The 576716-nt window shown below is 40.2% G+C and overlaps 6 protein-coding genes and 3 long non-coding RNA genes across 23 annotated transcripts; 6 read left to right on the top strand and 3 right to left on the bottom strand.

Annotated features, from left to right (window-relative positions):
- Positions 1-33216: 33216 nt before the first annotated feature.
- GABRP (gamma-aminobutyric acid type A receptor subunit pi) lies at positions 33217-71667 on the top strand. 4 transcript variants are annotated; one of them, XM_082456504.1, is made up of 10 exons: positions 33217-45523; positions 48191-48286; positions 48756-48874; positions 53105-53172; positions 53945-54162; positions 55794-55876; positions 59668-59805; positions 60288-60440; positions 61261-61448; positions 70061-71667. In XM_082456504.1, exons 2-10 carry the CDS (start codon positions 48234-48236, stop codon positions 70361-70363), a joined length of 1323 nt encoding a protein of 440 aa, XP_082312630.1. In that variant the 5' UTR covers positions 33217-45523; positions 48191-48233; the 3' UTR covers positions 70364-71667. The 4 variants fall into 4 exon arrangements, with proteins under 4 accessions (XP_082312630.1, XP_082312629.1, XP_082312628.1 ...); XM_082456503.1 differs by having other exon boundaries at positions 33217-48286; XM_082456502.1 differs by lacking the exons at positions 33217-45523; positions 48191-48286 and having other exon boundaries at positions 48609-48874.
- A 21030-nt stretch (positions 71668-92697) lies between these two features.
- On the top strand, positions 92698-113581 carry LOC309657058 (kazal-type serine protease inhibitor domain-containing protein 1-like; the record flags this gene model as incomplete). Its single annotated transcript, XM_082454018.1, has 4 exons — positions 92698-92725; positions 92829-93033; positions 93131-93173; positions 100083-113581. The coding sequence occupies 4 exons, from the start codon at positions 92698-92700 to the stop codon at positions 100296-100298; spliced, it is 492 nt and encodes a 163-aa protein (XP_082310144.1). The 3' UTR covers positions 100299-113581.
- Positions 113582-113737: 156 nt separating this feature from the next.
- On the top strand, positions 113738-420238 carry RANBP17 (RAN binding protein 17). 6 transcript variants are annotated; one of them, XM_082456402.1, is made up of 28 exons: positions 113742-113913; positions 123636-123782; positions 128268-128358; positions 136331-136497; positions 139928-139993; positions 145007-145111; positions 146501-146666; positions 149423-149496; positions 151716-151835; positions 153630-153776; positions 154309-154481; positions 156513-156706; positions 179962-180067; positions 189378-189513; positions 324991-325064; positions 326093-326173; positions 335373-335436; positions 335528-335636; positions 348630-348733; positions 354449-354537; positions 361822-361929; positions 364490-364572; positions 377725-377939; positions 380087-380225; positions 390851-391017; positions 414224-414322; positions 416220-416347; positions 418383-420238. In XM_082456402.1, exons 1-28 carry the CDS (start codon positions 113896-113898, stop codon positions 418477-418479), a joined length of 3267 nt encoding a protein of 1088 aa, XP_082312528.1. In that variant the 5' UTR covers positions 113742-113895; the 3' UTR covers positions 418480-420238. The 6 variants fall into 6 exon arrangements, 5 of the variants coding, with proteins under 5 accessions (XP_082312529.1, XP_082312528.1, XP_082312530.1 ...); XM_082456403.1 differs by lacking the exon at positions 153630-153776 and having other exon boundaries at positions 113741-113913; XM_082456404.1 differs by lacking the exon at positions 128268-128358.
- On the bottom strand, positions 327429-568491 carry LOC309658286. The gene is made up of 2 exons (XR_014262177.1): positions 566799-568491; positions 327429-333959 (listed from the first exon to the last, which is right to left on the bottom strand). It is a non-coding gene; the product is annotated as an uncharacterized lncRNA (long non-coding RNA).
- TLX3 (T cell leukemia homeobox 3) lies at positions 427938-434962 on the top strand. The gene is made up of 3 exons (XM_082456535.1): positions 427938-429213; positions 429569-429812; positions 430740-434962. The coding sequence occupies exons 1-3, from the start codon at positions 428652-428654 to the stop codon at positions 430948-430950; spliced, it is 1017 nt and encodes a 338-aa protein (XP_082312661.1). The 5' UTR covers positions 427938-428651; the 3' UTR covers positions 430951-434962.
- On the bottom strand, positions 435124-490072 carry LOC309658257. Of its 2 annotated transcripts, XR_014262147.1 has the most exons (4): positions 477236-490072; positions 439442-440068; positions 438113-438278; positions 435124-435633 (listed from the first exon to the last, which is right to left on the bottom strand). It is a non-coding gene; the product is annotated as an uncharacterized lncRNA (long non-coding RNA). The 2 variants fall into 2 exon arrangements; XR_014262148.1 differs by lacking the exon at positions 435124-435633 and having other exon boundaries at positions 436944-438278.
- On the top strand, positions 490205-505257 carry NPM1 (nucleophosmin 1). Of its 6 annotated transcripts, none has more exons than XM_082456543.1 (11): positions 490211-490400; positions 492376-492455; positions 492953-493072; positions 493409-493502; positions 493843-493949; positions 494025-494116; positions 498103-498160; positions 498510-498593; positions 499449-499550; positions 501837-501911; positions 504901-505257. In XM_082456543.1, the coding sequence occupies exons 1-11, from the start codon at positions 490343-490345 to the stop codon at positions 504937-504939; spliced, it is 909 nt and encodes a 302-aa protein (XP_082312669.1). In that variant the 5' UTR covers positions 490211-490342; the 3' UTR covers positions 504940-505257. The 6 variants fall into 6 exon arrangements, with proteins under 6 accessions (XP_082312667.1, XP_082312671.1, XP_082312669.1 ...); XM_082456544.1 differs by having other exon boundaries at positions 490215-490400; positions 494049-494116; XM_082456541.1 differs by lacking the exon at positions 504901-505257 and having other exon boundaries at positions 490205-490400; positions 501837-501998.
- On the bottom strand, positions 504931-512421 carry LOC309658277. The gene is made up of 2 exons (XR_014262168.1): positions 508839-512421; positions 504931-507226 (listed from the first exon to the last, which is right to left on the bottom strand). It is a non-coding gene; the product is annotated as an uncharacterized lncRNA (long non-coding RNA).
- FGF18 (fibroblast growth factor 18) lies at positions 513261-548512 on the top strand. Its single transcript, XM_082456592.1, has 5 exons — positions 513261-513826; positions 513998-514034; positions 528376-528556; positions 540084-540190; positions 547358-548512. The coding sequence occupies exons 1-5, from the start codon at positions 513795-513797 to the stop codon at positions 547622-547624; spliced, it is 624 nt and encodes a 207-aa protein (XP_082312718.1). The 5' UTR covers positions 513261-513794; the 3' UTR covers positions 547625-548512.
- Positions 568492-576716: the final 8225 nt, after the last annotated feature.

Raw genomic sequence — 576716 nt, 5'->3', positions numbered from 1 at the left:
TTACCACTGGACCATGAGGGAAGTCCCTAAAAATCTGAAGTTCTATATTCTAGCAAGTAGCTCAGTATTTTAAAAACACCAGGCAGACCAAACCAAACAAGTATAAGATTGGGATTGAGCTTGGATTGGGCTCAGAGGTCATCAATTTACAACCTCTGCCCTAAATTCTATGACCATTTTTCCCCACTAGCAAGTGGTGGTAATATACCAGGCTAATGCCAAATGTCCATCACAAGGTGAGTGGATAAACAAACTGTGGTGTATCCATAACACAATGGAATACAACTCAGCAATAAAGAAAAATGAATTATTGATAGACACAACATGGATGAATCTCAAAATAATTATACTGATGAAAGAAGCCAGACAAAAAAGAATACATGCTATATACGTCCATTAATATAAAATTCTAGAAAACACAAACTAATCTATAGTGACAAGAAGCAGATGAGCGGTTGTCTGGGGCTGGGGAGGGTCAGTGTGGAGAGAAGGAGTGAGAGAGATCACCAAGGGGCGAGAGGAGACTTTTGGGGGTGATGGATGTATTTATTATTTCGATTGTGTGATGATTTCATGAGTATATACATACACCAAAAATATTAAATTATATACTTTAAATATGTGTAGTTTATTGTATGTCAATTATATTTTACAGATGTTTTTAAAAATTGGTCTGGGGGGACTTCCCTGGTGGTCCAGGGGTTAAGACTCCATCCTTCCACTGCAGGGGGCACGGGTTCAATCCCTGGTCAGGGAAGTTCCACATGCCACATGGTGTGGTCAAAAAAAGAAAAAAATGTAAAAATTGGTCTGGGATCCCAGGCCACACAACCAACAGCTTTCATGGTTTACCTACCACTCTGGGACCTCCGCTCCTCAAGAAGCACTTTACATGAACAAGCTTCATCATCTTACCTTCCCTGGTCTGTCTTCTGGCCAGTTTGTTCCAGCCAAGTTTCTCCAGCTATATTACATTGCTCCCTACCCCCAACAGGAAGCCTGCCAAATGCAGTCCCACCCCTTCTATCCACCTCCCAAAGCCCAAGCCAGGCCCCTTCTCCATACTAGAACACCTGAGGGGTGGTCAGGATTTTGTGGCAGAGGATTGGGAACTAAGAGTACCCAATCCTCCTGTCTCCTAGCCCCCCACTCCCTGCCCAGTCCAAGGAGCCAAAGGCCCTCACTGTCATGCTGACACAGAATAGGTGAGTGCTTGGGGAGAGATGGAGAAAGATGGACCATTGTGGATTCTATTCAATCCTATTGAATTCTGTACAGCATCTCATTTAGTATCATAACAATCCTCTGGGATAGGAATAAAAATAACATCTCCATTTTCCAGATTGGGGGGATGCTCAGCGAAGTGAAATCAGGGGGCCCAAGGTCACTGCTAGTAATTAATGGATACAGAATTTAATGATAATAATGGCCATAAGAACGTTTAGCCATTCTAAATGCCTAATGTAAGTCATTTCACAAAAAGTCATTCTGTGCACACCCCTGACCTGGCCACCTCTGACTCCAGCAGCACCCCCATACTGCTGTTCACACAAAGGGGATGGCACCCCTGAGGATTCTAGTAGTCTGGAAGGCTTCCCAGCAGAGGTGGGACCTGGAGAGGCCACAGGCAGGAGGAGGGGACCCCAAGTCAGGGATGGGTGTCAGGAAGCCAGGGATGTTTAAAGGATCATGGACAGGCCAAGATGGGGAAGGTGAGGAGTCAGGCTGGGGCTACCAGGGGGACGGCCTCAGATGCCAGGCCGAGGGAAGGGGCTCTCTCTGGAGGTGGCAGAGAGCCACAGGGCTCCGAGGAAGATGGAGATGCAGGCAGGAATGGAGCTGAAGAGAGGGTGTCTCCAGAGGCTGAAGAGCGACCAGCTCTGGGAGGGATGGTGGGGACCTCAATGAATTTGACCAAAACCATGGGGAGTGAGTGGCGGCTGAGTGGACCAAGGAACTAATGACGGGGAAGGGCCAATGTGAGACCCTGGAGGACAATGCAGAGGACGTGGTGAGCGATGGGAGATGGGGAATGAAGATGAGGCCGCCGGTGTGACTCGGAAGCACTCCCTCGCCCACATAGGGTGAGTGGAACACGGGAGGCCGTGGCCAGCTGGGTGTGCGCGGCGGTGCTGCTCGCCCTGCGCCGCTAGATGGAGCAGACGCCCCTCCGAACGAGCCGCGGGACCCTCAGCCTGGGCCTCACCATGAGGCCCAGGAGCTGAGGCGGTGCGCAGCTGCCGCTAGGGGGAGGATGCGCCCCACCGCCCCTAACCTCAGCACCTGGGCACGCAGGGGGCCCCGTGCTTCCAAGGGCCCGGCGCTTAGCGTCACGCTCCGCAGCCACCGCCTGGAAAGGGAACCCACATTTATGTTTGCTCTGAGTCCTGCACATCATGCAGCAGGTCCTACCCTGCTTTCCCTTTAGAGCACTTCCACAGGGTGACTCATTTATCCCGCCCACACAGCAGTGAGGTGAGGATATGGTCCCACTTCACAGACCAAGAAGCCAAGGCTCAGAGAAGTGATGAGACCTGTCCAAGATCACACCCGGTTGTTGGTGGTGCCCGCTGGAAGCGGAATCTTTGACTCCCAAGTACAGCGTCCTTTCCCGCCCACATAAGAGACTGCCCTCTGCAGGCACCGGAGGCAGACAAAGGCCTCAGCCCACTGCCTCCTTCAGGCCCATCTGGTGCTCTGAGGCTGAAGTGGGGCTGGGATGAAGGGGCCAGGAATAGCGATGTCCCCAGAGCCTCCATTTCTTGTGGTGATTGAAAGATCCTAAGCAGTCTGAAGGAAAAGGTAACCTTCCCAGCCTAGGACTTGTTAGTCCTGGCTTCAGCCTCCATGACAGACAGCCACAGACTTGGGCATCAGAAGGACCTGCCCACTGGCAGGGTGTGCAGAATGGAGTAGAAGGTCTGGCTTCCCAGTGAGTGAGACAGCCCAGAGCTGGAATCCTTTCTCCAGCATGCCCTAAGCATCTGGCCCCTCTGAGCCTTGCTTTCATCAAAAGTAAATGAGAAAAAATTCTCAGGGTTGCTGTCAGTATTAAACATTTCAAGTGCCTGGCAAGTTGCAGGTACTCAGTAAATCTTCCTTTATTTACTTTTGGGTTTTGTCAGGAAAGCAGCTGGGTTATCTGCCCTGGAATCTTCCCCTTAGGGAATAAAGTATTCTCAAGGGTGGGAGACAGAGGTCTTCAAGACAGTTGGAGGGCCAAGGGCTGAGGGGCGAAAACTGTGAGAAATGTGGTCTAACAAGCCAGACCAGAGGGGAGTCACTAACTGTGGGTTTGGAGAGAGGCCTGCACAGTTCCCTCCTGCTGGTAGAGGCTGCAGGAAAGCAAGAGGGGAGAGGGAAGGAAGAAAACAACAAAATGATAATGATACTCATACTGCCCCCTCATAGGTGTACCATCCTGGGCTGGTTTCAAAACCTTTTCTGGTCCACATTGCTTGCTCTGATTCTCCCCCACCCCACTCCCCTGAGAAGCCAACAGGGCACTCACCGCCCCCAGTTTTCAAATGAGTGACTTGCCCAAGGTCAAGAGGGTGACACAAGGACTTGACCCAGTCTTCTGGTTTTTGATTCAGGGTTCACCCCAGTAGTGCAGAGTCAGACCCTCCAGGCCATGGGGTGAAGAGGCAGAAAAGGCAGAGCAACCTCTTTGTTCTGCCAGACACACAAAGCTAGGAGTGGGTGCTGGGCTTGGGAATTGGGGACTGAAGAACAGAATATTCTCCTGATTCCAGGGACTGTGACTTCCTTTGAGTCCAGGCTGAACCAGGATGAAAGGTTGTCCTGGAGTCCTTGGAGACAGACAGGCTTGGGCTCCAACCCCACTGCTGCGATGTACTTGCTATGTGACCTCAGGTAAGTGATTATACCTCTCTGAGCCTCTGTTCCCTTATTTATAAAGCAGGGAGGGTAATACTTAACTCACAAGCTTAGAATGTTGTGGGGGAAAGCGAGTGGGTTTTATAGTCGGTCAGACTGGGTTCAGATTCCAGCTCTGCCATTTATTAGCTGTATGATCTTAGCAAGAGTCTTCACCTCCATAAGCCTCAGTTTCCTCATCTGAAAAATGGGGATGTTAAGACCACCTGCCTAAGGTTGTTGTAAAGATGAAATGAGATAATAGCTATAGACCACTAGACACTTTGCCTGGTCTATTGTAGGGGTCAATAATGTTCATCTCCCCTGGTGAGAAGGCGGGGAAACGCTGCTGCATTTCACTCCAGAGGCCACCCCAGGACCAGACCTGGCGCCTGCTCGCAGAGCAGTCAGCTCAGAAGCATTCCTGCTGTCAGCAGGCAGCTTCTCGGGAAAGAGCTGACATTCACAGAGAGCGGGACATTAACCAGGCAACATTAACAATGGAACGACTGTGAATTATTTGAAATATGGATCTTAAAGACAGAAACCTTTCATCCTAAGATCTCAGAACGAGGAGACCTTCAAGATGGCGGAGGAGTAAGAAGTGGAAATCACCTTCCTCCCCACAAATACATCAGAAATACATCTACATGTGGAACAACTCCTACAGAACACCTACTAAATGGTGGCAGAAGACCTCAGACTTCCCAAAAGCCGTGTGGCTGACAGGGTCTTGGTGCTCTGGCCAGGTGTCAGACCTGTGCCTCTGAGGTGGGAGAGCCGAGTTCAGGACATTGGTCCACCAGAGACCTCCCAGCTCCCTGTAATATCAAACACCGAAAGCTCTCCAAGAGATCTCCATCTCAATGCTAAGACCCAGCTACACTCAATGACCAGCAAGCTCCAGTGCTGGACACCCTATGCCAAACAACTAGCAAGACAGGAACACATCCCCAACCATTAGCAGAGAGGCTGCCTAAAATCATAATACACACCACCGGACAAAGTCCTGCCCACCAGAAAGACAAGATCCAGCCTCATCCACCAGAACACAAACACCAGTCCCCTCGACCAGGAAGCCTACACAACCCACTGAAACAACTTTAGCCATTGGGGGCAGACACCAAAAACAACAGGAACTACAAACCTACAGCCTGCAAAAAGGAGACCCCAAACACAGTAAGGTAAGCAAAATGAGAAGACAGAGAAACACACAGCAGATGAAGGAACAAGGCAAAAACCCAGCAGACCAAAAAAATGAAGAGGAAATAGGCAGTCTACCTGAAAAAGAATTCAGAGTAATGATAGTAAAGATGATCCAAAATCTTGGAAATAGAATGGAGAAAATACAAGAAACATTTAACAAGGACTTAGAAGAATGAAAGAGCAAACAAACAGTGATGAACAACACAATAAATGAAATTTAAAATTCTCTAGAAGGAATCAATAGCAGAATAACTGAGGCAGAAGAACAGATAAGTGACCTGGAAGATAAAATAGTGGAAATAACTACTGCAGAGAAGAATGAAGAAAAAAGAATGAAAAGAATTGAGGACAGTCTCAGAGACCACTGGGACAACATTAAATGCACCAACATTTGAATTATAGGGGTCCCAGAAGAAGAAGAGAAAAAGAAGGGGACTGAGAAAATATTTGAAGAAATTATAGTTGAAAACTTCCCTACTATGGGAAAGGAAATAGTCAATCAAGTCCAAGAAGCACAGAGAGTCCCATACAGGATAAATCCAAGGAGAATCACACCAAGACACATATTAATCAAACTATCAAAAATTAAATACAAAGAAAAAATATTAAAAGCAGCAAGGGAGAAACAACAAATAACATACAAGGGAATCCCCATAAGGTTAACAGCTGATCTTTCAGCAGAAACTCTGCAAGCCAGAAGGGAGTGGCAGGACATATTTAAAGTGATGGAAGGGAAAAACCTACAACCAAGATTACTCTACCCAGCAAGGATCTCATTCAGATTCGATGGAGAAATTAAACCCTTTACAGACAAGCAAAAGCTAAGAGAATTCAGCACCACCAAACCAGCTTTACAACAAATGCTAAAGGAACTTCTCTAGGCAGGGAACACAAGAGAAGGAAAAGACCTACAATAACAAACCAAAACAATTAAGAAAGTGGTAATAGGAACATACATATCGATAACTACCTTACATGTAAATGGATTAAATTTTCCAAACAAAAGACACAGACTGGCTGAATGGATACAAAAACAAGACCCACCATATATATGCTGTCTACAAGAGACCCACTTCAGACCTAGGGACACATACAGACTGAAAGTGAGGGGATGGAAAAAGATATTCCATGAAAATGGAAATCAAAAGAAAGCTGGAGTAGCAATTCTCATATCAGATAAAATAGACTTTAAAATAAAGACTATTACAAGAGACAAAGAAGGACACGACATAATGATCAAGGGGTCAATCCAAGAAGAAGATATAACAATTGTAAATACTTATGCACTCAACATAGGAGAACCTCAATACATAAGGCAAATGCTAACAGCCATAAAAGGGGACATCGACAGTAACACAATCCTAGTAGGGGACTTTAACACCCCACTTTCACCAATGGACAGATCATCCAAAATGAAAATAAATATGGAAACACAAGCTTTAAATGATACATTAAAGGGCTTCCCTGGTGGCGCAGTGGTTGAGAATCTGCCTGCCAATGCAGGGGACACGGGTTTGAGCCCTGGTCTGGGAAGATCTCACATGCCGTGGAGCGACTAGGCCCGTGAGCCACAATTGCTGAGCCTGCGCGTCTGGAGCCTGTGCTCCGTAACAAGAGAGGCCGTGATAGTGAGAGGCCTGCACACCGCGATGAAGACTGGCCCCCACTTGCCAAAACTAGAGAAAGCCCTCACCCAGAAACGAAGACCCAACACAGCCATAAATAAATTAATTAATTAATTTTAAAAAAATGATACATTAAACAAGATGGACTTAATTGATATTTATAGGACATTCCATCCAAAAACAACAGAATACACTTTCTTCTCAAGTGCTCATGGAACATTCTCCAGGATAGATCATATCTTGGGTCACAAATCAAGCCTTGGTAAATTTAAGAAAATTGAAATCGTATCAAGTATCTTTTCTGACCACAGCGCTATGAGACTAGATATCAATTACAGGAAAAAATCTGTAAAAAATACAAACACATGGAGGCTAAACAATATGCTACTAAATAACCAAGAGATCACTGAAGAAATCAAAGAGGAAATCAAAAACAACCTAGAAACAAATGACAATGAACACACGATGACCCAAAACGTATGGGATGCAGCAAAAACAGTTCTAAGAGGGAAGTTTGTAGCAATATAATCCTATCTCAAGAAACAAGAAAAATCTCAAATAAACAACCTAACCTTACACCTAAATCAATTAGAGAAAGAAGAAGAACAACAACAAAAAACCCCCCAAAGTTAGCAGAAGGAAAGAAATCATAAAGATCAGATCAAAATAAATGAAAAAGAAATGAAGAAAACAATAGCAAAGATCAATAAAACTAAAAGCTGGTTCTTTGAGAAGATAAACAAAATTGATAAACCATTAGCCAGACTAAGAAAAAAAGGGAGAAGACTCAAATCAACAGATTTAGAAATGAAAAAGGGGAAGTAACAACTGACACTGCAGAAATGCAGAGGATCATGAGAGATTACTCCAGGCAACAACATGCCGATAAAATGGACAACCTGGAAGAAATGGACAAATTCTTAGAAAAGCACAACCTTCCAAGACTGAACCAGGAAGAAATAGAAAATATAAACAGACCAATCACAAGCACTGAAATTGAAACTGTGATTAAAAATCTTCCAACAAACAATAGCCCAGGACCAGATGGCTTCACAGGTGAATTCTATCAAACATTTAGAGAAGAGCTAACACCTATCCTTCTCAAACTCTTGCAAAATATAGCAGAAGGAGGAACACTCCCAGACTCATTCTATGAGGCCACCATCACCCTGATACCAAAACCAGACAAAGATGTCACAAAGAAAGAAAACTACAGACCAATATCACTGATGAACATAGATGCAAAAATCCTCAACAAAATACTAGCAAACAGAGTCCAACAGCAATTAAAAGGATCATAAACCATGATCAAGTGGGGTTTATCCCAGGAATGCAAGGATTCTTCAATATACACAGATCAATCAATGTGATACACCATATTAACAAATTGAAGGAGAAAAACCATATGATCATCTCAATAGATGCAGAAAAAGCTTTTGACGAAATTCAACACCAATTTATGATAAAAACCCTCCAGAAAGTAGGCACAGAGGGAACTTACCTCAACATAATAAAGGCCATATATGACAAACCACAGCCGACATCGTTCTCAATGGTGAAAAACTGAAGCCATTTCCTCTAAGATGAGGAACAAGACAAGGTTGTCCACTCTCACCACTATTATTCAACATTGTTTTGGAAGTCTTAGCCACAGCAATCAGAGAAGAAAAAGAAATAAAAGGAATCCAAATCGGAAAAGAAGTAAAGCTGTCATTGTTTGCAGTTGATATGATACTATACACAGACAATCCTAAAGATGCTACCAGAAAACTACTAGAGCTAATCAATGAATTTGGTAAAGTAGCAGGATACAAAATTAATGCACAGAAGTTTCTTGCATTCCTATACACTAATGATGAAAAATCTGAAAGAGAAATTAAGGAAACACTTCCATTTACCATTGTAACAAAAAGAATAAAATACCTAGGAATAAGCCTACCTAAGGAGACAAAAGACGTGTATGCAGGAAACTATAAGACACTGATGAAAGAAATTAAAGATGATACAAACAGATGGAGAGATATACCATGTTCTTGGATTGGAAGAATCAACATTGTGAAAATGACTATACTACCCGAAGCAATCTACAGATTCAATGCAATCCCTATCAAACTACCAATGGCATTTTTCACAGAACTAGAACAAAAAATTTCACAATTTGTATGGAAACACAAAAGACCCCAAATAGCCAAAGCAATCTTGAGAAAGAAAAATGGAGCTGGAGGAATCAGGCTTCTGGACTTCAGTCTATGCTACAAAGCTACAGTAATCAAGACAGTATGGTACTGGCACAAAAACAGAAATATAGATCAATGGAACAGGATAGAAAGCCCAGAGATAAACCCACGCACCTATGGTCACCTTATTTTTGATAAAGGAGGCAAGAATATAAATGGAGAAAAGACTGCCTCTTCAATAAGTGGTGCTGGGAAAACTGGGCAGCTACATGTAAAAGGATGAAATTAGAACACTCCCTAACACCATACACAAAAATAAACTCAAAATGGATTAAAGACCTAAATGTAAGACCAGACACTATAAAACTTTTAGAGGAAAACATAGGCAGAACACTCTATGACATAAATCCCAGCAAGATCCTTTTTGACCCATCTCCTAGAGAAATGGAAATAAAAACAGAAATAAACAATGGGGCCTAATGAAAGTTAAAAGCTTTTGCACAGCAAAGGAAAACATAAACAAGACGAAAACCCTCAGAACCCTCAGAATGGGAGAAAATATTTGCAAATGCAGCAACTGACAAAGGAGTAATCTCCAAAATTTACAAGTAGCTCATGTAGCTCAATATCAAAAAAACAAACAACACAATCCAAAAATGGGCAGAAGACCTAAATAGACATTACTCCAAAGAAGATATACAGATTGCCAACAAACACATGAAAGGATGCTCAACATCACTAATCATTAGAGAAATGCAAATCAAAACTACAATGAGGTATCACCTCACACCAGTCAGAATGGCCATCATCAAAAAATCTACAAACAACAAATGCTGGAGAGGGTGTGGAGAAAAGGGAACTCTCTTGCACTGTTGGTGGGAATGTAAATTGATACAGCCACTATGGAGAACAGTATGGAGGTTCCTTAAAAAACTAAATATAGAACTACCATGCAACCCAGCAATCCCACCACTGGGCACATACCCTGAGAAAAACATAATTCAAAAAGAGTCATGTACCACAATGTTCATTGCAGCTCTATTTACAATAGCCAGGACGTGGAAGGAACCTAAGTGTCCACCGACAGATGAATGGATAAAGAAGATGTGGCACATGTATACAATGGAATATTAGCCATAAAAAGAAACAAGATTGAGTTATTTGTAGTAAGGTGGATGGACCTGGACTCTGTCATACAGAGTGAAGTAAGTCAGAAAGAGAAGAACAAATACCGTATGCTAACGCATATATATGGAATGTAAAAAAAAAAAAAAGGTTCTGAAGAACCTAGGGGCAGGACAGGAATAAAGACACAGACGTAGAGAATGGACTTGCGGACACGGGGAGGGGGATGGGTAAGCTGGGACGAAGTGAGAGAGTGGCATGGACATATATACACTACCAAATGTAAAATAGATAGCTAGTGGGAAGCAGCCGCATAGCACAGGGAAATCAGCTCAGTGCTTTGTGACCACCTAGAGGGGTGGGATAGGGAGGGTAGGAGGGAGACGCAAGAGGGAGGGGATATGGGGATAGATGTATGCATATAGCTGATTCACTTTGTTATACAGCAGAAACTAACACACCATTGTAAAGCAATTATACTCCATTAAAGATGTTAAAAGAAAAAAAAAAGGGGGGGGGGGGAAAGATCTCAGAACCTTTAAAATGCTCATTTATTCCTCTTCACAGCAGCCTGACACCGAAACACTAAGTAAAAACCGAATCTCAGAGGCAAGGCTAGGACAGGAATTACAAATCACTGAAAGGAGTAGTGTTTCTATCACATTTCTGGGCTCCGCATGATTGCTTTTCTTCACTAGGAAAACAGCAGTGGCAGATATGTACCCTGGAGTTCGGCAGCCTGGGTTCAAACCCAGCCACTTACTCTCTTCCTGTGCCTCAGTCTCCTCATCTGTAAAGTGGAGGTAATAATAACACCTTTTACAGTGTTAAGTGTTAAATTTAAGGATTAACACATTAACTCAGGTAAAGCCCTTAGAAAAAGACCTGGTACGTAGTAAGCACTCACTTATAAAAAAACAGAATAATAATCATAATAATTATATCTATATAATAGCAATTACTGTCATTGTTGATTCTATTCTGTTGTATTCCATAAGAAGACTCCCACGTGATGTGTATAATAAAATCTCATCTACTCAGCAAGGCCTACAAGGCCATTCATGGCCTGCTCCCCACTTCCTGCCCATCTCTATCCGCTGACACTTCTTTCCCAGGAATCTGTATGTAGCTAAACCAAACTATAGGCTGCTCCCCTTGCAGTGTTTCCTACATCCATGCCATTGTACACACTGTCCTTCCTCCTAGAATGCTCTCTCCACCTAGCGCCTAGGCAAACCTCAACTCACCCTTCAAGACCTCATATAATTGTCGCCACTTCTGAGATGTCTTCCCAATCTCAAGTGTGGCTGGCCTCCCCTTCACTGCAAATTTCGCAGCCGAGTACCTGCTCCACTGTTGCTGTGTCCATTTCCCCCAGGATGACAAACTTCTTAAGGGGAAGGCCCACATCACATTTTTCTCCCCACATGTACCAGCACCTCACACAGCACCTGCACACATCAGGCACTCGGGAATTCTTTGCTGAATGAACACATCCCTCGCCAGCATCACTGAGGTTTTTAACAACATGAACATTTAACAACGTGGACATTACTACAGAGTTGACCTGAAGAGCCAGTAGCTGGCACCTTTCCTTTCTCCAGGTTGATGGTTGGGCCTTTCCTAGAGCCAGGCTGCCTACAGGCTTTGGTCCATGCACAAGGGGGATGGCAGGAAGCAGGTCTTTGAAACCATAAAGAAAAGCTTCCACTTCCTGCTGGTCGTGGTCCCGGGTCCCAAGCTGGGTTCTTTATGGGACTCCTGGCAATAATCCAGAAAGCTGGATCTTAACACTCCCACCCCCTACATGGAGACAGAGCCCTAGGCTGAGACCAGACCAGGGAGGAGGGGAGGAGGGGCTCGATTTATAACCAAGACTTATGTATGAGTCTGGCCTGAAGGTGTTGGTCAAAAGGAGGGGGCGGGCTGGGGAGTTGTTTCTCAGATTCTCTGGAGAGTTCCAAGAAACAATGCTACTGAGAACACCACCCTCTTTTGGAACTTGTTTCTTCTGTCCCTTTTTGTGTTGTGTGACCTCTGGTGGCCTCCCCTAGGAGGCAGAATGAGATCAGGAACTAGTATTTACTGAGCACCTACTCTGTGCTAGCCACGGTTGCAGGCACTTTACATACTCCAATCTCCATCTGCCACAGCTAGTGCGTGCCAGAGGGAGAAGGAACACGCAGGTCTGCCTGATTCCAAAGCTAATGCAACAGTACTTTCCCCTAAAAACCAACAAATAATCTTACAGCCCATAGTATGACCTGGTGGTTAAGAGGGTGGACTTTGGCACCAGGCCAGTTTTGGTGCCAGCTCTTCCACTTATTAGCCATGAGACAGTGGACAAGTGACTTAACCTCTCTGTGTCTCAGTTTCCTCATCTGTAAAATGGGGGTGTGGCAGCCATGGAGATGTGCTGCTCAGAACTCCTTCAAGAGAACCTACCTGACCACCTTATGCGTATGGCTTCAGAGTAGGGGCAACGATGTCAACGTGACCACCCCTCTCCACCCCAGGAGAGAAGGAGCCTGGGGATGACTGCTTCTGGGCCCGGGGCCACATGATCCTCCAGGCTGTGCCCAGCCAGTGACTGAGCGTGGAGGGGGTGTTAGTTTCAGCCCATTCCTGCAGGACACCTGATCTTTCTAAGAAGTGACTTTTGCACGGAGACTGCCATCAGCCTGGCTGAGGGTTTCTCAGAACTGCACTGCTGTCTGCGGCTCTTCCTACCCAATCTTTCCTGCCCTCTCTCGTTTTTTACAGCTGTCAGCCCTACATTGATCTTCCCCCTTTCTCCTTCATAGCCATTCGGCCCCATAAATCTCTGGCACATCTAATCCCATTTTGGCCTCTGCTTCTTGAAGGACCCTAACTAGTAATAACTAATAATAATAAGTAATAACAGTACCTCCTTCATAGAGTTGTGGTCAGGGGTTAATGCATTACTCTTTGTAACTACTCAGGACAGCACAGCATAGGTGTCAGCTCTCACCTTTGCTACAAACGACATCCACTTCACTCACAGATTTGTTTGATGGCAGAGATTTCTGTGGTGTTCCCTTACAGACCTGAAGAAAATGTAACCTTAGCTAAAGATGGTATTTCTCATTCCTCTTAAGCCCATTTCTGCTGGGCCACAAAAACCACCTCCCTCTGATGCAAATATTTATTTGCAGTAAGTCAGGAAGAATTTATTCAAGGATTAGTTCACACCTTCAATCAAAAAGACATTGGCTCCACTGCTAAATCAACAAACTGGACAACCCAACCTAAGTCTGACCCCATCTCCCTCTCTGGGTTTTGGGCAGTGGGGGCTGGTGTAGCTGCTCTCTTTTGTCCCTCACGCTGTAGCATTCTGGTGTGAGGACATCTGTTTGCCTCAGACACAGCCCCCCAATCTCCAGCTATGTCTTTCCTTGCCACCCACTCTGTTCTGGGAGAGGTGGCTCCCGGGTGTGTAAAGGCCACAAAGGCCAGTCGGGCTGGGCCCAGTCACCCTTTCTATCGTCTGGGGTGGATGGTCCACAGACTGAGAAGGGCTGGAATGCCGGTTTGTAGAGGGAGGCTAAGGTAAGCCATTTCCACCTGCTTTGGCCTTGTGATTTATATGACGGGCACTGGGAAAGCATCCCCATTTTGATAGAAGGTTATCCTTCCTCTTCCTCTCCTCTCGTCCAGAATAGTCATCCCTGACCTAGGGGATATCAGGGTGGGAACAAGCACAGGAGTTCCCTTTCCAGTGGTAGTCTCTGACATCAGCACTTCCCCCAGGGACTCCCCAAGAGAGGGGGGCCTTCCTCTGAATCCCTCTGCTCCCCAAATGTGGATTCCTCATTCACAGGAGCAGCTTGCTCTAGACAGCTATGCTGAGTGTTCATCACCCAACACTCCTCTCTTCAAAACTGAAGGACTCCTCACTCGGACCCCCGACTTGAAATACTCTCCTGCACTGTCCCACTGAGGGACCGCCCCCCCCCACCGCCGCCAGACCCCTCTCCTGGACTGTGTGCACATCCTCCCAGACGTCCTCCCGTCACCATAGCCAGAGGTGCCCGCTGCAACAGCACCTCCCATTTATAACCTGGACCACCTCTCTGCCTCCCAACCTCCCACTTCTACATCCTTAACCCCTGTAGGCTCTGTCTGCCCAAGCCAGTGCAGCTGCCATTCGTGAAAACCACAGTGTTAACTGTTTCTAAAGATTTTAGGTTCCAGAAAACATAAGAAGGTTCTAGATGGCTTGTAACGTGAAAGAAAGCAGCCTCCTTTTACTCTGGTGAAAGTCACACTTTTTAATGAAAGGAAGTTACCCGTTAAGTGACAAATGTCATAGAGCCAGCCATGAACCTTTCTGACTTTCTTGTGGCCGTAAATGATGACCATACGCAATCAAATCTCCAGGTCAACAGAGGGACAGATTGATGGTAGAACCACCATCGGCATTTTAACAATTTGACCTGAAACCTTCCAGGACAGTTTGGGATGAGGAACTTGTATTTAATCTTTATAGATTGCCTCACAGTCACTTATGGAAGTTCTTAAAATATATCCAACAAGGACACAATGCAATGAGTAGGTCTTAAATTACAGTCCCCTCTCTGTTTAGGAACTGCCCGTTTCAGTCAACAGGAAAGGGTGAGGGGGAATGGGAGAATAATGCGCTTTTCAGACAGACCTGGAGTTGAACCCTGACTCATCTCTAACATCTGGGCAAGGTGTTTAACCTCCCTTAACCTGCTGCCTCCTCTGTAAGGTAAAAACAGACACCTGCCTCACAGGATTCTCACCAGGGTAAATGAAATCAACGTAGGACGGATACCTACGAAGGAGGCTGACACACAGCAGGCACCAAGAAATGTTCATTTTCTTCCTCCCTCCCTCCCATCACCCCATCTCTCATATCTAGAAAACAGAACGTGCTGCCGACCCCCTCATCCATGCTTTGCTCACAGCCCACGGGGGTCCTAGGCAGACCCACAGAATTTAAGGTCTTGATAACAGCCAAAAGCCGTGGAGCCCCTTCCCTCTTCCAGGCTTTGTCCTAAGCGTCTATGTGTGTATTAGCTCATCTAATCTGCCCAATAGCCCTGACGTATATATGTAAGACGATCATATCTATATCTTAGAAAGGGTGAAAGTAAGGCAGAGAGAGGTGAAGATACTTGCCCAAGGTCACCTAGACAATTAGTGGTAGAGCCAGCATTTCAGCCCAAGCCATCTGGCTCCAAAGCATACATAGCCATCCTTCTCTCTGCCCCCCAAGCCACAGGACAGTAGGGGTTACACATGCAGGCTCAATCACTCTAAACAAAAGTAGGTAAGCAGAGAGGGTGGGAGTCTCAAGGGGCTTTCCTCACTCAAAGAACAGAAACGCGGTTTGCCCGGACCAGGGTGACTAATCAGAAAAATGTCCCACAAAAGGCTAAGGCAGGCTTTGAGGCCCAGAGATATGCAGCCATGAGCAAATCCAGTCACTCTCTTAGGATACATGAATGCTACATGGAAGGTCAAAGTCTGCCCATCTACTGAGTACTTCACATGCATTCTCTCATTTAAGCCTAACAACAACTCACTGAGGTGGGTATTACCCCCTTTGTAAAAAGAGGTAGTGAAGGCTCGCTGAGGCAAAGGGATTTACCTAAGTCCACCCGGCCGCATGTGGTAGAGTTGGGTGAACCCAAGTCAGCCCTGCCTCTGTGTCCGCTCTGCCAAGCGAGAATAGGGTACTCGCCCCAGGATCCATCTCTGTGGGCAGCCAGACAGCTGCTGCGCCCTCCCTGCCCCCTTCCTTCCCACTCACCCCCACGAGGCACTGCAGGGTCATCACCCTAACCCAAACAGCAGGGTCGCCCAGATCACTGCCAGGAGGAAGGCACATGCCTCACCTCCCAAGTCAGACACGGCCAGATGCAGTCACGATTGTGTCCCAAAGGCCCTCGGGGGCTGGCGGAGGCCCTTCACGACAGCTGCTACAGCGCAGCCCATCTGGAAGGGCTCATTTTGCTGAATGCTTAACCCTTCTGAGGACCCTCGGGGCTGAGGGATGCCATACCCTACTGAGAGAGGTACTCGAGAGGAGAGGGTGAGCCAAGGCACCCCAGAGAAACCCCACTTTCCCCCACTCATTTCTGCTTCCCAGCGCTGGGAAGGTAGGAGGCCAACATTCCCCAGAGGGAGAGGCCATGAGTCTACTGAGTTTTAGGAATCTAAGAATGAACACACCCAAACACCTACCATACATCCCCAAGCAAGAAAAGGGCCTCCCTGAGTCCCAGTGGCTTGGGTGAAGACCCAGAAAGTGGCCCCATGAGGCTGAAGGGAGAGGCTGCCGTGGGTGTGCAGCGCCCTGACCCAGCTTCTCATGGGTTCCCAGGAGAAGAACAAAAGGCGCACACAGCCATCTGAGGCATCAGGTGGCAGCTGCCTCTGACCAGAGGCCATTCATGAACGCCCGCTCAGTCTCTCAGCCCCCCAGGCAGCCTGGGGGTGTTGGCAGCTGATGAGAGAGACTTTCACCCAAACACAGGTCTGGGTTTCCCTGGAGAAAAAGAAACCTGAGTCAGCTGACTTCTGGGGCATTCTCTTGGCAGGCTCACCCGAGTAAACAGAGCTGTTAGATCTGTAGTACAGGGGCCACGGCCTGCTGTGCTGGAAGCACCTCCAGAATCGGGGTGCTGCCCCTGCCCCAGATGCCACCTTAGCAAGAGAGACCTGCGGGGGTCCTGGCTCTACCGGCCGACTGGCCACCCCCTGACAACATGTCGGATCCTTCCTCCACCTGGAGCACCTCTCCTGCCTGCCTGCCTTCTGATTCAGGCCCGGTGCCCCGGATTCCTGCTCCCCTCCCTCTGCCCTGCTCCACGCCCTCGACATACTAACAGGGGGCATGCTCCTGAGGGCCTTTCTAAGCCAAGCTCATTCGAGGGCCACGTAAGTGACTGACCTTCCTCCTCTAACTGGAGAGTTCAGTACAGAACCCATCACATTCATCACCTACCAGCTCTGTGACCTTAGGCAGGATGTGAACTTCTCTGAGCTATGGCTTCCTCATCTGTAAAATGGGAATAACAATACTTATATCAAAAGGTTGTTATGAATATACAGAATAGGCAAATCTATAGAGGCACAAAGCAGATTAGTGGTTGCCAGAGGCTAAGGCAGGGAGGGAGGAATGGGGAGTGACCGCTTCATAGGTCTGGGGTTTCTGTTTGGGGTGATGAAAATGTCTGGAATTAGATAATGGTAATGGTTGCACAACCTTGTGAATGAACTTACTGACACTGAATTGTACACTTTTAAATGGTTACAATGGTAAATTTTATGTGATGTGTATTTTACCACAATAAAAAAGACAAAAGTTTATTATGAGACTAAGTGAAATGGAAGTTGTAGAAGTATTGATTGCAAGCCTGGGATATAAGAGGTCCTCAACAGATTTTAATTTCCTTCCTTCCTTCAGATCATCACACTGAATTGTACACAACATGGTTCTCCATGCCCACCCTGGGCCGACTGCCTTTCTCTTTAGATATCTGCTCTGAGATGCTAATAGGATGGAGCCACATGTTTTTCATAAAGCAAAGCCTTTACCGTTGGCCCATAGGAGAGAGTGTCTGATTACACCACGCCCCCTTCCCACTCCTGCTGGTGACCTCATTTACGTGTTTCACCACGGCCATACCCCAGCATTGAGTCCTACAGGAGGAGGGCAAAATCCACTTTGATACCAAGGTCAAGGACTTCCCTCAGTATCTCCTCACTGTTTCCACAAAAGCTGTCATCCTAAACAAATAAAAGATCATCTTGGGAAAGCAGTTTTCCAGGAGTCTCTCATGTTTCTGCACATCTTGTGAATGGAGACACTGTCTTGGTTATAGATTATCTTTTCAAGAATGTTTATATAGCAAGTGGCATCAGAAGATAGATAGTGTCCCCCTTCAAAGCAAAGGGCAGGTAGGCTTACTATCCACTATAAAAGATATGGGTTCCCTAAGCTCAGGGTTCCTCGCCTGTAATGCAATCCACAACATGTACAAGTGACACCTGGCCCTCTTTCTGTCACCCTGAGGAAATCAGGGGTTGGCACAAAAAAACTGTACTAAGCAAGGCTTAGTTAGTATTTCTAATCATTATCACTTGCCTTTCTTTCCCACAAGGTGCTAAACTCCTTGAGGGTAGGTAGCATGTTTTATTTATCTTTGAATTTCACAGAACAGATACTAATAAATGTTTGCTGAATGAATTAATGAGTGAATGAATGGATGAATGGAAGGATGGAGAGATGTTTCTCTTCTGTCAAACTGGCAGTTTTATTTGACCCTGCCCCTCCCATTTCTATGGTTTTCCTAGCTCCTGACATCATATCCAATATTTTAACCACTTACCTTGCCAGATATTTGCCTGGCTAAAGCCATTGGATGTAGGTAATTAGACCCAAATACTCTGTCTGAAGGCTTTGGATTGGAATGTTGGGGGGATCTTATATCTTTGCCCAGGTCTGGACGTCTCTCAGACCATCCCTGCCCTGCCCTCCCAGCTTTGTCCTGTACCTATAGTATTCAGCCCCATTCCCATTGTCATGACCTAGTGGTGACCTATAGTTCTAATGTGCACAAAAAGACATAGGTCCAGGACACCAAACCACACATTGCTGGTCGCCATTGAACCAGGAACAAATGTTTGTTTCTCATGTTTGTTCCTGTTAGGCTGAAAGGGCATCACAGTGCTGGGCACAGAGCAGGTGCTCTGCTAATATTTATTTAATGAATGAATAAGCTTCCCTTTAAATTAAATTAATTGCCTCCTTCTTATATTAAATCAATATCCTGAGCAATGGGACACAAAATATAACCAAAAAGGAGAGGAACCTGAAATGCCGCTCTGGTCATTTCTTTTGCCTCAATGTCCGCATGGCAAACACAATCTCCAGAACAGAAAGCGATGGAATTTGATGCGATAGCAGCCTTCACCTGCCATAAGAACCCCTGCCTCTGTGTACAGCTTCATCACACACTATATACGATGTAGAAGATGATGACAAAAGTGTATCTGCTCTATATGCACTTGCAATTGCAAACAGCTACTCATCTTTTCTATAGTGATGCAGAAAGGTTACCCAGTCGGCATTTTGCCAAGGGAAGCCAGCAGTGAATAGCTACTTAATGTAAAGGCTTTGGCGCCTGTTTCTCACATGGTTGGCAGACAAAGTGAAGTGCTCAATCCATGGCTCAGGGGTCACAAGAACACTACATTCTCTACTGCACCAGTTTCCCCTGGCCTCAGTTCACCCGAGGAAGACTTGTCTTTTATTCTTTAAAGAGTAGAATTTAGGGACTTCCCTGGTGGTGCAGTGGTTAAGACTCCACACTCCCAATGCAGGGGGCCTGGCTTCGATCTCTGGTTAGGGAACTAGATCCCACATGCATGCTGCAACTAAGAGTTCTCATGCCACAACTAAGGAGCTGGCAAGCCACAACTAAGGAGCATGCCTGCCACACCCAAGACCCGGCGCAAACAAATGAATAAAAATAAATAAATAAAAATTTTAAAAAAAGAGTAGAATTTTACTGGATATTATCTATCATTAGATGCCTAGTAGTCAATGAAGCATTTGTTTGTTTTTGACTCCCTTCACTCTAGAAGAGATCTATGCCTGCCCATCTATGGGAATTTATACAATAAGATTAAAAGGCTCTGGAAAAATACAGGCAGTATTTATGGAAGTAAAACAAAACCGGATTGATTATAAACCACAAAACTGCATATTCGCCCAAGGACGTGGCAGTTCAGTAGAGCTCAGAGACTTTTCCAGGAGAGCTGTTGAGTTGAGCCCTCAGGCAGAAGGACTTGGCACCTCAGGGTGCAGGATTCTAGTGCCTGACCCCCCAGCATTACAAGTCCAGCAACCTGATTTTGGCAATGCTCTGAAAGTTGACCAGACTTTGGGGGCACCGACTCAGACTACCCAGGCTCACAGGAGGTTTATGTACAAACTAGAATTCACTCCACCTCACTAATCAATTCTGAGAAATAGATATACAAGAAAAAACAAGAAAGAGAAAAATTTGGAGAGGGGAGGAGGAAGGAGAGCAAGAGGGAAAAAAGAGAGAGAGAAGGAAAGGAAGGAAGAAATGGAGGGAGGGAGGGAGGGAGCCAGAGCAGTCATGCTCCATGGTCAGTGCTGGTATCCCTGTAAGCAAATCCAAAAGGGAGACCCAATTAGAAACAGAACATCACTTCTTGGGTTGAAGTCAAAGCCAAGAGAAATTGGGAGGGTATGGGGGAGGCTGTCACCCAGAACTGTGCTGAGGCCTCATGAACTATCCTTCCCCCACAAGAGACAACACCTTTGCAGGACCTGAAAACACCCTGGCAGATTCCAGCCTCTCTCCCTTGGAAGGTCCTCGATAAACACTGCCAAGTTCTTGTCCTGTGAGTTACCTTTTTCAAGGCTCCAGGCCCACCCTCCCTTCTGGATAACTGATGTTCTTCCAGAGACCACATGATTCTACTGCAGACCTGTCACCTCCTCCATGGTAGGACTTCCCCCAAAGATATTACCAAGTCACCTTGATTGGAGTTCAGGCTTTCCAAAAACACCTCTGTCATCCTCTGGAATAACATCTACAGATGATTTCTTTCATTCATATTGTGTGAATTTTATTCTGTAACTCTTAAGGGACTACCTTAGTTCCAATTATTGGGGGTTGGCGGGGGGGGGGGGGCGGGGACAGCCTCTCTCTCAGGTGTGAACAGTCTATTGGCTCAGTCAGTAAAGGTACTATTTACAGAGCCAGACAGGCTCTAGCCGCAAGGAGGTATTTTCCATGTCTTAATTACACACTAACTGTAATGGTTACAAACACCAAAGCAACCCATTGAAAAGTGCAGATGCTTAATGATATGGGATCAGGTAGAAGCAAGTGACCAGCTATTGTTTTTCACTAATCTGATCTATCAGTTCAGTCAAAAGAAGGAGCTGGCATCAGACACAAACACTGCTAATGATTAATCATCAGAAATATCAATATTTGGATTGAATTTCCTACACTCTTCTAGAAATGCAGACATCTGAACTCCCCAGGCACATGTATATTTTGACCAATTATTTTAACAAGCTCAAAGCAGATCATCATGGCAAAAACATGTAAACAACTGCTCTCTGGTCAGAGAAAACAGATATTGGGCCATTTTTCTTGTGGAGAGAGTAGAGCTGCCACATAAATATAGGACGCCCAGTTAAATTTAAATTTCAGATAAGCACCAAATAATGTAATATTTGGGATATATTCATATTTTTAAAAGTTTTCTTTATCTGGAATTCAAATTTAACTGGATGCCCTATATTTGTATTTACCAAATCTGGCTACCCTATATAGGAGTGAAAGAGAAAATTTTTAATTCACACTTCTTAATAAGTTACATATAAAACACAGCTGCAGAGATTCCCCCATGACAGTAGCAAAGCTTCACGCTGAGGCATCGGCCTCAAACCAGAGTAGGGAATCCCAGGAATGAGGGGTAAGAGTGGCTGCTTCCCTGCTTTGCAAACTTCTCAGGCATGAAGGGCAGCAGAGAGGGGGCTATATTATTTATTATGCTGCCCTCCACTGAAAGCCCTGCTAAGATGCTCTGAGCAAAAAGCCTGCCCCACCTGGCTCCTTGGATGTGCAGACAGAAGTGCAAAAAGGGAGATGTTTTCTTCACTCCTCCCACTGTCCAGTTATCTCTTCCTGGGATGTGAAGACCAAACTTGCAGAAGCTAGGGGAAACATGGGTGGCAAATCAATAGCCTCTGGTCTTGGGATCCAGATAATTCAAGTAGAAGATAGAGGGTGGTTGCTTGTTTGTTTGTTTGTTTCCAAAAACCCCTAGGCAACTGCATCAGTGCATCCTCACCTTTAAGTACTTCATGGATATGTCATTTCATACTCAGGAATCACCACCTCCACAGCCACCGCCGTCCTCATGAGTTCCAACACTCGCTCTGCCATTGAACACAGTGGGATCTGGAGCAATTCACTTACATTTTCAAGGTCTTGGTTTTCCAACCTTTAATACAAAGAAAGGTTTTTGTTCATTAGAAAAGTAGGAGGAAGAGGAGGAGGATCTTTAGCCCCGAAACCCACTGGAAAAACAAAATCTAATGAAAAGATATTAGGACCTTCTTGCTCTAAACTTGTATGTGTAAATGTCTGCATTTTCATATTGGCTGGAGAATGAAGGATATATTCCTATTATAAGATTATTATATGTTGTCCTTAATAGGACAAGATGTATTTTCAGTGCTGCTGTATGTTCCAGCTGTAGGAACTGAAGTTTGTTGGGTTGTCTACACTTTCTTGCCAGATCTGCAGAGTTAATGAGGTGGGAAGCCACAGTTAGTCTGTAGTCCCAGTGAAGAGGTTTTCCCCACCTAAATCTTACCGCCTCTTTGGGCACCAACCACGTGACCTCGGAGCTGGAGCTCTTCTCTAACCCATGTACCATATTCTCACGCCATGTACGGCAAGCAGGCAGCTCCCTGATTAATCCTCTGCTGGCTCCCTAGTTGTCAAATAATATCCAAACTTCTTGGCTTCTCCAAATGGGTCCCAGGCCCATCATGTGACACTCCCCTTCATGTCCCCTATCCTGGTGTCTTCCTGGGACACACTTTCCCCATCACAACCTCTGGCCTTTTGTACACACTGTTCCTTCTGCCCAGAAGGACCCTGCCCTTCTTTTTCATCTGGCTAAATGATACCCATCCTTCAAGAACCAGTTCGGTTGTCACCTCCCTGGTGAAGTTTTCCTACAGCCCACAGATGGTCCCACCCTCTCTCTCTTCTCTTCTCTCACCTCATTGGCTCCTTTCTCTATAATGCCACTCCCCGCCCCCTCCATTGCATAATGGATTGCTTGTTTACAACTTTCTCTCCTCCAGCTGACCATGAACCCCTCAAGGAACAGACCATGTCTTAAACATCTTTATTTCCCCAGCACTTGGACCAGAATAGGTATAATAAATGTTGACTGAATCAGTGAATACAGAAACCACAGATAATTCAAATAGCATCTTCCCTGGCCTGTAAATTAGCTGTTGAATGAGTCAGTTCATAATCTATGAAGTTTATAATCTATGAAGAGTTCAAAGTCTATGAGGTTCATAATCTATGAAGAGTCCTGTATACACCATTATTTTATTAGCTAGAAGGGACAAGAAAGTCATGGTGGGACTTCCCTGGCAGCGCAGTGGTTAAGAATCCACCTGCCAATGCAGGGGACATGGGTTTGAGCCCTGGTCCAGGAAGATCCCACATGCCACGGAGCAACTAAGCCCGTGCGCCACAACTACTGAGCCTGCGCTCTAGAGCCCACGAGCCACAACTACTGAAGCCCGCGCGCCTAGAGCCCGTGCTCCACAACAAGAGAAGCCACCGCAATGAGAAGCCCGCGCACCGCAATGAAGAGTAGCCCCCGCTCGCTGCAACTGGAGAAAGCCCGCGCGCAGCAACGAAGACCCAACACAGCCAAAAATAAATAAATAAATAAATTTATTAAAAAAAAGAAAGAAAATATATATATGGCCTGATTCTAATTCTACCAGATATTTACAATGGGTCAAATAATAAATAAAATTTAGCACGTAAACCACTTAAAAAAAAAAAAGAAAAAAAGTCATGGTGGAGTGCAAGTACAGGACGATGTCAAGACTTCCTCACTGGGGCAAGACACAGGCAGGGAAACTGCTTCAATTCCAGGCTCAGTACTGGAGTCCCACCCTCAGAGTCCTGGCTCCAGGATCCATGGTGCTGGGGTCATCCTGCTGGAGGTTGGGGAAAGGGGACTAGACCAGGTAGATCACTTGAGTGCCCTAAAGCTCAGCCTGAGCCCCACCTGGGTGCTGAGCACAAAGAAGATGAAGGAGCGAGCTGGCACTCTGTGTGCTCAGGTGACTGTCCCCCCACCCCTCATAGCCTTTTGCCAGCCCCCAGTTCAGTCACTTTCCCGAAAACCGGAGATGATTCTCCAGACAACGTGACTCTTAAGAAAATGGAATTAATCATCTTGCTCAAGAGCTGGTCAAACAGGGGCCCCTGCAGGGTGGGGGCATGTGGCCTAAATGGTCCTTTGGAGCAGAAGCCAACTGAGGTAGAGGAAGATTTCCTGCAGATCGCATGGTTGGTGATGCCAGGAAAAACAGCCTAGAGAACCACACTGAACAGGACTGTTTCTGCTCCTGAGAGCCCACACACATGGCATGCACACACACACAGAGTTCACACATGTGAGCATGTACACGTACACACACAGCCCTCTCCCTCACAGGAGCTTTGGAGCTCTCACTTCAGGGTCCCTCCAGGTGACTGCCACCAGTTCCCATCTGCCCCTCTGTGGTGGTCCCTTCAGGATAGAAAAGTGACCCTGACTGTGCCCCCCTGCTGGCCATTTTCTTGAGCTCAGTAACTATTTACAAGGTAAGAGAATACCAGATAGATACGAAGCAGAGTCCACCTATGGAGACATCAACCATTTCCCAGGGTCGACATAACCTTCTCGAGATCTTCCCCTTTCACATCTCCTAACCTGTCTAGTTTTTATCTAAGACCCTTCTGCCTGGTCCCCAACAGCGCCTGGAGACATTAGTGTTCCTGGGGCTGGGGGTTCTCAAGTCAAATCTCACCTTGGCCCAGTACCTACTGTGTGAACTTGGATAAATTACTTGAGCTTTAGGACTGTTGACTCGCTTGTAAAATGGGGATAATACTACTTGGTAACAAGGAAGCCTGGCACTTGAGAGACCGTCATCAGAAATTCCCTTTCATTTCTGCTAAGCAAGTCTCCTGGCTGCTTTTTGTCTTTCTAATTTCCTGACCCACAATCTTTTGGGAGGAAATAACATGGGCAGCAGATTGGGAGGGATACTTACACACATGTCTTTAATGGCTACTGGATATCTATAAACAAGACACATCCCATATTAAAACGATCTACCCCAAGAAGCACAGAGGTGCCAGGCCTGGTATCCTGCTTCCATCTTTAATAACTCTCTCCCCTCTCCATCTCCCCATCCTCTCCCCTTCCTCGCTCAACTACACCCAGAGGATACAAGATATCAACCTTACTCAGAGATGGAATGACCCATTCAGAATTACTCCCTCCATTCAACAAACATTTACTGAGCCTGTGCTGACGCTGGGCTTCACTCTGGGGATTCAGGGATGACAGAAGGGGCCCCTGACCGCCTGAATTTTCCAGCTAGTAGCTTGGTATATGGATGGGGATGTATGTGGAGGTGGTGGGGTGCAGGTACAGACATGCAGGGGTGTGCATAAGTCATCACACGACAATATGATAAATGTGGTCATGGAGATGAATCCAAAGTACCGTGCTGGGAGGAGCAAAGAAAGGCAAAGTAAGGGAAGGCTCCACAGGAGAGGAGCTGGAGCTTAGAGGGTGAGTAGCAATTCACCAGGGAGCTGTGGGCTCAGCAAACAACACCAGGGGGGCTGCCTGTGCTGAAACACTCTCTTGGACGTGATTATCAGGTGAGGGCATCAGTGCCAGGAATCAGGGGTTAGTTACTGGGGCCGACTCCAGAAGACAGATATGGTGGGGTGCAGGCACACTGGACCCAGCACAGGAAGGCCTGGAACCTGACCCAGAGCCACAACTTAGAGCAATGACACCTCAGCCACTTACAACAATCATCTGAGCTGGGGCAGCTCGTACAAAATGTGTTCCACAAACGTTCACTGAATGAATGAGCATTCCCATCTATAAAATGGGATTGATAATATTTACTCCAACTATCCCATAGGATTATTTGGGAGGGTGAATTGAGGCCAGTGAGATGGAAAACCCTCTAAACAGTAAAACATTACACCAATATAAGAATTATTAAGTGAACTGATATTGTTGGTTTCCAGAGACAAAAACCATCTGAGGAAGCAACTGGTGAAGTACAGCGACTTCTCCAGCTGGCAAGGGAGCAGCTCTAATTAAGGAAGTCCCTTCTCTCCAGTCATGTTACTAGACTATTACGACTACTATTAGGGAAATCTTTTACATTGGTGAGTGGAACAAAATGAGAAAGACTTTAAGTGATAAGAAACAGCAGCAGGATTGGGTATATAAATAGTCAGGGTGGTGGGGAGATGAAAGAACTATCCCATCTCAGCATTCCACTTGAGAGTTACTGATGGTCAAGTCTCAGCCCCTATTTTAGCGAAAAGGATACTGAGGCCCAGAGAGGGTACAGGGTCCCAGTGCTCACCTGGACCAAGTAATAATCATGACAGCTCACATTATTGAGTACAGCCCTATGACTGAGCACCTACATATATCAGGTCATTGGATCCATAGAACAATCCTATGAGGTAGATACTATAATTATCTCCATTTTACAGATAAGAAAACGAACTCAAGCCAAGCAGCTTGTCCAGGGTCACAGTTAGTAAGTGAGGGTTAAGACTTACAACTCCCTGTTGCCAGGGCAACCAGAAGTCCACAGGTAAAGAAATCTTTGTGGTAAGAAATATATTGTTTAATTTATTTGGGCTGGGGGGAAACATGTGACTAAAATGGAGATTACTGATGTCATAGAGTATGGGAAAACCTATAATGATCTTTCTTACCTGGGAGTGAAAAAATGTGCAAGGGCTTGGGAGCTGATAAGCCATGGCTCAGTTGAAGCCAGGCCCTAGAGAAAGAAATGCAGTTAGAGGCGCCATAATGCCTGAACCCTCCTGCTCCCTCTCTCTCACTAGCTGACACCATCAATTCGAGGTTAATGCATGCCAGGATTGGGAGCTAGTTATTCCACCATTACAGACATAAATTTCCCCTGGAGAACAGCCAGAGATGGGAGCTAGGGAAAAGAGGAAGAGGCTGGGAAAAGAAAGAGGCTGCCTGGCTCTTACAAATGGGAAAATAATATGGCATCAGCTGGAGTGGGTTCCCAACCACTGGAATACGCTTTGCAAAAATTTTTACAGTCTTCCCTGGTTTTTCTCCAAGCTATTTGCCTGTCTGGGGAGGATTTCCGGAGGTCATCAAGCCCCCATCCCCACCTGTCAGTATCAGTGGTTCCTAAAAGAGCTTGTAGAAAACCCTTCAATTCCACAATTTATTTAATCCTAATCTGTGCCAAGCGCTTAGATGCAGGGAAGGGGGAGGGAAATCAGCCACAATGGTTAGTAACACAGTTCCTGAATTTCAGGAGCTTTCAATACTGGGGAAGAAAAATGTGTATCCCAATCAACTCCAGCACTTGGCTATATTATAGGGACAGGGAGATTCACTCCAACAAGGAGGTTTTGGGAAGGGAGAAGCGTTTGAGGTGTGTCTTAAAGGATGAGTAACCTTTAGAGAGGGGGGAATGGGAAAGAAAGGGTATTCCAGGTGATGGAAGCAGCAAAAGCAAAACTTTGGAGGGAGGAAAAGACGGAACACATCGGAGTGGCTGGGACTTAGGGTGCAGCGTGTTGAGAGTGAGCTTGCATTGGGAGTAAAGGCCAGGCAAGTCAGCTGGGAGAGCCCATGGAGGGCCTGAAATGGCATATTATGGAATTTCGAACTTTCTGCTAGAGGCAATGGGGAGCCATTGATAACTTTTGAGGAAGGGAGTGACATAATCTGATCTGCATTTCGGAAAGAGGCCTGGGGTAGTGTATGGCAGATGGGAGCAAATGGAGGCAAAAGCATCAAGGTGGAAGCTCCTAAAAGACTCCAACAGGAAGAAGTAGGGATTTGAGTTAGTGTGTTGGCAACCTTGTCAAGGTGACTTCTGAGGATAAGAGAGGGAGACACCCTTACAAATGGAGATTTCCCTTGCAAAGGTAAATGTTTCTTACAAAAGGGCCTACTTGGTCTTCCAGGTCCTTCATGTCTGCTGTTTCTCAGAAAATAACCAGCTTAAAACAATTAATATGCCTAAGAGACATATTTTAGGGTGGCAAATTCTGGTCCCCTACAACACCAAAAGGCAAGTTTATTATTTTTAAATAAAATACATGCTACAGACAAACTATTTGTGGGGGGAAAAAAAAACGTGTCAATGCCCAGAGAAGCTCAGGAAGAGTAAGGGGCACTCACAGTTCCCTTCTGGTGTTCTTTGACATTTTTCTGTCCAAACAAGGATGACAGTTTCCTCTAAAAGCTAGAGTTACAGCAAAACTGGGAGAAGACGGGGAAGTTTCACTTTCAGTCGCGGGCATTTATTATTATTATAACCTCTTATTTTTAGATCACGAGTATACTTGAGGATGTGAATTCACACATGTTTAGAAATGAAAATGCTGCACCTCCAAATCAGGAATTCCCCTACCATCTCCTTTCTGAAAAATCACACCAGAGGACTAGGAAAGTGTACAGAGGCATGTGAGCATGAACGTGCAAGAGCACACACACAGGCATACCCCGTGCCCCACGTCCAAGGAATGTTTTACACGTCTAGAGCTAACATAGCCAGTCAAGGAGAGATGTATGTATATTCAAGGTGGGGGATTGAAGATGAAGGGCTCAGAACCCCATCCCACATGGACACAGAGTTCAAAGAGAGGAGAGAGGAAGGCCAGTAATAGAACAGGGAGCCTTCCGAAGCCAAGTGATCAGGGAGACACTAGGAGGAAGATCTGAAAATGGCACGGCAGAGGAAAAGGTGGAGGTCGCTTACCCTGGGTTCGGGAGTCTGGCTCTGGAAGGCTCTGGGGCTGGAGAGAGGCCGTCGTTAATCACACACCTTCCATTCACCCTGTGACTCAGCTAGGTAGATGCTTTATGTATTTCTTTTTTGTTTGTTTTTTTGGCCACGCCGTGCAGCTTGCAGGATCTTAGTTCCCGAACCAGGGATGGAACCCAGGCCCTCTGCAGTGGAAGTGCAGAGTCCTAACCACTGGACCGCCAGGGAATTCCCGCTTTGTGTATTTGTGATCCTCACAATAAGCCCCTGACACAGACATAAGTATCCCCTTTTTTTTTTTTAATTTTTAAATTTTATTTATTTATTTTTGGCTGTGTTGGGTCTTCGTTGCTGCACGCGGTCTTTCTCTCGTTGCAGCGAGCGAGGGCCACTCTTCATTGCGGTGCGCAGGCTTCTCACTGTGGTGGCCTCTCTTGTTGTGGAGCACCGGCTGCCCGCATGCGGGCCTCAGCAGTTGTGGCACACGGGCTCAGTAGTAGTGGCTTGCGGGCTCTAGAGCACAGACTCAGTAGTTGCCGCTCGCGGGCTCTAGAGCACAGGCTCAGGAGCTGTGACGCACGGGCCTAGTTGCTCCACGGCATGTGGGATCTTCCCTGACCAGGGATTGAACCTGTGTCCCTTGCATTGGCAGGCAGACTCCTATCCACTGCACCACCAGGGAAGCCCAGTATCCCATTTTGCAAGTGAGAAAAACGAGGTTCAGAGGCCGCAGGGAAGTGACTTGTCCCAGGTCACATGGGCAGGAAGGGGCAGAGTTGAGATTCACACCACTTCCAAAAACTCGTGTTCTTTCCACCAGTGTTTCTCAAGAGGGCACTGTTGACATTTTAGGTTGGGCGGTTCTTTCGTTGGGGGTGGGGCTGCCTAGGCATCGTAGGGTGTATAGGAACATCCCTGGCCTCTTCCTGGTAGGCGCCAGTATCATCTGCCCCTCCCCACCCAAGTTGTGACAGTGTCTCCAGACATTGATTGCCCCTTGTCCAACTGGGGACAAAACTGCTCCACTTGAGAAGTACTGCTCCACACCCTGCCACCTCCCCCAGCAAAGGTTTTCATGGTCCCCATCCACACCGCATGCAGAGCAAATGACCCTCCACTCCCAAGCCTGCACACTTCCTCAGCTCCACCATGTTTGCACATTGAGCCAGCTCCGCAAGGCTGGCTCAGTCAACACCATCACACCAGGGCACTGTGTGAACTGGGGCCACCACTTCCCTTCTCCGAAAACAAGAGGGCTGGTGGCCTTGACTCACCTGGGAAGTTGGTGTATTGCTTTGTTGCTTTTGTGTTTATTTTTGGTTTTCAAAGTAAAGATACCCTTGTCCTACCTCAACTCTACCGGGGCCCAGGGCTGCACGCTCCTGGTAAGAACACCAGGCCTGAATCCTTTCTAGGGCTCATCTCAACCCACCTTTCATTCATGAGTTCACTTTGATTCGGTCCCCACCTCCCAATCACTTTTCAGTCCCTCCTGTGTGCCAGACGCTCTGTCAGGGACTGGGGTTCAGACAGGGCTTCTGGCCCAGGTTGAGGAACAGGGGATGATACACCATGGTCCAGTGCAGAACCTGCTAAAAGACAGCTTTGCCTAGTGAGCTATGGAGCATAAAGAAGGGGGTGGCTGGGTGTTGCGTGCGTCGTTGGGGGGGCAGGAGGGCAGGAGGGTGTGTGAATGTGTTCAGGGAAGGTGGAATATGTATATGTGCGAGTGGGGGTATCTGGAAGGGACTATGGGTGTGTGTACATGCATAGGGGAAGGGATTATGGATACATATGTATTATATATATACTTAGTGTATATGTGTGTGTGTCTATGTGTGAATAGTGTTTGTGGTGTATGTGCGTGTGTGTCTTTGTGTGTGCATGTTGTGTGTGTGTATGGAAGATAAATGTATATGTCTGTGTACAGAGTATCCGTGTGTGTGTGTGTGTGCACATGTAAGGGGTCAGGGAGAGGGAAGACCTCCTGGAAAGACCAGCACTGGGTCTGGCTCCTGAAGAATGAGGAGCAATTCAGTGGGGAGAGCAGGGTGGGTGTTCCAGGAAGAGGGAACAGGGTGTGCAAAGCCCAGAGGCGTGACTGAACGTGGTATGTTTGGGGTGCAGCGGCAGCAGAACAGAGAGGGGGAGAAGGGGAGAAGGTTGGGGTCACATCAGAATGACCTTCCTGGAGACCTCAGCACCTCATTAAGTTCTAGGCAGGTGCCCCAGCCTTTTGGAGAGATGCCATCAGCAATAGGCTGGCACCTCTGGGGAGACCCAGGAGAAGGTCTGGCAAGGCCACATCCATGGCCACACCTGAACTGGCTGCACGAATGCTTACAAAGTACATGCATACTACAGGGATTAGAAAGCCATGTTCTAAGGTTGAGTTTGGAGTGACACGTCTATAATATTCAGGGAAAGACGGGGTGGAAGCAAGCCAGGAACCTGCGGCAAAAATGGGCTGGGTTGAATTCTCTAACCTCGGAGGACTGGTCTTCAACGCACCACTAGAATTAGCTCTTCTGTGAAAGCCTTGCCTCTCTGCCAGATCACCTCCCTGCCTGCTACCCACCTCCACTCCCCCACCCTCAGCCAAGTGTCTCTAACCTCTATTCTTAAGCATGAGGAAATTCAACACAACCCCGCCACCTTGGCCATTACAGTACAGCCTCTTGCTCCAGGTTCCAACTAGGGCAGATCTCCTTAGCCGAGGAATTCCCCCTTTTCAATATGAAAGAGGGGATGCTGAGCAGGATACTGAGAAGCCACCCAGGGGACTGAGGGAGTTCAGTCAAGGGAATGTGCAGTGGGGGTCCAGAGGCTGAGACCACCTCACACAGCCCACTTCAGCTCAGCCTCAGCCAGGCCTGGGGGAGGGGACATGGACTTGGCAGTCAGTCTCTCTCTGGCTGTGTGTCCTTGGGCAAGGACCACAGAACAGGAATCCTAGAATGCCAACAGCATTTAGTAGCTGTGGTTCATTCAACAAATTTGTATACCTCCTATGTGCCAGGCACTGGAAATCAGGGAACAAAACAGATGAAGGGCCTTGCCTATGTGGAGCTTGCATTCTATAGGGAGGAGCCCAATGGATGACAAACAATAAACACAGTAAATGACTGAATTATGGAAGGTGGTAGAAGGGGATAAGATATGAAGAAAAAGGAAAGAGCAGGGTAGGGGGCTGGAAAGGCTAGGGAGGTGAATGTGAAATATGGCTGACAGGGCAGAAGCAGTTGGGAAGACACTGACATAAACCAGGCAGGGGACAGTGCAGCTGAGACCAGAAGTGGGTATCTGATGATTCCATGGGATGGCTGTGTCTCGCCCTCAGAACATTCTGAATAGTTCAGCATAGTGTTCACCATTCTAACTGGCTGGACAGGCTCCAGCCTGACTCAGTGTCTCAGGGACAGGATCCAGATCTCACAGGGCTCACTCTGCCCACTGGGACCTGTTCAGTGTCTCCAGCCACCCCGTAACCCTCCTGGAGATTGTTGTCCCAGTCTTTTCCCTGCATTACCCACCAGGGAAAAAGTGCCCGACTAATGTGGCCCCAACTTCACGTTGTGTCCTCCCCAGTATCTTGAGGCCCCTGGGCAAAGCAAACAAGCCTTAGAGATAATCTAATTTACATCTGAGGGGCAGACAGGGAAGTGACTGGCCCAGGTCAGACTCCTTCATTCAGGCCCACATCAGTGCCTGCCTGGACCACTGCCCTGGTTTCCTAGCTGAGATCCCTACCATTAGTTTCTCCAGCTCAGTCTTTCCACCAAGCAGCTGCCAGAGTGATCTTTCTACAACATAAATTTGATCATGTCACTTCCCTGTTTTCAATCCCTAGTTCCCATAAAATAAAGTCCCAACTCCTGGGCATGGCATTCAGAGGTGACCATGAGGCACCCTGCCTACTCTCCAACCTTGCCCATGCCACACTAGTGTCAAGTCCCCATGCCTCAACTCACACTGTTCCCTCCACTGGGAATGCCCTTCTTCCCTCTGACACCTTCTCACCTTTCAAGATTGAGCTCAAGTATCACCTCTTCTATAAACTTCCCTGAACCTCAGCTCTCATTCCAGATAGGACCAAGCAACACTTCTTGACTCATGCCCCCATTGTTACCTTCACTTCTATCACTCAAACTTCCGAACTTCTGTTTGAGTTGAGCTGGGTACCATTTTAGTTTTCAGTCATCAAATACACTGTCCTAAGGTTTTTGTGCTACTGCATTTTCTTAAGAAATCATGCACTTCTCAGTTCTCAGATGTTGGTGTTTCACAGAATCATAGTTTTCAGACAGCACCAGGATGAAGCTGTTGTAAAAGGTACAACAATTGTAACTGGCAAACTGCAACCTGTGGGCCAAATCCTGCCCACTGCTTGGTTTTTATAAATAAAGTTTTATTGGAACACAGCCATGAGCATTTGTATATGTATTGTCTGTGACTTATTTTGCATTACAACAGCAGAGTTAAGAGAGACCACAAGGCCCACAAAGCTGAAAATATTTACTATCTGTCCCTTTTCAGAAAACGGTTGCTGACCTGGATGCTCGTAAGGGCAAGGACCATGTCTGTTCTGCACCTGGAATGTAAGAGGCACCTGACAAGTACTTTTGAGTAAATGAATGATACACACACTCCAGGATGATGGTGAAAGCTAAGGCAGAGCACTGGGTGTGGCTTTTGGGGAAGGAGCTGGAGGGATTGGAGGGGGGTGCTATGAAAGGAGGGATGGTGGATTAGCCCAGCTTTATGTTCTTCCTCTCTGATGAGAGAAGAGTGTCGCTTAGCCTCAAAAGGAGATCTACGTCCAGTGAAGAGAGGAACACCCTGTCCCACCCAAGCTGGTCTGGGTTTGCAATGACCTTGGGTGGAACAGCTTTGAGAGCCTCGGGGTGAAGGCCAACTGGCCCCGGCTAGGACCACACTGCTATAACAACTCCAGCAAGCAGTCCTGAGGGCCCAAGCAAGGGGTCATCCATGGAATATAGGGGAGAAGTGACAACCCTGAGACTGTATCCTCAGGGATGCAGGGAAGGGGTTAAGAAAAGAAATAAGGAAAGTTGATTGGAAGGCCTTGGGGAACAAATCTAATGGGAATTTATATTAAAGAAAGAGGGAACAGTTGTTGATTTGGTGGGGAGAGTCGCAGAAATGAATTCAGTTTTCAAACGCTTAATTTCAAAGGAACACAATCACCTCAAGTGGGCAGAGCTCCAGGCACATGCTCGGGTTCATGACTCATCACCAGTCTAGAGACGAGGTCCGCAAATTGCAGGCCGTGGGCCAAATCCTGCCCAGCGCCTGTTTTTGTAAATAAGGTTTCATTGGAACGTCACCTCGCCCATTCATTTCCCTAATACCTGTGACTGTTTCTGTGCTACAACATCAGGGTTGAGTAGTCACAGCATGTCTCAAAGTCTTAAATAATGCACTACCTGACCCTTCACAGAAAACATTTGCTGACTTCTGACCTAGAACCTAGCAAGGGGCCCAACCCAATCAAGGAATGTGAAATAATTGAAAGCAAGCAGCAAGATGTGGTCATTGAGAGAATGACCAGAGGTCAGACAGTCTGGTCACCATGTTCAAGGCAAAATAATGAATTAAGCAAATATCAGGTCAGAATGTTCCTGAAGTTCAAGACCAGAATGGATACCAGTGGAAAATAGAGCGGGGCCATGTATTTAAGGTGGTGGCCAGGGAATCCCCAAGGCCAAGTCTGGTCTTCAGTCAATGTGGTCCACATAGATGATCCTTTAGGATCTAGGTAGCAGCAATATGGACAGCTCCGATGCCTGCCTTTGTCCTCGGATCTGGGTGGCCTCCAGGTGGGCTCCACCTGGCTTGGCAAATGCCCTCTAACTTAATATGGTCTCAGTTCTAGCCAACCAGGACCCACAGCACATCTCAAATTGGGTCCCCAGAGGAAGTCTGGGTCATCAGGAAAAAGGTCTCCGTCAGCTGGGAGGGGTTTGAACAGAGCTGCAGATGTGCAGGCCCAGGTCCCAGACCTTCACCTGGAGACATAGGTCTGCAGAGGAGACTCAGGAAGGGAGACAGACAGCATTAGACAGGAGAACAAGGAGAAAACAGAGGAAAGAAAACCTAAGGAGACAGTGGAGAGAAAGAGACATTGCTTGGGAGAAAAAGGCTGGATCTAGTTTTCCTGCTGAATAAAATAAGCCATGCTGGACGGGCTCAATAAGGTGACAGAGAACAAATTCTTTTCTCCCTTCATTAATTCATTCAGCACCTACTGAGTATCTGGTTCTATGCTGGGCATTAAAGGTGAAGAGTTTCTCTAGAAGCTCATAGTCTGGTGTGGGGGCCAGGCAAGAATACAAGCGATGTATTCTTTGGTTTACGGTGTGGTACCTGCTATGAGAGAGGTCAGCACAGAGGGTGGGGAGAAAACCAGGTAGAACAGGAGGGACTCTGAGGGACTTGTTGGGGTTGGCCTGATGGGTAGGAGGGAGAAGACAAAGGATGTTCCAGGCAGGGGAACAGTATGTGCAAAGATGGATGAGGGAAGGAAGGGGAGAGGGAAAGAGTGCAAGAGACCTCCTGGGGGCATTTGGATGCCTGTAAGCCAGTCAGTGTGGAACAACAATTGCAGAATAAGGGAGTGATGGAGGGTTAGTATCTTGCAGGCCAGATCCTGAAGGCATTTGAATGCTATGCCAAAAGGGCTTTTTGTTTTTGTTTTTTTTTAAACTTTTTATTTTATATTGGAGTATAACCGATTAACAATGCTGTGATAGTTTCAGGTGCACAGCTTTATCTAGAAAAAAAATCCACTGAAGGATTTTTAAGCAGGGAAGACATCTGATTGTAATAGAATTTCAGAAAGTATTGACAAGAGGTTGGAGGAGGGAAGCTGGAATGGGGCAGCATCCCTTCCTTTAGGGGCTCCCTCTAACATCACCTCCTCAGAGAGGCCTTCCTTGATCACCCCATATAAAATAGAACCCTTACCACCCCCATCCTCTTTAGCATCTACATATGGGTTTATTTATTTTCTGTTTGTGTCCCCCTCATTAGAACAGAAGTTTCATGAAAGCAAGGACTTTGCCTGTTTGTTCACAGCTGCATCCCCAACACCTAGAAGAGCATCTGACACATTGTAGGCTCTCAAATTCTGTTGGAAGGATGAAGGAAAAGTAATAAAAGTCCTATCTTTCTAAGAATTAGGAAACTTAGCTGTGGGCCTGCTTTTATCTGAAGCAGTGAGCTGACTAGACTTGGGCTGGCCTTGAGGGTAGTAATGAGCTGCTCTGCAGGTCACTGAAGTAAATCCCAAGCATGTGAGATCTGTATCCCAAGGCCTCAGACATGCCCTGGCAGGCCACTGTCACTGCAGAACTCTGAGAACCAGGTCCTGCAAAGATCCCTTCCACGTATGCTGATCCTAGTGCTTCAGGCTGGGAGGCTTCTGGCACTAGGCAGGGAGGCTGCCACTGGCCACTCAGGGTCTTGGGTCTGAAATGACAGCTAAAAAATGTTTATTAAGCACCACCTGTGTGCCAGGCATAGGGCAAGGTATTCTACATATGCTAATGCCACAAAGTAGGTACTATTATCCCCATTTTACAGATGAAAAACTAAAGCTCAAAATGATTAGGTGATCGACCAAGATCACAGAGTGGGAAGCGTCGGAGCCAAGATATCGGAATCCAGGTTTGACTCTAATACCTGGGCTCTGTTCTACAAAGCCATGTAAACTGAAACTTCTAATCCCAAACCAGACCCAGTGCCCCAAGCTCTGCTGGCCTCACCCCAGAGACTTTTCATCCCCTTGTGATAAATAGACCCTCAAGCCCTTCTCAAATTCCTCATGACTTCTGGGGAAGATGCCAGGGATCCAGGGTGGGCAGGGGCAAGTTGGTAAATGAAATAGAGTTGCCGGATAGAAAAAAACTTTTCCTCTATCCTCTTATGTTAGTGTTTGGGGGCCTGTGAATTAAACTGACAAAAGACAGATTAACAAGAGAAAAGACAGATTTTTTTTTTTATTCACATACATATGGGAGTTCACAAAGAAATAGGACTCAAAGAGGCAGTTAGAACTGGGGGTTTATATAACATCTTAAAAGGGGAAGGGGAGGGGGAGAAGGGCATTTACAGAAAAAGAGTGACTTCTTAGAAGTGTGGAGGACAGGGAGAAAAGGCACTTATGGGAAAACAAATGACTTTTAGGAAAGATAAATAGCCCTTAGGAGAATAGATGGGAGACGTAATAGTTTTTATAACAATGCCTGTTTAGGTGTGATGTGGAAACTTCTTATCTCTGGCGGTAAGGATTAATCTCCCTGGTTGTACTGAGGGAAGGGCTGTAGGATAATTAAGTTTTTTGAATTGTTTTGGGAAGCAATGCTTTTAGGCAGATAAGACATTTTTTATCAGGAGCCCAAATGCCTTCTGCTGAAAATAACTTTTATGCCACTGTGCCATATTCTGGACCCCTTTACAGCAATGAGAGGCCCCACTGGGCTCTGGAACATGGGCAACGTTGCAGGGAATGCAGATGAATATCTGGGTTCAAGGACCCCCAGAAACTGACCAGGGACTCATATTGACAAACAAAGGTAATGTACTATATATACAGCCTGACCCTCTGGCAATGACATTAAGGTTGTGTTTGCGTTTTCTTGGTTTCATTTTTTGCGTGGAGGGAATCTGGTAAGGCTGGGTGCACTGGGCATGAGTTCTTTACAATAAAGTGATGGCAGAGGCTTGGTGAGACAGCTTGCCCTCTTCTGGTTCTGAAGCTCCATTGCCATGGCACACACTGTCTGCAACAAATCTTTCCTCCAGCCACTTTCCCAGGGGGAGCAGCTTCCCAGGGTGCACAGTAACGGGCGTGGATGGTCCCCTCACTGGGACTGCTTCCTGGTCAGTCCAGCCCACCTTTCTCCACCTGCCCTATAGCCAACAGTGCCAGTGATTGTGTTTGTGGCTTGGGAGTGATTTCTAAGGTCTTTAATACTCTCAACTTCTGGCACAGTCTTCTAAAGGTGTCCGTGACCTAGCCACTCAGAAGAAAAGGCTGATTGAGGGAACAAGAACAAAGAAGCCAGGGGTGGAGAGAGGGAGTGGAACATCCCCCTGGCTTCTGGGATTATTGGACAATGGGAGTCTGGCTGAACCCCAGGAGATGTGAAGGATCAAAGTCAAAGCTAGTGTGTATGTTACTGCAGATATTACAGTTTCCAAGAGTTGAGATGGGAAGGTGCCTGAGGAGGTGTGAGGCCAGCCCTCAGCTTCTCCAGTCCAAACTCATTTCCCTGGACCAGGCGCTCCCACAGGTATCCTCCCAGCCCCCACCCTGCCTCCTGTGCCCTCCCAACTCCTTCCCATCCTCTGGGGATCAGCTTAAATGTCAAACTCTCAAAGGGACATTTCCTCCTTAATCCCTATTATTACAGCCTGTTTATTTCCTTCACAGCTTTTATCACAAGTTGTAGTGAATATGTTCCTTTACTTCTTTATTGTCTGTCTCCATCTCTAAACTGTGAGTTTTAAAAGAGGAAGGAGCAGGTGTGATTGAGTCAGCAAGCAATATTCCACCCGCACTTAGCACAGTGCCTGGCACAGGCTTAGTAGGTATTGAGTAATACCAAATCAATGAGTGAATGAGATGGGAGATCTACCTGTCAGCAGTAGTCTTCAAATTTTAGAATGAATAAGAATTACCTGGGGAGCTTATTAAAATTCAGATTCCTTGGCCTTGTTTCTTGAGATTCCAATTCAGCAAATCTGGGGAGAGGCCCGGGAAGGTGTGTTTTTAACCCCTGTTAAAACGTGTTGTAATCACCCCTGGTGATTCTGACACAGGAACCACTGATACAGGAACCACTGTCTTGGATTCAAGCTTTGTCTCCACTGCAGAGACAATGCCGAGAAAGGAACTTTCACCACTTGCCTTTTTGCTTTTTTCCACTCCTTTAAGCATATAAAGTCTGAAAGTTTATACCTTGGAGATGAGGGAGGTTGCAGGGAGAGGGTGAAAGGGTGAAAGAAGAAGGTATGTATTTATTATTATTAGAAATTAGAAGTACTACAAAGCTACAGTAATCAAGACAGTAAGGTACTGGCACAAAAACAGAAACATAGATCAATGGAACAGGATAGAAAGCCCAGAGATAAACCCACGCACATATGGTCACCTTATCTTTGATAAAGGAGACAGGCATATACAGTGGAGAAAAGACAGCCTCTTCAATAAGTGGTGCTGGGAAAACTGGACAGGTACATGTAGAAGTATGAAATTAGAACACACCCTAACACCATACACAAAAATAAACTCAAAATGGATTAAAGACCTAAATGTAAGGCCAGACGCTATCAAACTGTTAGAGGAAAACATAGGCAGAACACTGTATGACATAAATCACAGCAAGATCCTTTTTGACCCACCTCCTAGAGAAATGGAAATAAAAACAAAAATAAACAAATGGGACCTAATGAAACTTAAAAGCTTTTGCACAGCAAAGGAGACCATAAACAAGACCAAAAGACAACCCTCAGAATGGGAGAAAATATTTGCAAATGAAGCAACTGACAAAGGATTAATCTCCAAGATTTACAAGCAGCTCATGCAGCTCAATAACAAAAAAACAAACAACCCAATCCAAAAATGGGCAGAAGACCTAAATAGACATTTCTCCAAAGAAGATATACAGATTGCCAACAAACACATGAAAGAATGCTCAACATCATTAATCATCAGAGAAATGCAAATCAAAACTACAATGAGATATCATCTCACACTGGTCAGAATGGCCATCATCAAAAAATCTAGAAACAATAAATGCTGGAGAGGGCGTGGAGAAAAGGGAACACTCTTGCACTGTTGGTGGGAATGTAAATTGATACAGCCACTATGGAGAACAGTATGGAGGTTCCTTAAAAAACTAAAAATAGAACTACCATACGACCCAGCAATCCCACCACTGGGCATATACCCTGAGAAAACCATAATTCAAAAACAGTCATGTACCAAAATGTTCATTGCATCTCTATTTACAATAGCCAGGACATGGAAGCAACCTAAATGTCCAACATCGGATGAATGGATAAAGAAGATGTGGCACATATATACAATGGAATATTACTCAGCCATAAAAAGAAACGAAATGGAGTTATTTGTAGTGAGGTGGATGGAGTTAGAGTCTGTCATACAGAGTGAAGTAAGTCAGAAAGAGAAAAACAAATACAGTATGCTAACACATATATATGGAATCTAAGGGAAAAAAAAAAAAAGGTCATGAAGAACCTAGTGGCAAGACGGGAATAAAGACACAGACCTACTAGAGAATGGACTTGAGGATATGGGGAGGGGGAAGGGTAAGATGTGACAAAGTGAGATAGTGGCATGGACATATATACACCACCAAACGTGAAATAGATAGCTAGTGGGAAGCAACTGCATGGCACAGGGAGATCAGCTCTGTGCTTTGTGACCGCCTAGAGGGGTGGGATAGGGAGGGTGGGAGGGAGGGAGATGCAAGATGGAGGAGACATGGGAACATATGTATATGTATAACTGATTCACTTTGTTATAAAGCAGAAACTAACACACCATTGTAAAGCAGTTATACTCCAATAAAGATGTTAAAAAAAAAAAAAGAAATTAGAAGTAAATACTAAAGCTGATAATACATTGCTGTTACCCAGTATACAGGTGCCATTGTTTGCATTCATTCATTGGCTCAGCAAACTTTTCGAGAACCCACTATGTGACCAAGGCACTGGCCTTGATATTGGGGATGCACCAGTTAAGAAGACAAAGAACCTGACCTTAGGGAGCACCAACTTAGTGATGGAGACAGGCAGGTTATCGACATGTTGAGAACAATAAACCCCAACAAAAGTAACCTGTGAGGGCAGCTCCAGGGAGGAAAAGTCAAGGAGCTCCAAAGAGGAGATGGAATCAGGCTTATTTAACTAAAGCTTACTTGGCCAGGAGGAGGGAATAGCACAGGGCAAAGATCAACACGAATTAGCAATGACCACAATGTAGAAAGCATCTGGGAGGATGCAGCAAGAGACGGACAGCATTTTCCAAGGTCAGCCTTCACCTGTTCAGGGGGTCACAATTCTCTTGTCTGTCCAATTTTTTAAGTTGAAATGTCTTTAGGCAAAGAACTCTCCTGTTCACCATGGTTCCCACCATGCCTTACACTCAGCCTGTCTTCTTACATCAAGTTACCTGCCCAGCCCCTGAAGGTATGCAGGGCTGCCACTCTTTCTAGGAGAGGGAGGCTCAACAGAGAGCAGAAATCAGAGTAGTAATTTGATCTCTTCTGGGTTTTTATGAAGACCAGTCTGGTGATATGTGGTAGACAAAACTCAATTGGAAGCTGAAAGAATAGCCTGGCCCAACTGTCTCCATACCTTCTTGATCCTATACCCTCCATATACATACACTTAGTTACTTAGAAACCATATACACATCTTACTTCCTAATATACTAATATATGTTACATATGTTTAAGTAATGACTGCACCCAATTCCTGTGAGTGGGTTTTTTCCCCCACACCAACGAGCAAATTTCTGACACCAACTAGGTATCCTACAATGCAACTCAATTTTGATATTATCTGCCTGGAGATAGCATCACATCCCACAGGTTAAGGACTCAGTCCCACAAGACTGCCCACCCTCCCCTGCCTTCAGATGCCAATCTCAAGTCCAGATTGTCACCTGTGCTTCTGACCAACCAGCTATAGATCAGAGGTTCCAATGGGCTCCCTCCCATTCAGTTAATTTGCTAGAACAGCTCACAGAACTCAGAGAAATATTTTACTTACTAGATTACTGGTTTATTATAAAAGGATATAACTAGTAACAGCCAGATAGAAGAGATGCATAGGGCAAGGCATGGGGAAAGGATGGGAAGCTTCCCTCTCCTCTCCTAGCATGCCACTCTCCCCAATCTCCAAGTGTTCACCAACCCAGCTTTCTGAACCCTGTCCCTTTGAGGTTTTATGGAGGCTTCATTACTTAAATATGATTGACTAAATCTTTAGCTACTGGTGACTGATTCAACCTCCAGCCTCTTTTCCCTCCCTGGAAGTCCAGGGTGGGACTGAAAGTTCCAAATCTCTAATCACATAGTTGTCTCCTCTGGCAACCAGCCCTCATCCCTAGGTGACCTAGGGTCAGTCCAAAAGTCACCTCATAACAAAAGATACCATTTATAGCTCTTATCACTTAAGGAATTCCAACGGTTTTAGGAGCTCCGTGCCAGGAACGGGATGAAGACCAAATACATATTTCTTATTATAAATCACAATATCACAGTAAGACATAGAAAGGTATTTAAACGGATGTGCTAGAGATGAAATTACACTACTTTTTAAGCTCTGATTTTGTTAACCATACAAAAAAACTTTTCACTGAAAGGAATTATTATGAATACTAATATTTGCAGTGAGTGCAACGTGGTTGATATGTTTTATTATGTTTGTTTTATCTTCATATTAACATTCTGCCATTCGATACTTAGACCATCTGGTTTTAAGCTCAAATTATTTTAAATATTTATTTATTTATTTATTTATGGCTGCATTGGGTCTTCGTTGCTGCGCACGGGCTTTCTCTAGTTGCGGCGAGCGGGGGCTACTCTTTGTTGAGGTGTGCGGGCTTCTCATTGCGGGGTCTTCTCTTGTTGCAGAGCACGGGCTCTAGAGTGCAGGCTCAGTAGTTGTGGCGCACGGGCTTAGTTGCTCCACGGCATGTGGGATCTTCCCGGACCAGGGTTCAAACCCGTGTCCCCTGCATTGGCAGGCAGATTCTTAACCACTGTGCCACCAGGGAAGCCCTAAGCTCAAATTATTTTGATACTTGGCTCTCATAGTTTTCAGAATTGAAAAAAGATATCTCACTAAGGTTCAGAGAGGTATCACAAATGGAAATGTGATAATGTATCACAGTAATGGCTGTGCTTACTAACATACAAAATTTTCAGTCTTAACCAACTATGCAAAGGCTTTTGTTTAAATTCAGCTGGTAACTTCCTATCTTCTCTGAGGTCGATCAATTGTTCTTGCAAACCGATTATTGCATTTTTTATATTTTTAACCAAAAGGCTTGAAAACCACTAAAACTCTTCATTTGTTTTTTTTAAATTTTTATTGGAGTACAGTTGATTTACCATGTTGTGTTAGTTTCAGGTGTACAGCACAGTGAATCAGTTATACATATACATATATCCACTCTTTTTTAGATTCTTTTCCCATATAGGTCATTACAGAGTACTGAATACAGTTCTCTGTGCAATTAGCTTGTTCTTCATTCCCAAACCCAAGGGCACAATAACCACTTAGAGAGTTCAGGAGTACGTAGGACATCCCCTTGTCCATACAAGGGCAGCCTTGGGCGTCCAGGAGTCACCCTGGATGCACAAATAAAATTGGGTGCTAATTATTCACACATATGAAATTCACACGTGTAAAATGAGGCAGTAAGCACCTTGCGGCTTTTTATCCTCCAAGCAAGAACTTTCAGGAATACGAACCTTGGACCATGCGTGAGGAGGTGGGTCTATTGTGAATGTAAGAGTATGGGTCCTGGAGTCAGACAGCTTGGTGTGGACCTGCTGACTGTGACCTAGGACAGGGGTCAGCAAAGTCCTTGAAGGGCCAGGCAGTGAAAAGAATTGCAGACCACCTGGTCTCACAACTACTCACTCTGTCCTTGTGCAAAAGCAGCCACAGACAACACGTAAACAAACGTGCAAGCTGTATGCGAACAAAACTTTACTTATAGAAAAAGGTATTTGTTGAAACTCATAAAACTTCATTTGCAAGATGTTTAACTAGGGTAGGCATTAGGTAGGCGAAGTGTCAACACTACCATTTTATTTATTTAAGCCCATGCAATGAAAGCATTAACAATCTGATTGGGAAGATTAAATACTGGATGGTTGGGTAAATGATAGATAGATAGATAGATACTTAGATGGATGGAGGATTAAATAGGTAAGTACAAACATGAGAAGATACTGACAACATCAGATAAAAAGAACAACTTACTGAGCATCTACAATGTGCCAGGTACAAAATGCCAGGTGATTTCGGATATGATATCAAACCTATCATTGCTGAATGATAGGCAATGATATCATCCCCATTTGTCAGATAAGGAAACTGAAGTACAGAGAGGTTAAGTAACTTGGCAAAGCCACCCAGCTAGCTGCCCAATGTTCTTTTGTCTCACTGTTCCTGAGCCAGAGGATACCCACTCCTCCCATCCCCATCTCCCAGCTCCAAACTGTCTTTGTTACTTTTGAGCCTTTGTTTTATGTAAGAACATCTTGGAAATTCTGAGAAAAGCCCCAAACTACTTTCCATTCATTGAGAACCTGAAACTGGATCCTCAACCATTCCTTTTCCAGATGCCTTCAAGTTTCTCCGGTGAAAGTGAGGCCTCTCAGGAGAGATCAAAGAGCTTTCTCTTCAGGCACCTACTCCCCACCAACCAGCACAGAAATGTTTGCGAAGCTGGCTGGGCTCCAGGGGCACACTAAGGAAACTAGTTTGGAGCCAAAGGCATCTATGGGGCATTGTGTACATGGAGGCCCACTCCATCCTTCCTACCTCCTTTCACTTCCTGAAGCTCCATTTGCTCCCTCTTCTACTGTCTCCCTATCTCCCCACCTTCCCACCTCCAAGACAGGCAGGGGTCTGGGCAGGAGCTCAGCAATTATGTCAAGAGGGTAGGAGGTGCTGCAGGGCCTCTTGCCACAGACTCAGCTCTCTCCTGGGCCTCTCCATTTGACTCCCTTCCTGGCTCCCAGCTCTCTCAGGGTGCAAGGCCAAGCCTCCAGGGAATTCCTTGTGCCTTCCCACAGGGCCGGAGCCAAGAGTGAGTTTTGAGGCCACTGGCTATAGTGACAGGGAGGACTCAGGGCTCAGAGAACACTGTGAAGCACTTCTGCTAGGAGGTTCAACTGGCCATGGAAGAAGGATGCTCCTAAAATGGACTTTGTGGGGAATGGAAAATCCTCTGCGTGAGGGGTAGGGATGGGGAAGGGGGAGCAACCTAGAAATCTAGCCAAATTTCTCCCAGAGTCTCTCCTACCTCTTCCTGGGTTGGCCTGTTCAGCCTCTATCCCCCATTCTCTTGACCCCTATGTCTCTTTTTGAAACTTCCCAGAGTGGAAAGCACGAGGTCCTGGCATTTGCAAGTCTCCTTTTACATAGACAAGGCTCTCTATTGATCCCAAAGAAGCTTTTCAAATACATAACCAGGAATCAGAATTTTAGAAATGGTCAAGTTCTATTTTATGGATGGGAAGCTGAGGACTAGGGAGGTGGAGTGGCTTGTCCAAGGTCATACGCACTGCAAACCCCCATTCCATTATACCAGGACAGAGGGGTGTCCTCCAAATTCAGAACTAGAGACTCATCTTCCAGACATGATGGGTGGCATTACCCATTTTATTTGACTTTCATGGGTCTTTGATCTTAAGAGTCTTTTCTGGCTGTGGTCCAGGAGTATGGCTGGGACACAACTCAGAATCAAACTCTTGGCAGCCAGCAGCCCTAGCCGGAGCTGAGGATTCCCGCAGACACCCAGAACCTGGTCAGAGCTCCACCCAGAGGAGGAGCTGGCAGAGGCTCCACCCACCTGTCTGCCTGGCTGGTCTTGCAGCTCTGTCTTTCCCACAGAGAGATCCACTCCATCAGAGAGTGACTGTGTGTCTGCATCCAGGGGGTCAGGGCTGATGATGGGGAGAATCTCGGGGACCCAGAAGACCATGCCCTACCTGAAAGCCCAGCGTGAAGACCTGAAGGACCTGTCCTAACGGAGCCTTGGTAGCTGTCTGGTAAGGGAACTGCTGGCCCCTCCTGGTGCCTGAAGGGAGGCAAGGGAAGGGGATCCAAATATAAGCCCTGCTGGGACTGAGGGAAGGGGGCCGGGTCTGGAATTTGCTGAGCACCTACTTTGTATCAGGTCTCACCATCATCTGAAGAACTATTGATTCCTATCCCTTTTACAGTGGAGGGAACTGAACCTCAGGGAGAAGTAATACAATCTCAGAGCAAGCGCAGAGTAAGAGTAGAGCACCTTCTGTCTGATACTCGAGCCACAGGTGCCCCTGTCTGCGTTGCCACCCAGGACACACACCGCACACCTTCACCTTCTGTGATTTTCTCAAGGTGGACGCATGGTAATAATGCCTTTCCTCACCTCAACCTAATTCAGGCTCCACTCCTGCTTCCCCATAAGTGTTTTTGTCTATACTGAAGAGACTGATGACAGGGGAACAGTGCCTGTGTAGGAAGGAGGCTAATATGACAAGTTTGGAGCTCACAGTATTTATGTGATGGCGATTCTGGGAATGGGAGTGGAAACCTGCACATGTCGGAACTACCTCTGCTTCTTAAACTCGATGCTGGGGATAATGGGAAGGACAAGGGTTGAGGAAATGAACTAAAGGGAGAAAGTTTGATTAAGACCATTGGTGGATTGATAATGGTATTGTTGATGCGTGAGAAGGAAAAGACTGAGGTAGAGAAACATGACAGAGTGCAGAATTACAGGAGCTTACATATGTGCAAAGATGTTCATTACTGATTTTGTAACAGTAAAAAATTTGGAAATAACTTAGTGTCTATATAGGACATGTGTTATATAAATGTTAGTACATTGATCTTATGAAATACCTTGCTGCCATCAGAAAGAATGAGGCAGATCTATAGGAATTGACATGGAAAGGTCCCACTGACATTGGGAAAGAGCATGTGTCAGGTGCAGTGATTAAAAGTACTTGTAAATCAAGTATACTTCAATTTTTTTAAAAAAAGGTGCAAGTGAAATAAACAAAACCATAAAAATGCTAAAAAAAAAAAAAAAAAGCTCTTGGCTCAGCTTACCTGGATTCACTTCTGCCCCTCACATGTTATGTAACCTTGGGACTTTTCTTATCCTCTCTAAGCCTCAGTTTCTTCATCTGTAAAATGAGAATGGTAGTTACTACTTCAAAAAGTTGTTGTGAGGACAGGAGAGGTTCTTGGCACAGTACAAGCATGCATTCAATATTCAATAAAGATTTGCTTTTATTATTAAGTGAAAATGTAAATAGCAAAAAAATATGCAGGCTATCATCCCAATTTTGCTGTTAAATATTTTTCTTCCTGCAAAGGTATATGTGTATATATAAACATAGTGGATGTTTGGATAAAACAACTGTTAACAGTGATCATCTCGGAGGTATGAGACTAGAGAGAAGTGAGGGAGGGATTTACACTGTTTTTTTTAAGAGAGTTTACTTTTCAGAGAAGTTTTAAGTTCACAGCAAAACTGAGCCCCATACACGTGCGCGGCCTCCTGCACCATCAACGTGCCCCACCAGAGTGTACGTTCGTTAAATTGATAACCCTACAATGACACATCACTGAGATTTACACTTCTGACTGTATACATCTCTATCTCATTTCCATTTCTACAATAAGCATGTGTTTGTTTTGTAAGTAAAATAATGTTAATTAATGGCTGAATTGCACCCTAAGCCCCAGAATGGCAAGACTCCAGAAAGTGGCCTGGTTCACAGAAGCTACCAAAGCAGAGGGGATGACCCAACCTGGATCTGCCTGGGAATGGGACCTGAGCCCTCACCCCCACCCTGAGAACCTCCACTCTGCTGTCACCAGCATGACAGGTCACAGGCTCACCTGCCTGGCTGTCTGGTGCTCTCTCAGAGACATCTGACAGCAGCTCCCAAACCTGAGGAGGCCATGCCCCTGGGCCATGCCTACCCTGACAGTCCGCACGCATACAATGCTCACCCACAGCAGCTGAACTGCTTCAAAGCACCCAGGGAGCAGGTCCAGGAGGCTGGGAGAGCAGCCAGTGTGACTGGGTCTTGAGGCGGCCAGCCCTGGCTTCAGAGTCTCCTCTGACATTCACTGGCACAGTGACCTTTCCGTGAGTTCTGTTTCCTCAACACAATGCAGGGGTTAACCTGCCCATCTCACAAGGCCGTTGTGAGGATAGAGCAAGAAGATCTGTGGGAAAGTACCTAACACATTCCTTGGCACATGGAGGTCCTCGGGAAGTTTTCATTTCCTGGCTACGTGACCTGCTTAACAGGCCTAGACCCTCAGATACATGGCATGGTCGGGGGGAGTGTGTAGTCGAGGATGTCCTTCCTGGCAAAGTCAGGACACGGACAGGGTGAGGACAGTCCTGGGGCTCCCCAGATATGCAGCTCAGGATGGACCAGCTACATTTCTGCTCTGGTGAACCACTCTCTAAACAAGTCCTCAGCCTTTATTTGGGCTGGATTTAAAATGTGATCCTTCAAAATGAAGTCACTCCTGGATGACACTCAGTGGGCAGGAGCTGAAACGGAAAGGTGTGGGAAGAGGCTGCTCCCCACAGACGTGGAGAAAATGCTGTAACTGACACCCCACAGGACAGAGAAGCTGGGCTGGGAGGAGGTGAGCCTTTTGGGTTGTCTGCCTCTCACCTACCCCATCTGTTTCCCCAGGTATTTCTACTTCAGCCCCTCTCTGCATAAGCAGCTCCTCAACATGAGGCACAGTCTCCACTTGACCTTCATGTGTCTGAGCCTCCTCACTGGAAGGTGAGCTTTGCTACCCCACGGTGGCTTTGAGCTGAACTGCTTTGGGTTTTGCATGTGGTGGGAGGGGCAGCAGCGCTTTCTACTTAGCAACGGTGAGACAGAATGTCAGGCCTTCACCTCCCTGACGCACCAGGACAAATGCAACTTCTTGCTGGTTATTCTATCTGGAGAAGTCAAGCTTCCAAAACGGTCATAGATGGACGAACCCTTTGGGTTTGGGGGGAAGGTGCTTGGAGTGTTCCCAAATTAGCATGACACTGTGATATATAGCAAATGGGTAATAAAATGGAGTGGGATAGGGACGTGTTAATTCAGCAGCTGAAAATCAGAGATTTCTCTTTGGGGAAGTTACTGCTCGTATCTGAGTACAACCACACACAGACATGCAAACACAAGCTCAAGTCTGTGTGTATGCATGTTTATCCACACGTAAGCAAGCGTGTGCACCGAAACCCGTTTTCTTTTCCAGGATGTGCATCCAGGGGAATCAGTTTAACATCAAGGCCAGCAGAAGTGACAAGCTGTCCCTGCCTGGCTTTGAGAATCTCACAGCAGGATATAACAAGTTTCTCAGGCCCAACTTTGGTGGTAGGTCATTCTTTTTGCCCAGGACATCAATTCAAAAAGATAGGAACAGAGACAATATGCAGACGAGGGTTTCAGGAGGTCTTAGTCGACTGCGTTCTCTGACCTGCAACCTGTTAAGGAGTGGCAGTGATGGATACAAACAGCTGCCAATGATTTTTCACGCTACCTTGGAGAAAGCACTTTCTCTGGTCTATCCACCTGCAGGATACAGAAATACTCCTCCCCGCTGAGGAGGTTACTAGAGCCTCCTCACAACCTCACACAAGCTGTCCGCCTTCTGCCCACACCTCCAGTGTCATTATTCAAGGAACCCACCATGCCTCACCAGGACTACTCCACCTGGTCCTCCTGCCTCAGCCTGCTTCCTCAAGGCTAACCCTCTACTCTGCCACCTGGATGACCCCCATGGGTCCTTTGCCTGCTCAGAATACCTGCCTGCTTCCCAGCATCCTCAGCATACAGTCCAGAGCCCTTTGCATGGTACACCAGGTGCTTCCCAGCCCAGCCTTACCTGTCTGTCAGTCTCATCTCCCCAACTTCTCCCCACTATGCCCTGCTACAAATGTGCCCCCTGACCTCCTTGGCCTCCCTGGCCTCCATGCTTTTTGCTGAGGCTCTTTACCTGTCAAGAATGGCTTGTTCCAATTTGACTCGCTGGTGAAATGCCAGTTTTCCTTCATGTCTCAGATCAAAGGCTTCCACTTCTGAGCAGCCCACCCGGATTCCCCCAGGCCCCATCCCCTTTCTTCACACTTTGTTTTGAACATATCTCGAAATCATAGCCATTACCGGGTGATACTGTCACTGGCTTTATGTCTGTCTCAGCTCTAGGCTGCAGTCCCCTGGGGAAGTCTTGCTTTATTTACCTCACCAACCCCAGCAGCATCTCGGTACTTAACAGATAGCAAGTTATCAATTAATATTTGTTGAAAGAATAAGGCAAGGAGGGAAAGAATGAGGCCACCACATACCTCCTCACAGGGTCTCAGCCTCTCTGTTTGTAAAATGCAAGACTGAACCAACGTGGTCACTAACGTCTTATTACCTCGAGCAGAAACTAGTAGAAAGAGCCTTGGAGTGGAACAAACCTAAGTTTGGCTCCTGGCTTTACTGCTGGGCAAGCATCTTAGCTTTCTGAGCCTCAGTTTCCCTTTCTGTAATTGGGGGGCATATCATCTGCCTCACAGGGAGGACTGAATGAAATGAAGTGTGTAAATACAGCATCAGGATGCAGTCTATTTTAATCCCTTTCCTTCTTGCTCCTCCCTTCACATGATAAAATTCTCTGGTCAGATATAGGATTAGTGGGTCAGTCCAGGTCCTCTGAGGAACAGACACTGCGAGGGGATTATCTGTGCAAGATATTTATTGGGGCCATATCTATGACAAAATATGGGGCAGGAAGAGAAGGAAGCTGGAGAGCTGTCAGAACGCAATGCAGGTCTGACCCCAGTGGAAGGAGGGAGGGAGGGAAGGAAGGCTGGTGGAGGAGTCTTAGACTACAGTGCAATTCTAAGTGTGTTTGGAAAGGCTACCAAGGAGTTCTTGAGCTAAAGTTCCCATCAGAGGAGTTCCCATCTCTGTGCCTCCCAGGAACAGGCCTGCCTTAGTATTCCTGCCATGCTCAGTCCCTGGTGGGATGCAGCCCATGGGAAGCATGGCCTCCGAGCCAGTGTGGTGGAAGATTTCAGAGCACAGCAGCTGGGGCCAATCACACCCTCTTCGGTTGGAGATCTGAGAGATGCATCTTCCTGGCCACACAATTAGGATTTGAGGTCCTTATGTTAAGGGACCTTCGGGGGCTTCAACCTCCTCTGGTTTTCCCAGGACCAACTGAACACTAATGACAAGCACATGAGTCTCCACATCTGGTTGGGTCCACCCAACAATTTCTCTGCCTCCCAGATCCCAAACAATTAGGCCAGGACACTGCCCTTTTTGTTGCTTGCTCACAGGCCAACAAGGTGCAGAGTCCTAGGGCAAGGTGCCCATTCTGAGCCTGGAGTGGACCTAAGGGGACGTGAGGCCCAGATCCACCTGGGGCAAAAATGGGGCAAGGGGTCGTCAGGCAAAAGGAGGGGAAGGCACAACCCCCACCCCTTGTCACGAGCCTGTGGCACTCTGCCTTCTACAGAATCTACATTTACAAGGCAGCCTCGAGGCCCACGGAGGGAGCGTTGCTCTCCGTAATGTCTGTCCACCCAGTTCTCGGACCCTGATGTCCTTGAGCGACAAGACCTCTATAGGGTTTTTCAGGGACTGAGCTGGACAGCACAGGTTTGCAAACAGGCCCTCCTGAACTCTGCCCAGAACCTGGCTTTGACCTCTTTCCTAGGAGAAAGCTGCCCTCTGGTGGCACAGCTAACTTTTATAACTCAAGGGAAAGAAGGAGCAAACTCCAGTCCATAAAAAAGCCAACTGAAGCAAGGCCTAGACTAGACTACCTAGAAACAAACTAAACAAGCAAACAAAAACCCACACTGAGGCTGGAGCTCTTGTGTGTTTTCCATTCTCCATGTTTCTCAAGGGGCGGGGAGGGGGGCAACCAGCACTGACCCATTGCCCACTGTGTTCCAGGCACATAAAATAGATCCTGTAACCTTCCCAACCCAACCCTTGATGGCTAGCATTAGTAGCTCTATTTTACAGGTAAGAAACTGTAGAACAGAGAGGTTTAGCAATTTGTTCAAGGTCACACTGCTATGATGTGGCCAGCAGAGGTTTCAAACACTCTGACTCTAAGCTCCTCTTCTTAACGCTGCACCTTGCTGCCTTGAGGGGCAGAAAGCCACTTAGCACCATAACTCCTTCAGCACCTGCCAGGGTCTGCCCTCAAAGATCTCCCCCTTTCCCACCAAGTATTAACACTAAGTATTAAGTTAATTATTGTTAATTGCATTGGCTTTAAAACTCCCCTTCCAAATTCTTACCTATATCCTGTGGCTTGGTTTCCTTCAATAGATAATTAGGCTGCTCTGTCTGATTCCCCCCAGTTTGCTGTTTCTAAGTGTCCTTTGAATTTGGCCTCTCCTTTTCCTGGTTAATGCGTTGTCAGAGTTCCCTGAGGCGCCCCCAGTTATCTTGCAAGTGAATGCTACTCCATCTGTTAACCTGGTGAGGAAAGTTTTTCCTTTTCCAGAATTAGCTAAGATCACGGAGGAGAGGGGAAGGGAAGGGAAATGCTGTTTACTGAGTGCCTGGAAGGATGTGACAGGAACAATGCTGGGGGCTTTGTACAGATAATTATTTTTGAGCACCTTCTAGATGTCCAGCTAGGCAGGCACTTCATGTCCATTCTCTCTTGCCACCACCCTGCAAAGAAGCTGTCACACACCTAGTCTCATTTAACCCTGTCCGTGACCCTCTGATGTCATTAGCATTATATTCAAACCTGCAGGTGAGAAAACTGCAGTTCTGAAGGATCTGGTAACTTTTCCCAGATCGATGAAACTCACATCTTTCTGACTCCTGGGCTTTTGTTCCACATGTCCAGTCTAAGGAGGAGTAAACGTCCCTGGCCTGGCCTGGCCGCCGAGAATGGAGGCTCCCAAACCTCAGTCCTGAGAGCTAAGACAGGCACTCTCAGGAGTTTGGCCCATCTGCTGGGACTCCAGGATTGAGGCCCAACATCTGCACACCAGACGAAACGTGGACAGCTCTGCAGTTCTAAATAGTTTAGGGTTCCTGGAGAATAAAGGAAGAGGAGGGAAGTGTCAGGAGGTGAGCGGGAGCTCAACCATGAGCAGTCTTGAATGCCACCTTGTGGTAAATTTACTTGGTTGGGGGGGGGAAATATATTTGTGTACTAATTCCCAAATCTCTATTACATTTCTAATGAGTCCCTTGCAAGCACCATAGGAAAAAATCCTCCAAGTAAGAAGTAGCAAAAAAACCAAAAAAACAAAAAGAAGTAGCAAATACCGCTACATTCTTTAAAATACACACTAATTAATACAGTGTGGTCTCTCTCTTATGTATTTAGCTAACTACATATTTGTGCATTTTTTTCATACAAAAGGGAGGCACACTCTACGTAGTGGTTCCTCCTGAGATGGGGAGGATAGAAATTAACCTTTTATTTAGAAGTATTTTATATACTTCTAAATTGTTTAAAAGTTTCCAATAGGCATAATTTTCTAATATATGCATATTTTTAAATTGTGCTAATGTAGGGTTAGGAAATCTGTTTGTGTTTCTATGGAAGTCTTTCTGGTTTTTCTTCATTCTTAGGAGAACCTGTTCAGATAGCACTGACTCTGGACATTGCAAGTATTTCCAGTATTTCAGAGAGTAACATGGTAAGTGTGGCCCCCTCGTCTTCCACCCAAGGAGCGCCTCTCCTGTGTTTTATGAGGATACATGTTCTAGCTACTCAAAGCAGAACAGAGACTTACTTGGAATGGCAGAAGCTGGAGACCTATCCTGAAACCCAAGACAGTGGAAGATGCTTGTAAAACAGATCTTCTGAGTATCAGAAGGAAAGTGGATTCAAAGGCTAGGAGGGGAGAAATGAGGGAGTGGAGTGGGTGTATTTGGTGAGGGATAAAAGTGGGGGAAAAGAATAAAAGTGCAGGGGGGAAGCCTGAATGTCACATGGTCCCTCACAGAGTGGGAGACAAGCTGATGAAAACCAACAATCACATAACTGCTTTCAACCATCCTCTCACTTAAGACAACACATTATAGATAAGGTGACACTAAAGGCAGTTTGCCAAGAGGGTCCACTGTGGACTCTGGGTAAATCCTGGACAACCTAAGCACCTTGCTCACCAAAACCTTCAACAATTTGGTGTGGCCTTTGTGATGGAGGGCAAGTAAGTTAAGACCCTGAACATGCTCCTGTGGGGCCCCCTTTTGGCAGTGGGCGTTACTATCCAGAATCAATGAGGTGCTTTGTTCTCCTATTGCTACAGGCCACCACCTCAAGACAAACTTTATTTACCCATGTCTACTGTAATGTGTGCTCTTGACCTCAGTGGAGGGGGGTAGGGGAGTAAGACTTGACCCTTCTCCTTCCCTTTTCTGAGCTTTCTCCCTCCATCCATTTCCTCCCCCCGGCTGCCCCCTCAGGACTACACAGCCACCATATACCTCAGACAGCGCTGGACGGACAAGCGGCTGGTGTTCGAAGGCAACAAGAGCTTCACTCTGGATGCACGCCTAGTGGAGTTCCTCTGGGTGCCCGACACTTACATCGTGGAGTCCAAAAAGTCCTTCCTCCATGAAGTGACTGTGGGAAATAGGCTCATCCGCCTCTTCTCCAATGGCACAGTCCTGTATGCTCTCAGGTAATTGGGCACCTGCGACCTCAGGGCTGGAGGGAAAGAGCTGGGAGGAAAGGCAAAGGTATTCTGAACAGCGCTCGAATAACCACCTACCATTCTCACGTGCCTGCCTTCTTAGATCCCTGTCCCCAGAGCAGAAGGGCCCTTTCTCAGTCCAGTTTGGCTCAACAAGAATCTACTGAGAATGTGTGCTCTGTGCCAGGCCCGTGCTGGACACTGAGGATATGGAGCCGAATAAGACGTTGTCCTGACACAGACACATAAGGAAAGGAAGTCAGGGCGCTGGGGCCCCAAGGTGGAGAGTAGGTTAGTGATTTGGGGTGATGTTAGAGGATGCTGTCACAGGACTCTGAGCTGAATCTTAAAGAGTTAAAGGAAGTTAGCCAAGAAGAGGTAAGGGGAACAGCAAGAGCAAACAGAGAGGTGGTACAAAGAACTTTCCTTTCATGGGGCTCAGCGGGGTGGCGGTGGCTCCAGAATACATCTTTACTTAGCTGAGTCATTCTTGTACAGACGGAGAAGCAAAGCATAGTCCTCCAAGCCTCACCACCTGTAGTCACAGGCTCCCCTTTGCCCCTTCTACAAATCCCTGAGGCCAAAACTTCCTCCCACCCAATCGTTCATCAAGCCGCTGGTTGGCAGGAACAGGAAAGATGCCCCCAAAGTGCTATGTAAGGCAGCCCACAGGCGGAGGACTCATCGCTGCCTGTGCCAGGGCTGGACCAGGACTGCAGACACTGCTAGAGGCCTTCAGCAGAAGGCCAGGAACCAAATATTCATGAGGCTGATCTTAAATCCCAAGTGAGAGGCTCAAGTTATAAAACAAGGACTGAGCTAAGCAATGAACTGAACTTTTGGACCGCTTATCTGACACTCCTCAGCTGCACTGAATTTTGCAAAGTACAGCCAGAACCCCAGCACCTCTTTCAAGAAGTCCAACAGACCTCTCCTTTGACCCCAACTCCAGTCAATATTAAGGTGCCCTTTCCTTGTATTCCCACAGCACGTGTGTGTGTGTGTGCATGTGCATGTGCGTGTGTGTCTGTCTGTATTATGGCACATAACACAGTATCCTGTACAAGGATTACAAATGATGGATGATGATTAATAGCCTGGCTCTAGAGTCAGACAGATTTGGGGGCAAGTTCTTGCTCTGTGACCTTAGGCAAGTTACTTGACTCTCTGAGCTCCAGTTTCCTCAGCAGCAAAAGGAGAATAATAATATTTCCTACCTAGTAAAGCTACTTTAAAAATTCAAAGGGATAATTCATGTGAAGCATTTTGCATAGGGACGGACTCCTCATGGGTCTCTCCTGAAGAATAAATTTAAAAACTGGATGCAAAAGCATCTCAAACAAGCCAGTGAATGATTCTGTTCTGCAATGTTGTTGCAAGTTTGCCTCTGAATTGCCAACATTCCAACTTCCTCCACTCTGGACCCCAAGCTTTAACTGAGTCTCACAAATGTCACTTAGCACAGGAAAACTCAGGACTGCTTTGAACGCAGGCATCAAGTCACACATTCACTGTAAGAGTCAAGGTGAAAGTTCTCTTGGAGTGGCCCTTAAGAGGGAGTGTATACTTTCTATAGCATCCTCATAACACTCTCTATGAATCCATTTTTCCTTTCTTAGAATCACAACAACCGTTGCATGTAACATGGACCTGTCTAAATACCCCATGGACACACAGACATGCAAGTTGCAACTTGAAAGCTGTGAGTATACATCATGTGGGCCCCTTAGATGATTTTCTGGGGTGACTTAGATCTGTGCTTTCATGAAGAGTGTCCTATACATAGTGGCCTTTCTCTCCTTGATGTTGATTACAATGGGTTCAGACCTTCTGGGTGTACATCCAGAGAGATTTGGAGACTGCTCAAAAACAAACCTTACAGTATTACATCTTTGGGAGAGGACCACTGTGCATTGGCACCAAATATTTCCACCTAAAAGTGGATAAGACAGCCAAGCAAACAGGGGTCAATAGGACTAGGAGGGGGCCTCAGAATCTGCTAACTCATGGAAGCCAGAAAGAACACAGTAGAAGTTAGAAATGGCAAGTATACAAAACAATCATTGACATTTATTGCAAGACTGCTTCCAACTTCTAAAAGAAATTGTTTGATATATATATAAAGCTTAATCTAGTAATGTCAGCAAGTGGGCATCTAAACTGCAATCTGGGGGTTTGCTTGTGATGAGGAAGGAGGATTTACTCTAAGTTGATGTGTGTCAAATGAACTCCTGGCACCGTGAGTGATCTCCATGATTCCTTAGTAAACCACTCTGAAATGCCCACCATGGGGAGGCGGCACCTGTGATACGTGTTCTGGGAAGAAAATGCCACACGTAGGAGTTATCAAGGTATCAAGACATGGCTCGTGCAAGAAGGAAAAACTACAGTCAAGCGCTGGAAACCACTGGGCACTTCTTACATAAGGACACAAGTGGCCAACATCCAAGAAACACAACCATTATGAGGCAGCATTTTTCAGAGGTAGACATTTAATTAAAGACTCAGGCAGGCAGATTAATTACCTTATTGATTAAATGCATGCAAAACCTTCTTGAAGCAATACAGCTGTTTGGGGGCAGACTAAAACTTGAGGTTATCAAAAAGAGAACTCATTTTCAGCCCCACATAGAAAAAGAAATTGCCCTCCATGGGTGGCTGTGCTCATCTCAAATCCCAGGAGTGAGATTCTTCTGGAAACTTCAGCACTCTGCTTGCACAAATATCGTCCCCAGTGAGCAGGGGAAGCTTTCATTGAATGTTTATCAGCAGTTATTTGGGTACAGAAACCTCACCAAGGGCATTTTTCCTGAACACCATCCCTAGACAAGAATTGATACCATCCCACAATTGCCCATATCCACTCAGGGACAGAGCAGTGAGAATGCAATGACTGTGAACATTTCCCAGTTGTAATAGCAAAGTATCTAAGTTGAGGCTTGTACAATTTACTTTTTTACGTATTTTTTTTTTTGGGATTCTAGGCCTATTTGGACAGCTGGCTTCAGTAAATGAGGGGGTGCTTCCAAGGGAAAGCACACAGACAATTTTTACCTGGAAATCCTCTAAGAGCTCATGACTACTTCTCCCCACTATGCAGGGGGAGATAACCACTGACAAACAGTGGATACCATAGGTTAAGACTTAACAAAATGTTAGTCCCAACACTGGCATCCCATTTCCCAGTAGCCTTGGAAAATGAAGTTCCAGGTTTAAGATCACAGGTACCAGAACCATTGGGCTTTTCCATTCACTAGCTGGGTGACTTTGGGTGAGTAGAATTAACCTCAGTTTCCTCATCAGTGAAGTAGGAAAAATAATAGTATTTGACTCAAAGAGTTTTTTTTTTTTTTTAATTTCATAGTCACTTGAATCCACTGATTTTTTTTTTTAATTTTATAGCTACTTTATTTATTTATTTATTTATTTTTGGCTGTGTTGGGTCTTCGGTTCGTGCGAGGGCTTTCTCTAGTTGTGGCAAGCAGGGGCCACTCTTCATCGCAGTGCGGGGACCGCTCTTCATCGCGGTGTGCGGGCCTTTCACTATCGCGGCCCCTCCCGTTGCGGGGCACAGGCTCCAGACGCGCAGGCTCGGTAGTTGTGGCTCACGGGCCCAGTTGCTCCGTGGCATGTGGGATCTTCCCAGACCAGGGCTCGAACCCGTGTCCCCTGCATTAGCAGGCAGATTCTCAACCACTGCGCCACCAGGGAAGCCCTCAAAGAGTTATTTTTAACAGCTTTATTGAGGTATAAATTACATACCATAAAATCCAACCATTTTAAGTGTACAATTCAAAGGTTTTTAGTAAATTTTCTGAGTTGTGCAACCGTTGCCACATTCCATTGTTAGAACATTTCCATCACCCCAAAGAGACTCCTAGTGCCCATTTACAGTCACTCCCCATTGCCACCACCAGCTCCCAGACCACCACTAATATACCTTTTGTCTCTATGAATGTGCCTTTTCTAGATATTCCATATAAATGGAATCATACCATATGTGGTCTTTTGCATCCGGCTTCTTTCACTTAGCATAATGTTTTTTAGTTCATATATGATGAAGCATATATCAGTACTTTATTCCTTTTTACTGCTTTATTCCTTTTTATTCCAGACAAAGGAATACAAGTAGAACAAGTCTCTTTGGCTTGTTTCCGCCTTTCAGCTGTTATGAATAACGCTGCTGTAACATTTGTGTACAGGTCCTTTTGTGGACATGATTTGATTCTGTTGGACAGATACTTAGGACTGAAATGCTGGGTTAAATTTATGTTTAAGTCTTCAGGAAACTGCCAAACTGTTTTCCAAAGTGGTTGCACCGTTTTACATTTCCACCAGCAATGTTCCAGCTTCTCCACATTCTCATCATCTGTTGCTGTCTGTCTTTTTAATTACAGCCATTCTAGTGGATGTGAAGTGGTATCTTACTGTGGTTTTGATTTGCATTTCCCTAATGACTAATGATTTTGAGCATCTTTTCATGTGCTTATTAACCATTCATCTATCTTCTCAAAGGTAGCATTTGAGGATTAAATGATATGATAATGTTGTAAAGCACTTAGAAAGGTAATTGCTTACTAAATGATAGATATTATTATTATTATCATCATCCATGGGTTTTGGTATTAAACTTTCTTGAGGTACAATCCTGGTTTGTTTTTCATTTGCACTGGTATCCTGAGAAACTTATGCAACCTCTCAGAATCTGATAATTTTCATGTATAAAATGGGCAAAACATTATAGTTCCTCAATTCTAAGGCACAGCATTTATTGAATAATAACATTTGAGGAAAAATGTAAGCTCTACTTTATATATATCAAGTATAAGATCCATTTCTATTTTATTTTTTAAAAAAGCTTTAAATAATGAAGAAATATGCAGGTCTACCTTGCAAGCTCATGAGAACCTCAGAGACATAATGTGTAAAGGACATAAATGTTTAATAAAAGGTAGCTATTATTACTATCATCAGCTATACTGGTAAAACTGCTTTGGGATTTATCAAACACCTATGTTTACATACATGAATAAAGTAGCTGGCTGAAGGTTTTTTGTTTTTGTTTTTGCATTTATGCCAATATGAAAATATGAATAGACCAACTGTAAAGTCCCTGAGAACCCCCTCCGAGGTGTTAGACTGTCCTGAAAAGCAATGTCTAGCACAGGCCTTTGTGGGTTCACAGATAAGTGTTCAAAAATATCATTTAAATAATGATAGAGGCTATTTCTAGTTGCTTATCATCTACCAGGTCTATACAATGCTTAGCATAGAAACGGTTCTCAGTTGATGGTGAAAAGCCCTAGCAGGTCATCTCATTCTGAGTAGACACTGCAATTACACTTGAGAAATCATGCCAAATTTTGCATGGGATCATCCTTGGACTTAGCACCATCAAGACAGAGCTCCTGTTTCCTCCATATCACAGCATTTTCCAGACCCGTTCAATCTGCTACCTTCTTCTGCTGATCAGGGCACTGTTTCACTTGCCAGGGGGCTATGATGAGAATGACGTGGAGTTCAGCTGGCTGAGAGGGAACGACTCTGTGCGCGGGCTGGAGAACCTGCGGCTTGCTCAGTACACCATACAGCAATATTTCACATTAGTTACCAGATCGCAGCAGGAAACAGGTAACTCATGGGACAAACTGCACAAAAGCAAAATAGCTGAGTTGTATTCTGAGTCAGAAATATCATCTTTTTTCCTCTTGGTCCCTTTGGGGCCCAGGAACCCCTCTGAGGTGCGGTGGGGCAGTAGGGTTTGGGCTTGGCACTTTTACCTGCTCCACACCTACTACCGAAAAGGTCCCCAAGGGGCTCACGGTCTAGTGAAGTAGGTGTCAAGGAAACCAGCAGTTACGATGCTGCAGGAATACTATGACAGAGAAAGGCACAAGAAGAGGATCCTGGGTGGGGGCATCAGCACTCCCATAAATCCCATTCTCTACAACCGCAATTTCTTTCATTGAAACTGTAATGACAGCTCATGATTAACTATGTTTTGGTGAACAACAGACGGCTTAACGTGAATATAGTGAAGTTAAACATCCCACAGGGAAACCACTCTGCTAGGTGAGCAGGCATGATTTCCTATCCCTTGTTCACCCTATCAGGAAATTATACACGATTGGTCTTGCAATTTGAGCTTCAGAGGAATGTCCTGTATTTCATTTTGGAAACCTATGTTCCTTCCACTTTCCTGGTGGTGTTATCCTGGGTTTCGTTTTGGATCTCCCTTGATTCAGTTCCTGCAAGAACCTGCATTGGTAAGTAGCTCCAACGGGAGATTTCTAAGAACTGGGTTATTAGGTCCTAATTTTTTTTTTACCTTCTACCATTGTTTTCATTGATATTCCCAGGGCAGTTCCAGGAGCTGGTTTCTTGAGAGACTTTTACAGAGAGAGAAAGAGAGACAGAGAGACTACTTTAGGAATAATGCTTTTTTTTTTTTAAAGGGCAGTCTTTTTTTTTTTTTTTTTTAATTTATTTTATGGCTGTGTTAGGTCTTCGTTTCTGTGCGAGGGCTTTCTCTAGTTGTGGCAAGCGGGGGCCACTCTTCATCGCGGTGCACGGGCTTCCCACTATCGCGGCCTCCCCCGTTGTGGAGCACAGGCTCCAGATGCGCAGGCTCAGTAATTGTGGCTCACGGGCCCAGTCACTCCGCGGCATGTGGGATCCTCCCAGACCAGGGCTCGAACCCGTGTCCCCTGCACTGGCAGGCAGATTCTCAACCACTGCGCCACCAGGGAAGCCCAGGAATAATGCATTTTTAAACTTGTGTTTGACAGTGACAGATAAGGGAGAATTGTGATTCGATGGTCTATTGTCTGTTATTTTGTTTACTGAACTCCTCCCTCCAGTGAGAAGACAGAAGGCGAAACATTTAGAAAATCATATCACTCATATCTGTACAAAATAGACAAATCAACCCTTTTCCAGAAGGCCACAGACTTTTCAGAATGAGCTATGCTCTATTTCTGAGTCCTGTTCTCACCTTGCCAAGTCTTGAAGGGAGACAGTCTGCCAGGGGGTGATGGAAGGTTCACTGCCCACTGATGTGGGTACATTGCTTACTTTTTTTCCCAGGAGTGACCACTGTATTGTCAATGACCACACTGATGATTGGGTCCCGCACTTCTCTTCCGAACACCAACTGCTTCATAAAGGCCATTGACGTGTACCTGGGGATCTGCTTTAGCTTCGTGTTTGGGGCCCTCCTGGAATATGCAGTTGCCCACTACAGCTCCCTACAGCAGATGGCAGCCAAAGATAGGGTAAGAATTTTGAGGGCCCTATATATGATTCATCACCTGTGCCTGGTCTGTAGAGATGACCTGGACCTGGTTCCTGACCCCCAGTGATTCAGTTTGCACCAGTGACTGTCATCCTTGTTCAGTTGGGGGAATCTGGAAGTCATGACACCTTTTAAAAAAGACTGCTCTTTTCACCAAATACAGTGAGATATTAATATGTCTAAATTTCCAGCAGAAAATAACGGTGTTATCTGTATGCAACATAAAATCATAACCGCAAGAACAAGCATCCATGAAAAACCCAGTATCAAACCTAACATGATCAGCTGCTTATGTTGCAGATTAATATGTATTTAATATTTATTCTTTTGTCGCATTTTTGTTTTCCTAAATTATACAAGTAATGGTTTACTGAAAAATGTATGGAAAGATTAAATTGTGGCAAATTTCGTAATTAGCATATTTTTCTGCTAACAGGGAAAGACTTATTATCTGACTTAGCTGTGAAACACCATGGTCCAGCTCTCAGAATAATAATAATGATTATTATCAATTGAGCATGTATGTGCCAGACACAGTCACAAGCTCTTTGAAAATATTATATCATTTAAAATGCTCAAAACAACCCAGTAAGGCTATCTCCATTTTTATAGTTGTGGGATCCGAGTATGGGAAGATAAGTGACTTATCCAAGGGGACACAGGCAGTAAGAGGCAGAGCTGAGATTCGCACCAGCCAAATCTGCTTGGCTCCAAAGCCTGACACTTACCTGTTATTCCCACTTGAAGTGGGCAACGGGCCATGCCCTTAACTATTATTCTCTGCAGGCCTACGGAACCCTGGGATTCTCTGGAAGCCCAATTTGATAGACGTTAGCATACTAAAGCTCCTGCTAACAAATTTGATAGACGTTAGCATACTAAAGCTCCTGCTAAAAAAATGATAGGGATCCAGTGCAGAAGAGCTGCCCTACTTCAGCAAAGTGCCAGGACTGCACAGGGTCCAATGGTGAGGAAATGAGGATTCAGAATAGCCCAAAGATCCAGTTGCCTTTTCTCTTGTGTTTAACTATTGTGAACAAGGTTTCACAGTTATATTACTCAAGTACCAAAGGCAAATGATCATATGTGCCAGCCAAAGAATATGTATTTCATTTATTTTACTCCCTGTAGGCTTCCTTTTTTAAAAAAGTATTTATTTTTTAAATTAAATTTATTTTTTAATTGAAGTAGAGTTGATTTACAATATTATATTAGTTTCAGGTGTACAGCATAATGATTCGGTATTTGTATACATTATACTCCATTAAAAGTTATTACAAAATAATGGCTAATATTCCCTGTTCTGTACAATATATCCTTGCTGCTTATCTATTTTATACACAGTAGTTTATATCACTTTATCCCATACCCCTATCTTGCCCCTTCCCCTTTCTTTCTCCCCTCTCATAACCACTAGTTTGTTTTCTATATCTGTGAATCTGTTTCTGTTTTGCTATTTACATTCGTTTGTTTTATTTTTTAGATTCCACATATAAGTGATATCACACAGTATTTGTCTCTCTGTCTGACTTATTCCACTAAGCATAATATTCTCTAGATCCATCCACATTACTGCAAATGACAAAATTTCATTCATTTTTATGGCTGGCTAATATTTCATATATATATATACATATATATATATATATATACACATATATATGTATATCACATATTCTTTATCCATTTGTCTGTTGAGGGACACTTGGGTTGCTTCCATATCTTGGCTATTATAAATAGTGCATCTGTGAACATTGGAATACATGTATCTTTTTGAATTAGTGCTTTCATTTTTACCTGGATATATACCCAGGAGTGCAATTGCTAGATCATATGGTAGTTCTATTTTCAGTTTTTTGAGGAACCTCCATACTGTTTTCCATAATGGCTGCACCAACTTACATTCCCACCAACAGTGTACAAGGATTCCCTTTTCTCCATATCCTAGCCAATATTTGTTATTTGTAGACTTTTTGATGATAGACGTTTTGACAGATGTGAGGTGATATCTTATTGTTGTTTTGATTTGCATTTTTCTAATAATTAGATATGTTGAGTATCTTTTCATTTTCCTGTTAGTCATCTTTTTGTCTTCTTTGGAAAAATGTCTGTTCAGGTCCTCTGCCCATTTTTTTGATTGGGTTGTTTGTTTTTTTTGATAATGAGTTGTATGAGCTGTTTATATATTTTGGGTTTTTTTGTTGTTGTTTTATTTTGGTTTTTTAGCTTACTTTTTTAAAAAATTAATTAATTTATTTATTTATTTTAGGCTGCATTGGGTCTTCATTGCTGCGTGCAGGCTTTCTCTAGTTGTGGCGAGCAGGGGCTGTTCTTCATTGCGGTGCGCAGGTTTCTCATTGCCGTGGCTTCTCTTGTTGCAGAGCATGGGCTCTAGGTGTGTGGGCTTCAGTAGCTGTGGCTCGCAGACTCTAGAGCGCAGGCTCAGTAGTTGTGGCACACGGGCTTAGTTGTTCCGTGGCATGTGGGATCTTCCTGGACCAGGGTTTGAACCCGTGTCCCCTGCATTGGCAGGTGGATTCTTAACCACTGTGCCACCAGGGAAGTCCCTGTTTATGTATTTTGGATACTAACCCCTTGTTGTTCATATCATTTGGAAAAATTATCTCCCATTCAGTAAGTTATCTTTTCATCTTATTGATAGCTTCCTTTGCTGTGCAAAAGCTTTTAATTTTAGGCCCCACTTGTTTAATTTTTGCTTTTGTTTCTTTTTGTCTTAGGAAAGTGATCCAAAAAATATTGCTATGATTTATGTCAAAGAGTGCTCTGCCTATGTTCTCTTCTAGGAGTTTTATGGTTTCAGGTCTTACATTTAGGTCTTTAATCCATTTTGAGTTTATTTTTGTGTATGGTGTGACAAAATGTTCTAATTTCATTCTTTTAAATGTAGCTGTACAGTTTTCCCAGCACCACTTATTGAAGTAACTGTCTTTTCTCCATTATATATTCTTTTCTCCTTTGTCACAGATTAATTAACCATAGGTAAGTGGGTTTATTCCTGGGCTCTCTGTTCTGTTCTATTGACCTGTGTGTCTGTTTTTGTGCCAGTGTTATTTTGATTACTGTAGCTTTATAATAGTATAGTCTAAAGTCAGAGAGGGTGATACCTCAAGCTTTGTTCATTTTTCTCAAGATTGCTTTGGCAATTTGGGGTCTTTTTTGTTCCATATGAATTTTAGGATTATTTGTTCTAGTTCTGTGAAAAACGTCATGGGTATTTTGATAGGGATTGCATTAAATACGTAGATTGCTTTAGGTAATATGGACATTTTAGCAATATTATGTCTTCCAATTCATGAACATGGGATATCTTTCCATTTCTTTGTATCATATTTAGTTTTCTTCATCAGTGTTTTATAGTTTTCAGAGTATAGGTCTTTCACCTCCTTGGTTAAGTTTATTCCTAGGTATTTTACTCTTTTTGATGCCATTTTAAATGGGATGGCTTTCTTGCTTTCTCTTTCTGATAGTTCATTATTAGTGCATAGAAAAGCAACAAATTTCTGTATATTAATCTTGTATCCTGCAACTTTACTAAATTCATTAGTTCTAATAATTTTTTGGTGGAGATTTTAGGGTTTTCTATATAAAGTGTCATGACATCTGCAAGTAGTGACAGTTTTACTTCTTCTCTTCCAATTTGGATGTCTTTTATTTATGTTAAATAGAAGTGGTAAGAGTGGGCATCCTTATCTTGTTCCTAAATTTAGAGGAAAGTCTTTCAGCTTCTCATCATTGAGTATGATGTTAGCTGTAGGTTTGTAAAAATTGACCTTTATTATTTTGAAATATGTTCCTTCTATACCAACTTTGATGAGAGTTTTTATCATGAATGGATGTTTTATCACATGCTTTTTCTGCATCTATTGAGATGATCATGTGATATTTATCATTCTTTTTATTAATGTGGTGTATTACATTGATTGATTTGCAAACACTGAACCATCGTCGCATCCCTGGAATAAATCCCACTTGATCATGGTATATGATCCTTTTTATATATTGTTGGATTTGGTTTGCTAATATTTTCTTGAGGATTTTTGCATCTATATTCATCAGAGATATTGGACTGTAATTTTTTTTGTAGTGTCTTTGCCTGGTTTTGGTATCAGGGTAATGGTGGCCTCATGAAATGAATTTGGGGGTGTTCTGTCCTCTTCAGTTTATTTATAATAGTTTGTGAAGGATAGGTATTAGCTCTTCTTTATATGTTTGGTAGAACTCCCCTGTGAAGCAGTCTGATCCTGGACTGTTGTTTGCTGGGAGGTTTTTTAGTTTAGTTTTGTTTGTTTGTTTTTTACAAATTCAATTTCACTACTAGTGATTGGTCCGTTCAAATTATCTGTTTCTTCTTGATTCAGTCTTGGCAGGCTGGATGTTTCTAGAAATTTGTCCATTTCTTCTAGGTTGTCCAATTTGTTGGCATATAACTGTTTGTAGTATTCTCTTACGATTTTTTGTGTCTCTGTGGTATCAGTTGTTATTTCTCCTCTTTCATTTATTTTATTTGGGTTCTCTCTCTTTTCTTCTTGGTGAACTTGGCTAAAAGGTTTATATCAATTTTGTTTATCTTTTAAAAAAAACCAGCTCTTGTTTTCATTGATCTTTCCTATTATTTTTTTGGCCTCTATTTTATTTATTTCCTCTCTGACCTTTATTATCTCCTTCCTTCTGCTAACTTTAGGCTTTGCTTGTTCACCTTTTTCTAATTCCTTTAGATGGTAGGTTAGATTGTTTATTTGAGCCTTTTCTTGTTTCTTGAGAAAGGCCTGTATTGCTATAAACTTCATTCTTAGAACTGCTTTTGCTGCATCCCATAGATTTTGGAAAGTTTTGTTTCCATTTTCATTTGTCTTGAGGTATTTTCTGACTTCTTCTTAGATGTATCCACTGACCCATTGGTTTTCTAGTGGCATTTTGTTTAGTCTTCAAATGTTTTTGTTTTTTTCCAATTTTCTTCCTGTAATTAGTTTCCAGTTTCATACTGTTGCGGTTGGGAAAACTGCTTGATATAACTTCTGTCCTCTTAAATTTACTGAGACTTGTTTTGTGGCCTAGCATATGATCTATCCTGGAGAATGTTCCACGTGCACATGAAAAGAAGGTTTATTCTCCTGTTTTTGGATGGAATGTCCCGTAGATATCTATTAAGTCTAACTGTTCTAATGTATCACTTAAGACCACTGTTTCCTTACTGATTTTCTGTCTGGACGATTTGTCCATTGGTGTAAATGGGGTGTTAAAGTCCCCCATTATTATTGTATTACTGTCAATTTCTCCCTTTATGCCTGTTAGTATTTGCTTTATATATTTTGGTGCTCCTGTATTAGGTGCATTTATGCTAACGAGTGTAATATCCTCTTCTTGTATTGATCCCTTTATCATTATATAATACCCTTCTTTGTCTTTCGTAACGGACTTTGTTTTAAAGTCTATTTTGTTTGATATGAGTATTGCTACCCTGGCTTTCTTGTCATTTCTGTGTGCATGAAATATCTTTTTCCATTCCTTCACTTTCAGTCTGTCTGTATTTAGCTCGTTTGTAGGCAGCATATAGGTGGGTCTTGTTTTTTAATCCAATCAGCCACCTTATGTCTTTTGATTGAAGCATTTAGTCCATTGACATTTAAAGTAATTACTGATAGGTATGTACTTATTACCATTTTATTACTTCTTTTCCAGTTGTTTTTCTAGTTCTTCTCAGTTCTTCTTTTTGTTTCTTCCCTTGTGGTTTGATGATTTCCTTTAATAATATGCTTATGTTCCTTTCTTTTTAGTTTTTGTGTATCTATTGTAGGTTTTTGACTTGTAGCAACCATGGGGTTCATATATATTGACCTATAACTATACCTACTTGTTTTAAACTGGTAGTCACTTAAGTTCAAACACACTGTAAAAGATCTACATTTTTTACTCCCCTCCCCCACATTTTGTGTTTCTGATGTCATATTTTACATCTCATGTTTATCCTTCAACTGTTTTTTGCAGTTATAGTTGCTTTTACAATTTTTTGTCTTTTAATCTTCGCACTGGCTTAAGTGGTTGATCCTCAATTCTTACTATATATTTGCCTTTCCTAGTGGGATTTTCCCTTTCCTCTAGATTCTTCTTTTCCACTTAGAGAAGACCCTTTAACATTTCTTCTACGGTAGGCTTATTATTAATTGTTTTAGTTTTTGCTTGTCTTAGAAGTTCTTTATCTCTTCTTCAATTCTAAATAGTAATCCTTCTGGGTAATATAACCTAAGTTGCAGGTTTTTCCCTTTCAGCACATTGACTATATTATACCACACCCTTTTGGCCTGCAAAGTTTCTGCAGAGAAATCAGCTGATAGCCTTATGTGGGTTCCCTTGTATATGATTCTTTGTTTTTCTCGTTGCCTTTAGAATTCTCTCTTTAACATTCGGAATTTTAATTATGTCTTGGTGTGAGTTTGTTTGAGTTCAGTTTGCTTGGGACCCTCTGTGTTCCCTGTACCTGGATATTTGGTCCTTCTTTGGGTTTGGGAAGTTTTTGGTCATAATTTCATCAAATACATTTTCCATCCCCTTCTCTTTTTCTTTTCTCCTTCTGGGACCCCTATAATGCGAACATTGATACACTTGATGTTATCCCAGAGATCTCTCAAACTATTCTAATTTTTTTTTAATTTGTTTTTCTTTTTGCTGTTCTGATCGGAAATTTTCCATTTTCTATCTTCTAGACCACTTCTGCATTTTTCTGTATCATTTAGTCTGCTTCATTCCTTCTAGTGTGAGTTTTATTTCAGTATTGAATTCTTCATTTCTGATTGGGTCGTTTTTTTGGCCATGCCATGTGACCTGTGGGATCTTAGTTCCCTGACCAGGGATTGAATCTGGGCCCCCAGCAGTGGAAGCATGGAGTCTTAACCACTGGACCACCAGGAAATTCCTAAGATTGGGTCTTTCTTTATATTTCTTTAGTTCCTTGTTGAAATTCTCACCATGTTCATCTATTCTTTTCCCTAATTCAGTTAACATTCTTATTCCCAATGTTATGAATTCTTTATCTGGTATTGTTTATTTCTGTTTCATTATTTATTTTTTTCAGGGGGTTTCTCTTGCTCTTTCAACAGAGACCAGTTCCTTTGCCTTTTCATTTTGCTTAAATTTCTCTGCCTCTATGAGTTTAGGTGAAACAGTTACCTATTGCAGTCTTGCATGGGCGTCCTTATGTGGATGTGTCCCTATAAAGAGTGCATGTGCCCATTGCTGTTGCTGGATTTGGTGTTGATGCATGTCATGTCTTTCCTCAGGGTGTGCTGGCAGCTATCACCTTGGCAGAAGGTGGGACTGGAAATGGAGGGGCTAGAGCTAGAGCCTGTTGTGAAGTGTGACTTCCCTTCTGCTCAGTGGCCATCACCACCCTATTGGTGGTGGGATCTGATCCCAAGTTGCTGGAACAGAAGCCCTGAGGGTTGGGCCCATGCTGGCTCTGTCCCCTTTAAATGTATGTTTTCCCCTCTCCCAGCACTGGGGAAGTGCTGAAGCAAGGGAGGCCTGTGGGGGCTCTCGGCTTGGGTAAGCTGCCGAGAGAGGGCCGAGTGTACTGCCCTCCGATGTACTTGCCTGTGCAGGCACCAGCAATTTTTGCCCTTGCTCTGCTCAAATGAAGCCTTGAGTCCAAGTCCCCTCTGTCCTTCATAGCTGATCATTCCCCCAGCCTCTGCCACCCCCGCCCTGTTGGGGAGCCAAACAACAGGGCAAGCAGGACTTGTGCAGACTCTCTGTGTGTATGGGGTATGGTGGTGAGCTATGGTGGATCAGCCACTGTCAGAGTCCTGGGCTGCTTCTGATGTGCTGCTTGAGTAAGAGTCAACAATGGCTGCTGTCACCCCACCCAGACTCTGCCCTGGCACCGGGTTGCCTCTGTGTCCCATGGAGTTTTCTTCCCAGACCAGGTTGTCTCTGTGTACCGTGGAGTTTTCTTCCAAGTCTATGTTGTCCCAGCCATGGTGGAGAATGGCAAGTCCATGGGATTGCAAGGAGCATCACTATTTCTGTTTGTGTGGCAAAGACCTGAAGACACTGCTGATTTCTATTAACTCTCATAATCAATTACTCCCTCCTCCCAGGAATAGAATGGAATTCATCAAACACCTACTAAAAGCTCTACATAATTTATGCCATTTAATCTTCCCATCAGTCTCAAGAGGTAGTATTAATGTCATCAACATTTTGCAGGCAAGGAAATTGAGTTCTAAAGGGATTAAGGTGACTAAAATTTCACAATAGTGAGAGGAAGAATGGGATTTGAACCCAGGTCAGCTAGCTTCAAGGTCTGAGCAATTAACATTTACCACACGGCTCTGCACACCTAGAATGGGCAATGGTTATTCTTCCCATTATACAAGCTGATGACCTAGGGACAGGTGCCTATAAACAGGATAATAGGACTGCCAAATCTTGCTTACCAGCCAATTTATGAGGCACTCAGTACTGGTCTCTCCTAAACCTAATTATTCAATACTAAGTCCTCTAAGTATATAAATACCCACTTATTTATTTTGCTGAGTCAAGTCTATCAATCTAACTGCCCTGTTTATGAACTAGGGGAAGGCGAAGGAAGTGGAAGAAGTCAACATCACTAACATCATCAACAGCTCCATCTCCAGCTTTAAACGGAAGATCAGCTTTGCCAGCATTGAAATTTCCAGCGATAACGTTGACTACAGTGACCTGACAATGAAAACTAGAGACAAGTTCAAGTTTATCTTCCGAGATAAGATGGGCAGGATTGTTGATTATTTCACAATTCAAAACCCCAGTAATGTTGATCGATATTCCAAACTACTATTTCCTTTGATTTTTATGCTAGCCAATGTATTTTACTGGGCATACTACATGTATTTTTGAGTGTATGCTGAATTGTTTGCATGCCATAGGTCTTCAACAGAACAAAGTAGTGATGTAAACGATATTCTAAGCCAAGTGTGCACCCTAATCCAATGGTGCCACAAGTGACTAAAATAACATTTGAGCATTCCTCCTCAAACAATGAACCCCCCTCCAACCATTATTTAAGCTGTGTAGAAGTCCTAGCATTACAGAATCTTTTAATAGGAACATCAACCCATTCCTTTTTTATTTTTATGAAAGATATTCCCATGGAGCCCAAGATTACAAACTTACTCAGGACTGACTGCCCAGTGGCTCCCTGGTCTGCATTTAACTCATATAAAAAATGAAAAGGAAGCTATTACATGTATTGCGTCAAGTGTCAGAGGTTGTTTCTAAATTAATCACACATGCTATTTACTAAATCTCTACAGTGCTTATAAAATAAAATACATTGTTGCCTATTTAGGGAATAACATTTTCTAGTTTTTGGTTTTGATTAAAATGAAATGTGGGCTTATAAAAAGAAACAAAATTGAGTTATTTGTAGTGAGGTGGATGGACCTAGAGTCTGTCATACAGAGTGAAGTAAGTCAGAAAGAGAAAAACAAATACCGTATGCTAACACATATATATGGAATCTAAAAAAAGAAAAAAAAATGGCTCTCATGAACCTAGGGACAGGACAGGAATAAAGACGTAGAGAATGGACTTGAGGACACGGGGAGGGGAAAGGGTAAGCTGGGATGAAGTAAGAGAGTGGCATGGACATATATACAATACCAAATGTAAAACAGATAGCTAGTGGAAAGCAGCCGCATAGCACAGGGAGATCAGCTCGGTGCTTTGTGACCACCTAGAGGGGTGGGATAGGGAGGGTGGGAGGGAGATGCAAGAGGGAGGGGATATGGGGATATATGTATAAGTATAGCTGATTCACTTTGTTATAAAGCAGAAACTAACACACCATTGTGAAGCAATTATACTCCAATAAAGATGTTTAAAAAAATAAAATAAAATGTGGGCTTAAGTAAATTCCCTGGAAGTCAGTGCACTACATACCAAGGTGAGTTTTTAATATAGTATTTAATGTCACAGCAGAACTGTCCCCATTTCCCAATAAGTCCAACCTTTGAAAAATCAAATGTAAGTGAAGAAAAATTTAGTGGATCAGTAATCTCAAACATAAATCTCTTGTTTCTAAGATATAATGGATTCCCCAAACTGGGAGAGCTCTGGGGCTTTATTCCCCCATTTGACATGTCTTATCATTTTACTATCATATGCAAGCCAGTCCTAAACAATGCTGAAGCCCTTTCCCCATAACATGGGAAGAAATGGAGGAACTTTTTAAAAAACTTATTCTACGAGTCTTTATACTGACTATTGTCATGAAGCCTTGCAGAATCAAGTCCAATTCTATCTGCTACTCTGACACTGAGCAACACTTTGCCAGCAGCAGATCCCCTGGATCCTTCCAAGAGGAGCTTTTATCCCTATGCTTTAATGATCAGGAATGATGCTCATTAGGTAATGAGCTGTATTACCCAGAAACAAGTGGCTTATCACAAGTCAACTTGGCCTTGCTCAGATACCTGATCTTTCTAGCTGGACTACTTTGAGTGACTTATCCTGCATGAGTAGGAGAATGTTGATCCTGGGTCCTGAGCTTTCTGAGTAACAGTGGGACTTCTTACAGAATTTACATTCAGGCTGCAGGCGAGCTATCTTTTCCAAGTCCAGCCACTCTCACCCTAACATAAGAAGCACCTTATGTGCATCCCTGCCACTTGGCCAAGCTCAGCCAACAGTACCATAAATGGCAATTGGTGAGAGTGCCATGATAAAGGCTTTCAGTTCAGGCTCAATCTTTTAAAAGAATCTTGCCATCTTTATTCTTTAGCTTCCTTTTCTAATAAATGTATCCCTTTACCCTTCCTTTCAGAAGTAAACTATGGCTTTCTATAATCCCCTATACCATAGGCTCTCATTCTTTTCCCCTTATGATACTTCTCACAATTCAGTTTCTATGGGTTTGATCACCTGAGCTTTTAACAAAATGTTTCTGGTGGGAATGGGAGAATTAAAAGAGGTGGAATGTGACCCTATGGTTCAATCATATTTGTGATTCTTTTTAAAAAGGATTGAAAGGAAATATCTGCCCTGAAACTCCATTCAAGAATTATATTTTTTAAAAAACTATAAAGATGTGAAACTGTGAAATAAATATACCATATTAGCTACCCAAATCAAGTGGTCATCTGTAGGATATGTGTTTTAAGATCCCAGTTGGAAAAGGTATACATCATAAAACAAACTCAGTGGGCTCACACTCTTCCATCCTCATGTTCCACTCACCCCAGACAGTATACATATATATTCACAGACACACACACACACACACACGTACCCCTACTATTTCCAACTGAGGAAGATAAACACTGGTGACATAGTTAATGTCATTCTTTGACACCACTGTACCACAATACTTGCCTTGCAATTAAACAGCTAGGCCTGGTGGTATTGAAAGATCCACTTTTCAAAAAACGTCCCAGATTCCCTTTCAAGCCTTCTTCATTGTTTTGGAATTCTCTTTTGTTTTTGTTGAATGATATTTTTATAGTTTGAGAATATACTTTGGGGAAAAAAATTCTTGGATTTTTGTATCACTCTGAAATTTATGTAGGCTACAACACTAGACTTCTCAGTAGAAACTCCTAATACTCTAGATCTGTCCCATGTATCCTACCTACCCAGATCAGTCCCTGACTCGCTTTATTCAAAATATTTATTTCTTGGGTGAAAATATCAAGACCTACCTCACCAAATTTCTCAAAGTCATGAAACTAGGTAAAGTTGAAAACATCCTTAGTTATGGAAATACAATTTTAAATTATTTTGATTTTGAGAATATCAATATTTAATATCAATATCAATATTCTCAATATAGGAAGGAAGATATATAGATATATAGATATAGATATATTCAGTAACAAACTGATGACAGAGGGTTTTCAAATGAAAGACAGGGAGAAATGGAGAAATGAGCATAGCAAAAAAGAGCTAGAGATTACAGTGGACCAAGCTGAAAATAAGTCGGCAATGCAAAGGAGTACTATTAGGAGAAAAAACACAGTATGGGCTTTCAGTGACAGGAAAGTATAGTGACAATCTGTAGTTAGGGAAAGTTTGACAACCGGGATTGAGGTGTGGTCTTTCCTCAGTGCTGTGCATTACTCTTACACATACAGAGCTGTTCTTCTCAGCCACTTGCTTATAGTTAATTTTGACCAGTTAGTAATGTATTTACTGCCAAAGACCCTTGCTTCTTAATATACATTTTTAAAATTGAGTCCTAACAGACAGGGAATTATGCCCTAATATATGGTCAATATAATTTATGTGTTTTACCAATGAATTTAAAGAAGGAAAGAACATATGAATACATGTTTCATGTTTTTAAAATAATTTTAAAAATATATAATATACATCTTTTTCAAGTTTTTGTAGAGAATTTATATATATCAGACTGTAGTATATTTGTGTTGAAAAACATTGAGTCCAATTTTGTCCACCACACTTTTAAGAAGGATGTACAGAAATGGAAAAAGAGTCAGAGAAAAGTGATTAAAATCATGGAAGTGATTAAAATCATGGAAAACAGGTCCAATAAGAAGGAGCTTTTGCACCTTGAAAAGCAAGGCTGAATAATGACTGTCATTAGGTTCAAGAAGGTTTTGTACATGAGATATGCTGTGCCACTATTCACCTGAATAAGTGAACTGAATAAAATAAATAGACAGAAACGAACTTAAGAGAAAGTTTAATTGTTTTGAAGAAAGAAAATGTGCAAATTGAATAATGAAATACCGTTGAATAATGAAATGCTCGGATAAACATCTAGTCTCCATCTGGAAATTTCCCATGAGAATAAATAATCTTGTCTCCCCTTTGATTTTGCCATCCACCTACCTGAAAGCAGAAGGTTCTGATAGGTAATCTTGGGAGGTTGTAGATACCGGGAGATGCCTCTGGCTGCACAAAACTAAGGTGTCATACCAAGTATTGCTAACAAAGAATGTATGCCTAAGAATATTCCTGGTGGCCCACAAGGTTGAGTTCCAAAATTACGGTTTCTCTGGGGGCATTTGAAGGGGAGTCATGTGACCCACAGCTTTCAGTGACTTGGATGTGAAATAGGCTTTGATCACCCAATCTCATTACTTAAAATTGTGCCTTTCCAGAAATTAGAGAAGAAGCAATCCCATTTGGAAAACTGGAAAGGGGAATAGAACATAAAAAGTGAGTGAATAGCTGCATGTTGATCCAATGTCTCTGTGATCTTTGAGGACATCTGCACCTACAAGCCAGCTATCTCTTCTTTAATAAGCCCAGACTAGAGCCATGGCCTAACTGGTCTTGGAGAGTCAAGTGGTCCATACCCTGCATTCATGATGGCCTGCTTCCTATTCAAGTCAGGGCATGAATTTTACTAAAATCCTTAAGGAATAGGATATCACACTTCATCACCATGAAAATCTCCATTTTCATCTGGACGTTTTTCCTCCTACCCAATACAGAAACTTGGTTCACTTACTGTGTAGAAAATCATTAACATAACAGGCCCGAGACTGCTATCCTTAAGAATGGTCTCTTTGCAAGGTTGGCCCTTAGCCAGCATCTGGGAATTTGGATTTGGGGAGAGTTCCCATTATTCCCTAATTGGTAAGAGTGGCTCATTGGGCCTAACCTATTTGCACAAACAATGTGGTTTATGCTGAACACCTGCTTCTCTTCTGGGAGTCTGCAATTTTGGATCACGCTAAGCAGGGGGTGCCTATGTGACCAGCCCCCAATAAAAATCTTGGACACTGAGTCTCTGGTGAGCTTCTTGGTAGACAGTACTCCGCACTTGTCTCAATTCCATGCTAGGAAAAATTAAGCATGGCCTAGGGAGGACACAGGGAGAATACTCTTGCAAGTCCATGCCTGGTTTCCTCCAGACTTCACGCCATGTGCTTTTCTTTTCCCTTAGCTGATTGTTCTTTATATCCTTTCCCTATAATATATCATAGTCATGAGTACCACTGTATGCTGAGTCCTGTGAGTTCTCCTAGAGAATCACTGAACCTGTGAGTGGTTTTAGGGACTCCCAACACACATGCTTTGGAACACTGGTTCCCAAATCTGGCTGATCATAAGATTCACTGGTAGAGCTTTATAAACAAAAGATTCCAGAGCCTCACCCTAGACCTATGGACCCAAGATCTATATTTTTCAAAGCTCTCCAGATGTTTTTGATGTCAAGTCAGAAGGGAAGACAGATGCCAAATCCCTTGGTGGAAAAGACAACAGCTGCATTAAAGCTATATTTTCTAGGAAAAAAAATAATACAGTGTGTTTGCCACATGGAAAGGAAAAGTCCAACTCAATATGATTACTGAATATGAATAATGTATACAGCAGACAGAAAGCAAAATTTTTCTTTTGTCGCATTGAATCTTCTACGTTGGTGCCAAGAAGGAACAGGACAGCTATTCTTTCTGATATGGCCGCAACATGACAAAAAGGCATCTAATAAAAAACATGTGGTTGAAGAGTTAGGAAGGTGTATGGGGATGCAGCAGTTCTTCAGCAATTCCTGGTTTGTGAAACACTAAACTTTAACAGGCATTGAAATGAACTAAAAACCTTCACAGGAAAGCAGAAAGTTAGACTCTATGCAACCAAAGACTTTGGCTTCTGCAGTGGGTAGGAGGGGCAGTTGGCTTGAATGAGGCTTGAAGGTAGCTCTCAAGGAGGCTAGGGGTATGACCCCAAAGTTTCATTAAGAACTCTCAGAATGACAAAAGGAGAAGATTCAGTTGAGAAGTATGAGATTATCAAAGTTGTGACATAAAAGGGAATCTCCAAATTCAAATTTCTTTCTCATTCTTAGGGCCTCTTTCAGTCTGGCTCACCAACTTATTCTGCAACTGCACAGAAAGCAGGCCTTGCAAGTTTAGCCAGAATCCAAATTACAGCTGTACTTATTATCTTATGGAGTAAGACACTTGTTTAATTTCCAAATTTTAGAAGTAGTCTTGAAAGCTGGCTTTTTAGGTTGAAACTTTTATGGACATAGTCAACAAACAAAAAATGTGGGTATGTCCTCATAACATACAGAAATGTGGCATGACTGATGAATAACAGTTGATTTTGATGAGAGATTTCTCTTTAGGGGAAGTAGGCAAATACGTCCCTGATGGGTTTTGCTTTTCAATAACAAGTTATTGAACCAATTCGCCAAAATATATCTTGAAGCATCTAAAGCTTTCATTCATATATCAAATCGTATCTATGGAACAAAACAAAGGAAATGGGAGAGGATGACAGTGGAAAGTGATAAACACAGATATCACCAATAAAAGTTAGACTTAGATGCCGTGGCATTTAAAGGTACAAACCTTAGAATGTAATAATAAAGTGAATTTTCAGAACGTAAAGGAGTCCCAGGAGAAACTATCCATTTAAAAGAATATGAGATGTACCTTTCCTGGGTTTGTATATTTCTTACATCCTAACAGAACATTCTAATCCATTTCACAGAGGGAATCAAAGGCAAATTCTCAACAAGGGAAATAGAACTTTGTTTTATCTGCTCCTGTAGTAATTTAACATAACTTATCCAGTTATTTTTTTTCCACAAAGAATCCAATTGCATACTCTTTTATACGTATCATAAAAGACTAACCCAGTTTCATTTGGTGTAGGAGTCCAGGAATGAAAGTCAAGAGATCTGGGGGCTTCCCTGGTGGCGCAGTGGTTGAGAATCTGCCTGCCAATGCAGGGGACACGGGTTCGAGCCCTGGTCTGGGAAGATCCCACATGCCGTGGAGAGGCTGGGCCCGTGAGCCACAATTACTGAGCCTGCGCGTCTGGAGCCTGTGCTCCGCAACAAGAGAGGCCGCGATAGTGAGAGGCCCGTGCACCGCGATGAAGAGTGGCCCCCGCTTGCCGCAACTAGAGAAAGCCCTCGCACAGAAACGAAGACCCAACACAACCAAAAATAAATAAATAAATAAAATTAAAAAAAAAAAAAAAAAAGAGATCTGGGCTCTGCCATTACCTTAATCTCTATTTGCCGAAATTCACTAATATGTCAAGTGGAACAAAAATATTTGCCCTTCCTATCTCACAGGTTTGTGATAGGGTTAAAAATGAGATTATAAATATGAAAGTGTTTTGGAAATGTGTAATAGAAGTGGGTCCTAATTAATTTGACATATGATTATGCATGCATTACATACCCCTAGAAAATCAGAACTGGGATGCAGCTGGGACATCAAGACATTCAACCAGCTTATATGCCATTTTAGTAGATAAGGATCAAAGGCATCAGAGAATGCGTCCAAGATCAAACACAGTACACAGCCAAGACTAGAAGCCATGTCTTCTAAGCCCAGTGTTCTCTTTGCTGATTCTATTACCTCCTCAAATGGTTCTGTGCACGCAACTTCATGCTCTGCTTGTGCAGAAGCAGCACGGCAAGATTACAATATCTACAGTATTGTTATAAAAAGCCACAACCCTGTTCAGATTTAAAGTCATTATCTGTGGCCTATGTTTTGAAGATCTCTCTCAAACTGCCAGGACTGTTCCACCCCCAGAAATTTTAGGCAGAGTATGTCTGGAATCTTTGCTGCCAAATAAGATCATTCTTCCCCAGAAAGGACTTTTTGAAGCCATTTTTTAGCACATAGGACCCAGCTTTTCACCAATTCCTTCTCAAAGTCCCCTGCAGGGAAGATCACAAAAGCTGGCATCCTGCCCACACAACATATCTGACCTGGCTAGCTGCTCCCCGAATGCAGTTAGCAAGAAAATCCTATTTCATTTCTGCAAAGGTGAAAGATCTCAGATCATGAATCCTCTCAGCACTACACAGGTGAATTGTTTTAAAAATGCATTTGTGTGTATAAGCCATACCTTTCATTGCAATCAATCTTTTGCATTTTTAAAGGTAAGTTGTATGTTCTGACACTATAAATGGTAGAAAAGGTATTTCAAATTATCTCCCATTTGCTTACTTTATTAACCAAGAGAGTACATAAAGGGCAATAAAGTTATATCTTTATCAAAAAAGCATACGGTGCTTTGGTAAGCACTGTGCTATAACCACTGTTGTCTACTCAAAGTTTTATAATGTTTTCCAAATAGGACAGAGGCATAAAATAACTCTTATTCAATCTTCTTGGAAAAATTAAGAATAATTACCACAATGCAGTCCATCAGTGGTTTTCTCGTTTCTCATTTTTGTCATTTCTCTTCTTCACAGATACTTTAGATAGACTTGATGTTATGAGTCACATAAAAGGACAGGAGCTCATGGTGTGTAAATGAGAGTCAATAGCCACAATTTATTAAGTGTCAGTCATATACTAAGCACCTGACCTACCCTGTCTCTCATCCTGACAATAGTCCTATGAGGTAAATGCTGTTAACCCATTTTGCAGATAAGAAAAACAATGATTCAATAAGATTGTCTGCCTGGCTCAATGTTACACAGTTGGTAAGTGGCAGAGCTGAGGTCTGAATCCAAGGTCTATTTGGTCTCAGGACCATGCTTTATCCATTACACCATACTGCCTCCCTCTTACAATGAGCTATTAGAAGTATCGAGAATCTGGATCTAAGTTAGATGATACTGTGGAATGAAACAAATGCAAACAGTGAGAACATGTCTCCTTCATCCACTGAATATCCACTGAAATTTCCATCTCCAAAGCCAGTAACTCACAAGGGTGAGGAAAAAGCAAACTGACCCTGTGAGAAATCCAAGCAGTGCACTGGATAGGTTAGGAGCTACAGCTTTGTACTGAGTCAGCTTGGGTTTGAGCCCTAGCTCTGCCTGTTTCCAGCTACTTGTGTGACCCCACCCACTTAACCTCTTTGAACCTATTTCCTTCTCTGTAAAACAGGAAAACATCCTTGTGGGCTTCAATGACACAAAGTGTACAGCATACTTAACACCATAACTGGCATATATTGTTGCATGCTCAGTAAACGCCATCTATATTTTATTAGAACTTTTAGCTGTTAGGTTGCTGTATAAAAATAAAAGACACATTATTGGTTAAAAAAATTACAGTTTCTGGTTTAACTGGTTTTTGTTGGTACCTAATGGTTCTACACTTATTGATTTAAGAGAGACTTAAAAACAAAGAGTGGGTATCAAGCACTGGGTTTCTACTTTCAAGAACAGATGCTCTTGTTTAGGCTCAGCTAACACTGAAGTTTAGTTGGACAGCTCAAAATAGAACCCACTTGATTTCTCCTGCCAGTTTATGTAGGAAACTGGTGCTCCTAAGAGTGTGAAGATAGAGTCTCTAGAATTTCTGATTAATATGTCAGACCCTAAAATGCACACCCCGTCCTTTCTTATTTCTACATAATAAAGTTTTAGCTCTTATTTCCACCATTCCCACACTCTTTTTTTAAAAAAAATTGGCCTAAATAGGATTACGTACTGAAAATAAAGTAGCAGCCTGGCTATATGTCATGCTGAAATGAAGACCACCTCTCAATAGGGCTCCTGCCCAAGGAAGCTCTCTCTACTAGACCTGCAGTCTTTTCGCTTATGACTTAATCCAAGAGAAAATGTACCTGTCTCCTTGGAAAGATAACCCTTAAAACATTTAACTCAGGATGAATGAAGAATGGGAGACACTTAAACAGGGAAGTGGGAAGGAGCATGAGGCTGCTGGGAACCTTGGGATCTGGAAGTGACAATTTGACCAAGGGCTGGCACCACATAAAGTTTCATTTTAAGGTTAAAACCCATAGTTTCAGATAAGCAAAAGTAAAACAAGTCTTTATGGGAGTTTTCACCAAATATCACCCACAGGGCTGGGTCCTTATAGAATTACTTTTAGGCTTAATTTTCACCTCCCTCTCTCTCTGAACAGCTCAAGTCTCCATATATTGTAGCAGTATATGCCTTTCATTAAAAAGCCCCGTAACTTGATCACAACTGCAATTTTACACCTATTTGAAACATTCGTTGGTTACTGTCATTCCATGAGATATAAACTTCCTACAGGCAAGAACTCTCTCTGCTTTTATTCGCTGAGCATCCACAGTGTCTAGCAGAGTGGCTCCCACATAAAAAGTGTCCTGTGAACACTTGTTGAGTGAATGAATACATTCATTGAATCCAAGAATACTGAAACAAATTCTGTCCCTGTAGATTAGGGCAGTTTCCCCAAGCATCCCTCCCTGGAGTCAGAATGCCTGGTTTTGAGACTTGGCTGAGGTTTATTAGCTGTGTGATCTTAGTCAGATTAATCCCTCTCTCTGTGCCTCATCTGTCAATTGGGGATAATAAAGTCCAAGATCAAGGGGACCACAGGGTTGGTTTCTTCTGAGATCTCTCTCCTTGGCTTATAGGTGGCTGTCTTCTCCCTACGTCTGCACATGGTCTTCCCTCTGTACATGTCTGTGTTGTGATTTCCTCTTCTTATAAGGATACCCATCATATTGGATTCGGGACCACCCAAATGACCTCATTTTAACTAAATCACCTCTCTAAAGACCCTATCTCCAAAGACAGTGCTACTCTGAGGTAGTAGGGGTTAGGGATTCAACTAATGAATTTTGGGTTGGGATTGGGGGGATGACCCAACGCATCCCGTAACACCGGCATAACTCCCCTCACAGGTCTTCCAAAAATGTAAGGGGTTACTATGTGTGTCCTGTTCAATTTCCTGTATTACAAATACAAAAAGGAAAAAATGTAACCACTCTGCTAAATCTATCACCCTCATTAACTGCCCAGTTTTTCTCCAACCATCTAGCTATTAGTCCACTTCCCCCAAACCAAGAGAGCCCCTGTGAATGGGGCCCTTGTGTGCCATCCAGTGTCCCTTTGAGAAGAGCTACAGTGATATGATGTTTCCCTGATGATTCCCAGCACGCATCCTTAAAGAGTTTTTGTACCACCCTACCCACTCATCTTTTCCAGACCCAACTGCCGAGGATCTCCCATCACATTGCAAGGATTTAAAACCCTTAGACTCTGGAAGATATGCCCAGGTGGTGTTAAAATGGGGTAGTATTCTTTTACAACTGAGGAAACAGAGGACACTCAGGATTCGATGACAGTTTCTAGGTCTGAGAACAGCATATGTCAGCAGAAGCCTCAGTTCCTAACACAGCAAAGACCATTGTCTTGAAAGGGTGCAGAATGGACTTCACCAGCTCACCTCAGAGCTGGGACCTGGATGGAGGGCATGGCAAGGTGTTTGGTTTCTGTAATGGAAAGCAGAAAACTTTTTTTCCTTTTTAATTACCTTGGTATGTGATAGAGGTCATAAGGTAAAAGAAAAGTATGAAAAGTTGCTTTTTTTATACCTGACTTTCTGATAGCCTATATGTTTTAGGGACAGATAACTTCCTAATGAGACTTTTTATAATAAAGCTTTCATTGCTTTGAAAAATATTAACTTTTCCAGTTCTTCCGGGTAGATCAAACAGACCCTGCAGTTATAGTTACAATATCCTAAAGATTTAGCTTCTCAGTAATAATGGGTAATAGCCTTCGCATTGCCACGGGCCAAAACTATATTATTTGAAATGAAACCTCTCATAAATATCCAACTATGAAGTCACTATCTATCAACTGCTGTTATATAAACAGGACAGAGCTAAATCCCCCATCTGCCAATATCAGAGCTGCCACAGAGAATGATTTTGTGTCCAGAACTCACATATGAAACAGGCTCTTGCTCTGTCAGCCAATTCGAGGAAGCCAGTTTTGGTTTGGGTAGCCACAGTGTAGGACGGCCTGAAAGTGTCTGAATTCTTCATGCATTTCCTTTTTTCCAAGAGCTTGGACCACCCTCAGCCCCAGTTGCTCTCTTCTGGGTGGTATAAAAGATGTGACCAATTCTTTAGAAAGAATACTGCAGTTCCCAGCGTCCCACTTACTACCGCTCTTTTTCTATACCTTTCTCCATACCCTTGTGATAGTGTCGAGCCCTAGACTTCTGCCCTCACTCTATTCTGAACACTAATAATGGGAAGTCTGTAGACCAAGTTCTGAGAAACACTGCTAGAAACAATGTGAAGCCATCAATAGAAGGCGCTGCTGCATTTACCTTTTCACAACTTCTGTTCCAGAGCCTGGAACATGACAGTCACATGATATACATGTGATAATCTGAACTCAAGCCAAGAATTTTTTTGAAGCCTAAGATTTTTAAGCAGGGAATTAATATGATTTAGGTTTTAGAAACTGAATAAGAGTAGCTTAGAAGCTGGAGAAAAAGGAGTAGAGATCAGAATCAAGGGGATTAATTGTACTTCCTCTAATTAAAATTTTAAAACACATTATAATAATAATAGCCAAGACTGACATAACACTTATGATGTACCAGACCCTATTATAAAAGTTTTCCTTATATTAACTCATTTAATCCTCACTACAACCAAAAGGTAGGAACTATCATTATCCTCATTTCAAGACAAGGAAATGCAGATCCAGAGAGGGTAAGCCACTTTCCCAGGGTCACACAGACAGCGACTGGCAGAGGTGTGATTCCAACGGGCCATGTAGCTTCCCAGTCCAGTGTGCAAATCACCTCCATGTGCATTATCTCAGTTAGTCCTCATCTCCCACCCACCCAGCCCGCCAGCGACAGACCTAAGTGAGGTAGTGGCCAGTGCACTGGCTCTTCCCACTGGCCTGTCCTACCTAACTTCACCTAGGTCTGGCTTACACTTCTCTGCTTACAGCCACCAAAACTTATCTGATCTCTGTCTTATTCCAGGGGCTCTGGGTCAATTTACTGGCTTTAATAGCTTAATGTGTTGTTCATGCCAGGATGACTCATTCACTCTTTCAGCAAATATGTATTGAGCAACCACTATATGCCAGGCTCTGTGCTAGATGCAGAGGAAATACAGTGAACAGACCATCAAAGAAATAACTACACACAAAAAATTCAATAATTATAGATCCTGATTAATGCCATCAAGAAAATAAATAGGATTGCATCTATAGGACAATGACCCACAGGAGTGCTTCTTTGGTATTGAGAATTTCAGGTACTGTGGTAAATCACATAGGGAAGATATTTTAGGACATTGGTGATCTTTCTATTGGGCCCCTAAATATACCACCTTGTTTGTAAGAAATAAAATGGATCTCACCATTCCCCAGCCTAGAATCCTTCAGTGGTTCCTTTGAGCCTTTAGGATAAAGTCCAAATCCCTTAGCATGACTCATATGGCCCTCCAACATTGGCCTCCTGCTCACCTTCCAGATTCAACATTGTGTCAATCCATTCCCCAACCCATTTCACACTCAGGTCCGGCCATACTCAAGACTAATCATCACATGTTGCCCTATCCATCTAGATTGCCTATCCTCCTTCCCCATACATCATCTGAGTGACCCCTATTTATCTTTCAACACTCGGACTTCAAGAAGCCTTCCCTGGGCTTCCCTGGTGGCGCCAGGGAAGTGGTTGAGAATCTACCTGCCAATGCAGGGGCCACGGGTTCGAGCCCTGGTCTGGGAAGATCCCACATGCCGCGGAGCAACTAGGCCCGTGTGCCACAACTACTGAGCCTGCACGTCTGGAGCCTGTGCTCCGCAACAATAGAGGCCGCGATAGTGAGAGGCCCGCGCACCGCGATGAAGAGTGGCCCCCGCTTGCCACAACTAGAGAAAGCCCTCACACAGAAACGAAGACCCAACACAGCCAAAAATAAATAACTCTAGGCTGGGCTTGGTAATGGTGATCCCTTAGTGTTACTGACTGAATTGTGCCCCTCCCCCAAATTCATATGTTGAAGTCTTAACTCGCAGTACATCAGATTGGGATATTTGGGGACAGGAGTCTTTAAAGAGGTAATTAAGTTAAAATGAAGTCATTCTGGTGGGCCCTATCCAGTATGACTGGAGTTCTTATAAGAAGAGATTAGAACACAGACACACACAGAGGAAAGACTATGTGAAGAAACAGCAAGAAGGTGGCCATTAGCAAGCCACCTTGCTGACCACGTGAGTAAGGTCTCAGAAGAAATCAACCCTGCGGTCACCTTGATTTTGGACTTCCAGCCTCCAGATTTCCAGAAAATAAATTTCTGTTGATTAAGTAACCCAGTCTGTGGCAACTTATGATAGCCCTAACAAATTAATACACTGTGTAAGCCTTGGTGATACGCTTGATTCACGACCTAAGTCAAGAAGTCTCATCTTTTTAAGTCCTTATACCCCGAGTGTTAAGCTCAGGGCTGGGAATGTGGTAAACTCTCAATAAGGGTTTGCTGAATGAATGAACCTCTCATTCTTCTTGTGTGGAGGGCATCTTCAACGCAATGTTACTTCTAAAAACTGGAAAACCAGCTGGAACAGGGAAACCATCTGAGAAAGGTTGGTTCCCTCTGAGGGAGAATAAAGGAAAGCAGCACTACAGTTCCCACTGCAACAATCAGGATTTGGAAAACCAGAAGGTTACAGAGGCACCCCCCGAGGCACAGATCTGTGGTATTTCCCAGGTCTTTCAAACACATTTAATTGCGCACAAGGAAAAGAATGGCACCATTATTTAATCCAAAATATAATAACAATAGATTGCTCATGTAGGCGCATAAGTCCCCTGCAGAGAATTTAATGTGCATGTTGCCTTACCCACGCATACAGCCAAGGCAGTGAGAATGGAAGCCAGCCCATTCTGGGAAGAGAGAACATGGATGCCTGTGGTTGTTATAACAGCAAAAGGGGGGAAAACAAAAGAAAGCCCAAGGGTATAGCTGCAACTCCACTTAAGACTAATGCACATCTTCATTTTCGTCCTCAGCAATAATCTAAAGAAATATCTGATGCTTCTGAAAGACTACTGTCATCCCTGGTAGATACTCATCAATTATTATTAAGCATTGCACGGTTCAGGTCTAGATATAATATGTCTGAGAAAAACCGTGGCACCTCCTTTTAATCTTGCGTAGAAAACAATTAAAGTATCTAAAGCACATTATTAAAATATGTAAAATTTATAATTTAATTATAAGATTGCAAAGCTTTATGATCTAATAGTTCTGCTGTATTTTGCATATTAGTGAACAATTGCTTTCTTAAAGCACACAGTAGAATCATTTACTTGATGCTGGAGAATAAGTTAATTATGGATTCCCTGTATATGACTAATGGATTTAATAATCACTTTACTGTAGAATTAACTTATACTTCCCTGTGCTTATAGCACTAATGATGATATTCATAAAAGTTATATTTTTTTAAAACTGTAAGATTGGCACAAAAAGAGAAACCAATGTACAACTTGGTTTTAGAACCAGCAGTTCTAATAGATAGTTCAGAGCCATCAAGGCCCTCTCCTTGCTCCATAATAAATCATACACACCCTCTCCGCCCCCCACCCCTGCCACCAACCCTGCCTCCATTGGCTTTATTAAGGGAATTTATTTTATTTAAGGGAAGACGAAATGCTTGCCAGATGCATTTAGTGGAGCTCCTGATTTTTTTAACCTCGGTCGTGGGTTACAATAAGGATTATTCACTTACAGCCACTTCACAGAGCTCTGGGAAGCCCCATATATGCTGAGATCACATTGGGATGTCCAAGTCCCTCTTTTCGTCCTCAGCTTTAGTCCCTTGAAGCCACTCATTTTTCTCCTTCAGCCAGAACAAACAACATTGGTGGCAAAAGTAACAGGAATGCCTTTTGTTTAAGAAGGAGAGTCTTTAGCAATGCTTTTCTCAACTTTTATATCCTTCCTTACCACTAAGAACAGAACTAACACCATATTGAAACTGCCTCCCTCATTCTTTAGCTTATATATTCTATTATTTTAGCCCTGCACGGCAAGAGTTAAACATTAGAGAAATGTTGCTTGTGCCCAAATGGCTCACTAGGTTCCCTGAAGAAAGTTCTCATCCCACTTTCCGGGTTGTAGATAAGTTCACTTTCAGCCTAGAAACCTTGCAAATAAGCAGAGATAAGAACGGTAAAGTAAAAATAACTGCTAATGACTTGAGGTTTTGCAGGAGCCTTGTGATTGAGCCTACGTGAGCAAGCAGAAAGACAAAGAAACGTTATGATTTCCTTGAAGGCCAGGTGGCTCCAAGAAGTCTGCAATCCACCTTTACTCTTTAACCTTGAACGCTCCTGCTTCCCCTTTTCACGTAGCATAAAAGAAGCCTGAATTCTACGCTGAGATAAAATGGTTCTTTAAGACATTAGTCTGCCATCTTCCCGGTTTGCTGGCTTTCCGAATAAAGTCACTATTGCTTGTCGCAACACCTTGTCTCTCGACCTACTGGCTTGTAGAGCTGCAAGCGGTACGAGCTTGGACTCGGTGACACCACCATCACCATCATCACCATTATCATCATCATCAACACTACCATCATCGCCATCATCACCACCACCACCACTACCATCATCATCATCATTACCATCACCATCATCACCATCATCCTCTGGGTTATTCTCCCTCATGGAATTAGCAATGGAAGATCTGGATTTTATTTCCAGCTCTGTCAGCTTGCAGATGACCTTGGATGGGTCACTAAACCTCTTCAAACGTGTTTGCATAGCTCTAAAATGTGAAAACTGACTACTACTGACTCTGAATGCGCTTTGTCTACTGTCAAGTCCTAAATACAGGCCTAAATACGGTGCCCCCTCCTAACCAAATGCACATCACCCACCCCTCCATGAATTACTTTGCCAATTCTGTCATGGAAATTTGAAGATTCTGGAAGAAAAGAACTATGGCTTATACTTCGATATATTGCGCAGAGCTGTTCACAAAGTATGTGCTTACTAAATACCTGTTAATGAATTGATTGAAGGAGTGTAAATTCTTAATTTGCTCCCTGAGGACTTGAGGGATTGTAATTTCCTTTAGGTCAGATACCTGAAGCTATAACGGTGAATCCTTGAATCTCTGTCCCCCTGCCTCACGTCTCCACCAATCTCTTCCAGTATTATGCTCTGCTGAGAGTGCAGAGTCATAAATGGTAATGACAGGCTGCCAGGAAATGTGACCTATCCCCTAGTGGGGACTCAGGAGATCTAAGCGTACCACTTCCTGCTCCATTCCTGGGTTCTTCACAAAGTGCCAGATACCTGTTCCCTCCTCCTTTGCACACTATGGGAGTAAACTAAACTTCTTTATGAAATGCTGAATTGCTTTGACAAACAAGAAATCCAGGAAGTTTTGCTTTTATTTTATTCATAACATATATAACATTATTAGAGGGAAATTTTTAAGCTAAATTTTCAAGATTTCATTTAAGTTCTTCTCAGCTCATTAAAACGTAGCTGGTAAATGGCAGGCTGAATTAAATGTTCCAATCCCTTTTCATACCCAAACATTTTGTTTGTTTGTTTAATGAACTTTATTTACACTATAACTTCCCTCCATACCACCACTCCCCAGCCACAGTCATTTTTGTGGCAATTGGAGTGATTTGTTTATACTGATTAGTCATAAAAAATACTCAAGATACTCCCTGAAATTCATTTTTCTCACAAAAAATATGTAACCCTACAAACTCCTTGCCCAAATTTATACCCTTTTCTCTCCATCCACAGTCTTTGGCTTTTGACCTGAAGCAATGCTTCTGAGACTGAAATGTGCACACATATCACCTGGGGGTCTCAATGATCAGATGGGCCCAGATTCTGCATTTCTAACAAACTCCCAGGTGAGGTAGGTGAGCCGCCAGTCCCGAGATACACTTTAAGTAGCAAGGACCTAACAGTTTTGTGGATCAGCCTTGGAAAAACAACCTTTTTAATTTTATACCCAGAAAATTCATACTATGTAATTTTTTATGCAAGAAACAAATGTTTAAATTGAGCAATTTCTACTACTCGGAAATAATTGTATTATTCTTTTTCTCTTGAAATACTAAAATGTACCACCTTTCATCTCTGTCTCCACTTCCTCTCCATTTTGGCCTCATATTCCCATCTCTTTTTTCAACCTGCTCCACAAACTAAAATACACCGAGTGCTACACAAGTATAAACTGCTTCTCTGATTTCCAGGTGTCTTTTGCCTTCCATATGTTAAATAATATTTAAAATATATTGGATTTATATAATACTTTATGCCTTACAAAAGGCTTGCATGCACTTATTTCATAAAAATAACTTCATATCTAGAGAGAGAGAGAATGACAGAATGAAAAAAGTAGATGGACTTTGAAGTGAGATTCACCAGGGTACAGATCCTGGCTCTGCTAAATATTCAGTGTTGGGCAAATTACTTAACCTCTTTGCTTAAGGTTTCTCATTGGTCAAAGTGGGGGAGGGGAGTATAAATAGCCACATCATGAGCTAGTTATTTGGGTTAAGGTTGGGGTTATGAGATTTCAAAGGAAGCTGACTAGCCAAGACTGGGAACACAAAGGACACTTCATATGTGTCCCCTCCACACTCACATCCAGCTGCCCCTCTAATCCTACTTCGTTGTTTAGGCATCTCTCAATGCCCCCTGTCCTGTGATAGTTGTCCTTCTCTAGGATGGCAACTGGCATCAGACACTATCTCCTCCTTTTCCTTTCCTCTTTACTTCCTAAACCTTTCAGATTCTTCTATAAAACCTGCTGCTTTTGTAAAGCATGCAGCTGGTATTTGACACCTAGATTTCAAGTGATCAAACAAGACATGATGACAAATCTAAGAAAAATGACACCAGCCCTTCGAACAAAACCAAAATCAATTCCCTTCCCACCCCCCTTCCTTTTCCAGCTGCTATCTTGCCTCATCTATCATACTTAGACAAAAATCCATATGTCTAGTTTAAATGACTGTTTCTCAGGCAACAGCCAGGCCACTTAGCAAGAGTCTGAAGCAAGCCAATATAATATTCTGCCCAGAGTGATATTCGGCCAGAGGTTACTGTGCCAGAGTAGGTTAATTATTTTAAGAAGACTTACTTTTACTATAATTATTGATTGCCATGAACTAATGAAAAAAGAAAAGCTGCTATTTATTAAGTGCCTCTGTATCCCCTAGAAGCTTTTACATATGTATCTTATTTTCTCTTCAACACAACTCTACAAAATGTTTTCCAATTTTAAGAAAATTTTAGGACCAAGTTGGTGAAATTACTTGCCCAAGGTCATGAGCTGGTGATGGGCAGAGCCAAGATTCAAAGCCATAAGCGATTATCTGACTGTGTTCTGTTACTATTACCTTTAACTTAAAATTCACGTTTAGCCAAGAATATTGAAGAGTTCCACATGACTTCAAACAAACAGCAACAGTTCCTTGCACCATCCCTCCCCAACTCTAATTCTCATTCCCCAGAGCAAACCTCTTTCGACTGCTTTTTCTGCTATTTACCTCCTACCAATTTTCTTTTAAAATATGCTTAATTGCTCTTTCTTGATTTTACAATTTTTGAATTATAATTGACTACTATGAAAGATGAGGATTAACTCTCAATCACCATGTCCTCCCCACAACTCCCCTCTTCTTCCTTCTAATATAAAAATATAAGAATTTTTGGCTAAACCAATAGTCAATATTTACATTGATTTAGACATAGAAATATTATTCACAGATGAGCAACAGTAATAGCATATCTTGATAATGTTTCTTTTCTCATATAACAGTTTTCCCTGGAATTAATAATTGCATTACCTTTCCATTTCTTTAGTATTTTATGTTTCTATTACTAATCCATCCTTAGCTCTCTGCCAGAACCATAAAACTCTCAGTATGGTCAGTCAAATGTATCAAGTGATTTATCATTTTACTATGAGTGCATGCTTTGTTTTGTTTTTCCCCAACATTCATCCTGGAACCACAAACTGCCCCAAACCACACTGATCACTCTTGAAGCTGGCCTCATTTGTTGTGCTGGGATCTTAGGAGGCCATTTGACCTAGAGATGCATGGCATTCAGTTCTGGGAAGTTTTCCTGTATGGTTCTTACATAATTTCCTTCCCTGTGATAATTCTCTGTTCTCTGTTTCTGTAACTCTTACTAGTTAGATATTGGAACTCAAGAATTAAGATCCTTGGGGAAGCTGGGACAAAGTGAGAGAGTAGCATTGACATATACACACTACCAAATGTAAAACAGATAGCTAGTGGGAAGCAGCCGCATAGCACAGGGAGATCAGCTCCGTGCTTTGTGACCACCTAGAGGGGTGGGATAGGGAGGGTCGGAGGGAGGCTCAAGAGGCAGGGGATATGGGGATATGTGTATACATATAGCTGATTCACTTTGTTATACAGCAGAAACTAACTCACAATTGTAAAGCAATTATACTCCAACAAAGAAGTAAAAAAAAAAAAAGAATTAAGATCCTCTATCTCATCTTTTCTTGCCTATTTTTTTTTTTTTTGCCTTTTTAATTTTTATTTTGGATGATTTCTTCAACTTTTCCTTCAAACTAGTGGGTTTTTTATTTTTGGCATTTTATTTTTCATTTCTGAGGTCTATTTCTTCTTCTCTGAATGTTTATTATGGCATCTTGTGCTTGTTCCAGGGATGCAAAATTTCCTTTTCTCTCTCTAAAGATACAGTTTAAAAAGAAAAAATTTTCTTCTACTCCCTAAATTGTCGATTTTCTACAAGTAGTATTTTTCTATTTGCTTATTTGATTCTCATCTTTCTTATTAGAGGCTTTTCCTCTTGCCTGCATCACTCTGAAGCACTCTTAAATATGACACAGGAAGTTCTGTATGTGGACAGAACATCCAACTGGTAAGCTTTTAAAGAGAGTGATAAAAGGGTGATGAGATGGTGGGTCAGCTTTTTCATTGGTTAGTACCCAAAGACATCACCCAAAGGTTATATTTCCCATAGATCAGCTTCCCCATAGAAGGACCCTCCCATTTCTTCCTCGGAAGGTATAAACCTGGCTGCCAGCATCCTGGGAGCCCAGAGGGAAAATGGGCATGAGGTGTTGCTGTTCAGTAAACTGACTTTCAGTAAGTCTCCTGGCCACAGCTGAGCAAGCCTTACAAGATTTAACTCCTGGATTTTTTTTAACCAGCTACCCTGGAAGGGATCTTACTGTCCTATAGACCAGCAGTCCCCAACCTTTTTGGCACCAGGGACCAGTTCCATGGAAGAAAATTTTTCTACAGACTGGGGGGGGGGGGGGGGGGGAGGGGAAAGGTCCAGGCGGTAATGCGAGCTATGGGAAGTGGCAGATGAAGCTTCACTCACCCGCCACTCACCTCCTGCTGTGTGGCCGGGTTCCTAACAGGCCTGGGCGTTGGGGGCCCCTGCTATAGACTAATTTTCAAAACATCCCCTGTTTTCAGCCCCACTCTACAACTTGGTCTCCAGAGGTTCCTACTGCTTTCAAGCCTTGACATTCTGGAGTTCTGCAGTACAACATGGCTGGCTTCTTGTCACCTTCTCCCACTACAGATATCTAGGGTTCTATTCCCTCTGATGTGCTAAATCAGTTACCACCTGTTCATTTGCTTCCCAGCTTCCAACATTGTGTTGATTTTCTCATTTGCTATGGAGCCCTCTCCTGTTTTTCTTGGTCCTTGTTAGTGTGTGTTTTTCAAATTTCTTCACTGTCATTTCAGTGGGATTGGAGGAGGGAACATGTGAGAACTAATTTACCATGTTTAACTAGAACGCACATGCTTTATTCTTGTTTAGCAGTTATTTTAGAATCAGAGTGTGTTAAATAACGGCCTAAAACCTCACTTGACCCTCAAATAAACAGAGACCAATTAGGTTGGGCCACAGATATTCTCTAGTATTTTATAAAATAGTAGCCTAGGTGTATTAAATGTTAGTCTAACTCTTATGACTAGAACAGAAGGAAGAAAAGAAAGGAGGAAGGCAGGGAGGGAGGGAGGGAGGGAACAAGGGAGGGAGGGAGAGAGAAAAGAAGGAAGGAAAGTAAGGAGAGAAAAAAGAAAGAAATTCCTTAAATTTTTTAAAAAATCACACAATAATAAACTTTATACTTTACATAATTTTTCTTCATTAATACTTCTTGGGCTTTACCATTAAGTGGTATAAAACAATTCTATTCTCATACAATAACTGTCTCAGGATTTGGCTTCCAGAACCAACAGGAAGCAAAACTACACTTCTATTGCCAAGAGTGTAGTTTGTTTCAAACCCAAAAACTGCTCTTATAAAAATTGCATCCCAGAAGAGTATTTGTGGATGTTTAAATACCCTATTTATCTTCTCTAGACTTGGAATCTGATGTCAATATTGGCTTGAAACCGTCTGTGGCAGATTTGTGATTTTTTGGTTTTTTGGAGGGAAAAGAGGAAAAAGAAAAAGAAGAAATGGGTACTTTTTTCCCCCTCTTGGCTTAAAACTAAACATTCAAGGCTCATGTTCATTGCCTGGAATGAAGCCTCTGGTAAGCATAGCGATGTTTGCAGCCCAACTACATGTTTTGCAAAGTCTCCCCACTTTGCATCATGAGAGCTGACTGAGATTATTCAGGGGAGGTGGTGACTGAGGAAAATATGATTTAGAACTCTGCTCCCAGCCTGCAAACTGCTTGTCTGGGACTGTGTGGGATCAATGTGGCTGCTGCTCAGAAAGTGGGAATGTAGAAGGTCAGCTCTGTGACTTGGACAGAAATAGTTATCTCTATGGTCAGTGTAGGCACTACCTGGCATGTGTCCTGGATGAAGAGGTGCTGATGGATGGAGAAATCCCCAAGCCATGATGCATCTGTGTTACCTAGGGAAGCATTGGTGGGCTGAAAGGAAAGACCTATGAGAATGTTTGCCAGTTCAGGAAGCTAAACTCTCAGCAGAGCACCAATATTAGCACGAAACACAAAGGACCTTGTGAATCAGGTAACACAGAATCCCCATACCATTCAGTAGAATTTTTAAAGAATAAAGGATATAGGACTCTGCATATGTTTTTCTATTTCTAACATTGACAAATGATATAAGAGCCTGGTATCTATTTGTGGTCATAATCTGACTTAATTTCTGGGTAATGTGACCTCCAGGCATGTGGAGTTAGTTGTCCAGGGCTTGATTTAGTGGTGCTCTGTAGATAAAATTACACAAGAATCAAAAAATTAACTATAATAGAATTCCACTATGTGACTTCACCAAGTAATAGCAAATGTTTCTGTTTATATATTTCATTAACAATAATAGTATTTTCTTTGTCTTTTCTATAGTTATCATGCAAAATTAACTAAATTTTAATTTAGTGATATCTACATGGAGTTAAGATAAATGCAAAAAGGTAAATGCCTTGATAATTATGAATTATATCTGTGCTGGATTCAATAATTTTTAAAAGTAAGGACATGGCACATAATCAGTTGGATGAAATTTCATTTTAGTGTGAGAGTCAAAACCTACATCATTTGAAAGAACTACATGTAAATAGACTATAAATCTACATTACTTGATAAGTAAGTAGAAAAGACTTCCTATGTCAATGGGAAATCATTTGCTTTTATTTCAGTGCTCTTAAGAGCCATAATAAGACAAAGTTCTTATAAGGCTGCATTTTCCTTGCTAGGAGAAAGAAACCAATGTAAACATAAAACTACTATACTCATTGGGAAAGATGAAGAAAAATAAAGCAATTACAACAGTAACTTTCACAGAGATAGTTTTGCAGCCCCATATTAATATAATTCATTCTTCAAAAATGAGTCATTGCAATTTCTTATAGATTTTCAAATGTCCTAATGCATGCTCTCCAGAGCTCTACATTGCTCACTAAACACTTCAAAATATAGTTCTGGAAATAGCTATTAATGAAATAGGGCAAGTTCAACAGTTATCTCAGTACCTAGAATCCACTGTGTTATCATATGCTCACACTATAAACACTTGCATTTCAGAATATGATCATTCCACTTAGTTTTCAAAAGTCCATAGGTACAGTTTTCTTTACTACATTTGTTTCTGACAGGTAAAACCTTGAGATCTCAAGAAGCAGATTCCTAGAATGAAATAAAGCTTAACCAGCAATGCCCCTACTGTAATAATGTCAACCCATTCTAACACAGTATTAGAATTGCAGATACAGATGCAGTTTGCAGAGTGCTGCAGTACTGGATGTGCTGAAACTCAAAACTCCTGAGAATTACATAGCTTAGCAAAGAGAATATTTTTGCCTCAGATCCACGTGTTCAAAATAATTTCTCCAATCAGCTCTAACCTATTATTGTGAAAGTATTCTGTTGTAAATGAGAAACAATAGTTGTTTTCTCCAGAGTACTAGAACCACAGCGACACGTGAAGTGTAGCGATCCTGCTATCATTATCATATTTATTATTAATGGGTATTCATAAGACTAAGCTTTCCAGAGTCCACTTAAAATTTTTTTTTTACTTAGGGTAGCTCTTCTAGTATCATTTTTCAGGTCATCAAAGCTAGTTTTCAGGAATCTTCTACATCATTTCTAATCACTGATTCACAACTTTTCAGGGTAATTTGTGAGTTCCTGAGGCTGAGAATATGAGTCTAAAAGGACTGGTAATGTCAGTGATTTGGGCATACAGAATCTTCCATTCTTGATTTGGTTACTCCCTCCACATTCTAATTTCTACATGAATAATAGCACTATTTGAAGGTAAAGTATAAGAAAATTAATTCAGCAAGTAGGATTCTTTCAGAATCTTGTGACAAGCCTTTAAAAATTCACCACATTTACAAAAACAGAGTTAACCATTACTCTGTTAATTTATGTTAATACCTTCCTGTAATGGTCTGAATTCACATGCTTTGCAAAATGACCAATTTGCCAACATAATTATGATTTTCTTACATTCATAAGAAACAATTTGCACTTATTTTAACATACTGATATATACACTTACCAGAAACAACAAGCCAATCCTTTAACATACTTTCAAAGCTGTATTTTACTTAACTCTGACTCAATGTTCTTGAGCTAAATAATACAAACCTAATGTGGTTTAACAGTCCATTGGGTACGATTTTCTTTGGGGTTTTGGCAGATAATATGATAGATTGAGTTTGAACTTTGATCGTGCTTGGGCTATGGAAAGTCTGTGAGACCTTTTGCGGACAAGACAGGTAGATTTATCATGAGTGATATTAGCACAGGTTATTGTGAGTAGATTAAGTTTGTAATACACAGGAAAATTAAAGGGCCAACTTCGCTGATTAATATGTGGCATTAGCTGGAACAGTGAAGTCATATTAGAGTTTCCTTTAGCCAAGAATGGAGTAATTGATTTGTGGACAATTCAAGGATTAAAACTAAATATGTTTGATTCATTTAAGTCCAAGAAAAGGTTACTATTGTTAGCAATCATAAAGTACTCCCAAAAGAGAAAAAACAAAAATGAAAAGTATTACCAAATATTGGAAGCTTTCAGCACAAGCTAGGACAGAAAATTTGGTGGTTAGGAGAGCTAAACTAAATCATCTATTCTTTATGAGTTTCTTGATATAAAATGTACTCCCTAATGCTGAGAAGCAACAATTTAACACTAGTTCACTTTTTGTTTTATTTCTTATCCCATTTATTTTTGATTGTATGTTCACAAACTAATACTTCCAAGGGCCACATAGAGTAGTTTTGCCTGTGTAAAGGGGGATTTATGTGATTTCTGGTTTTTTATTCTGGTGCTCTTGGCATTGACATTCCTGCTTTCTCAGAACAAAAAAGAAAAACTACTTTAATGTTAAATTGACTGATAGCCCATTCTGATTCCCTGAGATTACTCTAATGAAAAAATACTTCAAATTAAGAAATAGAAGCTACAGAATATAAAATTTATAAAAGCTATCTGCCTTTATAGGACCATATCAGCCATTAAATAACCATACAATGTCGGCTTGTATCAACTGCTATAGATACTAAAACAAACAGTTAAATAAGGGGGCAAGAAAATTCACACAGCTGGACTAAAGATGACTCAATTTTTGTACCCTGGGCCATAAAAGTCAATTTCCAAGATGCTGTATCACTTATGCAACAATGATATTTCATTATGTTTCAGAAAGAATTTTTAGCACACATAATTTAGTAATACAAATATTAATACATATATTTTAAATTTTATCCTCTAAATGGATAAAAATGTCCTCTGAGGCAACTCGTACAAGTTTAGGATATTTTTATGTGATTTTTAAAAAAGAAAAATAACACCACAGTAGAATTTACCATATTCTTAATTGTTTTACTTCTTTTCTGAATAAAGAGTCTATTTTAGATTTAGTTCCATTGTTGAAAAAAAATTATAAAGCTAGTTATGGTATAATGGGGCAAATGGTGTAATGGGAAAAACAGTTACTTTGCAGACAGACAAACCTTATTTAATTCTGGGCTCTGCCACTTAACTATGTGACTGACCTTGGGCAAGGTGCTTAAAATCTTTGAAGTCACCTATAAACTAAGAAAATACCTACCTTGCCAACTGGTAGTGTTAAATAAGAATTGTACAAAGCTTGGTACATAAGTGTTCAAATATATATTTTTTCTTTTCCCAACCACAAAGTGAAAATGAAATCCTGGAGTAATGACTATTTTTATCCCTTATATTATAAAAAACGGCTTTTGTATTTTTTGACATGGTACTTTTTTTTAAACAGTTTTAATTGAGATATAATTCCCATACCGTACAATTCACCCATCTAAAGTATACAACGTAATGGCTTTTAGTATATTCACAGAGCTGTGCATCCATCACCACAATCAATTTTATTCACCACAATCAATTTTATATTTTCATTGCCCCAAAAAAGAAGCCCCCCTCCTCTTAGTCATCACCCTCCAATCATCCCATCCTGTCCAGACCTAGACAATCGCTAATGTCCTATCAGTCCCTATAGGCTTTCTTATTCTAGACATTTTATGTAAATGGAATCATGAAGTATGTGGTCCCTTGTGACTGACTTCTTTCCTTAACATGATATTTTCAAGGTTCATCCATGTTGCAGCATGTGTTAGTACTTCATTCCTTTCTATTGCTGACTATTATTCCATTGTATGTATATACTGCATTTTAAAAATCATTCTTCAGTTGATGGGCGTTTGGGCTGTTTCCACTTTTTGGTTATTAGGAATAATGCTACTATGAACACTAGTGTACAAGTTTTTGTAGGGACGTGCTTTCATTCCTCTTGGGTATGTGCCTACAGATAGAAATCCTGCATCATATGGCAACTCTTTGTTTAACGACTTGAGGAATTTCTAGACTGTTCTCCAAAGCACCTGCAACATTTTACATTCCTACCAGAAGGTTATAAGGGTTCCAGTTGCTCACCATCCTCACCAACACTTGTTATTATCTTTTAATTTTTTAAATTATAGCCCTTCTAGTGTATTTGAAAATGGTATCTCATAGTAGTTTTTTTAAATTAATTAATTAATTTATTTATTTTTGGCTGCATTGGGTCTTCGTTGCTGCACGCGGGCTTTCTCTAGTTGTGGCGAGCGGGGGCTACCCTTCGTTGAGGTGCGTGGACTTCTCATTGCGGTGGCTTCTCTTGTTGCGGGGCACAGGCTCTAGGCGCGCGGGCTTCAGTAGTTGTGGTTTGCAGTGTCTAGAGCACAGGCTCAGTAGTTGTGGTGTACAGGCTTAGCTGCTCCACGGCATGTGGGATCTTCTCAGACCAGGGATCGAACCCATGTCCCCTGCATTGGCAGGCAGATTCTTAACCACTGTGCCACCAGGGAAGTCCTCATAGTAGTTTGGACTTGCTTTTCCCAATGGCCCATGATGCTGAGCATCTTTTCATGTGCCTATTGGCCACTTGCCTTTCTTCTTTGAAGGAATGTCTGTCTATTCAGATTCTTTGTCCATTTTTAATTGGATTGTCCTTCATTATTGAATTGTAATAGTTCTTTATATATTCTAGATACAAGTGCCTTATCAGATATTTGGGCCCTTTTCCCCCATTATTTTCCTATTTTTCTCCTCCTCAGCATCCCCCACCCGACTTAGTACAACACTCTTCACAGTTTTCATATTCACCAAGTCTTTTTAGAAATTTAGGCAAAAAATTTTCCCATCCTAAGTAGTCCATATTCATTTAAATGACAAGTATCTCTGAATAAGTTTATAATGCAAGGTTTCTTTGTCATTGCAGTTCCCCTTTTAATGCTGCATAAACACCATGCATATTTTTTAAAATTGCAGTATAGTTGATTTACAATGTTGTGTTAGTTTCAGGTGTATAGCAAAATGATTCAGTTTTACACATACATACATATGTACATATATATATATATATTCTAGTTATATATATATTCTTATTCAGATTCTTTTCCTTTATAGGTTATTACAAGATTTTGAATATAGTTCCCTGTGCTATACAGTAGGTCCTTGTTGTTTATCTATTTTATATATAGCAATATGCATATGTTAATCCCAAACTCCTAATTTGTCCGTCCCCCCTTTCCCCTTTGGTAACAATAAGTTTATTTTCTACATCTGTGAGTCCATTTCTGTTTTGTAAATAGTTCATTTTTTTTTTAGATTCCATGTATAAGTGATATCATATGATGCTTGTCTTTGTCTCACTTCACTTAATATGATAATCTCTAGGTCCATCCATGTTGCTGCAAATGGTACTATTTTATTCTTTTTTATGGCTCAGTAATATTTCATTATATATATTCATATATATATATACACATACACACACACATATATATATACCACATCTTTATCCATACATCTGTCCATAAATAGACATTTAGGTTGCTTCTGTGTCTTGGCTATTAGACACTTAGGTTGCTTCCATGTCTTAGCTATTGCAAATAGTGCTGCTATGAACATTGGGGTGCATGTATCTTTTTGAATTAGAGTTTTCTCTGGATATATGCCCAGGAGTAGGATTGCTGGATCATGCAATAACTCTATTTTCAGTTTTTTAAGGAAATTCTATACCATTCTCCATAGTGGCTGCACCAATTTACATTCCCACCAACAGTGTAGGAGGGTTCCTTTTTCTCCACACCCTCTCCAGCATTTATTATTTGTAGTGATGATGGCCATACTGACTGGTATGAGGTGATACCTCATTGCAGTTTTGATTTGCATTTCTCTAATAATTAGCGATACTGAGCACCTCTTCATGTGCCTGTTGGCCATCTGCATGTCTTCTTTTGGAGAAACGTCTATTTAGATCTTCTGCCCATTTTTTGATTGGGTTGTTTGTTTTTTTGATACTGAGCTGTATGAGCTGTTTGTATATTTTTGGAAATTAAGCCCATGTCAGTCGCATCATTTGCAAATATTTTCTCCCATTCCATAGGTTGTCTTTTCGTCTTGTTTATGGTTTCCTTTGCTGTGCAAACCCTTTTAAGTTTCATTAGGTCCCATTTGTTTATTTTTGTTTTTATTTCCATTACTCTAGGAGACAGATCCAAAAAAATATTGCTGCGATTTATGTCAAAGACTCTTCTGCCTATGATTTCCTCTAGGACTTTTAGAGTATCTGGTCTTACATGTAGGTCTTTAATGCATTTTGAATTTATTTTTGTATATGGTGTTAGAGAATGTTCTAATTTCATTCTTTTACATGTAGCTATCCAGCTTTCCCAGCACCACTTATTGAAGAGACTGTCTTTTCTCCATTGTATATTCTTGCCTCCTTTGTCATAGATTAATTGACCATAAGCGCAGCACATGTATTTTTGTAGCAATTTTGGCTGAAAGACTACTGACTATTTATATGATTTTTAAAAGCCCTCAATTATTTTGTGCCAATTGAATTTATACATGCACAAATTATTTCCAAAAACATTTTAGATACTAGAGTCATTTTTTAACACAAATTTCTCACTTAATTATTTTTTTCTTGTAGGTCCTATTATTTCTTTGCCTCCTCAAAATACAGAGAACTTCACTCAAAATGATGTCACTTTTGCTTGTGAAGTTTCAGCCTATCCAATACCACATCTGGAGTGGAGGAAAAAGGCAGACAAAATGATCCTTCATGTTGATAATTTCAATGCAAGTATATGAATTATTTGCACAGTTCACACATTCAGTGTATTTGTTGATAATGTTAATGAATTCTCTCCTTCAGATTACATTTTAAAATGCAGGTTTGAAATATTAAAACATTTTCATTGTAATCATGTCAAGCAAAACAATAATACCTTACATATTTAATGTGTTAGAAGATTTACAAAACCGTTTCATATGTATGATCTCATCAATATGACTTAGAGGTCTGCACATAGTGATAGAGAAAAAGGATGGTGGTGCAGTGTTTCTCAAAGTGTGACTCAAAGACCACAAGTTATAGAATCATCTTGACACCCTGGTGAAACAACAAACTGCAGGACCCAAATGTAGCCAAAAATGATCAGGATACAGGGGGTGTGTCTCATGAATCTGCACTTTTTAAAAATAATTGTTCCAGATGACCTCAATTCATTCTAAAGTTTGACAGTCACTGGTATAGTTAAATAAATAGATAACTAGCATAATACGCTTCAGAATGAAAAAGACTGTGAGCAAATTACTTCACTTCTTTGGTCCTGTTGCCTTACCTTCTCAGGAATATCACAGCATAGTTTAATAATGAATATATGTCAATCACCCAGCACACTGCCTTGCTCAGAGTAGGCACTCAATAAATACAAGCATACCTCCTTCTGTTGAGCTTTGCTTCAGTGCACTTCACACATAGTGTGTTGTTTACAAATTGAAGGTTTGTGGCAAGTCTGTGCCCAACATCTTATCAGCACCATTTTTCCGACAGCATTTGCTCACTTTATGTCTCTGTGTCACACAGATTCAAAATCTGTACACAAAAATCAGTTGTATTTCTAAATATTTACAAGAAACTATAAGAAAAAGAAGTTGCAAAAACAATCCCACTTACAGTAGCATCAAAAAGAATAAAATACTTAGGAGTAAATTTAACCAAGGAGGTGAAAGATCTGTACACTGACAACTACAAAACACTGATGAAAGAAACTGAAGAAGACACAAATAAGTGGGAAAATATTCCAATATTCCATGTTCATGGGTTGGAAGAATTAATATTGTTTAAATGTCCAAATTACCCAAAGCAATCTACAGATTCAATGCAATTCCTATCAAAATTCCAATGGAATTTTTCACAGAAATAGAAAAAAAAATCCTAAAATTTGTGTGGAGCCACAAAATAACCCAAATTAACCAAAGCATTATTGAAAAAGAAAAACAAAGCTGGAAGCATCACACATCCTGATTCAAGCTATATTACAAAACTATAGTAATCAAAATGGTATGGTATTGGCACAAAAAGAGACACATAGATCAATGGAACAGAATAGAGCACCCAGAAATAAAGCCACGTATGTATGGTCAATTAATTTTTGACAAACCAAGAATATTCAGTGGGGAAAGGATAGTTTCTTCAGTAAATGATTCTGGGAAAATGGATATCCACAAACAAAAGAATGAAACTGGACCCCTATCACCCACCATACACAAAAATCAATTCAAAATGGATTAAAGACTCAAATTTAAGACCTGAAATGGTAAAATTCCTAGAAGAAAAATAGGGGGTAAATTCATTGACTTCAGTCTTGGCGATGATGTTTTGGATCTGACACCAAAAGCAAAGGCAACAAAAGCAAAAATAAACAAGTGCGACTACATCAAGCTAAAAAGCTTCTACACAGCAAAGGAAACCATCAACAAAATAAAAAAACAACCTACAGAATCAGAGAAAATATTTGCAAATCACATATCTGATAAGGGGGTTAATATCCAAAATATATAAGGAACTCATACAACTCAACAGCAAAAACCCCCAAACAATCCAACTAATAAATGGGGAGAAGATCTGAATAGACATTTTTTCAAAAAAGACATACAGATGGACAACAAGTACATTAAAGGTGCTCAATACCACTAATTATCAGGTAAATGCAAATCAAAACCACGATGAGATATTACCTTACACCTGGTATAATGGTTGTCATCAAAAAGACAAGAGGTAAGTGTTGGGAGGATGTGGAGAAAAAGGCACTGTTGGTGGGAATGTAAATTGGTGCAGCCACCTTGGAAAACAGTATGGAGGCTCCTCAAAAAAATAAAAACAGAACTATTATGTGATCCAGCAATCTCACTTCTGGATATATACCCAAAGGAAAGAATATCACTATCTTAAAGGTGTATCTGCACTCCCATGTTCACTGTAGCATTATTTACAATAGCCAAGATATGGAAACAACCTAAGTATCCATCAATGGATGAATGGATAAATAAGATACATATATGAATATAATACATATGAATATTATTCAACCATGAGAAAGAAGAAAATCCTGTCATTTGTGACAGCATGGATAGACCTTGAGGGCGTTATGCTAAGTGACATAAGCCAGACAGAGACAAATACTACATGGTATTACTTATCTGTAGAATCTTTTAAAAAAAGCCAAACTCACAGAAATAGAGAGTGGAAAAGTGGTTGCCAGGGGCTTGTGGGGTGGAGGAAGTAGGAAGTAGTTGGTAAAAGGATACAAACTTTCAGCTATAAGGTGAATAATGCCCTTAACAGATTCTAAAACTGAAAAGGCAGAGTAGAACTTGGCCACTTAGGAACACAGTTCTTTGTATATCAAATAAAAATAAATAATATTATTATGTGTGGCGCATATTTAATTCAAATACTTTGCGAGATCTAGTAATAATATAAAGTAATCCAAGCTTGCATGTAGTTGAATTCTGGGCTTGATGAGTACCAGTATATATGGAGAAGAGTGTATATTGGGAGGAAGGGCGGAACAGGGGTGTCTAAGTCTGCTCAGGCTGTCATAATAAAATACCATGGACAGTGTGGCTTAAATAACAGAAATTTGTTTTCTCATAGATCTGGAGGCTGTAAAGTCCATGATCAAGGTCTGGCAGGGTTCAGTTTCTGGATTAGGGCTCTCTTCGCAGTTTGCAGATGGCCCTCTTCTGTGTCCTCACATGGTTGAAAGGAGAGAGAGCTCTGGTGTCTCTTCCTTTTCTCATAACGGCACCTGCCCTATCAGATTAGAGCACTACCCTTATGACTTCATTTAACCTTTATCGCCTCCTCACAGGCCCTGTTCCAAATACAGTTATGTTGGGGTTAGGGTTTCAACATATGAATTTTCGCAGAACACAAAGAGTCCATAACAAGGGGTAAAGAGACGGGGGGTGTGGGTAAGTATAGCACTGAAAGGTCTACTCGCACTGAAAGGTCTACTTGCAGGCCAACAGTTATTAAATACATTGCATTTTTCACTTATGTAAACTCTAACTTGTTGCCTCTATAGGTTCTTCATTTACATATCAAATTCCTGCAAGGAACCAAATCACAAAAAATAATACGAATTATGGAGACTACACTGAAGAAGATGAAGAATATGAATCCAGTGACTATGAGAAAGGAAACATATTTATATAGGAATGTAGACGTTTCACATAAAATGTCACCTATATTTACTTGTATAATTACAAAGCATTTTGAAAGTCAAATTTTCTGTCAAAATTTCAGGTATAATGAATCACTCTTTCCAGACAAACTAGGATCTAGTTTGTTTTTTTTTTAACAGTATTCTCCTACCTTAAGAGCTTGCCTTATTCATATAATGACCAAATATCACCTCAGTTGACAAGAATAATCAAATGATACTGTAAGCATTTCTCTGTACTAAACTTTCTGATAGGCATCATGGAGGAAGTAAAAGAGGCTGAATGCATGATTCATGCACTGAAGAAGATTAAAATTTTAAACGAATTTAACCTTCTATTTCACAAGGAGATAACTTAGCATAACATTCCTTACATATTCTAAGAATCAATAAAATCATTTGCAATTGGATACTATTTGCAAAAAAAATTGCCTACAGGTAACCATCAGGCAAAGATGAGGAGTTGGTGAACCAGTTTGAGAAATGACTAAGGCTTTTCCATCTATGATTGCATTGCAGCAGACAGCTGTAAAATGGCATACACCATCCCAGTTTTAAACAGATTGTCTAAGTATGTGTTTGAGGATGAATGTAGAGCAGTAGAAAGAAAGAAAGGAAGAAAGCTTGATTAGAATAGCTCATTTAAGATATGCTTTGGCTTGGCGCATTTTCAAAATTCTGGTGTCTCTTGAAAATGGTCATCACCAGGCTGTTTGGAGGTGAGGTAGTCCAAGAGGGCCTGTGTATGAAATGTCCAATGCTACGAACACACAAAGGGCTCGTTTACAAAATGGCCAATTCTGGGCCATTGCTGAAGGTGCTAAGCCTGTGGCAGTCCCTTTGTGAAGTGTCTCTGGTATAGTCCATGTTCAAATTATCTGGTTTCAAGTTGGGCTTTTGGAAATGCCATATGTTCTTTTCCAGTTTCAAATATGCTAGTTCTATCTCGAAATAGAAACCACCAGCCAAATATATACTCTGATCATTTTGTAAGTGGGCTTCTCCAGAGGTTTTTAGTATCACTCTATAGAGTGGTGGCCCACTATACTTTGGTCCAGAAAGTGGTTCAATGTTGTTTTTAGCACTATGATTACGTGACCTCTCTTCTTAGGCAGGGTGACTGATGCTTTACCCAGCCATCGTCTCCTTTTAACACTCTAAAATTTAGTTGTACATCCATCATTCAGACAGATCCCCCTGGACTCCTGAGGCCAACATATTGACTTCTCAGATTACCACCCAATGAGATCTTATTAGTGAATTCATGGCAAGTGTTACTGGCATGTGCCTAGAATGTATCTTCATTTTTTCCACAGTAAAACAGGAATCCAAGTATGTTCCTAGTGATGCAGACATGGTGGGCTCTGCTTTAGGCCTTCTAGGTAAAGACAGTCTCTCAGAGGATTTATTTTCTCAGAATGATTTCTGCCATTACAAGGAACCAGTCCTAGGGGTCTTGGAATATTTTACAGATTATTGTCTGTATGGATAGAACATGCGACTATTTAAGTGATGTTGCCTCAAGGATAATAAAAATTGTCACTGACTGAACTTCCTCAAACCTAAGACACGTATCAATTGTAAGAAGCACAATTATCTTATCCCCCGATACACCGTGTTGATTTTCTGTAACCAAGGGCATTCTCTTGCATAACTGCAATACAACCATGAAATCAGGAAATTAACATTGATATAGTATTACCTTCTAATTCTTAGATCTCATTCAAGTTTTGCCAAGTATCCCCAAAATGTCCTTTATTGTAAAATTATACAGTTCAAATCATGCATTGCATTTAAATTATTGTTTCTCTTTTAGTTTTCTTAGTGGATCAGCCTTTCCTTGACTTTCACTACCCTGGTATTTGTAGAATGTCTCTCAATTTGAGTTTGTATGATGTAAATCATAGTGTTTCAAGGTTAGATTCAGCATATGCATCTTCTGTGAGACTATCACAGAGATGATGCTGTGTTATTACTGCATTCTGTCAAATGGCACATGATTTACATTTGTCCCTTTACTAATATTACCTACATTAATCACACAATCAAGGTGGTGAATGACATTTTTGCACTGAAAAGTTACTCTTTTTTGCTTTCTTTAAGTAGTATTTTATGAGGAACTACAATGAGACTATGTAAATATTCCATTCTTCATCAAATTTTCAATTTATTCATTTATTTACTTATATTAGCATGGACTAATATATTATTAAGGTTTCTTATTTTATTCAATGGGCTATAATCTATTACTATCATTATTTATTTTGATGCCCAACTCTTCCTAGATTTGGCAAGTGGGAGTCCGTTCAAGCTGGCTCTTATGTCCTTTTGACTGCCCCCCTTCATTCTTTGAAGATTTCCTTACTTTCTGGTGCCCCAAAATGTTCCAAACATATTCTGTACTTACATACCCCAACTTGGAATCAGCTGTTTCTCCAAGTGGCTGGTTCCTATAAGTGGAAAATAATATTTAGAGGCCAAGTTCTGGATGTTAGGTGTTCTCATTATTATTGGGGTGTTGCTGAACTCAGGAACTCTCAGTAGGGCATATATGTAGGCATACACACACACCTAAACTTATTTCTATATTTATCTCTACATTCTGAAAACCATGAATTTTCACTGATACTTCTAATTCCAATCCAACACCACAGGGTTCATTCTAGTTTTCCCCCCTTTCCATATTTGTAACTCCCTTTTCCCACAGTGAAAAATCTGGCTTCCAGTATTATTAATGTATTTATTTCCTCAATTTCCCAGTATGCAATCAGTTTCCCAACTCCACTGCCAACTCCTCCCCTGCACTGATATCCTCTTTCCCTACTTGTGCTCTGACACCCCTTATAGAACACCACTCCATATGAACACCCTCTCCTCACCCTACTCAGGTTCTGACTCCCCATGCCTAGCTAGCCCCTAACCCACCCCTGGATAGATGCCTTTCTCGGGCCTGTTGAACTTCAAAATCCTGCACTGTGCCCCCAACCCATGCCCTCAATGCACAGATACCCTTGGTATCTGGGCTCCAAACCCCCACAAGAGGCCAAAACTCTGTATGGATACTGTCCTCCCCTGCTAGTCTCTGACACTCCAAGAAGGACCACTCTCATGAAGGGATGCTCTCCTCACCCCATTCAGGCTCTGACAGGCTTGCCAACTAGCCCTCTACACAGAAGTCCTCTTCACCCTGCTTGGCCCACAGTGGCTCCCCCAACATTCTTTTGCCACAGCTGGTATAAACCTTGCTCTACCCTACTGGATGGCTTCAGGACTAGCACAGAGTATGCATTAATAGTTCCCCCTTTTACTCTCAGAAGTGTTCTTGGTGAACAATGAACTATATGTATAAGTCAACATACAACATAAGACTCTACGTATAATCAACTTATGTACAAGTCAACCTGGGAAGGCTTTTTTGGAGCAGTGTTTTTAGATGGCCTGAGGGCAAAATTTTGTCTTTTCTGCCTCTCCTAGTTATAAAGAATATTGATAGTTCACTTAACATTGCTACTATATGCTTTAGTTATGATAGTAAAAAGAATCATACAAACCTAAATTTCTCTCAGTAGAGGACTGATTAAATAAATCATAGTATATACATATGGAGGAATACAGAGTTGTTAAAAAAGAAATGAGGTTGATCTATAATATTGACATTGAAAAATACCTAAAATGCATATATTGTTAAGCAGAAAAACCAAGGTACAAACCAGTTTTATAGCATGATCTCAGAAATTTTTTTTGCCCACATATGCATGTGTAGAGACAGAGGCATGGAAGGACATATGCTGCTATATTAAGATAGGTTATTTCTGAGAGGCTGCTATTCTTGGTAATTTTTACTTTTGATTTTATACAGTTCTGTACCATGATATTTTATACAAAAATCATGGATTTCTTCTATAGTCAGGAGAAAATGATAGAAATACTCTTTTAAAATAAATTTCGGCAATTTGAAAGGATTTAATATGGGTATCATCTTTCCTAAGCTCCTCAGTATGACATATGCTGCTCGTGCGGAAGGTGTTAATGTGTGTTGGAGCAGGGGAGATGGGAGGCAGAAAAAGAAAGGAGAAAGAAGAAAGTTCACAACTTGGTTTTCCTTGAGATATTCTTAGGTGTTTTTATTTTTCCTTATAGTAAGAGACTTGCCTGCTCAGCTTGGTATCCTCACAGTAAATTTAAAACATAACTCTTAGCAAAAGGAAAATGTTGACCCTTAAGGAAGGGGCTTGGGTTGTAAGTAATGGTATAGCTTTTGCCTGCTCAAAGTAATATTAGTATGTGAAGGACCTAATTTTATATTTTAGTCCAAATTAATTTTACTCTAAAAACAATTAAAACAGTATTGCTCTCATTGATACAGCCTTAAACGTATTTTATGGATATCTTTTAGAAAAAATCACTTGAAATGGGGACATGCCTATTTCTGGGAAGTAGCTATGTGCATAAAATGGGCTATGACTGGTGATAGCTCTTTTTTTCTGCCCTATTCCCCTAGGATTTACACATTTTATATTTTCCATTTCAATTTAAGATTGCATTATTTTAAAAAAAGTTACATGCACACACATACCACATCCACACTTTGCCTTATTCCAAAAAAGATTTGTGGCAGTAGTGCCTGGTCAAGTTCAGCTTTTCTGATTGGTCTTTCTTCCAAATATATACACCTGCCGTCAACACTTCTTTAGTAAGTACTTCCTTAATGAGATTAACAGTAATCTATTTTGGTGTCACTTTTTGTTATACCATAAGTTTTCCTCTCATTATAAAAATGAATAATGTACCTTTTAGAAAATCTTGAAAACACAGAAACATGATGAAGAAGAAAAAAAATCACCTGTTAATTCCACCATTTGTAAGACAGCACTGTTAATATTTGTTTGTATTCTGTTCCATTCATTTTTTTCTATGCCTTTTTTCATTTGATTGAAATGATAAATTGTTCCATTTTCCCTTTTACACTTAACCTTGTAAGACAGCATTTTCCATATTTTTTTTACAAAACTCTCCATAAATATAATTCTTCATGACTGTATAGGATTCTGCCATATGATGTACCATAGTTTACTTAAGCTTTTCTGCTTTTTCCTATTGTAAATCATGCTATAATAAATATCTTGGCATATAAAACTTTAAAAAAATTTAGGCTTTTTTGTTAGAATCACTTTCTAGAAGTTGGGTGAAGATGAACATGTTCAAGGTTCTTGATACATATTGCAAAATTGCTTTTCAGAAAGGTTATACTGCTTTATTAATCCAATAGCACTGCATATCAGGTCACATTTTATCATGATCCTGCTTAGCAGTAACTTTAAGATGCATATTAAGTAATGCTACTATCTTGCTTACATAATCAATGCCTTAAACTCCTTATTATTATGTGGAGGAATTAATATGCAAGTAATATAAGGCAATGTACAGAATGAGAAACATTAATTTTTATTTGTCAAAATAATGGCATTATTAATACACAGCAGTATACCCTTATTATTGGCAGTGAGTTAAAAGTAAAAATCATTTAAAGAAAAAGTATGTATAGTTTTTAATATATATGTAATGTCAAGATTATAAAATAACTCATATCCATATCATTAGTGAAGAAAAAAATTATTTTTGTTACTCTGGTTTCACACTGGCTATTTAAATAAATGGAGTTTAAAGTTAATGACTTAACAAAACAAAAATATAGTTGAAATCAACCAACATGAAATAAATATACACAGGTAAATATTTTATATAACTGTTGTCTTTGAAGGGGTTTTACGTAAATTTGAATTTATTGGATTCATTCTCCTCCTATTTCTCTTACCTGCCTGCCCTCTGCTGGATTCCCCAAACTTATTGACGTATTAAGCAATCTTACTCAGTGTATTTAATAAAATTACATTTGTAGAATAAGTTAAGGGAAATGTGTACTAATGCTTCCTATATTTTGTTTATATGTTACTAAAGTAAATGACTGATCATAGGTTTTACATTTTAAGTATTCATAAAGTGAGAATTTTAGTTGGATATTTGGAAGTTTCAGTCGCACCATTTATGAAAACATGAGATAGAAATGTTGTTAATGTAGGTAATGTCAGAGCCTTTCAAAAATTTTCAGGATTGAGAAGCTGGGTGGGGCAAGAGGGACAATGAGGAAATATCCAATTTGATAGTAAATTCACAAAGTAAAAAAGTGTAGAATAATTTACTCTGTTTGATTAAAATTATAATGCTACTCCATTAAAAATATTGATTTAAATATGATATTCAGAGAATATGAATTTACTTGATAATAAAATTAGTATTTATGTAGCACTTATTATTTACCACACACTAAGTACTTTATATATATTAACTCATGTAGTCATCACAGCAACCTATGAGATATATACTATTAGTCTCCATTTTACAGTTGAGGAAATGAAGGCATGGCGAGGTTAAGTAACTTCACCAAGTTTACCAGCTAGTAAGTGAGGCAGCTGGTATCCTAACCCAGGCTGTTTGGCTCCATGTTTTTTTCCTAACTGCTATGCTTGACTGTCTCATCTCAATATTACTTCTTGTAAAATTTTTGAATTATAGACTTACTGTTATCCTGACCTTAGAAATAACAAATCAAAAATCAGAGTTGTTAGGTGAATTTCCTAAAGCACCAGAATTACAAATGCTAATTGAATCCCCTAAAAAGATACAAAGATTAAAGACCCATCTGTCTTTTTTAGAAGGCTAGTTGCCATAAAGGAAGATAATTTTGTAATTCCTAAGGGCTCTAAATGTCCCTCCATTAATTGAGTTTTGTGACAGAAATGAATTATTTGACATCCTGGAGCATCTTCTGTGCTAATTTTAATAGCTGTAGTGACACAATTCTATCTTAAATTTTGTTAATTGACAAAAAAAGATATGGAGTTGTGTGCATATTTTGCTGATAGAAAATCATGGAAGGGAGTGTTAATTAAACAGAAATCTTATGTGGTCACTCAAATTTAAAAGGAAAAAATAATTGGCTTCTCATTTCCAGAATTACCTGGTGAATCCACAGAGCAGTCAGCCGCTGTTCCTGTCACAATCTCATATTTGCCCCAAGGATATTCTGGAGTGGGAAAAAATGCCAAATGATCAAATCTCAAGTAATTGTTCCTCTCTTAATGACCTAAAAATTGAGGTAACAGAAGTGCTACTTTAAAACTATAGCTTTAAAATGTGGTTGGGATCTAGAAGTTAGGCAAAGGCAATAGTCAGTTAAAATAATGGGGTATTTATTGTGTGGCAAGTGCAATAGGGAGGTCAGAAATTAACACTGGTGCTTTGGATGTGAGAGTCGGAAATGTTGGAATGTGAGAATCACAAACGAGATTGGATATCAAAAGTCTTGGGACATGGAAATGAAAGTTAAAATATAGGAATCAAAATCTTTAGGAATTAGGAGCACAAAATGGCAGGATGAAGGTATCAAAGATTTTAAAGTTTAGGAGTTGAGCTGTGGGGATGAGGAATCATGGGCTGTGGATGAGCTATGAAAATCAAGGGTGAAGAATGGTAGATGCAAATAGCCTGGTCATAATGAATTAGGTTATGCTGGATTAGACCTCCCACTGAAAACAATTATAAAAAAAGGACAAATAAATATAAATATACATACATATTTAACAACTATATTACATATATAACAACTATAAAGAAATAAATATGTATTTAACAATAATTTAACATATATTAACAACCATATCACACAACAAATATATATGTGTGTATATATATATATTTAACAACTGCTTGAAGGTACTAGAGAACAACCAACAAAGGCAGGACTTAATTGGCTTCAATCCTTGAGAGCATGAAAGCACTAAGGGCAAGATCCACATTTACTTCAGCTTTTCCCATCCCTTCCCCTCCCACCCCAAAAGCATTTTCCAGTTGGCACAAGGAGTAACAGAGCTAAATAGACAGCAGCGATCTCAATAGGCCAGGAGCAGACATGGGAGTCTGGGAACAAAAGCAGCTGAGATTCCAGGGACAAAATTCTAGAGAGGAGCAAACCGCAGAGATGTGAGCCCCAAAATCTGTGTACAGATTTCCCCCAAATCATCAGTCAATTCTTAAGATGTATACCTGTAGGGAGAGACTTTAAGAAACTCAGCAGAAGAGCAGCATCTAAAGAGTAGAACAGAGATTTTAGCAGCTGCACAGTGATGGGGAGACAGGGATTAAGAGTTCAAGCCAACAGGGTGAAGGTGTCTTAGTAAACATCCCAGGCTTTTAGTTGTAAGATCTATTGAGGACCATGACCCAGGAATAAGGGTAAAACGGAAATAAACCTGAATTTAAAAGCCTAAAGCCAAGTCTTATAGGATTGAAGTTATCTTCTGGTATTCTATCTGCCTACTACAATAGAAATTTTTTAAAAACCTTCTTTGGAGAAAGCTGATATCGTCCTCTACAGTTTTTCTTCCACACTGCCTGACATTCAATAAGAAATTATTGAGGCACACTTGAAAAAAATAGGACCAAATACTAAAAGCCAGGAGGACCCACAGCTGATTCAGATATTGGAGTTATGAGTCACAGGCTTTACATAATATAATTTAAATGTTCAAGAAAATAGAGGAATGATAAAGAATTTCACCAGAGCCTTGGAATCTATTCAAAGAATGGAAAGGGAGGAGTCAAATGAAAATTCTGGAACTGAAAATATTATAACTAAAATTAAGAATTCAACAGAGGGGTTGTATACCAGCTCAGACACAGCAGAAGAGAGTTTCTACTGACTTGGGTGAAAGGTCAGTAAAAAATATGTGGATTAAAGCATGACAAGAAAAAAAGACAAAATATACAGAAAAGAGTATGAGACATATGGAAAACTCTAAAAGGTTTAACACACATGTACTTGGGGTTTCAGAAGGAGAAGAGAGAGAGAAAGGGACAGAAACAGTATTTAAAGAAATACTGACTGGGAATTTTCAGACATTGATTAAAAAAAACCATTAGATCTCATATTTAAGAAGCTTTATGAACCCCAAGCAGGAACACACACACACACACACACAGAGTTATATCACACTCAAACTGCTAAAGACCAAAGGAAAGAGAAAAATTTTAAAGCAGCCAGGGGTGGGAGAAGGAGACATATTACCTTCAGAGGAGCAGCAATCAAACTGATGGCTAACTTCTGATCAGAAACAATGGTAACCAGAAATCAAGAGAAAGGCATTTTTTAAATGCTGAAAAAAAAATTTAAAAAGCCAAAATAGAATTCTATACCCAACAAAACTATCCTTTAAAAATGTAAGTGAAATAAAGACGTTTTCATGTTAACAAAAGCTGAGAGAATCTGCCACTAGTAAACATGAACTCTAAGAGGTATTAAAGGAATTTTTCACACTAAAGTACAATGACCCCCAACTGGAAGTGTCAAACTTCAAGAGGAACTCCTTCAGAAAGGAGTGACTTTGACCTACTTCTCCTCAAATAAATTCTCATTCCAATGGAATCATTCAGTGTAAAATATAAGTTCATGTTAAGTGAAATCTAGACAAGAAGTGAACTAGAATTTTATAACTTAACGATATGTAGTAGATACTGTCAGTTTAATTTTAACCAAAATAAAGTTTTTAAAAAAGTGAAAGCTGGGTTCTGGGAGTCAGGGATCAAGGACAGCAGCTGGCATGTAGGAGTCAAAGGTTATGGCTGATCTGTCATTGGCAAGTGGGTGTTGGGGGACAAGAAATGTTGTGGAGATGGGGGAGTTAGAAGGCGTGGGCAATAGCTATGCTCTAGGGGTTAGAGGTCAAGTGAGTCTGTGGGAGATGTAAGGCCAGGGGTCATGGCTGACAGTTGGGTGATGGTGGTTGCCTCAAGGGCCGGAGGTCTTAAGTCACGACTCACCTGTGGCAGTTGAAGCATGAGAACGGGGAGGGGTGGTGGGGGTGGTGGCGGTTGAGATTCCTGGCCCCCGGCCCCGCCCCTCTTGGGCCCGCCCCGCGCGCGCCGCCTCCGTCACCCCGTCCCGCCCCGTCAGCCCCGCCCAGTCCGGAGCTTTGAACGCGACGGCAGCTGGGCCGAGGCGACGAGCGAGCTAGCGAGTGGCGCAGGGACCCAGCGGGCTGCTGGGGCTTCTGCGGCGCCCGCCTACACTCCCTCCCCTCGGGCGCTCGGGGCGCCGACTGGCGCCGCCTCCCGGGAAGATGGCGCTGCACTTTCAGGTCAGTGCGCTCTGCGCCGCGGGTTCTCGCTCCTCCGGTCAGCCGCCCCGGGAACCGGGCGGGACGCTGGGGTCTGGAGACTGAGGGCCGAGGCTGGTTGGCGGAGGCCGCGGGGTCGCGGGCCGGTGCCTCGGAGCCCCAACCCCCGTCCCCGGCCAGGGACCCACGCACTGGCTTGGGCTGAACACCCCGGGCCCGGGCCCGAAGAAGGGGCAGGCAGAGCTTGGGGTTGACGGGTGGAGGGGCAGGGGCCAGGCTGGAGCTCGCTCCTCGAGGGAGGTGCGGTTGCTGAGGACCGGCGGCGTGGGAGCCCGCTCTCCCCGGTGCCGCCGCACGGCGCGCACGGAGGCTTCGGCGGCGCCCTAGCAGGTGGGAGCCCGGCCGGACCAGCCTTCCCGCCGCGTCGTGGGCCACGGTTCCATCGTCTGCCTCCACACAGTTCGTACGGAGCTCGAGAAGGGAGCCTGGGTCCGCCGATGGAGGGCGCAGCAGTTGGACTTTAATTGGCCAGAGCGGCCAGGGGCTGTGTATATGGGGAGTTGCGAAGGAGGGCTCTGCAGCAGCTTCATTGGAGGAGGAAACGGGGGCAGGACGCGCGCTAGGAGCGCAGAGATGGTCTGGATGGGACGCGGGCTGGAGGAAGGCTAACGTATTCTCGGGCACTCTAGCATATGCATCCAGTTATTCATACAACAAACATTTATAGAGCTTCCCCCCGCCCCCCACGTGTCTCATGCACGGTGCAAAGTTCTGGGATAAAGGATTACGTCATCTTACCATACTTGCCCTCATGGAATTCACGGATAATTATAGTACATGTGAAAAATATGATAGAATTAATCACAGGATATCATAGGAACATTGAAAAGGGGCAGTCAACCGTGTGTGTGTTGGGAAGGAGTGAGGCAGAGCTGCTGTGCTTCTCAGGCAAGCTTTTTTGAGCTTCTCTTCATCCACTAATTTATTGTAGTTCCTACTTTGCTAGGCCCTTAAGATATAGCTCTAGCAAAACTTTATGATTTGTACACTCAGGAAACTTGCAGTCTAGTGGATACTGAAAGAATTGTAGGAGTTGGCCAGGCGAAGAGGAAGGGAAGGGTATAGAGGCAAAACGACAGTGTGAGCCAAGTCAAAGAATTGTGGAAGAACATGGCACACTGCAGGAAGTTCGGTTTGGCTGGAGCTTAAGGTTCATATAAAAGGGAAGGGAGCAGGAAAGCCTGTGGAGGCAGGAGATGACCTTGGAGAGGTAGGCAATCTCATAATATGGTGACAGTGTATCTAAGTGTCCCAACGCTTTGTAGATTTCTTTGGATCCCCTGTGACTACAGTGACTCATTACTTAATTATTGATTCTTCCAAAGGGTCTTTTCTTTTCAACCAGCCACTCTCCTATCAAGTAATTGACAACTCAGGAGGTGGTAAGCCTGACACATTACCTTTTGACTCCTTGCCATTTCTAAGGGTCTCCAGGTCAAAATAATGTTATTTATTACCACTTTAGTAAATATGCCCTTTGGAAATCTTCACAGGAGGAATTTCACAGGGAGGACTTTGGGATTGTAAATAGGTAAACAGATGTTCATAATTCAGGTGTAAATCTTGAGGGCAATTAAAAACTGTGGTGGAAGTTTTGGGGATTTCCCTGACGGTCCAGTGGTTAAGAATCTGCCTTCCAATGCAGGGGATGCAGGTTTGATCCCTGGTTAGGGAACGAAGATCCCACATGCAACTAAGCCCGTGCACCGCATCAAAGACCCAGCGCAGCCAAAAAAAAAAAAAAAAAAAAAAACTATGGTGGAAGTTTGGAACGGTTTCAGACTTGGAAAGATGATGCATAATAGTAAATTACCCAGCCTGGAAGATTTCTTCATACTTAGGTAGTGGTGGAAAAATTAGCTGCTAATGCCAAAACTACCTAAATCGGTTTGCTAGGAATGTATTTCACAGCAGTTCTGGGAAGCTTAAAAGTGGAGTTGGACAAATAAAAGACCTGATGATTGGGGGGCCAGAATTAAGCTCTGAACCTTCTCAGTTTGAATTGTTTTCAGCATATGGATCATATTGTTACCCAGTTAACTCAAGGAGCATTTATTACTAATGATTACTGGTACCTAGCATTTTGAATTTTCACATGCTCGTTGTAGATGTTCAGCCCCACAACTAGCTTGAGAGGTGTGCATATACAGTCGGCTTGCTGTATCCCTGAGTTTTGCATCTGTGGATTCAACCAACTGTAGATTGAAAATATTTTAAAAATTCCAGAAAGCTCCAAAAAACTTCCATTTGCTGCACACTGACAACTATTTGCATAGCATTTACATTGTATTAGGTATTATAAGTAATCTAGAGATGATTTAAAGTATTTGAGAAGATGTATAGAGGTTATAGGCAAATACTATGCCATTTTATATAAGGTACATGAACATCTTTGGGTTTTGGTATCTGCAGGGTGTCCTGGAGCCAGTCCCCCTACTTATGTGCATATATACATTTTATCCCTGAAGACACTGAGTTTTAGAACAATTGTGACTTGCCCAAGGCTACAGAATTAGAGTAGTCTTAATAACTCATGATTCCACATTCTTTCATACCAATATCTTACTGTCATCTACCCAACAGGGTAGTTAGTGAAAAATTATACCATTTTGATAAGTAAATAAGTGGATTTATGTAAGGGGAAGTTAGGTCACTGCTTCACAATCTTTTTCACATCATGGCATACATAAAAAATGGTAATTGTGTGGTTCATTGACGTAAACTGCTCATAACCAAAAGCCTGACTGCCTGGAGGACAAGGGGATCAATGTCCCTGACATACTATAACCCATTCAAGGCACATGCATTCTGGTTAGGAAGCTGTGGGTTAGGGTACTCTGTCCCAAAGGAAGAAGTGGGTCTGGATTATCTGAGAGGAGACAGTCCAGATTAGAGGGTAGGGGACAGAGTGAGGAAAGATATTTCTGGAACCAAGTAGGAGGTAGGCACTTTAGATTTAACAGAAGGACCTTGATGAGAATCAAGAGATAACATTAGGAAAAATTTAGGAGATGCAGTTTGGTCGATCTTTTTAGCTTTCAGGATTATTCCAGAACCTGGGACTATAGTCATGCTTAATAGCCAGCCAGGCTACCTGATATGATCTAGATGTGATTGTGAACTATTATAGTTGAATACGATGGTAACATGATGAGAAAGGGGTTTGGAAAAGATCATCCTGTATGGAGTTGAATGGGAGAAACTATAGACAAAAGACCAATGTGGTGTTTTATAATTAACTGAAGAGATTATTTACAATTTGTGTAGATCTGCCGTGTGCCAGGAGCTGGATTAAGCTTTCTCTCGTCTTTTCTGTCTTAATCTTCACAATTATTTTAGATCGTGGATATTACTACCTGCAGTTTCAAAAGTGAGGTTTAGAAAACTTAAGTAATTTGCTTGAGGTCACTTAATAAGTAATTGGACAGATTCCAAAGCTTCCACTCTGATTCCCAAAGAAGCCCCTAAAGAAATCCTGGGCACTGTAGCCCACAATTGGAAAATACTCTTCTATTGGTCTACTGTCTATGAATATCATGTAGAGGTGTTGAGTCTGAGTCTTTATTTTAAAAGAATTGGTAGGACTTTGTGATAAGTTAGGTAGGTACCTGGAATTAGCCAAACCGCGAGGTTTGAGGGCACAGTTCGCAAGACTGTTCTCACTTCTGACACCACCTGCATATTTGGGGGGTTCCCAGTACCACTCTCAGGTTTGATAGTTTAACAGAAGAACTCACAGAATTCACTGAAAGCTATCATACTCAGTTTATTATCAGGAAAGTACGAAGATTAAAACTGATTAAAGAAGAGATACATAAGGCAGAATCTGGGAAGGTTCTCAAACAAAGCTTTTGTTGTCCTCAGGACATGTTAGTCTCCCAGCATATATGTGTGGTAGTAAGCACCAAGTATTGCAAACCGGGGAAGTGCACCTGAGCTTTGAGTTCTGGAGTTTTTATTGGGGCTTCTTTATGTAGTCGTTGATTGACTGGTCGGTTGCCACATGATTGAGCTCAGTCTTTAGGTCAGATGATAACTGAGCAATCTAAAGTCCCCACCCTAAAACACACGGTTGGTCTTTGGTGTGGCCAGCCACCAATTTACGACTATGGGGTGTGGTCTGCTACACCCCCCCCACCCCCGGCCCCGCCCTGAACAAAAACATTCCTATCATAGACGTAGATTACCTCCCAGAATCTGAGGGCAAAGACCAGACTTTTTCTTTGGGCAAGGCCAAACTCTTAACTATATAGGAGGGACTAAGGAGAAGGAAAAGTAAAAGATAACATCAAGATTGTAAGTCTAGATTCTGGTCTACACCTCTGAAACCACTGAAAACAAAGGGACACTTGATGTGAAAATCTGTGGGAAATATGTTCAATTCAGTTCCTGACATTTTGGGGCTGTTTTCAACATCTTTCTGGATTTCCAAGAAGAAGAAGTTTGTAGATAAATATAAAGGTGGTGAATAGACAGTTGAAAGTGTGGACTAGGACATCACCTGCAGGTACATGATGACTGAAGTAAAGGGTGGTAAGATGGCAAGGTGCTGAGGAGACAACATGTGCTTGGGGCCCACAGATTTGTATGTGGCTCAGAATTGACCATTTACTCTTATCTTGAGCAACATATGTGTGTGTGTGTGTAGATATATATATGTGTGTATATATATGTATTTGATCTCTCAGCCTCAGTTCTTTTTTTTGTCTATAAAACGGGTGTGCTAAAAATATGTACTTTACAGGAGTCTACTTTTTAGAATTGGTTTAAAAAATAGAAGATGGAAATACTTTTGTAAACCTATAAAGCACTAAAACAAATATCCAATTCATTGTAGAAGGAAGAGTACTAAGAGGCCCAGAAATGAGCCCTCAGGTATGCTCAGGAAAAGGTAGTAAAGGGAGGAAAAAACAAAGAGTTTATGGAAAATGAGTAACTTTAAGATAAAGACACTTTCTATTAATGGTAGTCAAGAAGCTTAATTCCAGAAGGCAGGAAAGATACAGGGAAGTAGTAGAAAGGAGTTTAAATTTAATTGAGCTGGGAATTTTTTGTGGTTCATCGATTTATTGTTTTATTATTAGGGGACATTTTTCCCTAGGACAAAAAACCTTCATTTTTTCCCAGCTTTCTTGAGGTATAATTGACAAATAATAAACTGTACATACTTAAAATGTCCTTTTGGATGAATTTTGACATAAGTATATTAACTGTGAAACCATCTCAGAAAACAAGATAATGACCATATCTATCAGCCCCCCAAAGTTTCCTTATGCTCCTTTGTAATCCCCCCTTGCTGCTTCCCTGTCCTTTCCTCCCACTCTCTCCTCCCCCCGCAGCCTGAAACCACTGATCTGCTTTCTTTTACTATAGAACCATACAATATATACTCTTTTTGTCTTGCTTCTTTTACTAGGCATTTGCCTGTTGATGGATACATGATGGGAATTACTGTATAGAAAGAAGTCACATCATTTACTGGTTAATTGTATGTCAAGTGCAAAGTGCAGAAATGAGTCCAGAATAACTTGGAAGATATTTAGACTGTAGGCAGGATTATGTCAGTGTCTCCTAGGCTATGGAAGTTGGGTGCTGTCTGTTTATGTTTGGTAGTTTATCGATGGGAGTTAGGTGATATCCAATTCTACTTGTTTTACCTGTTATTTATTTATATGGGCTTCTTATGGTGATATGAAGCCATGTAGAAGCTTTAATAACTCAAACCCTATTTGTCAACAAGTTGAGAAGGGATCCATTTCTCTGAGGCATTCTTATGTTAACCATAATCTCACACATCAGTTTATAAAACTAAGATGCAGTTTATCAGTTCACTATGAAAAATAGTCTCTCTTTATAGACAGATTATCTGGAAAATCAAATGCTAATCAGAAGATTGCTTGGTGACTCAGCAGTCATCACAAGTTTAACTACTTGAAGTGTTTAGATAATGCTTTTCCAACAGGGTAAGGGTCTTTGTGTATGTATCCTTTTCTCTAAAAAGATTTATCAATAGTATACCAGGCATTTATTTAATTGTTATCATTACAGTGAAAGAATAACTTAATTTTTTCCACTTTGTTTCAGTCTTTCTTAAGAGAAAGTTCAAACCTTTTTTATCTTGCACTGCCTTTCAGTGGTTAATAATTTGAAAGACATTTGGGACATTGTTGTAAACAAATACTTTTTAAATACATTTCAGACTTGTTCTCTGTTGGAGTTCACTAAATCAGTATAGCAAAAAAGACAAAATTCCAGAACTTTTTCAGAATCTTTCCAAATAGATTTACTTAGGTACCACTGAATTGATTAATATTAATGTTTGTGTTAGTTTCTTGGAGCTGTTGTGACAAATTACCACAAACTGGGTGGGTTAAAACAACGAAAATTTATTCTTTTTTTTTTTTTAGAAGCTATTTTAGTTTTATATTTTTATTTTATTTTATTTATTATTATTTTCTTTATTTTTGGGGGCTGCGTCGGGCCTTAGTTGCAGCATGCGGGATCTCATTGCAGCTTGCAGGCTTCTCTCTAGTTGTGGCGTGCAGGTTTTCTCTCTAGTTGTGGTGTGCAAGCTCCAGGGTGCGTGGGCTCTGTAGTTGTGGTGCTCGGGCTTAGTTGACCCGTGGCTTGTGGGATCTTAGTTCCCCGACCAGGGATCAAACCCATGTCCCCTGCATTGGAAGGTGGATTCTTTGCTACTGGACCACCAGGGAAGTCCCAGAAAATTTATTCTTTTATACTTAATGGAGGCCAGAGTCTGAAATTAATGTGCTGACAGGGTTAGTCTCTTCTTGGAGGCCTTGAGGGAGAAACTGTTCTATGCTTTGTCCCTGGTTTCTGATAGCTGCTTGCAGTCCATGGTCCATTGGCTTGTAGATGCATCACTCCAATCTTTGCCTCCTTTGTATGACCTTTTCTTTTGTGTCTCTGCATCTCAAATGTCCCTCTCTCTTATCAATCATTAGATTTAGAGCCCACCCTAAATCCAGGATGATCTCATCCCTAGATCCTTAATTAAGGATTTGCAAAGACGGTATTTCCAAATAATTCAAAGGTACTGGTGGTTAGGACTTGGATATATCTTTTAGGAGGATACAATTCCACCTATTACAATATTCTTATTAGGTGATACTAATAATAAACAACTAACGTTTATAGTGTGTAATGTGTGCCAGAAGTTATGTGGCCCTAACTCATTTAATCCTCCCAGCTGACCTTTTGTTTTTCAGCAGTTAGGTTTTCTCAGTATTTCTGGCTTCGTTCTTTTTTATACTCAAAAAGTCTACTTCTTCAGAGACTCGTAGGCCTAGATGAATGCATGACAGCAGGATCAGTTTATCATTAAATTATTCTGGGTATTATCAGCTCTAAAATTTAGCCCTTCAAATTTATTAGATGAAGGAAAAGATTTCTGAGGTTGATCATGAGTCACGAGAGGGAAAAAGGTAACTCTTTTCATTTTTGTGTTTCTTACCCTTGGAGGAAATATGGGAATTCATATGTATTCATGAACCATAAATTTTCTATGCATTTTAATATGATGAACAGTATGTAGTAGCACTCCGAGGGCTTCTTGGGCCAATCTAGGTAGAGGAAATGTTTAAAATGTGGTTCATTTTTGCTGTCCTTTATCCTACTTTATCCTTTTGAAACCTTTCTTTTGTACTTTTATTTTTGCTCTAGCAAAAAATTCCCTAGTCTGAGATGTTGGGCTCTGAGTTGGATAGAGAAGTGGAAAATGCCATAAAGAAACTAAGGAGAGAGAAGTAAAAAGAATAAAGGGAGCTAGAGGAGGTTTTATTTCAGTGTTTCTTATGTATTCCTGTTAGGCAAAGATATATGCATTTGACGGAATGTTTAGACTAGTGTAGCTGTAAGGCTGCCACATAAAAATTCAGGTCAGAAAAGGATAAAAAATAGTATTTCTTTATGAATATCCCATTACCTTCATATGCCCACCTGACGTTGAAATCTGTGCCAGTTTTTTTTTTGTCCTCCAAAGAATAATTCTCTAAGTTCAAACTGAAGTAGTTTTAGTAAGATACCTTTAACAAAAATTCTCTGAAGCTGAGAGGAATACTGAACTCATTTAGAATTTTTTCTTTCACATTTTATCCACGTGTCCTATATCTTCAGATTAGATTATATTTATAAACAGAATGAATTATTCTTTTTTATTTTTATTTTTAAAATTGGCTTGTTTGTCCTCCCTATATATTTTTAATACAATTTTTTAAAGATTACACTTCGCTTACAGTTATTATAAAATATTGGCTATATTCCCTGTGTTGTACAACATACCATTGTAGCCTATCTTACACCCAAGAATTTGTACCTCCCACTCCCCCACCCCTATATTACCTCTCTCCACACCACAGGTAACCACTGCTTTGTTCTCTGTATCTGTGAGTCTGTTTCTTTTTTGTTATATTCACTAGTATGTTGTATTTTTTAGATTCCACATATAAGTGATATCATACAGTATTTGTCTTTCTCTGTATGACTTATTTCACTTAGCGTATTGCCCTCCAAGTCCATCCATGTTACTGCAAGTGGCAAAATTTCATTCTTTTTTATGGTTGAGGGATATTCCATTGTATATATATACCACATCTTCTTGATCCATTCATCTGTTGATGGACACTTAGGTTTCTTCCATATCTTGGCAATTGTAAATAATGTTGCTATGAATATTGGGGCACATGTATCTTTTTGAATTAGTGTTTTTGGTGTTTTTTTTTTTTTTTTGGATATATACCCAGGAGTGGAATTGCTGGGTCATAAGGTAGTTCTCCTTTTCGTTTTTTGAGGAACCTCCATACTGTTTTCCACAGTGGCTGCACCACTTTACATTCCCACCAACAGTGTATGAGAGTTCCCTTTTCTCCATATCCTTGCCAACATTTGTTATTTGTGTTCTTTCTGATGATAGCCAGAATGAATTATTCTTTATATCTGTAAAATATACAGCCTACAAGATGATAGCTAGTTATTACACTGCTATAAGTAACATGGGGTCAAGTCATAGTTCCTGAGAATCATGCCATAGTTCACCTGCAGCACTATGAGTCATTAGTTCTGAAGACCCACATCAGCATATATTTATATCTTTTCTTTTATATAGATGGAACCATTGAAGTTCTTATAATCTGAAAAAGAATGTAAATTGGCATAATGTCTGCAACTTGCACATGATAATTCCCCTTACCCATCTCTTTAGCTTCTTTTGGCAACTCCTCCTGGCTGTCTGTCTACCATTCATACTGACCTTTTAATGCCTTGAAATGATTAAGCTCTATTCTGGCCTCTGGTAAATGCTGTTTCTTTGCCTGAACTGCTGTCTAGTCTTTTTCATATGGCTTACCCTTTCAGGTCAGCATAAATGTTACTATATACTTTAGGCCAGCCTTTTTAAACCCCTTAGATTAGACAAGTCCTCCTCTTTCTGTACTCTTACTTTTCCATCACAGAACTATCAATTTAAATAATTTAGAGGTAGGAGATTTGCCTTTTTTTGTTCACCACTGTGACCCCTAGTAAGTAGTTGTAGCTCAATAAGCATTTATTGATTTGATGAATACACATATGATATTTGCATCCCTTGTTTCCTGTGATTAATATATTTACCTTATTTTTTTTCACTCAAGTAAAATGTTAATTTTTTTTTTTTTTTTCTTCTTAAGAGTTTGGCTGAATTGGAAGTATTATGTACTCATCTCTACATAGGGACTGATCTTACACAAAGAATAGAGGCTGAGAAAGCACTCCTGGAACTTATTGACAGCCCAGAATGTCTCAGCAAGTGTCAACTTTTATTAGAACAAGGAACAGTAAGTATCTGATAACAGCAATTAACAATGAAAGATCGGTAGGTATATGTCAGTGTTAATGAATGCATGTAGGTTAGCAATATAGGTTAACTGATAGGTATTACCATATGTCTTTTTACTGTAGTTTATTTCACTGTTAAAGAATTGGAAAGCCTGGAAAGAAAACTTAGGGAAGAGCCCAGGAGGTGAAAATAGGCATGAATCAAAATACATTCTTGATTCCTCTTGGCCCCTTTTTATGTCTTCTACCAGTGGCAAAAGTTATATTTTTAGAAAGTTGGAATTAAAAATCTAGGTGGGAGAGGCAGATTGTAATTAACTTTGAAATGTGAAGGAATGATTCAGAGGAATGCTGATTACTTCTTGCCTGCCTCTCTTCTAGAGATTCATTTGCCTGCCTCTCTTCTAGAGATTCATAGCCATTCATTCAACATCATTTAGCAAGTATTTAAATGTAAAACCAGGCACTGTACTACCTACCTGCTTTATTTACAAGCATTAAAGTAACTCATAGTTTAGTTGGGAAGGCATAGATGTATCACTATAAATAAAGAGCTATGGAATGATATGGTAAGCACTACAGTAGGGAACTGTAGGATCTATAGAGCAGAGGTGGGCAAACTTTTTCTGTAAAGGGCCAGATTGTAAATATTTTAGACTTTGTGGGCCAAGAGGCAAAATCAAGGATGTTTTGTAAATATACCTATTAGAAGAGAGAAAACAAATTTCCACGAAGTTTTATTTACGAATTTTAAAATATAATAATTGAGTACAGTTTTTCTGTAGTATAAGTCTACTGATGAAAAGAATGGAATTATTCTTTTGGGGATGACATTTTGCTTAACTGGGGTTCAGAGTTAGTATTTCCTATCATTAGCATTGATTACAAATGTTCATATGTTAATACTGATCGGTAATGAGATTTAACAAATTTCATCTTTGGAAATGTCTCTTCACACAGATAGGTACTACCAAATGTTGATATCAGCTGATGAGCATATGATTTTAATTAAGCATATTCATCACTTAGAAGGCATGTATAGAGTTCTATTAAAACTTCTCTTGATATTTGTCTTTTAGGATATCATTACGTTCTAGATTAATCACTTCCAATTGAAGGTTAGGTGGAGGCTCCTCAATTGCTCAGTTAAATGGATTTTGAAATATGGAAATTTCCTTTGCATTTGCAACAAGGTCTGAAAAAAAGTGCTGCTGGAACATAGTTTGAGCTCAGAAAATATACTCAGCAATAGAGATCTTGCTACTTGTTTTAATATTTGACGTGTGGAAAGTATATAAAGCAGCTTGATATTACTTGTGATTCAATCAGTGTTAGTTGTGATTAGATTAACTTTATTGCATTATAAGTTTCACATTAGTACTAAGCACTGTTTGCCTTTTAGACAATTTTGTAACTTTAGGTTGAATTCATTAAGAGACATTATCAAGTTTGAAGCAAAAACTAACTTCAAAAGCTATTTAATGTTCAACAATAGTGGATAAAAATGGTTCTTCTCATTCAGAAAAATTTCCGTCTCAGTCCTGAGCAAGAAAAAATTGCAGTAAAACTTTACCACTGCCAAGCTATTGAACTACTGTGCAGTGGGGCAAGTCAGAATTTTCAGCTTCTATTTCTGACAGAAATTTCCAGAACTGAAGATGAATTCATGAAAGTGAATTGAAGTCCACTGTTTTTTTGTTTTGTTTTTAGATTTTTTTTTTGATGTGGACCATTTTTAAAGTCTTTATTGAATTTGTTACAATATTGTTTCTGTTTTATGTTCTGGTTTTTTGGCCGCAAGGCATGTGAGATCTTAGCTCCCCGACCAGGGATCGAACCCGCACCCCCTGCATTGGAAGGCGAAGTCTTTTTTTTTTTTTTTTAATTAATTAATTAATTTAGTTTTGGCTGCATTGGGTCTTCGTTGCTGGGCATGGGCTATGTCTAGTTGCGGCGAGTGGGGGCTATTCTTCATTGTGGTGCGGTGGCTTCTCTTCTTGCGGAGCATGGGCTCTAGGTGCGCAGGCTTCAGTAGTTGTGGCACGTGGGCTCAGTAGTTGTGGCTCGCGGGCTCTAGAGCACAGGTTCAGTAGTTGTGGCACGTGGGCTCAGTAGTTGTGGCTCGCGGGCTCTAGAGCACAGGTTCAGTAGTTGTGGTGCACGGGCTTAGTTGCTCTGTGGCATGTGGGATCTTCCCAGACCAGGACTTGAACCCTGTCCCCTGCATTGGCAGGTGGATTCATAACCACTGCACCACCAGGGAAGTCCCTGGAAGGCGAAGTCTTAAGCACTGGACCGCCAGGGAAGTCCCTGAAGTCCACTGTTAACACTACTGATTCATTAACACATGATAGATTCAGATATTTACTACAAAGTACCTACTGATGAATAATAAAATGAATAACCACAGACTTTAGTCTCTTACATTTTTACAAGCTTTGTAAATTTGTCCACTTAAGTCTTTTCTTTTTACCACCACCTGTGGCACATTTTAGCAACTACTTCAGGTTGTACAGAATTAGTATTTTCTCAACTTCTTTCAAAATATTCTGACCAGTAATTGCATGCAGACTCTTCATAGAGATTAATTCTTTATTCACTTCAAATTTAGCATTGACTTCTGGAATAAACAGATAATGTCGGTAACAGTATGAGCAGTACATGTTGGTAACATCTGTAACTCATCAAGAACTAGGGAGAACCTCCAGATCATTCGCCTGGTTTGAAATTGAATTTTGATGTTGCTCTAGTATCTTCAACTATCTGGGCCTTATTCTCTCTGAAAGGCTAGTAGTCTGAAGTTTATGTTCTCTGCATGTGTAACTTTGGCTACTGCAATAAAATAATGGTGATTTAATTAACTCTCCGTTGGTAAGTGACTTTCCTTACTTGGCTAACAAATGAGCTATTTCAAAACCTAACTTTGGTTGCAGCCTCACTTTATTTTTTTGTGGAGAAATTTCACTGTTATAGATATTCTGTCTTAAATTTTCTCCTGTTTTCTGACTATTGATTACCTGTGAGTTAGGAATACTGACATGAGTGCTTGGTATGATATGGTCAACATATGTTGTATTCTTTTAGGACAGCTATAGTACAGTTGCATAAAAAGCACATTGCTTTGCTATCTGATTCAATAACAAAATGATCCACATTCCACTGTGCCTTAAAAGTTAGACATTTGAAGTGCCTTTCTATCTTTTCTTGTTTTGACATAACAGATATGCACTGGTAATAATATAAGGTGCGTGTCATGTCGTGGTGATACTTATGGCACTCGGTGCTGTGAAGTTAGTAAGTACATCACTGCGGTTTATAGTGCACTGAGCAGCAGTAGGAGGCAGTGAGTGCCATATGCTGTTTTAACTATTTGACTCTGTTGTCATAGTCTGAAAGCAGACTATGTGCGTGTGGCTGTGTTCTAATAAACTTTATTTATGGACACTGAAATTTGGATTTCATGTACTTCTCACATGTCACAAAATATTATTATTTTGATTTTTTTCCCAACTGTTTAAAATAGTAAAATCCATACATAGCTCGTGGGCCTGCAAAAACAGGCTGGATTTGGTCCATAGGCCTTAGTTTGCTGACCTCTGGTCTAGAGAAAAAAAAAATAGGACTGTCTTTACAAGAGATTGCTAGGGGTAGAGTGAATAACTGAATCAGATTTTGAAGGATTGAGTACGCTATTAAGTTAAGACAATTGGTGGTCAGAGTGAATACAACCAGCATGGATCTGAAGGAGTGGGGAGATCAGGGTGGGAAAGGCATTGAAAGGAACTGAAAGAGGGCTGTTGTGGTCAGAGGATAGCAAAGAGTGGAACCAGATGAATTTGAAGAGATAATCAGAGGGCAGAACATGCAGGACTATGTAGACATGGTAAGTGTATTTTATTTGGACTTGCTCATAATCATTTTTTTCCTCTCGACTGCTTGCCGTTTGAAAAGGCTACCTATACCTTCCTCAACTGCCCCACCCTTATGAGGGATTTTATGTGAGTGTGTGTGTGTGTGTGTGTGTGTGTGTGTGTGTGTGTGTGTGTATTTTATCCCTTGTAAATCTGCCAGTTTGGAAAACCAGAAAAATTCCCAATATTGCTTAGGAAAAGTTCCTATCATAGTATTTTTTTTTGGCTGCATTGGGTCTTTGTTGTTGCGCGCGGGCTTTCTCTAGTTGCGGCGAGCTGGGTGGCTTCTCATGTTGTGGAGCACGGGCTCTAGGTGCGCGGGCTTCAGTAGCGGCGGCACGTGGGCCCTGGAGCGTGCAGGCTTACTAGTTGTGGCTCGCTGGCTCTAGGGCGCAGGCTCAGTAGTTGTGGCACATGGACTTAGTTGCTCCGCGGCATGTGGGATCTTCCCGTACCAGGGATCGAACCCATGTCCCCTGCATTGGCAGGCAGAGTCTTAACCACTCCTCCACCAGGGAAGTCCCCTTATCATAGTATTTTGATTAATCTATTAAAATTTATATTTCTTTACAGACATCCTATGCTCAACTCCTTGCAGCAACATGTCTTTCAAAACTTATTAGCCGAGTCAGTCCTTTGCCGATTGAACAAAGAATAGATATCAGTAAGTGGTTTATTATGCTTTTTATCAAACTGCACTTTAAAAATAATTTTTGCTTTTAAATATGCTAAACTGTTAACAGGCATGCAAGTTATTTTATTGTCATTTTTAAAGATGAATAGTCAAGTCTCCTTTACACGTGTAGTGATAAACAACGATGTGTTATACAAAAATGTGTTGTCAGAAAAACATTTGTTTAGTTTGATAATAAATAATAACTAGCATTTTATTGTCTATACTATTTACTAAGATTTGCACTATCTCATTTTATCTACCAAACTTCTGAGATGGGCACTATTGTTATCCTCATTTTATAAATGAGGAAATTAGATTTGATAGGCTCTATATTGTGCCCAAGATCATCACACATCTAGCAAGAAGTAGAGCTGTGATTCAAACTTACACAATTTTTGTGGAGTCCATGCTCTTAGCAATTATCTTAACTTCATATACAACTAAATGATGGGAAAGAAGTCTACTCTCCAGCATTTCTCAGGATCCTATATCAAAATCATATGGGATGCATATAAAATCAAAAGCAGATTCCTACTTATTAGGAAAATAATGTGTATATGGATGAACAGTGCTTGGAACTTAGTGTAGTTGGAAAATTGATTCTATAAAGTACCAATATGCTTTCAGAAGTAATGTATTTTCAGATTTTAAGTGTGTGAGTTTGTTTTTCATATGGACAAAACTCTTGATAGTTGAGGTATGGGAATTTTTTTGTTCTCTTTGTTGATAATAGACTGTTGACTCATTTCTGCTCTCCAGCCTCAAGGTTTACGTGATTCATATTTGTGTAACAGAAAAGTTAAAGTGTAGTATTATATATGATGGTTCTTTAAGCTCAGTTTTTGAATGGTCAGATCCCACAGTGATTTGTCATTTGCCTCATATGTTTGACTGATATTTCTCTTAAGTACCTAATAACAGAGGGGAACTCCTTCAACTTGATAAAGAACATCTACCAAAAAAAAAAACCTACCACGCTGAAGAAAATCTAGAGGAGAATTTATCCATGTTCTCATGGACTTGTGTGCTTCAGAAAGCAAAAGAGAAATTTACAGTTTAAAAAATAAGGGTTCAAACATTAATAAACCTGTCATAAAACATTGTGATTTTGTTTGTTTGACTTTTATACACATAAACACACATATTTTATTTTATTTTTTATTTTTAAAATTTTTTTTAAACACACATATTTTAGATAGACTTTATTTTTTTTAGAGCACTTTTAGGTTCACAGCAAAATTGAGCAAAAAATACAGAGAATTCCCATGTACCCCCTGGCCCCGCACATGAATACCCTTCCCCAGTATTAGCATACTGCACCAGAGTGGGTACATTTGTAACAGTTGATTAACCTACATTGACACATCATCATCACCCGAAGTCCATAGTTTATATTAGAGTTCACTCTTGGTGTTGTGCATTCCGTGGGTTTGGATAAATGTATAAATGACACATATCCCCCGTTATAGTATTTTACAGAATAGTTTCACTGCCCTAAAAAGCCACTGTGTTGCAACTATTCATCCCTCCCTCCCCTCTAACTCCTGGCGACCACTGATCTTTTTTACTGTTTCCATAGTTTTGCCTTTTCCAGAATGCATGTAGTTGAAATTATACAGTGTGTAGCCTTTTCAGATTGGCTTCTTTTATTTAGTAATATGCATTTAAGGTTCTCCATGTTTTATCATGGCTTGGTAGATCATTTCTTTTCTTTCTTTTTTTTTTTAAATTTATTTATTTTATTTATTTTATTTTTGGCTGCACTGGGTCTTTGTTGCTGCACCTGGGCTTTTCTCTTTTTGCGGCGAGTGGTGGCTACTCTTTGCTGTGGTGCCCAGGCTTCTCATCGCGGTGGCTTCTCTTGTTGTGGAGCGCAGGCTGTAGGCACGTGAGCTCTAGAGTGCAGGCTCAGTAGTTGTGGCACACAGACTTAGTTGTTCGCAGCACGTGGGATCTTCCCGGGCTAGGGCTCGAACCCGTGTCCCCTGCATTGGCAGGCGGATTCTTAACCACTGCGCCACCAGGGAAGCCCGATCATTTCTTTTTAATGCTGACTGATGTGCCATTGTCTGGATGTACCACAGTTTATCTGTTCACCTTTTGAAGTACGCCTTCATTGCTTCCAAGTTTTGGCAATTACGAATAAAGCTGCTATAAAGCCGGTTTTTTGTGTGGACATAAGTTCTCATTTGGGTAAATACCAAGGAGAGTGATTGCTTGATTGTATGGTAAGAGTATGTTTAGATTTGTAAGAAATCACCAAACTGCCTTCCAAAGGGGCTGTACCAGTTTTGCGTTCCCATCAGCAATGAATGAGAGTTCCTGTTCTTCCACATCCTTGCTAACATTTGGTGTTTTCAGTGTTTTGGATTTTGACCATTCTTACAGGTGTGTAGTAGAATCTTACTGTTTTTAATTTGCAGTTTCCTAATGACATATGGTGTTGAACATCTTTTCATATGCTTATTTGTTGTCTGTATATTTTCTTTAATGAGGTGTCTGTTTAGGTCTTTTGCTTATTTTTAAATCAGGTTGTTTGTTTTCTTATTCTCTGTATATTTTAGTAAATGGTCCTTTATCAGATAGGTCTTTTGCAAAGATTTTCTCCCAGTTTGTGGCTTGTCTTCTCATTCTCTTGGGCAGAAGCTTTTAATTGTAATGAAGTCCACCTTATCAAGTATTTCTTTCATGGATTGTGCCTTCGTTGTTGTTTGTAAAAAGTCATCACCAAACCCAAGGTCATCTAGATTTTATTCCTGTTGTCTTTTAGGAGTTTTTATAGTTTTGCATTTTATATTTAGAGCTGTGATCATTTTGAATTAATTTTTGTGAAGAGTGTAAGTTCTGTGTTTAGATTCATTTTTTTTGCATGTGGAGGTCCAGTTCTGCCACCATTTGTTGAAAAGACTATCTTTACTCTGTTTTATTACCTTTGCTCCTTTGTCAAAGATCAGTTGACTGTATTTATGGGAGTCTCTTTCTGGGTTCTCTATTCTGTTCCATTGATGTATTTGTTCTTTCACCAGTACCACACTGTCTTGATTATTATAGTTTTATAAAAATTAAAGTTAGGTAGTGTCAGACCTCCAACTTTGTCCTTCTCCTTTAGTATTATGTAGGCTATTCTGGGTCTTTTGCCTCTCTATATAAACTTTAGAATCAATTTGTCAATATCCAAAAAAAAAATAACTTTCTGGGATTTTGGTTGGGATTGCATTGAATCTATAGATCAGTTCTGGAAGAACTGACATCTCGACAACATTGAGTCTTCCTATCCATGCACATGGAATATCTCTCCATTTATTTATTTCTTTGATTTTATTCATCAGCTGTGGTTTTTTTGTAGATGTTCTTTATGAAGTTGAGGAAGTTCCCCTCTGTTCCTTGTTTGTTGAGAGTTTTTATCATGAATGGCTGTTGGATTTTTGAAATCCTTTTTTTGTATCTATTATGATCATGTGATTTTTCTTCTTTAGCCTATTGATGTGATGGACTACATTAATTGATTTTAAAATGTTGAACAATGCTTGCATACCTGGGATAAATGCCACTTGGTTGTGGTATATAACTTTTTATACATTGTTGGATTTGCTTTGCTAATAATTTGTTGAGGATTTTTGTTTCTATATTGATGAGAGATATTGGCTCAACTACAAGTTTTCTTGTAATGTTTTTGTCTGGTTTTGGTGTTAAGGTAATGCTGACCTCATAGAATGAGTTAGGAGGAATTCACTCTCCTTCTTTTTCCTGGAAGAGATTGTAGAGAATTGGTAGAATTTCTTTCTTAAATGTTTGGTAGAATTCATCAGTGAACCCATCTGGGCCTGGTGCTTGCTGTTTTGGAAGGTTATTAATTATTGACTCAATTAATTTAATAGATATGGGCCTATTCAGATTGTCTCTTTCACTTATCTTTTTTAAATGGATACTTAAAAAAAAAGACGTACACTCATTAAAGGAAATTCGGAACAAAGAGAAAAGTAGAAACCTACCGCACAATTTCAAGCAACGAATGATGTGTTTCCTTTATGAGTTTCTTGGGTTTGACTTACTACTCTTGCTTCTGCAAGTAGATTAGAATGTTATGACATGTCTGACATGTGTCAGTAGAATAATTGGTATGTCAGTTAAAATGGAAAATGTGAAGATTGCCTCAAAGTCACATTGCATTTATTACATCAACTCCAAAATTCTCATTCTTTCATGATATGGTCCCAAACTACCTATTTCATTATTTCCCAACATTAACTCCGTTGCCTGTTCTCTGTGTCCAGTACACTGTTTTCTACCTTTCTTAGCATAATTAATGATGGCTTACCATTGCTCATCAATTAAATACCATTTCCTCAGCCTGGCATTCGAGTCCTTTCATGAGCTTGTAATTGATGGATCGTCCCATCCTTGTAGTCTTGTATCTCGTTGGTACTAGCCTATTTGTACCAGAAGGTATTTTCCTCATGCCATGTTATTTCTGCCTTGGTGCCTTTTCTTATGTTGTTTCTCTAGCCTGGAATGCTGTCCTTTTAATCTTCTATTCAAATAAAAGTGTAGCTTAAGTTTAATTACCTATATAAATCAATCAATTCTCCTTCCCTTTCTCTGTCCTTCACTCCATCCCTCCCTCTCTCTTTCCTTCCTTGCTAACTCCCCTTCAGACAGCTTTATTGAGGTATAATTTATATACCCTTAAGTTAACTTGTTTTAAGTGTACAGTTTTTGATTTTTAGTAAATTTACAGAGTTGTGTGAACATTTCCATCATCCCTCCCAAAATCCCCATGCTGATTTACAGTTAGTCCTGCTCCCATACCACCAACCTCTAAGATGTTTTCTGCCTGTATAGATGGACCTTCTGTGGATATTTCATATAAATAAAATCTTATCATGTGTAGTTTTTTTACGTCTGACTTCTTTCACTTAGCAAAATGTTTTTGAGGTTCATCCATGTTGTAGCATGTGTCAATATTTCATTTTTTTAATTATAGAATAATATTCCCTTGTATAGATGTGTGACATTTTGTTATCCATTCACCACCTGATGGACATATGGGTTGTTTTTGCTTTTTGGCCACTGTGAATAATGCTACCATGAACATTGACTTACAAGTCTTTGTGTGGATATACGTTTTCATTTCTCTTGAGTAGATACCTAGGAGTGAAATTGCTGGGTCATAGGTAAGTTTATGCTTAACTTTTAAAAAAACTGCCCAACTATGTTTCAAAGTGCCTATACCATTTTGCGTTCTCAGCAGCAATGTGTGAACGTTGCAGTTTCTCCACATCTTCACCTCGTAAGTCTTACCTTGATCTTCTTGTGGTAGTTTCTTTTTGTCTATCTCTCCAAATATTTTATAAGCTAGCTCTCAAGGCATAGATTATAGCTCAAATTTTTGTGTTCACAGCATTTGGAATTGTTTCCATCAAAGCATTTGTAGTTAAATGTTGAGGTATTTACCTTCTCTTCACTTTTTTCCCAAATAACATGCTAGTCTTTGGGACCAAAGTAGAGATTGAGTCTTTCCCCTTTTCTTTTATATTCTTTTTGTATGTTTTCTGATAGACTTTGCGGCATATTTTTACTTGACTTCAATTAATCAGCCAAAAATATTTCATATTAAATTTCTATAATGTGTAATACCTAAAGTTTCAGTCTAATGATAGTAAACTCCAAAAGACTGTCTACAAGTTTGGACTTAGTAGAGTTTTTGAATTACTAATTATTACTAAAATATATGGTTTGACCGGTATTTGAAAGCAGGAAACAAACAAACTCAAACAAAAACAACCTGACTCAAAGTCCCAATTTGGCCATTGTGACAAGTTGTTTCACCTCTTTGACCTTGATATTTTTTTGCCTAGGAAACAGAATAATAGTAATAGTAATATAGTAGCAATATCTTCATATTGCTGTGAGAGCTGCATAAAGCTTTTTTTCTGGGAAGCACTTTTAATTTCTAACTTGTTTCATAAATGCTAAATATTGTTGTTATCATATGGGCATTTGACACTCAAAGAGCCTCTAGTGCATAGCTTTCCAAGTTTCTGTTAACTTTTGTCGGGGACTTTTTGCAGCTGTTTATTTCATTCTCCCATGTGTCTTTCTGAACATTTCATTTTCTTCTTGGTATGGCTTTTCCCTATTATCTTGGGCTGGTGATGATGAGATTGCTGTTGTTTTACTTGATTGTTATCATTGGCTCTTGCTTATTAAACTGGAACACTATTATAGGTCATGTAATAAGCATAACGTGAGAATATTTTATGTAAAACATTCAACTAAAGTAACAGAAATAAGTCTGTTAAATTTTTTTGCCTTAGATAATAAACTTATTAGCTAGTATCTTTGCTCAGGGAGTTTGGGAAGGTGTGCTTAAGGTACCTAGCTTAAATGTGAAACTTGGTTTTTCTCCTGTTTTGTTGTTTTATTATTTTTGAGATTACCCTCCCAGTGGTTACCACTACCTACATATAGATTCCTCACATTCCCTCCAGGTTAAAATTTTTCAAGATACTAAAAATAAAAATAATAGAAGTAAATAAACCAGATTTTCTTTTATGTTCAGGAGGCAGTGTCATTTTCATAAGTTTTGTTATTGAAATAAAAGATTACATGTAATGAAGCTTAAGAGAACCATATTACTTTAATCCATAGCAGAAACCTCTTTCAGATTTATCTTAATGCTAGGAAAATCTGTGCTTTTTAATATTATTTTTATTTGTATAACTGTGTATTTTTAATGTTAATAAAAATTAAGGTTGAAATGTGCTAGTCGTGAGAACTTTTCTTTTTTATATCAAGGTTCTCATTACAGTTGTCAAGAACAGCTGTTGAAAGTGTTCTTGGATTTTGGGATTGTTTCCATTAAAGCTATTTTTAGTTAAATAGTGAAGTATTAATATTTACTTTTTCTTCACTCTTTTCCCAAATGGTATGCTGACGTTCGGGGCCAAAGTAGAAATGGAAACTTTTCCCTTTAAAAAATTTTTTTCTTCTGTTTTTCTGATAGACTTTTGTGGCCCATTTGTTACCTCAGTCACTCCTCCATTGGGAAGCTCATAGCTGAATTTGCTACCCACTTTTAATGATTTGGGTATATTAACTTTATTCCAGGCTTTACTCTTCTGTTCGTACTTTCTTTAACTTATGTACTTATTTTATCACATTATATTATTTGTATTTTTTTCTGCCACTTAAACAGCCATATAGTGTGTAGTCAGTTTTGCTGTAACATGACATATGTATTCCTAAAAGTGACTATGCCGTGCAGTGATATGTAGTAAAACAACAGGGCTTATTAGAGAAATGGGATTATGGAAATAAAATTGAAACATTTTGTCAGTGACACATTAAAAAAAGGATAGAAATCTAATAAAAGACATAGTAGAGTTTTACACATGTTAAATGGTTAAGAAATACTAAATGGTAGAATAAATACAGCATTTTATGTTGAAGAAGACCTGAAGTTTGTGGAAGGGGACCCACTTCAACAAATAACTCACAAATAACTCATTAAGTGTTGAAATTTGTGAGTTACTGTGAAGGTAGAAGGAAGGTGATCTGAAATAGGATGGAAATTGTAACACCAAAAGGGATGAGTCTGATAACACATGAGATGAACTGAGATAGCTAGTAGATATATGCATTTTGAGTATGGCTTGGTTCGTTTGGCTTGGTTGCCATTTTCCTTATTCACCTAGTGTTTCTTTCTAAATGAAATTATGCAAAAATGAAAGTGACATTCGCATTATACTCATATTATCCCCTAATATATCAATTGAATTGGAACAAATTTGCTTTTTCCAAATAACTCTTATAGGAGAACTGACTGTATAAATAAGTACATATCTTGGAGAAAGGGATTGACTTTTTGTCAAAGAATGTGTTGTCATCACTACCTGTTTTTACATTATTCACTTTAAGTTACTGAAAAGTCCAAATGATCACAATATTTTATTTACAGGAAACTACATTCTTAATTATGTGGCATCACAACCCAAGCTGGCTCCCTTTGTCATCCAAGCTCTACTTCAAGTCATTGCTAAAATTACTAAATTGGGGTGGTTTGAGGTTCAGAAAGACCAGTTTGTCTTCAGAGAAATTATTGCTGATGTGAAGAAGTTTCTTCAGGTAAGAAGGCATTATTACATTATAAGAACATCAGTAGTTGTTTTTTTGGTTTAGAAAACTGCTTTTCTTAAAGTTGTATGGTTTGTTTTGTGGCTACCAGAACCATATTAATTATGGTTTATTATTTATCCTCTGGAGCCTGTATTTTTTATTGCCAGGAAAAGAGGATCATGTCATATAACTTCCAAACCAGAAGAATGCAAATTATAATGGTTTTATAATTTCAAAAATATATGTTGTCATTTCTAACCACGTGTGTCTATGTATTGCATATATGCAAAACATGTATATAATGTTTTTCATGTATTATCTAATTTAATGCTAATTACATCTCTGTGAAGGGAATTACATTTTGTAAATGAGAAGACTGAGGCTTAGAAAAGTTAGGAAATTTGTAGAGGATTGCATAGTGATCTAGTAAAGCATAGCACTCGTACTTCAACAGGTTTTCTAACTTAAGATATATATATTTAAAAATCTTTTTACATTATACCACATTGAGTCATACTAAATTCTCAAGAATGTTTTTAACCTAAATGATTAAAGGTATAACATACTCACATTTAACTTACACAAATTCAGGTATTTGGACTTAAAAAAAAAAAAAGAAAGAAAAGAAAAAAGAAAAGCAAGAGGACACTAATTTAAACTGTGCCAGTGATTCCACTTGCCATTCCACATAGTATTTTGTGTTGTGGGGTGTGATATGGGAAACTTAAATCTGCTCTTTTCTGTTCCTGTATGCCTCTTAGGATGACCACCATGCCCTGCTCAGTATGATTCAGATATTTAAAGATACATACTTTTTCATGCAAGTGTTATCCCTAATCGCAGGAAAAGTACTTTAGTTGGTGCTCTGCTGAAGAAGCAGTGATCTGTTACAGTTCTCAAGGAAAAACTGACAGTTTGGATTAATAGATGTTCAGTGTTGGTTTATTGGCAATTAGGGGGCTATTTGGACTTTCTGAGATGTTATTGCTTATACCGTAACTGTCAGATTTAATCCCTATGTAAGATGTAACTCCATCATACATTGTAATGCCAGAAACCTCAGAATATGAAACACTAGACTATACTGCTTCTCTTTTATTCATATTGTTAAAATCCTGGTTAACAAATATTTGATTATCTAAAATATCACAAGAATAAGTGTATTTTTAGCCCTGAGGAGATCTGCTGTGGGACAGAGGGATAGTTTATTCAGTGACATATGAGTTTCTCACTTTATAGTTGTGCATATAATTTTGACTAACACAGTAGCACCCCTCTCTTGTCATTTACTAAGATTGTACACAGCTCATCAAGAATCATTAGTGTAAATAAGAATAGATTTCAGAGTTCTTTTAAAATAAAATCAAGGTTGACAACTGAATGAAATGAAATCATTCTTGTTGGCTAAGATTTCTCAAGCTCCCTTTTCAATGGCTGATAAATTGAGCTTAAGTTGGGCTTTAGTGTGCTTTTGTCAGTTTTGGAAGACCAGAAGAAACAGAAAATGTTTTATCTTCAAAGTTTATTACAGTATCACAAAAAAAGCACTTGCTTTCTGGGTATATGACTTAACCTAACCTTGAGTCATGAGAAAGACAGCTGACTTAGTGTTTTAGTACTCTAAAATAGTACCGCATGGTTCCTTTGGGTAATAACAGCTTCTGTGAATTTTGTACTAAAAATTATTTTAAGTTTGTTAAATTTTTAATGGCCTGAAATTTTGTATATCTTCTTTTCTCTGTTATTGTAACCTTATTGCTGCCACACTTCTAACATTTACATGCCTCCTTTCTACATACATACCCAGGAGATACTACTATCATCTAGGACAGTGCTATTCAGATTGCTGGTTCACAGCAAGATAAGGAGTTTATGTCAGAATGTAAATCAACATGGTGCTTCCATCATCAAGAGAGACTTGCTATGAAAAAAATGCCAGCTGAACTAAACAGTGTACTTAGTGACTTATCTGTTTTATATTTTGGTGCAATCTCTTGTCATGGACCAGTATCAAACCATTCTCAGATTAGAATCAAATTTGCAGACTACCAGCAGATTCATGGACTAACAGTTGGTCAGGGAATGACACGTTAAGGAGCATTGGTCTGTTTTACACAGAAGATGGATGCTTCAGTAATGTGAAATCTGTAGTTTATCATAGAGTTCCGATTGTCCTAAAGGGCCATAAAGAGTTAAAATGCAAAAATTGGACTTCCCTGTTGGGGCAGTGGTTAAGAATCTGCCTGCCAACGCAGGGGATACGGGTTCGATCCCTGGTCTGGGAAGATCCCACATGCCACGGAGCAACTAAGCCCGTGCACCACAATTACTGAGCCTGTGCTCTAGAGTCCACGTGCTGCAACTACTGAGCCCACGTGCCGCAACCACTGAAGCCCGCGCGCCTAGAGCCCATGCTGCACAACAAGAGGAGCCACCGCAATGAAAAGCCCGTGCACGGCAACGAAGAGCAGCCCCCGCTCGGCGCAGCTAGAGAAAGCCCACGCACAGCAACGAAGACCCAGTGCAGTCAAAAAAAAAAAAGCAAAAATTATGGATGTTTCTTTTATTTTTTTATTCTGAGATAATTTGAATTTAATTACACCTAGTGACCCATTGTTAGTGGAATTCTGTGATAGTTAGAAGGAATGACCAGCTATAAAATTAAGGCTTGAAAAGTGTATCATCTGTATTGCTTTTTTAAAATTATTATACTGTAATTGGATGTTAGATTTTTTTATTTTCATACTTCCAGTGTGATTTTGCAGTTGGGTAATTTGTCAGTAATGTGCATATAAAATCTGAATTTTGATTTGAAGGAAGTTATTGAGATTAAATTGGAAGCTGATTACATTAAAACATCATACTGTATTGATAGTCATGTATTTACGCAGTGCGTTGGGCAGTTCACAAGCCTTCATTACAGATCCATAGTAAATGCATATACATGCACTATTAAATAATATTAAAAGAGCCTAAGTGATCTTATCTGGTGTTGGTTGAGGGATTTAAATTAGTTCCTAAGTTATTAATTATTTACTGAATGCATCTATCTTCAAGCAAATTTACAGAGCTAAAAATTGTTTTTTGTTCTTTCTTATTCGTGGTCTTATGAAAAGGATTAAACTACACTCCTGTATTTTGAGGTTTAGTTTATTGTAAGTCCTACGTGCTGAAAACATTTTATAGAGTATCATGAAGTTCTAAGGTAGGTGAGCTTTTTTCCCACTCAACTCTATACCTAAATTTATCCTTCAAAAAAATGAACTTGACATTATTTTTATTTGTGGACCTCATAGTGATTTTTCTATATATTTTAATAGATCTATTTTAAGAAAATGTGATGTTTCAGTATTTAATTACTTGTAAATGTTACCTGGTTTATACATTAAGAACCAATCATTTGTCTCCATTTAGGCTAAACTTGGTTTTTTCTCCAAAGGGTACTGTGGAACACTGCATAATTGGAGTAATAATCCTCTCAGAATTGACTCAGGAAATGAACCTGGTAAGCCTTTCCATCTAATGGTGACATGAAGTTTGCTAAGTAATGTCATTTCTTTGATGTAAAATCTTTGTGTGGCTTAAAACTCTGAATAAGCAAGTCTTTTTTTGGGGGGGGGTGTCTATTTTATTGGTGGGATAATTAAGTATTGGAACACTTTTATTGTTACTGAAAATGACAGTAACAATATAAAGTACTGCAAAGAACAAGAAATTAGACATGGTCCTCTCTCCATGGCAATTGGAGAACCGTCCTTTTATCCTCTGTGTATATAGTAATATACTAATCATAAAAATAAATTATATGCAAAAGTGGAACAAGCCTTTATTTGCTTACACATAAAAGACAAGCAGTTTAGCAGTTTGGTGAATTGATTCTCAATAATGGATACACAGCATGACTCAACAAAGAACAGGCTACTTGTTAGCATGGGTTTCACCCATACAAGGAGAGTTTGCAGAAGCTATGCTTACCCCCAACCAGCGCCTTTAGGAACTCAGCAGCTGAGCACATCCTCACCTGCTCCTGTTCATTTTTGTATTTAACATGGTTCTAAACAGAACAAAAGCAGAAGTTGGGTTTTACATGGAGTAATGTTATAATAAAGGGGAATGTATTGTTTATATTTAAGAACTTTTATCTTTTTTTAAAAATTGAAGTACAGTTGGCATACAATATTATATTAGTTTCAAGTGTATAACATAATGATTTGACATTTATACATATATATATATATATATGAATTGATCACCACGTAAGTCTAGTAACCATCTGTCACCATACAAAGTTATTAAAATATTATTGACTATATTCCTCATGCTGTACATTATATCCCCGAGACTTATTTATTTTATAACTGGAAGTTTGTACCTCTTAATCCTCTTCACCTATTTCATCCAGCCCCCATCCCCCTTCTCTCTGGCAACCACCAGTTTGTTCTCTGTATCTGTGAGTCTTTCTGTTTTGTTTTCTAGATTTCACATATAAGTGAAATCAGATGGTATTTGTCTTTCTCTATCTGACTTATTTCACTTAGCATGATACCTTCTAGGTCCACCCATGTTATTGCAGACAGCATGATTTCATTCTTTTTTAATGCCTGAGTAATTCCATTGTGTGTATTTATACTACATACTCTATTCATTGATCTATTGATAGACACTTAGGTAGCTTCCATATCTTGGCTATTGTAATTGATGTTGCAGTGAACATAGGGGTGCATATATCTTTTTGAATTAGTGTTTTTGTTTTCTTTGGGTAAATACCCAGAAGTGGAATTGCTGGATCATATGGTAGTGCTATTGGGTTCGCCAAAAAGTTCATTGGGGTTTTTCCACGGAAAAACCCGAACGAACTTTTTGCCCCAAAAAAAAAAAATCTTACGGAAAAACCCAAACAAACTTTTTGCCCAACCCAATATTTTTAATTTTTTGAGGACCTTCCATACTATTTTCCATAGCAGCCATACTAATTTACATTCCCACCAACAGTGCACAAGGGTTCCCTTTTTGCCACGTCCTTGCCAATACTTATTTGTTGTCTATTTAATAATAGCCATTCTGAAAGACGTGAGGTGATATCTCACTGTGGTTTTGAGTTGCATTTCCCTGAGGATTAGTGATTTTGAACATCTTTTCATGCATCTGTTGGCCATCCGTGTGTCTTCCTTAGAAAAATGTCTATTCAGGTCCTCTGCCTATTTTTTATTCAGATTTTTTTTTGATACTGAGGGTAGGGAAGTTTTCAGCAATTATGGCTTCAAATACATTCTGTGCTCTTTTCTTTCTCTCTTCTCCTTCTGGGACCCCTATAATAATGCAAATGTTAGTACGCTTGTTGTTTTAGAGGTCCCTTAAGCTATCCTCATTTTTTAAAAATTCTTTTTTCTTTTTGCAGTTGCAATTGGGTTATTTTGACTACCCTGTCTTCCAGATTGCTGATCCATTCCTTTGCTTCCTCTAGTCTGCTGTTGATTCCCTCTAGTATATTTTTCATTTCAGTTATTGTATTCTTCAGTTCTGATTGGTTCTTTTTTATATTTTCTATTTCTTTGTTGAAGTTCTCACTGAGTTCATCCATTTGTCTCCCGATTTTGGTGAGCATCTTTATCACTTACTTTGAACTCTTTATCTGGTAAGTTGCTTATCTGCATTTTGTTTAGTTCCTTTCCTGGGGTTTTGTCTGATTCTTTCAATTGGAAGGTATTCCTTTGCCTCCTCATTTTGTCTGACTCTCTGTGTTTGTTTCTATGTAGTAGGTGTATCAGCTACATCTCCTGGTCTTCAAACAGTGGTCTTAACATAAAAGGTGTTCTGTGGGGCCCGGTGGTACCATCTCCCTGGTCACCAGAGCCGGGTGCTCCAGGTGCTCCTCCTCCTTTGTGTGGGCTGCCTGTGCCCTCCTGTTGTGGTTGGGCCAAGATTGCTGCAGGCGTACTGGTTGTCGGGGCTGGTCCTCGCCCAGCTGGCTGAGAGGTCTGGCTCTGAGTGCTGCAGGTGGGCTGATGTGCTGATCTGTGGTTTTCTCATTGCCTCCTCTCAGGAAGCACATGATTTGATTTGTTATGTCACTAATGATGTTCACTTTGGTCACTTGACTAAGATGGTCTCTACCAGGCTTCTCCAACTGTACATTGATTCTTTCCCCCTTTGTAAATAATGAGTATTTTGTGGGCAGGTAGTTTAAGACTCTGAAAATACCTTATTCCTCATTAAACTTTTGATTTATTCATTTATTATTTCTATCAGTTTGGATTCCTGGTTTCTAACTTTGTTTAATAGGTTATAGTTTGTTACTTACATTATATTTTGATGCCCAAATTTTCCCAAATTTGGCCATTAGGAACCCTTTCAGGCTAGCATCTCTGTTCATTTGACATTTATTCACCATCCTTCGAACATTTTCTTACTTTTCTGTCACAAGATGTTCCACGCTTATCTTATGTAGATCTAGGTACCTTTTGAAAAAAGCTTCAAGCTCTGAAGTGTGATTTTGACTTTGTATGGTAAAAAATACATGGCTTCTGTGGAGACATTTTACTTAGCCTAATTTTAGAGCATTAACAATTTCAACTAGCATTTCTTAAGTACTTCTGAACCAGGCAATAGGGAGATCTACAATGCATAATGAAAATCAAATATTATAATTGTCAAATGTGAGCCAGGTAAATTCATGTAGGGTCAACAACAGGATGTATCTTCTAAGAAAAAGATCTAAACTTGAGGTTTCTTAAAAGTTTAGAATTACATGTTATCATGCTTTTGTAGAAGCTAAGGCTAGTGTTCCTGCAGTATATTCAATATATAATCATCAAGAAGTAAAATATTCTTTGCCTACATGGTAGAGACATAGTTATGCAGTAGAAAATGGATGTATAATCCCTCTTCTCAAAAAAATTGGATATCTAAATAAGTAACCCAAGTAGAATAAGCATGTATGCCTTGAAGATAACTCTGAAATAAGACCTGGATTTGTGTTTTAGCTCTATTGCCTACTGCTTTGTCCAAACTTATTAATGTCTTTAAACTTACATATCACTATCTGTAAAGCAATCATGACACTTTCCTTGGGTCTTATTAAGATTAGATAAGTTACTAGCACAGGTCCTAGTACATACAAGTGCTCAATAAACCCAAGGTTCTTCCCTCAGTGTTATAGATATGGTGTGCCTGTGAACTTTAATTTTCTCTTATGTGAAAAGAGAATAATATATATCTCACAGGTTAGTTTTGAGGATTTAGTGAAATAATATGTGAATATTATTAATTAATATATATAATATATATAATAATATATATTATTATTATATATTAATATATATAAGTTGAGATTATAATGCTATATGCTATTATTAATTTGTATTAAGGAGAAACTTTTATATATTGAGGGAAACTGAAGAGACAGACCAATTGAAGGAGAGAGAGATGGCCGTTTGATTTAAAAGAAGGGGGGAATGCTGGAAATGCTAACTTGGATCTTACATAGTAGGTAGAGATTCCAGTAACTGCTTTCTGTAATCACTTTGGGCTTCTGTTATGTTTCATGTTTCTATAAGTAAATGTGGCATTTAAGTATAATATGATGGAGCTTAGGAAGTATCAGATAATTTTGATCTCACTACTTTTTTCAAGTCTATAAATATCAGGAAGGAAAATGGTTTATTTTCATCTTTCAGATACCAAAAGGAATGCTATAGCCGCTGTAGCCTGTGGTATTAATAATTGTTTGGGTATCAGATTTCAGCTTTGTTTGCTGTTTCCTAGTGATAAATGGAAATATTAATGGTACTAATAGTATAGTTTTTGCCATATTATATTTTAGATTAGAGGCTCAAGGACTAGTCTTAGTAAACTTATTCTTAAAAATTATTTATTATTAACTAATAAAATATTCAGGGGGAATATACTATTGCTTATGTAACAAATCAAATTTCTGATTATTTATAATTTCTGCCTTGGTTTTTTTTTTTTTAGAATATCAAAATACATGAATCAGTGACATATCTGATATATATAGAAATATCACTTTCATATAGAAGAATCTTCTGTAACTGATTCAGTTTGCTCTTTCACAGAAAGTTAGAATTTGAGGATTATCTCAGAGATTTCCCATTTTATAGGTGGAGCCTGAGGAACAGGGAAGCTATTACTTGCCTAATGCGAAATGTGATGCATGACTCAGGAGTTGACAGTATCTATCTATTATTTTATAATCTGTGTTTATATTGCCTCTGAAAGTATGATCAATTCTGCTTTTCAATTTTGGCATCAGTATAGTTTGTAGAGAGAGCACTGAATTAAAACAGTACAGAAACTTGGGTTCTAGTCATGGCTCTGCCATTATTAGCTCTTTGAGTAACCATAAACAAATCACTTATACTAGTAGATTTTTAAAAGCTGTTTTAGCTCTATACTTTATGATTCTTTAATCATTATTTTCATTCCTTTTCTTACATAGTAAATTTTTGCTTTGCTGTTTGGTAAGTCTGGTTAAATAAATTCATCTTGAACTTTCTAGGTCGATTATTCTAGACCTTCAGCAAAACACAGGAAAATAGCTACCTCATTTCGTGACACTTCTCTTAAAGACATTTTAGTGCTAGCATGCTCTCTTCTAAAAGAGGTAAGTTACTTAATAATTCAGCATCCTGTTTCAGAAGAATTTCAGATGAATTCCCCTGTGCCCATTTAATTTAAGTACAAATTAATTTGCACAAATCTGTAAGCGGTTCCAAAAAATTCACTTTTATGTAGTCGGGATATAATAAAGTAAGATCCAAAGGGAATTTAGTAACTTGTCTTTAGACAGTAGTTTCATTATCTTCCTACTGTAGATTACTTATTGCAGAAGCTAATTAAGACTTAGTTTCTATATTGCCCTGCCCATATTTTAATGGGGTGCAGATGAACAATGAAATGATGGCAAGTTTTCCTAATTCATCATTTATCAATATTTTTTCAGAGTTGAGCCAAGATAGTTGACTTTAATAATTTCTTTAGGAAATAATATTTTCCCGTTTGCTACTTAGTGCCCTATTGAACATTAGGGATAGTATGATTCATAATTATATTGTGTTCTCTTGTAATATAGGGACTCCCTCATTCTGCTCAAGCTTGTTAATTGGTGTAGTAGAGCATTTCCCAAAGTATGTTCCACTAATCACTAGTTTCTACTTATTTAAGTTCTGTGGTATAGTAACATGGTAACTGCCACACTAGGCCAGACTAAAAGTTCCTCTATTATTTAAAAATTTTTCTTTTAGTATGAAAAATTTTAACATATACACAAGAAGATGGAATAGTATAATAAACTCCCTTAGACCCAGCAACCAGTTAAGCATTAACAACTCGTGACCAATCTTGTTTCATCTCTATCCTTAACTAACCACTTTATTTCTTTCTGTGTTTTTCTTGAAGCAGAACCCCAAGCTTCTTATCATTTCCTCCACAAATATTTCACATTGTATCTCTAGGAGATATAATCTATTCTGGTTGTGTCAGAATGAACATTTTGAGGGGGTCGGGCTTGTTCTCCAGGAGCTTGTGAGTGTCCTTCCACATTCAAACAGCTCTGAGAACCTTTGTTAGCTGAATATGTATCGTTTATGCATGAAGCTCCCCTACTTTTTCTTGAAGAATATTATATTTTCAGCTTGTTCCAATTGCTCCTTGAGCTAACAAATCCTGTACATTTATACATTTGTGCTGTGTAAAGTATTTGTCCTAAAGTTACTTCTTACAACTTTAGAAGGTGACCTCCAGTTTGCATTTAAATATGAAAGGTTTTAACCCCATTTTACAAGATTAAATTTGAAAATTTAATCTATTATTGTAGATTTTTGTTGATAGTGATATTACAGTTTTTTTCTAATATATACAACATAACTTTGCAAATTTTTTTTTTTTTTTACTAATTTTAATTTGTCACTGAAGAACTATTTAAATTAGTTGAGTAAAATTCTTTTAATTGACATATGTCATAATGTTTCATTTGACTCTGAACCTCTTTCAGGTGTTGGCCAAGCCTTTAAACCTTCAGGACCAAGGTCAGCAAAACCTAGTAATGCAAGTCTTGAAACTGGTCCTCAACTGCCTTAACTTTGACTTCATTGGCAGTTCAGCAGATGAATCTGCAGATGATCTTTGTACAGTACAGATTCCAACAACTTGGAGAACAAGTAAGAAAAAAGTTTAGTGTAAGGAATGGTCAACATAAAATACACAGGATTAGCAGTATAGTTGCTTTATGTGCAATTATCTCTGTTTTTTACTTGGCAATCAAAAAGTTCAAAAAAATTTGTAACCTAAGGTAGCTGCTGATACCCAATGTTGAAATCTGTTTTCCTCAGTTCATATCATAGTAACCTCTATATTTTGATTTTGGAAAAAAGAAAAGACAACTCTAGATTTGGAGGACGACCAGTTTAGGTGGGGAAATGAAGAGCTCTGTTTTGAAATTTTCAGATAAACAGTAGGAGAGGATATAACACTTGGCAGGAGATATCAAGATATTTTTCAAAGTTATAAAGAGAATGAATTAGAGTAGCTAACTTAGCAGAGCAGAATTGCAATTTACTTTCTTACAGAGAAGGACACCAAAAAAGAGCAAACTCACTTGCTCTCACACATCCCAGAAAGATGATGGCAATAGGGCTTTCCTATTGAAGTCAGAGGTAGGGAATTGGGCTGAAAGGACTTGGTAAAAAGTCTATGTTCTGCACAAACACCCCCGGGATCTTCTCTACCACCTCTGTGCAGCTCTGTGACTGCCCTTTTCCCTTCCTTCCCTACGTGTACTTCCCCCTCCATTCCCAAGACCAGAGCTTTTTTCCCTTGAGAAATTAAACTGGAGAGGTTTCGCATTCAGGGATATCAGATATAGTAGAGAAACACCATACATTTGGTGAAAACTTCTAATATGGAAGTCAGAGACTAAAAGAAACAATTAAAAGGGACTTTGTATCTTGATAGTAGTGATGAATGCGTGAACCAACACACGTAGTAAAAATTGCACAGACTAAATACACATACACACACACACACATGAGTACATGTAAAACTGGGAAAGCCAAATGAGATTGGTGGATTGGATTTTATCAGTGTGCCTTCTTGATTGTGATATTGTGCTTTAGTTTTGCAAGAACTTACCATTTGTGGAAGTGGGGTCAACAATACATGGGATCTCTCTGTATTATTTCTTGCAACTGCATATAAATCTGATTATCTCAAGAAATCTTTTTTTAAAAAGAGAGAGTTAGTAGAAACAGAGGCAAAGTGAAGAGTCGAAGTAAATTTCAAAAAGGTTTAATTTACTATCCTCAGAGAGATAAGAAAAGGTAATGCACTCCTGAAACATGAATAGGATATTGTTTCAAAAACGAAAGTTAAGACAGTGTTCCAAATATACAGGTTGCCCAAATAAGACATTCAGTAAAAGAGTTGGAAGATAAAGTTAAGGAAATATCCCGGAAAGTAGAACGAAAAAAGCAAGAAGAGATTTGATAGGAGAAAAAAATGCAAGAATATTGAAGCATGAAACTAGGAGGCTTGGCATCTGACTATTAGGAGTTCAAGAAAGGACAGGAAAAAACAGAAGGCAATTTGCAAACAATACCAAAAAAAAATTCTCAGCAGTGAGACACATAAATTTTCAGATTGAAAGATCCCATAAGTACCCAACATAATGAAAAAAAATACACTAAGCTTCATAATCATGACATTTCAGAATAACAAGGACAAAGAGAACCTAAAATCGACCAGAAGGGAAGTCACCTACAAAGGATTGGGATCAAGAATGGTATTAGATTTCTCAACAGTAGTACTGGAAGCTAGAGGACAATGGAGTAATATCCTCAGACTTCTGAGTGAAAATAATTTTCAAACTAGACTGAAATTACCAAGTATAAGAGAATAAAGATATTTTCAGACATGTAAATCGTTCTGAAATTTATCCCTTATGTACTTGCTCTTATGAAGCTACTTGACATACAAGCAAGAAAATAGAGGATATGGAGTTCAGGAAAGCTTTAACACAAGATGACTATCAGCAGACATTAAAAGGAGATAATTATGTAACACATTTTGGAACAGCCAGTCGAAGTTGAAGAAGGCTCCAGGAGGAAGGGGTGGGAAGATGGAAGTGATAGGTTATTTGATGCTACTGACCAGGTGGAAAATGGCATGAAGAACATTTTGCAAATCTGTCAGAGCATTTGGAAAGGATTAGTGACAGATATCGATCTACACAACTAAGCACAGAAAAGATGCTGTGATTAAATCCAGGGAGTGTTGGAAATGTGATATAATCATAGTATACTTGGCTTAGCTGTTAACATTATTTACATAGTCATAATAAGGTAAACACTTAGAATTGATTTAATTCCAAATTGTTACAACAGTGGATGGATTTTTGAGAGATGATGGATTGTAGAAAGAGTGGTGGGAGTAGAGGGGAGAGTGTACCATAACAAGGTCATTTGAAACCTAAAATAAAACAGTCAAAGACATGTAATACAGCATGTAATTTGGAAACATGTATTTAAATATAGCTAAGAGTTGAAAGGCAGTTGGAATGGAGTAGGGTACAGCTGTTTTTTACTATATACTTTTTAGTACTATTTACTTTTTGATACTATTTGAATTTTTAAATGTTTTTATTACCTTAATGTAAATGAAAATAATGAGAAGGTTCTCTAGGTAAGAACTGTAGGTGCTACATGGAAATAAGGAACATCTTAGCTAATTAATTTCTATCTTTGTATTATTTCATATTTCAAAGGAAAATAGCTAGGAATTAAAAAGGAATTAAGCCTAACTGCAAAGAAAGATTGGCCACATGCAGAGGTCTTGGAGTTTTTGGTTTGTATGATAATGTCTTACTATGTGAAGATCACTGAATTGAAAGTAATGGTGTTAGAATTTTTTTTTTTTCCAGTTTTCCTGGAACCAGAAACATTGGATCTTTTCTTTAATTTGTATCATTCACTTCCACCACTCCTATCTCAGTTAGTAAGTAAAACTCATTCATTATTTCATTAAAAAGTACCTGTGATATTTATATAAGGGTGGTACATATTTACTTTATTTATATTCTTGATTAGGTTTACCTCTTATAAGAGATTCTTACATCATCTGGGATTTGTATTACGTAAGCTATTTTTCAGTTTCTATTTATAGTCCATAGTTTCCGTCATTTCACTGGTGAGCCCAAAACCCATAACTGGTGATTTAGTCCCTGCCTGTAGCCAAGACAACCTATCAACCTCTAAGTATCTTTTTTCCTACTCAGTCCCCAGCTCTTCTTCTGGGCCTCAGTCCAGTAGTTTGCCACCCCACCTGTTACCTTCCCTTTTCTTAACCTCTCTAACTCTTTCTCCACTTTGCTTGGCTCCATGTCAGGCTTGCCATGTGGCCCCCCATCAGATATCTCCAAATGAGAAACAAAGGGGATCTGCTCACTTGATTTTGTGCTCATCACTCCAGTTGTTCCTTTATTTTTTGAATCAGATTCTGTTGTGTGCTAAAAGATTCTTGAAACTCTTTGGTTATAGTATGGAACTTTGAGACTCTGTATCCCATCTTTGTGGAATCTAAAACAGAGACCAGGCAAGATTGAAAAAAAAGGAAAGTTGTTAGTTTAATATCTAAGCTTGTAGAAGTGAAGTTGGGGAATTCTTATATTGTCATTTCCTGAAAAAAAGATGTTCCACATTTAAAGTACATATCAGCAGTATGTTTGTTTAGATATGTTATCACCTAGAAGGGAGGAATAGGTTCACAAAAATACTCCCTCCCTTTCTTAGAAAACATGTTTGCTCTCAAATCGAGGGTTTTAAGGTGGTGGTTTTTAAACTGGGTTTCACAGGACACTCATGTTTCCAGGTGGTGCCACAGAACTTCAGCCTTCTGTCTTTTAACCAGAAGAGTCTTGTCTTTAGTTATTTAAAAACCATGGTTTCATGTACAGTTATGTTTTGGGATAAAACAAACAAGCTACTGGTGCTTAAAAAGTAGAGTGGAAAGCAACTGCTTTAGGAGAATGTAGCTGACATTTATTGGGCATGCCCTATCCTATGATCGCTTATCTCACTTCATCCTCACAGTGGCCCTGCAAGGTAACTATTGTTATCTTCCCTATGTAGACAAGGAAACAGATCCAGAATGGCCTAAGTGACTTTCTTCAGGGCAGTGAACTAAATTTTGGAGTTGAGATTCAAACGCAGGTGGTTTTGACCCCAAACCCCTGGATATTTTTATTACGCTAATGGTTCCTGAACCTTCTACACATCAGAAGGGAGTTTTGTTTTTTGGGTTGTTTGCTTGTTTTTTGTGTTTAACATTAAGGACTGTGGCCAACTGAGTAACATCTAAAAAGGCTATCCTCTGATTTTTGTCCCTATTCTCACCCTTGCCAAGAGAGCCAGACATTTTGTGTGAAATCTCCTAACTGGAATATTTAAATATTGATAGATAATTCTTTTTTTTTTTTTTTTAAAGTGGGCAAGTTTACATATGTGGGCCAGTTTGGCCTAAAAGTTGCCAGTTTTGGGCCTCTCAGTTAATGAACAAACAGGCTTCAGTGGGTTCCAGTAGTATAATTAAGAACCCAAGAAGTGAAATTGGCTGATTAAGTATTAACTTCAGAAAGATAACTAGGCCACAGACACTTTGCAGGAATTTTTATACTGTATCTAACTTTTTCAGCAGCATTTTCCAAATTGTTCCTCAAGATATTAATAAATGGTGTGGGCAAGATGTTTTATCACCAGATAAGTTTGGGACATGCTGGATTAAGTAAAGTTAAAGGATTTTTCCCACTTGTAGGATAGTGCAGTGCATATTGTACAGTAGTTCCCAAATGTATTCTACAACAAAACCATATTTTCTTTTTGATGAAACACCTGGTTCGTTGGTTTACAAACAGATTAGGCATCAAAAGCAATTGGGAGCCTTTGAGTGTATGCAGGTCCCGGCTCTGCTCTGGTGTATTTAATATATACAAAAATATTAGAGGAATTTTACACAGAAATAGGAATTCTAGTGGTGGGATTGATGGGTTATGGGTGGTGGTAATTATTGATGATGTTTAGCTTTCATTGTTTTTGGATTCTATAACACTATTTTATCATTAAAATTTTTAAAAATTTAAATGTAAAGAGTAGTGTTCCTTACATGTGGCCTTACATTAATTTTAAAGTTGAAATGAATTTTGTTGTTCCTGTTTTTAGGCACTTTCATGTTTAGTTCAGTTTGCTTCTACAAGAAGGTCCTTATTTAGCAGTCCTGAACGTGCCAAGTACCTTGGTAATTTAATCAAGGGAGTAAAAAGGATACTTGAAAACCCTCAGGTATTTTTGAAATAATTTAATTAATACTTACCATATTTAAATACAGTTTTTCTGCTGAAAGGTGCATAATAAACTTATGACTTTATTACGATTCTGGAAGAAAATAAGTATCATATTCTACTTTCTTGGATCTCATTTGTGGTATAAATGGGCAGTTTTAAAAAGTGAATGTTTTCCTGACTGACTGCTGTGTTGTTCTTTTTATTTTTCCTGTTCTTTTAGGTAAATATGAATAGAGGTTGTATATCTTATTATGCTTCTGCTTTTTACCATTGTACTTTGCTTGCACTTCTTAAATTACTGAAGTGATTAATTCAGAGTCATGTCTACCTTCTAAACTAGAAGACAGTATAAATCTGGATGTTAATATTGGAATAAGTGGTTTTAAATTATGAAATAATATCTTTTTTGCCCTCTTGTGGACAATAAAAGTTTGTAGATTTTTAAATCTACTCTCTATGTTAACTGCAAATCTTCAGTGGCTGTGTTCATTTCAGAGAATTGCACAGCCATTATAAATTAGTGATTTTGGATGCCTAGATAAAATTTGTTTCACTTTTGGTTTTGGTTTAAAATATCTGTAATGAAAGTACAGATTGTAAAAGGTTAAATGATGATTTAAGGAGGTTTATCTAAGTCTCTTGGTTATTAATAACTTAGGGGGGACATATAATATCTATACATAAAGAAAACATTCTTACTCTTTAAAGAACAGTCGTTTTTGCACATTAAGAGGTATTTTATGTGTTGTGCATTCGTTTTATCTTTTCACTGTTGGCATATCTGAAATTTATGTGTTTTGCTGATAAATGGGATTTTTACCAATATATCAATACTTTAAAATTTTTAGTTGTTCAGCTCACTATCATCAGTCAGTATGTGGAAGATAATATGCTAATATCGGATAATTCTCTTAATTGATTTTCCAATATCCTCATGTTGATGTTTTACGGCTCTAAAAGTTAATTTGAATATTATATATATTTTTAGAATTATAAGTATGTATTAAAAGACCCATGAATACAAAATATATTTTTAAATTAGTCCTTAATAATTAGAAACTATGTTATATTTTTTCATGGGTTGAAATTTTTTACAAACTCTTTCAGTATTAAACAGATACTGAAAGATACTTGAATTCTATTTCATGCCAGCTATAGTGCAGAGTTCTCAAACTATAAAGATAATAACACACATGTCCTATCTTCAAGGAGCTCACTGGGGGCACTTTGTTGGTCTTTCCTTTTAACCTGTCCTCCCCACAAAGTTACCTCTGTGTCTTGTAGTACTTTTTTTAAACTTTCTGCTCTACATTGCAGCAGTTTATTTGAATGTCTTAAGAGACAAGGAGTTGCTTGAGGACATAATGCCTCTAGGTACTCAATAAATATTTGTTGAATTAAAAGATGTTTCTGTTATTTGTGGGTACACATTTAATGTAAGTCTAGTGGTATTGCTCTTTTCCAGGATTTCAAGAGCCAATTCTTACTTTCCATCTTAAATATTTTTCAGGTCTTGTATTGACTTCTGTTTAAGTCACAAGAGACACTCTCTCTCTCTCCCTCTCCCCACCCTTTTCTCCTCTCTTTTCTGTCTCTCATGCAAATTTTTTTGGGCTAATATAATGGTTCCCAAACATTATGATTTAGTCATCATGGTCAAAGCTTCCTCCAAAGCCTCTAGTTTGGATTCCTTATTATTAATCATTTAGGACAACATTAAGTCGAGTAGGAATCATTTGGTTTTTTGTTTTTAAGTTTTTTAAAAAGCCTTTCTTTTTGTCTCATAATTTAGGGTTTGTCCAATCCAGGTAATTATCATGAATTTTGTCGATTTTTGGCTCGTTTAAAGACAAATTACCAGCTGGGAGAATTAGTTATGGTGAAGGAGTATCCTGAAGTTATCAGATTGATTGCTAATTTTACCATTACTAGCCTACAGGTAAATAAAAATATATAGTTGATGTTAAACTGTAGATAGTTTTAAAACCCTTTCTTGGTAAGATTTGGTAGGGATTTTTAAAAACATTTATTAGAGCACTTTACTAAAAATGTTCATTGCAAGATTTTAGGTAAAAAACTTCTTTGTAACAAATTTTATAATAATAAAAATTTAGAGGCCATCTAAATATCTAATAATTAAAGACCGAATTGAGACGCTGTAGCAAAATCTATGTGGAGAAATGAAATAAAGTTCTACAGATTAGTTTTTGGAAAAATTCTTTTTATAAGTTTGGGGGGAAGTTTTAAAACCATATTTTCCACATGATATCAACTCTGTGAAAAAATATTCCTGGAAAGATTAGAAGGAAGTTCACAAACATTTAACAGAATTTGCTATTTTAAATGTTCATTGGTTATAATCGGAATAAAAGTTTATTTTGAACTGTATGTTTACTAATTTTGCCTCTGCATTTCTTATTCTAGGAAGACATAATGTCATTTTAAATAACGTTTGCTTTATTTTTTTGTAGCATTGGGAATTTGCTCCCAACAGTGTTCATTATCTATTAACTCTCTGGCAAAGGATGGTAGCATCAGTTCCTTTTGTGAAATCAACTGAACCCCACTTATTAGACACTTATGCACCAGAAATCACGAAGGCCTTTATCACTTCTCGGTTGGAATCTGTTGCCATAGTTGTGAGGTATTGAAAACTAAATGTTTTTGTTGTATTTTCATCTTCTGCATCTTGGAATTTTTTTAAATGGAGGTATAATTTACCTATGGTAAAATTCACCTTTTTTAGTATACAGTTCTCTGAGCTCTGACAAGTGTATGCCGTTGTGTTTAACAACACAATCAAGATATAAAATAGTTCCATCACCCCAAAAAGTTTTTTTAGGTTCCTTTGTAGTCAGACCTTTCCCCATCCTCAGCATCTGGCAATTATTGATGTTTTGTTCCCTAAAATTTTTGTCTTTTTTGGATGTTATTACATAAATGAAATCATATAGTATGTAGCCCTTTAGTCTGGCTTCTGTCACTTAGCATAATGCATTTGAGATTCTTCCATTTTGTGTCAGTACTTCTTTACTTTTTATTGCTGAATAGTATACCATTTTATGGATATATCACAGTTATTAGTCCACTCACCTATTGATGGGCATTTGGGTTCTTTCTGTTTTTGCCTTTATGAGTAAAATAGCTGTAAGTGTTCCTATACAGATTTTTGTATGAATTTAAGTTTTTATTTCTCTTGGATAAATTCCTAGGTGTGAGATTTCTGGGTTGCCTGGTAAGTGTATATTTTACTTTATAAGAAATTGCCAAACTATTTTCCAAAGTGGCTGTATCATTTCACGTTCCCACCAGCAGTGTATGAAAAATCCAATTGCTCTGCATCCTCACCAGCACTTGATATTGTCAGTTTTAAAAAATTTTAGTCATTCTAATAGGTGTGGTGCCTCATTGTGGTTTCAAATTGCATTCCCTTAATAACTAACAATGTTGAGGATCTTTTTATGTGCTTATTTACCATTTGTATATACTCTTTGGTAAAATGCCTGTCAAATATGTTCCCATTTTTTTATTGGGTTGTTTATTTTCTTATATTGAGATTAAAGAGGTCTGTATATTCTGGTCACAAGTCTTTTTATCATATGTGTTTTGCAAATATTTTTTCCCAGTCCTTTGCTTGCCTCTTCATTTCCTTAACAGAGTGTGTCAAAGAGCAGGAGTTTTAAAGTTTAATGAAGTCCAATTTATCCTTTATTTTTTTCTTCTAGAAGTTTTATAATTTAAATTTAGGTCCATAATCCATTTTGAGTTAATTTTTATATGATATGAGGTTTAGACTCAATGTTCTTTTTCTTTCCTTTTTTTCTTTTTTGCATAGGGAAGACCAGTTATCCCCAACACCATTTGTGGAAAAGACTGTCCTTTCTCCATTGAATTGTCTTTACTCTGTTTTCAAAAATTAATTGACCACATATGTATGGTTCTATTTTTGGACTCTATTCTCATTAGTCTATGTGTTTCTCCTTCTGCCAGTAGCCCCTGCCTTGAGTACTGTAGCCTTATAATAAGCTTTGAAATCAGGTAGTGTGAATTTTCATCTTGGTTTTCCCTTTTTAAAGGGCTCTTTTGTTTTGGCTCTTTTACTTCCTTTGCTTTTCTGTATAAATGTTAGAATCATCTTGTCAGTATCTACAAAAAAAAGTCCTGCTGGAATTTTGACTAGAATTGCATTGAATTTGTAGATTAATTTGGAGGAAGAATTGACATCTCAGCAATATTGAGTCTTTTAGCCAATGAGCATGTTTATCTTTTAATTTATTTAGTTCTTCTGTGATTCCTTTCATCACTGTTTTGTATTATTAAGTCTTTAGATCTTACATATATTTAAGATTTAATTAGTGTTTTATGTTTTCTGGTGCCTTTGGAGATACTGTTTTTTAAATTTAAATTTCCAATTCATGTTAGTATATAGTAATGAATTCTATATATTGACCTGTATTGCTAGCACCTTGGAAATACACTCACCTGTTAGTACTAGTAGCTTTCTTGTGGTTCACATTTTCAAATATAGACATTTTATTTCTTACCTTCCAGTCTATGTCTTTTATTTCTTTATCTATGATAGATTTTTATTTAACATAAATAAAGCTTATTTGTGGTGAATAAAAGTACATCTCATTCTAATATCATCTGCAATCCTTTTCTTATATATTTGCAGAGATAATTTAGATGATCCACTGGATGATACCGCCACTGTGTTTCAGCAGTTGGAGCAGTTGTGCACTGTTAGCAGATGTGAATATGAGAAGACATGCACTCTTCTTGTACAGTTGTTTGATCAAAATGCACAGAATTACCAAAAGCTTCTGCATTCAGCTTCTGGAATAACTGTGGACATGGCAATTCAGGAAGGTCAGTAAATTTTATATGACCATATAAATAATATAATAATATGGTAGTATGTTGAATTTTAAGTAGCTTCATTAATCAATTTATTTAATAATTTTACTGCAACGTATTTTTGTTTATTTCCCCCAGTTCTATTCCTCTAATAATCCATTAATTTTATTAACCTTCTGGGTATTTTGGTGGCTTGATGGTTTTAGTTCTTTATAAGATTCACAGGGAATATTTCTCTCTGGCTTCAGTATCAAAAAAAGCTGATAATGATCTTTGAGTAGAGTTTATTAACTTATAACTATCCTTTAACTAATCATGTTTCCTTCTTTGCTATATCTGACTGCAAATTCAGAGCCCAGTTTTAGCCAGTAAAAATTTACTGAAGACCTCATCGTGGTTTTGCATTTGTTCATTTGCCTTCACCATGGCTTTATTTTATTATTATATTTTAATTTCTCAATTTCCTCTTTCTTTTTCATTCTTTACTGAAGGAGAATTTATCTATTTCTGTATATTTCCTTAATACGAAAGGATTTTCAGGAACATAGGGAATTAAATACACTTTTCAGATTTTAAGTGGGATAACTTATGAGAATGGAACTGGCTATATACATTTCTAATAGGAGGCAGTTTAATTACAGTTCCAGGATGTTTTTTTCTTTCATATTTGTTTGGAAAGTGAGTGGTAAGGGATGATAGTCAAACTTTGAGTGATTTTCCATTTAAACTCTTTTAAAAAATTTCTTTAAAAATTATCCTATACATTTACGTACTGTCTTCTAAAAATACCTTTTATTCATTATCTGTTTTTTTGGTTTTTGTTTGTTTTCTGAGTCACACAATACTGCTCAGCAGCGGATAGAGGAATAGTTAACCTTCTTGAAATGTTCTCTTTTATTAGTATCTCATTATTTATAAATTAGATGGAGGAGAACTAACATTTTGCTTCGTAGCATCTTGTTGTCATGACTGATTTCTTTCTTTAGCACAAAAGGGTATTTATATATTTTGAGACATAGTAACTAGCAGTAACAAACACCATCACATAGCTTAAAGAACAGGTCAATACCAATATCTTTGCTGTTCCCTTTTTCCTACCAGCAAAAAATTCTTGATGTTTGTTTGTTAATTGATGCCTCTTCTTCACAGTTTTACTGCATATGTATGTACTCTGAAAATAATGCATGGTTTTGCATATTTTTGAACTTTATACAAATAGAATCAAATTATTTATTCTTTTACAACTTGCTTCATTATTTTTTCTCAGTGTTGCCTTCGTGAGAGTTTGTGTTGATGCTGTAGCTATAGTTCCTTCATTTGTACTGCTGCAGTTCTGTTGTTTGAATACACTGCAATTTATTGATGAATTTTCTTGTCAATGGGTATTTGTGTTTTCTGTTTTCTGCTAATGCAATGAATGCTGCTGTAAAGATTGTTATATATATTAATTACATAGTCAGCTTCAGTAGACAATGCCAAACTATATTTTACAAAGTAATTGTACTACTTTATATCCCACCCACTCTGATCTAGATCCTCACCAATGGCTCATAATGTTAGACTTTTTGTCAGGCTAGTTGAGGTAGTATACCTCATGCATATTTTACTTTTCACTCTCATGATTATTAATGAAGTTTAGTGTTTATGTTTATGTTCTTTCATCATCAGTGATATATATGTTCATGACTTTTGTTCATTTCCTCCTCGCCATTTGGATTATTTTGTTCTTTTTTTTTTTTTTTTTTTTTTTTACTAATGGAGCTCTTTATAACATTTTAACACTAATCCTTTAGTTGTTTGAATTGTAAATATTGTCCTCAAGTTTGTGACCTGTTTTTACATGTAACTTTAATGTGTCTGTTCTCTTAGTTTTCATATCAAATTTTATTTTAATTAATTCACCCAATCTTTTGAAGAGGTATTATATTTACGTTGTCCAGAAAAGAGAAATTAAAATGTGTTCTGTTCCAGTCCTATAATCTGTCCTACTATTCTTCACTCTAACAAATAACGATTCTTATTGGTTTTGCATCTTTCCAAATTTTCTGTATGCATGTACAATTAGGAATATATAAGTTCTTATCCCCTTTTATTTACATGGAATGTGGCATACCACACTCACATTCTACTTGCTTTTTCTCATTTAACAATGTATTTTATAGCTATTGTCAAATCAGTATACAGAGAATACTTAATTTTTATAGATGAATAATATTTATTTTTTGAATGTATCATAATTTATTTAACTATTCTCTCCATTGTTGAGAGTCATTTGAGTTGTTTGCCATCTTCTGCTATTAAAAGTAATGCTGTACAGATTAACCTTGTACTTGTCATTTTATATTTATGCAAGTATATCTGTAGGATACATTTCCAGAAGCAGAATTACTGTTGGGTAGAAGGGTTAATGTGTTTGTAATTTTTATAAATATTTCCAAATTACTCTCTGTAAGGACTGCACCAATTTACTTGTCCACCAGCAGTCTATGAGGGCTCCATGTTATTGCCTTCACAGGACAGTATTACCAAGCTTTTGAATTTTTGGCAATCCTATAGGTGAAAAATGATTTCTCAGTATAATTTAACATTCTCATATCAGTGAGGTTAAGCATTGTTTATTTAAGAGCTATTTGGTCTTCTTTTTCTGTAAAAGAATTACTCATTTTTTTGGCTCATTTTTTTGTTGTTGGGTTATTGGTTCTTTTTTTCTCATTGATTTTTTTTTTCTTATTGACTTTTAAGAGCCCTTTATATGAGCCCCTTGTCTGTGTTGAGTTGCAAATATCTTTTTTCTTTTTTTTGAGTGTACAGTTTGAATTTAGTAGATACATAGCCATGTAACTACCACCACATTCAAGACAGAGAACCTTATAAATAATTTTCTCATGCCCTTTGATCCATTTTCCTAACTCTTTATCCAGGTAACCACTGGTTTTTGTCACTACGGTTCATCTCTTTTGGGTTTCTGTGTAAATGAAATCATACAATAACTAGTCTTTTGTGTTTGACTTTGTTTGCTTAGGATAATGTTTTTGAGAGTCAAACATATTGTATATATAAATATTTTGTTCCTTTTTATTGCTATGTAGTATTCCATAGTTTGGCTTTTTCTTTAGTTTGTCTAGCTGTTTACCACTTAATGGACATTTGAGTTATACTTGCAGTTTTTGCCTGTTATGAATAATGATGTTGTGAATATTTGCAGACAAATCTCTGTATGTACTTAAATTGTCATTTCTCTTGGGTAAATACCTGTGACAGTTTGCTGGGTCATATGAGAAACGTGTGTATAATATTATAAGATACTACTACGCTATTTTACAAAGTGTACCATTTTTCATTCCCTTTAAGAATGATCCACATCTTCATCATCATTTGATATTGTCTTGTTAACTTTAGCCATTCTACTGGGTATCTAGTAGTAGTATCTCATTGTGGTTATACTTTGAATTTCCTTGATAATTAATGAAGTTGTGCTTTTTTGGCCATTCTTATATCTTCCTTTGTGAAATGTCTGTTCACATTTTTTGCCCATTTTTATATTGGGTTGTTTGTTCTTTTGTACATAGTCTTATTATTGAAATTGTAAGTGTTTTATATATTCTGTATACCGTCCCTTTTTCACATACATGTTGCAGATATTTTCTTCCTGTCGTTTGTCTTTTCAACTGTCTTTCAAAGGGCAGAGTTTTAAATTTTGATGATCTGCCTTTTCAATTTTTTCTTCATGGCTTATGCTTTTTATATTTAAGAAATCTTCTGTAACTGAAGTCACAAATATGTTCTATATTTTTCTTCTAGAAGTTTAATAGTTTTAGCTATTATGTTTAAGTCTGTGATCCACTTTGGGTTAATTTTTGTGAATGGTGTGAGGTAAGGATAAGGTCCCCTCCCCAACATGTACAGTTATCAAGTTGTTCTAGCACTGTTTGTTGAAAAGACTATCTTTTTTCCTATTGACTTATCATGTACCTTTGTCAAAAATCGGTTGACCGTAAAAGGCTAAGGTCTGTTACTAGACTCTATTCTGTACCATTGATCTAAATGTCTATCCTTATGCCAATATTATACTGTCTTGGTTACTATAACTTTATAAGTCTTGAAATCAGGTAATTTAAGTCTTCAGTCTTGTTCTTCTTTCTCAAAATAGTTTTGTGTTCTACATCTTTTGCTTTTCTGTATTAATTTTAGCATCAACTTGTCAGTTTCTTTAAAAAAAAAAACTCATTAGAGTTTTGATTGAGGTTGCCTCAATCTATATATCAGTATGGTCCATCTTAATATCCAGTTGATGGACATGATATATTGCTCCACTTATGTAGGTGTTTTAAAGTTTTCTTTGCAATGTTTTATTGTTTTCAGTTCATAGGTATTAAAAATCTTTCACAAAATTTATTCCTATATATTTTGGTGCTGTTGTAAATTTTGATTACTCTTTGCTATTTTATATAAGACCAGAATTGATTTTTGTCTTTGTGTCCTGTGATTTTGCTAAATTTACTTATTAGTTCTAATAGCTTTTTTTGTAGATTCTTTAGGATTGTCTTATATGATCTTGTCACCTAAAATACAGTTTTATGTCTTGTCTTCATGCCTTTTATTTCTTTTTCTTTCCTTATTCCACTGGTAGGACCTTTAGTACAATGTTGAACAAAAGCGATAAGAATGGATATTCTGGCCTTGTTTCTGTTTGTACATAGAAAGCATTGAGCCTTTTACCATTGGTAATAAATTTGATGAAGTTCCCTTCTGTTTCTCAGGCTATTTATAATGAGTGGGGCATTGATTTCTTTGAATGCTTTTTTATGTACCTACTCAAATGACCTTTGTTTTCTTTTTTATTTTACTAATATAATGAATTATATTGGTTGATTTTTCTGTTAAACCAGCTTTCCATTCCTAGGATAAATCCTGCTTGGTTACGATACTGTTCCTTTATATAGTGTTAGATTCAGTTTGCAGAAGTTTTATTTTACATTGATGTTCATGAAGGATATTTGTCTGTAGTTTTCTTTTTTTGTGATGACTTTGGTTTTGGTAACAGGATAATACTGGCCTCATAAAATGAGTCAAGAAGTGTTTCTTCCTCCTTCTTTACACTCTGAAAGAGTTTGTGTTGTATTGGTATTATTTCTTTCTTAAGAGTTTGATAGGATTCATCAGTGAAGCCAGTGGGCCTGGAGGGTTTATTGTTATGAATGAAATTTTGTTAATTGGTATAGGACTATTCAAATGTTCTCTTTCACCTGGGGTCAAATTTAGTCATTTGTGTCTTTCAAGGAATTGGTCCTATTTTTAAATTTACTGGAATAAAGTTATTTCTAATATTTCATTATTATTCTTTTAATGTCTGTAGGATCTGAAGTGATGTCTTTTCTTTTATTCTTCCTATTTTAAAAATTGAAGTATACTTGCCACATAATATTATTTTCAGATGTACAACAATAATTTGGTATTTGTATATATTAGGAAATGATCACCACAAAAAGTCTAGTTGACATCCATCACTATACATAGTTAAACATTTTTTTTCTTGTGATGAGGACTTTTGAGATCTACTATCTTAGCAACTTTCAAATAATGCAATACAGCATTATTAACTATAGTCACCATGCTGTACATTACATCCCCATGACGTTTATTTTATAACTGGAAGTTTGTACCTTTTGATCCCCCTTCATCCATTTGATAATTTTTGCCCTTTTTCTTTTTTCCCCGATAGACTAACTAGATATTTATCAACTTTGTTAATCTTTTCAAGACATCAACTTTTAGTTTCACTGATTTTCTTTCTTTCTTTTTTTTTGGTTTGTTCATTTTTTATTTCATAAGTTTTTTGGGGGGGCTTTATTATTTTCTGCCTTATACTTGATTTTATTTGGTCTTTTTTTCTAATTTTGGATGGAGGCATCACATCTTTAATTTTTAGATTTTTTTGTATTCTAATAAAAACATTTAAAGCTATAAATTCTGCTTTGAGCATTGCTTTAGCTGCACATCATGAATTTTGATCTTTTATTTTCATTATCATTTAGTTAAAAATATTTTCTAGTCTGTTATTTCTTTGTTAGTTTATGGATTATTCGAAGTATGCTTTTATTTCCAAATATTTGGGGTTTTCCTAGTTGTCTTATTGTTTCTGATTTCTAATTTAATTCTACCTTCGGCAAATATCATTTTGTATAATTTCAGACTTTAAGTTTATTGAGACTTGTTTTATGACCCAGCATATGGTCTATTGTGACAAACAGACCATGTACGCTTGAAAAGAATATGTATTTTACCATAGCCATAGTTGGGTATAGTAGTATGTAAATAGAAATTAAGTCAAGATGGTTAATAGTATTGTGCAGATATTCTTTGTTTTTACTGATTTTTTTCTGTTTTTTGGGGGGGGCCTATTTCTATTATTTACAGAGAAAGAGGTATTAAATCTCCAAATATGATTGTGGAATAGTCTGTACTACTTTTTATTTTTTTAATTAAAAAAATTTTTTTTATTTTTGGCTGTGTTGGGTCTTCGTTGCTGTGCGTGGGCTTTCTCTAGTTGTGGTGGCTTCTCTTGTTGCGGAGCACAGGCTCTAGGCACACGGGCTTCAGTAGTTGCAGCACACGGGCTCAGTAGTTGCAGCACACAGGCCCTAGAGCGCACGGGTTTCAGTAGTTGTGGCACGCGGGCTCAGTAGTTGTGGCTCGCAGGCTCTAGAGCACAGGCTCGGTAGTTGTGGCACACAGGCTTAGTTGCTCCGTGGCATGTGGGATCTTCCTGGACCAGGGATCGAACCCGTGTCCCCTGCACTGGCAGGTGGATTCTTAACCACTGCACCACCAGGGAAGTCCCATATACTACTTTTAATTTTCAATTTTTGCTTCATTTAGACATTTATAATTTTTTATTTTCCTTGTTAATTGATCCTTTTATCTTAAAATCCACCACATTTGATATTACTGTAGCCAGTGCCATCTTATGCTTTCTGTTTACATGGGATATCCTTCACCATCCATTTACTTCCAGTCTGTCTGTGTCTTTGTTTTTAAAGTGTGTCTCTTGTAGACAGTGTATAGTTCTTCCTTTAAAAAAAAAAATCACTGCTGACCATCTCTGTCCTTTAATTGAAATGTTTGGTCCATCTACTAAATGGGGTGGAGGAGGACTATCAACTCAATACCATTTAAACTGCTTCCTTAGAATAAGGTTTTTCATATCACATTGGTAGTCTGTATTTAGGCCACTCGCTGTGTGAGGTCTGAATTGAGGGATTTTTCCTTCTTTCCTGTGACTAACATGGAAATCAAGTTAGACAATTTTCTGTTTTGTCTTTCTTTGTCTAGGGCAGACAGTTCACTTTCTTGCTAAGGGTGTAAGAGCTTCTTGTTGGAGTCCTCTTATTGGGCATGCCCTAGGCTTTGTCCTTTGTCCTTCAAACAAGAAGCTCAAGTTCTCTAGTTGTTTCTATGCATATATCTCTCAGTTTCAGCCCAGACATCTATTTTGGCCTTTGCGGATTTATTTTACTTTCTTACCAACTCAGTAATATATTTGGTGCCTTTGTGCAAATTAGAAAAAGCACCCAGGCAGGTATAATATGCTAGTATGGTGAGTAGAGTACAGGCTGGATTTCAGTCCCCGCTTGTCCCTTCAGTTCTTTTTGTAGATATGTGGTTGCCCTGTAAGCCTGTCTTATAGTGTTTTGGGTTTTGTTTTTTTGTTTTTTTTTGTTTTTCCTGATGACACAATGGCAGCCTTATATAAGATCTTTTCTGATTCATTTTTTATATTAATTCAGATTATGTTATAATTTGGTTCATGTTTAACCAACTACCTATAAAAATCACATTTTTTGTTTTTGGTTTTATATCACAATTAGTGTTTGCTTCTTAAAAGTAAAGAATTAGTAGTAACTTTCACTTCATTGTGGTCAACTACATGCTCTGAAAGGCCTTTGAGCTGCAAACAGTCAGATCCTGCATTGCTTGGCTTGAAATAAGTATATGAAATTTCTGAGGTTCCTACTCCTCCAGTCTGCTCTCCTCCACTTCTCTGTCCCTCTCTCTTCTGACTACTTCCCCCTCAAAAAATGAACTTTAACCAGAATGAACTGATGGGAAGCAAACAAGGGCAAAAAAGGCAGTGTTGCCTTTAAAGGCAAATTATCAATGATTAAATTGGTGACAAAACCTTAGCCTAGTAGCAAAGTCAGTGTACTGAACTTGGGATTCTTATAATAAGTTGAGCCCTTGAGAGGGGATATAGTGGTCTGAAACTGGTAGATCCCCTTGCCTTCCAGCAAAAAAGTAAATTAAAATCTTCTGTAAAGAATAGCAACCATACTTTAGTGCCTTAAGAATCCTGCAGATTAAGAGCAGTCAATTAACTCTTCATGATTTAAAAAATAAGCAGCACACAAACAACAAAACAAGGTACCATGACTGAGCACTAACAAAAACAGTGAATGGTTTATTTGATTCAGATCTCCTCAAGGACTTAAGATATTGGAATTTTATAGGAATATAAAATAATTATGTATGAAATGTTTAAAGGAAAAAGAACTACAGATGAGCAAACAAGAGAATGAAAAATGACCAGGCAGATTGAAGAAGACTCAAATGAAACTTTTATTATTGAAAAAAATATTTTTTGTGATCTAAAATTTAATGAATTTTTTAAACAGTAAATTAGAGCCTGCTGAGGAAAGAATTAGAAAATTGGCAGTTAGATTTGAAGAAATTTTTAAGAATGTGGGGAAACAAGGAAAGTAACTTTTTTTTTTTTTTTTAAACTGGTGAAGGATTTATTTTTCTATTTTTTATTTAAAAAATTTTTTTTGGCCGCACCTCACAGCACGTGGGAATCTTTGTTCCCCGACCAGGCATCAAACCCGTGCTCTCTGGAAGTGGAAGTGTGGAATCTTAACCACTGGACCACCAGGCAAGTCAAAAGTAGCTATTAAAAGAGAAGTTAAAGGATGGAATGAAAAGGTCAGATATGTCAAATTGGATCCCAGAAGATGGAATAGAGAGAATGGAACAGAAGCAATAACGGAAAACATTCTTTCTGAGAATTCTTTAGAATTAATGAAGGACATCCATCTGTCAATACAGCAAATCCAAAATGTACCAGTCAAAAAAAAACAGCACTTTAGTCAAACTGTGTAGCTCCAAAGACAGAAAATCTCAAAAGCAGCTTAAAGAGTGTAAAATAGAGTGAAAAACTCACTTCTCAACAGTAAAAATGTAAGCCAGAAGATTGTGGAATATTATTCTCAAAAAATTGAGTCAAAGTAATGGCCATCGTATAACTGTATGTCAGCAAAAGTATCTTTCATGAACAAAGATACTGAAACCACTTTTGGACAAGTGAAAACAGAATTTTTACTACCAGTAGATCTTTACTGAGGTTCTTTATTAAAAGTTTTCATTAAACGTTCTAAAGATTATTTTTCAGGAAGAAGGGACATGATTCCAGAAGGAAGGAAAGGAACACACAGAAATTGGTAAACACACAAATCTTAACAAATATAGCCTTATATTTTTTAAAAAGTTATTGTTTTTAACTTGTGAAATTAAAAAAGAAACTACCATAAACAGTAGTACATGAGAGAGGGATGTGATAAGAATTAAAATTGTCTTAATGCTTTGTTTTATTTTGGAAGAGAATTAAGATGGTAAAATTTCAAGAGTAACAAAAGTGTAAGATATGTGATTAACTTCCATCACACAGTAGAGGAAAAATAATGAAATAGGTAAACATGCAAATTCAGTGTTTTAAAAAGCCAAGAAAAGAAAAGAGAGACAAAAAGAAAGACAGTAATAGAAAATAACATAGTAGGAGCATTCCACATACATTATTAATCTAATAAACATAAATGAATTAAATTTACAATCAAGCCAGATTATAAAGTTGAATATTTAAAGAATTATTCCAGTGAGCCAAATGCCCATTATAAGAGACATACTCAAAACTTTAAAACGTAGAAAGTTGAAAGTAAAAGGATAAAAAAAATGTGCTGTGTAAATACGAACCTAAAAGAAGTTGGGGTAGTTATATTAATATCAAACAAGACTGAAGATAAAAAGCATTACTAGAACTGGAGATAATCGTTTGTATACTAAGAAGGTATAACAATTTCAAATATCTAGTACCTTGAAATAGTCTCAAAACGTCAAGCAAAGGATGGTAATCCTATGGGAGAAATTGACATATGTACCATTATAATGAGGAGTTGCAGTACTTTTCTGCAAATTGTTGATAAATCAAATATGGAAGTCAAAAGGATTTGAACAATATGATTAACAGACTTTATTGAACTGATGTATATAAAATGCTGGAACCAACAATTAGAAAATATTAATAGGACACGTGGCATGTTTTTAAAAAAATTGACCAAGAAGAACAAAGCTAGAGGCATCACGCTTCTTGACTCTGAACTATATTACAAAGCTATAGTGATCAAAACAGTATGGCATTGGCATAGAAACAGATACATAAATCAGTGGAACAGTATAGAGAGCCCAGAAATAAACCCATGTCCACATGGTCAGTTAATTTATGACATAGAGCTAAGAATATACAATGGGGAAAGGACAGTCTCTTCAATAAATGGTGTTGGGAAAACTATATAGCCACATGCAAAAGAATGAAACTCTACCCCTATCTTGCACTACACACAAACATAACTCAAATCGATAAAAGACTTGAACATAAGACCTGAAACCATAAAACACCTAGAAGAAAACATAGGTAGTAAGCTTCTAGACATTGGTCTTTGCTGTGATTTTTTGGATTTGACACCAAAAGCAAAGGCAACAAAAGCAAAAATAGGTAAGTGGTAAGTGGGACTATATCAATAAAAAGTTTCTGCACAGCAAAGGAAACCATCAACAATATGAAACGGCAACCTACCAAATGGGAGAAAATATTTGTAAGTCACATATTGATAAAGGGCTAATATCTAAAATATGTAAAGAACTCACAGAGCTCAATAGCAAAAAAATAAACAACCCAATTAAAAAATGACCAGGGGATCTGAATAGATATGTTTCCAAAGAAGACATGTGAATGGCTTTCAGGTACGTGAAAAGGTGCTGAACATCACTGATTCTCAGGGAAATGCAAATCAAAACCACCATGATATATCACCTCACACCTATTAGAATGGCTGTTATCTTAAAGACAAGATATAACAACTGTTTGCAAGGATGTGGAGAAAAGGGAACCCTGTGCACTGTTGGTGGGAATGTAAATTGGTACAGCCAATATGGAAAACAATATGGAGGGTCCTCAAAAAGTTAAAAACAGAACTACTATATCATCTAGCAATTCCACTTCTGAGTATTTGAAGAAAATGAAAATACTAACTCAAAAGGATATCTACACCCCCATGTTCATTGCAGCCTTGTTTACAATAGTCAAGACCTTGAAGCAACCTAAGTATCCATTGCTGGAGGAGTGGATAAGAAAGTGTGGGGTGTGTGTGTGTACACATAAACATATATATGTAAAATTATTATACATTATATAGTATATAAGGAATATTATTCAGTCATAAAAAAGAATGACATCTTGCCATTTGTGACAACACGGATTGACCTTGAGAGCATTTTAAGTGAACTAAGACAGAGAAAGACAAATACTGTATGATTTCATTGTATGTGGAATCTGAAAAACAAAACAAAACAAACTCGTAGATACAGAGAACAGATTGGTGGTTGCTATGGTGGGGTTGGGGAGTGGGTGAAATGGGTAAAGATGGTCAAAAGGTATAAACTTCCAGTTATAAAATAAATAAATCATGGAGATGTAATATACAGCATGGAAACTATAGTTAATAATACTGTATTGCATATTTGAAAGTTGCTGAGAGAGTAGATTTTGAACGTTCTCACCACAAGAAAATAAAATTTGTGACTGTGTGGTGGTGGATGTTAACTAGACTTATTGTGGTGATCATTTCCCAATATATACAAATATCAAATCATTTTGTTGTACACCTGAAACTGATATGTTATATGTCAATTATATCTCAGTTTTAAAAAGTTTACCAAGTATTAGTACATAAAGTGAGTCGCAACAAATTTCAATGACAGACAGTATCATAGAGTCCAGATTTTCTTACCAATTTGTGATTAAATTAAAACTAACCTGTAAAAATAACAAATTCCATAAAGTTGGTAATTTTATAAACATAGTTCTAAGTAATTATGGAGTAAACGAAGAAGTCTTAGGGAAATTAAAAAACAAAGAAAAGTGGAAATACAACATGTTTGGAATTCAGTAGGAAATTTATTTCACAAAAACAAGAAAGGCTGAAATGTTGTGACTTAAGCATCCAAGTTGAGAGGTTAGAATGAGAGGAGCAGATCAAACCCAAAGAAAGGAGAAAGAAGGAAACAAAGAGCAGAAATTAAGGAACTAAAAGACAAAGATTCAGTAATATCAAAAAAATCAAAAGTTAATTCTTTAAAAGTACTAATAAAATTGACAAACCTCTCATGAGATAAGAAGAAAAGAGAATTCACAGATAACATTAGGATCAAGAGGGGAAATACAGTTACAGATACAGCAAAGGTTTAAAATATAAAATTATGCGTAGTATTTTTTGAAGTCAACAAATTAGAAAACTCAAAATCAGTAAATTCCTAGAAAGATAACTTAAAAACACAAGATTTAAAAAAAAAAAATACCAGAAGTCGAAGAAGATATTTGCAACACATACACACACACTAACCCAAGCAAGGATCACCATCTAGAAGAACCTGGAAATAAATCCTAGAAATCAATAAAACAAGCAATTCTTTAGGGAAATGATCAATACCTACAAATAAGCATGTCACTACTCATAAGAGAAAGGGAAATCAAGGCACATGAGATACCATTTTACTTCCAGTAGATTGGCAAAAGTAAATCTTCCAGGAGAATGTAGATCAAAGGGAATTTTTACATCCTTCTGGTAGGAGTATAAAGTATAGTCATTTGGAAATAGAATGGAAATCACTTTGGTGTTATCTTGAAAAGTGAAACATTTGAATACCTTCTGACCTGGCACTTCCACTCTTAGATATGTCCTTTAGAAAAGCTCTTCTAAACAAGGGGACATGGCATGAGAATGTTCATAGCCTTAGTGTTATTAAAGGCAAAAAAATGGAAAAAGTTCAAGTGTCCATCAACATGAAAATGGATAAACAGATCATAATATAATTATACAATGGAATATTATATAACATTTAAAAATGAACTACAGGTATACTTAAAGATGAATTTCAGAAATAATTAGTGGAAAAAAAAACAGTTTTCAGAAAACTATATATAGTATGAAACGCTTAATTAAAGCCCCGAAACAAGTGAGACTAAAAATATATTGTTTAAGAATATATCTGTAAATGATAAAAAGATGTCAAGAAGATAGTAAGCATCAAATACAGTCATGGTTACTTCTAGGGTGCAAGGTAAGGGGAGAAGCTAGGTTCGGGTTATGGAGGTAGGTGTGACAGTATTGGTAATGCCTTGGTTGTTCAATTGGATAGGGGGTTCACAGGAGTTTGTTTTATTATACAGTCATCCCCCTGTATCTGAGGTTTCTGCACTTGCTAATTCAACCAACCACAGAAAATACTCCCCCCAAAATAAAATTCCAGAAAGTTCCAAAAAGCCAGACTTGAATTTGCCATGTGCCAGCAACTGTTTACTTAGCATTTACATTGTATTTACAACTCTTTACCTAGACTTTACATTGTATTAGGTTTATAAGTAATCTAGAGATGATTTAAAGCATATGGAGGTTACGAATAGGTTATATGCAAGTACTGTGCCATTTTATATAAGGGACTTGAGCATCTGCAGATTTTTGTATCCATAGGGATCCTGGAAATAATCCCCTGTGGATACTGAGAGAAGACTGTACTTTATATACATTACATATATTCTTTCATATGTATCAAATATTAGTTACAGTATAAAAAGATTCAGTTGTAAAATCAAAGACTTGTTTTCCTACAAAAGGGTACTGAAAGAAAGTATAGCTGTTCTAAGATACATGAATGGAATTAACTGAAATGTAATAGTTTATTGGTATTAAATAGGTCTATCTATTGAATAAAATGTCAGACCCGATTTTTTTTTTTTTTTTTTTTTTTTTTGACTGTGTTGGGTCTTCGTTGCTGCGCGCGGGCTTTCTCTAGTTGTGGCGAGTGGGGGCTACTCTTCGTTGCGGTGCGTGGGCTTCTCATTGGGGTGGCCTCTCGTTGTGGAGCATGGGCTCTAGGCATGCGGGCTTCAGTAGTTGTGGCGTGCAGGCTTCAGTAGTTGTGGTGCGTGGGCCCAGCAGCTATGGCTCACAGGCTCTAGAGCGCAGGCTCAGTAATTGTGGCGCACGGGCTCAGTTGCCCCGCGGCATGTGGGACCTTCCTGGACCAGGGCTCGAACCCATGTACCCTGCATTGGCAGGCAGATTCTTAACCACTGCGCCACCAGGGAAGCCCCAGACCTGGTTCTTGATTAATACAAATTCAGGGAGTTTTTGTAGTTGTAGTTTTAATAAAACATCATTTCAAAGTTTCTAATATAATGCCTGATACATAGAAATGTTTAATAGATATGTTTTTTTCCTTTCTTCTAGTCAGAAGGTTAGTGAGAAGGAGTCTGTCTGCCCTTTAAAAATATCTGTGGTCTATTCAAAAATAATTGTTTTATATTATGAAAAATGCCTAGTGTGGTTCTAGTTTGTACTGCTGTATATGGTAGTGTTCAATTTCTTTTGTGTGAAGACTTCAGTTAGTGTTGAACAAAGAAAATGATATGCTCTCGTTATGTGTGCTTTAATTTAGATGCTTAATGGCTTTTAATGTTACAAAATAAGTTTATTATTATATTATGATCTCATTTGTATTATATTGTCTTGCTCTTCCATATTTGTGGTGATATGGTCATGGTTTACGAAAACAATAATCCCTAAGAAATAGGTCATTAACGGTAGTTAACAATTACTTGTGATCTAGGGTAATGACTGATTTCTTTGGGATTATTGCAGTTATAAACCATAATTACAGATTATTACAGCAATAATTATTTTGTTAAAGGAAAAATTGTTCTGTTCTTGAACAGCTGCTAAAACAAGTGCCTTGAACATTTCAGAATAAATCGAAAAATGAAAAACTATAGTGGAAATGTAATCTAAGATGAGATTTAAAAAAAAATTATAGATAGGAAACTCATGTATAGGATATTTAAATTTCTAAATGCAATTTAGATTTATGGATTTACATGGTTCTTTAAACTTTGTGGATATAATTCCGTAACCAATGTAACTTTTTAACATCTATTATTCTGAACGCTGTAACTCTAATATTCTAGAGTTTTAGGGTAAGGTTTAATGTGTATGAGAAATATCACTCATTCAGTGAAATAGGAAAATTGTATTTGATAGATTAATTTAAATGCCTTTATATTTCATTGCATTGTTCATTTCTAACACTAATCCTAATTTATTCAGTTAGTAGTTAATTTTTAGAGTTAAAAATTCATGCTTTTCTGTCTCGTACAATAGAAATCACTGCTTTCTAAAACAGAACAGGGAAAGAGTAAATATACATCCTACTTCTCTCTGAATAAACTTCCATTCAAAATTTACCATAATTTTAGAAAAAATGCTCACAATTGATCACATGCTATCTTTGCATAGCATTCTTTGATATCAAAGCCTTAATTTCAAGGTCACAAAATAGAATGAATTAAAGAATAAAAAATTAAAATTTGAGAAATTCTTGTCCTATATTTAATATTTATTATTAGACAGTGATACTCATCACACTGCATTGAAAAATCATTTTTTCACTTTTCTCTCTCTCACCAGGTTCAATCTGTTGGGCATAGGGTCTCTTTCCCCCTTCTCACCCTGCCTCATACATATTTAGTTATATCCCAGTGGACGGAACATGGCACATAGCAGATATTCAGCAAATGAATTTTCTGAAAATTCTTGAGAGTTTTTTTCAGTTCAGGGTTTTTGTTTGTAGACACAGCTAACTGTAAGTAGCTTTAATTGTGACAAGCCTCTTTGGTAGAGAGGGAAGAACTTAAAAATTCTTAAATATTGTGTGACTTCATTTTCTTGAGCAGCTTTAAAGTAAAACTTAGAATGGACATATAAATATTCCATATTGATATGTTTTATGGCTTTTGTAGCTATGCTATAGAAGAACTAAAAACGGTATAGCTATTTAATAATAATAATAATAATAATAGCCAACATTTAGTCAGCCCTTGTAGCAGGAATTTTTTTTTTTTTATTTAATTTATTTATTTATTTATTTTTGTCTGTGTTGGGTCTTTGTTTCTGTGCAAGGGCTTTCTCTAGTTGCGGCAAGCGGGGGCCACTCTTCATCGCGGTGCGCAGGCCTCTCACTATCGCGGCCTCTCTTGTTGCGGAGCACAAGCTCCAGATGCGCAGGCTCAGTAATTGTGGCTCACGGGCCTAGTTGCTCCGCGGCATGTGGGATCTTCCCAGACCAGGGCTCGAACCCGTGTCCCCTGCATTAGCAGGCAGACTCTCAACCACTGCGCCACCAGGGAAGCCCAGGAATTATTATGAGTACTTTACATGCAGAATACCATTCAGTGCTGTCAGAAGCCTATGAGCCAATTATTATTATCATCTTCATATTTATAAATGAGGAAATTAAAGCCAAAAAGATTGAATAACAAGCATAATAAATAGTAGAGGCAGAATTTGAATCCAAGTTGTGCTCTTGGTGGCTAAATTGTACTGCCTCCATTTTTAAATATTGATCTTCCAACAGAGAAATATAAAAGTTTCATGTATATATAATCAGTGTCTGTTTTCAAGATGGCTTGTTTTATGAAGAGCTAGTAGGCAGGTGTTTCTACATTTACATTAGTTATAAACTCCAAAAGTAAGTTTGCTTATTTTAAATTCAGCTATTCAACAAATGTTAATTTCATGTGTCACATATACTTGGTTTTAGGGTGGCTGGTTTGGGAATCGAAAGAAGTATGAATGCCCTAGAAATGATCCCAAAGGGAGATGAAGTCTCATCTGTAGTAAAAATCTGGGAGACAGGTAGAGAACAGTCAGGATTAGGAATTAAAATGTATTAAATAAACACTTAAGAGGTTGTTGGATCATCAGGGTCTGTCTAGCTGATTGACCACTGTGTTGTTCAAATACTTCCTTTAATCAGTCTTGAGAGGAAGTGGTACATATCTCATAATGGTATGAGAATGGACTCTTGGAAATCCATTGCCTATATTTGAATCATATACTTCTTAATAGGGATTTGTGACACTAAATAAATATAGGTACAGATAATACATATAATGTTTAAAATAGTACTTAGTGCATGGTAAGTACTATTTAAATGTTTGCTATTATTTTTAGTAATAGTGAAGCTTACTTTAAGCAAAATTAGTATCTAAGAATCTAAATAGATAAAATATATAAAGAAGGTTATTATTTAGATTTAAATAATATTTTTCATTTTGAGAAATAATTTGCAGTAAGATATTTTAAAAATAATGACTCTTATAGGGCAGGTAAGTTATTATACTACATTCACCAAAGATTATGGTCACAATGTTTTAGATTCGTATCAATTATATAAAATGTGTATGCCCCACACACATTGGAGCACAATCTATTAATGATAACCTTTGTAAGATTCTGAGAAATACAGTCGATTCTCCTTATTTGGTATTTAATGTTCTATAAAGTTTCTGTGAACACTGAATTAGCAAATATTAAACCATTGCTCCTAGGGGAAATACCGGTTGGGTTCCTGCAGGCTTCTGGTCACATTTTCATCGACTGATCAACATATAACCTTGTGTTATGTGTTCCTGCTTAAAGACACTTTACATTAATATATATCATTGATTCGTTAACATTGAACTCACAGCCAACAGCGCTACAGCCCATGCCTGGACGAAGCTTAACACGTGTATTTTCTCTACAAGGTACATAATAGCTTTTTTTTTCACTTAGGAACACTAGGCAACACATTAGCACTACTCTTGTTGACTATTTTAAACAGTGAAATTATAAACAAGGAGCACAAAAGTGCAAAAACAATGTGATACCAAAAAGATACCAAAAAGGGATACTTAGCTGTTTATAGTATGAGAGATGAAACAAGAAAGCAGATTGTTGCTTTGTTTTACCTAATCTTGGAATGTGAACATTGGGCAACTTAAATTATTTGCTGTTCTGCATCTGTCCATGAATGATCACAAGTATTGATTTGGGGGATTACAAATAAATTTTACCAAGTAGGTGAATTTGCAAATAGTGGGATAGACTAGATCATACCTTGTATTGAATGTGCGTTAAGAAGCTGCTTTTATATAAGCAATAGAAATGTAACTACCATTAACATTCATTTTTAATAACGGCTCTGCATTTTAATGTTTACTAAATTGATAATAAGCTGTTAACTTCTTCTTGCCTGTTTCATGCTGTATTTTCTATGTAATGATTTCTTAATTCAATAACCCATGTCTATTTGATAACTTATGTATGCCAGGCACTGTTTCAGGCTCTGGATATGCACTAGACAACCAAACAGAAAAAATAACAGCTATCATGCAGTTTACATTCTATTGGAATAGACAAGTAACAAAGCAAGATAAATAATAAAATATATATTATGTTAGAAAGTGATAAGTGCTAAAATTAAAAAAAATAATGAATCAGGAAAGGTGGATATGAAATGTTGGCAGATTGTATTCTGGTTATCTTTTGCCCAAAACTTAGTGGTTTATCAAATAACAATTTTATTCTTATCTCTCAGTGTTCTCTGGGATTGATAAGTTTCAACTGGATGGTTCTCCTTTGGGGCCTTTCAGGTGCTGTAATCAGGTGACAGCTGCAGCTGGCATCACCTGAATGATTCTTTACTCACAAGTCTGTTCTCTTTGCTGGAATGTTTGATGAATGGGCTATAGTTGGGCATTTCTCTCTCCATGTAGTCTCTCCACATGGCTAGCCTTTAGGTCTCAGGGTATGTGGTCTTCTTACATGGTGAATGGCTTCCCCTAAGTGAACATTCCCTGAGAGACTGGAGGAAGCTGCCAGTTCTCTTAAAGGCCAAGCCCAGTACTGGAATAAGTGTCACTTCTACCATATTCTTTTAGTCAAAGCAGTCACAGTCCAGCCCAGACTTACGAAGGATTGGAAAAATAAACTCTACTTCCTGATGGCAATTTCATACATGGAGGGAAGGAATTTATGGGTGTCTTGAAGACACGCTACCATACTCTAGGTATTGAAAATTGATAGGATAACTGTGTAAGACCTGACTGAGAAGGTGCATTCAAAGTGAGACTAGTCAACATGGTTGTATCTTTTTGCAGGTACATTAAGCTGTGTGAGGATAGGCAAAGAGTAGGTGGGGATTTGGATTTAAACAATTACGGTTTCGTAAGATGAGTATGTCGGAGGAAGAGAGAAGTTGACATTGTATGCAAGACAGAGATTATAATGATTGACAGTAGAACTGGAGGTAGGTAAGCAGGGTAGAGAAGACATGAAGGGTGTAAGAAAGTGAAAAAAATGACAGATCCCAAAAAACTATTAGAACTGATAAAAAGAGTAACAAAGTTGCAGGATACAAGATCAATAGACAGAAATCAACAGTGGGTTTATATATTATCAATGAACAATCAAAAATGAAGTGAAGATAGCAAGTCCACTTACAATAGCATTAAAAAGAATAAACTACTTAGGTAAAAACTTTACAAAAGAAGTGTTAAGTCTTGTACACTGACACTGTAAAACATTAAATCAAAGAACTAAATAAATTGGAAGACATCATGGTCATGGTTCAGAAGACTTAATATTGTTAAGAAGACAGTATTCCTCAAATTGACTTAATGGATTCAGTGTAATCTCTGTCAAAATCCCAACTGGCTTCTTCTCAGGAATTGACAAGCTGATCCTTAAATTAATGTGGAAATCCAGAAGACCCAGGATATCCAAAATAATCTTGAAAAAAAAAACAAAGTTGAAAGACTCACACTTCCTGATTTCAAAATATACGACAGAGCAATAGAAATCAAGACAGTGTGGTATTGGTGTAAAGGTAGATACTAGATCAGTGAGATGTAGTTGAGAGTTAAGGTATAAACCCTCCAATTTGTAATCAGTTGATTTTTGACTGTGGTAGGAAGACAGTTCAATGACAGAAGGATTGTCTTTTCAACAAATGATGCTGGGACAGCTGGATGTCCACATGCAAAAGAATGAAGTTGGAACCCTATATTTACACAAAAATTAAATCAAAATGAATCATAGACCTAAATGTAAGAGTTAAAGCTATGAAACTCTTAGAAGAAAACCTAGGACTAAATCTTCATGACTTTGATTTGGGCAATGGTTTCTTAGATTTGACAGCAAAAGCTGAAATAACAAAGGAAAAATTAGCAATATGTACCACATGAGAATTAAACATTTCTGTGCATCAGAGGACACCATGAAGAAAATGAAAACAACCCACAGAATGGGAGAAAATATTTGCTAATCATATGTCTGACAAGAGACTTGTATCTAGAATATATAAAGAACTCTTACAACTCAATAATAAAAAAGATAAATAACCCAATTTTAAACTGAGCCAAGGATTTAAATAGACATTTCTCCAAAGAAGACATACAAATGGCCAATAAGCACATGGAAAATGCTCAACATTGTTGGTCATTAGGGAAAGACATGTCAGAATTACAACATACCACTTCATACCCACTAGGACAGATACATTAAAAAGATAATAACAAGTGTTGGCAAGGATTTGGAGAAGTTGGGCTTTCATACATAGCTGGTTGGAATGTATTGATAAAATGGTACAGCTGCTTTTGGAAAGCAGTTTGGCAGTTCCTCAAAATGTTAAAATATAGGTATCATATGACCCACCAATTCCAATTCTAGGTATATCTGAGAGAAATGAAAACATATCTGCGTTAAAAACTGTACACAAATGTTCATAGAAGCACTATTTACAAAGCCAAAAGGTGGAAACAGCCCAAATGCCCATCAACTTTGGAGTAGATAAACAAAATGTGATATACCCAAACAATGGAATGTTATTTGGCCATAAAAACTAATGAAGTACCAGTACAGGCTATAACATGGATGATCTTTACACATTACACTAAGTGAAAGAAGACAGTCACAAAGATCACATATTTTATGATTCTATTCATATGAAATAGAATGGGAAAAATCTAAGGAGACATAAAGTAGATTAGTGGTTGCTTAGGGCTGGAGAGAGTGGGTACAGAGTAGGATTTCTTTTGAGAGGGATGAATATGTTCTAAAACTAGAATGTGGTGGTGGTTGTACAACCCTGTGAATTTATTAGAAAACATTGAATTGTATACTTTAAGTGAGTGAATCATATGGTATGTGAATTATATTTCAGTAAAGTTGTTTAGATGATAGGTTCAAGTGACTGGAGGTTCCCAGTAGAACAAAGGATTGTTGGAGTTGTAAGATTCATTTTTGTAGATATTGAAATCATTACTGGTTATGATAAAAAAAAAAATACTGTTGGAAAGAGTGGCAGTGAACCAGCAGCCAACACAGTCAAAAAAATAAGGAGTAACAACCTGAAGGAGAGTAGATAATTGCAATAAGAAAGAGAATTTGGTAGTATGATGACATAGGATGTAAAGCTGAGTGCTTTTACAATGGAGAGAGAGGAGACTGTTCTGGAGGTAAAAATGAGGAACATCAAGTGAACATCTGGGTTCAAGGCCCAAGTTACAAGAGGTGTGGAAGAGAAATCAGCTACCACTTGAGAGGGTCCACAGAAGGAAGCGGGGTCATCAGGGGAGAGCATTATGTTATTAATAGGCGTTTATATTGATCATAAAATACATTTCAACTGCATATGGTAACTTAATATTGCTATCTTCAGTTTCCTACATGAGCCTTTTTTTGTGTTACTTTTTTCACTAATTATACATGTCTTGAAGCTTGAGTCTGTTTTATGAATTACTTGATCAAATTAGTGTTCTGTTTTACATTGGTAATGTATAAGGCTACATACTTAAGTCAGTTCTGATTTATTTATGGCTTTGTGATAGGTTAAGGGATGTGGATACTTACCAGGTTATATTTCTGCCTTACAGGAAGTTTGTCACCTCAAGAGACTTATGTCTTTCCAGAAGTTTGAAGGAATTGTTGATTAGTTGTAGTGACTGGTAGAATCCACAGGAACATAGGAAGAATGTGTTTTTCTTCCCACATTTATTTATCCTTCCTAGGTCTTCTAACAAGCATGGGCAGTCTCTTTTCAATACCTTGTAAAAAACACTTCAGTTCACTTGAAAAAGTTTCCCAATAGAGAAACATAGTTGATTTTAGTATTATAAAATAGCCAGCTCATCTTTGAAAAGTCAGTCCCCAAGATGAGCACAAAGTTTCTTTTTAGAAAAATAATTGGTTTGTTGTTAATTATTCATAAATGTCTCAAAAATCCTGGAGAATTTGATACATAGATCAATGAATCTAGAGAAATAAAGTAATGTACCTAAACAACAATTATTCAATAAATACCTCCATTTCTAAATTAGTCAATTTTGCCTGCCCCCAAAGTAAGATTTCTGAAAACTATAAGGCGTTGCCATTTGTGCCACTGTTATAAAGTTATTTAGTCCTTTGCTACTACTGCCTGTGAGGTTAATCTGGTTGTCAAACAATGTAATTTGCATAGTGAAAATTTTGGATTTTTAAAAAATTATGCATAAACATATAAAGGGAGTAAATGTATACCATCCATTATCTTCCAAGCCTGGGCAATTTAAAAAATGATCAGACTGGTACTACCATGATATTGACTATTCAGAGAAGGTACTGGTCATTGGATCATACTGGTACTTAATAACAGCCCTTGATGTTGACATAACATTTGGTGTTTTGTTATCAAATTTATGTTAATCAAACCTTCATGGTAGATATTATTTTCTCCATTTTGCAAATGAAAATCCTAAGCCCTAAAGAGGTAAGTAACTTATGCAAGATCACATAGCAGATTGGTAGAGCTGGGATTCATAGTTGTATCTGACTCTAAAATGTGTCATTTACACTATTATACTACCTTGGTGAACTTAAAATCCAACTCTTCACTCTGTCAAGAACTGAGTTCACAGTAGTTTATCACTTGTTTGGAAGAACTTTTGCTAATTTTAGAATATTGTGAAAAATAAGCTTTGTTTCTATCAATACTTTCTAAACGATTTTTTCCTTGTTATATATTAGGACGTCTTGCCTGGCTGGTATACTTGGTTGGGACAGTTGTTGGAGGAAGATTAACATATACCAGTACAGATGAACATGATGCTATGGATGGAGAATTATCCTGTCGGTAAGTAGTAGCCATATAATTTACAGAAATTTATGAAGTACTTAGAAATTTAGTTACTGAGCTGCTATTATGAGCTAAAGCATTTTGTCCTTTGGCCTTTTGGAGAAGGTATTATTTTCCTTTTTACTGATGAGAAAACCAAGGCTTAAGTGATTTGTAAAAGTTATATCTCTAATAAGTAGTATAGTCAAATATATTCATATGAATAATATGAGTGAGCTGGTTTTCCATATATTTTAATTCATTTTTAATAACATCTTTATAACAAAGTAATAACATGTTTTTGTTGAACACTAAAGATTCAAATGAAAAGAAAGTTATATATTAATTTGGAAATAACTACTTTCATTTGGTAAAGATCTTTGAGTCTTTTTAATTAATGTTTGAGAGTATATGTACATTACATGTGTATTTTTCAACTTTTTTTCAACAAAAGTTATACTGTAATATTGTTTTGTAAACTAAAATGGGGATACTAGTACTATATCTAATTCATTTTGGGCTGTTATAAGGATTAAATGAGTTAATAATTTTAAAATAATTTTAAAGTGCTTAGGACAATGCCTGGCAAATAGTAAGCACTATATTACCAGAAAAAAACCCCAAATAATTCTTTTTTAAAAACTCAAACATAATAATTATATAAACATTTTATCTAGACATGAAATATTCTAAGCTATACCATAATTTAAATAGATCCTTGCTTTGGGAATTTTAGGTTGTTTCTCAATTTTTCCTTATTATAAAGGTGAATATCCTTTTAGCTGTATCTTTATGTAGATCAAAATAATTTTATTAGAGTTAAGTCCTAAAAGCTGAATAGCTGGTTGAATAGTATATAGCACTTTAAAGACTTTCAATACACATTACCAAATGGCCTTCTGGAAAAGTTGTACCAGTTTATCCTCTGAACCCAAAGGCCATGAGAAGCTATTGTTGTTTCTTTTTTTCTTTTTGATTGATTGATTGATTGATTGCTATGTTGGGTCTTCGTTTCTGTGCGAGGGCTTTCTCTAGTTGCGGCAAGCGGGGGCCACTCTTCATCGCGGTGCGTGGGCCTCTCACTATCGTGGCTTCTCTTGTTGCGGAGCACAGGCTCCAGACGCGCAGGCTCAGTAGTTGTGGCTCACGGGCCTAGTTGCTCCGTGGCATGTGGGATCTTCCCAGACCAGGGCTCGAACCCGTGTCCCCTGCATTGGCAGGCAGACTCTGAACCACTGCGCCACCAGGGAAGCCCCTGTTGTTTTTTTTTTTTGCAGTTGAACACTAGGTGGTAGGATTCTTATCTTTGCCAGTTCATAGGTAACTAATGTCTCATTTTAATTTGTATTTCTTTGTTTACAAGTGGTGTCAAACATTCTTTTCCATTCCTTTTCTTGCCCTTTCTGTTTTCTCTTTGTGATTTTTTATTATATATAGATTGTATCATTCACCCGGTTTTCTTTTATGATTATCTTTCCTAATCTGTAAGAACTCAGTATATATCAAAGATTGTAATATTTTGGTATTCATTTTGAATACGTTTTCTCCATATGTTTTAATTTGTTTTAGAAATTGCTTTTTTACTGGCTTTAAATATTTATATATTAAGATCTATGAATTTTTTCTTTCATATTTTTTTCAATGCTCATGTTTAGGGAGGTTGTTCCACACCTGGATAATAAAAATATTCTGCTATATTTTCTCCTGGATCTTTTATGGTTTCAGCTTCTTATATTTAATTTTTAATATATCCAACATTTATTTTGTTATGTACTTTTTCGACAGTTTCCACGTGTTAACCAGTTAATGTCAAACCCCACCCTCTACTGATTTGAAATGCTGCATATATCTTACACAAAATTCTCATGTCTTTTTCTAGGCCTTTCATTCTTCTCCACTGATCTTGGAAGTCTATTTGTACACCACTGTCACCTTACTGAAGTCTTTAGTGTGATATTCTCCCTCATTATTATTCTTAAATATATTCCTAACTGTTTAATACATTTGTTGCCATTTTGAATAGAAATTTCTCTCTCATTTCATACCCTTTTCAACCTTTAAACTACCTCATTTCAATGAAATTTGAATCTGAATGGAACATAAATATTTTTAGTTTTTCCTAAGATTTATTATTTCCAATATCAAACCACTTTAAAATGTGACCGGGGCATTCTCAAAATGCTTTGATTAATTTTAAACCAAGTGAACAATTTGCTTCTGTACCATCTTTTAATATAACATTACATATTTAGTAAAGTGGGAATTAAGAATAATTTTTGCTATAGTTAGTCTGATTTTTTTTTTTATTGTTTTCATCATCAAGTAGAAAATTACCCACTGGCACTATTTTCCTGAAAAATATATATAACAGGAAATAAACAAAAGTGGTGTGTATTTGCCAAGTAGAAAATTTTAATTTTTTCTTTAAGCGGCAAACATATTTAGCTCTAAGTAAGATTTGTTTTGTGTTTAGCCTGTTTTCCCTAGGAAACAAAGTCTTAGTTGAAGTTTATGGGCTAAGATTTTTTTGTGGGGTGGGAAAAAGGATACATTTTCAGGGAAGAAAGAATGAAGGAAAAGTGAGTAAAAGATAAAACAGGTTATGTGTTGATTAGTTGATGAAAATATTGTGACCAGAGTTCCTCGGGAACCTATTCCTGTATTACCTCTAGGAGCAGTGGTTCAGTATTTGCTAATTCAGTTTTTATGGCCATTTTGCAGCACATAACTACCATAAATAATGAGAATCAACTATAGAAGGTGGTGTATTACACACCTGGTTGCTCACTTTTACAGTTTTCCCCAGAAACCACATGGAACAGCTGTGCTTCAAAGCAGTCCATCTTGGTGGGGGTGGGGAACGGGGACTGAGGGCAAGTGGTTTATCTGTTCACTTATTTCTGCGTCCCATTTTTTTAGTGGTTGAAATCTACTCCCGGAGTGTATAACTTTTCCATACTTCTTAGTTGTGTCCCCTGGCCTCTTTGAGGAGCTGCTGGGGAAGCCAGAGCTACTATTGGTCCTGTTGGTTGGAGGTAGGGGCTGGCTGGAGCTATGGTAGGCCTTTCCTCCCCCTGAGTGAGGATTTATAACTGCAGGAGCTGTGCGAGTCTTTACTGGGACTACAAGGAAAGTGGTTGAGCCCAGGGACAGGAGGAGAGGTGGTGGGGTTGGTGGGGGGTTAAACAGGGCCGAGTAGATTCAAGGTGGGGTATGTACCAGGACTTACATAATTTGCCTAGAAAAAACATAAATACGTGTGTTTTAACATACTGAGATTTTAAATTAAATAAGAATGATGTTTTATGTAAAATTTTAAAATATCACTTTCACATGGAGAAATTCCAGGTAACTGGAACTGTCATACTAGTGCCTTCTGGTGTTGTTATATGATAACCTTTTTTTTTTTTTAATGAATTAGTGGGTTTTTTTGTTTTTTTGTTTTTTAATTTTATTTATTTATTTACGGCTGTGTTGGGTCTTCGTTTCTGTGCGAGGGCTTCCTCTAGTTGTGGCAAGTGGGGGCCACTCTTCATCGCGGTGCACGGGCCTCTCATTATCGCGGCCTCTCCTGGTGCGGAGCACAGGCTCCAGACGCGCAGGCTCAGTAATTGTGGCTCACGGGCCTAGCCGCTCCGCGGCATGTGGGATCTTCCCAGACCAGGGCTCGAACCCGTGTCCCCTGCATTGGCAGGCAGATTCTCAACCACTGCGCCACCAGGGAAGCCCTATGATAACCTTTTTAACTCCTGGGAGGATGCTACCAAATTAGAAGTTGAGAAGCTCCTGCCAAAAATCTGTGTGTTATTTTATCAGAAAAAGGTTGATATTCATAAAAACTTCCAATGTTGTGATAATGATATTTAAAACATGTTACTTTAACATTTTTAAATATGCTGCTTTAACTTAGCAAATAAGTATATTTGTGCTCAGGCCACACAATTCTGATTAAATAAAGATAATTTTATAGTCATTTCAGTTTCATTCATCATGACCAGAATGTAAACCTCTTGAGAGATTTCCCAGGGATTTTGTCTTATCCTGTATCCTCTCTAATTTGCTGGTGGCTGCTTCTTTTCGGCTCATTCCTCTCAGTTAGGCCACCCTCTGTTTCTGTTTCTTCATGTTGCTCTCACCTGTTCATCTCCCAATCATTCCTCATTATTTATTGAAGACTTTTGCAGCTAGCTCAGTGTTTTGCTCTCTGCCCCAAACCCTGCTGTGATATAGATGACTTCAACTTCTTTCCCATCCGGTAGTGTTGCTTCCTCTTCTCTACACAAGAAACTTCCAGTGGCTTCCTGTCACACGTGAAACAAATTCCAAATTCTTGCCATAGCCCAAAGTGTACTGTGCTACTTCTCAGACCTTATTTCCTATCGCTTTTCATTCAACTCAGCTACATACACTGACCTCCTTGCTGTTGAGTATTACCAATATGTTTTCGCTTTAGGGCCTTCGCGCTTCTCTTCTGCTAGGAATGCTTTCTCCCAGATGTTTATGTAGTACTCCGTCACTTCAATCAGGTCTGTACCCAGATGTCTCTACCTCTTTTGACCTCCCTATCCAAAATAACATCCTTATCCTACTTTATTTTTCTTCATAGTACTTATTACCTCTTGATGTTTATTTGTTTATTCCACTAGAATAGGGAAGGAATAAGCTTTATCTGCTTTGTTCACTGCTGTATCTTTATCTCATCTGCCTGGCAAAACCTAAACTCTGAAGGAATTCAGAGCTTTCTCTTAATTTGTCGAGTGATAAAAGAAATTGCACACTTCTTTAGATAGGTACCATTGCCAACTAAGATATCTTTTTTTTTTTTTAACCTTAACTGAGCCCTCAGCATGGCTCAGTGATTTGTGTTATTTTAGTAATTCTTATCTTCTGACTTCCAAACACTTACTGAACTGTTTTCCTTGCATGTTTTGTCCCACATGTACCTCTAATTCAGTGACTAAACTTAAACTCGTCTCTTCCATCTACTCCCAACCCTGACTCTCTTTGTGTGTCTCATCACTGTCAACTCAATTGCCTAGGCTTGAATCCTGGGACTTCTCCTTAACTTTTTCTTTTTACTCTCACCAACATCCGTATAGTCATCAAATTCTGTCACTTCTACCTTCTGCTTATCCCAGTTAGTCCAGTTATTTCTATTACCCTTGCTGTTTTAACTCCTGTCATCATTTGCCCGGATTCATGCTACAGTTTTACTTGGGCACCTTGTTTCCTCTCTGGCTTTCTAAAATAAAGATGTGATTATGTCTATGCTTTGCTTAAAGTCTGCAATGACTTTCATTGCTATTGGGATTAAAATCAGTGTGATTTATCAGGCTCTTCGTAATCTGGGTCCTGCCTGTTTCAGTAGCCTCATCTCGTGCCACTGTCTTATAGCCGTATAGAACTTTTTTTCAGCTCTTAAATGAGCCGTGCTATCCCCCGCCCCTCGCCGTCTAGAAGGCTGCACATGCTTTCCCCTTTCTCTTGACACTCTCTGCTCTGTTCCATCCTAGAATATTAGGAACTCTCGCTAATTTCTTTGTAGTGTTTATTATAGCACTTGTCATTCCTTATTCTAATTGCTTGTTTTACTGTCTTTCCCTGCATAGGCTATAGATTTCTGGAGGACTGGGAATATATATGTTTCGCTCAGTATTGTATTCTGAACTCCTAATATATACCTGCCATATTATAGGCCTTCAAATATTTGTTGACTGAATAAATACGTATGGAATTGGATATTAAGGGGAATATAAAAGAATTGATTATCCAAAAATTCATTTCTTTATACTTGAAATGGTGTACTTATACTTGGATCAAAATTATTTAATATTTATCTTTTTATTCCCTCCATGCTCCAAAGATAATTTAAGATAAAGGTAAAAATAAATGTAAGCCAATAAATTGAAACACAAGTGAATATTGTATATACAATATAAGCTTTGGTCTTATGCACTTATTAGAGGTGACCACAGATCTTTGAAGGGCACTGTGGCAGAGACTACTAGTTGTCCTGTATCTCTTCTTTCCTTCTTTTGCAGTAATAGCATACCTGAAATGTTTTGCTGGGCATTGGCCACCTGAATAAGAGTAGATTTACTAGAATCTCTTGCAGCTAGGTATGGTTAAGTGATTATGTTCTGGGCAATTGAATGTGAGTGAATGTGGTATGTGTAACATATATGCACATGGGTGGAGCTGAAGAAGCCATCTTAGACCATAAAGTGATTGGGTGAGTGGAGGCAAGTGTAACAACAAGACGGAAGGAACCTGAGTCCCTGATACACCGTGGAACACCAACTAGTCCTAGAACATTGCCTTGAATTTTTGCTTGAGAGAAAAATAAACATCTATATTGTTTAAGCCATTGTTTTTGGATTTCAGTCACTTGCAGCTGAACTTCTTTTACAACTATCAAAGCTTATTTGACAGATGGATCATGTGTCCTTCTGGGAACTCTTTCCTACTCTCCTGCTGGGGATTGTTGGGGTGCCTTTGCAATTCATATCAAGCTGGTGATTTGCATTGCCTCTTAAGCAAATGCAAATCACCAGCTTGATATGAGTTGTAAAGGCACCCCAACAAACTTGGCTATTGGTTTCATGTTTTCCTCAGATTTTTGGAATGTATGTTATTAAAAGGAAATAAAAGTAAACAAGCAATTGCATAGACTCAACAAAGAACCAGAGTAGGAAAAAGTAGGTCCTACTCATAAAGAATTTAAAAGCAGGATATGCTTTAAGTCACTTAAGAGGATCCAGAGATGAAGTTTGGTGTGTGTATCTATTTATTTAACTAAAAATTACTTCAGGAGTCTGTGCGTTCACAAATACACAGACTTTAAAAGTGAGCTTTGTCCCTCCTTTCAAAATCAGAGAATAAACACATCTTTTTAGGAAAAACAAACAAACCTGGTTGACTGATTCTTAAATTTGATCTTTATAAGCTTTCCTTCATGAATTTTAATAGCATTAAAGATATTTAGTAAGTGAAGGTACTTTTAAATAAGTAGCTTAATTTAGGAATTAATAACTATAAAAATGGTTACCAAAATATTATCTCATAACACTTTGGCAATAAATACCAAGTTTTTTAAAGAAGTTCATTCGCTGTAACGTAGACATTTTGTTCCTAGAACTCTTTGCTGGTAGGGAATAGGACAGTAATTATATTTCACTGAAATGTAAGTTTGTATTCAAAATGGGATTATTAAAATTTGGTGTAGCCTTAATTTTATACAATGTTTTGGAAAGTTATTTAATAATATGAAAAAAATAATTGGGCAAGATATGTTTAGTGAGACAGTTCAATGGAATAAAATAAAAGGTCCAGGAAGTAATATGACTGTATAAATGGACCTAATGTATGTGATAAAGGGTAATTCAAAATAGTGGGCAAAAGACAGACTATACAAGAAAGAAATGGTGTTGAAGCAGCTGGGTAGCCATCTGCGAAAAAATGTTGATCCATATCTCACCAGATAGGTTCAAGATTAATTTCAGTGTATCATACAGGTGAATGTAAAAAGATGGAACAAAAACACCTCAAATTTGGGTAAGACCTTGTTATTATATAAAATCCATAAGAGAAAAATTGGTAAGGTTTTCTGCAAAAGAAAAAGAAGAAAAACATGCATGATATTAAAAAAACACCATAATCAAAGTCAAGAGACAAATGAAAAAGTGGAGAAAAATATTTACATCTCAATCACAGGCAAAGGGCTCAGTTTTGTAATATATAAAGAATTCGTAGAAATTAGCAATAAAAAAATAACCCAACAGAAAAATCAAAAAAGGATATGAGCAAAAAGGGCACACAAAAGGACATATGTATGACTTAAAAATATGGAAAATTTTGACTTTACATTCATGAGAGAAATACAAATTAAAACTTCACTGAGATACCATTTTTCAGATTCCAGTAAATTGTAAAGTTTAGTATCACCCTGAATTATCTATATGTATATAGACACTCTCATTTACTGATGATGGGAGTATAAATTGTTTCAATTTCATTGGAAGGCAATTTTGTAATAGCTATCAACATTGTAAATTCATATTCTTTAGTAATTTGATTTATATTGGTGTATATTATAACTGAACATGTGTGCAGTGATGTGTACAAGATTGTTAATTGCAGCATTTTTGTAACAGCAAAAAATTATAAACAACCTTAGTGTCCATCAGTGGGGGAAAGTATGAAAATAACGTGGTATGTTCATATAATGATGTTCAGCAGCTGTAAAAAGAGAATAAGGAAGCTCTTTATATCTGACATGAAAAGATCTATAAGGTATATTATTAAATGAAAACAGCTAGGTTTAACAATATAACAGTGTAGTATGCTCCATATGTGTAAAAGAGTTGGGAGGAGAATGTATAGTCATACATACATTTAAAAGTCTCTGGAATGACACAAACTTAACAGCGTGTGTGTGTGGGTGGGTTAGGGCTAGGCATAGCCGCCTTTGCACAATGAGAAAAAAGAGGAATAGGTGCTGTTTCCTCCAGAACTTCTACTTCTGTTTCTTAAAAATTTTATTATGATATGGTAATTTTGTTAGCACCAGGCAGTTGGCAACCATTCACTGGAAAATTTTAATGAAAATAGATAGATAACAGAAGGATTTGGGGGTGGGGGGAAATTCTAGACTAAGCTTTTTATTCTCTTAAGCTTTTTCTCTAGGAAATTTAATTTAACCTTTAGTTCATTTATGATTTTTTGATAATAATAGTTGCATACTTGTATTAAAAATATTTGATTTTGTTAAGATCATCTTGTAATTTATTTCAGGTAAAATTTTTATTACTCATTAAGAAAGTGATACAGCTTGATGGGTGTACCTCTTTTTTTTGTATTTTGAACCTTATGACCCCATATGAAAATATGTTGTAATGAAAAAGTAAAATACAAAACTACACATTCAATATCATTCTTCTTTTACTAAAATATTCTATATACATAAATATATAAGTTAATACCTGTGTTTATAAAATAGTTATAATTGTAGATATTTACTATATCTATATATATTATATATGTATATGTCATATATCTATATATAAATGTTTAGTAAAATAATAAATGCATGTCCATGTAGGTTTGTATGCATGTATATGAAGTGCATGTGTTAGGAAAAAGAGCTAGAAGGAGTTAGACCAAATTGTAGTATCTCTTCGTGGTAGGATTTCAGATGATTTTTTAAAATATTTTCTTTATGAGCATTTGTATTTTTCCACTTTTTATATTATGTAAAATTGATGATAAATGTTTTAATGGTATTTCTCTAAGAATTTTTACTGAAGCTTCTTTTTTCCTTCATGAAAAGAGTTTTTCAGCTTATATCTTTAATGGATACCGGATTGCCTCAGTGTTCTAATGAGAAAATAGAACTTGCAATTCTGTGGTTCTTGGATCAGTTTCGTAAAACATATGTTGGTGATCAACTTCAGCGAACCTCAAAGGTAGGTTTTTACTAGAGATTAAAATTAATGTTATTCAAGATGAAGAAAGGTGTTCACATATAACAGCTTTAAGCTGAATGATATATTTGGGCAGTTTCTACATAAGAAATTTAGTTGATCAGTTGAAGTCAATTGATTAATTGGTATTGAAAGCAATGTGAGATTGCATGTTTTATGCCTAGATTTACCGTTGTCTTTGAAGATTGATTGGCAGAGTTAGTGAATGTTTTTTATGTGGTTAGTCAAGGTTTAAAACATACGATTTACTCTTTTAGTAGTTCTGAGGGTTTTGTGGGTTTTTTTGATACTTATTCATGTGGTTTCCAGTGTATTTTCCACTCATTCCTTGGCATTTTTACATGGTAAATGATGAGGACAAGAAGAGTAAGACATGCCTTTGAGAGGCCGCAGTTAACTTAGTGAAGGGAACACTTCTACTATGGTAATTGAAAGTTTAGCATTAGCAAGTTCAGGTGAATTGATCTTAAGGCATTAAGGTATTATTGAGGGCATTTATGTGAACCCTAACCAGATATTTAGTAGTACTTGGACACTGAGTAAGATCTATGAGGTTTTTTTTTTTTTCTTTTCTTCCTAGAGTAATAACTCTTTCCAAAACCTTCTCTGTTGGAAGTCCTAAGGATATTCTTGTCTCCTTTGGATTTATAGTTTGTATTAGTAATGTTAAGAGATTAAGTTCTAGAATAAGCTTTTTATATTGAACTGAGCTTTTTTTTCCCTGGGAAATTTAGCTTAACCTTCAGTTCATTTATGGTTTTCTGTTAATAGTAGTTGTATAGTAGTATGAAAAGTATTTGATTTTGTTAAGATCATCCTTTAGTTTACTTCAGGTAAAATTTTCTCTGCTTTTTAAGAAGGTGATATAGTTTGATGCTTTCTTTGTGAAATACACTGTGATATTTTATTGCCATTTAGGATTTTTTTTCATTCAGGATTAATATCAAAAAAATTTTCTTAGAATTAAGCGGACATTGAATGAGACCACTAGGGAGAAAAAGGAGTAGCTAGATATAACTGTTTTAGGTTGACAGTAAGACAAATTAGAATCAGACAAAAATTACATGGTATAAAATTTATACAGGATACACATTGAATTATGATAAACTGTCTTGTTTTAAATGTACCCAGAGAGTTTATTTTGCTTTTGCAAAAGTGAATACTCTTGAAACATTGCTTATCTAATACCCATTTGGTCTGGGTCCTAAATCAGAACAGTGTAATATGGAGTGGAAAAGCCTTAAAATTATTGTGGTTAAAGCACTTGGAAATAATTATGTAAAATGAAATCAATTGTTTTAGGGCAGTGGGTTTGAGAAGTTTTTTTTCTGAAGATTCTTGTATGTATATAACTTTTAATATAAGGTAATTGTGAAAAAAGTGAATTATAAAAGATAAGTTTTTCTTTTTTTAAATTGCTTACATATTAGGAAAAAATAAACACATCATCAGACTGGTGTTGATTCTTCTATTTTAATTTTGCTCTAACATTTTTGGTGCATCTTATCCTATTTTCAAAGAGAATAACATGATTTTATTTCTGAGGCATTCCTACTGCATAACCTTGAAGTGAAGCCAAAGCTTTCCACTTTTCTTTTCTTTTTTTTTGGCTTGTCTGCTGATCTGCCTTAGTAGGAACTGTTTTGGGGGTCCTTATTGTGTGCCCTGGCACTCTTCTAGGAACTCTTCACATTCTCTCTAGGTCTTATAACAAGCCTGCAAGTTTGGTATTATTGTTCCCATTTTACAAATGAAAGAACAGACTGTCTAAGACATTTATAAGTTCTCTACATACTGTTTTTCTGTAAACCAACTAAGGAGGACTAGATGGAAAATATTTTTTGGTGAGAGCATTCCGGATTATGGCAAAAAAAGGGAGAGCATTAGGTTAAAGTAAGCGAATAATGTTCAGTGTGTACTTATTTTGTACCAGGAACTTTCCTAAGGTCTCCTAAGCATTATGTCATTTAATTGGATCATATAGAGTATGACTTAAAGTTCTTCCCAGTCTGTTTTCTATGTATGTCATCAGTTTCATGCTTCACTACTCCATACTTGTATTGCATACTTTATGTGTACTAAATTTTTTTCAGCTCCTTTAACAGTCTACATTCTCTTTCAATTCTGGACCTTTGAAAAAAAAATGTTTCCTTTGCCTGGGACACTATTTTTTTAAATTCAGCTTCCACTTCCCTACCTTACTTAGCTAACTTCTACTTTTCTTTCACATCAGATACCCCATCCTTTAGGATGCTCTTCTTAACTTAAATTCTGGGAGAGTTCCTTTTCTCCTACTTTCCTTTCACATCAGATACCCCATCCTTTAGGATGCTCTTCTTAACTTAAATTCTGGGAGAGTTCCTTTTTTCTGTCCCCTATTTTAGGATTATTATACTGCATTGTAATTATTTCTGAGCAAAACATACAGAGACTATAATTTGGGTTAGGACTGTTCTGTCTTCTTTATTATCACCTCCACATGCTTGGCATATTGCTTGTATGCTTTCTACTAGATAATGGTTGAATGTATATATTTAGTAGAATTTCATAGGAATTGGGTCTAGATATCATGTATAATACTTTCAGGTAACAAAGGATATGTTCTTGAGTTGGAAAATGATGCTGACTTTAGTGAAATTGTTTGACAGGTTTTTTTAAAGATATATTAATTTATTTATTTTTAATTTATTTATTTTATTTATTTATTTTTGGCTGCATTGGGTCTCTGTTGCTGCACACGGGCCTTCTCTAGTTGCGGTGAGTGGGGGCTACTCTTTGTTGTGCTATGCAGCCTTCTCATTATGGTGGCTCCTCTAGGCACGGGCTCTAGGCACGCGGGCTTCAGTAGTTGTGGCTCATGGGCTCTAGAGCCCAGGCTCAGTAGTTGTGGCGCACGGGCTTAGTTGCTCCGTGGCATGTGGGATCTTCCCGGACCAGGGCTCGAACCCGTGTCCCCTGCATTGGCAGGCGGATTCTTAACCACTGCGCCACTAGGGAAGCCCTGTTTGACAATTTTAAGTAAGGTATACAATTAATAAGCATCTTAAAAATTCTATAAAAGCCTTCATATGCAAAATAATATAATTTATAGAAATAAATGCTCCAGGAACCAAGGTGGGAATCATTTAAGTGATTGTATAGAAGTATGTCCTATAAGTGAGAAAGAGAAATCATAAATAGTGGCTATAGACATTAATTGAGCAATTAGTCTGTGCCAAAGACTTTGCTCAGCACTTGACAGGCATCTAATTTCATCTCACAAAAACTCCATGGAAATAGTTATCTTTATTAACATCCCCACCACTTTTTACAGATATGGAAACTGAGGCTTGGAATAGTTAATTAATGTGATTAAGTGGTTGAACCTGGATTTGAACCCAGGACACCTGATAGAGCCTTTGCTGCTAACCACTTTGCTGTATTGCCTCCTGTTGGATCTTTGACTGGGATATTGAATGGGCCTTTCAAGCTCAACAGGTTCTAAAAAGAAACATTGTCTTCTAAAATGCCTTCTACCTACTTTTCTATTTTGAGGAAGAATGACTTTGAACCCAAAATTTCCACTTTGTTCTTATTTCTTATGTCTAATCTGTCACCTATTCTTGCTGATTTTATTTCCTAAATATCTCTCAGTTCCACTCTTTTCTCAGGGCCCTTCCTTTTTATTCTTGTTACTGCTTACATTTCTCACTAGATTTCAGAAGTCTTCTGGTTGTACTTTTGTTTCCTTTTTGCCTTCTTCCAGCCCATTTTCCATACTGCCACCAGAGTAATCTTTTCTTCGGTAGAAAACCAGAGAGAATAGTGTAATGAATAGTCACACATCCATCTTCCAGCTTTGTCAAATCTGAATGCTTTGCCATATTTACTTCAGATCTGTATATTTTATTTTATTTTTTTTTTTTTTTTTTTTTTTTTTTTTTTTTAAATTATTTATTTATTTATTTTTGGCTGTGTTGGGTCTTCGTTTCTATGCGAGGGCTTTCTCCAGTTGCGGCAAGTGGGGGCCACTCTTCATCGCGGTGTGCGGGCTCTCTTGTTGCGGAGCACAGGCTCCAGACACGCAGGCTCAGTAGTTGTGGCTCACGGGCCTAGTTGCTCCGCGGCATGTGGGATCCTCCCAGACCAGGACTCGAACCCGTGTCCCCTGCATTGGCAGGCAGACTCTCAACCACTGCGCCACCAGGGAAGCCCCAGATCTGTATATTTTAAAATTAAATATTGAAAACATATTGCTCTGATTCTATTTGCCTCACTTCTTGCCCAAAAGTAACTACTACCCTAAATTTAGTGTGATTTTCATGTACGATATCGTTCTTTCCCACATTTCTATATATTTATTAACAAAACATAGTATTATTAACTTTATAGAAAATTATTAGGCAGAAACTTGCCTTTTTTGATCAACATTGTTTTTGAGATTTATCCATGATGATACATGTAGTTTTTGTTTGTTTGTTTGTTTTAAAGAACAGGTGTCATTCCTTTTTTTTTTAATTTATTTATTTTATTTAGTTATTTTTGCCTACATTGGGTCTTCGTTGCTGCACACAGGCTTTCTCTAGTTGCGGTGAGTGGGGGCTACTCTTCGTTGCGGTGCATGGACTTCTCATTGCAGTGGCTTCTCTTGTTGCAGAGCACAGGCTCTAGGCGCACGAGCTTCAGTAGTTGCAGCGCATGGGCTCAGTAATTGTGGCTCGCAGGCTCTAGAGCACAGGCTCAGTAGTTGTGGCGCACGGGCTTAGTTGCTCTGTTGCATGTGGCATATTCCTGGACCAGGGCTCGAACCCGTGTGCCCTGCGTTGGCAGGCAGATTCTTAACCACTGCGCCACTAGGGAAGCCCTGATACGTATAGTTTTAAGTATTTTAATTATTTAATGGTATTACAATATATTACTGTGCCATTATATATTCTTTTTTTTAAAATATAGATTAGGTGTTTCCAGTTTTAACATTTACAAAAAATACTGCAGTATGTATACTAATACCTATTTCCTCATGCATATGTATGAGTTTCTTGAAGGTAAATACTAGGAGTGGAATTGCTGGGTTGTGGAATGTTCGTATCTTCAGCTTTACAAGATATTATCAGGTTGCCCTCCTAAGTGTTGTAACAGTTTATTCTTCTTCCCCCAGCAGAGTAGGTGTGTGTTGCTGTATATTGTCATAATACTTGCTTTTGTCAGTCTTTAAATTTTGCCAGTCTTCAGGGAACACATTTCTTCCTGTGCCATTTCTCTGCTTAAAATTATTATTGATTTCCCATTATTTACAAAATAAATTTCTTCTTATGGTCAAACTTCACCTACCTTTGCAACTTTTTCTTTTGATACTGCATTCTATTCTATGACATGATGTATATGTGCTGCTGTGTATTTATTTCCTGCTTGCATATTTCAGTTATCCAATGAATATTAATAAGTAACTACTATATATTAAGGCCAGGGATACAAGGGCAAATAGGATGGTCCATCTCCCCAGTAAGTTTATTAATTAAAGAGGGAAGATAGCAAATAAAGAAAAAAAATAGAAAATTTATCCACGTTTATATTGAAACAGTATATAAATAAGGAAAAGACAAACTTTTAAATAAATGCTGCTGGGATATTTTGTTATATCTATGTAAAAATTGTATTATTCACAGCATATAAATATCAAATCCAACTAAGTTAGAGGACTCTTAGTGTGAAAAGTAGAAGATTATGATTTAGGGATAGGGAAGGACTTTTTTAAGACATAAAAAGCCCAAAGTGTAGATACAAAGGTTGATAAATTCTACCCATTTTAAAAGTAAAAACTCCTGTGGATAAAAAAGATACAATAAATAAAGTAAAAAGACAACCTGTAGACAGGTTGTAAGATATTTGTAATACATGTAACTTAAAGAGAGTCAATATTCAGTTCTATAAACAATTTCTATGAATCAACAAGAGAAAAACAACTCAGTAGAAAAATGGGCAAAAGATGTGAATAAACAATTCACAGAAGAGGAAATCACAATTGCCGATAAATATGAAGAAATGTTCATCCTTTTGCAGACTCGGGAATGCAAATTAAAGCTACAGTGAGTTACCATATTATACCTGTTAGCTGGAAACAGTTACAAAGTCTGACAAGTGTTAAGTATTTGTCAGGAAGTAAAATAGCAAACACTCTACACTGCTGGTGGAATCCAAATTGGTAAAATTGCTTTGGAAAACAGTTTAGCAATATTTAAGAAAGTTAAAAATGCATATACTCTTGGATCAGGGAACAGAAGTTCTAAGAACATACTTTAAAGATGTTCACATGTGTATGGATGACATATTTAAGAATATTTTGGATACAACATTGTAAATCAACTGTACTTCAATAAAATTTAAAAAAAAATATTTCAGGTATACAAACAATTGGAAAACTTAATTTTAAAAATACCACCTACTTTAATACCCCAAAAGCCCTTCATAAAATAGGAATAAACCTAATGAAAGATGTACAAGACCTGTACAGTGTAAACTCTAAAACATTGTTGAAAAAAATTAAATGAGGCCCAAATAAATGGACATATATGTACTATGTTTATGAATTGGAGACTCAGTATCATTAAGGTCACTTAAGTAAAGTAAGTGGTAACAGTGTTTCATGAAATAGAGAATATCGGTAAAGAAATGGAAATTTTTTTAAAAAGAAACAAATAGAAATTCTGTAGTTGAAAAGTACAATAATTGGTATGAAAAGTGTACTAGAGGGGCTCAACAATATATTTAAACTCGCAGAAGAAAGAATTAGCAAACTTGAAGATTGACTATGTCTTAGTTTGGGCTACTATAATAAATACCATTGACTGGGTGGCTTAAACAACAAAATATTATTTCTCACAGTTTTGGGGGCTGGTAGCCGAGATTAGGGTGCCAGTGTGGTTAGGTTCTTGGTGAGGGCCCTCTTCCTGATAGTGTACTCACATGTCCTTCCTTGCTCCATGCCAAAAATGAGAGAGTGGTTCTTTGTCTGCTCCTCTTTTTATAAGGGCATTAATCTCATCATGAGGGCCCCACCCTCATGACCTCACCTAACCTTTGTTATTTCCCCCAAACCCCACTTACTAATACCATTCCTTTGGGAGTTAAAGATTTAACATATGAATCTGGGGGGAACACAAACATGTAGCCCATGACAGATGGCTAGAGATTGTAGTATTCAAAAAACAGACAAAAAAGAATGAAGGAAAATGAACAGAGCCTGAGAGAACTGTAGATCACCGTTACGTACACCAACAAACATATGGAGTACCTGGTAGGAGGAGTAACAAAGAGGACAGCAAGAAAGGAGCAGAAAAATATATTTAAAGCAATAATGGCTTAAAAATTACCACATTTGTTGAAAAACATTACCCATCAAAGAAGTGTAACAAAAAAGGTCCACACTAAAATCACACCATAGTAAAAATGCTGAAAGACAGACAGAGAAAAATTTGAAAACAACGAGAGAAAAACTACTCCTCACATACAAGGGAACTCCAATAAGATTAATAGCTGACTTCTTTTTAGAAACAGTGAAGGCCAGAAGACATTTGGATGTCATATTCAAAATGCTGAAAGAAACTGGTAACCAAGAATTCCATATCCAGCAAAACTATCTTTAGAAATGAAAGGAGAATTAAAGACATTTCCAGATAAACAAAAACTGAGAGAATGCATTGCTATCAGAGCTGCCTTATAAGAAATGCTAAATGAGGTACTGCAGGCTGAAAGCAAGTGATCTCAGACAAATTCGTACAGATCCACGGAAAAAGCCAAGAGCACTAATGAAGCTAATTAAGCAATTAAAAAGTAGAGTACTTCTTCTCTTAACTGATTGAAAAGCAATTGTATATAACAGTTACATATTTTATATACGTATACACTGTATCGATAGCATATAACATATAGAGATGTCGATAGCAGCACACAGAAGGTGGGTGGGGAAACAAGAAAAAAGAAGGTGGGTGGAAGCAAAGTTGTGGGAATGACACAAGATGGTAACTCAAATATAAGAATCAATAAAGAGAACTAGAAATGGTAAATAAGAATGTTTATCTAGCAAACACTTTAAACATTTTCTTGCTTTTTTTTTCTCTCGAGTTCTTTAAGAGACAAAATTATGTAAAGAAATAATTACCATAATTTATTGTTGGGTTTGTAATATGTAGTTGTAATATGTTATAACATACAATAACAATATTACAAAAGGGGAGCAAAAAGAATAGAGCTATGTAGGAGCAACATTTCTTTATCTCATTGGAACTAAGTTAGTATAAATCTGAGGTAGATTCTATTAAGATGTATATATTGAGCCCAAAGGCAACCACCCAGAAAGTTACCAAAAAAATGTATAGTGAAAAGAGTCATTAAAGTTTTTAAAATGTTACATTAGAAAATATTCGCTTAATGCAAAAGAAAGCAGTACAGGAAAGCTAGAGGAACAAAAAAGACAGTAGACATTTTTTAAAAAGTAAAATGGCTGACATAAATCTAACAATATCAATAATAGCATTACATTTAGAATGGATTATATAATCTAACCAATAGGCAGAGATTGTCAGATTAAAAAAAAAAATCAATGTCCGACATGCTATTTACAGAACACACTTTTTAAATTCAAAGATACAAGTAGATTGAAAGTAAAGGGATGGCAAAAGATATACAGACAGCAACCATAAAAAAGCTGGAGTGACTATACTAATATCGAACAAAATAGACTTTAAAACAAAAAATGTCACTAAGGATGAAGAGGGACATTTTATAATGATAAAATAATCAACCCACGAGGAAGATATAACAGTTACAAACATATTACTATCTAAGAACAGAGGCAAAAACTGAAGTTTCTGTTTTTTACATGAAGCAGAAACTGACAGAAATAACAACATTAGTTGAAGAATTTAATGCCCTAGCTTCAATAATGAATGGAACAACTAGACAGAAGATCTATAAGGAAGTAGTAGACTTGAACAGCACTATAAACTAACTGGACCACAGACAACTATAGAACACTCCACCCAACAACAACAGAATATACTTTCTTCCCATGTACACACAGAATATTGTCCAGGATGGACTATGTGCTTTACCATAGAACAAAACTCAGTAAATTTAAGAGGATTGAAATAATACAAAGTATGTTCTCCAACCACAATGGAATGAATAGAATTCAGTAAAAAAGAAATTTGGGAAACACATATATGTGGAAATTAAACAACACTTCTAAATAACAAATGAGTCAAAGAAGAAATAGGGAAATTGGGAAATACTTCTAGGTGAAAGAAAATGAAGACACAATATACCCTAACTTATAAGATTCATTTAAAGCAGTACTTAGGGCTAACTTTATAGCTATAAACACCTACATTAAAAAAGAAGAAACATCTTTAATAGCCTAACCTTCTACCTTAACACACTGGAAAAAGAAGAAGCTAAACCTAAAGTAAGCAGAAGGAAGGATATAATAAAGTAAGAATAGAAATTAATGTAATAGAAATTATAATTCATCAGAAATTAAATCACTATAATTCAGGAAAATTCATTTCAATACTATAATGACATACCACTTCACTCACCCCTAGGATGGATATAATCATAAAGACAGATAATAACATATTGGTAAAGATGTGGAGAAGTTCGACCTTCATACACTGTTGGAATGTAAAATGGTGCAACTAGTTTGGAAAACAGACTGGAAGTTCTTCAAAAAGTTGAACATAGAGTTGCCATATGATCCAGTAATTCCAGTCCTCTGTATATACCCAAGAGAAATGAAAGCACACATCCACATAAAAACTTTACACACTATTCATAGAAGCATTCCTAGTAGTCATTAAGTCAAAAAAAATCCAAATACCCATCAACTGAAGAGAGGATAAATAAAATGTGGTATATCCCTAAATGGAATATTATTCAGTCATAAAAAGGAGTGAAATATTGATACATGCTACACCATGGATCATCCTTGAAAACATTACGCTAAGTGAAAGAAGCCAGTCACAGGAGAACAAATATTGTGTGATTCTACTTACAGGAAATTTCCAGAATAGACATATCTATAGAAACAGAATGTAGATTATTGTCTAGTAGAGGTTTCTTTTTGTGGTGTTGAAAATATTCAAAAATTGATAGTGGTGATGGTTGCAAATATCTGTTAATATACTAAAAACCAATTAATTGTACACTTTAAATGTGTGATTGTATGAATGTCTCAACTACTACCAAAAAAGGACTAAAGCTCACTTTTAAAATGGGGAAAAGATTTAAACAAGCACAACTAAAGAAGATATCTAAATGGCCAGTAATCACATAAAAAAATGCTCAACATTGTTAATCATCAGAGAAATATGAAAGAAGTATCATTTCACACCTGCCAAAATGGCTAAAAATGAAGACTGATAAACCCAAGCCTTGACGATGATGTGGAATATATGAAACTATGGTATGTTGCTGATGGCAGTGTAAATTGATGTATCCATTTTGGAAAACTATTTGATGAGTCTACTAAAGCTGAACAGAGCTTACCCTATAGTTCATCAGTTTCACTCTTAGGTATTTACCCAGAAGAAATAAGTTTATATATCCAAGTGACTTATATAGGAATGTTCATAGTAGCTTCATTTATAATGTCCCCAAACTGGAAACCTGTGTTCACTAACAGTCTAATGGATAGATAAATTAATGTGTACCACATGGCAGTAAAAGAAAAGAAAAATATTATGATACATGCAAAAATGTGGGTAAATTGATGATAATCAATTTAGGCATGATGAATGAAAAATTAGACACAAAGTATACATTATGATTCTGTTTAACAATTTAATGTGTTATTGATTGATTTGTGAATATCAGTCCATCCTTAAGTCCCTGGAATAAATCCCACTTGATCATGGTGTATGATCCTTTTTATATATTGTTGGATTCAGTTTGCTAAAATTTTGTTGAGGATTTTTACATCTGTATTCATCAGAGATATTGGCCTGTAAAAAAATTTTTTTGTAGTGTCTTTGACTGGTTTTGGTATTAGAGTAATCGTGGCTTTATAGAATGAATTTGGGAGTGTTCTGTCCAGTTCAGTCGTTTGGAGTAGTTTATGAAGGATCAGTATTAGCTCTTTGGTAGAATTTCCCTGTGAAGCCATTCGGTCTTGGACTTTTGTTTGCTGGGATTTTTTTGATTACAAATTCAATTTCACTTCTAGGGATTAATCTGTTCAGATTATCTGTTTCTGATTCAGTCATGGAAGGTTGTATGTTTCTAGAAATTTGTCCATTTCTTCTAGGTTGTCCAGTTTGTTGACATATAACTATAGAATTCTCTTAAAAGTTTTGTATCTCTGTGGTATTGTTTATTTCTCCTCTTTCATTTCTTATTTTGTTTATTTGTGTCCTCGTTTTTTCTTGAGGAGCCTGGCTAAAGGCTTATCAATTTTGTTTATCTTTTCAAAAACCAGCCCTTTGTTTCATTGATTTTTTTTTCTATTGTTATTTTTGTCTCTATTTTATTTTTTTCCTCTCTGATTTTTATTATTTTCTTTCTTCTGCTGACTTTGGGCTTTGTTTGTTCTTCATTTTCTAATTCCTGTAGGTGGTAGGTTAAGTTGTTTATTTGAGATTTTTCTTGTTTCTTGAGGAAGCCCTGTATTGCTATGAACTTCCCTATTAGAACTGCTTTTGTTGGTATCTTATAGATTTTGGAAAGTTGTGTTTCCACTTTCATTTGTCTTGTTGTATTTTCTGATTTCCTCTTTCATTTCTTTATTGACCCATTGGTTTTTTAGTAGCATGTTGTTTAGTCTCCATGTGTTTGTTTTTCCCAATTTTCTTCCCATAATTGGTTTCTAGTTTCATACTGTTTTGGTTGGAAAAAGTGCTTGATGTAATTTCTGTTTCCTTAAATTTGTAGAGACTTGTTTTGTGGCCAGCATGTGATCTATCCTGGAGAACATCCCATGCGCACTTGAAAAGAACGTATTTTCTGCTGTTTGGGGATGGAATGTCCTGTAGATATCTGCTAATTAAGTCCGACTGATCTAATGTGTCATTTAAGACCACTGTTGCCGTACTGATTTCTGTCTGGATGATTGTCCATGGATGTAATGGGGCATTAAAATTTCCTACAATTATTGTGTTATTGTCACCTTCTCCTTGTATGTCTATTAATATTCACTTTATATATTTAGGTGCTCCTGTCTTAGTTGCATATATGTTAACGAGTGTTATATCTGCTTCTTATATTGATCTCTTTATCATTTTATAATGCCCTTCTTTGTCTTTTGGTATAGTCTTTGTTTTAAAGTGTATTTTGTCTGCTGTGAGTATTGCTACCCTGGCTTTCTTGCTTTTATTTGCATGAAATATCTTTTTTCCATCCCCTCATGCTCAGTCTGTGTGTGTCTGTAGCTCTGAAGTGAGTCTTTTATAAGCAGCATAGAGATGGGTCTTATTTTTTTATGTAGTCAGCTACCCTGTGTCTTTTGATTGGAGCATTTAGTTCTTTGACACATAAAGTGATTATTGATAGGTATGTACTTATTGCCAGTTTGTTACTTGTTTTCTGGTTGTTTTTGTAGTTCTCTTTTCTTTTTTTCTGTTCTTTTCTGGTTTGATGATCTTTTGTTTGTTTGTTTGTTTGTTTTAGTGGTATGCCTGTATCCCTTTCTCTCTAGTTTTTGTTTATCTATTGGAGGTTTTTGACTCGTGGTCATCGTGGGGTTCATATGTGTTGGCCTATAACTATATCTACTTGTTTTAAACTGGTATTCATTTAAGTTCAAACTCATTCTAAAAGATCTATATTTCTTTACTCTCCTCTCCCACATTTTGTGCTTGTGATGTTGTATTTTACAGCTTCATGTTTATCCCTTTAATGTTTATTGTAGTTATAGTTGATTTTACAATATTTTGTCCTTTGATCTTTGTACTAGCTTATTTAAGTTGTTGATCTCCAGCCTTTACTGTATATTTGCCTTTACTAGTGAGTTTTTTTTTTTTCCTATCCTATAGATACTTAATTCTTGTTATATCCTTTTCTTTGCACTTTAGAGAAGACCCTTTACATTTCTTTTATGGGAGGTTTAGTATTGATGGTGATGGGGTCTTTTAGGGTTTTTTTTCTCCTCTGCTCAGTGGCTGTCACCACCCTACTGGGGGCAGGGGCAGGTTTCAAGTTGCTGAAATAGAAGCCCTGAGGATCAGGTCTGAGCTGGCTCTGTTCCCTCTGTGTGTGTGCTCTCCCTCCTCCCAGCACTGGCACCCTTGCCCTAGAGGGGAGCAGTGCTGGAGCAGCAGGGGCTGGAGCAGGCGCTTGGTGTGGATCTGGGCACAGGACTGTGGCAGTCCCAGCTGTAGTCAGAGTCCTAGACCGCTTATGTCAAGCTGCTTCCGTAAATGCCAGTAATGCCTGCCCATGTCCCATTCGGGTTTTGTTCAGGGTTCAAGCCACCTTTGTCCCTCACAACTGAGCACTCCCCGTAGCCACTGCAGCCCTAGCCCTAGTGTGGAGCCATGTCGCAAAGCAAGCAGGGCCAACGTGGGCGCTTAACTGAGGTTGGGCCTTGCGTTGGGACGATCACAGGAAATTTGTAGGAGTCTAGGGCAGTTTCACTCTGCTTTCTCCACTTTATTTCAAGAGTAACCAAGTGTGTGCAGGCCCTTCACCAGCAGAATCTAGGTTTCTTACAACCTTCCTGTTATTCCCACTGGTTTTCTAACCAGCTAAGGGAACTTGTATTGGTGGTGTCAGACTGCAGGGCTGGAGCATCCAGTATGTGACTTGAACCTCTCACTCCCTAGAGAGGATCCCCCTCCTATTCTTTGTCCCCTCCCAGGGACCCAGGTCCTGAGCTGATCGTTTCTCTTTCCTTCCTACTGGATCCCGTGTGGATCTTTCTTACAGCCTTGGTTGTACAAGAGTCAGCAACTCTCCCGTTATTTTAGTTTTCAGTGAGAATTTCTCGAATGTAGATGTATTTTTGATGTGTTCGTAAGTCCCATGTCCTCCTGCTCCACCATCTTGATCTGAATCCCCCATTGTAATTTTTAATCCAGTTAAAATTGAATTGTAAATTTTAAAATGGGATATGGAAGAACCTTTTTTATAGACACATACACACACAGAGAGATCTTGGCTTCTGAATATTTATCAGTAGGTGGAAATTTTGAACTTTGTTTTTAATTCCCTTTATTTATTCAAGCCAACCCTACCCATAAACATCAGTTTTGCTTTTGTTGGTTACAGAAATCTCACCAGTAAGTTGAATTGCAAAAGTTAGTTAAATTGTGGTCGTTTAGATCTTGGAATGTACTTTCCTTTAAAAATAGATCTACAAAGAACTATTTAATCAATGACACTGATAAGTCATAGTATTAATAGAAGTTTCCTGAATTTTGGCTTCCTAAACTAGCACACCAGAAGTTGAGGAGGAAGCAAGTTCCCTTTCCCTTTTAGGATTTAAATTTTCAAATAGACAAGTTAGTCTTAGAGTTTTTCTCTCCTTTTCTTCACTCCCAGTTTTGACATCCTATACAGTCAGTCACCACCAGAGGGATTTCATTCTTTGAAATGATCTGTAACTCTCTTTTCTCCATCACCACACTACGCACAGCAACACACAAACACACACCTCACAAATTTGCTTTTTTTCTAAACACTTGGCATCTGCTAGGTGTCAAAAGGGAAGACTCCCAATTAATGGATGAATGAATTATCCTAGGAAGGATTTGCCTTTTCTAAAGAAGATATTTATTAGTGCCAAAGAATTTCAAATAGTATAACAAAGTGAAGTAAGTAAAAAAATCACTCTGTTTGAGGTAGTTACTTAGATTGAGGCATTATATGGTCTGGGAATGCACTCTCATCTTATTTCTACTTCCATCTCCCCTTTTTTTGCCTTCATCCTCCTGAATTAGCTATTTTCTAAAAATTTGCAAATTGCTTTTCAGGAAGGTTCTCAGGGCATTGTTATGAAGCCAAAGGGAATAAAGGCAACATAGTAATTTATAAATAGGTGACCATGCATTCAGATTTGCCTAGGATTGTCCCAGTTCACACTTGTTGTGCTAGCATAATTGATAGTTAATTGCTCCATCTTTTGTTCTCAGAAGTGTCCCTGTTTGGATAATAAGTTATATGGTCCCTTTATGTACAAGCCATATGCTCATAAATAGGATATTGTAGTAATTCATAAATGGGAAATAACTTTATTAAGGTCAGGCAAAGTGATCCTTTTCTTTTGCTTCTCTGGCTCTCCATACCTGAGTAAAAGCCTTATTTATAATCATCATGAACTAGTGTGATATATAAGCACATTGTATCCTTGTAATTCTGTGGAATACTTGGAATTTGTACTAAGACAGTAAGTGACTGTTGATGTATTTTCAAGTTATCCAAAATAGAAATGGAAATATTTCAACTTTCAAGTATCATCTTTGTATATGGATTTCTAAATTGTGTTTTGTAATTACTTTACCTGTTATCCAGCTTTTCTCCTGTTGAGTACCACATGAAGCAGCAGATGGCATTCTCTCTCTACAACTGTTAGATCCTCCTGTGTAGAATGTTAGTAACAGTTACTGGTAAATCGAGTAGGGAAGCACGTAAATACAAGAAAAACATAATCGTAACGGTAACTGAAGTAGACTGCTGTAACTATAATTGCAATCCAATGTTGAAATAACGTACTTGCTGCTTTTCCAGGTAACTTGGATATATTTCAACTTTTGGCAAAACAATTTTTGTATATGTATTTAATAACAGTTTTAGGAGAAAGTATTTAAGAAATCACATGAAAACTGTTTTGTGCATAGGATTTTCACTTTGGTGAAAAATAGGTAGCAGCTTTAAAACATTTAAACAGTAAACATTTAACATTAAAAAAATATTCTAGTGTAACAAGTATATCATGCAGGTTGTAGGGGGAAGAAAGTACCTTCAAAAGTCGATTGTTTTTTTTGAAGTTTGAGTAGAGAGAATAATGATCATTGACTTTGGGATTTTTAGAGAATAATGATCATTGACTTGGGGATTTTTTTTTCTGTTAAGTATTTTAAAACTTTTTTAAAAGTTTCGAACTTTCATTTTGAGTTGCTTTCACATTTCCTGTGTAAATGTATCATAATTTGTCTCTGTGATAGCGTGTTTTCAGAGCTAACTACGTTTTCCTTCTTGGAGAATGGTTAGTGCTTATAGTCCTAGTTAATGCTTATAGTGCTGGATTGTTTTATTGCTCAAGGATTTTTTCTTTCAATTGTCATATAATACATCTAATACCTATATAATACATCAGAATTCAGACAGACCCTTTTTTAAAAAACATGATTTCTCTACCCCCATTCCCATGTAATTCATCTTACTTGATAATATTTATTAACTATTGAAAAAACACATTCTATGTCTCTGCTTAATAGAAAGTTGAGCAAAGCAGCCTAAGGCTTAATTTTTTTTTTTTTTATGTTTTTGCTTTATAAATGGATTTGCCAAGTTATGCTTGGCACTCCACTCCCTAAGTGCATTTAAGTGTTGATTCAAGAGCATTAAGTACTAGACAAGGAGGTTTGCAGCAGAAAAATCTGAAGTTAAAATCTTAGCAGCTGTTAATAATTGAAATTATGATGTAATTTGGAGAAATACAGGATTTAAATTGGAAAAATAATGGGCTTAGTTTATTATTTTTAAACTGACTCCTATGTATTATTTATCATACCAAATCAAATATACCATTATTTGGCATATGTAATCATGTAATTCTTTATACATGTATTCCTTAAACACTTACTGTCTTCCTTGTGCTTAGCACTATGCCAAATCCTGGAATACAAAGATAATGATTATTTGTAAAAACTTGATAAAATATATGCTTATACACAGAGTATTTTAAATCTATATTTTCTTATTTTTCCATTTATTTTAAATGATATAAATTCTGAAGCATTTATAGAATTTGACATTTGTGGACAAAATGCACAAAGTAAAACTACATGTGCATTTCGATTATGAATGACATATTTTGGATTGTTCTCTTCATTAATTTTTTAAAAGGCAGAAGATAATACTTTCTTTTGGTGCTGATTTTTTTGCCTCAGATACATTTATCTGGACATCTTTTGATGTTTGAAGTTTTCCTAATGATTCTAAGAAATTGTTGTGATAAAAATAATAAATGAAATAGTATGTGGCTGTGACTAAGATGTATCTTTGAAGCGTTTTCAGCACTAAAAAACACTCAGTTTAAAGAGGTTTTAGTTTTTAAATTTTACAACTAAAAAATTTCTTTTCTCCCCACATTGGTCTGTAGTTTTTCTGAATAGGCATTGGGTCTTGTGGAAATCATACACAAGATGATCTTTCCCTACAAATCAAAAGGTGAGGCATGCAAATCTACTGAATTTACACTAGAAATGTGTTCACCTGTGATGGTGTTGCTAAAATTGGTTATGTTCTTTATTATTTAGTGTCAAAGTAGTTATCAGTGAGAATCTCCTACTTCATTCCAGAAAGTATTTTCTTTTCTTCTGTTGATAATTGCTTTAAGTGGCTTGCTTGAAGGGAATCCGGATGAGAGAGGATCCATCCTACTTCTGCTGCAGAAACCCTGAAGCTACGTAATATTTGTAAATAATCCATCCCACATCTTTGTTTCTTTTAGCTTCAAGGAATGCTTAACACCTATTATATATTATAATGACTGGATGATCAACTGGAATGATAAGAAAAGTTATCTTAGCTACAAGTTTGTAAATAAATATGGTTAAAATATTTCCAAAAGAGTTTTAGGCTTTAAGATGGTGATTCTGTCGCATCAAATGTTTTCTGCAAATCTGAATGAGGAATATCGTGGATCATTCTTTAATCGTTTATTTAATAATTCTTTAAAAGTTCTCTATATTAATTACTTAATCATTTATTTACTGATATGTTATTCTTTTTTGGTAGTGTAAGAAAGTAATCGTATTATTTCCAAGGCATGTTAGTATTTGGAGAATAGGTATGTTTAGCCTGAGAGCGAGCCTGATATTAAGTAGTTAAACATTTTAATAATATATTCGTGTGTGTGTTTGTATTTTTCTTCCTCAAATATATATTGTTCGTTGCTAATTCATGTTCTTATCTGATAACTAGGAAGAAAAATTAACAAGGTAAGCTTATTGAAATATATATATGAATGACAATCCAGAATTGCAGGCTATTTATTAACTTAATAGTGTGATTACAATGATGTAAAACAAACAAAAAATAAGTATTAGAAAAGACAGAAGAAATGTAATTAAAAATTACTGTCTCTTAATATTTAAATGACAAGCAGTGTTTTCTTTTTGTTTTTTTTTTTTGATAGTTTTGAATGTTTCCTACTGGTTATGTTATATATATTTGGAAAATCTAGTAAAGTCCAATTAAACATGCTTAACTATGTTTGTCTAAGTCTGAATGACACTGTCTTTGTTCAAATGATACTTTTAGGCAACAATTTAATGCAGAACATAGTAGGCGGTTTATTGGATGAATTTGTTTAAATGTGTTGTCAAAACTTATCCATTTATACTGTATTCTAAATAATATAAATTTAGTTTCTACTATATATAGATGGATGCAGTGTGCATTTATTAGATTCCTACTGATTTTAGAGAATGTTGTGTGCTTATTATATTCCCGCTTAGTTCTATCAAACTAGCTATCTCCAAGTTATGTAATGTTAAGCCTCTTACCACCATGTGGCTGTAAACCAGATAAATAGAAATGTCAGTAGCATGGATTATAATAGCTAATGTTTATATTCCATCTGGTACATTTATTTTTTTCTCTCTGTGGAAAGGCCAAAAAAATTTTTTTAGCTTAAACAAAGGATAAATGAGCATTCTGAATAAGGCTCCTTTACTGTCCTCATGATTAATGATCACTGAACACTTTTGAAAGATTAACATTTTTTTAGAGCTGCTAAAAAAATATACTGTTTTATTTAATTACAAGAAAGTAAAGGCTCTTCACACTGACAGGTGGTGGAAATTAGCAGGCAGTTTTGAAATTGTGCTGTGCACGAGAAATTAGATCTCATTTTAATTCTGCTTTTCTCAACTAGCAAATGAGGTTAATGCCATACATATTCAGCTGATATGGATGAAGAAATTGATATAAAGTAGATCAACATAGCTACAGGGCTAGATTAATTTATAGGTAAAGAGGCAGTGATAAATGAAAGTAATGTAGTAGTGGTCACTAAACTCCTCTGCCATGAGGGATTCAATAGTGTTAGTTGCTCATTAAAGGCATTGTCGGGGTGCATCAAGTAGAAATTTGAAAAGGAATAACCAACTAACCCCTAATTATCAAAATACAGAAAATACTAATTATACCTTAATTAGCTTTTCTTTTAATGTACTGAAATTTGTTACTTTTTGTGTGGCACAAATGGATAGTTATATCAACAATAAATAGGTTGTTTTAATAACTTTCTTTTACCTCTGGGAAAACTACACTCCAATTTTTAATATGCAATAATGCTTCTCTCTAGCCTGTAGGAGATGAAAATTATTAAGTAGCTTTATTTTTTTGAAGATTTTACAGCAGCTTTGGGAAAAATTATTTCACTATGCATCAATTACTTTTAATTGAACTGAATATTTTTCAGATTGTACCGAATGCCTCTCATTTAAGTTTAGCAGTTAGAGTTTAAGAAAGCATCATAATGAGAACTGCATATATCCTCTGTCATGTGTTATAATAAGATAAAGATGATTATTTATTTTGAATTTTTAAAAAGCGTCCGAATTAGAAATTATCAAGGTAGTCACCTTATTTTTTTCTGGTAGGCAGTGTTAGAGAAATAGAGCTATGTATTTTAGACACTTGACTTTTGTGATTTTTTTTTTTTCTTCCCCAAAATAAGGTAGCTATCAAACAATCCAGTTGAGAAAGGATTTATCTATTTAGAATAAAGATGCAGTGCTGGAGTGGGAAGCAGCTTGGGCTTTTAGTCAAATAGGCCTCAGACCTGATCTGTGCTCCTCCTGCTATCTCTTAACTACCCTTGGAAAATCCATTAACTTTTCTACGTATCAGTTTCCTCATCTATCAGCAGGAGAGATACCTTTTACAGAGAATTGTGAAGATGAAGTAAGATATGTGAGAAGTATTTAGCATAGAATTTAATACAATGCAGATACTTGAAAGAAAAAAATTTGTTATTGATAAGAAGATAGGGCTAAATTTTAAAAAATTATCTCTATAAATTCATGTAATGGGGAAATTCTCCATGAAAGAATTTAATGTAATCAAATCTTTAGAATATATAATATAATTTCTGACCTTTTTCAGAATATGACTGACGTATCACAGATTGATTTTTTTGTGTGTGGAGAATTTGGAAATAGTTTGGCTTTGGGGCACATAGTTACAGTCATTGTAATATTGACAGATAATCTAAGTTCATGTTTTTTTCCTAACACCAGGCAGAACTGGGAATTAAAACCACACAGTCTGATTCTGAAATCCCTCTAGAAGGAGACAAAAGTGTGACTTCTGGCCTAAATCAAATCTATAATTTGTTCAAAATCTCTATTTTTCTATCCTCTTTTGCTTTTGATACTTGTGTTGGATTTGTGTTTCTCCCTCCCTCTTTTGCTTTTCCTCCACTATCCTTTTTGGGTCATAGTCATTCAATACACTGACCATTAACTAGGTCTGTGACACTAAGCTTCTCCAGCTTTGTTTCCCCTGTTAGTAAAATAAGAATAATAGTATTCATTGGTCTTTTTGGTAATGAATTATATCAATATGTTATGCCAATATCAATTATATTGTATCTTTTGTCAGAAAAATCGAATAAACAATTCAAATAGGCATAAAAGAATGGATCACCAGAAGAGAAGAGAGCCGGAGGAGCATTTTACAATTTATCAAGATATGGATTCTAGTACTGCCTTAAAACATAAGCACTGTCAGCCTACATTTTAGAATTATGAGTGCTAACTAAATTAATATATATGAAAGTAAGTTGTAAACTATGAAGCGTTCTGTATATCTCCATATTACATGAAAAATGACAGTACTACCTTTCACCTGCTTACCTGCTCTCAAACTAACCAAAAAGAACAATTCAAGTGTGATTGTGATGAGAAGGAAAATGAATGGGTTTGTTTTCATGGAGGGTTAGGGGAGTGAGAGAAAATGTCAGAATGGAACAAAGGAGGTGAGATTTTTATGTTCATCAGAAGAGGAAAGGATTTTAAAGGTTAGAAATAGAGAATTACAGCAGTGGTCTCAAACTGAGACCCCAAATCAGGAGCAATAGTCCACCTGAAAACATGTTAGAAATGCAAATTCTTGGGCCCTACTGTACCTGACCTAATGAATCTGAAGCTCTGAGCGTGGGCCCAAGCAATCTTCGTTGTAACAAGCTCTTTAGGTGATTCTGATGTTCACTAGTTTGAGAACCACTGAATTATTTGCTTGAAGACAGATGCTCTCTTAATTTCTATTTTTAATCATCATAAGGACCTAGGTTTGTTTGCAACTCATCCCCACCCCTGCCTCTTTTAACCTGAATATGTGGTCTTTTCTTGCTTTTATTTTAACCTAAGCTCTAAAGAAGGGTAAGGGGAAAATGATCGCTAGTCCATTGTCTGTTAAACGTTGTGCTAAAATAATCTAGGGGAATGTATAAGTCAATAGGATCTACGTTCTCCTCTCCCAAGAACTAAAATATATACTTATACATTGTTATACAAGGTACATATGTAATAAACCGTGAGTATTCCTAATCTTATCCCTATTTTCAACATTTCTTTTAATATTATAATTAATGCTAAAATGAACATTTTTTTTAAATATATTTTTGAAGATAAAATTATTTTTAAATAAAATTTCTCTTAATATATTGATTTTTTTTTTTTAAAGAAAACTACAATCTGAACTAATGCCTTGAACATAGTTCTCAAATGTTGTGACTCTTCCCTCTTGGCATTTTATGTATATTATATTGCTGGTGATCTATGGGCTCATTAACTTTTTAAAATTAATACGTTTTAAGAAAAGTCCTTCAGACACTAGCCAGATTAGGTCAGAAGTCACACTCTTTTCTGCTTCTAGAATCAGATAGTTTGGATTTAATTCACAGTCCTGTCTCTTAATAACCTTGTAATTTTTGATGAATATATAATCTCTCTAAGCCATTCTTTCTTCATCTGGAAAATGATAATAATAGTACCTACCTCTTAGGAAAGTTTTGAGATTAAATGAGAGTGCGTATAAAATAGTTGGCACAGTGCCTGATACATAGTGCCCAGTAAATATTAACTGCTATGATAATGATGATGGTGGCAACTACAACAGCAATGTGACTCTCACTTTTCTGCTCCAATTTGAACGGTACACAGTGTTTTTAGAGTTACAAAATGTTAGAGTCTGGAAGAGACTACAGATATAATTTAAATGAGCACTTTCTAAGATGTTTTCTACAGATCACAAGGGTCTTGATAAAAGAATTTAACAAGTTAATAGCACTTAAAAGGATTTTTTGCCATAGAAATTTGGAAAAGCCCATGTACTATATATTTCTCTCTTAGAAATTTATAATACATGTTAGCATATTAAAGGTTCTAAGAAGGCCTTGCCTTAAATGATCCTTAGCATTTATCAGAATTACTTAACCATAGAAACCTTTTCTATGGGGACTGCCTATTTAGGTTTTACAGAATACATTGTGGGAAATGCTTTCTAGACCAACCACTTTTATAGATAAAGAAGCATCTCCTCGACCCCATTCTATAGGAATTGATGACTTACCTAAGGTCACACAGCTATAGACTGAGTTTGGAACCCAAAACTCTTTCTAGTCATGTTCACTTGTTTTTCTAATCCGGTTTGGATGTAGAAAGGAAAGTGTTTTGAGTAGAAAATTGGAAATGATTCTGTTATATGGGATGGCAAGGAAAGAGGAATGGGAGATAATTCTAATATAGTGCCTCTCATGTGTCTCTGATTTTAAGAGAATTCAGGATACTTGTTAAAAATACAGATTCTCATACTCCCGGGCATTTTGATTTATAGGTATGAGGTAGGTTATCATTACTAGGTCATATGTTAATAGATTTAGGATTTCCAGACATGAAAATTTCCAGATTGGTAAGTGTTATCTTTCTATATTGGCAGAAAGATGATTAAAAATAGACCAGATTCTGTGACAAGAAAGGCACATAAACCTCACTTCCTGTCCACTTACATCTTAAAGTCATGTATGTTTGGGAAGAATGTTATTGGTTTATTTATTGCTTTCCCCTTAAATACTCTCTAGTAGTCATTTCATTAAGGAGTTATAGAAATCTGTTTCTTAAGGTAGCTGTGGAGTCATTCAAAGCCTAGCAGATTATCGGTAAGCTATATTAAGTTCTCTATAATAAATTAGTGATTCATTAAATTTATTTACTTTTTGACCACAACCCTGTTGGATTCACCTCCAAGGGACAGACTATAATTTAAAGTTAAACCTAGGCCTCCTTATGTCAGAAAACATCTAAAAATTTCTACATGGAAAATTTTGGGAAAATACGGATAATATTTGGAGTAATAGCACAGCCTTTATAGCTGATACCTAGACATGTCCTATAAAGACACTAAGAATTCTCAGTGAAATAAGAATTAGTTCTGGTATGTCTGCTTTCCAATAAATATTCATAGTTAAATCAGCCAATTTCAGGAAGTCAGACATTATTTGGAATAAATATATATAAACTGTATATTGTCATAAACAAAGATTTTGATGATCTTCTTTGGGGATTTTATGTATTACAGGTGAAATGTTTCTGAAATTTGTTATATGCATACCTTTTCTTTAAGACCTTGAAGTTTATGACCAAGTTACATAAACATGTTTGCATTTAGCATTTTTATTATCAATACGAGTTGTCAATTAGAATAGATTCTCGAGGTATTAAAGTGAAGGTATGTTTGTGAAATTTGACTTTCAGAGTAATAATGCTGTTACCTGTTGTTCTCCAGCTTATTTTGCAACCTACTTTTCCTTCATGTTTTGCTTCAGAGAAACCAAATAAAATATAATTATGATATCAAGGTCCTTAAAAATGTTCACATCTGTTGACCCAGTGTTTTATGTACAGAAGTGTAGCCTGAGGAAATAATCTGAAATGCAGGCAAAACTTTGTGTACCAAGGTATTTATCCCAGTAATGTTTAAAAGAGTAGAAGATTGATTAAATAAGTTATGACACAGCATTTGATAAAATATTGATCAGACAATGGAATTTGTTTAGACTGAAAGTTAAAAGTTTTTGTAGACCCCTGTACTCCCTCTTTCTAGGCATAACCACTGTATCATTCCATACTTTTTTCTTTTCTGAAAAATTTTATTGACATGATATGCTTTTGATAAAATGTTACACTTTTTATAGGACAACAAATTATAAATACATAAATATTTTAAAAATTCATCCAAAAAGAGTAGAAGAAAATATATTAAAATGCTAATTAATAATGCTTGTCTCTGGGTCTGTATACTTTCTTTTTTTAAAAAATAAATTTATTTATTTATTTATGGCTGCATTGGGTTTTTGCTGCATGCAGGCTTTCTCTAGTTGAGACTAGCGGGGGCTACTTTTCATTGTGGTGCACAGGCTTCTCATTGCGGTGGCTTCTCTTGTTGCGGAGCACAGGCTCTAGGCACGCAGGCTTCAGTAGTTGTGGCACACGGGCTCAGTAGTTGTGGCTCGCAGGCTCTAGAGCTCAGACTCAGTAGCTGTGGCGCACGGGCTTAGTTGCTCCATGGCATGTGGAATCTTCCCAGACCAGGGCTCGAACCCGTGTCCCCTGCATTGGCAGGTGGATTCTCAACCACTGCACCACCAGGGAAGCCTCTGTATACTTTTAATTACCCTCCACAGCCCCTCAAGTAATTTTAAAAAGCTTATGGATAAAGATAATCTTTCTATGTCAGAAGGGCTGGGAATCTAAAAGTCTGAAAGATAGGGTGCTTGAAGGACCCTCTTTCTCATTCTTACTAAATTAAGATGATAGTTGAAGTTATTTTCTCCTAAAAAGCAAGACAATGAGTGAAAAGATAAGGGCACTACTAGTAGACATGATGACAGTGAAAGAAAAGAGGAGTGGGAAAATCGTTTATGGAAACGTGAATTCATAGAGTGGTTGTAATAATACCTGAACTTCAGATAAAGCAAAAGTGATCTTCATGAGATTGGTTAGTTTGGTCATTTGAAATCAGGAATTTATTTCATTCATGCTCTGCTAAACAGCTTTCAACCACTATACTAAGTGAATATGAAGAAAAGTTTCTTTTCTGGAGGATTTTGATGTCATAATTATATTGGGTTGGCCAAAAAGTTCGTTCAGTTAGTGACTACGTTGTTCAATAAAGTTCTTCGTGAAAATGAAAAATGTCTTTTATTTTTACTTAAAACCGAACAAACTTTTTGGCTAACCCAATAACATGCCAGAGGTTTTCACAAATAGAAAGTGGTGAAGCCAGAATTCAGACCTAGGTTGGTCAACCCCCAAATTACTTGCTCTATATGTAGATGCATCATGTTTAGGATTCTAATTTCCACCTAGGACATACTGTCTGATTGTGGAACTAAAAATATGTATCTAGGCTTCCCTGGTTGGGCAGTGGTTAAGGCTCTGTGCTTCCACTGCAGGGGTATGGGTTTGATCCCTGATCAGGGAAGTTCCTTCCGCATGCCACGAGGTGCGGCCAAAAAGAAAAAAAGAGAAAAAATAAAAGATGTATCTCAAGTTACATTGTCATTATTACTGCTCTTCTGATTGGAAAGGGATACTTTATCTTTTGCTAGCTTTACTAAAGAGAATAAGATTTCTCTGTGTTCCTATTTATTCAGTAGCTTCTAAAAAATGGAAAAGTTAGTTGCTAGGCAAAAGAAAAAAAAGAACAATTTGATTTAAGTCCAAAAATCCTCAATATGATGTTTCTGGAAAGGTAGTTCCTCAAATTGTGGTGTACATAAGAATCCTGTTGTGTGAGTTTGTTAAATGCAGATTCCTCTACCTCTCAAAGATTCTGATACAGTAGATTTGGGGCAGGATCCAGAAATCTCTATTTTAATAAGTACTCCTACTAATTTTGATGTAGGTGATCCATGAACTACACTTTAAACAACTCTCGTTCAGAAGTTCTACCTCCTAGTCCTTACTCTGGATATACTTTTTATGTCTTTACAATTAACTTGATTAGTACAGATGAAAGTTGAGGGTTTTCACATTACTTTCTTATTTGCAGTATGCTATGAAGTCTGCCAAATGCACATAAATTTGCTGTATTAAATCTTATGCTGTTTATCATTTCTTAGTTCTTCATTGACTTTGGAGAATTTTATTGCTGTGTGCATACATTTTTGAATATAGCATTTTGAACATAATTGTCAGGTTGGAGGAACTGCCATTTCAAATAATTAGGAACACTCAGGCCATTTTGGGGTGGAGCCCATTTATGAACCTTGGGCTTTTGGCTTTTTAAAAAACTATTTCATTCTTAGGCATATCCATGTAAAATTACCAAAATGATTACGATTAGACTTTACGTTGTCATGGTATTTAAATGTGTGTGTTCATATAATGTGAAAAGTGTATATTCACATAAAAATAGCATCAGTACTAAAAGTAGTATAGGTCTTTGATAGCAATATTTATTTAGTTTTAAGCCCTTCTCGTTCAGCAGTTTAATAGTCTTCTTGAGGTCCTTGAGGCATTTTAACTACTACTAATTAAAAATGGACCTCCTGACTGGTCTGTTTTATTGTGCTTTTACTTGTGTCTTGGATGTCTATCCAGATGCTTTTGCTGATGGGAAATTAAATCATCTATTACAGTGTTCAATGAAAAAAAAATGTCAGTGGGGCACAGGTCTTGGAGCTGTGGTTTTTAATTTGTATAAAATATTTTTTTATTTTGGATTGGAAATTCCAAGTTTTTTAAAAAAAAATTATCATTTGTGAGTATTTTTTTAGATATAGAAATGTTCATGAACCTAGATAGAATATAACATATTAGAATACTTTCAGGTTTTTATTTAATATTTATATACTGTAATGGCATTGTAAAGTTTAGAACTGGAAAGGCTCTTGATAAATCATCTGCTACCTTGAGGCAGTTAAATTTTGTTTAACCCTATTTTAATAGTGAGGCCCTGTGAGAGTAAATGACTTGCCCAAGGTCTCATAGCTAGCAAGTATTAGAGAGAAAACTAGCATCTAGGCTTTTATTTTTCGAATGTAATGATTTTATCTAATTATTTTCTTGGATCATTACATTAATACATTTTCACAACTTCAGCTTATGTCAATGTTCACCATCATTAAGTTTTTAAAGATATTTCTATAATTGTAAATAAAATGCTAGTATTTATTGTAGGTTTAACTTTTTGCCATTTGATAATATTCTTCAATAAAATTAAGTAATTATAAAAATAGCCTGTTTTGTCAGTTGGGTAAGCTGGCTTTATTTTATACTGCTGATAAAGGCACATTACGTTCAAGCATTGCAATTATCACTGAAATGCGCATCCATTAACTGAAACATTAGGCTGAGTATATAATTACTGTCCAGAGCCAATATCTTTGAAGCTGCATCTACACAATGCTATTAAGCTATAAGCAATATTTGTAAACTAATATTTAAATGATTCAGAATTGATACCATCTTTTTCAAACATAAAAAATGAAAACTGTATATTCAGTTTGGTTTCTCATGTGCTTAGAAAAATATGATGGGAATTCTTAAAGGGGATTGAAATATGTGACTTGAGGTAGATGAATTTTAATACAGTTGCTATAACCTAATACATATTAATGTTACTGACATCATCTTTTTCCCAAGTTTTTTTATTGTGATAAAATATACATAACATAAAATTTACTATCTTAACCATTTTAAGTGTACAGTGGTATTAGATACATTCATATTGTTGTGCAAACATCACCGCAGTCTGTCTCCAGAACTTTTTTCAGCTTGCAAAACTGAAATTCTATACCCATTAAACAGTAACTCTTCATTCTCCCCTACCCCTAGCCCTGGCAACATCTGTTCCACTTTCTGTCCATGTGATTTTGACTATTCTAAGTACTTCATATAAGTGGAGTCATACGTTTGTTTTTCTGTGACTGGCTTATTTCACTTAGTTAATGTCCTCAAGGTTCATCGATGTTGTAGCGTGTGTCAGAATTTCCTTCCTTTTTAAAACTGAATAATATTCCATTGTGAGTGTGAACCACATTTTGCTTATCCATTCATCTGTCGATGGACACTTGGATTGCTTCCACATTTTAGCTATTGTGAATAATGCTGCTATGACCATGGGTATACTAATATCTCTTCTAGACCCTGCTTTGAATTCTTTTGAGTGTATACTCAGAAGTGCAATGGCTGGATCATATGGTAATTCTATTTTTAATTTTTCGAGGAACTGCCATACTGTTTTCCACAGTGGCTCTACCATTTTAGACAAGATCGGGCACGTTCAGGGTGGTATGGCCGTAGACTGATTCTTCCGTTTTACATTCCCAGCATCAGTGGACAAGGGTTTCAGTTTCTCCATATCCTTGCCAACATTTGTTATTTTTTTAAATTGAAGTCTTTTATCCATATAAAATAAAATATATGTATATTCTATTCACAGTAAAACTGAAGTGGCTATGTAATCAAGCTTTTTAACTCAGAAGGTCTTTTTGGGGCTTATCATTGCAAAATTGCTTTTAAATCTGAATATTTATGTTTACTATTGAAATCTATCTTAACTTGTATTTCCAACAATAAGTACCACTTTTCTTTACTGTTACAACATTTAGAAGGGTGTTTTGACAACTGTTGCATATAGATGCTTGACAGTATCCTACAATGTACCTTTACAATTTGTGTAATTTGTATGTTGCAGTATGACATTACTTAATTTATTTGGCCCTACTAAATTCTCATGTCAGCATCTTGGCTTAGACATACATATCTAAACCATATGACGAGGAGGACAGAGTCAAGAGACTTGCTGTCTAGTTTTGTCTCTACCATTAATGCCACATTTTGTGGTGAAAAATATTGTAGTTTTAAAATCTGGTTAACTTGGTTTTAATGCCTGTCTTTATCATTTAGTAGGTCTGTGGCCTTAGGCAATTTACCTAACTTCTTTAGATACCAGTTTTCCTAAATAAAACACTATAAAGCGCTCTGCAGGGTTGTTTTGAGGGTTAGAGATAATAAGTGTAGAGATTCACACAGAATTGGCGTTCCCTAAATCATACCTATTAACATTGGTTTATTTGGGTAAGTTATAGTCTAAATCTCAAATTTAGCCCATGTGAAATGAAACAATTAAACTGGACAAAGAGAAATGAGTCTGAAGATCCTTGAAATAATATGCTAATATTTTCATTTTGTATACTTCTCTGAAAAGATTTGTAGTGTTCATCAGATTATTAAAGCAGTTTATGAATCTCCCAAAAGGATAAATATTAAAGTAGGTGATCTCCAAATTATCTTCTAGTGATAAAATTTTGATTATATGCTACACAGCCCACCTCAGTGTGGCGAGAGTTAGGGAAATTCTTTCTAAAAAATTTTTTTTACTCAAGACCTTTGTTGTCAGAGGTAATTATTGTAGTTTACCTTAGATTAGCAAATTATACCCAAAGTAAGTAGAGAAAAGGAAATCATTAAAATATGAGTAGAAATCAATGAAATATAAAACAGGCAATCAATGGGGAGCACCAATGACATGACAAGATGGTTATTTGAAAAGGCTAATAAAATATATTAAATTCTGCAAGACAGATTAAGGAACAAAAAAAGAGAACCCCCCCCCCCCCGACACACACACGAAGTACCAATATCAGGAATGAAAACGGGCATCATTATAGATCCTACACACATTAAAAGGATAATTATGGAACCTTACAAGTAAGTTTATGCCAATAAATTTGACAGCTGAGAGACAATGACAAATTCTTTTAAAAACAGAACTTACCAAAACTAACAAAAGAAGAAATGTGAAATCTAAATAGCTTAATATCTACTAAAGTGAATAAAATTTATAATTAAAAATCTATTCACAGAGGAAATTCCAGGCACAGATGGTGACCTCCATGAAACACTGGGGAAGGAAATAAAACCACTCTAACACAAACTTTCAGGAAAGAGAGGAGGAGAATAAATTCCCCATTTCTTTTATGAGTCTCATATAGCCTTAATATCAAAATCCAGCAAGGAAATTTCAGAAAAAGAAGATTGCAGACCAACATGCCTCATGAATATGGACACAAAAGCCCCCAGTAATTTCTAACTTTATACCAGTTACTGTACCTAAAAAGAGTTTAATCAATTTAAGGTTAATTCAATTAATAGTAGATAATATATTTCGTATGTTTGTTTATTTAATTTGCCATTACATAGGAATGTGAATAACTATTGATGTTATTACCCAGTTGGTAATCAGAAATGACCAGGGTGTTATATGAGGATAGTTACTTAGTATAGTTTTTGGCTTCTGTTGTCTCCCTTAGTACTGTTCTAATAGGCAACTACTTCTGTTTCTTTTTATATTATTCATCAAAAAGGAATTGAATAGATAGCTAGTGGGAAGCAATCGCATAGCACAGGGAGATCAGCTCGGTGCTTTGTGGCCAGCTGGAAGGGTGGGATAGGGAGGGGGGGAGGGAGACGCAAGAGGGAGGAGATATGGAGATGTATGTATATGTATAACTGATTCACTTCGTTATAAAGCAGAAACTAACACCCCATTGTAAAGCAATTATACTCCGATAAAAACGTTAAAAAATTTTTTTTTAATTTTAAAAAAAGGAATTGAATTTTTAAAAAGTTTTTCATGATAATTATGGGAAATTATTTTTTAATTACACATTTAACAAAATTTCAAATCTACAGAAAAGTTTAAAGAATATTATAACAAATGCCTTTATACCATACATTTTGCCACATTTGTTTTATCTCTCGTTCTATGTCTGTATGACACATTTATGTACACATTACATATAAACTTTTTTCTGAACCATTTGAATATGTTACACACATCAGGACAGTGAACCCTTAAGAATACTTTTCATGTATCTCCTGAGAAGAGGGATGTTCTCATACATGAAAATACCGTTATCACACTCAAATATAATAATGATATAAGAACATTTAATATATGGTCCATATTTAAGTTTTTCCACTTGTCTCAATAATGTCCTGTATAGCTTTTTTCTAATGCTAGAAACAATGATCATGTGTTGAATTTACTTTTTTCTCTTTAATATAAAATCTTTTTGCCACCTTTCTTTTTTCATGATATTGACATTTTTGAGAACTTCAAGCCAGCTGTTTTGTAAAAAGTCCTGCAGTTTGTATTTTTCTGGTTATTGCCTTAGTGTTAGATTTGTTTAAACAATATTGCCAAGAATACTACACAGCTGAAGAAATAAAATTCTTAGTAGAATATTTGCAAAAAGAGCACTTTAGACCAACAGTGAACTATGGAACAAATAGATAAAATGACAGAAACGGCAAAGTTTACAAGATTATACTGCAGACACCAATTCTGCATTACAGTGTTCTTGCCTGCCTTCACTTACCTTATGAATGTTCCAGTTACTCCACATCTTTGCCAACATTGTCAATCTGGTATTGTCAGCCTTTTAAATTTTAACCATTATAGTGTATGGTGGGATTTTAGTATAGTACTAATTTGTATTTTCCTAATGACTAATGATATGGAGCATCTTTTCATGGACTTGTTGGCCTTTCATATATCTCACTTTGTGAAGTGTCTCTTCACCTCTTTTGCCTATTTCTTATTGAGATATTTATTTCTTATTATAGAGTGTTGTTTATAAATTCTGTATTCCAGTCCCTTGTCAGACATATTTATTGCATTTTCTCCCCCTCTGTGATTTGTGTTTGCGATTTACTATTTGCTTTCTTAATGATGTTCTTTGAATAAATATTTTTAATTTTGATGAAGTCCAGTTTATCTTTTTTTTTTTTCTTTTTTGTTTCTTACTTTTTGTGTCCTAAGAAATCTTTACCTTTGCAAGGTCACAACTCTTCTCTCCTATGTTTTCTTCTAGAAGTATTATATTTTTAGTTTGTACATTTGTATCTATGATACATTTCAAGTTAATTTTTGTCTGTGGTGTGAGATAGAGTAGAGGTTCATTTTTTTTCCCACATGGATATCAGGTTGTTTCAGCACCAGTTTCTGAAAAGACTGTCCTTTCTTCCATTGAATTATCTTGAGCCCTTAGTAGAAAATTAATTGGTTATATATCTTTACATCTATTTCTGAAGTCTCTATTCTGTCCTATGGTGATCTATAAGACTATTCTATGCCAGTATTATAGTGTTTTGATTACTGTAGCTTTTATTGTCTTAAAATCACATAGTGTAAGTCCTCTAAATTTGATATTGTTTTAAAACATTGCCTTGGCTATTCTGGTTTTTGTCTCTCTTTACAAATTTTACAATCGGCTTATCCATCACTAAAATATAACACTATTTTTTGGAATTGCATTAAATGTATAGATCTATTCAAGGAGAACTGACATTTTAATAGTATTGAGATTTTCTATATTCTTCCTGATTTTCTGGCTCCTTGGTTTTATTGGTTATTGAGAGAGAACTGTTGAAATCACTGACATATATTTATTTCCTCTTGCAGTTCTAGCTGTTCTGGCTTCATGTATTTTGAAACTCTGTTATTAGGTCCATAAACTTCTAGGATTGTTATGTCCTCTTTTTTTTTTTTTTGACTCTTCTATTTATTTTTGTTGTTGTTGTTGTTGAAGTATAGTTGATTTAAAATGTTGTTTAAAAGGAATGTGTATATATATGTATATGTATAACTGAATCACTTTTCTGTACTACAGAAACAGAAATTAACACAACATTGTTATGTCCTCTTGATGAATTGACCCCTTTATCATTATAAAATGACCTTCATTCATGGCAATATTCTTTGCTTTGAAATCTACTTAGTTTGATATTGATATGGCTACTTTCATTTTCTTTTGATTACTGATACCATTCTTTTACTTTTAACCTTACTATGTCTTTATTTTTTATATAAATAAGTTTGTAGGCAGCATATGGTTCAATTTTTTTTTTAATCCTAGATGGTAATCTCTACCACTTAATTGAGCTGTTTAGACCATTTACATTTAATGTAGTTATTGATATGGTTGGATTTAATGCATTATCTTGCTTTTTTTCCTGTTTGCTTCAACTGGTTTTGTTCCCCTTTTCTTTTTTCTTTGTTGTACTTTTTTGGCCTTCTTTTGGATTACTTTTTATTATTCCATGTTATCTCCTGTTTTAACTTATTAGCTATAACTTCTGTTTAGTAGTCATTGATCACGGTTGTATAGAACAAATAGAATGCATCTTTAGTTCATCATAGTTCCCTTTCAAGTTATATCACACAACAGTGTACTTCCATTTTCCCCCTTTTGGCCTTATGCTATTGTTGTCATACATTTTACTTCTACTTATATTATAAGCCCCACAATACCTTGATACTATTTTTGCTTTGAGCAGTCAATTATCTTTTCAAGAGATTTAAATAATAAGAAAACAAGTCTTTTATATTTATCCATGTAGTTACCATTTCCAATGCTTTTGATTCCTTTGTGTAAATCCAGATTTCCATGTGACATCATTTTCTTTCTGTCTGAAAGATTTCTCATAAAATTTTATGTAGCACAGAAATCCTGATAAAAGATTCTTTCAGCTTTTGTATGTCTGAAAAAGCATGTATTTTGTTTTCTGTTTTGAAGGATATTTCCACTGGAAATATCATTCTAGGTTGACAGTTTTTTTTTTAATACATTGAAGAAGTTGTGCCACTGCCATCTCACTTGTCATGTTTATAATGAATAATCTGCTGTAATTCTTTTCTCTTCCTGTGTATGCAATTTGTCCTTTTTCTTGCCTTCTTTTAAGATTTTATCTTTATCACTGGTTTTAAGCAATTTGATTATCATGTGCCTTGCTGTTGCTTTCTTCATGTTTCTGTGTTTGGGATTTGTTGAGCTTCTTAAATCTGTGAAATTTTAGTTTCTTAGAATTGGGAAAACTTTAGACTTTTATTTCTTCAGGTATATTTTTCTGTCCCTCCCTTTTCTCTCTTTTGAGGACTCCAGTTATACATGTTTTAGGCCACTTAGAGTTGTCCAACAGCTTACTGATGTCTTTTTTTCTCTATTTTATTTTGGATTATTTCTATTGCTGTCTTCAAGTTCACTAATATTTTCTTCCACAATGTCTTATCTGTTATTAATCACAGACAGTGTATTTTTCAGCTCAGACATTTTAGTTTTCTTCTCTGTACAGTTTGGGACTTCTGTGTATTTTTTATGTCTCTGCTTAACATCTTTAACTTTTTGAACATATTATATATGTTATCGTAACTCTTTTTTGTCTTTGTCTACTGATTCTGCATTTATAGAATTTTTTTCTTTGCATTCCTAATAATTTTTTTTATTGGATGGCAGACATTTTTGTATTTCTATAAATACTGTTGAATTTGGTCTGGGAAGCAATTAAAGTACTTGGAAACAGTGTGATTCTTTCAGATCTTGCTTTTAAGCTTTGTTATGCAGAGCCAGAAAAGCATGTTGTCTAGGACTAATTTTGCCTCAATGCTAAAACAAAACCTTTCTGAGTATTCTACTCAATGTACCATGAATTATAAGGTTTTCAACTGTGGCTGTTGGGTATAGGACCTATTTTGGGGCCCTCTGTGAACCCCAGGTACTATTCTCTCTAGTCTTTTTAGTGTTGTGGGTTTTTTTTCTTTGACATCAGATAGTTTCCTCAAATGCATGTATGGATTGATAAGTACTCAGTTGAAGATTCAGTCCTCTACACATCTCTGAAGTTCTTTCTCTTTATAGCTCTCTCTTTTCCAGTACTCTTTCCTGCAAACTCAAAACTCTAGCTGCTCTGGCCTTTTGGACTATCATTTTCTCCCTCAACCTGGGGAGTCTTCTGGGCTGCACCAAGCTTCCACCTCCCTGGGCCAATCCCAGGGATCCCTGTTTTTTGCTTCCTGACTCTAATGTCTTGAAAATTATTGTTCCATATATTTAAATTGTCTGGATTTTTAATTATTTCAGGCAGGGGGGTGAATATAATCCCCATTACTCCATGTTGGCAGAAGTCCTGGATTTTATTTTTTCTGTATTTTTTTTCTTTTAATCTATCTGTTTCTTTATATTTAAAGTGGTTTTCTCACAGGCAGTATCCTATCTCACAGTCACTGCATTATACTTAATGTGTTTAGACTAGATATCAGTAAACCTTTTCTGTAAAGGGCCAGATAGTAAATATTTTAGGCCTTACAGGCAGTTTGTGTCACAACTGCTCCACTATGCTATTTAGTACAAAGCAGCCATAGACAATATGTAAATGATTTGACATGGTTGTGTTCCAATAAAGCTATACTTATGGATATTGAAATTTGAATTCCAGAAATTGTCATGTGTCATGAAATACTATTATTAAATTTTTTTTCAACCATTTATAAGTGTAAATGCCATTTCTAGCTCATAGGCCATAAAAAAATAGGTGGCAAGCTGGATTTGGCCTGTGATCTGTAGATCACTGACCCTGGTTTAGACTATTTCTCTTTAATATAATTATCGATATTGCTGTTATCTTGCTGTTTGTTCCATCTGTTTTTTTGTCCCCTTTTTCCCCCTTTCCTGACAGTTTCGGATTAATTGAGTATTTTAAAATTATTCCACTTTATCTTTACTATTGGTGTGTTAGCTATACCTCTTTGTTTTATTTAACAGTTTTTCTGTGGTTTATAAAATACATTTCTAATTTACCTACCCTGAAATGATATTATAACACTTCATATATAATATAAGAACTTTATAACAATATACTTACATTTAAACCCTTCTGTTCTTTAACTTCTACATTTATAAACCTCTCAATACATTGTTATTATTTTTCAGTTGTTGTCTTTCAGAGAAATTGAAGAATGAAGGGGAAAGTTTTTATATATACCTACATATGTGCTATTTGACACTTTTTTTCTGTAGTTCTAGATTTCTTTATGGTATCTTCTTTATTTTCCATGTGAAAAACTTTTTTTTTTTTTTTTTTTAACATTTCTTGTAGTTCAGGTCTGATGGAAACTAATTCTCTCAGCTTCTTTTCTTTTGCCTGAAAAATTCTTTGCCTTTACCTTTAAAAGATATTTTTACTGGGTATAGAATTCTGGTTTGACATTTTCTTTCCTTCTGCTATTTAAAAATGTGTTTCATTGCCTTCTGGCTGTTGTGGTCTCTGACATGAAGTCTGTGAACATTCTGAAACTTCTTCTGGAACTCTGCCCTGAAGGTTCAAGTTACTTCAGATTCTGAACTCTTGTATTTGCCTCCTCAACTCAGTGAGACTGTTGTACTATACTTAGAATCCCCCCTCCTTTTCTACAGTCCAGAACGCTTGTTTGTTTCCTTCTTATAGGAATCCAAGTCCTGTACTGCCTGTTTTCCATTTTCTCAAAACTGTTGCTTATTATATTTAATCTAGTTCTCTTGCTGCTTAAGGTAGAAGGGTGAGCCGGGTGCCTGTTACTGCATCATGGCTAGAAGAGCAAGTTCATTCTTTTGGGAGGAAAAAAAAAAAAAAGTTCATTGAACTGGGAACAACATCTCTGCTTTAGATACTAGAGATTTAAAAATGTGAACTGTACAGGCTTGATCTCTAGTCTCATGAAACTTACATTCCAGAGGAAGCAGAGAGAAATATTTAATAACTAAGCAAATCCGAAAGGTAATTTAAGATACTAGATAAGCACTGTGAAGACAGTAATGCAGGGTGGTATGACAGAAAGATGGAAAGAAGAGTCTACTTTAGATTGGAAGAACATGAAAGGCCTTGCTGAAGTAGTTAATGTTTGACATGAGGCTTGATTGATAATAAGAATTGTCAAACTATGGTCTGAGAGCCAGTGCCTGTTTTGTAAATAAAGTTTTATTGGAAAACAGCCACACCTATTCCTTTATGTATTGTCTGTGGTTGCTTTTGGGCAACAATGGCAAAGGTAGTAGTTGGCCCATAAGCCTAAAATATTTATTATCTGATCTTTGAAGAAAAAGTTTGCCACACCTGACCTAAAAGAACTACCCATTTATTGCTTGAGCTGAGATCACCAATGACAGTAGTATTTATAAAGCTGGTATATACTTTTTTACCCTTATCTTAATGAACTTTAAATGAATGAGCATTCAACATAAGTGACCACTTTCTCCTTCTTGAAACAATTTTTCTTTTTCCTTAGCTTCTCTGACACCGTGCTTTCTTGTTTTAATCTCTCTCATAATTCCTTCTCAGCTTCTTTGTATACTAACTTTCCTAAATCTGACCTTTAAACATTGTTTCTTAGGGCTGGGCTTAGGTCTTCACATCTGTCTTCTCCGTTCTCTCCCTAGTCTCATTGCCTGTGTCTTTAATTACCACTTATTTACTGAAGAGCCCAAATACATATCTCTAGCTGGGCCTGTCCTCTGAACTTTAGACTTGCGCATCCAGCTGTCTACTTGACATCTGTTTATCATCTTAAATTCAGGAGCCTCTAAACAGAATTCATGACATCCCCTGAAAAAGCTGCTTTACTTTTAGATTTCTCTATTCAGTAAATGGCATCTGATGCTCACGTCTATAACCTAGAACTCACTGTAGCCATTAAAACCTTTCAGTTCTCTGTCCTAAGTATTTGATTTTATATAATTTTATATGTATTAGCATGTTACTAGTCGAGGCCACATCTCCATGACCTCTGTGGCGATTTTCTAATGGTCTGCCCATATCTATTCTTGCATCCCCCAAAATTATTCATCATATACGTTAGCCAAAGTGATTGTTTTACAATGAAAATTAGTGTTTCCCATTGTTACTAGGATAAAGACCAAATCTTTTCCATGGCTTATAGCATCTGCTGAAGAAACTCTCTGTCTCCCTCTCCAGTCCTATCCTATACCAGTTTCCTTTTCTTTTTTAATTTCTTTTCTCTAGGTACTCTGGCATTTTTTCAGTTCCAAAATTCTCCAGATACTTTACCAGGGCCTTTGCATGTATTGTTTCTTCTCCCTGGAATGATCTTTCTCTGATCTTTGCCTTGCTAATTCCTACACTGTTTTCTCTGGACTGCCTTCCCTCATCCTTCCTTCCTATCTTAGGGCCTCCAGTTATATGAAGTCATATTACTTAGTCTTTAGTCTTCAACGCACTTATCACACTGTGATTATTCACAGCTAAAATTAATGTAATTATGTGTCTGTCTTGTTCACCATTGTGTTCTCAGCACCAAGCATATTTTGTGACAGTCAGTAAATATTTGTGAAATGAAATAATAAATGAGTATATTATGTCTTTCAATTATCACAAAACCCCTGAAATTTATAATTTCTCTTTGAGAGGCTATTAAATTCCTTGGGAAAAATTTAGTAAAGAATAATGATAATAGTTGCCATTTATTGAGCAACTTTCATGTGCTTCCTATTCACTATGCTACCCTACAATGTAGAGGTAGACTTATCCTAATTCTTATGTGGGGAAATTGAGGCTCACAAGGGTTATTTCACTTGCCAAGAGTCATACAGCTAGTACATGAGAGAGCCATGATTCAGACCCAATTGATCTTTCTCTAGAGGCTCTTATGTTCTTACACTTTGTGTTACAGCCTCCTAACCAGATTATTACTGGGAAAACTGCAATTTGTAACTTTACCACAGGCTTCCAACTAATTTTTCCTTTTTACTCCAAAGGGATTAAAGTTAGTATCTATACATACTAGCTCATATATTCATTATTTGTTAATATTTACATAATGATTGTGAAAATACATGTACTTCTTGGATTAACAAACATCTATAAAATACTGAATGCTGAAATTTAGTAATTTGGTTTGGATCTTTGAAGGCATGCTCTAGAATAGTTATGCAAAAATTACACCAAGGCTACAAATGAACTTACTCCATTTGGCATTCAATTTTTTTCTTAGTTGTCGTAGTTTTGATCCTAAGTTGAGAAATTACTCACATATTCGAATTAAATTATGGAATGTTTCACATTTTCTCTACCTTAGAACATGTAGTAAAATTTGGATGGATCTTTAAGAGTCTGTTTCTTAAACAGTTTATCATATAGGGCAAGGCACTGCTTTGAGAAACTGCAGCTTAGCTTCATTCTGTTATTACTGCATGGTTTAGGAGTCTTAAAGATTCTGCTATTTCTATGATAAATCAGTGTCATGAAGAATTCATTTTTGTCTTTTCTTTCAACATTGGTAAACTCATTTCTGCCATGAAGCATCTTATCTCCTTGTAATGCTCTTAAAGGGAATTACCCTTGATATTTTGGTAGATCTAAACACTTTCCCCCTTCTCCTATTTGTGAGCTTTGCAGAGAGTATTATAGCTCTTTTCTGGAATTTTCTACATTTTAAAAATCCCCTTTATAAAAAACTCATCTACTTGTACATACAATATAAATCTGTAACAGAAAGACAAATATCACATTATATCACTTATATGTGGGGTCAAAAAAAAGATACAAATGAACTTATTTACAAAACAGAAATAGACCCACAGACATAGAAAACAAACTTATGGTTACCAAAGGGAAAAGGGGGGAGGGATAAATGAAGAGGTTGGGATTAACACATACACACTACTATATATAAAATAGATACCCAACAGGGACCTACTGTATACCACAGGGAACTATACTCACTATTTTATAATAACCTATAAAGGAAAAGAATCTAAAAAAGAATATATATATGTTCATATATATATATGTATTACTGAATCACTGTGCTGTACACCTGGAACTGATGTGACATTGTAAATCAACTACACTTCAATAATGTTTTTTAAAGATAAAAAATAAGAAAAACAGCAAAAAAAAACCCTAGAATCTGAAAAAAAAGAGTCTGTAAAGCATTTGAACTAACCCCAGTAAGATCATATTATAATTAATAATAATAATAATATTTTGGTCATCAAGCCTTGCTTCATAATAATTTCACACTTAAGTTTAAGTGCTAAACTTTGTAGCTTCATATAGTGATTTTCATTACAGAGATCAATTTTATTATTTGCCATTTGAGCTATATAGAAATATAGACTACTAGACCTAGTAATTCCTGTTTATTTTGTAGAATGGGAGGTGAGAACTAGAATTGAGGAAGGGATTTTGATTTCATATAAATTTATCAGCTATTAATTAGTTAGCCTATTAGATTTTTATAGTAGCTATTGAACTTTTGCAGCCAGTCTTATTTTGAGTATATTTTTAAGGTAGCATTTATTAGCTTCTATATCATCTCACCCTATCATCTCATTCATGTGAAATGGAGTTTTTTGCTTATTGATTTTTTAAAAATAAAAACTAAGTGATACCCATACATACAGAACATTGAAATTCTAGTCTTGCCCATGAAGAAAAACAGTTAAATTAATATTAGACATATATGGCAGTGCAAATAAAGCTAAACAAATTTTTATAAATAAAAAACAAAAATTTACTGTGTTTAGTAGGGCAAAATAGACATCATGGAATCCTGGAGTTTGCTAATTATCTAAAATAAAACTTTGTGTATCTATAAAAAAGACTAACATGATATTTTTGAGTATAGATTCTTAAAAGAAGTAAATTAGTCTTGGAGAAAATAGTATTTTTAGAATTCTTTTTTGAAAACATCAATAAAGATATTTTATACCTATGGAAAACTTGATTGGAACATGTTAGAGACGTATCAAATACTGGTCTTTGGAATGCCAGATAATTTGGGCTCCAGAAAGATACATTCTTTTAAATCACCATTAGAGTAGCTATAATATCTGAAAATAATTTAATGATTTGGATTGACACTGCGTTGTTGACATCCTCCTTATCTACTCTTAAGCATTTTTAGAAATATTCTAGAACTAACTACTTTGCCCATGAAAACAAACTTTTGATCATTGATCTTCCCCAAATCAAATTCAGCGGGGCCATGAAAATAATCAGTTGTAATTAGCATCTTTATTATTATAATATCTATTCCAAAATGATTTAGACTTTTGATACCTTTGTCTCTCCCACTTTTGCAGAGACTTTCTTTGCCTTGTGTACAGAAAAGAGGTAGCTAAGTGGAGAATATGCATACCTGACTTTTTTTCCTCTCCTAAGAAAGGAGAATTCATCCACTGCCACTGTACCTTTTTTTTCTTTTCTTTTTTGTCTTGCACAGAAGACTGACATCTTCCTGTGAAGGGCTTGTGGCAAACCTATCCAAGTCGGGTTTCTTCCTCCTTGAGAACGATCTGACCCATCATCATCTGAACCAGGGATCACACTCTAAGGGTCCAGGTGAGGGCAAGTCAGTCTATATGTTAAGCCAATTTCTTTTCTGGTCAGGTAAGTCACACTCAGGCATTATCTCACTCAGCATCAGTCAGCCTTAGTTTTTTGAAGCTTCCTAGACCTCAGAGAGATATACAATTCATCTATCCATTAATTCTAGGACCCACCTAAACTATTAATGATTAATCACATCATTTAAAAATTCTCTTTGCTGAATAATGTAATCATTTCAGGATACTTACTCATTTTAAATTCCAGAAATCTTAAAAGGAGTATGTGTGTATGGTGAGAGAGAAAGACATATTGAAACAGGTATTTCTAGTTGCAGTTTTAGTGCTGATCCTTGTTTCCATTTTTATTGAACTTGTAAGAGTTTAGAGCAACTTAAAATCAATCTAGCAGATATAATCTTGTACCTTTGTAATTTTAATAGCTTTTAACTGTGTTTGTAGATGTCTTGAATCCAGCGGCGGATTCAGAATATTAGAGCTAACATTTACATGCATGGTCATCATGAAAGTCTTCGTTGGTTTGCCATGGATTCTTTCACTTAATGTCAGAACGATTAAGGGCAAAGACAAGAATTTCCCTGTTCTGTATCCAATTTCCATAAGCTAGTTATAAGCAGAAATTTATGATTGCTCCTCAGGCAAGTGGTCTTAGCTAACTGAAGTCTGACTTTGCACCTTGATGCTATATTTTAAGCTGGGAGGTGAATTAGGTCTGTGGCTATGAGGCTATTTTCAAGACAACTCATTTTTCAAAAGCTTTTTTTAATTGGGGGGAAAAGATCTTCCTTGTATTCTGACATTGATAATCTATCCTTCAAAATGCACTTGTAGGGACTTCCCTGGTAGTCCAGTGAGACTTCACCTTCCATTGCAGGGGGCGTGGGTTTGATCCCTCCTCGGGGAGCTAAGATCCCACATGCCTCATGGCCAAAAAAAAACCCAAAACATAAAATGGAAGCAATATTGTAACAAATTCATAAAGACTTTAAAAATGGTCCACATCAAAAAAATCTTAAAAAAAAAAAAGAATACAATTAAAATAAAAATCTAAAAAACAAAATGCACTTGTACATTATATGTAATTTGTTTTATAGGTGACCCTTTATATACTATAATAAATTACTTGTCAATCTTATAAAACATTAATTTGTTGCATCTTGATAATGACACTGTATGCATTTAATTGTGAGGAAAACAGAAGTAGTTCTACTGTGATATACCTTGTCTCTGCCGTTTGCCAACACAAAGATAGGAATAAATTGGGCTTTTATTTCCTTCCATTGGCTAACTCTCCAGGTGACTCATAAGTTATAAACTGAAGTTAATATACTTCAGTGAAGTTAATACACTTCAGTTTGCTACAGTAAAGAATGACTCCTACTTAGTGGGAAAAAGCAGTTGTCTTCCTCTCTGAAATTTTGTCAGCCAAGAAGCTAAATGGTTGTATTACCCTTTAATATTGGCTTTTTGAGATGCATTTTTTGGTGTTTATTACTCAAAAATGTCAGTACTAGTTTTGAGCAAGAGAACTTTTCTTTGGCTGGGAAAGCAACTTTTTCAAGCATTTATTATTCAGAACCACCTGATATTTTATGACTGGAACCTAAATAAAGTAGTTGTTTACTTGATTCTATAGCAGTACAATTAAATTAGTATGGGCTTACACACAGAATTTGTTGAATACAGATCCTGTTTTTTAATCCCCTTATGTTTAGTGTAACGTGTGCAGAAGAACTGAAAATATTCACTGGTGTTAAAAAATATTTCCAAGATAATCTGTCTTGAACAGGAAAGTTATTTATTTAACTCTGCTTCAGATGCTAACAAAAAGTTATTTCCCACTAGATCGTAAATGTTAATATGATTAGGTTCCTATATGTGCACTATATGAGTACATGAACATATCCTAACCCAATCCTATAAATCTGTAAATTAACTTAAATATTTAGAAATCTGAATTACCTTACTTAACCAGGAATGTCACACACATTAAAATGTTTATTAAGTATTAGAATCTGCATTGTAATGAAGTCAGTGGCCATGTTTCAAAAGGTTAGGGAGTAACACAGATTTCCCATGCTGCTCTTGGGCTGGGATAATCAACTACATTGTTGAGGAATTGTAATTTTGAAGAAATAGCAAACTATGAATGAAACTTGAGTATTTGACTGCCTTTAGAAGTATGTATATATCTAAAGAGTATAAGTTTTAAAATAATACCTTATATTTACCCTTCTCTTACTCTTTTACTTATGTAACCAGTAGTTTTTTATGTAGATGCATATGTGAATTTTAGACATTTCCATATTTATATCAGTGAAATCATTGCAACATCTGTTTTAATAAACAAATGAACCGAGATTTAGAGATTTAAAAGACCAGTTTTTAGTCTTTAAAATATCATAATGGTGTCAGCTCTTAATTATCTACACAGAGATTTAAAGAATTAAATGTATAGATTTAGATTACCCATGATAACATTTCCATTCTACACCAGTTAACATATTTCAGACACCTGGTATGTGTAATAAGGGACATGCTAGCTCATTTCCCTTACTATGAGCAAAACAAAATTAGAAAGGCAAATGTGCTATGAAAAATAAGTAATTGATGAATTCCAGAACCACATAATGTGACTTTTAGATTCTTCCGTGCATTGATAGGATTGTTCTGCCCTTTCTAAGAAAAAGGCATGCTACTGACCCCACTATAAGCTTCAAGTTATCTTTTAAGTAAAGTATGTTAAGTTTGGAACAAAGCATAGCTTAGACATAGGCATTATAGAGATTACATACTGAAATTGGGGGTTCCTTTCCTCATTCTCCCTTCCCAGTTAAGATTTGATTGCATTACTCAAATAAGTTTTAACAGTAAAATCATGTTTTGTGTTTCTTTGTTTCCATTTTCTGTGTCCTCTGTAGGACCAAAAAACAAAAACAAAACAAACAAAAAACAATGAATGTCATTCTTCTAAGAAACCCTTTTAATGCATCCAAGATGTCAGAAACAGTCCTTTCATGCCTCCTGAAGAGTGGCAGCATGAAATTGTGTAGGAATATTCTACCTAGCTTTTCTTTTGGTGATGTCTTGCCATTAACTCATAGAAATATGTATTGTACTATTATCCCTACTGTACCTTCAAGTAATTGATTGGATTGCCTGTTGGCTACTAATGTCTTACATTAATAACCAGAGAATATTTCAGAAAGGTGGTGCCTGCTTCATAAAATGTATCTGTGGTTGCTAAAATCTTATTTGGCTTCAAACAACTAAATTTAGTAGACTCTAAAATTGTATATTGTTAGAATATGATACTTCAAAAAACTATGATTTACTTTCAGTTCTGAAAATATTCAGAAGGGTTTGTTATCTCTTGCAGACCTTTCTGCAAACTACTAATGGGATGAACACAATATATCACTTTTATAATAGTGAGCTATTAAAGGCAAGCATAAAGCAGTCTGAAGCCCATAAGTGCTGCCAACAGCTCCTGCTTTAATGAATTCCCTTTTAGATGTCCATTAAATGCTCGTGGCAAATGTACTCATAATGGAAATGGCAAATCTAAATGGGTAGATATGAATAATCCATGGAGTTTAAATTCTGTTTATGATCATCTTCACATTTAGTTTTCAAGACAACGCAGTTTAGTTTTCATTACAGTTTGGAATAAAGAGGACAGGGAGTAATTGATTGCTTCAAGCAGATTAAAACCAATGGTTTTCTTTTCAAAGAACCAGTTCAATGCAGTAATTCCAACTTTAAACATTGATTTAGGGTACTCAACACAAAATGTTTTGTGCTGTGTGAACTTTTATATAGAAAGACTAGTATTACTTTTATTTCCCTATATATCTATACAGTGAAATATAGAGGTTGTTAGTAGCATGTGCATGACTTAATAGTGATCTATATTAAGTCATTTTGATATTATTGCAGTCATATAATGAATCAATGAGATTCCCGTCATCACTGTAATATTGTTTGTAACCCATTAGCACAGAGAAATTACAGCCCATCGTACATCATTACTGTGATTGAGGCTTTATTACCATATTCTCAAATTGCTTGCTTGCTATAAAACTAAATAGACACAAGACAACTATAGGTGGGTATAGGCTATGCGTTATTGTGCTACAGTAATGAGGGATTATTGTACAATAAATGGGTGAAACTGATGAGGAAAATAAACTTAGTAGTAATAGAAAACTGGAGACTCTTTTTGCTTTTTTTATTACTTAAAAGGTCAAATATATTTGTTACGCTCACGTTATTGTTTATATATTACATGAATCGTAGCCTTTAAATATTTTGTAAAGATTTTTTTTTCCAAATGTATCTTTTCGAAGTCTGTAGTCTAACGCACTTCCAGTGCTCAGGGCTGGACTTGGAATCTGCCTTTTGTCACTTGCGAGATTAGAAGTTTTACTGCTGCTAAGCTTGACATTTTTGTGGGTGGGTAATACCCTTTAAACTTCAGGCTATTTTTCAGTACTCTATATATTTTATTAATAGTGTGAATAGGTCAGTAGTCTTCTGACTCTTCAGTTGAAATAATAAATGTATGAATGCAATAATATTCTAAGCAATGAAGAGAGGTAAAATATGGAACAATTGCCTGGGGCCTGATTGTAAAAGACCTTTGATGTCTCAAAGAGGGAAATGGAAGAAATATATTGTCTCTATATTAAAGAAAAAAAAATCCCATGACACTAAAACTTGTTAGTTAAATTGTGCATATGTCCATCCTCTCTCTGTTGAGTCTTGTTTATGAGTTATAACATTGAGACCATTATTTAGAACAGTAAAAAGCCCAGTGCGTTGACTTTTGGGCTAAGATCATTGCTTGGATTGAAAGTTCTGCTCAATGCAGAGTGGCTTTCTGATCTCAGCTTCATTGTGATTTGGCACCATGACAATTTAAATAACAAATAACAGTATAAAACAAAAAACAGAAGCTGTCATAAATATATTCATGATTATAAAGCACTATACCTATAAATTCTTAGCTAAAGCAATAATAACCACCTGCAAAGTTAGAAATGACAACATATTCTTCCAAGAGAGATAACTCTGTTCTTAGGTTATAATATTCTCACAAGCCACTTAGGCATTACTCTAATGCCTATCATGATGTAATTACCACCCTCTTTGTAAGTCATAGTTTTTATTTATAACACATATAGTGGTTGTGGTGGTATAAAAACTGAACACTTGTCAAAGTATGTCTTAACTGCAGTGAGACATACTCCGTGAAACGAGAGTTCAGAATTGGCTGAGGGGACATAGGCCTAAACTGTGCCTCACCTAACTCTAGTATATTCTTAAAATGTAAGAAACTGAAAAGCCTCCTAAATAACTGACTTCATTCCCTGCTTGCCAGGTTACACAGCCATTTTGAACTATATGAATATTTTTGTGACTTTCTCTTGATTCACGTCATCACTTCTTGGGAGCACTTTCTGTGTTAAAAACAAAGCGAAGAAGCAATACAAAAGCAAAATGCCAGAAATAAGAGAGAGGTAACGTTTAGAGACGTTAGAAAGATGTATTTTAAATCTTTGAAATCATCTATCTGTGACTCATTTTACACTTAACATAATTTCAAGCAGGATTTGAAGTTGTATTAAATTTGTTACCTGCTTCCAAATCTTTTGGGGAACATGGGAGAACATGAATAAAATAACTTTTGTTGGTTTTAATAGTCTAGTTGGAGAGATACTAATAAATAAAAAATTACAAAAATAATAGTAAACAATAAAAATAAGCATTAAGAGCTAAGAAGAAAAAGTGAGATATGGGAGATAGGGAGTGCTAGGTGGGGTTGTTTTAATATAGGATATTTATAGAAGGCCTTTTTTTTTTAATTAACTTATTTTTTTGGCTGTGTTGGGTCTTCGTTGCTGTGCGCGGGCTTTCTCTAGTTGTGGAGAGCGAGGGCTACCCTTCGTCGCGGTGCACGGGCTTCTCATTGCAGTGGCTTCTCTTTGTTGCGGAGCATGGGCTCTAGGCGGCACGGGGTCAGTAGTTGTGGCTCGTGGGCTCAGTAGTTGTGGCTTGTGGGCTCTAGAGCACAGGCTCGGTATTTGTGGCACACTGGCTTAGTTGCTCAGCGGCATGTGGGATCTTCCTGGACCAGGGCTCGAGCCCGTGTCCCCTGCATTGGCAGGCAGATTCTTAACCACTGTGCCACCAGGGAGGTCCCCAGAAGGCCTTTCTAATGAAGTGACGTTTTAGCAAAAATCTCAATAAATTGCAGAACTACCATAATGGTATCTGTGATAAAATACCCCAGAACAGTGAATACAAAGTTCTAAGACAGAAGCATGTTTGGTGTGTTTGCACAACAGCAAGGCCAGTGTGGCTCAGCGAAGTAAGTAAGGGACAAATAATGAGAAATTAAAAACAATGCCTTAGTAATTTTTAAGATTTATAATAATGAATTTAATACCATTAAAGATTTTTTCTTTGGCTAGGTTTTTGCTCTTAGAGAGGTAGTTCAGACTCAAATGATGCTTTCAATAGCTTTCTTAATATATTGTAAATGACTTACTTTTTAACTGTTTAAATATACTTTTAACATATTCAGTCTATCACATATATCTTCTGTGGGGATCTAGATATTTTTGATAAGTTATGTCAGACTCTCAGAGTGTGAGCCATGGACTACCCTATATATTTAAGAGCTTATAATTTGGGAATATTTGTACTTTTCGTGCTGGTATAGATAGGTTTTCAATTTATTTCTAGCACTCAGTAAAAACAAACATTATTTAATGGCCCTTCCAAAGTAGTCCAGAGCTCCATTAAAGCTTGTGAAGTCTTGCTATTTTATTTATTTGAGTTATAGACAAATTGAAATAGATGAGATGTAGAGTTTGGGGGATCTTTAATCCTGTAAAAGGGGTCCTTGAATTGAAAAAAGTTTTGAGAATCATTTGCCTTCTTCTAAGGCAGAAGGTGTGGAAGAAAAGGAACCAAACATGGGAAAACTGAGGTAAAAAGAAGACTCTAAGAGAAGTCTGAGGTTCCAAGAGAGAGAAGAAGCTAAAAATGTATATAAGTTAAGTTTTGACACAGAGAAGAGGAAGCTGCTAAGAATTTTTCTAGTTGTATCCTGCATTAGTTATGTGTTGCTGTGTAACAGATTACACATGTAATTACTAAAAACTTTTATGAATCTAAGGACTTAAAAACCCCTTCTAACTGATGGATTAATGGATGGATAGAAGGATGGCAAGGTATGTAATAATGCAAAATACAGCAACTCTTTAATTATAAAATCTAGAATGTGGATATATGGCTGTTTATTGTACAGTTCTTTCAACTTTTCTATATGTTACAAATTCTCATAATAAAATGTTATCCTTATAATACTACTTCTAGCTACTGCTTTTCCAAATGCAAAGTGACATTTTGTAGTGGCAAAGAATTGGTAACTTTTTCTCCCCAGCCTAAACAACATGCACAAGTTATTGTTAGTAGTTAGCATCTTAGCAAGCCTAATAGCATCTAGCTCTTTCCGTCCGTATAATATGCTTCCTTTTATAGGGAAGCAATGATTATACCTCTGGCATACTCCTGTATATGACAAGAGCCTGAATCACAAAACATATTTAAACAAAATATTTGTTATGTAACAGCAGCTACCAATTACTTAGTGTCTGCAGTGTTTCAGGCACTGTGCTAGGTACTTCTGTTCTCACTTTAATCCATATAAAAATCCAAAACTGTAGGAAATTACGGATGAGGAAACTATGCTGTAATATTTTTGCTTCTTAGTGGTGGTTCTTGTAAGTCTATTTAGTATTGAAAATCAGTATATATAGTTTTGGATTCTAGTGTATTATCATCATTAATTAGTATAGTCTATTGAAAAATGCCTCTCATTTTTGCTTAGACCATTTGCAAAGGCCATTTTGCAGTGATCTTTCATAGGGTCTTATAATTTCTTGAACCTCCCATGACTCATGTGTAGTTGAAAGAGCCATATCATTTGGAATCAGAAAGCTATGTTTTAGGTCCCAGCCACATCTCTTAAAAGCTTTGTGACCATATAGGGAATGTGAGTGAAGAATATATACAAATTCTTTTTAACTATTTTTGCAGTTATTCTGTAAATCTGAAATTATTTGTAGATAAAACGGAAAATAAATAGCTTTGTCACTCCTCTAAGCCTTAGTATACTATTTTTGAAAGTAGGAAGACCTGTACCTAATAATACCAGAGGAACCTAAAGAGAGCCTGAAGTGTGAATGCAGATACAGATATCTCAAACAATTTTCAGCCCTATTGTAGGTATTCAGTAATTTTCACACATAGTTAAATGCACAGCACGTGTTCATTGAGAGCGGCAATATGATCTTGTAAGAATATCCTCACTCTTGGAAAGCCAGCTAACTAGATTCGGATATTAATTCTCTCACTGGATGACATTGAGCAATTGACTCAATCCTGTCATTCCTCAATTCTTCCTACAATGGTATGAAATAGTGGAAAATATTCAATATCTAAAGGCATTCAAGCGATCCCCTAGAAAGCTACTGTAAAAATTCAGGGTAATATATTACATAATATTTACTAAGCAGCGAGCCGTTTCAGTAATTGTTGTCACCCATTTGCTTCATTTATGTACTGTGATTTCTCAGTTTTTTTAATCATCACTGGGCACAAAGCAGCATCTCCCAGAAACAAATAAAGAAGCCGAACTACCACCCCGCCTTTCACAATCTAACTTGTGATAAAATATGAGAACATATTTTTATTTGTTGAAGGAAGTCTTATATATCCCAGTTGAAATCATTTTTGAAGTACATCATCATATACAGATGCTATACTTAAATACATTTGTTGTTTTCAGTATTATTGAAATATTTGTGGTGAAAGAGATGATTAATTAATGCTGGTGAGTTGTTTGGATCAAAGAGGAGTTCTCCCTTTGCTAATATTTTGAGGATGAGCAGGAACATCAAGAATGATTTTAGTACAGTAGCACTCACATTTGAATCACCTTTGGATTAAAAGGTTCTAACTAGTGTCTTTTTTGCATTGCTTTTCTTAATTATAACTATAAATCAAAACCATATAAAATTACAGAGAGCTAAATGTTTTGTAAGAACCATTTAATGACTGTAATAACCAATCTAGAGGGAGGCATCATCTTTTTGTCAGGGAAACCAAAGTCACAGAAAGACCCCTACTCTTAAATTTTTGCTTTGTCTGAAGGGAGTATATATTAAGATGTTTGGAGAAATAGTTACATAAAGTCTTTTCTGCAATATGTTACAAGAGGATATAGTACTTTGCTTAAAATAAACTAATAATAAGACTGTAGCTAATGGACACAAAAGTGGATGAATATGGGATGACTTCAAAAAAGAGATATAGTTGATGCTATATATTGACTGGTGACTGCTTTCCTGTACTTAGCATTAAACAGTTTGTACCATGCAAATATCGACCTCTATCAAATGAGTGACTACAGTATTTTCATACAGATCTTCCTATAATTACTTTGTAATAAGTAAATCTTTTTGAGGCAAATACATAAAATGAAGTATTCTTCTTAAAAAACAAAAAACCTAAGGTCACTCTTTTCTTAAAACATTTTATTCTGAAGATTTCAGGAATATACATAGGATAAGATAATGGTTTCAAACTGGTTTATAATTAACTGTTTCTTAAATAAATCTTACACAGAAGTAAATAGTTCCAATGGAAATGAGGATACAGTGATTGCAGGGAGCCAGATGTTCCAGTGGCTCATTTCTTACTGTCTCTGTGGTGACCCTGACGTGTCTCTCTGGCATCCTAAGCCTCTGAGGAGTGCATTTTGAGAACTGTGGACATATGTAGGAATTTGTAATTCTTAGGCCATATGCTATTCCTTGGGCTATTGAACAACTCTGCCTTGCTGTCACTGTTAGATTACATAGGCTAGCCACTAGCAGCTATAGTTGTTCAACAGGAATATGTATATTGCATAAACAAGTTATTGTTAGTCAGCATGTTTGTCTAATCAGTACTAGTAATTAGGTATGTCATATGGGCTCAGACACTTCTGATTCTCAATTTCTTTATTGTATGTAGTGAGAGAGAATTGGGTTAGGACAAATCAGAAGCTCCTTCCAAGCACCTACCGTTCTGTCATTCGATAGAGAGTCTAGAACTTCCCTTACATGAGGTAGAGAATAAGTCTTAGCCATAGACCATAACTCTGAGGGATTTAAACTCAGATTGGCGAGATAAACCTATCTGACATAAAATGAACAGAGACAATCTAGTAACAAAATGTTAATAAATTGTTTTGGACTTTAAGAGCCAAAATTATAAAGAGACAAATGTATGTAGAAAGGATCTATTTTTAAATTCTTAGATTAAAAAAAAATCCTGTTTGAGGATTAAGTTAAATAAGTTAAGTTAGATAAACCAGCAAATTATGCACTTACGTATTTCCTACTAAGAATTAGAAATCAGTGCTGTTGCTCTGTTTTGATCTTAAACATGGTCTTCCAAGCAGGTGTAGGAAGGTGTTATTTTTTCTCATGCTGTCTATGAATATTAATATTATGACATTTTTACTTTAATGCCTCCTGTGAAACCTGTATTCTTACACATCTAATGAGCCAAACTATAGCTTTAATAGCTCATATAAATTCAATTGGCATATGGCTTGAACATCAAGATTATAGAGTGACAAATTTTTCCTAATTGTTTGTGAGTACAAATTAGTATTTTCTTAAGTCCATTCTTAAAATGTATTTTTAATATAGCTGTAAGGTCATATAGATATATTTCAGCATATTAAAGAAATATTTTAGTAATCTTTATGTTGAAATTTTATTTTACTTTACTAGCAGTTTTAATTCATTAACTCTTATTTTTCCTTGCAATAATAATGTATTTCCAAACCATTATAAAATTTGTAGAGAATCTTATATTTAATATTTGACTGTAATACCCAATTTGGGTTTTGCTTTGCTCACAAAGGTAGAGAGAAATCCAAATTTACTCATAATAAAAGTATTAGAGAAACTGTCAATAAATTTACTGTTATAATTGAATCATACGATATCTAAATTGTTGATAATATGATCTGCTCGTTAAACAATAGTGTCTGGAGAAAATGATGGATTAATTGACTGATGGCTAAAGTTTCCCTCAAATATAATGGTTTACCCAGTTTGATTTGATTTGTGTAAAATAACTTTCTCTAATAAACAATTTGCTCAGAGGCAATAGAAGAAATGAATGGTTATCAAACCAAACTTAATTAGTCTATCCTAGATTGATATTACTTGGGGAGTCTTCGTTTTAATTGTGGAGGGCTGGATACAAAGAGTTTGGTTCATTATTTTTTCCTGTATAAACACTATTGTGTAACTACCTATGGAATAATAACATGTGAATTCATTTTAATAAATGCTTGTAAAGTGAATTAGCTAATTATGCCAGGCTAAAAATGATTCCTTTAATTATTTTGGATATTTAACTGGTACTTCAATTTTATTATTGTTAGTCTGTAAATGTGATTTGTATTAGCTCTGCCAAACTAATTATAATGTATAACTTAACAATTTGAACAGTTTTATAATGCTTATAATGTTCTCTTGTGCAAGAGAAAACATTATTTCTAGTGTGCATGAAGATAAAGGTCTGACACAAATTTAGACCAAAAGAATGGCTGTTTGTGTTTAAATAGAGAATTTTTTAAAACCCTAAATATCCAATATAGTGACTGACATCATTATATGCATGAGAAGAAAGAACATATTTCATTCAGGAGAAGATAAAACCAGTGAATCCAGTGACTCGGTTTATCTTAAGATGTTATTAGTTTGGCACTTGAAGACATGATATAGCATAAGAGATTTGATTATTATTTTACAAGGTAGAAGCATTTTCTTCATGACTTTACCATAGACAGAAAGAAGAACTCTATCCACATTCTCAGAAAGATTTATACTAACAACTCATTATGAATGTTAAAAACAATATACTTCTTTTTTTAATTTAATTTTTATTTTATATTGGAGTATAGTTGATTTACAATATTGTGTTAGTTTCAGGTGTACAGCAAAGTGATTCAGTTATACATATTACATATATCCATTCTTTTTCAGATTCTTTTCCCATATAGGTTTTTACAGAATATTGAGTAGAGTTCCCTGTGCTATACATTAGGTCCTTGTCGATTATCTATTTTATATATAGTAGTGTGTATATGTTAGTCCCAAACTCCTAATTTATCCCTGTCCCCACCTTTCCCCTTTGGTAACCATAAGTTTGTTTTCGAAAAGTCAATACACTTTGTAATCACTTCCACTTAGCAAGCTAATTCTAATTGTCTTTGAATCAGAAGTGAATCAGAATTTTTAAAAAGGCCTTAGTAGTGAAAAATATAGCATTTTTATTTAGTTTTTCTGGGAAAAAAGCAACTACCATGATCAGGACACAGAATAGTTCCATCACCTAAGAAAAACTTTCCTCATGCTGCCATACCCTCTCCCGTTCCTAACCCCTGGCAACCACTGATGTGTTCTCACTCACTATAGTTTTACCTTTTTCCAGAATGTCATATAAATGGAATCATATAGTGTTTGACCTTTTGAAACTGGCTTCTTTCACTCAGCATAATGCCTTTGAGATTCATGCATGTTTTTGTAGTATCAGTAATTTGTTTCCTTTCTGCCCCTCCCCAAATTAGCAACACTAATATCAGGTTGTCAGGTTAATATAAATGATCTACCCATATGGAAACTTAGTTTCTCCTTCAGCATATCCCCATCATAACTAGAATTTGATTTTTGCCCTTATTCATGCATATAGTTCTGTCTTTTTTAATGTCTGTATTGTAATTTTATGGATGCATTATACTTTGTTTAACCTGTCTCCAACACAGATGCATAGATTTTTTAAGATACTATATTCAAGGCTACAGTAGGCATTCTTGTGCATGTCTTTTCTGCATGTATATCTTCCAATAATTCCTAGAAATGAAATTTCTGGGTAAAAGAATGAACACAAAAATTTGTATGCATTACAGTTTGCCTTCCCAAAAATGTTGAACCTGTTTGTACACGCTCTTATTTTGCTCTGTCATTATCCTTCTTTGTAATCTTTGCAAGTCTAGTAATTGAAAATATCTCACTTTTAAATTGTATTTCATTAAATATTAGTGCATTTGAACTCAATATTGTTTAAATGTCAGTTGTCTCCAATTTGATCTCTATATTCAGTCCAATACTAATTAAAAAAAAAAAAAATCCCAGCAATTTTTTTTTGTTTGGTAGTTTTTTTGTTTTGGGTGGTTTTGTGGGGGTGTTTTTAGGGTCTGTTGTTATTTGCCATTTTAATAGGATTATAGTGTATCTCATTTTAGTTTTAATTTGTATTTTCTTAACGGGTAATGATGCTGAACATTATTTCTTGTACTTAATTGTCTTCCATGTGTCCTCTTTGGAAAAATGTCTGTTCAAGTCTTTTGCCCATTTTAAAATCAGGTCATTTGTTTTCATACTGTTAAATTTTGAGGGTACTTTATAGATTTTGGATACAAGTTCTTTGCTGGATATGTGATTAACAAATGTTTTCCCTCAAGGTATAGCTTGTCTTTTCATTTTTTAAGTGTCCATTAAAGAGCAACTGTTTTTAATTTTGGTGAAATCTAATTTACCTTTTTTTTTTTTATGGATTATGTTTTTAGTGTCATGCATAGTTAAATGAGCAATGTGAAAGAATTCTTTGCCTAATCCCAGGACATGAAAATAGTCTCCTAAAAGTTGTATAGTTTTGGGATACAAAACTTTTGGGATATCTTTTTTCCATCTTTTACTTTAACCTATATTTAAATGTAAATGCATTTTACCTTAATATGGGTTTCTGGTAGACAGCATATCATTGAGTCCTGATTTTTTTGTCCATTTTCAGAAGCTCTGTCTTTTAATAGGTATATTTAAACCATTTACACTTACTGATATTTGGATTTAGGTCTACCCTTTTCTTGTTTTATGTTTGTTTCCTCTACTTTTAATTCTGTTTCTTCTTTCCTGCCTACTTTCAGATTATTTAAATATTTATAGTATTCCATTTTATTTTATCTATTGAGTTTTTTACTATAGCTTTTCAAATTTGTTTTCATGATTACTCTAAGGATTATAATATGCATATTTAACTTTTCACAATCTATTTAGAATTAATATTTTACCACTTAAAGTGGAACGTAGGTCCTTTTATCCTCCACTGTTTGTGTTGTAGTTGCATTACGTATTACATCTACATACATTGAAAACCCCTAAGATAATGTTATAATTTTTGCTTTGAACCATTAAACATATTTTATAGAATATAAGAGGAAAATTCTATTTATCTTGATATTCACTCTCTCTTCTTTCGTTCGTGATGTTCCAGGTTTCTCTCATATCATTTCCCTTCTATCTGAAAAACTTTCTTTAACTTTTCTTACAGAGCAGTTCTACTGACAATGAATTCTCTTAGTTTTCTATCATCTGAGAATGTCATTTTCACCTTTTTTCATAAAGAATTTTTTTTTCTGGACATAGAATTCTAGGTTGACAGTTTTAGCACTTTAAAAATGTTTCACTTTCATCAGACTGCATGGTTTCTGATGAAAATTCCACAGTCATTTAAATTGCTATTCCCCATCATTTTATGTGCTATTTTTCTCTGGCTGCTTTCAGAATTTTTTTCTTGGCCTTCAGTTTTCGCAGTTTGGTTATAATTGTATAGGTGTGAATTTCTTTATGTTTATTCTTCATAAATGTGTAGGTCTGTGTTTTTTGCCAAATTTGGGAAGTTGTCAACCATTACTTTCATTTTTTTCTTTCTTTTTTCATTGAGGTAAAATTCACATGACGTACAATTGAGCGTTTTAAAGTGTACAATTCAGTGGCATTTAGTACATTCAAAATGTGCAAATACTACCTCTCTTTAGTTTCAAATATTTTTCATTGCCTCAGAAGAATATTCTGTACCCATTAACTCACTCTCCATTCTCCCCTCTCCCATCCTGTGGCAATAACTCTAATCTGGTTTCTGTCTCTGGATTTGACTCTTCTGGTTATTTCATATGAAAAGAACCATGCAATATGTGTGACCTTTTATGACTGGCTTCTTTCCCTTAGCATAATGTTTTCAAGGATCATCCAAGTTGTAGGATGTGTCAGTACTTTGTTTCTTTTTATGACTGAATAATACTCTGTTTTATGGATATGTATATACACCACATTTTATTTATCTCTTTATCAGTTGACAGACATTTGTGTTGTTTCCTTCTTTTGACTGTTAAGAATAGTGCTGCTATAAACACTTATGTACAAGTTTCTGTGTGGCTATCTCAGAGAGAAATAAAATGTATATATAAAATATAAAATAAAATTAAATATATATATATATATATATATATATATATATATATATGGAGTTGCTAAGTCATATGGTAATTTTTATGTTTAACTTTTTGAGTTACCACCAAATTGTTTTGCACAATGGCTGCACCATTTTACATTTCCACCAGCAATGTGCGAGGGTTTCTTTTTCTCCATATCCTCATTAACACTTTTAATTTTCTGGTTTTTTTATGTATACATGTATATTTGGATTATATATTATGTATGTAAGTAATTATAACCATCTGGTGTGTGTGAAGTGATCTCATTGTGGTTTTGATTTTCATTTTCTTAGTGACAAATCATGTTGGACATAGTTTCTTGTGCTTGTATATCTTCCTTGGAAAAGTACATTCAAGTCTTTGCCCATTTTTTAATTGGGTTGTCTTTTTCTTGTTGAGTTGCAGGAATTCTTTAAATAATCTTGATACTAAACCCTTATCAGGTACATGATTTGCAAATATTTTCTCCTTTTCTGTAAGTTGTCTTTTCACTTTCTTGATGATGTCCTTTGAAGCACAAGTTCTTAATTTTGTTGATGTTCAGTTTATCTATTTCTTCTTTTGTTGCTCTTGCTTTTGTGTGAAATCTAACAATTCATTGCCAAATTCTGAGGTCATTAATATTCTGTGTTTTCTTCTAATAATTTTATAGTTTTAGCTCTTATATTTAGCTTATTGCTCCATTTTGACTTAATGGTGTAATCCAACTTCATTCTTTTGCATGTGGTTAACCATTTATCCCAGCACTATTTGTTGCAGATATTATTTTTTTCCCCTTTGAATGACCTTAGCACCCTTGTCAAAAATCATCTATCCATAGATTTTTGGGTTTATTTCTAACTCTAAATTCTATTTCCTTGGTCTATGCTATGGTCTGAATGTTTGTGTCCCCCCAAAATTCATATGTTGAAATCCTCATCTCCAAAGGTGGTAGTATTGGCAGGTGGGACTTTTAGAAAATACTTAAGTTCTGAAGACAGAGCCATCATGCATGGGATTAGTGCATTCTAAAACAGCCTCCACAGAGATCCGTAACCACTGCTGCCATATGAGGATCTGGAAGAGAGCCCTCATCAACCCATGCTTGCACACTGATCTTGGACTCCTCCCTGGAAGCCTCCAGAACGGTGAGAAATAAATTTCTGTTGATTATAAGCTACCCAGCCTGTGATAAAAGCCCAAACAGACTAAGACAGTCTATACGTCTCTCCTTGTGCCAGTACTGTACTGTTTTGATTATTGTGGCTTTGGGGTACATTGTGAGATTGGGAAGTGTGAGTCCTCCAACTTTGTTTTTCAATATTGTTTTCGCTATTCAGAGGCCCTTGCAATCTTATATGAATTTAAAGATCATCTTTTCCACTTCTGCAAATGAAGGCAATTGGAAATTGTATTGAATCTGTTTCTTAACAATATTAAATCTTTTAATCCATTAGCATGGAGTGGCTTTCCATTTAATTAGGTATGTAATCTCTTTCAGCATTGTCTTGTAATTTTCAGTGTACACATCTTTCACCTCCTTGGTTAAATCTATTCCAAGATATTTTATTCTTTTGGATGCTATTGTAAGTGGAATTATTATCTTTATTTCCTCTTTGCATTGTTCATTGCTGGTGTATAGAAACCTAACTGATTTTTGTGTATTGATTGTGTACCCTGCAACTTTGTTGAATTTGTTTAGTAGCTAGTATATGTTTTCTGAACATTGTAGTATGTTCTCTTTATAGAATCATGTCATCTAAAAATAGAGATAGTTTTATTTTTTCCCTTTGCAATTTGGATGTCTTATATTTCTTTCTCTTACCTAATTTCTGTAGGTAAAACTTTCAGTACAGTGTTGAATAGTAGTGGTAAAAGTGGGATCCTTGTCTCATTCCTGATCTTAGGGGGAAAGCTTTTAGCCTTTCACCATTGAGTATGATGCTAACTATTTTCCCCTTTGATTCTGTCAGTGTTTGCTTCATATATTTTGAAGCTGTTGTATGGTGCATATGTGTTTATAGTTTTTATATCTTCTTGTTGATTTGACCCTTTAATCAATATATAATGTCTGTCTTTGTCTCTTGTAGCAATATTTTGATTTAAAATCTATTTTATCTGATATTGGTATAGCCACTCCAGCTATCTTTTGATTATTGTTTGTATGGGATATCTTTTTCCATCCTTTCACTTTCAATCTATTTGTGTCTTTGGGTCTAAAGTGAATTGCCTGTAGGCAGCATGTAGTTGGATGATTTAAAGTCATTCTGGCAGTCTCTGTCTTTTAATAGGTGAGTTTAATCTATTTACATTTAAAGTTGTTACTAATAATGAAAGACTTAGTTCTGCCACTTTGCTGTTTGTTTTCTATATATCTTATATCTTTTTTGTTCCTCAATTCCTTCCATACTGCCTTCTTATGCATTTTATTGATTTTTTCTAGTGTCAGTTTTGACTCCCTCTTCAATTCTTTTTCTGTAAATTTTTTATTTTCTTAGTGATTGTCATGAGGATTACAGTTAACATCCTGAATTTGTAACAATCTAGTTTGAATTGATACCAAGTTAACTTCAGTACCATACATGAACTCTTCTCTTATTCAGCAGCTCCTTCCTTTTATGTTGCTGTTGTCACAAAATACACAAAATCTGTATAGAATATGCCCATTCACATAGATTTATAATTATTTTTTAGGCTTGTTTCTTTTAAATCATATAGACAATAAAAAAGAAGAGTTACAAACTGAAAATAAAATAATATTAGCTTTTATGTATATACCTATGTGATTAACTTTACCAGGGATCTCTATTTCTTTATATAGCTTTGAGTTGTGGTCTAGTATCCTTTCAGTTAAGCCTGGAGGAATTTCTTTAGTATTTCTTGTAGGGCAGGTCTACTAGTGATGGCTTTTTATTTTTTTTAAATCTGGGAATGTCTTAATTCCTCCTGAATTTTTGGAGGACAGTTTTGCTAGATATAGAATTCTTGGTTGACAGCTTTTTTTTTTTTTTTTTTTTTTGCTGCATTGGGTCTTTGTTGCTGTGCTTGGGCTTTCTCTAGTTGTGGCAAGCGGGAGCTACTCTTCATTGCAGGGCACGGGCTTCTCATTGCGGTGGCTTCTTTTGTTGTGGAACACGGGCTCTAGGCATGCTGGCTTCAGTAGTTGCAGCACACAGGCTCAGTTGTTGCGGCACATGGGCCCTAGAGCGTGCAGGCTTCAATAGTTGCAGCATGCAGGCTCAGTAGTTGCAGCTCACAGGCTCAGTCGTTGTGGCACGTGGGCCCTAGAGCGTGCAGGCTTCACTAGTTGCAGCATGCAGGCTCAGTAGTTGCATCTCACAGGCTCTAGAGCGCAGGCTCAGTAGTTGTGGTACTCGGGCTTAGTTGGTCCATGGCATGTGGGATCTTCCTGGACCAGGGATTGAACCCAAGTCCCCTGCATTGGCAGGCAGATTCTTAATCACTGCGCCACCAGGGAAGTCCCTGTTTGACAGCTTTTTTCTTTCAACATTTTAAATACATGATCCCAGTGTCTTCTGGCCTCCATGGTTTTTGATGAGAGATCAGATGTTAATCTTACTGAGGATGTCTCATACTTGACAAGTTATTTTCTCTTATTGCTTTCAGGATTTTTTTCTTTGTCATTGTCTTTTGACAGTTTGACATAATAATGTGTCTCATGGTGAATCTCTGTTAGTTTATCCTGCTTCAAGTTCATTGAGCTTCTTGGATATATAGATTTGTGTGTTTCATCAAATGTTGGAAGTTTGGGGCCATTATTTTTTCCAGTATTTTTTCTGCCCTTTTCTCTTTCTCTCTTCCTTCAGAGACTTCTGTAATGTGTATGTTGATATGCTTAATGGTTTCTCATAGGTCCCTTACGTGTTGTTCATCTTTCTGTGTTCTTTTTCTTTCTGCTCCTTAGACTGAGTACTTTCCAGTTGCCCTATTCTCAAGTTTACTGAGTCTTTCTTCTGCCTGCTCAGATCTGCTATTGAACCTCTACTGAATTTTTTCATTTCAGTATTGTACTTCTCAGCTCCAGAATTTCTATTTGGTTCCATTTTACAATCTCCCTTTTCTAAATTAACAGTCCCTACCTAAGTGTTTATATAGTGTTCTCCTGATTTCTTTTAGTTTTTTATCCATGCTTTCTTTTAGCGCTTTGAGCATATTTAAGACAGTTAATTTAAGTCTTCATCAAATAAGACCAATGAATGGGCTTTCCTCATGGATTGTTTCTGTCAGTTTATCTTTTTCCTATGAATGGATCATACTTTCCTGTTTCTTTGTGTGTTTTGTGGTTTTGGTTTGCTAGTACTTTGAATACTGGTCTACTTCTCTAATCTGCCCACTATCCTTTACTTTGCAAAGTCTTCAAATAGCTTCTCCATGCTTTCTGTGCAGGATTTATATTTGTACTCAGTGGGAGAGACAGGTTATAGTTTGCTTATTTCATCTTGCCAGGATCCAGAACCTCTCTAAACCATTCTTTTTTTTTTTTTTATAAAGATGAATATTTAATAGTGATGAAAGGTACAATCCACAAAGAAGATAAAGTCATCATAAACATTTACATTTCAAAAATATCGGAGAAATTTATAAAGTAAAATCTATTATATAAACACAAAGATGCACTGAGAAAGCCTCAATAATAGTTGAGATTTCCCCTTGCCTTTCAAAAAATCAGTAGGTGAAATAGATAACAAATAGATAAGGATATGGCAGATATGAAAAACCATTGCAAGTCCAATTTAATAAATGTGCTTTGAACTTTTAAAAATATAAAACATATTGTATATTTTGAATTACATATTTGAAATTCTTTTTAAACCATTCTTATTGTAAGCTATATGCCCCCCTGCTCTAGAAAAAGCATACTTGATTTTTACAGACTGTTTGGAATATAGTATGTGCCCAACTAAGTATTTACTGATTGATTATACCACCCAGTTGTTAAGGGCATGTGATGTTAATAAAGAGATTTATCTGCAGTTTTAGGTAAATGTGCATTAACAAAAGCAGGTAGCTTTCTGAGTTTCCATTTGAAATGAACCTCATACTTGCATGTGTATGTATCTTTCTATATCTCTATGTCTTTGTAATGATATGTACCATCTTGTACCATCTAGATTTATAAGTATCTTATTATTATTTGTATACATTTTCTTCTAAAAACTAAAAAGCCATCATAAGATTTTTTTTATGAATAATGACTAATGGAAATATCATTTGATGTTTAGTAAAAATGAATCATCTTGAAATTTATATGCTGACAATAAACATGACCATTTAAGCTTCATTTCATTTGAATAAGCACTTTAAAAGTTTGAGTGCTTATTCTATTAAAGAAATCATGTATATATATTTATATCCCAGGGACCAGGGACAGAGAATAGTGAAAATATTTTATGACCATTTTTAAAGAATTACGTGATTTTTTTTTTTTTTGGTAGAGCATAGAAAAGTTTATCTTATCCACTAGAACATAAGTACAAGTTGTAAATTGATGTTAAAATTAAAAGCTCATTAGATTACAGATTTAGGTATTCAGGGCCCCATTAATGGAACTTTGGGATCAAGAAAGAAATATATGCTCTAGTCCCATTGCATAAAAAGTGGGACACATTTTATACAGTCTGATATTCCTTTTTTTTGGGGGGGGGGCTCTGTTGGGTCTTCGTTGCTGTGTGTGGGCTTTCTCTAGTTGCGGCAAGTGAGGGCTACTCTTCGTTGTGGTATGCGGGCTTCTCATTGTGGTGGCTTCTCTTGTTGCGGAGCACAGGCTCTAGGCATGTGGACTTCAGTAGTTGCAGCACATGGGCTCAATAGTTGTGGCCCACAGGCTCTAGAGCACAGGCTCAGTAGTTGTGGCGCACGGGCTTAGTTGCTCCGTGGCTTGTAGGATCTTCCCGGACCAGGGATCGAACCCATGTCCCCTGCATTGGAAGGCGGATTCTTAACCACTTCGCCACCAGGGAAGTCCCTATACAGTCTGATATTCTAAAAGGCTTTACAAATTTCAATACTATCTCTAATCTTAAAATTAGTTTGATTATGTTGGATGTATAGTCATGAGGAAATGGTTCAGATAGTCATAGAAACTTGAGGTGGAATCTTCCTTAAAAATCCCCTAGGATATGGTACCAAGCCAGGGGTCTTCCCTTAGTCTGCAATTTCATTAATGTTTGAATTTAGCATTTTGATGTTCTAAGTGATGGCATTTCTTCAACTTCCCCAGATGATTTCTCATAACTTAATATATTTTCCTGGCATCTAGCTTTCTCTAGTAAATCAACTCTTTGACTATTTAGAAAACAAATTTATTTAACCTTTTTTCTTTCTCCTCTGGCTCTAGAATTACTGTTGAGCTGTTGCACAGTTTCTTAGCACACCATTAAACATGCAATTCAAACCACTGTATTCCAATATTCAGTTTGGTTTAATTCATTCTTTATTGGGCACTAATATTGTGTCAAGCCCTATGTTCTAGATACCAGTGAAATAGGAAATGCGATTTCATACCAGATCCTGAGAAATTCTGGTTAATAAGTGAGACCTACACACAAATAGTTATAAACATTCCATGCAACACATACAGTGGCATCAAGATTGGATGTTGTACAGAGGAGATGGTTTATTCTGTCTGGGTCAGGAATGGGGGATGGATTCGTGATCTAAATTCTGAAAAGCCACAGAAGAAAATGGAAATAAAGCCAAATATAAAGTAATTTTGAAAAAGCATCATGGTGATAGAGTGATTAAATAGAAAAGGAGATAAGAATAGGCAGATTTACCATGATGCTGTTGAAGCTTAAGCTTTGCAAAAGGGCCTACCAAACCTGCTCTGCCCCTCCTTATAAGAGATAAGTAACAATATTTTTGTCAGGGATATAAAATAAAAGAGAGGAAAAATCTTACAACTTAGTAGATAGACAAAATTTCTAAAAGATGACTTGAAAAGCTGAAGCATATTGGTATTTCTCCTTTCTGTCTTTACCAACAACAACAAAAAAAAATAGCCCTTCTGTATGCCAAAGCAAGCAAATTCTATTTATTAGAAAACCAAATTTCAATAAGATAGATTATCTTAGAATGTTCATATTTGTAGGGGACTTTAAATGAAATTTGGTTAGTTCAGTCCTATCATTTTACGGGTGAGGAAACCAAGATCCAACAAGATTAATTAAAGAAAACAAATCTGTTTGCCATTTTTGTTCTTTTTTCAGTATACTCAGCATCCCTCTCTCTTGGGTATTTCAAAAGAAACTGTTAGGGCAAATATATTCTCTTTTTTGGAATTACCTCTACTGTTTGCTTGTATCTGTAATCTGAATAAATATAATGTTGAAGCTGGAAAAAGTCATGGAGATCAGCTGTTCTTAAACTTTTGAGGAGCAGAAATCATTTTGAAGATTGGATAAAGTTCATTCCCTATGCCCCATTCATTGCCCCCGGACTTAGGTGAGTAAATAATTCCTGCCATAGATGGAGAAACCTAAGATTCAGAAACAGAGAGAATGATTTTTTTTCAAAATCCCAAAGTGGCCAATAGCAGACAAAATTAGAATGGTCTACTTATACATTACCCCTAACAGTTAACTTTTTCAAATTGTAATAAATTGATAAAATAGTAGTTTGTTTCCTGTTTGTCTCACCTCTCCCCTCCCCCACAAATTGAATGTAGAAATACTAGTATACCTATCTGGAGAGTTAGTTTCTTCTTCAGAATATTGCCAACATAATTAGAACTTGATTTTCACTCTTATTCACACATGTATTTTTGCCTTTTTAATGGCTACATTTTATTCCAGTTTACGGATGCATCATACAGTTTAACCTGTCTCTAATATAGATACTTAGATTTTTAAAAATATTATATTCAGTGCTGCAATAAATATTTTTGTGCTTATCTGTTCTATAAGTATATCTCCAACAATTTCTAAAAATTAAATTGCTAGATGAAAGAATAAACATGAAAAAATTTTTATGGACTTGCAATTTGCCTTCCAAAAAGATATAACCAATTTGTACCTCACCAAAAAAATAAACAGTTGTTATTTTTCTGTAACTTTGCAATTTTTATAGTTCTTTGTAATCTTTGCCAATCTAGTAATTGAAAAGATTTTACTTTTATTTAATTTATATTTTATTAATTATTAATGCACTTGAACTTAATATATTTCAAACAACGCAGTGTGACATTTAGATTCAATGCAGTCATGGTCCAAATCTTAGCAAGGTTTTTTTGTCGTTATTGACAAGCTGATTCAAAAATTTTGTGGAAAGGCAAATGAACCCTTTCAGTTTCAGAAAAAATTGAAAAAGAAAAAGTTGAAAACTGATACTACCCAATTTTAAGACTTAGTATAAAGCTACAGATGGCAAGCCAGTGTATACTGGCTAAAGGATAAGCATGTAGTTCAATGGGATAAAGAGCCCAGAAATTGACCCACTGATAGGTCAACTGATTTTTGGCAGAGGTTAAAGAGAAATTTAATAGCAAAAGGATAGTCTTTTCAATAAATGGTGCTGGAACAGTTGGACATCCATACGCAAAAAGAACCTTGACACGTACCTCACACCTTATACAAAAATCAATTCAGAATGGATCATAGACCTAAATGTAAAATGTAAAACTATAAAACTTCTAGAAGAAAACATAGGAGAAAATTTGTGTAACCTTGAATTAGGTGATGAATGCTTAAAACTGACACCAAAAACACAATCCATAAAATAAGAAAAAGTTGATAAATTGTACTTTAAAATGTTTGCTCTGTGAAAGACACTGTTCTAACAAGAGAGAGCCACAGAATGGGAGAAAATATTTGGATATTGAATGTCAGACAAAGAACTTGTATTCAGAATATACATAGAACTCTAAAAATTCAACAGTAAGTGTAGTAGGCAGAATAACGGCCACCCCAACCATGATCTACGTTCCTAATTCCTGAAACTTGTGAATATGTTGCTTTATATGGCAAAGAATTATGGTTGCAGATGGAAATAAGTTTGATAGGGAGAAGACCCTGGGTTATCTGACTGGGCCCAATATAATCACAAGTATTCTTAGGTTCTTAAAAATGGAATGATGATGCAGAAGAAGCAGTCAGAGTGATGTGATGTGGAAAGGACTCAATCCACTGTTGCTAGTTTTGAAAATGAGGGGTGAGGGCTATGAGCCAAGGACCACTTGCAGTCCTTGAAATCTACAGAAGGCAAGAAAATAAATTTTCCCCTAGAATCTCCAGAAAGAAATGTAGGCCTGCTGATTCCTTGACTTTAGCCCAGTGAAACCTGTTTTGGACTTCTAACCTACAGAAATGTAAGATAGTAAGTTTGTGTTGTTTTAAGCCATTACATTTGTGATATTTTGATGCAGCAGTAAAAAACTAATACAGTAAAATAATAATAATAATAATAATAATAAAATGGGCAGTAGATCTGAATAGATAATTCACCAGAGAAGATATGTGGATGGCAGATAATGATATGAAAATATACTCAACATCATTTATCATTAGAGAATGCAAATTAAAACTAATGAGATACCACTACAAACTTGTTAGAATTGTTAAAAGCAAACAAAAAATTTGACAGTACTAAATACTGACAAGAATCTGGAGCAACAGAGACTCTTTCATTGCCAGTGGGATTGCAAAATGGTATGGCCACTTTGGAAGATAGTTTGACAGTTTCTTATACATCACTCCTAGGTATTTATCCAAGTGAATTGAAAACTTATGTTCACATAGAAACCAGTATGCTAATATTTATAGCAGCTTCATTCATAATCACCATAATGCAGGAACGAACAAGATGTCCTTCAGTACGTGAATGGATAAACAACAGGTGAGTCGTACATCATACAATGGAATAGTACTCAACAATAAAATGGAGTGAACTGCTTATTCTTACAACAACATGGATGAATATTGGATGCATTTTGCTGAAAACAAAGCCATAACTTAAAGGCTATGTATTGTATGAGTCCATTCATATGACTTCTGGAAAATGCAAAGCTAATAAGATGGAAAACAGATCAGTGGGTTACCCAGGGGGCAGGGAAAAGGAGGAATGGTTGACTACAAAAGGGGCACACAGAGGAATTTTTAAAGTGATGGAACTGTTGTATATGGTACTAAGATGTTGGATGTGTGACTCTATGCATTTGTTAAAAGCCACTGAACTTCAACTGATATAGATTAAAAAGTCAGCCAAGATGTCAGGGGATCCCAGGATAGAATTGAGACTTTCTAGTGAACTTTACAGTGAAGAAACTGGGTCAAACTCTACCTTACTCAAATAATCAAGGTTAGAATCAACAGTGATAAGTCAAGTGGTAGTACATCTGTAGTGTTCTTCCCATAACCCATAACCCCTGTCTGATCATAAGAAAACATCAGATAAACCCAAAATGAAGGAAATTCTGCAAAATACCTGACTAGTGCTCTTCAAAAGTATCAAGGACATGAAAAGCAAAGGAAGTCTGAGAAACTGTCACATACCGGAGAGACCAAGGAAATATAATGACTCAGTACAAGTGAAGTTGACTGATTCCTTCCTATAGCAAATAAAAGTCATTAGTGGGAAAACTCGTGAAATACAAATCAAGTCTGTAGTTCAGTTGATAGTGTTACTGTAACAATGGTAATTTTTTAATTTTGACAAATGTACCTTGATTATATCAGATGCTACCGTTTGAAGCTGGATGAAGGATATCTGAGAACTCTGTACTATATTTGCAACTTTCCTATAATCTTAAAATTATTCCGAGACAAAGATGTTTGTTTACAAAGTATACATTCTTTCAAAATATATATTTATGCAGGTGAACATCTCTTTGTTGATCATTTTTTTGGTGAGTTGCCTATTATAATCTTTGCCCACGTTTTGTTTAGGTACACTTTTTATATGTGATTGCAATTGCTACATCGACTTGTTTTAGACTCTGTATAAATTTTATCAGTAACTAAAAAAGCTTGTGTTTTTATTCATTTTCACACTTTTTTTGAGACTGTGTTCTAATAGGAAGACTGATTGTAAATGTTTCCTTTTGTTGTCTTCTCTGCCTTAGATGCTGGAAGCTTTTTCATACACTGTCATTTAATCCTTGTTAAATAATATCCTTGTTAAAAAAAATACCTACGTTTCAGGTAAGAAAACCAAGGCTTGGAGGTTAATAACTGGTCAAAAATTAAAAGCGAGGTGGAGATTTAAATTTAGGTCTTGCTCTAGTTCCCTTTCTTTCCCATATGATAAATTGCCTTTTCTGCAGTATAGTAGGAAAACTTCAGGAAAAAATGTTTTGACTTCTTAAAATCAAATAACATACATTATTACAAAATGTAAAACCAAAACCCATATCTTCTATTCTACTTGTAAATATGGGTATTTTGTCAAAGAAGGTATATTAGAGAAAATTACAAACTAGATTGGTCAAATGAACAAATTGTTCATGTATCAGAAAATCCACTGTAGTCTTTACTTTTCATTAGGAAGCAAAATACCAGTAAAATAATATACCCCTGGGTTTTAAGGAGTTTGAACAGCATGATCATTCATTGCGGTTTGTTGAATTTCAGGAAAGACTGTAATAATGCTTCTAAATTTGGACATAGACTTTTAAGACTGTGATTATACTTATTTTATCAGTTCAAGTAAAGCCACCCTTGAGTTTAAGATATTTTCTTTGCTAAGAGGCAGTTTGGGTAGGCTTCAGAACCAGCCATTTGGTTTGAGTACCAGCTCTGCTTTTTATTTAATTGTGTTATTTTAATCTCCATGTATATAGCATATTATGTATCTCATCCTTATAAGTTATGTTAGTATATCTGCATAAACTACCATGTTGAAAATCTGATAACATAAATGCCTTTATATACTTTAATCCTTTGTCTGCGACTCCAGAGGAAAAAAAGACTTTCAATCTCAATGTAATATAATGAAATAATCTCTAAGAATCTCTCCTTGATACCTAGATTCTGTTTCCACTGATAAAAGACAATCTTTACTGTTGAAAACCCATAGTCAGAGAGGAGCTTCATATGCTCATACAATAATATCAACTAAATATAGATCACATTTTTAAAACTTAAAGAAATAAACATCAGAGTATCTAACATAGAGATTACTGGTTCAATAGTATTTTCTTATTTTGGCACCTGCAAAAATTCACTTAACTGTCTTGGATCCTAAATATCTTCCTATGGATAAAGTATAGCACTGCCTTCCCTGGGATACACTAAATAACTTTTTCCTTCTATTAATTATTAAGGACTGACTTAAGTGTCAGCTTCAAATAATCAGGATAATCTGGTGTCCTAGATGCCAAAGGAGATTGCAAGACGAGTGTTAAAGATGGGGTGTCAGGTAGCCTTGAATATCAAAATAAGATGAAACCTGAGATTAAGGTTGTTAAATCTGCCTGTGAGGGGTTCTTTGAAGTGATGGTGCAGACAGCAAATGACATATTGCATTGTAATTGTTTGTTCACATCTGTCTACCCTTACAGACTGAGTTATATTATAGAATGGCCTGTTTCTTTTAAATCTGTATTGGCAGCACCTAATATTGGGCCTAAGCTTAAGTGTAACATTAATTTTTGAGAAGGGAAAGTGTCTTGGAAAAGCTCCATTTTTTTCTTTACTCTTACATTACACTTCACTTCATCCTTACAGTTCAGTTCAGTTCTGACACTATCTGCTTGGAGTTAGCATCAGATTCCCCAAGTTAAGGGCTCAGTCCCACAAGACTGCCCCCTCCCTTCAGACGCCAATGGCAAGTCCCATGTAATCACCTGTACTTCTGACTGAAATGGAGGTTCCCATGACCCCTTCTTTGCGTTTGATAATTTGCCAGAATGGCTTACAGAACTCAGAGAAGCACTTAGGTTTACCAGTTTATTATAAAGGATATAATAAAGAATACAGATGAAGAGACACCATATGGCAGGGTATCGGAAAGCAGGGTGGAGCTTCCATGCCCTCTTTGGCTATGCCACCCTCCCAGAACCTCCATGTGTTTGGCATCCTGGAAGCTCTCCAAACCCCGTGCTTTTGGTACTTTCATGGAGGCTTCATCACTTAGACATGACTAAACATTAACTCAGTAACTCAATATCCACCCTCTCAATCCTGGAGGATGGGGAATAGGGCTGAAAGTTGCAAGCTTTTAATCACGTCTTGATCTTTCTGGTGACCGGCAGCCATTCTGAAGCTCTCCAGAAACCTACCAAGATTTGCCCAATTAAAACAAAAGACACCCCTATCACCCAGGAAATTCCAAGGGATTTAGGAGCTCTGTGTCAGGAACCAGGGTCAAAGGCCAAATATTAGAACAAAAGATGCCCCTAGTGCTCTTACCATCTAGGAAACTTCAAGGGTTTTAGGAGCTCAGTTCCAGGAACTTGGGGCAGAGACCAATACGTATATATTTTCTGTTATTTCACAAGAGAGGAAGGAAAGAAAACGGATAGTAGCTTGTGGGGAACTAAGGTCATCACAAAGATTTTTGTTTCTTTATTTGTTTTTATAATAGGTGACAGGATATTGAGGGGGGAAGGGAGAGATGGAGAAAAGTCATAGGGCCTTGATTATCTCAGCCAAGTGGGAGGCAGTCAGTCCTCCACTGAAAATAAAGGACACCAGACTGGAGTGAGGACATTGAAGAAAGTGGAGAAAGGTTAGAACAGAAAGTAAATTATGGTTTAAAAAATAAATAAATTGCAGGTAGCTGTAAGGACCCAGCTGAGGTGAGAGCACTGATGAAACACTCAAGCCCATTTTAGAGCTGAGTGTCTAAATAATTGAGAATAATATTAGAATAACTATTATTGCTGTACCTCAGGAGATTCTGTGTCTTTTACTCTCCAGCATAATATTTCATATTTTATAAATTATATTAATTTTATAAAAAATTATATATTTTTTTATTTTTATAAGTTGCTGTCTTCTTTCCTTGAAAGTAATCCTACTGATAGTTGTGCTATCTCTGTGAAGGTATGACTGATGAGGTCATATCTAAGCAACATTACCCATGTGGTCCATAAAGCCCACCTGTGGATTATTTTCTGCTTTATGACTATGGAGCCTTTAGTGTGATTTAGGGTTCATTTCACTCAGCATATACTACCTAGACACTATGTGTCTGGCACTGCCTTAGTCACACAATGCTAAACCTCCAGAACTGACAGTCTAGTGAGGAAGAGAAAATATATACACAGTTGCAATGTTATCTAAGGAGTGCCTTCAGGTAGTATTTTATTTTAAAAGCATGTGATGGGTAACCCAAGGCACTGAATTTCTAATGCTGGAATACCAAGGAGTTCAGGAAGTGCTACTGGACAACTTGGAGGAGGTGGGGAAAGCTGTAACAAATGATACTTAATTTGCATCTTCAAAACCTAGTTTACCAGGGTAACCTGGGAGAGAAGGGATTACATACTAGTATTTCTCAACCTTTTTAAATCCATGACCCTCCTTTGATTAAAAAAAAAGTTCATGTCTGTCTTCCACATTATTTTGAAATTTCAACTCAAATGAAATATAGCTAAAAATAAATCAAAACCAAGGACTAAACAATTGAACAAAAATGTTCAAACTATAAATTCACTTCCCCTCTCCCTACTCTTCCTGTGTCACCCATCATGCTTTAGATGGGAGGGAGTTTATTGATGCATCTATAATTACTTGATAAGCAGGTATGGCACCTCTATCTATGGTATATATACCACTACTACATGATCATAAGGTTTCTCTCAGAAGGCAGAGGTTTAAACACCATAATTGGCATTTATGAAGGCCAATTGTATATATGAGTTCCTTGTGCAATATGCCTCTAATACCGGATCACAGAGTATTGCTTTCGTTCTGCTTTTGACCTAAGTGGGTTTTCCGTAGACTGACATTTTACATTAAGCCTTCCTTGACTACTCCTTCCTGTGCCCAGAGTGGTTCAGCTTCCTTTAATGTGCCTTCTTAGAAACCTGTGCTATGGATTTGGGCACTTATCATTTTTACTAATAATTGCCCTTTTCATCTGTGTCCCTAAAAGCTTGTAAACTAATAGCAGAAATTGTGTTTTTCCTACCACCGTTTATTTCCCAGAATACTGTCATTGCCAAGTAGGCAATGAATATATATTTGTTAAATGAGTAAATATCATTAAAAGTCATATTAGCATTAAACAAAATTATACAATGAGACAAGTTTATCTATAGTTTTTCTTGCCCACCTCTATCACTCTAGCATCTCTAAGTTTTTCCTCCCACTTTTTTTTTCCTTCAGGGAACCTATGTCTACATATTGCCTTGAGCCCCCGGGTATCAAGGCGATGGTGGAAGGGTGAGGATCTGATTAACATTCTAGTACAGAATAAAAGTTTGCTTCTGTATTTTACATGTGTCATTATAGTGTTTTCAGGTGTCTTTTTAAAAATGTTTGTTTATAGAAAAAGTAATATAGTCCTTTGGTACAAAAATGCAAAATACAGAGAGGAATGCACTGTGACAAGTGATTTCCCTGTCCCCTCCATCCCTCAGCCATCAAATTCTGGCTCCTAGAAACCATACTTATCAGTTTTTTGTGTATTTTTATGGAGCTATTCTATACATATTCATATTGTATGTCTTCTAACTTGTAATATCTTCTTTTAAAGGTGTTTCAAATATATATGTAATCAAAAAGCCAGGTGGTTTGTCCTGTAAAATTTCTCACAGTCTAGATATTGCTGATTATATTTTGGTATATTCTTCTGTCCCTGTATTTCTTGTATATTAGTAGTAAGATACAGAGACCTCAGGCTTGATTTTTTCTTTGTTTTGTTTTGTTTTTGGTCAAGACTGCTTCATAAGTTAGGTTGTATACTTACCATACTTACTTTGCCTATTCTGGATATTTCATATAAATGGAGTCTACACAATATGTAATCCTTTGTAACTGACCTGTTTCATTTAGTATATTTTCAAGGTTCATCTGTGTTATAGCATGTATCAATACTTCGTCTCTCTTTATTGTTGAATAATACTCCTTTGTGTGAATATACCACATTTTATTTGTTCGTTCATTCATGGAGGGACATTAGGATTGTTCCTAATTTTGGCTATTAGGAATAATGCTATGAACATTCATGTACAAGTTTTTGTGTGGATATATATTTTAATTTCTCTTGGGTACATACCTAGGAGTAGAATTACTCAGTCAGATTGTAACTCTATGTTTAACATTTTAAGGAACTGCCAAACTGTTTTTCAAAGTAACTGCACCGTTTTACATTCCCACCAGAGGTGTATGAGGGCTCCTGTTTGTCCAAAACCTTGCCAACATGTGTTGTTACCTGCCTTTTTTATTCTATTCATCCTAGTGGATTTGGAGAGGTATCTCATTGTGGTTTTGACTTACATTTTCCTGATGGCTGATGATATTGAGCATCTTTTCATATGCTCATTGTCCGCTTTTATATCGTCAGAGAAATATGTTTCCAGATCCTTTGCCCATTTTAAAATTGGGTTATTTGCTTTTTTATTATTGGGTGTTAAGTGTTCTTTATATAACCAGGTACAGGTCTCTTTTCAGATATATAACTGTGTAGATATTTTCCTTCATTCTTTGAGTTGTCGTTTCACTTTCTTGGTGGTGTCCTTTGAAGCATAATAGTTTTTAATTTTGATGATGACCAGTTTTAATTTTTCTTTTGTTGCTTGATCTTTTGATGTTGTAACTAAGAAGTCACTGCCTAATCCAAGGTATTGAAGATTTACTCCTATGTTTTCTTCTAAGATTTTTGTAGTTTTAACTCTTACATTTAGGTCTTTGATTCATTTTGACTTAATTTTTGTGTATAGTATGAGGTGTAAGGGTCCACTTTCATTCATTCATTTTTCCTAATACCACTTGTTGAAAAGAGTATTTTTTTGCCCACTGGATGGTCTTGGCACTCTTGTTGACAATCAGTTGATTGTAAATATGAGGACTTATTTCTAGAATCTAAATTCTGTTTCACTGACCTATATGTCTATCCTTATACCAGTACCAAACTGTCTTGACTGCTGTAGCTTTGTCATAAGCTTTGAAATCAGGAAGGAATTGTTATTCTTTTTCAAGATTATTTTGACTATTCTAGATCCCTTGGATTTTCATGTGATTTTTAGGACAGCTTGTCAATTTCTGCAAAGAAGTCAGCTGGGATTTTGACAGCGACTGCACTGAATCTGTAGATTAATTAGGGGATTATTGCCATCTTAACAATATTGTCTTCCAGTCTGTGAACATGGAATGTCTTTTCATTTATTTAGGTCATTTATTAGTTCTAATAGCTTTCAGTGGATTCCTTTTCTATATGCAAGATCTTGTCATCAGCATGAAGCGATTTAATCTTTGTGTTAACAGTGTCTGTCAGTAATAGTCAAGGACAGTTTCATTCCCTTAAGCCCCTTCTTCATGTTTTCTTTCTAGTTCTTTTTTCTCCTTACAATACTGTCTGCCTTATTTCTTTGTAGCTCCTTCTTAGTCCATTTCCTTTCTGCATTTGGGCTTTTCTCTAATAATCCGAATTCACCTCTTCTTTCCTCCTTTGTGTTCTCTCTGCTGGAATCTTTATCCTTATGGCTTTTCCTCTTCTCCTCTACTTAACCTCTTTTTCTTGCACTTGCCACTTTTTTTCTCTCTAGTGTCTATCTTTATTGCCTGCCTGATGGACATTGACACTGTTCTCTCAGAAGAGGTGATTGGAGTTATTTCTGAGGTCTAGACTATGTTTACCAGAGTTATTTTCTTATGGAAGTAGTTGTAGCAGCTATTTTTAGCTTTATTGAGATATATGTTACTTACAATAAAATAAACAGATTTTAAGCATTCAATTTGGTGAGTTTTAACAAATGTATACATCAGTGTTTACATGGTTTTAACACCAAGGAAATTTCCTCATTTCTCTTTTTAGTTAATGTCCCTCTTCCCCCAGCCCATGAGAGGAACACTTTCTAATTTTTATCACCATAGATTGTTACCTGTTTTTAGATTTTATATGAATGAAAACATACAGTATGTGCTCTTTCAAATCTGACGTTTTTTCACTCAATAAGGATTCATCCGTGTTGACATGCATGTAGTAGTTCGTTCCTTCCTTTTAATTACTGAGTAGTATTCTGTTATATGAATATAACACAATTTGTTTATTCATTCTCCTGCTGATGGACACTTGAGTTGTTTTCACTGGTTATGTTTTTAAAAATAATAGTAATGTTTTAAAATTTGTTTTAAAAAAGACAAAGGAAAAATATCGAAAAGTGAAAGCTCAGCTCCCTCCCCGCAGAGGTAACCTCAACATACAGTTTCATATTTTCTTTCAGACAGTCATATGTATAGCCAAGTATTTTTATATGTCTTTGTACTTATTTTCATACAAATGGAATCATCTGTGTATATAGTCCTGAACCTCAATTTTTTTCCCATGTAATATTTCTTAAACATCATTCTGTATTAACACATGTGTATTACTTCATTCATATTCTTAATTGTCAAATAGTATATATGTAATATACTTCTTTCCCATTGTACAGATATACAATAAATTCTTTAACCAGTCATATTTAACTAATGGATAATCAAGTTGTTTCTTTTTTTGCTCTTACAAATATTTCTACATTGAGCATCCTTATATTTATATATTTGTGCTATTTGCTCAGTACATAAATGCTGTAAGATAACTATTACATAAGAGGAATTGCTATGTCAAACAATATGTACATTTAAAATGTTGATAGAAATTGCCAAATTGCTCTCCAAAAGTGTTGTATTAAATCTCAGCAACATTGCCCTTTCTATACAACACTTAAGGACTGTTGTTCATATGTGATTATGGAGACTTTCATCTGTTTACAGTTTATTTATTTAACAATTATTGAAGACCACCAACAGTGTCTGACAGTTTTTGTTCCCACACAACTTGTAAATATCAGGTCATGTTTATCTTGCCAATCTTACCGATGAAAAATATTATCTTACAGATACTTTAATTGCATTTCTATACTTAACGAATATTCTTTCATATCTTTATTCTTCATGTAGTTTTCTTTTGTCTGTAAACTACCTAGTTTGTATTGTTTGCCCATTTTTCTATCTCATTTTTGTCCTTTTTCATGCTGATTTATAAGAGCTCTTTGTCATGTGTTACAGTTTTTCCTAGTTTGTTGTTAGCGTCTTGAATTTGTTTATGGTGGCTTTTTTAAAAAAGAAAATATCCTCTGTTCCTTGATGGTGTTTATATTTTTAAAGTAAACTGTTGTTTAACCCAAAAGAATAATTCTAAAGAATTAATGGGATCCTAGCAGTTGAGTGAGAAAATTATTTTGGTTGGCAGAAGGGATACCGAGAAATCTGGGAATTTCATCTCTCTAAATGAACTCTTCCTTCAAAGACCTGTCTCTACAATAGTGGAATATTTGATATACTGTCAGTTTTTATGCTGTGAGGATAAAGTTTGTCTTCACTTTATTTCTAAATATATAACAATATGTTATATGTAAATGTCAGTATATATACATTTTTTTCTGTAATGGTGCAATTGGTTATTTTGTCATTTGTGATACTGCAGATCCATCACTCACCTCTACTGAGTTTATTCTTCATTTGGGTAATGACTTCAGAGAATTTTTTTTTTAATTAATTAATTAATTTATTTATTTTTGGCTGTGTTGGGTCTTCGTTTTCTATGCGAGGGCTTTCTCTAGTTGCGGCAAGCGGGGGCCACTCCTCATCGCGGTGTGCGTGCCTCTCACTGTCGCGGCCTCTCCCGTTGCGGAGCACAGGCTCCAGACGCGCAGCCTCAGCAGTTGTGGCTCACGGGCCCAGCCGCTCCGCAGCATGTGGGATCCTCCCAGACCAGGGTTCAAACCCGTGTCCCCTGCACTGGCAGGCGGACTCTCAACCACTGCGCCACCAGGGAAGCCCTCAAAGAATTTTAATATCCTAGAACTGTAGCATTGGAAGGATTCTCATCATAAATTTCAGGGCAACTAAGAAGTTGTCTGCATTCACCCATCAAGGCACATAAATAGAGACTTTTGCTTAATTCATAAGTAGAATAAACTCAAGTATTGTCAATGCTTTATTTTCTTCTCTTGAATATTTATTGAGACTCTGGCTAAGATCTTATCTGAAGCAATGTGAAAATAAAAAACCTGAAAGACCTGCTTAATGGATACTCATCGCGTAACAGACATGACACTGAGTTGCTAATATTACCACATCTTCTAGTTGGTCCAGTTCTACATAGAAGGTGAATGCTTTCTACGAGTTAGACACAAAACTAAGTGCTTTACCTATGCATTTAAATCTCTGAAAGTAGGTCCTGTCATCCCTATTTAAAAGTTGAAGAATCTGAGGCTCCAAGAAGTAAAATGTCTTGCCAAAGTAACAAATGATAACTATAACCTCCTGTTGGTCCCATCAGAAACTTTAGAGTTATGCACTGGCTTCTTTTATCAAGTAAATTCCACGCTGCGTCTACTACTCTTAGTCCATGGGGAACTGACCCCATTTCCTGGCCTCAGGAATGCAGACTTGACATAGCCCTGGCCAGTCAGATCACTGTATTCCCCTGGCCACGATTATTGGTTTAATATGAGCATATGAAACAAGCCAAGTCCAAGGTCAGTGAGGTTTAATTTCTGAGACCTTTTGAAACTATTTGGAAAAAGAAGCTCTCTTTCCACTGAATTTGTAGCTAGGAAAATTTAAGTCTTAAGATGTTAAGGGCTACTATGTTCAAAAAGCCAGTTTGAGAGTGAATGAAAGGAGTGAAAAGAAACACTGAGTTATGAAGAGAGACCAGATTCTGACACTATTTCTTTAGCCCCTGGATCCAAGGATTCAAATACACTTACAAGAAGATCTAGCAATGTTTATTTCAGATACTGAGCAAATACTCCCTCCATCCATGCTCCCTGCTTTAAAACCAAAGACCATGCTGAAGTTGTAGAACCAATTGGCTCCTAAAGATTTGAAGTGATATTGGTAATATTCTCTCTCTGTCTCTGTCACTGTTTCTCTCTCCCCTATTCCTCCTCCTTTTTTCTCTCTCTTCCCCTCTCCCCCTCTTTCCCTCCCTCCTTTTCCCCCTTCTCATTTCTCCTCTCTTCCATTCCCCCTCCTTTTTCCCCTCCTTCCCTTCCTCCCTCCTTCCTGCCTTCTCTCTGTCTCTCTTTGTCTCTCTCTCTCTCTGTCTCTCTCTCACACACACATACATACACACACACACACACACACACACACACACACACACACAGACTTATGTCCAGCTTGACCACTAATTCTAAAATAGGAAATGACAACGAATATGCCAGGAGGAAGGGGGAGTGTTCTGACCTGTTGCCAAACCTTTTTTTTGCACCTCTACACTGCACCTATATTCTGTAATGGTCACTGCAACCCTTTTTTAAAAACTGTTTACATGTCTGACTTCTTGTTTGGATTTTACTTGGTGATTTGAGATGAATTTTTAATGTAAAAGCACTTAGCATTAGGAGTTTGACATTTTGTCTGACCTTAATCACCAGGAGGATCATGAGAGGTTTATTCAGTGGGAAGAGAACTGTTACAGCCCTGACAGAAATGATGGGAAATAAGTAAACAGACTTTTAAATCTTCACCAGAAATCAATAGGGTTTAAAGATGATGGACGTTGGTGTTTTTTGCTGCTTAAGGACTTCAACCTTTTACGGGAAGATATCTTCTTAACGTGTCAGCAGTTTTTTCCCTGTACACAATGAATCACTGCTGCAAATAGAGCATTCTGCATAGCACACTCTTCATCATTATTATATGGAAGAAACTGTATATTCCTGCCCATGGTAACATAGAGCCTTTTGGGGCATTTTTGTATGAAAAAAGAGGGCCGTTTCTCACCATTTTGTTTTTTGTCTTATGTGTAATTCATGCTCCAAACTTTTTTCCTCAACACAATAATAGCAGTTTTTATTTATTGAGTACCTTTTAGCTATGTGATATGAAGGTAGATGATATGATTCCATTTTATAGATGATGAAATTGAGGCCCAGAGGCTCTGCGTAAGGTCATCCAACTAGTGATATAACTGGTATTTAAAATCTTGGTCCATAGTATTTGAAGCTTATGTTTTTACCACTCTTTGAACTGCATCTCTGAAGACACTCAGTAGGTATTCTCACCTTTGACTCTATTTCTTTAGCAGTGCTATCTCTTATTTCTTTCTTTCATCTTTTCCCTCAGTCAGTAAAACTGACTTAAGTGACAGATCTCCGCATCATTTAATAAGAGGATAAGAGCTATACCATGGTCATTGAATAAAGAGATATGGGTTGAGAACTGCTTCCCAATATACTCTGCAGATCTGTTTTTCATGAATGATTTACAAGATATTAGATTGATATAGCATTTAGCAGTATATTCACAATAAACAGAATCTGATGAAAGTGTTCAAATATTAACAAAACATGTCATGCAGTGTCCTTTTTTTCAAGGTATAGAATTATATGTTTCATTTTTTAAATATTTTTATTCTAAATACTTTAAAACATGGAAAACTTGCCATTATAGAACAGCTGACTTTCCAGGTATTCGAGAAACTAAGATATTTATTTTGTAATTTGGAAATATTCTTTCTAATTCAAACTAAGAATACTAACTCAATTTTTTAATAATAAGTAATCATGAAATATATATTGGTAGATAAAAATTTTTACATAACATTTCCTGATTTGATGTGAATTTAGCTTTAAAGACACATTACTTTAGTTAATTGGAATTTTAAAAAGGAAAGATGAGCTAGCTCTTTACCAGTTCATTGTAATACATGTTAGATATGTTGAATGCAAATACCGTCTTGTGAAAGGTGCAACGGTCTCTTAACTTTTGGAATCCTCCATTTCCTTATTTAGGAGCTGAAATAAACTAAAATTTGTGAGGACCCTTCTAACTCTAAAGCTCCATAACTCCTTAGGTTCAGAATATTGGTTTGAAGTCATTTTTTTCCTATCACATTAAGTAATGTACGATTTTTCACAGTGTTCAAAGTAATTTTTGCTGTAGCATTTTAAAATGTTCCACCCTCACCCCTTAAAAGCTGGTCTTTTTCTAATATCTAGTTATCTTCTCTGAATCGGTATGCTGTGTTGCTCCCCTGACTTGTTCTTACCTCAAGAAGAGTGACTTGAAACCTTTGTTTCTCATATGAAAAAAAGATAAACTATTGTCACTCCAGGCCTTCTAAAGGTGCTGATCAAGGAATAACTGATCAGCCATTTTCTTATGTTCTCTTTACACTGACTTGGGACCTCAAAAAAGAGTGTTAGTAGAAATCAAGAACGCTGCGTTCTAGTCTGACCCTTATCCCTAATTTTTTGGTCATATACCCTCTTGAGGCCCCAGTTTTCTCGTCTGCAAAATGGGGATAATAGGACCTACTAAACAGGATTATTGTGAAAATTATTTGAATTAACATATATGGAAGCATTTGAACTCCTAAATAAGCTGCTTTGTCAGACAACAGTTTATTTAGGCGTTTTGCTAGTACAAGTTCTTGTTACCTGGGTTTGCTATATAACCTCAAATTCTTATACTGCAGTTTTTTGGGTATGACCAGATGTAACTTCTAAAAATAAAAAGTACTGCTGAGTTTATTTATTCACTTAAATAAACTCTCATGGTTTTTATCCTTGCCCCTGTTATTAAGTAAGCATGTCCATTTTTTAAAAGGCTATAGCTTCCTCAACATGACAGGGATTACAGATTAAACAAATGAAGAGAGGGCTTTTCAGTATAGGGTGTTCTGTTTATCAAGTTCCTTTTCTTGTTTGTCTTTGAACTTTTAATCTTCTCATTAAATATAAAGTCATTTCCTAGTTACTTTGCATTTAAATTTTGCATTGGTTACTATAGGTTTTTATGTTTAAATATTTGATTTTGATGAGGTCATCTTTAATCATTCATTTTATTAACATCTGTTTTGGGGACCAGAAATTTTGCCAAAGAACGTGCTTTAAATTTATTGAAGTCAGTGGGAAAATATGATTTGATACCTAAAAAAGTAAAGCAAAACCAATTTTTTTTGCTCCAAAATCTTACTGAATGTTAAGTCATGGTCAACCATGATTATGCCTGTGTTGGTCCTACCTACATACATTTGTTCCTTTTAAAGAACACATATGTTTCCTCTTTTCTAATACTTCATTCTTAAGTTATGTAAAATAGTTTTCATCCCTAATTAAATGACTTAATAACAGTCATCAATTCCTATCAAAACAGAAGTTATTTTCCCCAGAATTATTATCAATTTTTTTCTCTTTTCATGACTCTTTGTACATTCTTTTATTGAAACAATTATATTGCACATTTATGTGTCCGACCTACACACCATCAGGAGTTTCCTACATTGTGAAATTTTATTTACCTTTGATATCTAGTCCTTAAGCTCTGTGTTGGGCATTTAGTGAACTCCCAATAATATATTGAATGATACTTCAAATTTTGTTGAAGATCCAAAAATGCTTAGCCAAATTGATCTATGACTATATAGACAAGTTCTGTTACCATGATTCTTAAAACAAACATGTTCCCAATTTGTGACTGATGGTCTATAATGTCATATTTACTTCCATAATAAATAGTCACCTTTCATAATAGTGTCACCATAATAAACTAAGATTAAAAGGATTTACTGAGACTTCTCTCCCAACCATTAGGATAAACCAGGTATAAGGTTCTACCTCCAGTTAGCTACGTGACCTTATCCTGTTAAGGTTTTATTTATAAAATGACGGCTTATACTGGATTATTGCTAAGGTCTGTCGAGCTAAAGAAATTCTCAACCAGAAGAGCTTAACAGTATCTGTCACCTACACTTATTTTTGCTAAGAGGCTTTTTTCCATCATAGTGACACAGTTATTCTGAAACTCATCTAGCTTCTGAAAAAACCTAGGAAGCCCAGCTTGTTCTTAGCCCCGCAGTAGGAGTGCTTGAGGAACCTGAACTGCATACTACCAGGTGCTTTTTACGTCCTGAGAAAAATTGTTATTCACTTTTGATCTCTAGTCCTTAAACTCAGTGCTTGGCATTTAGTGAATGCCTAGTAATGCTTAGTTTGTTTTGGTTCCATATAATGGAAAGTACTTATCTGTATGTAATGTATACGTTTCTGTCTTTGAATTTGTGGGAAGGCATGTGTATTGTAAAGTCAGCTTCCTGCCATCCCTACTCTCAACCAACATCTAAGTCCCTGCCACTGTGGTTTAGTCCCCAAAATTTGTTACAGAAGGTATAAACACTTTTTTAATATATCATAGACAGCTAGTATGTGTTTATATATGGCCTTGTCCCTGAAGGACTATAAGCTACTTGAGGTCAGAAGCTCTACTTTATTAATTTTTTATCTCCTTCTAGTGTTTATTACTATTTAGTACATATTGGTCAATTTTGTTTACTAATTTGATGATTATACAGAATTGCAGAATTATACAGAATTTTCAGAATTATTACTGAAAAAAGATCACTGCCTTTATAATGATCCCTCCCTACAAGAAGGAACATCCACAACTCAGTTTTGTGTGATAGCTTTTGTAAGAGGGGAACTTCTGGAGAAGCACCTGATGATTGTCATTGTCTATTATGTTATTTCAGGGATAAAGGACAAATATAGTCATAATTGCTATAATTTTCATGAACCCTAAACAGTTCTATATTTTTTAAATGACTGTAGAAATTTATTGGTTATTTTCAGTTTAGTTTTTATGCAGTCTAGCAATGTGATCAGATTAAGTGTGTATGTGTCATGCATTTTTTCACTTGTAGCAATAATCCCCTATCTGCATCAGTCTAATTTAGTGCTTTGGGCAATGAAGTAATGCAGACTAAATCAAGGCTGAGCTTGAGCCAAGATGATGAGTTGGAAAGATTCCTGGTTTTGTAATTATATAGACCTGAATCTCCACTAATTGAGGTATAACATACATGAAACACTAAACATGGTACTTGATTATGGTAAGTTGCTCCATAAAAGGTAGCTAATGTTATTTTAGTTTAGCAAGTATATTGCTAAAAATAGTCATTAGGTGTGAAAAGTATTTTAAAGACGTGAAGTTCACTGCCTTCAAAGTACAGATTACCAGCATATAACATATCTTGGCATATGTTAGCTCCATAGTAGGTTCTGAAACAGACCAAGGAATGAAAGAACCAACTAACTTTGTTGCAAGGCTGTGTGCTTTTTTATTTAATGGGAGATGATGGTCATCAGATGCCAATCTAGATGGTGGCAGCCAGCATGTGTGTGATTTTTAATTGTGTATGTTAGGTGATTAGAGATTTCTGCCTTAGGCAAGTCACTGAGTACTAGATGAATTCAACTTCTGTTAAATTTTCTCTAGTGAAAATAAGGCCAATAATGACTATGTTGCAACGTTATTATGAGGATTAGTGATTATATCTAAAAAATAACTACAAGTGGCTAGCATTTTGTAACTTTTTCTATAAATTGAACGTTTTATTTTTATTCTCATTATTGCTGACATTGCTGTTGCCATCATCATCATCTTTATGTAATGATCTATGTGTTTAAGGTGGGGTTCTGCCTTTGTGGATCCTCCCACTGTTTCTCTGTTCCTTAGAAACAGATCCTTTAAATAATCACAGAAACTCTAGGCATCTGAGAGCAAAAATACTTCATCAGATTCTGAAGGCTCTTAACTTTATACCGTTCTACCTAAGCCTGCCTTCTAACACTGATTCTTCTGATCTTTCAGAACTATGCTCTCTTGACATAGAGGAATTACAGAAGTTTACTATCTGGCTGATCTTGGTATATGGTACTATCCGCAATTTACCCAAGAGAAATACATTCACTTTTGCAGTCTTTATCTGATTGTCAATCCTACTTTACTCATATTGGCGATTTTCTTTGTATTCTGTCCCTACTTTTCTTTTCCTCATGATAATTTCATTTAATTTCACATTCTTTTATTATTTTTTCAAAATTCATTATCCCCTAGTAAGGTCAGTTATGTGAATTACAAATTCTCACTAAGTTGTTCATAATGCTGTGGAGGTGTGTTATTTACTCCATTTTGTTTTCTTTACTCTCTGTCCTCTTGATGTACTTGTTGTGATGACCTTAATCATGTTTAGAATGGCTCATGGAAAAGAGAAGGTTGTGACTGGAACTGACATGGGCCATAGACTTTGTTTATATGCTTGTGTAAGTCTTTTCTATTTTATCATCTTGAAGCTGAACTTATTTAAGACATTGCTAGCTATAAATAAAAAGCACCGTTCTTTTCATCTGGTAGGTGTATAGTCCACCAAAGGAAATCCATTGTGGATACTGATAAGGAAATACATAGAAATTGAGAAGGGTTTTGGTAGTCCAGTTACCTTTGACAAGTCATAAGCTTTCTGGGCCTTAGTTTTCTCCAGTCCAAAATGGACATGTTAACTGCCTTTTCTATTTCAGTGGATTGTGTAAAGATCAGATGAAATAATGTGAAATGCATGTAAAAGGACTTTCTTTGTCATTCATGAAAAGTGCTAAGCTCTTTATGATTATACAGTGTTGTTGTCTTGAATACTTTGAGGAAAGAGAATAAGTGTTGGTATATTTATTAACTTGTTTTTGCCTCTCTTCTTCCAAAAAAGATTTGAAGCAGAGGTCACTAATGAAGTCGTTGAATTGAAGATACTATTATTGGCAAGAGGAATGAAGTGAAAGGAAATCTGAGGAGGAAAATATTTTGTAAAGGTGTTGAATTAGTTTGCTGCATAGGCAATAAATATTTAGGAGGCACATCCTCAGAGATAGAATTAAAGTACAAATTGGATTGTTATTGTTTTGGCAGATAGGAGTGGTTTTTAAAAGAGTAGTAATATGTTGTAGATCTGGAGAGATATTTTCTATAAAATGGTAAGATCTTAAAACGAAGAAGTAAAGATTAGATATAATGAGAAATTGTTAGTTAATTTCAATTTGAGTACTTGGAGGAAATGCTTCAACTTAACAGGGAAAGAGTAATTTTAGGAAAATAATAATGTGACCAGGATAGGGCCTGAATTTTGAATCTGTAAAGAGGCTAAATCCTTATTAACTTTTTTTTTTTTTTCTTATTAACTTTTTTACAGGTCAGTGTCTACCTTAAAACGCTAGTTTACCAACAAAAAAAAGTTACGGGTGGAGGAGAGCGAAGAGGGGGGATATTTATGAATTATTTCTGAGATCTAGTGAGAATTCTAAGTATGTGGTAGAACTTTCTGAGATTCATACCGTAGCACAAAAGGAATTATGATGGTTTTAGATAATGTTTTGAAACATTAATTGTGACCATGTAATTAAAGTTTATGATTCTTGACCTCGTATCTTATTTTGTAAACTGATGTTTTATAAAAGACTATATTACTTTCTGCTTCAAATTGCTACTGAATCATGTTAACTCCTTTTTTATCAATAGTTTCTCTCTCTTTAGTTCTTTCCTCCCAAACTATGTTAAGCAGAGTACGTATACCACTACTTCCTAGCTCTTTTTCTTTAGGCAAGTTCCTGAGCTCTCTGAGCTTTAGTTTTGTCATAAAATGTGGATAATAATACGTACTTTTTATAGAGTTGAAGCAAGGATTGAGATAATATTCTTAGCATGATAAACTGACACATAGAAAGTACTCATTAAGAATTAGATGCTTCTACTGTTGTTGGTGGTGGTATTGCTATAATTATTACAACTGTTCTTATTATCATCGTTGAATACAGTTATTTTTTCCCTAGTGGTCTACTAAATCAAAGAAAAATCATTGGGAAATAATTACAGGGGATGTGTTTATATAAGTGGTGGTATTATATTTTACAGGTTAGTAAACTTTGCTTCTTAGCATGTTATGAATATCTTTGAACTAAAACGTTCAGAGAGGAAAGAAAGATTTTCTTTATTTGAAAACATCCTTCTGTTTTACATCTTAGAATAGCAAAAACCTGTATGTACTTTTTAGACTCAGTCTCTCTAAATGATAGCCCGATACAGAAACCAGGGTTCTTTACAGCAGGCCATTCTGAGGTTGGAGGTATCGTTGGAAAAAAATGTAATTAGGATTCACCACAAATTCTTACATTTCTCAGTATTTTATCTATTAAGCAGTCACCCCTGCTTGTTGCCCTTTAGGCATTCAGTTGAGGTGCATTAGTAAGCTGGGTGAGCAAACTGTTGAGCATATCTAATTGGGCTCCTAGAGAAAATGGCTGACCAACGGTTTTGAATACTCAAGAATTCACATATTGAATGCCTGTCAAGGACCAAATCTGTTGTGAAATCATCATTACCCTTAGAATCTTGTATTTAATGATGAGACTGGTAAGAAATGGTACAGGGAGGTAAACCTGTGACCGAGGTAAAGACAGGCCTGTAGCAGCCCTTAAGAGGGACACCTGCCTTGGGCTTGAGGAGAGCAGGACTCAGGAGAGAGGAACCAGAGGACTTAATGATGGTAATATCTGGGCTTTGAGGCCAAATGGGAGGTGGCTGGGTAGGGAGGTGGTAAGGGTCCAGGAGGGGATAAATTTTCCATTTGGGGAACTATTAGATGGCAGAGTAAAGATGAAAATATAGGCCATGAAGGGAGAAATGAGATTTTTCTGCTGTGACCTTGGAGGGTCTCTTTTGTGCAAGAACTAGTCAGTTCAAAGGACGAAATGATTAAAATGGAATTCACTAAACTATTTTATTCTGTTGACTTGATCAGTCAGTTTCAGTAAAAATGCTTGCGCCTCATAATCCATTTGGGCATGGATTTGTTTTTGTTACTCTTTTATAATGTGGAAGATACTTTCAAATTTCTCATGTGGTTCTCGATAGTGGTTGTACAATATAATCACATGGGGATTTTTTTTTAAATGCCAGTGTAGATTTGTTGTAATGATTCCAACAGAAATCTTTAAATGTTGGGGGATGGGGAAATAGATTATACAAGACTAGCAAAATATTGATAATCATTGAAGCTTGGTAACGGATACCTGAGGTTCATTAAAGTATTCATTATGTTTGTGTATGTTTGAATATTTCCATACTAAAATAATTTTTAAGTAAATTTAGAAGAAGTTTTTCTCAACAACCACCACCAAAAAAATACTCGTGCCTGGGCTGCTCCCTAAACCAATTAAATAAGAATTTCTTGAGATAGGACTAAGGTATCTTTTTTCTTTTTTATTGAAGTATAGTTGATTTACAATATTGTGTTAGTTTCAGGCGTACAGAAAAGTGCTTCAGTTATAATATATATATATATATATGTATGTATATATCTATATTCTTTTTTTCAATTCTTTTCCATTATAGGTTATTACAAAATACTGAATATAGTTCCCTGTGCTATACAGTAACTTCTTGTTATTTATCTATTTTATATAAAGTAGTGTGTATCTGTTAATCCCATACTCCTAATTTATCCCTTCCCCCCCTTCCCCTTTGGTAACCATAAGTTTGTTTTCTATGTCTGTGAGTCTGTTTCTGTTTTGTAAATAAGTTCATTTATACTATTTCTTTTAGATTCCACATATAAGTGATATCATATGTTTGTATTTCTCTGTCTGACTTACTTCACTTACTATGATAATCTCTAGGTCCATCCATGTTGCTGCAAATGGCATTATTTCATTCTTTTGTTTTTTTAAGTTCAACATGATCCTCGTATGTAGCTATGGTTGAAAAACCTCTGCTTTATGAGATAAACTAAGCGGGAATTATTGTTCTTATTTTACAGGTAGAGAAACTGAGACCCAGAAAGGCTAAATGTTTTGTTACAAGGCCACATAGATAGTAAAGAGCACAGCAATTGCATTGTCAACCTCATATATTCTAGTGCTCATTTTATTATACCACTCTGCTTCTACATTGCCCATCGAAGGAGTGATTTCATTGCTAGTAATTGTCATATGGTCTGTTCAAACCTATGCTGTATTGAAGATATCTTAGTCCTACCACTCTGTTTTAGAACACACTAGCTCCTCTTCCTCACACTGGCAATGAGTATTGGGTGCAAGCCGTGACGGTTGCTAAATTGGTTTTATTTGTGAGTAGGTGCTCATAATTCAGCCTGCCATTTTCTTTTCTTTTCCTGCAAATATGGGGACAGTGTAAGTACCTCTTGGAAAGAAAAGATGCTGATAGTTTTCTAACGCCCTGTGCACTGGGGCAGTAAATCTACATGCAAATTAAAGATTTTGGTGACAAATGATAACTCTCATCATCATTCTAATCTCTTCTTAACTTTCCTGGGTATTGTTAATTCATAACGTAGTTTGAATTGACTTACTACTATTGATTTCATATTCATTAGAATGAAAAGAGAAATCTTGCCTTTGCAAGGGAAATACAGTTATCAGACACTTTTTTTCTCAGAGAATAAAAGGACCTGGCGGGATATAAACTGTGAGAATGACAGTTAAATTGACGTGAAGGTTAATGCTTGCTTGCTACATTGATGTTGGAGGATCAGTCGCTTGTCAGTATGCTGCTATAATACATGCAGTACATCTTCATTAGGAAGGCATATAGCAATCAGTTTCAGGTTTCCGGATGAGCCTGTGGCCAGGCCATAATTAACCTTTTGAACCTGGAATTGTAACAGAATGTACTATTGGCTTGGGTTATCAATTATGGTCAGAGTCAATTGATACTTACTCAAAGAAGGCTTATCGGTGATGGATATTATAATCTACTCATTTTCCATTGTTTGATTAAAAAATAAAATTGACATGACGGAATATTCCATTTTTTACTTTTGGAGAGACCAATTTTTGTAAGCCAGATGCTTTGCCAAACAAACAGTTATATTAGTAACAGTTTGGATTTTCTTGGTTTTGATTTGGTTTTCGGTCTCAATTTTCAGTATTGTTTTCAATTTCTTAAGCATGAAGCAGTGTAACTGCTAAGGAGGACTTTTTAAATACCTTATCTGTCAAAGTATAATAGAAAAGACTCAGATCGCATTTCATCATACTTTAAACATAAGTTTAAAAGATTAAAGTTCAGGTGCAATCATGTTATTAAGTTTTTTGTGTCTTCTACTTCTTTTTCAATATTTCACTCAAATCAAATAGTATTATCAGAAAAATGGCTGACCAAGTTTCACTTATTTTGGAAAAACTTAACAGAATATTTGTTAATCAAATAAAACTGAAAATAATATTTGCCAATCCAAATCAAGGGAATGTTGCTATTTTAATGTATTTCAAATTGCCTATTACAGTTTAAATATAACTGCTCAAATTTAAAAGCTATGTGCTTTTTAGCTATATTTCCATTTATTATATGTTATTTTTATTGTCTAAGTTTTCAAAATAATTTTCAATTAAAGTTATGCAGTGCTAATATGTTTGAGAAGTTATTTCTAGAAAAAAGTTACACTTAGGTTTTACTTGTAGTTGCTGCTGTCTATGCATATTGTTTTGAAATTGTCATCTGTGAATCTGTCTTGAGACAATTTATTTTTATTTATTTATTTATTAACATCTTTATTGGACTATAATTGCTTTACAATCGTGTGTTAGTTTCTGCTTTGTAACAAAGTGAATCAGCTATACATATACATATATCCCCATATCTCCTCCCTCTTGGCATCTCCCTCCCACCCTCCCTATCCCACCCCTCTAGGTGGTCACAAAGCACCGAGCTGATCTCCCTGTGCTACGTGGCTGCTTCCCACTAGCTATCTGTTGCACACAATGCTCTTTCTGCCCATAATTAATTTTAAAATAAATTGTCTCGTAGAGAATGGAATTGAGGACACAGGGAGGGGGAAGGGTAAACTGGGACGAAGTGAGGGAGTGGCATGGGCTTATATATGTAGTATATATAAGTAGTATATATGTAGTATATATAAGTAGTATATATGTAGTATGTATAAGTAGTATATACGTAGTATGTACAAGTAGTATGTATGTAGTATATATAATTAGTATATATGTAGTATGTATAAGTAGTATATATGTAGTATGTACAAGTAGTATGTATGTAGTATATATATGTAGTATATATAAGTAGTATATATGTAGTATATATAAGTAGTATATATGTAGTATGTATAAATAGTGTATATGTAGTATGTACAAGTAGTATATATGTAGTATATATAAGTCCATGCCACTCTCTCACTTCGTCCCAGTTTACCCTTCCCCCTCCCCGTGTCCTCAGTTCCATTTTCTGTGAGACAATTTATTTTAAAATTAATTATGGGCAGAAAGAGCATTGTGTGCAAAGGTGTTTTTTGCAATATTTTTATAATAGTGAGAAATTGAGAAAAACATAAATGTCCAATACTAAGACATTGGTTGAGTACATTGTGTATATCCGTTTGAAGAATTAACATAATCATAGGGTAGAAATTTTAATATTCTGAGGAAATAGTTATGTTATCTTAAATTTTTAAAAGTAGGCTAAAAAAATTGTATCCCTAAGGGTAACAGGAGGGTTTTTTTTATCCTGGAAAGAAATATACTAAAATGTGAAGAGTAGTTGCCTTGAGGTGGTAGTATTACACGCCTTTTTTCTTATTTATATATTTTATTATATAAAATATTTATTATAGTATTTATATAAATTATATTTTAAAGTAAATTATATTTTTATAAGTAGAACTGTTTCTGAGTATTATTACTCTTATCTATCAGGAAAACAATAGTTTAAAAATTAATTATAGGTCTCTAAAATTAATGTTTTTGTAATCTGTTCGTCTGTAGCACAAGATAGTATGTAAGGCCTGACTGCCTGGTTCAAATTCCAACTCTTACTTTCAAGCTGCGTGACTTTGGATAAATTTTTAATACGTCTTTATGCTTCAATGTCCTCATCTATAATAGGATAATAAAGTACCTATCTTGTAGGGTTTCTATAAGATTAAATTAGTTACTGTATGTGAAGTTAAAATAAGTAAACACAGTCTTCTGGGCACTGACCCTCTAGTGCTATACACACAGCCTGCTGCTTTACTAATAGCTCATCGCTAGCTCTTTAGCTTTCATATCTATCTTCCTTCTGTAAATCTCTACTTATTTATGTCTCATGGGCTCTTTCAAACTCACCATTCACCTTCTCCCCAAACATCTCTCACTCCTGCCAGTGAATCATTGTCACCTCAGTCACAATATGAAAGATGTGAAAGTCATTTGGACTCTTCTTCTCTCTTCCTAAATTTTCTTGAATATTTTTGCTTTTTTTCTTTCCCTTCTGCCACATTCAGACCATCTTTACTTCTCATCTGCTAATTCCAGTCTTGACTTTCCTATCCCCAAACATCCTAGACAACACTGCTAGGGCATTCTTTCTGAAGTGTCAGTCTTCCGTAATTCCCCAAGCTTTCAAGGTGAAATCTAGAGCCCCAGGGACCTAACCTCTCCTCTGGACTATATTCATTTCACCTCACACTGGCTTTTCTGAATTATTTGCAATTCTTTGAACATGCTTTGCTCCTTCAGTACTTCTGTGTCCTCATGCATGCGCTTCCCTTTCTATGGAATGCTCTCCAACCTTCTATAATAACTCTGGATTAGATATTCCTCCAAATGGACTTAGCACATGGCACAAAGCAGTAAAAGCATTTATCATACTTTATGTGAATTGTCTGTGTCCTTTTCTCTGATACCCTTTAGATTGTGAGCCTCTTATATTTAGGGACCAAGCCTTATTCTATATGTCTTTTTAATATGAATGGACCTAGAGATTATCATACTAGGTGAAGTAAGTCAGACAGAGAAAGACAAATACCATATGATATCATTTGTATGTGGAATCTAAAATATGATACAAATGAACTTACTTATAAAAGAGAAACAGACTCACAGACATAGAAAACAAATTTAACGGTTTCCAAATGGGAAAGTGGGTAAGGGAGGGATAAATTAGGAGTTTAGAAATAGCAGATACAAACTACTATCTATAAAATAGATGAACAACAAGGTCCTACTGTATAACACAAGGAACTATATATTCAGTATTCTGTAATAAGCCATAACGGAAAAGAATATGAAGAAGAATATGTATATGCCTAAAACTGAATTGGATTTCTCCTCAGTAGTTTTTAAAAGTGTAAAAGAGTCTAGAGATCGAAAAGTTTGAGAAATATTATCCTATACTGTTATCCCCAGATTTCAGAAGAACCTTCCTTTTAGTATACATTTGGGGCCTTTTAAATTGACCTCCCAATTTCAGAGAATCCTACAATTCTGTATAAGAATAATACTTTCTTATAAGTTGTCAAAATTGTTAGCAGTAATACTTGAGACCTTTGTTTATTCTTTGACCCTGTTTGCCTTCTCAAACAGCTTACAGAACAAAATACCAGGATATCATGATTCTGGTGTACTTGAATCAGATTTCCAAAGTTAGCTTTTATGAAATATGGAGAATAATTACATTATAATTAAAGCAGATTGTGTTTTAATGTTAACCATTAAATTTTAGTATATGACTGGTATTGCAACTAGAATGTTACCACTTCCAGAAGTTTATCCAACCACAAAAAGCAAATATCCTCTTTTTTATCTTATATAATGAAATTGCTGAATGTTTTAAATAGGATTTATCTATTGTGTATTTTCCAGTATTTTAGAAGCATGATAGAGTACAGACACACTAAATGGTTTCTAAAAGAACTGTTTATTTCTTTCATTTAACAGTTATTAAGCATGTATCAACTCTGTGTTTAAATACTAGGGGAAAGACTAGCTGTAGTCTTGGTACTTAAGTTAGATGGGGGAGGTAGAAAAGAGAACAAATGAAAGATATTTTTGCCAAACTAGTTTGAAACTTCTCAAAAATAACATCTTTTTTTATTCTTGATGAATGATGTTTGTCATTGATTTTATGTAAATTAAAGGTTGTAGCCTATTTTATGAGTATAATTTAATCAGTAATAAAATCTTACTTCCACTATGAAATAGAATTTGAAATCTAATACAATATTAAAGTATTTTTAAAACAATGATTAAATGTTCTTTATCTAATCTCCCTCAAGTTACAAAGAGGTAGTATTGCTTACTTTATTTATATAGTGGAGCCGGAAAATGTTTGCCAGAAGACAAAATTGATTGCCAGCTTGAGCTGTACATATGATCATCAAAAGAGAACAATATCCTAAATATCCCAGAAAGTTGAAAAACATTTAGGTATAGATTTTACATATCCATGTATTACAGTGAGTACCCCATTTATGCTGGGAGAAGTGGTTTCAGTTTTCATTTTTGCAGCTAGGAATGTTTTATAGGTCTACCTACTTACATACTTACTGCTCAACCTAACAGTATTCCAACAAGCCTTACTAGTGTTTCATGGTCAGAGGGACATGGGACTCCTGTATGGCAAATACCATTTGCCTAACCATAGGTGACAGTTTGCCTAGGAACAAAATTCAAAATCTTTTAAAACCTGCTAGTTTTTACTATTACAAATTTTATTCTAATGAAATGAGAGCTAAGACTAGCTAACATCTTTTGAGGTACAGAGTCAAGCTAACCTAGGACAGCATCTGAACCCTGGCATTATCATCCAGGATATATAGAGTTTCTAGAGCCCAGTAAAAATGAACAGAGGTACCTTTTAATGAAATCATGGCTTTAATATGAATTTTTTAATGCCATGTGGATTTATAGTTTAACTTCTTACAGAGAGTATTAAAGGCAAGTAAACTTAAAATTTCTTGGCTTGGTGTCACTGTTACAGGAGGAGATACAGTTAGAAAAGTATTCCATATCATATTGCTAATTGCGGGGAAATTTTCTTTTAGAAAAGAACATTTGTTTTCTATAACGCCATCTACTACTGAAAGAAAGCTCAATAAAATCTTGACTCATAAAAATAGTGTTATCCCCCCCCATCCCCGACCTTGGAAGAATGGCAAGTTCTCCCCCACCCCCTTCTACTAAACAGAGAGTGTCTGGGGTGACTTGAGAACTTATGTTTATCAAAATGGTAATGGAAGGTGGAAGGAGGGGGAGAAGTGTGACAAGCATGAGAATGATAGCTAACACTAGTGTAATGGCCAGAATGGATTCCAGTCCTGAACACTGTCACTAACTGGCCTGTGAATTTTAAGAAAAACTTAGAAAGTGAATCGCAATGATGAGAACTCTGCCTTCTAAACTCATAAATGTAGCAGTGAATATCATGTTTGCTGACTTATTGTTTCAGCAGATGTTTTTTGATTCTTTAATTAGCCCTGGCCCTGCCTTCAGTGAGTTTATAATCTAGTTTGAAGAGATTAGATTTTTACACTAGTGGATAGTCTCAAAAACAGATGTCTCTGTCTCTCTATCCCTCTTCTCTAGCACAGAGCCTATCCTGTGTCATAGAGGTGTTTCTTTTGTTTTTTAAATCACTCACCACATGGTGATGGAAAGGGGGAAGAGGGAGGAATAGATAGAGAAACATAAAGCGAAAAGCCTAGCAGTCCTTGTTTCTGAAAAGTAATCAAAGCGAAAATGCAATTTATCAACCTCACCTCTGAAATTACAATATAAGTCAGTAGAAATCAATGCATAATTCTCTTGCCACACATTTCTTGCAAAAATGAGATATAGCTCTGCTTGTGCCTGGCTCACATAGCTGGGTCATAATTAAGGAAACCTGTGTGGGCTTAAAACCTAGAGGAGAGTTTCCCTTCCTTCTACTTCAACCTCCTCTTGCCCCAAACCTGTCTCCACCAGTTACTTCAGTCTGGCACTGCTGTTGAACCCATAGCACCATCTAGGGGTCAGGGGAGGTGATGGAGAGCAGTATTTCTGTGCCTAGGCATTCTCAAGAGCTTACAGCCTTAGTACTTTTAGAGCTCTTCTCCCAGTTTCCAGTTAACAATTCTGTAAAATTATGTCAGAAATAGATGAATATGAGGTTTATAGAGTTTTCTCCTCATGGCAATCTAAGAAAGAAAGTTTACACACATGTCAGAAGACAGTATTGTACAATGAATAATATCATAACAAGCTTTATTCCAAATCGACTTGGGTTCAGATCCACCATCTGGGCTTGTAAGGGTTTTTCTATTATAATGTGTAAGGTGGTTTGGACATAGTAGGCCCCTAGAAGTGAGTCATATTATTATGTTTCAGAATCATATGGATGGAATTAGATGGAGCCAAAAAAAAAAAAGGTCAAATTCTACGAAAATAATGAAACTATTTTATTCAACATAAGGAAAGAAAATGAACATTAAGCAAATGTATTTGGTGTCAGGGCTCTACTTTTTTTAAAATTTATTTATTTATTTATTTTTGGCTGTGTTGGGTCTTCGTTTCTGTGCGAGGGCTTTCTCCAGTTGCGGCGAGCGGGGGCCACTCTTCATCGCGGTGCGCGGGCCTCTTACTGTCGCGGCCTCTCCCGTTGCGGAGCACAGGCTCCAGACGCGCAGGCTCAGTAGTTGTGGCTCACGGGCTTAGTTGCTCCGCGGCATGTGGGATCTTCCCAGACCAGGGCTTGAACCCGTGTCCCCTGCATTGGCAGGCAGATTCTTAACCACTGCACCACCAGGGAAGCCCAGGGCTCTACTTTTTAGAAGAAGAATCATATGTATAACTGAATCACTTTGCTGTACACCTGAAACTATCACAACATTGTTAATCAACTGTACTCCAATATAAAATAAAAAGTTAAAAGATAAAAAATTCAAAAAACAAAAATAAAAGAAGAATCATAGGCTGTGGTCTATATCTAAATCACGAAAGGTGTTAAAATCACATTAATAAATATTCTGGTTACAACAGAGTAGAACTATGTCATCGTCGAAGTAAAGCTGACTGAGGCTTCAGCGTGTAATTAAATTGCACTTTGCACAAGAGCATTAAAACAATTCTTGTAACACTCTCCTCCTCCACCACTTTTCTCCTATCAAAATACAAGAAGCCAGTAAGAAACATCATTCCCTTCTTGGAATAAGCAACAAGAGAACCTGCAAACAGATGATAAGAAAATGTCATTCATCATTTTCATTTTCTTTGGAAATTGTGCTTCTCTTCTGAATATACCATAATTTTTTTCTTTTCCTTACCTTTTTATGCTCAATCAAAATACTTTAAAATACTGTTTTGTTTGTGGAAAAACACCCTTCTGTCTCTTAAACATATCTTGTGCTTTTTAGTAAGAACCAGTTGGGGGATGCAGATGCATCATTGTAAGCAACTGTTACCTTGGCACAACTGTATTACAAATTATGTTGTGAAGTTGATAAGCTAGTTTCCCTACTATCCGTTTCTTTTGGTGAATGTAAATTAGCAGTGTGATACCATTTTATTAATACTGGAGATAGAGTATGCGTGTTTTTATTCATACAACTTTTTTGAGAAGTCTATAATGTTGCGTATGTTCTTAGACTTCTATCTCCAAAATCCTCTTGCTAACTCTGCTAGTTACAAGGGCATGCAGTTTTCAGCTATACAGTCTTGGGTTCTACCACTTAGTGGCCTTTGCGCAGATGTCTCAAACTCTCAGACCCTCCCTCAGCTTTCTTGTTTCTAAAGTTAGAATAATAATAGTTAATTCATAAGACTGTTGTAAGGATTAAAGGAGATTACATATGATAAGCTCTCAAAAAATATTAAAGTCTCTTTCCCTATAAAATAAAACATTCCCCTAAAAAATATTATGTCCCTTTTTTTCTTGACTACCTTCACCCATTCTGCCTTCCCCCATCCTATCCTCCACCTCCGGCAACCACCAATTTGTTCTCTATATCTTTGAGGTTTTTTTGTTTTAGATTCTACATATATGTGAGATTGATCATACAGTACTTGTCTTTTTCTGTCTGACTTACTTCACTTAGTGTGGTGCCCTCAAAGGCCCACTCATGTTGCTGCAAATGGCAACATTTCATTGTTTTTTATGGCTGAATAATATTCCACTGTGTGTATATACCTCATTTTCTTTATCCATTCATCCATTTATGAACACTTAGCTTGTTTCCATGTCTTAGGTATTGTAAATAATGCTGCAGTGAACACTGGGGTGCATATATATATATTTTTTTTTTCAAGTTAGGGTTTTTTTTTTCCTTCAGGTAGATATCTGGAAGTAGAATTGCTGGGTCATATGGTAGTTCTATTTTTGATTTTTTGAGGAACCTCCATACTGTTTTCCATAGTGGCCGCACCAATTTATATTCCCAGCAACAGTGCACAACAAACACAACAGTGCACCTTTTTTCCACATTCTCGCCAATACTTGTTATTTCTTGTCTTTTTGATAATAGTAATTCTTACAGGTGTGAAGTGATACCTTGGTGTAGTTTTGACTTGCACTTGCCTGTTGGTTAGTGATATTGAGCACCTTTTCATGTACCTGTTGGACATATGTGTGTTTTCTTTGGAAAAATGTCTATTTGGATCCTCTGCCATTTTTTAATTGGATTGTTTGGTTTTATTTTCTACTGATTTGTGTATGAGTTCTTTATACATATTGGATATCAGATATACGATTTGGAAATATTTTCTCCCATTCTGTAGGTTGCGTTTTCATTTTGTAGATGGCTTCCTTAAATGTTGCTAGGCATTTGAAGTGATTCTAATTTGTATCTAGTACTACTGTTTTCTAGATCCAGGAATGGCTTCCAATTAATATTCCTTTAAGTGGAATAACGTTAATTTGTCTAGCTCACTGCTACTATATTGTACATGTACAGCTTGGGAAAATGTGCTGTTTTTGCACATTTTCTGTTCATTCAAATGGTTTATGAATCAAAAAACAGAGGCCTATCATGTTCTAAGATCCTGTAATTATTACAAAATAAAGTATCCATTTATTAGGCAAGAATTGTCTACAGTGTCTGCAAGAGTAAACAGACCCACTCACAAGAATAAGTGTTGCCTTCAAATTTATACTAAAGTATGCTGAAAAACATGTATACTATAGCTGTGATAATGAGCAGTACAGTAGAGAGAGGTGATTTATGATACCTGTTTCTGACAACTATAGTGCTGAGATTCCCAGGGTATCTGATCATGGCATTAGCATGCTGACAGCTCAGCATTTAGAACATTATGGTAATTTATCCTGCCTATGCTGTCACCTGCACTGTCAGAGTTTCTTTTTAATGATGGTATAACTATTTTGTTTGTTTGTACTGCATTCTTTTCATTTGGCTAATGCTTTCTCATTAGATTGAACCTAGTAAATGAGAGTAATTAAGTGCTTCCTATAGCTCAGATGCAATGATTAAGTTGAAGAGCTGCTACTGATTATGTTTTGTCATTTATCTCTATTAATCTGAGAATAATCCAGATGATAAACACATGTAATTTTTTGCTAATGTTCAATAGATGAAATTTATAGTTTCTCAGTGGAGCCAAGCAGTAAGTGTATATTCATATATAAATGATAAGTTGTTACATGTGAACTTGCTTTTAATCAGCATACAAGTTACAACTAGAATTAATAAAAAGGGAAAGATACTTTTTAATTGTCACACTGAATTTACTTTTTCCTGAAATGTCTTTCTTTACTCCAAAAAAAGAAAAAAGAGAGAGAGAGAAAGAAAGCAGGCTTAAATATTTGTTACAGAGCAAGTGGTCTCTAACTTTTCCTTTCTTTGAGTTATATGCAGGGACAAGACTAAAATTTGTTTTAATGTAGTGTATTTGAACTCATGGGATTAATCAGGTTTTGCCTTTTAATAAATTAAGCTAAAATGTGGAAATAATGTGGAGTTACATATATATTTTTTGAAAGATAATACACAGTTATATATTATTTATTTATATCTGACAGTATTTGCTGTAAGGAGCTATACAGTTTTCGTAACTCTGAAATATTATGAATATTATAGTTAATCCTACTAGCTTTTTAAAGTTTTTGTAAACAATGCCAAGCCAACTGATATTTTGTTTGTAATTGAGACAGTATATGCCAAATTCATGCATTTTAATGTAATTATTTGCAAAAATGTATTCCTAACTCTTTACAATTTACTTACAAAATGATAGTTCCAACAAACTTTCAGATGTACTAAGAGAAAACAGTATTGGTTTTAGGAAATTAGATTTTTGTGACACTGTTTTCATAAATGCTTTAAAAGATCATAGACTCGCTTAATCTGTGAATATTTGTGTGCATAGGCTACCCTTAATCTTCAGTTCATATACGGACGGTAGAAAAATTGACAGGAGCCTGGTTATGGTATTTAACAGTTTGTGCTTAAGTGTATGACCGGAATCTGGTTAGACTGTGATTTATCATACATTGGAATAAGAACATTAACAGTTCTTTTTTTAAAAAACGAGCATTGTTGTCCTTGAGCTTTCAGCATGTTCCCAGGCACTGTAGTGCTGGGAACAACACTCTTACAATTCACTTAAGAAAAAGGTCTTTTAAGCATCCATACACATAATGCCTACACATTTAGATCATTTGCGGAATTTCGTATGAACGAATGGTATCACCTAAAATTAAATTTGTGAAACATTGGTGTTAGGCCTACTTCAGTGAGTTAGTTTTAATAGAATATTATTTTTTGAAAATAAAGACATTGCATAATTCTTAAATGGAATTTGATATTTTTAATGATTATTCATGTATTCTTTGGATTCCTTTCTAAAAGAATAAATGATTTTTAAAAGGTGGGTTTAGGCTAAACAGAGAAACGTTCCTCCCCTTTAGGTATAGAAATGGCTTCCATGCAGACTAATTGGAAATTGAGACTATCATAAATATTGGACATTAAGTTCTCTAGCAGTCTATTCAAATTGGTTTTCCCTCATTTTTAGAAGATTTAATATTTAGCCTCATAGAGATGGTCACCTTTTAGGGATTACGTTTTTAATTCTATACTTAAGGCTAGATAATTTGTTAATGTTAGTATAATAGAGGAATCTGTGTTTTTGAAATTGTGGAAAATGTCTCTGATAGACATTGTCAGTTAAGTAAAGGACCAAAAGCAGAAAGTCCAAAGTTCTTTCTAACTCAGACAATGTTCCCTAGTAGTTATTTCATCGGATAAATCTCTCTTTCTTCTGCACACTGAGATATTAGGATGAATAATGGTAAGTATTAGGCCAATGAAATGCTCTTTGAATGTTAAGTTATAAAATAATAAGCCCCAAAAGAATAAGCTTTAAATGTCATAATAGGTTTCCTATCACTGTGTACTGATTTTTTTTAAAAAAGCACAATTTGAATAATATTTAGGAAGGATTGTTAATTACTTTAGAAGGTATTTCTTTTTCACTAAAGGATGGGAATGATAGTTTTGATGTAAGAATCTTTTCATTGACGTAAATGTTTTCAGTTCACTAATATAAATTAAATATCTATTTGCTCTTTCTGTATTCCTGACGGTGGATTCCTAAATGCCCTTTCTTTAAGATCCTGGTTTTTAAAATTATAATTCTTAATCAGTCCCCACCCCCACCCCTTGTCCCCACAACAAACAAAGAAAAAGTCTATTTGAGTTGTTAATGTTGAAATCACAAGTTGTAACTGTTCCTTTCTCCTTGGTTAAAAAATAATTATAAAAATAGGGTAAAGAGAAAATTCCTTTTTTCCCCTTGTTGGTCAGTTCTGTAGAAGTAATTTAAAATACCGTGTATTGAATTCTTGATCATTTCTCCTGGGTGGATAGGGAAAGAAGTCAAAGCTGAGGCAATTGCTTCTGGGCTCTCTTTCTGTGTGCCTGGTAAATGAAACACAAGGAACCTCACCAAACTACATGACTAATGGCAACCTCCAGTGCCGCCTGCAATCAAAGATTAATTTGCTTTATCAAGTTTAAAGAATACTGGGTGATAAATCATGTCAAAAGGAAATAATCAGTCAAAGGCTGATGTTCTTTTCTACATGTGAGGACAGGTGCTATGAGGCGGGCATTTGCCATGTACAGTTAATTTTGTTCTTGGGCATTTATGCTCATTTTAGTTTCTATTCAGTTGATTCTTGAATCAAATAATTTCTCTCATTAAGATCAACTAACATTCCAACTGGAAGGCTATCGGATTATGGATCCAAAATAACATTCTTCCCCTTTAATTTGTATAAATATTTTCTCATGTGAGGATTATTAATAAATGTTTACTTTTTTCAAACATGAGTTAGCTGATGCCAAATGAGTAGTGAAATTGTTTTCTCCTTGTCAAGATGGCCAAGAATATTAACTGAGTGTTCATATTTGTAATAGATAATCTGTATATAACATATCTACATATTTATATAAAATTTTCGTTTTACCCAAATCTCCACACCCTTTTCTTCTTCTTTTTTTTTAGAGAGAGGGAGAGAGAGCTGGAGTCTCTCTTTAATCCTGTCCTCTGGGTCCATAATGTAGGATCCATTTTAGGTAAGATTGTATTATAAAGAGGTGGTCTTCCCAGCACTTTTAGCACATGCATTTTGAACACTATCTAAAACCAATCTTGTGTTTATTCAGAGGCTGTCAGGACTCTTCTTAAAGTGAGACTCAGAGTATCATTTTAGAAGGGTTTTTTATTTCTAGTTATAGTCACGTTCAACTAGAGTCTCTTTAAATGTTTTGGTGTATGTAGATATGTATTACTTCCTACCCTAGGTCGTTTCTACTCCCTCTACCTTCAGTGACTAATTAGAAATGGAGAAATTATTAATTTTGCATTTGATGTATATAAAATAGAAATGTATCGTAGGCTTGAAACTTGGGGCTGTGAAGTTATATAGTTTGAGCAGTTGTAGGAAATCTTATTCCTGACGTGACTCTTCATTTTCTTTTTCCTCATGGTTTCTCCCAGTCTTTCACTCCAGTCTTTCTAGATTTTGACCCTTTTTCACTCCAATAAATTCTTGACAGTGCAGGAGGACTTATGGCTTTTGTTTTTCTTTTCTTTGGTTTCTGATTCCTAGGAATTATTTTAAAATATTTATAAAGTTCCCTTTTCGGCATCAATAGTATCCTAAAGAGAAAATATCTTGTCAGCTTAGCTGGGTTTTTTTAAACTTCTTTTTAAACTGAGTAGGCATTTAACTTGCCTATACTTATATTTTTCATAAGAAAGTATTTATCATGATCTAATTTATATCTAAAATGAGAATGGGACAAGGTAATGAGGACCCTTCTAATTTGAAAGAATTTCGTAACCTAGGACATACCTATTTTGGTGTTAACTGAGTCATCAGTGATCATTAATAGTTTGTATAATAGCACTCTATGCTAGCAAATTGCTATAGAATGAACTGCATAGCAGAGTAAAAATAGGGTTAGATTTGAAGACTAAACACTTCTAGCTAAGGTCTAACTTCAGCATTTGTGTAAAACCTGATAATTGTAGTTGCTTTAGGGGTGCTGTTGAGACTAACAATTGTATTTCTCAGTGGTCCCTATATGAAACCACATGAGAGAAATTTCTTTTAAAATTTAGCACTAGGATATGACTCTGTGCTTAGGAAATGCATATATATTCCTCTAATGGATAATAAAGACTATAAAATAATATTTACTTTTCACTTTGGACATCTGGAAATTTGGCCCCAACTTATGGCTCAACTATACCATTGTGTGAAACCTTATAATCTGCTTTTATGAATTTTGATAATTCTCCTCCCTCACCCCCCCATCTACACTCTAATACAACTTTATATTATACCAGGTCCTCATGTTTCATTTTAATTCCTCTTTTACTTTTTTAATGTCTGGTTTTCCTATATATCACTCCAAATACTATATATAATGAGTTACTGTGTAAATAAGTAAAGCTGCCCTGACTCTGTCACTAAATATCCGAAGAAGTCATTTCTTTTCTTTTAGAGTTTCAGTATTCTCATCTGTAAAATAAATTAATGAATCAGATTGCCTCTGAGGCCATTTTGACTCAAATTCTAGGAGTAAAAGCAATAGGCTTTTAGCTTCTGTTTGGGACTGTAGAAAGCAGGAAGATGCATCACTCCCACCCTGACAACAACAAAAAAGCTGGACAAACTGCAAGTTTATGACTTTTCTTGAACCTGTCAGAGAGCTGAGGTTGCAGAGCAACCAAACAACCTAAAATCTAAGAAGAGATAGGTGCCTACTAGGAGAGAAAGAACACAAGTACTCTTTTACCTGAGGCACATACAATGAACACCATTAAGAATGATTGGGATAGAATAGTTCAAAGAATTGATGGAGGTACACACTATTATACATAAAATAGTTAACTGATAAGGACCTACTGTGTAGCACAGGAAACTCTGCTCAGTACTCTGTAAGGACCTATATGGGAAAAGAATCTTAAAAAGAGTGGATATATGTATATGTATAACTGATTCACTTTGCTGTACAGCAGAAAGCAACACAATGTTGTAAATCAACTATACTCCAATAAAAATTAATTTTAAAAAATTAAATTAAAAAAAAAAGAATTGGGGAAGGCCCAGTATGGACTGGCAAGAGAAAGTAGAGCCCCCAACAGCCTTAGATATATGTAGACTTTGTACCCTCTTTCAGGTTCTTTCTTCACACACCCCACCAGACAATCCCTCCTACCCCAAAAAGATATTGGCAAGAGTCCTGAGAAAGCATCCTTCAAAGTGCAGCCCTAGATGAGGGGAATAACAGTAGGAGGGGCACAAAACTTAACCTGAACCCTTCTCCCCCATCTCCCCTACCAAAAAAAGGTATTAATTTACAAAGTAAGAAAGGCAACCAGTGAAAACTTTTGGGGCGGCAGGGGGGGTGGGGGCAGACAACTCTGCTCAGTCAGAGAACAGGGACAGGAATATGTGCTGGGCCCAGAACCACAGCTGCAGGAGAGGCAGGAGCACTGTGAAGGTCATATCCCCGTGACCCAGAGACACAGTGCCTGCCCAAGACTGACACCTAATCAAAACAACACAGAACACTCTCACCCATTCCCTATCAGCAGACTAACAAGTGTCAGTTAACAAGTAATAATGGAATATTGCTAGGAGAGTTACAAGAACATTAAGACAGATAATATCTGAGGCACAGCACAAAGGAGAAACCTAATACTAGGGGTGGAGCAGACATTGAGAAAATCCCTCTTTGAGAGCCGGCTCCCACTCTAAATAAAAGGTATCACTAGAGTAATTTGAAGCCTATGATATACTGTGGTTAATTATACAACAAAAAACTCAGACTTAACCCAGCTTCTAACTATTAAAGCTCCACACAAAAGGCCTAGCAGAAAGACACACGCATTTCCAGAAGCAAAAAAAATCACAAAAAGTCTGACTTTAAACAAAAAGTTACAAGAAAGGAGAAAAAAGAAGCAGCCTACAGCCAAGAGACAAAGCAAAGAACAAAGCGAGACTCAGCTATGATGCAGACGTTAAAACTCTATAACAAGGAATCTAAGGTAACTATGATTAATATGTTAAAGATTCTAATGATAAAGGTGGACAACATGCAAGATCAGATGGGTAATTTCAGCAGAGTTGAAAATTTTAAGAAAGCACTAAGTATAAATGCTAAAAATGGAAAATTCTTTAACAGAGATGAAAAATGCCTTCAAAGGCCTTATCAGCACACTTGACACAATTGAGGAAAGAATCAGTAAACTTGAAGATTGGTCACGAGAGATTACCCAAACTGAAACACAAATAGAAAAAAGCATGGAAAAAAATTAAAAGAACAAGCCATAGCTTTTGAATGGTTGTTCTTTTACTTTTTTTCATGAATAATACTGTCAGCCAAGTTGACCTAATTGACATTTATAGAACACTTCATCTAACAACAGAAGAGTATACATTCTCTCACATGCACATGATATATTCACCAAGATAGATTGTATTTTGGGCCATAAAACAAATGTTAACACATTGAAAGGAATAGGAATCCTGTAAAGTATGTTTTCAGACCAGAAAAAAAATTAAACTTGAAGTTAATAACAGAAGGCTATCTGGAAAATTACCAAATATTTAGAAATAAAACAACTACTTCTAAGTAGTCCATGGATCAAAGAGGAACTCTCAATGTAAAAAATATTTTGGACGGAATGAAAATGAAAATATAATCTAAAATACTGTAATTTGTGGGATACTGCTAAAGAAGTACTTAGAGTGAAATTTATAGCATTAAATGATCATATTAGAAAAAGAAGAAAGGATTCAAATCAGTAATCTAGAACAGGGGTTAACACTTTTTCTGTCAAAATCCAGATAGTAAATATTTTAGGCTTTGAAGGCCATATATGGTCTCTGACACATGTTGTTCTTTTTTTTTGTTCTTGTTTTGTTTTTACAACTTTTTAAAAATGTGAAAACCATTCTTAGTTCAAAAGCTATTAAAAAAAGGTCACAGGCCAGGTTTGGTCCTTAGACCATAGGTTGCATACCTCTGATTTAGAAAATGAGTAAATTAAATTCAAAGCAAGGAGAAGGGAGAAAATAATAAAGATAAGAGCACGAATCAATTAAATTGAAAACAGAAACAATGGAGAAAATCATTGACACCAAAATCTAGTTGAAAAGACAAAACTAATAAATATAATTCTAAACTGTCCAAGGGGGAAAAAAAGACAAATTAACATCAAGAATGAAAGCACGAAGGAACTCCCTGGTGGTCCAGTGATTAGGACTTGGTGCTTTCACTGCTGTGGCCCGGGTTCAATCCCTGGTCGGGGAACTAAGATCCCACAAGCCACGCAGCATGGCCAAAAGAAAAAAGAAAAAGAAAAGGAATGAAAGAAAGTATGGCTATCAATACAGATTCCACAGACATTTAAAAAGGTAATAAAGTAAAACAGTTTGACAACTTATTTTAAATGAGCCATTTCTTTGAAAGACATAAGCTACCAAAATTTATTCAAGAAGAAATAGATAACCAGAATAGTTTTATATCTATTAAAGAAACTAAATTTATAGTTTCAAACCTTTCAATAAAGAAAACTCCAGACCCAGATTATTTTACTGGAGAATTCTACCCAACATGTAAGGAAAAAAATAATTCTAATTTTACACAATCTCTTCCAGAAAATAGAAGAGAAAGGAATACTTCCCAACTTATTTTATAAGGCCCGATTCCAAAACCAGACAAAAATACTACAAAAGAAGAAAACCAATGATCAATATTCTTCATGATCATAGACTCAGAAATTCTCAACAAAACATTTGTAAATCAATACAACAGTGTATTAAAAGGTTAATAACAGCACAACTAAATGGAATCATCCCAGGAGTTCATGGTTGGTTCAACATTTAAAAATCAAAGTAATTCACCTTCTTAAGCTAAAGAAGAAAGACCATATGATCATCTCAGCAAATGCAGAAAAAGTTTTTAACACCCATTCTTAGTGAAAATGCAGTCATCCAGGAATAGAAGGGACCTTCCTTATTCTGGTCAAGGCAGTCAATGAAAACCAACATCATACTTAATACTGAAAGACTGAATGCTTTCCCTCTAAGATCAGTAACAAGCAAGTCCAAGTTACTATCTATCTGTTTACTTGGGCTCTTACATTACCCTCCTAACTTGAATCCTCACTCTATTCTTGTCCTCCCACCCCATGCTTTCAGCCTATTTTATACATTGTACCCAGAGTAGTCTTTTCCAAAAAATTAATCTGATTCTATCTTTCCATCTATTTAAATAGCTTTACATTGTTTGGGGGATAAAAACCAACTTCACAATGCTACATGCCCTTATTAGTCTAGCCCCAGCCTACCTTTTTAACTTCATGTAATCCCTACTTTCCTAGCCAGCCCAATGGCCTTCTTTAAGACCCTCAGAAGTACCATACTCATATAACTCCAGGCCTTTGTGCATGTCACTTCTCTTGTCTGAAACACTCTTTTCTGTGTCTCCCAACCTCATTTTCACCCAGTTAATGCCTACTCACCCCTCAGCTCTCAGCTTAAATATCTCTTCATCATAGAAGTCCTCCCTCATCTCCCAGACCAGGTGGTTACCTTTTTCGTATACTGTCAGAACATTTGACACTTCCATTATAGCAGCTCTCACAGTTTGTAATAATGTTTATATGTGTGATTATCTGATTACTATCTGACTCTTTCACTAGAACTGTAACCTCAGTGAGGATGGGGATGTGTTTGATTTTGTTCATACCAGCATCTAGCACAGTGCCTGACACATGCTGGAATATTCATCAAGCTCACATATATCAAATTCAGTTGAACATTTATTAAATGAATAAAAGAATAAGCTATATGTACTGTGCTAAGTGGTGGAACTGGAACTGTGGCTGAATACACGTGCCCAACATTAGATTAGTCATTTCTTCTGTGAGCAGAGTTTGGGCTATAAACAGCAGATGTCGTATTATGTCCTAGTTTAAGAAACCCTAATCCAAATACCTTTCGACGGTCAGTCTTCTGTTTCTCTGTTTGATACAAGTCCTGTTGGACTCAAGGATCCCTAAGTAGAGGTATTAGAGTTTGGTTGACTACAGTGAGGCCCAGAGGAATTTTTTGGAGTGACGGAAATGATTGATATAGATATACTGATATATATATCTTGATTGTGGTGGCAGTTACACAACTATTGCATTTGTCAAAACTCATAAAACTGTATGTTTTTGAAAAGGGTATATTTTATAGTATGTAAATTATACCCAATTAAAAAAAAATTCCTGAATATTTTGAGGCAGGCATTTGCTCTGTACCCAAGAACCTCTTCATCATGTCCTTACCTTACTGTGGAAGTTGCATTCACGTGTCATGAAGATATGAAAACCAATTCCAAGTCCAGAATATTCCTCACAACCTGTGTCTTCCCCCTGCCTTCTATCCCAGTCTCGTTTCATAAAATTGAATGAATGAATGAAAAGCAGAAATTATTGTTGGCTACTTGATTGTATTAGGACAGCTCTCATGCCATTCTCTGCCCATGACAGGCTGTCCTTGCTCATCTCCACCTGATTCTTCCTCCTATCATTCATTTAAGAAATATTGGCAAAGTTCCCCAAAAGTGTTTCTTTGCTTTCCCTCCTATTTCCTCTACTGGAACACCCACTTACTGAAAATGAATGTATCAGAGAGGCCCTTTTATTGATGATTTCCTGAATGAAGCCCAAGACAAGATCCCTTCCCAGTGAAAAGAAATATTCAGACATAGGAGTTCAACTAAGGAAGGTTGTGTTTAAAGGTGGTTTATCAAGGATGAAGCCAAAAAGTGCAAAGATATATACTTTGATCTAGCAAAAAGCCTAAACTGGAGAATTGGTTAAATTAATTTAGAGAAGACTAAAATCAAAATAATTATTTTGCAGGACTAATTTGCAGGAATATCTATTTTAACTTTTGCTACTGCCAACCCTGAATCCAGTCACCCAATTTTTTAAAGGTTGTGTGCTTAATTCAAGAATTCATTTTAAAAATTATGAATGAAGACCTAATGCTGAATAATACCTGCGTCATAAATAGTTGGCATATTCATCATGCATTTTATATACTTCCATTTTTTGCTAACTCTTTAGTTTCTTTTCTATTTAGTATATATTGTGTAAAAATGTATAATATATATTGCTTTGGAGTAAAATCAAGACTAAAAAATTCAAATTTATTGGTGAAATATCAAAAGGTTGTAAGTTGTTTCAAATATACAAGGTCATCATTAGTGCAGAATCTTTCTTATATATTGATATTGGAAATAGAGGTGTTAAATTCCTCCGTGATATGGCCATTAGTTTGCTTCTGGTTTTTAATGATAATAGAGCTGCTATTTTTGGTTTCTGTGCTCTATATCTCTATTAGAATGTTTGTAGAGACTCTCTTTTAAGGTAATAGGTGATTCTTGAAAGCAAGACTGATCTCTTTTTTCATATAATTTTCTGTTAAAAAGTAGTTTCAATTGTTCAGACTGTAATTGAGGAAAAAATATTGTTAGAGGCCAGCTATACAGCACTATGTCACTAACTGAATGTCTAGTAAATGTATGCTCCTGTTGTGTGGTGAGGCCTTGGAATCCAGACCATGATCGCTGTTGGTGTAGTCTGAACCAAATGTTTACCTGCCGTTTATAGAAAGGATAATGTTTTATGCCTATCATGAGTATGGAATTATTTTGAATTTGCTTTTTCAGTTATAATGCAAATTTTGGGTATATTCAGTCGTAGTCTTTTCATATTAATAAATTGCCAGTGGTAAGATGGGTGGTACTGAGTGTTACCTGTTACCAAATAAGTGACTTTTTTTCTTAGAACTCTAGAAAAGCTTGTCTTTTATAGTTTATTAGTATTCATTAGGGAATGAAATGTAGACTGTTTTTAGAGGCCTACCATGTGCCAGTCAGTATGCTAGATACTTTATTTACTTTGGTCCTTCTAACAACTATGTGAAGCAAGTATTATACCAGTTTTAGAGATGAGGAAATTAAGCCTCAATAAATGACCGTCACTGATAGCTAATGAAACATACAGCAGTGTTTCAGACCTAGAGCTCTTAACTACAAAGAAAGGCACATGACTGAAATTTTTATAGGTGTTTACCTTTTCTTTCCAGGCGTAAGTAATAAAGGCCTGGTTTCTTAAAAGACTATTAAACAATTCATTTTTTATTTTTAAAATTTATTTGATCAATTGCAACATTTTGTGTTTAAAATGAATGATTGTCGCAAACAACCTGATTTTATCTAGTAATCTAGTAGGGTAAATGGCTCCATAATTACTCAGTTTTGTAGCACAGTTAGTGAGTCCAGATTTGCTGTACCTACAAAATAATTCACTATGGGAAAATACGGTTCCAAATTGAGTTTTTTGTTCCTAAAGGACAGTAGAACAATGGAATTTTTCTGCCTAATAATCTTTGTTATGTGCTGCTTTGAAAAACTGAATAACATCATAGAATAATAGAATATTAAAACTGGAAGAAAACATAAAATGTGTAGTCCACAAGTTTTCCAGCTTGCTTTGTGCAAAGTTTCCAGCAATGGGAGGAGGAGCTTGGCAAGTCACCTTCCCCTTCCATGAAACAGCACTCTGCTTTAATCTGTCTCTCATGTTAGTCTTCCAGGTAAGCTCTTATTTGAGGAAATGGTTTCATATCTTTAAAACATTTTTTTGCCATTCCCTAATTTTACAAACGGCAGTTTAAGGCCCAGAGAAGCAAATTACCTTTCCAAGGTAATGTCCCTTGCTGGACTAGTTTATTCATTCCTTCAGTAAAATTTAGAATATCTGCTATGTTCCAGTCACTATGCTTAGAGCTCACAGACTAGTGGAAGAAAGAGATGGACAAACAAATAATTGACAACACAGTATGACAAAGGAAGTTTATGAAGTGCCATATGAAAGAAGTCAAGAGAAGCATCCCATGAGAAATTACATTTGAACTGGCTCTTAAAGATGGAGATGATTTTGCCAGGTTGAAAAGGGAAGGATGACTATTCCTGACCGAGGCAACATTGTATACAAAGCCATGGAGGTATGAAAGCACGACATGATCAGCCCATGTCATGGGGCTTGGTGGGGTAAAATTCCACACTAAATAACAGAAGTTAGGGGAAAGGTTATTACCATAGTTGGGAAGGGCCAGATTAGGAAGAGTGCTCCACAGCAAGTTAAGGAAAGAAAGTTTTATCCTGTAGGGAAGTGTGCCTTTGAAGGCTTTTAATTAGGTAAGAGGAGTGATTGATCATTCATGTATTTCAAAAACGTTATTCTGGGGGCTGTTTCTTAATCCTAGAGGGAAAAAGATACAAACTATGTGTTGCCTTTTAGCCATCTCAGCCTCTTTCACTTACCGGTACCTGCAGATGGTGCCCTCAGCCTCTCCCCCAGTGGCAACAAGAGTTCATTATATGTTTTGTTAACGGCGTTTTGTCCTTTAGAGTATCTGCCTGCCACAACACAGCATAGATCAGATTTGGAGGACCTCTTCTGAGTGTTTGACTCTCTGTGAAATCTCTTTCTGTGTTTTGCTTCACTTTGAAATGACGTTATCACTTACTGTGAGACAGGATAATTTGTAGTTGCCTTTGTCATCATCTTTTTTGGATGTCACAGACCATGGAGTGCTCTGCGTTGGTTCATAGAAACTAAGAATGGGAAGGACACATGATTTTTATATTATTACTTCTCTTGAGTATTCTCACTTGTGATGGATTTTGGCTCCAGGCTTAGATGGAGAAGTGGCCTGTTGGGAGAACATTTCATGTTTCACTTGGCTTTTTCTGTGATTAAATACACTATTAAATGATTTGCGTGATGCTTGCATGATATTGAATCAGAAGGGCTATTATTTTATCAAGAGATGCTTTAGCATATACTGTGAAGACTGGACATTAAATACCTGGGCTTCTATAGCATGTGAAGAAAAGTCAAGCCAGATTTCTTAGTAACCTTAGCAATGGCTCTTAAGAAACCTGAGGCTTTCTTTCTCATCAGAAGCCTCAAACAGGTTTCCTTTGGGGGTCATTTTTCCTGGCATTATATTCTGGATTCAGCCAGCATTCTGGGCTGGGTAAGCTAGCATCTTACCATCCTCTGTCTCCAAGCCTATAATCCTCTCTTAGGCCATCTGTGCTTTAAAATAAAATCTATATTTCTTTTTACTTTGTCCTAAGCCAGAGTCCTTTGTCTCTCTCTAATGAAAAGCAGAAGAGGAGCTGAAACTTTTCTTTGGTATAAATTCCTAGGAACAAACTCATATCCTAAAAGCCTCAGGAATTGACTTGCCCTTATTTCTGTCCAGGATTCCTCTGTTCCCTGGCCCTCCAAACTTTTTCAGCAGCCCTTTTCGGGATTTCTATATGTTTTGATACTACCAAAAATAAAGAAATGGCCTTTTTATCAGAGTGATGGAGAAAGATTGGATAAAATAACATGAAAGAACCAATTATACAACTTTAGGAAGTCTCACACCAGAAGTTGCCCATGAGTAATGCAATTGTAAATGGGATGGGCCCCGAGTACATGTCATATTTATTCTTCTGAAAGCCGCATGGTGGGCTCTATACTTCATTCCCTAGAAATAGTGTTTCTAGGCTGCATAATGCCTTACCTTTCCTTAAAAAACTAACACAAAAAAAGTAGGGAAAAGCATTACTTTAATTACTAAGGTGGATTTTTAAGTACTCAAAGGACATTTCAGAGAAGCCCCCATATTGTGTCTAATAGCCCACGAGGAAGAATAAACATTTATCAGTCACCTATAATATGCAATGCCAAACATTTCACAAAGATTTCCCTTATTCCTTGCAGCAATCTCATGAGATTCTACCTCTGACATTGGAAAGGAAATGCATCCAAGGAGATTTCCTTCTCTTTCTTCCCCTTTACCTTGAGCATTAGGGTGAGGTGAAAAAGTAGTAATAACAAATACAGCTGAAGACCAGATTTGTATGACGTGCATAAAATAATTGAAGGAAGACATAGATGATGAGCACTATGCCCCCGAAAGTCTAGAGCATATTGAAAAGTAGATGAGGCTTTCTTTGATAGAGAGAGCAGAAGAAGAAAACAGAATTATCAAGAGGAGGAATGCCATTTATTGTGTAGCTTCTAGGTGCCAGTACGCTGCTAGGTGCTTCACGCATGTAATCAATTTAAGCCTCACAACAATCATGTAGGGTGAGTGATCTTTTCCTCATTTTACAGGGGAAATCTGGGGAGTAGCATGGTTAAATAACTTCATCCAGGTCGTACAGCTAGTGAGTTTTGGGACAGGGATTAAACTCAGGTTGTACGTGTAAAATCCTCTAACACTAAAAAGAAAAAGTATGTAAAATTTTGTACATGTACATTTTCCTGGGAGATGCCCCCTCCCCCAAAGTTAAGAACGTCTTCCAAATTATGCCACTTTTAAGAAGAGCCGGCTGAGGAAATTGGAGCTGTGCGAGCCTTGTTTTATGTTCCCCATTTAAACGTTTTCCCAGGTGATAGTAGTAAGTTAAACCAGGAAAAAAAATTCTTACAATTCTTTAGGCCTGAGAAAGCTAATTTATTTTGCTAGAGAAGTAGCATAATGTACTGGGTAAGAGCATAGGTTCTAGAGTCACATTGCTTAAATTTAAACCCTAACTCTACCACGTATTTGTTCTTTTGCCTCAAATACACCTAATCGCTCCATCCTAATTTCCTCATTATAAAACTAGAGTAGTTGTAGAAGTAACTACCTCATGGTAGATGGAAGCGTTAAATTAGTAAATATATGTAAAGTGCTTATTAGCACAGTGGTTCTTTCCAGGGGTGATTTTATCTTCCAGAGGACATTTGACAATGTTAAAGACATTTTTGGTTGTCACGATTTGGGGGAGGGGTGCTACTGGCATCTAGTGAATAGAGGCCAAAGATGAGGCTCAACATTTTACAATGCACAGGACAGCTCCACACAACAAAAACATCAGTAGTGCTGAGGTTGAGAACCCTGTTTTAACGCAATGACTGACATATACATTTCAGTAAATATTTGCCATTATTTTGTGTTAATGTTTAAGAAAAACAGGGAAGAGCAAGTGAAATTACGATTCATTCATCTTTTCTGAGCAGCTAAAGAAAAGTAAAAGAAAGTTAATATCAGGTAATAAACTACTCTACCCAAATAATAGTCATAAATTCAATATTATATGGAAAAAACCACTTAAAGAATGTGATTTTATGATAACATAAATGAATATGAAGCCATGTTTGAGGCTCTCATGTGTGCTTTGTAAAGAGTTCTATAGTTTAATACTATTTGGTATTGATGTAACTATATATTTTTAGAGCAGTTCATGATCATATATAAAAAATAATTGGGGGGCTTCCCTGGTGGCGCAGTGGTTGAGAATCTGCCTGCCAATGCAGGGAACACGGGTTCGAGCCCTGGTCTGGGAAGATCCCACATGCCGCAGAGCAACTAGACCCGTGAGCCACAACTACTGAGCCTGCGCGACTGGAGCCTGTGCTCTGCAACGAGAGGCCGCGACAGTAAGAGGCCCGCGCACCACGATGAAGAGTGGCCCCCGCTTGCCACAACTAGAGAAAGCCCTTGCACAGAAACGAAGACCCAACACAGCCAAAAATTAATTAATTAATTTTTTTTAAAAAAGCAGGAGGAAGAGGAGGAGAATGCCAATAGTCAAAAGTCTGGCTGAAAATTAACCTTAAAATCCTATAATTCTATACGAGGAATAATGTCATGTCTCTGAATTTATAGCAAGTGCCCTGGAGGTGGTGCTTAAGAGGCTAGAATTAAAAAAAAAAAAAAAAAAAATTGGTTAAGAGTGTGGTCTTTGACATTATTCTTACTTGGGTTCAGATCCCACCTCTGTCAAATACAAACTGTCTGACTCCATAGACACATCACTTCTTTGAGCCTCAGTTTCTTTAGTGGTAAAATTATGATATTAATGCCTACCGGCTTCATTGAGTTATCATATTGATTAAATGAGATAGAGCATATAAAGTACTTGGCATAGTCCCTAGCAGATATTAAGCACTCAGTAAGTGATAGTTGCTCATATTATCTTCATCATCATTGTCATCATCCCTGTCCCTGGAACTTTAGTACCCACCATTGGTGGGATAAAAACTAGAGTGACCAACTAGGAGGCTGTTAGCAAAGTAAACCTGACCATGGGTTCTGTAACTAGCATGTGCAAGCCATTTGACTTGACATGCTGCCTTTACCAATTCAATAAAATCACCCTCAACTTCCCTCACCACTCTACAAGGGCTCTTTCCTAGTTTGATACCTACCAACATCCGTTTCCAGCATCCCTGACCCCTTTTGGAGATACCCTGGATCTTCTACTCCTTTTTATTGATGTCTAAGTTGTGATATTTTTCACAGGTGTCCATTGAAGTGCCAAGTAATTACATAGTTTTGGTTTTTGTTTTGTTTTTTTTCAAAACCCCACATCACACCGTTAAGGGAATCTGAACTCTATTTCCTGTCTGGCTCCTCTCACCATATGACTGTTCATTTTATTTTTTTTAACTTACTGTATTTTTAGCCTTCTTCTAAATTATATTCTCCTTTGAAGTTCCTAGCTTAGTTTGTTCAAGGCAAAACAAAAGTGATATTTTGTGAAAAATAATGTGTAGTTTGGTTCTGCATGTGATAAAGAGACACTGTGATTGCTTTCTTTCTGTTCCTAGAAGCTAATTTATTATTAATTAACTTATTTAGAAGCTAATTTAAGGTTCTTCTTTTACTGTACTTGGGCAGTAGAGAGTATAGTCTGCAAACATGGTTTAAGATTTGGGTTAGATTGCATACATCTGTATTAATGTGTTCCATAAACCAAGTTTTAATATCCTTTTATTGTGCTGTTGTTAAAAGAATTTTCTTAAATCTAAGGGATGTGTCTTTATCTTGAAGAAAGATAATTTTTCCACCTCTCTGAGTTTAAAATAGTGAGAGGAACCTGCAAAGAAAAGGAAATTGCATTTTTAAACAACAGATCTCAGTAGTCTCTGGATTTGCAGGTTGTTGCTCTTCATCCTGTGAGCCAATTGAATGTATCACATGGGCACCAGTGAGCAGATGTGGGGAGGACGCAAGCAGGATGTGGAAGCAGGAGCCAGCAGCGCTGGCAGACTGGCAAATGCTTCTGTTTTGCTAAGCACCTGCTTTTTTGTATTCAGACTATCCGAACCATCTGCTTTTATATTCTCTTTACTTACTGTCAGCCATTTTGGAGTTTTTAAAAAGCTTCAATAGTGACTGGGAATTTTTCACAGTAAGCTAGGAATCCATACCACTCTTTTAAAAACTTGTGCTTTTAGGATATTCCTGTTTAGTTCTCAAGACATAGTTGCTTTTTAATTTAGGTACAGTGTGTTATGTGTTGTATAATTAAAATGTTTTTCTCCCTTCCCAATTACTTACTCTCAGACATCAGTATTTGAATTGCCTAAACAGATAGTTGACCGTCATACGATACATTAACAACAAGATACGTAGTGATTGAATGTAAATGATTGTTTACTTACCCCTTCTCATTAAAAAAAAAAAAAAGAAGAAAGAAAAACGTTGTACAGTTTAATGAAAATTCCTAATTCTTTATAAGCTTAACTGTTTTCTAATATGCAACTGATGTCCTCACTAGAAATAGTATTTGTAGAGTACCTATTGTGCACCAGATACTGTGCTAGGCATTTTGTCCAAATTATTGCTAATCCTCTCTACAGCCTTACAAGGTAAATATTATTACCTTCATTTTGTGAATGAAGAAATTGATTCTTAGAGAAGTTGAGAAAGTTGTTTAGGGCCACACTTGAGACTGGGGATTTGAGCTCTAGTTTCTCTAGCTCTTCTACACTGTTCTTCAAAAATGTTGTCATGTCAAAGATATGATACAGTATGTGATAGAGGGCCTCAGCATAAGGAATCAGGGATTTTATTTAGCTGCAGGTGAGTATGCTTCATTTGGTTTGTGAAGTTCAGAAACTCTTTCTAGCCTTTGATAGTCTGTAGACATTTTATTTTCTTCTCTAGTCATTGAGAAGTATTGTTGGCACTTGGTCCTCTGCTTCTGCTTTTTTTAAGGTTTTTAAAAAATGCTTTTACTTAAAAAGAAAGAAAAGGAACACGTGTAGCCTGTTTCTAAAAACTTAAAACAGCTAATTTGTTTTTTCCTTGAGCTTTCTGCCTGTCAACATTAAGCCCTCTAGTAGCCTTTTAAGATGGTAATCAGAATTGAATGGCGATGTTGTTACATGTTTTTTGACCTTTATCACTACCCAAAAATGTGGTCTGTACAAAACAGACCCCAAAGATGCAATAGTTCAAATGATTTAAAAGCGCAGTCAATAGACATAACCTCTATTTATATTTCACTTTTTTTAGAGCACAGCTCACATATACACTGTAGAAATCAACAGTATGAAAGTATTAGGCCTCTTCAGCCTAGAAAGTTAAACACTTAAGAGAAAAGATCAGGTTTTTGGCTTTTTAAATCAATATTGGTAGAACTTGAAAATTTTGTAAATATTTAAATTCAAGAGTACCCTTAGCCTTACATTAAGTTCAGGGTAAATAAGAAGAAGTTCTGCTTCCTTTGGTGGATAATGAAATCTTATAGGACTTATTTTTCCAGGGAGTGCCACAAAATGAAAATACAAATAGGTCGGTAAGTCCATGAATGAAAGATTCGCAACTACTTAAGGAAAGATAGAAACTTCTGGGCTCCATCTCTAACCTTCTGAGGTTAATGGTCATCGTTGGAGGCTAAGTCACCGGAGTCATAGTCAGAGACAGTAAAGAACCAAATGAGCCTTTAGCTGATATGCTGTGTTCTTACATAATTAACAGAGGCAGTAGTCTCCTACCTGGCCTACCTCAGACTTCCCTCTTGTTCAAGTAAATAGAGCCAAAATTGTCACAATTTTGCCACCTTGGCCTTTCTTTTCAATTCCCAACCCTAACTACTTTTCTTTAGTAATACAGATGAGGTAGAGAGGAATTTCTTTTCCACATTCAGTACTTAACTTTTGGAACTATGGATTTAGAGTTTTGGGGGGGTACATATTTAATTGAAACCTTGTGAACAGATGAACCTCCCCCAAGGAACTGGGTATATAAGGATGAAGGGCGCTCTCAGCTCAAAGATGTGGAAAATAAACATTTCTAACGGAAAATAAAGAACTGAAAAGTGAGAAGCCCAAGAATACTGTGTCCATGAAGGTAAAAATATCAAGAAGAGGGAACACATGATGTCAGAGACAACAAAGGGTTCAAGAAAAATAAAAGCTAGACCTCTCTGGCTGTGGTCCATCACACACACTGTAGTCAGACAAATCTTAAACACCACTTTTATCATAGGGCCCTTCCCACTTCAGAGACCTCTCTGTTGCCTTCATCTAGCCAACAGTCCTCAGCTTCTAAGGTCCTCCAGAATCTAGCTCCACCTACTAGCCAATTTTAGTTTTCACAGATCCCCTCTATCAAGCTGACTCTCACCATCTTTATCTTAGATTACATTGTTCTCTTTTTTCTCCTCCCCATTCCCCCCGCTTACCCCACAGCAATCTCCATCCTTCAGTGTTCTATTCCAGCATGCACTCTTACAGTTCTTAATACCTGGATCATATTCATTAAAACTTAGTTAAATAATAATGATAATGGCAATGCTAGCACTCGTTTATTGTTTATTATATGCCATGCACTATGATAATAAGCTTTTACATACATTATATCTTGTAGGCCTCAAAATAATCTTATGATAAAGGTGTTCTTAACCCCAGTTCTGCCACAAAGTAACTTGACTAAGAACACAGTGGTAGGAAGGGGCATGCACAAGATTTGACCTTTAAATCTAACTCTGAATTCACTAAATGACTAACTGATTCCCAGTCTTGCTCCTTAAGTGTTCTGCTCTGTGTCCTTATTTTCTTAACAAAGTTTGAGATTCTTGAGGACAGAGGCAATATCCTAGGTATGAGATACGTATCGTATATCTGTCGCTATTGATTGAATATGGGTTAGGTAGGGTGAGATGGTCAAATTTCATGGTGACAAAAACAGAAATTTTATTCTGATTCTAGTCATTTTTTTGAAGTAGGTGTTGTTAATTAGAGCAGTGTTTTATTAGGAGACAGTGGATTGGAACCAGCTAATGTTCCGTTTTTAAGGACTGTAAATTAGAAAAGGATCTGCACCCCTTTCCACATACCTTGCTCTAAGCATCTCTTCCATCAGGATGTTCCTGAGTTACATCATTCCATAATATCCCAGTAATCTAGTAAATAAAGTGTTTCTTTGAGTTCTTTGAGCCACTCTAGCAAATTAATCAAACCCAAGGAAGAAGTCCCTGGAACCTTCGATCTGTAGCTAGTTGGTCAGAAGCACAGGTGACTACCTGGACTTTCTTACTTTCTTTTTTTGGGGACTTTCAATTGGTGTTTGAAAATTAGGAGCAGTCTTGTGTGACAGAGCCCTTAATTGGATGTGAGACATCCAAGTAGTGTCCCCTGAGAACTGCTTGGTGGTGTTGGAAAAAACATGTAGACATTACAAATACATGTAATTGCCTACTATGTGCTAAACAATGGGCCATAATATTGACTATTATTATAAAGAGAGATAGTCCTGCCATCATAGACAGGTGGAGAACACAGACAGCTGACAGGCATCATTGTTTGATATGATAAGGCCCATATTTGATATGCAGAACAACAGTGGGAACGTATAGGAAAATACCTAATGTAATCTTGGGAAAGTCCAGGAAGGATTCCCGGGGGGATGCTTGGGGTTTATTTCAGTGTCGTTCAGTTCTGTGCATTAAATAAACAGGTCAGTAAACTAGAACGAGGAGTTGCATATTGGTGCAAAAAGAGACCAGAAGAGTCCAGCTTTATGTTTTCCACTTTCCTATTCAAGATTGCAAAACAAGACCAAGAAATCTAAGTATCAGTACACGTCAGACAGTTTAACAAATTGGTGACAGTGTAAATGTTCCATCCCTGATAGGATGGTAATTAGTAAAACAAATGAGTTCCTCTACCCCTCTCAATTGGCACCAAGAACCACCCACCACTCCTCCTCTGTCAAATAGGTGCCAGATATAAGGCAAGGTTGTTCTCCATGCATTGAATAAAATAGCACCCAGTAGAAAGTTTAATTTGGATTTTCTACGATAAATATCCATGAATACATATTTTTTCCTAGTAGCTAGGAAGCACTGTTGTCAATTAGTGAAAACCATTGAGTAGGAAGTTGGAGAACAAGCCATTTCACTGGGTAGCCTTCTTGAGCCGTCTTCTAAACCCCATCTAAAAAAAAATGGAGTTCATGATACCTGCCCTACCTGCTTTGAATGCACAATCTTAGTGATCTAAGGGAGACACCACATTGAATGAGCTCTTTCCCAGCCAAAAGGGATAATTCAAGTAACTAAAGATTTAAAATGAAATTTTGTCAATGAGATATAGGAGGGAGAGAAGAGGGCCATAGAGAAAGTTCATATTTTGTCAGCTGTTTTTCTTGGTTGCTAATTAAGAATTTTATCATTGTACGTCAGCTACAGTGTGGGGAAAGGTCATGATTTCAATAAACATGAGTAATACTATTAAAAAGAAACCGAAGATAAGGAAATATACCTGGGTTCTCTACATGTAAAGATATGTGGTTTATAGGACATTAGTTATTTATGGTGGTAATGATTCCCCTCTAAAAAGTCTGTGAAAATGAAATAAAATTATTTCATTGAACTTTTCAAAAAACATATCTTCCACGAATTCCTAATTGTTAATCATCATAATCAAGCTGATTTCAAAAGAAGGGGAGAAAAAGTAGATCTGAATGGAGAAATGGAGTGCTAGAGAATATAGAATTTTTATTCATTTGTATGGTGGACCGTCATCTTGAAGTAAATATGAAATGGATCAAAGTTGTTTGTGCTTTGAATATTGAAGCAGTGTTCATCATACATAATTGAACAAAGTTGAAATTTTGTAGGTATAAGACAAAAAAAAAAGCCACAGCTATAATAGCTATTACAGGAAATGGAGGAAATTAATAATAAAAGACAATACACTACCTCATAAATTCATGCTCATCATGAGATTAGAGGGTGAGAGCATTAAGCAAATACCCTGATTAATTTAACAGTTTAACCCTGGAATTAGAGTACAGACTGTTCAAAATTCATTTGTACATAAACCAACCAGAAAAACAAACAGCTTACTTTCTTTCATAAAGTAAGGTTTTTCGGCAGTTCTTTTGGATACGTGAAGATAATATTCTCTTAAAAGAAAGATTATTACTTAACAAGACATGTTTGTTTGATGTGAGTATTTCTTAAAAAAATAAGTTTCTGTATCTTTTTTTAAGAAAATATATTAAGGAACAGATTGAGGGCATTTTTGCCTTACATCCAGTGATCTTGCCTTTTATAACTTGTCCTCAAGTAACTCCTAGGAGCTATGATTTTTAAGACTGAATGATACTAGGAACATAAATTAAGCAGGAAAAGGGTACTTTTGTAGGTCTCTGTATTCACTGAGTAAAGTTTAAATTAACCTTGACTAGAACATCTTTGAGTACCTTTTTGATGCATAAAATAGTTTATCAAAACATATTTTAAAATAAATTTTGGAGGATTTTTAGAAGTGCAAACAGCAAAAGAGTAGTTTACTAGAAAGGCTTTTATTTTATATCACGTCGACATTTGTGAATCACTGTGTTTTTTCTATCACCTATTTGGTAAAAGTCCACAATTTGCCAAAATGATTAATAAAACACAAATACAGACATTTCATGTGATGTACCATGTAAATGTAAACCTTTGTAGTTACATGTTTTTGTAGCAAGAGAATTGTTTTAAAAGGCACGTAATTTATTAGCTATCGGTAGCTTCTTTATTGCCTTGCCGCGCTGCAGTAATAAATAAAAAAAAGTGAACTGATTTTACAAATGGCACACAAGGTGCACATTTTGTGGGGGGAAAAAGTCTTTTTTTAAAGAATTGGCATTAAATCCTTTTTTTGTGATGACAAAGAGGCTAAGAGTGCAAACTGTATTTTCTGTTTATCGAAAACAGTCTTTTTTCTCGGGGGCATTTTTTCCTATGATCATCAAGGGATTTCAAAAGCAATAAAGTGTGGAATCATTGTTCGACTTGAACAGTATTAAAACTTAGGTTTTAATTTCAGTGAAGTAATAAGATTTGAACCTGTCTCACATTACAGCACTGTAAGGCATTTAGCAATTGTATTTTAAAAGAGGTTTTTAAGATGCAGCTCACTTGTAAGCTCACTCTCTGTCAGTAATTAATAGTTTTTCTTCAGCATAGGCTGTTGTGATCAAACCAAGAAATATCTGGGTTTTCAGTAACACATTGTGATAATTGTGAGTGTTTATTCCTGATTAGTCTAAATGTCTAATAATTGTCAGCTTGCTTCCCTGGCTGCTTAAAAAGAAAAAAAAAGAGAGTGACATTTAAAGCTACAGTGTGTCTTTGGGCTTTTAAAAATATGAACGTAGATGTACATGTATATTTCAATAAGCTTTACACCCAGCAAGTTTATATGTCAGTTGACTCATTCATTAACCAAGTATTTTATCCTTCAATATCATTTCCTAGTTTTTAGACGTTACATCATCTGTGTACGTAAAAAAAAATGTTTCCAGATACAGTATTATATGTACAGCTAAACCCAAACTGACAATCTGGATTCTTCAGTACTCATCGCTGAAACTTACCTTTACTTCTCAAAAAAGCTCTTAAAATATGAGCATTTCTATTAGATCAATGTGGCAACATACTTGCTGATGAAAGATTGTAGTTACCATTTTGAATTGCTATTGAAAATAATTGCCTCTACAAAAGGAAACATCTGTATGATAGCACATGGTTAAAGCTGCCATCAATTTTTAACATTTGAGGGTTGAGCTATGACCTTTTATGATGACTGTGAACAGTAACTGCCTCCATTAGCCATAAGTTTTGTTTCTTTATTTTAGTAGATGGCCTAGGCTGTAAATATTAGAGAATCTAAAATAAATCAACATATTATCCTAAGGATACAAAATGTAAGAGCTATTTGTGGTTGGGAACCCTTGACAGATAGTTTGGATGAAGCAGATGATTGCCTGCCTAGCGTATCTGGTCTGCATTGCTATGCCTGCAGGCAGTTTAGTGCTATGGTTGTATATTGATGTCAGGGTTAGTACTGAGTGGCTAGCAGTGACAGATGTCTATAATTACAGGCAGTGCTTCCAGTATTTCTGAAAAGCCAGCCTATGTTGAACAATTATCTTATTTCTGCCTTGCCAAAGAGCGTGTCCCAATTGCTAGTATTAGCAGTAGTGAATATAGCGCTTCATCTGCTGCCTTGGGACAAATGTGGGAAAAGCACTTGGTTATAAAACATAAATGCAAAATATTTTTTTAACACTTTGAATTAGTTCAGTTCAGTGTTTTCCTAATTTTTATCTTCCCATAATGTTTCTGTTGAAGGAATCTTGAAATAATAGAAGCACATTTGGCTACTTATTGGGATTTTGTTTTCCCTTAAGCCTGTGTGTCTCCCCAGCCCCAGTATCCCTTGCTTTACTGAATAGATGTGTTTAAGCAAAGTTGGCTTTGAAACGACTTTCTCCAACGTGGATTACATTTTCTGATTGACTCGCATTACAAAATTGGAAATGCATTTCCATGGACAACCTCCCACACCTTTTGATGAGGAAAATTGTAAAAGGATAGACGGTGCTGAAATGTGCGAAATACCTTAGTGCACTGGTGCCTTTACATTTACTGAGAAATTGCAATTTTCAACTTTTGTTTTAACCCTTTTTTTTAAGCCTTCAGCCACTTATTGTCCTTTCCTATCTCCAAGTGTACATGACCACTTCCTTCCATATTGCCTCTTAGCCCACTTTAGTGACTCATTAGAAATGCTTTCATGCTTGTTGGTCCCAGTTCTCAACTGTCCTTTTTTTCTGGTTATTTGCATTTCTGAGACATGGGCTGTAATACCACTCTCCCCAGCAGATGCAGCTGCCTTACTTATACAATACTCTCCAACCTTAACATTCCTGAAGTTCCTAAAGTTCAAGGCACTGGGTACTAAAACATCATCCATGCTGTTAAGTGACAAATTCTGTATTTTCAGGTAATGTAGACTGAGAAATGCCTAGGAAATAGCATTTGAGGTCATGTTTCTTTCCAACCTTAATCTAACCTGTATTGGGTTTCTTCTTTGTGCTTCACTCCACTTTGTGGCATTATTTATTACATTTTCTCATTTAGTCTTCTCAGCAATATTCCCTTTAGTAGGTAGGAGTACCTTCATTTTGCAGAATATGAAAAAAGATTTCAGGAAGGTTAAAAACTTGTTTGGTGTCCTGGGTTTTTGACCAAATCATCATACCCTAAACCCAAGTGTGCTTTCCAGTGTATCACATTACCTATGTAGGTATTTAGACATGAGTCCAGACATGATCAGTTTTAAGTGTAATGATTGATAAGACCATCATCACAAGCTTCATCCCCATATTTGCTATTTTACTTCCCGAGGAAAAATCTCATCACTACAACCACAGATTGGACCTCTAGTTCTGGCTAGCCATCAGTCACAAGAGAATCGAGCTAGATCCTAGATATCTGCTAAAATCCACCCTACTGTAGGAGAAGCAACTCAACCCATGGTCTAGTGTCAGAGATCAATATTATATTTATATATGAAAGGCAGCCCCTTTCTGTTCTTACTGGGCCTATCACACAAAAACTTTTTTGATAACTTAAAACTCTAATGATGATGTTCTGGAACCCCTTGTCTGTGTGCATTTAATTTAGCAAAGAAAACTCAGAGAATCGGATGGACTTGTTTACCTGAATTGGGAAGACTTTGGTAATTTATTGGACACAGGGATGTAAATCATCTACTTAACCCAGAGATGAGAACTTATCCTGCAGACAGGAAACAGGAACTTGTGATGACTCCAAAAAGGAAGATGAGGGCTTTGAAATCAGGAACTTAGGTTGTACAGAGCCCTTGGGATAAAACATCACCTGCTACCACACAGCATTCTGTTTTCCTCCTGTCTCCTTTCCCATCACATTTACTGTTCCTCCTCTGTAAAATAGAAGTTATAGGTAGAAGACAGAAGATTAGGAGTTAGTCTGTCTTTCACTGGGGCTCTCTTCCCTCTATTCCCTCTTCTTTAACCACTATTAAAGCTACTCACATGCCAGTTTAGAAGAAATATTTATTTTCCACCATCTAGGCCAAATAAAGCACAAATAAAAGGGACCGTCATCTTGGTGCATGCCTCATAATCTTAATGCCAGACTAATGTTTGACTATCTTACTTAATAGTAATAGTGGCCATTTAGTGAGCACATATTCTAATGGCTAATAGCTAATGTTCATTTGGTGCATACTGTGTGCTAAAAACTTTCCAAGTGTTCCTGACACTGTGCTGGCAGTGCTGTATATAATACAGCATTTGATGACAATAATATTGGGTTGGCCAAAAGGTTCCTTTGGTTTTTAAGTAAAAATAAAAGACACATTTTTCATTTTCACCAAGAACTTTATTGAACAACCTATTCGTTGCTTTGTTCCACTACCTTCTGCCGTTTTTCAGGCAACTTCATAATTCCATCTTCCCAAAACCTTTGATCTTTTTGAGCAAAGAACTGTTCCAGGTGCCTTTTACAGTCTTCCAGGCAATGGAAATGTTTTTCATTAAGAGAATTTTGTAAAGACCTAAATAAATGGAAATCTGAAGGTGCAATGTCTGGTGAATATGGCGGATGAATCAGAACTTCCCAGCCAAGCTGTAACAGTTTTTGCCTGGTCATCAAAGAAACATGCGGTCTTATGTTATCCTGATGGAAGATTATGCGTTTTCTGTTCACTAATTCTGGACGCTTTTCGATGAGTGCCGCTTTCAAGTGGTCTAACTGGGAGCAGTACTTGTTGGAATTAACCGTTTGGTTTTCCAGAAGGAGCTCATTAATAGAGGACTCCCTTCCAATCCCACCATATACACATCACCTTCTTTGGATGAAGAGCAGCCTTTGGTGTGGTTGGTGGTGGTTCATTTCGCTTGCCCCACGATCTCTTCCGTTCCACATTATTGTACAGTATCCACTTTTCATTGCCATCACGATTTGTTTTAAAAACGGAACGTTTTCATAACGTTTAAGTAGAGAATCGCATGAGGAAATATGGTCAGGAAGGTTTTTTTCGCTTAACTTACGTAGAACCCAAACATCAAAGCGATTAACATAACCAAGCTGGTGCAAATGATTTTCAACACTTGATTTGGATACTTTGAGTATGTCACCTATCTCCCATGTTCTGATTGTTCTCAGTTAATGTCTCTAGTTGCTCGCTATTAACTTCAACTGGTCTACCCGACCGCGGAGCATCGTCCAGCAAGAAATCTCCAGCACGAAACTTCGCAAACCACTTTTCACACGTTCGAACAGTCACAGCGCCTTCTGCATACACTGCACAAATCTTTTTTTTGCACTCCAGTTGTGTTTTTACCTTTCTTGAAATAATAAAGCATAATATGCTGAAAATGTTGCTTTTTTTCTTCCATCTTCAATATTAAAGTGGCTACACAAAAATTCACCAATTTTGATAAGTTTTTGTTTAAATGCACGCTCATGTGACAGCTGCCACATACAATCTAACAAAATTGTTTCGAATGAAGTTAAAGACAACTAAGTGCTACTAGAGCCATCTTACAGAAAAAACTGAACAAACTTTTTTGCCAGCCCAATAATAATAGCCAGTACTTTATGGAAATTTTACCATGTACCAGGACAGTTGTAAGTGCTTTACATATGTTAACTGCTTTAATCCTCTCAAAGATTCTGTAAATTAGGTCCAGCTGTCATCCTCATTTTATATTTGAGAAAACTAAGGTGTAGAGGGTAAGCAGTTTGCTCAAAATCACTCAGTAAGTGGTGGAATCCAACTTGTCTTGGGCTTCAGAATCTATCTTTAACCACTTCACTAGACTGCCTTCTACTTTGTGATATTATTCTTTCCATTTTACAGATGAAGAAACTGAGACTCTTAGAGGCTAACTAATTTTACTAGAATTATAGAGTTAATTTATTAAATAAAATATTTATTGAATGTCTGTTATCTGCCAAGCACTGTGCTAGGCTAGCAAGTAGTAGTCTCACTCAGTATCCCGTGTGCATTGCACTAGACATGCATTCTGTGTTTCCTCCTAGTTGAAGTTACCTGAAATATATACTCAACTTGCTCATTTCTGTCTTCTTATTGAAAGAAGACTATGCTTCCTGGGCAACTGCATGTTGTCTTTGTTCACCAGTTAGACTTTTGCATATGTTGTAGCTAATTTTCAACATAAAAGTATTCAGTAGGAAGACTAGGATGGAAGCGGTACTTAGCCTATTGCTGCATATATTGCCTCCTCAGAGAAAGTTTGAAGTGTTTATTAGTGTTTGAAGATACTAGTGTTTGAAGACGTCAGTAGGCCATCAGAAGGTGAACTCTGATCCTCTGCATTTAGGGTAAGTTAAAGTTTTCACTAACTAGGCTAGTGTGAGAGACAGAAAGTAAAAGCTACAAAGGACTATAGGATCAACGTTTTTGAGTAAAGTTTGAGAATATAATGAAAATAGCAGATTTGACAGAATAGTAAAAATATGCACAATGTCATTGGCAGCCCTTTTTTCATTCCATGGGCCATTATTCCTTTACTCTTTTTGTCAGGTTGTCCTTCCTAAAGGGATAGAGAGTTGAGTGGCTCATAGGAGGAAGGTACAGCAGTTGTTTTGGATGTAGGAAATGGGACATGTTTCAGAGAGGCAGGGTGGAGGCAGAGTGTGTGTGCAAGAGTTAGATTAAGTGGTGGAAGACTCAATGTGATTTGCTTCACCTTCTGAGTGACGACAGAAATGAGTTTCATTTATTGAGCATATACTTTTACCCTTCAAAAGTTGACTTGGCCTACTTATATCATTAGCCCCAGTTGCCACACTTGCATAATGAGAGTGCCTCATGGGAAACAGCAGTATTAAGAGATTCTTGAAAATAGTTCTGTTAGGTGTTATTTATAATTTGTTCTTTTTCAGGGCTATCCTTTAGTAATTGGTTTCTTGAATTATTTCATGGAGGCAAACCCATTGTAATCCATATAACCACATCCAGGCTTTGAACAGCACTTCACTATGCCTCTGATCCTAGCCTCCAGAATAAAATCAAAGTCCCATGAATATTTTAAGTGACAACCACAAAGATCCTGAGCCACATTCTCCCCGTATCGGAAGTTGGGAAGGACTTCTGCTCTTCCCTTATCCCTGACGCCAGGTGGCAGGTCCCTAAACTCTGTGCTTTTTAGGATGTACGCCTGAGGAGTGATGTGTCCAGAGTTCCAGAGAAGGCTTGGAAAATAGTTCAGGTGAGTTGAGCTGCTGGTTATTGTGGTGGATCACCAGTCTTTATGCTTGTCTCACCACAGCCCCAGATTCCTATGATTAAAATAGGCACGTGCACAGGGATAAGTGTAGGGGTGCATTTTTCTTGATTCCCTTTTTTATGCACTGTGGAATCCTACAGTGTGCGTGTTTTATAACGAAATGTTCGATAGTCAGCTAATGTTCGGTAGTATTAACGACGAAGCCTCTGTTTAGTGTGATTGCATAGTATGAAAGCAGCCTAGGTTTCTTGATTATAACGTTTCTAACCAGTTATTCATACCTGAAAGGAGAAAGTTGTATTTGGCTACAATGAATAGCATCTGTTATTGAACGGTATCTAGAGCACATGTATCTCTTGTGCCAGAATATGTTTCTGGCAGACACCTATGAGAGGTGTAAAGGATTAAACAAAATCTCTTACTTCGCAGTTCCCCACCTCTACCATCACTCTCTCACAAACTTCATCCCGCATCAGTTCTTTGCTCTAAAATGTAATCATGTCATCTTATAAATTTGGTATTGCAAAGAGTTATGAATCAAATGCCTGAAATGACCCTTCAAACCATGATCTCAAAACCTTCTACCAAAATTAATCAAACCTTCTTCCAGTAGTCCTGTGCCATAGCCATGGTTCGCTTCTTACTGTATGAGCTTGGAAAGATAATATATTTACCCAAGACTTTACCATGGCTTTAGCCACAGAAGACTAGTTTAACAGAAGCTTGGCCCCATATATGGAGTGAATTGGCAGCCAGCGGGAACAAAGCTGTGTCAGGACAAATGTACACTCCCCATCTTCTCTAGTTGGCTTTCAGCTGGTTGCACCACAGGAGTCTTTCTATGGACTGTGTATCCTGTGACCAATAACTGGTGCTCTCGACCCAGGTCCCTCTTGGCTAGTGAAGGCCTGTCGGGAGACATTAGGTTCATGCTGGTGGAGATCCTTAGTCAGTGGCTCCCTGAAGGAAAATGGGGCAAACGGCCAGCTTCTGTTGAACAGGTGGTAGTTAGACCTTAGATCTGGTCGGGGCAGGAGGGAAAGAATCTCTCCAAAATTACCAGTATTGCTGGTTTTCACACTGTACCTGTACTCCTCTTTCTAATAAATGATTGTTTAGAAACTAATCCAAAAATATATCTGGCGGCATCTGGAGCCCTTCCTTAGCAGTCTGGATTTGGGCCCAAGTGAGGAATGGAAACCCCACTGGGGTGCAAGCAAAAGAGGAAGCATGTTCTTAGCCATGCATCAGTGGAGGCCCCTACTGGGAGAGGGGATTATCACAAGGCAGCAGGCAGCCCTGTACCCCAGCCTGCTGAGTTCATGCTTTGTGCCACAGGATGTGGAGCGAAGGAAATGTGAGGCCAAAGTGGTCGCTCCAAGTTTTCTTATACAATAGCTTATTCAAGCAGATTGGGAACGCCTCTTAAGAGATTTGTTAGGTACATGTCCCCTTAGCAAGATGGCCACCACAGATGGTAGGTTCAGATATTCTAATTGAAATAAATACTTAACATTCATATTTATTTTATATCTCCATAGCCAGCTTTTCTTTATCAGATGTTATTCTGTATTCCACTGAACGAGGCAGGCAGATTCCTAACCTTTTACCGCTTGGTTTCCAAAGTAAATTATGGTCTTAAAATTAAATTTTAGCAAAAGATTTTTTTACCTGATTTTGGTCCTGTATTTTGTGATGTTATTTTAAATGATATGGAAAAATTAGTCAGCCAAGATTAATGTAGATCTATTCATTATCACTAAGTTTATGTATTTAATATGCAACAATGATGTCTGTACTATTAATTCTCTTGATGTGGTCACAAGTTAATTGTGACGATCATGTTTTATTCTGCTTCAAACGTTAATGAGAGAGCTCAATATCTTTAGTTCCAAACTCTTTAGATCCAAGTCATTAAATGCTCTGTTAGTTTCCTCTTACACCTTTCCTTTTTCTCCCTCCCCTCCCTTTCTCTTTAATGGATCTCATATAGAGAGCACTGCATTGGCTTCAAGGGCACTTGAAGCCTAAGACAAAAATATGGAAATTGGTTTCTTACTCATGATAAGTGAGTTCACACTCCGTTCCAAAATTATTTTCCTAAGGAACATTAATGCTTTTATTATATTGAATGCTTTCCAGTGACAGGTTTTGCTTTACCAAATTACATTCAGTTAAAAATCTTGGAAACCAAAGGGAGAAAGTGGTGGGGGGGTGGGTGGTGGTGGTGGGATGAATTGGGAGATTGGGATTGACATATATACAGTAAAATGTATAAAATGGATAACTAATGAGAACCTGCTGTATAAAAAAATAAATTAAATAAAATTCAAAAAATAAAGAATAAAAATCTTGATTTATAAGTCATTTCAATAGATTAAAACAATACTTTAAAATTCATAATTGTTGAGTTTTTAAATTTTTATGGTATCAATTTTGTATTATTGGATGTGAATTTTTTTACACTAAATTGGTTCAGGAAAGTATATCATCTGATGGCAAAATACTTTGTTGTTGATTTCCACAGCACTGCTAATTTTCTGCACTGAGCCTGCTTATAAAAGCTCTTTGAGAAGTTATAACATCTTAAACATTTATAGAAGGCCTAAGGGTATTAACTTATTGTAATTTTCTGAAGATTCATTATCCAAAATCTTAATTCATTGTAACAACTCTTATGAAAACCTATAGAACCAGTGTTTTCTCTTATTTTCTTATTTGCACACAATGAGAGATTCATTGTTCTTTTTAATTTGTTTCATGCGGTGCTTTTGAGTACATTTCATAGAGGGCTGTTATTGAATTTCTGTGACTGTCATTATCTATCCATACAACCTTTAGGAACTAATATTCTGGGTTTCCCAGTTCTGTAATCTACTTCAAATTTAAGGATTGACATAATTAGTTTCTTCAAAGTTATAACCAGAATGTCAGAGACAACACTGCAGATACCCAAGACCAAGGATTAGGATTGGAAAAAGAAAGCAATTTTAAAAATTATCACAGCACATGCTTTTGTTCTTTATTAAATTAAATTTACAGCTCAAAACCTTATTGCTGTTTGTATGTGTATTCCCTTGTCTGGTTTTCTTATCTTGTCTGGCTTCTTTTTTAAAAACCAGATATAAGATCATTTCAACTACCTGCATATGCTCAGACATTATATGTCACTTGATTAGTTGAGAAGTTAAAGAACATAAGTGGGTCACTGAAGTGTTATATACATATCCAAATGCTCTTTTCTGAAGTTTAAAAGAAGCTTCACAGTAGAATGACTAGAGATAAGAAAACATATTAAGACAGTTTTTTAGGAGCATGCCTTCATATGTCTGTAATAATGATAATTTCTTACATTTCTAATGACTTCCTGTATTTCAAGAGCCAGAGAGATGGATGACTGGCTAAAATGGGTAATTTTTCTACCTTCTAAGACAATAACTATTTAGAAGTAGAAAGAATTTGGTTTTGTATCATGAAATTTTGAAGCTTTATGCCTTTAACAAATGCCGTTTCTGACCATGATTAGCAAGATTTCAAAGTTAATACAAATTTAGGGTTTTGTTTGTTTTAACCTTTTTTCTGTGTGAAAGTCTTCAAGGTAAGCCCTTTCTTACCCTTCTGTTATTTTTTATGTAATGAGCTTTCTCTTGGAAAGGTAGTAGCTGACAATACTAGCACCTACTATTAGAAAGGGTCCATGAAAGGGGGTAGGAAGGGAAGCAGCATTTGTTGAGTAGCTGCTAAATGTCAGGTTCTGTGTTAGGTATCATCATTTAATCTTCCCAAAAGCCCATAAAGTAGGTTTTATTATTATTCCTGTTTTTCAGATAGGAAACCAAGATTCAGAGACTTTAAGTAACACCTAGTTAGTGGCAGAATTCAAATCCAGTTATCTTTGGGACCAAAACCTGTGCTTTTTCTATGTTGCTAAGTTTATCGAGATAGTGTTCTGAGTACTTCTGGAGATGTAAAGAGAAATAGACATTTCCCTGCCCTCAGGCGGCACGTGCTTGAAGTAATGGAGGAAACACATATAAACATAGAAAATTAGTGCTATAACAAGATAATATGCTATTACATGAGAAGTGCCACTAACAGGCCAGCAACAATGGATGCTCTGAGTATCCAAAGGAGGAGAGAGAGCTCCTCTTACTGAATCTACAGGGAGAGCTTCTTCCAGAAATATTTAAGCATTGAAACTACATATTTTTATATATAAAATAAACAACAAGGACCTACTGTACAGCACAGGGAACTATATTCAATATCTTGTAATAACCTATAATGGAAAAGAATCTGAAAAAGAATAGATATATATATATACATAACTGAATCACTTCGCTGTATACCTGAAACTAACACAACATTGTAAATCAACTGTACTTCAATTAAAAAATAATAATAATTTTAAAGAACTATATCTTTTTAAATAACAAAACTTTACCAGTGGTCACCTGAGTGAGTATAATTTGGAATATATTATTTTTACAGGAAAAAAAAATTCTTCGTAAAAAAACACACCTCTTATTGGTTGTTTTCCTTTTGTTACAAAATTATGAATGAAATGGAATCAGCCCAAATACACATTTTAACATTACATTCTTGTTATTCAGTTAACAAACATTTATTGAGTATTAGGCATGGGAGATAAAAGACAGAGCATCATCTCCACCCTCAGGGAGTTTGTAGCCTAACAGAAAGACAGGCATATTAAAAAAAAAAAAAAAAGAAGAAGAAGAAGAAGAAAGGGAGGAAGGCACAGGCTGACAGGCAAAAACTAGGTTATGTGAAACACATAACCAAGAGCATAACGATTTATTCAACTTCATTGTATCCTTCAGAGAAGGATAACACAAATGGGCTTATTAGTCTCTTATTTCTTAGATTTTTGCTTATTTTTCACTATGATCAAATTATCTTAATTGATTATGAAATAAAAGATTAGGAATCTATGAACTGAAAGTGAGCTTTTTTCCTTTTCTTGCATTCTTACGCCAACTCCTATATCTTTCCCTAAAATGAGTATGTATTGTGATGTAGTTTCTTCTTGCTGTCATAAAAATTATTTTTGGTAAAGTGATAGAAGTTTTGGAAAATGTTGAAAACCCCTAAATATTGTGTAAGAATTTTTTCAGTAGAAAACTTTCATTGACTTGTGCTTTATGATAAATAATCTTATAGATATTTCCTCACTGGACAGATTAGTCCTCACCCCCAAATTATGTGTATCTATGGTATAACTACATTTCAAATGTTCGAAGACATTTTCATATTATCTGCATGCTCTCTGAATGATAAGGTGCCTTGGAAAATGTGAGCCGGTCTTTTAAAAGAAATGCAGTAATCATACATTGATTTTAAATGACCCTGTCACACGTGAAAACAAATCAGATTGTTGCTCTTAATGAGCTTTTCAATTTACTATTCAGTAGATCAGATAAGTGGATTTAAGAGGTAATGATCCTGTTTAGTACTCAAGCTTGGCTGTCAGATCCTAGTAGTGGAGAGAAATCCCCAGGGACAAAAGCGTTGACACAGTTCTAGATGGGATAATGGGAATCAAAGCTAATGGATGATAAAAGGAATGGTGCAAGTTACAAGGATAATTGTGGATTAAAGCACTGCCATGTGTCAATGTTGACTGTTTTTTCCAGTATCTTATTGGGTCAAATCTGATGCTTTGAGAAGCTGTTTTGACAGCAGAGCACAACAGACCTGCCTGCTTAGATTCCTTCTTTCTTGAATGCCAGAGACACAACAGAAAACTTCCTTGCAGGGACTATCAATTTAAAAAATATTTTTAATATGTTTAAATGTCTTAATGTTTAAAATCACATTTTTGTTACATTTCTGTTATTCAGTGTGGCATGGGCAAAATCAAAATTAGATTAATTTGATCTTTGCCATAAAAAATAGCATTTGTAAAGTCTTGAAAGTGTAAAATTTTATTTTATAAAAATACAGTGTAGTAGGGGAGATGGACACCCAAACAATTACAATGTGAAAAGCACCATGCTAGAGGAATGGACCAGACGCTATAGGAACATAAAGGAGAAGCACAACTTACCTTACCTGGAAATGGAAGGAAGGCTTCAGAGATGACTTTTGAATGAGAATCAGGGCAAGAGGAGGAAGAAGGCTGATTCAGGAAAAATGAACAGCACATGAACTCATAGAGATCTGTAATTGCATGAGAAGCCTCAGTATTTCATGAGTATTTCATTGTGGCTTCAGGTTGAGGGAAATGATAGATGAGGAGGTAGGTTGGGGCCAAGTTGGGAAGAGCCTTGTGTGCTATAGTCATATCAATATAAGATTTTCCAAGGGGCCCGACTTACTCCCATTCATGAGAGAGCTTTTGGAGCATGTTGGGATAAGGGAAACTTCCCCTTTTACAACCATTCTTCCTTTGAGCCTTCTATGGGCTTAAAGGTTTCTGATGATTGAGGATTTGGTGGTAACTAACCTCCCTAGGTTCTTTCTCCCTAGCTCCCTCTTCACAGCAGACATCTTACAAAAACAGTGATAGCTTTGATCTTACAAGAGATAAAGGCCTACTCTCATGAGCCAAGTCACAGATACTGGAATTGAAATGCTTTTCAATTAGGGCTCAGAAGTTAGCAGGAGAAGCAACAGGAACTTGAATCTCAATCTTCCTTTCTTTCTCTCTCCCCCAGCTTCTCCCCTCTACCCTCTGCCCCTTCTTTCACCTGCCCCTTCCTTTCCCTCTCTTTCTCCCTCTGATTCACTCTACTGGCCTGAGGAGCTCCTGGTCGTAGGACTTAAGTCAAAAGCCTGGAACACAAGCTTCTGGTTGAATAGTGTTTAAAATCCAAACATGAGATCTCTGCAATGAACAGCTTTCCTCCCCTGTATCACCATGTAACTCTGGATGATTTGTGGTGTCCTGTGATTTTTATCTCACCTTCACAACCTATGACATTATATCAAGGTAGTGTTTACATAAGAAAAACAAAAGGCAGAGGGAGTGAAAGCTAAGTTGCCATACCATAGGAAATAGGCAGATCAGGAGAGAGTAAGAGAACACAATCACAGGGAATCAAATCAGAGAAGAGAAATCCCATACAGCTGGTGTCTGGCAGAGATAACCTGGAATCATACCAGAGCATCAGGGAGTATGAAGGTGTCAACCCACCTCTCAGCTTTGCCAGGCTATTAGAGGGAATATTCCACTGGCTGCCAGTGGCATTTTCCCACTTGTAGTGGGATATGTGTTTATAAGCTCAATGTGGCTTAGGTTGGAACTGAAATGTTACACCCCAAACTCTGCAACCATCACTCCCTAATGGGAAGCTTAGTGGATTCCCAGGCCCCGATGTATTCAGCAGAGAATCCCTGAGCCTGGGATTTCAGTTTCAGCATGGAAAGTAAGACCTATCTGTATATTTGGGGGAGCTTATTGAGAGATACTTGAGGAGAATTTCTATGAATTCTTTAACTTCCTCGTATTTTTGAAATCCTTATTTTTATAGCTGCCTAACATAATCCTGAATTATTTGATGGCTTGCTAAAATCTGGAATAGATGGAAATTTTTTAAATGTTGGAATCTTTTATTGAGGCACTCCACTTTCCAGCCCTTTACATACATATGCCTGCCTTTGAGAAAGGGGTGCTTTATTACCACTTTGAGAAAAAAAAAAAAGTTATGTGGTATGCTGGGAATAAAATGAGTATGTGAATGTGGGTTTATGTGGGTGTATATATATTTCAAAATAAGGGAGGTGCTTCCTGGAAGAGAAAGAGGAGGGTAAATTTTTAAATTACAAAAATTTTTTTAAATTCTTCATTTGTTCTCCCCACTCGTTCCCTACATCAGTGTGGATGCAACAATGCATTAAATCTTTACATTTGTTCAATTTGAATAGTCTTTTGAAAATATATGTTAATGATAAAGTTTTTAACAATAAATGTTTTCATGCAGGTATATGCCCGTATGTCAGAAGTCTTAGGAATAACAGATGACAACCATGTTCTAGAAACATTCATGATGAAAATGTGAGTCCCTGCTTTGGTTCTTTGATTTTTCTGTTGTTGTGTTGCTTTGACCTTTGTACTGTGCTTAAATCTCTCCAGAAATGTTAATTTTTAATAAGAGACTTTTTAAATTATGCTTTAATTCTTAGAATGGTAGCATTGTTCTTATCTGAAACTTAATTTCACGTATTTAAAATTCACCATCCAAAAGATGTTATTTGTCAAGGTATCCGTACTACTGCAGCATGCAGGATCAAAACATGTTTTTGAAAAGTTTACAGACTTTGACTCTTCAGTTCAGTTGGACTGCCTTTTTTAATTAAAAAGAAAATACTCAATTTTAAAGACCAACTCAAGAGATTCTTGCAAATTGGAATCATTGAGAGAGATTTGGTTGCCTTCAGACAGGGCATTCATTGATTTCAGTAGAAACCTATGGCTATCAGAGACATACTCATGGAAACTGTCCTTAAATTATCCTTACAATATTAGCAAAATTAACTAGTTTATGGTCATAGACATAACTTTGTACACTTAGCCTAAACTTCTATGCCTCCACTTGACATCTTTCTTCATCTGTGTAACAGATAGGTAGCACTGTCTTACTTGCAGAGAACAAAGCTAGATAAACAATCATGATCATAGGAAGTGAGTTTTGGAACCACAAATTTGATGGTTCACTTCTTGGCAGTAACTGTGAGTCTCTGTTTGACTTCCTTTGTAACTCCTGTTGTCACTCCCTACTATGTTTATTTTGGATACAAACTTAATGTTTCTTCTGTGAAACATTTAGGCAACTTTTTAATTTACAAAACTAAATTTATAGAATAATACACCATTTGGAGAGCAGTGTTCATTGTGCATTGCTTGTATATAATTTTGAATATGCTATGAAAAGAATAGAAAATGTTCCATTGATACTTAAACCCACTTTATGAGATGTTTGTGATTTAGGTCATTTAACTGACATGAGTGTATGTGTATTTCCATGTTCTCCCTACACAAACAAATACCTTCATTATAATTAAAAACTTTTTTTTCATATTTAGTGTTACAAACCTTAAATACTGGGGAAGATGTGAGCCTGTCATTTCAAGGACTCTTCAGTTCCTAAATGACCTTTCTGTTGGATATCCTTTTTACTATATCTGATACTGTACATAAACAACCTAACAAGTGCATTCTATTGGCCAGGTATTTTCCTTATTTATAATTTTTCAAGTGTTCTTTTTTTTTTTTTTTAATAAAAAGCCTTTCATTTAGCCTTATCTGTAAATGCATAATTTTGAAAGATTTATATTAGCTATATAATATGAAAATTTTATTCAGAGTCACAATTGAATTTATATGGATATATAGATTTCTAACTGGTTAAAATTATGTTTATACCCATCCAGGTTTATAAATGGATGTATAAGAAAGTACGCAAACCACATATGTTTTAATCCATAATTTTTCATAATTGTCAGGACATTCTTGTTTTAAAAAAACATGTAACTAATTTTAAGAAAGTCAAAGTGTTCCAAAAATATTATTTTATAAAAACTGAATTCCTAAGAATCAGTATTTCTTCATTGTCTTCAGTTGAAACGAATATTATTTTCACTAGTTAAGAGGCACAAAGGAGTAATAGAAAGGGAATTACAAGGTTTTTGACCTCTTCTTTGATTATTTCCTCTACCAAATCAACATCTTATTTACTCTAAAATAAGATTTCCCATTACACATTAAATGTTTAGATTTCTCTTTAGCGGATTCTTAAAATCTAAAACCAGAATCATCCTTTCTTATTAGATTATAGTTGATACTATTATAATGTTTCTACCAATGTGAGAGAAGTATGTAGATGATCTTTTATATGTTAGCTATCAAATATATAGGAGTTGTGAAAAATAAGTGTTGGTTTAGTTAACCACTAAGATTAGCTGATATTTTAACATGAGGACAACATTCTGAAAATGGGTGGCATTGGATGGAAATCTTTAATGTAGGTTCACTCCAGGAATATGTTTATATTAGTTAAGTTTAAAATTGTGTTCCTTGGCAAACCATAAAAGATTTCCAAAGTATTAGACACCCACTTTTGTGCTGGAATTTAATATGCAACTTTTTATTGGAAAATAATCGTCCTTGTCTGGCAAAATCCACCATGCAATATTTCTGTTAGTAGGTATAATGCAATAAAGACAGGGAGGGCTATTTATCACTACAAATTTTGAGGATTTCAGGATTCTTTTTATTATTTTAATATATTTCTTTGATATTAAATCAGAAAAATGATAAATTACACCTGTCCAGGCTGTTTTTCCTTTTTACTGGAAAGTGATGTACAACCCAATTCCAGTGGTCATTTTGGCTTTTTAAGATATGTATTTTTTCTTATTAAAAAAAAAACTCAACCTGTATTTTTTTTTAATAATAATGCTGAAATACTCTTTATTTCCAACATATGAAGTGGTTTATAAGTACTTCCTAGTATTGCAAACTCTGGCCTTTTCACAATGTATTATTTTGAGAACACATTATCTGGAAAGAAGCCTATATTATTTTATAGCACATATCTATGTTTAGATTTCCCCTATTTTTTAGGTTGAAATTGAAATCTAATATAAAATTAATTTGATTTGTATTGTTTTTTTGTATGATTTACATAATGCCTAATTTATTTGTATCTGCTATTAAAGATCCTTTCCTATCACTTATACCTTTTATATATTCTTTAATCCTAAGATTATAACCATTTATTTTACAAGTCACTTACTGCTTTTGAGCACTCCTTTTTTGAAGTTAATAAAAGAATCGTATTTTCAGAAAGCTTATTAGATAAAAGTTTAAAAGCTAGCGTTTTAAACCAAGGGATAGGCATAATTTCAACTTGGGTACATTGATTTATATTTTTTAACAATTATTTCAGGTTTGCATATTTAGAAATATATATTAACTCAATTTGATTTCACTGCTCAGTTATTTGAATTATAAATCATTATGTCCCTTCTAGCTGATCAGTCATGAAATATCTTTGAATTCATTTACATAATGGAATATGTGAGTGGTGTATCTATTTCAGTGCAGTTGCTGGTTACTTAATGCATGTTTTGTTGTTTCTAATCGATTTCTTTATTGTAATGTGTTTTTAAATCCTGATTTTAAAGCAATACATTATTTCTGTGTTAAAAATAAGGTGACACTCTTCAGCAATAGGAACAGTTATGCAAGATAAAAATCATCACCATTTGGCCTCTATAAATGGAAGTATGTTTATATATTAATATTCAAAATATTTGTATTTAAAATACTAGTAACAAATAAATGAAAAGCATGTTATCTTACTATAAAATTTCAAAATGTTCCTTATTGCTTTTATAATGCATGTTTTCGAATACTTATTTTTTTGTTTTTTCTATTTTTGTCTTCTCCAGAGTGAATCTTACTCATTATTTATGGTCCTCACAGCCAGTCTCTGAACTTGGTGGTCTTGTATCTGACTGCTTGTTTGGAAATTGAAATCACAAAAGATCCTCATTTTTAGGAAGCGCTAAAAAGCCGTGTGTTTACTTGCCTAAGGCAGAGTAACCTGGAAAGAATGGTAACCTGGCCCCAATGGTTACTGTCTCAAACTTTAGTGATACTCAGAATCACTGGAGTTCTTGTTAAAATACAAATTCCTGGACCCCACCCCCACCCCCAGAGTTTCTGTTTTAGGAGGGGTCAGACTGAGGCCTGAGAATTTGCATTTTCATCAGCTCCCAGGTGATGCTGGGGGCTCAAGGACCATACTTTGAGGACTTCTGCCTTAAGTTAATCAGAAAATAGAACTGAATGTCCTAAACAGAAAAGTCAGGTATTTCTCCTACAAGCTCTTCTCTAAGGGAATTTGTCTTCACTTGGAAAAGGCGGACTTGACGTTTTTAGAAATAGTCTAGTTTTCCAAATAATAATGTGTGTGAGGAGGATACCATTACGTTAAGTCCCCAGATTTTAACTGGAAAGCCCTTGTTGCATTTACCCCAAGGTTTCTGTTGGTAAATTTGAAGCTTTCTAAATTGGTAGGATTATTGTAATTTTAAAATCCAGTGGCCTTTTGGAGAGAAAGTTTGTTTTCCCGGCAGATTCATTACATGTGGCATATATGATACATTTAGCAAACATATCTAGTAACTTTTTAATGTACTTTTTAAATTTCCAAGACTAAATTTCAAGAATTCCAGATTCTAAATAGCTTTCTCTAACAGGCACAGAGTTGAAATGACTCTGTCCTGGGGCAGCCCTCCACAGTTAGGTTTAATACTTGGGGGTCTTTTTCCTGCTTTGAAATGATTTCCAGTCATAAATTCTAGTTTCTATCTAATTGGGAAAGGAGTAAGATTGTTTAAGTGATTAGGACAAGGAAGCTGCCAGGAAAACTGGAGCAAGAATAAGGGTCATACAGAGCTATCAAATAAACTTACTTATTTTAAATGCTGAGAAAGAGGGAGGGAAGTATCACATTTCATCCAAAATTCTGTTTGTTTATTAATCATTATTTCAAATTTTTCTTCCTTTGAAAAATAATTGATCAGTATTTCTACTGCAATTCATTGTTTACTAAAATTTATAGCATTTACATGTCTCTGGGTTTCAGATAGATAATAATGAGAAAGGTAATTTCATTTTCTATTAGGCCCTCTGTTGGTAGCTGCCCTTATTACATCATCCTCAAAGGTTTGAGAAAACCCAAAATATCTTTAGCTTTTAAAAAACAGACCCCATTAAAGGGTTCTACATAAATTCATGAATTTATCCAAACTCACTTTACCCTATTGATAATGTTAACTTCAACAATTCTTAGAATTAATAACTTCATCATGTTATTGCAAGACCACATACATAATTCACGGGGCCCAGTACGAAGTGAAAATGTGGGGTGCCTTGTTCATAAATGATTAAGAATTTCAAGTCCTCAGCAGCAGAGCACTGAACCAAGCAGAGGCCTTTATAAGCAGAGGCCCCTGTGCAAGTGCATAGTCTGGACGCCCGTGAAGCTGGCTCAGGTTATCTGTTAAAGAAAGAATTCCTTCCATTTGGCTTCAGACTAACTCTCTGAGACTGGGACTATCTCCCATAGTTCCTGTACACCAGGATTTGGTGAATCCTGAATGAGGTGGGGGGGTTAGGAAAGACTAAAGGATGAAAGATGAAACAAGGGTCTAGAATGAAATAAGGGTGAAGGATGGAAGTAAAATCGAGTATGTCTGTTACAGGAAATATTTAGTAATAAACCGTAGTAATTCTGCTTTTGTGAAACAGTATTAAAATGTATTGCTTTATTTCAGCGAATATCACCATCTCCAGATGGTTTTCAGAATGTTAAATAAAACTGGTTTCAGCTACATCCCTCAGGCATACTTCTATTAACATTTCTCATCAAAAGAAATGTTGATTTATTTCTTTGTTTGCTGTCTCTATCATCTTTGGAAAAGTCATCTCGTAATTTATCTGCTCTATTTGTTTGTGTTTGTGCTGGCATCAAGGGTGAGAATCTTCTACTCCTCTTCTGTAGCCCACTTATGCAGGCCTGCTCTCAGTTCTTTATCTATTCTTGCTTCACAGGATTACCTTCCTCGAGTATTGTTTTGATCTGATCATTTTTCTTCCCAAAAGCCCAGAGTCACTTCCACTTGCTTCTTGGGTCAAAGTAAAATTATTGATTTAAACTTGAGTTCTTTAATGGTACTTGACTTATTGAGTTCCCATAACTAATTTCCTGATCCACCACTCAACCACAATTTGTACTTTATACTTGGGCCAAGGAAATTTATTTTTGCCTTCCCCTTGATACCCTTCATTGTCTTTCACTGAATTACCACATGTGCTGTTCTCTTCATTTGATCCATTGTAACTCACTTAGGTCTCTTCTAATTTTCAGGTTTAGCTAAAAACTTGGTAGAGCCATCCTGAAGTAGTTATAATCCTTAGCCACTATGTTAACTGAAGGAACATGAATGAGTCATTTAATTTCTCTGAGAGTCAGTTTCTTCATCTGTAGAAAGGGAATATTACCTATCTCTTAGGATTTTGTAAGGATTAAATAAGATAATAAATACATAACAGTATATCTATGTTATCTAACAATAATAAAGCACCTGGTTCTACTCATCCAGTCACATAGTAGGTACTACTAAATACTTCATTTTCGTTCCTTTTCTTTTTCTTCATGTTCTTGGACACCTAGTTCTTATCTATATTTCTGGTGATTAATATAATATAGCCTAGTATTGGCTAGTCCTCTCTCCTATTAAGTTGTAAATTATTAGGGATTAGGACTCTTGTTTCCTTTCTCTATAGTTTTAAAACTTCATCACGTAGCAGGCCTTTTGAACATACTGTTACCTCTCCTACTGAGATACTAAACCTTAACTCTTATTCCTTATAAGTAGTTATTAGTATCCCTTAAGATGTTTCATTTTGGTTATACCTGTTTGGATTTTTTTAGTCTAGTAGGGTTCATGAGCATAATTCTACTTTTGAAATAGCTAAATTAATATTTCAGTAATTATACTATATACCTACAGTATATTTACACTATATTACCTACAGTAATTTCCAACAGGTAATTTTCTTATCTGTGAACTTTCTTCTATCATCAGGATCTAATTCTATCTATAATATTTGGAAATATGTATGGCTTTTACATAATTGCCTAGATCAATACCATTATCCACCCTCTTGTGCTTAGTGAATATCATGCACCTAATATACTACTTCTTTGATTCTAAAACAGAAATTTCGTCACATTTTAACACTTCTGTAAATAAACTGTTTTATAGTTGATGATATTTTAAAATACTTTTTCTTTCATAGTAGCTCATATAATAAGGATGTTTTTTATAATCAGTGGTGGTTTAGGATTGAGGAAATATGGTGTTCCTCAGCAAAGACTTGATAGCATGAATTGAAGTCATACTTGGTGCTCCTGTGCCCCTTAGCTGCTAAAGTGTATGGTACCTGTAACTTAAGAAACCAGGGCATTCTCAATTTGGTTATCCTTCTTTTCAAAGGATGCAGTTTTCAAAATTTTGACCATCTCTAAGATATACCATTCTTTCAACTTTTTCTTGCCTTTCTCCATTTGTCATGCTAACTATCAGTAAGGCCATCTTCACCTTCGTCAGTGGTTTCATAACCACGTGGATACAGACAGAAATTTTATGAGCATTTTGTTTGTAAGTTAGTATCGGCCAGGTTATGGAGTTTGCTCAGTCCTGGATGTGATGAAGGCTCACTAATGAGTTGATGCATCCTAAAAGAACAGTTTCCCTGTCGCTTCTGGGACCTAGTTCCAGTTTCAGTTGTATCTCAAGAAGCTAGTGATCTCTGTAGAATCATTTGGCATCTTTAAAATCAAATGGATATGAGATAGCCTAGTAAAAAGAGCTTATACTTTCAAGTCACACAGACCTTTGAACTTTGGATTTGAATCTTGGCTCTACCATTTATAAGTTCCATGTGGGACCTTTATTAAGTTCTCTTACTCTACTGGACTTCTACTACTGTTGTTACTGTTAACCACCATTACCACGTGTACTGTTAAAAACTGTTGTCAACAGGCCTCTGAAATCTAACCTGGTACTGCCACCCAACTAAAATGGTGCAACTTACAAGAACCCTAGTCTCTTAGAGAAGAATGAAGATTATAATGATGATGTATCCATTTACCTTCTTAAAAAAATTACAGATCCTCTTAAGGACCATAACTAGCTTTGAATTGAATTCCTATAGGGGAATATAAATATTCAGATGAACGCTCATTTTTTTCTTTATTGAAAAAAGTTAAAAAATTCACTCTTAATCTTTTTTTTTTTTCTTTAGAAGGTAATTAAAAGGCCGTGAGGCTGGCCTTGGTACAAAGTGCACAGATGCAATTCTGCAGAAAATGTGTCTTTGGCATATGAGATTCTTCCTGTAAATGTTCTGTTTATTGCTACCATAAATATTCTATTGTCAAAACATGACTTGCTGTTTATTAGCAGCACTGACAGGAAGATTCCTATTAATGGCAGCATTCTTATTACCCATAGACCCTGTCACTTTTAACTTTGCAATTGTAAGAGAATTGTATTTGGTAATTACTTAAGATATTTCTTAGCTTATTGATCCCCACCGCTGTTTAACCGAGTGAAGTTTGAGTGGCAATTCTTCTACTCAGTGATTTACACTGGAAAAAATCATCAAATCTGCATCTTTGTAAGCAGGGAAGGACTTGCTACCTATCAGCCCTGATCTTGTTTCAACCTTCCAGAAACACATGGTGCGTCGAGCACCCACTGAGAGCAGTGTACTGAGGAAAATGCATACATGCGGCCACTGCCCTTAGAAAGTTTACAGTATAATGTACAAATAAGCAAAATATACAGTTGCTTACTGTGCAACTGGAATGGGTTGCCTTAGAGTCAGAGGGGCTTGAATGTAAATCATCCTAATTGCCTGTCTTTTGGAAAGTTTTATTTCATTGTTTGAGTTTGTTTCCTCATTTGAAAAATAGAATCTATCTCATGGGATTGTGAGAATTAACCTTGCAAGTAGTAAGCATTCTGTAAATGTTCATTCTCTGCTTCTTTTTTTTTTTAATTTTATTAATTAATTTATTTATTTATTTATTTATGGCTGTGTTGGGTCTTCGTTTCTGTGCGAGGGCTTTCTCTAGTTGCGGCAAGTGGGGGCCACTCTTCATCGCGGTGCGCGGGCCTCTCACTATCGCGGCCTCTCTTGTTGCGGAGCACAGGCTCCAGACGTGCAGGCTCAGTAGTTGTGGCTCACGGGCCTAGTTGCTCCGCGGCATGTGGGATCTTCCCAGACCAGGGCTCGAACCCGTGTGCCTTGCATTGGCAGGCAGATTCTCAACCACTGCGTCACCAGGGAAGCCCTCATTCTCTGCTTCTTTGTATCTCCTCTCTCATTTACAGTTAGCAAAGACATTTGCATCATCTGATCCTTACAACAGGCCTCACAACCCAAGATAGCTTGGGTATATCCTCGTTTGCTGAAGAGGAAAACTAAGGCTAAGAGTCGCTGAGTATAGTACTCAGACTCTCATCCAGCTGATTGAATGGTATAGTCAAGCTGAAAGCCCAGGTTTCCTAACTTTTGTTGCAGTGCATTTTCTACTCTTTTACACCCACACCTGAGTGACTAAAATTTTAAATTAGGCTTATCAGCCCCACTGTACAGAGTTAATATACATCTGCATTTGGGGATGATGTGAAGGAAAAGAGCCAGTGTTTTCATTGGGACATAAATGGAACCATGTAAGATTATTACGGCTTGAAGAAGGGTGTGAGTAAGTATGTAGGGAATGCCCAAGAGGTGCCCTAGCTAGAGTAGGAGACACATGACTAGAAAACACTTAGGGTAAACCCTAAGTAAGAGCAGAGGGTGTCTGTGTCCTGAATAGATGTTCTTAGAACCCACTTCAGCCCTTCTTTGATGATGGCATTAACCAGAAATTATTCAGGCTTTGTGATCATGTTTGTGATTTTTCAACTCTATTCTCATTCTGAGTTGAACTGTTCAGGTGATAATGTGGTACAGTAGAAAGAACACAGCCTTTGTAATCAAACCTCAGGTCAAATGTCAGCACTCTCAGTCCATAGATGTGTAATCTTGGGCAAGTAACTTAATTTCTCTGAGCTTCTGTTTTCTTATCCACAGATTAGACATAATAAATAATATTTAACAATGTAATTATGAAGATTAGGTGGGTTAACAAATATAAAATGCCTTACAGCTAGTAGGCACTTGAGAAATATTAGGCCCTTTAAACCTGTCCTTCAACACTTGAGGACATGCAATCTGCTGCATTCTCCTAATTGTATTCTGATTTTCTTCATCTAAAACAGAACTTCCTTAGATTTCTACTAACTGAGCTCATGTTTCTTAGAATTGAATAATTTTCTCTTTCTTGATAGCCTATTATGGATCTTTCATAATTATTTTTTATAAAATAATATTAAGTGAAAAGAAGTTCCAAGTTACACCCAAAATGTAAAAAGGGTCAGTTTTAATTTTCCACTATCAAGGCTTTAATAGTAAAGTTTTTGTCTTAATTATAAAAGTCATTCTTCCTTTCCATAACTAGAATATGTATAAGATAGGAAAAGTAATTGCACTGGTTAATAATGGATTATCATTCTTAACAGAATGTAAGGCATTTCTATAGGAGTAATACTCTTTAGAAAAAATATTTTTTCTTCATAAATAGAAACTGATGCCATTATAGTTCAGTGTTATTTTTTGATCTATTACTTATTGATAAGACAATTGTATTTCCCCAGATTCCTTAACTTCTATTACCTATATCCTTTTAAAAAAACTTGTGAAGATAGATGCCGTGAAATTCATGTTAAAAAATCACACGGTGAGTCTTATTTCCTTTAATTAATGACTAGAGTTTTCCGGGTAGTTTAGGTAAAGCTTAGTAACTTTGGATGCTCTCTTGCTTTCATCAGAGTGAACACTTCCCCTTTCTTGGCATCAGTGACAGTTACAGTCTCAGTGACTTCAGGTGCCGAACAACCTTCTACACAGCCCTCACTCGTCTTCTGATGGTAGATCTAGGTAAGGTTAAGAATTTAAGCTTAATTAATAAGGGGTCAACAGTATACTTGTGTGAATAAAGAAGTGTCATATTTGTGAGTACCGCATTTAACTTATTGGAATTTGCCATCTTTGACAGTTTTCTACAACTTTCCGAGATTTGAGCATTCACTTGTTAGCATTAGAGCCAAAAGGCAAATTTTTGTATATAAGGTGGTGTTTTTCACTTCAAATAGTACTTGTATTAACTCTTTACTTCAAAACTGATTTTCTGGGTATCCTTTGATCCATTAATTGTACTGCTACAAAATCAAAGAATAATCGTAAATACAGAAAAGCTTTATAAACAAGGAGTTTCTTTGTAATGCCATTTAATCTAGAAAAAAAATGGCAATGATGTAAATGTCCAACAACAGGGAATTATAAAATTATGGCATATCTACTTGATGGAATAGTCTGTAGTCATTAAAAATTATGACTTGAAGACAAAGTAATACATGAAGTTTTATGTTATAATATTAAGCAAAAAAGTAAGCTATTGAACTGTGCAAATGATTATGAGCATGCCCATTGGGAGGGAAAAAACAACGCATCAAAAAAAAAAGCTTAAATGAAATTCTTCAAAAATGTTAAATGTTGTCTTTGAGTAGTGCACTATAGGTGACTTTTCCTCATTTCTGGTTACTTGAAATTTTCCTTACTGTATTACTTTTCTAATGGGAAAAATTAGCTTGTTTTTGTTTCATTGAAAAGCTGAAGTTAGCCAGAAGTATCCACAGGTAGATAGCTAGCTACCTTAAAATGGGCACTTAAGCCTCTCTGTGTTGAGCACGTTGTTCTGGATTCCCATTTTCCCCCATGTTTGGATACTGCAGGTTAAATTAATCGGTTTATAGACATATGAGAGAATTCAATCAATGACAATATGATATCATCCTTAGAAAATGTAAGACTGGTGATACTTTTTCTTCCTTTCTCTTGCAATGTATTAATTGATCTATCAACTTAAACATGATTTTTTTTAAAACATGATCATACATAAGGAAAAGGGATAAATAATTTCATTTTGTATGTAAAAGGCATTGACCCTTGTAATGGAAAGGTGACTAAACCCTTCTCTGCTCCATATGTATGTTATTTTCATGCATTTCAACAGAATAAGTCACCAGAAAGACAAACAGCCAAAAGTTGAGAAAAATACAACTAGAATGACTAAGGAGCTTAGTGGGATTGATTTCTAAAGAAAGATTAAAAGAACCATGTATGTAAAACTTGGCTAAGTGACAAGTAGAGCTTGAGGCAAAGAAAACTGTCTATAAATATTTGAAGAGTGTAAACCAGGCATGCAAAACCCAATCATCTGCTACCTTAGGCAAATGGAGGGTCTGAGTGACAGCTTTGCATGCTGCACACCGGCCTGTATTACCTCTCAGCTGCTGCCTTGGAGAGCAGAAGAGCAGCCCAGACTCTTTGTCATCGTCCTCCATAATCATCTAGAGAGCACCTTGTGCTGAGGTCTGAGGGCAAGACAAAGACCAGTCAGGCATACTGGCCCCTGCCCTCAAGGAGCTAGCCTTCTTGCTTTCCCTGTTGTCCAAGCATTAAAGGAGATAGTAACACCCTTGTCTAGACTTAATTTGTTTACTAAGCCTTAAAAATGCTCTTTTAATGACCTGTCAAACAGAGTGAAAGAAGCAGGGAGACCAAAGTTAAACAGAACTAGCTAAAGGAAATTTCCTAGAAGGAGGTTCATGTCACGCACATCTTCAGGACCTGGAAATGGAATGAGTCAAGATCCTTTTTTGTACGGCCATTATGGACAAAAGGAGCCCTCATAAATCTGTGGTAGCTTAAACAACAGGATAGCACTGTCAGTATTTACAGCACTACTGCACTTATCTTTGCATTGATAATTGATAGTCATGATGATGCCCAGAAAGACCCTGCATCGCACGCTGCCTTTTTGAAGACTACTTTTATTTAGTATTGCTTAATGTAAACTGTGAGGTATGAGAAACTGAAGTAAAAATATGTAATTGAATAATAGGGTTTTATTAGGTTTCTCACGATTAGATTCCTTTGAAATATTTAACCCAAGAACATATAAAGTATAAATTGAAATTTTTTGGTTCAGAGCTTTTTTTTAAAGGTAAATATCTGTTACACTGAAAGCAGTTTTTAGATACCTTGGGAAAAAGGAAAGACAGGCTGTGTGGAAGTACCTGGTACATGGTAGATGCTCAATGTAAGTAAATTGAATCTGGGAATAGATAAAAGTAAAAACAGTAGCAGCTACACTCATGGAACTTGTACACTGTTTGAAAAGAAACTTTTTTATTTATTAGTGTTTTTCACTTTTAAAAATAAACGTGTATGGTAAGCATCAAGTGATGATTTGTGGTATATATTATCAGAGCTTCCTTCCCCTGTTACGAACCAGAGTTGCTCTTCTTCCCAAAATATGTTGAGCTCCTTTAGGGTATAGACTTTGCCTTCTTCATATTTTCTAGTACCAATCCCAGTATCTCTACATTGTAGGTGCTCAGTTAGTATTTGGCGAATGAATGACACACAAGTATACTGTAACCAGAATGCCATAATCATGGCTCCTGAAATCAGCCTGCTGTGTTCTCTCTGGGAGTAGTTTGATCATTGGGCTCTCCAAGACAAAAATCAAGTGGCTGATTACTTTCGCAAGTGATTAGCTACACTTGGCCACTCTTGTGCTCGATTAGTCACTTGTTGCTCTCTGTTCAAGTTATTACTTTACAGACAATCATTTGTTGAGTGCTGCTGAACACAGTTTTATTATTTGAAGCCTTGTCTCACAAACTAGATTGACTGGATGTTGCTGTCAGAATTCCTATATAGATGGCTCTATAGTTTTCTATTGGGTGTTCACTGTCATGGAAACAAGGAAAGAACAGGTAGTGATGTTGTCAAAAGAAGCACAGATCCATGTATTAAGTGAGAGAAATACTAGATCATGAGAATTCTTCTCAAATTAAACAAAAATTTGAAGAGGAACTTTTTATATCAGTGATTTTTTTTTTTTTGGTAAGAATCACATAGAAAAAACACCTAACCAACCTGCTTGCAAAGCATTGGATGTGATTCTTGGATTGAAATATAAAGTATATTCTAATTGAATCCTACAAAAGAAATTGAATATGCTTTGTGTATAAGCCCTGCACATTGGAGTGATTAAAAAAGGTGAAGAAATTGGGTGTCACATTAATTGCTGTTTACTTTGAAATGCATTTTGGTTTCTATTCAATAATTTGTACTTTGTATGAATTTAATTAGAGGCTATGTGCCCCAGGTTGTATTTCAGATTAAAATGGGGGGGAGGGTGTTGACAATAAACAGTTGTACCACTTTATCAAATTGCTCCTTGGCTAAACTAGACGAAATGTTCACTTGTATAAAGAACAGAATTGAAAGCATTTCATCGTCAGAATGATGATGTTTCATGTTGGCCACGTATTTTTTGTATTCTAAGAAATTATAAAAATTAATGCAGGGCTTCCCTGGTGGCGCAGTGGTTAAGAATCCGCCTGCCAATGCAGGGGACACGGGTTCGAGCCCTGGTCGGGGAAGATCCCACATGCCGCGGAGCAACTAAGGCCGTGCGCGACAACTACTGAGCCTGCGCTGTAGGGCCCGCGAGCCACAACTACTGAAGCCCACGCGCCTAGAGCCCGTGCTCCCCAACAAGAGAAGCCACCGCAATGAGAAGCCCGTGCACCGCAACGAAGAGTAGCCCCCGCTTGCCGCAACTAGAGAAAAGCCTGCACGCAGCAACAAAGACCCAACGCGGCCAAAAATAAATTAATTAATTTTAAAAAAAAAGAGAGAGAGAGAAAGAAAAAAAAATTAATGCAAAAAAATCCCTTCATGAGATAGCATACATACAGGAGAAAATAGTGACTGACCAAGAATCACTTAAAGTTCCCAAGGTTATTTTTAAATTAACTTTGTCAATCTAATAAACTAAAGGAAAGATAGTATTACCCGAGTCAGTAAATGGTGAACAGCTCCAGGGAGCTGTTCAGTGTAAAATACTTGAATAAATAAAAACCTTCTATTTTGTTTAATTTGAATGGAGGTGATTCAGTTGACAAATATTGCAGAGGGGAAGTGTGGGAAAGAGCTACAACAAAGCATTTTGTTTTGTAGAGAACTAAATATTGTTAGTTGCAAATTAAGTTTTTACCAACCACAGATTTAGAATTGCTCGGTGTCATAGTTTATTTTCCTTGGACACTTTATGATTGCACCTTATCTTGAACTGCTCAGATGAGACGCATGTTGATGGGATCTGAGTAGTACCTTCCTCAGATATTCAAACTCTAACGAGCAGTCATACTTTTAATGATCACGGGGATACTAATATTAAAATGGTGTTTATAGACATTAAGAGAGAGTCTCTCTTTAGGGATGAAGGTAGCATAGTATCCATCTACTTTTGTGGCTTATAATAGGTAATTGGCACCTGAAGATACCTCTAGCTTAAATTTGAAAAAGTTTAAATAGCAAGTAAATGACGTGAATAAAAAGGGAAGAGTATTCTAGAAATAGCTACTAAAGATAGAAGTAAAAATACGCTGAGGAAAGAAACTTCCTTTTCTTTATTAATAATAACTAACGTTTGTTTACAAAGTTATAGTTTGCAGACCACTTTGACATACATTTTCCTATTTGATCTTCAGGACAGCCCACATGAAATAGGTATTATTGCATTGTTTATCCGTTAGAAAAGTGAGGTACGGATAGATTAAATGACTTGCGGAAGGTCAGTCATATAACTTGTAGCCCTCTGACCACATATTCTCATTCACTTCTGCTAAACTGTTACTTTGCCTTTCACATTCTCAATCAATTAGGCAGTGTAACTTTTTCTTCTTCATTTGTATTTGAACTATTTGGACTGAATGATTGATTTGAGGTTCGGGGGCAGTGAGAAGAAGGGAGAAGGGATTACTTTCCAAACTTCTGTCAAACAGATAAGATTCATGTTTATTATTTGTATATTACAGTTCTGTGGTCAGTGAAAGTCAAATGTAGTTTTTGAAATTTGTTCTTATGTCTGATAACTGGCTAAAGCATATTTCTTCTCATGGAAAAAAGAACACAGAGGTAGATATCCCAGGAGGATTTAGAAAGTGAGAAGCTTGATCAGAAATAGCTGATGTTCTGATAAATAGGAAGAATACATCAATATATCACCTGTGTCCATGACTTGGCACAGACTATCTGGAAAATAGACATTTGGTGGGGGGAGGGGAAGTGGGCAATAGGGGTAAAAAAGCAGCTGGAAATACTTAGAATCTGTAATGAGATAATTAAGACTAATTAGCTGGCCCTGTAGGCAGAAAGCAGCCCATTAAGTCCAGATCCAGTGTTAATAACTTACCTGGTTTTGAGGGTAGAGAGTCCAGAGCACCCCAGGGAATGAGATGCTTCAGGGATGAAACTTTGAGGATAGGTTTGCTAGAAAAGGAGTAAGTAGTCTGCAGTAGGCAGTGTATTTTTCTTCTGGGAACTAAAATAAACATTCTGGTTCCCTAGGGAGAGGAATTAAAGGGTGCCTCAATTTTCTCATCTATTAAATGGAGATATCTACTTTGAAGAGCTGTCATGTGGCTTAAATAAGATAAACATGTGTGAAAGGACCTGGAACAATTCCTTTCACAAAACAAGTACTCAGTATGTATTAATCATGACAGATATTTGATTAAATACACTGTTAGGGGCACTGACTGACACTGGGTCCTCAAAATGAGGCAGATCCAATACCCTTTACGCAGCTACTCTACCTTTAGAATTTGGGCTATTATTTTCCTGTAGAAGCAAGAGCTGATGACACTTCATGACTGATACTAAAACATCCTGCCCTGCCCAAAACCATAAGTTACTTCAAAGCCAGCTAAAACTCCTAGGCAGTTTAGAGGGAAACTGAAATGAAGACCAAATTTGGGCCCAAGTTAAATCTAGCCATGCACATTTCTCAAGCCTTTTTCTAATAGAAATTTATTTATTTTTATTTTTGGCTGCGTTGGGTCTTTGTTGCTGCACTTGGGCTTTCTCTAGTTGCGGCGAGCGGGGGCTACTGTTCGTTGCGGTGCGCAGGCTTCTCATTGTGGTGGCTTCTCTCGTTGCAGAGCCACAGGCTCTAGGTGCGCAGGCTTCAGGCTTCAGTAGTTGTGGCTCGTGGGCTGAGTTGCTCCGCGGCATGTGGGATCTTCCTGGACCTGGGCTCAAACCCGTGTCCCCTGCATTGGCAGGCGGATTCTCAACCACTGCACCGCCAGGGAAGCCCCTCTAATAGAACTTTAGAAGTGCTATCCTAATAAAGTGCTGGGGAACAGCAGATGATATGGGCCTAGACCTGCAGAAGTCACTGGCTCTTACGAGATTACCCATTGGTACTTGGTTTTAAACGGGTTACAGTTGTCCCTCAGTATACACAGGGGCTTAGTTCCAGGACACCCCGCCCCCCCATACCAAAATTTGCATTTGCTCAAGTCCCTTATATAAAATGTCGTAGTTTTGCAAATAACCTACACACATCCTCCTGTATACTTTCAGTCATCTCTAGGTTAATTATAATACCTAATACGATGTAAATGCTAGGTAAATAGTTGCCAGCCATGGCAGATTCAAGTTTTGCTTTTTGGAACTTTCTAGAATTTTTTTTTCCTGAATATTTCTGGTCTCTGGTAGGTTGAATCTGAGGATGTGGAACTTATGGATATGGAGGGTCAGCTGTATTTTCTTCACTCACTGTCTCTGTATCTCCTTGTTTGCCTCTCCTCTTAATTCTCATTAAGAGCTTCATGGCATTAGACCTGATCTTTACTGATGTATTAGTTTCCTATTACTATTTTAACAAATTACTACAAACTTAATGGCTTAAATATTATAGATTTATTATTTTGTAATTCTGGGGGTCGGAAGTCCCAAATGGGTCTCATTGGGCTAAAATCAAGGTATTAGCAGGGCAGTGTTCCTTTCTGGAGGCTCTGAGGAAGAATCTGTCCCCTTGCCTTTTGCAACTTAAGGTTACCTGCTTTCCTTGGCTCATGGCCCCCTTTTCCAAGATTGGTCAAATTCTTCTCATGCTGCCATCTCTCTGATTTTCCCCTTCTGCTTCTCTCTAACACTTTCACGGACCTTTGCGATTACATTGGACCCACCTGGATAACCCAGAATAATCTTCTATTTTTAAGTCAGTTGATTGCAACCTTAATTCTCCTTTGTCATATAACCTAGCATACTCACAGATTCCAAGGATTAGGATGTAGACATCTTTGGAGGGCCATTATTCAGCCTACTATACTGACCTATCACTAATATCGAAGTATTTCACACGATACATATCGTACAATAAATCCTCAGTAACTGTTGGCTACCATCATTTATTACTACTTGCTTCTCCTTGGCCACTCCCCCAACCCCCCAGTAACCCAGCTGCAATTAGCATTTGAATTTGAGGAAATGAGAAGTTGCACTGTTTACATTTAAGGGGGGAAGCAAACCTAGATTTTTGGTCGTGGTGGTTTTGGGGGGGCGGTGACATTCTCATACCATAAAATTCATCCTGTGAAAGTGTATAATTCAGTGGTATTTAGAATATTCACAAGGTGTGTAACTGTCACCATTATCTGATTCCATAATATGTTCATCACCCCAGAAAGAAAGCCTGTACCTTAAAGTAGTCACTCCTCATTACCCCTACCCCCAGCTCCTGGCAGCCACTAATCTACTATCTGTCTCTATGGATTTGCCCATTCTAGACATTTAGCGTGAGTGGAATCATATAATATGTGACCTTTGTATCTGGCTTCTTTCATGTACCATAATGTTTTTGAGGCTTATCCATATTTTAGCATACATCAGTACTTCATTTCTTTTTCTGGCTGACTAATATTCCATTGTACAGATATACCACATTTTGTTTATCCATTTATCAGTTGATGAACAGTTGGGTTGTTTCCACCTTTTGGCTATTATGATAATGCTGCTCTGAGCATTCGTATGTTAAGTTTTTGTATGGACATATGCTTTCAGTTCTCTTGGGCATATACCTAGGAATAAAACTGCTGGGTCATATGACAACTCTGTGTTTAACTTTTTGACTAACTACCAAACTGCTTTCCACAGTGGCTGCATCATATTATATTGGCTTCACCATTATACATTCCCACCAACCTAGATTTTAAGTTATACAAAATAACAAATGAAGTGTCCTACAAATAAAATATCTGAGAGCCAACATACTAAAATAGTTACTATTTGTATTTTAATGTGACTTCTCTGAAGGAAAAAAAATTGAAATTCATAAAATGAATAACTTTTCTGTTGAATCAGTCCTCAGAAATCCAGTAGAGGGGATTTAGCTTTGGGTTTTCCCTAAAAGCTGATGTCAATTACAGATTGGCACTTGCCGTTGGCACTTGCCATCTACCTCTACAAGGATTAAATCATGAGCTGCTGCAGCTGCTGACTTTCAACAGCCCCTGAAAGGACTTCAAGGTGGAGAGCAGAGATGAGGCGCTCTGTGCACTGGAAAAAACTGGCAGAACAGGTCTTCAGATAGTTAGATATTTTCAGGAGACAATTTTATGAGCCCAATTCTTGTATCTCCTCATATCTAGAAAAGCACTAAAATCCTTCATGGTGACGTCTGCTCCTTGTGACTAGCAGTAACCTTCACAAGACTGGCAAAAACCTTCTGCAAAAAATATGTGTTTGATTGCATGTGCTCCCCCTTCACCAAAATCACATGTATACTGACCTTACCCCCAGACTCTTTAGGGCAGTTTCTCAGAGCTATCTGAAATGCTGTCTCCCGGACTGTAGTCCTCATTTTGCCCCAAATAAAACATAACTCGCAATTCTCATGTTGTGCATTTTTTTTAAGTCGACACTGAGGAATATTATTTTTATCTATGCATGACTGAGAACTTAGGATGTTACGTTAGTATTTACTTTCTGATGCCAATGAAAATAGTAGCCTATGAATTGGCACTTCACCCTCAAATTATACTGGTGTCTGGGCCCTCGTCTTGTTAGAAAAAAAAACTGGCAGCTTCCATTATTATTCATAAAATGATCACATGTAGATTCGGCATACTAAATATAATATATGACTGCATACTTGAATGTAAAGTTGTAAGAGCGCATGTTTTCTCTTTTCGTATCAGAAACAGTAAATGATACCTCCGTGGGTAATACAAATGAGGAAAAAATCCTTAATAGATGTTGTATAAAGTTGTTTGCATGAGATAAAAAAAAATGACCAGTTTTCTAGCTTAGATGATACAACATATCACATTGCAGTAATAGGAACAGTACTAACTGAAACATAAACGTTTCTATAGGAATAATGCACCAGTGTCTCTCGTTTGCCTACCTTAAACTCAAGTGATTGCTGAGGAATTCCTTTCTCCTCACCAGAACCAAGCTAATTGTTCTTCACCCTCTTCTGACTTCATGCAACTGCAAAGTCAAGATTTTGTGACCCTGACTTCAGTCCCTACCTCTGACACCTTCCACCCCATCAGAGACATGGGGGGAGGAACATGAAGTTGGGGGGGTAAAGCAGAACTAATTGGAGACCCTGGTTCACTGACATTTACCAGGCAGAGGATGTTGGACAAACAACTTAACTCCTTGAACCTCTCTGTTCACATGTAAAATGAAGGAAATCATCATACTAGTTTACAGGATTGTTGTGACTGGTAATGACTTACAACAGTGCTTTGAAGGTAGTAAGAGCTACATAGGTGTTCGTTAAGTAAATTAAGTACCACATTCATTGACTGCACATAAAAAGTACTCAAGAAATAACTACTGTTATTCAGTCACTACACAAATATTACTTGACCACCAGACCCTCCTCTAGGCACTGGGAATACAGTCATGATCAAAACAGACCAAGTTCCTTCTCCAAGGAGCTTACATTCTAGTAGGAAAGACAATGAATAAATATGTAAATTAATAGCCAGTCATAGTAAGTCCCATAAGAAAAGTGAAGTAGTTTATGGGGTGGGAAGGTAGGTGAGGGGGGAGGGCACACACTGTGGTACTGTTTTAGAGTGGTCAGTGAAGTCCTTTCTGAGGAAGTGACATTTAAGTAGAATTGCTCACCTTGCTTTCTTTAGTATTTGCTCCTTGACTTCTCCCTTCACATTTTGGTGGCCTTCTCTTGTGCTCCTGATGTCCCTATTTGCCTCAAAATTTGATTGAGGAAAGAGATGGAATCAGGAAGTTTTTTTGATCTGTAGCTCAGTATACTAAGGAAGGGTTTAAATGTTCAAGTTCTGAGTTTGTCTTTGTTCTGAGTAAACATCCTTACCTTGCTCCCAGAGGAAGGGTATTGGTCTGGCAACCTCGTGGTCACACTTTATTTGACCACCATAATCACCTCTGTTAAGTTCATGTTAAACTCAAAACAACAAAAATGCTCCTGACTATCATTTATTAAGTGCCAGGCACTGAGCAGGGGGGCTTACAAGTGTTTTTGTCATTTATCCTCACAGCTAACTTTATGAAGTAAATATTATGTCTCTTAATTACAGATGAGTGAAGAGACTTTATCCAAAAGCAGACAGCTAATAGTAGCAGAACCAGGATTCAAGCATAGAACTTTCAAAGCATCCACTCTGTCTAGCACCCTTATCTGCCTGCAGTGATCATTGTCACTGTTCTCATTAATTCCATACTAGAAGAGTAAAATTACATGGTTTAAAATATAATGTATTATATATGTAAGGATTTGATGTTTGCTTCAGTTAGTAATTTTTCTATATTAGGTATTAAGAAAATAAGGTATTTTTAAAATTTACCTTTAATTGAGCAACTACTTTTCACTCAAATACAGTATTTCCCTAATATGTACCAGGCACTGTTCTAGGCGCATCATCTATTTTTCCTGTGTTAAAACACTTAATATACACAATAATCCTCAAAGATAGGTATTTATCCTTATTTTATAGATGAGAAAACTGAGACACAAAGTGATCAGCTAAGTATCCAAAGTTAAACAGTGCATGGTGGAGCCAGACACTGGGTCTGTTTATTGCAGGGGCTTAACCTACATCATTCTCCTTCACAGAGAAATGAAAAGATGCAGTCTCGGTTCTCCAGAAGCAAAGCCGAAGATACTATCAGTGTAGGCTGATAGATCTAATAATTTACATTTACACGTTATAAATTTTATCTCATTTAATCCCCACAGTAACCTTCATCAAATGGTGGTAGTGGTAGAATGATATAGGTGGTATTATTAAGTGTTAGTATTAGCTATCTGCTAAAATATCTGCCATTCACAGCAGACTGATAAATGCTATCTAAAGGATCAGACAAAGGTGAAGAATCAGACAAAATGCTGTGAGAACCCAAAGGGAGAAGGGGAATGCTTGCAGTAGGATCTTAGTACTTGAAGGGGAGCTTAGCTCAGACAATAGGAAAGCTATCATTTGACCTGGGCTTTGAAAAATAAAACTGGCTCCTATAAAGGTCTCTAATGTTATCCACAGTTGACAGAGGGTGTATCTAAGAGGAGTAACTTGGTCGCATAGCTAGCTGACAGGGCAGGGATTATAATTTGGAGTCAGACGTACTACCATTGCACCACGAGGTCACTATAATTTGGTTTACCTTCCCCCTCACCTAGCACCCTGATCCTTGTGTCGAACAGCATACTAGGAAAGACTCATTGGCCTTTTGACATCTCTTTCTGAAGAAAGCTAAGTCCCTGAATCTGTTGGACTCCAGAAACAAAGTATGTAAGGTTAAAGGGAAAAGAGAAGTCACAAAAGATCAGGGTCAGCCAGATCAGCCACTCCTTAAGAGTCAAAAGATCCTGATTCTGCCATTGATTTTCTGTGTATGTGGCCTTGGACCTCGCTCTCCTTATCTGTAGAATAATATATAGGCCAGTGTTTCTCAAACATTTGCATGCATCTGAGTTACCTGGAGGGCTTCTTAAAACAAAAATTGCTGGATCTGGGATGAAACCCGGGATTTTATATCTAACATGTTCCCAGGTGATGCTGATGCTGCTAGGTCAAGGACCAAACTTCGAGAACCACTGACCTCTTCTCTGAGATCTGGTTTCCTCTCTAATCCTCTATTTACAAACTGCTAGCATAGAAATCAGGAGGTCTGGACAGTATAGTTACACCTCCAACTAAGTATGCTACCTTGAGCAAGTCGCTTAACATTTCTCTGCCTGTTTCTTCATCAGTAAAGTGGGACTCACAATTCCCTGTGGCATAGGATGAATGAGAAAACTTTCTCATTTGAAGGAAACCCCTTTTGAAAAGGATGAATTATCAATTGTGTAACATATCCATATGTTAAATGAAGATTCTACCTTCGAAGTGAAAAAACAATAGAAAATGTCTCTTTTCCCCTTCTTATATAAAGAAAAAGAAGCTTATTGCAAAAGGAAGTGTACTCGTGGAGAATGTACTTAAAATCCAGATGACCCATGAGGGACCCCATCCCCTTTGGAGATAAAAGTTTCCCTGACATCTATTTAACAAATTAATAAAAAAGAACATAAATAAAAGAGAATAATAACTTAGGGCTATCTGGGCACCTGAGTCTGTGAGCCCTTTAGGGCCTTGGCACCTAAAGAGAAAGGGAAAAAAGATCCTGTTCTCTGAGGCTTTGAAAGTGCCTTTCCTTGAGGCATTAGGGAAGCTCTGGGGGCCCTAAGAGCTGAAGGGCTGAGAAGCCTGGGGCATAAGTCTATTTGATCCAATAAAGAGCCAGGAAAAAAAATGGCTGGTAAGTAATTTTGCTGTTTCATTTGGTGCAAAAGAGAAGGCAAAACACCAGAATATTCAGTGAGCCAAAGCACAAAATGTGGTATGGATGTGAATGCAGGCTGACCCCTCCTCAAGAACGTTTCTAAGCCTGAATGAAGCACTCACTGTGGAGGCTAATGGTCAGTAGCATGCATCTTAAACCGTAATGACCCTTTTGTTTTTCTGATAGGCGAAGATGAGGACGAATTTGAGAATTTCATGCTGCCTCTTACAGTCTCTTTTGAAACAGTGTTACAGATATTCAGTAACAACTTTAAACAAGAAGATGTAAAGGTGGGTTTGTTTCCGAACATGAGAAAAGACGATTTTGTTCATTCTAGGATGTATAGATTCAGAAAAAGGTCTGCATATTTGTGTGTGCTTTGTGCTTCATCAATCTTAATTTCCCAATTGCATGTGTCTTTGAGTTGTACTTTTCATATAAGTACTTTTCTAGTTTCTTATACAAATGGACTTTGAGGTTATCGAATGATTTCAGATAGCTTATGGTTAGATGATGCATTTGTCTCTCGTGGCAGTATCTTTTAAAAGAACATTTCTCGTGGGTACACCACTTTAAACGTCCCTATTCCCTCATCTACCCCGCACTATATGTTTCAACATATTTATATGGAGGAATGCACAAATGTACACATGCTAAAATACTACATCTCTAAATATTTTTAAACAAGAATTCGTATAAATCAAGACTTTATTAAATGGCTAGGCATATATGTATAAATAGGAGCTGGTCTTGAAGTATTGCATTCTTAAACTGAACAAAGTGATTAGGATAACTGATAGCTAAATAAGGTTTTTATGTGCCTGTGGGAGCCATATTAGGATTGATTTGACAAGTCAGTTCAGCTGTGGCAACAGTCATAATATCTAAGACAACATTATGTTTTATTAGTAAAATCCTTAAGTGTAGCAAGCTGTTTGACAAAACAGCCCCATATTTTAATATGGGGGATGGGGAGCACAAGATCTGCTAAATAGGAATAACATCTTCTGAAATTCTAATGTATCAGGGCTGTATTAAATAGATTGACACTGGTTATTATTCTTAAAAGACTAATAAATATATACCGAGAATGTAGGCACCTTTGTTGGTGATACTTGAGTCATGTTTCATTGTTATTTGAAATGTGTTGAAAATATTGACGGTCATTTTGCATGGCTCCTCTTCTCTCTACCAAAAAAAAAAAAAAATTAGCAGTAAGAAGCCAAATAGAAGAATGATGGCCTTTGGTGATTATTTAGTGTAATTCTTGTACTAAAAAATACTTAACCAAATACTATACCTTTTATTTTGACATAGAGTTTTTGAAATGAATGTTTTTAACATGCAATAGTCATAGAATTTTTAAAACCAAAAAAGGATCTTAGAGATTTTCTTTGTGTTTATAGTGTTGCTGAAATTCTTCACCAGAGTTTCTACTCAGGTTAGCTGTATTTTTTAGATGTCTCCCAAATATTTTTAATGACCAAAAAAATCTTTGCAACTTTAAGGTGGTTATTGCTGCCCTTTATATCAAAAAGAAGCCGTGAGGTTGAAAAACATTATCTGTATAAAAATTACATTTGTCTCATTTGAAGATTTCATTATACTCCAAGCCCGTTTTGATGTAATCCCATCTAGTTTGATAGAAACCATCTTCCTAGAGTCATTTTTAATGGAGTTCCAGTGATATATCCCTAAACCAGCAAGTTCTTAACGACCCTGGAAAGTGACTGCTTGATTACACTTTAACGGTATTTGCAAATAAAATCACAAGTAATTAAGGGGAAATCTCCAGGCTTTTGAGCAAGTTTGATGCATGATAACTGCCTGATTCAGCTTCATCTAGAGTAATGCTGTGTAGGCAACAGCTACTGAGATCAATAGCAACGTAATGATAGTGGCAGAATTAAGTGAGTAACCTGAGAACTGTGCCTCAGAATGCATGCAGCTGCCACGAACCAAGGCCACACAGTGCACTCCGTGCTTCCGTCCTAAATGTTCATCAAAAGACGCCCTGCAGGAAAATGGAGTTAGATGCTCTTTATTGCTGATCGTGTCTCTTGCCACATTTATCAGGGAAATTGGATTAGCAGTTGGCAGCTGCAGGTAGACAAGATTCTGCAGTGATTAAATATGCAGCTTGGCTGCATTTGTTGTGACAGACCTTTAGTAAATTCTACTGTAAGCACCATCTGTCTAATTTGTATAAAGAAAACTTGGTGCTTTAAGCTACCGATAAAGAACTAAATCTGTTGCTTTATCATAAACAAAACTTTTGCACTAAATGCTTTTAAATGTAATTTATTAGGTTAAGGCTATTTTTCTATCATGATGAATAAATAATACATGCAGAAGTGCTTTCAGGTACTTCATTTTGCAAGTACTAGAGATAAAAACAGTTCTGTTTTGTTCTTCAATAAAGTATTTAGTATTCCAATCCACAGGAGGTGATGCCGTTAAAATATCTCTATGAAAATGCCGCAGGACTGCCAAATTCATTTAATTTGCAACCCTTACCAGGATTTTCTAACTGCCTATTGATAGATATTTTTCAAATGCGGATTTCAGGATAAACATAAGCATTAAGGACCTACATTGCCAAACTGAAATATGGTTGTGAGAGGAGGAAATGCTGTAAAACTCTTAAATTTATAGCTTTGTTTTCTTACTTAGTCCTAATAAAATTGAAGAGAACATTGAATTTTTGTCTTGGGTTTCTCTTTTCAAAGGAAAGGAAAAAAGAAAGAAATTGCTGTGACAAACCCTGGCTCTAAAGCGTTAGTTCACAGTACATGTTTCCCCCCTGTGATTGTACCCACAGTAAAATATAGTCCAGTACTCTGACTCCCCATGCATCATTTTTGTTTTTGGCCATGACGTCATCAGTTTTAAGGGAAATGAATGAAAACTTGTAGGAGGAAGAGGAGCAGTTAAATAGGAACCTGCTATCTTTAGTCCCTTCGTAAAAACTCCACAATGTTAAATTATTTAAAATCCTAGATTTTCAGCATGCGCACATTAAAAGTTTTCGCACTAAGTGCCAAATGTTGCAAACAGCACTTTAACAGAATGATTTTGCTTTGATCCCTGTAGCAGTTCCTGAATAATTTATCACAGGTTATTGCCTTAATTCTGGAGAGGGATAGAGCAATAAAGGCAGATGAAAACACTCCAGTTGAAACACCTTGGGGCCTGCTCATTCCTCTGACACGGCTCTTTTGTTGGAACTATTTAGAGGTTATTAAGATGTGTCTCCAGAATTAAGAGTATGCTGTAAGGATGAAGACAGCCATCTTAATTCTAAAGACAAAGCACAATGACCCTTCACCTTCTTTTTCTTTGTTGTTATTATATAGTAGAATTATGAGGATAATATTATAGCTGCCCCCAGTAGTGCCACTACAGTAAAGGGTCTGTCAGACTTTCCATTAGAAACCCTGTTTTGGAGGTCAGGGTGGAAGGAGCCGCATTTCAACTGTTTCCCAGCCCATCCGTCTCACACTTGGCACACAGACGGCCGTTCACCATGCAGGAGACTGCAGCACTGAGCAGTTTCTCCTTGAACTATCCAAAAAAGGAATCCTTAGGATTAGATACCCCGGACCTGCCCACTCCCCAAAACAGCCTCACTTTATAAGGACCTCTCATTTTTCAGGTCAGTCAAGTGTTGACTAACTGTAGGAGAAAGGCAACTTTTGAAATAAACCTCTTTGTACTGTTTTAAGTGAGATGGTAAATTGTGGCTCTTCCTCCCCTAAATTTCAGATCATCCCTTGATCTCTGAGATTGTTTGATAACCTGGTTGAGCTCCTTGTTAACAGTTTTCCTGGTCTCATACCAGAACTGGGTATGTTTTGACTGTCAAGAAAGTACTTCCTTAGTGTTGTTTGAGTGTCTGTATAGATTATTACAGTTCTCTTGCTGCTTTGAGATAAAAGATTGTTTGAGCATGAGAGATCTGTTTCTCACATTAAACACTGCATTTTCCCGCTCAGTCGAATCTTTTGAAAACATATTTAGTTATTATATTGTCATATGCTTCCTCTGCTTTGGAGTAACATTTTCTAAAATTGATATAATTTCATAGATTTGAGTCAGTTAGAGCCCTTCGATTAACTTGGTGTCTTTTAAGAAAAATATTTGTGGTGAAATAAATATTAACCTTTTTGTGTAATAAGGATAGTCTAAAATATTTTAAGAGCCTTTTGCACTAGACACAAAGTAAAACTTATTGTTCCTGTTGACTGATTTAGAGTTGAATGGTGATGAGTACCTTATGTATATGTGAAAACTGAAGATTATTTGAAGAGTAGCCTGTAATTTGTAAGTGTACATAATAAAAATAGAATCAAAAAAGGCCACTTTAAGAGAAAGACTACAAAGAGAATTAGTCAGAATAGAATTGTTCAAAGACTTCTTAGAAGACGTATTCTGTTCTGGAAGCTACAGGAAACGTGGAAAGCTGAGAAAGAGTAGAATAGGTTCCAGGTGATGAAAACAGGTTACATAAAAGGCAAAATGGTTTAAAAAAAAATAGCAGTCACGTAAGAGAACTACACAGAGAGACTAGCCAATTATAGAAAAACGAGGACTGGTGAGATTATGAAAGGAAAAAGAATAAGTTACATAAAGAAGCAGAAAAAAAAGTTCAGGGTTTACAGATTCAGAAATTCAGATTACCATCATTCTATAAGCTGTTACACAGTACAGAAACTGAATATTCTTATAAACAGCTTCCAGTTATATTGAGTCACCTTTTAGGTATGGGGCATCGGGGAAGGGGGATCAAAAATAACAGATACTTGTGACATAAACTATTTCCTACTTTGAAATTTTTTTAGTCATTAAGATGAGGGTCAGCATTCACTTCCAAGTCCTTAATGATAATTTAAATGCCTTCCTAAAGAGATTTTCATTTATTACCAAAGTGTGCGGAAAAGAAAATCTGATAAAATAGTTCAGAGACCATTTTCTGGCAGAATATTTCCACTGAAAACAGTATCTTCAGAAATCACAGTTGCATATCTCAATTATCCCACCCCCTTGTTTTTCAATTAATGTTTATTTGTACTCTTTGTTCTGACATTCTAGCATCTGTTCGTGGGTTTTCTTTTTCACTTCCCAAGCATCTTCCTAAGGACAGCTTAATTAAGAGTCCAGAGTACAAGTCAGATCTCTTCTATTTAAGAGTCAAGTTTTCATTTTGTTTTGTTTTGTTTTCTCTAAAACTAAGTATTTATGGAACACTTATATATGTATCAGGCTCTTGTTAGGCATTTTTATATAAATTTATTAAATTTATTCCTGACAGCGCCTCTGTGAGAGAGGCATTATTAGCCCCTTTTAGAGATGAGAAAATTGAGACTGATAATTTGCCTTGCCTTAAGTCTTACAGTTAAGAAGTAAAGCTGGGTTTAAATTCAAGTCTTTGATATTGAGTGTAGAAGAACTCTTTTCCTTATATCTCTTCCTTGCTTGGGGAATGTGAATGCCATTCTGGGTATGCCACGGTACCAACAGGTCATCTGGCCAGTTTCATTTTGTCCTAAGTTACTAAAGATATTCCTTAGGGATCTTTAAATGCCAGTGTGCTTTCAGGTTAGACTCCAAATTGCATAGTGGGACTGATTTCTTGCAAGCCAATGTGGTTAAGATTTGTTGTTATTAAATAATGTCTAGACCCTGTACATTTTTGTTTCGTGGAATTATCAATACTCTTTTTTTTTCTAATTTGGCATTATTCAGAAACAAAGTATTTTAGGAATCTAAATGTTTCTAAGCTATTGGAATTATGACTCAGCTCAATTTATAAGAAGCAGAGTTGGTCAGCAGATTTGATGGTCTGTTTGCTTAAAAAGTCTATGACTTTCTGTAGAAAGAGATCTGAGCGAGACATTTTAGCTAATGAATCAAAATCAGATATGTGGTCATTATTGCCTGATTATTACTCCATCTGCTCTGTGCTAACGTGAAAATCAATTACTGTGTCTCTTTCCCACTGACAGCGTATGTTGATCGGGCTGGCAAGAGATCTTCGAGGGATTGCCTTTGCACTGAACACAAAGACCAGCTACACCATGCTGTTTGACTGGATGTATCCTTATTACACTGTGACAATACCAGCTCTGTGCACAGAGGGATGCCAGGCCCCTGGCTTTCGTTTAATAGTATGGCACAGTAGGGAAGAGGAAACAAAGCTAAATGAACTAATGTGTAATCAGCTAAAAATTACAGCACAGTGGCAGCAGTACAGATAACTGAGCACAGCATTTGGAGACCCAGCTCAGAGAGGTCACTTTTTTGGTGCCATTAAATATTGACACCTTAAAAAATCACATCCCCAAATGATTGTTTATGTTGGGGTTGCAGGGATAATTGGGCTGACGTCTCTAACTCAAGATCAATGGATCCTACCATTTGGCATTTTCGAGGAGATTTGGATTCCTACTCTATCTCAAATAGCGGAGCTGAGGTCACTTTATCTCTTTGAGGCTCAGTTTATCATGCTGTAGTTTTTCATCATCATGAAAATATTAATGGACATGAAAAGGGGAAAATAAATCGTTAGGATTTTCATTTGATATAAAATTTGAATTTACCTTTGCCAAGGCTTAGTACAGACAGCAAAATAAATAAACAAGGAAACAAACATCCCCCCACAGAAATGCCTCATCATTAATAGTAAAAAGATTTGGTGTTAGGCAGACCTGGCTTGAATTCCTAGCTCTCCATTTGCCGTGTAAACTTTGGCAAGTCTTTTCACCTCTCTGAGTTTCCTCATCTAAAATAAGAGACATCCAGTATCATGGCCTATTGTAACCATTGAAATAGGTAACGCACTTTGTATAATGTCTAGAACATAATAGGGAGTCATAAATGATTACTATTAATATTGTTTTAGCAATATTGTACGAATCCTCTTTGATCTTAACAGAAAGTGATAGTTTATGCAAGTCATGTAAGTGTAACATATGTTTTCATGCCTTTATGCATGAAACCATCAGAGCATGTCAGAGAATTCTGTAACCTTAAAGTTATTTTTTAAGTTACATTGTCAGTTGCTCTTTTCAAACCCTTCTTATCATAAATAAGAACTTCCCTCATGAATTGAATTACAAAAGAAACTTCTTAAAGGTAATCTTCAAGTACTGATGGCACAGTTATGGCCAAAAACATAACTAACAGGATCTGGGCATGTTTCAGGGAGAACGCTACACATTAAAGAAATCGTTTAACATTAATTTTGAATACTTACTTACATTTTTACTTACTATTAAAACCTACCTCATCAGATTTATGTGCCCATAGAAGGGTTAGAGATAAGAATTTTCCATGCCGTTTAGAAATCATGTATGTCTTTATATCAGCATACAAAGTACATGTACAGAGATCGTAGATTTTAACATGGAAAGTCATACAACTCTTTTAACTATGCAGAATAAACTGGAATTACATATGACCCTTTCATTTCTCTAAACATAAATAGAAGCTCACAAAGCAAAAACTTTCATTTATTTGAAATATTGTAAAAACCTAATTTTAGCACTTTAAAATTGATGGTGATCTTTAAACCAACCTACAACTCTAGGAGGTCCAGCAATTGATGCGTCACGTTTTCCTCAGCAACAATCTTAACTAAGAGTTTAGATAAGAACTTTCCCCTGAGCATCAAAGAATAGAAATATCTGTCATAATTGATACTGCCTAAAATGTATAGAACATATTGTAATTTAAGTTTTTAATTAAGTCTGTTTTCCATTTCCTCACTTTGCTCCTTCTTTTGGGCACCTATCTGAAATGAAACTTTTGTCCAGCAGATGGCAGAAAATAGCAAATGGAAAACCTTGGGACTTAACTGTTTTGTTTTGGACTAGAAACCACTGTCTCCTCCATCTGACTGTAGACGTTGATGTTATTAGGGTCAGAGACGGAGGGCGAAGTGTCAGTTATGCAGGAAGTTATGTTAGATTGCCAAACAGGATGGCTTGGTACCGGCCTTGCTTATAATAATTGAGTTTCAGTAGCAAATCAGCTTCCTTGGGAAAAGGCCAAAGGCTTTTCATAATTGTATTGACAACAAAATGAATATGATAAATGGTGTTCATTCAGTTGAGGCAAGATTTATAGTTTTCCTTTGGGCAAGGGATAAAAGAGCAAATATTTATAATAATAGTAAAATTTGTTTAAAAGTTACATTATTTGATAATTCAAAGAGCTTTATTAAAATATTTCAAAATACTTTAAGCAGTTTCAGGTGATAGAGTATAGATTCTTTCCAAAGTATTCTAGTAATGTAAAAATGAGCAAGTGTATGATAAAAAAAAAAAAAAACATGGATATGAAAGTCATTTATTCTTCCTAAAATATTGATATGTCAAACCGTCAGTGATGATTCTCATATTACTGCTGGAGAAAGTTTATTTGCCTTTTATCCACATAAATGTGTGTTCTTTAATTTGCTGTATAGTCCTTAGCATACAGAAGAAACATCCTATAAGAACACATGTCATCTTAAAGTCAAAATGCATTTTATTTATCGTGATTATTTGATAAAATGCTATTTTAGTGGTTAGCTATTTAATTTAAAAACATTTCTATAAACACTGACTGCATTAACTGGTACACAAACTACATTGCTTATCACTCTGTCCTTCCAAACCTAAATTGCCTGAAACTACACAGCAACCATGTTGATAAATTGTCCCACTACTGGAGAATAGAAGAAGAATCACTGCTATTTCTTTGCCCCTGTAGTGAGAATGCAACAATATAAAAGCACCTTACCTTGCACTGTATTTAGTCGCCTTGTTTAAACTTTTTCCAGATCATACTTACACTTAAGTATCAAAAACCCAGCGGGAAATTGAAAAAAATAAAAATAAAAGAATGTGTATGATGCTATTTCCTCACACTCATTCTTTTAATTGTCATAATCCTGATCTTTGAGTACAGTGTTTTTCAGTCACACAATCAGTGCTGTTGTTTAATATGCATAAACACATTTTACAAAGACAAGGCAAGACAATGAGATTTGTAGGGAAAAGAAAAAGAACTTTGGAATAGGACAGTCTTAGGTTCCAGTCCTGGGTTCCCCACTTAACAACCTGTGGGGTTTTGGATAAATTACTTAATGTCTCAGAATCACAGTTTTCTCCTCCATAAAACAGGGCTAATAATACTTGTATCACAGGTATGTTGTAAGAAGTGAGTGAACTGACATGTATAAAGGGCCTAGTACAGTGTCTGGCACAAAGTAAATATACCCCTCCACTGTTGTTAGTTCCTTTCCCTAATATGGAATGAGACAAAGGAATGCGATTTGCTCACTTGTTCAGCAAATTTGGCTAAGGACTGTCCTAGGATTCATGAGGGATGTAGATTTCTTAGACTCAAGTCCCACCCCAAAATGAGCTTACAGTTTAATAGAGTCAGTTAGGTATCTACCTAAACAACTGTAATAAAATACAGAAGGTGATAAGTGCCATAACAAAGATAGAAATAAAGTGATTGCATTTCGCTGGAGCATCAGGAAAGGCTCTGTAAAGGTGAAGATATTTCTTTGGGTCTTATCACATAAGTAGGATTGGACTATTGGAACTGTGAAGTAAGAGGTTTTCAGTTGGTCTAAGCACAGGTTTAGGAAGGAGAGTAGTAGAGAAGATGTTTTGTTAAAGATACACTTACTTTATGGTTGGACACACAGATTGTCTGGGACCCTTGAATATCAGGCTAAGGAACTGAGACCCTTATTCCATAGATGGTATAAAGCAATTGATGATTTTGACTGACTAACAGAATCAGAATTGTATTTCAAGAAGAGAATAGTCAGCAGTATGTTGGACAAACAAATAGGGAAGAAAGTAAACCTGAAAAATTGCTGTTCAACAGGCATATTTTGAGTGCATTGTGCCAGGCATGAGAAATGAATAAAATGATTGCTTTTTATAAGCATGAATAAAATGGATCGCTCCTTAGAAGCTCATAATCTAGTGGCCATAACAAATAACTAATAAACCATCAATGTATTGTAACAAAGATGCATGCAAAGGACCATATGAACATTTAAGAGGAAGAGATTGGTATTTGGGGCAAAAAGTAGGCTTCCCAGGGAAGTAAAAGTTGAGCTAGGTGTTGGAAGATGAATAGGCATTTGCCAGACGGAAAGAGAGAAGGCTTCCCAGCAGCATTTGCCTCCGTGAACAAAGGTATAGATGTTTCACATTCAAGGAATACCTTTCAATTAAGCTCTGAACTAGCAGGCTATTTCTGTTCTGGAACCACATCCCCACACTCTTATCTCCTAAAATTTTTAACAAAAACCTCTTTTGTTGCCTTCTAGTATATTAGAATGCTTTCTCTACTGTGAAATCTCAGAGGAAAAGAATTACTTTTTTACTCATTTATGCTTTCTTGGGGTCCAGCACATAGTAAGTAACTATTGGATGGATGGATGGATGGATGGATGGATGTCGTCAAGAAGGAAGCCTCATTCTTTTCAGTTTTTCATATTTAGCATCTTATAAGGCAATAGCATATCATTAATTTTTTTATTTTTTATTTATCTGGTGTTGACCTTAGGAATCCATTGAGGAGATCTAGGTGAAAGCAATTAGATCTGTGCCACTTCTACCTAAGGTCTCCCAGTGTCTTCCTCCTATCCATATATACATAGTTCTCACAAGGCCACTGGAAAATTAAACTCCTAGAGTGGGTTCTGATTCTCACCATGTAATCTGAGTCTGGCACTCTCACTCTGAAACCCTTTAAACCTCCCTGCTTGGTAGACCTCTACTCTGCTTTCCAATAATCACTCATTTTCTCTGTGGCAGTCACCTCTGTCAGAAGCATATTAGAGTTGGCACCACTCTCATTCCACACAGAAAAGGGAGCCTCCCCTCATATCCCGGGCCTTATCCCCTAGTGAATAGAGTGTGCTCTGAAAAATATGATGGTCCTGATGTCTTTAGAATGCCTTGCAAAGGGGCTTCTGTGTGCTTATGATATTCTTAGATTCTGAGATTTGGGTCTTTTCAGTCTCCTGATGAGTCTTCCAGATGCTTTCCCACTGAGTTTGTACTCAGATCTCTTGGTGGAATATTTTCTCACCTGTACTCCTCTGGCACTGTTTCAGAATTTTGGTACTCAGAGCATTACTATTACGTGTGCACCACCCAGACTCAAGGCATGAATTCACCAAGAAAAAAAGCCATGTCTTACTTATCACTGGATCCCTGGCACAGTACATAGCACAGAGTATCTACCATCTATCAAAAATAACAGATTTTCTAGTCCATAGAAAAAAATAAAACAATAAGTTATCTGACAAAATAGAGTTAATAATCAAGTTTATTGATTTTATATTTTTCATTTTCATCCAACTGAAACCTCATTCACACAAATACACTCACTTCTCATCTCCTCTCTCTGCCTTATTTTCTTTGTAGCACTTTCTAAAAGATCATATGTCTATTTTATTTTCTGTCTTATTAGAATATAAATTCCACGAGGGCAGGGATTTTTTTAATGTTTGGTTCACTGATGGGTCCAGAGAGTCTATAACAGTGAGAAGACATTTATAGAATAGGCCTTCAATAAATACTTAAGTAAATTGTTCCTATATATTCAAATACAGCCTTAACATGGTATATCTAAGGGGACAAAAGTATTGCTTTTTGCACTTTTAGGGAGCCTAACACTCTTAAGGTAGTTAAGGGCTTATTTTCACTGAATGTTATGTGAATTATTTCGTGAAGCTTCAAAGTGAAATGCATAGCTTAAAAGAATCAAATAGGTAGGTCTAATCAAGTATGCTACACCTCATTTTTAGGTTGGCAGGTTTACCACAACAAATACTTATTGAAATCTATTTTGTGCCAGGTCCATGCATACAATAAGTACCTATGCTGTGCTCTCAGAAAGCATGTAATGGGAGAGATAAGGTGCTATGATAGCACTAACACAGGATACCAGAGCCTTACACAGGAGACACACTTAGTCATGCGGGATTACGGGAGGTGTCACGGAGGCTTCTCGGAATAATTGACATGTATATTGAAATATGAGGGACAAATAGGAATTAACAAGGTCATAGTAGGGAAGCACAGGTCTTTGCCCTTGAGAAACTCACTATCTATTGGGGCAGATGGGTAACACAGGCAACCAACCATAATACAGTTTGTTATAAGAGAGACGTGGTCAAAGTGCTCATTGAACTTAGATGAGGAAGAGATTGGTTCCTTTTGACAAAAAAGAGAAAGTTTCACCATTCCAGGGGAAGTAAAACTTGAGCTAAATGTTGAAATACAGTTTGGAATGTGTTAAGCAGACAAAGCAGCGTATAGAGGAATAGAGACAAGAGAGAGCCGGCATCAGTGGATTTGCAGAGAATTAAGAATGGCCAAACCATAGATAAGAGCAGGAGCGCTAAGAGACGAGACTGGAGGTAGGCAGGGACCAGATATGAAGGACCTTGTTTGCCATGCTAAGGAACTTGAAATTTATTCTAAGAGCAGGGAAGAAAATTGTGATCTTTCTCACCATAGAGATCACTACCCATACCACACAGGAAAGGAACAACATGAGCTGATTCAGTTCAGCACTTTCCTCTGAAACAAAAAGACAAGTACATTGAAAAACATCAGAAAGAGACAGATTTAGGGATTAGGAAAAGAAAAAGGAAATGAAGGTAGTGGCATAGGAAGGGTTTTTTCTGCTGCAGCTTTAGGCCTTAATTTTATATTTCTGTGTCCATTTGTTAGGAGGAGGCCAGTTACGGGTTAAAGGGTCAGTGGAGCTGAGTCAGAGTTTTCCAGGTTCTGGTGGTCTCAGCCATTGACTTAACAGAGGCATGCAGTCCTTGGTATTGATGAGGATGTTTGAGAATTTCTCCTTGAGTGTACAAGGGACTACCTTTTAGCAAACTGACCTTGAGTTGAGATTGAAAATTACCCAAAGCTTTCTTCTTCAGGCTATCATCCCCAGCGTTCCTTGGGGCTATAGTGGGACTAAGCAGAGTTAAGTCAACAACTTAAAAGAATGTAGATAATTTCTAAGCTGGGAGATAAATACATGGGGTTTACTATTTCCCTCTACTTTTATGTGTTTTAAAAGTTACATAATAAACAACATTTTTTTCTTAAGTAGTTTGATGCCCAACAAACTCTGATAATAGCAATTCAAATTTTTTACCCTTATTAACTAAACTTATTTTCCTTTCCTGCAATATTAAGCATAATTCTTTAAATATGTTACATGATACTTCATAAGTATGCTAAACATAGAACAAATGTGGATTCCTTTTTTTTCTTTTTAAGTGACACCAATTTTCGGAAACAATATTTCTTTTGACCCTTAAATTCTTTAACAGGCTTCATAAAAGGTACCCAACATATATTCCCATTCTTCAGAGGGCTGTTGAGCAGTGGTATGGAGAGCCAGCATGTACAACTCCCATCTTAAAACTTATGGCAGAACTGATGCAAAACAGGTAAGAGGTAGGATAGGCGAGTGAAAAGGTAATCTGCTATTTGGTAGCACTCTTTGGAGGTCAGACTTTCCTGCCTGGTGTCTGTATATGTAAGGCTTAGCAAGAACCCAGGAACCAAAACTTAAGATGATCCAGTTGAAGGCAGTAGAATGAGAGATATAAGGTTGAGACTTCGGGCGAGAAAGAATTTAGTATACTTAGGTGTATATGGGGACTATGGGAACTGGGAAAAAAAATGGAAGACTACAGCCACCATTATTTAAAGGATTCAAAAGCACAAAATGGAGGAAGGTAGGTTTTTGTTTTGTTTTGTTTATAAATTTATTTATTTATTTTTGGCTGCATTGGGTCTTCGATGCTACGCGGCGGGCTTTCTCTAGTTGCAGCGAGCGGGGGCTACCCTTCATTGCGGTGCACGGGCTTCTCACTGCGGTAGCTTCTCTTGTTGCAGACCACAGGCTCTAGGTGTGTGGGCTTCAGTAGTTGTGGCTCGCGGGCTCTAGAGCGCAGGCTCAGTAGTTGTGGCGCACGGGCTTAGTTGCTCGGCGACATGTGGGATCTTCCTGGACCAGGGCTCAAACCTGTGTCCCCTGCATTGGCAGGCGGATTCTTAACCACTGTGCCACCAGGAAAGTCCCAGGGCAGTTTTAACTGTTTCATCGCTTAACTGCAGTTCTGTAGAGGAGGAAAGGAGTTTAGAGGTCTCTGAGTTGAGATGCTTTATTTTATGGATAAGGGAACTGAGTCCCAGAGCAATTCATGGACACATAGTTTGTCTCAGAAGCCCTGGGCATTGTCCCTGCCTTGACTTCTAAGTTATCCTTCTTCCTCTGTGCCAAGATGCACATATGTGGATGATTTATGCACTCACAATTTTTATTTAAATAGCAACTACCACACTTCTCAGAAATTGCCTACGTGACCTTATAATTTGCATAGACAAGCAGAGGTTCAGGTTCTTCATATATAAATATTAACAAAGGTGTAGCTAAAAGAGAAAAACTGCAATAAGCTGATTAGTTTTACCTCTTTAAAATATGTCATTATGAATATGGCTTAGCACCAAATTACCTGTCACTTAGCCATCCTCTTTCATCAGCTCCTCTTTGTAAACTGCGTGTTGGAAGGGAGATATCCAGACAGGGAAGGAGTATGGATTGTAACTCTAATTTGATCTATGGTGCTGAGTTTTTCACAGCAATAATTTAAAATTTTTTAAACAAGAGGTGGGAAAAGACCTGGCAAATAAATAAATGTGAGTATTCTTTTGAAAGCTGTTAGTTATTTTAAAACTGTTCTCTAGGTGCCTTAAATACTAAACGAAGGGTGGCTATATATTTTATATTAGAAATTTAGTTTTTATTAAATTACAGTTTTTTCAGCCAGATAATTAGTAGTTCATATTACTGATACAACATTTAATACTAAAGGAAAAAATCATTACATTGTATATTGTAAAGTATTTTATATCTGCCATAGGTGGATAATTCATATCTAGCACAGTTGTCCAAAGAACTACCTGGTAAAAATTTGTAATCCCAGAAAATGTTATCTTGTCTATGTTTCTCTGGAACCTAATGTGAATTATGTATATACATTTCTTTAATCGGAATTCTATGCCAACAATCAAGTGTTTCCAGTAGTATTTCTAATAAGTTATAATTGCACTTAATTCTGAAGCATTTTGAAAAAGCATAGAGAAGCAGCAATTTATTCTATTCCTAGCAATTTATTCTGTTCCTTGGCAAATATCTTTGCTTTCTGGGGTTTCTTTGCTATGACCTATTTCATATTTTTGCTTATCCTTTTAAAAATATACCGTTATTTCTTAAAAGCAGAGCAACAAGGTATGTTGGGGCCAACTAAAACCAAAGTGATGTTAAAAAAGCAAATATTATGTCAGGATGGCATGTCAGTCCTTTACACTTTTCAGACTGTTCCCCAACTTGTTAGGAACTAGGGAAATAGAACTGTTCTTATTTAGAACTTCTGGGATTTGATTCTCTTTACTTGAGCTATGTTCAGTGGAAACTATAGTCTGTATGTAATTTAATGTGTTTGAAATATGCTTGAAGTATCAGGTGATTCATTATGCATATGAGCAGTATTAAAGGTACTTAGATTTACTGTCATTTTATAATTTGTTTTAATGATGTGTATTAGGCACTACAGGAGATCTCAAATGTAAATCTCTATCCAAGTAACTATATAAACTTATACATACTTGGGGTTTTCTTTATTATTATCTATCAACCACTTTGCATGAAAGGAGAGGGGTATAAGAGGTCTGTGATGTAGGATGTCAGGATATTGTTTTGACAGATAAAAAGTGAATTCTTTGAATCAGCAAATAAATGAAAATAATTTTATTGTTCTAGTATCTTTATAGTGAGAAAATTAGCACACACATTTTATCAATACTTGTTTAATGGAATGACACTTTAAAAAAGGGATAATTGTACTGTTGCTACTTCTAATAAATGAAAATTCTGGGTATTTTAAACCTATATTTGGTTTCTTTATCTGCATATATAGTCTAAATTTTTGCTGTATTTCTTAGATCCCAGCGTTTGAACTTTGATGTATCATCTCCTAATGGAATTCTTCTCTTCAGAGAAGCTAGTAAAATGATTTGCACTTATGGTGAGTATCCTTTTCCATATTTGTCTCTGCAATATAACTTTTATCTCTTTGGAGGAAAGAAAGATGTTAGTTATTTTGTTCTTTTGAAGTTTCATATCTGTATGAATTTGTTAAGTGGGTAATAGGGGTGCAAAAAGCCAGGTAGCTATCATATTGACATCAAGAGAAATAAGCAACATGCCTTTGACTACAGATCATGCCTGACCAACTTGATGAATTTCTTTTAGATGAAATTGCAGTGTCAGTAGGTGAAGGGAATACACTATAGATAGAATATTGAAAATTTATAGCATATTGAAAATTGCTAAAAGTTACATCAGGGAGTTTAGTGTATTGGGTCAAAGAATGCTTAAACCAGTATGTCACCGGCACTGAATTTTGGAAAAATATCCTGGTAAAGAGCAGTAAATATTTTATTGTAGGAAATTTGGGGGCACTGCACCCTAAGAATCAGAGTTCTACAGTAATGATTGTTCTATTCAATTATAGTAAAAAAAAAATGTGGTTAGTAGTTAGAAATGAGCCTTAGAACTACCATAAACCCTAATATTTGCCAATGCTGACAGCTTCATCAATGAAATTCTCAACTCTCTGAGACCTTTATGTAGCCAGGGAATGAGGATACGATACAACAGATAAGAATCCTCTGTTAGTTTGCCACACACTGACTGAATACTAACTACAGGCTGGACGCTTTGCATTGTTCTTCTTGAGAGATGTCTCTCTGTGTCCTCCTTTCCTTTGTCCTCTTCTTTTTTGCCTGTCTGGTCTTACTTTCCCAAATCAACAGCCAACTCTATGTTTGGCCTCAAAAATTGCCTGTGATTCTCATACTTCTTTTTGAGTACCTAGAAACAGATTTTACAAAATTTTGTAAAGCTTCTTTAAGTGAGTGTGTGTATGTAGGAACAGCCATTAAAAGCGTATTAGTTTATTTTGTGTATGGTGTTAGGGAGTGTTCTAATTTCATTCTTTTACATGTTGCTGTCCAGTTTTCCCAGCACCACTTATTGAAGAGGCTGTCTTTTCTGCATTGTATATTCTTGCCTCCTTTATCAAAGATAAGGTGACCATAGGTGCGTGGGTTTATCTCTGGGCTTTCTATCCTGTTCCATTGATCTGTATTTCTGTTTTTGTGCCAGTACCGTACTGTCTTGATTACTGTAGCTTTGTAGTATAGTCTGAAGTCAGGGAGCCTGATTCCTCCAGCTCCATTTTTCTTTCTCAAGATTGCTTTGGCCATTCGGGGTCTTTTGTGTTTCCATACAAATTGTGAATTTTTTTTGTTCTAGTTCTGTGAAAAATGCCACTGGTAGTTTGATAGGGATTGCATTGAATCTGTAGATTGCTTTGGGTAGTATAGTCATTTTCACAGTGTTGATTCTTCCAATCCAAGAACATGGTATATCTCGCCATCTGTTGTATCATCTTTGATTTCTTTCATCAGTGTCTTATAGTTTTCTGATAGTTTTCTGCATACAGGTCTTTTGTCTCCTTAGGTAGGTTTATTCCTAGGTATTTTCTACAGCAGAAACTAACACAACATTGTAAAGCAACTGTACTCCAATTAAATAAAATAAAAAAGCATATTACTTTTTAAAAAGTAAAACCTATTTTAAAGAGCAGAAAAACAGTTCTTTTAAATTGTTTTTACTTCAACTCAAAATATTCTGGGACTCTGTTCTGTATGCACTGTAGGCCTCTGTTAAAAATGCTTAGTTTTAATTGTACATTTGATTTTTAGAGTTTGAGATCATAAGTGTATAGAAACTACAGAAAGCACCTATTTAACACAGTAAACTTAAACTCTCCTATTTTCATCTGTACCAGCAACTATATTGCCACAACTTTTGCATCTGTTGAAAATGGATACATTAGAATCATATAAAGTAGAAATGCTTTGCCTCCCAAAGGTAAAAATGGACCCCTTTTTAAATATTCTCAGTACAGTTTGTTGTGTTTCCAGGGTATATCTAACTCCTTTCAGTGTCTTATCATACAAAGACATATGACTGGAGCTTTCTCCAAAAGCATGATATCTTTTAAAAAACATAGTTTTTGGCAATTAAAAGATCTGAGTACGGGGCTTCCCTGGTGGCTCAGTGATTGAGAATCTGCCTGCCAATGCAGGGAACACGGGTTTGAGCCCTGGTCTGGGAGGATCCCACATGCCGCGGAGCGACTAGGCCCGTGAGCCACAATTGCTGAGCCTGCGCGTCTGGAGCCTGTGCTCCACAACAACAGAGGCCACGATGGTGAGAGGCCCGCGCACCGCGATGAAGAGTGGCCCCCACTTGCCGCAACTAGAGAAAGCCCTCGCACAGAAACGAAGACCCAACACAGCCATAAATAAAATAAAATAAATTAATTAAAAAAAAAAAAAAGATCTGAGTACCAATTCTAGTACCAACCCATATCAACTCCATGATCTTCAAATTCCATTGCTGCCTAGTTTTCTCATATGTAAAATTAGACATAATGAATACCTACTGACCTACCTGTCTAGTTAGGATTAGAGGTGGTTAATTGAGCTACTCTGGGTAAAGAGCTTGGCACAGGTTGTGACATGGCTTAGGTACTCAGTGAATATGCCTTTCCTTGATCCAGAGCCATTCTCTTACACTCACAGAACCAGCCTCCTTTGGATAGGGGTTCACTGACCTCATCACTTTTTTATTCAGGAATGCCTTCTGCTTGGACCATGCTGTCCTGCTTCCTTCTGCCTGTAACAAGTGCTAAGCGTCTATTTCCTCACTTTTTAAAAAGAAATACTTCCCCATTATGAAACAATGCACGTATAAGAATTTCTTAGTAGTCAATAGACCTTTAACTATACAAATGTTAGTTTCCTGTTACCAACCACAGTTGTATCTTTTCTTCCCCCTTTTCTGGATCCAGTTTCTCTTACTAAGTGAGGCTTACTCACTCTTGCAGTAGGGCTGATAAGAGCAGCAACTTCTTCCTCTTCCAGGATCTCTGAATCTCTAGTATAGGACAGAATGTATGTCCAGCAAGTGATACCAAAAGGAATCTCAGAACAACGCCAAGTCTATGGGCTTCAAAAGCTATTCAGTCCTCTGTCAGGTTGTTTGACATAGACAAAAGCATTGCAGCAAAAGCTGAGAAAGAAAACTGTGAGGATTATCTTGGAGGAAGAGGAAGAGGAGGAGGCAGAGGGAGAGAGAGGAAGAAAAGAAAAAGAAAAGCAGAAAAAAGAAAAAGAAAAGAGAAAGCCTTCAAAGCATTCTTGAGAAGAAAAGCCAATAAGGAGTTTTCTTACTCTGAAGAAAGACTAGGAGATTAGGGTAAGGTTCTTCTCCTTAGTTTGGACTAAAAATAATGGTTGCTTCCATTTTTTAATCAGCTATTATGTGCCTGCTCCTATACTAGACCATTAATCATACATTAGCCCATTGAATCCTTAAGGTAAGTATTATTATCTGCCTCTCACTAGTCACTTGGCCTTGGTTAAGTTGCTAAGCCTCTCTTGCTTCACTTTCTTGTTAAACAGAGAAAATAATACCTACTTCATAGGGTGGTTATGAGGATTCAATTACGTACTGCATGGAAAGCCCTTAGATCACTTAGCTACTGTGATTACTGTTATGAAGAAATTGAAGCTCATAGAAGTTAAAGATTTGCCAAATATTACATAGTTAGCAAATAGTCAAATTGGAATTTCATTCAAAGTCTGTATAACTTCAGACAGTAGTCTTTCCATGTTCCTTTCTGCCACTTGAGAGTTGCCACACAAAGTTGGGTATTTTTGATGAAGTACTGGTCTTTAAGTATGGTGATTGCTATCCTAAAACTTAAGGAAAATGAAGGCTCAATGGAAAAATGTCCTTCAACTTTGTCACCAGTGACTTTGACACATACGCTTTACATAGAATAATAGAAAAATCTTTTTCAGCCTTCACTGATTCCACATGCTGGCCTCAATCAGCCAAGCTGATTTTGTCTGTCTTTACCTGTGTAATGTTTTATTACCCATGCTTTTACCTCTGGAGATTCTAATATGCTCACTGAAGGGAGAGCCTATGGTTGCCATCCAGGAGTCTAGAAGATGAGGAAAAGAATGACTAGGAGGGTACAGAAGAGCCAACATTATTTATTTCTGTGGTAAGCCAAGGTGAAGGAAGGGAGAGCCCATGGAAGAAAGGGGCCAGAACATTCTCTGATCCCTTCTGTTCCCATCCTCACTGGGTTCCTTCTCTGCTCACCTGTCGTGGGCAGTATTTGTGTAATCAATGATTGGGGCAGTTCAGAGGGGGAAGAACTCATTTCCACATGCGCCTGATTCGTTATATATTTTATGAAATACCTCCACCTCGCTACTCAATGAGACTGGCAGAAAAATAATACTTTTGATATGCTGTTTTATTTATCTACATTCTGTCATGATATACTTTGATGTAAGTTTTTAATTTTGCCTCAGCTCTCAGCTGCTCTCGCCGTTACAGCTCAGGGTCAGCAATGAGGTTAGCCACAGTAGCACAAAACAATTTCCTGTTTGTGCAGCCCAGGTAACATTTGGATGAGGATTAGATTTTACCACATTTTCTACTAGCCCAAGCCTATTATTTCTAATGAGTTTTAAATTGCTTCAAGAACATGTATTTCAGAATTTAGTGCTATGATCCGTTCAGCCTGAGCAACTTAATAAAAGAAATTTCTTTCTTAAATTTTTGGTTAAAATGTTGCATGCAGTGTAATAAATGTTATTACTTTGGAAACCTACTTCTCAGTTTTAAGAACTGGGTGTTTTTTATGCTCAATTTCCATTTGTCTAATCTTTTCTTCCCTTTGCCTCTGGGTAATGGTATCTTTAGTGACATCTGTTGGTTAAAGAGTGCGCAGAAGGGAGAAATAGTGGTTGTTTTTATAAGGCGCAGAAGGGAGAAATAGTGGTTGTTTTTATAAGGCGCAGAAGGGAGAAATAGTGGTTGTTTTTATAAGACTGGCAAAAATGGAGCTGCTTTTATTCCTTCCTTAGGTACCTGATTTAAAGAAAGCTCAATGTGTGAAAAAGCTAAACTTTAATAGTGGATAGAACAACTATGATTATTCACTATACATAAGAATTTACATCAGGGTTCTTTTGAGCAATATATGCTCCAGGTGCATTTAAGGTATGATCTAATAATATGCTTAAATTGAATTTGTAAACTGATATACAAGCCACTGTTTTTTACTGTGACCTAGAAAACAAACCAGTGGTTTTCCATCTAGGTTTTTCAGAGCCCTAGAGATCTGTGAAAGTACCACAGAGCCTCTCCAGAGAGGGGGGAGGAGGGGACCCTTCTGCCACTTTGACCAAAACCACCCGGCTATATATATAGTTGCACGAGATTTATTTGTAATAGGGGTCACCTGCTTAAAGATTTTTTTTTTTAATAAAAGAGCTTGAAAATTACTGGTATGTATTGATACTATTAGAAGCATTGTAAGAATGAAGGATTATGATTTCTATTTATATTTAAATGATTACAAAAAGATACCTGAACAATGTGTTGGACTTGAAATAACTAGAGACTTAATAAAATGTTATCAGGAAATAACAGTTCTGGAAAACAGATCATCCAGGAACCATGGACATAACCTTAGATTGTATCAGAAACGTGGTCAGGGGCATAGAATTGTATCAGAAACGTGGTCAGGGACATAGGACAACAAAGTAGTAGAGTAAGCTCACAAAAATCTTCTTAAGGCGATGGAATGATCAACACCTTGAGGATCCCAGGCCTTGAGGAATACATTTCACAGTGAATCCACATGTGTTGGACTTGGCCACTTCTGCACGCAAGCAAAAACTGCTAAACAAGCTGTTAAATAAGTAAGCGTGATCTCCAAACAAGTGGCTTAGAGTTCAGTAGATTCTTTCATCCATGCAGCTAACGTTTATTGAGCATTTACTATGTGTTTGAGAGTTACAAGGGATAGGAAGAGAAATAAGACACACAAAAAAGAATCTTACTGATTCTTCTCTTAGTGGAGTCCAGCAGTGGATTCAGACAAGTAAATAAAGAACTATAATGTGTTGTGCTCACTTTTATGCTTAAGAAGCATACAGAGTGCTATGGGAGCCCAGAAGTTTCTAACTCAAAACTGAGGAGCCAGAGAAGGAAATAAGAATAGGGCCTGGAAATTTGAGGAGGGCATTTCAAGCAGGCAGTAGCTTTTACAAAATCATATAAATATAAAACATTAGCATGGTCTATCAGTAAACTGAAGGATTTCAGAATTGCTGGAGAAAGTAGAAAGTGAAAATTCCTGATTATCTCATCACTCAAAGATAACCGTCATTAACAGTTTATTGTGTGCTCATTCATACTTTTTTATGTGTACATATACATATATTATTCCAAAAGTGGTATTATAATATACTTGCTAATCTGTAATTTGCTATTTTTTACTTATATCATGGCCATCACTTCATATTAATACATATATAAATCTACCATATCTCTTTTTTTCCTTTGGTTTTTCATAATTTTTTTCTACCATATCTTTTAAAATAGCTGTAAAGCATTCCATTTTATGGTCATACTATAATTTATTTAATTATTCACCTTTTGATAAATGTAATTTTTATAAACATGTAATTTTCACTATCATACACTGTTGCAGCAAGTACATACACTGTACATTCAGCTTCGTGAGCTTCACTCAGTCAACAAATATATATATTGAGAGCAGCAGGTGCTGTTCTAGACTCTGGATATATCAGTGAGCAGAACTGAAAACGAAATTATTTTGTATGTCAGAAGGTAATAAGTGCTATGGGGAAAAAAAAAAAGAAAGAAAGCAAATCAAGATGGGAGCATTAGAAGTACCAGGGATTGGGAAACATGTTGCATTATTAAGTAAAGTGATCGAGGTAGGCCTCATTGAGAAAATGACATTTGAGCAAAGACTTGCAGTAAATAAGGGAGTTAATTATGCAGCTATCTTGGGGAAAAGTATTCCAGGCTGAAGGAACACCAAGTTTTAGGGTCCTAAGGCAAGAGTGTACCTGGCATGTCTGAAGAACAGCAAGGACATTGGTTGCTGGAACAGAGTGAACAAAAGAGAGTAATAACAAAAGCAATGTCATGTAATGTCATATCCTGTAAAGATTATCAGGACTTTGACTTTAACTCCAAGTGAAGGAGAAGGACTTTAGAATGTTTTGAGCAGAGGGCTGACATGATTTGATATTGGCTTTGACCAAGGTGATAGCAGTGGGAGTAGTGAGAAGTGGTTAGATTCTGGATATATCCTGAAGGTAAAACAAATCAAATTTCTTGATGGCTTGGATATATGGTATGAGAGAGAAAATGTAATCAAGGGATTTTGGCATAAACAACTGGAAGGATGAAGTTACTATTAACTGAGATGGAAAACGCTGAGAATGGGTGTGAGGGGGACTCAAAAGTTCCATTTTGGTTGTGTTGAGCTTGAGGTGTTGATTAGACATTCAAGTGGAGGTGTTGAATACGGAGTTGGATATACAAGTCTGAGGATTGGAAGAGGTCTGGTCTAGAGAAACAAATATGGGAGTCATTAACTCTTAGACGGTATTTAAAGCTGCAAAACTAGATAAGATCACCGGGGTGGGGGTATGAATTTAAATGTAAAAGATTTAGGTTTGAGTTCAGGGGTATTCTGTTTTAGGAGGAAAGGGAGAAGAGGAGGAACCAGCAAAGGAGAGAATGAGCAAACACTGAAGTAAGAGAAAATCAGGAGAGTGTGTGTCTTGGAAGGCAAGGAAGAAGAGGTAGTCAGCTGTGTCAAAAGCTGTCAATGAATCAAATAAGATGCGGACTAAGAGTCGACCGTTACGTTTAGGGACAAGGAGGTCATTGGGAACCTTGAAAAGAGCACTTTCAGTGGAGTGGGTTTAAAAGAGAATCAGAGGAGAAGAAATGAAGACAGTGAAGGTCACAATTCTTTTAAGGAGTTTTGTTACAAAGGGGAGTAATATCAGGCAGGGAAGTAGGGCCAAGAGAAAGTTTTGTTTAAAAAAAAAAAAAGATTGCATAGGAGAGAAAGGGGGAAATTGCTGTGCTTTGTTCTCAAGCACATAAGAGGAGATGGGAGCTAGTTCAACATACTGAGGGGCTGGCTTTTATAGAAGACTGTGTGTAAGTGCAAACGCTAAGAGATAGGTAGATATGGTAGTGAACATTTGGAATTAGAATATATTCCCAAAAGTGGATTTACGCATTTTTAGTATTTTTAATAAATTTTACCAAATTACCCTCTAGAATAGTTATACTAATTCACATTCCCAACAATTTCTTAATTTCCCACATGCTTATCAGTGCTGCATTGTTTTAATCTTTTTCAACCTGAAAGGGAAATGTTATATTCCTTTCCAGTCTCCACGGCTTCATTTCTGTCCCAAACCATTTACGTCCAGGGGCCTTGGCTGGTTTGCACAGAGACATAGTGGGTTGAGTGACCTGAAGTAAAGGAATGTCAGGAAGCTTGCACTTCTCTTCCCATAATTGTTCTGATGACGAATGAAGACATTCAACCTGTAGAGCTGTCAGCTAAATATCAAATTCACTTTAAAATTTTAGAGATTAAAAGGGAAAAAGAAAAGGTAAATCAATGTAATGGATTGCTTTGTAAACCAGGAAGTGACATTGTTCATACTGTTAGTTCTTCCTGGTATAAAATACAACTACAGTATATCTTATCCCTTGCACCTTTTTTAAAAGGTATTCTTTTGAGGGCACAGAGAACTGGTAGATTGTGGGCCAAAGACCCCCTGCAGCCAGTTCTCTTTTGAAGGAATAAAGGGAAAGTGGTCAAAGATATAGTATTAACCTTACTTTGAATTATGTGTTAGAAGGAAGTGACATTATTTTACGCCAAACACACCCAGCCTTACCTCCTCCTCTTTTTCAGGCCATAGCTCCCCATGTATGAATTTACAGGCTAGTAGACTGGAGAAAGAAATGAACGCCTAGTACTGTGTATTGTTATAGTTTACATGAGCACTGTGCCAGTTACTGTGGTAAGCGCGTTACGTATGCTGTCTCCTTTACTCCACATAAGAGCCTTGTGAGTTATAAGTACTGTTATTGTCCTCGTTTTACAGATGAGGAAACTGACTTACAGAGATTAAAAATCTGTTCAGACACCCAGGTAGTGAGCAAAGAAGTAGGATTCAAACCCCAGGTCGGTATGACTCAGAAGCCCACCTGAGTTCATCACTACCTTATGCACTATATGTTTGTTTTCTGTTAGACTACTATCTTGTTATACAGTTCTCCAGCTGAGGCCTTTGAAGGAAGGCCACTTCTTTTTGGGTGTAGGGAGCCTCTTCTGTAGAGGACATCATGGAGTCAGTCATCAGGGAAGAGATAGGGTCTCAGAAGGGGAAAAAGTTTTTTAAAAAGTAGGTCTGAAAGTAGATATCAGATAAACAGAAAAGGAGATTTTGCATCTTCTTATATATCCTTCTCTAAATCTAGTTATTGAGAGTTGTCTAGAAGGGTACTTCTGAATGCTGGAAGCTAACCAAACACACACACACACACACACACACACACACACACACACACAAAAGGGGGGCTTCTCCAAAAAAAGACAGAATAGAGGTTAAGAAAGAGGAACCCAAGCAGTTAATGTAAGCTAATAATGAGGGAAATATATGTAATATGCAAAATTATAGCAGGAGTCTTCTATGCTTATTTCCCAGGTTTTTTCCCCTTATTATTTAGTGAGATTTCTTTTCCTGTTATAGCATATACAACAGTAAGAATGGCAGTTCCATAACACTTGTGCTTCCCTTCCCCAGTCATTGCCCTTAGCCAGGTAAACCATTCAGTTCACAGCATCCTTTTCCGGAGCCCCAGCATAGCCTCAACATCTGTCTTACCCAGGTCTGATGTTAAGGTTGTAACAGCATCTCATTCCCCTGCTCCCAGTTATGGCAGATATAATCAGTGGGAAACAATCAGAGATTTTCCTTTTGATTCTAAACTTTGGAATTCTCTTATTTCATTAAAGAAAGTATCATTTCCTTCTGTACAAGTGGCAACTGCTACTGGCTTCAGTGGCTGCCAGCCTGGCAATGCCTTCATCTCCCAGCGGTCCATCAGTGTAATAAAGATCTCCGTCTTAGGAAGGAAATTCTGGGAAGGAAGGAGATGGGACTTTATGGGTGTGGGGTGGAATAAGGAAGGCAAGGAGGGTTGTCATACCTATAGAGGAACATCAAAACCAAACCTCAGCTCAGTCACTTTTGTTTACAGCAATGTGAGTCTAACTGCTAGATCTTAAGCTTTTTGAGGGCAGGGGCTCCAATTTTAGTAAGTGTTGTTGAATAACATAGATTGGATAAAGCTGATTGGAGTGAATAACGATGAGGCCATGTCTTCTCTTCCATAGTCTTACAGCCACCACGGAATGCGGAGCCACTTGAGCACAATGAAATATAGTTTCCTCTTTCAAAAGTATTACTTTTTCAAGGTCATAATGGTATACTAATTACTGTTTTAATTAACACAGATGTGTCTGAAACAGTCCAAAAAAACAAGTATGCCAGATTGCAGCTTTAACACAACGATAAAAGTTGTGATTCTGAATAATTAATCCTTCTTGATGATAGGTTATCCAGTCCTTTAGAATCAAACATTTTTCCCCATCACAGTTCTTCATCTGCCTATTCCATCTTGTGCTGAAGAATATAGGATCTTTACTTCCCCCATAAGGTCATCAGCATAAGAAGTCCCCGAAAGATGACCCAGTTTTCTTTGTTTGCCCCCGGCCTCCTTAACAGACCCAAAATGTGTAAACCACCACCACTACCACCAAATTACCCTAGCTTTTTCCATCACATGTAAGCAGTGCTTTTCTTTCCTGGGAAAGGGAAGTGGGGGGAAATGTCTACCTTGATTTATATTGAATTGGAGGCAAAGGTAGAAAAGCAGTGGTTGAAAACTGCCCTCTCCTGCAGTACCCTGCTTTTTCAGACCTTCATGCCTGTGCACATAATCATTCTGGAATACTCTTCTCTCCCTTCAAGTCCACCTGAGAAACTGTGATTGATCCTTGAGAAGTAACCTGCTCTGTGAAGCCTTTCCCACACTGCTCTCCTGCCCAAGCAAAGTCAGTCTCTTCTATTCCTATAAAATCTTGACAGACCTCTCTGATAGTGTTGATAGTGTTTGTCACATTGTATGGAATTATTTATTTACAAATCTACTTCTCCCAGCAGACTGAACTCCTTCAGAGCAAAGATTTTGTTTTGTTCGTTTATCCTAGCACCTCACACAGAGTAGCTATTAAGTGAACGCTATCGTATTGAGTTGAATCTTTATGAAACTTACAATATCTTTCTAAGGTAAGTTAGGATGAGATCCTGAGAGAGAGTACAGAATGTGGTATGGAGTAAATTCCAAGATATGCTTCAGCCGACACAATGGTGTTATCATTCTAATGTACAAATTATAAGCAAAGCCACATGGGCTTCAAAGGATGCACAGAAGAAAACCTGTGTGTGGAAATGTTTCAGTAAGGCAGAGAAAGGGGAGAAAACCTTCACCCTGGGTGAGTCCTGTTTCATGCTCTGCTAGAATTATTGGTCCTCCTTAACCTCTTTAGTAAACATGTGGTTTTCATAATATACCTATCAGTCAGGATTCAAACAGGGGAAAACAAACACTGTGACACTGATGGAACAGGGAATTTATTTTAGGAATTAGACCTGGTACAATCTTGGGTGAAGATGGGAAAATAGGTCCAAGGGGGAGAGTTGGAAGTTCAGGAGAAAAATCATTAATAGGCCCTCCTGAAATAATGGCATGGATGGACAAGTTGGAGCTTGCAGGGAAAGCTAAAAGCTAGAGACATCCAGCTGCTGGGGTGGGACCCTGAAAGGATGTGGGGTGAGAGGGGGGACTTGTGTAGTGGTAAAGAAGCAATGGAAGACTGTTGCCTCTGCACAGCTCCTGCTCTGTACATCTGCTGCCAAGCACTTGGTGGTAGGCTTGGGGTCACTGGTCAACAGGGCTTGTAGTTCTAGACACAGAGCAGGAAAGAACAAGGAGAAACTAAAACCCAGCGGTATTTCTACATCTTTTTCTCACACCTCTAATCACAACAACCTTCAGAAAGTCATGGCTGCTACTTCACTTCCACCTTCTAAATCTCATATAGATTTCTGTTTTGCTCAATTCTAGCCCACAACCGTACAGGGAAATGAGTTCTGGGAAACTTAATTCTTATTTAGCCCAATAGACACAGTACAAAACCACAACAATATGCTTCTAAATTTTGTAAATTGAATTTAGTTTCAATTTTAGAAGCAGTACTCACTTGAACAGGAAAAAGCAGAGCTAAGAAACATGTATGACTTTATAATTTTTTACAAAGCATCCTTAGGTATTGCCTAGTAACATACCTTACTAGCACACATTTCAGAAAGAGAAATTGTTAGTTGTAAATGCTAACTATAAAAAACTATAAGGTGATTATATAAACATTTCTTCATCTTTTGATGGTCAGACATAGCATTTAAGTACGGTTTTTAAACAGTCATCTCTTTAGATCTTCTGAAAAAATGTCTAAGGAGAAAAAGGAAGTAACATTTATTGTGCACTATGCCAAGAATTTCTTATGTGTCTTATTTCATTTAACTCATGTACCAAACCTGTGAGGCTCCTAAGAGTGAAGTAACTCAATATCAAGTTCATGTGAAAAGGTTGAAAATTCATCCCACAATTCAGAGTAACTTATATCTCTAAGTTATCTTTTTCTCTTGACTTAGTTTGTTATTTACTCCTACTTTTTTTAACTTCTTATTGAAGAAGAGATAACATATATATTAAAGTACATAAGGTGAACTAATCTTAGGAGTACAACTCAATGAATTTTTGTGCATCTACATATATAGTCATGTAATCACCATCCAGATAAAAATATCAAACTTTTCCAGTACCCCTTGATTGATTTTCCTTGGGCCATTTGTACTTCCCAGGTAAACTGCCTTATGTATTTATATTTTTCATTATATGGATGATGTAATTCCTGGAACAATGGTAGGGGGAAGTGAACAATAGCAGTAAAGTGAAAATGTTGAATAATGTGCCTCATAACTGCTTTGAATTACATCTACTTATGTCACTTTCTCATTCTGCTTTTACCCTAAAACAGGTAATCAGATCCTGTCCCTTGGGAGCCTCTCAAAAGATCAGATTTATCCAATGAAACTCAAGGGCATCTCCATCTGCTATTCAGCTCTCAAATCTGCCTTGTGTGGAAATTATGTCAGCTTTGGCGTCTTCAAGTTGTATGGGGACAACCATTTTGACAATGTACTCCAGGCCTTTGTCAAAATGCTGCTGTCAGTGTCCCACAGTGACTTGCTAGTAAGCAATCATGCGTCATGGGAGTCTTTGTATGAAACGTGAAGTACCACCACCACAGGGTTGGAATTGTTATAATGAAGCCCAAGGAGTTAGAATAGCACCAGATCATTTTATGTTTTAGGACAGCTTCTTGATTTAACTTACAGGGTTTGAATAACTATAGTGGCTGTGTTTATATAATTAAATGTGCAGTTTTGAAAACTGCAGCTACCATCTTGTGATAAATTGGTCATCTCAAGTGTCCCAGGTTCTGTGTCTAGAGAAAATATAATTAGCAATTTCAACTAATTGCTTACAGCTATACTCATAATTCAGAGAAGGTCTGTGTTTCCTGGAGCAGAAAATGCAGAATGACTATAGGATCTTCTCCTTCCTTCATTTCTCCTCTGTGTACTCCTCTTGCTGTTTGGCCTTGCTTTCCATTAAAATTCAGGTGTGGTGGACAGAGTACTAAACTGGAAGTTGAGCAGCCTGGTATGTAGTCTCAACTCTGCCACTTGCTGGTCATTTACCTTGAATAAATCACCTTCTCTATTTCTCCAGGCTTCAATTTCCTCACCTTTAAAATGAGTAAATTAAACAAAGTGATCTCTAAGTCCCTTTTCTACTCTACCATCTAGTCTCTGTGATTTATGTCTGTTGTTTTCAAACTTTGAGGCCCATCAGAATCACCTGGGGTGCTTGTTGGAATTCAAATTTCCAGGCTCCTCCACTGAGCTGAGTCTGAGTCATTATTAGACTTTTTAAAAAATATCTCAGCCTGATTACACAAAAGCTAATATATGCCCAATGTGGTTGCAGTAATTACTTCAGTAACACAGCCAAATTCATGCTCAGGCTTAGTTTAGGCTTTCCCACCTGCTCCCAGCCCAAGGTTACAAGTAAGATCTGGGGGCCTTCATTAGTCAGCCTGTATGAGAAATGCTCCTTTGACATTCTAATGCACTAGAGGTACCCTCTTCCACCTTTCTAAACTAGTCTTCATAAAACCACATCTCGGGAGTTCTCTGGCAGTCCAGTGGTTAGACTGCAATTTCACTGCCAGGGACCCAGGTTCAATCCCTGGTCGGGGAACTAAGATCACACAAGCTGCGTGGCGTGGCCAAAAAAAACAAAAAACAAAAAAAAACACATCTCAAGCCAAAGTTGTCAAGCCTCTTTGCAGTAGAATGGAATGCTCATTGAAGGCTGCCTGTACAACAGAAATTACAAAGTGGAAACTTGAGTCAGATCAGCCATGTGTTACAGCCTCCTCATTGAGGGAACTCTTCACTACAGTTGAGGCCCACCAAAAAAAACCTGATATGGTTCTAGGAATTTCTCTAATCTTTTTTCTAGTAGACAAGCAAACCTCTAACTCAGTAATCTCAAAATTGAGGGTGCATAAGACTCCCTTAGTGTACATTTTTAAAATGCACATTTCAGGACCTCATTCCAGAGGTTTTCATTTTGTAAGTCTGAATTGGGAATCAGAAAACTGCATCTTTAACAAGCACCCCATGTGATTCTTATGGAGATAGTCAATCTCACTTTAATAAATATCGATATGGTTTATTTCTCTTATAAGTGTTGTGCTTCTTTGATACTGGTTTGGGTTTCATTTGAGGTTTTCCAAGTATCTTTCTCATGTACTTATCCTTTGCCTGCTGTATATGGTAAATATTAAGCCATTTACCAAGTTATGATTTAATTAGATGGGTTGGCATTGTGTAAATATAGCAGACTATGATGCCAAATGCTATTATAACAGCAAATTTCTTTGTGTTTAAAAAAAAGGTTGCCTAGCCACTATTAAGCACTGTTCAGTGTTACAGTATTCCAGCCCAGAAAAATCATTCAGTCTTCTATACTGCAGCGATTTTAATTGCACTTAAGTGTTAACCACATAAGGCAAAATTGAAATTACTTACTAGGGTATGCTGTAGCTTCAAATTAGGATTTCTAGAGATCAAGAGATTTTTATTAGAACCCCTTTAAATACTGAATTGAGAATCATTATGTCATTTGTTCCATGTATTTATATTTATGTTTATTTTATGTATTTATGTGTAAGGTCACAATTTCTAATATTATAAATGGCAATTTTCACTGAGCTGTGACACATCTTTTGCTTCTCTGTGGCTTGACATTTAGTATTTCTGTTATAGCAATATCGGAAACTGAGCCAGTCTTATTATCCACTCCTGGAATGTCTCACCCAGGACCACATGAGCTTCGTCACCAACTTAGAGCCTCCTGTACTCCTGTATGTTCTCACATCTATCTCAGAGGGACTCAGTACTCTTGGTGAGTATCATGGAGAACATTGTTTTCAGAGGAAAGACTTGATTGTGGTCTCTTAATGTATGTGCTTTTGAGATGATCATCCTACAAAGGGGGAAAGATTATTTATCCAAACTGAAAGATTATTTTATAACTATTACCTGCAAGAGAGAAAAATGCCCTTTTTTCATATTTTGATATAGTTTATTTTTTAATCAGCTTAATTAAAGTATAATTTACACACAGTAAAAATTATTGATTTTAAGTGAACATTTCAGTGAGTCCTTACAAACATATATACAGTCATGAACCACCACAGCCAAGATACAGAACATCTTCATCACCGCAGAAAGCTCCCTCCTGACCCCTTCTAATCAATCCCTTTCCCCTAGTCCCAGCCCCAAGGAACCACTATCTACTTTCTCTCACTGTAGTTTGCCTTTTCCAGAATTTCATATAAGTGAAATCCTATAACCTGTAGTCCTTTGTGTGTGACTTCTTTCGTTTAGCATAATGCCTCTGAGATTTATCCACGTTTTGCGAAACAGTTAATTTTTATCTTTCTATTGCTGAGTGTTATTCTACTGTATGGATTACCACGTTTGTTAATATGTTCATCAACCAATAACATTTGGGTTGTTTCCATTATTTGGTTGTTTTGAATAATGCTACTATGAACATTCATGTACAAGTCTTTCTGTGGACAAATATTTCTCTTGAGTAAATACCAGAGTGGAATTTCTGGGTTGTACGCTAAGTGTATATTTAACATTATTAAAAACTGCCAAACTCATGGACATATATACACTACCAAATGTAAAATAGATAGCTAGTGGGAAGCAGCCGCATAGCACAGGGAGATCATCTCGGTGCTTTGTGACCACCTAGAGGGATGGGATAGGGAGGATGGGAGGGAGACGCAAGAGGGAGGAGATATGGGGATATATGTATATGTATAGCTGATTCACTTTGTTATAAAGCAGAAACTAATGCACCATTGTAAAGCAATTATACTCCAATAAAGATGTTTAAAAACAAAGAAACTGCCAAACTGTTTCCCAAAGTGATTGTACCATTTCACTCCCCCAAGCAATGTATGAGAACTCCAGTTGCCCTATATCTTCCCTAACACTTGCTATTATCAGTCTTTTTCATCTTAGCCATCCTCGTGGGTGTGAAGTGGAATCTCCTTGAGTTTTTAATTGGCGTTTCACTAATGAATGATGATTTGAGCATCTTTTCTTGCTTATTTGCCATTCATCTATCTTCTTGGTAAAATATTTGTTCAAATCTTCTACCCAATTTTGTTGACTGGGTTGTTTTATCTTGGAAGAGTTTGTTATATATTCTGGATACAAATCTTTTATCAGATCTGTTTTGCACGTATTTTTTCAGCCTTGGCTTGTCTTTTTTATTTTCTTAACAGTATCTTCTGAAGAATAAAAGTTTTCAGTTTTGAGGAAGTCCAATTATTTTTTTCTCTTACAGTTCATGTCTTTTTGGTCCTATCTTAAGAAATCTTTGCTTATTAACCCAAGGCCATAAAGGCTTTTTCTATGTTTTCTTCTAAAAGTTTTATAGTTTTAGCTCTTATGGTTAGGTCTATGATCCATTTCAATTTAATTTTTGTATGTAGTATTATGAGGTAAAAGCTGGGATTCCTCTTTTAACATGTGGATATTCAGTTGTTCTAGCATCTTTTGTTGAAGAATATCCTTTATTTGTTAGACTACTTTGTGCCATTTCTATACTGTCCTAATTTTATAGTAAGTCTTAAAATCAGATAGTATAGCCCTCTGATTTTGTTTTTCTCTTTTTAAATTGTCTTGGCTATTCTGGGTCCTTTCCCTTTTTTGTAAATTTAGAGTCAACTTGTCAGTTTCTCTTGTTAGAAAAAAAATGAACAGGGGAATTATTATTGGGTTACATTGAATCTCTAGCCCAGTTTGGGGAAAACTGACATCTTAGCAATATTGAGTGTTCAATTCCTGGCAATGGCGTATCTTTCCATTTATTTAGATCTTCTTTACCTTTTCTCAACAGCATTTTTGAAGTTTTGAATATATAAGTCTTGTCCATATGTTGTTGTATTTATAACTATTTTTTGTTTTTATGCTGTTGTAAATGGTATTGAGTTCAGTTAGTTGCGGCTCACCAGCTCCTTAGTTGTGAGCATGTGAACTCTTAGTTGCGGCATGCATGTGAGATCTAGTTCCCTGACCAGGGATCGAACCCAGGCCCCCTGCGTTGGGAGTGCAGAGTCTTAACCACTGCACCACCAGGGAAGTCCCTCCTATAACATCTTGAGTAGCATTTGATAGTTTGTGTCTTTAAAGGAAATTGTCCATTTCATCTAAAGTTCATCTGACATTACTGACATAAAATTGTTCATAATATTCTCTTGTTATACAATTTGATTTCTGTAGGATCTCTAGTAGTATTCCCTCTTTAATCCCTGACATTGGCAATTTGTGTCTTTTTTTTTTTCTTTATCATTCTGGCTCCAGGTTTATCAATTTTATGCAGAGAACCAGCTTTCAGTTTTCATTTATTTCTCTATTATTTTTCCATGTTTTTATTTCATTGACTTAAGGTATGATCTTCATAACTTCCTTCCTTCAGTTTCAGGCAGAAGCTTAGGTTGTGGATCTTAGACCTTTCTTCTTTTCTAATGTACACATTTAATGCTTTTATCTAAGCACTACTGTGGCTGTAACTGATAAAATTTTTATATATTTGGGGGCTGTTTTTTTTTTAAAGATTTAATTTTATTTATTTTTGGCTGCATTGGGTCTTCGTTGCTGTGCGCGGGCTTTCTCTTTGTGGTGAGCAGGGGCTACTCTTCCTTGTGGTGCACGGGCTTCTCATTGCAGTGGCTTCTCTTGTTGTGGAACACAGGCTCTAGACACGCGGTCTTCAGTAGTTGTGGCTTGCGGGCTCTAGAGCACAGGCTCGGTAGTTCTGGCACATGGGCTTAGTTGCTCCGCGGCATGTGGGATCTTCCTGGACCATGGATCAAACCCGTGTCCCCTGCATTGGCAGGCGGATTCTTATCCACTGCGCCGCCAGGGAAGTCCCAGGGACTTTTTCTATTCAGTTTTAAAATATTTTCTTATTGCCTTAGTGATTTCTTCTTTTACCAATGAGTTATTACTTAGAAGCACATTGTTTAATTTCTGATCTTTCTGTTATTGATTCTAGTTTAATTCCGTCGTAGTCATATCAGAGGTTGTTATAACTTTTATATTTATTGAATCTTTTTGATAATCCAAAATATGGTGAATGTTCCATGGGCACTTGAAATGAATGTATGTTCCATTGTTGTTGGGAAGAATGTTCTCTAAGTATCAGGTCTAATTGCTTGATAATGTGCACATTTTGTATATTTTTACTGGTTTTTTGTCTGTTTTATTTCTACTTGTCCTATGAATTATCAAGAGAGAAGTGCTGAAGCCTCTAACTATAATTATAGGTTTGTCCATTTCTCCTTTTAATTCTATCAGTCTTTGTATAAATTATTTTGAAGCTCTGTTATCAAGTAAATATATATTTAGGATTGTTATGTCCCCTTGATTAATTTACCCCTTTATCCTTATGAAGTGATGCTCTTTATTTCTTTAATATTCTTTCCTCTGAAATCTACTTTGTCTGATATTACTTGCCTCTCCAGCATTCTTTTGATTAGAATTAGCCTCTTTTTCCATCATTTCACTTCTATTCTTTCTGTGTCTTTATATTTAAAGTTGGTTTCTTGAAGACAGCAGATATTTTCTATTGCTGTTTTAACAAATTCTTACAAACTTGGTGACTTAAAACAATGTAAATTTACTGTCATATAGTTCTTTAGGTCATAAATCTGACATGGGTCTCACCAGACTAAAATCAAGATGTCAGCAGAGCCATTTTTCTTTCAAGGAGCAAATCTATTTCCTTTCCTCCTCCAGCCTCTAGAGATCACCTACATCCCTTGGCTCATGGCTGCTGTCCCTCCATCTTCAAAGATAGCAACATTGAATATCTCTGACCATTCTTCCGTAGATACATGTCCCATTGATTCTGATGTCTTCTGCCTCTCTCTTTCACTTTTAAGGACCCTTGGAATTACCTTGGACCTATCCAGATAATCAAGGATGATCTTCCTATTTTTGGTTCAACTGCTTAGCAACCTTAATCCATCTGCAACCATAGTTATTCTTTCCTGTGTAATCTAACACATTCACAGGTTCTGGGGATTAAGATATGGACATATTTGCCTAACATACAGTATATAGTTGGGTCATATTTTTATATCGAATCTGACTGTCTCTGCCTTCTAAATAGTGTTTCAGCCATTTACATTTAATATAACTACCAGTATATTTGAGTTTAAATTTATAATATTGCTATTTGTTTTTTTTTTTTATCCTATCTGGGTTTTGTTTCTTTTTCCTGCCTTCTTTTGGTTTGGATTAATTAAATGTTTTTCTAATGAGTTCATTTTATATCCCCTGTGAGTTTATTAGTCATACTTTTTAATTTTTAGTGGTACTCTAAGGTTTACAGTCTACACCATCAAATAATATAATCATAGTTTGCATTCAAATAATTACAGTCTACCTCTCTCCATCTCCATTCCTTCTGGAACTCCAGTTACACATATGTTATGTATATCTGTTATATTGTTCAAAGACTGGAGAGAACTCCTCTGCAGATCTCCAGAGCTCTCTTCTTATATAGTTCCCACTCTCTGATACTCTGTCCCACAAGTTCTAGCTGCCTCAGCCTCCCCAAATTCAACTCAGTGAGACCACTTGGCTTTGTTTGGGTTCCCCTTTCCTAGCCAGTAGCCTGGAAACTGCTTTACGCAGTAAGCTTGAGCAGTTGGGTAGGTATTACCTCATTTGTTTCCCTCCTCTCTGGTTTCATAGTCCTATACTGCTTCTTGTGCAACAATTGAAAACTGTTGTTTCATATATTTTGTCCTGTTTTCTAGTTGTTTATGGCAGAAGGAAAAATTCTCATAGCAGTTAATCCTTCATGGACAGAAACCGAAGTCTTTTATTATTACAGTTTGTCTTGACATTCTTTTATCTCATATTATAGTAATACTTTAAGATTCTGAATTAGTTGTGGATGGCTGTGTTGTTCTCAACGTGTGATCTTAGGCCTGAAATCTGCATTTTAACAAGTCTCCAAAGGAATCTTGACAAAGTGGCATAATGCAGGGAATACTGAACTTGAATTTAAGTCCCAGTGCTGCCACTTATGAATGTATGACCATGGACACAGACTCTGTGCCTGATGCTGCCATAGGTGTTTTCATATGTGTACTTTACTCATTTCATTCTCAGAACCACTCTGCATACCAAAACTAGGTGAAATATGCTAATAGCACTGTTTGTCCTTATTTCCTACTTGATTGTAGGCTTCCTACTTGACAGGAACAGTGTGTCTTTTTTTTTTTTTTTTGAACAGTGTGTCTTAATCACGAATTTTTTCCCTGTGCCTAGCATGTGGTAAGTGCTCAATAAGTATATATTGAATGAATTAATTAGGTAATATTATTTTCACTATACAGAAGAGTAAGCTGCTGCCCAGAGAGGTGAAACAACTTGCCTAAGGTCATACAACTAATAAGTGCCTGATCTAGGAGTTTTTCTAACTCTAAAACCCATTCCTCTTCACCTCACCACCCTGCTGGATCCATCTGATAAAGGTCACAGTTTGGCAGGTTAATTGTGCCCTGTGTCTTCAAGAAAGAGGATTATTTAGACTGTTGAACATAACCACTTGGGTTTCTCCTTTTCCAACAATGAAAAATTTGCAAAGAGGCATTAATTGGGTTACAGGCAGGCTTCAGTTCTACTATAGCCTCAGTGGGAAAAATGAGAGGGAGGTACAGAAAAGTTGAACCAATGATAGATAATATGCTTAACATGATATTAAATGTTTTTAGTCAATCATTCACTAGCATTTTTAGTTTCAGGCCAGCTATAATTTGTGAAAAGAAAAAGTGATTGTATGTATATATTATATTTTCCATCTTTTTAATCACCCACCACCACCACCACCCCCTACCCCCATACTCTTACATACAGAGACCAAGCACAGGGCTTACAAAAAGCTGCTCTTAATAATGACTCTCGACTCATTCATTTAGTATACATCAGCTGTGCACATGCTATGTACCAGGTTCCATTCTAGACCTTGAGAGTACTGCAGAGAATAAGATAGATAAGGTCTCTGCTCATGTGAAGTTTATATTCTAGTGAGGAGAGACAACAGTAAACACACACACACACACACACAAGAAAATGTCAAGTCATGATAAGTGCTAAACAAAGACTTAAAATAGGATAATGAAGAAGGAATGATTGTATGGCTTTTTTAGAAGTGATCAGGGAAGGCCTCTGAAGATGAGCCCTGGCAGGAATGGGGGTGCCTTCCAGGAAAGCAAAGGATGGCACAGAAGGCAAGACAAGGGAAGGTGGGGGCAAGCTAAAAGTTGAACCAACTGGAAACCACCAGAAATTTCCCCATCAAGTCCATTATTAATAAAATTTTCATTATTAGTAAAGGGTATATGTTATTGTCATGAACACATTCTTGAATTGGATGGAGTAAATATTATAAATGTAATATAGAAATAAAACATCCAGGAAGTACGTAGAAACTTAGAGACCTTGTTCATTAGTTTCTCCCACCAAAAACATGCTAAAGAGAGAAGAAAGCTATGGATTGGCTAAATAGAATGACAGGCTTGGTGTTTCAGGAATTGAAATAGCCAGGAAAACAAATGGGAAGTGAAAAGGGGAAAACCTACTAGTGTTGGGCACTATGTTACAATCTTTACACACTTTATCTCTTAAATCTTTAATTTCTCAAAACAAAGTAGGTGGTATTAAGCACATTTTACAGAGGTGCAAATTGAATCTTCGTATAGTCAAACATCTAGAAGATACAGATTCAACCCTAAACTGCTGCACCACCCAAATAGGCCTTTTGTTTCTGAATTTGCCTTTCACACTATGTTTTTCCAAGACCTTCATCCTCCCCTCTGCTATGGTGAGAAATTTTGAGTCAAAGCCAAATGTAATTTCAACCCCATTATCATTCTTCTGACTCTCAGTTAAGCAACTCTTTCCTATACAGTTAACTTTACAGAACAGCTTTCTATGATGGGTCTTAGTAAACAAGAGGGCTATTAATGATGCATATGCTTCCCATGGAGACTAGTTGCAGAAGAAAAGGGGCATTTGGTTGTTTCAGTGCCAAACAGTAAGTTGCTAGAGAAGACAAAGTGCCTGTTGGGCTTAAAAAATCTGTCCAAAATTGTCTAAATCATGGATGATAAACACCAAGAGCTAAGACAAAATATGAAAATTCATGACTTCTGCTCATTCTTTTATTTCAGGAGAGTTTCATTGTTTGAATTTCACACAGTAGCTTGAGCTGCAAATAAAGAAAACCAAAAATAATACATAGTCCTCAGCACTGTTCATTCTGTTTGTGATCAAATGGCCCATGATCCTTATGATTCCACACTTTTCAATCTACCCTGAAATAACATTTGTCCTTTTCAAAGCCCCCAACAATAGATAAGCCATAATGAAAGCTCTTCTTCTTGCTTTTACTGCAAGTATATATGCTCCAACCTTCATGTCTAAAGTGTTTACCTGGCTTTTTCATAGCTGACTCAGTAGATTGGAACCTTTTAATGCAACCTTCATGGCATGTGGTCACCAAATCTATGTGAAGTGTTTATAATTTTTATATGATTGATAGCATATTGCTCTTCACTGGTGAGGGGAACCATATCTATTTCCTGCTTGCTTCCTTTTGTAGATGTTAAGTTACTTAATCCATTTACTTTCATGATTGGGACTTCAAAGGTAGAAATGTGAAGGAAAGAGAAAAGCAAACAAGTTCAACAAGTCTGTGCCTGACTCTTAGGCCTAAATGTTTTCTACTACATTATATACTACCTCCCAGGGTTATAAAACCAAAGCTTCCTTTTCTGCAAAGTAACCCAGTTAGTGGGGAGAGGTAATCAATCAATCAGTCAATCAATCAACTGCCATAGCTTTAGAAGGAAATAAAAGCTCCTTTCTCAAAAGCCTATAGCTCCACAGTTTCCCAAAACTATTGTCCATACCCATCTTTTAGACCTTCATTCAACCCTTCATGATCCTGTATCAGCTACCATTATCGTCTATTTTAAATGCATACTTCTGTATTTCAAAACCTGCCCCCAAACCTACCTCTATTTACTATGTCATTCCTCTCTAAAACAATGTATGTGAAAGAGTTTTTTAAATTGTAGTGTTATACCAATTCTAGTATTATTACTAAACAAAACTCAAGACTTTTTAAAAAAAACTTTCTCAGATTAGCTTTGCCTACCCATTCTTTAATTAAATCAACTAATATTTCACCTCTAATCTATGACAAGCACACATATGTCTCAGAACCTTAGAGATGAGTAAAATGAATAAGAAAGTAACTGTTGCCTTAGGAAGTTTATAATCTGCTGCTTCCCAGCCCTACTCTCCCAATCTACTTCTCTTCGGAATCTACTAAATTTGCCGTTTTTTGAGTGCCCATCACGTTTTTGTTTGTCTTGTTGTTTCTGTTATTAATCATAAACTCCCCAGAATTGTGTCCGTATGTTACCATTAGCCAAAAAATCTGGGCACTGTCATGCTCTGAATCAAAACCATGAACTTTGGATAAGCTAATTATCTCTGAGCTTCATTTTTCTCATTTGAAAAATGCAAACAACAGTACCTACTGTATACAGAAGTGGTTATTAGAGGTATATGAAATGATATTTAGTGTACAAAGAAATCATGTCACTTACTTGCTAAAAAAAAAAATCCTTCAATAACACCTCTGTTGCCTTTCAAATTACATGTAAATGTCTCGACCTACTACTGGATGCCCTCAAGGAAGATCCCAAACTATTTTGTCAGCCTTCTCTCTTATGATTCCTCTACACATTCTTTTACTCACACCAAAAGGTCCTGCTCCCCTTTTTTCACTATGAGGGAAAATTAGTAGTAACTACCATATTTTTTTCCTTCCAGTTTTATTGAGACACAATCGACACTATACATATTTAAGGTGTACAACATAATGATTTGACTTACGTACATCCCGAAATGATTACCGCAGTAAGTTTAGTGAACATCCATCACCGCATATAGGTACAAAATAAAAGAAAAAGAAAAAAATTTTTTTCCTTGTGATAAGTATTCTTAGAATTTACTCTCTTAACTTTCACACATAATATACAGCAGTGTTAGTATATTAATCATGTTGTACATTACACGCCTAGTACTTATTTATCTTATAACGAGAGCTTTATACCTTTTGACCACCTTCATCCAGTTCCCCCTCCTACTAACCCCTGCCTCTGATAACCACAAATATGATCTCTTCTTCTGTGAGTTTGTTCGTTTGTTTGTTTGTTTTTAAAGTATAATTGACCTACAACACTATGTTAGTCCCTGGTGCCCAACATAGTCATTCAATATTTCTATACATTAGGTAATGATAAAATACTGTGGTAAGTCTAGTTACCATCTGTCACCATACTAAGATATTATTATTGGCTATATTCCCCACACTGTACAGTTCGTCCCCATGACTCATTTATTTTGTAACTGGAAGTTTGTACCTCTTCATCTCCCTCACCTATTTCTCTCATCCCCCCCACACTCCTCTCCTCTGGCAACCACCTGTTTGTTCTCTGTGTCTATGACTGTTTCTCTTTTGTTATGTTTGTTCATTTGTTTTTTTCTTTAGATTTCACGTATAAGTGAAATCATATGGTATTTGGCTTTCTCTGTCTGACTTATTTCACTTAGCATAATACCCTCTAGGTCAGTTATTTTTACTGTGAGAATTTCTAGTTATTTTTCTCCTCATTCAACTCTGCAGCATATTTTATAAACGATGAGAAAGGTTAATTGGCTCCTTCACAGTAACAACACAGCAAATAACTGGAAAAGATGGAATTTGAAACCAGAGCTGTCTGGCTTCAAAATCCATACCTTTTCACCCTACTATGTACATTGTGCAAAATGTGAAAAATGTCCTTCCTTATGTTTAACTGGAATAAGTTTTCCAAGCTCATCTCAGGTGCTACCTCCTTCACCAAACTGTCCTTGATCCTCATCCAAATACAATATCTCCCTCAAATTTCTCACAGCAGTGTGTCACTCATTTTTGTGCAGCGCTGTGCTAGTGACTTACGTACTAAATCATGAGTTCTTTGACACCAGGGTGAGGGTTTCCCCTGAAGCAAAGTACTTTGCACCAAGTTTACACCCTGTTTCCCCTGAAGCAGAGCAGTTTGCGCCAAGTAGATATTTAATAAAGTCACTTCAATTGAACAGAGGGTCATTAAGGTCACATATGGAAAATTCTGTCCAATGCAATCCAGGAATCATTTACTTACTAACATGTCTCTATTCCAGGTCCTGTAGTAGACATTGGGTTTAAAGAGATAAAAGCAAGGCAAAAATCCCTGCCCTCAAGGAGTTTACAGTTTGATTAAAGTTCTTTGAAACCAGAAAGTTGTTTTTTTTTTTTTAATTTAGGCATTATAGTGAGATGAAACAAACACTTTAGTAATACAAATGAATTCTCATTTGTTGTTCACACAGATACAGTTGTCTCCTCCAGCTGCTGTACCAGTTTAGACTACATCGTCACCTACCTCTTCAAGCACATAGCAAAAGAGGGCAGGAAGCCACTTCGATGCAGAGAGGCTGCCCAGGCTGGTCAGAGACTATTACATTTTATGCAGCAAAATCCAGAGGTCCTGCAGCAGGTAACTGGTGGTTGCTTATCTAGCTTAAGAGAGAAGAGTTTCCCAACAGCCAGTCTGGTCTCTGAATATCCCTTAGAGCAACTGGTCTTGCCAAGACTCTTTACTGGGTCTTCTCTAGTATTTTCCCTGTAGGTAGGATAGTACACTGGCCTCAGGATTACCCACCCTCCAGAAATCTCTAAGTCATTCATCTCGCCTCAGTGAAGCTAGAATTCAAAAAGAGGATAACTCTTCCAGAGACAAGAGAAATAAAAGTCAAAGCTGGAACTAGAAACAGTCAACCTCTGATTTCTTTCCCAGAGCCTCTAATAACGTCATCTTAGGTTTGCCTTGTGAATACTCTGGTATGTTGGGAAACTACCATTTTCTGGGCTCCTGGTCTGTGCCAGGCAACTTGCTGGGAACTTTCCCTTCATCATATCATTTTCCCCATTTTAAGATGAGAAATCAAGGTTCAGATAGGTCATATTCCCAAGAACATTTAAATAATAAGTAATAAAGCCACGATTTGTTTATTTTCAAATGTTTTCTGACTAGCTAATATGAATTAGGTCCAAGTTTAATATTTTTTAAAAACTCACTTCTGCAAATCACAGTAACAGCATGCATAAAATTAAATATATATGCCAGAAATGTTTCAAAGAGAATAATACCATTTTACTGTGGAGATAGCATCACTATGATATATTCCAGTTCTACTAAATTTGGAAAGTGATATCTTTATACTGCTTCCAGTTGTCTTATTTTGCCAAATTATCTCCATAATAGTCTGTGGTTTGCAAATGTAAACACTTTAACCTGGTCATTTAGCCAGCAAATAAGTCGCCTGCAATCAGCATAAAAATGTCAGTCTGAGTAAATAAATGATGAAAATGAATAAGACAGCCATGGAAGAGGTTTTCTTCCTAGCTGTCATTTTTTTGCTAATATTTCAATGACATTAAGTAAACTTTATTTGTGGTGATGTTTCAGTTAACCAGTTATTTTCCTGGCAGGGAGGTGTGTGATTAAGATTTTGTGTAAATAAGCAAAGGGCTCTGGGCCTATAACTATTTGGTATGACCCTGGAATTGTTACAACATGTTGGTGATTAAACAGGAGGAAGGTAACTCACATTTATTGAGGACTTCCTATGTACAAGGTGCAAGAGCCATTAAGACCCATGAGACATAATTTCTCTCCTTAAATAAGTGCTTCCTGCCAGGTGGGGAGGAGAGACAAGTAACTAACTAATTATGTGATAATTGGATTAACATAGTGATGACAGGAGGAGAGGACTTGCAGAGACATCTCCTCATTTAGACCCCACAGCAACCCTGCAGTGTGGATGTAACCACCCCCATTTTTCAAATGAATAAATTGAAGCACAGAGAGATCAACTGGAAAGTGGAATGTGAACCAAGGTCTGTTTGGCTCAAAAGCCCAAGTCCTTACCACTTACTTACACCATTGATTCTCAGGAGACTAGTTGCCGGATAAGATCTCAGATTCACCTGGAATGCCTTTTCAGAATAACACATTCTATCAAGATTTGGATGCACTGCTCCTCACCCATCTTTCTGCAGTAGCCACTGGTACTGCCGGGAGTGTGGCGTAGCCCTCGGGTGTTTTGCAACAAGAAGGCTGAGAACCACAGAATTAGAGCATGTAGCCAGTGGAGAAAATAAATAACCATGGATTGGCCAGTAATCAGACCCAGCCCTCACCCCACCGGGGCAAGTGACAGGTCTGCCACCTGCCAGTGCTCAACCATGATCACAATATTGTCCCATAAACTTTGGCAGGAACTTTTAAGTGGGTAGAAAATTTTAGCAAAAATCAATAGGCTATGGTCCTAGACAAATACCATCCAACTGTGCAGAACAAGTAATGTGGTTGTGCAGAAGACATTCAAGTTTGTCTTTACTCAGAATTACCATGTGTTTGTTGGTTTAAGTAATTTCTATGTGTTAATAATACTTGGTAATCCTTTACTTTATAGCATATGACTAAGTAGTGATATATCTTTATTAACAGTGGAATACATTCTATTTATTTGGAATGTAGGCTTTCAGATAGCGTTTTAAATATTAATGACTGGTCTCTGGTAGTCAGCATAAATATGATTTGCATTAGCACTAGGTTATATCATCTTGAGTGCCTCTGATGTCAATGATTGGGTATAGTAGTATCTGACATCATCTCCTTAGGTCACTGACAACTTTGACCTCTATTCTTATGCACAGTTTCTGTCGTCTCAAAAGCTCTTTTGAATTGATTTGAAATTTTGACTCTTCCCTTTATGAGGCAGTAAAATTGATAATTATTCAGATGGGAACTGAGCACTGAGTGAAAAATCAATTCCACCCGCTCTCTGCCGCGTATAAAATTACTTCTGAGTCGGCTGGACTGAACGGATGGCCAGAGTAAAAGCAGCAGGCAGGAGTAGTGGGAAGAATTAGCTGGACACAGCTAATAGCCTGAAGGGATAGACTTGGAAAAGAGGGAGTGGGCCAGTTGGGGGTTATTATGAGCAAGGATGGGTCCCATTGATCATCTGTTTGCATCAGCTTTCCAAGACCTTATAAATCAACCCTGAAGAGCAGCAGAATCCAAGATTCAGCCTCTTTCCAGAGGGAATTTATATTAGATTATTCTCATTTTCACACTCAGATGAAAAGTGAGCCATTGATTATTCATTGGTTGCCCATCAAATGCTGTTTTTTTTAGATGATTTGCCTATCAGAGAAGGTAATGAACAAGGTTGCTGCTTCATAACTCAAGGTTTCAGTTTTCAAGGCATCTGTGTCAGTTAAGTAATGCCTAACCCTATTAAAAGGAATGGGTTACAAATTGCTTAACAGTGCTGAAAAACTAGACCCTAATGACTAATTGTGCTTGGAGTTTAGAGAGGGTTTGTCAGCTCTTTAAACTAAACTGATGCAATGATACTGCAATTATTTACTAGTTTGAAATGTTCTCCCCCACCCCCCCAACCTGGACCTATATCGCTGGAAGCATAGTTGCATGAAGAGTGTCAGTTCTAAATTGCAAAAGTTATCTCCTCAAGCTTCCACAGCAAATGAAGCATGAACCCACACAAAGGGTCTTCTGACATTCGTAGAAGCCTTTCCTATAAGATATTTTAAGTGCCTCTCACCTGAAAATGCGTTTATTATGACCTGCTATGTGGCTTTAGATCGTCAGTGTTTTTAAAAAATTCTCCAAGTAAGCCATCTTCCATATTTTGCAAACAAATCTAAATTTGCAAAGCATTAAATTTAATCCATTTGAAGATCTGTTATAATTAAGTGAATCTATTTTAAGTAAGAATTATTGTCTAACCAGCATTGCTTTAACTTAACCGAGAAAAACCCAGTTTACGTATATTAAGCAAAAAAAAAAAAAGTTCCCATGTTTTTATGTCATTAGAGAGATAAACTAAAGTTTTAAGAACAGGCCAATAGTAACAGTGATTAGGCACTGATCTGCTATAGTAATTTGGAAGATAAAAGTTCTACGCGAAACGTTTTCAGTTTTATCCCTGGTCATGTTAAGTGTTTGTATCTATAACTCAAAGGTCAGCATTCATTTAGTTATATCACAGAATGAAAGAAGGATCTACCCAAATTAGGTAGATGAAAGAGCGTGTTTTATAAGAGTAGAAGGGCATTTCAAAGATGGGACTCATTCTTTTTCAGATTATAAGAATAGGACACTGAGGCTGAATGCTTCTCTAAATCAGAACTTTTATTAAAACTACTTGCTCTAGGTAGAGTAGCAACTTCCATAGAAGTAGAAAAAGAATTATGTGATGGTCAGTATTACTGATTAGATTATGCAATTAACTTATTAACAAGGTATTTTTAGCAATTATGTTCTCTAAAATTTAAATACACTGAATGGAGGAATTAGAACATTTAGGTTTTAATGTATCTTAACCTCTTCTATTTAACTATTTGGCTCAAGTGAGCTATACTAAAAACCAGAAAAAGTTCTAATTATAATTATTTCTCTCTCCCTCGCTCTCTCTCCCCCTCCCTCCCACTTTGAGCTAACCTGACATTTAACTACAAATTGTGAAGAGCTGTCAGGAGTTATAAGAATCATACTTCAGTAGGGACGTAAGCTGGAAAGAACATTCACCCTTTTCCTCAATCAGTCAGTCAATCAATGAAAATTGCTTTTGTATAGTGCTCTTCGTGACATGCATCCCAAAGTGAATTACAGCAAAAGGGAAATCATCTGCTCTTTTTTCATTTCTGTGTTTAGATTGAAAGGATATTGCTCAACATTTTGACATACTATACAAGACATCTTTCATACTTAAGACACCATCCCATAGTACTAAGTAGGAGAAAGTGCAGTCACATATTTAACTGATGTTGAGATTTTGGCCTATAGAACCTCAACAAGACTCTCACAGTGGGAAACACTTTAGCAGATGAAATATATTAATGTCTCTTATGCTCTTAAAAAAATTAACCAGACTTTCTAATGTTATTATAGACATTTCTAGTGAACCCTAAATAGAAAGTATGCTCATGACCCACTAGCTCAGTCTGGTTAATTTGCAGCTATTATCAAAAGTATGGCAGTAGATTGATGTCAAAAACACATGCTGAAAGAACATTCACAACTGGATCAGAGGATAACATGGATTTAAAGGGAAGCCAGGGATAGGTCATTAGACATGGCAAGTAAAAAAGAAGAATAATAGAATTGTGTTTTTGCACATGCTGCTGCAGTCTTGGTCGTCTTCACAGCAACATATGTATGTACTTTGTATTTATTTCTAGGAAAAAAATAATACTGGCAAAATATTGCAGACACTAGCTTAAGCTTTTTACATATGCATTTAATCTGATTTAATCACCACAGTATCTCTGTGAAGCTGTAGTATTATGAGCACCATTTTACAGATACAGAAACCAAGGCATAAAAAGATTAAGTAACTTTCCCAAGTTACGAGTGGTCAATAAGATCATGTAGTCCATAAGCGGAAAGACTAAAATTTTACCTTGATGTGTTTAGCTCCAGCGTTCACATGCTTAACCACAAAGCTATAATTTGTTGGCGGCTGCTAATTTGAAGTAGTATGTATGTTTTGAGCACTTACAATGAGGCAAGTTGAGCTTCCAATAAGTCCCACTGGGGCCATCCTTAAGGTAGAATGATTTAGAGCAGTCATCCTATACCCCAACTTTGTGCTGCAGCCGGAATGAAACAGATGGGCAGTGACCCAAAGAGGCAATGGGCAAGGGAGAGGGAGGTTGCTTTGCCAGCTGGTATAGAAAAGTGCTGTGGCTCCCACCATCACTGACAGAGCTAACAGAGCTTCCTCTCTCTTATTCTACACCCATACCCAATCATTAATTCTGTAGCCAAACATTGAAGGTATAAAATTTAGCAGGACTTGTATCCTTGAGAAGGTCAGAGTCTAATAGTGTAACTGTCTCATGATGTTCCTTTGTGACTATCCTTTAATTCCTCTGAGGTAGCTCTTGAGGTTTACTCTAACCTGATTTTTCTAGGATAGAATCAATATGGCAGCTGTGAAATGAAGTTGGGGAAGCAACAAGTGCTTTGCATCCATCCCCCATACCCTGCACGTCTCTAGGCTTTGTCCTGACTCTCACCACTGATTCATCAGTGTTGAATGTCATTTTTTACCTCTTTCTGATTGTAAACAGCTTCTCTTTTTTAAAAGAGGCTTCTACTACTGAGTACCATTAGCTCCACTGAAGTTCCTTCTCAAGGGCCTCTCACATGGGCAAGTCTGAATCTGACTCCTTTGAGCATCCCTCTCCTTCTCCTTTTCATTCTGTAAGGTACCACAGACTAAGGTGCCTATAGAGCCAAGTAGGAAGCTTGACTGAGGTAGACAGGAACGACAAACTGTGTTCAGTATACATCCCTGTCTAAAGGGGGCAGCCTCCAAAGAGCTCCAGCTAATTGTTGCCCTGTAAGGTGGTAAGACCCAGTGTTGCCAGATATATTGAGATTTCCCCCCGGAGAGAAGCCAGAAATCCAGTTTTGTAAATGTTGGCCACTGATTGAAAATTTAAAATAAAAATACTCTGCAGGTCAGCACTGTATGTCTGGTTACCAGTTTCCCGCCTTTGTATTCTGTACTCTTAGAGAATTTCAGAACTCAGATCTCTTAATGCACGATCCCTTGCATTTCTCCTAGCCATCCCATGTGGCCTTGCAACAGTGATATTTTTATTTGTCTCTGATGTTTTGATAATTCTTAAAGCACACTTTTTTAATTTGTTGCTTTAGGAGGATGCCATTATTTTGCTTTTACATATGACTCTATACTTAGGTCTTTAATGAAACTTAAAGAGGGCATTTTATCACATTTGAGTTGTGTCTTTGCATACAGAAGGGGTGCAGTAAACAGGCAATGAAACTCAGTTAACATCTCCCAAACATTTTTTTTTTAATTTTCATAATAACAAGATTTGTTTGAGGCAGAAATAAAGTTCACTTTGGTCAAGTGTGTGTGTGTTTGTGTGTGTGTGTGTGTGTGTGTGTGTGTGAGATCTAATTACTAAGGATCAAATCAGAGTATCTAAGAGGACCAGGGCTGCACAAAAGTATCTAGTTAATAGCCAGGTAACAAAAGTCCAAAAGGGAGTAAAACTCTTAAGAACGATCAATGTGTGACCACCACCCCTAAAGATCAGTTTAGAAAGTTAAAATATATAATTTTAAAAATGGAAAAACACTAATTTTTAATTAAAATGGCTTTTATCTGTGATATAATAAAATCATTTGTCCATCTTTAGAAGGATGATTCTTGTCCAAATCCTTTGTTATATTCCATATCTTTGCCATTTTGATTTCATTCTTGTTATAGAGATATTTGTTGAATGACTGTTTCAACTGTAACAAAAAATGGTATTTTAGAACAAAACCCTTTTAAAACAAACCTATTCTTGATTTATAAATCATGAAATTAGTGTTATAACCCTATCACCTATCTTTACACGTACCTTTTTTTCCCCAAAGATCACCTCCATCTTGATACTTGTCCCAGCACCTAGCAGAGCCTGAAACCTTGTGATGGTCAATGAATGTCTGCAAAACAAACCAAAAAAATTAATTTTTAAAAGTGCAATCTACAGGCAGTGACTTTAGGTATCAAATCTAACATGGTCATAGACTAATACATAATAAAATAAATGGTAATGCCAAGATAAGATTATATCGTCATATACTATATAATAACCCTGCTGAAATTCCATAAGAAAATTTTATTCTAAACATGGACGAAGAAAGAAATAAGTACTTCAAATATTGTTTCAAATGGTAACAGAACAGAGAAGGTTTGTGGTGAGGTTTTTTTTTTGTCTGTTTGTTTGTTTGTTTTTTCCACTGGGACATGTGTTTTTCTACCTCTAAGCACAGTTTAAAGATGTAATCCATTGATAGCGTAACTTGCCTTATTAATTGAAAGGGATGGAATCCACCAGATGTAGCCCAAACCAGCAGAGAGTTAGGTGACTAAGCAACAGCAAAGACACCATATTGAGTGAGCCAGATTTCAGTCTCCAAGTCATTTATTTCAACCGGTGACAATACATTTAAACTCCTGTGCCTCAGCAGTGATTGATGGTTTAATATCATATATAATTTTTTTAATGAAGGAAAACCATTTAAATATGTTACCATTTGCACTGGTATTCTCCTATGTACATAACTGCATTTAATCATTATGGGGATTGTTTTTGTACTTGTGTAATTTGTATCCAAGAAATAACTGTCAAAACCATCTCATGCTGTTGCTGGAAATGGTACAGTGTGCTTCATACTTGAATAGATTCATTCTTCCCTGCACATAATTAAGAGTGTTGGAGCTTTCACTGCTACCACATAGGAATTCCATGTTTACATTTCTGAGAATGAAAAATTAGCCACAATTTGCTTTTTCGGGCTCCCATTTTCTGGGGCTGTGATATTTAAGTACCTTAGTTCTGTACCAGTATATGATTTGAAGAGTTTGATTTTAAGACTTTTAATATTAAAATACATAATAAAATTTTATTATCTAGTTATAAGAGGGTTTAGCCTCTTATTAAAGTTGCTAAATCAGACCTGGATTAGCATCATAATGGCACAGTTTGATATGGAATACTCAAAAGTCGAGGGAAGGGATGGGTTTTGTTGTTGTTGTTGTTTTGGGGGTTTTCTCCTATACCCACCCCTTGCACAAAATAACAAGGATGAAATGCATGTATGGAAACAAACAAGGAGCAATTTGGGACGCTGGAGAAGGAGTGGAGGTGTCAGCCTAGGATGGTACCCTTAGGCGAGGCAGCTGGTATATGTAGCCTTTTGTTTATCTGCTACTGGTTTATGTAGCCTTTAGGCCGGCACCAGAAACAATCACTCCTACAGGGTCAGCTGCTGGTCAGAAGCAAAGTAAGAAAAGATTTTGCGTTCAAATGCGCAGCCATAATTTCTGTACAGCTGGCACCTGCTACTGGTGCACAGCATGAAGGTGAAAGGTCAAAGAGGCAGTTGTTCAAAACTCAAGAATGGCTTAAAGGGACTTGTAGATTAATCTGCTTTATTAACTTCTGTATATTAGATAACTATTGCTATGAATGACAGTACATCTTTTTGAATAAGTCGCATCTCTTTCTCTTTTAAATTAGCTTTTGAGTAATGAATATTAAATAGAAAGCATTTCAGGGGTAATTAAATGAAAACAGAATGATGTCATTTTACAATTATATTTGTGTGTTTATAGAATAGGGGAATTATAATGTTTTCCAAGGAGCTAAAAAAAAAGAGCCAGCTTCATAAAGAAGAATTTGAAATAAATAAGTTAGATGTCCATTAGCCTTTGTGTTTAAACTAAAAAATATGATGTAGTTTGCGACTTAACATAGAGTCACTGGGTGCCAGTGGCTTGATTTGGCATTCCCAGGGGCTCCAAATGTTTTCTTTATGAATTAAAGTGACTGCAATCCGTCATTGTTCTTTTATCTACAGTTTAGCACAGTCAGTTTTGCTATTACTCTGCAGCAAATGTTCTCAGAATAGCAAAGGAGTAGTAAAAAACAACAGCCATACCTTTTCCTTCGCACTCATGTAAAGCAGATAAAGAGCATTTCATAAGGAAAAAAACGCACGGTTTTACACAGGTTTAGCCCAATGATAATTAGGCGTGCTTTATAACAGTCTCTCGCCCGGTATGGCAAATGGCAACAAGATGGTTTTTAGCCTCTTCATTAATAGTGATTGGCGCAGTTAGCTATCGTTATAAATTACGGGTAAAAAGAGTTCACTTACGTGCGTTCTTTTTTAAAGCCTCTGCAAGGAAAATTTCGAATCCATAGATAAAAGACTGACACCAACTCTGGGAACGTGTTTAACAATCTGTCTTCTAAAAGGACGATTTTTTTTCTGCTGACTCTCAGTGATTTTTGTTTTTGTTCTTTTAAGAATTCTCAGAAAAAGCATAGCAGATGACATCTGCCTTTTTCATGCTAACACAGCGCAGATAGTAGCATTTATCCATATTTCACAAATGGAAGGCATTTGGGATTTCATTTGCACTCCCAAGTTTTAACACGAGTTCAGTCTTTCTACTCTGAGCAGTGTTTCGGTGACATGTGAAGATGACACCTGAGACCACCTTCCTGTGTCACATCCAAGCCAGCCCAGGGCTCACCAGAAGGACCCTAAACTTGCATGGGTGTCACAGAGGAGCAGACTACCTTGACCAGAAAAGATTGGCTTAGGAGTATTTCCACATCCTTACACTCCAAAGTGGAAGAAGCTTTACACCTCCTTCTTAAAGATCTAGACTTTTCCTCCGTCCTGTAACAGAAGCCTTATTTACTGTAGGGTTGCTAGGACCTAAAAAGTCACTACAAAAGGGCGATCTCAGGTTCAAACAGAATTTTGATGATGAATGATAATGATGAAAAAGAAGTAGAAATAATTATTATATGCTAGGCTTGTGTGCTAAGTGCTTTATATATATGTACACAGACATGGGCAATGGGCAAGGGAGAGGGAGGTGGCTTTGCCAGCTGGTATAGAAAAGCCCTGTGGCTCCCACCATCACTGACAGAGCTAACAGAGCTTTCTCTCTGTTAGAATAGGGGAGAAGTCCCTAGCACACAAATAAATTCCAGTGTGTGTGTGTGTGTGTGTGTGTGTGTGTACATATATATATATGTATTTCTATTTAAGTCTCACTACTCTGTGGGGCAGATATTTTTATCTCCATTTTATGATCAAAATACTGTAATTGCAGCTCTAGTAAGATAGTAACTCACCCAATACCATACAGCTAATAAGTAGCAGAACCCATGCTCTTAACCAAAATACAGTACAACTTTTAAATGGGCTAGAAACAGGATTGGGAGGGATGGAGGATAAGCAAGGGGAGACGCATACCATTCATTCATTCATAAGTCCTTGATTGAGCCAGGGGCCCCTTTCTTTGAGAACTGATTGGACAAGAGGTAAACACTTGACCTAAGCTGGCTTTCCTTCCCTGGATTTAGAAACGAGCATTTAAAAGATACTGGTCAGCCTCGTCTGAATTGAAGACTTGAAAAATCAAGAGCCATGGGGCAGCCATTCCCTGCCATACGCTCAGAGAAGTAGCCAGTCTGCGGCGAGAGAAAAGAGCAGCAGACATGCTAAAAGGATCTCGAGAGACCAGGCAGGCCCACAGAGAGAGACTGAGAAGGATCCCACCAGCGTTCTTGTCCCTGGTTCTAAGCCCTTGAGAGGCCTGACCATGCTGCCTAGTGTAGGGGTCACCCCTTTGAGGCCTACGTTTTGTCTGCGATAGTTGCTGTCCTCATAGCCAAAGGATTCTTGACTCAGGGAAGCTGTGAGGACAAAGTGAACCAATGAGTATAGACTCACCTAGCCCAGAGAAGGTATTCAATAAATGTGTAACAGTAGCCTTCACTTTGGAAAACAGTATGCAGGTACCACTTTTTAATGTCCCTGTCCTTGTCCATATCCCTGCTGTTCATAATTATAAATGTGAGAAAAGTATCCTGTCCAGGAAATCCCAGGCCCAAGACTTCATTTCACAAGATGATTTGATTCTGCCATGGCTTCAGCCAGATTACTTACGTCTACCTGGTCCCATCCATGTGTTCTGCCTTTCTTAGAGTTCTTTCTGTGACAAGCATTCTTAATATCACGCTCACTCACTGGACTGGATGGGGCATGGTGTGATTTTATTCTTGGGCCCAAACTGACTTTTTCTCACTTATTCTTCCTGCATACTCCAGGCATTACCTTGCAATGGCAAGAATGAAAATAAACGCCATAACTCTTTCCATTTGTATAATGTCTTCATACCTTATGTCTCTTCTGACTCTCACAAAAACCCTGATGGGTAGACAGGGCCAATGTGAATATTTTTTTAACTTGAGAGTATGGGTACATCAACACATTTAATCCCACAGTACCTGTATGGGTAAAGTATGCAGAGGTTCAGAGGGACGAAATAACTTGCCCGAAGACACAGAGCCACTAAATAGCAGTGCCTAGAATATAACTAAGGCTTTCTTGTCTCTAGATTTTACAGTTTTCTTGTCTCTAGATTTTACCATACCAAGGCTTCCCAGGGCCTTAACCTACCCTTCCTTCCTGGCATTTCTTCTTATCTGTTCACCCCTATTCAAGGGAGACAGCAAGATAAATGACAGGGTTCCCCTGCCTTCATTTCTCTGAGTGGCACTGTGGATGGTATAAGAAGCTCTTTGAGTTTCTTGAAAGAATGGCACAGGATAAAGTGAGGGTTGGTTTAATGATGGCATGATTTATTCATTTCACAGTTATTACTGATTTTTCACATAGTACTTGAAGGGTAAATTATGTGAAATTTTCCCAAAGTATATTAATGTACTGGAGATGTGACTTCCACCTTCATATTCATTTGTCTTGACCCTTGGAAATTTTAACTAGCAGTAGCCATTCGTGCAGCTGTGAGCTTACATAGTGTGTTAAGGAAGACTTCTTATTTGGTTGCAATCTAATCACTACTTGAAGAACAAGGTAAAGGTTCCCTCATCCTCTGACCTTTCATGAGTTAATGCTGCTTTGTATGCTTTGCAACCCAGAAGAACTCTTGCATGTTAATTCTGTATCCCTTGTCATGCTTAGGAAAATACAGACGTAAGTGCTTTCAGACTGATGAAATTCTGTCCTCCTTTCATAGTTGTTTAATTGCAAATTCTCTATTTGTGGAGGACTTTCTACTTTACAACAATCAGAGCTGACAGATTTTACAGTCAACATACCTGGTTTTGGCATACCAGTTATGCTACTTCCTGTGTCCTTGGAATAGTTACCTCACCTCTTTGAGGATAGCAGCCCTTCAACAGGGGGAGTTCTTTACCTTACTTGAACTGGCCCCTGGGATCAGGTGGCTGAACTACTCCCTCCTGTGGTCTCATGCCCAGACTCCCCAAGACTAGCCAAGACCTAGATGTCTCCCATTCCATCACTCCCTCAGCCAGTTACCCCATAACGTGGAACATTGGTATCATGGAAAAGAAAAACATTCAAGTGCATGTTTAGTTGAGGTCACGTGAACATAGAATGCTAAGAAGGAGCGATGGGAAGCTCAAGTCCTGAAGAGAAATCTCTTAGGCCCCAAAGAGACCCACCAGAAAGAAAACACTAAGCAAGAGCTCTGTGTTAATGCCCATACTTAATGTGGCATCTCATTTTAGATGGGACAAAGAAGTTCCACTCAGGGAACTAAAAGCGTCAATTAGAGTTAAGTGCATTTAGGGATGATTTCTCTGAGACCCTTAAGATTGGAAGGAAACAACTTGATGGGTGCGCAATAAGAGATTAATAAATACTTAGGCTGCATGAGCTCTTTTAGGCCACAGGGACCACATTTTATTCAATTCTATACCACAGTGCCTGACACATAGTAGGAGTTCAGTAATTCTTTGAGCAAAGAATAAGTCCAAAAAAATGCAGAGGGAGGGAGAAAAGAAAGAAGGAGAAGTCCCTAGCACAGTACCTGACCCATAGTAGGTACTCATCACGGATGTGTTACGTGTGCGCACCTAGCACGTAAGAGTTGATAATAGAACATTATTGACTTGAAATATGTGCAGGTGAAACAAGTAGATAACAAGAGGGCTTTAGAGCTTCTCTAGCAGCCTGGCCTGTTTTGGAATCTGTACTTTAAGAGAGAAGTTCCACCCTCAGCAAATGATGGCCTCTTCTTATTCCCACAGAAGGAGCAAGCCCTCCCTCCCCAAGCCCATCTTTCTCCTGAGCCCCCTGCATTACTGAGAGGCTGGAAACAAATTGACAGAAACCTGGAGAAAAATAACTCAAGTGATTTAGGAGAATGGAAGGGCTGGCTTATGGGGCCAGATTAAAGAAGCTAAATATGTATAGCCTGCCTAAGTGACAACTAAATGGGGCATTTGATAAGTCTATAAATACTTGGAAGATGTAAACGCCAAGGAGGAAAGGGAATTACTTAGCATGGCACAATGGAGTATTGGCGTAATGGGATAATACTAAGAAAGGGAAAATGAAGGTTGAACATCAATAAAAAGCTTCCTGACAAAGAGAACCATTCCTGACAGAGGACACTATTAAGTTATGTGCTGTGGGCCAAGGGAAGTAATGGCAGTGCCATTTCTCAGGGTACTGGCAACAGAGCCAGCAACACAGGGCCCAAGATATGTCCTGACTGAGGCACAGAAGCCAAGCAAGTAACCTGTGTCTGCGGCCTCCGAATCCTAGAAACAGGAAAAAAGCTGCATCTTCTTGGGAGAACTCAGATGGCTCAGCCTCCTAAAGGGTCAGACCCTGTGGAGGATGGTTATACCAGTCGTTCGCCCTTCCACGGCACTGCCCAAACGAAGTCATCCAACTGAAATGGTACCCCATTTCCTCCAAGATAAAGCCCACATTCTCTAGCACGCAGTAGTAGGCCCTTCACAAGACGGGGCCTCTGCCTACCTAATCAGCCTCCTCCGCCACCACCACTCCCCACGCACCCTCTCAGGTCCCACAAAGCCGCTCGTCATTCCCCGGACACTTCTCCAAACCCTGGCACCTGCTTGCTCCTCTTCCTGCCTTACTACTGTCAGACTTTGCTTGTTCTCTACAACAGATCCAGGTGTCACCTGTGAAGCCTTCCCTGCCTGCCCCCCACACCTAGGCAGAGTTAGTCAGCCTCTTGTGGTCTCTCAGAGCCACCTGTACAGGCTTCTGTTTGTGGCACTTGCTAGAGTGTGTTGCCATGTAAACAGTGTATTGCCTCCCCTACTTGAGTTCTTTGAGGGCTGGGACTGTGCCTCATTCATCGGTATGTCCTCAGGGTCTAACACAGAGCCTGGCACAAAGTAGGTGGCAGTAAAGTCTGAATAAATCAAGGAACGAGGTTCTATTCCCAGCACTTTCAGTCACTATCATTCCTTAGGCTCCCTATGTAATGATTAGGGTGAAAGAGCTTCCAAATCTCAGTAACATCTTTGAATCATCTCCCCAACCGCTTGGCCAGCACTCTATGCCATTTAGACAACTATAAATAAAAACGCTCAAATCTGAAAGGCAGCATGCCATCCTCTGTGGTTTAAACGTTAAACTCGAGACTGATCTGTAATGGAAAGTGCTTCTGAGGGCCGAGAGAATTTTCCAAAAACTATTTTTTTCTCCTCACACAAAATCATTCGAACACGATAAGTAAAATAATCCTCCTCTGTTGGCTATGAAGATTTTTAGGTCCATCTAACCAAATCCCTTCGGGAAGTCAGGGAGAATATAGTGACAGATGATAGGCAATGAAACTTTGAACCTCCTACTGTAAGGATAATATGTTTATTATGAAATACAATATTCATTGCACTCTGCTCTGAGGACCGCATGAGATGCCCTCATGCCATTATGCCTTATGTTGTTCTGTTGTGAAATATGATATTCATTGGGAAATGTTGTGATGACTGTTCAATAAAGTAGCATGCTGTTTCCCGCTCCCTTCCTTGATTTTGAATGGCCTCAGTTAGAGTTTACTTTATCACTGAATATTTAATATAAACATGTGCTTGTAGTCGTCTCTGTCATGCATGTATATGTACACTGGGTGGGGTTCATTTCGCCGCTCCTTATCCCCCGAGCTCACTGTCGGACTGTGGGCCTGCTAGACGGCAGCCGCCCTCCGCCACATGCAGCACTGCTGGGACCGCCTAGCCTTCCAGCCCCTTCTCTCGTTGGCAGTCTTGAAGTTGAGGCCATGTTCTTAAAGCTCTGAATTTACCTGTAGCTTCAGTATCAGGTTGTAGTTCTTAGAAAGATTTCTTTAACTGGGAAGAAAATGGGATACGCAGTCAAGGATTCTGACCATTTCTCTCTGTCTCTGCTACCACAGCCTTGCGGAGGCCCTCATCGTTTCTCCTCTGGACTTGTGCAGTAGTACCTAAACAAGTTGCCTTGTCTCCAGTACCTACCTGTCATTGCCATTCTGCAGTTTCCCATAAGTTTTGTTCTAAATCACTGATCTCATCATTATTCGGAAGTCCTTTGAAGGCTACCCTTTGTGTACTGGCCCAAACTCATTTCTGCATTCAGCCTGACATGAAAGACCTTTTATAGCCTGGTCTCAGCCCAGTCTTCTCCTCACCCTCAGCTCTACTCCTTTCCACTCAGAAGAAGGTCTCTCTCAAAAGCCTCCTATACAGAGGCTGATTATTCCTCACATATGCCAAGCCCTGTCCCCTGTGCCTTTTCTCATTTTATTTTCTCTTCCTAGTGTATCCTTTCCCAGTGATGCTATATGTGTCTTTTAAGATTCAAGTTAAATATTAGCTATCCTGTGTAGATAGGCTGATGTTTTTTAGACAGAAAACGTAGCACATATGCCTTTGTTAGTCTCTCTTGAGCTTACACACGTTTTCTAATTTGGGGACCCCCAGAGGCTAGTGTAGGACATTTGAGGTTCTAGAACCTGATTGTATGTCAGTCATTTGGGCAGTATACCATGAACTAGAAATAACAGTATCACTTGAAAAAAATGAGAGGAAAATGGCTTTGGAGTTGAAAGCCATTCCTTTACATACAAGTTTTCCCAACATTCCTACCTAGAGGAAATTTAGATAATGTTTTTGACAAGGGATGGTTAATTTTTACATCAACTCGAAAACTGTTCCGTTTGTTTTTGGCCAGAGAAGAGTGAGAAAGAGTTTCCCAAATAGTGCTGAGTGGCAAATCCTTCAGCCTCCCAGTGCCCCAGGTTTTCTGGTTTTCTTTTAATGCAGCAAGCTGCTTTATGAGATGTGCAGCCACTTGAAATATGAGTTACTACTCGTAAAAAGTTTCAAGTGGATAATGAAGATTCAAGAATGAGACTCACAGTGTAGTGCAGTCAATTTTGTTGCTACTGCTTTCCAGTACATCTCTGCCATTGAAATGAATTATTTATTGTAATTTATTTCAACCATGGAAAATAAAACTGTTTTCATTGTGATGTGCACTGTAACATTCAGAATAGACACATCACATGCAGGACTCTCAATTAATTAATTCTGAAGTTTCATTCCAACTTTATCTTCTTTATGATAAGCTATGAGACTGGCAGGTAATTCTTTCCCCAATAAACTATGATTAAAATGAATGTTTTGAGAACTAGGGGTAATGTTGGTAATGGAGAAAATTGAAACAACAGCAAAACTAGGTTGTGTATTTCCTTAGATTTTACAGTGGATGGAAGGGTTTTTAAATATTCTAGGCAATTTATCACTTGGAGGAAAACTTTTTCTCCCTTAACTTTTTGTAAGGAGTGGGTGGAAGAGGAGGGTGCCCTTAGTTTAGATGTGGAACCGTGCAATGCTAATGTATGACCAAAGCCAGCTGAGTTAACCAGTCCTGCAGTACCTTTATTGGTAAGAAGTTTTTTTGCCGTTTTTTGTTTTTTGGGTTTTTTTTAAAGCAAAGTTAGCATTGTACAAAGGCCAAGAGGCAGGACTCCCAAATGATTTTTCAGAGGAGAATGGGTCACCTGTAATTGATTGCAATCTTGTTTCTTCTAAAAAGAGGCTCGCCTCATGCATTTCATTTGATTTTTTTTTTTCATTTAAAGTGCTAAATAGTTGCTTCTGTTATGAGACTGCAAAGACACTATGAGAACTTAGGAATGTGCTTAATATGTACAGATATTAAAAGATTTAATATAACTTAGGTGGTGGGGCTTAGTCCAGGCAGAAAAATATTTGCTTATCTGTCCATTACTTTCATTTTTCATAACATTCCACTAATATCACGTTGCTAGACAGCAGACAAAGAAACAATTGATTCCTTTTCCCTAAAGATGACCAGTATCTAATTTGAGGAGGATCACATTTCAATATCTGCTATGCACATGGCCTAAGAACAGCGCTTGGTAATGACAGCAACTCGCTTACTTCCACAAGCACTGAAAATCTGGAAGCTTTTCCTCCTTTGGCAGCATTCAGATTCTTCCAGATCGTAGATCTTCAACCAGGGCATGGGGCTCTGGAGAAATTGCTGTGGAGATGGGTAGAAGGTTTCTCTGCTTTTTCAGGTTCTACTACACTATCGTTTTTGTTTTGTTGTTTTTATTGCTGTTGCTAGGGCCAACCTTCCTCCTCCTCTCCTAACTGGCCTTCTGAAAAGCCAGTTACAGGTGCCAGAGGGTTCTTGAGACTCAGAAGCATCTCTCAAGTGTTTGGTGCATTTATCGGTTGTTCTCAAAACATCAGCAACTCATTGCATCAAAATCACAGGCAATCGAGCTTGGTCAGCAGTACATATAATTGTGTATCCTACCCCCTTTTCTCATTAAGGGCCCCCACCAAGCAGATTAAGGCACCCCATTCCACAGACACACCCTCTTGGGCACAGCCCTGATCATCTTTGCTTTGTCCTCCTCTCCCCACCTCTGTCTGGATCTAGGCACAGGGACGCTTTGTCTTTGGTCTCTCATCTCTTCTTTGGTCCATCCTTCTTCTATATAAACCAAAGCCTCCTTCTCAGCCCCTCCTTCCACCACCTTTTGGAGAAGACAGATTGCTCTTGCCCCATTCCCATTTTCCATTTCCCTGGTCAACAGGGAGCAAAGTTGCAGTGTAACTAAAAGGTCATTCAGCCCTGAGCAAAGAGACCAGGATAGAGAGGGAAGAGCTGAAGTTCCCTAAACATGTTAAGGATTTGATCCCCATAGATCAGAGTTCATATCATCACTTCAGTTTCAGTTTTGTCTTTCTGAATCAGATGGGGAGCAGGAGGGAGGAGTTGGAATTTTTTTTCACCTATTTCTTAGACTTTGTGGAGTATTTTTTAGTTTTTTTAATCAATATGTTCGAAGAACATTAACAATGAAAAGTGCTCACTTTATAGGGAGTATTGTAACTCGAAGAAAATTAGCTTAATTAACTAATGTTTTCTATGATGTTAATTTAAATTGCCATATACTTTTGGTGGGAGGGAAACCAGTGGTTCATTGGACCATGTTCCAGAGACAATCTATTAATTATGTCTACTGCTGTTCATCTTGAGAGGCTGAAAATATGTTAACCAAATTTATAAAAGCTCTAGGTGGGAGGCAAGAAGGTCTGCTGCGAACTCACCAGGAACCTCTGCCCTGGATTCCAATCACAGGGATTTCAGTAGCTGCCCGACTCTCGATCAGGTGGCAGAGTGGCCGAACAGAGGAGATACACATGGGCAGCATAGCTGGGAGGCTCACTGAAGGTGGAAGAATGAGCCACGCCCGGAAACGAGCCTTTCCTTTCACACCATGAATCCGCTAGAAGGCTACAGTGGGGGCCAGACACACTGCCGCGACCACCACGGCGGCAGTCCTGGTCCTCACCCACAGGCAGCCTGAGGGTGGCAGGCAACAGCCTCCGGACTCAGGCGGACCTGTGCACATGTCCTGGTTCCACTTCACATGGTGGTAGCTGATAGCTGTGATGCCTTGAGCAAGTGACTGACTTGCTCAGGACTTCAGATCCCTAGTCTATGAAATGGGGATAATATCTACCTCAGGCTTAGCTGAGAGTTACAGACAGTGTGTGCCTAACAGAGTGCTGAGCACCCAAGGGCTCTCCGTAAACGTATCTTTTCCTGCTGGGCAGTGAGAAAACTCAGGCACAGCTTACTCTTAGGTGGAAGTGCTTGTCATTAGAAAAGATGGTGCCTCAGCCTTTGGCCTGGTGACCTGAAAGGCCCTAGAGAGCTCTTCCCGGCAGCTGCTGGCTAGAGAGGCAACAGTGGCTTAGAAGAGTTCTCAGGATCTGCACACAAAAGCAAGATCCTTGGAAATGAACAATGTATTAATTTACATATTTACCCATTTCAGGTTTTAGCCATAGAATGAGGCCAGAACTTCTCTGTTTTCTGTACAATCCCCTTTCGGCTCTTTAGCTCTTTATACTTTAGTTGATATTTCACTCCTCCTTTCCCATTCATTCATTCATTCATTTATTCATTTATGTATTCATTCTGTCTTCCAGTAGCTATTTCCTGAGCCTCTGATCGGTGCCAGATGCCATACTAGGCACTAGGGATACAGAGAAAAGTCCCCCATGGTCCCAGCCCCGCAGAAGTTTGCAGACCAGTCTCCCGACCCCACCCCACTGCAGTCATCACCCTGTACGCACTCAAGCCACACCTCTCCAGCCATCCTTCTTCACTCAGCTTCTAGACCCATTGAGCCTCCAGCCTCCTTAGAAAGAGTACATACTCACCGTGTAGCAGTAAAGCATCCAGCACAAACCACATCTTTGCTTATTCTACACAGGCAGAAGATAGAACAGGAAGCATCTGAAGTGAGAGCATGTAGTTACCACCTTGCTGTAGGGGAAGAGTGACCCAGCATATTTGAGTAGGAAAGTCCACTGTGCTTTGTGCTTGTGCTTTACATGCCATTTTAGGGTAGAAACATAGGAGAGGAGCTGAGGAGCAAACAGAGACCCATGTAGCACAACATTGCTTTGTCTTATCTTTCCAGATCAGATATTTGTAGCGTAGCTTCGTGTTTTATTTAGAAGATTACAAGATTTCAGAACAACAGAAACACTGTCATTCAAAATCCATACTAATACATGTGCCAGACCAAATAGGACTGATTTTTGGACTGTTTTCTATTTTAGGGTTTTTTTGCTTGTTTGTTGGTTTGCTTATTGCAACTCCCAATGAGGGTAGCTGATAGTGAGAATATAATCTCGTTTATCTGTCCATAAGCAAGACATGAAATGGGGTGCTTCCTGGAGCCATGAGATTCCACTGGGCCAGATCAGGCAGGGTAACCATAGTTGGAGTAAAGGAACGCTGGTAACGATTTGAGTGCCTGTGGAAGAAGTCAGTCCTCACAGCAGCCCTTCAAAGTAGTTGCCATAATCCTTCATTTTATATGTAAAGAAATAAAGGTTCAGAGAAGTGAAACAACTTGCCCAGCATCCCAGGTTACGTAAGTGGCAGGGCCAGATTTGGCCTTAGTTCTGCCTGTCTCCAAAGTCTGTCCCTGTCAAACCATGTTGGTTTTGCTTCACTGAGAGAAATTTTCTACAAACTCATGCCAAAGCCCTTTGGGAAGGAGGAAGGAGAACAAGGAAGCACCACCTGAGACAGTGTGGTGTCTGGTTTTCCTAAGTGGACTAAGCCTCACGACTCCCCTTCCCAAGTGGTCCATTCCCTGGTTGGGCAGAATAACTGCTTAGGATAATACAGTGGATAATGTGTGTGTTTCTTGGACGTAGGCTCTGGAAACTGTAGCCTGGGTTGGGCAAATTAGAAATGGCCATTCCAGCCATGCCTGTAACAGTGCAGGAAGTGAGCAGAGGTTGGGGGAGTGGGGGCCCCGCTCATGCAGCATTCCTTATACTGAACGCTGATGGCGCTTTGTGACTCAGTGCAGGCTGGGGTGGGCCACTGCAGAGTCGCCAAGGGCTCTCTCCTTTCAGTCTTGACTTGTTCGCATCGATAACCACCAGAGATTTCACATTCCCTGCAACAGGATTCTGTACTTAGGCATTTCACCCAGTATTCTTCCATATGGGGGGGCCTTTCTCCAAAGGGGCTTGCCACACTGATTGAACTGTTTCCCCATATCCTCTAGGTGTATTAGAAATAAGAACTCTGGAAATGAGTTGCCACATCAGTACCCTTTGAGCGGATTTGCTCACTAATTTCCATTTTTCTGGAAGAGTAAAAGAGAAAAAAAAAAATCATCCATTTTAGCCAACTTTATTTTTAGAAAAGTATTTTATTCAAACATCCCCTTACTTATTACAGACATAAATACATGCATTCAGACAAATGAATCCACGAGAGGACCGTATAAAGTAATTGGCACGTCACTTCAGCATGCTTTGTCAGTTAGTGGAGGACTTTGGTGCCTCTAACTTTAATCTTTTCCATTAAAATATCCATTCTGCCTTCAGATTGTGAAACCCATAATATTTTAGGCTGTCTCCGTGGATCTGTTAGTTTTGCTTGTCAGACTAATTTAATTTGTGGCTCTATGACTTTGGGTGGCTTGTTAAATTGTACATGGAAACATGTGATCTGCAAATGATGTTCAACATGCCAGGCTTAAGACCTAGTTTCTCCCCAGAGACACTGGACATACAGTAAATGTGTATTGGCAGATTTCATTTGCAACCAGCCTAACTGTTAGGATGATGATGATGTGTGAAATGGCAGATGTTTAAGCGCATTACTGTTGCTTTTATATACCTTAAATGTTTATAACACTTTTTGAAGCACTTTTTATATCCACCGTCTCATTTGATTCTCTGAGCTTCCTTGGTACTGGGTTATCATTTCCCTCTTTATAGCTAATGAAACTGAGACACAGAGAGAAAGGTTCAGTGACTTGCCTGAGAACACAGGGTAAATTGGATTGCAAAAATGCCAGAGGACAAAGCCACATGTCACCAAAGCCTAGTCAGGGCGGTGTGTGTAGTAGACTTTGCCACATAATTGCCATTTTCCCCTGCCCTCCTTTGAGGAAAGGAGCTCTGAAGCGGTGAAAACAGGAAGGGCTAGAGATGGGAGGTAAAGAGTCCAAGAAGCAGAAACTGTAGCATCAGCTCATATGGATGGCCACAGCTTGCTTGCTTCACTGCTCTTTGCCTGGACTGTTGCAGCAGCCTCATCTCTGGTCTCCCTCCTTGACTGTCACCTGCACAGTACACGTTCCAAATGTCCCCAGAGAGAGCTTTCTTAAGTACAAATCGGAGCATGTCTCTCTTTTGCTGCAAACCCATCATTGGCTCCCACTGCCAGATTCTTCATCGCGGTCTTCCAGCCTACACTGGGGTCTTGCTTCTGGCCCGCCTCTCTTCTGCCACACTGCATTCCTCACCACTGTAGAACCCACTGTGTTCTTTCCCAACCTCCTTTTTTGCTGCTGTCTCTGCTTAGAACACATTTATGGTGAACTCCGTAAACATGACCTTCTCTGTGAAGCCTTCCCTGATTCTCAGGGACCCAGAAGCATCCCTCTTTCCACTGCATGCCCACAGCAACTTAGCCCAGCCTTAGTGCCCCTTGTCTCTGTGCGGAGTAGTCTGCCCCAGGGAGTTTTTAGCTCCTCAAGGATGGAGGTTGTGGTAGATGCCTGTGTTCTCTTACCGCCTCCCAGGTGTCTTGCAGAATTGGAACTTAAGAAAATGGATGAGTATGAAATGTAAGAGTGAAGTGAGTAAATGAGTGAATTAGTGTATGAGGAATGAATGAGAAGACTTTTTAACAGCCTGAGCCAGCAGGAAACTTGACTTCCAGCGTTACCTGGCATGTGCCCCATTTCTCCCTGTTGTCTGAGAGGAGTCATGGAGAGATTTTTCCCCTCCATAGCTTGACGTCTTTGGTGAAATGAGAGGCAGGAAGAAAGGTGAGCTGGGCTTTTGCCTGGTGACCTAGTATAGAGGAAAGCACATCAGGGTTGAGAGGCAGGGACTGATCCTCTTGGCTCTGTGGCCTCTGACTTCTGCCCACCCAGAAGGTTCTCACCAGAGGTTTTGGTGGTGGGAACTCTTCCTCAGGGAGCTGAGAGTCTTTGCCAAGAGTTCCTATGGCAGCATCATAGGCTTCCAGAGTCAAAGCTGTTTTTTTGTCCAGGAAGCACCTTCATGTCTGATGGCAAGATGTGGGGATAGAAGGTGAGCGCATAGAAGGCCTGGGATTGGGGGGAACTCTGAGCCAGGGCATCAGTGTCTCCTGTGACTCTGTCTTCTAGATGATGTCTGTCCTCATGAATACCATTGTCTTTGAAGACTGTCGGAACCAGTGGTCAGTATCCAGGCCTCTCCTGGGGCTCATCCTGCTCAACGCGAAGGTGAGTGCAGTTGCAGGAAGGTCCACAGGAGGCGACCACTGGGAAGAGGGAGCAGCTGTACACCAGGCCAAGCTGTGACAAAGACAGGGAAGCCAACCGAGCTCGAGCTGGGACCTTGAGCACCCAGGACAAGGCCGTATTCCCCCAGAAGGCCCTTCCCCAGAGGCCTCAGATCTCCTTCAGTTAAGTAGAGGCCTCACACTAGCTTTTCTGGCACCTGGAGCCCTGCACTGGACGGGAGGTTTGCTCAGCAGTGCTTCCAGCTCCCCCTCACTCCCTTCCCTGTTCCAGGAGATTGTGGGCAACAACCCCTTTTGCCCCTTCCTAGGCCTCCTTTCCTTTGTGGGATCCCCACTGCCCTCAGTGGTAGCAGTAGCCCCACAGGGCCAAACACAGAGGCAGCACCCTTCATCCGGAGCACGAGTCTCCAGTCCTTAAGTGCACGCACCACTCTGGGCTGCCTCCCAAGTTCTCCAGCTTCCCCTTGAACCCACCCCTGTCTCCCCAGCAGTCAGTAGGAACAGTGCATTACTGCTCGGGAGAATGAATTGTCTATACGATAAGAGAGTACTGGGGAAAAAGACAGTGAGATTAGAGGCAGCCGCATACATTAGAATTCAAACTGAAATCCCAGCCTTGGAAGGAAACTAATAGAAGAAGAAAATATATCAAAAAGAGAAGAGCTGTCTCATCATTCACCTGTGCTGAAGTATCCAATTTTAGCCACATTCAGTAGCACTGTCATTCATCTTCCCTCAGTGTTATTGTGATTTAAATCCAAGCTGTATAAAAGAGAGCAGTTCTTTTAAAATGATTGAGAGGGAATAAGGGCAAATTCAGTGTTTAGAAAAAGCTTATGACATCACAATATTATACTTTACTGATGGAGGCAATATTTCATGGTTTGGGATGAAAAACTAATAATTTTCTATTTGGTGTGAGTCACTGCATCATTATAAAAGGGAAAAATAAGTAGTTGTGTGCATTCCCAGTCTTGTTCGGGAAGACATTGTGGTTTAAGTGTAATGCCTCTGATATATAGTATTTAAGTATTAGTCTGACTACATATTAATTATGTTTGTTTTTGATGTGAGCTGTTTTAATGTATGATGGAAATTAAATATCATGCTGTTTGGGCTTGGAAGGATAAACACATGACTGGCAGAACGTTGTCTTTGTGCTGAAATTAGGCTGTTTGCAATGATTAGGAGCTGCTTTTAGCGTAAGAGTTTGTGTGTGTAAAAGCCCACAGACACCAGCAGAGAAGAAAGGGCTGTGCCGTTCTTTGTGACCAGGTGTGACGGGTGTTTTCTTAGTGCCAGAAAGCTCTCCCAGAGCTAAGCAAGTCCCTGTAGTACCCCACCTCAGCAGAACAGACCCAGCCTAACTCAGGGGACACGGACTCGGAGCAGAGCCTGGGGTCGTTTGAGCGGTAGTCCGCTGAAGCCACCGAAGACGAAGAGGCCTTAGGAGGGACCCTGGACTTGGTCGCCCAAAGTGCTCCTTGGGCGTCTTTAGTTCAGTTCTTCCCCTCAGCCTAAGCGGTCCTTCCTCTTTCAGCCTTTCTGTGACTGTGGTTGATGAGACTCAGGAAGACCTTTATGTGCTTGGTCCCCCACAGAGGAGGCGAGGACTCCATCAGCCTAAACCGTTCCGTGACCATAAAGCAACTATAGGAAGAGGTTTTTATGAGAAGGGATAATACAGTTTATACTCAGGAATGTCTCTGTTGCTTTGGTTTTCTCTAAAGGCTTAAAGTTCAGAGGGGACCTGGACCAAAGCCCCTTTGAGGGTTAGGAGCCCTGAGCACTTTGGAGGTGGTCTAGCCCTCCCCTACAGCTCTCCTCAGGCCCCAGATTGGAGCCAGAGTTCTGACACTTGTTCTGTCTCCCAACAGTATTTCAGTGAACTGAGGGCAAGTCTCATAAACAGCCAACCTCTCCCCAGGCAGGAGGTCCTTGCCCAGTGCTTCAGGAACCTAATGGAAGGAGTGGAGCAGAACCTGTCTGTCAAGAACAGAGACAGGTAAGCAGCGCCCCATAGTTTAGCATCTCTGGGGTAGGTGGACATTCCGGGATTGTGCTTATTTGACACATCTCACATACTGATGTAGCTTTTCTATTACACCTTGTAATCCTAGACTCAATTTAGTTCCATCCAGTAAATATGAATGGGTAGTTACTTTCTTCCAAGCATCACACTAGGTACTGTAGAGCAGCGGTCCCCAACCTTTTTGGCACCAGGGACCAGTTTCGTGGGAGACAATTTTTCCAGGGGGCGGGGCAGGGTGGGGTGTTCAGGCGGTAATGTGAGCGATAGGGATAATGGGGATGAGCGATGGGGATCGGCAGACAAAGCTTCAGTCGCCCGCGGCCCAGGGGTTGGGGACCCCTGCTATAGAGGATGCAGAGATGAATAAAATGCAGCCTTTGCCCTTAAGCAGTTTATAATCCAACAGGAGGGAGAGAAAAAAAATAACTAATTGAAAAGGTTAAAAGAAGGAAAGTTTAGATCTGCTATGAAGGACAAAGAAAGGCCTCCTGGCATTTGAACAGGCGTTGGCTTTGAGGTCAAACAGACTCCAATTTAAATTTTATCCCTGCCCTTTATAGGCTGTGTGGCAGTGAGTAAGGCAGTCAAGTTCTCTGATCCTCAGTTTTCTCACCAGTAAAACAGAGATGATGATAATTGATTGTGACCTTTAAATGACAGAATATAGTAAACATGGTACCCAGGACATATGATGCACAGTAAGTAGTTCCTTCCTCTGTCTGACCTTTAAAAGTGGTTGGTTTTGCAAGAACAGAGACAGGTAAGTTGCCAGTGAGATCTTGATGAGGAACCCAAACTTATCACCTATGCCTGAATTCATTCATTCATTCATTCATTTAGTTCATAAAATTTTATTAAGAATCTGCTATGTGCCAGGCACTGGGGAATACCACTGAGGAACTAATTGTTCCAGGTTTTTGCCCTCACGGAGCTTCTAGTGGAAGAGACAGGCATAACGAATGATGGAGAGAGAAAATGTTTTCAGGGAAAAAAAAAAAAAAAATACTTGCCTCATCCGTTTATAAAAGTGGTAGCGTTCAAACACTGCGCCATTTGAAATGCATATTAATCATCCCGATAGCCACAAGCCAAAACCTGGGCTTTGGTAATACAAGGCCAAGTCAGATGGGCTCTGTGGACATGTTCCCTTGACTGCTTGTTCCGAGCCAGGATCCTCTATCAGGCAAAAAGGGGCAGCCTCCAGGGCTAGCAGGAGAAGAGACTTCGTGAAGGAAGAGGGAACCCTTCCCTACATGCTTCGGGGGGAAATTGCTTCACCTGAGGCTTGGGAATTTGAGTACCGCCTCCTGAGCCGCTCTGTGAAATGGTGTCAGACAAGCTCTCGTTTAGTGAGAGTACTAGCTAGCAAGGACTGGGTGTTTTCCATGTGCCAGGCAGGATGTTGAGCACTTACACGCATCGTCTCACCTGACTCAGTAAATTCTCACTTCCCACAATCCCATAAGCTAGCTACTCATGTGGGGCACCAAGACAAGAGATCACCCAGCTTAGAAGTGATGGAGCCAGGATTTGAACCCAGGTAGTCTTACCCAGTGCCCCCTCTTTTTGAAGCACTTAGTTTGGTTTCCTTATCTGCAAATGAGGATACTGACATCTACTTTGGAGAAGACTTGTGATGATTAAATGAATTTATATGTAAACTCAACCAGTGCCAGGCACATAAGCTTTTGTTCTTTCCTTTATATTCCTTATCATCTATAATGTAATTTGACTTTTAAAAATAATTTTTAAATAGTATAACCACAGAATGCACCCCTCGAAATGGTCAGTGCTTCATGGTTCAAATACATATTTGCTGGTAACCCTTGTTTTCCGGGAGGGGAAGGAGGAGGGCCTGCTGCTGGCAGAGCAGTAGTGGTCGGTGAAATGGGAGGAAGGAGCTCAGCCAGGACCTAGGGCCGTCTCCAGGGTCCTGAACTCCGCCACCAGAGCTTCACACAGCCTCAGCCTTGCCACTGCCCTCAGCCCTTTCTTACTCTTTCCACAGGTTCACCCAGAACCTCTCCGTCTTCAGAAGAGATGTGGCAGAGGCCCTGCGCAGTGATGGCAGCACCGAACCGTGCAGTCTGGACATGATGAGCTGACCCGACTTCTGACCATGTGCCGAGCAACTTTTATCAAGAGACTTGTGGGTCTGGATCCCAGGACAGTGATCTTGGCTAGCCCAGGGGAATCTATTTTTCAAAACAAACAAACAAACAACAACAAAAGCCCTACCTTTTTATAAGCCTGGCCTAATTATAAGAATTTATAATAGCACACAAACAATGTAAATTCAGTCTTTGCACTGAAAAAGCAAAAGATGTGTTTTCAGTCTTTCTATAAAATATCATTTATCTTTGTTCTTACAATGCTCTGAAAGGGTGTAGAGACAATATTTAACCAAAGAATATAATAAACCAGGTTTACACCTAAGTGTGTACTAGGTTAATGGTTCTGCAGTCAAGGTTGTGAATTTGTGAGAGATGCAGCCTTCAACATAGATCCCGGATTGAGACAAATATACCATTTGAACCTGTTAAATTAGTAGTTTGTTATGAGTCTGGAAAAAGCAGCACTGGGGACTCTGAGCTGTGGGCACTTAGAACGAGCCTGGGAGCTCTCCAGAGCATGCCACGGGACTGCACACAGCCCTCTCCGCCTCAGCAGCGTCTGATAAAGTTGAGAGACAGTAACACAATTAAATGACTTACAAACAACGTTTGCTCTTCACTGGCATAAATCTGAAGTGGTTTAGTCTAGAAGAATTAAGCTGTGCAATTACTGCCTGCAGAGCTATTTCTTCAGAAGGAGTAGGTAGCCCCAGCAAGTAGCTCTGGGTGCTACCAGCACCCAGGCCTGCCTCCATTTAATTTTCAAGAGAAGCTGAGGGTGTCCAGTCAAAATACAGATTCAAAGCAGCTCTGCCTTCTTGGGCCACCCAGAACAGTGCTAGGTGCTAAAGTATAGATTTTCAGAGGATGAGGATCAGCTGGTGTTCATCCTTCCACAAAAACTCTTAGTACTGTGGGGACTGCAGCTCACCCCAAACCCCGGACAAGGAGGAAGCCTTTACAGGTCGTGAGGGGCTGGAACCAGGCTATTAATTTGAGATTGCCACTGTCAGATGGCTTTGGTGTCTCGCTGCTCCGTCTTCATGGTTCAGGCTTGTAGTAAATATTGTTCCCTTTATTTCTGATAAGACATGAAAGGTTGGCCTTACTGTTGAAGAAGAAGTAAATCTGCAAGCTCCTGTTATAATCTCGTTTCTCAGACTAGTATTTCTTGAAAGCTTTGTTGATAGCTGAGTTTTACAACAGGCTTGTCACAGAAAAGCAGAGTCACCCAAGTTTATCTCAAAATGTTTGTCTTCCATGTGTGAACCCAGGAAATCAGGGAAAAGTATGTTCTAGGTAGGGTTACTTCTGGTATCTAAGGGAGAAGGAAGCCTCAACCTTACACTATGTTTCATTAGCAGTGGGGGAAATAATTTTCCATAAGAAGGCAAATTCTGAACTTCATAAAACCTCAACTGTTTAGAGAAGTCTGACTTGAGAAGTTTCTCTTTCTCATGGGCTTATTACTGTGCACTACTCATCCCCCAAAAATCCTTCATAGAAGACCTATCCCCTTCTGACACTGTTTTTTGGTTTGTTTGTTTTTTGTTTTTGTTTTTGTTTTTTTTGAGAAAAGTCCAAGACCTGGGAGTTCCCTGGTGGCCTAGTGGTTAGGATTCCGGGCTTTCACTGCCATGGCCCGGCTTCAACCCCTGGTCGGGGAACTAAGATCCTGCAAGCCGCGTGGCGTGGCCTAAATAAATAAATAAATAAATAATAAAAAGGTCCAAGACCTAAAAGCACCGTATTATTTGCATTTAAATGCTCACAAGAAAATCACCATGTATACTTGCTTTTCTTGACCACATCGCCAAAGGTCGCCTGGTGGTTTCTCCCCAGCCAGGAAAGGCTCTGTCTTGGCCTTGGAGAGCTGCTGGGGGGGGAGGACTTGTCAGGCCTGCCCCAGCCCCACTTCAGCAGGGCCTGCTCACGGCGCCGGGTGTGCAGAGCACACGGAGAGGCGGCGCGCGCAGCGGGGAACAGACTCAGCAGAGCGGCGGAACGTCTGCCGTGCCCCCCCCCATCTGACCCCTCACCTAGTCCTCACAACAGCCCTGTGAAGGTGGACAGCACTCCTCCCACTTTTCAGGCAAGGAAGCTGAGGCTCAAAGGTGGTACACAGCTTACACTGGTCACACAGGCAGGATTTGACCCCAGGTCTGTGTCACCTCAAAGGAATTCCCGGCCTCTCCAAGACCTGTATCTGAGAATGGTGAGTTGAAACCAGTTAATGTTTACATCCAGTACCATGTGTTTTTCAGAACTCTGTTGCTGTGTAACAAATGACCCCGACATGCAGTGGCTTAGAGCAACACTGCTCATCTCACAGTTCCGGTGAGTGCTCTGCCTCAGGGTCTCCCAGGCTGCAGCCGGCGCTGTGGGCCAGGGCCCTGATCATCACCAGGCTTGCCGGGAAAGGACCTGCTTCCAGCCCCCTCACGGCTCTTGGCAGGAGTCGGCTCCTCGCGGGTTGGTGGACCGAGCCTCAGCTCCTCGCCAAGTGGCCTGTCCACAGAGCGGCTCACAACTTGGCATCTCGCTTCACCAGAGCAAGAGGGAGAGAAGCACAGCAGTCTGGAAGTCACAGCCTCTCATAACCTCATCGCAGAGGGGCCACGCATCATTTTCCCTGTATTCTCTTCATTGGAAGTAAATCACTGGACCAGCCCACACCCAAGGGGAGGGGTTATACAAAGGCGGGAGGCAGGGGTCTTCGGGAGCCATGTTCAAAGCCACCTGCCACGAACGACTCTTACCTGGCCTTTGCTGGAGAGGTTGAGTTTGGCTACAGGTTTCTCCCCTGAGACCTGGAAAGGAATCCTGATTCTCCTTGGAGAGCTAAGTTCCATTCTGTGCCCTTTCTCAGGGAAGAGGAGGGAGTGGGGAAGCTGGGGTGTTTGCAGAGCACATCAGACTGCACACTCACCCCCCGACCCAGTGGGTCCTGGTTTGGAACTGCGCCCCACCCGCTTAGGCCAGCCTTGCCAGAGTCGGCCTTGGTAAGGGATTGCGGGGGCTCCGGGGGAAAGCTGGAGTCCCCCGTGGGAGTTCTCTGCAGGGCCATCCTATCCCAAGGGTAAAGCAAGCACTCAAGGGCACACCCAATCTTGCGGAGCCTGCACAAAAGAGAGCTAGTTGCATCTGTTAACAGCAGCGGTCCCCAACCTTTTTGGCACCAGGGACCGGTTTCGTGGAAGACAGTTTTTCCACCGTCGGGGGTTGCGGGGGGGCGTGGGGGGATGTTTCAGGCAGTAACACGAGCGATGGGGGGCGGCAGAGGAAGTTTTGCTCGCTCCCCCGCCACTCACCTCCTGCTGTGCGGCCGGGTTCCTAACAGGCTGCAGGCCCGACCGGTATTGGTCCGCGGCCTGGGGGTTGGGGACCCCTGTGTTACATGCTCCAGTCAGATCGCAGGTGTATGTGACTTACACTCAGCAACAGGAAAAAATAAATGATCCTAGCAGTTCCTCGGGGTCTACCACCTACCCAGCATCTGGCCCAGAGTGAGCAGGAGAGGAATGCTCGGGCCGCTGCCGGTGCACCTCGCCCTCCTGATGAGCTCCTGGCAGGCGAACGGGTCTCGTCCACCAGTGCGGGGCTCTAGGTCAAGCCAACAGCTTCAGCTGATAGTCAAGCAAGAAACAGTTTGAAGGTATTATGACCGCAGGACTTTTGCCTTCGCCACTGACTTAAGAACCGGACCCCTGAGAGCTGTATCCTGCTTGTGTTCTAGATGTTTCTGTGTTTTCTGTGCATTCCAATCAGGCTTCTCTAGAACAGGGGATGAGGGTGCTGCACCATGTGATGATTGGAGCAGCCAGAAAAGCCCTGTTGGCCCCTGGCCTCCCTTCCACTGGCCCTGCCAACCTAGAAGTGCCTTTGGGTTATGGTACTGGAAGCCCCTGTCGACACGCCAACTGACCTGGCATTGGCTGTGAGCTGAGCTCAGTGACTGAGTTAACTACCAACAGAGCTGAGCGTGAGAGCAAAGGACAGGGTAGGTTTGGTGAGAGAAACTGGGGAAAGTGGAAGAGCTGGCATACGGGAGCCTTGTCTAGACGGAGGCCAGTCCAGCAGCGTAGGCGAGGCAGCGTTTGAGAGAACCCAGCACCTTATGGTGAGGAGGGAAAGAGCGCCTGAAGATCAGGGCGGGGCAGAGTAGAGAGGGAGACAGTGAAAGTCCCAAGATGAACACTAAACAACTAGAACCACTATCATTTAATGAACACCCACAAAGCACTGCAAATCATGATCTCATTTAAATGTAATGCTTACCAATAAGAAAGTCAAGTAAGTATTGATATTATCCTCATTTTAGAGATGAAAAAACTGAGACTAAAAGACTGACCCGAGCCACACAGCTAAAAAGTGGACGAGCCAGGATTCAAAGTCAGGTCATCCTGACTACAAAACTCATGTTTCTTTTCCACTAACATCCCTTAAGCTAGGTACTTCACCACAGGGCTTTGGAGACAGTTGGGTGGGGAGGTGCATATGGACCCACTGGGACCCCCAGATGGGGCTGGTCACTCCCCAAGAAAGGGCAGTCCCACAGGGCCCCTTGCGTGCTGTGTCTGTGGCTTCTGCCACTGATTCGTCCTCCTCCCTGAACTTTATAAAATCATTCTTGAGACTTTTTAATGTTTTCTTGAGGTGTAAGTTTACAATGACAGCAAACCTTTCAAACTACAGCAAGAGTAACCTGCCTCCTTGGCATATTAAAAAATAATGTTAGTGTGGGTTTTTACATCCCATAGGTTGGATTGCTGATAAGAGTGCTTCCTTGACAAGATTCTTTTTGAGGTTTACAGAAAGCGTAATAAAATATGTAAGTTACATTTCCACAAACAAAAGCTATAACATAAGTTATTTATAAGCGTGAGATACAAACAGTATCACGATAAATAAACCATAAGGGTACCTGCAACATCCATCTTAATGTAATTTGCCCAACAAAAGTGTTGAAACGAAGTCAAATTTAGTAGAGAAATCTGTCAGGAAGAAAGGAAAGTTGTAAAACACACAATGGGGGAAATGGCTGATGGGGTGGGAGCAAACAAGGGCACGAGATCGGGTGTGAAGGCACCTCAGAAGGCCACGGCCTGTGCCTGCCCTCGGTGCCTGCCCTCGCCCCCTGAGCCTGCGTGTTCCCAGCAAGCCCTGCTACCTGCAGGCGCGTGTGTCACCAGCCCGCACGAGGGAAGGAATCTCTCCTCCCCTCCCCCTTCCTGTCTTACACCCTCTCTCCTAACCCCCAGCCCTTTGGCAGCTCCCTCAGGCTGCTGCCAGCCTCCCTGCCAGGCTGGGCCATCCTCAAGGCCAGGGCCTGGGTCTGACTCAGCACAAGGATCCTGGAGATCATTCGTTCACTCATTCATTCACCTACCACAGATAAAGCAGTGAATGAGGCAAAGTCTCTGCCTTCAGAGAGCTGGTGAGCAGGGGAAATAAGATGGGTTCCAAAGGCAACGAGGCAATGATGAAAATAAACAGGGATAGACAGTGGCTGGGGGAGAGGAGGGCTGCTTTAGAGGATGGGCAGAGAGGCAAGAGGTGGCCTGGGCCTTAAAAGGTGGAAAGGCACCAGCCGTGGGCGGAGCTGGGGGAGGCGAATGCTGAACTGAGTACACGCGAATTACTGGACACACTTCTGACCCCTTCTTCCTTATCCCTCGTCTGACCTTGCTGTGTGCTATTCAGTTTAATACCGCAAACTCTTAATGACCATCCAGTGGGCCCTGGGCCAGCCCCAGGACATGAACTTGAATGCCACCAACACCGTTCTGCCCTGGAGGCACTCCCGGAACAGTGGGGGAGACAGAAGTGAGCCCACTGCGGGCAGCCCTCACGCCGCTCCGGGGCTTCTTCCCCTAGACCACCCACTGATTTCCTATGACTTAGAAACCTTACTACCTGCTCCCAGAGCAAAAATGGGTGTATGAGGTAAAGGGAAAAGCATGGGCTTTGCAGTCAAGACAGTCCTGGGTTCCAATCCCAGCTTCAGCCCTTCCCCACCGCATGCCCTCTAGTCCTCCCCATCGGGGGAGGCAGCGATGAAGAGCTCAGACTGCATTACTCCCACTATCAGATGGGGAAATGGAGGCCCAAAGTTGGGACATGGTCCAGAAAATTGGAGTATGTGCTCAGTAAATACTTGAATAAATGAATGGATGAGTGAATAAGTTTGGGCAGGTGTCTTTAGAGCCTTCCATCATGAGAAATAGAAGGGCCCCTAGAGACTCCAAACTAGGGGCTGTGTGAACCAAGGATGGAGGGTGGGCAGGTATGCAACCTGGGGTTTGTGTCTTTGTCTACGGAAGTGGTCCATAATATTTTCATCAATCTTGCAAGTTCGGTTGCTGACCCAAATATGTTTAAGAGCCCTGATTCAAACCCTACCCCATTTTACAGACAGGGAAATTGAGTCCCAGTTTACACAGGAAGTCGGTGGTAGAGTGAGCCTGAACTGGGTCCTCCTGCATGTGGACAACTGGAAATGCCGACATCCTGACTCTCATCCCTAAAGCCCCCCTCTGTCTCCTATATGACACCCAGCAAGACCTCCAGCAGCGCTATCCCTTCTCCCATCTTCTCCATCGGGAGGAGGAGAGGATGCACTGCATCCTGGAAGTCTTTCCGGCCTCATGAGTCTGGGCCACCAGCTCCCAGTTCTAAGAGATTTTCTCATCTCTCTGTGTGTGCGTGTGTGTGTGTGTGTGTGTGTGTGTATGTGTGTGTGTATCTCCATCTCTGTCATTGTTCAATTGATAGCAGGTAAGAATGAACAGCAAAAAATTACAATTTCAGGAACACCAAATACATATCAAACAATATTTGGCCAAAACAGTGCTCAGAGGAGAATGTCTGGCCTTAAATGTATTTAATAAAAAACAAGGAAGATTGACCAAAAGGAACTAAAATTTCACCTCAACAAACAAAGAAGAAATTAATGAATAAAAATAAAACAAACCATTCCTGAAGGAGATGATATTTTAAAAGAGGATAATGAAATAGAAGTCTTTTCTTTAAGACCAATAAAATAGACAAACCTTTGGCAAATTATGATCAAAAGACACAACTGAGTAACAGTGAGAATGAAATGGCAGAGGATGTTAACACAGATTCAACATGGGAGTTTCAAAATAGGAGAGAATCTTCCCACAATGTTACAACAATGAATTTGAAAACTTGGATGAAATGGGCAATATTCTGGGCACTGGCTTCTGAATTTGAGCAGGCGTCTCAATCACCTGGCGGGCTTGTTAAACACAGCGCTGAACCCAACCCCAGGGTTTCTGATTCAGCAGGTCTGGGCTAGGGTCCAAGAATGCGCATTCCTAACGAATTCCCAGGTGATGCTGGTGCTGCTGGTCGGAACACACATTGAAAATGCTGTCCCGGGAACTGCTACCCGCGCCATTTACTCCTTTTCCTGAGCTGCCTAACAGCTCTGTTCTGTCTAGGTTGGGAAAGAAGGGGGGTTTGTGCCCAGTGGCCCAAAGCACCTACTGCTGGATGCCTGAGAAGCCCAGGGTCCCAGGCAGCGGGGCACAGTGAGGTGGAGCCCTTCCCTACCCCAGGCACTGTGCTGAATGCTTACTTAAATGAGCTCATTCAATCCCACGACGTTGGTACTGGTGCTTTACCGGATGGGGAAACTGAGGCACAAAGATAATTCCCTAGCCCACAGCTGATAAACAGAGGTGGGAATCCAATTCTTAAGCACTGGGCCACTCACCATGACCTGGGAGCAATGTTGGGTCACACCACCCGCATCTTCTCCCTATCTCTGTGCCCGCCCACCTACCTGTGCAGCGTGGGCCTTGCTGTTCAATGTAACAGAGCCAGGAAGCGGCAAAGACAGGCCTGGGATCCAGGGCTCTGGAAGCCAGGAAGGAAGCGGAGCTGCTGGTGGAGAGCCTTCACCGGCCTCTGAGTCTGCGTGAGTCTCAGAACTCTGAGCCTCAGTCCCCTCATCAGGCACAAGACAGGGTTGAGAGCAGCCCTTTCCACACAGGGTTGTCGTGAGGAATAAATAAGTGCCCCAGCCCTTGCCTGGCACGTGCTAAGTTCTCAACTCACAGTTGCTCTACTGTTGCCATTAAAGTTATTATTACATAACCGCCAGAGTGTCTCCCAGGCAATTCCACAGACCTTCTCTCATTTACTTCTCACAGCCACCCTGGGGGTAGCTATTACCCTTTCTGTTTTACAAATAAGGAAAATGAGGCTCCAGGAGATGCAAGAGGGACCCCACAACCCCCAGGCCCCCCAGTGGCAGAGCCTGAATTAGAAGCAGGAGGCCCCCAGCCCAGAGCAACGGCGAGACTCCATCCGAAGGTCCTGGTCCGCAGAGGGCAGTGGAGGAGGGCTTGCCCAGGGTCCAGGCGCCCTGCTCTCCTCACCCCTCTCTGCCCAGACGCCTCATCCTCCCCACCCAACACTGAGGTTCTGCCAGGACCAGAGACTCGCCCAAGGTCACAGAGGGGGTGTTGACTCAGGGTTCCAGGCCTTAAGATTGTAAGTCCTGAGGCCTCTCCTCGTTGGGGGCAGATTACTAGGAAGAATCTAGTAATTCTGCCGCCCCCTGCCCTTCCTGGCCCCCTGAGACTGACCCCATGGTAGACAAATACACCTCTCTCTCCAAGATACTGAGCCTCCGCAAATAAAATAAAACTGCAAACAAATAAACAGGAATCTTAAGAATAACACATCAACTGTCACGCTGGTGGGGGGGGAGTGGTGGTGGGAGGGCAGCCGCAGCTTCCTGTTGCCTACTACCTGCCAGGCCCTAACCCCGTGCGCTCTCCACATCTCACTCGCTGCTCGCGACCATCTCGCAATTCACGCATTCCGTTTTACAAACGAGGAAACCAAAGCCTAAAGCTATGAGTCCCTTGCTCAAGGTCACTCAGCTAGGATGTGACCTGGCCCAAATACGAACACCCTTCTGCCAGTGGAGCATTCCAGCTCTCACCACGTTGGCAAGACGAGGAGCGCAAGGGAGGCCCTGCCAAGGGGTCAGCAGTCCTTTATCCTTTGCACCTAACGATTTTAGAATTAGCAGGTAGAGAACGATTCTGTAAACCTCCCCTGGGGAGACAGCTGAGACTGGAGGCGGGGGGAGGTGGGTTGACCGCCCTGCACGCCGTCCTGTCACCGGTGCCCCTTGGCCCGCCTGCACAGCCTCCGAGGGCGCGGGCAAAGCAAGGAGTGGTCTCAGCGCCCAGGGTTACCCAAAGAAATCCCGCTATTTGCTCTAAATATGAGCCTCCTCCGCCCTTGCCCCTCGGGAACCCCAGGTCTCGACACCTGCCGCGCCACGGGCAGGTCTCCCCGCGGGTCCACAGTCCCGTCCATCCTGCAACGAATTTCGAGGGACCGGATCTCGCTCCCCACCAGGCGACCCCGGGTCCCGTTCAGCCGGGCCTGGCACGCGTGGGCACCTGAGAGTCTCGCCTCGGTCCGCTTGCCGGGTGGGTGCCAGGGAGCGTCTCTAAAGTGGCCGCGACGCCGCGGCCGAAGCCCGGGCGGGGGCGAATTCTCCCCACGCGGGTCGGTGTCCTCGGGAGCGCGGGGCATGCTCCGGTGCTGTCCTCACCCCGCGCGCAGGCAGCGCACAGCTTGCGCCCCACGGTGCGCCCCTTTCGTTGCTCCCGAGGCGGTGGGGTGTCCAGGACGCTGCCGCAGATTCCGCAGGGTCGTTCCGGAGTTGCAACTCCATTGTAATTGAAAGGATTCATATGGTTTGGTTTTTGCTCAGATGAAAAAAAAAATTTGGAAGAAAACGAAACCCCCCTCAGCAAACGACAATTTCACCAGCAGAGCGCCCTGCCCGCCCCGCGCGGCGGCCGGGAAGCGGCCCCAGCCGGGAGGAGCGGGGAACGTCTCCTAATTGCAGCTTCGTTAGATTTCGGGTTTGGGAGGCTGTGGTTCGGGCGCTAATATCCGCCGCCCATTATCCCGGCTAATAAATTTGACCTATTGTTCGTTTGTTAAAATGATGTCACCTTGGAACAGTCCCTAAGCTCCTATTTCCATGAATTAGGCCTTTATTGAAAGCCAGGAGCCAATGGGAGGAGAGAGGCTTGTTGATCGCAGCCAATGGCTGCGGCGGGAGAGGAATTAGCAGCGGAAACTCCAGGTTCGGTTCAAGAAAGATGACACAGAGCCTGTCGGGCCCGCGCACTCTTGGCAAAGTTTCAGTGCGACGAGAGGCGCCGGGCGCTCCATGGCCGCGCCGTAACGGGGACCCAGCCGCCTCCCCGCCCAGCCCAGCCCAGCCCTTCCGCCCGCCCAGGATGGAGGCGCCCGCCAGCGCGCAGACCCCGCACCCGCACGAGCCCATCAGCTTCGGCATCGACCAGATCCTCAACAGCCCGGACCAGGACAGCGCACCAGCCCCGCGGGGCCCCGACGGCGCCAACTACCTGGGAGGGCCCCCCGGGGGCCGTCCGGGCGCCACATACCCGTCTCTGCCCACCTCCTTTGCTGGCCTCGGCGCGCCCTTCGAGGACGCGGGATCTTACAGTGTCAACCTGAGCCTGGCGCCCGCCGGCGTGATCCGAGTGCCAGCGCACAGGCCGCTGCCTGGGGCCGTGCCGCCGCCTCTGCCTAGCGCGCTGCCTGCCATGCCCTCCGTGCCCACGGTCTCCAGCCTGGGCGGCCTCAATTTCCCCTGGATGGAGAGCAGCCGCCGCTTCGTAAAAGACCGTTTCACAGGTGAGCAGGGTGTCCAAACAGGAGCCGGGCCTCGGCCCTCCCGGGGCCAGAGGCGCCGCGCCCTACGTGCTTCACTCGGGGAAACGGTTCCGGAGGCCCAAGTGCGGTGGAGGCCTCAGCGCCCAGGGCCCCGGGCAACCATAGAGGGGAGAAAAATCAGAGAGTTTGGGGGAAATAAGCCTGTGCCCGGGGGAAGAGGGGGGCATCTCCCAACCGGCTTGGTGCCGCTGGGGACCCTCGGGACCAACGAAATAGCGTAGTACTCTGCGCCCCACCGGGCGGCACCGGGTCCGCATGGTGCCTGAACGGCAGTCGAGCTGGGCCGGGCTTCAGGGGGCCTCGTGTGTCTCCGCAGCGGCGGCGGCGCTCACGCCCTTCACCGTGACCCGGCGCATCGGCCACCCTTACCAGAACAGGACGCCGCCCAAGCGTAAGAAGCCGCGCACGTCCTTTTCTCGGGTGCAGATCTGCGAGCTGGAAAAGCGCTTCCACCGCCAGAAGTATCTGGCCTCGGCCGAGAGGGCGGCGCTCGCTAAGTCCCTCAAAATGACGGATGCGCAGGTCAAGACCTGGTTCCAAAACCGGAGGACCAAGTGGCGGTGAGAGAGGCCCGGCCCGGCCTACCTTGCACCGGCCCTTCGCCCACCCCGTGCCGGAGCCTCGCGTTCTCCCCACCCTGCGCTACCCCCTACTCGCCCTCCTAGGGCTGCACCTCCCCCCTCCTTCCCAGGTTTTATCTCCCAGCTCGCCCTCCCGCGCGCCTGTCCTCACCCGCGTCTGGAATTCTCCTCCATTCCCATCCCTGTGTCGCTTTCTTGAGCCTCTCCAACTCTCTCGGTGTTTTATTCGGTCTCCTGCGCTCGCTCGGTTTCCTCTCACCTGCCCCCCGCAACACCCCACCCCATCCCGGGCCTCTCGCGCTCCGCTAAACCCTCCCGCTTGCCCCCTGCCTTTCCGATTCCCGACAATCCGCGCGGGGCTCCGGGTTCCCGCTCTAGCTCCCCTTCCCGACTCCAGCCCTGTTTTTATCCGATCGCTCTTTCGATCCAACCCGTGAACGGCGAAGCGATCGCGTCCTGCAAGAGGGGTTTGAGACAGAGCCTGGGAGAACCGGATGAGGCTGACCGGACCCGGGGACACCGCGAGGTGCAGAGCCTGCCCGCCCACCCGCGGACCCCAGTGACCCGGCTGCCTGTAGGGCCTAGTCAGTTACACACACGCCCTGCCCTTGTTACCCCGCAAAGAAACAATCTTTGTTGTTGGCGAAGCCACAATACCCGGGTGTGCAAGTGGGCGGCGGGCGGAGTTTCCTCCCGGCGATCTCCCCGCGCACAACAAAAACAAACGATCCCAACCCACTCTCCGGACCCGCGGGTCCCCGGCGCACAACGCCGGCGGGGAGGCAGACTGACTCTGCGCCTCAAGGCTCCCGGCTGGCCTTGGCTCCCGGGCGGGTGGGGGCCCCGCCGGCGGCCCCGCGGTGCCGGGTGCCTGACGGTGCTGTCCCTCTCCCTCCCCCGGTGCAGGCGGCAGACGGCGGAGGAGCGGGAGGCGGAGCGGCAGCAGGCGAGTCGGCTCATGCTGCAGCTGCAACACGACGCCTTCCAAAAGAGCCTCAACGACTCTATCCAGCCCGACCCGCTCTGTCTGCACAACTCTTCGCTCTTTGCTCTGCAGAATCTGCAGCCCTGGGAGGAGGATAGCTCCAAGGTCCCCGCCGTCACTTCTCTGGTGTGAGCCGCCAGCGCGCACCGTCACCAAGTATCGCCGCCCCGACCCGGCGGGGCGCCCAGGCCCCCCAGCCGGGCTGGGGGGGAATAGAGGCCGAGACGGGAAGGGCCAGCCAAGCTCAAGTAGGCCCCGGGGCGCGGCCGCATCCCCGCCGCCTGCGCAGGGGGTGCTGGGCCCGGGCTCCGCGCGACTGCACAATCCGAGCCCCCGCCCCGCGCCCAGTCCCGCCCCAGGCCCGGGCCTGACAAAGAAAGCGCCTTACGTTTCTCCGCCCCTCGCCCGCAGCCCCCGGGCCGGGCGCCTGTATTATACTTTGTACTTTTGCCCAAACGTGTAAATAATAAAAGTTTTGGCTTTTTTCTTTAGAAACCGGCCACCTGCTTCCCCCGCGGGGGCCACTGGAGGAGGGGCGGCCGATCAGGCGACTGGGGGAAGCGCCAGGGGCTGGGGCACCCTGCGTTGAGGCTGGGTCCACCCTTCTCCTTTTCCGTTCCTTTTATTTAAGTCGTTTTATTTAATAAAAAAGTTAGCTATTTCACTTAACGCCGCTTTTATTTCGTTTTCGTTCCAATAATGCTCGGCGACCCCCGACCCTGCGCCCCACCCCTGCGGCGGTAGAGGCCGAGCGGCGGTGTGCGGGCGCGCGTCCACTTCTCCGAGCCTCGTCGGTATTCGCCTCAGCTCGAACCCCGGCTCGGGGCCCCGCGGAGGATTCGCGGTGCAGGTCAGTGCGTGCCGGCCGCCCGCAGTCCGGGTGCCCGCGGGATGGGGTGGACGTGGGAAGGGCACTCTAGGCTCAGAGGTCGCAGAGCAGTGCCAGGCAGAGTTGGGGAGTGAAAGGCCCCGCCTGGACGGGTACTTAGGCCGTCCCAAGTCAAACCCACCTAAGGGGTGGGAGGCACGGTGACCTCGAACTTCCTGGGACGCGAAGCCCACGCCTCCTCCCTCCCATAGCCCACAACCCACTGTCGTCTCTCTCTAGAGAGGCCCTGGGCGGGCCCCTCCGACCGGTTTGAGAGGATCTGGGCGCACTGCGCGCGGGCTGTGCACGCAGAGCAGGCGCGCTTCCTGGCTCTCCAAACGCTCGGCGTCTGGGGAGCAAGTGTAGCGCACAACCCCGGGACACCCTCGCCCTTCTGGGTTGCGTGGGACCGCAGGTGGAGCGTGATGTCATGTGACTTCACTGCCGCCGTGGTGGCGTCACTAGACAGGAGGGGGCGGGGCGCCCGGAACGCCCAGTACCCCAAGCCCAGGTGTGAAAGCGGCGTGGCCCAGTACACCCGCTTTACCTCGGCTCAAAAGCTAGAAGTTTCGGGATCACGAGATCTGGAGCAGGTGGCCCCTTATGACAACGACAAACACACACTCGCAGCGTCCGTGAACATTTCATCTTACTCGTTGATTTTTTTTCCTTTTATCATTCTCCCTTTCAGTCTTTTAAAAACTTTTCTTATTTTCTGGCCTCTCCATTTCTTTCTCCACAATATTCAGTTTCCTCCTCTATTTGTTACTCTTGGTCTCTGTTACTATATCTTTTTAACTTTTCTTTCCAGTTTTATGTTCCTCTGTATAGTTCGTTCTCTATTGCTTTCAGTTTTTCATCTTTCTTTGTCCTATCCTTTCTCCCATTTCCGACTCTCGCGTCCTCTCTCCTTACTTCCCTCCTCTCTTTTTGTCCTTGTTTTCCCCTTCTTGTCTTCCAAAATCTCTTTGCCTCTACCTCTCTCCGTCCCGGTCTCTGTCTCTCTCCTTCCCTCCTCCAGGCCGGGCTCCCCGGTGCTCCTTAAGGCTAAACCCTTCTGGGTGCGATCCCAGAGGCCCTGTAGCAGCCCCGCCAGCCTCATCGCCCTGCCTCCCTCGGGGCCTCGCGGCACCCTGCGGGCTCGGGTATTTGGGCGCCTTCGTTGCAGGCGGGCAGCGGAATTGTCTGCACTGGCAGGCCTCTAGGAAGGGGAGGGAGTCTAAGAAAGAGCTGGAGCTGCAGCGTTTCTGCCCTCATCCCCACCTCCAAGCCATGGGGACTCACAGACACCCCAGCGAAGAACTAGGGTGACTCAGAGCTTCGGGTCTCTTCCTTGGGTGTTTTCCTGAAATGCTTCTATTTTCTCCGCTAAAAAAAAAAATCGTAGTAAACGCCGTCATCAGGATGGGAAAGGTTGGCCCTTCGGCTGGGGACTTGAATATCTAAAAACCAGAGCGACCTTCTTTGCCTTTGCTGAACAAGCAGCCCATCCCTCGGGCACTGGCATCGCTTTCTATTTTCCCTCACTTTTATTCTATTCCTCCATAACAGGGCTTAGTGGTTTTTGTTTTTTCTAAATTATGTTTGTTGTTCTACCAGAGGGACCCTCGATTCTCGGGCCTTTTTGGGGAATGCACACACATCTTTCTCCCTCTCTGGTGCCTGACTTTGCGCAAAGGTCTCTGAACGAGAGGCCCGCCGGGGTGGGCTTTCAGGCAGGCCCGGGACAGGGACCCAGTGCCGCTGCGGCCCTAGGGGGGAGGGGGCAGTTTTTCCCCAACCAGTGACTCCGCGGGCGTTTGCTCTCCCTGAGCGCTTTGTCCCAGCGAAGCCTTGCCCAGCCAGAGAACGGCTAGGGGGTCTCTTCAAGTTAGGGGGGCTCAGCCCACTTGTGTGTGGCCGGGTGGCGACTGTCTCCCAACCACGCGCACCCAGGGCAGTGAGGGCGCCCCCAACAGGTGGGAGGAATTGCTGAGCCAAGCCAGGGCTTTTAGCGCCTACCGCCCTCCTCCCGCTGTGCAAAGCCAGGAGGTCGCCGCCGCCGTTTCCACTGCGGCTGCGCCGGATGAGAGCCCGAGGACGCCCCGCTAAGGGGCACAGCTCCCAGTCCCCACACCAGGAGGACGGTGAGGCACAGTCGCGGCGCGGAAATACCCGGACCAGGCACGCGCCCCTGAAGCTGAGTTTAGGAGAACGGGAATCGAGTAGGCTGGGAGGCCCACATGGGCGCCTCCTTCTGGATCGTCTCCCAACATGAGGCCCCACCTCGGCCGGAGGAAGCGCCTGAGGCTCTGGAGGCAGGCGGGTGAGTGTGGACGTTCAGCCCCGCCAACGTCCCCGGAGGGGATTGAGGACAAGAAGCAGCCGGCCTTGGGCAAGGGCTGGAGACTTCGCCTGGTCGCCCTTCCCCGCGGCCTTCCGTAGTCTCGTTTGGAGGGTCTCTGAAGCTGCACCCATTTTACAGATGCCGGACAAAGAGGCAAGAGGCAGCTTCGCGACCCAGGCGGACTGGTCGCGGGAGCTCTCCCCGAGCGCCGGTTGCTGGGATCCGCCCGCGGGCAGGGTGGGGGCGGGGGTTGGGCCCCAGGCGTCCGCAAAGAGGGGCGAGGCTGCCCCGCCCAGGCACGCGGAGTTAGGCCTGACCGCAGCCGGTGGAGCCTGGGGTTGGGCGATGCAGTGGGGACCCGGGTGGGTCAGACCCGGGGAGGGAGGAGGGAGAGAGAGACAGGAACTCTGGGGCTGGCCGCTCGCTTCCCGAAAGAGGGAGTGATTCCCCTTCAGCAGCTCCCTGTACAACGCCGGCCGCGGACCTCGAGCTGTGCACGCAGTGTGTGGTTGACGATGACCCGCACCACGTCTCTGCGAGGTTTGGATGCCCCTCCCCATTTTGCAGTTGACAAAACTAAGGCTCAAAGAAGTCAGAAATTAGTTCTGGGTCGCGCATCGCCGGCGGACTGGCGCTCCCTCCCCCACCCCCAAACAAAGCGCTCTAATACTTGGGAGGACTTTGCTTAGCGAAGGATAGGAAGGCGGCCTAGGGGACACCTGCAGACACCCTGACACCAGGCCCAGCGGTCACAGTGAGGCAGAAGGGCCTTCCTGCTCCGGCTTGCGTGGTGGACTCGGGCTCTGAGTTCCAAGGGCGCCAGCGCCTATCGCCCCCCAGGCTTGCGAGCTTCCCCGCGTTTGCCGTCGGTGCAGGAGCTGCGAGACGAGCTGAGGTCGCCCCAGCTCATCGGTAAGACCGGAGTCCACACTGCACCCTTGGGCCGGGCAACCTCCGCCCGCCCGCCCGCCTGCCTCGGCAGTTCCTCGAGCAGTTGGGGCCTGCGGCCCTTCTCTCAGACTTGAGGCCTAAGGACGCGCAGCCTGGCCCAGGAGGGTCCGGCCACCAACTGCGGCGTTTCAGCGGCCGGCCCTGGGCTGCAGCAGGCGGTGCGCATCTGTTTGCCGCGCAGCTAGGCGCTCCGGTTAGGGACCTCGGGATGTGGCCTCGGACTGCCCTCCGAGACCTCCAGGCCAAGGACCGGGCCTAGGTTGCGAGAGCGCTGAAGGGGACCTTCGCCAAAATCCCAGTCTCAGCCTCAGCGCAAACGCAAGCAGAACAAGGCCGGAGAAGGGCCGGCGTGGTGCAGGGGCCCGCATTCTGGAGAGCGAGGGTTTCTCAACACCGAAGGCGACTTTCCTTTTACGAAATCTTCCGGCTCGCGGCGCCGAGGCCCCCCACGTTTCCAAGCACCTACTTGGTTATGAGCGGTTCCTCTCAGCGAAGTCCAGACTCAGTAGCGCACTTTCTTGGTTCAGACACTCACAAAATCCTCCTGGAATTGCCACAGTGATCTGTGCCTTCCCTCGTGCCACCCAGCCGGTGGTGGCACGGATTTCTCTGCTCAGTTTTGTCACTCCCTTGCTGTGTGGCCCTGCGAACGTGGCTTTGGTTTCTGCATCTGTAAAATTAGGGCTACATAGTCATTAAGGAGTCTTCCAGGGAAAATGAAAAAAACCCATGGCTTATGGTACAGCTGATCTTCAATTTATTATGAGAATAGAAGCATTTAAAAATATACTAATGGATGAGGAATCTAATTAAACACCTAACTGCGTAGGGGTTTATTCAGAGTTGTTGCTATTTTGGACGAAAGGGCAGGAATGGGGCAGGACCCCACTGAGGTCAATTCTCCTGCAGTCACTGAAGGTGAAGAGTTGGTGGAGAAGTCATCTGGGAAACTGGGCCTGGGTTGATCTGGTTAGAGGTTGCAGTATCCTGGTGTTACCCTGAGATCCGTAGCCATATCTGCCTCTCACTTGAGTTGAAATGACTGGACAAAGTTGTTCTTGTGTCAGACTGGCTGCCAATTAATGAGTTACTTATTAAACCCTTTTAATATGCTCCCAACTGGTGTGGAGAGGAAGAAGAAAAACCATATTTGAACAGAGTATTTGTTCAGAGGTTTTCATACCGTCCACCATCCCCCTGAATCCCCAAAAGAGTCTCGTGTTCCCATTCTAAATAAGGAAACTGGGGAGCAGAAAAGGCAGCTGACCTGCACAGGTTCAACCCGCGCCTTAACTGAGCTCCGACTCAAACTCCCAGTCTGCCGGCTGGGCTCCCCATGTGTCCCCACCCAACCACAGATCAAAGACTGCAAAAGCTCCACCGGCTGCGGGGTCATTAGAGAAATTTGTGCTGACCCAGACTCCCCCGATTTTAAAGAAACCAAATCTTCAAATGGAGCAGAGTCTTAGACTGGCTTTAAAAGCCTCCAGACCCCACGCAGCTCCCGTGGTGGCCCGCTCCCTGGAATGTACTGGCTTTGCTATCAAGCCCTATTGATGGATGGATTTATCTGGGACGCACTGAAACTCTCAAAAGCTTGCAACCTGGGTCGGCAGCACAACCTTTGCCGCTTCATCCCCCATCCAGGAAAAATCCACTCCCTCCTGCCAGTGTAGACCAGCCAGCAGAAACTCAGCCAGCAGGAGTGATGCGGAGCAGTGCTCAAGGAAAAGACCAACCCTCTCAGGAAGGTCTGCCCTCGGGGGTAATAGTGGGCAAGCCCCGCTGAGACCCTGGGGCTAGAGAAGGTGGTGCTGGGCTCAGAGGGGCGCCAGTGAATAGCCAGTATGCTAAACAGCACGCACTCGCATCTGCTGTCTGGGCCGCCACAGCTGGGACACTTTTGTTCTTCGGAAGTAGTGGGACTAAGGAGGAGGGGGTTGCGGAGAGCAGAGAGGAAACTCAACCCCGAGAAATCAGAGGGAGAGGGCCCTGGGAGGGGGTCCTGCTTATTATCACCTGCAGTTTCAAGTTCGTTTGTTGGAGGAGCCGCTATGGGCAGGGATGGGCCTGTGCACCCAGACCCCAGCTCCCAGTGGATCTGGAGCCCAGAGCCCAGGCTCTGGCCGCAAAGCAGTTACCATGTGTTGAGAGCATCTGCACAATCTCATGTAATCCTCACAACGGCTCTCTTGGAGATAGGTACTATTGCAATCCCCATTTTACAGATGAGGAAACTGAGGCTCTGAGATGTGACACAATATCCCCAAGGCCATCTGGCTTTAAAGGCCAGGACTTCAACCCAAATGCACTGACTCTGCCTCATGGGATTTTACCCATTGAGGCTCCTCAAACCTACTTGTTATTAAAGCCAGTGTCTTTGTGTGACTGCCAGAGGGAATTCTGAGTGGTTTGGAGATTATCATCCCCAAACAACTTCGGACACAAACCAGAACATCTTGGGTTGTATCTACAACATTATTGTTGTTGCTGCTGCTACCATTACTGTCCCCTGTTATTTCTCTTCTGAGACCCCTGAAGGTGGTTGGAAGGTGCTTGGCCTTGCGCTCTATCTAAGGGATTCAGGGGTCTTCTACTGCCCTCTCCCCCAGCCCAAGCTAACGAACAGGCTCTAGTGAGCCCCTGTGGGTACTGATGAGCCATGGTGTAGCCCTCAACCTCCAGACCCTTAGGATCTTCAGCTCAGGGCAGGAAGATGGTACTTAAATGCTGCTTGCCTCCAGGCGAAAATTCCTGCAACATGTATGGAGTGTAAAGAGGCCTGGGTTAAAATCCAACTTCACCACTCACCAGCTGTGTAGCCTTGGAAAAGTCACTTTGCCTCTCTGAGCCTTTGTGTCCTCATCTGTACTCTGTAAGGATAGATCTTCCTCACAGGGTTGTCTGAGAATTAAATGACATAATCCTTTGTGCACTTCACCAGGAGCCTGATGCACGATAAGCACTATGATACATTTACTGCTCTTATTAGTGGTAGATTAATTTTCACAAGATAAATTGTTCTGGTTCTCCTCATAGAGAGAAGGAAGCAAACCCAGAGAAGATGAGTAACTTGCTCACAGTCAGACATTAAGTGGTAGAGCAGAAATTCAAACCCAGTTATGTCAGAGTTTAGAGTCCTGATTTACCTCAGTCTGCACTGTCTCCGCCGAAGAGAATCTTCTCGAAATAGTTGTTGACTAGGTGTGGAAAATCTAGATTATTCTAAGTCAGTGGAACCAGGTGTTCTGTTGCCTTCTGGGGCTTCCATTTACTTTGGTTGCTGATGTGTGGCACACTGCAACTGCTAAGTACCTGTTTATTAAATAAAAATAATACTAAGTAGCATTTCTAGAACATCTGCTGTGGGCTAGACAGTGACAGTGGACCAGGTGTTTTACCCAAGTGATCACATTTAACCCTTAAAACAATCCTAGGAAGTAGATCTCATTCTGAAGTTGAGAAATTTGAGGTTTGGGGACTTTAAATAACATAGCAACACAGGGTATGAATTGGAATCTAGATGTTCTGACTCCAGAGAGGGGAAAAGCTAATATGAGCTGAGCAGTGTACTTGGGACATTATGTATATTTTCTCGCTCAGTCCTCTTAATCTTATAAAACAGTTTTTTTTTTAATTTTTTAAAAATTTATTTATTTAATTTATTTATTTTTGGCTGCGTTGGGTCTTCGTTGCTGCACGCGGGCTTTCTCTAGTTGCAGAGAGCAGGGGCTACTCTTCGTTGAGGTGCGTAGGCAGTGGCTTCTCTTATTGCAGAGCACGGGCTCTAGGCGCACGGGCTTCAGTAGTTGTGGCACGCGGATTCAGTAGTTATGGCTCGTGGGCTCTAGAGCACAGGCTCAGCAGTAGTGGCGCACGGGCTTAGTTGCTCCGCGGCATGTGGGATCTTCCCGGACCAGGGCTCGAACCCATGTCCCCTGCATTGGCAGGCGGATTCTTAACCACTGCACCACCAGGGAAGCCCATAAAACAGTTTTGAAAGAAAACACTAAGCCTCGGCAACTTTAAAGTGTAATTTGCCCAAGTTTACATAGATGTCTGCAGACAACAGTTCTCCATCTACCAGCCCAGGGTACTCCAATCTGCTTCCAAAGCTGAGCTCTTCAACCAAGGTTGGGGTAGCTCTGCAGAGACGGGGCAGACATGGTTATGGGCGGTGAGTTCGCACACAAAATGTGACTTCTCCCATGAGGAGGCCAGGCAAACTTGATATCTCCTGGTCTCTCTGAGGGAGGGAACATCAGTGATATTTAGTGAGAGGACAATGATGTGTCTGCAGGTAAGATGAACACAAAGAGATAAACCAGGGTTGAGATGGTCAGAAGGCCTGCAAGCCTGCTCTCTGCCTGCAAGCATGCAGGAAAGAGCCTGGCCTCCCTCCCTCAGAGAGAGTCCAGGAAATATCTCCTCTGCTTGCCTCCCTCCCGGCTGCACTACTGGAGTCCGTCCCCACCTACCTCCAGAAGGAGCTGCTTTTGATGAAGACCCCACGCCTGTTACACATTCATGTTCCAAAGCAGGAGAGGGTGGGCATCTGTGTTACTCAGTTGCATCTGAGACTTGAAGATGAAGTAAGGTGGATTGCTCTGTTTGTCCTCAAATCCATCAGATGAAAAGCAGAAGACCTTGAACCTGGAGTTACTGAATCCTGAAGGGCAGGGTGTGGGGTGACGTCTTGGATTTGTTCCCCGACAGAAGCCAGGTTTTGCCAGCCTGGCCATGCGCTGCAGCAGACAAGCTTCTGCTGGGCCCCATGATGCTCAGCGCGCTGGGCGCTTAGTAGGTGGTTCAGTGAGTCCTGGCGACTGTCCGACCTACAGCTTGGGCTGCTCGGCTTGAGCTCTGCAGCTGCCAGCCACGCTACCCTGTCGGGCTGTGCTTGGTAAGTAGAGGTCAGGGTCTGAGGCTTCTCTGCAGGCGGGTTGCTTGGGCACCCTGAAGAGAAGACTGAACCTGCACTCTGTATAGTTTAAAAATGATTTGTCAATGGCGACAATTTACAAAAGTATATTTCTGTTGCGGCATCTTCCAATCGCTGGGATTTATGGCTTCATCTCTCGGATTTGAAAGCACACCCGCACACTCTGGCAAATGAGAAAATGTATGAACAATTTGTTGGCTTTTTTTTTTTTTTATCAAGTTTCCCCAAATATGTAAACTCTGAGAGCACCTTATTCTTTTTAAATGATCATTCATTTGTCTCCAGACTCTATCTTTTGGCACAATTTATTATTCTCTATTTCAAAAAACTTAAATGCATTTTGCATATTAGCACGTAACTCTTGTTCCTGTCTCCTCAGTTGTGGAAAGGGCTGGATTGCTTTTATAAAGAAAAAAATGGCTAATAAAATTGGCCTCAGCACCATTGCTCTGCAATTCTTATGAACAGTAAAGTGGTACTTACCGTCATTGATGTTAAAAGCTATTTCTAAATTATGGTGCCATTTATTATCTCTAGTGTCCAAAGTAAGTTTAAATGATGCTTATAATTCATGTTTTACCAAATTTCCTTTTCCCCCCGAGGATACCTCTGATTAACTTATGCACATTAAAGCGCTTTTTAAATTCTTCTTTTATTGCCATTATGCTCTGAAAATCTCAGCGATTCTCAAAAATGGGTAATAAACTTGAGATAAAATGCTGCAGTTTTAGATCAATGCTGACATATCACTGTGGTGATTTCTACAGAGCTAAAGTGATAATGCTTCATATTTACGGAATATATACTAGGTTATTACTACAGTATTACCATTTTGTTCTAAGATGAAATGAGTAATTTACCAATTTATTAAACAGTTACATTTAAGTATTGCTTAGGACATTACCACCCCAATCTGTTTACTTAGCTTGAAGAGTTACCATTAAGATACCCTGTTTATTTAGGTAAAATTTGTAATCATCATGCCTTCCATTAACCAACTTATTTTTCTGCAAGGCTAATTGTCTGGAAATGAGTTTCTTCTTATTTACTGTGCTACATTCTGCTTAGCTGGCTAAAAACATCACCCCAGCAAGAAGTGCTAGGGAAATTAATAATACATACAGAGAACAGTTTTAATTAGTATAATACCAAATGTTAATAAAAGATTTATGACACCGTTGAAAAATTCTAACAGAAGAGATCTTACAGCTTCGGACTCAATTTATCAGGAGAGGGCGACCGTGGTGCGACCTTTTGTGGGAGGCCAGTTTGGGTGGTTCTCAGGAGCTTCTGGGGCTCCTGGGAGCACGGGCTGGAGGTGAGAGGCTCTGCCTCTAAAAGAGGTTTGCTGGGTGCTGAATAGAGAGCTCACACCAAGGAAGGGGAACTGGGGACATAGATGTAGACTGACAACTCTAACTCGAAAGATACCAAGGTTTCTGCAAAGTAGGAGAGGAACACCGGCCAGCCTGAGGCCCCTCCCTGAGACATTTCCAGAGGCACCACTGGTCTTCAGTCCCAGATGAGAGCAGGACTTTGAGAGTCTGGACTGCTGTTAACTCAGAAGCTATGGGGACAATGGATCGACATGGAACTGGGGGAAGAATGCATATTCACTGAGTATTTATTATGCGCCATTTGCTTACACACATCTATTTTAATCTGCATAGCCGAGAGCTAGCACTATCCTCATTCTGCAGGTCGGGAAGCCCTTGGAAGGGTAAGGCCCTTGCCTGAGGTTATGCAGCTAGTGAGTGGAGCAGAATTTGAACCTAGGTCTGTGGAAACCTCAGAGCATTGTCTCCTGCAAGGCAGTACCGACGTGAAGAGAAAACAAGCAACCCCATTATTGACCTGCACCCTTGTCCATGATGTCAAGCCAAGTAGGCACTCAGACAAGCATTTGGATGCTTCCATTCTCATCTGGATGGACTGGTGCATTCCCATCCTTCCACTGTCCTGCTTGCCCCAAAGGGGTAACGTTCTTTCTTTATGTATCCATCTTCCTTCTGTGACATGAACTCACAAGGGCAGGGGTCATTTCTTACCTTCTTTAGATCCTTGGTGCCTGGCACATAGTAGGCCCTTTTTAAAAGATTTAAAAGACCAAGGAATAAGGAAGTGAAAAGGAAAGACAAATACAGCTTCTGTTTGCAGTGTTCGGGAGAAAAACTGACCCTAGATAGATGCATTTTGTTTGTAGGAAGTCATCCCCCTCCCTGCCACCAAGCCCACACAACCCTGGCTGAAGTGTAGGGTTATTATTATTGCCATCTTTTCTAGCCCCCAAGGGCCAGGTCTTAGGAGCAGCAGGAATCCTTTGTACCGTGAGCTGATTTTTTCCAGGCATGTGTAATACAAACTGACCAAGACAGTTACTTTCTCAATTTCTCTCCAATTTGAGAAACTCCATATCATGAGGCACTTGAGGGCTGATGAGTCTTTTATCCTACTCTTGATTAAAAGGTAAAAGAAAAAAACAAAACTAACAAAAGTTCTTGGGCTTCCCTGGTGGCGCAGTGGTTGAGAATCTGCCTGCCAATGCAGGGGACACGGGTTCGAGCCCTGGTCTGGGAGGATCCCACATGCTGCAGAGCAACTGGGCCCGTGAGCCACAACTGCTGAGCCTGCGCGTCTGGAGCCTGTGCTCCGCAACAAGAGAGGCCGCGATAGTGAGAGGCCCGCGCACCGCGATGAAGAGTGGCCCCTGCTTGCCGCAACTAGAGAAAGCCCTCGCACAGAAACGAGGACCCAACACAGCCAAAAATAAACAAATAAATTAATTAATTTAAAAAAAAAACAGAACAAACAAACAAAAACCTATTAAAAAAGAGCAATCTTTAAAAAAAAAAAAGAAGTTCTTGGACCGAAGATCTCCAGGATATGCGGCAAAATGGCCAGGCTGCTTCTTGAAGAACAAAAGTAGTGCCTGTGCCCAGGGCCACCTTTGCTGCTCTCTGAACACCTTGCTCTTCCTGACTGTGCCCTCCGAGAAGGAATTTTAGTCCTTCAGTGGATGAATGGATAAACAAATTGTGGTCTATACATACAATGGAATATTATTCAGCCGTAAAAAAGTAAGGAAGTACCCATACATACATACAACTTGGATGAGCCTCAAAAACATTATGCTAAGTGAAAGGAGCCAGGCACAAAAGGCCACATATTGTATGATTCCATTTATATGAAGTGTCCAGAAAAGGTAAACCCATAGAGACAGAAGAGAGATTAATAATCCTAGGGGACAAGGTAAGGGAGGAATTTGGGGTGTTTTTCTGGGGTGATGAAAAAGTTTTGAAACTAAGATCTGGTGGTTGCACAACACGGTGAATACACTAAATGCCGCTGAATTGTACATATTAAAACAGTTAATTATATGTTATGTGAATTACACCTCAATTTTTAAAAAAGGCATTTTAGGAATACTAGCATAAGTGTCCAAAGCTACATATACCAGGGTGTTCATCACAGCAGTGGCTATAAGAAGGAAAAATTGGAGATAACTGTCTGTCCAGCATTTAGAGATTGGTCTCATAAAATAAAACCATTCATACAATGGAATGAAAAGTAACCATCCAAAAGAATGGGAGTGGGACGTCAGGACTTGGGAGCTGCTCTATGGTGCTAGGAACAATGGCTTTCGGTGTAACGGAGCTGTTACGTGGAGAGGCTAAGCTTCTTTTTTTAGATGCAAAGAAAAGTTCCAAAACATATGGGAAAATGTTTGCTGGAAAATGACTTGGTTAAAACCTGACAATCTTACCAGCATCCTGCAGGTTGATGAATACTAATGAAGCTATGAATGTCACTGACTGATGAACAGCTTCATTTTAAATGAGGAGTCACTGTCTGCCTATTGAAAGAGGCCAGTTTGCTATGAAGTTCCTAAGATGTAAACATTTCTGGCTAGTGCCATGAGATTTACTTGTCTGTTGTATGAAAAACTGGTGATCAGGAAAAGCTCTTCATTTTATGGACATGGAAAGAAAACAAAACTCAAGACAGATTTTTTTTTTAAATTTTGAAATTGCATTTGTGAATAGATTTCTGAGCCAACATCGAATCTAGATTAATGCATCCATAAGATTCAAGCCATTTCTGTTTAATCATGTCACTGCCCTAGAGTCATAACCTGTTGGCCAGTATATTATTGATACTTTCTAGCTCTGAAACTGTTTTTAATGGAAAATTCCTTTTCAGTTATCCAGCCTTGTAATTAAATAATTTTGAATGAAAAAAAAAAATGAATGGGGGTGGGAATTCCCTGGCGGTCCAGTGGCTAGGCCTCGGCGCTTTCACTGCTGGGGTCAGAGTTCAGTCCCTCGAACGATGTCCTCAATGCATTATTGAGTAAAACAATTTACTTGCAAAGATATATATATACACACACACACACACACACACACACACACATATATATATATCTCATATCCCACACACAAACACGTGTGCCTCGTTCTGTCATAGGACAAGAAATAGAAAGGATAGACAGCAACCAAATGATTTGCTCAGGTTACTACTGAGAAAAGAATGCTGGAGTGAGTGGAGGCTTTCACTTTTTACTGTGTCGTGTGGTCATTTGCAAAATTAAAGATTTTTTAAAAAATAAATTAATATGTTTTGAATTAAGGCAAAAGTTATAATAAGTTTAAGATGTGGTAGAGGAGTGAAGGGAAATAGAAAGTGATCCATAGTCCTGCCACCAATTTAGGGTACACGGCTCAAAAAAAAATTTTTTTTAACACATAGGACACCAACATTAAAAAGAAACAACAGCACTAAAAAACTCTGTTAAGACATTGAAAGATGAAACTTTAGACTCAGCAGGTCCTTACTTAGACTGCTTTGTGTTTCTTCTGCTGCCCAGCACCATACCTTGGAAATGATAGGAACTCACTAAATTCTCAACACCCACTTTCTTAAGGATTGTAAAACGTACTGCATTTTCCTACAGTTTTCAGTATCCAGCATGGAGACATTGAACCTAATAGGTTTATAAGACAAAATGGCTGTTATGTGTGCAAAACGCAAGGGCACTTTTTAGCTAAGCAACTCTAGAGGACGAACGCCAAGGGAAAACTTTTGATCTCAATTATTGGGATGCTTCAGAGGTATTTTTACCCTGAATGATTTGGATAATTATCTCAATCTTTCACTTTGTTTTGACTAGCTCTGCAGACTGGTTTGAATTCAGGAGGGGTATCAGTTACTTCAACTAAATATTCTTTCAAATTCATAATGCCAACCTATGAGTTTTTTTGTTTTTCAATGGCTTTTCTCAAACACAGCCAACATTTTTTAAAAAATTTAATTAATTTATTTTTGGCTCCGTTGGGTCTTCGTTGCGGTGCACGGGCTTCTCATTGCGGTGGCTTCTCTTGTTGAGGAGCACGGGCTCTAGGCGCGTGGGCTTCAGTAGCTGTGGCACGTGGGCTCAGTAGTTGTGGCTCGCGGGCTCTAGAGCACAGGCTCAGTAGTTGTGGCGCACGGGCTTAGTTGCTCTGCGGCATGTGGGATCTTCCCGGGCCAGGACTTGAACCCGTGTTCCCTGCATTGGCAGGCGGATTCTTAACCACTGTGCCACCAGGGAAGTCCCAAAACCAACATTTTAATTTCTGCTGTTTTATCCCTTTTCAAAAGGGAGCATTCTTAGAAGCTGGAAGAATGGAATCAAAGTGATGAGTGGACCTGAGTATTTGTGTGTGTGTGTGTGTGTGTGTGTGTGTGATTTTGTGTTCGTGTGTGAGTGTACATATTCTGTGACAGGGCCTGAGTCAAATTTTCAAGGCAGAGGACAGAACTAATTTTTCTCTCTTATTTTCAGTGGATTATTTTCTGTGGGTTCTAAATAATTGATAAGGAGGTCCCTTTCCGTAATTAAAATGGATGTCCGGACACGTCAACACCGATAGCTTTTCCAGTAATGAGTGAATTTAGATACACGTAAAGTACAGGCTATATTTACTCCCCCTGACGGGTTGCAGTGCAGAGTGTGTGGGTGGGGAACGGGGGCTGGTGGGAGACACAAGCCGGTTTCAGTGGAGATGACAAGAGAGCAGGAAGGACGGAAGCCTGGGAGATTACCTGGACAAAAGCCCCTGCCTGGCCCCAAGGTGCACCTTGGACAAGCAGGTGAGCCAGGCACAGGAAGGCAACATAGGGCAGGAAGTCTGGAGACGTACTTCGTGCCGTTTGGAATCTGTTGAGTTTTCTTTGTCTTTTTCTGCCAACCCTAATGTCCTCTCCGTCTCTCACCTTCTTAGTGACATCTCCTGGCTGCCCCTTTCCTTGATGAAAACCTATCAAAACCTTCCCTGCCAAGGAGAGAGGGGTCATTGGAAGCCTTCCAGGTGTGGTTACCTTCTTACAAACATCAAAGTCAGTTCATTCACCTTTGGGTCCAACAGACTCTCTCTCATCGCCTATCGTGGGCCCTACGCCATGGCTGGTGCTGGGGACACTGCAGTAAAAGGCTGCCTGTGCTGGAGGAACTCACACAGGGCGCTGAGCAGATGGCTGTCTACCTACAGGGAGGCAGGTGCAGGGATCGGGTGCAGAGGGGCCGTGGGAGGAGGGACAGCCCATCTCAGGGGCCTGTGCAGACTGTGCAGGTGAGGCTGGGGTCAGGGGCGGGAGGAGGAAAGGCTTCCCAATGGAGAAGTCGCACCAAGAATGGGGAGAGGGACAGACGCTGGGGCGGGAGGACAGCATGTGAGAGGTTTAGATAGATGGCAGAGCAGCCTCATGGATGAGGGCCCACTCCTTGGGGGTTGAATTCCTTGTCGAGGAGCTCAGCTGTCATCCTGTGGTGATGCTGGGGCACCGAAAGGCTTTATGCAAGCCTGTGTGTGTGAGGGGAGTGATGCTGAATTTTAGGGAAGTCCCTCTGGTGGCCACGGGGAGGGTCCCGAAGGGAGACAAGAAGCAAGACTAAAGATTCAGGGCGTAAGAGAGGGGTTCCCAGAAGGCTGAGGGGGGATGGTGCTGGGCTCTAGAAACTCCTCCAAAGTGAGGCAAGGAGAAGGGAAGGGTGGTGGCCTGGGTGACAGAGACCAGGGGACTGAAGAGGGCAATGTGCCACCCAGAATGCTCAAGTCACCCCTGACAGGGAGGCAGGGGTGAGAATGAGACCTGGCAAGTTCACATCCCAGTGCCCCTGCCTGGTAGCTCTGTGACCTGGGGTAAGTTACACAACCTCTCTGAAGCAGATTCCTTTCCTATTATTTGGGCATAATGATATCTGCTTCACTTGTATCTACCCACCACATCCTAGCTGCTCGATAATAGCAGGGCCGATTATTAGCTAGGGGTGGAATGGGCCATCCACAAGTGTCCTTGCCAGAGGGAGCACACCCAGAGCTGCACTGACACACAGCCCTGGGCGCAAGAAACTGAGTGTGGGCTGGGGCCCTGGGGAGTTCATCACCGAGCCCTCCTGAATGAGGACACCTTTGAACAAGGGGAAGAGAGAGCCACAGACCGGTGTGGGTGCATTCATTTCCAAGCAGACTCTTGTCAAGAAAAAAAAAAAAAAAGGCGGCAGAGTGTCGGTTCTGGCAGAAATACCCGAGACCACAGATGCATTTGCCCGCCCGCCCCCGCTGTTCTCTCTGTCTGTCTCCCTCTGGCCTCTTTCATTCCGTCTTGGCTTTGATACTGCCAGCTGACTCCAGAGAGGCGACAGGCAACCGGGAGGAGAGCACCATCAGGGAAGGAGCCGGTGGATAACTCTGGAAAGGGGGACCCACTCTTGAAAGGTAGCAAGTTTTCAGCTCCCAAGAACGAACAGGGCTAACGCTGATCCAACCTTAAAAAAAAATTTTTTTTTTTAAAGCAGCCTTGCTGACACGTTAAAGACGCATATCTGTTTGATTCATTTAAAACGCGCTCAATGCTCAAAAGTCCTTAGAAAGATTTTTGCCAATTAAAAAAAAAAAAACATTTAAAACGAACTCTAGCATCCAAATACTTCCTTTGAGGAAAAAGCCAAAGAATTTCTTGCTTTCCACCAGAAGTGGGGAATAGGGGGGCTTGCGGAGGGATGACACACTACCTCTGAATGAATGAGCCTGCAGGCACCGTGGAGAGGATGGAAGGGCCATTATTATGGGCGGATTACTCACCTAGAGGTCAGTTGACTAACACTCTGAGAAACAGGGGCTTTGTGTGAGGGGGAGACCACAGCATCTTGTTTTAACCTAACAGTTAGAAAGGGGGAAATCCTCATGTCTGCACCGACCAAGCTCTGTGTAATACATGGCCTACTTGCAAAACACCGCACAAGAATTCTGGCAGAGACTCCCGGATTCCCTGGTCCCCAGGCTGCTCCTTCCTTCCTTGGTCCTGTGTACAGGCTCCCCGAGCTCGGCACCCCTGCCTCGGCCAGCAGCAGCAGGCACATTCTGAGTCTCCCTCTCCTAAGGCAGCACCAACTGTGTTTACCGTAAACTTAGCTTCGGGGGCAGTCAACCCAAAGGATGCTTGCTCTGATGACTTAGGACACTGTGCTTCTGTTCCCTGAGTCAGTGCTAATGCGGAAGCTGCCGCCTTTGTGAGCTTATCTGTACCCATGGTGGCTGGACCTTTCAAGTGACTATGGTCGTGGGCACAGGGAGGTGAGCACCCAGGAGACTGCACTTGGCGTGGGGACACCAACAGCTGCGCTGTAGAATCCTTCTCCTCGGGGCCCACACCTGTGCCCCTTCGCCTGTGGGCTTTTCCCCTGGCCATGGGCGCACATGCTCTGTTGCCTTCCAAGCAGAGAGGTATTGCTTATTGCCCTCAACCCGTGATGGGCAGGGAGCTGGCGGATTAGTACTGCAGCTGCCTGGTCCTGGGTGGAGAGGTGTATTCTCACAGCTCCTAGACAATGAACTCCAGTTGCCCACAGTGGGAACCAGCTTGAAAACCCACTTTTTATTGGCCGCCCTCTCTTCCGTCTCCCTTACCCACTCTCATGCCGTTGCCTCCTGGGATCACTGCCAAATAACTACTTCCACCGAAATCCCTGTCTCAGTGTCTGCTTTTGGGGGAACCTGAACAGAGCAAGGTGGGTTAGCTACATAGAACCCTATGAAATTGCCACCTCTAACCAGAGCAAGTTCATATGGTTTAACTAACAGTTCTTGGTGCCTCAGCTGTATTTCCTGATATGCCAAAACAACACACGTCTGGCCTCTGTAAACTCAGGGATATCCATGTCTGTGAAACTACAGGCTACGTGTAAGAACAGTCTGATATTTTCTTTTTCACATAAGCTTTCCTGTCCTGATGGATGTCTCAGGCTTGTCATTTTTTAATGATTACCTGATATTCCATTGTTCCTTTCTACCCATATGCAGGACCAGATTTGTGGGTGTGTAACTTGTATAGCTGCACAGGGTGCCACATTCTGAAGAGTCCTGCGCTTGGTTTAATGTTCTGTTGTTGCCATCAAGGTAATTCATTGCAGTACCACTTAAAAAAGCAATCCATTTTAAATAACCGAAATGAATATCAGTAGGGGACTTCCAATAACACAGAGAAAAACTGTCATGGAATACTATACAACCATTAAAAAAATAGACTGACACGTAACAATCTCCAGATCAATTGCAAAGTGAAAAAGCAAGGCACAGAATGGTGTGCATAGTAACTTACAGTTGTATAAAAAAAACATGAGATGGGCTAAAGACTCTTAACTCATGCACAGATCAACTCTGGAAGGGAGGACGGAAGAACTGGCTTCAAGACTGCTGTAGGGAGGGGAGTTGGAGGTTGGGAGACAAGGATGGAGGGTGACAGATTTTTCACCACTGTGCTCTTTTGGTGTTTGAATTTTCTTGTTTTTCTTCCCCAGTATATTTTTTAAAAAATCAATTGCAGGGCTTCCCTGGTGGTGCAGTGGTTAAGAATCCACCTGCCAATGCAGGGGACATGGGTTCGAGCCCTGGTCCGGGAAGATCCCACATGCCGTGGAGCAACTTAGCCCATGCGCCACAACTACTGAGCCTGTGCTCTAGAGCCCACAAGCCACAACTACTGAGCCCACGTGCCACAACTACTGAAGCCCACACACTTAGAGCCCGTGCTCCTCAACAAGAGGAGCCACCGCAATGAGAAGCCTGTGCACTGCAGCAAAGAGTAGCCCCCACTCACCGCAACTAGAGAAAAGCCCACACGCAGCAACAAAGACCCAATGCAGCCAAAACCAATAAATAAATAAAATAAAATAAATTTATATTTAAAAAAATCAATTGCAAGTATTTAATATTTTAAAATATTTCTTAAAAAGGGAGTAAGAGGGCTTCTCTGGTGGCGCAGTGGTTGAGAATCTGCCTGCCAATGCAGGGGACAGGGGTTCGAGCCCTGGTCTGGGAAGATCCCACATGCCGCGGAGCAACTAGGCCCGTGAGCCACAATTACTGAGCCTGCGCGTCTGGAGCCTGTGCTCCGCAACAGGAGAGGCCGCGATAATGAGAGACCTGCGCACCGCGATGAAGAGTGGCCCCCAATTGCTGCAACTAGAGAAAGTTCTCGCACAGAAACGAAGACCCAACACAGCCATAAATAAATAAATAATTAAAAAAAAAAAAAGGGAATAAGAGAGAAACAAAAGAAGGAAGGAAGGGAGGGAGGGAGGAAAGAAAGAAAGAAAAAGAAAGAGCAAGCCAGCTAACATGATGCCAAGCCAGCCAAGCAGCCCTTCTGCTCTGATTTCAAGCTTCTGGTCTGGAGCAACCAGGACTACAGAAAAGCCTGCAGCTCATTTCTGGATTGCCCTGATGTCAACTTCTTCATCTTTCCCCTGGGGCTGCCTTTGCAAGGTCCCAAGTGACAATTCTTTTAAAATCTGGAGCAAAAGAAATCCTCTTTATTTTCTCGATAAATTTGTATATTTTCTGTTTTGAAATAAAGTGACTGTGTCTTTTTTTTTTTTTTCACTTTGGTTGCCAGGAAGCTCAGAGGCAAATTCTAAGCTCAATTATATGTTATCCACGTGAACTGTAGGTTAAATTCTTTTCTTTCCTCTGGATTTGATTTTCTACTTGTATTACATTTTCTTTGTCCCTGATTATTTATATTTTAATGATTTTATTGTATGTGAACTAAGATAATAATTTGAATTTTCAACTGAGGTTTTTTTCCTCCCTGTATTTCCTTGTACCCTGTCTTCCTCCCTCCTTCATTCAGTCAAAAAGACCAGGTGGCATCCTTGCCTCAGGGAAGGGATGTCACAATAGAAGGATGAGAAAAATCTTTTGAGTTTCAAAGCCCAAGCTCTGAGGGACTACGGACCTGAGCAGTAATTTGGGAGAGGAGGTGAAGAGTCACATAGAACAAAGCTGGCTGAAACTTCACAGGCTGGGGAAGAATGGAGCAAAAGGAAATTAAGAATAAGGGAACAGCACAAAACCCAGATTGCTGGGAGAAATCTGTCCCAGGGAAACCTGTGCCCTGCTTCCCATTTAAAGTATAGAGAAAGTACAAGCCCTGTGGCACAAACAGCTGTGTAGTAGACAGATGGGCCTGAGACCACCTCCCAGAGTGTCCTGCACCCCAGAGGGCACAGGAGCTATGTAAGATGACTCCCATATGCCACAGGAGTGGGGTGTCTGGGAGAGCTCAGAGAGATATCCGGAGGGGCCTTGTGGTTGAGAATGACACTGTGGCAGCATCCTTCGTGGACCCAGGACCAAAGTCATCACCCCAGGTGCCAGAATTCATGGACAGGGGATGAGGACAAGTACCCACCTTGCCTTCATGCTCTGTAGCCTCCCCAAATTGAGAGCCACCCACAGAAACCATGATGTGACTGCGATGAACTTTCTGCCATATGGCAAAATGGTGCTCATAAAAGAAACGGTAGAGAAACGGTTATATATCTTATAAACCTGAGTTAGCAAAATGTCCATACCCTGAGCCCCTCAGTGGAATGCAAAGGAGAAACAAATGAAGTAAGCAGTAAAGAACCCTATCCTAAAATTAATTCTTTCCAGACCCTTCTATAAGAGGAACCCCAGGACAGACTGCCCCCGTATGAGCCCTGGGATGGCCCCTCTGATAAGGATAGCATTTTCGTGCTCGGGACACAACTAGAAACATCTCGCACATTTTGATGGACCGGGAAGGGACCTGACTCACTTCTTACATCTTCCTCTGTAACAGATGCTTTTGGAATAAACTGGAGCTGCCACTGAGCACAGTTAATGGCCTGGAAGCTTCCCAGGTGCTTCAGGAAAGAAGCGGCCTTTTAACCATGGTTTTTGGCCTTCATAACTAATGTCAGCTTTAAATGCTGTTCAGAATAACAAATGAATGCTTGTCTGACTCTGAAAGCCTTTGCTAACCGCACTCCCATGCTTTATTATTTCACTGATGGAGACCGCTTTTGTCATCTGGAGCAAGTCATCTTGGCAGTCTGACCGTTAGTTTACCTGTCTTTCAAACGAGCATAAGAATAATTTCTTCTTGAGGGACTGATGCTGACCAGATGTTCACAAATCCCCTTAGGATCGCCGGCGCAGGGCCCTCAGTAGGATTGAGGTTGTTGTTATGTAATAATTTTTCCTTCTAGTTTTGATTAAAAAATGATACATGTCCATCTATGTACAACAAATGTGTCGATGCTAAGGGGACATGTGCACCAGAATCCCCTCCACAGAGATCAGAATGCAAGGAGGGTGTCCCCCAGCCAGGCTCCCTCACAGCACAAAATGACTGGGGTATAAAAATCTTTTCAAAATTAAAAAAAAAAAAAAAATCGAGATGTTCCTGACCTTTGGATGCCACCCATTTGTGGTGAGAGGGCGAGGGCGGTAAAGAGACGGCCTGACTCGGCCTTGCGGTAGACTCTGGTGCCCTCTGCTGTCATTTGGGAAATAAAGGTTTCTTCGGGGAGCCTTCAATGTCTACCGCAAGGAAGGAAACCAGCTACTCTCACCTGCTCAGAAGTTTCCACTTGAATCTGGCTCTGTTCTGAGTTATGTGGGTTGGAGGCTAGGTGTCCCTCACAGAGCCTGGGGTGTCCTGTTACATCAGCCTCAGGGTTCATCCCAAAGATGGAACTCAGATGTCTTGGAACAGAAAAGCAAACTGACCGAACCCAAGGATTCCCAGGGATTAAAACACAGCACCAAAGTGTTTTGAAGAGATCAGTAAGAGGCTCATATGTGCCGGATTTGATGCAGCCCCAAGCTGCTGTGTTCTGAGGGTTGTTTATTCATTTAAAAATTTCCTTTCATTTTATTTTGTGTCCATCAAGCAAGGAAAGGGCTTGAATTTGGCCTGGAGTGTGGCATTCTTCATTGGATGTGCCCGCTCTGTCTGAGCCTCTACGTAGCACCTGGGTATGGCCCAAAGATCGAATGCTCATTTACTCTGTGAGCAAGAAGGATATTTGCCCATTAATTTTAACTCCAGTGCTCCAGGCACCATGTAAGTCTCAGTTAATATCATCTCACTTTAGATGACACTCGGAGGAGCAGGAAGACAATTTGTGGGGGGAAAAGAATAAGAGGCAGCGCACATTTAACCGGAATGTTAATATTTACCCATTGCTGCACTTGGTGTCTGGGAGGCTACACAGTCACTAAGTGGGGATTACATCTTCAATTAAGTAGTGGTAGCGGGGGAGTTTGTGATGTTTCACAGAGGGAAACTGCCGAAATCATACTTTAAGGAGAATAATTTTTTTAAAAGCTACAAAAAAAAATTGAAATAAAAGCCTGAGGGGAAAAAATAGAGGGAACATTTCTGTTTAGGGAATCCTAATATTTTGGCTGAACACATTATGTAAAATTAAATACTATTTTAAACCAAGGAGATATAATATCTAATTAAGTTTTTGTAGTTGATGGGCTTAGAGAGGATTGTGAATGTTGCATCCATTGAGCTGAAAGAAGTAGAAAAATTACATAACACTGTTCTATAGTGACTTTCACCCAGACATACAAGCAGTCTTACATATTTTGCTCTTACTCTGCCCCCTACCTAGGACTCACTGGCAACATGAGAGAGAAAAGGAGAATGAGCACGATGACCTCATTAAGCCTTGTAATGACCCCGAAGCGCAGGAATCAAGAGTTGTCAGCCTCATTTCCAAGCTGCGACCAGAGGCTCCGAGGGGCCAGGGGACTCTCAGAGGGTCATTTTGTGAGTCCAGGGGTGGAGAAGGAACAGAACCACCATCTTCCAACTGCATCTGGAACTTCTTCTGCCTCAGAACGCTCTCTGCTCTACAGTAAGAAGAATGTCAAACTTCGGGGTGTGAAGCCTTCTGTTATTGAGCAGAAGTTCCAGGAAGCACCAAGATGTTAAAGCTACTTGAAGTTTTAGGGGAATTTCAATGTAAGGTGTGAAGGAGCCAGACATGGAAGATTAGTTTTAAAAGGATGTTGACTTCTAAGACTAATTATTACACAAAGGCATTTTCAAGTTACTTTATAAAATAATTTTTAAAGACAGGAAATAAAAAGAATACCACATGATTTTTGGTGGGCAATTTTTAAAAACTTAGCTTGAATAGTAGGCTTTCTTAAACTGAGTAAAATCGAAATGCCTACAGACACAATCTAGACAAAGACAATACTCCCAGGGCAAGGACTGAATATTTCTATCGTATTTCATTAGTTTTCCCTTTAAATTTACCATCACAGGTGTACAATAAAAGAACTAACCCACCATTTTTAAAAGTTTAAACTTTGGCAGTATTTTGTCTATAGTTCCTGACATAAATTCAGCAGGGTCACATTTAATATTTGGGAGGGAAAAAGAACTCTCAGGACATCTTCATAACAAGTTGAAAGAAATTTTGTCAGAAAGCTATTTGAAAAATTAGAATATTCAAATTATAATTTGGCAATAAGGAAGTAGTTTAAATAATTGAAAATGAGGAATTGAGCTGGGAGAAGTCACTCTTCGGTGGTCGTTTTTGTTTCAGTTGCCACAAGCGAGAAGTAGGTTTTAAAAATAGATCACCAGGGCAGAGCAAGTGTCTCTGACAGGCACTTGAAGGCAGGATTCTAGAAATTCCAATCATTTAACAAATTGCACCATTAAGAGTCATAATAGGTCTAAAAGCCATTCTTGAAAGAACTTACTAAGTAATTTGACCTACAAAATCATCTTGTTAAATTTATTTGATATCATGAGACAGTTAGTGAAATATGCATAGTCCATTATATTAAATAGAAAAGCACCCTGCAATGGGTATCTGATGTGCTCTTTGCAATTGCAGCTATTAGTTGTCTATAAAACTCCTAGACATGATTTGATTTGATTACTGTTATATCATTTTACTTTGTAACATATAGGGGTGGAGATTACAGATCTGCTATTGCTTACTAGGAAATATTTAACGAAGGATGTTTTATTTATTAGCATAAAGAGACACAGTGGATTGTTGGGTGATTAAAGTGATAATGTGGCTGCCATACTTGTCAAAAATATAGCTCTAATTCAATAACAAGGCGACAGTCAGTCTCTGAGTTGATCTATGCCTGAGCAAACTGACTCTGAAAGCAGGACACTGCCCACTTAAAAGGATCTTGGTAAATTTCTATAATTGTACGTTATCAAAAACCAACAGCAACAACAACAAACCCGCAGGATGATTTCTCAATTGCAAGTTTACTTTCTCTCTGCCATGAGCTCCTGCATCTTATCTTCTGCATTCCTAACATCCCAAATCAATAGCAGAGAATATTTAATGTTACTAATCTATGTGGGAAGCAATATTTTTATAAGAAGTAAATTGAGAAGAGAATCAATAAAGGGAGCAAAGGAAGAAAGAACCAGCATTTATTGAGTGCCTGCTGTGTGCCAGGCTCTGTGTTAAGTATTTCACAAATACTAGCAGGCTATCTCATTTAATCCTACGGAAAGCTGCAAAGCGAATGAAGAAATACGTTTATTTTTAAATTTTGAATTGCACATATATTTACTATTTTGTCCTTTGTTCTCCTTTGGTTTAATGTCATTTAAGTCCTACAGGTAGCTTGTATCATCAGAACTACTTCACACCACATTGGGAGGGAAAGATTACTAATATCACTTGTCAATGAACGTGTTGACCACAATTAGTGTCCATATTTTATTCTCAGCTCTTGCTTAGAGAATACTTGATCAGAATTTTACTCTGTGTATAGTTAGGCATAAAATAGATCCTCCCTGAAATACCTGCTCTTTGCTAATCAGGGCCAATTTAAAGAAATCTTCTAAGATAAACTACATCACGTAAATCAATTTGTTCTTTAATATTTGTTAATTGTATTATTTGCATTTCAGGACAAAGTTAGTGCTATTTCAAGGTAAACTATTACAGATTCTGATTTCTTTCAGGTTGCAAGCCAAGAAACGGTAGAGACCCTTTCTCGATTATTTTAATATGTCGTAAGCTGAAATTGATCCCGTAGATCATAAACGTTTACTGGGCTTTAGGAGCAGTTTAGTTTCACAGCGCCCTCTGCTGTTGCTCTGTAAGTTTATCACTCTGCTAACTCACTGAGAGAGCAGCGCTCACTCCTCCAGGAAGGGTCATCGCAGGTTGGAGTCAAAGCCTCAGTCTCTGGGTTTCAGAACTTGCATACTGATGGTGAACCCAAATCCGAGCAAGCTCAGGCAACCGATGTGCCCTGACTGAGCCCCCAAGAATTCTCTTTCCATCCCTGTCCTCTCCCCCAAGCTCCAAAGCTCCTACATCTGGCCGCCTCCCGACATCTAATGGGCATTGCACATTTTGCATCTCCAAACAGAGCTCTTGTTTCAGCGCTCCCAGTCCGAACATGACTTACGCCCAGGTCTCATCTCTGTCCGTGGACCACCACTCACTCAATCGCCCTCAAACCTAGGAGTTGTCTGTGGTTTCTCTCTCCCTCACACCTGGCACGTAGTAAGCCCTTCATAAATATCTGCTGAATTAATTGAACAAGGAAACAGAATATCAAGGTATTAATTTATAGAAAAGCATCTATGAAAACATCAATAAGATCAACACGTTCCTTCCAGATCTCCCTCCACGGAGAGAGGCTAGCACCAGTTTATATTTCCCAGGCCATCCCTACCTAGGCAGGATATAGAATGCCTTTTGATTCCCACAGCCACCATCAGGCAGGGCAGGGAATAAAGGATCTGACTTTAGGTTTCTAGGTTATAATCACATTCCTTCCTTACTCTCTGAAACTGTGCACTGGTTCTAGTTCCTCGGAGTGGAACTGGATTGCTGCTAAACCCACCAATCTGTTAACAAGCCATCTCATGTGTTTCTCGCCCTCAGATAGCTGCACCATCATGTGTGGAGTCTTACTCTTGTCACCTGCTGAGAATAACGTTTTCCTTGTTCTGGGAGACCCTTATGTGTCCCCTTTGGCCATTGATCTTTTTTTTTTTTAAATTTATTTATTTAATTTATTTATTTTTGGCTGCATTGGGTCTTTGTTGCTGTGCATGCGCTTTCTCTAGTTGTGGCGAATGGGGGCTACTCTTCATTGCGGTGCACCGGCTTCTCACTGTGGTGGCTTCTCTTGCTGCGGAGCACAGGCTTTAGGTGCACGGACGTCAGTGGTTGTGGCTCACAGGCTCTAGAGCGCAGGCTCAGTAGTTGTGGCGCATGGGCTTAGTTGCTCCGCGGCATGTGGGATCTTCCCAGACCAGGGTTCGAACCTGTCTCCCCTGCATTGGCAGGCGAATTCTTAACCACTGCGCCACCAGGGAAGCCCTGGCCATTGATCCTTATCAGTCAAACTTGATAAACAGAATTTGGCATTCTTGCAAATCAAAGTATTTTCTAAATTATCTTGGTTAGTTTGATTTAAACCGAGACTCTTTGCTTTAATAAATATAATACACAATTTGATAACACATATATAATTCAAAAAATTAACATCAGGCTAATCCCACAACCCAGAGGTAACTTCTATTAGCATTTTGATGTATTTTTTTTAAAAATAGAGTTTATTTTTTAGAGAAGTTTTAGGTTCACAGCAAAATTGAATGAGAAATACAGAGATTTCCCATATACACCCTGCCCTCACACATGCATCACATCAAGAGTGGGATGTTTCTTATAATCAATGAACCTACATTGGCACACCATCACCCACAGCCCATGGTTTACATTATGATTTACTCTTGGTGTTGTACATTCTATAAGTTTGGACAAATGTATAAAGCCAAGTATCTATCATCACAGTATCACACACAGAATGGTTTCACTACCCTAAAAATCTGTGCTAGGCCTAGTCATCCCTTCCTCCCCGCTTAATGCCTAGCAACCACTGATATTTTCATATAGATGTCTCTTTTCTATGTGTGTGTGTATATTAATATTATAAAACTGGGCACATACTATGCATATCATTTTATTTTCTGTTTTGTTTTCATTTTAAAGTTTAAACACTTCATGTTATGGAAATTCTCAAATGTACATAAGAAGTAGAGTGAAAACTATCATGAATCTCCATGTGCCCAACACCGGGCTTCAGTGATTATCAATATTTTTGCCCGTTGTGTTTCATCTGTCTCTCCCAACTGCTTTTATTTCTTTTTTTGCTGAAGTATCTTCAACAAATTCAAGGTATCATGTCATTTCATCCATAATACAGAAATATTACATAGACTGCCTTTTTCATTTAACATGACGTCATGAATATTTCCCATATCATTCACTATGGTTTGAAACATTGTTTTTAACAACTGCCAAATATTGTCATTGTTTATACGTATTACAAACCTTTGAGTGCATCTCTGATTATTTCTTTAGGAAACATCTCTAGAAGTAAATTACAGGATCAAAGGGTAAGAATTTTAAAGATATAAAAAACATCATAAATGATTAATCAATTTATACTCCAATCAGTGGAATGTGAAAAGGTCTGTTTCTTTGAACCCCTACTGGCTCTGGGTATTACCAATTGTATGGGTCAATGTTTCATTGCAGATAGCAGAATCCACTCTAGCTGGAAGCAGAAGAGTTATTACCAGTTATTATGAAATCATTAGAAGATTTGGAAGAGCTGATTGAGCTCCCAGGAATGAATTCTGAGCCACACCGCAGAGCTGGCTCACCAAGGGAGCAGCCTCTGGCACAGTGGGGAAGCTGGGAATAAGAAAGTTGTCATCACAATTGCAGGCTCTAAGGTCACAGTGCCTTTGTCATGACTTGCACTGTCAAAGTGGATGCCTTGCAACCCCATGAAACTGGAACTGGACCCCACTCCAAATACCTCTATGACCTTGCTTGCTAGCACAAACAGCAGAATTATGACTTGTGCCTCATAATATTCCCACTGTCCAAATTTCATATGGGCACATTGCTAGATAGATCATCTGAAAAATTCCAGCTGTAAGGGAGTCTGGGAAATGCAATGTTTTGCTTTCCAGCTTTTAGCAGGCAGCAAGACATAATACAAAGTGCTTGGAATGGAGCTGAATGAGCCAATCTGTAATACCTACTACAATCCACCCCTTTGGTAAAGCAGCATCCATTGTCTTCTGTCAATAAGTCTTGCAAACAAAAATAATAGCCAAAACCAACATACTCTCCTAATGGACTCATACCTCATACAAACAAAAATGAGCTTATCCTGAAAAGGAGACCCAAATCTCACTGCATTCATCTCTAAGTGATGTTCGTTCTTCTTCTAGTATAACCACATATTGATACCCTGCAATCTAGGTGCTAAATTATAAAGTTTACTACAACTCTGTATCAGATATCTTAACTTACTTTATATAGTATAGTAGGTGAAAGAGAGAAGGAGAAAAAAAGAAATAGTATTATGTATAAAACTTGTGATCATGGATCTCATTTCTTCAGTTAGACATAAGGTATCCAATACCAGTCAATAGTCAAAGATGCTGTTTTACAGCTGGTTTATTTGATTCAGAATCCAAACAAGGCCCACATATTTGGTTGTTTTTGTCTCATAAAGTCTCTTTTATTCAACACACTCCCCACCTTTCGTTTTCATGCTTTGATTTGTTGGAGAAACCAAATCATTTTTTAAGTGTAGAATGGATTTGGTTGGCTGCTTTCTCTTGATATCATCTAACTTGTTCTACTATTCCCTATGTTTCCTGAAAACTGGTAGTTATTCTAAAGACCTGATTAGATTCAGGCTCTGTTTGTGTGTTGGCGATGGGAGCTCATGGGCATCTTTGTGTACTATTGCATCACATCGTGATGCATACAATGTCTGTTATCTACTTTCAGAGAATCTAAGATTGATCAGTGGGTTCAGGTGGTGTGGTCCTGGTCCCTCTATTATAAAGATTCTCACTAACTTTTCACCTAATGATATGAGTGTCCTTTGAGATTATGACCTGGATCTATTACTTCATTAGGGATCAAAAATTGATAATTTTTCTAATTCTACCAAACAACTAGATATCCATGAATCATTGTAGGTCTGTACCCCAGGTCACCTCTTTTTCTAGGCAGGATGAATGACCAGGTACTTATATATATAATCCTATGTAATATAATATAGGAGACATCACTGCTTGTTATTCCTCAATTAAAACTGCCAGATTTAGCAAATAAAAATACAGACATCCAGTTAAATTTAAGTTTCAGAAACAATAAATAAATTTTCAATATGTGTGTTTGAAATGTTAAAAGATAAGCTGAGTCATATTAAAAACTACCACAGTTCACCCCATGTCTATTAACCATATTTATCTTCCAAATAAAGACAACAGTAAAATCATACTTTTGGCTAACATGTTGCAACTACCCCTCATACAATGAAAAGCATGCTAACCCTCTTTCAAAAAGAAGATACCAAGGGCTTCCCTGGTGGCGCAGTGGTTAAGAATCCACCTGCCAATGCAGGGCACACAGGTTCGAGTCCTGGCCCGGGAAGATCCCACATGCCGCGGAGCAACTAAGCCCGTGCACCACAACTACTGAGCCTGTGCTCTAGAGCCCGTGAGCCACAACTACTGAGCCCGTGTGCCACAACTACTGAAGCCCATGCACTTAGGGCCTGTGCTCTGCAACAAGAGAAGCCACCACAATGAGAAGCCCATGCACTGCAACGAAGAGTAGCCCCCGCTCGCCGCAACTAAAGAAAAGCCCTCGCGCAGCAATGAAGACCAAACGCAGCCAAAAATAAATAAATAAATAAAATTTAAAAAAATGAAGATACCGAGGCCCATCTTTTGGATTACTAGCTAAGTCAAGCTCTACCTTCGATATCCTGTAATTTAAATACTGAGTTATTGAGTTGTGGTACCTTTTCATAGGACATGCTAAGATGCTTCCCAGGGGAATGACTGCATTCCAGACATAGTCTTCCTTACTTTATTGTGTACTAGCAACCCAATTTCCCTTTGACAGTCAAGATCGATCACCCTAGCCAGTACAGAAACTCCTGTTTTGCCTGAGGAACCCTCAGTGACCAGGCAGCAGTCTCAATATCTGTTGAGTTTAATGGAATCATTGCTTTGTACCCTGGTGGAAGCATTCCTTCCTTAGGAACTAAGACCTCTAGACCAGCAAAACCCAAAGTTAAGGGAATGATAAACAAAAAATTTATTAGGGATCACTAGGGGTAGAAATGGGAGTGGTTCTTCTCGTGATTATCATTTTCATTTTCACTCCTGGATTTCCACAAATCCTGGCTATATATTAACCATTGATTGGGCACATTTACCGCATCATGGAGTGCATTTCTCCAGCCCCACAAGATGTTGCCATCTAGCTGGGAATGTAAATGAATCTTCACAGGGCCACATGATGCCAAACAAGGGACCAGTGAGTTCCACGGGCATGGATCCATTGCCACACTTCCTTTGCTGTAATGTAAGTTCCTTGGTCTGAAGCAATGCATTATGGAATGCTATGACAGTGAAAAGGTCTGTTAAGTCCATGGAGGTTGATGTGGGCGGATGCATTGTAGGCAGGGAAGGCAAATCTATATACAAAGTTAAGTGTCCAATCCGGTGAGAACAAAGTGCTATCCCTTTCAATATGGAAGTGACCCAGTAAAAACAATGTAAATTATTTCTAACATCATGTGACTTGTTCATCCCTCTGGGGAGTGGGACCACATAAGAAGCTCATTGCTGATCTTTGTTATTGGCAGTTTGGGCTGGAGAAGTCCCTGTTGCTAAGCCCATGCATAAACTCTGTTTCTGCCAGTTTGGCCTTTTTTTTTTTTTTTTAATGAGCTTTTTCAGCAGGGATAGGGGTCACTGGATAAAGAGGCTGACTGATGTTGGCAGAAGTCATATAATAATATGACCCATATGATAATTAATATTCTTCTTTGCTTAGGTTACTCTTTGGTAAGTATTCACCTGAAATACAAATATCTTCATATCCTGTGCCCATTCAGAGAGGTCTGTCCACATACCTCTTCCCCAGACCTCCCTGGCACCAATTTTCTAATTGCCCTTCCTCCAAGTCCCTGACCACCCAGCCAAACAATTACCCATGAATCATTGTAGATCTGCACCCCAGCCATCTCCTTTTTTAGGCAGAATGAACAACCAGGTACACTACTCAGAGGTCTGCCTGCTGAGAGGATGTCCCTTCTCCATGGTCCTTCAGGGCCAGAGATGAGTATAGCAGTTATCTATTGGTATGTAAGTAACCACGCCAAAATTTAGTGGCTTAAAATAACAATAATCATTTATTTTTCTCATGATTTGCTCTTTGGGCCAGGCTCAGTAAGGATGGCTCATCTCTATTCCATGTTGGAAGAGTCAGTTGGGAAACTTGACTGGGGCCTGGAGGATGAACTTTCAATTTGGCTCCTTCACATGGCTGGCAAGTTGGTGCTTGCTGTTGGCTGAAGCATAGACAGGACTATGGGCCAGTTCTCTGTTCTTCTCCATGTAGGCCTTTCCACAGTCCCCTGGGCTTTCTCACAGTATGGTGGCAAGGTTCCAAGAGCGAGAACCCCAAGACCCCTGGGAGTCACATAACATCACTCCTGCCCTACTCCACTGGTCAAGGTGCAGGTTCAAGGTGTGGGGGAACATAGACTCTACTTCCTGATGGGGGAGCGCCAAAGTTTATAGAAGAGCAGATGAGGCAAGAGACATAATTGTGTCCTTCTTCAGAAATATAGTGTCCATAATGCAGATTGAGAGAAAGGAGCAATGAAGTGGGAGTAGGGACCATTGGCCTCTGCGCCCCTTGTCCAGGAAACTTACTTGTGTCTTCTAAATTTATCCGAACATGACCTTATATATATATATATATATATATATATATATATATATATATACCACTTCCACCTGAAAAGGAAGTGCTGCTGTGCATGCCTAACTTTATGACTGGATGAATGGGACAACACTCAGTTTATGATGGGCAGCTCAGGTCACATGGTAACTTGATGACCTATAGTCAAGTGTTTGGTTGCCACCACTGCCCATTAGCAAGCCATCTCAAAAGGAGAATAGTTATCTGTAGAGGATGACATAACTTTGGTCCAAAATCCTAAATGTCTAAGCAGAGAATCATCTATGGGGGCTTGCCAAAGTCTCCACATAGATCCCTATGTTCCACAGACACTTCAAGCACCACTAGATCTTCTGGGTCACATGGCCCAAATGGTACAGCAGCATTGTAGCCTGGACTTGCTGCAGAGCTTTCACTTGTTCCAGGACCTACTGAAACCTGGTAGCCTTTTGGGTCACTCAGTAAATAAGTTAGAACAGCATGGCCAAATGAGATACACTTTGCCTCCCAAATCCGAAGAGGTTCACTAAGCCTTGTGCTTCTTTCTTGGTGGTAGAAGGGGACAGATATAGAAACTTGTCTTTCATCTTGGAAGGGATATCTCGAGATGTCCCAGACCACTGGACCCCTAGAGATTTCGCCACAGTGGAAAACCCCTGAATTTTGTGGGATTTGTTTCCTATGCTCTCGTATGTGTCTCACCAAAATATCTAGAGTAGTTGCTACTTCACGTTCACCAGGTCCAATCAGCATGATATCATTGATGCAACAAACCAGCTTAACATCCTGTGCAAAGGCGATCAAGTTCCTTCCAGACTAGATCATGACAGAGGTCCCAAAGGTTGATACAGCCCTGAGGTAGGACATCGAATGTGCCTTGCCAGCTGAAAATAAACTGTGTCTGATGGTCTTAATTAATAGATATAGGGAGGAAAAGAGCATTCTCCAGATCAATGGCTTAATAGCAGGTCCTGGGGATGTGTTGATTTACTCTAGAATTAAACCATATCTGGAACAGCAATGCAATAGGAGTCACTACTGAATAAGTTTATGATAATCCACTGTCATTCTCCAAGATCCATTTGTCTTCTGCATGGGCCAAAAAAGGCAAGACGAAGAGGGAATGGGGGGCTTCCCTGGTGGCACAGTGGATAAGAATCTGCCTGCCAATGCAGGGGACATGGGTTCGACTCCTGGTCTGGGAAGATCCCACATGCCGTGGAGCAATTAAGCCCGTGCGCCACAACTACTGAGCCTGCGCTCTAGAGCCCGTGAGCCACAACTACTGAAGCCTGCGTGCCACAACTACTGAAGCTTGCATGCCTAGAGCCTGTGCTCTGCAACAAGAGAAGCCACTGCAATGAGAAGCCCACGCACTGCAACAAAGAGTAGCCCCCACTCACTGCAACTAGAGAAAGCCCGCGTGCAGCAACAAAGACCCAGCACAGCCAAAAATAAAAAAATAAATAAAAATTAAATTTAAAAAAAAAAAAAAAAAAGAGGGAATAGGGTAGGAATCACCACCTCTTCATCTTCTTCCAAGTCCTTGATCGTGGCAATCCCTCCAGGAATGTGGTATTGCTTTTGGTTTACTATTTTCATAGGTAACCATAAGTAGAGGCAGTTATGATGGCTTTCACTTGGTCTTTTCTCCTATAATAGTCCTCATTCCACAGGTCAGGGAACCAATGTGGGGACTCTGCCAGCTGATGAATATGTCTATGCCAATTATGCATTCTGAAGGAAGAAAATGGCAACCTCAGATTGACCAACTACCAATTCAGGACATGGTGAGAGTCAGAAAGCCTCCATGGTGAGGTTTAAAGGCAACTTCATCCAGAGGACAAACCATGCTAAAAATTGGGTCTAGGCCTTAGTAATAACAGAACTACAGAGGAGCCTGAATTTGTAGACTCTGTAAGTTTCTTATGCCATGAGAGGGAAGAAATGGGCCCTGAGACCTGGAATGGTGATATCTGAGGAGATTTTGTTTGACCTCATAGAAACTCCAGCTTTCTCTGAACCTGTGAGCCTGCAGGAGTGGTCCACTGCCCCTTGCCTGAAGATTACATAGGTTCCAACCAAGGTGGATGCCTTTCAAGATGATAGTTGCCATCCCCAAGATCTGTTCGCATCTTCCTTACTGGCTATTAGACCAGTAACTAGAGTCAAGTCAGAGCATGGTCCAGACCTGCTAGGAAGGAAAAGGGATTATTCCCTAAAGAAGTTACAGGGCCTAGAACTGGGAAAAAATATCCACTGACAATGATTTTAAGGAATGAGAGGTGAATATAAGGTTTGTTGATAAGGAGGATCCTTTCATAGTCTAGGAGTCAGTACCTTAGCAAGGGTTCCTGCTGCAGCTCCAGCTGGGGTGGCTCCTGAAACCTTGGAAAAAATGATGGCTTACATAAAGGTAGATGTGCTAAAAGGATGATGCTGAAGAAGAGATCACAAAGCTCATTACGTAAGACCCAAGAATCCACCAGATGATCAGGTGAAAGAGAGGGCAGAGGTTCTTCCTCTCATTAACTGATACAGAATGTCTTAGTAAGGGAGCCATTGTCATCACTAAGAAACTCAGTATTGGCTGTTCTACACGGCCAGGTAGTGATGCCAAAGGCATGGTGAATGGAATTACCCTAATGGGCAGTAAGCCTAGAGTACCATCTGTGGTAGAGAAAGACACAAATGAGAAGTTTCTGTCAAGCCTTATGGGTGAACCACAATGCAGACCCCTAGGGTGATGGAGCAAGGGCGTGCAGTCTCCAGTAGGGAACTACTCAAAGAATGGCTTCTGGAGTGTTACTGTATCCTGGTAAAGACTGTGTACCTGACCGCAGGGTCAAGTCACTGTCAGACCCACTAAATCATAAGACTGGGGAGACACAGCAGCATTCCACTGTACGGTGAAAGTAATACATCCAGGATCAGGCTGAAGTGGGCCCAAGGGGCACAAGCAATTAATATGAACAGGTGGCCCATACTCCACATCTTCTACTTCCATTGTGCCAATGCTTAGACCTATGGCCTCATGGGAGGTTCCCTAAAACCAGCTGACTAAGAGAGAAAACCCTGGGCTGGTTCATAGATGGGTCAGCTTAACATGTTAGTGCAAGCTGGAAATGGATGCTGTCACACAACACCCCCAGTCAGAGGTGGCCCTGAAAGACAGTGGGGGGAGGAGAATCCTCCCAAAGGGCAGATCTTTGGATGGTGCCCTTAGTCATCCACTTTATGTGGACAACAAAGTGGTCTCATGTAAGGAAATACACAGAGTCATGGGCAGTGACAAATGGCTGATTGGCCAGGGACTAGAAGGAACAAGAATGAAAGATCAGAGACAAGGAGGTCTGATAAGGGCATGTGGATAGACCTACAGAGTAGACACCAAGTGTGCAGATCTTTGAGTTACACATTGATGCCCACCAGAGAGTATCTACTGCAGAAATGGAACTAAACAACCTATGAACAGGAGATGTCAGCCAGCCTCTGCCCCCATTCCAGTGCTCACATAGTGGCTCAAGAGTGGAGTAATCATGGTGGCAGAGATGGATACAAATAGCATAGGCTTGCTCTCACTAAGGCTAATGTGTCACTGCCAAATGTCCAATCTGTCAGCAGCAGAAGTCAGTGTTGAAAGACTAGTAGGAACCATTCAATATGGTACCATTTGTAGAGGAGACCAACCAGCTACTTGGTGGCAATTTCTTAATAATGGATCCTTTTCACTATGGAAAGGATAGTGACTCATCCTGCCAAAATCTCAAAAAGTATTGATTTACTGACACAGCATCCCACGTAACATCACCTTGGATCAAACAGTCCACTTTATGAAACTGGGGGAGTACTGATGGACACGTAACCATGGGATCTATGGTCATAGCATATATCACATCATTCAAAAGCTTCCAGACTAACAGAACATTGGAATGACCTCTGCCTGACACAGCTAAGTCTGAAGGTGACCCCCTGTAGGGTTGGGGTGCTACCTTCAAGAAGTGATGTACACTGCTATTATATGGTGCTGTTTTCCCATTAGATTGCACAGGTCCATGAACCAAGGAATGGTGGTAAGAATGGCCCTCCATCCATCACTCCCAGTGACCTTCTTAGGGACTTGGAACTTCCCATCTTCTGCACCTTTATGTTAGGTACATCTAGAGGCCCTGCCCTTTGACTGGAGGGTGGAGTAAGTCAAGATGCTTCCACCAGTGGACAATAAATATTCTACTGAACTTAAAGCTATGGCTGCTACCTGAAGACCAACAGAAACAGAAAGGAGTTATATTGTCAGGAGTAATTGACCTTTTCTTTTCCTAGAAGGAGGTAAAATTGCTTTGACCTAATGAAGGAAGAGAGGAATATGTCTGGAACTAGGGAATCCATTGGACATCTCTTGATGCTGCCATGCCTGGTTTTAACTGTGACAATTCAGGAACCATGGCCTGACAAGTATACAGTAACTGGAGGCCTAAGCCACTTAGAGTGAAGGTCTACATTGTCCCAACAAGCAAGCAACCCAGACCAACAGAAGTGCTAGCTGAGGTGAGGGGGAATCTAGAACAGTGGGTGGTAGAGGACGAAGACATTAACTGTCAACTATAGCCTCAGAACCAATTACAGCAGCAGGGGTGGTAGCTCATTCCATGTCTCTCCTCTTGTACCTCTCTTTGGCTAGGAATTGTGATGATCCATCCTCTTGGAGAATCACTGGTTTGGACCTAATGTAAGGCACAAGAGTAGTGCAAGTTCTCGGTACTCTGCTCAATTCCTCTCAGTTTCCTGGCACACCATCTCTCCAAGTGCTTTTCCTTCCAACAGCCAGCACCTGCATCCCTTTGTCAAAGGGCTGCTCTCAGGCTGCTGGCACCACTGCGCCTGTGGGCACAGAGGGCCAAAAGTGTTTGCAAATTTACAGTTCCCACTCCTGTTCCACATCCCTGACATACACTCCCAGCCTTAAACAATCACTGAAGGACGTGGAGGTATACTCAGGATTTCTTGCCCGCCCCCCAATCAGGATAGTGTAAGTCTTGTCTACACTGTTCAGAGCTCCCCTGTGGAACTGAGCCAAAGTTATCCTCCATGGCACTTCACTAGATATCACACCCTCACTTCGCTTCATTTCCTTCCCAACTCACTTCCCCACACCCCTGCCTGATTTTCCTGGGAGCACTTCTTAATCAATCACTTTTACAGGAATTCTTGTCTCAGGCCTGCTTCCAGGGCAAGCCTATACTATTAGGAGGTTGGAATAGGGTTGAATAAGCTGATCTACATGTTTTCTACCCCCATTGTATGTAATGATTTCTTGTGGCTCCTAAACTTCAGTGACCCAATCCTGATTACCTAATAAACCCTAAATGAATAACCCCTAATAAAAAATTTGAGCAGAAGACAGACAGCAGAAGCAAGAAGAACTATAATTCTGCAGCCTGTGGAAGGAAAACCACATTCACAGAAAGATAGACAAAATGAAAAGGCAGAGGAATTTGTACCAGATGAAGGAACAAGATAAAACCCCAGAAAAACAACTAAATGAAGTGGAGATAGGCAACCTTCCAGAAAAAGATTCAGAGTAATGACAGTGAAGATGATCCAGGACCTTGGAAAAAGAAGGGAGGCAAAGATCAAGAAGATGCAAGAAATGTTTAACAAAGACCTAGAAGAATTAAAGAACAACACCTAGAAGAATTAAAGAACAAACAAACAGAGATGAACAATACAATAAATGAAATGAAAAGTACACTAGAAGGAATCAATAGCAGAAGAACGGATAAGTGACCTGGAAGACAGAATGGTGGAATTCACTGCCACGGAACAGAATAAAGAAAAGAGAATGAAAAGAAATGAAGACAGCCTAAGAGACCTCTGGGACAACATTAAACACAACAACATTCGCATTATATGTGTCCCAGAAGGAGAAGAGAGAGAGAAAGGACCTGAGAAAATATTTGAAGAGATTATAGTTGAAAACTTCCCTAACATGGGAAAGGAAATAGCCACCCAAGTCCAGGAAGCGCAGAGAGTCCCATACAGGATAAACCCAAGGAGAAACACGCCAAGACACATAGTAATCAAATTGACAAAAATTAAAGACAAAGAAAAATTATTGAAAGCAACAAGGGAAAAATGACAAATAACATACAAGGGAAATTCCATAAGGTTAACAGCTGATTTCTCAGCAGAAACTCTACAAGCCAGAAAGGAGTGGCACAATATATTTAAAGTGATGAAGGGAAGGACCTACAACAAAGATTACTCTACCCAGCAAGGATCTCATTTAGATTCGATGGAGAAATCAAAAGCTTTACAGACAACCAAAAGCTAAGAGAATTCAGCACCACCAAACCAGCTCTACAACAAATGCTAAAGGAACTTCTCTAAGTGGGAGACACAAGAGAAGAAAAGGACCTATAAAAACAAACGCATAACAATTAAGAAAATGGTAATAGGAACATACATATCAATAATTACCTTAAACGTGAATGGATTAAATGCTCCAACCAAAAGACACAGGCTTGCTGAATGGACACAAAAACAAGACCCATATATATGCTGTCTACAAGAGACCCACTTCTGACCTAGGGACATATACAGACTGAAAGTGACGGGATGGAAAAAGATATTCCACGCAAATGGAAATCAAAAGAAAGCTGGAGTAGCTATACTCATATCAGATAAAATAGACTTTAAAATAAAGAATGTTACAAGAGACAAGGAAGGACGCTACATAATGATGAAGGGATCAATCCAAGAAGAAGATATAACAATTATAAATATATATGCACCCAACATAGAAGCACCTCAATACATAAGCTAACAGTTATAAAAGAGGAAATCGACACTGACACAATAATAGTGGGGGACTTTAACACCTCACTTACACCAATGGACAGATAATCCAGACAGAAAATTAATAAGGAAACACAAGCTTTAAATGACACAAAGACCAGATAGATTTAATTGATGTTTATAGGACATTCCATCCAAAAACAGCAGATTACACTTTCTTCTCAAGTGCACACAGAACATTCTCCAGGATAGATCACATCTTGGGTCACAAATCAAGCCTCGGTAAATTTAAGAAAATTGAAATCATATCAAGCATCTTTTCCAACCACAATGCTATTAGATTAGAAATCAGTTACAGGGAAAAAAAATGTAAAAATCACAAACACATGGAGGCTAAACAATACGTTACTAATAACTAAGAGATCACTGAAGAAATCAAAGAGGAAATCAAAAAATACCTAGAGACAAATGACAACGAAAACACAACGATCCAAAACCTATGGGATGCAGCAAAAACAGTTCTAAGAGGGAAGTTTATAGCAATACAAGCCTACCTCAAGAAACAAGAAAAATCTCAAATAAACAATCTAACCTTACACCTAAAGGAACTAGAGGAGGAAGAAAAAACAAAACCCAAAGTTAGCAGAAGGAAAGAAATCATAAATATCAGAGCAGAAATAAATGAAATAGAAACAAAGAAAACAATAGCAAAGATCAATAAAACTAAAAGCTGGTTCTTTGAGAAGATAAACAAAATTGATAAACCTTTAGCCAGACTCATCAAGAAAAAGAGGGAGAGGACTCAAATCAATAAAATTAGAAATGAAAAAGGAGAAGTTACAACGGACACCGCAGAAATACAAAGCATCCACTACTACAAGCAACCCTATGCCAATAAAATGGACAACCTGGAAGAAATGGACAAATTCTTAGAAAGGTATAACTTTCCAAGACTGAATCAGGAAGAAATAGAAAATATGAACAGACCAATCACAAGTAATGAAATTGTAACTGTGATTAAAAATCTTCCAACAAACAAAAGTCCAGGACCAGATGGCTTCACAGGTGAATTCTATCAAACATTTATAGAAGAGCTAACACCCATCCTTCTCAAACTCTTCCAAAAAATTGCAGAGGAAGGACACTCCCAAACTCATTCTATGAGGCCATCATCACCCTGATACCAAACCAGACAAGATACTACAAAAAAAGAAAATTACAGTCCAATATCACTGCTGAATATAGATGCAAAAATCCTCAACAAAATACTAGCAAACAGAATCCAGCAACACATTAAAAGGATCATACATCATGATCAAGTGGGATTTATCCCAGGAATGCAAGGAGTCTTCAATATATGCAAATCAATCAATGTGATACAGCATATTAACAAACTGAAGAATAAAAACCATATGATCATCTCAAAAGATGCAGAAAAAGCTTTTGACAAAATTCAACACTCATTTATGATAAAAAACTCTCCAGAAAGTGGGCACAGAGGGAACCTACCTCAACATAATAAAGGTCATATACGACAAACCCACAGCAAACATCATTCTCAATGGTGAAAAACTAAAAGCATTTCCTCTAAGATCAGGAACAAGACAAGGATGTCCACTCTCGCCACTATTATTCAACATAGTTTTGGAAGTCCTAGCCACGGCAATCAGAGAAGAAAAAGAAATAAAAGGAATACAAATTGGAAAAGAAAAAGTGAAACTGTCACTGTTTGCGGATGACATGATACTATACATAGATAATCCTAAAGATGCCACCAGAAAACTACTAGAGCTAATCAATGAATTCAGTAAAGTTGCAGGACACAAAATTAATGCACAGAAATCTCTTGCATTCCTATACACTAACAACAAAAGATCAGAAAGAGAAATTAAAGAAACAATCCCATTCACCACTGCAACAAAAAGAATAAAATACCTAGGTATAAACCTACCTAAGGAGGTAAAAGACCTGTACTCAGAAAACTATAAGACACTGATGAAAGAAATCAAAGATGACACAAACAGATGGAGAGATATACCATGTTCTTGGATTGGAAGAATCAATATTATGAAAATGAGTATACTACCCAAAGCAATCTACAGATTCAATGTAATCCCTATCAAATTACCAGTGGCATTTTTTACAGAACTAAAACAAAAAAATCTTAAAATTTGTATGGAGACACAAAAGACCCCGAATAGCCAAAGCAGTCTTGAGGGAAAAAAATGGAGCTGGAGGAATCAGACGCCCTGACTTCAGACTATACTACAAAGCTACCGTAATCAAGACAATATGGTACTGGCACAAAAACAGAAATATAGATCGATGGAACAGGATAGAAAGCCCAGAAATAAACCCACGTACCTATGCTCAACTAATCTATGACAAAGGAGGCAAGGATATACAATGGAGAAAAGACAGTCTCTTCAATAAGTGGTGCTGGGAAAACTGGACAGCTACATGTAAAAGAATGAAATTAGAACACTCCCTAACACCATACACAAAAATAAACTCAAAATGGATTAGAGACCTAAATGTAAGACCGGACACTATAAAACTCTGAGAGGAAAACATAGGAAGAACACTCTTTGACATAAATCACAGCAAGATCTTTTCTGATCCACCTCCTAGAGTAATGGAAATAAAAACAAAAATAAACAATTGGGACTTAATGAAACTTAAAAGCTTTTGCAAAGCATAGCAAACTACAAACAAGACAAAAAGGCAGCCCTCAGAATGGGAGAAAATATTTGCAAATGAATTAACAGACAGAGAATTAATTTCCAAAATATATAAACAGCTCATGCAGCTCAATATTAAAAAAACAAACAACCCAATCCAAAAATGGGCAGAAGACCTAAATAGACATTTCTCCAAAGAAGACATACAGATGGCCAAGAATCACATGGAAAGCTGCTCAACATCACTAATTATTAAAGAAAAGCACATCAAAACTACAATGAGGTATCATCTCACACCAGTTAGAATGGGCATCATCAGAAAATCTACAAACAACACATGCTGGAGAGGATGTGGAGAAAAGGGAACCCTCTTGCACTGTTGTTGGGAATGTAAACTGATACAGCCACTATCGAGAACAGTATGGAAGTTCCTTAAAAAACTAAAACTAGAATTACCATATGACCCAGCAATCCCACTACTGGGCATATACCCAGAGGAAACCATAATTCAAAAAGACACATGCACCCCAATGTTCATTGCAGCACTATTTACAATAGCCATGTCATGGACGCAACCTAAATGCCCCTCAACAGGCGAATGGATAAAGAAGATGTGGTACATACATACAATGGAATATTACTCAGCCATAAAAAGGAACAAAATTGGGTCATTTGTAGAGACGTGGATGGATCTAGAGACTGTCATACAGAGTGAAGTAAGTCAGAAAGAGAAAAACAAATATCATATATTAACGCATATACGTGGAACCTACAAAAATGGTACAGATGAACCGGTTTGCAGGGCAGAAATTGAAACACAGATGTAGAGAACAAACGTATGGACAACAACGGGGGAAAGCGGCGGGGGGGATGGTAAAAAAAAAATTTGAGGGTAAATACTTTCTAAGTACACTATCATTCTCACTGCTCACTAATTCTACTTATACCACCATCCCTAAAAGATAATAATAATTTTTTAGCGTAATATTCTTTTTTTTAACTTAATTAATTTTTATTTTTGGCTGCGTTGGGTCTTCGTTGCTGCACATGGGCTTTCTCTAGTTGCAGCGAGTGGGGGCCACTCTTTGTTGCAGTGCACGGGCTTCTCACTGCAGTGGCCTCTCGCTGCGGAGCACAGGCTCCAGGCGCGTGGGCTTCAGTAGTTGTGGCACACAGGCTCAGTAGCTGTGGCACGTGGGCTCAGCAGTTGTGGTTCGTGGGCTCTAGAGCACAGGCTCAGTAGTTGTGGTGCACGGGCTTAGTTGCTCTGCAGCATGTGGGATCTTCCCAGACCAGGGCTGGAACCCATGCCCCCTTCATTGGCAGGCAGACTCTTAACCACTGCACCACCAGGGAAGTCCCAAAAGAGGTGATATCTTGAAAAGTTGTTAGTTTCTGGATGTTATTATTAATTCTCCTAAGTATTGTCATATGGTAAACCAGGAAAAAAAAAACAGGAAAAAATGATCAGACCTAGAAAACAGATAGAGGATTCAAATAGCATGAGCTGCTCTAATGAAATCCTAATGTAGAGGCATTAATATTTCCTAGCCCTTCCTTCCCTTCCTTCCTTCTTTCATTGCAGTCATTAGATTTGGGGAGCACACAAAATTAGAATTAGTTCCTTAACCACAAGGAACTCACAGTGCAAAATTATGTAAACCCAATGAGACACGCCAAAGTTTAATAGTGGAGGTCAATGAAAGAAAATTCCTTTCTTCTATCTAGTGTAAGCCTCAGCTGCAGCAAAGTTTCTCCATCCAGAAGGACTGTTTGAGCACATCTTGAAACCCATAGCACACCTTAGTCACTTAATCATCACCCCTACCTGTGGTGGTCCTTACATTGTCTTTCATTGAACTCTGCCCTCTCTTCTCTAAAGGTGGAAGTTTCTTACTTGCAAACGAAGTGACCAACAAGGGATTAATCTCCAAAACATACAAACAGCTCATGCAGCTCAATATCAAAAAAACAAACAATCCAATAAAAAAATGGGCAGAAGATCTAAATAGATGTTTCTCCAAAGAAGACATACAGATGGGCAAGAGGCACATGAAAAGATGCTCAACATCACTAATTATCAGAGAGATGCAACTCAAAACTACAATGAGATATTACCTCACACTGGTCAGAATGGCCATCATCAAAAAATCTACAAACAATAAATGCTGGAGAGGGTGTGGAGGAAAGGGAACCCTCCTACACTGTTGGTGGGAATGTATCAATAAATCGGTACAGCCACTATGGAGAACAGTATGGAGTTTCCTTAAAAAACTAAAAATAGAGCTACCATGTGATCCAGCAATCCCACTGCTGGGCATATATTCAGAGAAAACCATAATTCAAAAAGATACATGTACCCCAATGTTCATTGCAGCACTATTTACAATAGCCAGGACACAGAAGCAAACTAAATGTCCATTGACGGAGGAATGGATAAAGAAGATGTGGTAAATATATATATATATATATATATATATATATATATATATATAATGAACTATTACTCAGCCATAAAAAAGAATGAAATAATGCCATTTGCAGTGCCATGGATGGACCTAGAGATTGTCATACTGAGTGAAGTAAGTCAGAGAAAGACAAATATATGATATCACATACACATGGAATCTAAAAATATGGCACAAGTGAACCTATTTACAAAACAGAAATAGAGTCACAGATGTAGAAAACAAATTTATGGCTACCAAGGGGGAAAAGGGGGGAGGGATAAATTGGGAGACTGGGACTGACATATATACACTACTATATATAAAAATATAAGAACCTACTGTATGGCACAGGGAACTCTACTCAGTACTCTGTGATGACCTACATGGGAGTAGAATCTAAAAAAGAGTGGATATATGTATATGTATAACGGATTCACTTTGCTGTACAGCAGAAACTAATACAACATTTTAAATCAACTATACTCCAATAAAAATTAATTTAAAATAAAAACAAAAAAATAAAGGTGGAAGTTTCAAGCAATGACATAATGAGAGGATGGATTTAAAATATCGGATAATAGAAGGGTAGAGGGGAAGATGGCAGTTTAGGCTTATCCCTATATCAACCTCCCATTTTATATTGCACAGTCTTTGCATGGTGTCTTTTTTGATGAAATATAGTTCAACAAAATATATAAATGAAAGCAATTCAAATCTTCATTAAGTCTCTTTAGATAATGCCAAAGTGACACAGTGAGAAGTAAATTTCTTAGTGTAAAGAAAAGTTATATCAAAATCTTCTTTGGGCAGAAAGAAGATTTCTGCCCAAAGAAATCTTTGGACTGGGAATGTAGGAGGAAGGTGGAGGAGAGGCAGTGAGTACCAATAAATCAATTATATGTATCCCTACCCTATGCATTTATAAAAAATTATCTTTCTTCATTTCTAATAGGTGAACATGAGAGAAGTACGTGCTGAGTTAAATGGTCCCACTCCCTACATAGAAAGCATAGTTTCTTGGACGATGATTATCTGTAGGCAGCACAACAGCGAAGAGGTGAACGCATAGGCATTGGAGGCAGGCAGAGGTCTGTCTCTCCCTTTTACTGGCTATGGGTTTTGGGGAAGTTACTTAACCTATTTAATCTTATATTCACATCTGCAAAATGAGAAGTGTTACGGGCTGAATTGTGTCCTCCCAGAACTCACATGTCAAAGTCTTAGCCTCCAGTACTTCAGAATGGGACCTTATCTGGTAATATAAGTGTTGCAGATGTACTTAGTTAAGTTAAAATGAGGTCAAACTGGAGTAGGGTGGGTCTCTAATCCAACACGACTGCTGTCCTTATTAAAAAGGGAAATTTGGACACAGAAACATACAAGGGAGTATGCCATGTGAAGATGAAGGCAGAGAGCAGGATGATGCTTCTAAAAGCCAAGGAACCAGCCCTGCCAACACCCTGATCTCAGACGTCCAGCCTCCAGAACTGTGAGACAGTGAATTTCTCCTGTTGAAGCATGGTATTTTGTTACAGCAGCCCTTGCGAACTAATACATTGATTAAAATAGTTACCAGCCCCATAGAATGGTACTGAGGATTAAATGAGGTGATGCACAGGAAGTGTTTAATATGGTGATTGGCACATAGAAAGTACTTAAAAACTGGTTGCTGTTGTTATTGTTTAGAGTAGGTTAATAGACTCAGCCAACAATAAGCATATCTACTGAGATAAGACATACCCTGAAGTTGCCTCCCCAATATCCACCCCATGTCCTGGAGGATCCTGAATTTTTCAGTCACATGACACAGGTAGGACTGACTCTTCCCTCAATTCCAGGATGTACCCTGAGTGGCCTAAACCCTTCACTGTAACCTCCCTTCCTCTCCCACAGGAACTGGATGGCAGATGAACAAGTAACCTAAGCCTGAACGAATTATCACATAGCATTTCTCAGGCCATAGATGGGGGACCCTGAGGGAACCTATGACTGAAGATAATTCAATCAGGGAGAATCTCTAGACTTTACTTTGACAGTTTGAAGAAAGATAGGTCTCCCACCCCTCCTACCCTTCAGGCTTGGAAATGAACAGAAAGAATGTAAATATTGGTCCTTTGAGGGAATTCAAACTAGGAACAGAGCTGATGAAGGTAGAGTTGAGAGAATTTCAGAGTCATCGTGGCCCTGGTGACATCCTACAACCACTGTATAGCAAATCCCATCAGCCTTACCTTTTTCCAGCTAGTTTGAGTTTGAGTTGGGTTCTCTTGTGAACGTGGCATATTTAGCAGGCAGGACTTCCTAGGAGAAAAGCGGGAAACAGCTTTATTTTTCACTACTGCTCTTTAAATTTACCTGGTCAATTCTCCCTTCTCTATCTATTGCAGTATACTGAGCAGACCACTTAGCTTTTCTGTCATTTTCAAGGTATTAGAATAGTCCTGTTTTCAGGTGCCAAAAGTCCAGGTTGATTTAAGTAAGAGCTTCCATTTCTGGCGTAGTTGAAAGCTTCTCAGGCCCATCTGGGCTTGGAAAGCTGCAGGAGTGAAGGAGAATCATGGTCTTTTCTCTATTTCTTTACCTTGTTTTCCCCTCCTCCTCTATGCATCCTGCTGCTCTTGGGTGCCCCAGGGTCAGGATGGAAAGGAGAAATGGGAGGAAAAAAATAGGGTCTAACTTGATGGTGATGGTTTAATCCAGCATCAGTGCTCTCCTGTGGCTGATGTCCAAATGCTGGCCTTTGGTCTCATGGGATATTTTCATGACCTCTTCACAAACTTGCCTCTAACAGGGCACAATTGCTAGGTTGGGCATTGTGCCCTATGGCTGACCTTTCAGAGATCATTACCTTCAGCATCTCTGAACTTCTCTATGAACTGACATGGAGTAATTTCCAGGATGAAAAATGCATAGTGTGAAAAGAGTGCCCATAGTATGCTACTTTTTGTATAATAAAGAAGAGGAAATAAGAAACTACACATGTAGTATCTGCTCAACAGTGCTCTGTGAGCCTAAGACACCCTTGGCTCTAATGGAAGCAAAGTCATGAATAATATTTTCAATATCTACTTCTTTGCTTATATTGTTTTCAGTTGAGACAATTACCGTGCTTGTTCATTTCTTTTGACCAAGAGGCGATCTTAAATAATTTTTAATTAAGCTGAAGTAAAATTACAGTAGTCTGTTTTAGGATAAATACAATATTTAAATTTAAAATAATGTCATGAGTATTAATCTACCTACTTTTCAATTTTTCAATTTTTTTCAACTGCCTTACAGTCCTAGGAGAAAATTTGCCATTAAAGACTACTTAAAGGGCTTCCCTGGTGGCGCAGTGGTTGGGAGTCCGCCTGCCGATGCAGGGGACACGGGTTCGATCCCTGGTCCGGGGGGATCCCACATGCTGCGGAGCAACGAGGCCCATGTGCAACTACTGAGCCTGCGCTCTAGAGCCCGTGAGCCACAACTACTGAGCCCGTGTGCCACAACTACTGAAGCCCACGTGCCACAACTACTGAAGCCCGCGCGCCTGGAGCCCATGCTCCGCGACAAGAGGGGCCGCCGCAGTGAGAGGCCTGGGCACCGCGACGAGGGGTGCCCCTGCTGGCCGCAACTGAAGAAAGCCCGCGCGTAGCAACCAAAGCAGCCAAAAAAACAAAAAAAAACTACTTAAAAACAGGTACATAGGGTGCTCATTTTTATTGCCTCAGGTTCCAATATGGCTCAGCCTTACAATCATGGTTATTTAAAAATTTGACATTTTGTCAGATTTTTACATTAATTTTTATTTTTAAAATATTGCATTAAAATACTATTTATCTTAACTACTGACTTTTTTGTGCACCTTCCTCCCTTTTTTGTGCCCAGGGTGAACTCCTCACACTCCTCATGCTAATCTGGTCCTTGCAGCTTAACTGTGCAAAAAGAAACATAAAAATGACAAACCAGAAATAATACGATTGATTACCTACAGGCAGTGGATGGAATGAGGGTAGAAAGGATAAGGGGGACTGACACCTTTCTGAGCAATCCTTTTCATATATTTTTGACTTTTAGAGTCATGCAAATGTTTCACATACTAAAAAAATGAATAAAATATAATCAACAGGGATGGGATAGAGCCCCAAATTGAATACACACAAAACAGATGAACTGGACTGTTTCACAAATGAACAACATAACCATACTGGAGTGGGAGCAGAAAAGAACCAGCCCAAGCAACTTTGGAAAATAGTACTTTGACTATATACTGAAAGGGCAAAGAAAAAAATGAGCACAAATATTGCACTTTACTTACTAGTTTGTTTTTCTCACAGATATGGATTAGCACTTCTGAAACTACTTTATGTGTATTGGAGCCAATAAGTAAATATACTGTGGCTAATGAGACCCAGGTTTTTCACTGTCAGAGAAAGCAGTTAAAATAAAGGGAAAGGCTGAATGAAATCTATGCTCTTGGTTTGGAATTGGAGATATGAACTAATGGTACGTGTGCACGTAAACACACAATACACATGCATATATATATATATATATATATATATATATATATATATATATACACACACACACATACAGATAGATGGCATCCTACTACCAATGAGCACATCTAGCACCCAGCTCTTCGTTTTTAAATGCCATTATCCAATGAAAGGAATTAGGGCTGATTCCAGAGCTGGGGCAGGAAAGTACAAGATGAATGTAAAACAAAATAGGAACTGCACACACAAAAAATGATGGGATAAGCAAAAGGTCACAGGAGTTCATTTGAAGAGGCTCCAATGTCCAAATGTGGTACAATCTGAGTATGAAAATAAATACTAAGAGTAATGGATTATAACCCATAGCATAAAATAAGAATCATGAGTCCATACTGATATAAATAATTGAATAAATAAATACATAGATGAAAAGGAAAAGCTCTTCTTTACAGAATTCTAACTAGTACATGGAAATAGATAAACGTTATTTGGCAAACACTTTGGTAATAACTTTTTAGGTAAAATTCATGAACGGAAGCTAGAATGAGTGGGTAAAATTAGAGAAACGGTATGTTTACTTAGTCTCAAAGATCTCCCCACAGGATATTTATTAATTACAAAGGAAAAAAGAGTAACTTTAGTGGAAGAACCTGGCAAACATCACTCTAATCAAGTGATCAAAGTGAACGTCATCAGAAATGGGAAAAACATCATGTGGCTCCTGATATGATGCACTGAGAAGGACACAGCATTGCTTCTGTGATATTCTTAACAAGAATGCATAACTTAAATTTAATCATGAGGAAATCTCAGCCCAACTCCAGACAAAGAATATTCTACAAGATATCTGGTCTGAGGAACTGTTTCATATTGAAGGAGAATGAGGAGATATGACATCTAAATGTGCGGTGTGATTCTGCATTGAACCCTGGACCAGAAAAGGGATATTAGTAGGACAATTGGTGAAATTTGTATAAGGCCTATAGATTAGATAATAGTATTGTACCACTGCTAATCTCCTGGCTTTGACAATTATATTGTAGTTATGTAAGATGTTAACATTTGAGGAAGCGAGATGAAAGGTATGCAAAAATTCTTTGTACTAGTTTTGCCATGTATTTGAATCTGGAAAAAAATCAGTCTTTGTAGTCTGGGGTTGCCTCACCACAGCAGGCAAAGTCCTCTTGGAAAAGTCCTTTTAAGACTTCTCTATGCCCATCGAGAGATGAATGGATAAAGAAGATGTGGTATATATATACAATGGAATATTACTCAGCCATAAAAAGGAACGAAATTGGGTCATTTGTAGAGACGTGGATGGATCTAGAGACTGTCATACAGAGTGAAGTAAGTCAGAAAGAGAAAAACAAATATCGTATATTAACACATATATGTGGAACCTAGAAAAATGGTACAGGTGAACCGGTTTGCAAGGCAGAAATAGAGACACAGATGTAGAGAACAAACGTATGGACACCAAGGGGGGAAACAGCGGGGGGTGGGGGTGGGGGTGGGATGAATTGGGAGATTGGGATTGACATGTATATACTGATATGTATAAAATGGATGACTAATAAGAAAATAAATAAAGAAAAAAAAAAGACTTCTCTAGTTTGGCTACTTCTGGATGTGCCAGCTTCTAGAAGTGTAAGCCAAGCCCACCACAAGTCTCTTTGCTTTGCCATCACAGGCAGCTCAAGCCAGGTTCTAGCCATCATACTTTTCCAGGCAAGAGTCAGGCAGCAGTCTCTGGAGTCACCTAAAGTCTGGGGGACATAGGTCAAGTTTTTCAGAACTCTCCACCACAGTTTGCTCCAATCCATGGGGCTCGTGGAACTTCCTGACTTGGCTTGGGGTAAAGGCAGAGAATAACCCTCACTCTAGGCCAACAGCTCCTTTCACAGAAATCCTCTCTCCCCTCTCCTCGAGGACTTTCTTGGTTGCTTTCCTCTAGTCTGGAGATGTCTGATGGGCTGTAGTCCACAGGACTGGTGTAGCTACCTCCTAGTAAGTTTGACATGGACAAGAATACACTTTGTCATCTGACTGGAGGCTGAACCCACAGCCTGAGAAAATGATTAAAATCCCATGTAACATCTTGTAACACCTGCAACTAAAAACATTCTCAAACATTTTCAAATGAAAAAGAAATGGTGACATTCCCTACCAAACCTTTCTTTTGTTTTGTTTGAAGAGACTCAATGGCACCCTTGTAAGGGATTAGTGCAAATACTCCTGAAAGTAAATGGAGCTGCTGAGCTGCCTACCAGCTGCCTCTTGATTAGAAACACTAGACGGTGAATTTCAGCAAGGTAGACATGAAACAGCATCTTACTTAAGAAAGCATATTTGCAATCAAATAATTTACCTAAAAGAAGAGGTTCTATATAAGATATTAAATATCACTGTATCATTGTACTACTTAATATAGTTCTGTATCATTTAGGAATGTGTTAAGCTTAGTGAAAGTGGCCAAGAAGCAGATGGGGTTTTCTTCTTTCTCATATAATAAGTTCAGAGGAGGCATTGCTTATATTGGTTCAGCGGCTCCACAACACTATGGAGAACCAGTTCTTTCTATTTTTAACTCTGTCATCTTTAGCATATTAGCTTTCATCCTTATCATTTTTGTCTTATGGACATAAAATATCTACTCCAACTCCAGAAATCTTATTCCAGGTAGGAAAAAAAGAGATAGGGTGAGGGGATTTTGAACGTCTCGCTCCTCATCGGATTCCTAATTACTTGTCTTACCCAGAATATATCACATAGCTACCACTAACCATGAGGGATGCTGGGATTTAGAGTATTAGCTTTCCATTCTGTAGAGGAGAAGGGCAAGGGGGTCAGGACTGGGTGCTGAGTAAGTAAAATTACAGTGTCTGACATGGGTGCTTTGCATATACTTGTCATTCAATAAAATTATGTACATAGAACAAATGTGTAAAGAATTATCCATATTATAATGGCCAATGAAAAGTGGCTTTTAAAATAATAACAATACAATAAACAGGTGTTTTTGTTCTGCTGAAAAATTTTAGTGGAAACTGCAGCTTCAAACCTTAGGTTAAAAAGCAACAGACTGTATGAAATGGGAGAAAATATTTGCAAATCATAAATCTTATAAGGGGTTAATATCCAAAATACATAAAGAACTCATACGACTCAACAGCAAAACAAAAACACAAACCCAAGCAATCTGATTAAAAAATGGGCAGAGGGGCTTCCCTGGTGGCGCAGTGGTTAAGAGTCTGCCTGCCAATGCAGGGGACACGGGTTCGAGCCCTGGTCTGGGAAGATCCCACATGCCGCGGAGCAACTGGGCCCGTGAGCCACAACTACTGAGCCTGCGCGTCTGGACCCTGTGCTCCGCAACAAGAGAGGCCGCGATAGTGAGAGGCCCGCGCACCGCGATGAAGAGTGGCCCCCGCTCACCGCAACTAGAGAAAGCCCTCACACAGAAACGAAGACCCAACACAGCCAAAATAAATAAATAAATTTATAAAAAAAAAAAAATGGGCAGAGGATCTGAATAGATATTTTTCCAAAGAACACAGACAGATGGCCAACAGACACGTGAAAAGATGCTCAGCATCACGAATCATCAGGGGAATGGAAATCAAAACCACAATGAGATATCACTTCACACCTGTTAGAATGGCTAACATCAAAAAGACAAGAAATAACAAGTTTAGGAGAGGTTATGGAGAAAAGGGAACACTTGTGCACTATTGGTGGGGATGTAAATTGCTATAGCTATTTATGGAGGTTCCTCAAAAAATTAAAAATAGAACTACCATATGATTCAGCAATTCTACTTCTGGGTATTTATCTGAAGAAAATGAAAACACTAAGTCGAAAAGATATCTGCACCCCCATGTTCATTGCAGGATTACTTACAATAGCCAAGACATGGAAGCAACGTAAGTATCTATCAACAGATAAATGCGTAAAGAAAATGTGATACATATATCACAGGTGGAGCAGTTGCAGGCCTGGACTTTGCCCCATGCCAAACTGGTGAGCCAGAAAATAAGCCACCATGAGCGTGAGCCACAAAAGTACTGGCCCCAATCTTCTAGGCATAAAAACCAAAATGCCTGCTTCTTCTCTTCTGCCTACCGAATTTCATGTGAAAATATCTCTTGTCAACCACCCTAACCAAAATAAACGCAGAGGAAAGTTCAGCCTAGCCAAGTTGACTCATTATAATGCTACCCAAACCTAGTAAAAACACAAAGTGATGCATGCACGAGGCTGTTCATTGCTGTACTGATTGTAATAGCACAAGACTGGAAACAGCCCAGATGTCCATTAATAGGGAACTAGATAAATAAACTAGGGTACATCTACACTGTGCAGCTGTAAAATCGGATGTGAAAAAAAAGTTTTTATATGCTGCCATGGAGTGATGTCCAAGATATATTGCTAAGTGAGGGAAAAAGAAAAAGGAAGATGCAAAACAATAAGGATAGTATATTATCTTTCATCTAAGGGAGTATTTCCTAGCTCTGTCCATTAAAAAGTCCTAGAAAAACAACTAACTAAATAGCAATGAGCACCTTTCACAACCAGAATGCTGTATCTAACACTTCCCACTAAAGGATTCAGTGGGTCCTTAACGAAATGGCTGAATCTATCTCCAGGACAGGAAATGTATAATGTTAGCCTGGAATATTCTATTGAGGCAGGAGATAGATGGGCCCAGGTCAAACAGCTGAAGTTCATAGTTCGTCCCCTGTGGCCAGAAACTCCATAATAGCAGAAACTCCATAAAAGCAGGATGATGGAGGAGGCTGGGCTCTGCCCAGATAAGAGATAAAAGACCACATATTCCTCATTCTCGAAGTCAAGGAGACCTTCCCGATTACACATGCTCAGAAAGGCTCCTTGGAGGTCAAAATGGAGGGGGCGCCACCCCATAGTAAGTGATGTCAACTACCCATAGGCCTCTTTGCTAGAATCCATCTTAGCTAAGAGATGCGCACACACACAGGGGAGGACCTTGAGATATACTAAATACGGACTCAGAACCAGGCAAAGCAAGATGACTGGTCAAAGGAAACCTGGAAGAAATACCCCATAAATGTAATTCAAACTACCATGAGGGCGCGACTCTCTCTCTGAGCCCACCCGTGTGTCTATCCACACGTACTGTACTCTTTTTCCTCCTAATAAACGCTTTACTTGCTTCACTACTTTCCGTCTCTATGTGGAAATTCATTTCTACACAGCTGATGGGCCAGGGTCTTGTCACTGGTCACTGGTCCCTGGTGGTCTGGTGGCTAGGATTCAGCGCTCTCACTGCCACTGCCCAAACTCAATCTCTGGCCGGAAATCGAAATCCTGCTTCAAGCCACTGCAGGCCGAGGCCACCCAAGATCACTATCATACCAGAAAGTAAGAAAGCTATCAAAGACTACTGGAGTCATTTCACAAAGAATCAAAGCCAACTTGAAGGGACTCTCGCTGCCCAAACTGGGCCATTATGAGCATCCCTTCCCCCACAAAAAGGGAAGAAAGATTGAGACACTGGTTATATTTAAATTCATGTGCACATAAAGATACTAAAAAAAGAAAAAATCCAGGGTACCACCTACTATTCTGAAAACAAGTAAATAAAAGGAGAGATGCAATCATTTATGAACTATTTTTCTAGTTTTCAGGGTAACCAAATAGTTGACAAGGGAAAAGTCTCCTTTACAGAAGAATTCCAGCCAATAATTGTAGAGGGAATGATAAAATTAGAAGGAAGGAAGCAGCTTAGAAAAATGGAAGGAAGCAATGGTCAGTTAAAACTCTTAGGTGAATGGAAGACTTTATAAAGGAAGAATCCAGCTGATAATACCTGAACTTGACATCACAAAAAGAGAGACAACCAGACATTATGTATACCCTGACACAACATGAGGTATTCTAGGCACCTATGTATGACGTATTCTTGCCCAGAAAGTGAACACGATCTTGGTGAAGCCTCTACATCAGAACTGTCCAACACAAATTTCTGCAATGATGGAAATGTTTTTGTGTGCTATCCAATACTATATCTAATACCATAGCCATTAGCCAATAGCCACTTGGCTATTGAGCACTTAACCTGTGAGACTGAGAAACTGACTTTTAAATTTTAGTTAATTTCAATTACAGTAAGTCCCCTACAAACAAGTTCCCTTCTGAGAGCATGTTTGTAAGTCCAATTTGTTTGTAAGTCCAACAATGTTAGCCCAGGTACCCAACTAACACAATCGGCTATATAGTACTGTACTGTAATAGGTTTATAATACTTTTCACACAAATGATACATAAAAAAACCACAAAACATAAAGAAAGCATTTTTAATCTTACAGTACAGCACCTTGAAAAGAACAGTAGTAGAGTACAACAGCTGGCGCTTCTTAGCTGTACCCGCTACATCACCTCTGCTTTTACGCTTGTTTCTGGACATCCTGGGCTTGAAATAAAGATACTGTACTACTGTACTCTATACAGTAAAGTACACAAAAGCACAACCACTTGTAGAGGATGCACACACATGACAATGTACGTGAAACACGTGAACTAACGTGATTGGACATGTGAACGCAGTTCGCATCTTTGAAAGTTTGCAACTTGAAGGTTCATATGTAGGGGACTTACTGAAATTTAAATTTAAGTAGCCACATGTAGTTAGTGGCAACCACACTTGACAGAGCAGCTGTAGCTCTACTAATTTATAGAAAGGATAGGGGATATGTTAAATGATAACACATCTCAGTGTATAACGTGTAGACCTTGTTTGGATCCTTATTCAAACAAATCAAACATAAGAGACAACTGGGGAAATCTGAACTGGATAATTCATAATATTAGGAATTATTTAAAATTTTTACGTGTATCAATGATATTATGTTTAAGCTTTAAAAAATTGTTCTCTCTCCAAGATTCATACTTCAGTATATAAGATGAAAATGTATATGTCTGGGATTTTCTTTAAAGAATCCATCAGAGGGACTTCTCTGGTGGCACAGTGGTTAAGAATCTGTCTGCCAATGCAGGGGGCATGGGTTTGAGCCCTGGTCCGGGAAGATCCCACATGCCGCGGAGCAACTAAGGCCGTGTGCCACAACTACTGTGCCTGTGCTCTAGAGCCCGCGAGCTACAACTACTGAAGCCCTAGAGCCCGTGCTCTGCAACAAGAGAAGCCACCGCAATGAGAAGCCCGCGCACCGCAACTAAGGGTAGCCCCTGCTCGCCGCAACTAGGGAAAGCCTGCACGCAGCAACGAAGACCCAACGCAGCCAAAAATATAAATAAATAAATAAATTTATTAAAAAAAAAAAAAAGAATCCAGCAGAGGTGGAGGGGGAAGGGTGGTGGGAGGGTATACACGAAACAAGATTAGCTATATGTTGATAACTGTTGAAGCTGGGTGATGGGTATATGGTGTTCATCATAATATTCTTTCTATTTCTGTGCATGTTTGAAAATTTCCATCACAGAATGTGTTAACAAATGAAGAGATAAATAAAACCTAGAATTAAAAGAATAGTATATAGTTTTTCCTATGGAATATTATACAACTCCTAAAAAGAATTCAATGGGCCTCTATATATTATACTATGGAAAGAAAGCTAAACCACGTGAGATGAAGAAGGGAAGTTGCATAACAATTGCTATGGTCTGAATGTTTGTATCTCCTACTCCAAATACATGTTGAAATCTTAACCTCCAATAGTAATAATATTAGTAGGTGGGGCCTTTGGGAGGTGATTAGGTCATGAAGGTGGAGCCCTTGTGAATGGGATTAGTGCTTCTATGAGATTCTGCAGAGCTCCCCTTAGCCCTTTTCAATGATGTGAGGATACAGTAAGAGGTTTGCAACCTGGAAGAGAGTCTTCACTTGACCATTCTGGCACTCTGATCTTGACTACCAGCCTCCAGAACTGCGAGAAATAAATTTCTGTTGTGTATAAGCTACCCAGTCTTTTCTGATAGCAGTCTGAATGGACTAAGACAGCAATATAGAAAGTATGATCCTATTTATGTAAACAATAAAAAGATGCATTTATATGTATATATATTTGTAAGTAAATACCTGCCCTTTAATGTACAAGTCCATTTCTTAGAACATATTTACAAAATTATTTTTAGACATCCAAAAGGATATATGTACAGATACTTAACTGTAGTGGTCTGCTTGGGCTGCCATAACGAAATACCACAGACTTGGTGGCTTAAACAATAGAAATTTCTCACAGTTTTGGAGGCTGCGAAGTCCAAGATGAAAGTGCCAGCGGATTCGACTCCTGGTAAGGGCTTTCTTCTGGTTTGCAGATGGCCTCCTTCTCACTATGTCTTCACACAGAGGAGAGAGAGAAAGCTCTGGTGTCTCTTCCTTTATAAGGGCACTAGCTTATAGATTAAGGCCCATCCTTGTGACCTCATTTAACCTTTATCACCTTTTCCATGTTCTATCTCCAAATAGTCACATTGAAGATTAGGTTTTCAACTATGATTTTGGGGGGAACACAAATATTCAGTCCATAACATTTACGAAAGCATTATTTCTTATAGCAAAATTATGGAGACAATTTTTGTGTCCATCTATGGCGAAATGGATAGTTAAATTATAACATATCCATATTATGACTAGTTTGGACAAATGTCCAAAATATATTTTTGAGTATAAAAAGCAAGTTGAACAATATATGAATCACACACATTAAAAAAATACCAAAAAACCCCCCTAACTATATAATCCCCGCCCCCGGTTATATATAGTCTGGAAGTATAGTCATTCAACTACTAACAGTGATTAACCTTAAGGAATAGGAATGGGGATATGAAAAGAGGGGCATTTAACTTTTTCACTTGTATAAGCCTAAATACTTCTAATTTATTTAAAAGATAATGGGCATTCATTACATTTGTAAATCTGAAAAATGCAAAAAGTGGTTGTTTTTTAAACCACTTGATTCCATGAGATAATATCTAAGTGCCTGAAATATTAAAACAGCAAATGTATTTATATAACATGAGCTATGCCTCTCAAATGATTCCGGCTCTGTGCAGAGCTGCATTGAATAATCATGGTCCAGAATCCAGAAACGTATTACAAAGTAGTCTCAACTTTTACTTGCATAGGCTCAAAGAACATTAGCCCCTTCTCCACTATCCTGTAGCTCCTCTCTTGAGACTTTCTCATTCTAAACGTCTAAATCTTCCTCAGCCACAGTCCTGTCCTCTTTTTTTTTATCAGCCTTCCTCAGTTCCTTTAAATAGATATCCTTCCAAGACTCTGTTTTTTCTCTAGCAATTGGTCACACTCTGCGTTTTAAAAGATCCAAGAACCAGGCTGGTGAAGACTTTCCTTCAATTGGGGGAAGGGAAAAGGTGAGGAACAGCTTAGTCTATTCACATATTGCAAGCATTGATTTCTCCAGATTTAGAACTGTCGTTCTGTTAACTAATAATTGGGTCATGTGTATTATGGTTTATCTCAAGTAGATTGTATTCGGGTAGGAAATTACTGTCACTATTTTTATTCCTTACAGTACTTCTTTAATTTATTGTTTGGTCCATTGATGTAAAAAAGATACCTAGGGTAATCATCGGCACCAGGGCCCCTGGGCTGCGGTTGGGGGAGGGATGGTCCTCAGTTTGTCAAAGTGTAGCTTAAGTTGCTCACTTCCAAACAGTCTAATTAAGGTTTATGCATTTCTTACGAGTCATATGCCTTCTTTACAGGTCAGAACATTCTTAGAAATCTTGAGGATTCAGAACTGCACCGCCTCAGACACTGGACCCTCATATAATCCTCTGAGCTCTTTTAGTTGGATGTTGGTATTGGACTTCGAACTAGAGAACCCTGTCTATAATCACTTCATCTGTTTGGGCACCTTCCTCGCGGCCCGTTTCCTTGTCTGCAAAGCGGGGATTGTCGTGTATGCCTCACAGGACGTTACGTGGGGACATGTTGTGGATATATAGCCCTTTTAAAACCTTCTATCTGGAGAAATCACCCAAGCTTGGTTCCTGCCCTGCTCATGTGGAAGAGGCCGACTTAGTCCCCTTTTGCCCCCAAATGACATAATGAGGAAGGATTTCAACTTCGAAGATGTTTGCTCAGAAACGACAGAGCGATAAAAACAGAGTTGAATAAGTCTGGCCAGCAGCTACATCTTTTCTCTCCAACAGATAATAATGCGTATAGTACACTGTCTCTGGCACCTCAAGCTTTAACTTTGGGGAAACAATGAATTCTGCGCCCAGGCCTTCAGGCGAGTCAAAAAACCCGAAGTGGTTATGCTTGTTTGGAGGCCTGCGAGGCACGAGGGGACGGAGAAAGGTGAATCGAGTTGCTCTCTGACTCACAACCGGCTCGCCCTCCGTACCTAACACAGCTAAGTGTTGTCGTCGCCATTTTGCAGGGTGGGCTGCGCAGTCTCCTGTCGCAAGGCCCGCGCGCCTGGGCCGGAGAGGACGTGGAAGGCTAGAAGGCGGGGAACGCGCGCTACCCGGAGGAAGCACGCGTGCGCACAGGCGGCGGCTGCGGCGGAGGGGTGGGGCCGGGGTACGAGTGCGCGTGCTCGGTGGGAGCCCGCGTAGTACCTGGAGGAGGTGGGGGGAGAGGTAGAAAGGAGTGAGGTTGAAGAGCGCTTGCGCGGGAGGGCGACCGTGCGGGGAGGGGGGCTCCGGAGCACGCGCGCGGAGACGGGACTTAAGGAGCTCTCGCGAGATCTCCAGGTTGCTATATATGTGCGCAGGGAGCCCGCGTCCTTTCCCTGGTCTGATTCCGTCCTGCGCGACTGTTCTTTCGAACGGTAGTCTTTTATCTCCGTCCACTTTCTCTCCTACCGAAGTGCGTGCCACCAACCCATGGAAGATTCGATGGACATGGACATGAGCCCACTGAGGCCTCAGAACTATCTTTTCGGTAACTGCTGGGGGGTTGGAGCGAGGCCGAGCAGGGCCTTCAGGCTTTGGTGGGGGGGCGGGATCCCACTGAGGCCTGGGTTAGCGGGGAAAGCTAAGCAGGCTGGAGGCCTGAGGGGGTGGGAAGCGAGCAGACGGGGTCCTGCCGCCTGCAGGATGGGGACCCAGGAGGGGCGAGCCGGAAGCACGGAGGGGGGTGGGAAGGAGGGGCGGCCTGAAGGCTGAGGCGTCAGCGGTCCGAGGCCCAGGGCCTGAGGTAACGTGGAACCGACCGGCTGAGGGTTCGGCGTTACGCGGGGCCCATGGTGGAGCTCTGGGCACAATTATTTTCTGAGGTTTTGTGAGTTGGTAGGCTTCTGATTCCGGGCGGGTGCCTGAGGCTAAGCTCCGCGATGGTGGTGCAGGAGGTTTTGTGGGTTCGGGGTGTGAGGAGGCTTGGGCCTCCTTTCTGGACGAGAGGATCGATTGAGCATGGCGTTGTCCTCGGGCCTCAGGGTCAGGAGCTCTCGACCGAGAATCGGCCCCGGTGCCTCGGCTGGTTGCTGGGGGCAAGGGAGGTGCGGCCCGGCCCGGCGTGAGGAGGCCGCGACCGCTGGGGAGCACGTGGTTGCCACGTGGTTGGGGGAAGGAGGGGGGTGTGGGCGCTGCATCCGGGGCTCACTGGCGTCTTGTCACCTCCGAGCCTGGGGTCCTGGGGCTTGATTGAGGCTGGTGGGCCGGAAATGTTAGGTGAAGTGGTTGGTAGCTCCAGGACTCTTGGAGGTCTTTTGTTCGGTGCTTCACATCTATGCTGGTAGTTCTCATTTAGAGAATCCTCTTTCTGTCTCACCGCGTCCATCTCGCAGAGGAGGTACTGCCGCTCAGAGAACCGAAGTGGCTTAACGAAGTTGCACTTGTAGGAAGAGACTAGATCTAACCCCATGACCCTTGCTTCCAGAGCTGGTGCATTACAAATGATTTGGGGTGGGGGGTGGCGAGGGAGGGAGACTGGCGGAGGCAGCCTTCTGTTAAAACTTGTAATTCTATACCAGGGTTTTGGGATTTCCCCCTCGAGCACACCAAGTACCATACTAAGGGGCCTGCGTTGGTTTTTCAGTCTCACTAAACTGAATTGTTGAAGCCTTTGTGTCAGGCTTTAAAAAATCCTGCCCCAAATTAATTTTGTTTCCTTATATACCATGCTGAGATTTGTTAATTGAACAATAACCGTTAAGCATCTATTCCAGTAACTATTAGATGGCAACTAAATGGGACTATTTAAATAAAGTTTAATTCTGATGGTATTTAAGACAGTTTGCTTATTCATGAATGGTAGTAGTAATATGCACTATGCATTAAGGCTTTTATTCCTAGCATTTTGAAAAGCTGGCGTTTCTGATCAATTTATATCAAAATTTTTGCTTTAACTCTTGCTATTGGAAGTATCCCTAGGATATTTCTATTGTCTTAAACATAATTTCTGAACAATTTAATGTACATCATTTCTGTAACTTCGAAGATGGAATGTTGACCCCTGTAACGAGTTTTAGTTCGTTTACATTTGTAGTTTTTCTGTTGTGAATACAAGCTGTTGATGTAGGTGTTTGTGTAACCATTGTCATTTCTAAATTTGGCACCTGGGAGTTTTGGTAGGTAATTTCAACTTTAAAATAGTGGGATTTTATCAACATTGTATGTTAGGGTTGGTTTCAGTTCTAGCTTTACTAAATTTTTGATCCTGTTTCTACATGAGAATAGTAGTGTAGTTGAGCATAAAATAATGTAGTGGGAAGTGGAATTTATAAAGCTCTGTATGGATGTTATTTGATGTTTATAGACTTTTGTGTTCAAGAAATCCAGGAAGAGGTACTTCTGCCTTGCCTTTTGGTAGCTAGAATAGTAAAAATTAGTTCACAAGTTAACTTTTTGGTTACTCACACTGAATTTTCAGTGTTATTTTTCTCCTTGTTATAGTTGAATTTTTTGTTCATTTACAGGTTGTGAACTAAAGGCCGACAAAGATTATCACTTTAAGGTGGATAATGATGAAAATGAGCACCAGTTATCTTTAAGAACGGTACTTAAACTTTTCAAAATAAACTACTTAACATTTCTTGATTTCAGTCTCTTAGTTCCTATTCGTGTGGATTAATACTTATTTTACAGCAGTATTTTTCTTTCCTTACTTACGTTCTTCGCTTCTACAGTTGTATTAAAAAGCCCTTTAGGGTAGTGATAAATATAAATCTTATTTGTTCTCCACAGACACTAGCCTATAGCCTACTACTTAACTTCTAGGTGGCCAGTAGATGTTAGGTGGTTTGTACTTAGGCGTGGGTGATGACATAACCATCTTTGTCATCAAATGCATTTTTATGTAATTGTTAAGATTCACCAAATATGAGAAATTGTCAAAGTCACATAAAACTTGAAGACAACATTGTGCTCAAGTCAGTTTCCCATCAGTGGTAATAACGAAAGGTTTATAATTGTTCTGATTTTTTACAACAACTGGTTGGGGGGGGTTGTAAAATGGTGGAAACTTAAGTTGAAGTACTGTTTTTCTATTAACAGGTCAGTTTAGGGGCTGGCGCAAAGGATGAATTGCACATTGTCGAAGCAGAGGCGATGAATTATGAAGGCAGTCCAATTAAAGTAACACTGGCAACTTTGAAAATGTCTGTGCAGCCAACGGTAAGGGCTCTTTTACACTTTGGATTTTATGTCAAAGTCTAATTCTGTTGCCTTAAGGTGAGTGTCATTTAGGTTACAACAAAGAGATTGGGGAATTTGGTTTGGTTTTTTCCCTAGTAGTCACAGCTGCATATTCTGTCACTGGTGTTGACTGATCACCGTGGTGGTAGCTGCTTGTTTATCAGAGGTGAAAAAAACAGGTTCACCGATTTGTTCATTTGGCTGATGGGTTTGCTTGTTCAGAAACATTTTTAAGTTATGAACAGATTTTATACCAAACATGTAACCATTTTTTTCCCCCACAATATTTAGTGATTTATAATTTCTTCTTTTTAGGTTTCCCTTGGGGGCTTTGAAATAACACCACCTGTGGTCTTACGGTTGAAGTGTGGTTCAGGGCCTGTGCATATTAGTGGACAGCACTTAGTAGGTATGTTATTTTTATATGTTATGCTTATTTTTAGTGCAGTTACTTTGTTCCCAATTTGGACTTTATAAAGTATGCTTAGTTCTAGTACTGCTGTCTGTAATAGGTTCAAATGGGAATCTAGTAATTTATAACTAGAAAAGCCTGGTGTTTTGCATGTAAAACCTAGTAATGAGTATTAGTCCATTAAATTCCTTTTAAAAAATTTTGTTCTCTTTTTACTCTTTTTCTAATAGAATCTGAGTTTTAAAATACTTATTACTGTGTCTTATCAGTGCCCTTTTTTCTGAGTTCTTGCTGTTGGTTGAATTTTAGTGGTGGCTAATAAAGAATTTTATTTTAGCTGTGGAGGAAGATGCAGAGTCAGAAGATGAAGAGGAGGAGGATGTGAAACTCCTAAGTATATCTGGAAAGCGTTCTGCCCCTGGAAGTGGTAGCAAGGTTCCACAGGTACAGATGCAATTTACTATACATAATTTATTCTGGCCTTTAGTTTGGTACTTTGGATTAGCACTTCCTTACCAGTGTGTGTCCAATTATTTTTTTAAGAAAAAAGTAAAACTTGCTGCTGATGAAGATGATGATGATGATGATGACGACGACGATGATGATGAAGAGTAAGTAGTATGCCCTTAGAAACCTGACATTGTCGTATGGGGGGTTATGAAAACGATTTACCAAAATCATGATTAGTGGTTGTCAGTTTGTGTTAAATGAGCTGAGTTAAAGAATGCAGTATGCAGCATTTCCCAGATGTATTTGACTAGGTGCCTTTTTTCTGAGGAAGATTTAGTGGCCACATTACTGTATGCTAAGTCTGGTGTATTTTACACTGAACAGTTTATAATAAATGGATTGGGCATAAAGAGAATCTGAATATCTCCAGCTATATTCATTTTGTAAGTTGTCACTTGAGGATTTTTTTTCCCCACAAAGGATTTTGGCATATGGTTGTCCTGGTCCTTATGAGAAAATTAGATTCTAAAAGAGAATAGAATTTTGCTGGAGAATTTAAAATTTGGTTGTAAACAAGATTTGATATGTTTGTTAAACTAGGTCAGACTATGGTAAAGTTATAAACATGCTATGGAATAAAATGCTACTCATGATTAGTCTTTCCTATATGCAGCCATATCAAAAATTTATTAATATTGAATTTTTAATTGCTTGTCAACTTTGTTCTTGAGTTCTCAGCTTGGTCCATTGTATATTTACTGAAAACAATTGAAATGGAATCTAAGACAGACTCTGAGAAAACATGCACTAATTTAACGATCAGATCTGCAAAGTAGGTTTTCAGTGACCTCAACTAGCCAAGCTGGTAGCGCCTTAAAAAGGCCTTTGAGCATGACAGTGGAAGCAGAAAATAGGAAAGAGTTGAATGCTTAAAAAATTCAAAATGACCTGCATGTCAAACTTATAAACAAACTCAATATAGTTGGTGTTTGTTACTACTTAATTATGCCTGGGCTTTGGAAGATTTCCTGTCTTTAAAATGGGGATAATTCCTGATGTAACTACAATGTAAATAGTTTACATTCTTGTCTTCCATGTCTCCTCTAAGTTGTCTTTAAGTTAGGTGGTGAGGGAGGAATGAAAAGTGTAGATGGTAACAAGGTCCAAATCGGTAAGTTTTCGTAAAAGGGTAGTCAGATACATGTATAAGTAGAGGCAGTTAATGGATCCCTTGAGGATAGCAAGTCTTAGAAGATTCCATTGGTTAGGGGGCAATGAAAATGTTAAGAGGTGCCCCAAGGTTTGTTAGTTAAAAGTAGTTATTATGTAGAAATTGTAAGCCATAATCTCAGAAGGCTTGGAACCCACAAAATAAAAGGCAGATCAGTGGGTCTGTTTTGGGGATGGAAGGGGTATGGTGTGGGGTTGGTTGACTGCTGTTGCTGTAAGCAAGAAAAGCTGAAGACCATGTAGTACATTAAAAGTTAGTATGACCAGCACAACATTGTTAATCAACTATATTCCAATATAAAATAAAAAGTTAAAAAAAAAAGTTAGTATGGCTTACAGATACATCCTGGGTGGATTATTCTGGGTGGCCAGGGAACTATAAGGGGTGACTTTGGAGGACAGTTTTTAGGGGGCCCTGAAAATGTTAGGCGCTCAAGCATGGCTGGCATGGGGCCCCCATGGGGCCGGAGTGGCCATTCCCCAAGTGGCTCATGGTTATGGCTGGGTCCTGGGGCAGCATGGGCTGTGTGCTTCCTTCCAAGTTCAGTGTTGTTTCCCACAGGGGCCAGGTCAGGTGAGGGGGTGGTGGAGAGTGTTCCTTGTTCTTCATTGAGGTGGTAATGGGATTTGCCTAGGTGCCACCCAGGAAAATATCTGTTACTTAAAAAGTAAAAAAAAGGGTGCTTCTCCATAAACACCCTTTTCCCCTATATTATTAGGGAATATCCTAATAAAACTGCTTACAATAGTGGTTTTATAAAAACCATTGTCATCTTTTTTTTAGTATGGGGTAGCCTATGCAGGTATTGGGTGATAGGGCCAAAATTGACAAATCACTGTTAAAAATTGCTTAAAAGACGTTAATATGCCTTTAAATGTATACTACACGGTATTTTATCCAGTTAACATAGCAGATTTTTTACCCCTGTATTGGAAAGAAGTGTTTCTTTGGTTGCACATGGATGAAGTTACTCCTGTTTTTTATTTAGACTATGTAGTGTGGAAGAGAAACCATTTTGGCCAGTATGTAATGTTTGGTTTGTGAAGTAATTACAAGTTAAACCAATTCCACCATTTGCTGATTCGTACTTATTCATGGACTTCTCCATTGATTGGATTTTTTTCCCCCCAGTTCCCCCATTTAGAGTGAACAGTTTGGTGCTTTATAGTGTATATGCACAGTTGTGCAGCCAATTTCAGAATATTTCATCACCTCAAAAAGAAACTGCTATAATCCCTCATCTTCCCCAGCTCTAGTCAATAACTAATGTACTTTGTTTTTTATAGATTTGCCTGTTCTGGATATTTCATATAAATGGAATCATACAATATGTGCTCTTTTGTGGCTGGTTTGTTTAACTTATCACAATATTTTTAAGATCCTTGTAGCATGTAGCAGTACTTGTACTCGTTTTATATTATTGAACTATAAGAACTTTTTATATATTTTGGAAACAAATCCCTTATCAGGTAGAATTTACAAACATTTTCTCCCATTCCATGGGTTGTCTTTATACTCTGTTGGTGGTCCTTTACAGAAAAGCTTTTAGATTTCATAGTTTGGTTTATTTCTTTTATTGTGTTTTCGGTGTCAAACCTAAGAAACCATTGCCAAATCTTCAAAAAGTTGTATAGTTTCAGCTCTTACCTTTTATCCGTTTTGAATTGATTTTTGTATCAATTGTGAGGTAAGAGCCAGTTTCATTTTTTTTGATTGTGGATATCCAGTAGTCCCAGCACCATTTGTGAAAGACTTTTCCCCATTGAATGGTCTTTGCCCCCTTTTTGAAAATAGTTACCATAAATGTATATTTATTTTTGGACTCTTCAGTTCCATGTCTATCCTTCTGCCAGTGAAACATTATTCTGATTTCTGTTGCTTTGCACTTTTTATAGATTTTAGTTTGTAATTACTTAATGTGAATGCTTCACCTTTGTTCTTCTTCAAGATTGATTTTGGCTACTTTGGGTTCCTAGAGTTTCAGTGTGAGTTTTAGGATCAGTTTCTATGGAGATACCAGCTAGGATTCTTTTAGGGGTTGTGTTAAATCTGTAGATTAATTTGGAGAGTTGCCACCTTAATATTTACTGGTCCATGAATTTGCAATGTTTCTATTTTAATTTCTTTAAATAACTCCATTTTCATTTTCAAAAATTTATTTTCAGTTGTAAAAAACATAACACCATATTTACCATCTTAACTGTTTTTTAAGTGTGCAGTTCAGTAGTGTTAATCATAATCACATTGTTGTGTAACATCTCAAGCTCATCTAGTTATACTGAAAACTATAACCGTTGAACAAAAAGTCCCCATTTCCACCTCTCCCCTGCCAGCCACCAATCTTACTTTTGGTTTCTATAAAGACTGATTCCTTTAGATACCTCATATAAGTGGAATCATACAGTATTTGTCTTTTTGTGACTGTTCTTTCACTTAGCATAATGTTCTTAAGGTTCATCCATGTGCTACATTTGAGGATTTCCCTAAGACTGCATATTCCCTGCTATATATACGTATATGACATTTTCCCTACAATTTGTTTATGAACATTTGGGTTGCTTCTTTTTGCGGGGGGGGGGTGCGAGTTGGCTCACACCGTGCTGCCTGCGGGATCTCTTAGTTCCCCAACCAGGGATTGAACCTGTGCCCCACTGCAGTGGAAGTGCGGAGTCCTGACCACTGGACTGCCAGGGAATTCCCTGGGTTGCTTCTACTGCTTGGTAATTGTGAATAATGTTGCAGTGAAAATGAATTTGTGTTCAAGATTGTGCTCTCAGTTCTTTTGTCAACCCGCAAAAGTTTGAAAGCTCTTCATGCTTTGATTGACTAAACTTTTAGGTTCATCCACTTTCTGGATAAGCTTTCTAGATTTGTTGAGTGCATTGAATCAGTAATAAGGACTTATCTCATTTGTAGTGATGATGATGATGACTTTGATGATGAGGAAGCTGAAGAAAAAGCTCCAGTAAAGAAAGTAAGTAAGATACAGTAGTAGAAGATTATCAGAAATAGCTAATAACAAAATGATGGGAATTTTTGCCATTGGCTTGTTTTGTGGTTATTGAAAATTGTCTCAGGAGAAGATGATCTCATACTTCAAATTTTTCTTGAGTAGGGCTATCTTGGAAACTTCTAATAGTGGGGAATTATCTGTTTTCTTTATATAGCCTTCTGTCTGTTAACCCTTTTGCAACCTTTTGTCAAAATGATTGTTTCATCTTAGCCTGACTGCTGCTTTTGCCATGGTTTGGGGCAGTTTTATTTGTGCTAATATGTCTGTTATGTAGGGAGGGGCATTGATTAAGATTCATTTCTAATTGCAGTCTGTACGAGATACTCCAGCCAAAAATGCACAAAAATCAAACCAGAATGGAAAAGACTCAAAACCATCAACACCAAGATCAAAAGTAAGTGGTAACATATAAATACAAGCTCCACTGAAGTAGTTAAGTTCTTCTGTGGAAGAATCTACTTTAAAAATTTGATAGGTCTTTGGAGAACGCCTGTAGTTGGTGTCGAAGAGCTAAGATGTGCTTATTTTATTGGTAATCACTGTCATATAGTTAGACAGTTGACCCTTGAACAACATAGGTTTAAACTGCATGGGTCCATTTATCACGGTTTTTTTTTTTTTGTAAATGCTACAGTACTGCATATCCACGGTTGGTTGAATCTGGATGCAGAGGAACCACAGATGTGGAGGGCCGACAAGTTATACACAGATTTTTGGCCACGTGGAGGGCTGGCGTCACCTGTTGACATTCAAGGGTCAACTGTATATTGCCGTGGCTTTCTAATGGGGGAGAAAGCTGACAAAAAGATTGTTATTGTGATACAAACAGTTGTGTCATGTAAGGGTTCTTACTTGTTGAAAGGTATGTTTATCGCATAGTGCAGTTTCTCAGTGCTGGCCGCATGTTGGGAGATTATCATTTAAATGCTATGGAATGGGCCCCAGGCATCAAGCTGCATTAACTTTGTAGCTTCATTCTTGGGGACCTTTTGGTTTCGTTTTTTTGATAGTATCCTTTAAGTGTAGGACTGACCTGGTGTTGAATATAAATGCAGGCTCAAACTATTTCCTATTCCTTTCTTAAGCAATAATATAAAAATAATTGTTGAGACACGAATTCATTTATAATGGTAACTCAGTTCTGGTGTATACTTGTTTTTACAAAGGACTGTAAGAATTTTATTGAGAAAATCCAGGTAGGGTGGGTCTTAAGAGTTCTTATGATGTTAAAATTCGCCTTTTTTCCCAGGGTCAAGAATCCTTCAAAAAACAGGAAAAAACTCCTAAAACACCGAAAGGACCTAGCTCTGTAGAAGACATTAAAGCAAAAATGCAAGCAAGTATAGAAAAAGTGAGTAAAATTGTCTTCCTTAAAGGAACTAAATAGGTAATTTTACCTTTCTGGGGTTTGGAACAGGAATCGTCCTCATTTTTTATAGTTAATATACCTGCCCCTTTGTGGTGTGAAATTATCTCAAAAACGGATTACTAGTTACTTACATTAATTTATAGTCTCTGTTGATTTTTTTGCATATTTGAAGTTAAATATGCTTTATTTTCCATTATAAAAGGAATACAAGTAAGTTGATTGTAAGATATATTCTTACCTTAGATGTTAAAATGAGAGCATTTCCCTTCACCTGTTCTGGTCATGAGATGCCACAGTACCAGCAGAGGGCGTATGAGTCTTCTAAAATTGCAAACAGCTGGAAAAGTAGTCTTTGGCTGCTTGGTGTTGTAGTTTTTAAAAAAATTACTCGTGTTTGACTGTAGTCAGAAACATTCTCCAACAAATTGAGTCATTTCTATTTGCCATTTGCACCAAGATGTCACCAGGCAATACGTGTGATAATATCTTGAATTTTTGAGTGACTAACATGTTTACATTTAGTTTTGTCTTAGTGGAAATGTGTGAGAAGAGAATTAGCTTTTGTCCTACTTGCTTGATTTGGGGTCGGGGGGATGCACTTAATAAACTTCAGTGAACTCTGGAGCATGGAGTAATTGGTTTTAATGCCTTGAAACACATTTGAGAGAAACTTTAAAATTCTGTGAATATTCTCAGACCCCAATTATTGAGAATAAATGTGGGATGGTGAGGAAAAGTTACTGACTCCCTTTCCCTGTGTTTTTTCTGTGCTCTCTAGGTTCTACATGGCTTCCGTAGATTTCCTTTCATTGTGCAATTATGAGTCAATTGGAAAACTAACATTTTAGAACCAGAATGTATTTCTTGATTTTGCTTTAGTACTACTGTAAACCTTTTAGCCTTCCTGGTATCGCTGCTTTATTTTTATCCCTTGCGTACCGTTCTAAAATGACATTTTAGATACCCCTCCCCCTAATTTTAATATGGTCCTATCTCCTTGGTTTAATTGCAGGCGCATTGAACAATCCTGGGCACTACTGGTAAATTAAGCCCAAAGATGGGGAGAGAGGAAAAGGAGAGACAAATATAGTCCAAACTGAGTATCATCAACAATCCAGACTGAAGTCTTCTATTTTAACTCAATCCCCTTTCCTGATTTGCCACCCACCCATGCCCCCCTTCCAGGCTGGAAGCAATCTCTTGATCTCCTAAAACACTTTCTTTTGACTGCTGTGATTCAGTGAACCTTATACTTTGCTTTCTATTACTTGTGCATTTGCCTCACCTCTTTGACCATATTTTAATCACCTTTGTATCTCCCTAGCTGCTCAATAAATATTTGAATCAAATAAGAATGTATGTGACAATAATTTAAAAGTGTAAAATTATAGTGAGGTTTATTTTCTAGGTAATGAGGCAGCTAAGTATCTTACACCATACCTGAAACCTTCTTGATCTTTTTAAAGTGCACAGAAGATTCAGGTTACAAGGAAAATCAAAATTTAGTTATCAAAGTAGGAAACAAAAGTGAAAAAATTAGTGTGTTAAGGTAATTCCAGAGCAGAGATAAATATAAACGTTTCAAGATTTTTGAAAATATTTGGTGACATATACTTTGAAAATAATTTGGTGTTACTACTATTGTGCTTTCTTCCCTGTGTCCATAATTGAAAGGAATGGCGAATTTTAAGAGTGTAGTGAAATGTAATAAAGTCTTCCCCCCCATTTGACTTCATATGCCCCCTGAATTGACTCCCAGGTTAGCACCGTGCTGGACCTGGGTTTTTGGTACATATTAAGTGATCTTTTTAACAATTTTCGTCACTTGTATACATGATACCCAAAGGGGCTATACTTTTTTTTTGTATTTGGTCCTGGGTGGTGGAGAATGGTGATAAAGCCGACTTGTTAGATAAATACAGTAGGCAGTCAAGTTGATGGTCGAATGCCTGAAGAATCACAAGCATAGCTTATACTTTGTGTTTTTAGAGTGGCTGGGTGGGGGCAGGGAATTTGAAACTTGGACAAACCTTATTCAGTATGAGAGTACCTGTGGAAGACCTAGGTCCTAATATGTTGTACAAACATGTCTTTCTAGGCCTAAAAAAGGATTTATTCAGTATTAAAATGAAGGAGTTGAGGAGACAAGGAATGAATCACAATGATCCATATAATAAACAGCACTCAAATCTTTGAGGAATTTCATAACAATCTCCTTCAAAAACAGTGTTTCTATACTTATCCTTAATAATGCTTTTGTCTCAATAGGGTGGTTCCCTTCCCAAAGTGGAAGCCAAATTCATCAATTATGTGAAGAATTGTTTCCGGATGACTGACCAGGAGGTAACTGAACTTTGTTGGAGACATGATCAAATCCAAAATTTTTATTGTGACTTATTATGGTTATTTGTTTAGTCTCTCTAGGTGTTGGCTTCTTTTAAAATGTTCCTAACCACAGACAATACTTCAGATTAAATACATGGAAACTCTTAAGAATTTAGTTGGCAGAGACTGAGACGATAACTTTTTTAGTACATTTTTCCCAGCTTTTATATAGTTGGTAAATTATCTCTTGGTTACTGAACTCAGTTTTGCTTTTGGTACTATGTTGGCTAAGGAAATGAGCTGTGGTTTTCCTTGCTGCTCCATTTGGCTACTTGGGTCAGTCTGTTCTTTGCTTTCTTGTGAGTTGGCAGAGACAATTTTCTCCATAGATGTTATGGGAAGCACATTTTGCTGAAATCAACCTAAGTGTAAAATCAGTTGAGTTAGATTTTGTATTTCTTAATGTGAAGAAGGTATTTTGTCAATAGAAGAAAAATCATGCATTTATTTTTACTGTCTTATTTATAGTTGCTGACTCGCAGATTGTAAAGGAAAATGTAAAAGCAGTTACACAGGGTTGCTAGGCATCATGTACATACAGGACATATTCTGTGTTTAATGGTTTTTGTCAGTGCTCCCTAAGTCTACTGTATTCAGCTTTCTTCAATAAATTAAATTTGTTATTTAGAGATCTTTTTCTACCACAATATTTAGTACTTAAATCACTTAAATGGCAGCACTATTTTTCTCAGGTTTGAAACCCTTTCAGTGGTTTAATACTCTTCGTGGTGGTTTATTGTGAGTTCAGCCTTCCTTGCCATGGCCACGAGATGACCAGTTTGAATCTTTTCGATTCTTTTGGTTGCTATTCTGTTTTTTGTGTATATTTGGATCCCAAAAAGCCAGTGTAAATTGTGTGAATTTTCTGCGGACATTTAGTAAACATAAAAGTCCTTTTAAAACTATGCAGTGTGTAATTGTTAATTCAGTATCGAAAATGGTAGATAAACCATCATCTATAACAGGTAAGCATAAGAGATATATAATTTTTTCAGCTAATACCAAAGGAAGTGGTAAAATAAAATTTTTGATTAAGAAAAATTTAGGTGAAGATAAAGTAACAACTAAAGTTGCAAGGGCCTTCCAAACAGCATAACGTCAGTCTTGCAGCTGAAAATGACTGAATTCACTGCTATCAGAAATATTTTCTGACTTAAAAACTGAAAGCTGTTTTCAAGTGCCAGGATGAAATTTCTGCAATAATAAAAAATATATCTCAGTTTACTATTACGAAATTATCAGAACACTGAATGTGTCACATTTTTATGGCATAGCTGCAGATGTAAGTAATTACAATGTGTAAAATATCTTCCCATTACTTGTGCAGTTTTTCTTCTGAAAAAGTTGTTTATGAAGATTTGGCTAATAAAATCCAGATGGAACCTGAGAAATAATAGCAAATTTTTGCAGAAACTCTTGAATTAAAGAGTTAATGAAAAAAATTGTACTGCCTTCTGTGGAAAGACTACAGATAAAATCCTTGCTGAATGTTTGTATAAAGGTGCAAACAGTGTTTACTCAAAGTTGAAGCAAAACATGAAGTTTTCGAAGGTGTTTTCTGTCCCATTCAATATTCTATATAATAGTAAGTCAAGTAGCATCTGGTTGTTTTTTTTTTTTTTTACATTAGAGTGTCATGAAAATGTTCTTCAGTATTTGTATTCAACTTAATGATTAGCGAATGACTGGTATTTGTTGACATGGTATTCAGTTCCCTTGCATTTGAAATCCAATGGCTGTGTTTAAAAACAGTATTTGAGAAAATGCTATTTATTTGAAGCACTGAAACACTTTGAAGAAAAGGCCCCCAAAGTTCTTTTAAATAATCCATTGAGTGAAACCTGCTTATTTAAATGTCTCTTCAGCAGTAGGACCATGTAAATTAAAAGAAGAGCGAAGTCATTGAAGTGCTCCATTGCTTTAAAAGAACTTGTTGAATCCTTTGAAGAGTTGACAAAAACATCAAGACTGTTTTTTTTTAAGAGGCATTATTCATGAATAGGAAAAGAAACACCAACTTGAAGTAGATAATTAATACTGCACTTACATGATTGTCATTTGAAATGTTTTTTATCACTTGAAGATTTTGGCTCTTTTACATGGATGTTACTAAATACCAGCATGAGAACAAGTGGAATGAGTTATATGTTGAACAGGGATGTAGAAATTGATGAGGGATCTCTTTTTTTTGGTCATTGGACAATATTTTAAATCATTAGACTTGAAGAATGGAAAAGCAAATTAGTCATGGAAGATGGTGTTCTGTGTTTCAACAAACCAGAAGAGCTTGTCTGAGTAGCTAATATGGCAGAACATGTTAAATATATATAGTGTCTCATAATGCTAATGCTAGCATGTGTTCTCATTAATGAAATAATTTGGATGTGACCACTGTAGAAACTTAAAATGTAAACAAAATATAAGACTGTAATTAAGGAATTTTATAAGCAAATTATGCAAAATAAGGAACTGTTGAGATCCCACATCATCAGGGAAATATAATTAGAGGTAAAGAAAGATGTAACTTTGGTATATTTATATAGTTTATTTCAGATAAATGTACTAATTTTATGTGTCCCGTGTACAGGTGCATGTTTTTCTCTAAATCTGGCAGCCCTAAAGCAGATAACATGGAGGCAACATTGGCCAAACTGGTCTTCGTTTCCTTAACTAAATATCTTAAGTTGTTAAATGTATATTAGTATAAAAGTGACTTTGTGTACAAAAATCACATGATTTTATGTCTGAATCGAAGTATTTGAAATTAAATTATGCCTGAGTATAAATTTCCTTGAAATCAGTTCTTAATTATCTAGAGTGAACCTTTTTGGTGGTAGAATGAAAAATAGATATGTTGAATTGTACAGAGAGACATGGTTTAATTTATTGGTGTGTATGAAGTGTTGTGGTTTTTTAACCACATTTTTTTTTCTCTTTTTTTTTCCAGGCTATTCAAGATCTCTGGCAGTGGAGGAAGTCTCTTTAAGAAAATAGTTTAAACAGTTTGTTAAAATTTTCCGTCTTATTTCATTTCTGTAACAGTTGATATCTGGCTGTCCTTTTTATAATGCAGAGTGAGAACTTTCCCTACCGTGTCTGATAAATGTTGTCCAGGTTCCATTGCCAAGAATGTGTTGTCCAAAATGCCTGTTTAGTTTTTAAAGTTGGAACTCCACCCTTTGCTTGGTTTTAAGTATGTATGGAATGTTATGATAGGACATAGTAGTAGTGGTGGTCAGACAAATGGAAATGGTGGGGAGACAAAAATATACATGTGAAATAAACTCAGTATTTTAATACAGTAGCACTGTTTCTCTTTCTGTTATCCTCTTTATACTTTGTCAGAGAAATACATGTACATAGTAAAAGTGTCAAATAGTATTCTAAAATCTCTAAAATAGTATCCTGCCCTACCCATCCAAATAGTTCTGCTTCTCAGAGTTAACCGATCTATTTTTCATCAAGAGGGCTTAGTGCTTTTACCTTACCGCCTCTTGATAATAGTTAATTATAATCAAGTGTTCATCAGACCTTCTTATCCACCTGTCCTAGCCTTTTCACTCCCAAAGAAAATCTGGCATGTTAAATAGCCTGCAGCAGCCTTTCTCAACCTGGGTTCTTTATCTGAACCAGAACACAAAATTATTTCTGTGACTATTTTCTTAATTTATCCAAAATAGTACATATTTGAGATCCATGGGGGTAGTTAATTTATTGCATGTGGTGGTTATGTGAGGACATTCAGGGACTAATCCTTGGGACCCCTTCATCTGTTAGACCAAGATTCAATTGCATGGTGGTCAGGGCTAGATTCCTGTTCTGCTTATTTTGCTGTGGTATATCCTCCAGTAGTTTCCCAATAGATGGGGGAAGTATTCTGATTTTTTTGCATACCTGAAAACATCTTGATTTTTGACATCAACTTATATGCTGCCTTGTAAGCTGAATCTTTTTCTCAGAATTTTAGGTGTGAGCTGCCTTTTTTGGCCTAGTCTATTCCATTTTTGTGTATTCTTTGTATATGACCAGTTTTTCTGAGAGCTAATTAAGATTGCTTTATTGGAATTTTATGTGTCTTGTAGTCTTGTTCCTGGGCCCTGGGTGGACTGTGGGTCTATTCTCCAGAGACTCTTCTCTGGTCTGGGCCTTTTACTTGGGAGGTTTCACCCTCCTACTTAACTCCCATCCATTCTTAGGCCTTCTGTTTGATTCTCTTGGATGTTTTTCTTCATTCCTTTTTGTTTAAACTTTAGGAGAGAGACTTTATTTTCTGTCTTCAAATTTGTGTTGGTTTTATTTTTTTTAACTTCCAAATGCTCTTGCTTGGTTCTTGGGACGTAGTATGTTGAGTCTGAAGAAACTTTTTCTCATTCCATGCATTGTTTACTTGTTTCCCTCCCCTCCCGCACCAGCCTGTTTATTTTATCTTTTATATTGATTAGGAGGGTGGTACTTGTTGACTGGGCTCTAGTTGCAGATATTTTGATGGGGGTCTGCAGATTTTAAGCCTTTCTGTTTCTGGGGTGGTTTTCCAGAGTAAACTAGTTTTGGAGGGTGGGGGAAAATACTGGTGCAGTACTGTCTTGTCTAATCTCAAGTTTCCAGGTGTTGGGTTCTTCTAGTCATTTACACTGTGGTTTTCTTCATTGATTATTCAGTCTCTTTTCTCCAGGCCATGTCTGTCTTTGTAGCTTATCTCTTTATGTCTTTATTTTAATGGAGGCACAGTAGGAGATGGTAAATGTTCAGTGTTCTTTGTTTTTATGTACTTCAGATATAAAAGATCATCTACTTTAAATTGATAGAACAATCCCAAATCACTTAACCATCCTGTACATTAATTTGAAAAGTTATTGGTGTTCACATAATGCAACTACATTGAAGTTGAGTCATTCCTTCCCTAGATAGTGTTTTTTATTATACTATGTGATGTAGGAGTGTGGTAATTATTAGTATTAGTCCCTTAACATGTTCAGAAGTAGAAATATACTTGCTGCATAATACTGTCTTAAATAGTAAGTCTGAAATTTTTTTTTTTGAACATTTGTTACTTTTTCCTTTTCTTTTTTTAAATTAATTATTTATTTTTGGCTGTGTTGGGTCTTCGTTTCTGTGCGAGGGCTTTCTCTAGTTGTGGCAAGCGGGGGCCACTCTTCATCGCGGTGCGCGGGCTTCTCACTATCGCAGCCTCTCTTGTTGCAGAGCACAGGCTCCAGATGCGCAGGCTCAGTAGTTGTGGCTCACGGGCCTAGTTGCTCCGGGGCATGTGGGATCTTCCCAGACCAGGGCTCGAGCCCACGTTCCCTGCATTAGCAGGCAGACTCTTAACCACTGCGCCACCAGGGAAGCCCCTGAAATTTTTAATATTTGAGTTGCTTTGTGTGGAAGTTAAACCTTAACTTTGGTTTACCTGATGGGCACTTTTATGTGGCAGGAAACCCAAAAGGACTTCTCACCATTCTGAGGGAAAGCAATTGGCCTTACTGGTTGTCCTGTTCCCAGCTCATTAAATAGAGCTAATCAAATCCAGATAGGGCTTCTGTTTTGGAAGGGCAGGAATTAAAGATTTCCCTGTGCCTCAGAAGTCACTAATAGTGCTAGTTATTAGACATCAGCTAACTAAACATGGTAGTAATCTGAAAGTTGAACTACTCCTAGGCTTGTGACTTAGGAAATTCCTCTTCTAAAGACACTGACTTCCTGAAAGTAAAAAGTGAGTGTCCTGAATTCAGATTTTCTTTTTTTTGGGTAACTTACAGTATTTAAAAAAATTTTTTTTTTAATTGAAGTATAGTTGATTTACAGTGTGTTAATCTCTGCTGTACATAAGAGTGACTCAGTTATACACATATAGACATTCTTTTTTCTTTTCCATTTGGTTTATCACAGGATATTGAATATAGTTTGCTGTGCTATACAGTAGGACCTTGTTGTTTATCCATCCTATATATAATAGTTGACCTGCTAATCCCAAACTCTCTGTCCTTCCCTCCCCCCTCCCCCCTCCCCCTCGGCAGCCACAAGTCTGTTCTCTATGTGAGCCTGTTTCTGTTTTGTAAATAAGTTCATTTGTGTCATATTTTAGATTCCACATGTAAGTGATATCGTACGGTATTTGTCTTTCTCTGACTTAGTATGATAATCTCTAGGTCCATCCATGTTGCTACAAATGGCATTATTTCATTCTTTTTATGGCTGAGTAGTATTCCATTGTATATATGTACCACATCTTTATCCATTCATCTGTTCATGAACGTTTAGGTTGCTTCCATTTCTTGGCTATTGTGAATAGTGCTGCTGTGAACATCGGGGTGCATGTATCTTTTTGAATTATAGTTTTGTCAGGTAACTTTTTAGTTTTCTGCGGAACCTCCACACTTTTCCATAGTGGCTGCACCAATTTACATTCCCATCAACAGTGTAGGAGGGTTCCCTTTTCTCCACCCTTTCCAGCATTTGTTATTTGTAGACTTTTTAATGATGGCCACTGAATTCAGATTTTTATATATTTGTATTTCAATCCACTGTGTTGTATCTTTTTGGCCAGCGGAATCCTTTTCAAGCTTGTTCCTACCATCCCTGACTCCAGTAAGTAGTCTTTGATATGAAGGTTTTTGTTTTCTAGTGTGACAGAATGTTCCAGGCTTATCTTGAACAAGATAAACAGATTTTCTTTCTAGACCTGGAATGATCCGTTTTTCCAAGGAGCTCTGGTTCCTTATTTAAAAATAAAAGGAATGGCGTTTAGAGACCACAGCCCTGGTGGGAGTGATACTGATTAATACTGAACCCAGTATTGTTCAGCAGACTTAACCTAGATGATCAGATCAGACCCTTTGGAAAAGCAAGAGGAACGTTTTGAGCACTAGGAGGGCAGAGACACACTGTCTGCAGGAAGCTTCTTTTCATTTGGTATCTTAGTATCTTTATCACATATGGTTAGGTTGTGGGTGAGAACTTAACAGTTACCTTCAACCTGAACCAGAGGACAAAATAGGTTGATAAAGTAAGGCCATTTGGGGAGAGCAGATCAGGCTGTCCAAATTACTGGATCATGCACATGATGATAAAATGAGGTTTATAGTGGTGTGTAAAGCTTGCCTGCCGAAGCTATTAACTGGATAATGGGGGTGGGGTGGGGAGGTTATGTTTAGATTGCCTGGGGGGTGTTTTTCTTTGAAATTATCCAAGAGAAAAGGTTGAGGGTCACAGAAAGTACCCTATTAAGGGTTAGTTAGTAGTCTGCACTGTGGAGATGCAGGGTTAAAGTTATTTCAGAAAGTGTAAGGCCACCTTCCAGCCAGATCTTAACGAAAAGCCAGTTGCTCCTTGACTCCTGAACTTGGCAGTAGACATCCCTTTTTAATCTGAAAGTTCCAAGAGCTGATTTTGTGCTACTTTGTGTCTACTTTTCTGATTAAGCTACTTCATCCTATTGAAGACTTGAGGCTGCATTTGTCCTATGTACTTAGGCTGGAGGTTCTCTCATCTTTAAAATATTTGTATTCTATAGACTCCCTGAATTTTGTGATTCTTAAGATTGGAGAGAGGTGGAAAACGAGTGTCAGATTGCAGTGCTTTTAGTGTACTTTCACTTGAAAATGAGGTAGGAAGAATCTATAAACATTTAAGTACTGTGTCCCAAAGTATGTATTTAAGGCTTAGGATTAATCAGCAAGCAAAACCGGTAACTGCCCTCCAGGGCTTGCATTCCATTGGGGAAGCAGTCAACATACATTCTCAGCTACCCTTCAGACAACCAGGAATTTTACAGATGAGAATTTGCTCAGGAAATTGTGAATTTGCCAGCCGAGAGCTAGGAATTGAATGTAGTTGTGTCTGACTCCCAACACCAAACTAGCACATAGCCACCTGGCCCCAACTACCATACTTTTGCCTGGACTGGTAACAGCTTTTTTGCTGGCCTCCTTACTGCCACTGTCACACCGTTCCAATGTATTCTTACCAGCTGCAGTAAGCTTTAAAAACAAACTGGAGGGGCTTCCCTGGTGGCGCAGTGGTTGAGAATCTGCCTGCCAATGCAGGGCACACGGGTTCGGGCCCTGGTCTGGGAGGATCCCACATGCCGTGGAGCAGCTGGGCCCGTGAGCCACAATTACTGAGCCTGCGCGTCTGGAGCCTGTGCTCCACAACAGGAGAGGCCGCCATAGTGAGAGGCCCGCGCACCGCGATGAAGAGTGGCCCCCAGTTGCCACAACTGGAGAAAGCCCTTGCACAGAAACGAAGACCCAACACAGCCATAAATAAATAAAAAAACAAAAACAAAAACCAAACTGGATTTTGACCCTTAGTTTCAAAGCCTTTGATAAATTGCCAAACAAATGGGTATATCCACACTGAGTACTGCTTGGCAATAAAAAGGAACAATGATAAAAGCAACAAGGGATGAGGCTGAATTTCAAACATGCTGAGCAAAAGAAGCCAGACACAAAAGAGCACATATTATATGGTTCCATTTCTGTGAAACTAGAATCTAGTGCCAGCAGACTAATGGTAACTTGAGACTAGTGATGGGTGTGGTGGGAGGTTGCCTGAGAAAGGTGTTTACAGAAGTAAAAACATTTGTCAAACTCCAAGCATTTAAAAATTGTACATAAATAGTGCCTTAAAAGGCCTTTGAAGGTTTCTGACAGGTACCTATTGCCTGTTTTCACCCTCTCACCACTCTTGGCTAACCCTGCCTGTCACCTAGCATTTTCCCACTTGCAGGCAATTGACATCTTTTGCCTGGAATATTCCCTTGTGTGGCTGGCTCTCCCACTTTTGGGTCTTAGCCTAAGTATTGCTAATTGGTGTTCTCTATCCCACTGTTTTCCTTCAAAGTGCCGATAAGCTTGAATTTATCTCTTGGCTTATTTGCTTATTGCCCATCTTCCTTAGTAGAAGTAAAATGCTTTTTCAAAGCAGGGGGTTTGTGTGTCTTCACCCAGGGCCTGACACAATAAATAGTGATTGAATGAATTGGTGAGAAGTGACTACCAAATTAGTGACCCATATTAAGTGCTATATGAACATGTCAAATTTGAATAGAAAAAGCTCATTTCAGATTCATCTGTATGGTAATAAGTTTGCAGGTGTGAACGATGGAAAGGAAGAATGTTAAAATGACAGGATTTAGAGTCAAAAGATTCTTTTCAGTAAATTAAGAATGATCCTGCTTCCCTACTTCATGAAATGGTGAAGAAAAAGATAATGTGATAACCTGAAAACCATAATTAGGACTGTTAATAATAGCTAAAATCTTTGGAGCCTTCATTGTGAGCCAGACTGAATGATCTCATTTGGTAACTTGCAGCAACTTAACACCTGGTACTGTTGGAAGCTTGCTGGAATTTATAAGTAAATGTTGGAGGCAATATTCAAATCCAGGACCTCTAACTTGAGTTTATGCTCTTACTAAGAACTTCACTTGACAGGACTTCTGGGTGAATCTTACTTGGGTGATAGCTTTATTTGTGAAATCAACAAACATTATCTGAGCCTTGAAAAAAATTGCAAGCATTTTAGAATATAAATAATTATGGACCCATTTCATTCAAAAGTAATAGGAAACAGTACAGGAAATTGGAAGTCTGATTATTAGCCAGGAGATACTTCAAACACCCCACTTTAGCAGGTAGTAGGCCAAACCCACCTCTTGACTGGGCTGTCAGAGGTCTTTATAAAGTAAGATCAAGCATGGTGATGTCACAGGACCCAAGGGAAGCATATCTGTTTTGTGGTTGGGCATTGCATGCTGTCTTGGGATTTGCCGGTTCTGGCAATGAGAATGTCTAAGTAAATTCAGCCCAGCGCTTCACACAAGAACTTTCTCCATTGCTCAGCACCTAGCTTTGAAAAGGTTTTCTGCACTTGTGTCCAGTGCTGAAACAGAGGCTGTTTAAGATAGCCTCAGCTTTGAAAGGGAACTTAAATAAAATAGCTTGCAGGGAAGCCTGATAATCGGAACAATTGCTGATAGTTCATATTCCATGACTCTAGGAAGTAGCACTGTTTGACAGTGTCTACCTCAGTTTCACTACACGTGAAATGGGGAATATCAGCCATAGCCAGTGACACAGGAAGTTTTTAACCAAATAGTCCGGATTCCTGAGTTTTGCTTTTTGAGCTTGTTCAGTTTCTTTCCCTCTATGACAAACCCTTAGCATCAGGCCAAAGCAGAGCCCAGCTATCTGGAGCTCTAGACAGTGTGGGACAGTTAATGTGTGACAAGAACACCTACATTTTGAGGTTGGTGGCAAGGACAGGAGTGATTCCTCTGAAGGGGCGGAGGGGATTAGAAGAGATGCCCTTAGAAGGGACCTGGTTAAAAGAGTCAAACTGCTTAGTGTGCAAAGAGTGGCAAATCTCAGCCTGGAGGCCGGCAAAGGGCCTAGAGTGGTCGCTGACCATAGTCCTGCTGGCTCCTCCCGGGCCTGTATAGCCTGACCGGGCTGGGCTGCAGTGAAGCCTTGGGGACGCTAGGTGGCAGCCGTGTGTTTCCAAAGCTGGCTCACCTACCGGAGAGCCCAGCTGGGATCTCGGGAACCGACCCGGGAGCCCTGGAAGGGGGGCGGTGAGGGTAGGGGGGTGCTTAAGAGACGCCCTCGAGATCCCCTCCCCTCAACGGCAGGGACGGAGATTGAAAGGGGGCTCACATAGGGTGGCCAACCGTCCGAGAGGGCGCCTGGGACATGCCACGATCCTGCGTGGACTCACAGAGCGGGTAAAAGCGACCCCCTTAAGTGGAGCCGCCCCGAGGGCTGGGCCTGACCCGCCCCTTCCCTGCTCCCCACTCAAGCGCTGGTGGGTGTGAGTGCGAGTAGCGAATGTGGGAGAGTAAGGACGTTCCGCACCTAACTGCGTTCTTGGGGACCGCAGCCTGTCCAGTTCCGGCAGCGTTTGCGCCGTGGCGCGGGGTCATTGCGCCCAGGCGCAGAATTCCGACGGCTTCGAGCGCTCACCAGCTCCAGCCTAGCTGCTGGCTCTGCTCCTTCGGAGCTGCCGGTCCCGTCGCCGAGAGTCTGAGCGCCTCCCTCCAACCCGGAGCCGCCAGGAGAAGGAGGAGGAGGCAGTGGAGAGGCTGCGGCAGGCAGGCAAGCAGGCAGGGCCGCCTTTGATGTGGGCGCGGCGCACCCAGGCTAGCTGAGCGCCCGTCCGGCCGCGCCCCGAGGGGGGAGCCCCCGGGCCCCGCATCCTCATTGTGCCGGCTCGGGCCCGGGCCCGCCCCCGGCCCCCCGCCCCCTCGCCGCCCGCGCGTAGAAAACGCCCCGGCCGCCGCCAGTGGTGGGAGGTGGCGATGCGCACGGCCGGAGAGACGCGGAGGAGGAGACATGAGCCGGCGGGCGCTCAGACGGAGCGGCCGTGACGCGTTCGTGCTGCAGCCGCGCGCCCCGGCCCCGGAGCGCTGACCCCTTGCCCCGCGCAGCCCCGCGTCTCGCCTGGAGAGCGCGCCCCAGCTTCCAGCCCCGCCGCGCATGCTGCCCCTGGAGTAAGCCGGGCATCCAGCCTCCCGCAGACGCCCGGACGGCCGGCCGGCCGGCAGTGAGCAAGCTTTCTCGCACCGGCCGGTGCCTCCTGCACAGCGGCGGCCGCCCCGCAGACCCCGCTCCAGCCCGGAGGGCGCAGCGCTCGGGAGGAGCCGCGCGGGGCGCTGATGCCGCAGGGCGCGCCGCGGAGCGCCCCGGAGCAGCAGAGTCTGCAGCAGCAGCAGCCGGCGAGGAGGGAGCAGCAGCAGCGGCGGCGGCGGCGGCGGCGGCGGCGGAGGCGCCCGGTCCCGGCCGCGCGAAGGGGACATGTGCAGGCTGGGCTAGGAGCCGCCGCCTCCCCCCCCGCCCAGCGATGTATTCAGCGCCCTCCGCCTGCACTTGCCTGTAAGCGCCCGCGTGCGGGGCTGCCCACCCTGCCTGGATGTCTGTCCGTGTGCCTGTGGCTCTGTCTGTCCGCCCGGCCGTTCTTCTGACTTTCCGACTGCGTATCTGTCTATACGCGGGTTCCCCTCCCTCCAGTCCCACTGACTGCCTCTCCATCTCTCTCTCCCGCAGGTGTTTACACTTCCTGCTGCTGTGCTTCCAGGTACAGGTACGTGGGCTCCTGACTCTGACCTCCCCCCCACCCGCCCCTGTCTCCCGGTACGTGTCTACCCCCCCTCCCCCGGGCCGCGCCCCCTCCCTGTGCCCCACCCCTCCTGGGCGCTGAGCCCAGTGCACCTGTTTCCAGGGCGCGGAAGGGTGGCTCCGAATGCGCCCAGCGCGGGCGGGGGACCGGCCAAGGGCAAGGGGCTCTGTTGCGGGACTCAGGCTGGCGCGGGCTGCCACGGTCCCTGTCGGCTTCGGCTGGGAGAAGATGCTCGGAGCCGGCGGCCTCAGCCGCTACAATGTGCCCGGCTCCAAAACCCCCCCAGCCCCCCGCCCCCCCCCCCCCCCCGCCTCCCCGCCCAGCCCGTAGCCGGTGAGGAGTCAGGACGTAGGGATTTTCTCTGCCAACCGTCCCTTAACATCTCCTCTCGCTCTTCCAAACAAAAAGGCTCCTTTCAACCGAGTGGATTTGGAGTCCAGGGAGAAAGCTTCAGTTGTAAATTACTCTGTGGTTTCAAAGGCGTTTGCAGCATTGAGAGAAAGACAGAGAGAGAGGGAGAGAGAGAGAGAGAGAGAGATGTTGTGCTACGAGGGGAGACTGGGGTGAGAGCGAGCAGAGTGGGGCGCCTGGGCCGAGGGACCACTGTCTGCGAGGCGGCTCCGGAACGGGCCGCGCTCCGCAACGCACACCCTTGCCCAAGGTAGTGCAGCCCTCAGCTGGTTCCCCGCCTCGCTCCCCGCTCGCTCGCTCTCCTGAATCAGAAGAGGGCTTGGCGCTCAGCCTGGAAAGCACTTGCTAAAATCTGATCTGTTACTTCAGCAGCTTTCAGACTCGGGAAGGTCTTGGCACGCAGACAGTTGGAACACTGGGGCTTCCAAAGCCGTGGAAATGAAGGAAAAGGGTTGGGGGGCGGGGGGAGGGAAAGAGAAGAGGGACTGAGGGAGCTGACTTCAGCCCCGATTAGAACCAGACCAGGCTGCCTCAGCTTGGAGGGGGGGCGCAAAGGGAAAGGGAATAGGAAGTGCCAGCTGCCCTAGCCCTCCACCACCTAGTGCTCTGACGGAGGCGCCCTAGGAGGAGCTGGGCTGGGGCCAAAAGAGATTATCTGCCCCTTCCCCCTCTGGGTTGAAGGCAGGTGTCCTCATAGGGTTCGAGAGGATGCTTGGGCCTTAGCTTTCTGGATTCCCGAGGTGCCCAGAGAGAGCACTGAGCAGGCAAAGTGGTGGTTCTCCCAGGTGTGTGTGTTGAGTGCTGTTGAGACTCACGGGTCTCTTGCGGAGGGCGGCGGCGGTGGTGGTGGTGAGTCTGCTTATCTCCCGTCCCACTCCTAAGAGAGAGCTGTTACCATCGGGATGGACATTGAGGTGAGGGCAACTAGTTGGGACTGGGGGCTGGAAGGATGGATGGACAGACTGATGGGTTCTTTCTTTCTGTTGGCCAGGCTGGGGTCCCCGGTGACTCCTTGAATCAATACAACTGGAGTCAGTAACTTAAGACTGGCCGTTTGCCAAAGCAGATGTGACCCTGTGTGGTTGCAGAGGGCAGGGTGGGGAATGGCTGGTGTCAGAGAGAGAGGCCAGTGCCAGGCATGGCCTGCTTGGTTTGCAGCTGAGTCCCCAAGCAGAGGGCAGGCCCCAGGGTCACCCCGGGGGACTGCTTGTCTGACCTGGGTGAGAACTCTTTTCCTGAGTGCTGAGCCTGGGTCCGGGGACGATGAAATGGGCATAAAGTAGAGAACTGGTTTCAGACTTTGTTGCCCAGGCCTCTTGTTGCCTGCTGCCTCTTGGTCCTTGAAGTGGGGCCCAGGAGGGGCTGCTGTGTGGTCTTTGTGTTCTCGGGGGGGAGGGAGTGGGGGGGGCGGAATGTGAGGGAGGGAACCTGGACTCTGCATCCCACCTCCACGTCCTGGCCAGAGCTAGAGCCAGCCTGTGGGGGGGAGGGGCGGGGAGGCGAAAGCTGGATGGGCCGTCTGGGTTCGGTCCATTGGGGTTATGCCTTCAAGCAGGTGAGGGAGCCTCCTCTCCCCGCCCCCTCCCCCACCTCCCCTTTCCTTTGCAGCCTTTCCCGTTGCAAACTGCCTTAGGACTGACTGATGTTTTTAACCCATGATCCATGCACCCTTAGGATATCTAAGGATGGGATTATGGGGGAGGGGTGGTCCCTGAAACACTGTGTGCAAAACGGTGCCCATATATGCAGTGTATGTGAGATGGTTCTCAGCTCCCCACAGGTTTTTGAAAGCACCCATGATTGCTGAAAGATAAAGCAACGCTACCCTGGGGAGTTATAGACAATGTTGGCAGGCTCACATCCTCCTTTATGCTCGAGGGACAAGGTGGAGTGTTCGTTAGAGGTAAAGATGAGGGGTGGGACCCTTGTGCTAGTTGCGGGAGTCTGGAGTCTGCTCCCCACTGAGGTGATGGGCCAACACCGGGAGAGCAGCTACTTCCTGGACAGGGTGCATTTGGAGGGTGGTAATGAGAGTGCCCTTGGTGAGCAGGGCCCAGGGGAGGCTCCCTGCACCGCAGGAAGGGCTCAGGGCTTTGCCATCCTGTGGACTGCGCCTGAACCCCAGCTCCATCTTTCCCTATATGTAGACCTCTGCGAGACTTAGCTTCATCATTTGTGACATGGGTGGCCCCGAGGATGAATGGTATACGATAGGCGTGGAAGAGGTTTTGCGAATTCTCATCCCCCAGGAGCACGTTGCTCTGCTGGGAACTCTGTACACCTATGCCCTTCCTTCCCCCGCCTCCGTGTTTTGGGGAACTGGTCCAGTCCTAGCAACAGAGTTTCTGGGCTCCTCCCCTCTTTCCATCCATCATCAGCCATCAAACCCCAAATGGGCCCCTTGCCCCCAGCCACATTTCTGTGAACACAGTCAATGCCAGACACTGCCCGCACCGCCCCCCCCCCCCCCGACAATGTGGTGAGCCCCGCCCTCCCCTGCCGGCAACCCTGGGAGCGGGAAGCTGGGAATTTAATAAAATCCCTTCTCCACACGACTTGGGACACCGTGGATAGCTCAAATCGGAAGAATTTTAAAAATTTCCAAGGGGAGCAAGCGGCGTGACCAGTAAATTGCTTTTCTGCACTTGGCTGAGCGCTGACAATGACACCGGGCTGGGCCTTTCACGCAGCTCTGCCGGCACCTGCCTGACATTGTTCCTGCCGCCAGGCTCGGCTAGGTCCTGGCCTTCCCCAGACAGGCCAGGCGTGAGGCGGGCCAGGGCAGGGGGGCCTTCCACTGGCCCCTCGGTCCCTCCCTCCCACAGCGCTGCTTCCTCTCTCACCGCACTTGCTCAAGTTTGGAAGTTTCCTTCCATGCCTTCTCTAAGGCTGACCACCCCCATGCCTGGCCTCTTCAGTGAGGTGTAGAACCTCTCTTCAAGCTTGCTAGGATGGGGAAGCCAGAGACAGAGTCCTTTGGGACTTGAAGAGGATGGGATGCTGTCCTATTGGATTGTACTTTTAATTTCTTGAAGAAGCCACCTCATCCATCCATTCGTCCATCCAGTCAGGTATTTGTTTATCAAATACTTGCTGGGAGCCTGCTTCTTGCTGCCCCTGGAACAAGACTAGTCCGTTCCTGGCCTCAAGGAGCTCCCAGTCTAGAGAGGGAGAGTGCCAGATAAACAGGAGTTCCTTCAGCCCCGCCCCTCCTGTCCCAGGCTGTGAAGCATTGAGAGGTAGAGAGCATCCTGCAGCCTGATGGGGGTAGGGACAAGGGAGGGGGCGGGGCGGGAGGGGGGAAGCCAAGGCTGGGGAGAAGTGACCTGCATTTGGTGAGAAAGTGCTACTTGTATGAATTTCCAAGTGGCTCTTGCATCAGGAAGTTCCTTTCATCCTTTCTACCATTCTACAAGGGAGACTGGAGTAGGAGGAACATTATCATATTCCTACCTCACAGATGGAGAAACTGAGGTACAGAGCGGGGAAGGGATTTTTCAAGGCCATGGCTAAGACCCAAGACTCTGAAATCAAGACCTTGTATCCTTTCCAGCACACCAGGCAGACTTTTTCAGAAACACTGCAGTTGTTCAGAAAGAATACTGATGGGGAAATGGAGTCTCAAGAGGCATGCTAGGGGCCCTTAGTGAGAGATCTGGTTGGATCCCCCTGATAGGATCCCTTATTAGGGGATGATCACAGAGTCCAGGTGGGCGTCTCTGTGGTTGAGGGCATCTGACTTGGTGTCTGCAGGCCCTGATCTTCCTGGAATGTTCTGGTGTAAAAGGGTTTCAGAGCCAGAGGTGGATGTTTTTGGGGGTGTAGCGGGGCCTGGAGGATTCAGCACTCTCCTTCCAGCTTCTTTCCCAGCATGGAGGGAGATGGGGGCACCCTGCCAGCCTTCCTGCAGCCCAGGTGTGTCACCTGCTCTGAGGCAAGGAGGTGGATTTTGAACATTTCTTGTGGTTGGTGCAGCCAATGTCCAGCAGGCTCTGGGCAGCGTGTCAGGGCCACAGTGTTGCCTCCTCCCAGCCCTGGGTGGCTGAGAGGGCACATTGGACCCCCAAAGGGAGATGGATGGGGAAAGGGAGAAGACTTTCTGTCCTCAGCAGGATCTTTTGGTTCTGACCTCGTCCTGTAGCAGGGAAGTGGTTGGTGTGGGAAATCAAGGTGTAGGCCCATCAGGGTAACAACTATACTGGTAGCTGCTGCCGGGTATTGCGGGCTCGTTCCGTGGCTGACGCTTTCTCACAGCATCTAGGCTGTGCCTCACAACCAGCCTGGAATTAGGGAATTCTACAGATGAAGAAAGTGAGGCTCAGAGTCATGAAATAATCTGCCTTTGGTTGCGCAGCAGGAAAGAGAGGCAGAGTGGGATTCAACTCTAGCTTGCCCACTCTAGGACCCAGGCTTATTAAACAGCACTTTAAAGGCTCTGGAATCTGCCAGGCTGGTTCAAAGAGTCGTTCTGTCTTGTCTTTGCTGTGTGACCCTGAACAAGTTACTTAACCTCCCTGGGTCTCAGCTTCTGCACGCATAAAATGGGAAGAAAACAACCAAGAAAACAGCTCCGACTTCCTAAGGGTGTGGAGCACGGAGAGTGCAGAACCCAGGGCTCTGAAATCTTGTCTGCCTTTCAAGACTTAGTCCCTGTGTCTCTTGTTCTGGGAGGACTCCCTTGGTTCCACCCCTCTGTCAGTGGATTAAGCTCCCCTCGCCCATGGCACTGCCACCTCCTGGTGACTGGGGAGAGGGAAGGTGTTGTTTCCTTTCTGAGGGCCGGGGTTGTCTGATGAACATCTGTGTGCCCCATATTTTGTGTTGGGTTGGGTTTCCTCCCTACTCACAAGGACCTATGGCTGAGCACTTAGGGAAGGGCAATGCCAAGGGCCCTGTCAGTGTGGCCCAGGCTGGAGGAGAGCCACTGAGCCTCCGGAAGGGCTGAGGCCTGCTGTTGGCACCTTGGGTCTGACAGTAGGGATTTGTTCTGGAACATCAGTGTGTAAGCGGGCCCCTCAGGCTTTAGTCAGTCTTACTGGTAGGGCCTGGGAGATGACTGGGTTTTGTTTGCTCCGACATCTAAACGGCATAAGGCCTCAGGCCCATTTAAAATGCTGCTATGCCAAGGATGGGGCCAAAGACAAGCCCCCCCATAGGTCACAGAGCAGAAGGACTCTCAGAATGCCTGGGTTGGAGTCCTGGCTCTGTCACTGGCTCATTGTGTGCCTCAGTTTCTCCACCTGGGTATCAGTGAAGTGAGCTAGGCGGCTTCTGTGGTGCTTGAATGTGTGGGCTTTGGCGTAGGAGAGACCTTGGTTTGAATCCTACCTGTGCTGCTGAGCAACTGTTCAGCAAATTTCTTAACCTTCCACCCTCTGCACCTTGGTTTTCCCCATCCGTATAATGGGGTAATGAAAGGTACCTACTTCTTAAGGGTTATGGTGAGGACTAAATAGGATAATGCACACAGAGTAGCTAGCACTGTGGTTGACACTCAGTAAATAATTGAGTAATAGTAATTGCTTGATCAATTATATGCTCTGTGTGTGTGTTAACATGCTGCAGTGTGCTGAAGAAAGCTAGGAAGGCTGTGCTTCTTGCATCGGTGACATCAGGCCCCCTCTAGTCTGAGCATAGATCTTGGATTTAGGTCTGAATTTTATCCTTATTGCACCACTCACAGGCTGTGTGCCCTTGGGAAAGATCCTTAACCTCTCTGAGTCTCTACCTCCTCGTCAGTTGAGAAATAGGAATAATAATACCATTCCTAGGGCCTGTTGGGAGGATTAATTGAAGCCATGTCTTGGACCTGGTATGCAGTAGGCATTCAATTATGGTGCTGCTCCTCATTAGCAATCAGCAAACATGGCTGGCCCTGGACTGGGTTTTGAGCGGGATGAAGAAGACATCTAAGGCTTCAGCTCTTTTCCTCCATGATCCCTGTGAAGAGATGGCAGGTGCTTTGGCAGCTTTGTTTACCACTCTCCCCATCCCCCCTCTGCCTTGGAACCTCTTAGCACTTTGTCATTGCTCTGTGACCCAGTGCGTTCTCTGCTGGGGCTCACAGGGATGTATAGGGGCTCAGGCTCTGGACGCAGCCCACCTGGGTCATACCCCACCTCGGCCACTTGGTAGCTGCATGACTGAGTGAATTCTCGGCTTCTCTGTGGTTCATCTGTAATATAGGCATCAGGATGGACCCTCCCTCTTGGGGTTGCTATAGGGGGTGAACTGTGGTCACTTGGGGGGAAGCACTTGGCCCAGCACATGGCTCATTATAAGTGCTGAGTAACTGTGAGCTGCAGTTATACATTTGACTCTGGTGTGCCTAGAGGCCTGCTTGTCTGCCAGCTCCTGGTTCCTGGAAGTCAAAGGAGGCCTGGCCCATCCCATGGGCCCTGTGGCACCTGGCACGGACCTGGCATGCAGCATGAATGTCAGCAAGTGGAGGGGTGGGGAGAACAGCTTCTCTGAGGGCCGGGCATCTGTATGGAGCCCCTCAACCCTGTACCAGGTGTGGGGCACGGGGTGCTCAGGACCTGTCCCAGCCCTCAGGGATTTGAGAGAAATCTGAGGGATCTGTGCAGGGGGCAGGGGCCCAAGGGTGCAGAGGGTATTCTGATGAAGGGCCCTGAAACTAGACTCAGGGCAGGAGGATCTTGCCTGGGAAGGTGCGCCATTTGAATCTTGAAATAGGAACAAGCTGGGTGAAGACTCTCAGCGTCTCTCTCTGCGTGTGTGTGTGTGTGTGTGTGTGTGTGTGTGTGTGTGTGTGTGTGTGTGTGTGAAAAAGCCTTTGCAGGCACATGGACCATTTCTACATGGAGCAGGGAACAGCTTGATGTGCTCAGGGGACTCCAAGCAGTTTGGGATGGCTGGCGCATCAAGTTCAGGAATGGGGGTGATATAAAAGGCCATGGTGGGCATTGAATGCCAGAATAAAGGGCTTGTTTATTACCTTTTTGACATGCATGACCCCTCTCCCCCCCCAGGGGCTTCAAGGGAGAGGGATTGGAAGGAAGGAGAAAAGGAGGAAAGAAGGGAGCATGGGTCTTTAGGAGTCCTGCCCCCTCCCTCAGGCTGGCTGCAGGGTTGACGGGCCGCGGCACCCATATTGACAATCTGTACAGAGCAGGCTGATGTATGGGGAGGAGGAGCTCCCGGTCAGCGCCTTGGGTGGCAGCACCCCCCTCCCATGCTGATGGCTCAGCCCTGCCAATCAATACATTGACAGCCCCAGGAGCTTAATGGACAGGTTGGGGGTGGGGAAGGGCCCTTTGGAGCATCACTCTGCCCTGGCTGGGATGGATGTGGGGAGTGTGACAGAAGAGAGGGGAGGAACCTGGGGCTAAGTGGTGACTGGGGGCATCAGTCTGAGTGAACCAAGCTCCGATTCAGGGGTGGGCCCAGCCTCCCTCCTCCGCTTTCTGTCCAGGGGTGTCAGCTAGGGGAAACTGACGGACTCCGGAGCCAGAGGTGGGTTCAGTTCTTGGCTGCATCAGTTTCTGTACAACTTAGGCAAATCCCTTAGCCTCTCTGTGTCTCCCTTTATCATGGGGATGGTAATTGTTCTGACCTGCCCAGGTCCGGCGAGGAGCGAGGAGACAGTGCCTGGAAAGTGCTTAGCTGGGACCCTGGCACTGAGCGAACGCCCACTAAGTGGGAGCCAGCGTTAGATTCGTGCTCAACGACAGTAATAATCCACGGAGCACTATGACTGGCATCAACTCCTGGGCCTGAGTCCAGGCTTGCTCTTGAGGAAGAGTTTGGGAGCTGCATTTCAGGGTGGAGGGGGTGCTGACTCTACAAGGGGCCACTCCTGGAATGGGGTGCAGGTCTCAGGTTTGAATCCAGAATTTGGAGAAGCTCTGAAAGCCCTTGGCATGGCTGGCCCCAGTGCTGCTTCTGGAGGGGGAGGCAGGCAGTGGTGGAATGTGGCGGGAAGTCTGTGGGTTGCCTCTCCTGGGACCAGGGAGACCCTCCCTTTCTGGGCAGGCTGCCTGGAGACAGGGGCCCGGATTCTCTGAGGCCTCGAGGATGGTACCTGGGCGGGAGGGGCAGTCTGACCCCTTCCTCTTCTCTTGGGTAGGGGGTGAGCTCAAGGCCTCAGTCCTTTCATGTTTAATCCTCCACCTCAGTCCCTGCCCCACATATGGCTTGTGGCCGGAGCCAATTACTTTCCTGAATGGGGGAAAGGAGGTGGGTGACAGAGAGAAGGGAGAATAGAGCAGGAGAGGGTGAAGAGATGGGGAGCAGAGGTTCTAGGTTGAGCTGGATTCGAATCTTGATTCTTTTTTGCACCAATTTTGTGCCTTTGGATAAGCAATGTAACTTCTCTGAGCCTCAGTTTCCTCATCTGTAAAATGGGGATAATAATCATACCAACTCATAGGGCTGCTCTGGGGATGACGTAAGATAAGTTACTTAAGGTACTTCTTAGTACGGAGAACATGCTCCATAAGTAGTGACTGTTTAGAAAATAAGAAAAAAGAAAAAGAAAAAAAAAGTGGCTCTTCTTACTTATGTTTTTCTGAGATAAATAATTGTACACAATCTCATTCTGCTGATGAGAAAACTGAGGGTTAAAGAAATCAAGTAAGTTGGTGATTTTGGGGTGGAGCCAGGTCACACCCGAGGTCAGTGAGTGCTATTGTTGAATGTGTGTGGTGTGGGTGTGCTGATGTAACGTGTGTATTAGGTGATGTGTGATGTGGCAGATGTTGGTGTGAGGCGGGCCCAGGAAGAAATAGGAAGCCACTTCAGACATGACTTCAGAGCCAGGAGTGGATGGGTGAGGTTGAAACCTTCGGTCAGAGGGAGCAACTGTGGCTATTGGATTCCCCGGCGGGAGGGGGAACCTGGGTTGACGTCTGGAAGTTGGCCCTGGGGTTGGAGTGGGGCTCACCCCAACCTCTTTTCATCGCACGGTAGTTTCCCCCCAAGGTGCCTAAGAGAGGAGGCTTGGAAGCTAGGCGGGGGCTGGATGGTAAAGGACCACATGCGGGCGCTGTGCAATGGGTAGTGGAGAGCCAGGCAGATTTGGGAGCAGGAAAACCCCTCACCTCGTGCACTGGAGCCTGAGACTGCAGGCAGAAGGTGGCGGGCTCTGTCCCGCTAAGCACCACGTCCGTGCTGGGATCTCGGGGGACAGTTGGACCCGTTGGGCCCTTGCAGCCCCCCTGTGCAATTCCTGGATCAGGGAGTGAATATTTCCACCAGAGCGCAAGCCCCTCAGAGAAGGGGTGGGTCCCCCTGGGGGGTAACAGGGGTCTCAGCCAGGCTGCAGGGGGACCCCACTGTAGGCTACCCTGCTGCGGGAAAAGCTATCTCAACCTAAAAGATAATCCGTGAGTATGGGGTGGGGGAAGGAGAGCCTTTTGTAAGGCACCTTGCTCTGCCCCAGGAGACACCCTGGAGCAGTGCCAGCCCTGCTCGCCTTGCGAGAGCCGCAGCATTTTGATTTTTGTCACACTGCAGCTTTTCAGTGCCCCTGATGATTATGCACCTGGATGGGTGTAGAGAGCAGCTCTGACTGTTCTAGGAAGTCCTGGAAGACAGGCCCCCTCTTGGGCAGCGAGGCCAAGTAGCAGGAAAGGAGGAGTGAGAGGATGTTCCTGAGCGGCCCCGCTCTGCATGTGCTCTGCAGGCAGGCCCCGGAGCTCTGTGGCCCCGGAGCTCGGTGGCCCCGGAGAGGTGCCTCAGAGGTCCAGTCTGTGAAATGCACTCTAACTGGTGCCTACCTCCCCGGGGGCTTAAGGAATTTGACGAGGTACCATGTCTTGAGGGCTTCTTAGCAGAGTGCCTGGAACAGAGGGAAGCTTAGCAATTGATGGCTTTAAAAACCCTCTCTTGGGCACTCTGCTCATCTGGGTAGTAAGTGATGGGGCTGATTTTGGCTGCCAGATTTTCCTCATCCTAGCCACAGTTATTTAGCAAACATTTGCCAGGTGCCTTCTGGGGGCAGAGCTGGAGGTTCAGGGATGAACCAGGCAAACTGGACTCTGGAGACAGTACGCCATTACAGTAGTGTCCGGAGGCTGTAAGCCAGCCTGAGGTCGGAGGGCAGGAAGTACTTCCAGAGGAGGTACCTGAGGGCAGGTGTCATCTGGGCAGAGGGGCTGTGCAAAGACCTGGAGTCCCCCAGAGGTCTTGCCCAGGAAGCCCAGGGGTCTTCCTGCCTTTTCAAAAGGACGGACTCTGTTTCCATGTCCGATGCCACCCCTGTTACCGCCCTCGGGATTGATGTGCCAACAGAGTATGGCTTAAATGGTGGAAGCTGGGCAAGATGGAGTATTCCCCCGCATCCTGGGGAAGGGCCACTGGGTAGCCCCTGCTGACCCTGGGTCACCCATGCTGCCTCTGTCCAGTGGGCCAGGGAGAAAATCGTTAATGGGAGGCTGGCTTCTGGAGCAGGGCAGTTCCCCTAGGGGACCTGGGGTGAAGAGATTGGTTTGACCTCTGGTCAATAAGGTCTCCTGTGAGCAGGAGGAGATCTGGAGGACAGGGAGGGAGGCCGGAGGCCTGGCCTTGGGGGAGGGGACAGGGCCAGGCCACCTCGGGAAGTCATTCCAGGAAGGTTGAGGGCCACGGGCGGGGGTTCTTCAGGACACATGCCCTGTGCCAGCCCAGGTGTGGGCCTCAGGGGGCACTGGAGCTCTATCCTCCCTAAGCATTAGGATGTGAAATGAAGCAAGTCCCAGGTGTGAGATTGGACTGTGAACGGGCTGGCCATTTAGGGTAGTGGAAGTGAAGAGTGTGCACTCTTGGTGCACCAGCAGCCAGGCCCTGCGCCACCGGGCTGTGCAGCTCAAAGCAACCGACTTAACTTTTCTGAGCCTTAGTTTCTACATCTGTTAAATGGGGGTGATAAGCATTCCCATGTTCTAGGGTTGTTGGGATGATCAAAAACAATAACATCTTCCCAAACTGTAATCTGAGCAGCAGAAGTGCCTCGTCTCGAAGGATGTGAGAGTGTGATCCACTTGTGTCCTGGGGAGGCTTCTGTTTGCAGGGCTTCACCAAGAGCCTCTTAAAGGGCTCCCTTGTATCCTCTCAGTAGTTATTTATGTCTGCTGAGCACTTAAATCTGTACCAGGCAACTGTTCTAAGACTATATGTTTAATATTCACAGCAACCCACAAGGTGGGTGCCATTGTCACCACTCTCAGTAACTTGCCTGGGGACCCTTAGCTAGGGAGTGGCTAACCCTGGGTTTTTGTTTTTTTTTTTGTTTTTTTTTAAGAGTATACTTGATTTACAATGTTGCATTAATTTCTGCTGTACAGCAAAGTGTATCAGTTATACATATACATATATCCACCCTTTTTTAGATTCTTTTCACATATAGGTCATTACAGAGTATTGAGAAGAGTTCCCTGTGCTATACAGTAGGTCCTTATTAGTTATCTATTTTATATATAGTGGTGTGTATATGTCAATCCTGGTCTCCCAATTTATCCCCCCGCCCCTTTCCCCCATGGTAACCATAAGTTTGTTTTCTACATCTGTAACTCTATCTTTTGTAAGTAAGTTCCTTTGTACCATTTTTTTAGATTCCACGTATAAGTGATATCATATGATATTTGTCTTTCTCTGTCTGACTTACTTCACTCAGTATGACATTCTCTAGGTCCATCCATGTTGCTGCAAATGGTATTATTTCATTCTTTTTTATGGCTGAGTAATAGTCCATTGTATATATATGAACCACATCTTCTTTATTCATTCCTCTGTTGATGGACATTTAGGTGGCTTTCATGTCCTGGCTATTGTAGATAGTGCTGCAGTGAACGCTGGGGTGCGAGTATCACTTCGAATTATGGTCTTCTCTGGATATATGCTCAGGACTGGGTTTTGAACCTAGATCCTGCTCCCCACTGTACGGGTGAGACAGGCGGGGCCCACTTAGGTGGAGCTGAAAGCGGTGCCTTGGGGCCACATGGCCTGGGGCTAACTCTGCCATTGCCTGCTCTGTGACCTTGTTGGTTCAGCTTCGGAGCCTCAGTTTCCTCATCTGTAATGTGGCATAATGTTTCCACCCTGAGGATGATAGTGAAAGTTCAATAATGTGGTGCAGGTGAAGTGCCTGTGGAGCCTAGGCTGGGATTGGAGGACATGTGCAGGTCAGCGGGGGGACAGAGACCCTGGCCTGGGCATGGGGTGTAGCAATGAGGAAAAATGGTCCCTACTCTGGAGAGCTCACAGCTGAGGGCTGAGACAGATGCTTGGGCAGCCCCAATTCCAACAGCCCCATCATGGGCTGAGTGGGGTCATGCTCTTGTGGGAATGGGGTCCTGCAAGCCTAGCGTGCCTAGAACAAACCCAGAACGCTGTCTGGACTTCAAGAATTGTTCAGCTTTCTGGTTAAGATGGGCTGGGACAGGCATACAATTATCAGGGCATAGGAAAACCTAATTTAATGCTAAATGGGATGACAGACTCCAGATCTTTTCAATGTTCACTTGTTCATTCATACATTTGACAAATGTTTGAGTTCCTACTATGCTGTGTGCTGGGGATATAGCAGCAAACAAGTGGGGGAGACAGACAAAAACTAGATAAAGAGATGTTATGTCAGGTTGATCAATACTAGAAAGAAAATCAAAGCATGGTAGAGAGATGAGGAGTGACAGAAGTGGGGGCTGCCTCAGAGAAGCAGTCAAGGAAGTCCTGTCTCAGGACGTGACATGTGAGCAGAGGCTCGAATGAATTAGAGGAGCCAGAGTGCAAAAATCTGGGAAAGAGCACTGAAGCAGAGGGAAGAGCAAGTGCAAAGGCCCTGAGGCCTGTGTGTATCTTGTGTTTGGAATGCTCAGAGCCCTAATAAGACAGCCAGTGTAACTGGTGGGGAGGGAGTGGTAGAAGATGAAGGTGGAAAGCAGCTGGGGGCTCATCTTGCAGGGCCCTGAGACTCTGGTGGGGACATTTATCTAAATGCGATGGGAAGCCCTGGAGAGTTTGGAGGGGAGGGTTACACAAGGTGTTTGCGTTTGGTGGAAGATGGACTACCAGGGGGAAAGAGTAGAAGCAGGAGGCTGGTGAGGAGGTGGGTGCAAGTTGTCTAGGTGAGAGGCCGTGTTCAGGGAAAGGAGACGGGAGAGATACGTGCTGGCGTAGCCAGAGGTGGCTTCCTGGAGAGTGTGGTCAGACATGAGCTAAACCTCCAGGGATACAGGGAATTTTGATGAGAGATGCTAAGCAAAGGCTTCTCCACGAGGGGCTAGGGATGTGGGCAAATGCTTGGTGGTGGAGGCGAGCATGAGGACACTTGGGGTGTGGAGAGGAGACCGCCCCCAGCATCAGCTCCAGGGGGAGAAGTGACAGTGGGCTCTGGTTCATTCGTTCCCAGGAAGAAATTTGCCAGGTCTCCTTCCTTCCCCGCTGAGGACCTAAACAGGAATTATATGCCCCCCATCCATTTCCCATCTCCATATTGATTTTGGTGCTTTTCTTCCCATTTGCTCACTGTATCCTAACAGCCACCCTGGGGTGTAGTCAGGCCGGAGGCTCTGCTCCACTGTTTTACTGGGGAAGAGCCTGAGGCAGAACAAACCATGGGCCCAAGGTCACATGGGAAACTCCGCTCCATACTTCTTGCTTTAATTTGGGGGTGTGGTGGAAAGATAGCAAACTTTGCTGTCAAATAGACCTAGACCTGATTCTTAGCTTTGCTGCTTCCTGGCTGGGCCACCTTGGGCAACTTGCCTCATCTTTCTGAGCCTCAGTTGCCTCATCTGTGAAATGGGGGTGGTAACAGGGCAATTATGAGCGTGTGCTGATGCCTGACCCAGAGCTGGCGTAGAGGAGACCCTGGCTCTTTGTTGTGAATGTGGTTCCTGCACGCAGGGACTCTGGACTTCCAGGGTAGCTCACTGTCACCCCTTTCCCTGCTCAGGTGCTGGTGGCCGAGGAGAACGTGGACTTCCGCATCCATGTGGAGAACCAGACGCGGGCTCGGGACGATGTGAGCCGTAAGCAGCTGCGGCTGTACCAGCTCTACAGCCGGACCAGCGGGAAGCACATTCAGGTCCTGGGCCGTAGGATCAGCGCCCGCGGCGAGGACGGGGACAAGTATGGTAAGTGTCAACCCCCTCCTCCCCGACCATGTACACATTCTTCCCGGCCTCTGAGACCTCAGGTTCAAATCCCAGCTCTGCCGTGTCCTGGCTGTGTGATCTTGCACCTGGCGCTGAGCCTTTCTGGGCCTCAGTTTCCTCATCTATAAAATGGGGATGCAGTAGTGCATCCCTGAGAGCCTTATTGGGAGTAGTAACTGAAGACATGAATAAAGCATGCTCTTGCTGGTAAATGTCCCATAAATGCCAGTCGTCATGGGTATCCGTGGCAACCTGCTCCCCACGGCATTGCTTCCCCAGGTTCAGATGCTCGGAGGGGTGGGAGCCTCTGGGGCACGCTTTTTGGATGCTAGTGGTGGTGGTGGAAATTGGCCTGGTGTGAGTGTGTGTGCGCATACGTGCATATGTGTGTGAGAGTGTGTGCATGTGCACGGGGACAGGCCTGTGTGTGTGTGCTCTGTGGGCTTGAGCTTGTGCACCTATGCACAAGGGCCATGGTCCCCATGACCTGCCCTTGACCCTGGAACTGCCCAGCTCTCTTCTGGGGTGTTTAGGAAGCATCACCTGCCCCAAGCTGCCTCTGCAAAGGGGCTGGGAGGAGTGAAATAACCCTGACTCCCTTCCCTCCCTAAGCCTCCAACCCACAAAGACCCTCAGCAGTGAGTGAAGCAGGCAGGACTCCTCCCTCCCAGAGCCTGGAGGGGATTTAGGGGCCAGACTCTGAGCAAATACTGACCACACCTCCATCGCTTCCTACCTTCTCAGGCCCAGGTTCTGGGAGGTGTCCCAGGCCCCAGCCTTGGGTTGGGGGGAGCTGGGGCTGTAGGTGGCCACAGTACGTGCGTGCATGCGGCCGAGCCTGCTGGCCTGGGCTTCTCTGAGATGATGCTCCGCCTGCCCGCCAGCCCCTGCCCATTGCAGTCAAGACATGACAACAAGACAAATAATTTCTTGGATCTTTTATCTTGGACACCATTTATTTTCCCTCAGCCCCGGGGCAGGACTGACCTCATGGTAGGGCCCAAGTGTGGCAGCTGCACCGTCACTGGGGGCTGGGCCAGGCCGGGCTGGGCAGGGCTGGGCCACGCTGGGCTCCTGCTTCTCCAGGCCAGCTGCCTCCCCTCCCTTCTCCTGCCCCATCACTCTTTACTGCCTCCATCCCTCCCTCCCTCGTCCCCCTTCTTCCTTTCTCAGTCTGGCTGCTTCTCCTTTTATCTGGGCATCTCTCTCTCTGAGTCCTTCTCCCCTCCTTCTGGTTGTTTCTGTCTGTCTCTCTGTCTCCCCCCTCCTCACCACGTCTGTCTTTCTCCCTGCTTCCCTCCCTCCGACCACAGCTTTCCGTCCCTCCTCCCCACCTCTCCCAGGCCCTCTGCTGGCCGCCTCTCTGGGGCCTCATCTCTCTGTGCCCCCCCTCCGTGGACGCCTGGCTGTGCTGGGCAGACCCAGGTGCTGGTTTTCCCTGGGATCTGCTGTCCAGTTGCTGCCAGGGAAGGGGCAGCTGGCTGGCTGGGGCGGGAGGGAGGTGCCCTCCTGGGGAGTCCCCGGAGCTCTGGCTGGCCCCTCCAGGCTGGGAGAGTACAGGGGGGTCAGACTCTGGTCTGAACCATCTGTCCAGGCTCTGAGATAGGAGTCGAGAGCTTGGGAGGGAGAGGAGGCCGGGAATGGCCGGCCCCTCCCTCCAGAAGCCACTTGTCTTCTCATTTCCTCTGCCTGGACTGCAGACTCAGGGGGTCTCACCTGCTGTGTAACCTTGCCTTCTCTGAGCCTCAGTTTCCCTCTGTACATTACAAGGGCTGGACTAGAGCAGGGCTTCTTAAACACTAACATGCGTCGGAATCACTGAGGGTTCTTGTTAAAATGCTGATGTTGATTCAGAGGGTCTGGGTTGGGGCCTTGAGCTCTGCATGTCTAACAAGCGCCCTGGTGGTGCTGGGGGACCACCCCTGGAGTATCCAGGGACTCGCCCATCTTGGCTTCTCCTCCAGCTCCACAAACTCTAGATTTAATGATCCTCTGTCAAGGAATATGTTTATCACTCCTCCAATCCCCAAACACCCAGGGCAGCCAGGGGCCTTGCTGGCCGCTGAGGCTGCTCTATTTAAATGTCGCATTAGAAACGCAGATGAGGCGAAGGGATCCCATCTGTGAGCCCTGGGAGAGGAAGTGAGACAATGGAGTCAATTGAGGCTTCCAATCTAGATAATCAATACAAATATTATTGGGAGGGTGATTTATGTGGCCAAGCCGGGCAGGAGGATGGGGCTGTGTTAGAAGCCTGCCCTGCCTGTGGGGGAGGGGAAGCCAGTAGTCCTCAGTCAGGCCAGGGGGCCCAGGATGGTCTGAGAACCTGCTCCCTCCTTCTCAGGGCTCCATCCAGCTGAAGGAATGGTGTCTTCTGAGACTTGCATTCATACACAGTTAGAATGCAGTCTGGGAATTTCAGCAAACACCAAGTATAAACAATCCCTATAAATGCCTGGAGTCTGGAATCCCCAGAAACGCCCGGAATCTCAGATTTGAGTCTGTAAAACACTCAGAATCTCAGATTTGACAGCGTCCCGAGGCGCTGGACCCCACAGGCAGGTAGGTGCAAGATGCAGGCCCACCTTTGTCTGGGTGCCCTGCCCAGGAGCTCTTGGCCGGCTTTGCAGCAGTGAGCAGTCTTCGGTGCAATCTGCATAGATGTCAGGCAGGCTTCTACACCAGGCTGTTCTGCAAGAGTTTCTCCCCATGGCTCCCTGAAGCTTTCCCAGAGCACTCTGAGGGCCCTGAGGTTGGCTGTTCCAGGAATGCAGGACTTTCTTAGCTTTAGGTTCGGCTCTGGAGGGAGAGGTATGCTGGCCAGGGGGCTAAAGGCTTAGGTAGTGGGACACCTGGCAGGCCAGGAACTGGGGGAGGGCCACCCTGCCCAGCCGGGATTATTACATCAGCCCCTCCCCTTCCTGCCCTTGGTCCTGGTCACCTTTGTCCTGCAGGTAGTTGCCACCTTGAAGAAACAGCACTGGGCCAGGAGGCAGGACCCCTGGGTTCCAGGGGCAGCTGGGTCGCTGAGCAGCCCCCAGTGCTGGGGACAAGCATGTCTGGCTCTGGGCCTAGTTTCTTCACCTGCCAAGCAAGGATGAGAAGGCCCCACTCTACCTGCCTCCAAGGTTGATGCCCTTCAGCTGGGATGTGGAGGTGTCAGCACCCCCTGGCTACAGGAAGCAGGGCTGCTGGGTGGTGGGACTTGAGTCTCAGCAGAGGAGCACCTGGGGTCAGCTGAGCCAGCCCTCAGGGAGGCGGAGGGGCCCCAGCAACAGGGATTGCGGTGTGGGAGCAACTCTGCTTTTATAAGCCACGTGGTTGGATCTTCCTGCCTATTTTCATTTGCAGAAAAGGGCTCCTCTACTTGATTAGGAAAAAATGCCCAGAACACCCAAGGTTTTGCAGTAGGTTTTCCAGCCTCCCAGGACTGACAGTGCCCAGAACAACCCCGAACAGGCCTCCGGAGGGGCTGTGATAGCCAGGGAGGTGGTCTTTTGAGAGGGTGGGCATGTGGACTCTGGAGTCGGATGGAATTGGAATCTCAGTTCCACCACTTACGAGCTGGAGACCTTAGGTGTGTGTTAGCCTTTCTGATCCTGTTTACTCTTTTGTAAAATGGGGTAATTGAAATGAGAGAATATCTTATTCTCAAAGAGTATATGATTATTAAAGCAAGAATATTCATAATAACCATCTGAACTCTGTGCTGTTGTATGGCGGCAGGGGCATACCGTCATGGGCTCAGGTGAAGGTTTCCCCTCTCGAGAACTGATTCGTGGGGCTTCCAGAAGGGGTACTGCTTCTCTCCCCTTAGTGGGGCCCTGGCATATCAGCTACAGTTTAGAAGAGGCTTCTTCAGCATGATTCTAAGCAGCAGGGCGGACTGGCCATGCTCTGGCTGCTGTCTCAGGCTGGATTTGGAAGGGTATCTGGACCCTTCTATTGTGTGCGGTCCGGTCTCTCAGTTCACACCTGGTCCCTCCCTCACTGGGCGATACAGCGGTGAGTGAGACAACCCAGGCCCAACCCTCAAGGAGCTCCCAGGCGAGAGCCCCTTCTCCTTTCTAGGGGCTGACTCTGAGTAGGAAGAGCCTGGGCCCCTCACTCTCTGTGTCCCCTTGGGCGCTTTCCATCCCGTCCCTGCACCAGTGGGTTTCCTCACAACTTGTGGGAAGGCACGGGCAGGGCACGGAGTTTGTACTGTGTGGGCTTGTTCCAGTTAGGCATGGATTAGTCTGTGATTCCAGCTGTGTCACCACTGCTCAGGGTCACAGGGAGTCAGCCTGCCCCAGCATGGGCTCTGCCCCTCTAGGCAGCTCCCCCGCTCACCCTTGCCCCTCTGAGAACGTGAGCTCCTTGAAAGCAGTGACCTTTCTGCCTGTCTGCATGTCTAGTACATGTCCTGAAAGCAGGCCCCCCTTAAAGGTTACTGGATAAATGAATAAAATAATTACGGGGCCACGCAAAGCACAATCAGGGGCTGACTTGCGTGACTCACCTAGGAAAGTATGTGGGGTCTTCCAGGGCTTTTGCTGGAAGTGGGAGGGGGCCCTCTGGTCCCCATTTCTCTCATTCTGGTACCTGCTGCAGGGCTGTGCTGGAGCAAGGAGCCAGGTCCTTTGGGCTGGCTGGTGTGGCTGAGGCAGCAGAGACTCTTTTCTCTGAGTCTGACGGCCCATAGTCCATTCTCCATACCACAGTCCAAAACGTGAGACTGTGTCACTCTGTTAGTCAAAGGCTCTCAGCTCATTTAGAATGCAATCCAAGTCATTGGATCGGCAGGAAGGCCTGGTGTAGCCTGACTCCTGACTAGCACCCTAACGTCGGGCTCCACTGCCCCGTCCTTGCCCGCTCTGCTCCAGCCCCAGCGAGCTTCCTGCCGCCCTTGGAACATGCCAAGCATGTCCCCAGCTAAGGGCCTTTGCTGTGTCCTCAGCCTGGGGATGCCCTTCTCCCAGATGTCCCCATGGCTTTTGCTCCCTCGCCTCACTCAGACTACTGTTCAGTTGTCCCCTTATCAGGGAATTCCTGTCTCTGTCCCCTCGTGGGTATGTTTCTCTTCCTAGCACTTATTGCTACCTGAGGTTCTGGTATGTATTTAGTTATTCGCTCTCTGTGTCTCCTGTTATAGTGCAAACTGTAAGGCTAGGCGGCTTCTGTCTATTGTGTTCACTGCTGTATCCCCTGCACAGAGCCAGCCACAAACAACGGTTCAATACATGCTTGGGCCAGTGAATACATGGGTGACCCATGTGTGCGCCCCGGAGTGTAGACGGGACCACTCCCCCGGGGCGGGGGCAAGTGCCTGGCACAGAGCCCAGCACACAGTAGGTACCTGGGGAATCCGTGCTCCCTCCCTCCTCTTCTCCTGTCCTCCTCTCCCGTCCTTCCTTCCAGCCAGCCTTGCATCTTACAGCAAGGATACAGTGAGCGACAGGACCAGCTTCCCCGAGGGGCGCTCCCAGCTGGGAAGGGGCATTAATATCTCCGTCTAAACCCCCTGCCCTCTGAGCTCATGTTCCACGACTTCTGTCCCCAGTGAGGAGTGGCCACCCACACCTCGCTGACTCTGCAGCTCAAATGGCCACATGAGAGGTACAGCTAGGATTAAATATAGCTCCCGATCGATCCTATTGATTCTTTCTCTCTTCCTTTCCGGCTCGCCCACGTGGCCTGCGAACCTCCTTGGGGGACTTTAGGAGAAGGGGAACCATGGGCACCTTTGGGGAGAGGCCACAGTGGGTGTGTGTGGGTGTGTGAGGATAGTGATGCTGTAAGGTCTCCAGAAAGGGCTCCTTCCCCCCACCCCCGCTTCTTTCCCCTCCCCTCGACCTGGTCCACCTTCAGAGGGGAGGAAGGGAGTATGATTTGGTGTGACCTCCCAGTGCCTCTTGTGGCAAGGACGTTTCCTCGCTGGAGGATGATGCCTGGAGAGTGGCCAGCCTCACTGTCAGCACTGGAATTGTAGGGCCGGCTGGCCGGCTGCTGGCCACTCCGTGCGGGGTCTGGGTGCGGCCAGCTCTGCCCAGCCTCTCGCTGGCTCCCAGCTCCCCCCACTGCTCTCTCAGGTCTTGGGGATTTTACCCCAAGGCTTGGGGGAAAAGAAACCAATTCTCCTGCTTAGTTTTTTCCAGTTCCCTTTCTCTGGGTCTTCTGTGTCCCTCTTTGTATGTGTCTCTCTGGGTCTCTGTCTGCCTCTTGGTCTTTCCCTGTCGTTTCCTACCCTTCAAACCAAAAGTCTTTAAAGTGAGGCTATGGATTGCCCGCAGGGAAGCCCAGCTAGGGAATCACACTGGAATCAGTCAATCAATCCATCCATCAAAGTCATTTCTTTTTTCTCTGCCATGGCTGACCTGCCTGATGTCTGTCCTGCACTGCTCACCTCTGTCTGAATCTCTCTGTCTCAGGCTAGCTGCGGGGTTGCTCTGCCTGTGTTCAAATCCTGGTCCTACTGCGTGACTCTGGCAAGTAACTTAACTGCTCAGGGCCTCAGTTTCTTCATCTGTAAAATGGGTGTAATAGTTCCTACCTCATGGGGTTGTTGTGAGGATCGAATGAGACATTCCACATTCAGACTCCAAGCACAGTGCCTGACAGATGGTAAATGCTCAAATAAGTATTAGCAGTTTTGTTTTGTTTTGTTTTTTTAATTGTCATTGTTACTCCATGCATTTAAGAGAAACGGGGAAAAAAAGACAGCATGAGTTTTTATTGAAAGGGCTTTCTTTCCGGCTCCTTTTTCTTCCACTTTGTAATTTTCCTTTTCTGCTTTCCTCTCTCAGTGCTGGAGAAGGGATTGGGTCCTTCGAGCTCCTGGCCCCCAGCCATGGGCAGGCGCTGGGCTCCTGCTCTGTGCTGGGCCCTGGTAAGACTGGCTCTGTGGACTTTGCCTTCAGGGGAGCTGGGCTGTGGGACCCCCCACCCCATCCTGCACTCACCCTCTGGTGCGTGCAGCCTTTGCTTCTAGTCAAAACCAGATCTGAAGTCATTTCATGCCTCTCTGGCTGCGGTTTGAACCCAGACTTGGGTGCTACTATGGGCTCCCCCACCTCCCAGAATCAGCTCGAAGGTATTTTCCTCAGGGTGACCGTTGGCACCCCTTCCTCCCTCAAGGTCATTTGGAAGTGGAGCTGAGGAGGGATGGGCCCCAACTTTTGGGTCTTTGGGCATCCCAACCCACAGACCTCTGCCCCAAGAAGGTGAGGTCAAGCGAAGACCTTCCCTGCCTTTGGTGTTCGTTCACTCACTAACTCCCCCAGGAAAGGGACTGACATGGAGGAGAAGTGACCGGTGGGGGAGACAGGCTAAGACCCAGACTTCCGTGTTAGCCTGCCTGGGTTTGAATCCTGCCTGCGTTTTAACTCCATCCCTGTCTGACCTTGGGACTCAATTTTCTCACCTGTAAAATGGGGATAATAAAAAAATAGTTCTAATCTCCTGGGATTGTTGTAAGGATGGGTGGGTAGGAGCTCAGAGTTCTAGTGAGTGGCAGGAGTAACACGGGGGGGTGGGGAGGTAGAGAGAAGAGTTGCTAAGGGCATTGACCTGGAATCAGAGACTTGGTTTGAACTTCTACCCTGCTTTTACTAGCTGTGTACCATTAGGTAAGTCCCTTTACCTCCTCAAATCTCGTTTGCTTTAACTTTTAAATAGCTTTATTCATACCTACCTCACCAAGCCCTTTATGCACTTACTAAAATTTACTTATTGGTCATTTGCTGTGAGCCAGGTATGGGCTAGGTGCTGGAAACCACAGTGGTGAATGAGACAGGTAAAGGCCTGCCTTCATGGAGCTTACCTTCCAGTGGATAGAGACAGACAATAGAAAAGGTAGCAAATAAAACAACTTGGAGAAGAGCTCTGAGGACAATGGAGCAGGGGGTGGCTAGAGCTGAACTGGGAGGGTAGTACGACATTGGACAGCATGGCCAGGGAAGGCCTCTCTGAGGAGGTGGCATCTGAGCTGAGATGTCAACCTAGGAAGTGAGAAGCTACTATGGGAAGCTCTGGGCAGAGCAATCTCCAGGCAGAGGAAAAGTGCAAAGGCCCTGAGGTGGGAGTGTGCTTGGTGTCTTAGAGCAGGAACAGTAAGGAGGCTTGTGTGGCTGGAGGGCTGTGAGTGAGGGAGGGAGGTGGGAGCAGGCAGCAGGGGCCAGACCACTTGCCCCTTTCGGGTCCCTGTAAAGAGTCTGGATTTTTAGTGGGTTGGAGATCCATAGGAGGCTTTGGCAGGGACGAGGCACAATTAATTTTATATTTTAAAAGGATCCCTCTGGCTGCTGTGTAGAGAAGAGACTGCTGGGGACAAGAGTGGCAGAGAGAGGATGGGGGCATGCCAGGGTGGTGAGGGGAGAGATACTATCCTCAACCCCTCCCGCCTGGCCTGGGACAGAGGCGAGAATGGAACTGAGCGGAGATGAGACTCCTAGCTCCTGAGAGCTGCATCTTGGGGGCTTGGGGCTTGAGTCAGGAGAAGCGGGAGCGTGCTGCTGAGGACCAGGCAGGCAGGCTCTGGGGCAAACCTGGTCTGAGCGGGCGGAGTCTCTCTTTCTGTCTTTCTGAGAAATGCTGCTGCTATTACTCCCCAAAGACTTTACATAATCCTGGCCCGGCTCGCTCCTCATTATGTCATGTGCTGAGTGGAGTCTAGGTCACTCCATGGCTTGTTGCAGTCGGGGAAGAACAGACTTCTGGCTCCCTGGGCACAGAGGCTGGTGCAGACCCTGCCCTCGCTGGGGTGAGGGTGACTGGCTTGCAGGGGTGGAGGTGCAGTCCAGCCCCAGCCCCAGGCCCTTTGGATGGCTTAGGCAGAGGCCAGGGCTTCCTGAGATGGGCTGTGGTTAATGAGAGATGGGGGTTGTGCTTTGAGCCAAGTCTTCCCCAGAGCTGGGGGCCCTCCTCTGGGACCCAGGCCCCAGCAGGAAGAGCCAGGCAGACCTGACGTCAGCCCTTCCTGCTGGGTTGCGTCTCTGAACCTCAGTTTCCTACACTGTAAAAAGGGGACAAAGGTACCCAACCTCGTGGGGATATGTGACTTTAGCAGGCTCACATGGGAGCCAGATCCAGCGTGTAGTAGGAGCTCTTCTGAGGACAGAGGCCCAGGCATGTGCTGGGGGAGGGCAGACAGAGCAGTCTTCCCCTCGGACTCACTCGGGGTTGCCTGGGCCCCAGCCCTGTGGCCTCACCCTCTTCTTACGGTTTCCCATGCCTGCCCCGCTCCAATGCCAGAGACATTCAGAATAGGGTCAAGCCCCATTCCCACTGCATGGGTAAGGAAACTGGGGCTCAGAGGGTTGTGTGGCTTACTCAAGGTCACACTCCCAGGATGGCAATTCCAGAAATGGAATCAGACCCCATGAATCCCAGTCTAAGGCATTTTCTGATGCACTCACAGTGTGGGGTGCCTGCGACCCTGGAGGATGCTGAGGAAGTTCAGGACAGAGGGCACACCTTGGGGAGGCAAGTTCTGCTCCATCTCTGCCCTTTTACACACATCTGATATTTTTTCCACTACTTTTTTTTTTTTCTGGGAAAACAGTTTTGTTTTGCAGTTATTAGGAAACTTAAACAATAGTTACTGAGTTTCCCCTACCCAGCCTCTGAGAACAGGTTGCTAGGCCCTTTACAGCATCATTTTGTATAATCCTCACCATAACTGTTGAAGATTGGAGATGTCTATTCCCATTTTACAGATGAAGAAACTGAGGCCCAAGGTCATACACTGGCAAGTGGGGCCAGGGATTCATATCCATACCTGTGCATTTCAAAGCTCTCACCTATCCCCTTACACATGCTACCTTCGTCAGAAGCTCCTAGAGTTGGGGACCCTCCTGAACCCCCAACAACCCCCATCCCGTGTGGGGCCTGAGCTTTGTGAGGAGATACAGAAAGCAAGTCTCAGAGCTGCTGTGATGTTTGGCCCTTGGTTCCCAGGAACCAAGGTAAGAGGAGAGTTAATGGGGAATTTGAGTTAAGGGGAACAGGGAACAGGAAGGGCTTATAACCCCCTATCTCAGTGTTGGTTAATATTCTCCACTCAGTGTTTACTAGGGATGGGGGAAGGTGGAGAGAAGAATGTGCCCCCCACCCTTGTTCCTAGAATTACTAAATTCTTGTTAGATCTTTAAATTTTATATAAATTCTTCTTTTTTTCCTTGGAAAGGTGGGTATCATATTTTAATTAGTAGTGGTGTCAATGGAAGGCTAGATTAATTATTTGGAAATCCTGAGTTCCAGATGGTTTTAATTTTCACAGCAGGGCATCAGGGTATTTATTTAAAATTTTTTTATTAAAATCATACCTAGTGTATTTTAGGGGCACTGAGGTACACTCTTTGTGGCTCCAAGGATACTGTATTTAGGGCTATGATTTTTGTTATTGAGAAGCAAGTCCCTTGTCACTGAAATAAAAATTTTTTGGGTGAGGGAGGGGCAGGTGCTGGGAAGCAAAGAGTCAGGGGAGGGAGGGTGAGAATGGGGGGGGTCATAGGCAAAGAAGGGGGTGGTGGTGGTGGGAAATCCAGGCACAGGGATTCAGGTTCAGAGAGGGCACATGACCTGCCAAAGTCACACAGCACCCTACTGGGGAGAAAATGTGGACTGGAGGGGTCTCACAGTATGCCTAATCAAGAGACAGTCACCCTTTGGCCACTTGATGTCCTTGTTTAGTCAGGCCTTTGGGGATCAGCTCTGGACACCCCCATCCTGAGGGAGGCTCTGTGGAGCATAGATGGTTTAGCATGGGGCCTCCCACTCCTGACCAGGGGGTATTGGGTCCTGGTTGGGACTTCCGGGCTCCTGGGAGGTAGTTATTCTTCAGCCTTGGTGGCCTTGATTGAGGAAGGTGAAGTATTATGCAGATAGCCTCCTTTCCCCAGGGACTCGAAACACCCCTCCCTGACCCTTCCCCACTTCAAGTGGCCAGGGCACTCCCTCACCCATATCCCCAGAGGGGAGGGGACTCTCCAGATGTTGTTTTCCCTGGAGGAAGGGGCCTGTGACCTAAATTTTGGAGGAAGCAGCTTGGCATTCCACAAGGCAAGGGGTGTGTGTGTATGTTTTGTGTGCGTGTGCGTGTGCGTAGTGTGCATGCCTGTGTGAGCTCACGTGCCTCTGAATGTCTGACCCCTTAGTTCAGAGACTGCTGCTTTTCTGGGGTTATTTTTGTGGCTGTCTGTCCTGCCTTGGGGAAGGGTGTTGGCGGGGGAGGGTAAGCGGATGACGAGGGGAGGAGAAGGCACACTGGTCTTCAGCCACAAGGGGCGATCTGGGTCCCAAGTGGAGTCAAGAGAGGCTGGGAGTCGGGGAACAGGTGTCAGACAGCTTCTCTCCCTGCCTAAGGGGCAGGCTGCTCCAGAGAGACCTGTCGGAGGCATCCCCCGTGCCTGATTTTGGGGGCAGTGGGAGGTCCGGGGACAGGGTCAGGGATCATGTCGCTGATTCTTTAGGCCAGCCATTGCCCCTGGTAAAAAAATGTGTCTTGTTCTCCTTCTGCCTTTCGAAGCCCAGCTCCTAGTGGAGACAGATACCTTCGGTAGTCAAGTCCGGATCAAGGGCAAGGAGACGGAATTCTACCTGTGTATGAACCGGAAAGGCAAGCTTGTGGGGAAGGTAAGTGATGGTCTGGATTGGGTGGGTCCCCCGGCAGCTCTGGGTAGATGGAACAGTGCGTCCAGGGCCCTATCAGCCCCAAATGGAAAACAGGCCCCATGAATGTGTGTGTGTGTGTGTGTGTATGTGTGAGATTCCCATTGTGATCTCTTCCTTTCACCACCCCACTTCTTCTCTGTCCCTGCACCTGCAGCCTGCCAGGCCGAGGTATCTGTGGCTGTGACTTTGGTGAGCACGCAGGGCCCTGATCTCTCCTGGTGGATGTGGAGCTCTGGCTTGCTTGGTAGTGGGAGAATCCTCGAGGGGTTCTGAGGCCCCCTGCCTGAATGTACCTGATGTCTTGGGACAGGGAACCAGTAGGCCAAGGGCAGGGGCTGCAGCATTGTTTTAACAATCACCAGGGGTTTACGACTCCTCAAAGCAGCGCCTCTGGAACCCAGCAGCCTTGTCAGCTCTGGGCCTCATGATTCTAGCATTTCAGGAAGATTTTATTACTTTGGAATAGGCAAGAGAGCTGCATGTAACAAATTAGGGCAGGGGTGGGGTGTGGACCCACATGCCAGGGGTTCTGAGCCTACACTGATGCTGCGTTTTGATGCTGCCCCCCTTTTTCCTAGTGTCTGTTTGTGAAGTTCATACACTTGCTTCCTTTGGATGTTCCAGTGGAAAGCATTACTGGTGGTAGCTCTATAGTGGCATGCTCCATGTTCCCTTCTCTCTGCAGGGACCCGACTCACCCCCTATCCACCTTGTATAATGGAGGGGGGTGGTGGCTTCTGCTGAACAGGTGGAGTGGGGGGTGGAGGGCAGACCCAGATTCCAAGGAGGATGGCTTCTTCGACTTGGCGGCAAGACCTTGGGTGATGATTTGCATTTATTACACCTTGTTGGGGGGAAGGAAGCATGACCTCAACTCCTGTTTAAGCCATGGTTTTGACTTCCTGAATCCCCCAATTCTTATCTGTCTCCCCTCCCCCATTCCCAAGTGCCTGTAGAGAAGGTAACAGGCCAGGGACCTGTTACCTGGCTGGACAGAGCCAGGGTATTGTTGCTTATTATTTGTTAATAACAACGGTACCAATAGCCTCTGTTAATTGAGCACCTGCTTTCTGCTGTGCACTGAGCAAAAATGCTCCAAAATAATCCCAAGAGTTTGGTACTGCCACCATCCCCATTTCACAGATGAGAAAGCTGAGGCTTGGCCACATCCGGGCACTTGTCCCAGGTCCCACGCTAGAGGTAGGCGGGCTTCAAAGCCCGGTTTGGAAGGCAAAGGAATCCAGCTGCACTGCCCACACCGACTGGAGCTTCTCAAAGAGCAAAATAATAGTAATCCGTGTAGCGCGGCCCCGGGATGCCAAGGAGTGGTTTTAATTAGTGATTCACTTTCCGCGTCCCGAGGCCGGCCGGCCAGCCAGCGAGGGGGTCTGGGGCAGGGGCGGCGGGCAGGCCGGGCGCCGGGTGCCCTGGCCTGGCCGTGCGTTTCCTGTGGCGGCGCGGCAAGCACCGCGTCAGGCGCTTTGTTCTCCTGCCCGCCTGGGCCGCCTCCCAGGCCCAACCTGCTTGCAAGTGTGGGCTCGGCTTTCTCCCCCCCCCCTTTTTTTTTTCTGTTTAAAGGAGGGGCCGCGCTGCAGCCCGCCGTGCCCAGTGCCTGCGCGCCCCTCCCTCCCCGTCTACGCGGTTCCCGGCATCTTGACCCCAGGAGGGCCGTCTTGGGGTCAAAAGAACAGCCCCGTCCCTTCGGGCCGCTCCCCGCCGCCGGCCGCCCTCCGCCCGCCCGCCGGCTGGCCGCTGAGTCACCGCTTCCACAGGAGCCGGCTCCGATTTCCTGCCCCCTCGCCCTCTCTCCCGTCATTAATATTGGGGATGGTTCAGCTGGCGGCGAGGCTTCGCGTAGCCCAGGGAGGCTCGCCCCCGCCCGCCCCCTCCTCTCCCCTCCCCTCCCCTCCCCTCGCTCCGCCCCGCTTGCTGCAGCTCCCCCCATCATCTCTTTCCGGTCTTCTGGGCTGACCTGGGAGGCTCCAAGGGCGCCCCACCAACCCACCCCACCCTAGTCCCCCTGTCCTGACTTTGCCCTGGGCAGGTCCCCCTGTTGGCCTCTGCCTAGCCCAGCGCCCCTCACTCTCTCTGGCTCCTGCAGCTGGAACCCCAGGCCCTTGGGTTGCTGTTCCATCACAGACTCCCCAGCCAGTCAGACCCCGGTCCTGGAATTACTCTTGGTAGCTAGTGTGTCTGTTCCTTCCCTAACTCCTGCCTCTGTTCTGGCCTCATACCTTCTCGGGAATAACGTTCCTCAGCGGCCTCAGGCTCCACCTCCAGGCCTTTCCCCAGTGCCCACCCTCAGCTTTCTAAAGCACAAAAGGGATCAGGTCTTCCCCACCCTCTGCCCCCAGCTCAGCTCAGAACCAGTCCCTGGGTCCTCACCATCTACCCAAGAAAGGCTACACTCCTTGGGGAGAGCTTCCCTGCCCTCGTGGTCCTTGTGTCACGGACACATGGCACTGCCAGCCTCTACTCCCTGATGGCGCCTTCAGGCTTTGTGCATGCTGTACCCTCTGCCAGGACTGCCCTTCCCTTGACCATCCGCCTGGATGAGTCCTGGCTCATCCTGCTGTAGCCTCTGGCTTCAGTGACTGCTCAGTCAGCGCACCCGCCCTGGAGCCCATAGCCCGTCACACAGCTGTCTCTCTCCGGTCTGCTTACCTGGGTTGTCACTGTCTGTCTTCGTGCCTGCATCCCCCGCTGCATCCAATTGTGGATCCATCCATCATGCTTCTTGTACCTGCCCAAAGGGCTGCAGGGGCACCAAAGAAATAGAAATGTGGGTGCTTGCTTTCTGAGGATTGATTCTTAACCTACAGCCAGAATTAGCCACATGAGGCCCAGGAATCCAAGTGCCCTGACCTCACTGAGCCTCAGTGTCCTCACCTGTAAAATGGGAAGATAACGCTGGCACTTAGTAGGCACTTACTTGTTGAACATGAGTTACCTTCCTCTTTGAAGCCAGGTCCTTCACCTGTGGGAATCCTTGACCTCAGCTTAGGCTCTGGATCCTTTGGCTCAACAGGATAGCTTCCTTGGATGGTCTAGACCCTGGGTGTCAATCTTCTACATTTCTGGCCACAGCTGGACACATCTGCTGAGCCCCCAGCAGAGCCTTTGCCAATGTTCCACACCCTTGGCTGTGCTACTCCCTCTGCTGCATTGTACCCATCATATGCCAGAGCTCTTCTCCTGAGCCCCTGAGAGAGAAGTAGCCCCGCTTCTCCTTGCCACCTCTCTGGACCCCACGTCCACCTGACCTAGGAGATAGCACTTCCTTTCATTCCATAAAGAGTTGTTGAGTGTCAAACACTATGTACCAGGCAGTTTTTCCCCATTTGTGGAGATTCAACCCAGATGGATTTTTCTCATCTGCCCCCTCCTGTGTGATTACTGGTGTTTCCTCTTTGGGGCGACATAGGGCCCCAGACCCTTTCAGGGCAGAGGGTACCCTGCCTACCACTGTATCTTTGTGAAGACTGCTTTGGTTGGAAGTGACTGAAACCCAATTCAAAATGCCTTTAAGCAAAAAAGGACTTTTTTGCCTATGTAACCAGGGGGTAGTTCTAGTTTCATGGAAGACTAGATCTAGGGGCCAAATGATGTGATCAGGTTTCAGTCTTCAGGTCAAATAGAAGGAATAGGACTCCAGTTTGGAAAGAAGGAGGTTGGAGGTGGTAGAGGGGGAGAGATGATCAAATTCTACTAAATCACCAAGGTTCTGGGATGGGCTATTCACTTACTCTCTAAATATTGATGATCTGCCTTGCCTGAACTGATTGAGTCAGCATTTTCAGGGGTGAGGCCCATGCATATGTGTTTTTTTAAATCTCTGCGGGCCATAAGCAGGGTTATAGAGGTAGTCAGCAGAGGTGAGGGTCAAGCCCCGGGACAGCCTACTGTTAGCTTCTTATCCACTGGGTCTGAGTTCATGGTGGGGAACTTGTGACCATCATAGGCCCCATGGCTCCTCCCAAGGGGCTCCTGACCTCTGGAGTGCCGGGAATCTCAGCCTGAAGCCCAGATCCTCAACCCAGACGTGGATGAGCACGTGTGCCAGGCAGCGTGCTGGCCCTTGAACCTCCGAGTTCTTGCTTCATGCCCACGGTGGCTCGGTGGGCCTGGGGGAGGGGAGGTGTTTTGATGGGCGGTGCCCACTCTTCCACACCCTTTCTCCTCATGGGCCTGTCTGGCACTAGACAGCAGAGAAGCGAGCTACACGTGGCAAACACAGGTTCAAATCCTGGCTCTGCCACGTAACAAGCTCCGTGACCTTGGGAAAGCCATTTTTGCCTCTTTGAACTGTTTTCTTCTACCAGGTAGAGTCTGCCTTTGCAAGTTGAGAGGATTAAATGAGGTAATGCATGTGGAAATGTCTGGCCTATAGTTGGCAATCAGTAAATTCTGAACGATTGAGTGAATGGATGAGGAGGGAGCCCAAGGCTGGCAGGCGGGGAGCTCCAGCCCTCTGTTCACTCTTCTCAACACATCCTCCAGAGGAGGGGCCTCTCATAGCTCATGACTGTCTCTGGGACCTTAGTAAGGGATCCAGGAGGCAGAGTCCATTTTCTTTTGGAGGAAAACCCATTCATGTGTCAACCCCACCATGTCTATCCGAGCATAACTCTCATCCATTTAACCACAAATGCTCTGGGCACCCCTGTCTTGGGCTAAGATTTGTGCCGAGCCAGGAGAGCAACTGAGAAGCAGTCCTGACCTCTTGAAGCTCTTGGGCTGATGAAGAGGCAGGCAGATACAGAATTGCTCTGTTGGGGGGTGGCAGGAGAAGGAATGGGTGTTGAGGTGTTTCGGAAGATGGAGTATGTGAGTTCAGTAAAGCCTGGTGCTTAAATGGAGTCTTGAAGGAAGAGGAGGAAATATCCAGGGAGCTAGATGGCAGTCAGGGAAGGCTTCCCAGGGGAGGTGATTACTGAACTGAGCCTTGAAGGTTGAAAGCAGTTTTCCAGGCAGATGCTCTAGGGTGGGGAAACAGCCATGGTGTAGCCTTTATTCAGTTTGCTCTGACCGTTCCATCGAAACCAGCCAAGGGACCTGGACTCAGGTTGGATAGGCAGCTTCCAGAATTATTCATGGGGGACCCAGAGCCCAGAGACCACTCCTTCCTATCAGCCTTGCACATATGCCCGGCTTCCCTCACAATAGTCCCTCACTCCTCACCCAGCCCCTAATGTCCTCTGGGTCCTGTGTGTGTCTCCCAGGCCACCCCCCCAACCCCGCCCACTCTGCAGCCTCCTCAAAAGATCTCTCCTCCAGAGAATGTTTTCTTACCCTGCCTGTCCCGTTCTGCGAAGTTCAACATTTTGTCTGCAGGGCCCAAGCTTGCCCTCTGCTCAAAGGTGAACGTTCCTGGAAGCTCCGGCCCGTTTTCCACTTCAAACAAAAGGCTGGAACTTGCACCTCAGTCTCCACGCACAGCCAGACCGCTGGGCTTCCAACTTGGCTGGGCATCCGTCTGTAACGAGGAGTGGGCCCGGCCTAAATTTGGAGATGTTAGCTGGAAACTCGAGTGCTGCTAATTCAGGCCTTCCAACTTTGTGTGTTTCCCACTCTTCCACACAGAGCAATTCGACTTTCTCAAGGAGGAGATTCAAAGCCTGCTTCACACCACTCTTTGTCCAGATCCAAGGAGGGAGGCCAGACTGTCCGAACCACCTGCTCTTCAGGAATAATTTAACAAGTTCCTACTGTGTGCCAGCCTCGTTTATAAGCGTCATTCCTCATAACATCTCTATGACGCAGGAGTCGTTTTCCCTATTTGATCCGGGCGAGGAATCCAAAGTTTAGAGAGTGGAATTAACTAGCCTGAGGTCACATAAGGAAGTGTTAGAGTTGATTCAACTTCTGACTCTGAGTCTAGTGCTCCTTGCCTAGCATAGTCTCCCAGGGAGCTCAACTGGGACCCTGAAATCTCAGAACCAGAGCTACAGGCTTTGGAGTTTGGCCATGCCAAAACTCTTATTTTTAGAGGCTCCCATCACTCTTCACACCAAACATTAAGATGTACCACATCCTGGGCTTCCCTGATGGTGCAGTGGTTGAGAATCTGCCTGCCAGTGCAGGGGACACGGGTTCGAGCCCTGGTCTGGGAAGATCCCACGTGCCACAGAGCAACTAGGCCTGTGAGCCACAACTACTGAGCCTGCATGTCTGGAGCTTGTGCTCCGCAACAAGAGAGGCCGCGATAGTGAGAGGCCCGCGCACCGCGATGAAGAGTGGCCCCCGCTTGCCGCAACTAGAGAAAGCCCTTGCACAGAAACGAAGACCCAACACAGCCAAAAATAAATTAAAAAAAAAAAAAAGATGTACCACATCCCACATGTAATGGAATTTATGTTTAACTATGTAACAGTGGAGTTGATTGGCAGTTGAGTAGTTGGCTTCATCTCAGGTTTAGTGCACGTTAGTTGGGACCCCTTTCTGTTGCATGTGGTAGGACACAGTCTCAACTGTTTTAAAGGACATGAGATATTATTGGCCCACATAACAGTGAGGTAACTTGAGTTTCAGATGCAGCTCGGTCCAGAAGCTAAAAGATGTGAGGAGGAATCGGTTTCTGTCATTCTCTTCCTCTTGGCTCTCCTTGCTCCAAGCTGGCTTTGTCGTCAGACAGAATTTCCCCTCATGGTGGTACAATGGCTGCCTTCGCTTCAGCATTACATGGTTCCCAAGTGTAAATCGGCTTGTGATTTTGGGGACTACGTACACAAGGGTCTCAGGGAACGCTGATGGGATGGCTCAGGCCACATGCTGTGCTCTGCACCAGTCATGGGAAATAATGTTTTGATTGGTCAGGTCTAGGTCTCTTGTTCTAGTAGAGCTGAGGTGGAAGCCCCTGGTTACAGGGTGGAGAGTGGAAGCGATGGATCCCTGAGTGGTAATGGGAGGATGTTACCTAATTGGTGAGTAGGGAAGGATGCAGGGGCTAGTATGACAAATCCACTCCATAGATCCAGGGAGTGAAATTGCTGAGGCCAGAGCTTGGGTCAGGCCCTCTCTACTCCGCTACCCCAAGCCTTGGCCACCTGCCCGTGCCCTCTCTACATAGCTCTGTCCCTTGCGCCTGCCCTCCCACTTCTCACCTCCTCCTTCTCTCTCTTCCTGCAGCCCGATGGCACCAGCAAAGAGTGTGTGTTCATCGAGAAGGTCCTGGAGAACAACTACACTGCCCTGATGTCGGCCAAGTACTCTGGCTGGTACGTGGGCTTCACCAAGAAGGGCCGGCCACGGAAGGGCCCCAAGACCCGGGAGAACCAGCAGGACGTCCACTTCATGAAGCGCTACCCCAAGGGACAGGCAGAGCTGCAGAAGCCCTTCAAGTACACCACAGTGACCAAGCGGTCCCGGCGGATCCGCCCCACACACCCCGGCTAGGCTGGCCCCGCTGTGGCCCCGCCAGGCTTCCCCAGCCCACACTCACACTCGCAGAGAACTGCAATCAGAGGAATATTTTTACATGAAAAATAAGGAAGAATTTCTATTTTTGTATATTGTGTTTAAAAGAAGACAAAAAAACTGAACCAAAATTCTTGGGGGAGGGGAGCGATAAGGATTTTACTGTTGACTTGAAACTCCCTATGACAAAAGACTCACACCAAGGGACTGTTGTCAACACACAGGTGCTTGTGTCTCTCTAGGAACAGACAACTCTAAACTTGTCCCCAGAGGAGGACTTGAATGAGGAAAACGACACTCTGAGAAACCAAAGTCCTTTTTCCCAAAGGTTCTGAAAGCAAAAAAAAAAAAAAAGAAAGAAAGAAAGACAAAAAAAAGACAAAAAAAAGACAAAAAAAAGCAAAAAAAACAAAAAAGAGAGAGAGAAAAACAAAGAGAAAGTAGTATCCCCTCACCCCCAACATACTCCCCCTCTTTCCCAATCCCCTGTCCCTGCCCCAAACTCCAACAAAAATCGCTCTCTGGTTTGCAGTCATTTATTTATTGTCTGCTGCAAGCTGCCCCGAGACACCGCGCAGGGAAGGTGTGCCCCTCGGAATTCTCGGCGCCTCGACTTCCGACGACAGACGGCCTCGTCCAATCATGGTGACCCTGCATTACTCACAGTTCTGGAGGATGCTGCTATCAACCTTCCATGACTCACGTGACCTAGTACACCAATGAATAAGGGAATATTTTAAAACCAGCTATATTATATATATTATATATATATAAGCTATTTATTTCACCTCTCTGTATATTGCAGTTTCATGAACCAAGTATTACTGCCTCAACAATTAAAAACAATCGACAAATTATTTAAAAAACCATGAGGCGAGTGGTGGCCGGGGGCAGGGTTCAGGTGCCCTTTGTGTTTCATTCTTCTTAGTCTGAGGTCATTGGGCCAAGAGCTGGGGCCTTGCTTATTCATTCATTCATTCATTCATTCATTCGACATGGGCACTGTTGTAGGCACTGAGAATGCAGCCTTAAACAAAGCAGATGGAAACCCTTGCCTCCAGAAAGATTAAATTCTAGTGAGTCATGATTCAGTGGTTTACTCAGTCATATGTTCACATACATGTGCTCTCACATACATTTACTCTGCACCTCCTATGTTCCAAGGCCTTTCAAGGCCCTGGGGTTTTATCAAAGAACACAAGACAAAAAAATCCCAGCCCGCAGGGAACTTCACTTATAGTAATTCTCTTGATAGCAATGATTCTTTGCTTCGTTCATTGACTTATTACTGGAATCACTTATTCAACATATATTTATTTAGCCCTTACTAAATGCCAGGCACTCTTTTAGGTATTGAAAATTCATCAAAGAACAAAACAGACAAAAAAAAAAAAATCATGCTTCATGGAATTTGCAGTCTAGGGATTATTGATTGAGTCATTTGTGAAGTCGGCACCTGGGTTTTGCCAGGCACAGGCTGAACAAGGCAGTGGTGGTCCCCACTCTCCTTCTTCTGGTGGTGGAGGGGGTCAGAGGGCCCAGGTGAGGAGGGGACCTGGTGTTTCTCTCCTCAGACTCTCACGGGCTGGATCATGAGTGTGTTTGGCATCGTGAACTTCCAGGGGCCTTTTCTCCTACGTCTTCTTTCCCAGGGCCTGCCCCAGGATGTGGAGGTGGAAAGCAGATTGGGCTTGAGGTTGACTGAGGCAAAGGTGCCTCTTATAAGTGTCCTGCTGCTGTCACCTGCCTCCCTTGAAAACGCCGCTTGCCAAGAATGGCCAGAAGAGGTCCCCCCTGAGGCCCTACGGAGAAGGAAGGGGCAGGGCTGGGGGGTGGCGTGGGGGACAGTAGCACCTTCTCTGCAGAGAGCTCCTGGACACAGGGACAGAGCTTGGCTTCTTCCGAGCTCCCTCTGTGACCCGCCTCTGAGCTCAGGCTGAGCACAATGCTTGGTTCTGTCTTTCTTTATCCCTGGGCCCCATCCTGCGTCCTGTGTGTCTGTAGCTCACCCTCCTGCCTGTCACATCACATCTCCTGAGGGCTTTGTGAAGCCCTTTCAGGTGCACAATCTCATTGTGACCTCCTGATAACTTGCAAAGACGGTACTATCATTATCCCCATCTTATAGATGAAGAAAAATTTGGCTGCTTCCCCGAGGTCACAGAAAAAGTGGTGGGGCCGGTATCCAAATCCTAGACCCTCTAGGACTGCAGTAGCTGCCACTTAGCTAATGAACTTGTCACCAAGACAGTTGGAAGGGGTAGACCAAGGTTAAATCTGGTCCGAAGTTAATTTTTTTTTTAACTGCATAATCCACAATTAACCAAGATTTAACTGTTATTGGAATTTACAATTGTTTTATTCTCATGCATAAAATGCAAATACAATGGCTTCAAAAGTGAGTGCTTACTGGGTGTCAGACCCCCTGCTAGGTGCTTCACATCCACCGCCCAGGCATCCAGCAAACATCCCTTGTGTGGGACAGAGTTTGACAGGTGAACAGACTGGGGCTCAGAGAGATCATTGACATGCCCAAGACCTCAGGAAGCAGGTGACTGAGTTTGAGATCCTTGGTGATAATAATTGTGATTATGGTTGTCATTTATTGGGCACCTATTATGTGTCAGTTCCTTTCACCCTCTATTATTTTATTTAAACAATAACCCTATGAGATGGATATGTACTATCTTTTGCATTGGAGGTTTCAGAGAAGTGAAATGATCTGCCCAAAGCAATCCAAGCTAGAAAATCGTGGCACCAGAGTTCAATCAACCAATCATTCATTCATCTGATAAATATGTATTGTTTACTCTGTGCCAGATGCTGGAGATATCGCAATGAGCTGAGCAGAGCCCTTGCCCTCATGGAGCTTACATTCCATTGGGGAAGATACAGTAAGCCAAATAAATATAAAATATGTCAGGTAGTGGTAAATCATAAGGAAAAAGAAAATAGGGTGAGGGGTTAGAGGTGATGGGGCTACTATTTTAGATAGAATGGTCAGGGAAGGCCTCTGGAGGGGGGACCCATGCAAACACTGAGGGGAAGAGCATTCCAGGCAGAGGGAAGAGAGAGTGCCAAGGCCTGGAGGCCTGTCAACGGTGTAAGGAGGGGCCGGTGGGGCTATTGTAGAATGGACGAGGGAGGCTGAGTTTTGGAGGGGGCCAGACTTGAACTTTTTTATTTGGAGTGAGATGGGGAGCCACATGTGACGTGCCTTACACACAAAGGGACTGCTCTGGCTACTGCATGGAGAAGGGCGGGCAGACTCCAGCCTGGGGCTGCCTGAGGCCATAACGACCCTGCCCTACCTCCTGCTGCTGGCTATGCCTGCCTCTTCCCCCCAGCACATCCTCAGGCCTCCATCCTCGTCCCACAGGCTGCTGGCACCTCCCACACCCAACTCCTTGCCTTTGCTCCCTCTCAGGGGCCCTGGGGCCAGTGGTGATTTCCTTTCCTTGGCCCTCTAGAGCAGCGGTCCCCAACCTTTCTGGCACTACGGACCAGTTTCATGGAAGACAATTGTTTTCATGGACCAGTGATGGGAGGGTATGGTTTGGGGATGATTCAAGTGCATTACATTTATTGTGCACTTTATTTCTATTGTTATTACATTGTAATACATATTGAAATAATTATACAACTCACCATAATGCAGGATCAGTGGGAGCCCTGAGCTTGTTTTCCTGCAGCTAGATGGGCCCATCTGGGGGTGATGGGAGACAGTGACACCCGAAGTGTGTTGCTTACGTCCAGCCTACTCCGTAAGATGCAGCTTAATTGTCACTTGCCACTCACTGATAGGGTTTTGATATGAGTCTGCAAGCAATTGATTTATTATGGTCTCTGTGCAGTCAGACCTCTCTGCTAATGATAATCTGTATTTGCAGCCGCTCCCCAGCACTTGCATCACTGCCTCGGCTCTACCTCAGATCATCAGACATTAGATTCTCATAGGGAGCTCGCAACCTAAATCCCTCGCAGGTGCAGTTCACAGTAGGGTTCGCGCTCCTGTGAGAATCTAATGCCGCCGCTGATCTGACGGGAGGCAGAGCTCAGGCGGTAGTGTGAGCAATAGGGAGCGGCTGTAAATACAGATGAAGCTTCGCTCGCTTGCCTGCCGCTCACCTCCTGCTGTGAGGCCCAGTTCCTAACACGCCATGGATCGCTACTGGTCTGTGGCCTGGGGGTTGGAGACCCCTGATGTAGAGACTTGCTGCGTGACCTGGAGCGAGTCACTTCCCCTCTCGGGGTCTGACTTTGGAAGATGTGGACAGAGCTTTCTGGATATTTCCTGAGCTATGAGAAATACGTTAATGATAAGTGCAGTGGACTGGCAAGAAGATTTCTCAGCCAAGGATGATGTCTTAGGATGCTTGCTTAAGGGAAGAACTGAATGAGTGCTTCCACAGTCCAGCTGAGTAGAACCCCAGTAATAACAGTCATCGCTTTTGTAGCACCTACTGTGTACCAAGCGTGATCTTATTGAATCCATCCAACCAGCCTTTGGGGTGGGCATTTTAATTTTTTAAAATTATTGTTTATTTATTTTTGCCACGCTGCGCGGCTTGCAGGATGTGGGATCTTAGTTCCCCAACCAGGGATGGAACCCCAGCCCTTGGCAATGAAACTGCGGAGTCCTAACCAATGAAAAGCCAGGGAATTCCCTGGGGTGGGCATTTTTAGCCTCACTTTATGGAGCAGGCTCAGAGAGGTGAAGTCACTTGCCTGAGGTCACATAGATAGTCAGTAGAGGAGCTGGGCTTTGAACCCAAGTCCGTCTGTTCCTAGAGCTACGGCTTGACGCCAGCCTGGATGCTTGGAGCACTCAGCCTCTGTCCAGAGTTTCAGTCTTTCCCCCTAGCCCCCTGATCCTGCCTCTACGTCCATCATCTCCCACCGCCCCCGGAGGAAGGAGGCAGATATAAACCACATTTCCAGGTGCCTAATGTTGGCCCATCCCTGACCCTCTGGATCCTCCCCAAGATACCAGTGTCCCAGAGGTCACAGATATCTGGGACCTAAGGTACCTGAGTTTGTTTTCCTCTTGGCCACTTTGCCAGCTGTGTGACACTGGGCACATCATGTCTTTTCTGTGAGACAATATCCTTCATTTATCCAACTGTTTTTTACCTTGCAGGGCACATGTAATGTTTAAAAGAGATAGGAGAGCGAATAATTGGGGATTATTCCTGCCTAGTAAGAGCTGGAAGGCACCCATGCAAGTGTTTTATCCTCAGTCTTTTCTCTCTGCCTCCCTTCAACTTTTTTTCTTTTTTGGCCGTGCCCCCAGCAGCATGCGGGAACTTAGTTCCCTGACCAGGGATCAAACCCATGCCCCCTGCAGTGGAAGCGCAGTGTCTTAACCACTGGACCACCAGGGAAGTCCCAACCTCATCACTTTAGAGAGGAAGGAACCATGACTCAGACAGGGGAAGTGACTCGCTCCAGGGCACCCAGCAAGTTAATGACAGAGCCCATTAGATGACCAATGAATAGAGATGATGCTGATAATAAACCAGCAGGGTATAGCAAAGGGAGGTGAGTCAGGGCTCTTCCAGGGAGGTCAAGGGTCAGAGGGCCCCTTCAGTGGCCAGCCAGGTCCCTCTTAGCACCCTTCCAAAATTTGCTTCTCTGACCCAAAGAAGTAGAGGGCGGAAGGAGATGGTTGAGGTCTCTTGATCCCAGACCCTCACCCTCTTGCCCCTCACCCCTACGGTGGTGCTCTGTGCCAGAAGTGAATAAAGGTGGACCCTTGCCTAGCATTTCAAGGGGCCAGTGAGCAAGAAGAATAGGATCTGTCCCCACCTCGGGAGAGAAGCGGGTTTGGGGACGAGAGCGAGCTCTCTACCTACCCACCCCACCCTTGGGCATTGTTTGGATTCAGTCTCCTCCCGCTATGGCCACCCCTCCCCTGACCACTGGGGTAGGAGGGGGAAGTGACATCTATCAGGCACCTATTCTAGACCGACCCTTATGATCACAATGATGTGCACACACCTTGTTCAGGCTGGTGCCTGGTGCAGAGTAAGCTCTTGGTACCTTAGCTATTACTATCATCACATTTGATTGGCACAAGGACATCACAAGATAGGTGTTAGAAGGCCCATTTTGTAGACAGGGAAACTGAGACCCACAGAAGAATGCAACTGGTCGTGGGTTTCATGATAGAAAGTGACAGAGCCAGATTTGAATCCAGGCTTCCCTGTTTCTACTTTCCACTTCCCCACCATTCCTCCTCATCCCTGCTTTTGTTGGGGGTGGAGAGGGGAATAAAGCACCAAAATTTGGGGCAAGAGAAGTAAAGTGTCCCTATTGGGTGGGTGGGGAGGACGTGACAACAAGGAGAGGCTGGGTCTGGGGGTTTTCCTACCAACCAGGTAAGCTGAGGGGCGGGGCAGGGGGTAAAGCCCCAGGCTGAGTGTGGGAATGAGATGCTCTCCTGGCTGCCTGCCCAGCTGGAGCCTAACAAGGCTAGGCTGGGATGCTCGGGGCTTGAAAGCCGCATAAATGGGCAGAGGCCTCCCTCCACAGCCCCAGGATTGGGGCTTCCAAAGAAACAGTAGTGAATTAAGTGCTAAAGATGTGAAGGCTGCCCCCGCAGCCATGCAATTAGGTAGTGGGTCTGTTACAAACATCAGGTGGGGAGTTGGGGACCAGATGGCGGCGAGGCTCACCCTTTCTATCCTGTCTGGAACTGCCTGGCCCCCTGGCTGAGGTTTCCAGCTCTGGCAAGGAGAGAAGGCGGCGGGAAGCCCCGGTGTGTGGCCCCCTGCAGAGCGGGCCATTAATGGACCAGGCATTCCTCCTGTCCCTTGGGCAGCTTCACGGACCTATTTAGCACTTGCTAGAATTTCTGCCCAGCTCCTCCACTTGTGGAAGGAGCAACTCTTTGAATGTTCCAGTCTGCCAGACTGACCACTGCAGCTGCAGGACCTGTTGTGGCCCCTAGGGTGGGTCAGAGGTGCTGACTAATTTTAAAAGACTGTCAGACTGAAATTTCATTTGCCTGAGCCATGCAGGGCTAATTGTCACCTACTGAGCACCAGCTCTGTGTGGGCATTTTTTTTTTTTAATTAATTACTTTATTTATTTTTGGCTGCATTGGGTCTTCGCTGCTGTGCACGGGCTTTCTCTAGTTGTGGCGAGCGGGGGCTACTCTTCCTTGCGGTGTGCGGGCTTCTCATTGCAGTGGCTTCTCTTGTTGCAGAGCACAGGGGCTAGGTGTACAGGCTTTAGTAGTTGTGGCTCGCGGGCTCTAGAGCACAGGCTCAGTAGTTGTGGCGCACGGGCTTCGTTGCTCCGTGGCATGTGGGATCTTCCCGGACCAGGACTCGAACCCATGTTCACTGCATTGGCAGGCGGATTCTTAACCACTGCACCATCAGGGAAATCCCTGTGTGGGCATTTTATCCAATTCTCTATTTAAGTCTCACCATAATCCTCTGAGATAGTTATTTTTATCTGCTTCCTACCAACGAGGAAACTGAGGCTCCGAAAAGGTCAAGGTCAAGTAGGTCAAGGCTTGGTTAAAGTCATCCATCAGACTCCTGGAATCTTGCACATGACTCTTATTACCACAAAGCAGCCCCCCAGGGAGTTGGTCTTAACCTGTTCTATCCAAGGACAGAGGATTCAAGAGGCAAAGTGATATGCTCAAAATCACTCAGTTATTAAGCAGTGAAGCCAGGATGTGAAACTAGGTCCATCGGGTTTTAGAATCTTACCTCTCTACTCCTGCCAAATCTCCACTTCTCTCTCTGTTTCTGGGTTCTTTGGCTACAATGGACAGAAACACATGAAATCTGACTTAAGCTTATAAGGAAATTTATTGGCTTGTATAACAGAAAAGTACATAGGCACTGCCTTCAGGCAAAGCTGGATCCAGGTGCTCAGTCTCCTCTCCCAGCTTCTGCTATGTTGGCTTCATTCTCAGGAAGATTTTCCCTGTAGTTCCTTACATCTTACTGACTTAATCACTTCAGAGAAAACGGAACATACCTTTTTCAGAGGCTTCAGTAAAAGTCCCAGGGCTGATTCTGATTGGATCAGTTCTCTCTATTCTTGAGCCAATCACTGTGATCAGGGAGACAGAATCTTTCAGTGACAAGACCTAGGTCATGGGCAAGTCCTTGGAGCTGGAGTTGGGGGCGGCCATTGGCCAGTTCCACCAACTGTAAGGTCTGAAAGGGGCACAGGGGTGGTTTCCCAAAGGAATATGGAAGTGTTATTACCAGAGTAAAGGGGCAAAAGCAATAAAAGTCTGCTCCAGTGTTCTCCACTTGGGTGTGCATCAGAATCTCCAGAAGGGCTTGTTAACACACAGACTGCCAGGCTTCACCCCTATGCGTTCTGCTTCGATAGGTCTGGGGTGGGCCCAAGAATGTGCAAGTTCCCAGTGGATACTGCTGCTGCTCTGGGGGCCACACTTAGAGAACCACTGATCTGTACCTTTCTCTTACCCTCATTCTCTTCTCCCTCATCTTATCCTACGTGTAAGGGCATCTGTACCCATCCAGGCCCTTCAGACTGGGGATGTATACACCTTGTGCTATGTCAGGTCTTTCTGAGAGGCCCATGGGTACAATAACCTTACAGGAATCAGGAATCGATTGACAGATCCTCAACTTTCCTGAGTGCTCTTTCCTAAACTGATCTGCTAGAGAACTTCCCTGTGGTCCCTGGCTCCCTTCCTGCTGCACATTCCACAAAGTCCCTCCTCCACTTTACAGTAGAGAGGTACGCCTCTTGCCCTCCCTGCATCTCACTGCAGGCATTGCCTGGGATGTAGAAAATTCTAGCTCACAGAATGAAGGCATGATATCAGTGTGGGGAGCTCCCTTTAATCATGGTGCCATGAATCTACTGTAAGGCCTCAGGCTTTCCCTTGTCTTGATCTGTTCTGTAAGGGCAAAATGTGGATCCTGTTTTGGTCCAGGTGGGGTTATTCTGAATTCAGGTGCTGTGGGAGTATTGACAATTTTTGTTTAATTACCTTGCCTCTTTTATTCATTCCCCCAATATTATCTGGAATGCATTCACTACTAAGGGATGGTCTTATGAAAACAAAAGAAGTATCAATGGTGGGAGTAATTTATTTTACTTAGGGGACACAAACTCATGGCTAAATTCCATGCTTTACCTATCCATTTGTCTACCTACCTACCTACCTATCAAACCATCTTGGAATGACAATATTCAAGATTTTGAAAATGCATTCTTTGAAATACCAGTCTGGGTCCTGCTGCACTGTCACCATCCTCTGAGATGAGAGAGAGCCTGGTGTGTTTCTCATCCATCCGTTCCTTGGTCCATGTCTCTGTGGAATATTTTGCCCAGTTTCAAGAAGGAGGAGATGAAACCTTCCAAAATTACTTCCTACAGGTCATATTTGAGTAAAAGATCTTGTAGCAGAGGAAAGTTAGTATTTTATCTTTTCTTGAACATTTATTAAGACTTGCAGGGGAAATATTTTCATTTAACTTTTGCAAAACGTTGACTGGCTACCCTAAATCCACATTCGTTTTTCATTTGGGTGGAAATCTCTTATATGCTGTCACTTGTCACTGTTCATTTATTCATTCTTATTGTGTATTTATTAGAATTAGAAGAACTTAATTGTGAATGACATGGTTTCTACTGAAAAGATATTCTCTTCAAAGTTATTTAAGGGGGTTCATGAGAAAAAAGTGTGAAGACCCCAATCTAGTTCAATTCGGGCATCTGTACACTCTACAGTCAGACACAGATATACAATCAGAAAACATTCCCCAAGGCACTGGCTGCTTGCCTGCCTTCCGCAGCTGGGAGCACAGAGGTACCTCAACTTGGTCTCACGGGGAGACCCCAAGAGGCAGCCCTTGGGGAGCTTGCACACAGTTGAACGTTGTGAACAGATGGACTATAAAACAGTAAGAGAAGAGCATGTAGATAGAGGCCCCCAAACTCTGGATGCACAGAGGATGAGAGGACTAACTGGGAAAGAAGTGAGGGGTCAGGAGACTCTGGAAGGCTGAATGAAATTTAACTGCGAGGAGAAAGCGGGGAAGGGCAGTCCAGGCAGAAGGAACAGCAAGGAGAAGGTGGAAAGAAGCAAAAATATATGAAGATTTACAGAATATGGCATGGCAGGAGCTAGGAAGCGCAAGGTGGAGCGATGGGAGATGCAGCTGGGATGGGAGAGAGAGAGAGACAGTCAAGGCTGTGGCTTTCATAGCCCCCATTTTTTGCACGCCACTCCTGCATTGTGCACATATGTCCAAGTTCACACGCACCCTGCTCTGCACATGCAGGAACAGTCAGTCACACTCTGACGCTCAGCCAAGTGTACACACCAGCACTAAGATAGCACAGGGTCATGCCTCCCTCCTGCCCTCCTTTCTCCTTCCTTCCTGCCTGTAACATTTTCTGAGTGCCCACTCTATACTGGATTCCTTGGAGATAAAGCAGTAAATCTCTGCCATCTCTGCCCCCCAGAGGCTTATTGAGGTGACAGACAGTTAAAAATGACCACACACTGTGATTAGTGACACAATGGGCCAGGATAGTACAAAGGGGGAATCAGTGAGGACTTCCTGGAGGAAGAGTCCTGGAAGCTGAGACCTGAAAGAATGAGGAAGCATTGGCAAGAATAGAAGGGGGTGGGAGGGGTGAAACATTCTAGGTAGAAGAAGCAGCATTTGCAAAGACCTGGCTAAGAGAGCATAGCCTCCAGGAAAACACAGAAAGGGGGCCAGGGGAGGATTTATGATTTCAACACAGGAGTGGCAACTTGGTTGGCAAAAATGGGGGAGGGGATGTTACTAGAGGCTCTCCTCGGGTTTCTGTTTTGTTGGGGAGGCTGGGGCTTGGGCTGATGGACGAGGATGATGGTCGTGGGTACCACACCTTCCTCAGGCACCTCTGGGGACTGCTTTAGAGTCAGATGTGGTTCCATTCCTCATCAGCTTTCACCTCATGGTTTTAGCAGTCATTGAGGATCATGGCCTGCATCAGTGGTTCCCAACCAGGGTGACTTCAGGACACTTGGCCGTGTGCGGGGATGTTTTGGTTGTCACAACTGGGGGGCAGCTACTGGCATCTAGTAGGTAGAGTCTAGGGATGCAGCTAAACATCATACCATGTACAGAACAGGCCCTACAACAAAGAATTATTTGGTCCAAAGTGTCAATTGTGCTGAGGCTGGAAAACCTTGGCCCAGATCCATTTTTCAGGAGAGTGGCAAAATGGTGATTTTCTACTTCTATCATTTCTTCTGCAGTGATTGACTGGGATTCTTCTGTAAACAAGAACTCTTCCCCATCAACTCTTCAGTTACCCCAAGAGATAATTCACACAGGAAAGACAAGTACTTGATTCTTTATTTACCAGTTTTCAGAATAATTCATCAACTAGCATTCTCCAAAGATGACCAATGCACTTTTTTAGTATCTCCATGAGAATTTTAAGAAACTTAATGTCTCGCAATCCATGGAAGTGATTAATCTTTGTGAAGGTCAGATTCCTCCATCTTTGGCCAGTGAGGACTCCTTCGGTTGGCTCTTGTGTCCTTTTGTCACTGCCTTAGTGTTCTGATAGCTTCTTTGCTTCCTGGTGTGACAAGTTGTCCCTGGCTCATCGTGTACATTTTAAAGCTCTTAGCACAGTGCCTGGGACATAACGAGTGCTCATCTAATGCTGTGATTATTGTGAGGACAGAAATCAGCTCCTCCAAGTTGCTTTCCCTCAACCCCCAGTGCATTCTGACACTTGCTTTCTGTACCTCCAGACGGTCTGGGGCAGGTCCTGAGAGTAATGAAGGTTCAGGTTAGCCAGAGACAGCTGCAAACCGTGGCTCTGTTGGACAGAGGGACCTGCCAGCCAAGAGTGCACGTCTATTAGAGGCCAGGGTAAGCCGGCAGAAGAGAGGGGCAAATTAGCTAATTCAGGAGTCAAGGCCTTGCTTTTGTTTTCACTGTCAATTTTAATCCTGCAATAACCTTTGACCTAAGCCTTGGGGCAATTAGTGCCTGCAAGTGAAGCAGTGGTGGGTTTGAACTTCTGCCTTCCTTCCAGGCTAAGTCAATACCTTTGTATTCTATTACATGTAATTGAGGCAAAAGGGTTTATTTAAGCTAACAAATGATTATTTCCCACAATAGAACCTCCATCCCAGTTAGCGAATTGGCTCTTCCAGGCATCCTATGTTTTGTCTGCAACCAAAGCCTGTATTTCACTGACTGCTTTGTCCTCTTTTCTCCTTTTTCCTTGCTTCTCTCTCCTACCCCTCCCCTTTGCCCTCACAATTCAATTGAGTAAATTCAATGTAACTAGCATTCACACTGAGCCTCCCCTGTTAGGTTTAGGCATTAGGCAGGCCAAGCCCTTAGATCCCAGTACAATTCTGGGCCACCCCAGAAGGATCTCACAGCCTAGTGACAAAGACAGACATGTAAACAGATAAATTATAAATTATTACTGTGGTGTGATAAGTGCAAAGTAATTCAACAAGTCTAGGCAAAGAAGATAGATGGTGTGGAGGGGTCTTTGTGCAGAATCTAGAAGGGAGACAAGACTGGGGACATTTGAACCATTAGACATGAGGCTTCCATAGACCAAAGAGGGATTTTATCCAAGTGACTTGAGGGTAGTTATTTAAAAGAATGTGGCACTACAGAACACAGATTTTGTTCGGGTTCCCTGCTTCCCTATGGTGTCATGTACTTCAGAGAAGGCTTGTGCCAATCTCATCCTTGGGGTGAATCTTGATTCATCAAAGCCCGTCATGCTAACTGCACTTCCCTTGCCAGTGATTGGCTTAAGACAGGTGCATATGACTCTATTTTGGCCAATGAGCTATGAGGGGAAGTCTGGGGTGGTGGTGGGGGGGGCATGTTTCTATGGAAGTTTCTTAACCCTTAAAAACAGACACAGGGAAATTATGATCACTTTTCTGAGTCTGGATTTTGGTGAGGATGTGATGGCTGGAGCTGTTGTAGCCTTCTTGCAACCATGAGGAGAACCAGCTGTTACACTGAGGGTGGTAGAGAAAAGAGAAGGCAGGAACCTGGGTCCTTGTTCAGCTACTGAATAAAGCAACATGGGACCTTCCTGCCTTGAGACTTCTCACTGTCTGAGATAACAAAATGTTCTTGTATGTAAGTCTGTTTCAGTTGGGTTTTCTGTTACGTGTTGCTGAAAGCTTCCCAACTAATAATACAGAAAAGGGGGTAGAATTTGAAGAATGAGTCATGAGAAAGAAAAGAGCATTTCGGGAAGGGGATACAGCCCAGACGAAGGTGCTGAGACAATAGGAAATGTACATTTTAAGTGCACGGAGGCTTAGTTCTGAGAGGTGAGGTCAGATAGGGTTCAGCCAGGTTAGGCAGCATCCCATTTCCCCCTCTCTCTGCCTCCCTCTTTTCCTCCATTCCTCCTGAGTGGTTCCTCCTCTTCAGCCAGTCTCCTCTCCAAAGGTACACGGGAGGGAGATGCAGGTAGCAACAATCTTAGCCTAGATATAAAATGTTTACTGAGTATTCACTCTGTGCCAGGCCTTGTGCTGGGCTGAAACGGTCCCTCTGAACAGATTGCCTAGTCCAGGGACAGAGACAAAAACGTAAACCTATGTTTCTAAACATGTGATCAGTTTTAGATGGTTCATGAGCTAATATTTTTTTTTATTTGAACAGTTATGAATTTATTTTAATGATCAATTTCTATACATGGCAGAAATATACATTTTCCTTTCAAATATATTAAAGCATAGGAAAAAAAGAGTCAGTTTAAGGAAAACTAGTTAGTAATGTTACAGGCAGTATGAGGACGTGGTAAAACTTGTGCAATGAGAATTGAAAAACATGTACATGCACATGTGTGCATGTGCGTGTGTGTGTGTTAGTCTGATCAGTTTTATTTTTTGTTTTTTCTAATCATTTGAGAATAGACTTCTGTTCTTTCAGGAACTTCTGTTTCTGTGTTTTATGTGGTTTCACTGGGAGATGCCATGTACATATACAACCATCCCTACTCCCACCATATTCAATTGGTCCAGGATTTTCTCTCAGGATTTGTCAAACCATGAAAAGCCTCTTTCTAGTGGCAGAAGCTATGAGACATGAGACTTGGGAACTGTTGGCCTGTTCCTTGCCCTACCAAGGACCCTGACCTGGGGTGAGGGAGGAAGGAAGGAAAAGAGAAGGAGAAAAAGAAGATACAATTCATTCTCGTTATTCATGGTAGTTATGTTCTATAAAGTGACCACAAACTGAACTAGTGAATATCCAACCATTGCTCCTGGGGGAAATACAGGGTTAGGTTCCTGTGAGCCCCTGGTCACAACATTTTCATCAACTGATCAGTGTATAACTTTGTTTTACTTGTGTTCCTGTTTAAAGACACCTTATTTAACATACATTGTTGATTCATTAACATTAAACTCACAGCCAGCAGCGCTATAACTCACTCCTGAACGAGCCTTATCCAACACGCATGTTTTCTCCATAAGTCACATCACAGCCTTCTTGCACTTAGGAGCACTAGACAGCACCTCAGCGCTATGCTTGGGGGGTCGTTTTCAACAGTGAAATCACCAACAAAAAGCACTAAAATGAGAAAAAATATGGCATTAAATAGACTTACAAAAAGGACACTTTTTCATAACATGGGAGCTGAGACCAGAAAACAGAGTGTCGCCTAGTTTGACCTTAGCTGGGAACATGTGTGTCGGATGACTCAAGTTTTTCACCACTCTGTGCGTGTCCACAAATGACTGTGAAAATGCCACAAATATTGATCTAGGGTTTGCAAATAAATTTTAGCAAGTAGACAAATTTACAAATACAGAATCCATGAAAAATGAGAATTGATTATGAGAGAGAGAGGGAGAGAGTGCTTGCTCAGCTCTGCTGGAATTTGAGTCACTGGCTCTAGCTACTTCCCTGCCCTTCTTTTTTTTTTTTAATTTATTTTTTGGCTGCGTTGAGTCTTCATTGCTGTGCACAGGCTTTCTCTAGCTGCAGTGAGCAGGGGCTACTCTTCATTGTGGTGCACAGGCTTCTCATTGCAGTGGCTTCTCTTGTTGTGGAGCACGGGCTCTAGGCATGCGGCGGGCTTCAGTAGTTGCAGCACTCAGGCTCAGTAGTTGCAACACGTGGGCTCAGTAGTTGTGGCTCGCGGGCTCCAGAGCGCAGGCTCCAGAGCGCAGGCTTCAGAGTGCAGGCTCAGTAGTTGTGGTGCACAGGCTTTGTTGCTCTGTGGCACATGGGATCTTCCCAGACCAGGGATCAAACCTGCGTCCCCCGCATTGGCAGGTGGATTCTTAACCACTGTGCCACCAGGGAAGTCCCATTCCCTGACCTTCTTATGGCTTGAATGTTCAATTTTGTTTGATTGTACGAGATATTTCAAGGTCCTTTCTATGCCCCACCCCTTTTTGTTTTACCCTAAGCTGATTCAGTTGGAGTTCTGTTGCTTGCAACCAAGAGTTCAGACTTAGTATATAAAGTCCTTGGCACATAGTAGGTCCTCAGTGAATGTGGGTCCCTTCCCGCATAGAATGCAGGATTGGCTAAAGGTAACCAATGAACGTGTGTCCTAGGGAGAGACAGTGGTTAAGGAAAAAGGGCTTTATAATAAAAAAAATAGGTAGCAACATATTTCCAACTCTTCCTTTTACCCTTAGCAGCAGCAGTCACTTCTTGCCATGTTCCACTACAGATGGAAAAGTCACTGAATTACAAACCCAGTTGCAAGCTATTTTTGGTGTAATTGTGGTGTGTGTGTGTGTGTGTGTGTGTGTGCGTGCGTGCGCACGCGCAATGTATGCATTGAGATTCTTGGCCACAGCCTCTGTTTGTATCAGCTGTCAGCAAATCAGAGGCACCATACACGTTTGTCATAATTCATTACATTAATTAACCATGTTTGAGAACTGGGCACAGGCCAGAGGGGATGCGGGGGAGGGAAGCCTCCACATTGTTTTGTCTGAACCTCCCGGGTCAGAATTTCCACGGTTTGATGGGCTGCCATCGCCTGCACATGTGTCCCCTGACACGCGGACCTTGATGAAATCATCATGTTTACATCTTTGAATATTCTCTGCAGATGATGCCTGTGGCGGGAAGCCAGAGGCAGAGAGCATCCCAGAACTTGGCTCTGGAGGCCCATCTCTGTACCCAAAAAGAGTTTGGAATTACCCTGACGTCCGGTACCAAACTGGGCACCCTCCACTAGCCCATCTCTCTTTGGCCAGTTCTCTGGGCAGGCTGCCTGGGCTAGGCCTTCTGCAGGACAAATGGCGCCGGCCATACCATCCCCACTCAAGGCACGGTGGGGGTGAAAGCGTTCTCTCTCCACATCCCCCAGTTCAGTGAACGCCAGCTGCCAGGCTCGGAACTTGCAGATAATTCTTGACTCTTTTACCATATCCAGTCTCCCTCCACATCCTATTCATTCCCCTTTATTACCGTTTCTCAGGTCCTTGGACTTCAGCGCTACTTCACCACGATCCCATCTGGGCCTCCATTGCCTCTCACCTGGACCACAGCAAGAGTCTCATCTCTGGCTTCCTTTTTCCCCATCTCTTCCTTCCATCTTTCCTGCAGCCTGCAGCCACAGGGAGTTTTCTACAATGTAAATAGAAGCATATCACTCTCCCAGTTCCTCCATACTTCCCATTGACCTTGGGATTCTTTATGATGGCTTACAAGGCCCTTCCTGACCTGGCCCTGCCAATCATTGATTTCTGTCCATTTTCAAGCCTTATTCTCCAGCCTCCCTGCAGTTCTTCTAGTAAGTTTCTTTTGCCTATATTAGTTTATTTTGTATGCACCCACAGACCCTGACTCCTGAATCATCAAAGTTTATATTTGTTCTGTTATGTCAGATTCAGGACAATTAAAAACATTTTTTTTCAATAAAAATGTCCTATGTTCTTACCATGTGCTCAGTAACTGGGCCTCTGACTGGTGTTTATCACTGAGTCTTTGGTGTTTAGAAACTGGGTCCTTAATGACATCATTTAAACTACTGGATTGGACCTTGCCTGAAGCCAGTACCATGCATTTCCCAGTTTCGGGGGTTTTTTTTGGTTGCGTGGTACGGCTTGCGGGATCTTAGTTCCCCTACCAGGGATTGAACCTGGGCCATGGCAGTCAAAGCTCCGAGTCCTAACCACTGGACCACAAAGGATCTCCTTTCCCAGTTTTTTTAGTCAACAGATTCTCCTTATGTTTGATTATTTATTTATTTTTGGCTGTGTTGGGTCTTCGTTGCTGTGCATGGGCTTTCTCTAGTTGCAGCCAGCAGGGGCTACTCTTCCTACTCTTCGTTGTGGTGCGCGGACTTCTCATTGAGGTGGCTTCTCTTGTTGTGGAGCACGGGCTTTGGGTGCGCGGGCTTCAGTAGTTGTGGCACCCGGGCTTAGTTGCTCCGCGGCATGTGGGATCTTCCCGGACCAGGAATCGAATCCGTGTCCCCTGCATTGGCAGGCGGATTCTTAACCACTGCGCCACCAGGGAAGTCCCTCTCCTTATGTTTGAATTAAATTTTCTGTGACTTTCAACTTGACACAGACATTGAGTTACACATTGTTTTTGGACAAGGACGATGCCTGCTTCATCTTGACTGTAATTATCTGCTAGGGTGGATTTTTTATTTGTATTATCCAGGCTTATTATTAACCTCTTCCCTTCCTTGGTGTAATTACCCTCTGCACATCACTTGCAGTTTATAAAGCAGTCTCACATCCATTATCTCATTTAAACCTGCCAGCAATCCTGGGAGGTATGTGTAACTGCATCCATTTTACAGATGAGAGAACTGAGGTTCAGAGAAGTAACAGGCTTGCCCAAGCTCGCATGGTTAGTAAAAAGCAGGGCTAGCTTTTAAATCCTGCCCTCTGATTCAGAACTTGTATATTTTCTTACATTTGTGTGTTCATTAATTCATTTGAGAACAACAAAAATGACCGAATGTCAGCTATGTTAGAGATCTTGCCAGGCTTTGGAAATACACCAGTGAAGAAGGCAGAGTCCCTGTCGTTGAGGAACTTACTGACCAGCAGGAGACACAGACCATGGCAGTGATCTGTGATGGGGGCCCTGATTCATTCTGAGCCTGAATAGCTAGCTGATCAGCAAGCCACCACTGGAGGGGACAAGCCTCCACCATTTCCAGTCTCTGTCTCCCTGCGTAAGATTCAAATTCCAGGCTTGGGTGGGATGGGGGTGGGTGGTGCTGGTTAAAATAGATGCAATAGATTGTGTGCAGTGGGGAACAGGTAATTCTGCAAGAGGAAGTTGAGACATCATTAGGGAGGAGAAATAGGAACAACAAATGTTCACTATAATTCGGGACACTTGAGTCACTTACTGGATTCCAAGGTTATTGTGCCTGGGTGATGGTCAAGAGTTACAATTGCTACACCCTGGCTTTTAATACATGATTTCCCAATTTGGGACATTAGGTTTTTTCCCTTAAGTCCTTTTGACTTATTTTGGAACCACCTTCTATGAATAAGAATGTTGCTAAGCCCTTTAGGGAGAAGGTAGATGTTGGTGAGCGGGGCCAATGCATTTTTTCATCTTCTTCTGTAGTAATGTAAATACCTCCTCTGTACTTTCTCAACCCAAGGCAGACGTGACTAATGGAGCCTGGAATTCTTTCCCACTGAGCCCAGATAAAGCCTCAGAAATCTTATTACAGCCACAACCAATTGACCAGAGTTGGCACATGGAGTGACATCTATTTGCCAGTCCTGTTTTGGAGACCGTGGGACCTTGGGAAAATCTCCTTCCTTTCTCTGGGCCTCAGTTTCCCCATCTGTTAAATAGTGGCAGGTGCCTTCCAATTCTGACCATGTTAGAATGGAAGATCTTCGAGGTGGAAAGACATCTCTGTAGGGCAGGCTTTTAGGCTCTAGATGAAGTTTGCTCCCTCTCTTTCCCCATCCTCCTAGGACCTTCAGGACTGGGAAGTAGGTGGGAATCATATCATGTGCTGGGACACAGACCAAATATTTCCCTCACAATCTGTGCAGGTAACACCGCTAGAGAACGCCTGAGACTCAGGGGTGTGTAGTCTAGGAGCGAAGTGGCAAGGTCACCATTTTTTGAGTGCCTACTGTGTATGCCCGGCCCCACCTCTAATCTCCAGCACAACCCTCCGAGGTAACGTTCTCATTCTTTTTTTTTTACTGAAGTATAGTTGATTTACAATATTGTGTTATTTTCAGGTGTACAGCAAAGCAACTCAGTTATTTTCTTTCAGATTATTTTCCATTATAGGTTATTACAAGATACTGAATATTGTCCCCTGTGCTATACAGTAAATCCTTGTGCCTATCTACCTTATATGTAGTAGTTTGTATCTGTTAATCCCATACTCCTAATTTAACCCTCCTGCATTCTTTTTCCCCTTTGGTAACCGTAAGTTTGTTTTCTATGCCTGTGATTCCTTTGTTTTATAAATAGATTCATTTGTGTTGTTTTAGGTTCCACATATAAGTGATGTCATATAATATTTGTCTTTCTCTGTCTGTACTTACTTCACTAAGTATAATATTCTTTAGGTCCGTCCATGTTGCTGCAAATGGCAATAGTTCATTCTTTTTTATGGCTGAGTAATATTTCATACCACATCTTCTTAAGCCAATCTTCTCTTGAGGGACTCTGGTGTTGTTTCCGTGTCTTGGCCATCGTAAACTGTGCTGCTATGAATATTGGGGTGCCTGTGTCTTTTCAAATTAGAGTTTTTGTCTTTTCTGGATATATACCTAGGAGTGGGATCGCTGGGTCATATGGTAGTTCTATTTTTAGTTTTTTTAAGGAACCTCCATACTGTTTTCCACAGTGGCTGCACCAATTTACATTCCCACCAATAGTGTAGGAGGGTTCTCTTTTCTCTACACCCTCTCTTTATTTGTAGACTTTTTGACGATGGCCATTCTGACTAGTGTGACGTGATACTGTATTGTGGTTTTGATTTGCATTTCTTTAATAATTAACCATGCTGAGAATTTTTTCACATGCCGATTGGCCATATGTATGTCTTCTATGGAGAAATGTCTTCTGCTCATTTTTTGATTGGGTTGTTTGTTTTTTTGATATGTTCTCATTCTTATCTTACAGACAAGGGTAATGACCTCTGAGTGCTACCCACACACTCACCCAGTGGCAGAGTCGGGATTAAAGCTCAGGTTCTGTGTCCATTGCTCTTTCAATAATTCCACCTAGTTCGAGCTAGAAAGGCCCTAAGGGTATGATCTTTGGTACTTTTGGGGATTTGCCAGGCCCAGTGCCACTCCTGGTCCCCCTCCCCCTGCGGCACCAATCTGTCTCTGCACCCAACACTGTTGCTCTGCTCAGCTCCCCCCATCTTTCCTGGCTTCTGTGTTCTCTGTGCCTATCGGCCTGTGCCTGCACTCTCTTTGCAGGGTTGCCCAGGACTGGAGATGCTTCCCACAGATGCCAAGAGAGGGTCACGCCCAAGGACTTATATTCTCCTTCCACTCTGCTGTTTGGCCAGTGACTGGCTGGTACTGGAGTAGGAAAGCCCAGTGCCCGTGGCTGGAATCTGCACAAACTCTGAGGGGTAACATCCGCCCCAGAGTCTCCCTGCGGTATCAAGCTGAGGCTACGCCTTTGCCCCAGCTTGCACCCTTGCTTGGCTTCCTTCCCTTCCCTGTTGTCCTTCCCCCACTCTCTGACTGAAAGGAGTTCCTCAGTAAATCACTTGCCCTCAAATACTCAGCTCAAAGTCTGCTCTGGGCAACCTGACCTTAGATACCTTCCTTCCCTCTATTTCTTAGGAAATTAATCATAATAACTGAGATTTTAGAATTCATTGCAAAGCATTTTTTAAAAAAATCATTTATTTTATTTTTGGCTGCATTGGGTCTTCGTTGCTGCGTGCGGGCTTTCTCTAGTTGTGGCGAGCGGGGGCTGCTCTTCGTTGCGGAGCGCGGGCTTCTCATTGCAGTGGCTTCTCTTGTTGCGGAGCACGGGCTCTCGGCGCACGGGCTTCAGTAGTTGTGGCTCGCGGGCTCCAGAGCGCAGACTCAGCAGTTGTGGCGCACGAGCTTAGTTGCTCTGCAGCATGTGGGATCTTCCCGGACCAGGGCTCTAACCCGTGTCCGCTGCATTGGCAGGCGGATTCTTAACCACTGTGCCATCAGGGAAGGCCCATTGCAAAGCATTTTTGAGAGATGATCTTACATAGTTCTCTCTGCCTGGAATGCCCTCCCACTGCCCACTTCATAGCTGGACCCAGCTCGGTCCTCACTTCCTCTGGGAAGCTTCTCTGCTCAGCCGGGTAGGGTGATGTTCTCCTTTCTCTCCCCTATTGTGGCAGAGACCTGCTAGATACACATCAATCCTGGCTCCTCATTTCCCAGCCTCCTGTGCATTAAGTGGGGGCAGTGAAACTAGTTCTAGCCAATGGAACATGGGCAAGTCAGGTACATGACTTCTGGGCCAGGCCATAAAATGTTCCATGCAGTCCTCCATGATGCCACTCTCCTGCTTGTTGGCTGACATCCAGTAGAGGATTCCAGTGGAAGACTCCAAGGAGGCCTGGCTCTCCTGATGATAAGGAGAAGAGCCCCTGCCAATGCATTGCACCATGTGATATATTATTAAGCCACTGAGATGCTGGGATTATTTGTTAAAGCAGCTTGCATTGAATGCCCTGACCAAGGCACCCAGCATCTTGTAATATATCCATTTTAACAACAATCACCCTATATTATAATTGGTTACTTATCTGTCTCACTGAATGGGCTGGAAGCTCCTTGAGAGCAGATACAAGATTTACCTCTCCATCTCCAGTGCCCAGTACAAGAAAATGGTCCATATTTGTTTGTCCAATGAATGCATGAAAACATTGTGAGATGCAGTATAATAGTCCAGTCCGTAGAATCGAGAGTTGCAGTGGCTCGGCTGGAATCCTTGCTCTCCCTTTTGTTGCTTGGGTCATCTTGGACAAGTTTCTTACTCTCTCTGAGCTTAGTTTCCTAATCTGTAAAGTGGTGATAATTGAAGTACCTACTTCATAGAATTGTCATGAGGATTAAATGAGGTCATGCATTTAGCCAGAGCCTGGCAAGTAGTAAGCACTTCATAAATATAACTCTTATTATTATCATAGCTCTTATCATCTCCAATGACACTGAAATTCAGAAAGGTGGCTTGACTGACCCAAGATCATTCAGTAAGGGACAGAAGTGATCCTTGCATTCAGAGCTTCCTGTTTCTGCTATGAGGAGTAAGTGGAGAGCTTGTCTGTCATCTTGGGCTTTTTCCCTGCAGTTCTGGGTGACAGCCAGTATCCCCAGCAGGAATGGTGACCTGGGACTTTTTAATACCTTCAGGTGCTAAGTTGAGGCAAAGGGCCTGAGTGACTTCCCTGGAGAGAATCATGCACTTGGTTGGAAGACCCTCCCGGGTGGAAACCTCCACCTTGGAGGAACTAGGATGCAGCCTGGGGGCGCCGCTTGTTGCATGAGACAGGCATCGGCTTACACAGGAGCCATGGGAACCTGCGGCCAGCTTCCTCCATTGTCCAGGCCCTCTTTTCTTCCCCTCTTAACTTCTATCTCTCCTCCTCTTCCTTCAGAAAAACACTCAGCAGTTTTCCAGCTGCTTTGGCAGTCTCTGAGCTTGAATTTCAAGACCCACGGCCTCTGAGGACAGGAGCCCAGAGGAAGGGTTTTAGCTCTGTGAGACCCAGACGGCAGGAAGTGCTGGGGTTTCCTGAGGGGTGGGGGGAGAGGGGCACACCAGGGTTTCCCCAGGCTGCGTGGGAGGAGCCCCAGCTGGAGGCTGACTTCAGTCCCCTGGGAAGCAAGGGCCTGGACCCAGCTGGAGAGGGAAGGCCCACATGGAACGCTGAGGAATTCCAGGGGATCCCGGCCCCCTCAGTGGTGAGGGCCCCCAGCAGCCGGGGGAATGTGTGAAGTGCCCTGCTGGGGCCAGAGATGGCCTGTGCTGTGTGCGATGAGCATGGCCCCTTTCCTGGTCTCCTCTCCCCTTTCTGAAACACCATGTTCTTGCCCGCCTCTCTGCCATTTTCTTGGCCTGCCCTCTCCTTCCCCTTTACCACCTGATGCTCTCCACTCACCTTTCCAGATAACCCCTTGTCTGTGAGGTCCTCGCAGCTGACCCACTGACCTCCCACAGCCTCAGGTGGGCTCCCCCTCAGAGACCGCGGAGAGCATGTCCTCTCCTAACCCCAGAATGCCTTGTGGCAGGCTCTGTGACTGTTCACCTTCGAGCAGGTACATCAGTGAATGAATGAATGAATGAACAAATGAACGGAAAAGTGCCTCTCTGTGCTACTGAATGAATGAGTCAATGAGAGCGCGAGGGGGTGAATGAACTTGCCTCAATGGGAGTGAGTGGGGAGCTGGGGGGTTCTGGGGTGACCCCTGGGGGCAGAGGCAGCAGCTGCAGGAAAGGAGGCCTTGACGGCTTTGGAAAGGGGCTGCCATGGTTCATTATTCCGGGAGGACCCAGCAGGCCAAGGGGTCCCTTCCCCATGCACAGCCCTCTGTCGTCTCTCTGGGCTCTGGTGTCCCCTCAGGCTTCCATCCTTGGCCATGCTCAGAGGAGAACCCTCCTGGCCCCCCTTGGGTTTTCTTGGCAGGGTCCTCCTTGGAGCATGTTTCTTTTGGACGAAGCCTCTCTCTGACCCTTCCTCCCTCCCCCAAGTCCCCATTAAGTGTTCAAAGTATTTTCTTTTACTCAATAAAGCAAACAAAGGCGAGGGCAGCCTTGAGCCCTGAATCTGCAGCCCTTGGCTTCACTCGGCTGGGGTTCGCGAGCCACCTCCACGCTGGAGTCTCTGGGGACCCTCCCATGTACTCCACTTCCCAGATGGGAAAGCGAGGCTTGGAAGGTGAAGGTCATTCTGCTAAGCGCGGCATGTGGAGACTTGACCTGGGACCGTCTGACTCAGCTCTGGGAGAGCCATCCCCCTCTCGGTGGCCCATCTCCACCTCCCTTTGATTCCAGTGGGTGACAGCTGGCTGGGTGCTAGGTGGCCTCCGTGGTGAGGGTCTGCAGTTCTTTCTGCGATACGCTTCTATATGGTTCTGCACATCCCCGCCGAACAGCCGCTGTACGCAGGCAGGACTGCTGACCGCTGTGAGTGCTGGGAATCCCGCCGGAGACGGGTGAGACCTGGTGGGTGCGTGGGGCAGGCACACCCATGGAGAGGAGTGTGAATTGACTGAACACACTCTACATGCCAAGCCTTTATTACAACAGCCCTCTACGCTGGGTATTATAATCACCATTTTACATATGAGGAAACCAAGGCTGAAGAGGTGACGTGAGTTGTCCCAGATCATGCAGGGGGAAGTGGTGAAGCTGGGATTTGAACCCAGCATTTGTCAGATCCCAAAGCCCAGGGTCTCACATCTTCTCCTAGTTGGGTGAGAGCTTAAGGTAGGAAGGGGGACAAGTACAGGTGTCTTATACAGGTGACTATAACGTACAAGGCCCAGAACAGGTGCTCACCCAGCTCCTGGTTTCATGCCCTCCTGTGATCGATAGAAGGGCAAGTTTGCCCAGGCAGATGGGTTCTTTCTTCTTTTGCACAAGTCTGGACTATCCTTGCTCAATCAGTTCTTCTAGAAACCTACCCGCTTGCTTTGGTCTTCCGTGGAGATAGATGCTCTCCACCCCGCAAGTGTGGGCTGGTCTCCCTTCTGCCTGCCCTAACCCCACAGCCCTGTGGTGGGTGGAGCCAGCTCCTCAGGAAAGGGGTTTCTCTCTAGACAGCCCTGCCCTCCATCCCCCTTTCCATCCCTGGCCCTGGCCGTCCCCCTGGGCCCCGGCTCGAGAACAGACACCCCTTTGCCAAGCACGGAATGGGAAGGGCCGAGCTGCAGCAGCCTCAGCCAGGAGTCCCAGCCAGGGAACGGGATCAAGAGCGGATGGGATGACTGGGGCTGCAGAGGGGCCAGGACCAAGGCACAGGGACCTGGGGCTGCAGCCGGCTGGGGGTGGCCTGGAGGTCAAGGGAGGAGCAGGAAGGCTCCCCATCCCCAGCTCTGCCTGGGTGTGAAAGTCAGAAGTCTTGCAGCTGCAACTGGAGGGGGCACACAGTGGGAAATGGCCTTGCCCCGGCTCTCTTCTTAAAGGGGCCAGATCTCTTAAAGGGGCATGCTGGGCTGGGCAGGGGCCATGGGAAGTCTCAGCCTCTCAGCTCTGGGGTCAGAGCACAATGCCCTCCCACAGGCAGTGGGGCCGCCCCCTCTAAGGGATGCCTTGGTTTCCTGCTTCCTCACCATAATGGTGTCCAGCTGGGCCTGTTCCCACTTGAGGGGCCACGGGGCTGGGGCCCTTATTTACCTTGCCCCTTGGAGCGAGCCTGGGCCAGGCCCAGAGAAGCACCTCATAATTACTGAGGAGCAGATGACTTGGTGAAAGGACGAGGCTGGAGCTGTGAGTTGGGACCCCAAACGCCCACCAGAGCCCTTCCCTGACTCAGTTTCCTCTTGGTCTCCCAGACCCACCTTATCCAGGTGGTCCAAACAGATCCCAGCAGGGATGGGCGCTCCCTACTGGGGCTGCTCTCTGAGTTCCCCCCAGCTCCTTCCCTTCTGGTGACATCACCTCCACTCAACCCCAAAGTTCCCAGCCCATCTAACTTCCATGATATGCTTTTCATGCATCATAAGTGGACATTGTAGCTTAGTATTTAAGGGGCCAGAAAGGCAAACCTCCACTCTGCCCATTCCCAGCTGTCTCAGTTTCCTCATCTGTAAGTGGAGCCCTCAGTAATACTATGTCAGAGGACTGTTGAAAGGATTCACTCAGTTAATGCAGCTAAAGCGATGAGAACAGGTACGATAGATGGTAGCCAGGATTTGAATTTGGGTTCAGCAGGTGCCAAAGCCTGCTTTCTTTCTGTCACCATGCACCCTGGGATTGCATGCTCACTGGGAACTGGTGGCAGGTGAGAGCTGGGGTGTGGACTAGAATCTACCCCTCCCTTCCACTAGCCTAATTTCATGGATTCCAAGAATGGTGGACAGTTGTGCAGGGTGGAAATGACCCTGGAGCCCCTCCGTCCCTTTCCCTCCCTGGGCCTCAGCTTCCCCATCTGTAGGTTGGGAAGATGGACAAAGACAGTGTGACTCTCAGCTGAGCTATAATGCGTGAGAAAGGCTTTAGGACACACAGCGGGCGAGGCCTCCCAGGTTGAAGGACAAGAAGGGGGCCTTCGGAGCGGGGGAAGTGAGCTGGCTGTGTCCACAGCCTCGGACCTTGGCTTCCGCCAGCAGCTGGGCCTGGACTCCTGCTCATGGCCGCCCCCTTTCATGGGCCTTTGGTGATTTCCCTGCTCCAGGCTGACCCCTTCTCTGCTGAGGAGGCTTCTGCTGCCCACCCAGGAACTCCGTGCCTGGGTGCTTCTGTATGTGTGAAAGTGGGCGGGTTTCTTGCAGGTGCTGAGACGACAGGATCCTGAGCTCACACTGTGGCCCACGCACGGAGCTCCTGCGGAGTCAGCCTGGGCCATCGGCTCAGCCATCCTTCCCGGAGCCTCTGCAGTTCTTCTGGCTGCTGCCGCAGGCAGATTCCCGGCGAATGGTGCTCCTGAGACTGCCACGGCCCCAGGCTGCGTCATTCCCACCCTCCCTGAGCCCTGGGACCAGCTGGGCAGGGCTCCAGCCCTGGGAACTTCGCCTGCTGCTTCTTTTTTTTCTTCTCCTTCGAAACTTCACTCTCTGATTCAATGAAAATGTCCTCTGCTCTCCATGGCCTGGCTTGGCCAAGCTGACCTTGTAGGGTAGAGAACACTGGACCTGGAGTCCAGGCTCTGGTCTGTGTTCTGCCTTGGATGCCCTGTGTGACCTCGGGAGAGTCCCTTCCCCTCTGTGGGCCACAGTTTCTCCATCTGTAAAATGGAGCTGGAGGATGGTGGTGAGGGTGCATCTAGCAATAGAAGAAGGAAAACTGCCTTCGTACCCTCCCATGCCTGTCTCCTAGCTCCATGGTGGGCACCGTTCTTTCTTTGCAGAGAAGTTTACCCAGGGGTCCAAGCTGGACCTCTCTACTCTGCCCTCCCCACCAAAGCAGCTTACAGATCACTGGTCTCAGGCCCAGCTGTGGTGGCCTTGGGTTGAGACTCATCCCCAGTCCCAAGGAGGTTCACATCTAAGATTTGGCCCCAACTGTCCTCCCTTCCCTGCCCCCTACCCCCTGGCTAGAGGCTAAGGCACCCCTCCATGTGGGGCTCCACCACTAGAGGGCGCCCACCACTCCCCAAACGGTGACTAAAAACCAAACCAAAATGCTTACCTCAACGGAACTTAATGATAACAGCCACTGTTTATTGAGGATTTATACGTGTTGGGTGCCGTACCAGTCCCCACAGGACCCCTAGGAGGTGGATAGTGCCATCATTTCCACTTAACAGATGATAAACTGAGGTGCAGAGAAGTAAAATGACTGACCCAAGATCACCCAGCTGGTAACAAAGCTGGGACCTGCATCCATGTCCAACCAGGGTCAATCTCAGGCCCAGGCCTGAAGGCTCAGTGGCCCTCAGAGTCAGTCGTCAGGCTGGGGGATGATGGCTAGGATGGGAACTAGAGATGGGAACTAGGATGAGGTGATCAGAGACCACTAAAGCGAATGGTTGCAAACTTGAACAAAACCATTCAGCAGATCTTTTAAAAACTACACTAGCAGGTAACATCCATGAAGCACCCACCATGTGCCAGGCACATGTGCCAAGTGTTCTACATACATGAGTTCGCCCAATACTTGAAACCACCCCGTGGGCTATGTTCTAGTGTGATTTCCATTTTACAGACGGGGAAACTGAGGCTCAACAAAACCAACTGTCTTGCCCAAGCTTACTCATTTGAAGCCAGGTCGCTTTGTCTCCAGAGTTTGTGACTCTTAACTTCTACACTGTGCTACCTGTCTTGTTTCAGATGAATCTTATCCGGAATCCCAATATTTAAGAGAGATAAGTGGGTAGAAGCAGAGAAGGCAGGGATCCAGAAGCCTGAGGCTCCCCAGGCCACAGCTGGAAGATCCCTGATCGGATGCATTCCTCTCTGGCTCCCACAGAGCAGCAGAGACTTGGCCGAGGGCACAGAGCTGGTTAAGGGCAGAGCAGGAGAAGAGCCCAGGCCTCCTGGCTCCCGGTCCACTGCTTGCTCACTCTACATGCTGCCCTGACTTTGAGACAAGTACAAGAATCTGTCTAGGTCCAGGCATGGGATGACTGGGATAGAAGCTTCAGTTCTTGGCTTCAACGACTGGGTAGTGAATGTCTTTCCCCTGGTGAGCAGACCTCAGCCCTGGCTGGAGACCTCCGGGACGCATGGGCTGTCATAGGCAGTGGCAGCCGAGAGGTGGCTTCGGGGATAGATATCTGGGCCCCCAGAATCTCTATCAGTCCTTCCCCTAAGCCATCCCAAACAAGCAGCCCCTATCCCACCTCGGACCCGAGTGCAGCCCAGAAGTTGTCCTGGGTAAGATGCTGTAGCAGCCTGTGGTCATGTGAGTAGACTCAATGGTCTCATGGCAGTTTGTCCAGCACAGGAGCATGAGAGTGGGATATGGTCCCTGCCATGTGTGAGGCTCTCTTTTGGTGTAATGGGATAACTTCCCGATCCCGGGCCCTGCCTTGGGTCCACCTTATTACTTTCAAGAGTTGAATCTTTGGAATTTTCTGAACTCTGCAGTGATGCTGGAGTAACCAAGTTCAACTGCAATATGGACAGCACCTCCCTGCCGCTGGGGAGACTTGTTTGGTGCGTCTGGCTGGGGCTGAGGGCGTCAGAACTAATCATGTGTGCACTACTGGGGATCAGGCTGGTGCTAAACATGATTGCAGTGAATCCTTACAACAATGCTGTGAGGTAGGAACACTTGTGCTTTCACCCCCTTTATGCACAGGAGTAAGCAGAGCTCACAGTCTATTTAGAGAGACAAAGGCGGAGCAGGGACACACAATGCAAACAGCACAGGGCTTACAAGCCCACATAACGTGGGCAAGATGGGCAAGGTAAATAAGTGAGGGGGCCATGTGTGAGGCAATAGGGAATGGCGGGGATTGTGGTGAACTT

Source organism: Balaenoptera physalus (assembly GCF_965194825.1).
Source record: "Balaenoptera physalus genome assembly, chromosome: 3".
In the NCBI taxonomy this organism is placed as follows: domain Eukaryota; kingdom Metazoa; phylum Chordata; class Mammalia; order Artiodactyla; family Balaenopteridae; genus Balaenoptera; species Balaenoptera physalus.
This window is presented reverse-complemented; position numbering and strand designations above follow the sequence as displayed.

Bases quoted from the DNA above. Each gene is read 5' to 3' on its own strand.
- GABRP (XM_082456502.1), top strand. From the start codon at position 48,670: ATGCAAACACAAGCTCAAGTCTGTGTGTATGCATGTTTATCCACACGT. The intron at 48,875-53,104 runs GTAGGTCATTCT...CTTCATTCTTAG, and splicing joins TCTCAGGCCCAACTTTGGTG to GAGAACCTGTTCAGATAGCA. The intron at 55,877-59,667 runs GTGAGTATACAT...TTCACTTGCCAG, and splicing joins CAAGTTGCAACTTGAAAGCT to GGGGCTATGATGAGAATGAC.
- NPM1 (XM_082456541.1), top strand. From the start codon at position 490,343: ATGGAAGATTCGATGGACATGGACATGAGCCCACTGAGGCCTCAGAAC. The intron at 493,503-493,842 runs GTATGTTATTTT...ATTTTATTTTAG, and splicing joins TAGTGGACAGCACTTAGTAG to CTGTGGAGGAAGATGCAGAG. The intron at 493,950-494,024 runs GTACAGATGCAA...CTTCCTTACCAG, and splicing joins GTGGTAGCAAGGTTCCACAG to TGTGTGTCCAATTATTTTTT.
- RANBP17 (XM_082456402.1), top strand. The intron at 156,707-179,961 runs GTCAGTAAATTT...GTTATATATTAG, and splicing joins GGACATGGCAATTCAGGAAG to GACGTCTTGCCTGGCTGGTA. The intron at 335,437-335,527 runs GTGAGTCTTATT...TGCTTTCATCAG, and splicing joins TCATGTTAAAAAATCACACG to AGTGAACACTTCCCCTTTCT.
- FGF18 (XM_082456592.1), top strand. From the start codon at position 513,795: ATGTATTCAGCGCCCTCCGCCTGCACTTGCCT. The intron at 514,035-528,375 runs GTACGTGGGCTC...TTCCCTGCTCAG, and splicing joins TGCTGTGCTTCCAGGTACAG to GTGCTGGTGGCCGAGGAGAA. The intron at 540,191-547,357 runs GTAAGTGATGGT...CTCTTCCTGCAG, and splicing joins AAGGCAAGCTTGTGGGGAAG to CCCGATGGCACCAGCAAAGA.
- TLX3 (XM_082456535.1), top strand. From the start codon at position 428,652: ATGACACAGAGCCTGTCGGGCCCGCGCACTCTTGGCAAAGTTTCAGTG. The intron at 429,214-429,568 runs GTGAGCAGGGTG...GTGTCTCCGCAG, and splicing joins CGTAAAAGACCGTTTCACAG to CGGCGGCGGCGCTCACGCCC. The intron at 429,813-430,739 runs GTGAGAGAGGCC...CCCCCGGTGCAG, and splicing joins AACCGGAGGACCAAGTGGCG to GCGGCAGACGGCGGAGGAGC.